This window comes from Homo sapiens, chromosome 13 (assembly GCF_000001405.40).
Source record: "Homo sapiens chromosome 13, GRCh38.p14 Primary Assembly".
In the NCBI taxonomy this organism is placed as follows: Eukaryota; Metazoa; Chordata; class Mammalia; order Primates; family Hominidae; genus Homo; species Homo sapiens.
The window spans coordinates 34270331-34847046 of NC_000013.11; the positions used below are offsets into that span (position 1 = coordinate 34270331).

General features: G+C 39.2%; 5 long non-coding RNA genes and 1 pseudogene across 5 annotated transcripts, besides 2 other annotated features; 3 read left to right on the top strand and 3 right to left on the bottom strand.

Annotated features, from left to right (window-relative positions):
* Positions 1 to 39311: 39311 nt before the first annotated feature.
* On the top strand, positions 39312 to 51513 carry LOC124903154 (uncharacterized). The gene is made up of 2 exons (XR_007063755.1): positions 39312 to 39405; positions 50249 to 51513. It is a non-coding gene; the product is annotated as an uncharacterized LOC124903154 (long non-coding RNA).
* A 26199-nt stretch (positions 51514 to 77712) lies between these two features.
* Positions 77713 to 345962, top strand: LINC02343 (long intergenic non-protein coding RNA 2343). Its single transcript, NR_146542.1, has 4 exons — positions 77713 to 77794; positions 159137 to 159224; positions 338146 to 338289; positions 343582 to 345962. It is a non-coding gene; the product is annotated as a long intergenic non-protein coding RNA 2343 (long non-coding RNA).
* Positions 165120 to 370355, bottom strand: LINC00457 (long intergenic non-protein coding RNA 457). Its single transcript, NR_047036.1, has 3 exons — positions 370275 to 370355; positions 263958 to 264075; positions 165120 to 165314 (listed from the first exon to the last, which is right to left on the bottom strand). It is a non-coding gene; the product is annotated as a long intergenic non-protein coding RNA 457 (long non-coding RNA).
* GAMTP2 (guanidinoacetate N-methyltransferase pseudogene 2) lies at positions 303872 to 304419 on the bottom strand (annotated as a pseudogene).
* Positions 351809 to 353008: an enhancer, noted in NCBI's record as "CDK7 strongly-dependent group 2 enhancer chr13:35196276-35197475 (GRCh37/hg19 assembly coordinates)". NCBI's record gives its function as "activates an origin of replication core promoter dependent on BRD2, BRD4, P300/CBP, MED14 and CDK7 cofactors, with strong dependence on CDK7, by STARR-seq in HCT116 cells {active_cell/tissue: HCT116}" and the evidence as "EXISTENCE:reporter gene assay evidence [ECO:0000049][PMID:35650434]".
* Positions 370356 to 400096: 29741 nt separating the features above from the next.
* Positions 400097 to 419101, bottom strand: LOC105370159 (uncharacterized). Its single transcript, XR_941849.2, has 3 exons — positions 418992 to 419101; positions 412157 to 412419; positions 400097 to 400832 (listed from the first exon to the last, which is right to left on the bottom strand). It is a non-coding gene; the product is annotated as an uncharacterized LOC105370159 (long non-coding RNA).
* Positions 419102 to 426376: 7275 nt separating this feature from the next.
* Positions 426377 to 428737, top strand: LOC107987189 (uncharacterized). The gene is made up of 2 exons (XR_001749965.1): positions 426377 to 426722; positions 428587 to 428737. It is a non-coding gene; the product is annotated as an uncharacterized LOC107987189 (long non-coding RNA).
* Positions 545684 to 546185: an enhancer, noted in NCBI's record as "NANOG hESC enhancer chr13:35390151-35390652 (GRCh37/hg19 assembly coordinates)". NCBI's record gives its function as "activates a minimal SCP1, AML or CMV promoter by ChIP-STARR-seq in naive H9 embryonic stem cells {active_cell/tissue: H9 hESC(naive)}" and the evidence as "EXISTENCE:reporter gene assay evidence [ECO:0000049][PMID:30033119]".

Sequence of the window (576716 nt, forward strand, 5' to 3'; positions counted from 1 at the left end):
ATGTAGTTTCCATATCTTGTTCATCAAATAGAGGCCTTTGTGTGACTTTTGATTTGATCCCTGCACAAATTTACCTTTCTCACTACAAAGCTTGGGAAGTTGAACCATGTGTGAAATTTATCCGCCAGTGTCTTTATGTTACAGATCTCAAGTAATTCTTCCATTGAGTTCTTCAGTGCAGCAAATGCACCATTCTACTCTAACAATGAGCCTCTGGAAATGATTTTTTTTTTTTCTAAATTTTAGTCCAAAGTAGTGACATTAGCAATGTCAGTGAAGGATTAAAAGGAAAATATATTTTATCAATAATAAATTGCTCTCTTTTTCTTTTATAGATATTAATTAAATACTTATTGCTTATAGCTACTAAAATTTAATTTTAGTGAAACACAACTCACAGAAAGACATGGAGTTATTATAAACTGGGGAAGATGGAGTTTGGTTTCAGTTTGATCTTTCTAATTTCCTGCGCTAACCACTGATTGATTTCTCTTGGCACAGAACTAGACATGCAAGATACTTCCACTTGGGTGTTAATTAGAATCTTTACCTTAGGTGTGCTTCTAACAGTGTTTGCATATAACCCTTTCCTAATAGAAAATGTCTGCAATTTTAAAGCATTCTTACTTATTATAGATGAAGAGAGAAAGGGGAAGGGGAAGAGAGGACCTGCAGATGCGCAAGCGCGGGCAAAGGTAATTAGGATGATTAGGAGGAAGGTGTCTTTGGACAGAGCTAAATCGGTAGTTAGGGAATAAAAGAAAGGTAATTTCTGGTCCAGGATGGAAATCAGAACATATGATTTAATTACTCTGCTCTTACAAATGCCAATTGAAGTGACCCAAATAATAGGGTAGGGGAGAAGTGCAAATGAACCCTGGCAACAATGGAAGAGAGTCACTTACCCTCAGAGACATTGAGGAAATCACAAAAGATGTGGTGCGAGAAAGACAAAGGGGAGAGGAGAACCAGTAAACTGGAGACTCCATGCTTTCAGGGAAATGACTGTTTGTGTGTAGTGAGCGGACTCTTGTCTTGGCAAGACCATCCTAACAAATTTTGGAAAAAATGTACTGCTTAAAAGAATGAATAAGAGAATAAGATAAGATGGCACTTTTAGAATCATTTTTATTTTTAGTTCTGGGGTACATGTGCAGGATGCACAGGTTTGTTACATAGGTAAACGTGTGCCATGGTGGTTTGCTGCACCTATCAACCCATCACCTAGGTATTAAGCCCAGCATGCATTAGCTATTTTTCCTGATGCTCTCTCTCTCCCAACCCTAGCCCTTGACAGGCCCCAGTGTGTGTTGTTCCTCTCCCTGTGTCCATGTGTTCTCATTTTTCAGCTCCCACTTCTAAGTGAGGACATGCAGTGTTTTGTTTTGTGTTCCTGCATTGGTTTGCTGAGGATAGTGGCTTCCAGCTTCATTCATGTCCCTGCAAAGGACATGATCTCATTTCTTTTTATGGCTGCATAGTATTCCATGGCATATATGTCCCACATTTTCTTTATTCAGTCTATCATTGCTGGGCATTTGGGTTGATTCCATGTCTTTGCTATTGTGAGTACTGCTGCAGTGAATGCACTAGGTACTGAATTCCAGAAAACATTTGATAATTAAATGTGCATGTATCTTTGTAATAGAATGATTTATATTCCTTTGGGTATATACCCAGTAATGGGATCACTGGGTCAAATGATATTTCTGGTTCTAGATCTTTAAGGAATCACCACACCATCTTCCACAGTGGTTGAACTAATTTACATTCCACCAACAGTGTAAAAGCATTCCTATTTCTCCACAGCCTCGCCAGCATCTGTTGTTTCTTGGGACTTTTTAATAAAGGCCGTTCTGACTGGCATGAGATGGTATCTCATTGTGGTTTTGATTTGCATTTCTCCAATGATCAGTAATGTTGAGTTTTTTTTCATATGTTTGTTGGCTGCATTAATATCTTCTTTTGAGAAGTGTCTGTTTATGTCCTTTGCCCACTTATTAATGGGGTTGTTTGTTGGTTTGTTTTTCTAAATTTGATCCTACAGAAAAAGAAGGCTGAGAAATGTGCTGGATGCAGAAGCTCAGTGGGATACTATGTAATAGTAACAGTAACAACATCTAACACTGATACAGTGTTCAGTATATGCTGGGCACAGATTAAGTGTTGTATAGATGTTAACTCAATCATTGCAACAAACCTGTAGGTGAGTACTGAGATTATCCGTCTGTAAGGATTAGGAGAAACCAAGTCTTAGAGAGGTTAAGTGATCATGATAGGCTATAAGGAAAATATATGACTGTCTCTCTGGACAAATAGATTCAACCCCAAATAATTAGAACTTAAAAGAGCTCTGAATTATATGTCAGTTATTTAATAGATATCCTGTAATAAGCAACCAGTTAGAAAATACTATGGAGAAAAGAACCCCTTAACAATAACAACATAAAATGGTAAGAATAAATTTAATAAGAATATGCAGGGTGTATAATGAAATTATGCAATTTTACTGAAGGACATAAATAAACCCATAAATAAAAAGAGGGGGATAACAAGTCCTGTATGGGAAGACTTAATGTTATAACAATATTTCTTCTCCATTTCTAGTTAGTCCATAAATTAAATGTACTATTAATCAATATCTGATTATAATTTTGAGGAGAGGACAGACTTTAATAAAAGTATCTCTTTTGTTTTTAATTACAGAAATAACACACAAATGCATAATCTAATAATTTAAAAACCCTGTATTATGGAATTTGACCTTACTCTTGCTCATCAGTCACCTTTCCCATGAAAGTGCAGAACATATGTGCATTATCTGTGTAGGTATTGAAATCATGAAGAACATTGGGAAGTAGAGTGGTGGCAAGAAAGACAATATTCCAGGCACTAAATTCCAGACAATATTTGATAATCATATCAAGGAGGTAGAACAAGGAGGTTACAGAATCTGAACATATGATAACAGTCTTTGAAACAACTGAGTATTTTTTAGGCAAGAGAGATGAAAAATGACATAAAAATTGCTAAAGAAATTGAAGGTATTTATCTCTAGCTGGAAAGGAGGCTAGGACATAATTCATAGTTTATGCCTCTTAGTGCTATTTTATTTTATAATTATATATTCCCATTACTTTGATGAAAACAAAAATTAATTAAAATATCACTGGTGAAAAGATGGATGCATTTGTCAATAGAATGCTATCATAATAATGTTAGATGATAAAATGTGGATGGATTGCTCAACAAATAGTGCTAAAATAAATCGCTAACCACTGAGGGAAACACAGTTAGATATTTACTTCAAATCAAATCCCAAAGATCATTGCATATTAACCAAAAGTTTAAACATTAAAATAATGAAATGAGTAGGAGCAAATATAGCTAAATATTTTCATGATCTTGGAATGAGAAAGGCTTTCATCCGCTTATCACCATAGAGAGCAACCCAAAAGAAATAAAATCAAAAATTAAAAAACAAAGAATAAATGAAGAAAATATGTTTGCAATGTAAGACAGATAAATGCTATTTAGAGATTAAGAATTGTTTTAAATCAACAAGAAAAACATGGACACCTCAATTAAAAATCAATAAAGAACATAAACAGGCAATTCATAAAGAAATGGGAACAGCCAATAAGCGTTATTTCTGAAAGTTCAGCATTGCTAGAACTAAAGGATATATACACTAAAACCATTATATGCTATAATTTGCATCTGAAAAAAATTTTAAATGTTTTCAAATAATATTTTCTAGTGCTGGTAAGTGCAGGAAAATGGACATTCTTGTACATTTCTGGTTGTAGTTATGGACACAAGAAGAAAAGGGCAATTGTCTTCCCCTAATATTTCACATGAGCTTTAAATATTTGCTAAATCAATGAATTCATTAATAAAAGTATTTTTAAAGAATGAGGATATAAAAACTAATTTGAGCTTCATAAAAATTAACTTATAACAGACCCATTGTGTGAAACAGTACATAAGATTCTTGATATATCTTGTGTAATCTTTGCAATGAGGAGGGGACGATTTTTCTTTTTTTTTTTCTGGAGGCAGGGTCTTGCTCTGTTGCCCAGGCTGGAGTGCGGTGGTGCAATCTCAGTTCATGGCAACCTCTGCCTCCTAGGCTCAGGTGATCCACCTCAGCCTCTCAAGTAGCTAGAATTACAGGCGTGTACCACCATAGCCAGGTAATTTTTGTATTTTTTTTTTTTTGTACAGACTGGGTTTCAGCATGTTGCCCAGGCTGGTCTCAAACTCCTGGGCTCAAGCGATCCACCCAGCTTGGGCTCCCAAAGTGCTGGGATTACAGGCGTGAGAGACCATGTCCATCCAAGGAGATGATTTTTCACCCACTGGAATTCCTCTCACGGAAAGCACAGCTCATTTGTGTATTTGCTTCTTTCTTAACTGCTTTTACATTAAATACTCACATAACTGGTCACAAAATATAATCATTAAACTCATCTGATGAGGCATTTTCTCGTTTTTAACCTTGAAGTGAACAGCAGGCATATAGAAAGTGAGATAGAAATAAAGAGCAGTCGCAACAGTGATCAGAGACTGACAGGGCTCTTATTAATATCAACCAATCTCACACAATGATGAACCTGAGATTTTTTTTTTTTTCTTAACCAGTGAAAGAGGCCGGCGCAGTGGCTCACGCCTGAAATCCTAGCACTTTGGGAGGCTGAAGAGGGCAGATCACTTGCAAAAGTAAGGAGTTTAAAAGCAGTTTAGCCAACATGGTGAAACCCTGTCTCTACTAAAAATACAAAAAAATTAGGGCTGGGCTTAGTGGTTCACACCTGTAATCCCAGCACTTTGGGAGGCCGAGGTGGGCAGATCAGCTGAAGTCAGGAGACCAGCCTGGCCAACATGGCGAAACCCAGTCTCCATTAAAAATAGAAAAATTAGCCAGATGTGGTGGCATGCACCTGTAATCCCAGTTACTCTGGAGGCTGGGGCAGGATAATCGCTTGGATCCGGGAGGCAGAGGTTGCAGTGAGCCAAGATTGTGCCACTGCACTTCAGCCTGGGCGACAGAGCAAAACTTGGTCAAAAAAAAAAAAAACAAAAAAAAACAGAAAAAAATTAGCCAGGTGTGGCAGCAGGTGCCTGTGATCCCAGGTACTCAGGAGGCTGAGGCAGGATAATCGTTTGAATGGTGGAGGCAGAGATTGCAGTGAGCCGAGATCTTGCCACTGCACTCCAGCCTGGGTGACAAAATGAGAAAATGAAAGAAAGAAAAGAAAAAAGAAAGAAAGAGAAGGAAAGAAAGAAAGAAAGAAAGAAAGAAAGAAAGAAAGAAAGAAAGAAAGAAAGAAAGAAAAGAAAGGAAGAAAGAAAGAGAAAGAAAGAAAACAGTGAAAGAACTGAGCTTCCCATGAGACAACGTAAGAGCACAGTATGAGAGTGTGGAGTCTGAGGCGGAAAGACTGTGAGGACATGACCTGGGAATTCTCAGAAATCGTGGGAAGGAGTTTGGGATTTTAACAGCCCTGGATAATTATCCAGATCCTCAATGCCACAATAACAAAGACTGCATTTTGTAATCTTAACATTTTTATTATTCTTGTTTTTCATTTGGTGTGCACTTTTTTTTTTTTGCATCTAAATAATATTCTTTACCTTGAAAAGTACAAACTGGCAAGGGCAAACATTTACGCAGGAAATATTTCCTGCAGAGCATTTTATGATCCACTTACATTACTAGATGCATTTTCCATTTTTCTATATAAAGATTTCATTTAGCACCCTAAGCCTACTTCCATTTCTTAATACTCCCCCGTGTTTAATGCTTGGCCTCCTTAGCTCATTGGTTGGCTGTGGTTTGTTTTGTTTTGTTTTAACAAATTGGAACCCAAGTCCTAGATCCTAGTGCTTGCAGTTTGATGCCATAGTGGCCTCATACTGTGGGGTGGAGTGAATGCTTATTGGCTTTCCATCAAGCTACAGTTAGCCACCAACCCCCATACACACCCCAACTGATTACCTAGGAGGGTGTAAACTCTGAGGTTAATTAGACACCATTCACCTGGGAATAATTACCAAGTCAGGTGACCTTATAAACAATTCACAACCTTCATTCATTGGTGGGACTCAAAATGCACTATTTGGTTTCTCATAGGTTAATTCAGTCCCTTGATTCTTAAAATCCTTCATGGTTAGTTTGTAAATTAATCAAACTTCAAGGTCACTTTCCATTTATCTTTGTTGATTTCATAGAATATTTGATTACCTGAAGTTGTTCAAAGACCTAAAAAGACTTATGAATACTAGGTGTTTTGAATAAGATAATAATGGCAAAGAAAGGTGCAATTTCTGTAGGGAAAAAAGCCATAGTCATACATTTTTTAATAAAAAAAAATTTGTTTTTTAATTGAAGAAAAAGAGTGACTATCCCAGAATTAAAAAGGCCTTGAAAGAGCCTAGCCAAACCTGAACTGTCAGAATAGTTCTCAAGCAGACTTTGTTTAATTTATAAGTTTGTAAATTATATCGCTGCCCCTGCCTTTTCTTTCAAGGCCACAGTCAATGCCTATAAGATAAGAATCATAAGTTCCCACAGAGAATCACAAGCAACCAGAGACCTTTGGGGATCTCTTTCCTTTCTGAGGCCAGAGTCTCTGTGTGCTTAAGGGAGGGGACAGGACGGGTTTGTGGAGCCGCCAGAGGTAGCCTCTTGCTTGCTATATTTCACCTGACATGTTGTAGATGTAAAACCATAACTGTTCCTCCTCCAGTAAGACAGTCCATTTGCTCAGTTTCTAACAAATATATTTTCCCACTTTGTAGCATTTATCATCCTTATTCCACAATGTTTTATAATAATTGTACCCCAGGCTGTATAGATAACCTGAATAAAATATGTTAGTTTGACAATCTTTAAAATTATGACTTTCAGATGACACATGTGTGTGCACATATCCTAGCATCTTACAGAAATAGGCCTCGATGCAGAGAAGCAAAGTGTCTGAATGGGACAAAAAGGAACTTTTGACTTTAATTTCTTTATACACTGGTTCTTGCTCAGAGTGCTACATGTGTACACATAGGCCACTGGGCAGTACAGAATTCTCTTTTCTGGTCCTCCAGACATAATGAGGCTTGCCTGAGTTCTAGAATGAAGACAGTTATGACCACATTTACCCATTCATTTAGTTTTCATTCAGTTCTTCATGGCATATTTATTGAGCACTTACTTTGTGTCAGGCAGGATGGAAAGTACAGGGGACATAGAAAAGATCATGGAGGATGAGAAGGATAAGGCATCTTCCGTAGCAGAGTTTACATGTCTATATAGGAGTCAGACAATTCAAAAGTGTGGAAATAAATAGCCAAGAATAATTAAGCTTATAGTAAGGAGTAAGAAAGAGAGTTCTAAGGCAAAGGGTATCTTGGATGGGTGGAGGGTCAGAAAAAGCCTTTCCAAAGAAATGGTATTAAAGCTGAGACCTGAAGAATTAAAGAAATAAAGGAGCCAGTCACACAATTCTAACATATATTAGTAGCAGAACTCTTTTTAAAAATGAAATCATTAGTAGAATACCACTCAAAAGCAAGTAAAATAGACTTGCTCTGATGGAAGCTATTTAGGGCTTCTGCTCTGCTCACTCAGCCTCTCTTAACCAAACCCAAGGAGGCCCTGGATATTCTTGGAGACCTTTTTCTAGTATCAGGATGAGCTGTCTCAATAAATAATCCTCAAAAAATAATCCAGGGCTTCGTGGAACGTGGTTTGAAAACCACTGGCCTGGGTGAAGCCAGTAGGAAATTGCTTTATGCTGTCCTGCCCTGATAATCAGATACAAAGATAAGTACCTTTCACTCAGCAGTTGAGCCTGCGTTCAGCACCGACACAGATTTTAATCTTTCCCTTTTATGTCCTGAAAGTTTAGATACACAAAGCACCATTGCTATGTTCTTTGTCTAAAGCTTCAGTGATCAGTAACCTAGCTAAAATGCTTTGGATACTTTAATTAACATGAGATCATTAATGATAATAATAAATGCCTCTTAATTGTATCTAAATATAGTAAGCCTTAGTTAAATACTGAGAGGATAAGCACTTCCCTTGGACATCTCCTTTTGGACATAGTGGAAGAGGGCTTCACTTCCATACCCTCTGCCGTTTGTTTAATCATTCCCATTTTGCACTGCATAAGGCAAACATAAGCAATTTGTACTTTTGAGTAGTCAACATGTTTTCTTTTCTTATTTTAATTTCATTAACATACGCCAAAGAACGAAATACTTCAAAAATATAGTACTTAATTTAGGCTGGTTGTTGTTTTTGTTAATTTGTTATGGCAGGAGTATCCAAGCATAAAGAAAGGATAATTTAATCAATTCACTCACACAAGGTTTAAGAAGCAGTATTTGTCTTTGTGAACTATCTAGCCAATTACCTTACACTGCCATTTAAATAGTGATTCACAAACAAACATCTAGATTTTTCTTATGGAATCCAGCCAAACTACATTTCCTTTGCACTGAAAAATTTTTAAAGTCATGAATGATTAAAGTCCATCAACTACGTGATAACTAAGGATGCACAATTTTTCTTCAGGATCACTGGAATTTAAATAAGACAGACTGCTTTAGTAAACCGATTATAAAAAGATCATAAAAAGCATCTCCTTTCAAATGTCATAAAGAGCTAATGTTCCCCTGGTGAAATCCAAATAAATGTAAGCTATTTTCAGCTTTGATCTCTGGTTTTATTTTACTAGAACTCTATTTTAGAAGTTTGTGCCTAGCATTTTTAGCACCAAGTTGCCAGTCACTATATCATATCTGCAACATAGAAGAGAATGCAGTGAATTGAATCACTATCCCACTTGATAAATACTCAAGGTCAAAGAGACTTAGGAAGGGAAAATAGTGTGTAGTGGGTTGTTAGAAAGAAATGGAAGAATAAAACAGACTTTTAATAAGCAGGAGATGCAGGAATGTATTAATAGATATATTCCAGTTCATCTCTTGATTTATACCTCTATCATTCTGGTCAATGAAATTCAATGATTAGAGGAGGTCAAAGTGCCTGACTGAGTTTATATTTGGACTTCACCATTTAAAAGTTCTATGACCTTGGAAAAATTCCCTTAATTTCTTTAAGCTTCTTTTTTATCATCTATAAAATGGTCATTAGACAGTCTACATCACAACACTTTTGTGAGAATTAAGTCACATAATTCTACTTAGAGTACTGTATCAGTTCATTCTCACACTGTTACAAAGACACACCTGAGACTAGGTAATTTATAAAGAAAACAGGTTTAATTGGCTTATAGTTCTACAGGTTGTTCAGGCTTCTGCTTCTGGGGAGGCCTCAAAAAACTTACAATCATGGTGGAAGGCAAGGGGGAAGCAGTCACATCTTCACATGGCTGGCGGGAGAGAAAGAGTGAATGGGGAAGTGCTCACACTTTCAAACAACCAGATCTTGTGAGAACTCTATCATAAGACAGCACTATGGGGATGGTGCTAAACCATTAGAAACCACCCCCATGATTCAATCATCTCCCACCAGGCCCCTCCTCCAACACTGGGGATTACAATTGGACATGAGATTTGGGTGGGGACACAGAGCCAAACCATATCAAGTACTTAGCACCACATAATAATCTGTCTTAATGTATGCTTACTGTTATTATAAAACAATCATGAAGGTTTATTATATGACAGCTACTGGCATAAGACAGGTTCTGGGGATACAGAAATGAGTAAAAAAGTCTATGTTTTCAAAGGATTGCCAATTTCAAAGCATCTGGAGCACTACATAGGATGGGATAACAGGTATCCCCAGCCATGCCAAAATCCTATTTGGAGATTCACACCCTCTCCACCATCCCTGTGGTGTTTTCAGGGGACACAGAAATGACCTGGAAGCTGAACATCAGCTGGACTGGTAACATTTATTTTCTTGTCATGTAAGCTGCTGCATCTTTCATCTGAAGTTTACTCTTCTAATTTAGAAGTTTTATTTGGGGTGGAACCTCACAGGGAAGTAAATTAAGCATTTTTGTTGTTGTTGTTTTGCTATGTTGGATTGACAAACTGACAAACTGACACAGGGGGTGTAATAGCACCTTTCCTATTCTCCTTCTTATTTATTCTCTCCCATTTCCTTCTAAGAAGGACATTTTATTGATCCTTTCCCTGAAAATCTTGGACACTGTGATGGTTGTTACAGGATGGTTTTAGGCAGCTGGGGTCCCAGAGGTTGAGTCATGCTTTGCAGTGTAGAGTTTAAGACTGACCCTCCTTTAGGTCTTTCTTCAAGTTTCTGACAAAAACGTCCACCTGATAGTTCTTCCTGCCTTGGTTACATTTTCAAAGATATTGATTTGTCTCAATAAACAATCCACCAAAATTAATAGATTTGATCAGGCAAATGGGAAGTGACTGATAGTCAAAATCCATCTTTTCCCTGTTATCATGAGGTTGCCCTATAAAGACCCAGAGTTAAGTGAATTCCTCTCTCGAGGGCTTCCATTCTTCTGGTCATTTCTGGCTGTGGCCTGCTGCTCCTGCAGGGTCCTGGAACTTGCTCATGCCTCACTTCTTGGAGCTTTGCCTATTCTCTTCCTTATGGCAATGTAGATATGGAAATCAGTCTTTTCCTCATTTCCCTCAAAAATTACTCATCCAAGATATTTTGTGTATTGCCAATTTTACTAAAGATTTAGGATACAAACTTGAATTGAGCTACAGAAATGCAAAAAAAAAAATCAGTGTTAGTCTTCCCTTTAAAAAAGATTTCCTGATTGTTTACACTAAATGGGTTGTAGGATGTGGCCATATTAGTTGGCTTGCTCTCTCCTTTCTGTTTTGTAAACCTGCAAAAATATACACTCATGTCATTTATTATTCAGGCAATGCAACTTTCTTAAATCCTACCAGCAAAGTAGTATTTTGCCCTTAAGTCTCAGCGTTGTGCTCTGCTAAACAATAGATCATCTATACTCGGTGGGGAAAAGAACAATATAAAGATTTATTTGTCATTTGATAAGAATTATGTCACCCTCTTCTTTGAAAGTAGAAGCAGCTCTAGTCAGTTTGGATTTTTAATATTGTCCCCCTTTTTAACACTTAGTGTTCAGCGGCTATTATTTTGAACTAATTTTGAGCCTCAAGAAAATGTTAACTCATTTATGGATTTTACAATTGATTGTCCACAGTATTGGGTAGTTGAAAAAAAACTACGTTTATTCCTAAATAAATAAATATAATCTCAGTTCAATGCTTTGTTTCTGTTTTTGTTTTTAGTAGACTTGCTGGAGTCCAATTCTAGATCCTCTGCACATTAGATGTCCAATCTGGGATAAGATATTTATCCTCTGAGAGATTCAGTTTCCATATCATTGATGAGGATATTAGTAACACCTGGGTTTGTCATGACGATTAAATGAAGTAACATACCTGGGTGGCGTAGATGTTCAACACACTAAGAGATGAATAACACACAAGACTTTAGAGTTGTGATCTGCATTGTGCCAGTGAGGTAGCCTGTGTTAGCTCTTGGTGTTTCTCCACCTCCAAAGCACTGACAGCTACACCAACAATCTACATGTAAGCAGAAGAGCCTTAGGAATCTTCTGGAAAATGGCTCCTTTCCACTAAAATGAGATGCAATTAAGTGGAAAGTTCAGTTCACCTAGGAGTTCACTCACAGAGATTTCCTTCTCACAGAGATTTTCACCATCCTCACAATTCAGAATATTTCTTATAACCATACTGCCTGAGAACCCTTCACGTGGACTCACTTGCTCAGATACAAATGAACAAAAACCAGAAACTTTTCCCAACTCTCCTACTGCACTCACTTTGCAGCAGGCAATGGTGACACATTCAGTCCCTATCCCCAATTTGACCATTGTTCCCTAATTTTCATTTTCCCAATGAGAGCCCATCACCCTTCTCATCAACTCCTGTTTCAAACTTAAGTGGCATGTTATTCTAAGAAACTCCAAAAGGAACTTTTGAGACTTCAGTGCCCAGGTCAGGACAGATGTCCTATTAAGTTAAAACTTACAATTCCTGGTCTACCTCAATAGAATTACATAATCTTTCATTAATTCACCAGGAAAATGCATCAGCAGAGCTCATTAATTTCTAAAGTTAAATTCACAGGGGGAAAAATTTAAGGTACAGTTTGCTCATGAATTTCTAATGACCTCTATTATTTATGTAAGAAGAGAAATAGGATCAGGTGGCAAGTAAGCATTTTTGTAGAAACGATAGGATTGGGATATAATTCCCTATGAAATCCAACTAAAAATTCCAAAGATAGAAAACTCCTAGAGTTAAGAATTATTGTTTTGAGGGTTCCTTTGGAGTTAATTTCCAATTTTATTCCACTGTTGTCTGAGAGAGTACTTGATATAATTTCAGTTTTCTTAAATTTATTGAGACTTGTTTTGTGACCTATCATATGGTCTATCTTGGTGAAAGTTCCATGTGCTGATGAAAAAAATGTATATTTTTCAGCTGTTGGGTAGAATGTCCTGTAAATATCTGTTATATCCATTTGTTCCTGGGTATAGTTCAAGACCATTGTTTCTTTTTTGAATTTCTGTCTTGATGATCTGTCTAGTGCTGTCAGTGGAGTATTGAAGTCCCCCACTATTATTGTGTTGCCAGCTCTCTCATTTCTTAGGTCTAGTAATAATTGATTTATAAATTTATATATATATATATATATATATATATATATATATATATATATTTATTTAGGATTGTGATATTTTCCTTTTAGATTGTTCCTTTTATCATTACATAATGTCCCTCTTTGTATTTTTAAAATTATTGTTGCCTTAAAGTCTGTTTTGTCTGATACAAGAACAGCTATTCCTAATCACTTTTGGTTTTCATTTGCATAGAATATCATTTTCTACTTCTTTACCTTAAGTTTATGTGAGTCCTTATGCATTAGGTGAGTCTCTTAAAGACAGCAGATACTTGGTTGGTGGATTTTTATCCATTCTGCCATTCTGTAACTTTTAAGTGGAGCATTTAGGCCATTTACATTCAACATTAGTATTGAGATGTGAGGTACTGTTTTATTCATCATGCTAGTTGTTGCCTGAATACCTTGGTTTTTTAAATTTTGTGTTACCATTTTATAGGCTTTGTGAGATTTATGTTTTAGGGTGGCCCTATTTTGGTGTATGCTGAGGTTTTGTTTCAAGATTTAGAGCTCCTTTTAGCATTTCTTGTAGTGCTGGCTTCGTAGTGGCAAATTCTCTCAGCATTTATTTGTCTGAAAGACTTTGTATCTTCTTGATTTATGAAGCTTAGTTTTGCTGGATATAAAATTTTGAGCTGGCAATTATTTTGTTTGAGGAGACTAAAGACAGAGCCCCAATCCCTTCTAGCTTGTAGGGTTTCTGCTGAGAAATCTGCTGTTAATCTAAGAGGTTTTCTTTTATAGGTTACCTGATGGTTTTACCTCACAGCTCTTAAGATTATTTTCTTCCTCTTGACTTTAGATAACCTGATGACTATGTGCCTGGGTGATGATCTTTTTTGTGTTGGATTGCTCAAGCGGTCTTTGAGCTTCTTGTATTTGGATGTCTAGCTCTCCAGCAAGGCCAGGGAAGTTTTCCTTGATTATTCCCTCAAACATGTTTTCCAAATTTTTAGATTTATCTTCTTCCTTAGGAATACCAATTAGTCTTAAGTATGGCTGTCTAACATGATCCCAAATTTATTGGAGGCTTCATTCATTATTTGATTCTTTTTTCTTTGTCTTTGTCAGATTGGGTTAATTCGAATGCCTTGTCTTTGAGCTCTGAAGTTCTTTCTTCTACTTGTTTCATTCTATTGCTGAAACTTTCAGTGCATCTTGTATTTCTCTAAGTGTGTTGTTAATTTCCAAAAATTGTGATTGTTTTATTTTTATGATATTTATTTCTCTGGAGCATTTTTCAGCTATATTCACCAAAGCAAGACTAAGCAAAAAGAACAAATCTGGAGGCATCACATTACCTGACTTCAAACTATACTACAAGGCTATAGTTACCAAAACAGCATGATACTGGTATAAAACTAAGCAAATAAACCAATGGAACAGAATAGAAACCCAAAAATATAGCCAAATACTTACAGCCAACTGATCTTCAACAAAGCAAACAAAAACATGAGGTGGAGAAAGAATATCCTATTTAACAAATGGTGCTGGGATAATTGGCAAGCCACATGTAGAAGAATGTAGCTGGATCCCCATCTCTCACCTTATACAAAAATCAACTCAAGATATCAAAGACTTAAATCTAAGACGTGAAACCATAAAATTTCTAGAGGATAACTTTGGAAAAACTCTTCTAGACATTGGCTTAGGTAAAGAGTTCATGACTAAGAACCCAAAAGCAAATGCAATGAAAACAAAGACAAATAGATTGGACCTGATTAAACTAAAAAGTTTCTGCACAGCAAAAGAAATACTAAGCAGAGTAAACAGACAACCCACAGAGTGGGAGAAAATCTTCACAAACTATGCCTCTAACAAAGGACTAATATCCAGAATCTACAAGGAACTTAAACAAATCATGAAAAAAACAATCCTATCAAACAAGAAAAAAAAATCCTATAAAAAAATGGGCTAAGAACATGAATAGACAATTCTCAAAAGAAGATATACAAATGGCCAACAAACATATGAAAAAATGTGCAACATCACTAATTATCAGAGAAATGCAAATCAAAACCACAATGAGATATCACCTTACTCCCGCAAGAATGACCATAATTTTAAAATAAAAATAAAAAAAAACCAGATGTTGCTGTGGATGCAGTGAAAAGGGGACACTTTTACACTGCTGCTGGGAATGTAAACTAGTACAACCACTATGGAAAACAGTATGGAGATTCCTTAAAGAAGTAAATATAACTGCCATTTTACCCAGCAATCCCACTACTGGGTATCTACTCAAAGGAAAAGAAGTTATAATAAGAAAAAGACACTCGCACGCACAAGTTAATAGCAGCACAATTCATAATTGCAAAAATATGGAACCAACCTACATGCCCATCAACCAATGATTGGATAAAAATGTGATATATATATATATATATATATATATATATATATATATATAAAATATATATATATTTACATACACACACACATATATACATATATATGCACACACATATATACAGTGATATATACAGTAGTATTCATATATATACATATATATATATATATAATGGAATACTACTCGGCCATAAAAAGGAACAACATATTGTCATTTGCAGCAACCTGGAGGGAGTTGGAGACCATTATTCTAAGTGAAGTAACTTAGGAATGGAAAAGCAAATACATGTTCTCACTTATAAGTAGGGGCTAAGCTATGAGGATGCAAAGGCATAAGAATAGTATAATGGACTTTGGGGACTTGGGGAGTAGGAGAAAAGTTAGGAGGGGGTGAAGGATAAAAGACTACACATTGGGTACAGTTTACACTGCCTGGGTGATGGGTACACCAAAATCTCTGAATTCACCACTAAAGAACTTTTCCATGCAACCAAAACCACTTGTTCCCCTAAAACTAGTAAAGTTTTTCAAGAAGAATTATCACCCTCTACTCTTCTAGGTAGGAGTGTGACAAACACTTGACATAAAACCTGCATACATGACTTCTCTTTTTCATTTAAATGGTTCAGAGTTTTAAAGAATGTTTGAAAATATGTATCATGCAGGATATAAGGGATTCAAACATCTGACTTATGTGTGTCTTTTTCTTCATTCAAAATGTGAAGGACTTGAATTTGAAAATGAAAGGTGAAGTCAAATTTTTCAACCATACACAGGTGAATAGTCAATGTGTTAAAGTGATTTCATTTCCACTAATTATGATAGAAAAATATGCTTGTATTACATTTGAGAAATTAGGTTAAGCAAGGTAAATATTTGGGGCTGTGAAGGTTGAAATGGAAGTCAATCTGTGAGTCTGAAGAATACCAACACTTGAATATCTTTTAATAAAAGTTATTATGTATTGGGCATTTACTATGTGGTAGGTTTATTAAGATAACTACCTTTAATCCTCTCAAATAGCCTTGAACAAGGTAAATATGACATTTGAGCTACCAGTACTCTACCAGAGTTACAAAGTCAAATTTTGGAACCCACAGCTCTCTGTCCAGAATCCAAAATGCCTTTAAGTGGAGCAGTTGCATTCTTTAAACATATTTACCATATGACCTATCACATATTTATAGTTGAGGTCTCTGACTTCAGTTTTCATTTTGAATAATGTTGAAGATCACCATAAGTCAAGTCTTTTTTGATTCTGCTCTATTTAGTGAAATTGCTATTTTTAAATTAAAATTTCAAATTACTTAAATGAAAGCAAGAAAGTCATATATGTAGATCTTATGTCAAGTGTTTGTCACACCTGATCATGAAGATCTAAGCAGACTTTTCTAGACAAATTTTACTTTAAACAATGTCCTACCCTGTTGTTATCCCTACATGTAAACAGAAACCACATACACATTGCTAGGCTCTCTTTATCCTCTTACCCCCTAAACCAGTTCCCCTGCTTCCCAGGTACTAGGCTGGCTCTCCTATGAATCCTGGCATCTTTGAACAGACGGGCTCAAGGAACATCTCTACAAGTAACTTCTTTCTGTGCTTCATCCCCAAGGGACACAACAGTGCAAAGAATGAGGCTGAGTGTGGTGTGGATCTCTGCTGCTGAGAGAGAGAATTGAAGGCTCTTGCTTGATTATAGCACTTGAGTTCTGAAGAAATTAGGTGCGAGTGTAACTATGGTAGCTAACTCAACTCAGGATTCTTGACCTCTTCCCAGAGAAATGAAAGCCGAGTCCAAGACCCACCTGTCTCCTTGGACGATATTTAAGGACACAGACTTCATCTGCTTTACTCGTTTGTTCTCTATGCCTAACACAGTGCCTGGGCCTTGTTAGATGCCAAATAAATGATTATGTGAAAGATTTTAAAAATGGAATTTTCTCATGTTTGAGCCTCCAGGCCTAAACTGTGACATGTTTGGTCCATTTCACTAAACTAAGCAACCTATAAATAATTGTGGGAAAATGTTTGCTTCAAGCAGTGTAAACACAGGCCAAAATTATAGCCCAAATGGGAACTTTATAATATCCTTTATATGTACCCTTTCTCTCTCTCTTTGTGTGTGTGTGTGTTATATGTTCCTTAAAAAGTTTATTGTACATTGAATTATTTTAAAGAAGCTAATAAACTATAATGTTTCATGAAGTTTTCAATAAAACTTATTTGATGTGAAAATTTACCCTCAATTTAGCTTCATTGTGTTATATTATAGAATAGAAGAAAATTACCTATCACAATACTCAGTATAGTGTAGGCATTCAACAAATATTTGAATTTTAACAAGTACAAATGAAATTATTTGTAACCTAAAATATACCTAAAACTTGAATATCCTTTAAGATAAGGAACATCAAATGTCTGGAAAACAAAGACAAGATACTTCTTCCATGATGTCTATGAATTACTTGTGCTTTATAGTTTATGCCACAAGCATGTTAAAGACCTGATTTTTGTTGTTGTTGTTGTTCAGAGGTGGCTTGTTCAAGGGCGTGAATTTAAAGAACAGTAAATGCTTTACTTAGTTTACTTTGGCTTATCATTTGATGCTGAGACTCAAAAAAGGAGGAAGGCCTCATGAATCATAAGAATTTTATTCTACCAAAAGGTGTCAAATTTGGATTGGAAAATTGCATGTCATTTGTATGTTATGGAGTTTCTACAGTTTATTTTAGTGCTTTCCTGATTTCCCATGTATGACTATAACCCCCTTTTCAGTATTTGTGTGAAATCTATCTATTGAATTTCTCAATGGGTTTAAGAAGGTTATCAGTGAAGTGATGGATAACCAATAGCTACTGGATTGTAGAATAAGAGTTCAGATATAGCGGGGGGGCGGGGAATTCTTTGCTATGAAGGCTAATGTTGCAAGTATTGGAGGGTGGATATGTGTCATGACGGGTCATGACAGAGGAAAGCTGTGATGCCATTTCACACACGAACAAAATTATCGATGCTGTTGTCACAGGTAGAATTGTTTAAAGTCTATCTCTTGCATATCAGATACATTTGAGATACATATCAGATACTCAATTTCTGCTGCTTCCTAACATGTGACCTTAGGCAAATTATTTAATCTTACGCAGCTTCATTTTCCTAATCTGTGAAATAGGAATAATTATTATATCTAGTTTCTAGGGGTTTTTTTGTGAAAATAAAATGAAATTGCTCAAGGATTCCCTTGTGGAAATGCATCTTAGTTCTTTTGGGCTGCTATAACAAAATGCCATAAACTGGGTGGCTTATAAACAACAGAAATGTATTTCTCACACTTCTGAAAGCTGATAAGTCTAAGATCAAGGCAGATTCTAAGCCTCTCTTCCCGGTACATAGAAAGATGGCACCTTCTCGCTGTGTCCCTAAATGACAGGAGGAGCAAGGCAGCTCTCTGGAGTCTCTTTTATGAGGACACAAATCCCATTCATGAGGCCTCCACCCTGATGACCTAATCACTTCCTAAAGACCCACCTCCAAATACCATCACTTTGGGGATAGGATTGCAACACATAAATTTTGGGAGGAGACAAATTATTTATACCATAGGAGAATGGCTTTGTTAGAAAGACATACAGGTGTGTCCCTGGGCTTTGGTATTGGGTTCAAGAATAGATTTTCTGTGCAATAATGAGGGAGGCAGAGAAAGGAGTGTGCTAAGTACTCAGTGGGGAAGTAGCAGGAGAGAAGACAGAGCAGGCAGGCAGAGAACCAGGAAGAGACGTGACTACTGAACGCTCTTTCTCTCAATCCCCAAAGAAATTTATTCAGTAGCTCCTGCTGGATCTTGCTCTGAAGTATATTTCAAATATGATCTTTTCCCCATTTCCACTTATCCTACCAAAATCAATAGCAACTTAAGCAGTAGAAACTAAGAATAAGAGTAGCCTTGTTCTTACATGAACCTAGAGTAAAAGCAACAAATGCTCCCTTCTGAGGGAACAAGCACTAGAATTGCATTGGGGCCACCATAATGACCATTTTACTTGTTGAGTTACAGTTATATCTTGAATGTTGATAAGCAATGCTCTAATTCTCTGGGCTGCCTGGAAGGTAGCTTCTCAAAGTGCATCCTTTCTCCTTAATTCATGATATTTCCATAGAATGTATCTCTATCTATTGAGAGGTAGCCTAGTGTGCCTGACTATGCCCTGTAACATGAAAGCATATGGGTACTGTGCTGGTCTTCCAGGATCTCGTTGCAATATAAGTTGTATTCAACTCTTATAGGAAATTGACAAAATATGAGCATGAAGCAGGGAATCCTATAGTTATATCCACAATGCCTGGAAGGACATGCAGATACGTCCTTTACTGAAAAGAGATCCCCAAGTACACAAACAAAGTACAGAGAGAAGGGTAAAATTGTTTTGCAGGTGGTTACTATGTTTTGTTGTTTTATTTTTGCATGAAGTCACCTATCGGTTCATACAGAATCAACCTCACATGGGCCTGTGAGTATCTTTTCACTTTGATTGTCCTATCTCTTCTCCCTTGGCATTGTTCTTGGTCTTTTAAGCCTCTTGCCTCCTTTCAGGGCTCTAAATATCTGCTAGGGCATTCTTTGGAGATTCCTAAAGGCACCTAAGGGGCTCTGTGGGACTCCTTGTATCCCAAGAGTTAGTTGCTTGGGGCAGTCTTTAAGTCCTTCAAGTTCTTCCCAAGGAAATATACCAAAGAGGACTTTTTTTTCCTACTGGCACTGACCACTTCCTGTGAGTTATTATGCTTCCATCCTGTTTTACCAGTGATAGAGAGAGGAAGAATTAACAAAGAAGGAGGCAGGGAAGAAATCCCATCTTGTCATCTATGTATGAAAAGGCACTGCCATGGTTACACTGTTTTAGGTTGCAGTTAATAAACACTGACAAATTGCCTATGAGCATTTTATTCCTGTTATGCTAATATGTAAATATTAGATTTTAGTTTCTCTGTTTCTAATGTATGGGGGAGCCTGGATTCATCATAGGAGGGATAGAAGATGGAGACTGTGGTTTGGAGGCACAGTTCCTGTAACAGCTTACTCTGTTGATTTAATAATGTATTTTCCCCAAGCAGTATTTGCCTTCTGCACCTATGCCAGATACCACAGTGTGACTGTTTAATTTGCAAAATCTATAATGAAGGTGAATGGCAACTAGCAGCATGCAAGATAGTCTAGATTACAGAATCACAATTAAGGTAAAAAGGCCTCATCAATATTGGTCATCACACATTGAGCCATCACTTTTGAGAAAGAACATAATATTCAACCCATTGTCATAATCACCAGCTGTAATTAACATTCCACAAGCCTGTTTCTTCCCATGCCTAAACTCTCCCAGTTCACAAAAAAACTCTACTTCCTCTCCTCTCAAAAACCTGCATTCCTTTTCAGGCCAGAGAATACAATTTGTACCTTTGTGCAGTGCCCTACAAAATCAAGGATCAGTGACCAACAGCCCCTGGGCTGGAACTGGAGCTCTTGAAACTGCACATAATAAGTTGTAGTGATTAAGAAGGTAAGGAGAAATAGGACTGAACTTTAACTGTGATTCTCCTGGTGAGTATTTGCAAAAGCTCTCAGGGCCATCACTTGAGGGTTTCTTTTTTAGCAGCTGGAATTCACTGACATAGAAAGGAAAATCTTCAGAGCCTTTTATATTGTCCTGATAAAGCCACACAAGGTTCAAACTGGTTATACCAACCCTTTCTGAGAAGTTCAGAGCATCTCAATGAAGGACCCTTATCCATGAGTTACAGCCTCCTTCTCATAAACATCCTTATAGGTCGTCATGCTTGATGGTGTGTGACTCTGCCAAAGAGAAGAATTGAATTAGGTTGAGTCCTTGACCACAGAACAAAATGTGTATGCTGGTGAGTGGCCTGAAGGATGGAACATGATAAACATATGTACCCAACTAGAATCTTCCTTGCTGGATGATGGCTGTCTAATCCAATTGTATCTCCTGTCTCTTAAGGAGTCTGAATGCAAAACTGTAAATAACTCAACACAGAGAGCAGAGTATTGTATAAATCAGTACACACAGCTATAAGAAACAAACAAAAAACAACTAGGTTGTATAGGCTAAAAGAATTTATTAGAAGAATGTTGGAGTGCCCAAGATTGATTTGAGACTAGAGGACTAGGCTGGGGAAATAGGCAGGACCCATGGATCTGTGGAAGACTGGATGGCAGGAGACACAGAAGGAGCCATGCAGCAGGATCACAGTGCACCTGAGGCATTGTGCTGTAGCGATTGTGAAATGACCTCCAGACATCTCTTATAACATTGATTGGTTTTCTCTGAGATTCAAGGACCCCAAACTCTACATCAAATATCCATTCCTTAGTTATCCAGGTAGAGAATGGGACAGGCTGGCTCCAGCAGTCTTTGCAGCAGGAGCTGGGTACTAGCCCCTTTAATGATCATACACAACGAAAGATTATTCTGAGAGATCAAAGTGCCATTTGGAAGAGGGGCTTGGAATATTTGTCACCTACAAATTCTGTATGTGAAATGCCAACTGTCTTCACTCCTTTTTGCTGCTTAACATACACACTTACACCCTTCTTCCCAAATCTACATGAAAATTAGAAAACAAAACAAAACAAAAAACTCCATGGCCTATACAATGCCACTGTGCTTCACATTTCAGTAAACTGCTCACCTCTGCTTTGTAAGAATTCTACTCAAATTCATATAAATTACTTGCTTCAGCTCTGAGTTGAGGATTTCTGGCCATTCACTGACTTTCTAGAATTATCAAACCAACTTCATCATAATATTCACCTACATTTCTTGTGTCTAATAGAAGGAATGACAAGGAAAGACAAGGGAAATTGGTTAAAATATATAAATATAATCATTAACTATTAAGGAAGGGAATAGGGTGGCAGATACAGTTTTTGTTTCTGAAATTATTATGAGCTGAATTTATGACTCCCATCCTGCCTTACCATATTCCCCCTGCATTTGGCAAGAACATTAGATGGACAGTGTTCTTTGAGTATTAAAATATCAATTTAATTTCTGATGGATCATGGCCACAAATGGCCAAGAAGTATTATCAACTTCCTAATTCAATAGTATCATGGCTATGTTTCCTGTTAAAAGCAGTCTTTGCTTAGGGACTAAAACATCGAAACCAATGGAGTCCAGATTTGCATGCTGACTAAAACTCACCATGAGTTAGGAACTGTTTCTTGAGAGAATATTACATACTTGCAAAAGGCCATAGCTTTGTTCTAAAAATATGAATCTTCTGTGATTTCCCTGTACAGGCTTGCCACAGCTATACACAGCATCACAATCTGGCACAAACGCTTCAAACAACACTGAACCTACAGGGTCATAAAAGTTGAATACCATAGTCTAGACCTGTTGAGAATTTTCTCTTGCTCTAGACTCTTAAAACAGAAGAAAGTTTTGTTTCCCAGAAAATGCCTTGAACATCAAATACAAATATAGTTCATATTGCTTTCAAAATCCAAGTAAGGCCACCTAGCTTCTTGATATAGAGCACGGTTGATTTTTTTCATTTTGGAGGAGATATTCCAAAATGTCCCTGGCTACTGGAATGCCACAAATTCCGCTGAGAAATTATTTCTTACCTTACTGCCAAGGCATCTAGTGTACTAAAAACACTTGCTTTCCAAGACCTATTGGCATGATGTCATCAAAATGCTAGACTGAGAAAGCCAAGGTTCATATGGATTTAACTGAAGTCCAAAACTAGTAGGTTGACATGTCCCTGAGTTAAACATTTGTCAAATGAAAGCAAATTTCTGTTGTTCCCTGCTTATTGGAACAAAGTAAAAAGAATAGACAAAATCAAAGGTTGGATATCAGGTGTTCAACAATTATGACCATATCTGTAATGTCCAATCCAATTGGAGGTGCACTCGTCTAAGTGGTCCACTGTTATACTACTAGATTCACCTATTTTGTATTATTCATACCAGATAATTAAATGGAAATACAGTAAGATTCTATACCTCTGCATGTTTGCAGTATTTGATGATGGTCCTAATCTCTATGATTTCCTCAGGGATATTGAAATGTTTTTTTATTTACTATGTGAATAATGAAGAATAGCTCCAATAGAATTCCAATGGCCTTTCTGACAATCCTTAGTTATGGATCAAAGAGCCAATGGGCTCACATATTAATAATAAAAAGAAAATAACCAAATTAAAAGAGATCTGTGTAGATATTTCTCCAAAGAAAACATACAAAGCCTAACAAGCACATGAAAAGATTCTAAACATCATTAGTCAAGGGAAATGCAAGTAAAAACCACAATTAGATACCATTTCTCACCCACTAGGACAGCTATCATAACATAGAGATAATGAGAAGTGTTGGTGAGGATGTGGAGAAGTCAGAACCCTAATACACTGCTGGAGGGAATGTAAAATGGTGCAGCCACTTTGAAAAACAGTCTGGCAGTATCTTAAAAAGTTAAACATACCATTTAACCCAACAATTCCACTCCTAGGAATATATCCAAAAGTAATGAAAACATACATCCACCCAAAACGTGTACATAAATGGTCATAGCTACATTATCCATAATAACCAAAAGGTAGAAACAAACCATATATCCCTCAACTGATAATAGATACACCAATGTGGTATATACATACAATGGAATAATACTTGGCTATGAAAGGGAATGAAGTATACATGATACTATATGGGTGAACCTTAAGAACATTATGCTGGCTGGGCATAGTGGCTCACGTCTGTAATTCCAGCACTTTGGGAGGCTGAGGTGCGTTGATCACTTCAGGTCAGGAATTCGAGACCAGCCTGGCCAACATGGTGAAACCCCGTCTCCACTAAAAATACAAAAATTAGCCAGGCATGGTGGCCCGTGCCTGTAGTCCCAGCTACTCAGGAGGCAGAGGTGAGAGAATCCCTTAAACCAGGAGACGGAAGTTGCAGTGAGCTGAGATCGCACGGTTGCACTCTAGCCTGGGTGACAAAGTGAGACTCCATCTCAAAAAAAAAAAAAAAAAAAGAACATTATGCCAAGTGAGAGAGAAGCCAGACATAAAAGACCACACATTATGAATAATCTTCACTTTTATACTAGAACATATTAAGTTACTTTGAAATCATTTGATCCCTTTGGGTCTAACTTGTAATATTTACAGGCATTACAGGCATTGGTGAGCCTAGATATAATTATTCTCCAATACTAAAGCAAAACTCTTTTGTGCACTCTACCAACACCGTATGAATCATGAAGTTTTTCCAACTGGCTGGAGGGAATAGGCACTACTCCCAGTCCTGTAAGAGCATTGAGTACTGTTGTCTCTAGTTCTTTCACACGTTTCTTTCACCAACCTTGAATAATTTACTCACACAAATGGACTAATCAGTAATCAACTGAATATGCCAGGGAAATCCACTACAGTTTTCTTAAATCTCCCCCTGTGTAGCTCTCTTCTTCCTGAAACATTGTCCAGTGAACGCTAGCAGCTTCTGTCTCTGCAAACACTGGCTCTTCGGCTGGGAGCAGCTGTTGGGCTCTGCTTAGAGTTCCCCTGCCGACTTGCTCCCTGCACACCCTCTCAGTGCAGTAGCTTGGGGGAAATGGAGGATTGACTTTGTTTCCCATCTTTCAGGAATTACTGTTTTGCATTGCATTATGTTCAGGATCTATAAAAACTATTGATTCCTCTGTGTTAGGATTGTTTCAGGGAGGAAGATACATATAGTTTCTTTACACCATCTTATCTTAAAGCCAAAGTCTTGTTCCATGGTTCTATACATCTAACTTTATGATAATCTCACTCTCTTGACTATTGTAATTTTATAGTAAGTCTTAAAAGCAGGTAGTGTATGCTCTCTAAGTATGTTCTTCCTTTTAAAGATACGTTCTTCCTTTTAAAATATATTTTCACTATTCTATGTCGTTTAGTTTCAGATATAAAGTTTAGAATCAGCTTGTCAATTTCTGCGAAGTAGCCCTGTGGGATTTTGAATAAAATTGTATTGATTTTAAGAAAATATTGAAGAAAATGGTGTTTTGATAATATTTGAGCCTGCCAATCAATGGACATAGTATATAGTTCCACTTATATAGGAATTTATTAGTTTCTCTTAACAACGTTTACAGTTTTGTTTATAAATATTGCACTTAGTTAAATTTTTTCTAAGTATTCCATGTTTTGAAAATATAAATTGTATTTTGATTTCAATTTTTAATTTTTTATTTCAAATATATGGATATTTAATTGAGTTTTAAATATTTATTTTATATTCTATCACCTTACTAAGCTCACTTATTCGTTGAGTAGCTTTTTAAAAAATTCCGTAAGATTTTCAATCTAGGTAATCAAATTACCTGCAAATATAGTTTTACTTTTTCTTATTCAATCTTCATATTTTTATTTCTTTTTAATTTCTTATTGTATTAGCTAGGACTTGCTATATAATGTTGAATAAAAGTGGATTAGAATGGACATATTTGCTTTGCTTCCAATTGTAGGTAGAAACCATTTGATACTCCACTATTAAGTATGCTGTTTTCTTTGGGTTTTTCACAGATGCCTTTTATCAGGTTGAGAAAGCTCCATTCTGTTTCTAGATTGCTCAGGGTTTTCTTCATAAGTGTGTGTTGACTTTTTTCAAATACTTTCTGCATCTATTAGGATGACAATATAATTTTTAGTTTTTATTCTGTTAACATGCATATATATTTTCTTTCCTTTTCTTTTGTTTTATTGTTTGTTTGTTTTGTTTTTGAGATGGAGTTTCACTCTTGTCACCCAGGCTGGAGTGCAATGGTGCAATCTCAGCTCACTGCAACCTCTGCCTCCCGGGTTCAAGCGATTCTCCTGCCTCAGCCTCCCGGGTAGCTAGGATTACAGGAATCCGCCACCACGCCCAGCTAATTTTTGTATTTTTAGTAGAGACGGGGTTTTGCCATGTTAGCTAGGCTGGTCTTGAACTCCTGACCTCAGGTGATCTGCCCTCCTTGGCCTCCCAAAGAGCTGGGATTATAGGCGTGAGCCACTGCACCCAGCTAACATGCATATATATTTTCTATTATAATCTGTTAATCAAGTGAGTTACATTTACTGATTTTGCAATGTTAAGCAAACTACCTTTTTGGTATATTTTTTCTGCCATATTTTTATGGTGTACTACACCTTTTATATATTGCTAGATTTGATTTGCTAATATTTTGTAAATAAATATCTGAGTCCATATTGATGAGGGATATTGATCTGTAGTTTTATTTTTTCTTACAATGTCTTTTCTGATTTTGGTGTTAGAATAATTGTGGACTCATAAAATGGGTTGGAAATTGTTTCTATCCATATATATAAAGAAATAATTTGTACATAATTGGTCCTATTTATTTCTTAAATGTTTATGGAATTCACCAGTGAAGACATCTGACCTATTGTTTTCTTTATGGAAATATTTTAAACTATGAATTCAATATATTTAATAGATACATGGCAATTGAAGTTATCTATTTCCTCTTGAGTGAGCTCTGATAGTTTGCATCTTTCAAGGAGTTGGTTCATTTAATCTAAGTTGTAGATTTGGTGACACATTATTTAGAATATTCCTCTTTCTGTTATTAATTTTTAGTTTAGTTCTTTTGTGGTCATAGAAATACATAGGAAGACTTGAATTCTTTTAAATCTATTGAAACTTGTTTTATGAGCCAGAATATGGTCTATCTTAGTGGTTATCCCATATGTACTTGAAAAGAATGTGTATTTTTCTGTTGTTGGATGAAGTCCATTGTGAATGAGTTAAACTTCATAACAATGTTGCTTAAGTCTTCTATTTCTTTAGTGATATTTTGCTCCCTCTTCCCCAAATTACTGAGTAATGACTGTTGAAATATCTAAATAAAATTGAATTTTTAATTTCTCTTCTACTTTCAATTAGCTTTTGTTTTATCTATTTTGAAGTTCTGTATTTAGGTGCTTATGCAGTATTGTTAGGTCTTCTTGTTGGATCAACTCCTTTAAGTATCCTTCTTTATTCCTTCATTATTCACCTTTGATCTGAATTCCTTTTGGTCTGACATTACTTTTGAAACTTTAGCATTTATTTAATTAGTGTGTGAACGGTCTATCTTTTTGCATTTTCTAACTTATTGGTGACTACATATTTAAAATGGGTTTCTTGTAAATGGTAGACTTCTTGTAAACAATATTTAGCTGAGTTTTTTCTCTTAATGCAATCTAATCAATTGATATTTTTAATTGTTGTTGTAACCCATGTACATTTAATGTAATTATCAATATATTGGATTTAAAGCTACCATTTTGCTATTTTCCTTATATTTTTTCCATCTGTCTTTGGTTTTCTTTTTCATCATTTGGTGCCTTTTATGGAAGAGAACTAAAAAATTATCTTATACTTTTAAAAGCCATACCATTGTACCTCTACTACTGACTTTTAATTTATATTTTTTGTTTCATTATTTTGTGGTTTCTGTGAGATTTATAATATAAATTTTTAAGTTGTTATAGTCTATCTTCAAGCACTATTATACTGAATAATGTATAATTCAGGAACTTTTCAACAGTATACTTTTATTCCACTCTTCTACTTTTTGTTATGTTTTGTCTTGATTCTGTTATTGTTCTTATGAATTTTACTTGTGCATATGCTGTAAACCCCAAATATATTGTTATTAGTTTTGAATTGTGATTCATCTTTTAAAAATACTAAAAATGGAAAAAAACATATTTACATATTTGACTTTTCTGATGCTCTTCATTTCACCATATAGATTCAAGTTTTCACTTGATAACTTTTAATTTCATCCTAAATCATTTTCTTTAACATTTGTTTTGTTTTTGTTTTTGTTTTTGTTTTGAGATGGAGTCTTGCTCTGTCACCCAGGCTGGAGTGCAATGGCATGATCTCGGCTCATTGCAATCTCTGCTTCCTGGGGTTCAAGAGATTATTCCACCCCAGCCTCCCAAGTAGCTGAGATTACAGGCACTTCCCATCATGCCCGGCTAATAGTATTTTTGTAGAGATGGGGTTTCACCATGTTGGCCAGGCTGATCTTGAACTCCTGACCTCAGGTGTTCCATCCACCTTGGCCTCCCAATTCTTTAATATTTCTTGTAATGCAAGACTGCTGGCAATAAATTCTCTAAGCTTTTGCCTGTCTGGAAGAAACTTGATTTAACATTTATTTTTCAAAGCCACCTCTATTGCATATAGAATTGCAGGTTGATAATGTCTTTCAATACTAAAAAGGTGTTACTTCATTGTCTTTTTGGATAACATGTTTTCAGATGAGATATCTACTATAAATTGTTCTTTTTCTGGATATAATGTATTATGTCTTTCTGGTTGCTTTAAATATTTTAATTACTCATTTTCAATAATGTCATAATAATGTGTCTTGGTGTAGGTTTATTAATGTTTATTTTATTTGTGGCTTATAGAGCTTCTTTGATCATGGATTTACAGTTTTCATCAAATTTTACATGTTTTGACTTGTTATTTCTTCAAGTGTTTTTTGGTCTCAACTTCTCTCTTTCTCTGTCTTTCTATCTCTATCTCTCACTCCCTTAATTGAATTGCACATTTATTAGAGTGACCAATGGTGTCTCACAGGTCCTGAAGTTTGTTCTTTTTAAGTGTCTTTAAAAAATTGTGCTACTTCATTTTGGTTAGTTTCTATTGTATTCAAGTTTACTGATCTTTTCTTTGTGTGTCTAATCTGCTGTTAATCGCTTCTAATGTATTTTTTATTTTATCACGTTGTGCTTTCAATCCCTAGAAGTTTAACTTGGATCTTTTAAAAATTTTTAATCTTTCTTATCATTTATGCTTACCTTTAAATACTTAAGCATATTTATAATAGGTATTTTAAGGTCCCTGTCTACTAATTCAACTATGTTCTTTGTTTCTTTCTATTGATTTTCTTGATTAAAGGTCATATTTTCCTGCTTTCTTTTATGCCTAACAATTTTTTTGTGCCAGACACTGAAATTTATCATTTTTTACATTGAATTTTTCTGATCCCATTAAAGAGTTGAATTTCTGGCATATGGTTAAGTTACTTGCAAGTCTATTTAATCCTTTCAAGGCTTGTGTTTAAGTTTTGTCAGGATTAGTTCTGAGCAACCTTTATTCTAGGTATAACTTAGCCTAACTATGAAAAGAGAGCTTTCTAAAGATACTATCCAATACCCTATGTAGTACAAGGTCTCTTCAGTCTGAGTGATGGGGGAAAATATGTGTGAGCCTGGGGAATTTTTCAACCTACTTCTTTTCTAGCTCCTTTCTCCAGCCTTGTAGAGTTTCATTCCAGGCATGCACTGAAAAGGTTTGCTCAAAGATTCAAGAACATTTCTTGCAGGTCTGTGTAGCCTTTGCTCTACGTAGCTTCCTCCTCTCCAATACTGTACCCCACAAATTTTAATAATCTTGGTTTTCTTAAGTTTCAATCTTAGTCTCAACTCAGCCAAGTCTTTGGGTGTGGTGATCTAAACTGCATCTGCATTAGGGAGCACTTCAAGCAGAAGCAACCTACTTGGCTCTGCTTGAGTTCTTCTTCTTGCATTGCAGCATGGAAACTTGATAGTTAGCAACAGAAATTGACATTTCATTTTTTAATTTAGTCATTTAATAAACATTTATTGAGCACCTACTCTGTACTAGGCATTGCTTGAAGTACTAAATACTCACAGTGAATAAAGTAGAAAAATTTCCCAGCCTCATGAACTTGACATTGTAATGTTTTACAAAAAAAAGGGGGGAGAGGAACTTATGGGACCAATATCTCTAAGAGGCACAGAGGAAATATAGATATATAGGAAATGCAGAGAGTCTGGAAGATAAACAGGAGTCAAGGAACAAGAGCAATATATACTGCACATGTGACTGCTGTTGAGATGAATAGCCTTCTAACCATCTACGAATTCTTGTATCATTTGCTCAAGATTTGAAGTCTTAGAAAAAAGAGCCATATTAACAAAATCTAAGTCAGTGCTCACCTCCTGAGTCCTCAAAGGCAGAAAGAGAAAGGAACCAGGACCTAACTTCTGCAGTGGAAATGAGGCATTATTTCTCCCACGGTGACACAGAATCAAGAAGTGTTTATAAGGGGGATTAGGAAGGAGAGTTGTGAAGAGATAATGCACTGTCAGAAAAATGACAAAATTCACTACAATTGCATAGGAGAGTTGAGACTCACAGAGATGACAGAAAGGAAGAAACAAAAAGAAAGTAGAAGCTGCATTCAAGAGCCAGAGAAAAAAGAGTAGTAGTCAGTTACTCATTAGCCGAAACAAAATAAACAAAAAGGAGAGGAGAACTGAGTTCTGAGCAACTGGAGTGGTTGTTATGTCATTTGCAGTGTTGCAGGCTAACTAGAGCTACTGCTGTGTTCTGGATAGCAATGACTGATGTTCCCACTGCTTAGGAGGACTGGATTTATGACAGATATGACATATTTCTCTCCCTTTCTATTCCCATATGTATTTGTGAACCTGTCCTTGAAAAAAGAAACTGGAGTATATCTTCTCCTTGATATCTGAAAAAGCTGAACAAACCCTGCTTTTCCAAATAATGAGGAAGTTATGTAAGGACCAAGAAATGTTGGAAGCTCTCCAACAGGGTGGATGTTTTTGGTCTCGGTAACTGAGGGATCCCACTCTTAATCTCATGGGGAACCTCCACATCTTTCCACCTACAATGGGATTGCTATTCTAGGACTTTCATTTTAAAGGATATAGCAAAAGATATCAATGTTGTACTATTGTTTCACTGTTGACTTCCCAGAAAACATAATTTACTCAAAATAAGTCACTGGGCATGGAAATTTTCAAGAAATTAAGTGTACTACTTTGATTTTAGGCTTTTCTTTTTTTGCCATATCAGAGGGTTAGACACAGTGGAAGTCCTCTCCAAAGAATCCACTCTTCCCTTAAGCATAATTGGCTGGAAGTTGGGAGTTTGAAAAGTGGAGAGGACAATTAAAATCAATGACAAAATTTAGATTCCTGCCAAGACTAGCTCGCCCAGTTAACAAACGGCACTAAGATGCCTGTGGTGCACCGAGAACACCCTGGGCTAGCTGGCTGCTCAGCTGGCGATGCACTAATTGCTTTTATTAATGAGGTGAACTCCCCTTCCTCCACTGATGTTTCTTGAACTTCCATCTCATGCTCAGTTGGTGAAGCATAACCACTACAAGCCAAACCAAAATTATAGTATTTTTCTCCTCATCAAAATCAGTGAGCATGTTTTGAATGAAGAAATGGGAAAAAAGGTAAATTTGAGTTTCTCATTATTATTTTAAATCGTGATCATTTTAGAGTCAAAGATCGAGGTATTATCAAATGAATTTAAAATGACTAAGACATGGAGGGCTCAGAGGCAGAGCAAGATGGCAGAATAGAATGCTCCACCAATCATCCCCGCTTCAAGGACACCAATTTAACAACTATCTACATTTTAGAAAAGCACCTTCATAGGGACCAAAAATCAGGTGAGCATTCACAGTACCTGGTTTTAACAGTACCTGGTTTAAACTTTAATAGTGCTGAAAGAGGCACTGAAGAGATAGGCAAAGCAGTCTTGAGTTGCTAATGCCATTCCTCTTCCATTTCCTGGCAGCAGCTGCTTGTCACAGAGAAAGAATCTATGTGCTTATGAGAGGAAGAGTGCAGCAATTGTGAGACATTGCACTGGACTCAGTGCTGCTCTATTATAGCAGTAAGTAAAACCGGACCAAAGTCACCAGATGCCCACCCACAGAAGGAGTATCTAAACCAGCCCTATCCAGAAGAGAATTGCTTATCCCAGTGGTCAGAACTCCAGTTTCTATAACCCTGGCCACCTCAGACTGGAGTGATCTGGGGCCGTAAGTAAGTTTGAAAGGAAATCTGGATCTTAAGGACTGTAACTCCTGGGTGAGTCCTAGTGCTGAACTGGTCTCAGAGCCAGTGCACTAGAGGGGCATGCAACCTCTTTTGGAGCTTGTGACTCCAAAAGAGACATTTTCCTTCTACTTGAGGAGAGGAGAGGAAAGAGTGGGGAGGACATTGTCTTACATCTTGGATACCAGCTCAGTCACAGCAGGATAAGGCACTGGTCAGCATTGTGAGGCCCCTTTCCAGTCTCTATCTCCTGGAGGACATTTCTAGATGTACCCTGGGCCAGAAGGGAACCCACTGCCTTGAAGAGAAGAACTCAGTCCTGGCAGGATTCATCACTGGCACTGAAGAGGCTTTGGTCCCTGAATAAGCAGCAGTAATACACAGGTAGCACATTATGAGACTTGGGTGAGTCTAATACACAGGCAGTATGTCATGGGCCTTGAGGGAGACTTTCTGGCTTCAGGTGAGAATCAGCACATTCACAGCTATGTTGAGTACAGGGAAAGATTCCTTTTGCTTGAGAAAACCAGAGGGAAAATTAAAGGGCCTTTGTCTTGCACCTTAGGAACCAGCTCTACCACAGGGAGGTACAGTACAAAGCAGGCCCTTGGGGTCCCTGATTCCAGGCCTTGGTTCTTGGATAACATTTCTGGACATGTCCTGGACCAAAGGGGAGCCCATTGCCTTGAAAGGTTTGTCCCAGACCGGGAAGCTTTCATCCCAACCTGACTTAAGAGCCCTTGAGTCTTAAGGAAACAGTGGAGGTGGCTTGGCAGTACTCCCTATGTGCCTGTGGTGGGCTGTAGCCATGGGGTGAGGCTCCTCTAGCTTTGGAAAGGGGATGAAAGAGTGAGAAGGACCACATCTTGGGGTTTGTGTGCCAGCTCAGCTACAGTACAATAGAACACCAGGTAAATTTCTAAGGTTTTTTAATGTAGTCCCTGGCTCCTGGATGGCATCTCAGGACATGCCCAGAGCCTGGGGTAACTTGCCACCTGAAAAGAAGGACACAAGCTTGTCAGGCTTCACTATCTGCTGGTTGTGGAACCCCAGAGCCTTGAGCAAACACAGGTGATAGCCAGGGAGTGGTTACAGCAGGCCTTGGGTGAGATCCAGTGTTGTGCTAACTTCAGGTCTGACTCAGTGCAGTCATAGTGGTTGTACCCACAGGGGTGCTTATATTTCTTAACCCAAAGCTCCAGGTGTGGGATAAAGTAAGGGAAGAGAACATGAGGCTCTGCATAATAATCTAAAGAATTCTCCCAGATTATGTCAAGACCATAAGGCAATACCTCTACAAGTCTGCAAGAACCACAGTGTTACTGGGCTTGAGGTGCCCCCTAATGCAGATGCAGCTTAGATCACCACACCCAAGTCTTTTCAAATACCTGGAAAGTCTTCCTAAGAAAGGCAGGTACAAACAAGCCTAAACTGTGAAGGCTATGATAAATACCTAAGTCTTCAATGCCTAGACACAAAAGAACATGCACAAGTATCAAGGACATTCAGGAAAACATGACCTCACAAAATGAACAAAATACGTCACCAGGGACCAATCCTGAAGAAATCGAGGTATATGAACTTTCAAACAGGGAATTCAAAATAGCTGTTTTGAGGAAACTCAAAGAAATTCAAGATAACAGAGAGAAAAAGTTCATAATTCTATGAGATAAATGTAACAAAGGCATGGAAATAATTAAACAGAATCAAGCAAAAATTCTGGAGCTGAAAAATGCAGCTGACATATTGAAGAATGCATCAGAGTCTTTCAATAACAGAATTGATCAAACAGAAGAATTAGTGTGAAGATAGGCTATTTTGAAATACATAGTCAGGAAACCAGAGAAAAAAAGAATAAAAAACAATGACGCACACCTATAGGATCAAGAAAATAGCCTCAAAGGGAAAATCTAAGAGTTATCGCCCTGAAAGAGGAGGTAGAGAAAGAGATAGGGGTAGAAAGTTTATTCAAAGGAATAATAACAGAGAACTTCTTAAACCTAAAGAACAATATGAGGATCCAAGAACAAGAAGGTTATAGAACATCAAGCAAATTTAACCCAAATAAGAGTATCTCAAGGCATTTAATCATCAAACTCCCAAACAACCTAATGATGCATCTTAAAGCGCTGGAAAAGCAAGAGCAAACCAAACTCAACATTAGTGGAATAAAATAAGTAATAAAGATCAGAGAAGAAATAAATGAAATAGAAACGAAGAGAACAATTTAAAAAGTTGTGTTTTTTTTGAAAAACTAAATAAAATTGACAAACCTTTAGCCAGACTAACTCAGAAAAAGAGAAAGAAGATTCAAATAAATAAAATCCCAGGTAAAAAATGGGACATTACAGCATATACCGCAGAAATTCACAGGATCATTAGGGGCTACTATGGCTACTATCTGCCAATAATTTGAAGATCTAGAAGAAATGAACAAATTCCTAGACACATACCAAGATTGAACCAGGAAGAAATTCGAAACATGAACAGACCAATAACAAGTAACAAGAGCTAAGTTGTAATCAAAAGGCTTCCAGTAATTTAAAAAAAAAAAAAGCCTATGAGCTGACTTTAAATGACCAAACCTTTAAAAAAGAACAAATACCAATTCTATTGAAACTATTTCTAAAAGTGGTGGAAAAGGGAATACTTCCAAACTTATTCTACGAGGCCTCTATTACCCTGATATGAAAACCAGACAAACACACATGAATAAATAGGAACTACAGGCCAATATCACAGATGAATATTAATGCAAAAATTCTCTACAGAATACTAGCAGACTGAATTCAACAACACATTAAAAAGACCACTCATCAGAACCAAGTGGGATTTATCCCAGGGATGCAAGAATGGTTCAGCATATGCAAATCAATCAATATGATACATCATATTAACAGAATAAAAGACAAAAACCATATGACCATTTCAATTAATGCTGAAAAAGCATTTGATAAAATTCAACATCCCTTCATGATAAAAACCCTGAAAAAAACTGGTATTGAGGGAACATACCTAAACATAATAAAAGTCCTATACAACTTTTGTGTGTCCTATGATACACAGCTAGCATCATACTGAATGGGGGACAAATGAAAGCCTTTTCTCTAAGATCTGGAACACAACAAAGATGTCGTCTGTCACCATAATTATTCCATATGGTACTGGAAACCCCAGCTAGAGCAATTAGACAAGAGAAAAAATAAAGGGCATCCAAACTGGAAAGGTGGAACTCAAATTATCCTTGTTTGCAGATGATATGATCTTATATATGGAAAAACTTAAAGACTCCACCAAAAAACCCCAAAACTATTAGAACTGACAAACAATTTGTAAAGTTCCAGGATACAAAATCAACATACAAAAGTTAGTAGCATTTTTACATGCTAACAATGGGCAATCTGAAAAAGAAATTAAGACAATAACTTCATTTATCATAGCTACAAATAAAATAAAATGCCTAGAAATTAGCTTAACCAAAGAAATGAAATATCTGTACAATGTAAACCACATAACACTGATGCAATAAATCAAAGACGAAACACAAAAATGGCAAAACATTCCATGTTCATGGATTGGAAGAATCAATATTGTTAAAATGTCCATACTACCCAAAGCAATCTATAGGTTTAATACAATTCCTATCAAAATGTCAATGACATTCTTCACAAAAAAAAAATCCTAAAGTTTATATGGAACTACAAAAGACTCAGAATAGCCAAAGCTATCCTAAGCAGGAAGAACAAAACTGGAGGAATCACATTACCTGACTTGAAATTATACTACAGAGCTATATTAACAATAATAACATGGTGCTGGCATAAAAACAGACACATAGACCAGTAGAACAGAATAAAGAGCCCATAAATATACTCGTAAACTCACACATCTACAGTGAACTTATTTTTGACAAAGATTCTAAGAACATACATTGGGGAAAGGACAGTCTCTACAATAAATGGTGCTGGGAAAACGGGGTATTCATACGCAGAAGAATGAAACTAGACACCTCTCACCTTACACAAAAATCAAATAAAAATGGATTAAATACTTAAATCTAAGACATCAAACTATGAAACTACTACAAGAAAACATTGTGGAAACTCTCCAGGACATTGGAATGGGCAAAGACTTCTTGAGCAATACCGACAGGAACAGACAAAACAACAACAACTACAACAAAAAACAAACCAGAAATGGACAAATAGGATCACATCAAGTTCAAAAGCTTCTGTACAGCAAAAGAAACAATCAACAAAATGAAGAAACAACCCCCAGAGTGGGAAAAATATTTGCAACTACCTATAAGACAAGGGATTAATAACCAGAATATATAAGGAGCTCAAACATCTCTATAGGAAAAAATCTAATAATCTGATTAAAAAATGGGCAAATACCTGAATAGACATTGCTCAAAGGAGCCATACAAACAGCAACAGGTATATGAGAAGATGCTCAACATCATTGATCATCACAGAATTGCAATCAAAACTACAATGAGATATCGCCTCACCCCAGTTAAAATGGCATTTATCCAAAAGACAGACAATAACCAATGCTGGCAAGGATGTGGAGAAAGGGGAGCCCTCGGATACTGTTGGTGGAAATGTAAATTATTACAGTCACTTTGAAGAACAGTTTAGAGGGTCCTCAAAAAGCTAAAAATAGAGGTACCATATGATCCAACAATCCCTCTGCTAGGTATAAACCTAAAAGAAAGGAAATCAGTATATCAAAGACTATTCACAATAGCCAAGATTTGTAAGCATCCTAAGTGTTCATCAACAGATGAATGGATAAAGAAAATGTGGTACATATATAAAATGGAGTGCTATTCAGCCATAAAAAGAATGGGAGGCTGTCGTTTGCAACAACATAGTTGGAAATGGAGGTCATTATGTTAAGTGAAATAAGGCACAGAAGGACAGACATTGCATGTTCTCACTTATCTGTGGGAGCTAAAAATTAAAACAATTGAATTTACAGAGATAGTAGGAGGATAACTACCAGAGGCTGGGAAGGGTGAGTGGGCTGTGAGGAAAGGGAAGGTGGTTAAAGGGTACAAAAAATAGAATAAATGGGATCTAGTGTTTGCTGGCATAACAGGGTGACTACAGTAAAAAATAATTTAATTGCGCATTTTAAAATAGCAAGAGGAGTGTAATTGGATAGTTTTAAACACAAAGGATAAATGGATGAGGTGATGAATACCCTATTTACCCTGATGTGATTGATGCAGGAATTAAAAAGAAGTTACTTAGGCAGATAGTAAGAGTATGGAAGTCCTCAGTAAGGTTTTCCTTTTAATGAAAAGCAGCTCCAAAATTATTTTCTTTTCTAACAAAGAACATCCTGTAAAATCGAGCTTCAGACATAAACAAGCAAGCTGGAAGCTTGCATGGGTTAATGCCAGCAGTTGTGCCCATAGGAATATACTGCCTGGGACTAGGCAAGTTCAAAATGGCAGCTTTATCTTCTCTTTTGCTAGCCACGTGTACAGTAAGGAGCAGACAAGTGGAAAGCCCATTTGCATAATAAGATCAGGGTAGGGCGAACAGCCTTCCCTGGGCACTATGTAAACATCATGCCTGGTCAAACCAATCTGTGAGCCCTACATAAATCAGACATCACGTCCTCAAGCCTGCCTATAAAATAGGTTGCAGTCTGCCACTTTTCCCTTTTTCAGACTCCTATCTCTCACGAGAGAGAGAGCTGCTCTCTTCTCTCCTTTCTTCTGCCTATTAAACTTTCCATTATTTAACCCACCCACGTGTCCATGTCTTTAATCCTCTTGGCATGAGATGACAAAGCCTGGGTATTTACCCCAGTGATGCCGCTTCATGATTATTACACATTGCATGCCTATATCAAAATATCTCATGTAATTCTTAAATATATATACCAATGTAACCAACATTAAAAAAAATTTTTTTTAATGACTACAACATATCTCCCTCAAGTTCTAAACATTAGAACTGATTGGGGAGGGCCAGGCATGGTGGCTCACGCCTGTAATCCCAGCACTTTGGGAGGCCGAGGTGGGCGGATCATGAGGTCAGGAGATCGAGTCCATCCTGGCTAACAAGGTGAAACCCTGTCTCTACTAAAAAGACAAAAAATTAGCTGGGCATGGCGGCAGGCGCCTGTAGTCCCAGCTACTCGGGAGGCTGAGGCATGAGAATGGCGTGAACCCGGGAGGCAGAGCTTGCAGTGAGCCACTGCACTCCAGCCTGGGCGACTGAGCAAGACTCCATCTCAAAAAAAAAAAAACAAAAGAAAAAAGAAAAAAAGAACTGATGGTTAGATGTTAGGTTTAAACAGCAATGGATTTCAGTCCAAGGACCAGGACCCTTGTGCCAGTTGCTCAGAGACAGCTATAATATCACTTTATGTTGTTGGATCTCAGCCTTTTTCTCTGTGAAAAGTGGAAATTCCAGACCTAGACTGTCTCACAGTCTTGCAATTGGGATCAAGTAAGAAACTACATATGAATAAGGTATTAGGTAATTGACTACAATCTGAAATAGTGGGTGTTTACATACTCTTACTATGTTTCTCTTACCAGAGGAGTTCACTTACCAGTCAGTGAGTAAGTTTTGATTTCTACCACATGCCCAAAATTCCACTGGTCAAAAGTAGTTAGTTCATGTCTGCTCTTGCCTTAGCCAACTGTTCATTATACGGAAAGACCAGCAGTTTTGTTAATAGAGCCATGGAAAGCTCAAAAGGAAAATATGCACTTGCTCCTTCTTCTAAGAACTAGCATTCTCCAGAATGGTAGATATTATTTTGATGGAGATTATTGTCCTCCTGGTAATATTTTCTCTTCAAAAGAAAATTACCTCTCCCATCATTTGGATAATAATTTTAAAGAATTGTGTCTGCAATAATACCACCGATACAGGATACAGTGGACAAGAAGGAAATGGAACAATAGAATGAAGGGAAGAAACTGTTAAAAACTGAAAAAAGCAGGGAGAATTGTGGAAGGATTGAGAATGAAAAACTAGTAACAAAGACATTCTGAAAGAGAGATGCTAATTTAGCAGGAAAGATAGTACAATTTTCAGATCAACTTAGAAAACCACATTACATAACTCATCTTGAGTATCTTGACTACGTCGCACAAACAGACAAAAAAAAAAACACACACTTCAAAGTGATAATTTTAGAAGAAAAGCCAACCAGTACATGGATCTGTGTTGACTCCTACGTGTGGAAAGCGGGATGGTCTAGTTGAAATGCCTATTTATATAGCTTACTATGTAGACATAGTGATTTAATAACTCTGCAGTTATGTATATAATTGACAGTCTTATCTTTTATTCATTTTTCCAGGGTTGTGTTTACTACAGACTGTCTCATCTTGGAGTTGTTTATGTCCCTGTCTGTCTTCTTTACCAGGGGGTGGATTCCTACAGGTCCAAGCCAGGTATAATTCAATTCTGTATCACTGACAGCCCCTAGCACAATGTCTATCACACACTAAAGCTTTAACAAACTCTTAAAAGTGAATTGAATTATTTCAGACTTTATTATCTTCTCTTTCTGTGTGCATCCGTGTGTGTGTTTGGTGGGGGTGGGGGGGCGGTCTGTGTGTTAAGCTTTTCTGGAGAATTGCATTTTGGTTTTAACTTCTGAAGTTAGAAATCTGTCAATAGTCACTAAAATACCAGGGGGCCAATTCTGATAACCTGTTTACTAAACAATGCCTAGGGAGTAATTATCAATCTGTTCTTGATGGAGTCTGTCTGCACTCAGACTTAGGGTAAAGAGAAGTCTGGGTTACAGAAAGCAGACGGGGCAATTATTCGCGACAGTGGGAAGAACAGGTAGAAGGGAGTAGTGGTGTGTATACAAATGAAATATAATACAAGCCATAATCCTTACCCTTAACAAAATTTAAAATCTGTTTAGAGGAGAAGAAAAAGGCAACGGAACAACTAAGCAATTATCTGATAGAAGCAAATCACATATTTCTTTACATAATGGGAATATTTTGACAATGAGTGATAGAAGATATTACAATTGTTCCCCGCAACAAAACTGATTCAGCCTCATTATCCTCTATTTTTGTTTAGCTATCCCAGGGGAAGATGTCTAGTTCAAACCTTCCTGATTAGTTACTCCCACTCTGTTAGTTTGAAAACAGTCCTCTAGCACTGGAACCGAGGGACATGGCTCAGGTTGGCAAGATCATTATCCTCATCAGTGAACTTGATCTCCTGAGAGTCCTTTCAGATATATTGGAGAAGTGGCATTTGAAAGTAATTCCTGGTGTCTCTTAATTGAGAATAATATACACCTTCCTGATACAAGTGATACAGCTGCTTTTCTTCGCTTTACCCATATGTGGCAATTTTTCACTCAGACTGAGAATGTGTGTAAAGACCAGTGAGTGACTGTGACAACTGTGATTTTAGACAGATAGGCTGAACATAGAAAAGCCAAACCCGTCTGATGTCCTTGGCATTCTGAGTCTTGCTGTCTCTGCTTACACCAGCTCTCAGGCTAAAGGATGCTGCCATCGCCTAGTTGTTAGTTTCAAGTCCCATTGTCCTTATGGTGATTTTGGGGTTTTAGATCTAAAAATATCATAATATTATTTTTTACTGGGGGATAAAGGTAAAAATGAAAAAATATTCCTTTATTATATGAAGAGGGAATGCTGTTTACAGGAGACATTGAAAACTCAGAGGCTTTTAATGTTTCCTTCACTTTTCTGAATCCAAATGAGGATAGTAAAAGACCTAAAGATGAAAGGACAGAGTGTCATACTTAAACAAAGAATTATCTATTTCATGATTACTTAAGTCAATTGGTTGTGTTCACATCTGAAGTTGCTAATGGATTGTGCTTATGATACTAGGCAAAATGGCTATGATAATAGAGTTTAATACTGAAAACTTGTAAAGCATATTTAAATAGTGTGAACACAGCAAAGAAGAAAAGGAGGGAGAGAGGGAGGGAGGGTGAAAGGGGGAAAAGTAACTGGTTTTGAATCAAAGAAGAACTTTGGAATTCACATGCTTATTTTTCCAACATATTTTAACATGAGAATATAAATTCTATAAAAAACAACTAAATTCACATTGCCAACTGCTTATATACAGGAGAAGCCTTTGACAACTCTTTCTGTGTTTCTCTCTCCCAAATCTTGCCAACATAACAGCAAACATGAGACATGAGAGACTATATATACAGAAGTTAAGAACATAGGCTTTGGAACCAGCTTAATGAGTTGAAAGTATAATCAACCTCTTACCTACTGGGTGTCTTGGAAAACATTATCTACTCTGTCTGTGCCTGTTACCACATTACTCTATGCCTCAGTTTCCTTATCTGCAGATCTGGGATGTAATAACAGCACTTATCTCACAGAATTTTTGCAAAGGTTAAGTTGACTAGTACATCTAAAGCACTTAAAACAGAAACTGGCACATTGTAGGTGCTCAGCAAATTAGATACCCAGTCTCACAGTTCATTGACCATCCCATATAATTCTCCTTTCTATCTCAGCAGTTTACTTCCCAAGTCTTGGTCTTCTACTGTACACAGAATGACCCACTTTCAAACATTTAAATTTTGATATTCCTGGATCCTACTATACCTGCTATGCTTTTATCTTTCTTCCTCCCTAACCTTGGTCTCCAACAACTTTGGAATTTTCTGTTCACATAAACAAAGTTAAAAGAGAAAAAACAGATTGAGGGAAGATACTTGTAATCTATATTGACAAAGGAATAGCGTACAGAAATAAAAAGGTTTCCTACAAATCGCTAAGAAAAAAAGACTACTAGATGGAAAAGTGGCTGGCCAAATGGAATGAAAAGAAAATTCATGGAAAAAAAGGGAACATCCAAAACCATGAAAAGTAATCAGGAAAAGTAAAGCAAAAATGAAACATTTCATACTTTATAAAACTGGCAATAATGTGATACCTAAATTTACCAAATGTTGGTGAGGATGTTTGATAGGAACTCTCAGATATTAGGAGTGGGAGTTTAAATTGGTATCCATACTTTGAAGTACAATTTGGCAACGCCTAGTAAAGCTAGGACGTTTGAGCATTGGATACCGTTGGATGCCTACTAGTATCTTTTCTCAATCCCGTACCTTTTTTATAGAAAGCTGATTTTGTTTGCCTAGCCATTCCTTCCCCAGTACAGTTATGTGTTTCAATGGAAGAAGATATAACCCCCAGTTCTAGGAATGGGGTTGATTTTTTTTTCTAAAATGATTATATTGCCACTGGCAGTGACACAATTGCAGCTAATAAATTATAAGGGGAGGTCTTCTGGGAGTATTCTGCAGAAAGATTATAATTCCTAAATGATTGTCCTAGGAAAAACAGCCTTCCCTCTTCTTGTGGGCACTTTTATTTGGATGTCACATTTGCAAATGTTTTAATCATTCCACTACTAGCCTGAAAAGAAGCCACACCCAGGATGACTGGGTGGAAGATGGAAGGGAATGGTTCCTTGACAACCTTATTGAGTCTTGAATAAACCAACTCTATAATGCCAACTCCACCCTAAAATCTCCTTTTAAGTAAAATAAAAATGCTTTCATTTAAGCTAGGTTGCACTGAAAGTTTTCATTCTTATTGGCAATATCAGACTATTTCTAGGTATGTATACCTCAGAACTCCCACTCAAATATAAACGGATGTATGTAGAAAGATGCATTTTGAAGCAATCTTTGTAAAATCCTCAAACTGCAAACAATTATCTATCTTCAATTGAATAGTTAAATATGCTTTAGTATAATTAAGTAATGGAAGACTATAAAGCAATTAAGAATGTATTAAAATGAACACATTTGATCTGTTTTTATGGACACAGATATATATCAAAATAATAATATACAGTGTAAAAAGAACAAGTTCCTGAACAATATGTACAGCATACCATTTGTGTAAACTATGTAACCACACAAAACAATACTATTTGGGGCCAATTGGAATGTACACATAGAATAATCACATCACAAATGATCAGTAAGGCTGGGCTCGGTGGGTCACGCCTGTAATCCCAGCACTTTGGGAGGCTGAGGCGGGTGGATCAGGAGGTCAGGAGATCAAGACCATCCTGGCTAACATGGTGAAACCCTGTCTCTACTAAAAATACAAAAAATTAGCCAGGTGTGGTGGCGGGTGCCTGTCATCCCAGCTACTCGGGAGGCTGAGGCAGGAGAATCACTTGGACCCGGGAGGCTTGGACCCGGGAGGCGGAGGTTGCAGCGAGCCAGATCATGCCACTGCACTCCAGCCTGGGCAACAGAGTGAGACTCCATCTCAAAAAAAAAAAAAAAAAAAAAGAAAAGATCAGTAAAAACATACATACAATCATAATAGAGGGAGTGGATGAAACATGCTAGAGTTATAAACACAACTCTAAGTGTATCCATAATATTTTATTTCTGATCAAAATGTAAAACCATATATGAAGAAATGTTATCATTCGTTAATGCAGCTTAATGACAATATGGGTTTTTCTTATATTACTCTAATTTTCTGAATGCTTAAAATAATTCATAAATATTTTCAAAAATAAAATAAATTTTAAAATAAAGCCAATTAAAAGAAAGAAAAGAGATAAAGGAAGTGGAACTGGGGATGGGATTGTCTTTCACTATTAAATTAAAAGAGTTCTTTGTTGTTTGACTACTATAACTCGCATGAATTTCATTATAATTTCTTCAAAGCAGAGGGTTTTGAAGAGAAATTCAGTCTCTTTCAGACCACCAATTCCCTCTTTGTTGCAACTTCTTCCCTAGTTTGACTGGACAATATGGTGGTTTGCTGTATCCCCCTCTTCATAGGAACTTGTAGTTTTCTATGTGTCTTTGAGAAGTTCACAACATGTTGAAAATAAACATCAATGTATGAAACCGCTGGAGAATACTACACTCTTGGCATTCCTTCAAATCCTCCTTGATTTTCTCCCTAGCTCAAACCAATAGTCAAATTTTTCTTTTCCTAAGCCCAGCTATTGAGAAAATAATCACTGCAGTGATTATTATGCGCTAATTTATTATGCGCCTTAATCCATCTTTAACCATCTCTGTGTGCTTTGGGTGACATCTTTCACTCCTGAAATTTTCATTACCACCATACACTTTGCCTCTCAAATGTGTAACTCCAGTCTAATCTCTACACTCAGCCTCAGGCTAGGCTTCAGCTTCGCTATTAGACTTCTCTATCCAGTTACATGAAGCAGAACACATTGTTTTACCCAACATAAGAATGGGCATGGTTAGGGTCAGTACTAGTAATCTATAAATGGAAGCTAGGCAAGATGCAGAATCGTGGACTGATCAATGCAGTTCATTTAAAGATGGCGTTAACTTCCTGACACTCTTTTCATTGGCTCTGAAATTTTTGACCCTCTTCTCATTGAGAGGTAGGGCCCATGACTCTTCTTCTTGCATATGTGTGGATTTTATGACTGTTTTGATGAATAAAACATGGCAAATGTTAACACTGTGCCAAATTCTGAGCCTAAACCTTAAGTCACTAGTGGCTTCCATTTCCTCGCTCTCACCTCCTGACTGTGAGTTCTGCCACCGCATCAGGAGTCCAGCTACCTCATGACCACCATGCTGGAGAGGCCATGTAGAGCTTCCCCGGCTGCCAGTCTCTGCTTAACCCAGTGTTCCAACCACGCCCCTAAAGTGACAGATCTGTGAATAAACCATCTCAAGCCTTCCAGACAAACCCACTTACCAGCTGAAGACCACTGGGAGACCCTGCAGAGCCATGTGGAGCAGAAGAATCACGCACTGAGCCCTGCTCACATCTCTGACCCAGAAATCATGAAATACAACAAAAGATTTTAAGATACTAAGTTTTTGAATTTGTTATCGAACGATAGACAACCATATAACTCCCTCCTCTCCAGGGCTATTTAGTGGGCCTCCTAGAGCTCTACATATTTCTCACCCCTGAAACATTTTCCAATTGCTGTGGGACATTAACAAATATTTACATACTCTGTCAACGCGAAAAAAAAAATTATATAAAGTAAAATTTTAAGATTCTCTTTTATTCCCTATTTTCATCCCTTTCTCCATCTCAAAGTTAATCACTGCTCCTATTAATGAATATTTAGATTATTTCTAGTTTTTTATTAAATAAAACAGTGCTGCAGTTAACAGCCTTGCACATATTCTCTGTAAATTTCAGATTCATAGAAGTCAAATTACTGAGGCATAAGTTATTAAAATTATAATACATGACACCAAATTGCTCTCCCTCAAAACTAAAATCTTTGCTTATTTATATTGTCACCAATATTTCACAATAGTGTTCATTTATCCAAATACTGGCCACCAATGGATGTTGTCATTTAGATTTTGCCACTATGAGTAAAAAAAGTGGTAGCTTATTGTTTTAATTGACATTTCTCTGATTATTTGTGAAGTTTGTAGCATATTTTCATGTGTTTATTACTACTTGGGTTTCTTCTTCAGTGAATTCACTATTGATAATCCTTTTTAGAAAAAATTTTATTAGATTGTCTCTTTGTGTTTATTGTTTTGTGGCAGCTCTTTGCATTCTGAATATTAATTTGTTGCCTGTTCTATATGCCACAAATACTTTTTTTCTAGTCTGTGGTTTGTCCTTTATTCATTAATTAATTTATTTAAAAGGTATTTATTGGAAACTTTGTGCCAGGCATTGTTACTAAATACCGGGAATACAGATGTGAGTAAGACAGAGTCCCACTCTCTTGGACTTAGTTTATTGTGGAAGATATACAGTAAACAATGAAAGACAGATGTAATGTTTTATAAGTGTTACAAAGAGTAATAGAGTTGGGTAAGTGACATACAATGATGAAGTGTGCTATTTAGATAGGCCAGTTAGGGAGGCCATTTGAGTGCCAAAATGAGCTGACATCTGGAGGCAAAACATTTCACTCTGAGGATGTAGTGTATGCAAAGGCCCTGAGATGAAGGAATAACTGTTGTGTTCCAGAAACTTGCAAGGAGGCTGGTTTGGCTAGAGGACCACAGTCCTGTAAATTGTGGACTGTAGATTTACTTCACTGGAGGATGAAAGCTATTCAGCATTTTGAATAGGGAAGTAATGCAATCCGATTTCCATCTGAGAAGGACCAGGCTGGCCACTGGGCAAGATAGGCTGGGTGTGTGCACGTGTGGCAAGGGGTGTCGGGAAGAATGGGAGCTGAAAGATCACAGGGAAAGTCATCGCCTTACACAGGAGGTTATTTCAGTAGTACAGGCAAGAGATGACTAGACTGGAGTTTTGGCAATAAAGGTGGTAAAAAGTCACCAGATTACAAATATATTGTGAGTGTAAAGCTGACAAGTACAGTTGATGCACTATGAGGAGAAAGAGAGAAAAGATCATTCTAAGATGTTTGGCCTGAACACTAGGTGAGTGGTGGTGACTTTTGCTGAGATGATGACTTGAAGCAAAAGCAAGGAAGAGCCTCACACATGTTGAGCTTGAGAAGCCTATTTGCTCTCTCACTGTCTTCTAGGCAGAAATGCGAAGAAGTCTGGAGTTCAAGGGGGAGGCGGTGGAGGAGGTGGCAGGAACCTGTGGGTCACCAGTGCATAGACAATATTTAAAGCCATGGAACTCTAGAAATCAGTGTAGGCCTGGAGGTGAAGCTGTACCACAGCACTTCAATGTCCATGAGGGAAGAATAGGAGGAGACCCATCATGGAGGCCTTAGAAGAAATGAGCAGTGAGATGGGAGAAAACACAGGAAAGTGTGGGGTCCCAAAAGCCAAGGAAAGCATTTAGAACAGGGCCCGGTACACAGTAAATTAAAGTTAATTATGTAGCTATTAGTATTTATCCTTTTGAAGCCCTATGGTCCCCAAGTAGTCCTTTCTTCTCTGACTTCAACTAGGACTGAGATCTGTGATAGCTTTGACCAGTGGAATATGGCAGGAGATATTGTTTATACCGGATTCCAAGCTCAAATATTAAGTGACCAAGAAATAGATTTAAATTGAGGATTTAGAAGAGACTATTCTATTTGGAAATGCGAAGGTCATTGGTTACTCTGAGAAAAAAGATTTTAGTGGAGGGAGACACAAAATTCTTTTTTTTTTTTTTTTGAGATGGAGTCTCACTCCGTAACCCAGGCTGGAGTGCAATGGCGCGATCTCGGCTCACTGCAACCTCTGCCTCCCGGGTACAACAATTCTGAAGGCAGACAAAATTCTAAGTGAATTGGTCTCTAGAGAGAATGGCAGAGGAGATGGGCACACCAAGTCCATTTCAGAGAAATTTTGCCTTAGAGAACAGCCAAACTCTTCGGGGCAATTTAATTGTTCTAAAGCAATAAGAAGGTTTACTTTATTTTTGTAATATGGGAGATGTTCTTCTAAGATGTTTGTATAGTAATAACAATGAGCCAATAGATTAACGGTGTCAAAGAGAGAGCAGACAATTGCAGAAACAAGTTCTCGAGCAGATTGGAAGCTATGTGAGTCAGTGCACAAGCAAAGACTCTGAGTTTAGCTAAGAGCACAGATTTTTTATCCATTTATAAGAAGAAGCAACAAGTAAAATATCCAATGCACAGCAGGTGGACTGGTCGATGTGTTGGTCAGAGAACAAGGAATTGTTCTAATTTATTAATTCTATTTTCTCAGTGAAATAAGAAGATCATCAGCTGAGAATGAGAAGGAAGGAGTGGGTGTTAGAGGTTTGTAAAGAAACGGGAATGAATGGGCTGTTTGACTTGGGCAATGTAACTTCAGTACAAAACTTTTCAAAGCACCCTGAGCGGCAGCTAGAGATGGGTGATCACATTAAAGTTGGTCTGGTGTGTTCTTATTCAGCCATTTTTTTAGTCTCCAGCTGCATGGTTTATGTTAATTATGGCATCTTTAATCACATGTAAGTTTTTTTTTCTCTTCGTGCCGTTAACTCAGATTGGCTAATTTTTCCTGTATGGATTCTTGAATTTGTACATTCTTAAGAAGGCTCCACTTCTACCTTGAAATTACAAAACAAAATGAACAGAAAACTTCACTATTTTCTTATAATCTTGTCATAATAAATACTAACATTTTATTCCACGTGGCCTTTTCTGTATTCATAAGTGTGTGACTTATTTTTCTCAAAATGGATAATATGATGTTTCAACATTATTTTTCAAAAATCCACCTTTTCTTCTCTGAAATGTTATATTGGTCATGTGTATGGGCTTATTTTTGGACTTCTGCAGTTGTTTCATTCGTCCTTCCTGCATTCTTACCCCTTTGGTTTAATTACTGTGGTATTTTTTCAGTATTTCTAGTAAAAGTCACCATCCAAATCTCTTTTTCAAAAGTTTTATGGCAATCCTTGAGAATTTTATCTTTCAGATGAAATTTATCTTCCAGATGAGTCCAATTCAATATAATAATCTCTTTGTAAAGCATCATTTAAAATTCAGAAAAGATTTTGATTGGGATTTAATTGAATGTATAGATTAGTTTGGGGAATATTAACATTTACAACCTGATATTTTTCCATAGAGAAGCCTGTTATTCTCAATATTTATTTGGGTCTTCATTTATGCACTTCAAAACAGTTTTATAGGTTTCTTCAATGCAGAAACTTCATGGCATCTTAAAGGCATTTCTTGATTCTGACACCATAAAACAAAACCATCTGTTGTCTTCTACATGGCACCTTAAGTACATTAACATCTTTGTGCCATAGTTTCCTAGTCTGTTGAAGAAGACTTGTGAAGAATAAATGAACTAATAAATGTGAAATTCTTAAAACAGTGCCTGGTGCTGCTGTTATGATTTCTCCTTTTGAAGCCCCAAGTCAGTCCTTTGTGTTCTAACTGCATCAAACCACTGCAATTACACAAAGAACATGCACCTGAGCCTTTGCACACAGTATTCCAAAGCCATCTGAAAAATGGAGTCTGCAGACTTTCAGCTTCCATAATACAAAAGAGAGCTTAGGAGGGCAGAATGTCACTGAAAATTTCAGAGAAATGAGAAAGATTTCATATATAATTATAAAAATATGTAAAACATTATTTTAGAACTGTTCTATAGTTGGCTATTTATATTTGATGTGTCAGTTTTTTTCTTTGAGATGTTTTACATAATCTAAAAACCAGTTAAGTTAAAATAAAATTTAGTCACTAAATATTATTAAGAGGGAGGCACTTTGCAATAGATAAGTTCTGTAAATATCAATATATTTCTATATAAAATGAAAAGTACACCATTTGAAGCAGCCATACAAACACCTGACATATTTAGTGACTGAATTTCATACCTTATTATAATTTTTTCCAGGTGCATTCAATATCACTCCTTTACAAAAATAACAGAGGTATCAGTTAATCACCAAGAGGAGGAGCCCATGACAAAGCTCCTCTAGATTACTTTTTTTATCTGATGACCTGATTACCAGAAGCAAAAGACCTATTAAACCCTTTATCTCTTAAAATATATTTTTCTAGAAAATATTAAATGTTCTTAGTATCAGAAACACCCCACAGAGCACTTTGTTAGACAGAATGCATATATACTACATGAAAAGTCTTCCTATATATTCTCCATCCCCTCTCCCTTTTAAAGGAAGTGATTTAAACAAAAATTCCAGAAACTTCTAGGCTAGGCTTAGAATTTCCACAGTGGCCATTGATTGGGGAGAGAACAAAATAATGGTAAAAAGAAAAGTATCTGTCTTTATCTCCCTTTTTCTCTTATTCTCTCCCATTCTCTCTCTCTCTCTCTCTCTCTCTCTCCCTCTCCCCCCTCCACTCCCCAAATATATGCTAAAATTAGAATATATAATTAGTTTTAGAACATACTAGTTTCTCCTTTATTATTTATCAATATAGGCATAACAGCTTAAGGGAGGCATTATCACAGTGTTTTAAATCACTGAATCTGACAGCCCTGGGATCATTTTTGTAAGGCATGTTCTAACTTCCAAGAGTTCAACACAAGCTACATAGCTAACTGAGTTAAGCACTGAAAAAAGACAGCCTCAGTCTCTGGAGAATGTCTTCAGAAGAACAAGGTAACTGGGGTACTAGGTCACTGCAAATCTACTTCCGAAAATCAGTAAAACAGACAGAGGAGAAAATAGTCCATGCAATATTAATGTATATTGCATTCAAAAAAGAAATATGCTCTGACTGCCCTGCCTCTGTAACCTGGTGCCCTAATTTTACACATTCTAAGACTTATGCACTCCTAAACCGTCTGCCTGATACCTGTCCCTCCCTGAAATGTTTATGTCTCAAAATTCTTCATTTCTTCTTTTTTAGAGAGTAGAATCATCAAGATGCAAGTATGTTTGAGTGAAAAACATAACAATGTTGAATCAGAAGGAGAGAAACTACTGCAGTGGCCCAGAGGACTGCAAGTGCCTGAAAGCTCACTGGGGATGGAAAATATGACTTCCCTCTAGTTTCTTCATTCTGGGTTTGTCAAGGATACACACCCTACAGAGAGACCCCTCACCTTTCCCCACAAACGGTACCTCCTTTTCCTTCCCCTACTCAGTAGGAATGTGCTCTTTAAGGATTCTGCAAGAGCAGAACTGGTGAGAAAGGTGCTTTTAAAAACAGTGCTGTGGACTTCCATCCTAACCCAGTGCAGAGCACTGGCACAGTATGTAAATGCTTAGTATATTTCTTTTCATGTTTGTTATGATCAAAAAGTCATTACTGACTTCACCATTGTAAACAATGAAACACCAAGCTATGAGTGATGATTTAAAGTGAAAATACAGCACAGGAGCCCCCAAAACACCTTATACTACATCATGCAATAATGTAATAATCCCCAAAAGCCCAAGCCAGCAAATATGCTGCACAGAAAACTGGTAAGACACTGAAAAGCAAACTTCGCCAAGAAAAAAAGTTCCACTGAAATTTTTATTCAGCTTATGATAGTGTATACCATTTTCTTTTGGCCTTTGTAATTTCTCTGTCATTTAGTTTCTAAGAGAACATTGGTCAGCAGGCTTTATAACTGTTTTCTTCAGATGGAGAAGAATCATGATAAAGGTCACATTTCCACTGCTAAGTGCTCTTGGATATGGTGATCCTGAAGAAACTGCTGCCTGTGGAGACTGCACTGATGGAACAGGGGAGCCACAGTCTGTTAGGCATAGAAAGCATGTCCTAAGACACAGTTCATTCTTATGGAAATTTACATGATTTAGGGTTTATGTTTCCATGTAAACCCATAAAACATAATCCACACAATTTTAGAACAACGTTACACTCTATTTTATAAGGAACAGAAAAATCAGCTATATAATTTGCCATCTCCCTTGCCCAAATGTGTCAATACTTAATTGATCCTTGCTTTTCCTTTTTGGTTGAGCTAATCAAGATAAATGTAAAAGCAACGGTGCCTAAAAGAACAGGCACTCAGCATATAGTTGATTGAAAGAAATAAGAGGGAGACCCATAGAGAAACTATGAACATGATAAAAAATGTTGATTAAAACAATATAGTCATCTGGCTGTCTTTCGTTTACTTACATGAATGAGCCAATAAAATCAACGTTTACTTCACTGTATGGAAAATGTGAGTAAATATAATTCAGTTGAAAATCAAGATCTATACAATTTCAGATAGAGCAACAATTAGAGAGTCATTGAAAAGTTAGTAAGGGAAGTGGAAAAAGATAAAGAGAAGTGGGCAATGTATAACCTAGGAAGAGGTGCCACTGAGTAGTAGAGAGGTATGATGGTGAAGACAGTCAGTGCGAGGGCTGGTCAGACAGTAGTTTTCCAGTTCATCACTGGCTTCCTTGAAAGGTACCATTTTCATTCTGTAAAGGTTTCTTGGATGAGACGAGTTTTTACATGAAGGATTTGGAGGAAGTGGTGCAGCTGGCTGTCAGAGCGGAATATCATTTGTGAGCAGCAGGGAAGAATGCCTGCATGCTAGAAAGAAATGAAGGATGACGAAATGAGCCCAGTGCATTAGGCTGGAAGGAAAGCCACAGAGGGGCTGCAAAAGGATGCGCCATGGCAGTTAATACACAGCCACCTCGGGGGACAGCAGGCCTAACAATAACCATGTCAAAACTCAATTCCATATCAATGAGAAAGATGTTGTGAGGAATTCAAATCAAATAAAAATAAAGGCCATCAAAGCATACAGAGAATAGGATAGTACAAAAAGAATGGTGCCCCATCTCTGCCTCGTGAACTACATCATCCTTAAACTTCCCTGCTCTAGATTCTAAAGTCATTGTGACCAGGGGACCAAGCAGCAACCTTCGTGTTTCCAGAAATAGCAGATGATGCAAGGTTTTCCATTCAGAACTGGCAATTTTTAGCCTTCTTTCATCATTAAGCAAATAATAAAAATAATCATAGCTTGTTTTATCAAGTGCTTCTGACTTGGCAGGCACTGCTCTGTGCACTGCATGAGTGAACTCATACCATCCTCGCAAAAACTCTATGCTATTATGATCCCCATTTCTCAGTTGAGGAAAACAGGTACAGGAATGTTAAGTAACTCTCCCAGAGTCGCAGAGCTAGTAAACAAGGAGGCGTGGGTTCCTCCTGAGCCCATGTTCATGACCAATACACATTGGCTGTCTCCTGAGACACTGGCACCAGCACTGAATATGACCTTGGAAAATCTTGCACTGCCTTCCAAGGCCCTCATTTTCATAGGCAGACAGGACCTATAGGTGAACACTGAGTTATTCCGTCTCTATCAGATGCATGCCCATGGAGAGGGTTCATGGGCTAATGCCTAGGACCCAGGGAGAGTTTGACACATTTATCCTTCACATTTGGTTCATTCCTGAAAGCATCAATCCAGCTTCTAGGTCTTAGAAAAATCATTTTCACCTGATGTCTCTTCCTAACGTTGAGCATACCATAGGTTGAGCTTTAGGAAAAAAATCCGAATTTGCTTTCTGATTTAATTTTTAAAGCGATAAGGCCATCTCTTACAGCTGTCTTATCACTTTAAAGATTAGCTGTCAGCTAATCAAGTACCCAGTGTTTGCATAATATTGCCTGTATAGGTTAGATCTTAAGCTTATCTGGATTTGCTAATTACCACTATTTATTTTCCTATAGCATGATATTGGGTTTGTGGATTTTCAAATCTGTAGAAGGTGTTCCTTCATGTTTGTCCTTGTGTGAGTGGTGTGATTCATTGCTGATTTACAAGAGCAAGTTCTTTCACATTAATGGCAGTAGAATGGAAGAGGGTTAAGAAGATGGAAAAGAGGGCGAAGAATAGGATTCGTGCTAAATGAATATGTGTATACACACGTATAATATCTGAGTAGAAAAATATTATCTGAGCAAATCAGTTATAAAAAGACACTAATCTTTCATGAGAGAGAAAAATGTTGATAGGAATGCATTTTTTTTTAATAATCTGATAGAGGTCGTCTCGTTGAAGGCAATATTCACTGCTAAACAGCTTTTGCTGTTCTCCAACCCTCCATCCATCCTTGTCTTGGCAATTTTGGAACATGTGGCATCTTCTTTCTTGGCTCCAATAAATTGCAGTGTTTGCTGCTCATCTTCTTTAACAGGAGTTCGTACCCTATTATGAAAATGGACATCTGAATATAATAGGCAGTCTAAGCCCCTGAAGATATCTTGGTTTGAAGACAGAAAGAAACTTACAAATGAGGCAATAAAAAATAAATTGCACAACGTTGCATTTACTAACTAAGCAAGATAATAGAGTGTGAAAACCGAAGGGGCTGAGCAAGCAAGCTTCTGCCCCCTTCACAGCTGAGCTTTAATGTGACCCGCATGCTAATCCTGTCATGTGTAAGATGCATTATTGAGATGACATTCATTATTGGCATTAGGTATTCAGTTTGTTTGAAATTTTTCATTACTAACCTTCGCTTTTCCAAAGCCGATAACTCAGTGGCAAAAATTTATACCTTCTGTTATTCTTAAAGGGCCAAATTTGGCATAAAATTCTAGTGCTTAAAATGCAATTTTATTTCAGGGGAAAATTGGGCTTCATTGGAGTGAGACTCTATTAAATATTACAGAGGGTTACTAGCTAGCCTAACTGTTAAATCTGAGGATAAGAAGAGCAGTGGATACCACAGGGAATAATATTTTTATTTCTGTGTATATTCTGTAGATAGACTTGCAATTATATTAAAATCCTGGTCTAGCAAGTTTGGAGGCCCTGGAAGAGAGAATTACTCTTGGGTGGCCAATGAAGGTATTTCTGGGAATGGGGGTCTGGAATAAAGCTTTACAGTACAGTCTTCCTGTTTCGAGGAAAGCCAGGAGACTTGTACATGTAAGGAGCCCAAGTGACAACAGAGATGAGATAAAGACTTACGGCCGGGTGCAGGAATGCTCATGTGCTTCCGGTGAAGGCAAACTTGTGAGTGGTGTGGCCTCTCCCCAGTGAGCTGGGGTTGGTGATGCTATCACTGTACATCAGGCCATGGGCTCAAGACAGCATTTTTCAACACTTTAATACCCATGCTCCCTTTAATACACTTGGTAATCTCGTCATTCCCACATGATTATAGTTTTCCCCAGAGTGCTCAATGTTAAGTCATATTAAAATGGAAATGTAATAGTTTCTCCAACACGTGACTCTTCCTCATTTCTTTACCTCTTACAGTAAACAGACTTGATGTGTTCTCCTCTAAAAGCAGGGCTTTAACTGGAGGGAAAGGAGTGAGAGGGAAAGTGCGTTTCACAGTGCATGGTACATAGCAGGCTCTCAAAAAGGTTAGTCCTCTAGCTGGGCTGCTGGTGGAAAAAGGTGGAAAAAGGAAAACTAATGTTTTCAGCCCTATTAGATTTTGTACTTACCAGATAATTTTTATTCAAGCCAGGCCTGATTGTGGGTCTCTAACCCTGATGGGGAAAATCCCACTGGGCTGATTATCCATAGGAAACTAAAGTTGTTACCAGCAAAGAGAAGAAATATGATAAGAGACAGGGAGTTAGTAGGATTTTTGGCCCTAATATTTTGATTAAGATTTTTTTAAAGGTGCTATTATCCTGAATCTTTGTATATTTTATTTATTTTGCATGCCTGTTTCTCCATGGTGTATTCACATGCAAGCTTTTTGAGGACAGAATTGGGTGTTCTACTTGAAAGCATCAATGACAGCCTTGAGCTCCAAGCCCCTATACGTGTCCATCAGACTTGTCCATCAGACTGAAGGCCAGTCTTGGCTCCATACTGCAGCCCCACCCGTCTCCCCTCCCTGCAGTTTCAAGAAATGCCATGTACAAAATTACTGTTCTTAGGTTGTTTTATCATAGTTTGAGTATACAATAGATTGGTTCAAATTACACTTCATGTTGGATGGAAAAGAAATATATATCCCTCTGGTCCATTTGCCCAGCAATGCATACTTTTTGGATAAAGTGAGTAACTAATAATACAAATCCTAAATAGAGTACAAAATGCTCTGTTTAAAGCAGTACATGTTGATCACATCATGAATAAGCTTTGCATCTTTTAAATCTATTAAGAACTGGAGCTATGGGAAATCAATTGCCTATGAATTTTAAAATAACGTTTGCATTGCTAGATATTGTTAATTTTTGTAAAAAAAGTGCGGCAAACTTGAAGAAACTCTACTAGAATGTATATAGTGCCTTTTAGTCATTTTCTTCATTTCTGCTGGGGTCTTACTTTAGACCCCAGCCACTTAAGTGCAAATCTATTAATGAACATGTGCATTCTTAAGAGTTTACAACACCTAAAAGCTTGAGACTATCTGTCTACTTTCTACAACACAGCTCCTAGATGTGCTAAATTTATAATTCATTTCTAGCTACTTTAAAACTACAAAATCCTATCCAACAATTTCTTTCAGAATTTAGAGTGAAAGAAAACATTGGTTTGATCTAAATTACAATCACTACATATATTCAGATTGACTGCATACTCTCAGGTTTGCACTCCACAGGATTCTGGGCTTCTATCAGTCCCCAGCCACCCAGCAAGGCTCTGCTTGATATACAGAGAATCACATTGGAAAGGCTAACCAGTCTTAGACTCAGAAAGACAAAGCTTTGATACACTGTCATGCTCTAAGTCTCCCTGAAGGCCTTCGGAGATGACACCAAGTGATATGGTTTGGTTCGGAGTCCCCACTCAAATCTGATCTTGTAGCTCCCCTAGTTCCCACGTGTTGTGGGAGGGACCCAGTGGGAGATAACTGAATCATGGGGGCAGGTCTTTCTCAGGCTGTTCTCATGATAGTGAATAAGATCTGATAGTTTTAAAACAGGGAGTTTCCTTGCACAAGCTCTCTTCTCTTGTCTGCCGCCAGGTGAGATGTGCTTTTCACCTTCTACCATGATTGTGAGGCTTCCCCAGCCATGTGAAAGGTAAGTCCATTAAACCTTTTTCTTTGGTAAATTGCCCAATCTAAGTATGTCTTTATCAGCAGTGTGAAAATGGACTAATACACCATTTGTCTAGCCTTCCATGCACTGTCACATTGGACCTATGGCCAAAGCCCCATCAATCTTCATCAAGATTAACCAGGAGGCAGCAGTGACATAAAACAAGATGAGGTCACTGAGTGCTCTGGTATATCAATGCTCTACCCACTAGAGCAGTGTTGAAAACACTGACATGAGCTGCCAAGCATTAACCAGTATTCAATTGTGGAAGGTACCAAGTATTGAGTATGATGAGACCCATGTGAGTCTTCTTCTCATCCTTCTTTCTCCCTCTCTCTCCCACTTTTCATGTTCTCATGCCTCAGCATGCCTTCTCATCACCAAGTAAGGTAAGCTCACTTATTTGTTTATTCAACAAACATTTATTGAGCACCTAATGTGTGCCAGGCTCAAAATTAGCTCCTTATTGCAAGGACCTCTTTATTTAGCAAAGTAAAGTGACATGGAAACCGCTGATAAAACATTGACTTCAGTACTAAATTAGAGGTTTATTAAAAGCATTGATAATACATAGAAAGGAGTAAACAATTGTGCCCGCTGGAGGGGGGAGATGGCGGACCAGAGGAGAGTAAGAAAGAAGAAGTATTAGAGCAGGTTTGAGAGGGAAGCACGTTTTTGCTAGGCTTGCGAGGAATCACAGGAGTTTGCTAATAAATTAATGTATACTCTAAGTGACATAATGGTTTTTCTGCATGTCTCATACAAGTTTGAAACTGAGCTAACTAGCCTGAACCACACACTGACCCATGCCCAACCTACTCTCCTTCTTGATTTCTCTGTGTTGATTTTTGGTATCATTAACCAATCATATCTAGTCTTGGAAACTGAGAGTTAGCTTTGAATCTTGTTTTTCCTTTACACCCCACATCACATGATCACCAGACCAAATCCATTTTACTCAAGAAATGTCCATTTGATCCATCTCATCTTCTCCATGCCAAGTCCTTGTCAACTTTCTCCTGAACTAAATTCAGTACACTCTTTACTGCCAATCACTCCTTAGAAAGGAACGTATTCTTTGCTCTCCTGCTATGATGAATGCTGCCCCTTCACTGCAGTGCTCCAGGACCCTATATTGACCATGCTTCTGTGCTTCTGCTATAGTGTGTGTGTGTGTGTGTGTGTGTGTGTGTGTGTGTGTGTGTGTGTCTGTGAGAAAGAGTCCATGTGTGTGCGTGCACATATGTGCATTCATACACCCACACGGCCAGGAATTTTTTCTCTTTTCCTTTATTTCAGCTGTATTCATGGCCTTTTCTTGTGGAAACCTATTCATAACTCTAAACCAGCTTAAATGTCTCTATAATTTTTCTTACTTCTCTTACCCATATATTCTGTAGAACACAGCACTGTAAATTATAATAAGTTATCTGAACGACCTGGACACAGCAGGATACAAGCAGAAAGTAACTTGATTTTTTGTTTACAACTGCGTGTTAAACTTGTCCATTTGTATAGTTTTCTCCTCTATTCCACTGGGTAATCTTGAGGCGATCTTATAGCTTTTCTAGTCTTTCTCAGATATTATCAAATTGTCTCTCCTTCCATAAATGAAAAGTCTAGACAAATCTAATGTCAACAATTAATTCTGTGATTCAACCTAATGCTTATGCCTTCTCCACACAGCTCAGGCAACATGGGGTCTTAGAATTCTGCAGCAGGAACAAGGTCGCTCAGTTTCTCTCTTCCTCACTCCTCCTTCTCCTTTACTTGCTAACTGCTATATTGGACCCTCCATATTTGGGCTGGGGGGCACAGGGTATGAAGGTGATGGCAGTGAATTAGGAGAAAGGTCATAGTCTTAACGTGGCCAATGTGGTGTCTCCTGTGGCCAAGGTCAACTGTGCTTGTTAGATGACCAAATGTTGGCCGTTTCTCTTGCAGGGATTTGGTGGGGTCTTCAGAGAGCCACCCTGCCCCTCCTCTGCCACCCAGGACAATTTACTGAAATTCCCTGAACAAGCTCATCTTCTTCCAGCTGGCCATGAGTGACTACCCTCCACCCCCATCTTCTGGCCATCTACCTCATAGAATCTCCCTCTGGTGATGGTCACTTTCTCCAACTGGACATGATCACCTTCCCCAACTGGATGATCAACTGGACAGAATCATTTATACAATAAATTTTTAAGTTTAGAATACTTTTACATTTACAGGGAGCCTGCAGAGTTCCCATGTACCCCATGCCTAGTTGCCTCTACATTCATCCTCTTACTTTAGTCATGTACCTGTGAACAACTAGTTAACCAATGTTGATACTTTATTATCAGCTAAAGTCCATACTTTATTCAGATTTCTTTAGTTTTTACCAAATGTCCTTTTTCTGTGTCAGTATCTCATGCAGGATACCACATCATCTTTAGGTGTTACGTCTCCTCAGCCTCCTCTTGGCTGTGAAAGTTTCTCAGGCTTTCCTTGCTTTTCTTTTTTTATTTTCTATTATTTTTATTTTTATTTTTATTTTTATTTTGAGATGGAGTTTCACTCTGTCACCTAGGCTGGAGTGCAGTGTTGCAATCTTGGCTTACCACAACCTCTGCCTCTGAGTTCAAGCGATTCTCCTGTCTCAGCCCTCTGAGTAGCTGGGATTACAGGTGCAGGCCACCATGCCCAGCTAATTTTATATATTTTTTTTTATTAGATAAAATAATTAAATTTTATTAGATAAAATAAATAAATACATAAATAAATAAATATTTATTTATTTCACCATGTTGGCCAGGCTGGTCTCGAACTCCTGACCTCATGTGATCTGCCTGCCTCGGCCTCCCAAAGTCCTGTGATTACAGGTGTGAGCCACCGCACCTGGCTGCTTTCCTTGTTTGGAATGACCTTGACAGTTTTGAGGAGTAGTGATCAGGTAGAATATTCCTCAACTGGGATTTTTCTGATGACCTTTCCTGATTGCTGTGGGATTATGGGTTTTGGGAGGGAAGACCACAGCGGTGAGGTGCCATTCCCATACTATCACACCAAGAGTGCACACCATTAACAAGACTCAACACTCGGGTGTGAACTTTGACCACTTGGCAGAGGTTGTATTTGTCAGATTTCTCCACTGGAAAAGTTACTCTTTATGTTCCTCCTTTCCAGACTGTACTCTTTGGAAGGAAGTTACTGTGCGCAACCCAGATGAAGGAAGAGAAGGAGGTATGCTCTACCTCAGGCAGATCTATGGAAATTATTTGGGATCTTTGGCATGGGACATTAGTCTATTCCCAGCCATGTATTTATGTATGCATTTATTGATTTATTCAGTTATTTATTTATATCACCGTATATTCATGGATAACCATATTATATCTTGGGTTGCAATCCGACAGAATCTTTTTTGAAGACTACTTCAGGCTAGCGGCCTTCTGCAGGTCCATTTGACCCAGGGGAAATCTCACCCATCTTTGCCTCAGCAAGCTCTGGAAATCTAGGCTGTTCTCAACACAGCCTGTGCCTTTGCTTAGAACTCTCTAGAGAGCCTAATACATTTAGATTTTCCAGACCTGAGTCAGAGCATCAGGTCTTACCTCCTCCAAACTCCAGGACACAGCTGTCAGGTGGGTTTTTTGAAAATTGGCTAATTTTTTTTCTCTTGGCCAAGGTACTCTGCTGATTCTGTTTAAAGCAGTCCTTACTGTGGGCCTCTCTGATCCATTCCCTAACCTAACTAAAACAACCCTGAAGGGGATAGTGAGCTAAGTTACAAAGCCAGCTTTACATGCTCTTAGCCTCTTCTGCATAAGTTGTCTGCCACCTATTTCTCTCCAAATTTGTGGCTTCTTCCCTGGAAACTATAGGGACAGTCATATTTAGTATCTTGTTATACTGTCATAATTTAGTGGTTCCCCAAATTGTGTTCCTGATCCAGCAGCATCAGAATCAGCCAGCAATATGGAGATGCAAACACTCAGGTCATACCCCAGACCCACTGAATCAGAACCCCAGGGGCTGGGGCCCAGCAATCTGCCTTTTAACAAGTCCTGCACCTGATTCTGCTGCAAGCTGAAGTTTAAGGGCTACTGCTTGTGTGTTCTCTCCCCACAGCTTAACTACAAGCTGTTTTAGAACCATCAAATAGCCTAGTGCCTGACTTGGCACAGGTTAGGGGCTCAAACAATGAACTGAAGTTGCATCCTCTATTATTCACTGCTATTGAAATTGAAAGGGAAGTGTGAGTTCTTGCTGTCAGGTGCCCTGGGTGCCTCCCCATTCCTGATGAGCTCCTTCAATACTGTTAGCATATTTTATTAAAACCTTTCTAGTGAAAATGTTTGGAGCATGCCATCTGTTTCCTGTCAGAACCTTGATGAATACAATGTCCCAATAGTATATTTATTTCCATGAAGGACCACAAAAAGGAATGCTATTCCAAAGGAGAAAATTGCTAATGGTGTATATTTAGGCTTTGGTTAATTGAGGATGAATAACTTCCCTACACTCCTCTAAAGATATAGATGTGTTTGTTTTCTACATTGCATATGCCAAAACTATGCTAATAGTTTATTATAAATAGTTTATGTATAAATGTTTATTATACATTATCCTTTTAATTCTCACAATAAGAACCATGAGGTTTTAATTATTTCCATCTTACTGGAAATCAAAACTCAGAACATTTATGACCTGCATCAGCTTACAAAGCCAGAAGGTGGGAGAACCAGGACTACAGCATCTACCTGATGACAAAAATGGCATCCTTAGCCCCTCTATAGGTCTCCGGCATTGTCCCTTTGTTCAGGTGACACTACAAATAGATACACGGTAATGGGGTTTCTGTTCAGGCCAGTGGGGAAGCAGAGGAAGGGACACTAAAGATACCTAGAAGGTGACTTCCTTGTCTGTGGATAAGGGCAAAGAACTTCAATGGTGGCCTGACTATCTGCTACTGTAAAGAATAGAACAAGGAAAGAGAGATAAGGAGAAGTAAACATTACCGGTGTGAGTGTCGCAAAAAGCATGCATTGTTTCAAGAGTTGGGCTGGAAAGACAGAAGAAAACTGTACAAGTATTGATAGGTGAAGAAAAAGGACAAAAACTGGTCATACTGCAACTAAATTTTAACAAAAGAGACAATTACGAGAAACAAATTTAGGGATAGCACAGGTTGTCATGTGAGTGAGTGTGATGAACCTAACTTGTCAACTCCACTTGCCAGTAGCTTTCCTGGTCTCATTGTCCCAAGGCAGAGGGTGGTACTCACCAGAATACAGCATGACAGTTTGTCCAGGAAAGTGGTGACAGAGCGCTTTAACTATTATCACACTAACTAACCACACTTCTCTTCTTTTTAAGAACAAATGCTAACCCCTGATATGAGCATAGCAGATCTCAAATCCAAGTCCCCACAGAGCAAACCAAAATGCCCTTGCCCTCCATAAGAACTATCAATCAGAATCTGTTTTGAAAAGTGCCTTTTAGTGAATGGTTCCTATAGTAGTAAATAAATAAATGCCGTTGAATGAGTAGGAATGGGAATTATAACAAGATTGAAACATAGGGGACCACTTTCCTGAACATAGGGAACAAAAATGGTAACACCGTCATCCCAGCTCTGTGCTCAATGCTGGACACATTATGGCAAATGAGCCTTCCTGAAAAATTCCTCCACACTGTAGCAGGAGGGTCAGATAGCACAGAGGTAAACTTGCAAAACAAGGTATGTAGCGTCAAGGAAATAAACAATAGAGAATAGTATGGTGGTCAAAGGCATCTAAGGAAGAAACATTTGAGCACAAATCTTGTATTAGTCCATTTTCACACTGCTATGAAGACATTCCCAAGACTGAGTAATTTATAAAGAAAAGAGGTTTAATTGACTCACAGTTCCACATGGATGAGAGCCTTCAGGAAACTTACAATCATGGTGAAAAGGGAAGTAGGCACATCTTACATGGTGGCAAGCAAGAGAGAGCCAGCAAGAGCAGAGAAAACTGCTTTATAAAACCATCAGATCTCATGAAAACTTACTCACCATCACAAGAACAGTATGGAGAGAAACCACCCCCATGAGCCAATCACTTCCCATCTGGTCCCTCCCTTGACATGTGAGGATTATGGGGATTACAATTTGAGATGAGATTTGGGTGGGGACATAGAGCCAAACCATATCATTTTGCCCCTGGCCCCTCCCAAATCTCATGTCCTCACATTTCAAAACACACTCATGCCTTCTCAACAGTCCCCCAAAGTCTTAATTCATTCCAGCATTAACTCAAAACTCCAAGTCCAAAGTCTTATCTGGGACAAGTCAAGTCCCTTCCACCTATGACCCTGTAAAATAAAAAATAAGTTAGTTACTTCCAATATACAATGAAAATACAGGCATTGGATAAATATTCACATTCCAAATGGGAGAAATTGGCCAAACAAAGGTGCTACAGGCCCTAGGCCAGGCCAAAATCAAGCGGGGCAGTCATTAAATCTTAAAGCTCCAAAATGATCTCCTTTGACTCTATATCTCACATCCAGGGAACACTGACACAAAGAGTTGGCTCCCACAGCCTTGGGCATCTCTGCCCCTGTAGTTTTGCAGGGTACAGCCTCCTGCCCAGGCTGCTTTCATGGCTGGTGTTGAGTGTCTGCAGCTTTTACAGGTGCACCGTGAAAAATGTTGGTGGATCTATCATTCTGGGGTCTGAGGACAGTGACCCTCTTCTCACAGATCCACTAGGCCGTGCCACAATGGGGACTCTGTGTGGGAGCTCCAACCCCACATTTTCCTTCCACATTGTCCTAGCAGAGATTCTCCATGAGTGCTCCACCCCTGAAGCAAACTTCTGCCTAGACATACAGGCATTTCTATATATCCCCTGAAATGTAGGCAGAAGTTCCCAAACCTCAATTCTTGACATCTGAGCACCCACAGGCTCAACACCACCTGGAAGCTGCCAAGGCTTGGAGCTTGCACCCTCTGAAGTAACAGCCTGAACTGCACCTTGGCCCCTTTTAGCCACGGGATGCAAGACACCATGTCCCGAGGCTCTACAGAGCAGTGGTCCCTGGGCCTTGCCCACAAAACCATTTGTTCTGTCCTTCCTAGGCATCTAGGCCTGTGACAGGAGGGGCTGCCATGAGGACCTCTGACATGCCCAGGAGACATTTTCCCCATCACCTTGGCTCTTAACATTTGGCTCCTCATTACTGATGCAAATTTCTGCAGCTGGCTTGAATTCCTCCCCAGAAAATGGGATTTGCTTTTCTATTATATAGTCAGACTGCAAATTTCCCAAACCTTTACAGTCTGCCTCCCTTTTAAACATGAGTTTCAATTTCAAACCATCTCTTTGTGAATGCATAAGACTGAACACTTTCAAAATCAACCAGATAAACTCTTGAATGCTTTAGTGCTTAGAAATTTATTCTGCCAGATACCCTAAGCCATCTGTCTCAAGTTCAAAGTTCCACAGATCTCTAGTGCAGGGGCAAAATGCCACCAGTCTCTTTTCTAAAGTGTAGCAAGAGTGACCTTTGCTCCACTTCCCAAGAAGTTTCTCATCTCCACCTGAGACCACCTCAGCTTGGATTTCGTTGTACACATCATTATCAGCATTTTGGTCAAAATCATTCAACAAGTCTCTAGGAAGTTCCAAACTCTCCCACATCTCCCGTCTTCTTCTGAGCCCTCTAAACTGTTCCAGCCTCTGCCTGTTACCGAGTTCCAAAGTCGTTTCCACATTTTCAAGTATCTTTATACACCAATTAGCTGCATTAGTCCATTCTTACACTGTTATAAACAACTGCCCCAAACTAGGTAGTTTATAAAGAAAAGAGGTTTAATTGACTCAAAGTTCTGCATGTCTGAGGAGGCCTCAGGAAACTTACAAGCATGGTGGAAGGGGAAGTAGGCACAGCTTACATGGCAGCAGGTGAGAGGAGGCAAGCAAGAGCAGGGAAAACTGCTTTCTAAAACCATCAGATCTCAAGAACTCACTCACTGTCACAACAACAGCATTGTGAAAACTGCCCCCTTGATGCAATCACCTCCCATCTTGTCCCTCTCTCAACATGTGGAGACTATGGGGATTCAATTTGAGATGAGATTTGGGTGGGGACACACAATCAAATGACATCAGACCTAAAGGATTACAACAAACAAACAAACCTGACTGTTCAGCATATAGGAGCAAAGCTTTTCACATGGAGAGAGTAGCCAGGGCAAAGGCCATGTGGTAGGAAGGCTCTTGATACCTTCAAGTATGTTTGCTCAGTGTAGACTGAGGAAGAGGAGAGTGCAGGGGATGAATTTGGAAAGAAGAGTCCACTGCAGACCATGCGTGAGTCCTGGGGAGCCCTCAGTCTCCCAGCTCCAGGATTCTACGATTCCGTCCCAGCCTTTTTTTCTCCATGTAAAAAAGAGGACAGCACATGCATTTTCCCATCTTTGCTGGGAATCAGGTTCTGATCTTGGCAAGCTGTCCAGAGAGCTCTCACTTGGCAGGTGGAGGCTCCTCAGACTTTGTAAATGGGAAGCTTGTAGTCAAGAATTTCCAAATGTGATTAAAACGGAACTGCCATTGAAATCAGGTTTGCTGCCTGTCTCTCTGGTACTCAGAAAGAAGAACCCCTCCTGGACCTGGCAGGCAAGCTCAGCGACACTGTTGGACTAGATTTAGGAAGGGCTGCCAGGTAGAAAGGAGATTTCAATAACTGTGCAGCCAAATTAGTAATTAGAACCACTGGGTACTGGGGACGCGCCATGAAAAACCCTATGACCTCTCGATAGTTGAAGTCATTGAGATAAATGGGCTTCAAGGCCAGGGCTTCATTTTAGAGAACGCGCATACTTTATGATTAACTCCAGATGACCACAGTGCCCGGAGACTGACCAAATGCCGTTCATTTAAATCAGAAAATGCTAACTCGCTCAATAGTTTCTTTTGGCCAGTTCAGCCCTCGAACAGTTCAGAAAAGGGAAGGGTTGGCCCCAAATATCCTATATCAGCAGAGAAGTACAGATGAAATACATTTCCCTGGATGGTTTCAGTTTGAATCCAAGTCCAGCAGACTAAATCTCTACAATTTCCTCTGTCAGTGGTGAGTTATGCCATGGAACAGACAGTTCCAGAACGGTAAACAAAGGTAATGCTTTAAGTAAACGGACTGTACCTGCCTGTGAGAGCAATGGTGATCACAGGCACCGGGCCGCAGCACACCTCCTCTGCGGCTTGTTTTAATTGAAACTGATGGAGCTGTGGAGCTGACCGGGTTTTGCATAAATCATCATCGGTAATACTCTTTCAAGGGTAATCACAACATTAATATACCAAGCAGGAAGTGAAATAATTAAAATTTAGCACATTGCAGTATTGAAGTTTCTAAAATTAATCTAAAGCACCTTTTCTCAGTACAAATGAGCAATCGCTTCAATCCACAGAAACAGACATTTGTGCTACAATACCCAGACCATCAGCAACAAACAAGTTCCACTTTTCTTTCTACACTACAAATCACCTGCTTATATTTAAATCCTGTTCTTCTCTAGTGGTGCTAGAGTTTTTTTTCTTTTTTCATTTTACCTGCCTCTAGCTAAATATGTGCCACAAGGCCACGTAAAATAGAAACCCTATAAATCTGGGGATATTGGAAAGAAAATCCTTCTCATATTACCCTTAGGAAGACAAGTCCAGCTCAGAGAATGAATACAGATACGTAGATTGGCAAGAAACCTGTGGTGATAAGCATCTCATTTCAATATATCTGTATAGAAAGCAATAAAATATCCAGGCTGGGTTTCTACGGTGAGCCACAGGGGTAAGATATTCAGTGGCACTAAATGGCTCACTCACCCTGATGAAGCAAGTATCTTTCATGCTTGGTGTCTTACAAAAGATAATAAGCAAAAGAGGCTCCCTGTTGTAATACATAATCTCACACGCAGACAGCTTAAAACAGCAATATTTTGCAGAGAACTGCACCTTAATGTCTTAAGGATAGAAATATCTTGACCTGGAAGCACTAACATAGTGATTGCGGTGCTTCCTCTTACCAAGTAATTAAACAGGAGCTCCTTGCAATGGGCAGGGTCCTCAATACCCAGATGGCATTCCAACTAACAGCCAATCTGCCCCAAACTGTAAAGTTGGCAAAGCCTGCCTTTAGTGGTGCCTAATGCCACTTGGCATTGTTTCTTTTTCCCTCAATTTCATGTCTTCTGTAGGAAGGTAGGAATTTCCCAGTGTCTGGAGAGAAAAGAAGGTAATGAGCCCCTGTTGCCCTTGTAAGAGTTACTTGATCAGGCAATTTCACCTAGACTTAATTGGAGAGAGGGACCCCAAAGTCGCATTTTTCGTAGTGGTATTTCAGACATTTTGGAAGGGGAATTAGCAGTGAGAGACCGAATAGGGCCCCAATGTCTCTTATATCACGTTATTCAAATCGTACTTCTATGCTGCCTATATGTAAAGCCAGTTCTGATAATTCATCATTTGAAGCAGACATTGCCATTTCCTATGCTGAGAAACTTTCTAGCAGGTTTGGTCACTTTCCAATGATGGGATATGTAAGAATAAATTAGAGTAGAGAGAACTGAAAATTAGAGTCAGGTTTCTGAGGATTGCCTGGCCAATAAGAACTCCCAGCAAATCATGAGTAGAAACACTGCTTCACTTGGAAAATAGTAAGGACTCTCACCATATTATATTGTGCCTTTTTGAATGAAAATTTACTCATATGTTTGAAATGAAACTCTTCATGTTAATACCAGATAGTCCAGATGTGAGCAAGTCCCATTGAAACTCCGTAGACACAATCAAAGCAAAAGTGGAGGGCAGCATCTTTGATCAAAACATCAGTGTCTTTAAATGTGTCTCTAAACCTTACCTGGTACATATATCAAAGCTTTCATGCCCATCGAGTCAAGAAATGTTGATTGAGTGCATACTAAGATGGAAAAATAGAAAGTGGGAAGCAGAAAAGAAAGAGGAAAAGCACAAGCAAAAGAAAGAGCAGGAGAAAGAGGAGGGCAAAGAAGGAAATGAAAGAGAAGCAAAGGAAGAAGGAAGAGGAGAACAGAAGAAGAAGAAGAAGAGAAAGAGGAAGAGAAAGGGAAGGGAGATGAGGAAGAGGAAGATGTGGAGAAGAAAGGTAAGAAGAAGGAAAAATTTTTAAAAAGTGGAAATTTCCTTCAGCTTCATTAAGCACCATTATTGTGAACGTTTTCTCCATCACTTGACGCTTGCCTGTCACCCTGCCTTCATGTGGTGTTATTCCCTGGTCACACTCACTAATACATAAGAGAATCTATAGTATTTCTAAAACTTTCCCCATTTAGTTCCAAATGCAGCCAACTCTTAGAGTGGTTTTAACCAAGGGTCTAGTTACTTCCCCTCCTTACTGTGATAATACAGCAAAAGACATTTTGCTCCTGGATTTTATTTTGGTTTTGAGTGTGCTGAATTTTGATAACTTTGTCATTAAGCACAATTAAGAAAATAATGTAATTAAGGAGTACATAGCACAGGTGAAGCATAATTATTTGGACTCCCAGAAAATCAGCTCTCAGAAGCAAAGCTGCAACTTGAGGGAGGATCAGTAAACCATGTGTCATCCGCCTCTGAGGTAGAGATGCTGCCATCTGCACTGGGTGGAATCCAAGCAAACAACCAGCCAGCCAGGAAGCTAAATGCAGGAACAATGGGGATGGAACCCCAGGAACACATCTGATCCCTTGAGTAGCCAAGTTAATTCTATAAATGGTTAGAGTTGATAGGCATTCAGAGAAATATAAAAAATGAAAAGTTCAACCTTGATGGAATTGGAGACTATTATTTGAAGTGAAGTAACTCAGGAATGGAAAAACCAAACATCATATGTTCTTACTCATAATTGGGAGCTGAGCTATGAGGATGCAGAGGCATAAGAATGATACAATGGATTTTGGGGACTCAGGGAGAAGGGTGAGATAAAAGGCTACACATTGGGTAGAGTGTACACTGCTTGGGTGATGGGTACACCAAAATCTCAGAAACCACCACTAAAGAACTTACTCATGTGACCAAACACCACCTGTTTCCCAAAACCCTATTAAAATAGAAAAATAAATGTTAAAAAAAAGAGAGAAAAAAATGAAAAGTTCTATATTTTCTCCTGCCAGCTGGTATCCTACTTTGACCCTCTCTCACAAGAAAATATAAAGCGTGGCCTACAATAAAATAGTAGTTAGGGAAGTAAAGTTGTCTGGTCAACAATGTATATAGCTTGAGAGCAGGAGCTTTCACAATGCATGGCATAGAATAAGTGTTCAATTAAATAAATGTTGAGCTGTTAAGTCTAGACCTGGAACTGCAACGGAAATTGACTCCGAAGTAGACCTGACCCAGAGGTTACAAATGGTTCTGAGATTTTTCTCCACTAAAACCAGGGAATTTTAGAAGCTGGTTCAGAACCCCAGTTCACAGGGAATAACCCCACAGAAGGTGAGTAGACAGAGTTGAAACAGGTAAGATCCCAGTGTGTGTTTGCCAGCAGACAGGAGTAACATTTGTGTCAAAGTGTAAATAGAAACTTGCTTCAGTTTATGCAAATCACAGACATACAAGAAATACGGAAAAAGAACAGAGTGCCGGGTATCTTTGGGGTATATATTGAAGTCTCCTCGTGTATGATATAAATGAGTTTTCCTTTGTGTTTTGATCTTTATTCACATAGAAACAAAAATGGCTTTTTATTTGGCTTGTTTACAATTTTTAAACTTATTTTGTAAATATTTTATAATATTTAAAACAGTATATAATATAATGAGGACTCTATGCCTCTTGCTGCAAAAATAATTAATAATACTTGGCAGTTAATGACACTTTTCATCATTAAATCTCTTTGTAGACATTAATTAAGGGAAAGATACTTCATCTTTTTAAATTTGCTGTTATCCTGCTATCACCGCATTTCATGAATATCAGTTGCAATGGGAAGTAAAATATGTAGAATTGAAAGCACAAATCTACCAAAGCTTTGCTGGATAGGTAAAAATAAGCCTTTGTGTGCTTTTTGTTGTCCTTTGTCCCTTCAATTACATTCGTAAATAATTTTTACTCATGTCTGTACCTTAAAGTCTATTTTTTTATTGTTGACTACAACTCCTGTGATACTGTATTTAAAAAACCAAATATTTTATAATGTATTTTGAATTATTCAAATGTAAAACTTCGTGCATAAAGACACCAAAGGTACTCAGGTTTGTCAGAAAATAGTCCAACTGGCAAAGTCAGTCCAGACCCTGCTTTTCTTCCCTGTAAAGTAGAGGTTCATTTGCCAGGAGAGGGGATCCTTTCAGTCTTCCTTCTTCCTCACTTGAAAGGTACAAAATCTTGTTCATCTCCAGGGCCAGACTTAGCCTTATTTCAATGCGCTTCTTCCTTCAGAAGTCTCTCCCCATTTGTTTCTAATGTCTGAAAATCTTAAGATAATCCTTATTCTACCTCCTCCTTGTCATATAAAATAGCTGCCATCAGGCCAGGACCCTTAGCATCTTCCATCATTTTCACCTTCACCTGTGTTTACCTCCTTCAATTCTGTCTTGGAGCCTCACTCCCCTCCCCTCCAGCTCAGTCCTCCACCAAAAGTTGGTGCTGCCCTGGTGTTCCCCCAGTAATCAACTTCTTTTTTACATTTATCTTTAATTTTGCCCTCCTTTCTGACTTCTTCCTCACAGGAATTCTTTAAATGTAAAAGACATGTGTTGTATGCATCCTTTCCAGGTATCGTCCCATCCTTCTCTTTTTGGGGGGCTTCTTCTGCAAAAGTAGCGTTCTACAAGAATAATACCTTAGTCCATTTACATTGCTCTGAAGGAATACCTGAGCCTGGGTAATTGATAAAGAAAACAGGTTTATTTGGCTCACAGTTCTGTTCTGCAGGTTGTACAAGAAAAATGGCACCAGCATCTGCTTCTAATGAGGAGCTCAGGCTGCCCACACTCATGGTGGAAGGTGAAGCAAAGCCAGCATGTACTGAGATCACATGGTGAGAAAGGAAGCAAGGGGCTGGGGAGGTGCCAGGCTCTTTTTCACAACAGGCACTGGCAGGAACAAATAGAGCAAGAACTGACTCATTACCATGAGGATGACACCACACAATTCATAAGGCTTCTACTCCCATGACCCAAACACCTCCCATTAAGCCCCACCTCCAGCACTGGGGATCTAATGTCAACATGAGGTTAGGAGAGTCAAATATACAACCTATAGCAAGTAGCCTACATTGTTGTCTGCATTTTCTCTTCTCCCAGCCCTCACAACTTTGTGAATTATGACCTTGCCATTCTGCCAAGGAAACTAGTGATCATCTCAGTGTCAACTCAATGGGTACCTTCCACTTAGCATCTCCTTCCTGGACTTCTTCAATATTGCCCTTTACTGGTCCTCCCCATTCCTGTGGAATGCTCCTTTTCAGTGTGTATCAGGGTTCTCATCTCCTGAATGTTATTGTTTCCAATAATTCTTCTTTGTGAGTTCTAACTGCCTTCTATCTTCCTGGGGGACTTCATTTATCCCAGGTATCAACTAACATCTTAACAACCACAGGCTGAACATGTTATACCCTATGAGGCTCTGTCTTTCACACCCTGTTTCCTCTGCCTGAGGTGTCATTCATTCCTAGACATTCTGAAGACTTTCTTATCAATCTTTAAGACCCAGATCAAGGAGAATTCTCAAATGTCCTTTCTTCTTTTCTATTCTTCCCCCCACCCACCCCTAAGAGAATGAGTTACTCTCTCCTTAGCACTCTCATGACATGTTACACGTATTTTGATGTATGTGTGGATGAGTGTGTGTGTGTGTGTGTATGTATGTATGTGTGTGTGTGTGCTCCATTTATTGATATCTCAAGATTTCTTAGGGGAAGGGACTCCAGCTAGGTGATCTTTGCATTCCCAGCACATAGAAGAGTCGAACCAAGAGGACTGTTTCAGATAGAGAATGGGAGAGAATAGCAATGTGGATTCAGTTCAAGGTTACTTTTTCTTTGTTTTACTCCCAAAGCAGCTAATGAGCATTGCATAAGATATAAATCAGGCAAGGGTGCTGGGAACAAATGCAGCTCCCACTGATTCTCTTTGAAGCTTACAATAGTATGCCCAAAGTTGCTGGTATTGACAAGCAACCAAAGTGAGACATATACCATATCAGAAAACCTGAGAACTGTAGCTTTGCTGCCTTTTATAGCCACAGCCACGTCAGCATCCAGAAAAATCATATACACTATATAAGAAATCAATTTTGCAACTCAAATGGGTGAGCCCCATCCAGCTTAAGGACCAAGTTCCCTAACCTCAAATGACTTACCACATCAGCCCTGGGTCAAACTTCCCTTATTTATACTTATGCTTTAGGGCCTAGGAATTTTCTAGTATGTCTACTTCAAATTTTCTCATGGCCAAAACAGGCCTATATGAATTTCATAAATATTTAATGAATATATTGGTAAATGAGTAAATGACCACTTGGTTAAAATAAAGCATTGACTGTGTAATTCATCACCGAGTCACCCATTGACAGTGGGTGCAAGACAGCTTCACTGAGTACAACTAGCAAAATTTCTCATCACAGATTATTTGAGACGAGCAGTTATCTGAGACAACCCAGGAAGATGAGTCTAGAAAGACTTGTTGAGTTTGGATAATGGAGTCCAATTGATCTATTTCCTACTGTAATTCTGATATTATAGTGTGTTTTAAACTGCTTCCCATCTAGTTGAAAAAGGTAATAACATGAATGATGATTTATTCTGATTCCATTAAGAAACCCCCTTATGAAGGATCTGAGGGTAGAGTGGATGAATGTATGTGTGTATGTATGTGTATTATTCAGGGTTCTCTAGAGGGACAGAACTAACAGGATATATGTATATACAAAAGGGAATTTATTCAGGAGAAGTCACTCACACGATCACAAGGTAAAGTCCCACAGTAGGCTGTCTGCAAGTTGAGGAGCAAGGAAGCCAAAGGTGAATCAGTCTGAGTCCCAAAACCTCAAAAGTAGGGAAGCCAACAGTGCAGCCTTCAGTCTGTGGCCAAAGACCTGAAAGCCCCTGGCAAACCACTGGTGTAAGTCCAAGAGTACAAAAGATGAAGAACATGGAGTCTGATGTTCGAGGGCAGGAACCATCTAGCGTGGGAGAAAGGTGAAGCCTGGAAGACTCAGCAAGTCTGCTCTTCCATCTTCCCCTGCTTGCTTTATCCTAGCCACACTGGCAGCTGATTAGATGGTGCCCACCCAGATTGAGGATGAGTCTGCCTCTCCCAGTCCACTGACTCAAGTGTTAATCTCCTTTGGCAACACCCTCACAGACATACCTAGGAACAACACCTTGCATCCTTCAATCCAATCAAGTTGACACTCAATATTAACCATCACGGTATGCAAATTCATTCAGAGAAACTCAATATTCATTCTGTTTCGATTGCACTTTGTATCCTAAGAACTCTATTTTCAATAGTATCACTTTGCATATGAAATAGCAGTATATCTACAGTGAGGATTTAATAACAACTTGGCTGATTGTCTAAAGATACAACAGAAATATAATTCCCTAAGCAGCAAAGGTTTGTAGAGGGCTTTCTGTGTGCCAAAAACTATGAAAGACTGTTCTTTGGACTCAGGAGCTTATAAAGGTGTAGATGAGACAAAGTATTATGACAACATATATGAAATATCATAAAGCATACATGAAACATTAGGAAAGAGTATATTGAATCATGTGCTCAATTATGTGATTCAAATCAAATGCTATAGAATAGAGATAGTGTGAGAATGACATGGCCAGCACATAATTAGAGGAGCAGCAGGTCCTTTGAAATCAGTTCTAGGTTTAAGTTCTGCCTCTGCACATTAACTTTCACTGTAAGCAAGCTTTAAAAGACCTCTCTATGCCTCAGCTTCCTTATCAGTAGAGATGATTCATCTATTCTATTGACTTGCCAATTCTGCGCCCTCCAAAGTTTTCTTCCATGCAATGTTGGCATCAGACAGAGTAGGTGAGGCAATATGAATACATACATACTTAATTTGTTTATAATGCTTATGGTAAAATCAGAGGAAGATGCACATTCTGTCTCCCAAAGAGGTTGGGCTCAGCCCAACTCCAATATACAAAATCTATAGTCACTCCCTTCAAAATCTGCTATTTTGTCTGTCATTCAAACTCCTCCCACACCCAAGTCTCAGTCTTCCCCAGTGGTGGAATGAATGTGATAGCATGTTATTCCTTGTTGATTACTATTTATTTTTCACTTTAAAGTGTAAAATTATGACCACGATACATAACCAATCAAGTGAACACTGGTGAAGATTTTTCCAGGATAAGAAGCAATAAGTACAAAGCTCTGAGGCAGAAAAAACAGGGATATGTTCAAGATAGAGAGAAAAGGGGTTGGTAAAGCTGGGACATAGTGAGTGAGGGGGACAGTGATGGGGGCAGATCTGATGGGCAGGCAGCCATCAGATCACAAAGGCTAAGTTAGGAGGTATGTGTTTCTTCCAAGAGCAAAGCAAAGCCATTGTAGGCTTAAGGTAGTGAGGTGATGTGATTAGATTCATGATTCAAGGCACATTCTTATGCTGGATCTTTATAAAGGAACCAGAAAAAAAGCATGAGACAAATCAGGAGATTATTTCCATATTCCAAGCTGGAGATGATGGTGCTTAAGCTAAAGTTATTTGAACAAAAAGGAAGAACTTGAGATATATTAAATATGGATTTCTAACAAGCATGACAGATTTAAGGAACAGAATAGCCAGTGTAGCTGGGGAAGTGAAAAGAGTGATGGGAAGGTGAGGTCTGAGAGGTAAGCAAGAATCACATCAAAGAAGCCAACTTAAGGAACTTGCTGCCAATAATTTGGGATAATTTGTTGTCAAATTGAGGGAGGGGCAGGCAGGCAACGGGAAAGAGATAAACTAAAGATGACTCATTTCTAAGTTTGAGGTCAGAGCAAATTAGTAACTGGTTTTACCGTTTACTGAGATGGGCAACTCCTAGGGAAGAATCATTGTTGAAAGTTGAAATTTGGAGTTTTGTGGTAGGCATGAGATAATAATAGTAGCTACTTTGTGTGATTGTTGGGCCAACTAAATGAGCAAATGCAAATAAAGAGCTTCCCCCAACAACTTTGTGCATAATAAGAACTCAAAAATATTGATTGTTACTTTCCTTATCAACATTATTATTCACAAAACTATCTTTGTCAACAGAAAAGTTCCCGAAAGGGGCAGCCTCATTTTTTCCATGAGCTCCCTATCCCGTCACTTGTGGACACCAACAGTGTATGATGCATTCGGTGAAAAAACAAACAAAAAAAGTGTCTGGTTGGCTTCTCTCTCATGCACATGCAATCAACTACTTTTTGAATGGAAAGGAAGTGAAGCAGAAGTAAATGAAATTTACAAAGCCCCTATGCATCTGATTTTATTTTCCATGAAGATTAAGTTTTTCCCAGACGGATTACATTCCTTCCATCATTAGTTAAGCCCATCTTAGTAAAAATTCTATTCAGGAAAATATCTGAGAAAAGCAGTCAATTTGGTTATGCAAAGAGCTTTGCTTTATATAAAATCAGAGTATCTGTTTAAAAGAAATTACAGATGGAAGTGGAGAGTTAGAAATTTCCCACCTCCCTCCACATCTGCCCTCATATCTGCCCCCACCACTACCTCTAGATAATAAACAGTCACCCTCTCGACACATTCATATGCTGAAAAAGGAGCATCGACATAGAAAATAATTGCCAAGCAGAACACAGAGCTTTCGTTTGCCCTCAGGATATAAAATGCACCAGGACACCTTCTGTGAGATGGCTGAGGGGAAGTAATTATTTAGATCCACACTCTTTATCAACATCCCTGAAGCAGAAAGCAAAATGAATAACCAGTAAATAGATGTCACTCCCAGACAATGAGCCTCTAAAAATAAAAGCTAAAAGGGCAAACATCTGTCTTGAAGTTGGTCTTGGATTTTCCTGGCAGAGGGTAGGCAGAGGTGAATGTCGTTGGCCATTCTCATGAAGATCCAGGAAGAAAGGAAAAACTAGAGAAACGCTGCTGCAACATTCTAAAAGCTAATGGCTCTTCAGAATACCTGCATACTGCATGAGACCTCCCAGACTTTCCCTGGATGACGGTCATTTGGTCATCCATCTGGGTGTGTCAGATGAATTTTTCAGGATGATTCTAGTGCATCTGAAATCGTAGGTCTTCATATGCTTGACACAGGCTGATCATTTGTCTTCCTGCAAGAAGTTAAATTTATCATTTTTAATTGACAAGAAAACTCTGAATTCAGTCAAAGCCAAATGTGAGAAGGACTGAGAGTCATTGAAAATGCTACTAGGAAAGGTCTGTTTCCCAAAAGGGCATTTTGCCCTTAAGGAAGCACAAATGAGGTAGGCGTATTTGGGAATGTTTGTTTCTTTACACAAATGCACATTTTTTCTCATATCACCTGTGCATCATGTGAAGTGACATTTCCTCTGGTAATTACGCATTTTCTTTCAGCAGCAGAGGAAATTTTCATGTGAAAGGCACATAACTGTCAACCCATGAAGTAGTGCTTTTTAGGAAACTTAATCCCGGATGCCCAGAGCCTGAATTTTGTTCCTGAGGGTCATATGAAGGTCAACAAGAACATATCTTTTTCTTTAGATAAGAATGCATATCTCAAGCATAGGAGTCCATAAAAAACTAACATGAAATCTTAAAAGTTCCAAACCACAAATATCCCAACACTTAAACCTAGGGCATCAAACTAACCAGTAGCAAAAGGAAATAAGGTTGAAAACAGCCCCAGGAGGCCATTCATCCACAGCTGCACGATGATGCTCTGCAAGTCATGGCAACAACAGGGCAAGAAGGGATGGAGATAATTTTCATATTTGAGATATAGGATTGAATATACACATGTGAATAAAGACAAAGATGTAGGATTGGATACAGTAAGATGCAGTGGAGTTTAAGCAAAGAAAATGCATTCAGAAACCTTTTTTTTTAACTAGAGAAAAAATTATTCGTATTAAAGTGTTAACCTGGGTTAAGTCTTTTTCCAGAGAGCTAACTATGCCAATCTTCTTACTTATAATCACACCAATCTGCTGCAATAAAATCTCCAGAATGCCTGCTTGTGTATTGTTCAGTTGAGAGGAATGTGTTATGCACGCTTTAGTACTGAAGCTGTTTAAAGCTGTAAATAGTTTTATGCTCATATTATCACTTTTAAGAAGAAGAAGAAAAAGATCAAGTAGGCTCTTATCACCTCTCTGTGGTGATCCTCTCCCAAAGTTTTGTACACGCAACTCTTCTCTGAAGTCACAGAACTTGATCCCACGTTCCTCCTTTTCAGCAAAATGACCTGTGACCATAAATGATATCAGGAATCTAACAAAAGAGATACAAAAATGACAGCCATGACATGTCCTCTAGACTCTCCCTGGCCAGTGATGGTCACTGTCTAGGCTCTGATTCAGAGCCTGGGTGCATGGAAGGAAATCACACAATTCCAGGATCTCACAATTTTCTCAAAGACTTTCCAGTCCACAGGGCCAGTGTCAGGGTAGACAGAGGCAAAGATATGCATCCTCCATGAGCATGTATACCCTCTCATTGTAAATTATGGCCAAGTGAGAGTCATTCAGGGAGACACAGGGGAAAGGGACTCTACATCCTTGCTCCTGTAGACCAACATGAGCTCTCTGAGGAGCAGGGGATGGGAGCTGCTGTGTTATTTTACAGGTTAAGTCACATGTCACGTGTCCTTGCTCTGTCCCCTGTTAACAGCAAAGATCCTGTCAAATGCATTCAGTAAGGGATTAGTAAACTAGAGCTGACACACATAGTTCTGGACCCAGAGGGTCTTTGATAGAACCCTGTAGTTCATTCATCTACCTTTAGGAAGAGCTGTGGGGATATGACCTGCGTTGTTTTCTTAAAATAAGGAAATAGGGACATGTGGGAGGAGGGAGAGGAGCAGAAAAGATAACGATTGGGTACTGGGCTTAATACCCAGGTGATGAAATAATCCGTATGACAAACCCCCATGATGTGTTTATCTATGTAATAAATTTTCACGTGTACCCCCAAACCTAAAATAAAAGTTAAAAAGTATACAAATAAGGGAAGTATCTTCAGGATGTGTCTGTGGCTTTTAATCCATGTGCTTTCTGTTTTGTAAGAACTAATTGTGCTGAAGTCCAGCTCTGTGACACTGAAGGTCACCAGTTCCCTTGCTGGCTTCGACTGAATGATTCCCCTGTGAAGTCCCTTGTTTACTGTATTTGTAATTAGCCACCAAGAACTTGAGTAACCGGTTTCCGAGGAGAACATATATCCTGAATCAGTTCCTGGACATTTGTTTGAGGTCTTGTAAGGGAAACTGAAGGGAATTGTGTATTGAACAGGATGGCTTAGACCTGCTCAACTTCTGAGAATTGAGGTAAGTGCCTGACGTCAGCATGATTTCTGTTTAGCAGAAGTGGGAGTTTTAATGAAACCGATCTTTGAGCTAACGAATTTAAATGACTGAACTAAGGTGTCACTTTCAAAAGTATATATTTGAATCCATATGTTTTTTGTGGCTGTGCACATCACTGCTAGAAATTTGCGTTTAACTCGGGTAATATTTGCAGACTGACAGGGGGCAGATGGGAGCCAGCTGCTAAGTGAGAGAATCCACCTGCTTGCCAGTTGGAGTGTGATAGGAAGCAAACGGCCCTGATAGAGACTCTATTTCTAGGCACACTGACAGAGCATTCAGCGAAGTGTCACCACACTTTGCTTCATCTAGATCATCAGGGCAAACCTGAAACTCTATCAGGAGAGGGACCAGACTCTTCCAAGAAGATGGAGGGAACCAGGGACACAGAGCATCCTCCCTACTCAGGTCCCTATTGCTATGGTAAAGGAGGAGAAGAAAGACAGATGAGGTGAGGAGGCTATTCCAGAAACTGCGTGTGAAATGGGTGGTAAGACATTGCCTTGAGGCATTGCTGAAACAATCAGACTTTCGAGTCTAGTCTGAAGGACATAAGACCAGGGAGACCTTGATATGCAGAGATGCTACCCAAGCTTGGAACCCTTCCAGAGAGAGCCCCCCAAACTTTGTAGAATGTACCTAGCAAGTCAAAGCCTCCTTTGTGCCAAATATCTGTGTTCCTGCTCTCTACTTCTCTACTTTCTACTCCACAGCAAAATGTCCAAGAAAATTCGATCTTCCTCTTTGCTCTCCAACCCTATTCCTAGCCTTCAGTTTTGTTTTGTTTTTTTTTGTTTGTTTGTTTGTTTCTGTTTATCAAAGGAGTGGAATGCATCAGGCAAGAAAGTACCTACCTGCTACACCTTATACATTTTCTTCCTGCTTAGCTCAAACCTGTGAGTGCTGTAGCCAGTGAGGTACATTTCATTAAATGGATGAACCTAGACTTGGGGTATGTGGCAATCAACACACAATACTGAAAAATCTGAGTATGGAACAATCACCTGAGAAAACAGGGTAGGACGGCTTAACCCTTGTGTTCATGCTTGCTCACCCAGGACTTCAAACATCCCTGTGCCTCACTGGGCAAGCCCATGGCCAGGGCAAAGGATATGGAGAGGTGCCCCAATGGGAATGTATACCCTAGAGTGTTGTGAATGCTGGGTGCTGAGGCACCTCAAGGACTGTTTTATCCTAAGCCAGAAGAGGCTCTTTCCTGGAATGCCCAGTAAAGTTCTTCCTTGAGTTTGGTCAAAAACCATGCATTCCAAGCAAGCTGCACTCTGAAAGTCAAGTGTGGTTTTATTGCACTTACTGATTTCCAGTGTGACTCATTTGTCTCAGCAACTGGACATCTGTGTCCACAAAATGGAGGGCACCCAGCCAAGTGTGGGGATGTTCTGATGAAGTTTGGAATTTGTGCAACACATTTTTCATGCTCAGCTGAATTATTGGTAGAAAGCAAGATGCTGCCTAATGAACATCCCAGAAAGCACAGGATCCACTTTCCTGGGATAGTAAGTGACTAAGCATTTTACTCTTGCCTGTTATTATAGCTGAAAAGATACAGAGATGATATTGTATAAGGTGCATTAGCATCTTACCGTTGAATTGCCTTTTTATTTTAACGCTTCCAGAGCCTCTTCGTCTACTTTCTCATTGTGCCTTGACAACTTTCTTGTGAGCAAGGAAGTCTGGTATTACATAACTTTCAATGGAGAAAAATCACATACAAATGGGTTTAGACTTGCTTTAGGGTCCCATTACTTCAGTTGGTCTGTGTATCAGAGACATCTTGGCAGAAAATTGGGACAAGTTAAGGCTAATAAATGGAATTATTACAAAGTCATGAGCAAGGGGTAGGAAAATCACAGGAGATAGTGCAAGAGACCAGAGCTGGTAAAGGCAGTTCCTGTTTCCATCCTAGGCCTTGCGGGGGAAAGAAGAGGTAGCAGATACCCAAGGGGCTGTCATAGAAGTGTGTATTTCAGTTAAGGGGTGCAACCAGCCTAAAGTAACCCTTGTAAAGAACCCAGGGGAATAAATACCCAACCTAACTTTCCTTCATACCCCTTCTAGCCTGCTGCTTGTGTTCCCCTCCCCTGACGGCTATTCCTATCACCACCACCACTGACCAAACGCAAATGAAAGCCAGAAGGCAAGAAAGCCTATTAATGGAGTTCAAAGAATGGAGCCACTGGGGAGCATTTCTAGCTGTAGAGTCAGCCTCAGAAATAGTCAGACCTTCTGGTTGCCATTTCATCTGTCATTCATTGTTATCACCTGGATAACTAAAGATAGGCACATTATAAAGAATCCACTCCACGTTTGCTGGTGACTAAATTCCCTGGAGTAATCCTGGCAAAGGTGTGTTTCTGCCTTCAATTCAATGCAGTTCAGAAAGCATGTTTGAGTTCTGTAAAGTGAGCTACATGGTGTTTAAATTCTTATGAAAGATGTGCCAATTAATGCGATGCTGCATTTTCTTACTATTCCCCAAAATATTTACTATGCCCGATCGCATCCCCAACACACAGACACATGCACGCATACACATACACATGCATATGCATACAAATATACACACACAAACATGTAGGCACACAGAAGCATGTGCACATGGGCACAGGCACACAGAGGCACTCACACACATGCACACATGCACATGCATGAAGGCTTGGAATGAAGCACAGCTTGTGTTTCTGCCTCAGATGCCACAAAATTAATTTTAGTTGGAAAACTCCTTGACAGACTTCCAGGAAAATACCACTCAGAACAGCAGAGCTCCTGTTAACATCTGTCTGCTGTTTTCTCAGAGACATCCAATGCCAATCTTTAAGTTTCTGATTCTCAAAGCTTCCTCTGAAATTAGTCACCTTGATGAAGCTCATGATGATATAGAAGCAGCTATTACTAAAAGGAATTGCTACATTTTTGGTGGTGGTGGTGGTGGTGAAGAAGTAAATAAGTACATGGAAGAATAGATAGATGAGTAGATGGATGGTTGGATGGATGGATGGATGGATGGATGGATGCAGGGATAATGGATTGAGGAATGAGTAGAGGGATGATGGATAAATGGATGAGTGGAGGGATGATGAACTGATGGATGAGTAGAGGGATGATGGATGAATGGATGGGTGGATGGATGGATATGTGGATAGACGGATGGGTAGATAAAAGGATGTATGGATGAGTGGAGTGATCGATGGAGGGATGGATTAATGGGTGAATGGATTAGCGGAGGGATGATGGATTGATGAATGAGTAGAGGGATGATGGATGGATGGATGGTTGGATGAATGGAGGGATGGATGGATGGATAAGTGGAAAGTATGTATGGATGAGTGAGTGTGGATGGATGGATGAATGGGTGGATAGATGGAGAATTTTAGAAAGAAGTCGATATTTTTTTTCTTGAGACAGAGTCTTGCTTTGTTGCCTAGGCTGGAGTGCAGTGGCACGATCTCGGCTCACTGCAACCTCCCCCTCCCGGATTCCTCCTTCCTCAGCCTCCTGAGTAGCTGGGATTACAGGCAGGTGCAACCACGCCCAGCTAATTTTTTTATTTTTAATAGAGACCCGGTTTCACCATGTTTGTCAGGCTGGTCTCGAACTCCTGACCTCCTGATACACCCTCCTCGGCCTCTCAAAGTGCTGGGATTACAAGTGTGAGCCATCATACCCAGCCAAAGGAAGACAATTCTATAACAATTAATAAGGGGGAAGAATCTACCTAACACTCACCTCATTATTCTTGGTGAAAAGAAGCCTGAAGCAAAGGCATCTCTGTCTATCACCATTGCATTCAGAGAGGGTATATATCACAGGAGTTCAGAACACAGGCTCTAGATTCAGAGTCTTGGATTTGAATCCTGGACTTAACAACACTTACTAGCTGTGGGACCTAATCTGTGCCTCTGTAATGCTGTCTCTCTGCAAGGAATTGCTTATCCCACTGCATAGCTGGCTTGATCTGCTAGTGATAACAGGAATGCAATGGAAAGGACAATTACCTTAGACCCTGCAGGGATGTCCAAGGGAGAGAATACAGTCATTTGTTTTTAGTTTCTGTTTCTGGTTGGGCCAGTAAAGCCCCTTCCTCATCCCTCTTTTTCACTTATTACTAGCGACAGAAACTAAAAATCATGGCTTCAGACTCTAAAAGCCTAAACAAAACAAAACAGAACAACAACAACAACAAAATAAGGCAGGTTGGACAAGCTTGCTGGTATTACAGGGATGAAGGTTACCCCATAACACCCAAGACATAGTTCTCTGAGAAAATTTTAAAAATGAAATCATGCCCAGACACAAATTTCTCAGAAAAAAAATTGATATAGGAATTACAGCCAAATATCCATGACTGGTTTGGTTAGAGAATAAAATAATCTTTAAAATAATTTTATCACTTATGAATTATATTCATATATTTTATATATATATATATATGAGGAAGCAAATTGTATTTAGAACTTAGAAGTTAGAAACCCAGCTCAGGCATTGCCTGACCTTGAGCAATTTCCTTAACTTCTCTAAGCCTAATTGCAGGTGGTACAAACTGGTTTTGCTGTGGCCAAAACTGTCCAGCAGATTTGATTCCTTTGGGCCACAAATTCTTTTAAGCACATGTGAACTATGATTTTAAAGTTGGGAAATTCCACCAAAGCATCTCAATTTCTAAGTTTTTGGAAAATTTAAAAAGTCCAGCAACAGTGGACCCATATTCCCACACAGCACCCGTTGGGTGAAGCTGAGTCAGGGCTGCCCCCTTTAGACTGGGCCACGTCTCCATAACCCCTTCCACTTTCTACTGGTTACTGCCTACTTTCTCTTCAGTGTTACCTGCTGGCTCTCAAAGCCCTTGGAGTTGTAATCGCTGCTCTCATATGTAAAAAGAAAAATAATGTCTGAGCTGGGGTTGTTGTGAAAAATAAATAAAATCAAGTAAGTGAAGGGCCCAACACATGTATGACACACCATAGCAATGGAATACGAGTCATCTCCTTTCTCTCCCCTGGTCATGTATTCATTCAGCAAATGCTAAGTGTTCACTATATGCCAGATAATGTGCTAAGTGCTAGAAATGAAAACATACATATGACACGGAGCCTGCCCGTGCAAAAGGTTGCATTCCTGTGAAGGGAGACAGACTTATAAACAAAGTATAAGACCCATCTGAGCAGGCTACTCCATCTTTCCAACCTGTGATGCTTCCTGGAGGGCATCTAAAAGAGTAAAGAGAATTTGGAGGAGTATGTAAATGATTCCTTTAAAAATACTGCTCAAGGTAATGAGGCATGCTCTAACCTGGGATAAGGGAGTCTCCTTAGCGGGTTTTCCAAATCTATTCATTTTACCAAATTAGACACGTTCTTGTAAATTTCATTTACATTTGATACTAGAATGGGCAATTATAGGTCTTACATGGCAAGATCAGGGCACCTTGAAGGAACACCTGGATCCTACTTCACTGACTGCAAAGAGATTAAAATAAAACCTTGTCACCCTAGTCAGATGGAGGCAATGAAGAGAAAATGGAATCATAAAAGCCCAGAATATTAATTCCACCTCAGTCTTCCTTTTAATATCAAGCATCCCTGGATTTGGGTTTGCAGAAATTCACATTGCTGTGTCACATAAGCTAGAATCTCCCAGAGGGGCACAGAGCGCTTTGGGGCGCATTCATTATACATCAGCATTACACAATGCATTGTACAGCGTCAGTGCCAAAGTCATAATATGCCCTGTGCTCCACTCCCTCCCCTATTTCTCTATCCTAAGGCTGACTTTAGCCTACTCATCACCATGGCTATTATTCTTCTTTATTCTTCTCAAAATCTGCGATTTCATCATTTTACCCTTTTCTACAGGCTTCTGAGATCAGTTTGTTCATTCGTATAGTTGGCCCCAGTAACAAAGCTAAAACTTCTATATTCACCGGATTTCCAGAATGTGAATGTTGGGTCTTAAACCTTATGGTCAAATAATATATTTTTTTATTTTAAAAAATCATTGCAGTATAGAAGAAAAAATACATGGCTTTGAGGCCAAAGAGATCCAAGTCCAAATCCTTGCTTTCCCAGTTATTAGCTCAGTGACAAAGGACCCAGCCTCTCTGAGCAGTTTTCCCAATTGTTATACAATTTATGGTAAAAATCATGAGTAAATTGCATGAGATCACCAGAAGTCATAACACATAGCAGGCACTCATCAGGATACTTGTCCATCATCACAAAATAAGGTGTGATTATTGGTTTTACATATAGTAGCTTACCCTCATATGCTGCCTAATGTAAAGGCACTTGGAGAGGCGATTTCACATGTACCCCGATCTTTACAAGAAACTATTTACTATTTGAGAAACCTTTGCTCAGGGAGATTAAGTAAGTGCTTTGTGTGAATTAACCTATTTGATTCTCATGACAGCTTATTATTATCTTTATTTGATAAATGAGAAAACTAAAGCATAAAGAGTTCAGGCAACTGGCCCCAGGTCATAGTGAGTAAGTGGTGGAAATGACATTCAGTCCCCGTCTGGTTCCAAAAACATGCTCTTAATGAGAAGGTCATTAAGAGCATAAGGTCATTCAATAGCAAATTTTGAGAAGAATGAAAACATAACCATGGTGATAAGTAGGCAGAAGTTAGCAAGGGAGAAGATAACCAAGCCAGGACTACCTCATCCCTAATACACTCACACACATCCCCCCCTCACACACACACACACACACATACACTCAGAATACACACATACACACACTGATACACAGAGTTTCCCCAGTGCTTTAGAATGGGTCTGGTTATGGCTCGACCCAGGAACTGTGAGTCCCGGACCAGGTGAGTCTGGGGACATTATTGTCTAGGACCCTGTAGAGCACCCCACCGTGACTACCACATTAAACCTCTCTAAGACTTCTGCATAACTGACCCAAATCCTGAAATACGTCTAGAACTGAGCAGACCTCATAGATCCCAACCCCTGAAATGGAAGAGCTATGTGCGTATATATATATTTTTATCTCCCTTCTCCCAATATGCTTTATATTCATTCACAGGCATCTTAGGGAAGCAAATGTTGAAATGGGAAACCCAACCTCATAAATTGTGCTGCAGTTCCACCAAACGGCCGGTCACTCAACACACGTTGATAAGAAAGTCCCATGATGGCACTGAATGTGCTAGAGTCCCCCTGGAATTTCAGGTGGTGCAGAGCTTGGGGTGGTGCTCCGCCACGGGGGAGAGAAGGGACCCTGTGTGCCACAGAATTCTGAGGAGCCAGGACATATGGTAGAGGAGAGAGACGCAGCAGGGAAAGAGGACAGAAGTTGAAAACATCTCTCCTCATTGGTAATCACTCATTTCAGCAGCATTTTAACCCAAGAACGTGATCTCCTGATATAAACAGGGCAGAGCCATCTTTGTCAGGTGATTTGAGGAATAGTGAGAATGTGCACCTGGCCTGTTCCAATAGCCCATTCTCACTGGTGTTCAAATGTCACAGCTAGATCATCTTGTTAGGCCCCCTTCTTTTTCTATGTTTTTGAGAGGGAGTCTTGCTCTGTCGCCCAGGCTGGAGTGCAGTGGTGCGATCTCGGCTCACTGCAAGCTCCGCCTCCCAGGTTCATGCCATTCTCCTGCGTCAGCTTCCCGAGTAGCTGGGACTACAGGTGCCCGCCACCATGCCCAGCTAATTTTTTTTTTTTTGTATTTTTAGTAGAGACGGGGTTTCACCATGTTAGACAGGATGGTCTCGATCTCCCGACATCATGATCCACCCGCCTCGGCCTCCCAAAGTGCTGGGATTACAGGCGTGAGCCACCGCGCCCAGGCTTTTTTTTTTTTTTGAGACGCAGTCTCTCTCTGTCTCCCAGGCTTGAGTGCAGTGACAGGATCTCGGCTCACTGCAACCTCCACCTCCCAGATTCACGTGATTCTCCCGCCTCAGCCTCCCGAGTAGCTGGGACTACAGGTGCCCGCCACTACACTCGGCTAATTTTTGTAATTTTAGTAGAGACAGGGTTTCACCATATTGGTCAGGCTGGTCTCAAACTCCTGACCTCAGGTGATCCACCCGCCTCAGCCTCCCAAAGAGCTGGGATTACAGGCGTGAGCCACCGTGCCAGGCCTTAAGCCTCCTTCTTTTGCAAAAGCACTGCCTTCTTCATTGAGAGGATGGTAGTTGGAGGGATTATCATCTACGTCTAATTAAAAGGCAAAACAAGAGTCACAGAAGACATACAGCAATAGAAGACCATGCTTCTGAAAATGTCAACAAAAATTCAAAGCTGCAGCCTCAACAAATCCCTCTCCCATCCTCACCATGTCCGGCAGCCTCTTCCCAACTCACTAGTATTGGCCCCTCCAGGCACCCTTATTTCACATGGTTGAGATCTCTTTTCCAAAGAAAAGCTTCTCACGGGAGAATTCTGCACTCATCCACCCTTGGATAGACATGTCTATACAACATAGCATTTTCGTTATCTGGGAACCCTTTGTCCTCTCTAAGAGGGGACAAAGCCTTGTGATAAGAAAATCAGGGAGACAGGGTGGATATTTTTTTGAGGTCACATTGTTGCAGCCACAGTTTCCTTAGCCACTACTCTCCCTGTCTGTAGGCTGGTCTTACATGCCTGATGGCTCTAGCATGTTTCTTTGCCATTTGTTTGGGTGATTACATCAAGCAGGCAGCACTTCTGCAGCTTGGGTGGAAGCGGAGAGGAAGCTGACCCTCCTGGTCCATTCTTCCCCTAGCTCTCATTCTTCCCCTAGCTCTCATTCTTCCGTGGGAACCAGCAATGCAGAATGATTTGTATAGGGCATATCTGAGGATGTCTTGAGCTACTGTTTTCACTAAAACATTACTGCAAATTCACTTGCCTGCTTAGCTTCAAGAGTTGAACTGGGATGGTAGGGTAAGTGAGAAGCGGGAGAAGCAAGCTCACTCACACAGGCCTGGCTTGGGAGAGGTGCCCAGGCATGGAGGGGAGCTGAGCACAGTGGTTTACATGAGAAGCACAGTAAGAAAGGGGTGCGAGGAGGTAGTAAACTGGCCAGGGCCCTGGGGACACCTCTGCCCTAGAATCTAAAGAAAAAATGGTTTAATCCACCTTGGGCAGATTGTGGTTAGTAACCTGAAACCCCTCAACCAATATGTGCCTGCTGAAATTCACTGGAGTTTTGATCTGCAGCAACATTCTAAAAATTACTTTAGTTTGTTCATTTTTTATTGTTTTAGGAAATAAGCTATCAAGGCATTCCTTCTTGCTCTGTAAGCCCAGCGATGTCACCGAGAACAGGAAGTGACACATCATAGTGCCTCCTAACTCACGCTGGAGCAGCTTTCTCTAAAGCCGGCTGTCTTCTGCCAGCTCGGTGTCTGGGCATGGACACAAGGTCTTGGGGATATGATTAATGATCAGCAGACAATCTGCTCTTCAGGTGACTCTCTGTTCAGCCTGGGAAGGAGCTGAGGAGAGAGGTGTGAGAGTTGTCCAGGGTGGGGGTTATGAAAGAGGCCAAGGTCCTCCATGGGATTCTGCCCACCTGCCATCTGCTCTCAGAGCCTAGAGCCCACAGCTGCACCAGTTGCAGTGAGCTGGGTGCTGTTTGAGTTCAGGGATGCGCTGTCTAGGGAGATTTTCATCTGCCCTCCCCACCTTCACTACTTACCCTGACTTGCTTTTGTGGACTGGGTAGGGAGGGCGTGCAGAGGCATGGGAGTAAGCAGTGGGGTTAAGCCCTCTCAAGGGAGACTCCTGAGTTCAGGGAAGCCTGCAGAGGGCTCTGTCTGGAAGCCCAAGCAGCCATAGGAATCTGCCATCCCCTCCTCCACCTCGAGCCTTCTTTAGCAAAGTTCTCCCCATCCCTGATGCTCAAACTCTGGTCGGTGGACCACCAGCCTTGAGACCATGAGAGCTTGATGGAAACACAAAAATGCAGGCCCCACCCAGACCTGCTGAATCAGAATGTGCATCTTGTAAGATCCCCAAGTGATTCATATGCACTTTGCACACTTTGCATTTGAGAAGCAGCTGCTCTAAATGATCTTCTGATATAAACGGGGCAGTCATTATTGCCTCAGGAATTGAAGCAGAAATACAAACCCACCCCCACCCTGCCCCAAATTACCTTTCTCACTAGTATCAGAACATCAGTTAGAGATTCACGCTTTTAGATCATCGATCCTCTTCTTTTGTCTAAACAGGTCTATTTTTTATTAAAATTCAAATATTCCCAGCCAGGCGCAGTGGTTCACGCCTGTAATCCTAGCACTTTGGGAAGCCAAGGCAGGCGGATCACCTGAGATGAGGAGTTCGAGACCAGCCTGGCCAACACGGAGAAACTCTGTCTCTACTAAAAATACAAAAATTAGCTGGTTGTGGTGGTGCACACCTGTACTCCCAGCTACTCAGGAGGCTGAGGCAGGAGAATCACTTGAACCTGGGAGGCAGAGGTTGCAGTGAGCCGAGATAGTGCCACTGCACTCCAGCCTGGGTGACAGAGCAGGACTCCATCTCAAAAAATAATAATAATAAAAAAATTCGTATGTTCCTTGTGAGGGAGAACATATGGGATCCCTCAGTAACAAGGTTAAAAAATTTTTTTATTGAGCTCATATTAGTTGCCACATATCCGAGATACTTGGGGTAAATGTATTTGGTGTAAACGAATTACTTTTCCCTGGAGACAAGAAAGCCAAGTGTTAAGAGAACAGCAGCCTTCTTTTTGGGGGAAAGGATTATTCAAGGGACAGAAGAGAGGGAACATCCAAGACAAACAAGTATGACCTTCCACTCCATCCTGAAGAAACTTGTCTCTCAGAGCTTTCCAAGTTGTGGAGATGATGATTCCATTTCCATTCAAAATCATCCTCTGTCATTTCAACTTAACGGGAAAAACCAATGGCATTTTGAAGACAAGATGTCTGGGTGCATGTTTATTTTTAGAAGGAGACAGACCACAGCACATTCATTCTGCAAGAAAGAAGCAAGTCCTGGCTCTGCATACTGAATCAGTGAGCAATACCTCAAAAGTGGAAAGATTAAACTCTCCAAAGAATGGGGGCAGTGGCCTCAGCTTATTTATTTTCTCCCAGGAAACAGCACAGCACTGGGTATGCCAGAACTGCAGAAGCAGCACCATAATAAACAAACTGTCTTCTCAAGCCTTCTGACTCTGTTTGGGTACCCATGAATGAATAGTATCTATTTCAATTCCTAAAATGTATGATTCATGATGACTTGTTTGTATTTGCCTTTCATTTTCACTGTAACTGAATGAGACCATCCTTCAGGTACTAAGGTAGAATCATCTTTGTGACTTAATAATGGTAATAATCACAGAGACCAAGTCATTACTCTCTGCCAGGTATTGTGACACATGCTTTTGAAGTTGGGAGACAATGCTCCATGGGTCACTCACATTGTTGCAAGTGATTCCAGCAGAGGCATTGACTGTCTTTATTCTGGATTATTTTTTTCAAAATGTTTGTACACCAAACAGCTTTGTGAGATTGATACAGTGTCTCCCTCCAGAGCTAGGAGTGTATATGCTTACTGTCCAGTACAATAAACATAATATCTCACTCTGGAGGAATGGACAGTATGGTTACCACCTGTTACAAAATATTCAGTTTTCCTAAGTTCAGCATTCTTCTGTAACAGAGCCCATCATGTGGACAGGTATTTCTTGGCCTTTTTGTGTTGCCCTGCGGGAACTGGGACTTGGGGACTAGTACAAGAGAATGCTCATACTCTGGCTTCTGCTTTTGCTGTGAATAACAAAGTCCTTTGTCTCTGATCCAAGAGTCTCATGCCTTCTGCCAGTGTCCTGTAACTGTGGCAGGCTAACTTATGAGGTTGCAAGTGGGATTAAAATCTCAGATCCTTCCTACTTCTTGATAAAAGCAATAACTCATTTTATCCTCTGAAAAACCTTAGGAAAGTACTATCATTTTCACAACGTGGATTCACAGATGTTATCACTAAACTATATTGACGTGTCCACAGGGGGTCATAGGACTGAAATTCCATCCAGAGGGAGACCTTAGTTTCTATGAAGTATTGTCCTTTTATACATTTTATACACTTTTTAAAATTGAAAATACTTCTGGGATGGGGATTCTTTTTTTTTTTTTTTTTTTGAGACGGAGTCTTGCCTTGTCGCCCAGGCTGGAGTGCAGTGGCACGATCTTGGCTCACTGCAAGCTCCACCTCCCAGGTTCACACCTTTCTCCTGCCTCAGCCTCCCCAGTAGCTGGGACTACAGGCACCCGCCACCACACCTGGCTAATTTTTTGTATTTTTATAGAGATGGGGTTTCACCCTGTTAGCCAGGATGGTCTCTATCTCCTGACCTTGCGATCTGCCTGCCTCAGCCTCCCAAAGTGCTGAGATTACAGGTGTGAGCCACCACACCAGGCCCTGAGGGGGGGTTCTAAGTTAGTGTACTAAATTAGCATCCCTAATCCCTTAGTATGACTTAAACATAAAAGGTGGGCTTAAAAAGTAGGATGCTGGAAGGGAACAGAGGGTTACAGAAAGGAGGGATGAAAGAAATACTTTTACTTTCTTATTTTTGACTATGGCTGGCCCAGGCAATACCCAATTCTCTTTATCAAGGTGAGCAGAAAGGGTTTCATTAGTCCATAGACAGGGTTCCTTTGTAGTGTGAACTGAGAAGGGAATTCATCTACCTCTTCCCAGAGGCAGCTCTGTTCTTGGCCATTCCACTGGCATGATGCATGTCATGATGTGTCACTTCATCTGCAATACCTGGAAGCCACAATTCTCTGAGGTGCTGGCATAAATGGGATCTGCCAGAAGACCTTGACCACTAGGATTTATTATTTGAAATAGGCTAATTGGTCTAATGCTTTCCTAAAATTCAGTACAGGAACACTTCTGCACAGATGCAGGGAGGCAAGGTAGTAAGGAGCTTAAACATTGATTATATCTCTCACGTCCAGGCCATAAACACAGTGCCCAAGGTGAATGGGGAGTCAAGCCTACATTTATTTATTCATTCAAAGAACATTTAACTTCTAGAAGTGCTTTGGTATAGAGTTCAACATGGGATCCAGAGATGACTGAGATTCAGACATTTACCCCACCTAAAACTTTACAATTTAAAAGCAAAAATAAAACAAGTACTCCAATAATAAAATATACCCAACTAGGGAACATATAGTATAAAATTAGATAAACCGTGATCTGTCAGAACTCAGAGCAGGAAGTAATCACATCAGGCTGGGGGCTCAGGACCCGGTCTTTTTCAGAGAGTGGATAGGGTTTTCAAGGGTAAGGCTGAGGAGGTGAGCCATTTTGTGTTGAGGAGACAATGTCAGCAAGCGATGGGACCTGTTTGTGGGGAAAGTAAGTAGCCAGAATTGGCCAGAGCATAAAGTACAGGAAGTTTCTTAGTGAGAAACGAGGCTGGAAAGCAGGCTGGGATCAGATGGAGGAAAACCATGAATGCCAGATGAAAGATTCATGGCTTTATTCCAGAGGGACCCAAGAATCATTAAAAGTATGTTGCCCGGGGCAGGGAACATCAGCAGATGTTACAGAAACTGAAGGCATCTGAGAAGCCAACATTCTCATCTATAAAATCAAACCTTGGAAAGAGGCCTCAGGCCAGACATCAACAAAACACAGACTTATTATTTGCTTAACAGAAAGAGAGGAGTTGTTCTTTTGAGTTGTTGAAGGGTGGTGATCAGCTTTTGTACACGGTTCACTTGGAGATTACTTAGTATCTTAGTATCCAGCTTCACATGACGTTAACCAAGCATCTGTTATAGTCTTACGTGGGTTTTTTGGCCCCTTCACAGAAGAATTAACAACATTTCAATTATCCACTATGTAACATAAAGTCAGGCACCAAGTAGATGCTCAATAAATATTTGTTTAATAAATTACACTTAATAAAGCATAAAAATAAATGGGTATCTCCAATAAGTCAAGACCAGATGCTATCTAATGTCTGCAACAGTTATAAAAAGTTAGCAAAACTATTCACTCTGTTTTTTTGGTTTAATGTCTTTGTTGAGGGCTAATTTTTTTTTAACAGTATGGCTATAAACGCAATTTTTTTCAGCAAATTTTTAACTACAGCATTTAATATCAGAAAGCCAAGCTCAGCTAACACTTCCATGTGCCTGAGACATCAATGCCAGACATATTGGCCTCATTTAAACAAACAATAATTAACCTAGTCACACAAATTTTAGTAAATAGAGCTAAATTTAAGCAATCTGACAGTTTTCCCTTTCTGCTGTTATGCATTTTAGTTTGTATTTTTTATTTATCTAGAGCAGACCATTTATACAGACTTCCAGAACTCGATATGCAATAGGATTGTAAAGAAATATTTATACGGACCTCCAGAAATAGATATGCAATAAGATTATAAAGAAACATTTACACAGACCTCCAGAAATAGATATGCAGTAAGATTTCATATCTGGGCCGGGAGCGGTGGCTCACGCCTGTAATCCCAGCACTTTGGGAGGCCGAGGCGGGCGGATCACGAGGTCAGGAGATCGAGACCATCCTGGCTAACACGGTGAAACCCCGTCTCTACTAAAAATACAAAAAATTAGCCGGGCGTGGTGGCGGGCGCCTGTAGTCCCAGCTACTCGGGAGGCTGAGGCAGGAGAATGGCGTGAACCCGGGAGGCGGAGCTTGCAGTGAGCCGAGATCGCGCCACTGCACTCCAGCCTGGGTGACAGAGCGAGACTCTGTCTCAAAAAAAAAAAAAAAAAAAAAAAAAAAAAGATTTCATATCTGGAAATCATGGAGTCACAAAGATAACTGTGAATCTGTAGAGTTCATCACATGATTAATACAGAAACGTCGAGAATCGCATCCCTTTGAATGCTGAAACCTTCATTAACAGTAAAACTGTTAAATCTTGCAGACAGGTAGAAAATGTGGTTCCTCACATCCAGTCTGTTGAAATTTCAGAAAGTTTAATGAACTTAAAGGAGAGCAAAGAGTCACCCTACCCTCGACAGCACTGAAGTTATTTCATCTGCTATAGAGATTTAATTAATGACTTGTTTGATTTCCCCAAACTTCAAAAATTGATATTTTCACGATCGGTTCTAGCTGACCTTGCTGCCTGCTGCAGCAGCCTCCCCAGGGCGTGCCACACAAAACGCCAGGCTCCTGCTTGAGGGCTCACAGCCAGACCAGCAAACACTGAGGGAAAAAACCAGCATCTCCTGATGTGTTGTGATGTAGTTTGGAGGGTGGGGAAATCCCTGGGTAGGCTCTGCTTTCATTTGCGGATGAATATTCCCTATGGAAGTAGAGAGGAAGGAAAAGGGTAGAGCCCCTAAATAATAACTAGCAAGAATCTTCCTTGCACCAGGAGAGTATGAGTCAGGGTAGTCAGGAGACAGGGCTTTTGAGCCAGAAAAATCTGGGATCAAATCTTGCTTATTGGCCAGACACAGTGGCTCATGCCTGTAATCCCAATACTTAGGGAGACCAAGGTGGGCAGCTCACTTGAGGTTAGGAGTTCGATACCAGTCTGGCCAACATGGAGAAACCCCATATCTATTAAAAATATATAAAAAATTAGCTGAGCATGGTGGTGCATGCCTATAGTCCCAGCTACTTGGGAGGCTGAGGTAGGAGGATCACTTAAGCCTGGGAAGTTGAAGCTGCAGTGAGCAGAGATTGGACCACTATACTCCAGCCTGGGCAACAGAGCAAGACTCCATCTAAAAAAAAAAAAAATCTGGCTTATTAGTGGTGTGTCTGAATAAGTAACCTCACTTCCCTGAACCTCAGTTTCTTCATCTGTGAAATGGAGAGAATGTAAGGGTATGTGTGGAGGATCTTGTTCTAGGACAAACACCCCTAGTCTCAGTGTTAACGTACTGCCAAGAAACCTGAATCCAGATGTTCATTACAGGAAATGGCAGCAAGTTCTAGCAAGGGGGCCAGTCATTGTCATAACCTAAATTATGATGGGAGAATTTAATCTTGCTAATACTGAGAACCTGGAACTTTGTTTTCACCATCAACTCTTTCTATACCTCTATTTGATGCCTTTGGAAACATTTGATAATGGGAGACAAAAGGAAGACAGGGAAAGGAGAAAAGAAAAGCTGTAGGAAGGAAAAGTGTAAACTGTAAATACCTACTTGTCTTTCTTCATGAGCTTCATTTTCTCTTCTTTTAAAAGATGTTTATTTCAGGTACATGAGTTATGTAGGTTGAAAATGTCATAAACAAGAATGTACTGCTGATTCAAATGTTTTATATTCACACATCCATGCAACTATATACAGATGAATTGACAGCTCGTTTAAAATCCAGATGAGAGAAGCTTAATGCATTTTGTTGAAGCAGGTACCATTTGGATTTATTTATGTTTAAGTGAAAAGACAGTTTATTAAAAATGTTAATTTGATAATCTTAATATTTTAGTTACATATAATGCATTTCTTTAATATTTTCTGGAAAAATGAATTCATTGACAAAATTTATTAGATAAAAGGGAATGCTTCACCTGAGCAAAATGTAGTGAGAATTCTGATAAACTATCATATATTTGGGGTGTTTTAAAGGAAGGGGTGCCCAGGAGAACTTTTATGATTCTGCTGACATGCAGCAAACAGTCACTCCCTGCTGGTGCTCTGTGGCTTCATACAAACATAGCATGTGTGTGTGTGATTGCGTGGGTGTTGGAGAGAGAGGAGTTCCCCAGAGCAAGGAATGAAAAAGATACTGCTGTACCAGGCAGCAAAACAACAAACACCTACCTCACCATTCAGTGACCCCTGGGCAGTCAGACTCTGGGCAAAGACCAACTTTAAAGGTTTCTGAAAAGGAATAGCTGAAGGATACTTGACTCAGGTAATTCTTAATTCAGGTGAGGAATTTCCCCAGAGGTCACTAATTTGTCTTCTGCCCAGAAAAGAAAGGAATGAGAATTGCTTTCATTGAGGAAAAGAATCTTCAGAGGATGCACAGCTCTTTGGTACAGTTGTCTGCATCTCAAGAAATACATAAGCAAGTCACCTTCCACGGAAGAGTGAGGGGTAGTAATAAGAACACTAAAAGAAAGATGTTAACTTCAAAGTACTCTGCAGATGTTAACTCATTTTGCATGGCTACTTTCTGGAAATATAGAAAAACAACCAGAATTTTACTTATGAAAAAAGTTCATCAAAGCAATAGAAAACCCTGCCAACCTATACCATATATATATACACACACACACACTTATATGTGACGACATATATACAGACATATATTTATTAAAATCTATACTTTCATACTTATATATGAGTATATATGTATACATATGTATGTGTGTATAGCTAGAAATATAGTCAGAGCCTCAAGGAAGCTGAGAAGTTCCTCATTCTGGTTTCTTGTTTGTGAAATCTATTTATGTATGATTTTGCTAATGATTTGGCAATTACTAGGTAAATTTGACCAATATGAATGGCCAACCTAATAATTTATGTCACAAAAAACATTCTAAAGTTTGAATGATCTGTATTTCTGCCCACATTTATTTTTGAATATTGAGTTTTCTAGACATTTATTCACTTATTACAGTGTAGACAGAAATCTATGTGCATATTTATAAGCTGTTTTCATCAAAGCTACTGCTGCCACCTAAGCCACATGCAGCCAACAACAAATGGTCAGATTACTCTCATGGAAATCATACATTAAATGCATAGAAAATCTGCAAACCTTATCTCAGACAGTGGTTTTAGTTTCTCCCCTCAGCGGATCTCTTATGAAAGCTGTTAACAGGTTGATTGGAATTTTCTATCCTCTCCACCCTCTGGTGGAAACACTAATAAGCAATGAAATGGCTAAAGCACAGTGCAGAGAGGATAAGCAAAGGCCCTGAAGACCCTCCAGCTTCATAATCACATCCTGAATAATCAGCAATTGACAGAAGGTCCACAAACAAAGTGCTTTCTCCATACTCTGCAGCAAACTGAGCAAAGACGGTGAAACCTCAATGTTACGCATACACTTGTTCTGAAGTTACTCGACAGGCTGCCTAAGGAGGTGAAATCAAAATCTGATTTGCTATTACTGCCAGTCAGATTTCTCTGGTAGTATTAGCTATCTTTAAGACACATTTCCATGGCAACTAGTTTAAAAACATATTTACCTATAGAGCCTTTTGTGTTATGAAAGCCAGAATAACCTAAGTGGACTTTCTTGTGATAGCTCTTTGCCAACAGGACAGCGACTCTGAAGCATGGGGCTGAGTAGGACAGCCCCTCATGTACAGGCAGTGTGGTATCTGGTGTCCTGGGCCAGACCGGCCTTCAGGGTACTGGGGAAGCCAGCTTGTTAGATTTTCTTGAGTCACCATTTCTCTCCTTGGGGCCAGCCTCGTCTGCCTCCTTCCTAGGCTTTCTCAAACCCCATTCTGCTGCTGGAGCCCTACCACCTGTTCCAGGCTAATTTGTCCAGCCCTGCCCCAGATGCTGAGGCCAATCAGAATGTGATTGTGTCATGCACATGTATGTTTATTGCAGCACTATTTACAATAGCAAAGACTTGGAACCAACTCAAATGTCCATCAATGACAGACTGGATAAACAAAATGTGGCACAAATACACCATGGAATACTATGCAGCCATAAAAAAGAATGAGTTCATGTCCTTTGCAGGGACATGGATGAAGTGGGAAGTCATCATTCTCAACAAATTAACACAGGAACAGAAAACCAAACACCTGACTTCAAACTATACTACAAGGCTACGGTAACCAAAACAGCATGGTACTGGTACCAAAGCAGTGATACAGACCAATGGAACAGAACAGAGCCCTCAGAAATAATACCACACGTCTACAACTATCTGATCTTTGACAAATCTGACAAAAACAAGAAATGGGGAAAGGATTCCCTATTTAACAAATGGTGCTGGGAAAACTGGCTAGCCATATGTAGAAAGCTGAAACTGGATTCCTTCCTTACACCTTATAAAAAAATTAATTCAAGATGAATTAAAGACTTAAATGTTAGACCTAAAACCATAAAAACCCTAGAAGAAAACCAAGGCAATACCATTCAGGACATAGGTATGAGCAAGGACTTCATGTCTAAAACACCAAAAGCAATGGCAACAAAAGCCAAAATTGACAAATGGGATCTAATTAAACTAAAGAGCTTCTGCACAGCAAAAGAAACTACCACCAGAGTGAACAGGCAACCTACAGAATGGGAGAAAATTTTTGTAATCTACTCATCTGACAAAGGGCTAATATCCAGAATCTACAAAGAACTTAAACAAATTTACAAGAAAAAAAAAACAACCTCATCAAAAATTGGGCGAAGGATATGAACAGACACTTCTCAAAAGAAGACATTTATGCAGCCAAAAGACATCTGAAAAAATACTCATCATCACTGGCCATCAGAGAAATGCAAATCAAAACCACAATGAGATACCATCTCACACCAGTTAGAATGGCAATCATTAAAAATTCAGGAAACAACAGGTGCTGGAGAGGATGTGGAGAAATAGGAACACTTTTACACTGTTAGTAGGACTGTAAACTAGTTCAACCATTGTGGAAGACAGTGTGGCGATTCCTCAGGGATCTAGAAAGAAATACCATTTGACCCAGCCATCCCATTACTGGGTATATACCCAAAGGATTATAAATCTTGCTGCTATAAAGACACATGCACACGTATGTTTATTGCGGCACTATTCACAATAGCAAAGACTTGGAACCAACCCAAATGTCCATCAATGATAGACTGGATTAAGAAAATGTGGCACATACACCGTGGAATACTATGCAGCCATAAAAAATGATGAGTTCATGTCTTTTGTAGGGGCATGGATGAAGCTGGAAACCATCATTCTCAGCAAACTATCACAAGGACAAAAAACCAAACACCACATGTTCTCACTCATAGGTGGGAACTGAACAATGAGAACACTTGGACACAGGAAGGGGAACATCACACACCGGGGCCTGTTGTGGGATCGCGGGAGGGGGGAGGGATGGCATTAGGAGATATACCTAATGTAAATGACGACTTAATGGGTGCAGCACACCGACATGGCACGTGTATACATATGTAACAAACCTGCATGTTGTGCACATGTACCCTAGAACTTAAAGTATAATAAAAAAATTAAAATAATAATAATAAAAAAAGAAAACCAAACACCGCATGTTCTCACTCATAAGTGGGAGTTGAACAATGAGAACACATGGACACAGGGAAGGGAACATCACATACCAGGGCCTGTTGGGGGTTGGTGGACAAGAGGAGGGAGAGCATTAGGAAAAATACCTAATGCATGCAAGGCTTAAAACCTGGATGATGGGTTGATGGGTGCAGCGAGCCACCATGGCACATGTATACCTATGTGACAAGCCTGAGCATTCTGCATATCTTTATATATAGAGTGTGATTGTGTTATAGGCAAAGGACAAAACCCTCTTTGCTCCATTAAACAAAATAAGGAGGAAGAAATGCTCAGGTACCTTATATTTCATAACTTGCCTCTTTGTGATTGCCATTTCAGCTTTGGGCTGAGACTTAATCCAGGGACACTGGCACTTCTGTATTGTTATCCTTTTATAAGAGAAATCATGAATTTTCTGTAGAGGTGACTGTTGGGGCAAGACCAGCAATGGCCCACTCTTAAGGCCAAAGTAGGACATTAACCCAGCTTTTGACCAGAGCTGGGTCCATATGTAGAATACTTTGACAGGGGGCCTACGATGTGATGATTTGGCTGCAGCAATAGGGACCCCCAACCAAAGTGTATCATCTCCCCTGCCACTGAGAGGCTGCAGATTCCTACTCCTTCAGTTTTATTTCATTTCTTATTTTGTTCAGTTTCATTATCTTCTAAATAAGATGTATATCTGCAAGCATCAAATCCTTTTGGAATTAAGGGAAGAAAACTTCAAGATTCCAATTTCAAATGATGGATACACCAATTACAAGCAATTTTTTTTCTCTTTAAACAAGCTATTCCTATTAGTTTATCAAAAGAAGTTTCCTACAAACGTTTAGTGAACACAGTTGATTATCTGGTTTCTAGTAATATGGTTCTAGTACTATGTGCCCTTGAATAGAGGCAAACCACGCTTAAGGCTAGACTATGTCCACTATCTCAATTGGGAACTATCTGGCTATGCAAGCTAGGCTGTTGCAGAGAGCCCACAAGCAGTTCGTTTACATGAATTGACTCTCTGGGGCTCTTAGTTGAAAGGCATGTACACTTGCATAGTAAGTGATGGGGAGAGGGGAGGCATGAGTCTTAGAATCTGCTTCCTTGGCAGCCTCATAGAGGTTATTTGAAGACAGAACCTGAAGGAGCTGTTTTCAGCAGTGATTCTCTGAGACTGTGAGCTCTTGTCTCATTAGATGACTCATTAGGTGACAGTATGTAGGGAAGGGTAAGGAAAAAGTCTTCCTTCTTCATGAAGCATCTCGTGACTTTACGTCTTCGAGGAAGGAAGAACATGGAAGGTGGTTGCCACTGAGTGGTAGTTGGGATGCATGCATGAGCACGTGCGTGCATGGGACTTACAGATTTGGGAATCCCAGAGAAAATCATGGAGAAGGGACAATGTGGGGACCAGACAGGGTGCCTGGCAATACAGAAGAGTGAGGCTTAAAGATTCAGCCAAATAGGGTTTATTGCAATGAAAGTGGCAGCATTTGTATTCATAAGCTGATACTGCCATGAAACATTTCAGCTATCTTTAAAAATAGTAAAACTAATTTTTAAAATATTTGAAAGGGGATAATATGGTAGAAAGAACATAGGCTTTCAATCAGCACTGAATTCAAACTCTGTCTCTGCCAATTATTACCTGTATGACTTTGGACACGTTATGTAATGTGACAGATGCCACACAATTACCAAAACCCATTTCATCTCCCTACTGAAAACCCAACTCTGTGATGTCTTCCAGCCTCTCTGGCAGCCTAAAGTGTCTGTGTGACTAAGCTCTGGCAAATGCACTGTGGACAGAAGTGATATATGTCACTTCCAGGTCTAGGCCATTAAAACTTCTTGTGCCCTGGAAGCTTGCCTTAATTTGAACATCAATCTGAAATGTATATAACTCAGAAAAGTCAAGCTGAAATCTAATTTTGTCTCACCTATAAAGCCTTTATTGATTGTATAAACAGTATTTCTAAAAGGAACATTCAGAGGATTCAGTTGAAGACTTTACGTCCTTAAAGGGTGGCAGAGCCCAGAGCCCTTACTGGTCAACAGAGGGCCACTTGCCAGCCAGAGACATTTGCATTAGACTCTATAGGAGCAAGAAATTGACTTTTATTCTCTTAAACCACTAAGATTGGGACTAATGTGATACAGCAATTAGTATCATTTACATTAGCTAATCTACCTGAATTTCCATTTCTTCTCATTCAAAAAGAAAGAATATGATTTAACTTACAGGGTAATTTAAGAATCAATGATAGAATCTGGCTCACAGTAATTGCTAAATAAATAGTAGATATTATTATATAATATTTTATTTAGGTTGTCCCTTTAGATCTCTCTCTCTCTCTGTCTCTCTCCCTCATGGTTGGTGAGTTAATAAGTGTTTTTACCCCATGTGGAGGAAAATAAATCATATTTATGAAAGCAAAAACAGAGCATCAGTCTTTAATGGGGAAACAGCAATTTGATGAACTACTACAGGCATCATTTGCAAGATATGTGATTATGGATACCAATCTTAAGTTTTCTGAGCCTCAGTTTCCTCACTTATAAAGCAGGTATAAGAACCTATACCCCACAGAGGATAAGAAAGGATAAAATGAGGAAGCCAAATGTAAAAGCATCTCATAGACTTTGGAATTTAATGAAAACATATAATACTATTATTATAGATTATCATTTTAAGTCCACAAAACCAAATAGGATTAATACAAACATTATTATCTAACATGGCATTTAATTTCCCACTGGACCACCAATGCTGGTGCATTTTATTGTGATGTCTTTAATGTGGGTGGATGTGTTACTAACATTACCTTTCTGTTTCCTCATGTGTTTAAGTTGATGAACCAACTACGTTCATGTATTTGCAATTTTCTAGTTTCTGTTTTAAATGAGGAAGAAAAGACATTGCTAGCAATAAATCATGTATGGCCAAGCTGGATCTGACAGGTCAGGAAAACATAAGATTTTTGCTTTATTTCTGTCATTGAAATACCCTTTGGAGAGAGATGCCTTGGGAGCTGGTACTTTATTACGATCAAACCAAATCCTAGCAGATGTCAGTTTAACCAGGCTTGCAGGGAATCTATGATCCACTTTAAACTTTTCAATATATTCTCTTAATTTCACAATTTATAACCTCTGAATACTCCTCAGGTGAACTTTATGATTGTGAATTTAAGGTTATCAAGAAGTCAAGCTATTCCTGGAATAGTGTTTGGTATGTTCCTCAGCCACACCATGTCACACACAGAGGGGCCTGTTCTTCTCCAGATGGAGGGTCAAAACTCAGAGTATTTCAAATAGTATGCCTGGGACTGAAGGAAGAAAGCTGCAGTCCCTAAGGGACCTCCTAGTGTCTTAAAGGGGATTGAGGAAACTATTCAGTGGGTGGTATTTGGAGCTGTGTGAAGGAGAGTGAAAGGTAAACACTTTCAGTTAATAATTCAACAAAAATATATGGAATCTTAACCAAGTGACCAAGGTTGACATCACAATTGATGTCATGTGAATCTCATGACCCCTGTGCTTGATGTGATGAGAACGGCACTGCACCACTGTGGTATTTTTCAAAACTCAACCCCCTCATATAATAATGTGTCAGGAATGAGACAAACTCGAAGTGAGGAGCATTCTGCAAAATGCGTGGCCCAGTACCTTTCAAAACTGTTATTGACCATGAAAGACATGGAAATATGGAGAAACTGTCACAGGCCAGAAGAGACTGAGAAAATGTGACAACAAATGCAATGTGGTATCCTAGATTGGATCTGGAAATAGAACAATGTCATTAGTGGAAAAACTGGTGAAATGCAAATATAGTCTGGAGTTTGGCCAAGAGGAATGTAAGATGATGGCTTCTTCATTTTGACAAATGTGCCATGGCAGAGTAAGATGATAACATTTGGGGACACTAAAGCTGAGTGAGAGGCATGTGGAAGCTCTTTGTACCATCTTTGTAATTTCTCAGTAAATCTAAAGTATTCAAAATTGTATTTATAAAAAAAGCATATACAATCTTAATACATACATAGAATAAAAACAATATTTCAATAAATTTTAAAATAATTTTTATAAATAAAACTTTTAGTAATACATTAAAATAAATTTAAATAAATATATATTTTCAATAAATACATTTTTCTTTATATATGTAGAAGAATCTAACATTCTGGAAAGATAGTGGTGACAAAGCAACTCAGTAGTAAAACCAAAAACCAATGGAAAAAAATTATAATAAATCTAGGTGACACATTATCTCTATCAACCCCAAAATGCCAGAGGTGGAGATGAATCACCAACAGCCAGCCGATCTGCAGGCTACCAGAATCTGTGCAAGAGGAAGCAGAGGCAAGCAACTGATGGATCTGTGGATAGGAAAACCCCGAAAGGGCCAACAGGTGTTTACTGCAAAGCATGACCAACTAATATGAAAGCAGCTGAAACTGACAGAGGTTTTCCTAATGTAATAGTGGGTGCGTTTGTGCCAGGAGCCCTCAGTAGGGTGTGAAGGGTCGGGAAGAGTCAGACATATGAACTCCCCAGGCTGACACACCTACCAGGGCTCCCCTCCATAACAAAGCCATCTGCTGGGGAAAAACTGCTAGGAGTGAAATTAAAATTGACCAAGGCAAAGACAATTAAGATGAAAGAAAGAGAAGATCCAAATAAAAGTAGGACAAAAGAATAGAGTCAGAAAATCTCAGTAAGCTGCCCTATTTGCTAATACTATTCCAAAAAAAAAAAAAAATCAACAGAAGAGGATGTTCTATGGAATTTTAAAAAAAAAACTAGCCTGTTCCACAAATTTTTCTGTAATTTCAAAAGAAAATAAGTTATCAAAACTATCACAGACACATCCCGAGCAAAGCTATTATGAGATAAATAAGAATAAGGAGTAGAATAACATCCATACAGACAGTAAAATGATGCCAGAAAGTCAGGCTGACCAAGCAGATCAAATTTTATCTATTTCAAAATGAGTTAAAAGACTTTGATTAAATGACATAAGATAGGAAAGAACAACAAAACTCAAACTTATAAAAATTCAGAAATGAAGTGACAGAACTCAGTAAAGAATTAGAAATAAAAGAAAAAAAATTAATAAAGACTATTAGAAGACATATAAGAAAAATTAAGCACAATAGATAATGCAGTAAGAGAAATAGAAGGGGAAAAGAAGAAAAATATTTTAAAACCAAAAAAGAAGTGTAAAAAGAGATAAGAAGATTTAAATAGAAAGTGACAAATATTGAAGATAAGCAAGGAAAATCCAAAATACAGGTAATAGAAATCCCTGAAGAAGAAAACCAAAGCAAAGACATATAACAAATACTAAAACTGCAATTCAAGAAAACTAAAATTAAAATATAAGAAGATGGGAGGCCAAAGTGGGTGGATCTCCTGAGGCCAGGAGTTCGAGACCAGCCTGACCAACATGGCAAAACCCTGTCTCTACTAAAAAACACAAAAATTAGCTGGGCATGGTGGCGCCCACCTGTAGTCCCAGCTACTCGGGAGGCTGAGACAGGAGAATCGCTTGAACCTGGGAGGCAGAGGTTGCAGTGAGCCAAGATCACACCACTGCATTCCAGCCTGGGCAACACAGTGAGACTCTGTCTCCAAAAAATGAAAATAAGAATTAAAAAATATATGAAAGACACACTGGAAGAGCGTACCATGTAATGGATAATATCAACCCAGAATGACCAACAACAAGGCACATTCTAGTAAAATTACCAAACTTTAGTGATAAATAAAAAAGGTCGTTTGACTATCTAGTCAGACAGAGAAAGTGACTTACAAAGGAAATATGATTATCATCAGGCTTTTAACACTGCTGGTTTTACCAGAAGATAGAATGACATATTTACACTCAAAGAAAGAAAATATGAACAAATGTTTTCCATACAGCTGAACTGACTTTCTGGTATAAATTGTTTACAATGTATTATAAACATGCATAATATTGCTTCCATGAGATCTTCCTGAAGAAACTTTAGAAAGCAAGTTTAAGGTAATAAAAATGACTGGAGACATTGACATAAGGACTGGGGATGCAATAAATATATAGTTACCTGAAAAATTAAGATTAAATGAGGCTGGGTGCAGTGGCTCACACCTGTAATCCCAGTATTTTGGGAGGCTGAAGCAAGTGGATCACTTGAGGTCAGGAGTTCAAGGCCAGCCTGGGCAACATGGCGAAACCCCGTCTCTACTAAAAACACAAAAATTAGCTGGGTGTGGTGGTGTGCACCTGTAATTTTGGGTGGCTGAGGCATGAGAATCTCTTGAACCTGGGAGGCAGAGGTGGCGGCGAGCCAAGATTGCACCACTGCACTACAGCCTGGGTGACAGAGCAACACTAGGTCTCAAAAAAAAAAAAAAAAAAAGATTAAATGAGAGCTGAGAAGTAAAATAATTATGAAAAAGAAGAGTGTCTAATGTCTATATGCTTTGACAACTACTACTATAAAAATATGAGAGGAGGGGAATTGGGAGAACAAAGGCAAAATGTTTAAGTGTTTTCAGTAATTGCATTGATAGTGATGGTATTTGTGTGGATATTCTGGATTGTAAGCGGGGAGCGTGAGGTAGAGCAAATGACTATTTACAGGATATTTCAGTTCTATTATTCTCTCATCCTTGGGAAACAGAATTTTCTGTATTGAAGAGTAGAACCCCCATAGTCTTAAATTTTAATTGGAAATGTCAGAATGTGAAGCATTTTGTCTTTTCAAAAGTTTCTATTTTTTAGCTCTGTCCACTAAAAAAACCTTAAGAAATGACAAACCCAGAAGCAATAAACATCTCTTAGTGCACAGATTGTGATCCTGTGATTCTCATTAAAAGAAACCAATACTTTTTGGAGAATAACTGATTTGGAGAATGGTCCTAAAACACCTTTTCATAGAAGATAGCAAGAAAGCAAACAAAAACTGCTACGATGCAGGGGCTAACTTGAAGAGGCTTACATGGGACAAATAAGAAACAATCTGTGCTCCAAAAAGGCCAATAGTAGGTATTGATTAAACCTGCCAAATATATTTATAGTCATGAGTCCGTTATCGTATAAAAAATTGTTACCTTTGGAGAATGTTAGCTACTAAGTTCATTTATTTCCTGGTAAATAAATGGATAGTATCCATCATATACTCCCTTTTGTAGAAAAACTTTAATGATTAACCAAATAGTAGATGAAGAACAGTGTCTCTTTATAGAATTATTCCAACTAATTAAATAAAATAAAAGAATTTGAAAATCACGATTTTGCAACCTTCAATGAATTAATGTGTCTAGGCATTGAACATCATCAAAAGAGAGACAAATAGACATTTTTTGCCTCAGGATGAAAGCAGATAACATCATCTATCATCCTGACAATGATTGTTGACACTGGGCTGTGTTGTAGACAAAATTAAGGTCTGTAAAAATGTTTATGTCCTAACTCCCAGAATCTGTGGATGTGTTACCTTTATGTGACAATAGACACTTTGCAGATGTGATTAAGGGTCTTAAGATAGGAAGGCTACTAGTGAAAATGTGCTGGAAAGATAGAATGTCATCAGAGATGAGATGCATGGAATAGAATTATGGGGAACTGCAATCATTGGTGTAGACTCTCTCAATCAGGGATCCCTGAGAGAAGTCAGCCCTAGTGCCTTAGGGCATCTAAAATATGTAATGAATAAAACTCACTCCTAAGGAGAGAATATCTTCTGAAGTCTCAGGCCTGGGTGATATAAGTCCCAGGGAGGAGGACCTCATTTCTCATCTCCTCTCCATAGTTGAATGTGCCTGGGGCACCAGTGATTTTCCAGGCCTTTATTTTTATCAGAGGCCTTTCTTTACCTCTCCCTGCTCCCGGGCTCTGCCAAAGACTTTGGGAAAGAAAGGATGACTTGCATGGCCCACCCTGAGTGGAATTAATATCAATATCTCCAAGATTACCATTTTTCCTGAATTCCCTATAGGCAAATATGATTCCATTGTACAGGTCCTAAAACCAGAGTACAGAGAGCTAAAACAATGGAGCAAAGATCATAATGGAGAAGTAGAGACAGAGGCAAGCCTAGAAAGTACATATTCAGGCTGATAGCAGGAATTTGAGTTTTCCATTACTCAAGGACAGTAGCTGTGTTTGTTTGTGCTGCCTTGTGCAGTTCCTATAAAGTACCCCCTGCACTAGGTCTTTCTTGAATGTGTAGGTAATGTTGAGAGCTGGATCTGAAAGGACCCTCCCCATCTGTCAGCCTAGCTCTCTTCCAGTCCCCACACAGTGCCTTTGCATTAAGTTTTATCTTCAGTATGTCTGTATTCAAATGCAAATAGGAAGTATTTAGTGGGCAACTATCTGCAAGGCTCAATTTACAGGAACTAGAGGGACACAATGCTGAGAAAATAAAAAGCAGAATCTGTGCTCCAAGGACACAGTCTGGTGAAGAGTATAAGCATGTATACAAATACTTTGAATTTCAACAGAGACTCTGGTGAGTGCTAAAATAAAAACTATTGCAAAGTGCAATGAAAACAACGGGAGTAATAAGAGTCTCATTTCAGGACATGAGGAAGAGATGTGAAAGAGAGGTGAGTGTTTCAGGAAGAGGGAAGAATGTATCCTTCCCCCTGGAAGGATGGCAAATTATTCCCTTTTAAATTTAGCATATTTCATTTAATCATACCGTCAGAGAAACAAGAAGGGTTCAAATCATATCTGCTTAACTTGAATCCATAGATTCAAAATTGTAATGTCTACATACACTAACTTTCCTCTTTTAATGTTAAACTGAGTCATATTTTAATCTTTTGAATTCCAAACCACTACAGAATTCAAGCTACATCGAGTATCTAACCTCATTTTTAAATGACATGATTGATGGCTGTTTTCTAATTTGGAAAAATGCAACTTGCTCTTCCTCTTAGGTGTCAAGGTTGAAGGGACCTTTTATTTGTCAGGATGATAAACTTTGTATGCAAAAGGTTACAAAGGAAGAAGCAGATTGGTGGTTTCACATTTAATCTAATTTAACACAAACATAATTACATGTACAAAAGTCTGAAATGGAAATATATTATAATTATGGTCCTGTTGTTTTGGATTGTGTTTCCAAGGGCTAAGAAAAAAAAAAAAAACAAACAGAAGAATCCATTGACTTTAGGGAAGGGATATAATTGGGCATGGAGGTCAATAAAGGAGCAAAACTTTGAGACTTATTTACATGTGTGTCTTTTTACTATCCTATCTAGACCTAGAGTTTCTGATTCTTGCATTACAATTGGGTTAACACAGTAAACACGAAGAATCAAAACCCCTTGTTTTCCTCCTTCTGGGTTTGTTTCTTGTTTTTTTCTTTAATTGGATTCACTTGTTTTTCAAAAGGACCATACTTCACATAGATGGAGTTTGCTAGCCTTTGGCACCAACAATCTGTCACGTAGATTCCAGATCAACTATAGGAAATTTGTCATAGAAGTCATGGGAGAATTGCTGGTGAATGGTTGCCGCTTCTGTTGACATCTGTGCCTTTCCCTAGTAAGGCTTTTGATTTCAAGATGAGAGATACTGGATTTCCTTAAATCAAATTTTCTTAGAGCCAGGAAACTCAGGAAAAAATAAAATTCTAAATTATAGATGCAATAATCTTATGACATAGGTGCATTAACTTCATTTTAGATTTAAAGAATTTCAAGTGCTTTAAATAGTTAATAGCTAGTAAATGGCAGAGCTGAGATTCTAGCTGTGGTGTATTGGATGTGAATAATCAGGTAAGGCAATTTGTTTATCTGATATCTATCATTCAGCCTTTATATCAATCATGTATAAATACACTATTATAACAAGTCAGCTGTATTATACATACACCATATAGTTTTTCATATTATATATATATTTATATTATATAGCATTATATGTAATAAAATCATATGGAAAACCAAGATCAACCTTAAAAATTGAGAACAACAAAAACGACATGAGCTGCGATTATTCAACATTAGCTGACTAGATTTGAAATGGAAGCAGTATAATTTCACCTTAAGGCTGTATGTTCCTGGACACTATTTTGACTGTAGCCAGCACGTGGTTTGGGGCTAAATAGAGCAGAAAGTGTTATAGACTAGGGACAAATGCAAGGAATCAGTGAGAAGAGGGAGTGCTCTGAAAACCCAGCAGAGCAGCCCTCAGGAGCAGGAGCACACCTCCCCGGGCCTTCAGGTCCCAGCTTCCCAAGAAGTGTCAGTCATGGCTGGAGGGACAAAGTGTGATTAATATCCTGGTTGACACCTTGACACCTTGTTAAGCTGAATCAACTTTAGTCAACTCAGGACTTCATTTGAAGATTGAATCACTTTCCTACTAAATTCATGTGTTCTCTAGGAACTGCTTGGCTTCCCAGCAATGATTCCACAGAACGTGTAGAAGTAGGAGCAAGTTCCACGAGGTGTACTTCATGGCCTCCTTGCTGCCTGGCACCACCCCAAAGTTGCTGATATGGGACAGAAATGACCTCTATGGAAGGTTGGCCTTGCCTACACACACATCTTCCCTCCCATAATATCAACTAGTGAACCAGTGTGCAGCACCAGGAGTCAGCCTGGCTGGACTGAAAGCCCACCTCTGCCATTTAGAGGCTGTGTGACTTCGAGCAAGTTACATAAACACTGTCTTAGTTTCCTCATCTGTAAAATCATGGGGAAGGTAATAATAAATGTAAAAGTTGTCACATAATTAAGTAACACGTGGTAAGCTTTAGAAGACTGTGACTAATGCATAAGCCCTCAAAATATGTCTGTGATTAATATGTGCAGGCTTTACAGAATATTCCCTCTAAAAGTTGCAATATCCTACACATTGGTAGCATGAAGAAGCTTATATTCTCTTAGTAAATTCCAGATGCCGTTTTCCAAAATATACAAGAATCTTGGTAAAATCCGAATGTCATTTTCAAGTAAAATATTTGTTACTCTCTTCTTAAAACATTTATTATCTTTTGGAATTTGATAATGAAGATAAGTAAAATAAATTGTTCTCTGTATTACCTAACCCAGTAGTAGTAGAAACAACTTAATAATTGTCATTATATAAGTTACATATACAAAGTTTTGGTGCAAAACTTTAAAAAAGCCATCCTTTATATATATTACTTCTCATCATATCACCCAAAATTTCAATCATAATACTTTCAAGTATTTTCCTACAATGTAGAAGAATAGTATTCAAAGAGTTTGTAATTTAATTGCATGGAAAAGGTATGTATGACTGAAAGTTAACTATTAATACTGACAACGGTTCAACAGATGTTAGATTTCAAGAGATATTTAGTGAGCATCTATCTGCAAGGCACAATTTATAGTAACTATGGAGACACAAAGCTGAGAAAATAAACAAGAGAATCTGTGCTCCAAGGACTCACAGTCTGGTGAAGTATACAGGCATGTAAACAAATACTTCTAATTTCAAGAGAGACCCTGGCCAATGCTAAAACAAAAGCTATTGCAAAGTGCAATAGAAGCAATAGGAATAGTAAGAGTCTTGCTTCAGGATATGAGGAAGAGACGTGAAAGAGAGAGGAGTGTTTCAGAAAGAGGGAAGAATGTATACAAGAGCGCAGGAACAGAGATGTCCAGGGTAGGCGTGGCTTCTCCAATGGGAAGCGCATAAGGGAAAATGATGGCAAAGACACAGCCATGGCATGGTGGCTCACGCCTGTAATCCCAGCACTTTGAGAGATTGAGGTGGCTGGATTATTTGAGGTCAGGAGTTCGAGATCAGCCTGGCCAACATGGTGAGACCCTGTCTGTCCTAAAAATACAAAAATTAGCCGGGCGGGGTGGCATATGACTGTAATCCCAGCTACTTGCGAGGCCAAGGTGGGAGAACTGCTTGAACCTGGGAGGTGGAATTGTAGTGAGCAGAGGTCATGCCACGGCACTCCAGCCTGGGCAGCACAGTGAGACTCCCAAGACAGAGCCACTGTGCAGACGGCTTTTATGTAACAAACTCAGGAGGGCTGATGTGATGCAAAATGAAGGAGGGAATCGTTGAAGGTGTTTAATCAGAACAGCGGCATAATCAGTTATGTTTGGGGGTGTATAACTCAAGCACAGCAGGCAGCAAAGAGGACAGAAAAAATATATGAGTCAGAAAATCTGAGTTCTGGCCTTAGTTCTTGCATTCTTTGTGACCCTGGCTTGAATCTCTCTAGGGCTCCAAATGGGATAATCATCCCTTCCCTACCTTCCTCCAAGGGCTCTGGTGAGAATGAATTAGTGATAAAGTCAGGTATGATGATTAGGGTCACCATGTGGTAGGTGAAGACAGCAGGCCGAGGAGCTTTTAGGACCATATTTACAAAGTAAATATGAGCAATGAGGACCCAAGCTGGGAAAAGCAAAAGAACAGGTTGTCAAAGGATTATGCTACTTTTGTTTCCCCTATTCTCAGATAATGTATTCATTCATTATGTTTTTTTAAATTTACCCAATAGTAGAGTTTTGTGGTGGAAGCTGTTAACCCCACCTAAAAAGTAACACTTTTGTAGAAATTTCCACCGCTTCCTGATATCTGACTAACAGTGACATGACAGCAGACACCACTTAAGTAGTTTTATGCTTAAATCTTTCCCCTGCAATTCCATTAGAAAGTTATTTTTACCCTATTAAAAATGAGAATGCATATGAATAAATCATATCATATAGCACAATACTGTGTTATCTGAATTTCTATCTTGAATCTATGAAACATATATAGTCTTTAATGTATTCTATTTCTTATAGCACTTAAACTTTGGCCCCAATTTCTTTGGACTTCTTTTCTAACAATTGGTAATTGTCATCTTACTATTAGAATGCACAAAAGTCTTCCAGCACCTGTATTCTTTTCTCTCCCCCTTTACAACTTCTAAACCTTGCCATAGGCCTTTATTAATGGTTCTTCAGAGGGGAATCTGTCTCCAATGTCAAGCTCTGAGTCTCACATACAATGCCGGTCTGTGCTTCTTGAACACGCTAACAGGCAGACCCTTTCTTCCCAATGGAATCTGTCAAAGAGACATACGTCTCTTAAGCATCATTAGGGAGCTATCTCTACCAGCTGAAGCTGCAGTTGTCTAGGTTTCTGTTTCTTTTATAGTGATCCTATTCTTATCCCAAGAGGCTAGATCTTTTCCTGTATCACTTGACTAATTGTACAACAATTCTACCAGCTCCGAGGTTACGCTGTCCATCTCAGGGCTTCTAGGATTCCCGTAAAGAACAACTGAGGACTTCTTCCTTTACATCTTGGGGTAAAATAAATACTCAGGACTTATTTCATCTAGAAAATATGCAAAAATAAAAGATTTTTCAGCCTTCTGACAATCTAAATTCAAGAAAGGTATTATAGCTTTTGAAATGTACAATTTCACAACATTGATAAATGTCCTCGGTGGAGACCTATCGCTCATTTTCCATTCCCTGCACATTTCATTATTACAACGTAAATTGGCAGTTGATTATTACTACTTTATTACCCTGTATGATTTCCTGAAGTGCAGGAGACAGAAAGTCCACTATAAAAATACCCATGAAATTTGTATCCCACCCCTTGATGCCACTCATTGATTTGTCTTTCTTTTATCCAGCCCCATTTGGTTTCACCTTTCTGCACAGCAAACTCAATCACACATAAGGGTACAGGCCTGTGCACACACAGAGGCAAGTTCAAACTCTGGAATAGTACCCTTCCAGAGATTAAGAAAAATACTGTGAAGTCCCCCGTCTTCAGTCCCTTCTCTCTTCAAGTAAAAAAAAAAAAAAAAAAAGAAAGAAAGAGAGAAATTAAACCAGGAGAGGTGGAGAGATTTTCTAAATTTTAGTCCTACAGCTTATATTATCTGTCTCTTTTTACTACACCATCCCTCAATTCTTAGATAAACGGAGGAAGAAGTATCTATGTACTTTGAATGCATTCTGAAGACACAAACTCCTGATCTAAGTAGACAGAGACTAGCCTGATTATTTGATATACATGTATCTGGCCAATATACTATCTGTCAAAGCCTAATATAAATGCTATCTTATTCCACAAACATTTACTATGGACATTTATTATACTGCAGGAATTTTGTTGGTTGTTGGGGATACAATGATAAATAGGTCAAGATCTTTTCCTTATTAGAGGTCTCATTGTAGGGGGAGGAGATCCACACATTAAAATGATAACTCTATCATCCATCATGCAAAGTGAATCATCATGAAATATAAGTGCTTTAACAGTTATTGATGAGGTGTCCTGGGAATCCATAGGTCAGAATGATTAAGGGAGGTGTTAGTGAAACCATCACAGGGGAGGCAACAAAATAATTGGCCTTTAAAGAATGGATAGCCTTTACCAGGTGGATAAGGGCATTTCGGGGAAGGGAAGCAGAATGAGCAAGAACTCAGAGACACAAAAGTATATGGTTATTTGGGAATAGATATTAGAGGAATACCTAAACACCAGTACACAGGGAAATAGGCAAACGAGTGATGAAGACTGCAATGTAGTTTAGATTCTAATGAACCTAGATTTCGTCTTGTAGCTGCAATCTTTCCCACTAGAAATGACCTTTTCTTTCTCTAATTTCCCTTCGCAGATTATACGTTATTTGCTATACTGCTGGTGTAAAATCATTTGTTTGTCTTATCTATTCTAAAGAATATAAACACATAAAGAGAGAATCTACTGATTATTTTCTGTGTCATCATTATATTTAAACCAGGGCTATAAATATATAGACAGTAAAAAATTATGTATGTCAAATAAACGGTGTTTCTTGCTTCTGCATTATAGAGATAATGCTCTTGATAACTTCATTAAAATGCATGTGACTTTAAGTGTTTCTTCTAATGAAAATAAGAAAGTTTCATCTAATTGCTTCAAGATGATGCTACCGTCGAAGACCTAAGAAAAATGGGAGCTATGTTTCAAAATGCGAACCTGGGGTTAGTGTTACCAAGCACACTGTCTTCCTACTGAAGCTTCAAACAAACCTGAAGCATCCAGCAGTCATAAAAATTCATCTCACTGGCCAGGCACGGTGGCTCACACCTGTAATCCCAGCACTTTGGGAGGCTGAGGGGGTGGATCATTTGAGGTCAGGAGTTCAAGACCAGCCTGGCCAATGTGGTGAAATCCCATCTCTACTAGAAATACAAAAATTAGCCAGGCGGTAGTGGCATGCGCCTGTAATCCCAGCTACTCGGGAGGCTGAGGTAGGAGAACCGCTTGAGCCTGGGAAGCAGAGGTTGAAGTGAGCTGAGATCGCGCCACTGCACTCCAGCCTGGGTGTCAGAATGAGACACTGTCTCAAAATAAATAAATAAATAAATAAATAAATAAAATAAATTCATCTGACTGAGCAAAAGGATTCTTTCTTGTTATACTTTAAAAGGTTTACTTAGAATAAGGTTAAATATAACCATAACTAAACCTAAGTGTGGCTTGAAATAGCACTAAATAAACAACAGAATAATATCACTTCTGACTTTTATGTCGTGCTGACAAAAGCAGCAGCTGACAATGAATGTTAGAACTGATGTGTCAGCAGAAGATGCTGAACGCACTAAATCCTAACGCATCACAGGTTAAGATGGCTTTATGCCAGAAGTATATTCTTCCCTTATAGGATTTTTTTTTTATATTTCCAAATTTTATTTCACACAGGCCATCCCAGGAAATCAAGATCTTACTTGCCATGAAAGTGATGTGAAACACAGCCAAATTCAAAACAATGAGGGTCTCATCCTGAGGAATATCTGAACACCAGTAGACTGGGAAATCAAGGGGTAAAGAATGATGAAGTGACAGAAGACCCCGTACTGAAGGCCCTAGACTCGAGGAGGGAAGTTTGGGGAGAGTCTTGGGAATGAGTTCAAGGCCCTCAGTTTGCAGTTTATTTTCACAAGTCATCTTCAAGGCAGTCATTCTTGTCCCCATCTTACAAATGAGCCTTCAAGGCTCAGAAGAATTAAGTAACTTGCCTAAAATTACTCTTTAATAAGTGGCAGGCAGATGTACCTTCAACTCTTTGTCTATGAGCTTCAATCATCTTAATGATCATCTGTCAGAGCCTTCATTCCTCACCCACTTTCACCATGTTTTCTAGTTCTTGGTCAGTCCTTCTAATGGCAAAGAATAGAGAAAGCATTTGAGTTTCAATTAAAAGTTGTAATTTCTATCTCAACGTTTAAAGCCATGCTTTTAACTCAGTCATAACATTCTGGTAATAAGAAATCGACATTGATTTCCTCATTTCTTTTTCTTTTCCTTACACGTTTTCTCTTTCTTTCTTTTTCATAACTTCTTCATGACCAGATGTCCCAGAAGACTGTAAAAACAAGAATAATAAGAAGAACATTGGCAGATGGAACAAGGAGCAAAAAAAATTCCTTATCTTTATTCTTCATTAATATCCTTGTCTTTATTCTTAGTTAATATCTAAATTGTGCCAGTAACAAATAATGTTGGGGCACATTTCCCACAGAGAAGAGCTATGCTGGGTATGGTATTTTCTCTATAATAGACACTCTTCCTGGAACTGTCAGGTCAGCCACCATCAACTAGTTTTTTCATCTAAAGATCAGTGAACATCAATGTCTTACTTTACAGCTCCATAACCTGTTGCCCATCAAAACCTGTTGCCCATTCCTTTCTCAAAATGTTTCCTCTCTTGGCCTCCACCTATTTTTTGTTGGTTTGTTTGTTGGTTTGTTTTGCCACCTCTACCTTTGGGGGCTTGTCTTCTGTGAAATCTCTAAATGTTGGAGTTGACATAACTGGGTCATTGACACTCCGTAAAATAGAAGATCTCACCTGACTCTTAGGGCTTGAATTATCATCATATAACACATTTCTAAATTTGTATTCCTAATTTGTATTAGACACAAAAATGCGACTTACCATTCTGTATTTCCTCATAGATGACACACAAATGCACTAGTTTTACCTAATGAATCTTAATGTTGGACTTTCGTCCCTAAATCTGCTTCATCTTCCTTGTTTCTTCAAGGAACAAGGAACAACTTCCTTGTTACATCAGTAAATGGCATCTTTCACCCCACTGCTCCTGACAGCAGTGTAAGAATCACACAAACTTCACTCTAGTCCACGTCTGATCAAGCACCAAGTCCCCAATTTACCAAGACTTAGAAGCCAATCAGAGTTAGGGTTTTTTTTTCTCCACGTTTAAAATATCTGGATGTAGACAAGGTTGGCATCAGATCAATGGCTTGACAATATCAGGACCAGCATCCCTCATTCTTGTTACCTTTTTTGCAAGCTGGTTTCCCTACTGTTGACATCATATACCTGTGATAAGCAAGAATAAGTGGAAAGACATCACTAACTTCTCTGTAGGTTTGATCAGGAAAACAAAATTTTTTCAGAATTTCCACAGTAGATTTCTGCCTATGTTCCCTGAGCTGGAACTTATTGCTCTCTCCTTCTTTCACAGCTGCAAGGGAGCCATGAATAGGCAGTGAAGAAGAATGCACAGTCAGCCAATCTAGAGCACAGGTGGATAAGCATCAGGGAGATGCCAGGTCTATACCAGATCTCTACAAGGAAAAAGCTTCATCTTCTTTTCCTTTTGGAAGGTCAGGTTTTATATACTGTCCAGCCATGCAGGGTGTCCTCCTTTTATTTGCCTTCCAGACCTACTCTCTGCCCTTCTCACCCTGTTCTGTACCTTTGGAGTCTGACTACTGGGATTCATGGAGGGTGCAGTAGGAAGCAGAGAGGAGCCTGCAGGATTCCTGACAGCAGTGAGCAGGAGAGATCTGGGTATTTACTTCCAGCTCCCTCCACAGTGGGCCTGAGCTAACAACCATTGCTTTTCTCTGCTGTTTCTGCCAGGCAGCCCTCTCCTACAGTTAAGCTTTCTTCAGGTGTTGGTAGCTGTTCTGTCTCCTTGCCCCTCAGGCCAAGAGGTGGTGATGACACACCCTGCCCTGTTTTTGGCTGATGGTGCAGTTTGGCACCCCATATGCCTTTCCCTTAACAGTACCTATGTCTTTTATTTATTTATTTATTTTTATTATTTATTTATTTATTTATTTATTTATTTTTATTGTACTTTAAGTTTTAGGGTACATGTGCACAACATGCAGGTTTGTTACATATGTATACATGTACCATGTTGGTGTGCTGCACCCATTAACTCTTCATTTAACATTAGGTATATCTCCTAATGCTATCCCTCCTCCCTCCCCCAACCCCACAAGAGGCCCCAGTGTGTGATGTTCCCTTTCCTGTGTCCATGTGTTCTCATTCTTCAGTTCCCACCTATGAGTGAGAACATGCGGTGTTTGGTTTTTTGTCCTTGCCATAGTTTGCTGAGAATGATGGTTTCCAGCTTCATCCATGTCCCTACAAAGGACATGAACTCATCCTTTCTTATGGCTGTATAGTATTCCATGGTGTATATGTGCCACATTTTCTTAATCCAGTCTATCATTGTTGGACATTTGGGTTGGTTCCAAGTCTTTGCTATTGTGAATAGTGCCACAATAAACATACATGTACATGTATCTTTATAGCAGCATGTTTTATAATCTTTTGGGTATATACCCAGTAATGGGATGGCTGGGTCAAATGGTATTTCTAGTTCTAGATCCCTGAGGAATCGCCACACTGACTTCCACAATGGTTGAACTAGTTTACAGTCCCACCAACAGTGTAAAAGTGTTCCTGTTTCTCCACATCCTCTCCAGCACCTGTTGTTTCCTGACTATCTAATGTTTGCCATTCTAACTGGTGTGAGATGGTATCTCATTGTGGTTTTGATTTGCATTGCTCTGATGGCCAGTGATGATGAGCATTTTTTCATGTGTCTTTTGGCTGCATAAATGTCTTCTTTTGAGAAGTGTCTGTTCATATCCTTCGCCCACTTTTCGATGGGGTTGTTTGTTTCTTTCTTGTAAATTTGTTTGAGTTTATTGTAGATTCTGGATATTAGCCCTTTGTCAGATGAGTAGATTGCAAAAATTTTCTCCCATTCTCTCAGACCACAATCAAACTAGAACTCAGGATTAAGAAACTCACTCAAAACCGCTCAACTACATGGAAACTGAACAACCCGCTCCTGAATGACTACTGGGTACATAACGAAATGAAGGCAGAAATAAAGATGTTCTTTGAAACCAACAAGAACAAAGACACAACATACCAGAATCTCTGGGACACATTCAAAGCAGTGTGTAGAGGGAAATTTATAGCACTAAATGCCCACAAGAGAAAGCAGGAAAGATCTAAAATTGACACCCTAACATCACAATTAAAAGAACTAGAGAAGCAAGAGCAAACACATTCAAAAGCTAGCAGAAGGCAAGAAATAACTAAGATCAGAGCAGAACTGAAGGAAATGGAGACACAAAAAACCCTTCAAAAAATTAATGAATCCAGGAGCTGGTTTTTTGAAAAGATCAACACAATTGATAGACTGCTAGCAAGACTAATAAAGAAGAAAAGAGGGAAGAATCAAATAGATGCAATAAAAAATGATAAAGGGGTTATCACCACCGATCCCACAGAAATACAAACTACCATCAGAGAATACTATAATCACCTCTATGCAAATCAACTAGAAAATCTAGAAGAAATGGATAAATTCCTCGACACATACAACCTCCCAAGACTAAACGAGGAAGAAGTTGAATCTCTGAATAGACCAATAACGGGCTCTGAAATTGAGGCAATAATTAATAGCTTACTAACCAAAAAAAGTCCAGGACCAGATGGATTCACAGCCAAATTCTACCAGAGGTACAAGGAGGGGCTGGTACCATTCTTTCTGAAACTATTTCAATCAATAGAAAAAGAGGGAATCCTCCCCAACTCATTTTATGAGGCCAGCATTATACTGATACCAAAACCTGGCAGAGACACAACAAAAAAACACTGCCCATGTCTTTATAAACAGCCCCTTCTTTAAATCTCCTGCCATAATCCCTTTTGAGTGTGCCATCTTCTTCCTGCCAAGGTAATCAATACTATAGCATCTTATTATTCATATTATTAAGGATAACTCCACATCCCATATAGAATGGCATAAGAAATCTTGGTATATGCAAGTGTGGGAAAGGGAATCTAGGAAAGGAAGTCATCCCTGCTGTAATGAGGTGGGTGCAGCGAGGGTATGAACCCAACGAAATGCCTTTGAAGTGCCCCTTCCTCCTGTGAAACTCTTCAATCACTGAATTGGCAGACAACACTTCCTAATAGTAATTGTTCTTTAATTTAAAAACTGCAACTATCAGTTTTTCTGACTCATCAACCCAGGACCAGAGATAAATTTGGCTAATAACAGATAAAATAGGTGTACACTTTCTACACTAAACAGGCATGGCCACTCTGTTGACCTGGCATTTCTTTGCAGCAGGCACATTTTCTTAAAATATCAGGTCAGCCACCACGAGCTTGTTTTTCCTTCTAAAGGTCAGTGACCAACAATTTACTTTACATCTTCATGGCACAAAAACTTGTCTCCCATTCCTTTCTCAAAATGTTTCCTCTCCTGGTCTTCATCTGGCTCTTTCCTATTTCTGAATTTGAGGGCTTCTTTTCTTCTGTGAAATCTCTAGATGTTGGAGTTATCATTACTTAGTCATTGACACTTTTCTTTAAATAAAAGGGAGGATGTCATCTTACTCCCTCAATCCTTTGTGGATGGCAGTGGAAGGAAGGCAAGAAATTTAAGATGGTGAGTGTCACCGCAAGATGCAGGCAGGGACTGGCAGAAGCTCATCACTCCTGCAGCCTGCTATTTCTTTCTGAGGACCAAGTGGACTCCTTGAATGTGTGTGCACAGAGGGAAGAACTCTCCTTCCTGCTCCTCTGGAGTGATACGGTGTTCCTTGAAGCATAGGCTTTTCAAAATTTCCTGGTCATTATGACATCTATTTCTACTCCTCTCTACCCTGCTTCTCCCAGTAGGTTTGTCTCCAACGTGGTTTCTTTCTTCTTCATATCTCTTAGAAGTCTTGTTGGGGCAAAAGAAGTGAGGGATGATTCAGCTCCAGATCTGAATGTGCTGGAAACATGGGAGATTAGGGATATTGATCCATTTGCACAGCACTGATTTTTGTCTTCACAGACTACTACTGCTAGATATTAATTGCATCTAGATTTTCTCTTTTCTTTTTTTTTCCTACACTTTGTATACTATTATTAACAACTGCATTTAATAGTAAAAAATAACAAGTAAATTTTGGAATTTGAATGCCTCATCCTGTGGCTGCTATGCCACCAGCTCCCATCTGTTCCTCATATGCTCCCCTTGCTCTGGCCAAAGTTTTAGATTTTAATGCAAAAATATCTGTGTCTTTGTGATTATCCTAGGTGTAATGGTATATAGGTTTGTTTGTTGGGGAGAAGAATAAAACAACTCCTTGAAAATAATATAAATGCTGTAATGAGAATTTTTAAAATGTAATTAGTATAAAACATTTTCATAGGTTTCTCAGCTAACGAATAAATAAATTATATTTCCTTAAGGCATTTCTTGGTATGCTGATGAAAATTTCAGGGTACAGCCTTGATAGTCACAATAATGAAATACATGAGACCAATTATCCTGCTACACTCTTGCAGTATCTTAGATTTAGTTTAAATGACTCATAGCCAGAAAAGTAGAAAATTCAATGCATTGATATGAACAAGTACAGTTTTTAAAAAGGAAAAGGATTTTATTAAGAAGGTTTGAGTATTATTTATGAATAAAGCAGGGTTATCTTTCCTTGATTGAGTCCCATGATCAGAGAACAGAGGATGTGACTTTTTATTTTCTATTTCTTGTGATTTATTTGCCATCAGATATGGCAGATCAAGGAATATTACAACTTTTAGGGGCTGGAAGAAATGAACAAGTATACTTAACCAACTCTCTCACTGTACAATAAGGAAAGGGAGGAACAGGGAGGTCAATTGCTTGACTTGGGTCATGCACTTTTGAACACTGACACCAAAAGCTAGGACAGCTTTGCTCAAAGTCCAGTCCACAGTTTATTTATATCAGACATGCTTTGAGAACTTAATAAAATACAAATACAAATTCCCGGGGTCCACTATCACTATAAAATGCAGAAACGTTTATAAGAATTTTGAGGATAGCATCCAGAAATGTGCATTTTTTTTTTTTTTGAGATGGAGTCTCGCTCTGTTGCCCAGGCTGGAGTGCAGTGGTGCTATCTCAGCTCACTGCAACCTCCACCTCCCAGGTTCAGGTGATTCTCCTACCTCAGCCTCCTGAGTAGCTGGGATTACAGGTGCCCACCACCATGCCCAGCTAATTTCTGTATTTTTAGCAGAGATGGGGTTTCACGGTGTTGGCCAGGCTGGTCTCAAACTCCTGACCTTGTGGTCCACTCGCCTGGGCCTCCCAAAGTGCTGGGATTACAAGCTTGAGCCACCGCACCCGGCCCAGAAATTTGCATTTTTAAAAAGTGTTGCTTAGGGTAAGTCTTGCCCACATTGAAATTTCAGAACCACTTTCTGTAGCCTGGTGTTCCCCCCTCCATCTATGCTTCCCATGAGCCTAGGGACTGGGTTGGGGTGCAAAGAAGACAATCATGGAGTTAGATGGTAAAAAGCGACAAGGGGTAACAAAAGCCATGGAATAAACAAGGAACATCAACCTCCAGGGTCCATATTACTTGAACATTTGGGAGAAATTTTATTTTATATTAAAGCACACATTGCACATAAAGAGTTGGTAAAAGAAATATCTGCATAAACTTTTAAAATTAAACCAAGACTTTCAAGAAATTTGGAGTTGAATTGTAAAATGTCAGCTTCCAGCCAGAGCATAGTGCTCCGCTGCCTCTGCCTTACGGGTGTTTTGGTGTCATATCTACCTCAACTTTCTCAATTAGAAATTCCTCATTGAGTCACTGTCATAACACCCATGACCTCTGCTGAGTTCTTCTTGCATTGTAATGGACTTAATGTTTTTTCTTTAAAGTAATATAAATAGCTTACTCTTTTTACATAAGCTGACCTTCAATATGGTTTTATTTTTATTTTTTGAGATAGAATCTCACTCTCTCCCCCAGGCTGTAGGGCAATGGTATGATCATAGCTCACTGTAGCCTTGAACTCCTGGGCTCAAGTGATTCTCCCATCTTAGTCTCCCATGTAGCAGGTACTAAAGACACAAGCAACCATGTCTGGCTAATTTTTAAATTTCTTTTTATAGAGACAGGGTCTCACTAGGTTGTTAAATCTGGTCTCAAACTCCTGGGCTCAAGGGATCCTCCCACCTTGGCCTCCCAATGTGCTAGCATTGCAGGCATGAGCCACCATAATTGGCCCCCTAAATAATTTTTTTAATGTGTATACTCCAACATCAATTAATTTACACCAATCTTCTGGGTGTCATATGATTCAATTTAATTCTGACACTATGCAAATTTAGCACAGACCATGCAGGTGAAGGGGCTCTGTCTCACAAAATCACCCCCATTTCAGACGCCAGCCACAAGTCCTGGGTGACCCCAAGCCACTTGCACTTCCTACCCAGCTGACTACAATTTGGGGGCTTCCCACAACCCCCACCCTCTCCGCCAGATTTGATAATTTGCTGGGATGATTCACAGAACTCAAGAAACTGATACACTTACAATTGTAGTTTTATTATAAAGGATACAATATAGGAAGGAGACATATAGGGCAAGATTTTGAGAGGAATGCAAGAGCTTCTGTCCCAGTAGAGCCAGCATATGGTACATCAAAATGTGCACCAATCAGAAAGCCCCCAAGCCTCACTGAGATTTTAATCAAGATTTCATGACTTAGGCATGATTGATAAATCACTGACCATGTGATTGAACTCAATCTCTAGCTCCTCTCCCTTCCGCAGGTAGAGTGGGGTAGGGTCTGAAAATTCCAACCTTGTAATCATATGATTGGTTTCTCTGGCAACCAGTCCCCATTTTCAAGCTATCTAGGACCCTCCGATCAGCATAAACTCAGGTATGGTTGAGAGGAGTTTGTTATGAATAATGAAAGATGTTTCTGTTACTCAGGAAATTCCAAGAGATTCTAAGCTTTGTACCAGGAACCAAAGACAAAGATAGATTGATAGATGATAGATAGATGATAGATAGATAGATAGATAGATAATAGAGATATATAAAATTATACCATAATGTGATAATTATAAGGTTTTGCAAAAGTGCTGTTAAGTATGAAAATGTTAACAATGTCAATGTGCCTCTGTCTGTGTTCTTTTGGCTCCAATAATGGTAGATATATCCATCTCACATGGACATATCCTGCTTTGTTTCACTGCCACTATAAGGTTCCTAAATACCTAAAAGGGAAATTTGTAGTTTGATGCATTTGTTTTGGCTTTAAGGTATTACTACCTAAACTTCTATGCCTAAGTAGTAGTATCAGGCCCATCCTCAATTTGAATTTTGATTATTACATCTTTAGCTAAATAACCCGCTGTTATTTTTATACATTAAGATATGAATACTTTTTGAAGGAGGATTGTAAATAATCACTAAAATTTACACTTACATGTCTAAAATGAAATGTCCAGCACAACTGCTAGACTGTGAGATATTTGAGAACAAGAGCCATATCTTATCCTTATACCTCCAAGGAATTAATGGAGTGCCTGGCACATATTGGATGCATAATTACTATTTTTCTTTTTCTTTTTTTTTTTGAGATGGAGTCTTGCTCTGTCGCCCAGGCTGGAGTGCAGTGGCGCTATCTCAGCTCACTGCAAGCTCTGCCTCCCGGGTTCACGCCATTCTCCTGCCTCAGCCTCCTGAGTAGCTGGGACTACAAGCAGCCCCCACCATGCCTGGCTAATTTTTTGTATTTTTTAGTAGAGACGGGGTTTCACCATGTTAGCCAGGATGGTCTCGATCTCCTGACCTCGTGATTCGCCTGCCTCGGCTTCCCAAAGTGCTGTGATTACAGGCGTAAGCCACTGCACCCAGCCCATAATTACTATTTTTCTAAAAATATGTATCAGTCTATTAAATTGGAAACCTAATATAAACAATTATTTAGCCTTGGTACCCAAATATGTAGCCAAATTCAAGCTGTCAAAACAAAACAATAATTGGTCCTCACACCTATAACATTTAGCTCTTTAAAGGTTAATTGAAGTAAACTGAAGTAACTAAGTGTTTCACTTTAGATTGTAAATAATAATAATTAATATTTTACACCCACATTTGACATCAAATTAACAGTTGTTTTGACATTCTAAATGATAATCACATTTTCCAATCAACCATGCAGTAACCTAAACTGCTAATAGTGACCTGAAATATCAAATAATTTTTCTCTACCCTAGATGTATTTGTTATATGGTATTATCTTGTTTTGAGTACATAAACCTATGGACCACAGAGTGAAATATTTTCCAACAAATTTGCAACCACCTTGTTGATTATGCAAAGAATGCCCATGTTTCAACTTAACCTTTTGATTTTTCTGTTTGATTTTTCTCTTCCATAATTATTTGGAAAGAGAAATGTAACATAAGCTAATGTGTTTTCTTATTAAATAGTCTCAAAATATAACTTAAATTGATTTAGTGTTTGGGATAAAAATGTGAATGAAATTAGCGAGCAGTACAATGTTAAATGGGCATATTATCTAGGTTTTTTTTTAGCTTGAATAGAAGGTAATACACAAGCAAAAGCATATAATTAACCTAAAATAATAAAAACAGTAAAAATGACATTGATTATACTTTTAGTTACCATTTATTGAATGGTTACTATGTGTCTGGTAATTGCCTAAGTACTATATGTGCATTATCTCATTCAGACCACCAAAATTCATAAATTAGGTACTAGTTGACCCCTATTTTGTAGTCTTAAAGAACCTAAATAGCAGATCCAAATTTACTCAGTATCTAAACAGTACTATTGGAAATATTAAATGGAATTTACTATTTAGGTTATTTAGGTCAAATGACCTCACACAGAAGAACAGGCCTGCAGGACAGAATGAAGAGTATTTAAAATGGTAATTATGTAGATAAACCTAAATGAACATTGATAATATAACATAATAGGATATCATAAGCTTTAATATACAAAGAATTAAAATGCACAGCAATAATTCTAAATATGGAACTGAGATAAATGGAGTTAAAATGTTTTAAGAGCCTTGCATTGTCCAAGAAAATGAACAAGTATAAATTTAAACAAAGCTTTAAAAATTAAGCACAAATGTTATAGTATTAAATAATAAAAAATAATAAAAATAAATCATATGACTGAAAAAGTAATTGAATGGTAAGACTGAAAAATAAAAATTGCCCTATTAAAGAAAAGCATATGCAACAAAAATAAAATGAATAGTGAGAGTTAAATTTAAAGACATGTATATTAGTAATTATATTAAATCTAAACTATTTTCTCTAATTAGAAAAAGCTTGTTAAAGTAAATTTTTTTAAAAAACTATATGTTGTTTACAAGAAACACACCTTAAATATAAGGACACATAAAGAATAAAATTGAAAAAATGGAGAAGGATACATTATGCAATACTAATCAGTCAGAAAAATGGCAGAGTAAGAGCTATCTGGCTTCACTCACCCCCACATAAAACCAATTAACAACCATCCAGTGGGAGATTATTATTCAGAATATACCAGAATGCAAAACTGAGGTTGTGACAATTCCTTAGGCTGCAGACCAGAGGAAAGACAGCAAGCAGACAGTAAGGTAAATTGTTCTTCTTAACCAAGATACCCCTCCTCCAAGCTTGCAAGCCACCACATGTAGAAAATTCCCTTGGATTCCATTTTTACGCTGAAAAAATTGAGTTGGAGATGGACCTCCAGCTTCTCTATCCTCCTGGAAGACTTGTTTCTGGCTCAGCACACAGGCAGAAGCGTTACAAACGCCTGCAAAGCTAGAACACTTGAGGTCAGCTAGAGGCAAAGAGCAGAGATGGGAGTAGAAGTGGGCACCCCTTGGATCTCAAAGCCTGCTCTTCATGACAGCTAGAGGAGACATCAACTCAGAGAGGCTGTTCAGCAGCACCACTCTACAGGAAGTATAGCCCACAAGTCCTTTGAACATAAATCCCTTGTTGGCTTTCCCACAAAGTCCGGGTACCCCTTTAGTTTTCTGCAGGCCCATCTGAGTTGGGTGCCACATCAACCTTGAATCCCTCACAAGATTAGCAGTGAACCTGAGCTTAAGGCATCATCTAGCACTGAAAAGGAGAGAGTGATCTCAGACTAAGGCAACACAATAGTCAATCTGATCTCAGACTAAGGTGACACAATAGTCAATCTACACAAGATTTCTAGACAGAGACACTAGAAAAAGATCTACATAAACAAATACAGACAGTAAATACTGAAATAAATACTCCTTTCTTCAATGTGTAGACATCAACATATGTTGATAAGAATGAAGAGCAATCAGGGAACTATGACCTCACAAAATAGATGAAATAAATTGCCAGTGATTGACCCTGAAGAGATGGAGATGCGTGAGGTCTTAGACCAAGAATTCAAAATGTCTTTTTTAAGGAAACTCAGCAAATACCAATAGAACATAGAAAAACAATCTAGAAATTCATCAGAGAAATTTAACAGAGATTAAAATAATTATTAAAATAAAACAGAAATCCTGAAGCTAAAAAATACAAGGAAGGAAGTGAAAACTGCAATAGAGAAACTTAACAGTAGAATTGATCAAGGAGAAGTAAGAATTAGTAAGCTTAGAGAGAAAATATTTGAAAACACACAGTCAGAAGAGGAAAAAATAATGAAAAGGAATGACAAAAATTATATGGGATCTATGCAGTGGCATCAAAAGAGCAAATGTATGCCATTAACATTTCAGAGGGAGTAAGGAATGATAAAAGGGTAGAAAGCTTATTCAAGGAAATAATAGCGTAAAACTTTCCAAACTTGGAGAAAGTTATAAATATCCAGCTACAGAAAGATTGAAGACCACCAATTGGGCTTAAATAAGACTTTTCCAAATACATTATAATCAAATCCTCAAAGATCAAAGACAAAGAGATTATCCTGAAAGCAGCAAGGGGGAAAAAAGCAAATGACATATAAGGGAGTTCCAATACACTTGGCAGCAGACTTTGCAGCAGAGAAGGACTTCACAGTCCTGGAGAGAAAGGGATTATATTTTTCAATGTGTTCAAGGAAGAAAAACAAATAAACAAACAAAAAACAGCCAACAAGAATATTATAACCAGCACAATCATCCTCAGACATGAAGGAAAAATAAAAACTCCCAGACACAAAGTTGAGAGAATTCATCACCAACAGAGTCGTATTACAACAAATGATAAAGGATGTTCTTCAAACTAAAAGAAAAGAATGCTAATATGTAACACAAAAACAGCTGAAGGTATAAAACTCACTGGTGAAAATAAGAATATAGATGAATTCAGAATACTGTAGTACAGGAATAGCACATAAACTATTTTTATATATACTATGAAGTATGAAGATTAAAAGATAAACTTATTAAAAATAATAACAATAATAAATTTAAAAACTATAACATGCATAAACTAAAAGTGAAGAGATGGAAAAAATATTCCATGCAAATGGAAGCCAGAAATAAGCAGGAGTACCTATACTTGTATCAGATAAAATAGTCTTCTAGTCAAACACTGTAAAACGACAAAGGGAAGGCCATTATATAATGATAATAGAGGAAGAGTGTATAACAAATATAAATACACATGAACCCAATAATGAAAAACCTGAAGATATAAAGTAAGTATTAATAGACTCTAAATGGCACAACACACTACAATACAATAATAGTAGGGGACTTCAGCAAATCATCTCAGTAATGGACAAATCAGACAGAAAATCAACAAAGAAGCAGCAGTTAAAATTGCACTCAAGACAAAATGAACCTAACAGAAATTTATAGAACGTTTCTCCTAACAGCTGCAGAACACTCATTTTTCTCAACACCACATGGAATATTCTCCAGGATAAATCATATGTTAGGCCAAAAAAAAATTCTTAAAAATTTTTAAAAATTGAAATTATTTGTTTTCAGACCATAATGAATATCAATAACAGGAAGCACTTTGGAAATTGTACAAATAAATTAAAATTAAACCACATGCTCCTGAACAACTAAGTTAATGAAAAAATCAAAAAGAAAATTTAAAAACTTTCTGAAGACATATGAAAATGGGAACATAACGTAAGAAAACCTATGGTATATAGCAAAAAGAGTCCTAACAGAGACCTCTGTATCTATAAACACTGTCAAAAAAAGGTAGAAAGATCTCAAATAAGCAACTTTACACAACAAACACAAAACAAGAACAAACTAAACCCCAAATTATTTGAAAAGGTAATAAAATCAGAGCAGAAATAAAGAGAGATAAAAATACAAGAGATCAATGAAATAAAGAGTTGTTTTTTTTAAAAAAACCCACAAGCCTTTAGCTAGACTAGCTAGAGAGAGAAAGAGAACTCAAACAAAACCAGAAATGAAAAAGAAATGTTACAATTCATACCATAGAAATATAAAAGATTATAAAAGACTATTACAAACAACTATATGCTAATAATTTAGAAAACCTAGAAGATACAGATAAATTTCTGGACACATACAACCTACCACAATTGAATCATGAAGAAATAGAAAACTTGAACAGGCCAATAATTTTTAATGAGAAGGTCTCTTTACGAAAGAAAAGCCCAGAACCTGATGGCTTCACTCCTGAATCCTGTCAAACTTTTTTTTGTTTTTTTTTTTTTGTTGTTGTTGTTTTTTTAGGTGGAAGTATCACTTGAGCCTGGGAGGCAGAGGTTGCAGTAAGCCAAGACTGAGCCACTGCGCTCCAGCCTGGGCAACGGAGCCAGACCCTGTCTTAAAAAAAAAAAAGAAAAGAAATGTAAAGTTTTCTGTAGTTACCCTGCATTAATGTCATACAGAAAAACAAAACTTTATTATTTAATTTATTGATGTTTTGTTCATCAATAAATTTATGCAACAGATATTTATGCAAATCATCTTTAAAATATTAACACAATTATGCAAATCATCTTAAAAATAAAATAATGTTTCTTTTTTTAATTTTATTATTATTATACTTTAAGTTTTAGGGTACATGTGCACAACATGCAGGTTTGTTACATATGTATACATGTGCCATGTTGGTGTGCTGCACCCATTAACTAGTCATTTAGCATTAGGTATATCTCCTAATGCTATCCCTCCCCCTCCCCCCATCCCACAACAGTACCCAGTGTGTGATGTTCCCCTTCCTGTATCCATGTGTTCTCATTGTTCAATTCCCACCTATGAGTGAGAACATGTGGTGTTTGGTTTTTTGTTCTTGTGATAGTTTGCTGAGAATGATGGTTTCCAGCTTCATCCATGTCCCTACAAAGGACATGAACTCATCATTTTTTATGGCTGCATAGTATTCCATGGTGTATATGTGACACATTTTCTTAATCCAGTCTATCATTGTTGGACATTTGGGTTGGTTCCAAGTCTTTGCTATTGTGAATAGTGCCGCAATAAACATACGTGTGCATGTGTCTTTATAGCAGCATGATTTATAATCCTTTGGGTATATACCCAGTAATGGGATGGCTGGGTCAAATAGTATTTCTAGTTCTAGATCCCTGAGGAATCTCCGTCAGACTTTTAAAGAACTAACATCAATTCTCCTCAAATCATTCTACAAAATTGAAAGGGAAGGAATTTCTACCGAATTCATTCTTTGAGGTCAGCATTACTCTGATACCCAAACTAAACAAGGACACACAAAAAAGAAAACCACAGGCCAATATCTCTGATAAACATAGATGTAAAAATCTTCAACAAAATAATAGCAAATCAAATTCAACAGTACATTAAAAAAATCATTTACCATGATCAAGTGAGTTTTGTCCCAAGGATGCAAGGATGGTTCAGCATAGGCAAATCAATAAACGTTAACACATCACATTAACAGAACCAAGAACAAAAACCACATGACTATTTCAATATATGCAGAAAAAGCTTTTGATATAATGTAACATCACTTCTTGATAAAAACTCTCAACAAATTAGTCATAGAAAGAGCATAACTTAACATAATAAAGACCATCGATGATAAACCCACAGCTAACATGGGGAAAAGTTGAAAGCTTTTCCTCTAAAATCTGCAACAAGGCAAGGATGCCCAGTTCTACCACTTTTTACCGCTTCTATTCAAAATATTACTAGAAGTCCTAGCCAGAACAATTAGGAAAAAAAAAAAAAACAGAACTAAAGGGCATCCAGATTAGGAGGAAGTTGAACTGTCCCTGTTTCTTTGTTGTTTTCTATATATAAGATCATGATAAGATAGCATGATCTTGTATACGGAAAACCCTAAAGACTTCAAACACATGAAAAGAATTAGAACAAATTCAGTAAAGCCACAGGATAGAAAATCAACATACAAAAATTAGCGGAACTTCTATACACTAATGGCAAGCTATTGGAAAAAGAAATTTAAAAAAATCAATTTACCATAGCTACAAAACCAAAATATCTAGAAATATATTTAATTAAGAAAGTGAAATATCTCTGCAATGAAAATTATAAAATATTGATGGAAGAAATTGAAGAGGACACAAATAAATTGCAAGATATCCCATGTTCATTGATTGGAAGAATTAATGTTGTTAAAATGCCCATACTCCCAAAGCTATCTACAGATGCAATGCAATCTCCTTCAAAATACCAATGATATTCTTCATAGAAGTGGAAAAAAATTCTGAAATTGATATGAAATTAGAAAAACTGGAATAGCCAAAGCAATCTTTAGCAAAAAGTACAAATCTGGAGGCATCACACTAAGCTGAAAATATACTATGAAGCTATAATAATTAAATAGCATGCTACTGGCCAAAAAACAGACACACTGACCAATGTAATAGAATAGAGAATTCAAAAATAAATCTATACATGTACGGCCAACAGATTTTCCATAGAGGCACCAGAAATACACAATGGGGAAAGGACAGTATCTTCAATAAATAGAGCTGAGTAAAACTGATACAGAAGTATGAAACTGGACCTTTGTCTCTCACCACTTAAAAAAAACTCAAAATAAGCTAAAGATTTAAATGTGAGACCCAAAACTATGAAACTATAAAAGAACTCAAACAAGTCAATAACAACAACAACAAAATCAAACAAACAACATGATTTAGAAATGAGTGAAAGATCTGAGTTGCCATTTCTCAAAATGAAGTATGCAAATGGGCAACTGGTATATGAAAAACTGTTCAACATTGCTAATCATCAGGAAATGAAAATAAAAACCACAATGTATACACAGCACCTCACCCCAGCTAGAATGGCAATTATCAGAAACAAAAAAATAACAAATAATGGCAAGGAGGTTGAGAAAAGAGAATTTTTACAGACTGTTGGTTGGAATGTAAATTAGCACAACCCCTATGGTAAACGCAATCCCCCTACTGGGCATGTATCCAAAGGAAATGAAATTAGTATGTTGAAGAGATATCTGCACTCCTATCTTCATTGCAGCATTATTCACAATAGCCAAGATTTGGAATCATCTTAAGTGTCCATCAACAGATGAATGGATTAAAAAGTGCAGCATCTATGCACAACGAAATACTATTCAGCCATAAAAAGAACAAAATGCTGTTATTTTTTATATATAGAAGAATCCAGAGGAAATTAAGTGAAATAGGCTAGACACAGAAGGCTAAATACCTGATTTCACTTATATGAGGGAGCTACAAAACTTGATCTCATAGACCTAGAGTTTAGAACAGTGGCTACTAGAGGCTGAGGAAGGCAGCGGGGAAGGGAAGAAGGGAGAGAGTAGTCAAAGAATACTGTGTTACAGACAGATGGAATAAGTTCCAGTGGCTGTTGCACAGTAGAGTGAAACGGTTAATATATTGCACAATTCAAAATAGCTGGAACTGATTTGGAATGGCCTCACACAAAGAAATAATAAATGTTTGAGATAATGCATATACTATACCTTGACTTGATTATTACATAATTTATACATATATCAAAACATCACACTAAACCCCATAAATATGTACAATTATTTGTCAATTAAAAATAAAATAGTTAATAATTAGCTAAAAGAATCCTATTAACTGATACTTTACCTTTCAGTTAATAAGCTGTACCTGAAATAAAGCCAAATTTGATACTAATAACAGAGAAAATTACAATAATTTGAAATGTATATGCCATTAATAACATAATACAAAAAATTAAATAAATATTGGCAGTATCTGGAGGGAAAAGTACATACTCAAAATTATAGTGGACAGTCTTAACATTCCCCACAGCAACTTAAAGAACAAAAAAAATTCCTAAGGATAGAGAAGATTTGAACACATTTATCAAATCTAATCTCAATAATTCATTTTGCAATCATTACCTGTAGAATGTATACTATTTTTAAAGTGTACATAGAATATTTACCAAAATAAACCCTTAGCTAGGCCATAAGGCAAGTTTCAATAAATTCTATAAATTACAATTATACCAAGAATGCTGTCTAAACCCACTGGAATTAAGCTGAGAATGCTCTCTAAACCCACAGGAATTAAGCCAATTTTAAAAGCGAAAAATGAAAAACTAGCAAATTTTAAAAAAATAAACAATTCACTTCTGAATGACCCATTCAGATCCAAAGACAAAATCATAAAGGAGATTAAAAATATTTAATCTAAATAATACTAAAAACATCACAGATCAAAATTTGTGTGATGCATCTGAAGTTGTATATCTTTAAATATATCTAGGAGAAAATAAGACAAGATGAAAATTAATGATCTAAGTATCTACCACAAAAAATTGAGAAAAAAATGGCAAAATAAATTTTAAAATAAAGTTGAAGAATCAAAATAAGGATAAATGAATAAGGATAAGCATTAACAAAATAGTGACAAAATACAATAGAAAAAATAAATACAATCAAAAGCAAATTCTTTGATAAAACTAATCAAACAGGTAAACCTCTAGCAAGACTGATTAGGAAAAGAAGGCATAATTTATCAGTAATATGAGTGAAAAAGAGGGTATCATTAAAGATACTACATTCATCGAAAAAACAATAAAAGTATGCTATACATAATTTTACATCAGTAAATCTGAAATTTTAGATGAAGTGAGCAAATTAATTAAAAATACAATTAAAAACTGAACCAACAAAACGAGAGAAAATTTGAACGGTCCCATACTTGTCAAATAAATTGGACATTTAATTTAAAACCCTCACCTCTCTCCGCCCAGAAAAAAAAAAAATTTCAACTCTAGGCTTATGTAGCTTCACTGATGATTTTTTCCAAATAGCTAAAGAAGAAATGATACCAATATAACACAAATTCTTCCAAATAATAGAAAAAAAGAAAATATTTTTCAACCTAGTTTGTACGGCAGCATAACCTCAATACCAAATCTGACAAAAGAAAGAAAACGTTGACAATTATTATACAAAAACACTGAATGAACTAATAACCAAATTCAATGACATACCAAAGACAATAAATCATGATCAAGTAAGGTTTATTCCAGGAATATGCAGTTGGTTTAACATTAAAAAAATCAATCAATATAATTTATCACATTATTAGACTAAAGGAGAAAACATGATCGTCTTAACAAATGGAGATAAAGCATTAGTTAAAATTCAGTCCCTTCTTTTTTTTTTTTTTTTTTTTTTTTTTTTTTTTTTTTTTTTTTAATTTCAGACAGAGTTTTGCTCTTGTTGCCCAGGCTGGAGTGCAGTGGCGCCATCTCGGCTCACCGCAACCTCCACCTCCCAGGTTCAAGTGATTCTCCTGCCTCGGCCTCCCAAGTGGCTGGGATTACAGGCATGTGAAACCCCACCCGGCTAATTTTGTAGTTTTAGTAGAGACGGGGTTTCTCAATGTTGGTCAGGCTGCTCTCAAACTCCCGATTTCAGGTGGTCCGACCGCCTCGGCCTCCCAAAGTGCTGGGAATACAGGCATGAGCCACCGCGCCCGGCCAAAATTAAGTCCCTTCTTTAATATAAGATCTCTGGCTTCTGTGATGTCTGTTTCAGTAAAATAATAATAATAATAATATTTCTCACCAAAGTGGAAACAGTGGGAAGTTTCCTAATCTGATCAATGATATCTTTAAAACCCCCTACATGTAACTGGAATTTAAGGATCACATATTTACTGGTCCCTCCGTGAAGTTTGCAACAAAATAAACATATCAATATTTTACTTGAGTGCTTAGGCAGTCTAATAAGGTAAGGAAAAGAAATCAACATTGTAGATATTTGAAAGGAGAACAAAAAAAAGATCAGTATTTTTTGATAACATAATTCTGTAGGTAAAAATATCTAAAAGGCTCAACAAATAAATTACTATATTGATGCAAAAGTAATTGCAGTTTTGCAATTAAAAGCAATTTTTTGCACCAATATAAATATAGGAAATAATAAGCAAATTAATAAAGCATCAGAATACAACATCAATTATGAAATCAACTATATTTATATGAAAGTCATTGTGCATTGGGGACAATGACCAACAAACAGAAGAATGGAATGGAGAAAGATCCATATATATAGTCCTCTAATACATAACAAAGGTGCCACTGCAATTCAGTGAAGGAAGGTTGACCTTTTCAATAAATGGTGCTGGGTTGACTGGATATACATATGAATCATAACCTCTGCCTCACACTATAAGCAAAAATTAATTTGAGATGAATCGCAGACCTAAATATATGAAGTAAAATAGGAAAACTTACAGAAGGAAATGAGAGAACATATTCAAGAGTTTGGGGTAGGCATAAATTTTTGAAACAGAAAGCATAAAGCACTAACAATAAAGAGAAGACTTATAGGGTAGACTTCATTAAAATTAAGAACTTTGCTTCATCAAGAGAAAACATTAAAATAGTAGAAAGGCAAGTCGCAGAATGTGATAAATTATTTACATTACATATATGTAACAAATGACTCACCTCCAGAATATATAAAGATCTCCAAAAAAAGAATAAACCAAACTTTTGAAATGAGCAAGAGAATTGATCAGATGCATGAAAAATATGTCCAAATTATATATACGTGTGTGTGTGTATATATATATATATATATATACATATATATATATATATATATATACACACATGCATATGTTATACATTTATATTTGGACATCTTATTTTTCTGGAGAGAGAGAGAGATAGATAGATAGTTAAATAGATACGGTATCATTCAACCTCAGTAGCCATCAGGGAAATGCAGTTAAAATCACAATGAAATACCAACATACATCACCAGAAAGACTAAAATCGAAAAGATTTATAATACCATACTTTGAGAAGAATGTAGAGCAACAGGCACTTTCATACATTGCTTTTGGGAGTGTGTATAGATAGACACTTTGGGAACATTTTGGCAATATCTACTGACACAGCACGTTAATATTCCCCATGATCTAGCAATTCCACTCCACAATATTTGCCTGAAGAATGAGATCTTATGGCCACAGAAGACATGACAGATATAATAACGCTTATAACTTCAGGCCACTTCCTTCATACAGTTTATGACCAAATGCACTGCTCACTGTTCTTCCCATTTGGAAGAGAAAACTCCCCTTCCTTGTCTTTAAGAACCATTACAGAGAGTGGCTGTAATGCAACCACCATCTATTTCTGGCTTTCATCCATCCATAAGCCAAACTTTGTGGGTTTTCTCCTCTACTGTTAATTGTAAAGAACTCCTTATTCTGCCATTGGAACAAGCCAAAGAAGATACATTTACCGCAATCATAGTTAGTGACATGGGAATATTTGGGTTACCAGCTCATGAAGCTTACTCACACCTCCCGGTCCTTCTCAGGCTCACCCATAAACACCTTTTCAATCTTATAATGGAATGCTGCTCAGCACACCCAACTTTATAACTTGGTAGATCTTTATGTTTTGGTAAATCATAACCCAGCTCAAAGATGGGTATTTCTAGGTGCATTGTGACTCAGCGTGCTATGTTCAAGCATAACATCATCACCACAGCCCAGTAACACACCAGGAGCTATTTCTAGAAAAGTGTATGATGCCTGCAGTAGACTTCAGATGGCATAGCATTGCTTTAGAACCCCAGGGGCCTACACTGTGATGTTCCTACTGAAATTTTCCATAAACTCTATAATTTATCTTCTACTGCTGACACCTCCTAGTGTCTGTTGGATCACGTGGCACAATTGGCAGCACAATCTGCAAAGTCTGGATCTGCTATATAGTCTTTTCCTGCTCTGAGCCCCAGTCAAAGCTGACAGCCTAAGTTGTCACCTGGTATCTGGGCCTGAGCAATATTTCTTGGTTTGAAATGTGTTGCCTCAAAAACCTAAGCAGTCCTTTCAGATGTCCTTTATGGTAGGAGAAAGAAGATGTAGCAATTTGACTTTTACTTTGGAACCGTACAAACTTTGCTAAAACAGTATGTTCATGAATCTCCTTAGAATTATTTTCCACCCTCTGGAGTTCATATGTCTTTCCATGGTTTCAAGTCATCTCTTGCTTGTTCTGCCTAATCAGCATGATGTCATAAGTCTGATGGATCAATGTGAGTAAGCACTGTTTCTGAAGGCGAAGGCATTTTAGCCTATGTACATTCACTAATGAACACATTAGCTGAAGAATATATTCACTAAATCAATGGCACCTTACCACGTTCCATTATTGTTATTCTACTCTAGCAATGATATCATCTAGCATGGCAGCTTCAATCAGGACTGCTAGCTGGCTGAGCTTGCAATTCTCTGAGATCCATGTAATTTCTTCAGGAGGGTAGACAAGGTGAGTTAAATGGAGATATGGTAGGGACCACCACCCTTGCATCCCTTAGATTTTAATGGAAATACTAATCTCTACCATTCACCCTCGGATGCAATCGTGATTTTTATTTGCTGTTTTGACTAGGGCAAGGAGCAGTTTCAGCGGCTTCCATTTTACTTTCACCAGTATGATAGATCCTACCCCACAGGACAAAGAGTCACCCAATATCAGCATCATTCTCTGCCAAGTATATCAATCCCAACTGTATATTTGGGGATTGGGGAAATTGCTGTCAGTGGGTTTATGGACCTCATAGTCCCATTGCAAGTGAGACTTTAGCTAGGGTTTCTCTTTTTACCCTGCCAGCATATGCCTTCTTTCTAACAAGGAGCCATAATGACACTTTACATCACTAGGTTAACAATGTCAATTTTTACTGTTTGTTCGGTAATCCTTGAAATATCTGGGTATTCCCACATATACAATTTCCATGTATACAATCCTCCAAAAAAAATGCTCATATGTGCCTGTGATGATTAATATTGAGTGCCAACTTGATCGGATTGTAGGTGGCAAAGTATTGTTCCTGGGTGTGTCTGTGAGGGTGTTGCCAAAGGAGATTAACATTTGAGTCAGTAGACTGGGAAAGGCAGACTCATCTTCAATCTGGGTGGGCACCATCTAATCAGCTGCCAGTGTGGCCAGAATATAAGCAGGCAGAAGAACGTGGAAGGACTAGACTGGCATAGTCTCCCAGCCTATATCTTTCTCTAGTGCTGGATGCTTCCTGCCCCTGGACATGGAACTCCAAGTTCTACTCTTGGACCTTCAATCACAGACTGAAGGCTGCACTGTCGGCTTCCCGGCTTTTGGGGTTTGGGGACTCAGATTGGCTTCCTTGCTCCTTGGCTTGCAGAGAGCCTGTTGTGGGACCCCGCCTCATGATCATGTGAGTCAATACTCCTTAATGAATTATCCTTTATATAAACATCTATCCTATTAGCTCTGTCCCTCTAGAGAACCCTGACTAATACAGTGCCTTTAGGAAAGAACTGCAGAAAGTATTGAGGTATATCCTCACTGCAGTATTGCAGTGTCCTTCTCCCTGGGGACCTGACCCTCTCCTAAATCAGTGGGTTCCAGAACTAGAAATTAGTTTGGGTTCAAAAACCTAGGGAAATGACCTTGATTTTTTATTAGGATGACAATCCTCAGCCTTCCACCTCTTCATTATTTCTTCTTCTGATTGCCGATGTAAAGCAAACGTCTTAATGGCTGACTATCTCTTTTGCCTCTAGGGATACCATGTTCTTTCAACCATCTTCACACCTTCCTACAATTAGTGCTCCCTAGGCAGACCCTCTGATCTTGCTAGTTATTATGGTCATTGTGGCTCTCTGGCCTTTGGTAGTTTCTATTGCTTCATGGTCTGATCATCCCATGGATGGTAACAAGTCTGACTCTGTGGTCACCTCTCCTACTTGCCTGCAGAGGAGAGCCTCCACTGCGCTTTAATGATGCTGGTGTTCCTTTCATTCCTGCACTGCTGACGGCCTCTGGGTCTTTTCATGCAAGTAATCCTGGGGTGAGTCTTTCTGCCTCACACATATCCTGAATGTATATTCAAGCACACTGAAACCCCTGGGCTTTTTTATTCCTTTCTCTGTCATCTGCCACGGCACTCAGGCATTTCATCTTCATTAGCAAAGGCCACCATTCACTTCAACCCTCTTGGACTCACCCTAGCATTGAGTCCCATCTCTGGGGTCCTTGCCAGAATGTTAAATTCTCTGTTTCAAAACAATGCCCCCAAGTCTCTGAATTCTTGCTTATGGAATCTTTTTCTAACTGCCTTGATCGAGTACCCTCAAAATCCAGTTCCAAGGGTACTTTCTTAGCTACTGTTAGTATATGCAAGCTAATTCTTGCAAGTTTCTTTGGAATGTAGTATCCTCTTTCCTTATCATATTCAACACATCCCCAGCAGATTATACTGGGACTTAACCCTACTGGTTGGTTTGGCATCCAGGAAAAGTGGTGGGACAATTCCTGAAAAGGGCATTTGCTGCCTAGCAAGGGAGAGGCCTCTGCAGTCTTTCCATAGTGGGAAAGTGTTAACTCTTATTAGGAATAGGGGCCATCTCTGTAATCACATTGGCTGCAGGAAAGTCTGCAAAGGCACAGTCTTCAGGGACCTAACCCATATTTCAGGGTCTCAAGTGGTTTGTTTGTTTTTTAAATTCAGGGCCCTGACCTTTGTATAACGACCTTCTTGGGCTCAGCATTTAAATGTCTGGAGCTCTACAACTCTAACTTAGTCTTATGCTTGCTGCTCAGCTGTGTCTACTGCAGGACAAGCTTTGGTAGCTTATAAAAAGGACCTCAGGTCCTCACACATCCTTTAACTCTTCATAAACAACCTCTGATTCCCCATTATCCCTCTGCAGGGGATCAATACAATTTTGGGATAAGTAGCCAACTCCACTCTCCTTTAGCACTGTTCTCTCAATGCCTTTTCAATGCTAGAATCATTGCAGCAGTAAGAGAGTTCCCTCCCACCAGGATGTTTTCCCAGGTTACCATCAGTGAAAGTTTTAGCAGTTGGGCCACTGCTGTGTGCCAGGAACCATCTGTGCCCCACATACCACTCAGGGCCTTTCGTGCCAGCCAGTTGGCAAGCAAAACCTGGTCCCCCAACTCCATCTTACCAACTGCTTTTCTGGCACCAACTGTTACTTAGGTCCTCCGAGAAGCAGACACCACAACAGAATTAGAAATACAAGAGATTTATCAGGGAAAATGCCTGTGAAGGCTAAAGGGGAGAGAGAACAGATAGGACAGCCTCAAACCACAATGCAGGTTTGACACCATGAGGAGAAAGAGGCACAGAATGAGAATTTGGTCAGAAGCCCCCCCCCGCCCAGTCTGCATTGCACCTCTGAAAAGATCTTGGCCAGACCTGTAGAGGACCCAGAGCACAGACTGTTCTTTACAAGAACTCTGCAATGAGCATAAATGGGATGCTCTAGGGTCTAGGCCATGTGAGGTCATTGGCTGGGGGCAGCTCAGGGAGAGAGTTGTGTTGGTGTGAATGCTCTGGAGGGTCCTGAAAGTAGAGCACCTGGAAGGTGTCTCATAACAACAGGCATTCTTAAAGGGATGTGAGTAAATAGGACATTCAAGTGCTTGAGGTATTCTACGCACTGGCCTAGGAAATGGTCACATAGGTATGTGCCCTTTGAAAGAATTAACTTAGTCATAAATATAAGACAAGTATTTTTGTATATGTATTTTATGTACAAATATATGTGTTACGTAAATTTACTTCAAAGATGCCATGTAAAGAATGGAAGCCACCATTCTGAATAATTCTACCTAAATATCCTAGGAACGACCCCACCCTTAGAAGAAACCACGTAGTGAATATAAGTAGTTTGGTTTTTATTTGTGTCATTCAGAAAATTGACTCATTTCTCCCACCACACTCTGTATAATCTCAAAATAATGAGTTATTTCTGCATGCTATATAGTAACCAAAGACAAGGACTCCTTTTTGAATCACAACATTCTTAGAACCGCTAAGCCTCTTAAATGTCTATTTATTTTTGTGTGTGTGCGTGATTTTAGGCTGTACTGAAACCCCATGTTTAATGCATTCTTTTGGGGCTCCCGCTTAGGCCTGAGTCTGATTGCTTCTGGGATGGAAAGAGAATAGCTGAGATTTCAAGTCCTGTTGTGCAAAATCTGTAGCTGTTCAAGCGCCTTAGATAGAATTTGGATGAGTAGCCTGGAGTACTGGCCAAGATATGTTCCCAGTCCTGTTCGTATAGTCCCATTATCTGTCTGCTCTGACAGCCACAACTCAGAGCTTTTATCTCAAAAAGAAAAATCATAATAATAAATGGAAACATAAATAGCATAGTGTGAAATTCAGTACCAGCTAGGAAGCATTCCCATATTTAGGTACAGGCTCCTTTAGTTTTGCAAATTTGAGCTTAGAATCTTTGCTTTAGGTCTCAAAGCAGCTATCTTGTTCTGGTCATGGCCTTTCTCTAGAAAACCAGGATAAAGTCACATTCGCAATAGTGACAAAATCTTCCCTCTTCAAAAAAAAGAACAAGTATAAAGTGCATTTGGAATTTTCCAACTGTGAGCTCTCTGTGAAGGGATGATTTCAAAAAGTAAAGTATAGAAAACCTCGTAGAACTGGAAGGACAATTGTCTTTTTTATTACTATTGGACATTGTATCATTTTCTTTTTCAAATTTCACAAATGCCTCTTAATTAATAAGTATGTCATCAATAAAATGTCAGAAGTGAAAAAGAATTGACTCTGTTCTGTCTTGAAAAATGACTTCCAGATTCCATAAAATGAAATTATAAGTAAAAACTAATCCTTCTAAAGTGTGTTTTGATGGGACTGTTTTTCAAAATGTGATTAGAAAGTAACAGCTAAGTTAAAATTTTGACATAAATTCAACAAACGGTTTTTAGAATGCTATTTTTTTATTGCTAACAAAGCCAAGTTACTCAAGATTAATGTGACAAAAAAATATGCTCTATCTCTCTCCTGCCTTCTTCAGAGAGAAGCTTTAAAGCTGGCTGCTGCAGGTTTTAAAAACAGATGTCAGACACATGTTTTTAGGCATTTGTTCAATGAAGCTGCACGTCATGATCTGGCCCCGGTAGCAAGAGTGATGTAAAGAAGTGTCCTTAGGTTGACAAGGGAAGAAAAATTTGGAAAAATCTTGTAATATCCTGAAATAAATTTCATACATCACTGAAAACAAAGGAATGTAAAGCTGAATAGATTGGAGTTGGAGCCCTTTTTTTAATCATGTCGGCCAAAAACGTTCCAGTCAATAGTCCTAACACACCACAGATGAGGACAGATTTACCACTTGACTTCACTGAATAACAATCTCAAAGCTTAAAGGAATCTGTGTAAAAGAGACATAGTGAAGCTTAATGCATTCTGATTATTTTCTAGAGGCAGAATGTTGCTTAAACATGAAGTCTCAGAATATAAAATGTAAAGATAGAGAAGGCTATCTTGAATATACAATGACTTTGGATACAGGGGGAAAAAAACTGAAATAGTGCCTGGAAAAGCCAAGGAGTCTTTCTAGAACAAGAATGTAGAATGAAGGAAATGCCTGGGGCTTTGGCCTGGAGCTATGTCTATATAACAAGACTGATTCAATTATTCTGTAGCTGTTTCCTTTTTTGTTTAAAATAATCCAATAGCTGCAAAATCAATCTGAGACCTTCATGGTTTGTGTGATCCAATTTTCAAGACAGAAACAAAGCTGATAACCAAACTGCATTTGCCGATAAGCCATTTCTATAATCAAAATTTCTATGATTAAGATAAGTGGAAAATATTTGTTGTTACCCTTGTTTAATGTAAACCCTTTTCCTATCAAGTTTATCTAGAGTACACACAAATCAAATTAATAAACAAATAATGCCAACTCCTGTTTTAAAGTGCTATTGTGAAGAAGCTGTTACCTCAGATGACAGTTGTAAAGCTGACTACTACCTGGAATTGGTACTTTATTTTCCATGAACAGTTGTAGCATAATCCATATAAAAGTGTGATGAAATAATCAAGTTGTACCACCTCGTTTTAATGGAGCATACACATTTCATACAACCTGGGAGTGTGGAGGAGGAGAGAGTATTTATGGGATATGGAATCAACTACAAATGAATGGGCTTCTGAAAAAGAGTAGATATTTCCAGCTAATTCGTAACCTGGCTGTTTATCTTTCCCCCATAAAAAGCAGAGACGTCTAGGAGAATCTTTCCCAGCATCCATGAAAAATATTTACAGATACAGTCATTCATCACTTAACAACAGAGATACATTCTGAGAAATGCACTGTTAGTCGATTCTGTCATTGTGCAAACATCATAGAATGTACTCACACGAATCCAGATTGGATAGCCTGCTACACACCTAGGCTATATGGAACAGCCTATTGCTCCAAGGCTACAAACCTGTACAGCATGTACAGAATATTGAAGGCAATTGTAACACAATGGTAAGCATTTGTGTATCTAAATCCATCTAAATGTAGAAAAGGTATAGTAAAAATATGGTATTATAATCTTATGGGACCCCTTTGGATATGCAGTGCATGACTATATTTTAGCTGAAAGCACCAGCCCACTTCTTTTAGAGAGGAGCAGAGCCACACCCCCTGTCTTTCCACCATGTATTTAGATCTTGGAGATTAGGAATTAAAAACATGAGCAATGCAAGCAAAAATGCAGATGATAAGATTTGTGTGATACATTGCAAGCTGGAAAGTTCCTTTATGGAGGAATTCAGTTTAAACAACAACAGAAAGAGACATGAGAATCCTCTAGTGTATGAGCTCCAAGCCTTGAAGTTGGTCAACACAGTGTGTGGATTAGCAGAAAAAGCTGAAACAGAACATGGGGCTACCAAGGAACAGAGGGATCTGGGGAGAGATGCTAATCAATCCATTAGGAATGCAGGATTTATCAATACCCAATTGAGAAAAGGCTACTAACATTGCAGTTTTGTCTGCGTGATACTTATAATTGCATGCCACTCCAGTTTGCTGGCAAAATTAGTCCCAGCAAAAATTTTACTAAACTTTAGCCAGCTGAAAGTCCTCACCAGCATAATTACTATGTCAACCTCTGTCCCTTATCATGTCCTCAACTGCTTTTAGGAATTCCAAAGCACATTAATGTTCTTACTTTCTGGACTCATCATTTAAGTTTCTGCCCACAGGTTTTGTGAGGTAGTCACCTCGCCTCTGCCACTGCTGCTATTCTATAAAAATGAAATCTGCTTCCCCATCACTCCAGCAGGCACAGCCAGCACCTCCACCTCTGAAATTTTCCAGGGCCCTGTGGTTGCAATCACTGCATTGCATTCTGCACAGAAACAGAAAGAATGCCCTTCTCCCAAACTCTGTGCAATGTTGTCACCTGGGTCTTAATGCAGTATTGTGGGCGCCATGAGTCACCAAGATCTCTTGTCAAACAGTTCCTGTTTCTCAGGAGTCAAACAGAAATGGCCCTGCCCTCATATCCTCAGTCATCAGCTCTTTCTGCTCAACACTCAGAACTACTTCAGCCCTCCCCCTTCTCCCCAAAATACCTCCTTTAGCTGAAGTAAATCAAGCCAGAAAAAGCTGTCAAGCACAGCAATGAAAATCCATGATGAGGAATGATGGGCCCTGGCCTGGCGTATCCACTGGCTTACTCTGTTGTTGTTATGCTGTAGAAACTATAAAGAAATGGCTCTCAAAAAGATGACTCCTATTGAGTATCAGTCCTAGGAAGTCAAAGTCCTCATCTATAACAAAGCATAAGGCAATAATTTGCTTCTAGAAGTTCTCTGGGCTCTTGCCCCAGGATAAAAGCTTTCAGAGGGGAATAGGAGGCATTGCCTGCTGCTCACTGCCAAGGTGGAGGGTGGGCTAAGGATGGACAGTGGTGGGTTCACCTTCAGTTGCTGATTCAGAAATGCCTGGAAAGCATCCAATGGGAGGGCTCCAGGAAGCTGACTCCTTTCTTTTGCCCGAATCTGATAAAATCTTAGGTTTCCCATGTGAACTAAGCAGACCAGGAAAGAGCAGGAGTTCTGGAGACCAAGAGTCCTGGAGGCTAATGTTGGCCTGCCATTCCATAACTGGGTAATATTGGCTAATTTGCTTAACAAGTCTATTCAAGCCTTGGTTTTGTCATCTACATAATGGAGAGAAAATAATAACTACAGTTGTCATTGAAGACTCAATGAAATAATGCTGATCAAGGGTTTGCCTCAGACACAGGAAGTGGTCAGTAACTGTTGGCTACCACTACCAATGTAGTAGACTTAAACACAGGCAAGCCTGCAAATGCCTAACATGCATATTAAGTCTTCTTTAGAAAATCCATTCCCTAAAAGTTGCCTTTAAATGAAAGTTAGATCAGACTGTAAATAATGTCACCTACAAAGAGGGAAAGATAGATGCTGCAGTCATGGCAGCAAGTTGCCAGAGGGCTAGGGGTTCTGATAGAAAAAGCCTTTAGGAGCTTGACCTGGACTGCAGCTGGGGCAGCTGATAGGGAAGAAATTAAAGAGGGGCACAATGAGAAATGCACTGTGGCTTTCTTCCAAATGGTGTTTTATAAAGTTTGACTTCACGTGAAAGCAAGAGGAAGAAATCTGGTTCTCTTTGAAAGGCAGATCTGACTTTAAGTCAAGAAATGTAATAGAATCACGTTCTCGCAGGGGAAACTGTTGAGCATGGCGCTCACCATGGAGCATGCAGTGGCAGGTGGTTCTGTGGGAGTGTGACTGGAGGGGAAAAACCAATCCACTGACACTACAGGAACTCTCTGAGATACAACTTATTGACTTGACGGGGCCCACTTTATCCCCCGAAGATGATTACGGAGACATAAGCAGGGACGTTGAATAAACACAGACACAGACTCCACAGTCTCATTGAGTGTCCCGAAGGAGCACCCCTATGAAATACATCTTGTACTTCTAAAGGCACTGCATGCATTATGCAGGTGCTCCCAGCTGCCCAGGAACACCAAAGTCAGCTTGGTTACTCATCAGCTCAACTGAACTTTACGCACTGACACACTAGCACCTGCAGAAAACTGGATTCCTCGTGTGGGTGAAAAGTGGGTCACAGAGAGAAGCTGCACAAAGCCTTTTCTGAGAGTTACAAGGCAAACTGAATAGACCTGAATTTAAATCATGTGTGACTGTCTCCATTCTGCAGATTATCATCCACACCTATGACCAGAAATCCAATTATGAAAAATAATAATAGAGACAGATAAAATTATGGGGAATATTTTGAAAATCATGAATGTGAATTTTTCTTTTAACTGTCTAAGTTCATGATCTCTACCCAACATGACCCAAGGCAACCATCTGCATGGAAAATGGGGATTTGTTCCATAAAGAATAAACCAGCAAAGATTGAGATTATACTTAGCTTCTGACACTGAAAATAGGAAATTTTAGCAACATGGCTTATTACTAATACTCTAAATTTCTTTGTTGTCTCTGCTGAAGGATTCTACTCATTTTCTTCCTCCATTGTGAGTGTGTGTGTGTGTGTGTGTGTGTGTGTATGTATGTGTGCCTTTCTAGATAAGTTCTGGCTAGAGGAGCAAGTCAATAGGACCTGCAGTTCTGGGTCAACTAAAGACATTATATAGCAGAAAGGGATGGGAATCCAGGAGATAGAAGAAACCAGAGAAAAGAAAGGTTGGAGGGAAGGCCATGACATGTGTGATCTGATTTGTTACTCTCTAAGCTTTAGTGCATATTAAATAATTGACATTCAGGGATTGAGGGCAGTTGGGGACTTCTGGAACTACAGAAGAATACTGAGTTACAGTTGTTCTGTACCCATCCTATTCACAACCTTATCCAAATCAACCTGGTTGTTTGGCGAAGTCAGGCCTGTTTTTTAGCTTCACTGGGTCATCTATGCTTCCAAGTAACATAGACAGAACCCAAGGACACCTGAGAATCTGGCTGGGGCCATGGCTGACAGCCATATCCTCACTGGAATGAGGCAGGTCGGCATCCAGGACATGATCAGTTGGGCAGCAACTGGGGGTTGCCCTCAGGACTCAGAGGGCTTCATCCCATCTGTGGGAGAAGAGTTACAGACAAAGTAACCTGCAGAGCATCACAGGCACTTACCAAAGCAAGGGAGGAGACACAGCAGCTGGAAGGCAGCTATGGAACCACACAGGTCAAGGGACATCACTCCAGAAGCCAAGGAACCCAAGGACACCAAGTGCAAGGACCCTGAATTTGGCTTTCGTTGTGAGATCTTGTAAGTCTTACCATTCCTGCCACATACCCAGATGACTTCTTGAAAGGGTTCTAGGGGCTAGCCAGAAGACTGACAAATAAACAATCAAATAAACAATGTCTGGTTTTTCCCTAAAGGACTGAGGTGAACATCTTTTTAAATTGCAAATCATGTTGCATTTTAACTCAAGTATGAATGTCAGTTGTGTATTGTTTCAGTTTGTTTGTTTGCTCCCAGGTAACCAGAAGCAGGAAAGCCAGATTCATTATAGCAAACATGGCAGGGCTATATATACTCTGGTCATTTCAGCCACAGTGAGAGTGGAATTTGCCGGTCTTCTTTGCAATTACATCATATGAGAGCTAGGAAAGGATAGATGGACAAATAGAAGGGCTGGGCATTTGGGCCTCACCAAGATGAACCCCCAAATGAAGGGATTTATTACAATAATAAGAAAAGACAGCCAGGAGCAGTGGCTCACACCTTTAATCCCAGCACTTTGGGAAGGTGAGGCGGGTGGATCAGTTGAGCTCAGGAGTTCGATACCAGCCTGGGCAAAATGGTGAAACCCAGTCTCTAGTAAAAATACAAAACTTAGCTGCGCGTGGTGGTGTGCATCTGTAATCCCAGCTACTTGGGAAGCTGAGGCAGGAGAACTACTTGAACCTGGGAGGCGAAGGCTGCAGTGAGCCAAGATCGTGCCACTGCACTCCAGCCCAGGCAACAGAGCAAGACTCTGTCTGAAAAAAAAAAAAAAGAAAAATGAAAAAAATGGCAAGGTTAGATGCTGAATCTGCTCCTATATATATCTAGAATCTGCTTCTATATATATATCTATGTAGATATATAGATATATTTTAAACAATACATCAAAATGGAATGAATGTCACTAATTAACTCATGCTAAGAGGCAAGACCAATAAACAGCATTTTTTTTTAAAGCACACATTGAAATCCAAATCAGTGACTAAGTAATGAATATGTTTACTACTCGACTCATGGGCTCCATTCAGGAAGTGACATTTGATAGCGTTTCTCAGTCATTGGTTGTGTATAGGCTCCTGCATCAGATACCTATTGCTGCACAATTACTCCAAAACTGGATGCTTAAAAAAGCAAATATTAATCTCACAGTCTCTGAGGGTCAGGAATCCAAGAGTGGCTTAACTGGGAGGTTCTGGCTCAGAGCCTCTCATGACGTTGCAGTGAAGCTGCAGGCCAGCGGGCTGCAGTCATCAGAAGGCTGGGGCTGGCAGATCAGCTTCCAAGATGGCTCACTCACATAGCCATTGGCAGGAGGCCTCAGCTCCTCATCACGTGAGCTTCTTCACAGAACACCAGAGGGTTTTCATGACATGGCAGCTGGCTTTTCCAGACTGAGCAATTGGAGAGAAGGAGAAAGACAGCCACACTGTATTTTATGACTTTATTTCAAATGACCACTTCTGCAGTATTCCGTTGGCCACACAGCCCAACATTTATACCATGTGGGAACAAAACAATCAGGGCATGAATACCAGAAGGAAGAAATTATTGGGAGGCATCTTAGCAGCTGTCTCCCACAACTTCTTTTGAAGAAAAAATAAAGTCAACAAATCTTCAGTGTTGGTATAAATTATTTGTACTATTTGCATTTGCAAAAAAAAAAAAAACAAAAAACAAACAAACAAAAAACCATGAAACTAAATACAAACTTTTTTGGCATATATAAATTGCACAAAAAGTATGCTATAGCTTTTTAAAGCTTTATTTGCTAGTTCAGAAGCATCAGGCCTTGTAAAATCCAAAACTTTGTCAATTCTTAGATCCCAATTTTAATAAGATTTCCCTTGATAACTCTGCAACTGTCTTGTTTGTTCACATGAAGATAAGTCTCACGTTGCAGGGTTATTGAAACCTGAATTACATAGATATCTAATGCACTTACTGCTAGAATCAACAGAAAATTCTGCACTGCTTTTTTACTGCTGCACTTTTTGCTGATGGATGGTTGCAAGTTTGTGCAAAAAATGGAATCTGCATAATACATCTGTTCCCAGCAAAAATATGGTACTGGCTGCCACAGCACAAATTCTTTGGATTTCAGCATGCCTATATTCTGTAGGCCCCAAAATGATTCATTTCTCCTACCCCCTTTCCAATTTGAACCTCTGTGTAATTTTCCTTTTCGAATGCTATGATATCATTTGCCTTTACTTGGCACAAGCGATCATAAAAGAAAATGCAAAGCAGTTGCTTAAATCGTGCAACAACGTTCAATTTTAAGGCAAATCTCTAAGTGACATACAACATGCTTATATTAATTATTGTCACAGAAATTGAAAAGTGGTCACAACTTCTGATGTACTGAGATGAATGTTATTCCAACATGTAACTGGGTCCTGAGGCCACAGTTTAAGCTGACACCCTCAATCAGATGAAAAAGGGTCTGTCTTCATCTATAGGCATATCAGCAAGTTACCCAAAGAGAGAAGGGGGTAAAGGGATCACTGGAGAGCACAAGTATTGCCTACACTGCTAACACCTGTCTCCATTTGTGCTGCAAGTGTGGGGATCATGCCTAGATCTTAGGCTTCCCCTTCTGATTCTCTCTCGTATTTTTCTTGTCTTCCAGATTGTGAGACTCCCAGTTCTAGCCAGATATCACCACTTCAAAGACATAACAAAAAGGTCAGAACTGCAGTGGGCATTAGGAAGCAGTTGCTGCCATGGAGTTGGCATGGGTATTAGCAAATAGCATCCGCATGTTGGAGGAGATTTTTGGACTCCTTCGCTCTTCACTTCCTTCTACCCACTGCGCACCCCCCCCCCCACCCCCCAGAAAATACCCTCTGGGTCTGAGGGCTTCTTAACAAAAAATTCTCTGGCTTTGACACGAAGCATGGCTTTCAAAGATGATGGGGAGCCCCTGACCCCATAAATCTAGACTGTCAGCCAATGGCTGTTATGTTTCTAAGGGTACATCAAAAGTTTTTGCCCATCTGATCAGATAAAAGAATCCTCATGAAGTGGCTTATTCCCCTGCAGTGCAGAAGGCCCCTTGGTACCAGCTCACAGAAATCCTGCAGGAGGCTGTAGCTTCAGCTTCTCTAGCTCTGTCTGTTGGGCTTACTGCAGCTGGCTCCAATGCCAGTACTGGAGAGACACCACGTGTGGAGTCTTCCTGCTCAACCCCCCTCTTGCCTGCCATTAGGAGATGAGAGTCCACATCCTCATTGAAAGAGACAGGCAAGTCAAATCTCTCACACACAGTCGAGCGTGCACCCACTTTAGGCCTCTGTCAAAGAGTAAACGCAGCTGTCTTTTCTCCATGGAGAAAGCAGCCTGCCTGCTCTGCTCTCTTACTAATCAGGATGTTGCCTGAGGATGCTTTTCACCAGGACTGGAGAGAAAGCACTGAGAAGCTGGGAAGCGAGGTGTGCATGTGTGCATGTGCTGATGCTGACTACACTCCAGCGCCTTTGCTTTTTACAAACATACTTTCAAAACTCTAAAGATGAAAATCTAAAAGGCGGGAGAATGATCGATGACAGAGAAACTGCTTTGTTAAGAAACCCCTTGGGATAAGATTTTCTGATATATTCAGGGTCCAGCTCATGGTGGGGAAGTTCTCAGGAATCCATTTGACTGAGGGTCATGTTCATTCTTTGTTGCTGAACTGCTGCAGGTAATCCTAACTACAGCATAACAAGGAGGATGAGGAAAGCCTCCCAGGGGCTGAGCCAGATATGCCAGCAGTAGGCTTGGGTCCCCTGGACAAAAGTTCCATGCAGCTTAGTAGCAGTCAGACTCACCTTCCATTGCTAATGCAAATGAATCCTAAAGATGTCACTAAGGGGATCATTAAAAGTGAGCTGTAAGCTCTTGCTTTAGCTGCTGTCACCCAGGCTGGTAGGAGCGGACAATATCGAGAATTGCATTAGATCTGTAGCCAGGAAGTAGTTTAAAGCATGACATCATGAGGTTGTCAAAGTAACTGGCCAGGCTACCTCTCTGGACTCCCGTGGTCCATAATGACAGGACTTCTTAATGAACACTGAGCCACAGGAAAGGACATGCAGAGGAGTAGCCTGCAGCCTGAGGTGTGACTGCTGGCAGCCTCTACGCTCAGGCAAGTGCCGCCCACCCTGGGATTGTGTTGCGTGGCTGGATCACAAGGTGAGGCCCAGCAGTCCAACAACCCTCACTGACCACTGAGAGAGGGGAACAACTCTCTCTGGTATTATCAACTGCCAGCTCTCTCTGATATTATCTGCTGGTATTATCAACTAACTATCCAGAAGAATGCTGCCTTCCCTGTCCTCACCCTGACATCTGAAAGAGGCTGCGAAACTCAGAAAGAGTATCTTTTACTCTGAGAGCACCAGGCTGCAGCATCCCTGTCCATCCTACAATGGAACTCTATTAATTCCCTAGGCCTATGTCACAAAGCACCACAAACTGGGCCGGGTGTGGTGGCTCATGTCTGTAATCCCAGCACTTTCGAAGGCCAATGCGGGTGATCTCTTGAGGTCAGGAGTTTGAGACCTGTCTGGCCAACATGGAGAAACCCATCTCTATTAAAAATACAAAAAATTAGCCGGGCATGGTGATGCCCACCTGTAGTCCCAGCTACTTGAGAGGTTGAGGCAGGAGAATTGCTTGAAGCTCTGAGGCAGAGGTTGCAAGACTCCATCTCAAAACAAAACAAAACAAAAAACACCGAAGCACCACAAACTGAGTGGCTTTAAACAACAGAAATTTAGTCTTTCACTGTTCTGGAGGCTAAAAGTCCAAGATTAAGGTATAGGCTGGGCCATGCTGCCTCCAAAGCCTCTAGGGGAGGATTCTCCTAGCACCAAGGTTGCTTGGTGTGCAGCAGCCTCCACCTTCATGTGTCTGTGGCTTCACATGGCATTCTCCTCTGGGTGTGTCCCTGTGCAAATTTCCCTCTTCTTATAAGAACATCACTCATATTAGATTTGGGCCCACCCAATGACTTCATCTTTCCAAAGATTTGACTTCATTGCAAACACCCTTTTTCCAAATTAGGTCCCATTTACCGTTTCTGGGGCTTAGGACTTGAAGACATCTCTTTGGGAGGACAAAATTCAACCCACAATAGGCCTAGTCTTCATTCTGCACAACGATCAGTACACACAGGACTTGTCCAGGCCTGCAGCAGGACAGGCCCTGAGTTAGCTGAAGGCAAGAAGAAAAGCAACCAAAGCCAAACTGTGGGCGTAGAAACAATGGCAAAATGCAGAGCAACCCATGGCCTTGGAAATCAAGTCTACTTGGTGACTCCCAGCCTGCCAACAGCTTCCATCACTGCTCCTGTCTCCTTTTCTCTGACTAAAAGAAAGTCTTTGGGACAAGGAACTCATCAATAAAGCCAACTGGGCAGGGATGCACTTTCTGTCAAAGGGAGCAGAATGTGCCACCCCAACCAGTGCCATAAGAATTATTTTGAACTGAAAGCAATTGAAAAGAAACAGACAAAAGAAACACTCTCTGCCCTCCCTTTTTCTACCAGAAGGGGCAGGATGATTCTTAATCACCAGAGAGAATTCTGAATCCTTATCCAGACTGTGCAGAGGAATCCACATAACAAACCTTACATAATCAACCCTTGTCTACCAATAGTTTCTCCTATATACTTACATTCCCATAATTTGCAGCCCCTGGAAGCCCAAAGTCCTTTTCCTTAGTGTTGCTGCTTCTCTAAAAAAACTTAGTGTCCTTTTGCAAAGGTGCTATATAAGCTCAAATTCAAACCACCCTTTGAGTTGCTCATCTCCATGTTCTAATGTGAATGCACGATGCACATGCTCATAAACTTATGTTTGCTTTTCTCTTGTTAAGCTGTCTTTTGCCAGAGTCTTATTGACAGGGCCCTCATTTGGAGAACCCAAAATGGGTAGAGGGAGAAGATTTTTCCTCCTCAACACCGCAGTCACCAGGAAAACATATAGAATGATATCCTGGTTTTCTGTTCAGTATTACTCTCCAAGACCTCTAGGCTTGGCAAAGATTTCTGAGTTCTGTGAATCCTTCAGCCTGAGCAGCCCAGGAGGAAATACTCCTGTGAGATGTGCCTGCCTTGGCTGTCTTTGAATGGATGCTGTTCCTGTGGGGTTAGCACAGAACTTTTTGCATCATGTTAATATCAGGAGCCTGCCAGAACTCTTTGGAAAAGTATTCTTCTTGTGAATCAGAGTTACAAGGTGGAGAATTCCACTCTCAGAAACATAAAAGACCTGAAGGCTGTGCCACTCCTCTCGTGCCCTTTCTCTCAGGAGTACAGACAGGAAGTTCCAAAGATTTCTGCCTGAAGCTAATACTGTGCTGTTTGAAACATCACCCTTAACAATGGGATGAAAACCACTGACTCTGAAATAGCAATTTTCTCTCCGGAAATAAGGATATGCTTAATTTCAGGTGAGAAGACAATAATGGACGATGAAATAGGAGAATGTGATTCCTACAGCCAAAGGAGGAAGTAGATAAAAGGAGAGACTTGATCCATCCCAAAGTTTTTTTCCATGTTTAGGGATTATTTTTTCCACATCCTGAACCCAACTTGGTCTTAGGAAAATTGTGACTTTCATTTAGTCACTTGCTGGATGCTTTACATCTCACTTAATCTTCACAGACCCCTAAGAAGGTAATGCAGCATAGCAGCAGATAGCCAAGGCTCCAGAGTCTGATGGTTCCACTCGAGGCTGTATTCCCACATTATACCTCCCTATGTGACTCTAGGCAAGTTCTTTGTGCTGTAAAATGGGAGACCCAAATTCCAATTTCATAGCATGGATGTGAAGATTAAAAGAGATAACCTGATGAAGTGCTCAATAAACAATGGCTCCTATTATTAGATACTGCGAGTATAGTATTCTCATTTTCTACAAAGGTTTCTTTCAGAAAGGCTAACTAACATGCTCTGGTCAGACAATGAAATGTGCGGGACAGGATTCAACCTGTGATTGTCCGACTGCAAGCTCTGTCCCCCTCAGCGTTGACTATTATGCATGACTGCCTCCTTGACAATCTAGGCCAATGCTGCCTCTGGGGCTTCCTGACCTCCATTTCAGTTCAGGCTCCTGCCTTTCGGTTTCATCCTGGGAGTCCAGTATCCTCACGGCCTCTCCTCAGCCCAGAGCTGAGGTCTCCCCTTTGGAACTCATCCTCCCTAGAAAGCAACTCCAGCCAAACATCTTTTCCTTGAGATCCCTTCTGTCAGCATTGCCGTTGGCTTTCTGAAGTGACAGTGGTCACATAGGTCTGCTAAAATATCAGCAGCTGATGGTGGTTTAATTCCTTGCCCTTCAATAATTCAACAATAACACCAAGGAGAGCATTACAAGCCACTACGGTCAGGCAGTGAGTGGCACTGCTGATGCAGCCCAAGCTTATAAAACATAGCCCTGGTTCTCAGAGAATTCACAGTCTAGAAAGGAAGGAAGACATGAAAATAATGAACTCTCATGCTCTAAGGAAAGTGGTTTTGAACTGGGCTGATGTCTATGAATGACGAGCTGTGGGAGCACCAAGGTGGAGACATGTTGGCTGGGTCTGGACGATTGGGTCACATCGAACCAACGGACATATGGCAAAGCGTTCTGGATAAGAGCAAAAGATGATAGAATAAGTGTGAACCTGAGTGACCTAGGGGTATGGGCTGCCAGAGGGATAATGATAGGGCATGGCTTTAGACCCACAAAGAGGCCCGATGGGCAGGTCCTTGAATGCCTGCTGTGTAAGCCCTTTGCTTTTTCTCCTCTAGGCCAATGTTCTCAAACTTTAGCCTACCTCAGAATCAACTGCCAGCTTGATAAAGCACAGCTTTCTGGGCCTCACCCCCAGAGTTTTTGCTTCAGTAATCTGGGGTGGGAACTGATCATTTACATTTCTAACATTCCCAGGTGACCCTAAGGCCACTCCTTCTAGGACTACTGTATGAGTCCATTCTCACGCTGCTATGAAGAAATACCCGAGACTGGGTACTTTATAAAGAAAATAGGTTTAACTGACTCTCAGTTCCTCATGGCTGGGGAGGCCTCAGGAAACTTACAATCATGGCGGAAGGCACTTCTTCACAGGGCAGCCGGAGAGAGAATGAGTGTCGTGTAATGGGAGAAACTCCTTACAAAACTGTCAGATCTCATGAGAACTCACTCATTATCACAAGAACAATATGGGGGAAACTGCCCCCATGATACAGTTATCTCCACCTGGTCCCCCCCTAAACACGTGGGGATTATTACAATTCAAGAGTAAGATCTGTCTCACGCAGATGTTAAAGTTTGGGGAGGATAAATTGAGATTCACATTATGAAAGGGCTGTGAAACAATAACTGTAATACAAATGCAAGTCATTATTTTTAAAGATTTTCCAATTCCCCCAAAATAATATAACATATATATTCAAAGAAATTGTTAATAGGACCAGTAATTTTTTTTCAGGAATACTCTAATAGGCAGTTTTCTTTGTTTCACTGTGAGTTCATAAATAACTCTTTATATGTGTTAGAGGAACAGAAAAAAATGTGAAAGCTGTTAACAGTAAGGAAAATAAATTGAAATAAGTCGAGTGTAAGATTATTCAATCAAGTGTGTTCAGTTAATGTATAAACGATGATGAGTGACATTAAGTTACAAGGCAATTCAGGGAATGTTCACTCAATATCATCTGTGTAAAGTAATGGGAAAAAGCAAATATTCATCTGTTTTATTAATATATGTAATTTAAAAGTCTCCAGGCCTCCTCAAACTATGGCTTCCACTGATATCACACTGACATGCATTTAAAGATTGGGCTGGCAGACATGATAACAGGCCCTCTGTATAACTACAGGCAATCTGCACAGACTTCACCAATTAGTCTAAGAATCCCTGGGGTATTTCACATCCGTTCATGATTATTTCAGGTTTTTGTTGATGTCCACCACCCACAAGCCTCAGAAAAATGTGCCTTTTTGGAGTACGTGTCTTTAGCATCTAGAAAACCATTTCTTGCAGGGTTGCAAATTACATAACCTCTGAAGAGCCTGTAGGTCCTACCTAAATGGAAATCCTGTGGTGTCAGATTCCAGAATGGGGAGGCTGGCTTCTTTCCTTGGTTCTTGCAGCTGGATCCTGGGGATGGGCTGGGGAATGACCAACGAAAAGCCAACAGCCTTTTCCCTTGCTTCATGTCATTTAGATTAAGGCAACTCTTAAAAACGGCCATTATCAGAAAACATACCTTCATGCCACCATAGAACAATACTTACTGTTTTACAAACAATAAATAGACTTGATCTCTTGATCTCAGATATCTTGAAAGCTTTATTGGATTTCTAGTGGTGACTCTGGTGAATGAACTTTTCTAAGAAAACAGACAGGGTGTTGAAAAACAGAAAAGAGGTAAGATATATTCTCCAGCTCCAATGAGACCAGCCACAGCTACACTTGGCTTGGGATCAGTTATCTGCACACCCAGCCATTTTCCAGAGCAGTCCTGGCCTCACCGTAGCCCGCTTTGTGCTCACAGCAAGTTCAGCCCTGCTGTGCTAATTTCCTGGTTGCTTTTCTCTGGCAAGGGGACGTTTGTGAAATTCTCCATTCAAGCTGTAAAGAATGACTTTCAATCTTTTTGCTTTTGATGAGAAATAACAGATCAGGTCACCCTTCCTTCCAGAGCAGCGCAATGGAGGAACATCACAGGTAACAGCCTTTGTGGCTGTGCTCCCAAGAGGAGCTGCTGCCCCCACCCCACTGCCCTGCTGCACAGGTTGTAATGACCTCACTGCATGCTCAAGCACAGGGAGTCGGGGGTGGGGGGTTGTGTATGCATGGCTGTGGGGCGGTTCAAATTCTAATAAATGGATAGTCTCCTCTCAATTAACTCATTGCAGGGAGCCACAAATTCAAATGCTGTAGAACCTCTCCCTTGAACAAGTAACAAGCCTTTCCTCTTTTTGTTGGTTTTCACACACACACAAATGATAAATTTACCTGTAAGTTATGATCTGTGCAATGCTCAAACACTGACCATGTGTTACCAACCCTGCCTGGAAGAGAATATGAAATCCAGCCACATGCTGCAGAGCCATGTGAGTTGATAGAGTTAGAACAGTTGCTTTGAGCTAATGGGAGGTTTTTCCTTCTACCATACTACTAAGGAGACACAATGCCACTGGTGTTAACGCCAGACCTAAATTCAAAATCTCGATGTTGTTGCTTATAAACAATTTTACAATCTTGCATCTTGTAACTAATTTTTTTAATGGTAAACATGCAAAAGAATGACGGAACATTAAATCATTGTCATTATCTTTGATTTCTGTTTCATCTGGTAGTTAGAAGCAAACTGACTGGGATTATGGGCGATATTTGATTTGGGATTAAAACTAACCACAAACAAAACAGGTTTGTGGATAATTTGGAACGTTTTGTTAAAATGTGAGGTTGGCATGTTTCCTTCTAATTCTTTAAAATCCACGAAAAGAAGGGTTTAATTCATTAATTTCTTTTACATCTTGAACATTTCCTTTTAATATAAAATTAAATGCAAAGTAATAAATAAGTACTATGTTCTCTAAATCCTTCCATTTGTTTTAAAAAGCAAAAAAAAGGGTGTCAATAAAAGTTAATTTTTTAATGTAATTTCTTTGCTTATGGTTATACAAATGTTCACTAAAAGTAATCACAAAGTCAATGGAAAAGTTGGGAGGGCATTTATGGAATAATGATGAAGCAGTTTAAAAATGTCAGAAATAAACATCAGTCTCTCAATTTCTGAAAAATATGAGTTGCTAAGGATTCTCCTTGTATTAGTCAAAGTCGTCCAGAGAAATAGAACTGATATGACATACACATAGATAGAGAGAGATGTCAATCGTAGGAACTGTGTAAAGCCTGTCTGGCAGGCCCTTAGGCTGGAACTTAGGCAGAGGCAGTCTAGAGAAAAAATTCCTTCTTCTTTCTGAAATCTCAGTCTGCTCTTAAGGCCTTCAGTTGACTGGATGAAGTCTGCTCACATTGTGAAGGTCAATCTATTTAAAGACTGTAAATGTTAATCACATCTGTAGAATATCTTCACAGCAATATCTAGAATGGTGTTTCACCAAACAACCGGACAGCATAGCATAGCCAAATTGACACATAAAATTAACCATCATGCTACTAAAAGTAGAATTACAGCCATGGTGGCTCACACCTGTAATCCCGGAACTTTGGGAGGCTATGGTGGGTGGATCACCTGAGGTCAGGAGTTCAAGACCAGCCTGGCCAATGTGGTGAAACCCTGTCTCCACTAAAAAAAAAAAAAAAATAGCCAGGCATGGTGGTGGGCGCCGGTAATCCCAGCTACTTGGGAGGCTGAGGCCTGAGGCAGGAGAATCACTTGAACCCGGGAGGTGGAGGCTGCAGTGGGCCAAGATCACCATTGCACTCCAGCCTGAGTGAAAAGAGTAAAACTCTGTCTCAAAAAAAAAAAAAAAAAAAAAAAAAAAAAAGAAGGTGTGCTAAGAGCAAAGTTGAGAATTGTGAGAATTGTGTAATTCCCTCAACTATTATTTTCCCACAAGAAACGCTACTTATTATTTAGTCCTCAAAGAAATGGATTTCTGTCTTCAAGAATGTGTGTGTGTATTTGTAAGTGAGTTAACAAAATAAAGCTACGACTAATAATGACGTTAACTTATAATCTTGATTGGATTATAAAATTTGATTATAAATTTTAAAGGAAATATCTTATTCACATGTACTTTTTAGCCCAAGGACTTGACATATAAATAAAATAAATTATTTTTTACAAATCAAATGGTAGTCTGATATTGGTGGATTATCTTGTACTGAATTAACCTCTGCACAGGTGATTACTATAAATTCTGTTCAAAACATAAATCTATTTCAAGGCACCAAGAGCACCTAAAAGCAGACAAGCACTGGGGCTGGGGAGGAGGTGGCACATGAAGGAAGGAACTGTAGTGGCTAAGATCCACATTTATGCGACTTTTCTCTTAGGACTTTGCCTTGTCTGTAGAACAGGATGGTTAGAACTCACAGAAGGCAACATTCTTATGGCTTACAGTGTTAGAGAAGGTTGTTTGAGGCTATCAGAGAACCTGGAAATTAAGGGGGAAAATCCTAGGAAGGAGGTCACTACAGGCATATAGTGGGGGGAGCTTCCAAAATTACAAATAAATGACCATTAAATCCTTGGCTGAACACTGAACTGTGTATGCCCAAAGAAAACGACAGAGTCCAGCAGAAGGCAACAGCTGGAAGGCTAAAAAAAAAATCTGAGCACAGGTTCCAGTTGCTGCCTGGAACAGAAGAAAGAATTTGGAGTTTGAGTCCTGTCAATAACCTTGTTTAATAGAAAGAGAAACCTGAGATATTTAAAGTTTACCATATGGTATAGCCAATATGACTTTGTTGTGGCTTTTGTTCTTGTCCCAAGAAAACTGATGAGAAATAATGTTGGCAAATGTGGCCTACATATAAGCCTATACACTGATGCATCACAATTTGGTGAACGATGATCAAGAATAATTACCAGTGGATTCTCAGCCATGATCCGTCTGTGCCAGGTGATAAAGCATTTTCATCAAAATGCTCTCTGGTGAATAGCTCTTTTAACTTGTAGAATCATCATGAAGAGCAGCTCTTTTAACTTGTAGAATCATCAAAATGGGGGAAAAGAGAATGAGTGGAACACTAATCATCAAGATCTAGATTCAAATGGCCCTGATAAGTTGAAGAAGAAGTTGAAATTTAATAGAATGCAATTGAATGGACAAACTCTTAGGAAAGAGGACCAGAAAGCATAAAGAAATACAACAAAGCCAGTGATAGACTAGTTGAGTGGTTCTTGAACTTTTGGTATCAGGACCCCTTCACTCTCTTAAAAAATATTTTGGCTGTACAAAACTATAATTTATATGAATTTTATCTGTTGGTACTTAACAGATTATAAACTAAAATTGAGAAATTTTGAAATGTATTTTTAATTTATTTAAATATAGCAAAAAAATTCCATTTTATACTAACTTAAGTAACATATTTTTATGAAAAATAAAATAGCAGCTGACAAGCCTGGCATTATTTTACTTTTTGCAAATCTCCTTAATGTCTGGCTCACTAGAAGACAGCTGGAGTCTCATATCTGATTCTACGTTCAGTATGTTAAAATATCACGTATCACGTGCCCTCTGGCAAACTCTACACTTGTGAAAGCATATGAGTGAAAACTACAAATAACATCCTGATATTATTACAAAAATAGTTTTTACCTTGTGGACCATCTGAAATGGTCTTAAGAACCCCCAAGAATTCCCCCAGAGAAAATTTACATGGAATATAAATATTCTTATGCTCTGGGTCACTTTTTAGACTTTCATTAACATATTTCTTTTCTGCTTCTTTTCCACTGACACTAGTCCTTCAGTCTTCTTCTTTATAGCTCTCAGACCACACATGTGTTTGTCTCTCCTTCTAGGCAAAGTGGGCAATCCAGATGTATCACTTGACTTTCTGACTACTGGAAGAATTTCCCTTCATTATTGCACACCAGGGGTATCCCACAGGTAAGGTAAAAACTTGCAACTTCCCACTTCAGACTGGTTCCAGATCATTGTACAGAAATGTCTTTAAGTCAGGCTTGACTATTTTTCTCAGTCCCCATGAGTACATAGTTGTAGGGTGAGGGAGTTGTACACAATGCAGCAAAACTAGCTGCACTAAGATTATGTGCCAAATGATCATGCAACATACTGGTGCTTTCAGTATCTGCTGAAATCTAATTTTATAATTAATGATGATTAGCTTCTCAAATTTATGGCTCAGTGGGCCATAGGATACCCTGTTTATGATGAAAGCTCAATTTGCATGGTCACTTGATATCTCTAGAACTTAATAGCAAGCCAAGGGCTATTTCTAAAGAAAAGAATAAATATTTTTGGAAGAAGGTACCACTCTGCTTCAAAACCCAAAAGGCCTGCACCATGATTATCTTGATGGGACTTCCCACAATATCCCTAGAGTATCCCCATCTACCATAGAGAATTTGAAAACCTAGGGTCTGCTGTGACATAAAGTCCAAGAAGTAAATAGAAGTGCTTAAAATGCAGACTGGTTTAGCGGCTCCCAAATGTGATACATTGTTTCCTTCAAAAACCCCAGGGTTCCTTTCTTATGTGGTAAGAGTTGTGCAAAATCTAGAAACTTGTCTTTCTTTAGATGTAATATTCTGACATGCCCTGAACTATACGAGTGCCAGAAATTTCTCAGAGCTAACAGGCACATAAATTTTCATTGTGTTTGTATTTCACCTTTGACAGGCATGTATCTCACCAGGTGTTTGGGTTGTCTATTGTTCTACAACAAATCACTAAATTGTGGTGGCTTAAGAGAACAACAATCATTGTATTACCTCTCATGTTTTCTGCACATCAAGTGGGAATGTCTTGACTAGACACTTCTGACTCAGGGCCTCTGCTGTAGCTGTGGTCAGATTGCATCTGGTGTGGGAAAGATGAGGAGCTGAGGCATCTGGAGGAAGGCCGGGAATTTCTCCCTTCATAGAATCTCAGGACTCTTTGTATGATCCTTCCACTTCCCTCCAGCAGGACAATTTTTCTGTTTATACGACAGGTGGAGGCATCAAGCACAAAGATTCTACTGAATAAAATGAAAGCCATTTCCTCTTGCCTAACTGATATGGTTTGGCTGTGTCCCCACCCAAATCTCATCTTGAATTGTAGCTCCCATAATTCTCACGTGTCATAGGAGGGACCCAGTGGGAGGTAATTGAATCATGGAGATGGGTCTTTCTCGTGCTCTTATTGTGATAGTGAATAAGTCTCAGGAGATCTGATGGTTTGGTAAAGGGGAGTTCCCCTACACAAGCTCTCTCTTGCCTACTGCCATGTAAGACGTGACTTTGTTCCTCCTTTGCCTTCTACCGTGATTGTGAGGCCTCCCCAGCCATGTGGAACTGTGAGTCAATTAAACCTTTTTCCTTTATAAATTACCCAGTCTTGGATATGTCTTTATTAGCAGAGTAAGAACAGACTAATACAATAACCTAGCCTTGTGGGATGCAAAACCACTTCTAATGTGCTCTTCTGGTTGAAGCAGTTAGAAAAGCCCACCCAATACCTGAGCCATTTGAGGAAAATATAATCTGACAAACCAGGTATCAAGGGTATCTACTAATTTCTGCTGAACAGGTGCTGTAGCATGAAATTAATATAGAGGTCCAGAGTGATTAGAATGATGAGACAATCATGGTTTAGTTTATGATAGTGTGTAGAAGGGTTGGCCTTGCCCTGAGCTAATATGGCAAAAGTATACTGCTATGCCTTTCAGGTGAAAGTAGATTGTTTCTAGTACCCTATTTATTAGCATAATTGTATATTTTTTTCCAGAAATATAACTGGTGCATAGCCAGGACAGAGCAGATGTTTTTTGCTTTAGAAAAGAGATTGCACCTGGAACAAGAGACGTAATTTAAATCACCACCTGATTGGTTTACAATAGTTTCCTATTATTCTCCTAGACCCCTTCATCTCCTGAGTGAAGGAATAAATGTCTTATTTGGGAAGAAAATAGATATTCCTGAAGCATTTATGTTTTTGGATGTTGGCTACAATTTACCTTGGGGTTCAGTATTGCTTAAATTTAACTTTCTAGTTACAAGTGCAATTCCAAACTCTTATGTTTGGCTCTTCCTACCATAATAGTCTTCACTCCTTTAGTCAGAAGAGTTATTGTAGGAAATCTGCCAGCAGCCAAGTTTGTCTGTTATAGCCAGGCTTTCAGAAACCAAAGACATAATCGTTTTCTTTGTGTTTGTATTCCACCTTTGACAGGCATGTATCTCACCAGGTGTTTGGATTGTCTGTTGTTGTGTAACAAATCACTCTAAATTGTAGTGGCTTAAAAGAACAATAATCATTTTATTAGCTCTCATAGTTTCCGCAAGTCAAGTGGAAAGGGCTTGGCTGGACATTTCTGGGTAGGCTTGCAGACAATGGGACCCACTGTCAGACAGACTTGGGCCCCAACTCCACTTAACCCTTGATCTCTAAATGCCCCCACAGTCATGTTTTATGTCCTCAGAGATTTACATGTTTCAATGCCAGTGGTCAATAATCCCTACAATTACTTGGCATTTTCCTTTCCCAGTTGTTCTAATCAATGGCTGCAGATGTCTTTAAGAAAGCAAAGAAGGAATCTTGTACAATGTATATGTACTTGTTTCAATGACTTACTGTTGTTCTGCAAGGATTTATGAACTGGTTCATGTCACGGAATTGAAACAGTGACAATGACTCTCAATCAAGTGACTCAACTCATAGCTTCATTTCTAGATCTAGATGTGCTTGTTTGTTTGGGGTTGTATAGATTAAGCAAGACTTTAAAGCCTATCCATTTACTAGAGTCCTAGGGAAGCTCATGCTCAATTAAGCACCAACAAAGATTTCTATGGGTCAGACTTGTGATTATACTCTAGCCTACTAATTATTTCAGCAACAGATCACTTTTTTCTGGTGATTAATTACTGACACTGGAGATTTCATCAAATCCTAAATTGGGGAGCTTCTTTCAAAGCCATAATTTTTCAAAGCCTTCATCATAGGCTTACCAAAGATAACAGCATTTGCTCCCAAGCACTTTACAAAAATATGCGTACTTTCATAGCGAATATATTTTCCAGTCTTTAGTTAAGGGAGTATCCTTGAGCCCTATTCTGATTACTTGGTAAAGGTGAAGATAAATGAGTCACACAGCAGAAAATCAATTAAAAAGTCTTATATCCTTATGTCTTTGGATTCCCCCTCTACATATATATGAACATATATTTGAGTATCAAGGAGCTATACTAGGAGAAAAGTACCTAGGTAGTACCTTAATAATCTAAGAAATGTTTAATATTTTAACACCATTTAGTGTAGACATCATTGAAACAAGCAGAAAACGTAAAAAGGTGGAGTTTTGGCCCATGTCTGTCCCACAGTGGGCTCAGTGTCAACAAACCTATTTCATCATTATAGTTTCTTATCAAGTGTATTTTATTGTACTGCAAAACGAATTGTATTTCCCAAATTTCCTTGAGGCTAAGGTTTCGTACGTTAATTAAATAAATTTGTGCTCACTCGAAGTACCTACGTAAGATTTGAAGGAAAGGAGAATAAATGCCAACCATCAGCTACAACCATTGTAGTAACCATTAAAACCAAGCAACAAAATAAAATAAGCTGAGGCAAGAGCTTTGAAATAATTTATTATGAAGTATAAAACTAAAATTTCCAAAATTTTTAAGTCACACAGACAAAAAGTATGAGCTTTTCTGCAGTGTTAATAGGAAAAGTGAAATATCCTTTGTAAGTTATCTTCCTCTATGTTTTATAACATACATCTTAGTGTTTTACAAATAATTTGTAAAATAAATGTGAAGAGAAAGGATATTTGTTTTAAAAAATTTATTGATGAAATATTTAATCAAAATCAAATGTGAAGACTACTGATCTAGGAGACAAAGAAATAGGCCAACAATAATTATGTGGGGGGCATTATAGTTTAAAAAGCAATAGAAATTTAGATATATATGTCTATATATATGTTAAGTAGAAAACACAGAGGTACACACACATATGTATATACATACACATACATATTTCTGTGAGCACTGTCATTATCAGACTATTCAATGCCAGTGGCCCAACATTGAAGCCTTTATCAGATATGAACATATTTCTAAAGTCATTTATTTCTATTCATCAGGTCAATGATTTTTGGCTGCCACTACTATGACAAGGATATTAAGTTATGAAAACGTTTATCAATGTTCTCCTTCAAAAGAAATTTGAATGATGCAGGTAATAGACATGATGAATTGTCGGCCAAAAGGGCCAGGTGAAGCTCATCAGAAACAGTTGAAATTCTGCATGAAATTTTCAGCCAGATTTCCAAATATGTAAGACCTTCTCATTGACCAAGCAGCTTAATCTCAAAGGCTAATGCTTCTTATTCTCAACTACATCATATGATCTTGTGATAGATATAACAACAGCAGTCCTGAAGATGATTTCTGTAAAAATAATTCTGGAAAGGACTTTAAAATTCAGAACTTTTATATTAAATTAATTTCATCAATGAATATTAGACAAGGCCAGATAGCTTTTCTAAGAAATATAAATTGCCTAATAGTAATGCATTGAGATAGTGCATATTATACAAAAATGTAATACCATGTATGGTACTTTCCAATAGCCTTCTTATTTTCATGAAAATGAGATCTAAATTGCTGAACAGAAAGAACAGATCAATTTTTGCCTGAGCTATATTTTTAAGAGTCAAAATTTAATGGAGATACTTTACCCTAAATCCTCTATTACTAAAAAAAATTTTACATTCTTTTCTAGGCATTTTCATCACACTCTGACAGCAGAGATGATGAATCTTAGAACATAAAATCATTAGCCAAAATGACCTCCCGTAGAGATGCTCAAATAATAATAGAAAAGGGATATTGAGTGATTAGAAATTATCTAAAAGATTTTCACAGATGACTCTCTATTTTCTTCAGCATTCTTTAAAATGCAATAAAAAACAGAAATAAAGGGAAGAGCTGCCTCTGTTATCTAAACTATGTCATATACAGTAGAAATTTAGACCAGTGAAAGCCTACATACGTGGTAAAGGTGTCTCCTTAGAGATACTTCACCATATGGAAACCTCAGGAAACAAGATGCTCAAGACATTCACTGTTCAGAAGCCAATAACCACTTCCATGCATCTGAACATCGCTTACTCTGAGATATACTACTTTGAGCTGATGTGAAAATTTGCAAACCGTATATTTCAGTGAAGTCTGCCAGCCTCTAGCATAGTGGTATTTTTATTACTCCAATAAACATTGTTGCTTTTACTCTACAATATGAATTATATAAGTAGCATATATATGAGTATCAAGGAGCTATACTAGGAGAAAAGTACCGAGATAGTACCTTAATTTTAGTACTATAATTCATAATAAATATTGAATTGCGCTTCTTGTCAGTGATAATATGTTTCTAATCATAGAAGGTGAGGGATTCTATTTCTCCTGTATTTTCCATGAATGATAATGATATCAGAGCAATAATAACCCTACACTCTTTATTCAGTTTTTACTATATGGTACCAGATTTTTAAAGTTGTTTTGTGCATTATCTCATTAATTTTCAGAACAACCCTAGGAGGTTGGTATTATTTCAGAGCTCTATTACAGATAAGGAAATGAAGGCTAAAGAAAGGTTAAGCAAATTGCTCAAAGTTAAATGGCTGTGTCCGATCTGCACTTCGAGCTACGTGATCCCAAAGCCCATGCTCTTAACCACTAGGTTATTATATTGCTCTTCCTTGAAGTAAAATGTTATGTCTGATACCAAGGCAAGAAAAGCTTTTTATAGAGCCTGTTTTTCACCTATGACTCATTTTTTCTGCCATACAATTTTAATAAGGACATGAAGGGTCCTGGGGTGAGCACTTTCCAGACCTCTCAGGCTGTTCTTGATGGGCGCTTGCAGAGATCATGACTCATTCTTCCACTGTCATCCTGCAAGTGGGCTGTGTGTGACACAGCAACCCAGAATCCAGACTCTTTCTCCACAGCTCATGCCAATCTGCGACTGAAGAAATTCGGGGATGGTTTGGACAGTGGGATTGAGGAAAATAAATAAAATCTATAGAGCACTTTTTCTGTTAGGTAAAAGTAGACAGAATCATGGCATATAATAAATTATTTATAAATTTACATAATAAAATATTTATTATGCAAATCCAATCATAAAATTCTGCATCATCAAAAATAAGGTGATATTTACAAAGAAATTCTTCTTAAAATACACTTGGAACATCTACCTATAAATATTATGTATTAAACAAATATTTCTAGTATTTTTTAAGAGACGACATATTATTTGTTTACCAATTTCAGAAAGACATTATTTAATGAATAAGAATCCTCTACATTTACTAAATCAAACCCAAAATGATTTTTATTACCAGTTTACAATGTTTATATATTTAACCATGAAGAGGTTATGACAGAGAATGGTTTAAGTTGCATTTTCCTCAGTGATTTAGAAGGAATTCAGGTAGCAGTGCCTATAAAAAGTATGGGTTCATTTTCTTAGTTTTCAGTATAATATATGCAAATAAAATAAAAGCAATCAGTACACTAAAATTGCCGCTAAATAGAAGTAGTTAAGTTGAAAAGAAATTTAATTTTTTAAATCAGATAATGCCATTTCTCTGGCAAATTATACTGATTAAAGATAAACACTTTGTTTATAGCTTTGTTGAATTTATCAATGACGTGTGCAATAATTTTTCACAAAAAATTTTTATTGCATTTTTCTCTTTTTAAAACTTCTTGTAAGTAGCAAATTAGTATGTTTGATGTTATTATATAATAGTAACACTGTTATGTTTGATGTTGTAATAGTAACACTGATCTTTTCAGAATTCTGAATAAGATGAGTTTGGACTTTTCCTTTAAGGAAGTCATCAGTGTAATATAGAAAAATCTCATACATGTGAGTTTATTCTTCCTTTTCACTATAGCATAATCCTGGAAAATACTTCAAGATGGCAATTCTGGCTAACATCTCAGCACTATACAGGTATATGACTGGCTATATGCCATAAAAGGAAAGGTTCAATTAAACTTTCACAGCTCCAAATATATATGTCTTCAGGAAAAGTCACAGTAGGCCTTACCAAATTCAGTGTCATTTAAAGTTATTCGATAAAGAATATGGTAAAAATTTAGATATATGAAAAATTATACATAACGGGCAAAAATACAAGTAGTCCAATGGGCAAATTCTTGGCTACTGGAATGCAAGGTAGGTTGTAGCCACAAAAAATAAGCTATTGTTTGATACTCCTCTCACTCAGTTCATCTTATCATGTGCATTTTCACTGTATCAGTTCATATTGTATTGATACCATTTTTATTATTTTATCTCTTTACTGGTCTAGTTGTCACTAAAAAAGAAAGCAATTGATAGCAAGGATGTAGGTGCTGTTTTTAGCATAAGAAAATTATTTGGAACAGAAAATTTTAAAAATTAGAAGCATGAAAGTACTTTTAATCTATACAAAATTCAAATGGAAAACCAATTTATTGATTTTCCATTATTTCCAGGTGTAATAATAATTTCTAGGGTGTAATAAAGTATTTCAAATTCTAGGGTGTAATGATAATAATTTCTAGGGTGTAATAAAGTATTTCAAATTCATGTCATAAGCTAATGTAGTACAAGCAGTTGATGTCCAACAAATGATGATTGTCAATGGATGAATGATATGAGCATATTTCTGGGAAGCATTTTTCAAAATAAGGACTGACCCAACATTTCTTCCCACTATAGTTTTCTCTCTCTTCAATTTCTTTAAACTTACAAATGCAGCTTATCTACATTATCAATAATGTCACTACAAATAAGACCTCTTTTAAGTCTCTTTTAAGTTTCTTTTTTTTTTTTGTCCATCACTGCCAAAATGATTATTTCATTTTAGCTACCCTGCCAGAGAAATTTGAGCAGATTATTTATTTTCTGCAAAAAGTGCTCCACCTCATCATCCAATTTGAGTTCTCCCAGTTAGTCCACTGGCAGTAGTACACTTTTTTCTATAATGCAAAACAAAGAGGACAGATTTTTTGACCGCGAAAAATAAAATCTATTCTACATTAACAATAGCATATGATATATGCCAGAAATATGGCAAAAAGACACCCATGACTCTCTTGGTATCCCTCACAGTTCTTAACATTTTGTTGAAGTACTGTGTTGTAAAGGTCCTTGAATGTGGACTCTGTGAATTAGGTTAAGTTTCTAAATATTTTTGAGTCTTGGTTTCCACACCAGATGAGAGGTATATTAAATCAAATATGATAAATAATCCACAGGGTTAATAATATATGTGTAAAAACATTAACAAATTATAAAATTATTAAAGTGATGGTGAAAGTACTATTATTAATGATGATGATTGTGTGACTAACTACTGCAGCAAAAACAAACTTGTATCTAATCCTATCTGTGGACTGCTAAGGGGCCATGTGGTACATGTTTTGAAGAACACAAAGTTCTATTACAGACTTAAGTTGGAACAAAGAAAATCACCCCCTGATAATTACAAAAAGACAATATCATGTAGTTTTAATATAGTTTTATACTCTTGTGAGTATACAGACACCCTACTAGCTTGAAATTCAATTCAATGACTATTTTTGTTTGTTTGTTTTTCCCTTTTTTACCACCCTATCTGTGACGGGCACTGTGCACATAAGTCAGACACTCAGAGGCCAGTTTTTCCCACTGTCCATATTCTGACCCAAAGTGCTCACAATTTTCTACTTTGTCCTTTGGATGAAGTGCCAGAAAAATGATGAAAGACAAGAGAACACTAAAAACAAAACAAAACAAAACAAAAAATTAACATGGAAAAAATTGGAGGTATGAAAGGCAGTTTAATAAAAAACCAAAGCCTGTATTTTGATAAGATTTAAGTAAGTAATGAAGTTTCTCTCCACAGAGAAATAAAAAACTGAACAAAACCTGAGGGAGTTCTGTTATATGCAAACTTGCTGAAACTCACAATCTGTATATTGCTTGGAATGGTTTTTGACTATTAAAAACTCCTTCCACAGTGTGTGTTTCCTAAGGCTGCCATAACAAATCAAATTGAGTTGCTTAAAACAACAAAATTGTATTATTTCTGGGTTCTGGAAGCTCAAAGTCATAATCAAGGTATTGTCAAGCCATGCTCCCACTGAGGGCTCTATGGAAGAATGCTTCCTTGCCTCTTTTGGGTAGCTCCTGGAAACTGCTGACATTGCTTGGCATATAAATGCATCACTCCAATCTCTGACTTAGTCTTCCCATGGCCTTCTTTCTTTATGTCTCCCCTGTGTCTCTGTATCCAAATAGCCCTCTTCTTTCTCTTATAGAAACACCAGCTATTAAACTTAGGGGCCACACTAATCCAGTATGACCCTAACTTGATTATACCTGCAAAGACGCTATTTCCACATCAGGTCACATTCACTGGTGCCAGGCACTAGGACTTGAAGATATCTTTTGGGGCAGATAACTTAACCCACTATCCAAGTAAAAGAAGGATTCTACTCAAGCCTAAATTACATAACAGGGGACAAAGATCAATAGCACAATATGGATTTAAAAGGAGTGATTAAAGAATTAAATTAGATCTATATGTGTTACCTGAAAACTGCCTACATAATACAATCTGTAAAATAGGAGGGGGAAAAACTGTTTTCATATACTATTCTCTCAACACAGAACACTTCTTTTTTTATTTCAATTTGTTTGGGGTACAAGTGGTTTTGGTTACATGGATAAGTTCTTTACTGGTGATTTCTGAGATTTTAGTCAACCCATCAGCCAAGCAGCATACACTGCACCCAATATGCAGTCTTTTATCCCTCACTCCCTCCTAACCATCCACCCCACCCCGAGTTCCCAGAGTACATTAGATCATTCTTACGCCTTTGCATCCTCATAGCTTAGCCCCCAACCCACACTTATAAGTGAGAACATATGCTATTTGATATTTGGTTTTCCATTACTGAGTTACTTCACTTAGAATAATGGCCTCCAGCTCCATTCAAGTTGCTGCAAAAGACATTATTATTTCGTGCCTTTTTGTGGCTGAGTAGTATTCCATAAAAAACACAGAGCACTGCTGTGACCACATGTGTGGGTTTTTTTCTCCTCTCACACCAACCAATTCTCCAACACCAGCAGAGCATCCTAAATCCCGACACTAACTAGAATTAGTGCAGGCCCCACCAGGTTAAGGGCTCAGTCCCACAAGACTGCCCCCTACTTCAGATGTCAATTGCAAATCCCAGATTGTTCTACCTATGCTTCCAACCCACCAGCTATAAACCAGAGGTTCCCACAACACTCGTCTTGGGTTCAATTATTTGCTAAAATGTCTCAGGACTCAGGAAAACACTTTACTTATATTTACTTGTTTATTATAAAAGGACACAAATGAACAGCCAGATAGAAGAGATGCATAGGGCCAGGGATGTGGCAAGTTCCACAGCTTTCATGCCCTCTTAGGGTGCACCGCCTCCCCATATCCTCCACTTGTTCACCAACCTGAAAGCTATCTGAACCCTGTAGTTCAGGGATCTTTATGAAGGCTTCATCATATAGGCCTGAGCAATTATTAACTAAATTGTCAGTCCCTCTTCCCTTCCTGGAGGACCAGGGAAGGGGGCTGAAGGTTCAAAGCTTCTCATCATGGTGTGTTCTTTCTAGTGATCAGTCCCCATCCAGGAGCCCACCAAGAATTGCCACATTCATAAAAAGACATTTCTATCACCCAGGAAATTCCAAGGGATTAGGATCTGTATCAGGAACCATGGTCAAAGATCAAATATAAGGGAGAAAAAAGTGCTTAGCATCCTTATAGCTCAGAAAATTACAAAGGTTTTAGAAGCTCTGTGCCAGAAACCAGGGGCAGAGACCAAATATACATTTCTTTTTATATCACAATATCTCACAGTCTTTTAGAAAAATACTACATATTGGTCATCTTTATAGCCACATAAAATAAAGGTTAAGAGAAAACATTAAATGTGAACCAAATAATAGTTGAAATAAAGAATACAATAGATGGGTTAAGTAGTCATATAAATCCTGTGAAAATAAGAATATATTATTCAGAAAGACAATACTATCTCAGAAATCACGAGAAAAGACTAAGCTGATGTAAAATATTAAAAAAAGCTAAAATATATGGAAGATTGAAACAGAAGGCCAACATCCAAAAGATAGAAGGCTTTAAAGGATGGGGAAATGAAAACAAAGAGGAGGAAATATTTGAAGAAACAATGAAAATAAATTTCTAGAATTAAAAGAAGATAAAAAACCTCAGGCTGAAAGGGTTTATATAGTTCCAGTATGAAAAAACAGCACACAAACAGATTATGGTGAAGTTTAAGAATATCGAAGACAGGCCCTGGCCTGTTGTGGGGTTGGGGGAGGGGGGAGTGATAGCATTAGGAGATATACACCAACATGGCATATGTATACATATGTAACAAACCTGCACGTTGTGCACATGTACCCTAGAACTTAAGTATAATAAAAATATGTTTTAAAAAAAAGAATATCAAAGACAAAGAGAAAATTAAAAAACCTTCCAGAGAGAAAGAAAGGATTGATAAGGATGATGGACATAAAACCTCCATTTCTGAATTAGATTTTCTCTGTTTTAGCTACTAGGAATTTAACCAAAAAAATAAAAGATCCATAAATGCTGAAGCATCTGGTAAGCTTACAGCAGAGTCTACTGATGGAACATAATTTCAATTCTTTTTTGTAAACCTCGAAATGTGTAATTATTTAGTGCAAGTATTTTTACACATTCATTTTTCTCCATTCAAAGAACCTTTCTTTGGCAAATATTTTATAAGACAAAACTTGATTCTTTTGAATGTTTCATCAGACAGAAATGCTGAAAATTATAATCATTCTTAATTTAATTCCATTGTGGTCAATAATAGAAATTCATTCCATTAAAAGTAGTGATACTGACAAAAATTCTTCCCAGAAGTCAATAAACTCAAATAGCCATTGTTGGTTTTGCAAATTAAAACTTTAACCTTTCAATCTCTCAGTTTTTAATTTGTGCAGCTCTTCCTCTGCTCCTATAGTAATAAATTTTAGTGTCCTCTCATTCGTGATATATTTTTAACAATTGCAATTGACTTTGAAAGACAAAGTTTTGTAGTAGTTGATACATTGAATAATTTGATGAAAGATTTCCAAGTAATTTTAAACGATAGACAACCAAAATTTACTGAACTTGTTTACCAAAAAAAAGTTCACTTTTTTTGTGGGACACTAAGATTGTAAGAATTTTACAAAGTAGCTCTTCAAATCCAGCGTTTCTAAAATCAAACTAGTGTTGGGCCATAAAAAAAAAAAAACATGTACTGTCACGATGAAGTATTTCTCTTTCAAAATTCAACATTAGCTTCTTCACAAATATGAGGTAATTCATTTACTCAACCCATAAATATAAGACATATTTGTAAACCTCAACAACTCTTGATTTCTACTTCAATCACTAGAGAATCAAAGATGTTCAGATTGATATCTGTGAGTTGCAGGTATCAGTGTACTGTGTGCATTACAGCCAGTTCCAAATATGATTCAGCTTGATAGAACTAGGCAGAACTTTTTTACCATGATACTATACTCCACTAAAATTTATATTAGAATAATTTTATCTTAAATATTGGATTTTCAAAGTAAGTTTAAAAATAAAAATAAAAATAAAACAGGAGTGGTGGCCTCACTCCTATGATCCCAACACTTTGGGAGGCCAAGGCAGGGGGATCACTTGAGCCCAGGAGTTTGAGACCAGCCTGAGCCACATTGCAAGACCTTGTCTCTACAAAAAAAAAGTTTAAGAAGTAGCTGAGTGTGTCGGCATGCACCTGTAGTCCCAGCTGCTTGGAAAGCTAAGGCAGGAGGATCACTTTGGCCCAAGAATTCTAGGCTGCAGTGAGTTATAATTATACCACTGTACTCCAGCTGGGGTGAGAGAGTGAGGCCCTGTTTCAAAGTAAATAAAAAATAAACAAAATTAAAGTAAGTTTACAATAAAATTTGCAGTAATGGCAGGCGTATTGTCTCTGAATGAGCACTCAAAGCTGTATTTGGATTTCATAAATTGGTTGAAAATATTAAGCTATTATTAGAAGTAATTTGACTGATTTTCTGTTAGAATCACCCTGAAAACACTAATAAAAAACTGGCATTCTTCAATTGTTTGCCAAGTTGTTCTTTCAATGATAGGGCCAACTTACTAACAGCTGTCTTTCACTTTTCATACATTTGCAGGAAACCACAGAATCTAAAATGTGTAGAATAAATTTATAGGAACAATCGTTTGATCTAAATGAAAGTTATGTAATGAAAATTTAACACACTTCCTGCTACTGCTCCTGTTAAATTGCATCCATGGGCATTTTTTAATAGTTAGCAATTTTTGAAGTATATGTTCTTGCTTCTTTAGCAACTTCGTATCTTCTGTTTTTCATGTGATTAGTGATAACATGTTGGCACCGACAATGGATGGTAAAGATTTCATAACGAATCTGTGCAAGTTGCACATTTATTATCAACTTTCTTGGGAAATAGAAAATCAGTCCTTAATTTTAACTAAATGTGTACTTTCAATATTTTTAGCTCTTTGTTGTCAAAAGGGCTTTAGTGAAAAATCATTACCAAATAATAAGAAGCAATAATAGGATTACACCTTAAAATTATTGACAAAACCACTAAGCAAGTGTTTTCAGATGGCTGATGATACACTTGACTGCAGAACTTCTCAACCTCTATTTCCCAGACATATTTTATGGACATCTAAATTATAATTTTCCTTGTTTCCAGTTGATTTCCACTGACTCTACCAACTCATAGTCTGCTGGCTTCCGTGCTTTTCACAGGGCATTGCACAGGCCACAACACAACTTGCTTCTCCTACCACTATCCAAGCAATTACCAATGACCAAGTACCCTTCATTTTATTGATAAGTGCCCTGCTGGCTGACTATAAAGTGGAGAAGCTAGCTGAGTGCATCTAGCAAGGGTGGAAAACAACAGGGTATCATGGATCCTGTTTCCCATTTGGCCACAGGTTAAAGTGAGAACTGTGTTTACTGCACATACAGCTTACACACCAAAAGATGAGACTAGCTGGAAAAACAAAGTGAGGGTCTATCTATCCCATCCAGTTTTATTTTAATGTAACTATAAATTATAATAGTCTATTTAAAAATAGTAAATTCATAATGAGTACTAAACAGGATGCCAGGGCAATAGTTTAAAGCTGTGATCATAGGACATCTGTTAACTCTATATTTAAGGTTTATTATAATAAACACAATAATAAAGATACCAAAGAGGCTTAAAGTTTCAATGTGTTATTAAACAAGGAAGATATTAATATGGTCAGCCCTTCCTGTTGCGGTTAGAAGGTGAGATTATGACCAGGTCCCAGCTGTCCCCTAGTTACATCTTATTTCAGGAAAAGTATCTAAAAAAAACCCATAATCAGTCACTTAGAAACTACAAACTCAAAAACTGCAATTCTCACAGTTCCAAAGACTAATTTAAAAATAACCTTTCGAAATAAAAGAATCCCTGTTTTAGGATAGTAGGTTGAGCACGGAAGTATTAACCATCTAGCAGTTTTAGGTCATCCAAAATTAGACATGTCCCACATTGGCTACACGATTTGTTACAAATGGGACTGGAAATTTTTGGTGTAACTTGGAGTTCATACTGGGAAATCTGCAGTGCAAAGGTCCCTTCTGCCAATTCTTCTCAAAGAAGTTAGAATTGTGGTTACCTGGCTGCTTCTGTGATCTAAAACATCATAATCTTACACTTCAAATTTCTAATTCAACAGAGTAGATAGGCGTGCAGTATAGAGCTATGCCATTATGACAGCTATAAATCTGTTTTTTAACTAATGGTAAAAGAGAACAAAGGTAAGCTTACTGACATAAGCAGTTAATCAATTTTGAACCCAGACCATTCTGAGGTCATCAAATTTGTTCCCGTGTGGCTTTTTTTTCCCATGGACTTCAGAAAATGATACATATCCATAACTTCCTGAAGTGCTTTGAAATAAAAGGTGGCCTTTTTTGGGAAAAGTCTAGAGAGAAGACAATCATGCCACATAAAGCGGAGACCATAATAGTTATTTTCCAGATCCATAAAAATTCTATTTCTTTCTAGGCCATCCTCGATAATGGCTTGGTTTCATCATTAAAATTGTTCTCTTTGAGTCAAGATAATATAGTTCCCAAGAGCTATGTCATACCATCAGAAAAAAGATAAACTTGGGCCAAACATGATGAGTTTCTCCTCATGAAGGTAAGGATTACTCAGAAGATTCTGTTTTCTTACTCAGAAGCCATGCTCTTTAAACTATCAGGTGTTTTGTTTCTATGTTTTAAATAGAGATTGTATGTGGTGGTGTGTGTTACTCCAAGAGTTTCATCCTGTGACTAGTAGCTTCATTCTGTGAGCTTACAGTCAGATCTATGGAAAGAATGGGGGATTCAATGTGTGGCCTCAGCCTCCCGGGTTCCATAGTTTGATCCCAGCCAAATGCATGCAAATGATGTCAGAAATGAAGTTTGCATTTGGGGCCTGGATGGCCTATTTCCTCTTCTTCCCTTACCCCTCTCAGACACGTTATTGCTTTTTCCATAAAAATCTCTGAAGTCTCCTGCATTGAGGGCTTGTTTAATCCCCGAGTGGAGACATACCACATTCTTCTGCTCACAAACATGCAGGCCACACATTTGTGAGAAACTCCTCTATTCTTTATTCATGTTCGAGCACATCCCAAGAGACTCTAGATGGAAGAGGTTATCTCTCACTCCAGAAGAGATGGTGGCCACCTCTGAGCTTGTTTCCAGCTCCTGTTGACAGCATAGAAGAGGAAGAACAGGCATGGGTGGCTCCTTTGCTATGTGTAATGATTCTCTCTATGGCTTTGGTAGGCAATTGGAAAGGCCTTACACAGGGTATTAGGCCCTTTGTGGCATAGCCAGACCTCTTGCACAAAGAACCAGAGAAACAGAAGTCCTCAAATATATAACCAGAAAGGTATGGTGACAAAATAAGAAGGGGGAAAAAAAAACAGACACTGAAAAAAGTAAGTTTTCTGGCCTAATAACACCAAGGTCTCCAATACAATTCAGTTGATTGGTGGAACATAACTACCCTTTCTCTAAACACCTAGATGTGTGGTGGGCAATTGCATGGGGCTCTCAATATTTCTTCCCTCTGTTCAGACATAAATGTATCAGAGAGGAGGTTCCCTAGAAGAATACAAGGTAGCATTCAGGATTGTGTGCAGTTCATATTCTGCTGAGCCAGGAAAAAAAATTAGACTCATTAGAAAAGGGAATACACTTGCCTACCTCACAGTTTTGTCTTTTGTTGTACCAGTATGAAAGTGATTTTTAAATCAAAGTAAATTACAAATGAAGAGAATGACTTCTCCCCAATGTTATCTTTGCACACTCAACACATGGTTGGACATTTCATCCTATTTGACATTTTGAAAATTCTGTACAATATAATAGAACATCAAGATCAGCTATAAATATCTCCATAGTCCTGGAATAAAATCATCCAGAGCTCCAAATGCCATTGGCTTCGAAAGAGCAAACTACCCAGCAATTTTATCTGGAAGCCTGATGTTAGTGCTCCCCCAGTTTATCTTGCACAGAAAGCTGTGCATTGCCAAAGTCATGGGTGTCAAGCTTGAACAAGATGGTCCTGGGCATGGGAGGAAAAGACTGACTGTCCAGACCTGTGAGGGAAATTGACTTGGGAAAGGTCAGCCTTAAAGCAATAAGGTAGGATCCACAAAGGAACTGAACATTTAAATCACAGCCTTGAGTATTATCAAGATGACATCCTTAGACAGGGGTCATCATTCTGCAAGGCACCGTGCTAGCCTGGGAGGCTTCTGAAGGCAAAGAAAGAAATTAACTTCTGGCTGGGTGCAGTGGCTCACACCTGTAATCTCAGCATTTTGGGAGACTGGGGCAAATCACTTGAGGTCAGGAGTTCAAAACCAGCCTGGCCAACATGGTGAAACCCCGTTTCTACAAAAATTAACTGGGCACGGTGGCGCATGCCTAGAGTCCCAGCTACCTGGGAGGCTGATGTGGGAAAATCGCTTGAATCTGGGAGGCAGAGGTTGTAGTGAGCTGAGATCACACCACTGCACTCCAGCCTGGGTGACAGAGCCAGATCTGGTCTTTCTAAAAAACAACAACAACAACAAAAAGCAAAACAAAAAAAACAAAAAAAAAAAGAAGAAGAAGAAGAAGAAAGGAAAAAAAAAAAAAAAAAGAAAGCAACCTCTACGAAGTTTGAGCCATTTGACAAACCTTCAACTTTTCCTTTTCCTTCAATTCTCATGACAATTTTATGAGGTTCCTTGGGAGGATTCTTAACATATCTTCACATGAATAGACTTACTGAAATGACTGATATTCTCCATTCTCTTTGTATGTGTTTGGATGTTCATAGCCAGCAGGGAGGCTGTTTTCTTGAATGTTCACCAGTTTTTGCTCTCTCCATTTGAGGTCTTTGCTTACCAAACACCAGTTGCATTTCCTCACAAACCAGTTGCAATTATAATTAGATAATTTAATAGAGTAGTAATGAATGTGTCAATGAAATAGAGTGAAAAATAAAGAAAGCTGTCATTTCTATGAAAACTAAATTGAATAATCTGGAAGGACTCATTTTAAAGGCGAGTCACTAAAATTAAAAAAAAAAACTGTAATCAAATTAGCCATGATCTAGACAACTATAAAAGAACAGGTATGAGGATAATGGAAGTGGGAATAAAGGTCTAGGAGGATTCTGTACTTAAACTTATTTCAGTCCATTTAAAAACAAGAAGAAAAATAAGAAAACTTTGGCAATTCATCAAGGATATTGGTTTTGAAAACATAGAAAAGGAAGGACTCTAAGGAGTGGGCCACATTTCAAGAAAAGTCCTTAATCTTGCATGAAAATATTGGATAATAAACACATTTTATGTGCTTAAGAAAGGATTTCGAGTATAATACATACTATTGCTTGTTCCCACTTGAACTGGTTTTCTGATTGACTAACCAACTAGTGGCCCTGCTTGTGTCAGACATGAGGGATTCCACTGAACTCTAAGCTCCATTTTACACATGAGGAAACTGAGAATCAGAAAGTGTATGTGATTTCTCCAAAGGGTATAGCTGTGTAATGGCAGAGCTCAGAATTGACTTTTAGCTGTATCTAAAATGGATTTGGTTATAATTCTATGTTTACACTTCTTAAGCTCCTTATATTCTTTACTTTTGATCTCACTCTGCACTTCAGTCCTCCTCTGAATCAGCTCAGAACCTCACAGGCTTCTTAGACTGTGGGTGAGTTCAGATGGGCTTCAATTGAGTGCCTTGGGAAACATCAGCATCCAGCGCCTCAGTTGATGCTCTCCCCTGTGTTCTGTCCAAGCTCTTGGTCCTAGAGTCTACCATTTTGCCCAGCCTATCCAGGCTGACTTCTTTGGACAGGTTTACTTAGCCCTTATTGGACCTCCATCAACTCCTGCTCTGTGGCTGAAATACTAATTATGCCTCCCCGTCAAATCTGGCCTGGCAGTCAGGAACCTCTTCCTGAATCTGGTGTACCTGTCATTTCATCTCATCTAGATGGTTTCTTGTAAACATGAGCTCTGGTTTCATAAGGGTCATGTTTTCCTGTGGCTTGGTGAGAAACCAGAGTAGACATTTTCTCATTTTCTTTTAATTTTAACATTATGCTTTTAATGTGAGTTTTCAAGATAATATTTCCATCTCAAATATTCTAGTAGCCTCCATATTAATTTTGTATGTTACTAGACCCTTGGCAGAGCTTTCCAAAGCCATGTATAGACAAGGTGATCAGCTGCTTCTAAATCCATTTCTTTACTCCCTTCTTGACCTCTTTGGCCTTTTTCACTTTCCATTTGGGTTCAGGCAAAAATCTTCCTTTGAGACCCCCAAATCATAGGCCAGTGATCACAATACTGAACCAATTCTTCCTCCTTGCTGTAGCTCACATAGATTAAATAGATCTTCATCTATTTCCATGCCAAGTTTCCTAGCTATGGAAAAGGAAAACTTATGTTCCCAGGAATATTTCCTTACATTCATTGATTGTATGCTAACATTTATTAAACCTATACCATGCCTAGTCCTCTACAAAATCCTTTACATGTATTATCTTATTTATTCTTAAATTAGCCTTAAAAATGTACTGCCATTATTCCAATTTTAAAGATAATAAAGCAGAGAGGTTACATGATCTGTCCTAGCTTATGCAGTTAGGAAGTGGTGGCATCAGAATTTATAGGAAGTTTTTCTAATCATAGATGTCTGGGCATAACAACTTCTACTTCTCACCTGATGCTGTCTGTAATTGTTTCATGATTAAATCCATAGAAGACCATGGGACATTTCATATAAAGGGACATAATGCACTCACTTTCAGGTCCCTCAGCCAAAATGGGTACTAATGAATAAAGACAGAGGAAACTAGGTGGAAAAGGGTGATAGAGCCTCTGGTCCAGTGTTGCGGGGAGCTGATACAGGGACTCAGGTTGCTTGATTAAGGCAGTAGCCCTTTAGCATAAGGGTGACTGCTTGGTTTTGCTTCTTGCTGCAGAGATATCCTGTGTCCCTGCACTTATGGGAGGGGAGACGGGAAGAAGCAACTTGCAGTTTTTTTTATCAGACAGTGATGTGTGAATAGACCATTAGTTGTAATTTGCAATCCAACTTCATCAATACTATAGGTCATGGAAACTCTAAGAACTTTGCGAGTGGTTGGCTGCTTTTGTTAATTTCCAGCGCTATTATGAGCTTTTTGTCTTTTCCTTTGTTTTATAAAACATTTTCATAAGATGCTGAGAAAGATGATGTTGGGAATGCTGGACTATGATGCTCTTTTTAGCAGAAAGACTACTACGCTCCTCTGCTCTGTTATGATGGTTATTCTCAATAAACCTGTTATCAGCTTCCAACTCTCAACTCCATTTGTTTCAATAACATTGAATGACTGTCTCAGAAATCCTAATCTTACTTTCTTATTTGTACCACTATCTAAACCACAACTACCCAGGATGCCCTCAACTATCAAACTCCCCCAAATCCCCTCTCATAGATTATTGACCATCTAACCATCCCTCTTTGAAAGCACCTTGGAAAACATAGAGCACAACACGATATTATTTGGTTTAGTTATGGTTATACTTATGAGCCTTTCCCACCTTTCTCACAACTCACTCAGCAAATCCCTAGCTGGATGTATTCATTCATTTAACAAATACTCACTGAACACCATTATGAAGTATTGTTAACAAGATAGAACATTAAAAACAGCCATGTCCCAGCTTTCACGGAGAGTGACATCCCATGAGATGGAGACAAATGTTTACAAAGTAAATCAATAAATGTATGATAGATGGTGATAAACAATTTGGGGAAAAATAAGACCTCATAAGAGGAATGTGGTTTTTAGGTAGGGTGGCTAGAGAAATCCTCTGAGAGGAAGTGACATTTGAGTTAAATGAGGCCAAGCCATGATGCTATCTGGGAAGGAAAAGACACAGACAGAGAATGTTAAAGAAACAACATGTGCAGACCCCTGGGGCAGGAGGGTCCTTGTTGTGTTTTAGGGCTAACAAGGGCACAACTGGAGTAGAAAAGACAAGACCAATCACTTTATGACCATCTCTTTGTATTGTTCCTGGGTCTGTGATGATCTGCATTTGGGAGAAGGTATACAACACAGCAGACTTCACTCTTGAGATGTTGGTCCTTTTCAGTCATTCTTTGATGCTAACCTATGCTGGACAATCCTACTGTATCATCTCCACCAGCTCCCAATCTCACTCCTCTTGACAGCACTTCTGAAATTTCCCACCCTTCCACCACCCGCCTGTTTACTCTCCTGTCTCTTGCTGACTTCATCACTGTGGTCCATTTTCCAAAGAGACATAATCAAATACTCTCAAAATAACTAACAATTCTTTAAATATCACCACTTAATCCAACTCATATTTAAATTCTGACCTTCTGCTTACCACCTGACTCTGAACTCACAGCTTAAACTTGCTGCTTACATTTCCTGACTACTAATTCCTTGTGACCCGATTTCTGCTTCTACTACTAAATTTCCAACACTCATGCTTCCCCTACTTTGTCCCCAATATAACTCATAACCTTTTCTGACCAGATTTAATAATCTCTTCCAGCTGCTCATTCTCCTGACACTACCTGCTGATTTTGACAGTATTGGCCACCCCAATCCTGGGAGGTTGAACAATGAACTTTGTAAATGAACTGATCATGTAAAATCCAAAATTTACTCCCAGAGCCACTGTGAGGACTGTGGCAATTTCCTTGAACTGCCCATGCCTCAGTTTCCTCATTTATAAATAGGAGTAAAAATATTATCTGTTTCCTATGATTGTTATGAGTATTAAATAATCCTTAAGAAGAGGTTAGTAAAGCACAAGGCCATGCACACATTCAATAAAATGTTAGTTCTTATTATTTTAAGAGTATGGAGACCCTTCTCATGTCTTGACTTCTGACATAATGCATTCCCTTTGTTCTTTTCAAATTTTCATCTCATTCTTTGTTTATGTTCATTCAAACTGAAAAGTTACTGTGTGTTAATACAAGGTGGAGGAATTGGAGATACAAAACTGAGTAAGAGATGAACCTTTTCCTCAAGGAACCCACAGCCTAAGGGCCTTTTAATCACCCTTTCATTCTTTATCCAAGGATTTCATAGTCGCTCCATAAACCTTGAGCTCTTTGATCTTTCTTTCATGGTTTTGGCTCATCAGAAAACCTTCCACTCACAAAGGTAAACTGTTTTACTTTGTTCTAGTCACCCCTAAATTCATACCTTCAGGCTTAACCTGTGCCCTGTAAAGTCCAGCCTCCCATTGGACAATTCTGCTGTGAGTACCACTATCTTTGTCTGCAGTTGCCTAAGTCCTAGCCCATGTACTCTTTGAGGAACAGGAGAGTTCTCTCTCAACCTTCATTCTATTGATGGAGACTCAGAGACCTCTCCTGAATGCAGCTGTTCAGCACATAGGTCCCAGCTCTGGCTCCAGCTTTGGGGTCTACGATAAACAATCTTCAAGGAGTTCACTTCAATCATTCAGGAGTTCACTTCAATCATGAACACAGGTTACCTCTGGCTCTTAGGAGTTAGCATATCATCATAGTTGTGGCTTCTGGAGCATTACATCCCAGCTCAGATAAAGCTAGTGTATAATTCTGCAACAGTAGTAAAGAGAAATTGGATTCTATATTGGTTACCTTCTACTGTGTAACAAACCACCACAAAATGTAGTAGCTTAAATCCACAATTATTTGTGATTCCTCATTAATCTATAGATTGACTGGGCTTTTCTAATTTGTAGTAGCTTGACTTGGGCTGGATGGTCTAGGATGGTCTCACTCATTGATGGCTCAATATCATTTGGACCCCAAAGATGACAAAGTTCTCCACTGACAGATATTGACCAATATGGCAGGCAGGCTTAGAGTATCATGAGGCAGGCAGGTTCAGGGAAGGCACTACATGGCTGCTACAGGTTGTACATCTTCCCCCAGAGAAGGTGAAACTTTTAATGGCAGGAGTTATGTGGCCCTATTTAAGGGAAAGAAAACATCAAGACCCTTCAGCAACAAACTCCACTCTCTATTCAACATCACCCTCAAGATTTCCCTTCAAAGGCACTCAGAACCTTCATGGTCCAGATGCTCCCTGGATTTTTCAGTAGGTCAGGACAATATTCTTTCTTCCCTCATGCTTCCTAAAATGGGCCTTTTGGTTTCAAGCAATACTTCCCACCTACAGCCTACTAATGGCTACAGTGGTGACATTTTCAGGCTCCATGTCAAGACCATGTGAGTGATCCAGGCAGATCTTCTTGTCTGCCAGTCACCTATTTTGTGAAGGCATAATTCCATCTCTTCTGAAAATGCTATTTAATGATAATATTAGTATTTCTGTTTTTAATTTTTCCCTTTAAATTCATTTGATTTTCACATCTTAATATCTGTTTTCCCAGCTACTCCAATTTACCCAAGTTTCAAACAATGATAATAATTAACCAGTAAACTTTTATTGAGTGCTTGGTATCTTCTGGGCATAATGTGAAGGCTTGTAGAGGACTATTTTAATTAATCCTCAAAATAATTCTGAGATAGACAGGATTAGCTCATTTACCTGGGAGGAAACTGAGTTTCAGAGATTTGCTCAAGATCATGCAGGCCAGTCAGTCCTGGGACATGAGAGAAGATGGAAGGGATAGTTGCTCAGCAGCCAAAAACAAACAAACAAACAACACTTCTAATTCCCATGCCCCATGTTATAAGCAGCATAACTTCCCCATTCTGCCTCTGGAACTAGGAAGATCTCAGTCAAAACCTAAATGTAGGCCACAGAAAGGCTACTCAGTGACCTGTATTTCAGGCTCTTTATTAATCCAAACTCACAGCTGACTGTCCCCTGGGACTCCAGGTGTATCACAGTTGCACTCAGTTCAACCAACTCACCACTCTTAGGGGGAAAAATCATAATGGAGCAGCATTTTCAGTTTCTCTAAAGAATAATTTTGAGTATGTTCTCAAACAATGGAATGTCAGGGGGTTATTCGTTCATTTTGGAGAGAGCATTAATAAGCAGCTAAAGCAGGAATTTATAATGGATGGCACAGCTGAACCCTAATATTTCACTACCCCCACATCGTCGTGACACAGCTGTACAGAACAGTGTGAAATCATGAGAAATGATGAGTTGTCTGTGAAAATGTTGTAGGCTGAAATCCTAATGAGCTCTTTAGGCTGAAAAGCTGAAGTATTTCTATTTCTATAGTGGGAGCTTATACAAATAAACTTACGTATGTAAGTGTAATATAAAATCAGAAAATGGTAACAGGAATATTAGGTGAAACTTTCTCTTCCATGCATAGTCCTGAGTTTTATTCCCACATCCAAACCCTCGTCCCATATCCCAGAATGAAGAAATAACTTTGGCCCATTTCTAAGAGTATTTGCTTCTATTGATTCCATTTCAAGTGACCCCTAGATTTTCATTAAAATATTCTGGAACACAGGAGACATTTTCACTGGGCATATATCTGAGTTTGTAAGAAAAATACGGCTGGATGAGGTGGCTCACACCTGTAATCCCAGCACTTTGGGGGGCCAAGGGAGGCGGATCTTGATGTCAGGAGTTCAAGTCTAGCCTGGCCAACATGGTGAAACCCTATCTCTACTAAAAATACACACACAAAAAATTAGCCAGCGTGGTGGTGTGCACCTGTAATTCCAGCTACTCGGGAGGCTGAGGCAGGAGAATTGCTTGAACCTGGGAGGCAGAGGTTGCAGTGAGCCGGGATTGTGCCACAGCACTCCAGCCTGGGTGACAGAGTGAGACTGTGTCTCAAAAAAATAAAAATAAAAATAAAGCTTCTCTTCTGTTAAGCTGTTATATTTTGTGCCTGTTTGTCATGGCAGTTTAGCCTACCCTATCTAACACATAGGGGAATAACATGGTTTGGTAGGATGGTGCACTGGATCAGTCACAGTAGCCCAGGAAGTCCTTCCACCATTGGATCCTGCCACATACCATGTCCCCACTCCTACAGGTACCTTCATACCTTGCCCCTTCCCAGGCCCAGCAGCACTTGGAAAATGGACCCAAGGAACCATATGTTACTCCAGCCCTGGCAGAACTGCTAGAGGGTACGAACCCTAAAGCCATTCTGGTGACCTTCCCAAATATCTGAAGACAAATAACCTGAATTGGTTTGGACTTGCCTGAGATTTTCCAATGCCTCAATTGTATCATAAAGGCCAGCAATTTCATAACTCATCTACTCACTCACTCACCCATGGGGTTTCTAGCGATTCCTTCTAGTGACAGAGCCACCAGGTCCTTAGAGTGGGGATGTTTCAATATAAAGGTTTCATCAGGAGCTTCCCTGATTGTGCAGCAAGCACTTTGTTTTATGAGAAAATGTTTGACTCTTCTTACTGGTGGATATACAGAGGGGGACAGAGGAATTCCTATGTGATGTTTAGGTGTGTGACAAACACCTACAGTGAAGATGAGAATATCTCCATCCTGAAAACAAACCTAGAGCTAGCAAAGGGAAGGCAAAAGATATGGACAAGGGTCCAAAGATTTCACATACACACTGTGTGTCAGATAGAATACTAAAACTATCATGGTAAATCAAATCCGTTAAACACACTTAAAATACCACAAACATTAGCGGAATCCTATCTTATAAACAATACTTATTTTAATCAGCCTTTCCAAAAACTTTTTTTTTTGAGACGGAGTCTTGCTCTATCACCCAGGCTGGAGAGTACAGTGGTGCGATCTCGGCTCACTGCAAGCGCCACCTCCCACGTTCATGCCATTCTCCTGCCTCAGCCTCCCGAGTAGCTGGGATTACAGGCGCCTGCCAACCACGCACGGCTAATTTTTTGTATTTTTAGCAGAGACGGGGTTTCACCGTGTTAGCCGGGATGGTCTCAATCTGACCTCGTGATCCACCCACCTAGGCCTCCCAAAGTCCTGGGATTACAGGCATGAGCCACCGCGCCCAGCCCTCCAAAAACTTTTAAAGTATCAGCTAGATCACATCAAAGTTCAAACTTTCTGAAATAAGCTAACAGCCCCCTAAAAACCGTCTGGGATGCCTTGGGAGATAATTGGAGAATTGAAAGACATTTGTTAAGTTTTTGCAAACCTTTGGAATTCTCAAATATCTTAGTGATCATAGGAGTGTGGACAATGCTTTCTCTCTTTTATGCCTTTGAATACAAATGACGAATGTGGTCATAATGACAAAAGGGAAATGCCAATGATCTAGGGTCCTCTGATTATGTCTACAAGGGAAAATGGCTCAAAGACCTAAATGTTCAAGCAAAAACTATAAAACTGTTAGAAGAAAAATAGGGGAAAACCTTCACAACATTAGCTTTGGCAATGATTTCTTGGATGTCACACCACAAGTACAGGCAACTAATAGTTTCTCTATTTACAATTATAGAGACAAAGTAGATTGATGGCTGCCAGGGCTGAAGGACGGGAAAGTGGGGAGTTAATGTTTAATGGATACTGAGTTTCAATTCTGGAAGATGAAAAAGTCCTGGGATGAATAGCGCTGACAGTGGCACAGCAATGTGAATGTACTTAATGCGACTGAACTGTATGCTTAAAAATGGTTAAAATGGTAAAAATTTTTGTTTATCTTAAATAGATAAATTATTACGGTGAGCATTTGTTCACCGTATCAAAAGACACTGTCAACAGACCAAAAAGGTGATCCACAGGATAGAAGAAAATATTTGCAAGCAATATATCTGACAAAGGGTTAATATCCAAAATATGAAAAGGACTCCTAAAACTCAACAACAAAAAATAAGCAACCAAGTTAAAAACATGGACAAAGGACTTGAATGGAAATTTCTCTATAGAAGACATACAAATGTCCAATAAGCACATGAAAAAATGTTCAACATCACTAATAATTAGTGATATGGTTTGGTCCTGTGTCCCTACCCAAATCTCATCTCAAATTGTAATCCCCATGTGTCAAGGGAGGAACCTGGTGGGAGGTGATTGCATGATGGGAGAGGTTTTCCCCATGCCGTTCTCATGATAGTGAGTGAGTTATCACGAGACCTGATGGTTTAAAAGTGTGTAGCACTTCCCCCTTCTCTCCTGCCACTATGTAAGACATGCCTTGCTTCCTCTTTGCCTTCTGCCATGATTGTAAGTTTCCTGAGGCCTCCCCAGCCATGCAGAACTGTGAGTTAATTAAACCTCTTTTCTTTATAAATTATTCAGTCTTTATAGCAGTGTGAAAATGAACTAATACAATTAGGGAAATGCCTATCACCACAATGAGATGCCACTTTATACCTGATTGGATGGTTACTATCACATGCACACACAGAGAAAATAAACATTGGCAAGGATGTAAAGATATCAGAATCCTTGTGCATGGCTAGTGGGAATGTAAAATGGTGCAGCCACTTCAGAAGACATTATGGCAGTTCCTCAAAAACTTCAACAGTGAATTACCATAGGATCCAGCAATTCTGCTTCTGAGTATATAACCAAAAGAATTAAAAGCAGGAACTCAAACAGGTATTTTTACACAAATGTTCACAGCAACATTATTCACAATAGTCAAAAGATGAAAGTAACCCATGTGCATACACAGAAGGATGTATAAACAAAATGTGGCATATACAAACCAACAGAATATTATTCAGCCTTAGAAACAAAGTACATTCTGATACACACTACAGTTGGAATGAACCCGAGGACATGGTGTTAACTGAAATAAATTAGTCAGGAAAGGGCAAATATTGTGTCTCCTCCACTAATGTGAGGTACCTGGAGTAGTCAAATTTATAGGGACAATGTAGAATGGTGGCTTCCAGGGCTGGAGGATAGGAAAATGAGGAGTTAGAGTTGGATGGATACAGAGTTTCAATTCTGGAAGATGAAAAGTCCCGGGGATGAATCGTGGTGACGGTGGCACAACAATGTGAATGTACTTAATGCCACAAAACTGCAACTTTAAAATGGTTAAAATGGTAAATTTTACATTATGCATATTTTACTACAATTTTAAAAATAATAAACACTTTTCTTAAGAAAAAGAGTAATGGTACATATAATGAATTCTTAAAAACCCACTTTGGCTGGGTGCGGTGGCTCACACCTGTAATCCTAGCACTTTGGGAAGCTGAGGCAGGCAAATCACTTGAGGTCAGGAGTTCAAGACCTGCCTGGCCAACGTGGCGAAATCCCATGTCTATTAAAATTACAAAAATTAGCTGGATATGGTGGCACGCACGTGTAATTCCAGCTACTCAGGAGGCTGAGGAAGGAGAATCGTTTGAACCCAGGAGACAGAGGTTGCAGTGAACCGAGATTGCACCACTGCACTCCTGCCTGGGCAATGGTGCAAGACTTTGCCTCAAAAAAGAAAAAAAAAAAAAATGCTTTAATCTTCATTACATATGTATATCAGAATTAAGGACTTTAATTACACAGAAAATTTACGTGCATTGAACCAGTCTTTTGTGGAGGTGAATAATCTGCTCGGAAATTTTATTTCCATTAAGTAAAAGAGCTTGAACGAGCTTGTTGTGGTCACGCATTGGAGTGTTTTACTCTGATCCATGCTCTGTGACTGTCTTCTTCATCCGTGATGGTCCTCTTTGTCTTGCCCTAGTACAAACACCACAGAACCATGGATACTGTGATTCTGGGTTTCCCTACAGCTGATTGGAACAACGATAAGCACCTGACTGAAGATGGGTCAGTAAGTCAGAGACCTTTGCCAATAAATTTGGAATTGGGAAGAAAACAAAATGATGACAGGAAAGAACAAAGACAGAGAAGTTGTGATAGGCAGCCTCTGAAAGGGCTCCCAGTGATCTCTATCCACTGGAGTGGATGTCTCTCCCATCAGTTCAGTGTGGGCTGAAACTAGTGTCTCATTTCTAACAAATAGAAGACCTAAAACTGAGAGAATGTCATTTCCATGATTAGGTTTCAAGAAGACAGAGACTTCCATCTTGCGTTTCATCTCTGATCTCTTTCACTTGCTCAACCTGATGGGAACCAGCAGTCATGTTGTGAACTGCCCTAGAGAGGGGCCCATGTTGCAAGGAATTAAGAGGGCTTAATAACCTTCAAGGAACTGAATCCCGCCAACAGCCAAGTGAGGGAGTTTGGCAACTTCATTAGTGAAGCCTTCAGATGAGACTGCAGCCCTGGTCAACACCTTAATTGCAGCCTCGAACGAGACCTTAAGAAAGAGGACCAGCTAAGACAAACCTAGATTCTTGCTTCCACAGAAACTGAGATAATACATGTTTGTTGCTTTAAGCCATCAAGTTTTGGTGTCATTTGTTACACAGCAATAGGCAACTAATACAGAGAAACAGAGGCAGTGACCCTTTTGGAAGCAACGTTTAAAAGATATGAACACAGCAGTTGAGGACGACCACACTATGCCATGTAGAGGAGGGTGAAAAGAACTGAGTCTTAAAAGAAAAAAAGCCTTTAGGAATAGGCACGTGAGAAGCAGATGCAGAGTGTGAGTGAGAACACAGAGTGGGTTCCCAGTGGCTTGCCAGTTCTCCATTCCAGTCCTTCCCAAGGCCTGGCTGCACTCCTGTCTTTGTGTTCTGTGAAATCTCTGGTACTTCATAATAAATTGTCTTTATTTTCTTTATTTATCTCAGTTGGTTTCTATAACTTGCAATCAGAATCCTAAAAGCCTAGGATGTATCAAGTTGCACAGCTGTGATTTTTGAAGGCAGCCAGACACTTGACAATGAGTTTGGCAGTTTAAAGAGGCTCTTGGCTTCAGAAGCACCCAGATGTTCTGAGCCACCTGACTTTGGGTCATAAGAAAGCGAGCCAACTTCAAGAGTATCTAGTTCTCAACCTACTGCTCTAATCAATGATCAACCATGGCAAAATCTATTCCGTGTTAGGTGGTTTGAATAATATTTGTTCAGAGCTTAGAGATCCCAGCTGAAAGCTGTTTGAAATACACAATATTGCTGTTGACACAGAACAAACTGTTATCCTTTCTTCTAAAGAACACAGTGATATTTTTGGAAAGCCCTTATTATATTACATGATGGAAATACATATCCAGATGAGGCATATTTTAATTCTTAGAAACAGCCTAACTACATAAAATGTACTATTCTCTCTTAATCCAGTTAAATCTCTTTGGTGTTTTCTGTTTTAAAGTCGTGTCACTGCCTAATCACTCACCATCTTAACAAAATTCAAAGCAGTTTACATCTTACAGGCTTGGTAATAAAACAGAGACTTAAAAGCAATAAACATCTTTGAAACAATTCATCCAGCCCTAAAATGGTGCCAGAATGAGTTTTGGAATGATAAGTTTGAATTTAAAAATCAAAATTTGCTCTCAGGCTGGGACTTAAAATGTCACAAATACATTTTCATAGCTAAGTTATAAACCTTGAAAAATGGCCTAGATGTCCAAGCAAATACAGATGCACTGCAATGCTTCTTCAATGCTGTCAGGACACCCACTTGGGGTCTCTTCATGCATATATCCACATGCATGTGTGTTATCTGGATTTTTGCCTTATTTCCATGTGTTTAACATTCATTCTTATGTTGAAAGAACATGTTTGGCATGAGCACCGTTTATCACTGGTGCTCCCCTACTTCCCCTTGTCTCCAGGCTCCTTGACCGTGGTGAACACCCCATTTCCCCTTCCTGAGGGCCATATCACACAAACCTCGAGGTCCCAGGCAACAGGAAATGAGCAAAGTGTCATGCATTAGAGCAAGAGAGTATGTTAAGAGAGGTTGAGTAAGCTTGTTGTGGTCACGTTTTGGAGTGTTTTACTCAGGTGCACGTGACACCAACAGCCTTCTTCATCCACGAGGGTACCCTCCTCTTGCGTATGCTGACTCTACCATGCTGGTACGCCATGAGTCTGCAGCTCCACTGCAGCTGACTGCAACAACATTAAACATCTGACATAGAAGGCATTCCAACTCATTTTCTTTATTTTGCAATTGTTTCTAAGTTGTTATTATTCAATTCATCCTCAAAACAAGTTCTCAGGGGTAGAGTTATCAATCTCTGGTTAGACTTTTCTTCCATCCCAATCCAGCCTTAAACTATAATTGCTTGGTGTCCTGTCCTTCCAGTCCCCATCTGCCCTCTATGCTTAGTTGATTGTCATACCCATCCATGGGCAGGCAGGTTTTTTCTACCTGCTCAGATGATCAAATTTGCATAGTCACGATTAGCAGGCCATGGGAGCTGGGATCTTGGCTGCAATTGTCAATTGTTCTACCATTGACAATTGAATAATAGCATAAAGAGTTATCTCTTGAATAATAGCATGAAGAGTTGTTGTCAGTTCTGACATTTATGATGACAATAAAATAAAGAATATCTGGATAAGAATATTAAATGAACTATATGGAGTTTGCTAATTTTTTTACTTTGGAGAATATGTGCCTGTGCATAGCCTCAGCTCATGAATGTGTATCTCCCCTACAATACCAAATAGCCATTTTCTAGTCCATCAGCTTGGAGGCCTCTTCCTCCCCAGATGCTCAACTCACTCCTTCCCCTTCTTCAGGTCTTTCTGCTCAGGCGTTGCCTCGTTGTAGAGGTTTTCCATCACTGTCCTCTATCAAATAGCAATCCCTGCCCCTCTGCCACATACCCTGTCTTCCTTATCCCTCTTTATTTTTCTCTATGCTTCTATAACATATTATTATTCATCTTCCTTCACTAGAACCTAAGAACCATGAGGGCACAAACTACTGTGTGGCCACAGCCTGGAACACAACCTGGCATTCAGGAGGCTCTCAATAAACCTCTATGGTAGGAATGCATACAATCAGTATATATTCAAATACAAAAAAATCAAAATTTCAGTAAATCATGGTTCTAATTCTTGATGAAGCTTAGTTGGCACAAGAACTGTCTTACTTGGCTATTTGGGATATCTCTCTACAACTGATGTTGCTCATCTTTTTGCTGTATTCTTGCTCCTGTCACACTGATCTATATCAGGTTGCTGCCTTGTATTATATCTGATTCACAGAAAAGTCTCGCTCTCTCTATCTGCAACTACTCAAAGTGTTCATTATAAGTCAAGTTTTGATCAACTCTATACCTCTAATTATCTCCATTACTGATAGCTTCTGTGCAGCTCTCTGCAGTGTTAGAATTAAAAATGTCCTCCTTTCTCAAGTGTACTCTGCACAAGTGGTGGATGAAAAGTCTAAAGCAGCTTCCTTCCAGGTTCTGCTTTGCAGAGCATGGGTTTATGCATCACCCAGACCCATGTACTTGCCTTGGTGTTGCTTAAAGCCATGGAGCTTGGTTGCTGCTACTACTTCTGCTACAAATGCAGGGCTCTGATCTGTTTCCCTTTGTTGCTTGGGTGCCTCCTCTTCCACACAGGCCGTGCAAATACCCTAGTGCTTCCCTGTCTTTGCTCAGCGCATACATGAGAAGTGTGTAACTGTGAAGTGGAGGGTACTAATATACCACACAGGCAAATTTTAATCAATAGGAGACAGAAGCCGGTAAAATAATAGTTCTTCTTTTTTCCCTCTGGAGTGATGATTGAAAGACACAGTAGCATCAAGCATCCTCTCCAAAGCTTCCCAGGACACTAGGCAGTCCTTTCTTCATGAAGTGCTGCCACCTTGGAGACCCTTCTATTTGCTCACCCTCCTTCCCTGCCTCACTCCAACTCTTTCTCACTCCTCCTTCCTGGGATTCACTCTTCAATAACATGTTGGCACAAAAGCCTTATTTCAGGCTCTGTTTCTAGGGAATTCAGGCTAAGGTTATATATATAGAGAGAGAGAGCTTTTAGAGGAAATAAAATAACTTTCAGGGAAAAAAACACAAAAATGTAAAATAAAATAAAAGCAAAGACAAAATAATAAAACAAAACAGTAACTAAAATTGTTTCATTGCCTAAAAGTTATTATTGCTTTTATTTCCTATGTCATACCAGAAGAAAATTTTTCTAAGTAGAGTGGCTTGATTTTGCTGGATAATTATTTGGATCCCACTAATATGTATGCTTTAAATGTACTTCAGAATACACAATGTCTATTCATATACTTCGTTTCATCTCATCAATAATTAGGAGGACAGTCACTGTTGGACGTATTAAAGAGTGAGCTCAGTTCTTACTCCCATACCACCTAAGAATCCTTTGAAGATAAAGCACTCCTGACCTAAGAATGAAATAATAATGATAGTAATTTCAGTCTGCGTGATTAGAGAAGGTAGAGATCTGTGGTCCAGCAAGGTACTGTAGGCTCCTTAAACAGATCACATTTTGTCTTACGTGTATTTCTAGCTCTAATAAAGTTAATTCACATTGCTTGTGGGTTCTCTATAATTATATTATTCAGATTTGTTTTTTGAAATATAAATTTTCCATGATGTTAGTAAAATAAAGAGTTTTTCTTAAAAGCCAACTTAGGAGTTTGAAACAGCATATTCAGAGCTTAGTGCCACAAAATCAAAAGAGGGAAAAAAAATTGCCTAATGAAGTAAAGAGTCTAGGTATGATCTCAGTCATACCTGGGCTCTGTACCTGGCAGGGCATAAACCTTCAAAATTTGAATGCTGAACAGCTAGTTGTGAGTTCCTTTAAAAGTCAGTACAGGGGCAGGCGACCTTTGGGGAGTGGCGTCTGTGAGTCAGTCATTTGGAAGTTGGAACATATTCCCCATGGAAACAATATCCCACATAGTGACTAAGTCCCCATGCCAATTCCTCAATGCTTATTTAACCCAAAATGCACTTGAATCTTATCTCTGGAGGTTATTTGGGTGAAAGGAAGACAAGGGAACAGAGAAAATGGACTTCCTCTGGTTTTCCTGGCTCAGAGCTCTCTTACAACTTTTGAAAAAGGACAAAATTGGCCAGGCACGGTGGCTCATGACTGCAATCCCAGTATTTCAGGAGGCAGAGGTGGGCGGATAGCTTTAGTTCAGGAGTTGGAGACCAGCCTGAGCAAAGTAGTGAAACCATGTATTTACCAAAAATACAAAAACTTAGCTGGGTGTAATGGCGCACATCTATGATTCCAGCTACTTGGGAAGCTGAGGTGGGAAGATTGCTTAAGCCTGGGAGGCAGAGGTTGCAGTGAGCTGAGATTGTACCACTGCACTCCAGCCTGGGTGACAGAGTGAGATACTGTCAAAAAAAAAAAAAAAAGAAAAAGAGAGAGAGAAAGAAAGACAGAAGAAAGAAAGAAAGGGAGAGAGAAAGAGAAAGAAAAGAGAGAAAGAAAAAGGAAGAAAGAAAGAAAGAAAAAGAAAGAAAGAAAGAAAGAAGAAAGAAAGAGAGAAAGAAAGGACAAATTTGGCTTCAGCCTCATCTCACCTTCCTCCCTTCAGCTGTTTCCTACCTTTCAGATTTCCTCCCAAAGACCTACCTCTCAAAGCAGGGCACCCACAGTCACTCCACACCCACCACCTACTGCTCCATCAGAGCCTGCACCCCGAGGTCTCTCTGTGATCATAGGACCTGCCCCTGCTCAGAGCTGCCCCTCACAGATGCTCAGGATGGGCACAATTTGCCCAACTACTTCACATGACTATGGGACTAGCCCATCACATACCATCACCCTGCCAGGAGCTTAGACCGTCGAAACAGGTTGGTTTTACACAAAGAGGTGTTAACATAAGAGTATTTGTTAACGTATTACATAAGCTGAGGAAGTATCCCAGGGCCTGACACACTTGAGGTGACCACCCCTATAGAGTAGACCATATTGTGGATATATTGCACTGCAGTGATGCACAGATTTCCAAACACCAAGAGAGAGAGATCAATTAGAGTCGTTTTTTCAGCTCCTAATTCCCTATCAAATGGCAGGTCGTTTAGGGCAGATTGGTTTTCCAGAACTCTGTCCTCTGTATCAGCTCCCCTGAGATGACTCAACTCTCCATGGTTTCTTTACTTATGAAATTACACACGTCTTTTTTAAAAGAAACAAAGGTTGGATGTGTTTTCCCTGCCTCCTATGGTTGTGCCAAGGGCCTCTGCTAGAAGGAAGAAAAGACAGACAGAGCAGGCCTGGACAGCAGTTGTCACCTGGACACATGGATGATTGGTCATTGGGGACTGATTATTGAATATATAAAATAAAAATCTGGCTGAGTATAACTTTTGTTTTAGGCAAAAATATGAACTTCTTTATTTACCAAAATATTTAAGTCATAAAAAAACCAGACTTTTTGCATTAAATGCAGTGATTAATGTTCTGTCCTCCTCTAAGTCAGCACAATGAATGACTACATTTGCTTCTTGAATGTAGGAGCCCCCCAGTCCTGTTGACTCCCATCTCTTTCTTCCCCACCTCTAGGACCTAGAGCAGGACTTTGAGGACAAAAGGTGTTCAATAAGTGGTCTTATTAAAAGTCAGTTTACCAAAACTCCTACTTTCTTCTCTAAAAGCCACTAAATATATCCAAGGGTGGAAAGAAACTGCAGATAACCAACGACAAGGCCTTTTTTTCCCTCTTAAGTGTGGTCTTTGGACCAAAACCAATTGTGAATCAAAACCAAGCACATTTCTGACTCCCACTACAGATGAGGTAGATAATGTCAGCTGGGAGCAGGTGGGAAGGGTCGCAGCCCAGCACTGTCATCTGAGCCCGTTACTCCAATGAGCCTGTTAGAATGCTACAATCCAGCATCTTAGAAGGCTGCATATCCTTGCAGATAGGGGAGGAACAAAAAAGAATAAAAGGGGCCATATGGAGCCAGGAGCTTGCCCCCTGGATCAGCAGTTCAGGATGGGCATGAGAGCACTCTGGGTGCCTGGAAAATAGGCTGTGCCTGGCAGTCAGGGAGCACCCTAAAGGAGGACTGAACTGCTGAAGCACAAGACAGACGCAGGAGGCAGCAGGCAAGGCCCTGGAGAGGAAGCCACTAAGTCACCAGGAACCCTCAGTGTTGAATCAGCAACTGCAGTTCCTTAGAACATTCCAGAAGTGTCCTTCTCTCTCTAAGACGAAAGATACCTCCCACCCACCTCCACACTCTCCCTAAGTTTCAAGGCTCTCTCTGTTATTGTGTGGATGATAAATTTGGCATTAAATGAAAGTACTGTTATTAGATGTGTATTGAGCACTCATGTTCCTGCCTTATCCTTCTTTCATTATTTATGAAAGATGAGGAAAGCTCCAACCTGTCTCTCTGAGATAAGAAGGGTGAGATAAGAGGTGGGAGATCTCAAACAAGAGCCTGGTCAGCCACAGCCACGGCAGTGACAAGATGCTCCAGAGGAAAGTGGAACCCAGGGCTCTGGACTACATCAGCATCACTGCCCACCTGAGGCTCTCCTATCAGCCCTGTGATGGTTAATACTGTCAACTTGGTTGGATCAAAAGATGCAAAGTATTGTTCCTGGGTGTGTCTGTGAGGGTGTTGCCAAAGGAGATTAACATTTGAATTAGTGGATTGGGAGAGGCAGACCCATGTTTAATCTGGTTGGGCACTATCTAATCAGCTGCCAGCATGGCCAGAATAAAGCAGGCAGGAGAAGATGGAAGAGCAGACCCACTGAGTCTTCTGGCTTTCACCTTTCTTTCCATGCTGGATGCTTCCTGCCTTCAAACATCAGACTCCAAGGTCTTGAGCTTTTGGACTTACACCAGTGGTTTGCCAGGGGCTCTTGGGCATTCAGCCACAGACTAAAAGGCTGACCTGTTGGTTTCCCTACTTTTGAGGTTCTGGGATTTGGACTGGCTTCCTTGCTTCTCAGCTTGCAGACAGCCTATTGTGGGACCTCACCTTGTGAATGTGTGAGTCAATACTCCTTAATAAACTCCCCTTCATATATACATCTATCCTATTAGTTCTGTCCTTCAACAAAACCCTAATACAAGCCCCACCCTGGAATTTGTTTTACAAAGGAGATATCTTTCCTTACAGTCTTCTCCTGCTTGGTTATTGGTCTAGTGTGGATATTTGCCTTCTTGTGTTTTTGAGACATGATCAAATGACTGGATGGATAATGTGTGTGTATTTTTATTGATGAGGAACCTCACACATAAGAAAAGAAACCTGATAAAGTCAAGCCAGGAAAAGCGCAGAACATGGCATTTGCTCCTAAAGAAGGCCCTCATGAAGTAGCTTTAAACAAACTTTGCTTCCTTCAAGAAACCACCTTCTCTAGAGAATACCTGTTGGAGAGATTAAGTATCACTTGCCCCATGAATTTCAGCGTGATTCATTCGGCAAGCATTACTGAGTGCCTGTTATGTGCAGGGCTCTCTACTAGGCATGGGTAGACAGTGAGTGAAACTAGACACAGTCTTTGCCTCCCAATTTTAAGAAAATGCCTCCTGATTGGTAAAAATCTGGAGACCTCTCCTCCTTTGGCCCCTGGAAGGGAATATGATATTCCTAATAAAGACATTGTCTTTCCTATGAGACACTTCATAATTTGCTCAGGAGGGGAGCTCAGATTTACACTAGAAGAGAAACTGTGAGGTCTCCAGTGAGTTTGGGGTAACTGTGAAATGAATCATTGCCAGTTGGTCTGTGGGAAGATCAATTCCCATACAAAGCACCAAACAGAAATTCTGGAGCCAACTGACATCTGCACTTTATTCCTCCTCTCAGTAGCATCACCATTCAAGTGGCTGTTACACTTTTTATTCTCCACCTGCTTTTGGTGATTTTACTGAAGGTGAACAAGCTTGAGGAACCACCTGAAGAAAGAAGGAAACCTGCCCTTCTGAGCTAGTCTTTTAGATAGCAGCACTGAGCAGCGCAGATTGACGGGATCAAAGCTGTTGGGGTCAACTGCAACTACTGGTTCTGCTGTTGTCTGGTCTATTCACTCACCCCTTCTAGACTAATTTCTGGAGACTTTAGCAACTCGTTTTTCAACAAAATGCAGATGACTTCATTTTACTTTGCCTTAAGCTTTATATAACCTAATACTTAATATGCGCTGAGTAATTCTACTGTACCCCATCAAAAAGCAGTCTGCAAACATCCCAGAATATCACGTCACTTTGACTTGGATCATAATAACCTATTAACCCTCTTACTGAAATCTCAGTTTTGTGAAAACTTGTATTCTAGAACCCTGTTGAAAGCTACAGAGTTGACCCAAATACCCTCAGCAAGGCTTTTTATATTTTATATTTGGCTTTCAATAGCTGGAAATGCCACAGCTTCACTTCAGGTTGGTTTTAGGGTTGTTTAGCTGCTGTCCTTTCCTCTAACACCTAACTCATTATCTTAAAAGCCTAGAAGAGTTAAATCATAAAGTCTGATTGTTCAGGGCACCTTAAATGGTCAGAGTACGGAGCTTTCAGCAAAACCTTGGGGATTTTTCCAATAGCAGCCAACCATAGCTGTACAAACACATTGTAATGAAACTTGACTGTGTCTTGCTGTCAAACAAGTATATGTAGGTATAGCACTGAAAAACTTGTTTGAAAGTCTATGTCCCTGGGGCTCTTGGAGGAAGGCTGTCTTCTTTTGCTGCCTATACTTCGGGGAACTGAAGTCAAAAGCACAAAACAACATAGTCAGTTTGTCTCTGGGAATGCCTAGCCCAGTGCAGTGTTGCCTTGTTACAAGTTCCTATGACATTTACCATTCCCTCGTGACAAGGGGCCCTCACCTTCATTGTAGGACATCCCTCTACTGACTCATAAGGTATAATATTAGAAACCTTTTCTGCTGGGTTTCTCATGCCTATAATTCCAGCACTTTCAGAGGCCAAGGCAGGAGTATCTCTTGAGCCCAAGAGTTAGACACTAGCCTGGGCAACATGTGAGACCCCATCTTTACTAAAGAAATAAAGAAATAAAAATTAGCCAGGTGGGGCAGCACATGCCTGTGGTCCCAGCTTCTCAGGAGGCAGAGGTGGGAGGATTGTTTGAGCCTGGGCTGTCAAGGCTGCCATGAGCTGTGATCATGCCACTGCACCCCAGCCTGGGTGACAAAGCAAGACTCTGTCAAAAAAAAAAAAAAAAAAGGTCAAAAGAAACCACTTTCTGATATAATACAGACATTTTATTTTCCTGTGAGACCCTTATTTCTGCTGATTCTATAAGATCATTTGAAACAGGTTTGCCCCACTCTGGAGTTTACTTCTTCATATCCATGTTTCCTTTACAGAACCAGAATTATCTTTCTTTTCTTTCAGGAACAAGTTTCTTTGACACACTGTTTTATTTCAAGCTTCTCATTTTTATTCAGTTACTACTTTCATTTGTTTATTCATTCTTTCAGTAAGTGTTTGTTGAAGGTCTGCTAGAAGCCAAAAATCATTCTCGGGCCAAAGATATGGTAGTGAAAAAGACAGACAAGATCCCTGTTCTCATACAGTTTATAGCTTAGGGGATAATAATAGCTAGAATCATTGAGTGCTAAAGACTTTACACTCATTACCTCCTTTAATTCACACACAGTCATATGAGGGAAGCATTAATATCCTTATTTTACAGGTGAGAAAAGTGAAATTCTAAATAGCATGCCCAAGGGACCCCAGCAATCAGGAAGGAATCCGCAACTGAATTTGGATCCACTCACCTCTGCTAGTTATCAAGATCCAAGCAGGGGACCCGGCGTTGCCTGTACCCCACCATCCAAAACTCCTGCTCACACATGTGCCTTTCCCCTTTCCTTTGGCATTACTATCACACATCTCAATTGCCTTTCTTGATTGTCTCAGAGTCTCCCCAGTAATTCCCACTTATACAGAGCAACGGCTATATCTATATTCATGGTTACTTTCAACACATGATTACCAAATGGGAAAACATCTGTAACATAACAGGTTTCCTTTCTGTCTTAATTATGGGCCTAGCAATCAGAGGAACTTTAATATTTAATATCTAAGCAAAATACTTAATGATTACAAAGTGATGTTCCACTTTTGATGTAAAATCAGAGCTGAAGTGAACTCTAAGAAAATCAACTCTATTTGCCTGACACAGAGGCAGGCCAGAGGCTGGAAGAAAGAAGGCATTTAAACTCATTAGAGCTGACCTATATAACCAACTTGGGTCTCAGCTCTGGTTTTTGCTTTGCTTTTGGTTCATGAATTATACAGGCAATTTAACTCATGAAGATAAATGAGGCTTTTCATTGTCAATACCCCTCCACACCCCATGACGCAGATAAGCTGATAAACAGGCTGCTAATTTTATTAACATTTTGCAATGTATGATTCAGTGTTGTTCACTGTAAAAACCAAGCTTCCTTACTTTAAATATTTACCTTCTTGCCCCATTGTGCTTTGCCTCCAGTAAGAGTTGGAGTACTGCCAATATTGTTCTCCCTGTGATAGGTGACAGATTTCAATAATTATCAGAGTATATCACTAAGAGATCTTTTTTTACATTAAAATGAAATACCAGGACTGCCTAACAGATGACAGTTTGAAACTAAGGGGGAACAATTTCTATTTGTAATAAATTATCTTAAAGATCCCTGCCTATGAGTATTTATAGAGGGTCACTAAGAGTAGCTTGACTTTGCCAAACCTGTTTTAAAAGGAGCCACCCCCAAAATTTAATAGCATTTGTGTTTTGCTGGTGTCATCACCGTGTATGGGAGGAAGATTTTGAGATGTCTGGTTAGGCCCTGGAGGATTTGCTCTGCACAGCAGAAAACAATGGAGCCAAAAAAGCGAGCTCTCCCCCCAAAACAATGTCAAATAAATGATGATGACCCCCAGGTTTCCTGGGTGAGAGAAGCTAGAAGGTCAGGGACTGACAAGGCAGCTTCAGATAAAGAGTTGGAACAAAAAGTATGAATAACGTCGGGCTTTAAGAACACATTTTCACATGCCGCTGGCATGCTTTATGTGTTTGTGCACAGCCCTGATGGCTTTACTACTAGGAAACTTATTTACATTTTACCGGGTATCAGGAGACCTGGTTCAGAATATTAGTTTTTTTACCTAACTAGCTAGGTGACCTTCGGCTAAGAAATTAACTTGAGTATGTTTCCTACCATTTCCCAGAGAGAGCTGTTTTAAGGATAAGGTACAATGTGACATAGTGTTTGGCCCACGGAAGTGCCAGTTTGTAGCTTTTTTCTTTACTTACAATTTATTATTGTTGTTCTTATTGCCACTGTCACTTATTTTGGGAGTTAAAGTCATTTATATTATTTTTTTCCAAATAAGGACTATATTCCCCTGGCCCATCTGGCATTAGGCTTGGCCATGTGATTTCTTTGAGCCAATGAAATGTAACTGAAAGTGATGCATGTCGCTTTAGAGTAGAAGTTCTGAGGTCATGCTGCAGTGCTGCCGTTACTCTTTTTCTGCTGCCACAAAGACAGCACATCCCAGATAGGAGGTTCTTTCCATCAGAATACCAGAATGAAGAGTACATACAGAAAAGAGCCATGGTTGACCTGCACCTGACATGTAAAACAACTTAGAACAAAAACCTGTATTGTAAGTCACTAAGAGTTGTTTGTAACTGCAGCAGAACCAAGAATAACTTGGCTCTGATACACCTAATACATACCCTTGATTTACAGGGTTGGGGTAATTTGGAAAGGCAAAGATTTCAGCTATGATCCCACCTGCCTTTAGAGGTTCTACTCCAAGCCTCCCATAGTATTAATATTCGGCGGTTCAGAATCTTGAGGAGGCCATTGTGGCAAAACAATGGAATACCTTCACAAGTTATTTTTATTTCTCAATCACTTCTAATCATCTCCAGCTCACCCCACACTAAAACCCTCATCTATGTTTGCATAGAGCATCTAACTAGAACATCTTCAAGTGCAAAGAGGAATGGATACTAAAAATCCTTAAGACATACTGTTGGGGAAACAATGCCTACGATATAGAAAGAATCTTAAGAAACATGTCTGGCAAATATATAGGAGCAGAAAAAAAAGGGCATTTTCCTCCAGTGAGAAATCTGTGAGGCTTTGTTGAGCCGCCACTGTTCTAAGAGTTGTAGAGAATACAAATGTGATTAAGGTACATGCCCTGTCCTCCACGAGGTTATGGGTGAAGGAAAATAAGATAGTGCACAAATAACCAAAATTCCAAGTGACCGTGATAAGTCCTATAGAAAGATACAAACTGCTATGTGATCACAGAGGAGCAAGGGAGGACCTCCGGCTGAGGTTGGAGAAGGCTCCTAGAAGCAGCTGATCATCGTCCTGTACTTCTGCAGGCTAGATAGCACTTCCGTTATCAGGTATTGGGGTGGAGGAGAATTCCAGGGGAAGAGAACGGCAGAATAAAAGTATAAACAGAAAAAATAAAGTTATTTTCAGGAAATGGTGATCAATTGTTTGATTAGGCAGAGGGTTCATGAGGAAGTAGTGGGAAGCAAGGTTATGACTTGGCTGTGTTAATGCTAAGGTGGGGAAGGCACTGAAAAAACTAAGAAGGGGCAAAGACTTTCTGGGAAGCAATTCTGTGTCCTTGAACAGGGAATGACTCACCTGAACTGCATTCATTCCAAGTTTTACTTAAACAAGAGAATCAAATGCCTTGGCTAAATAGCAAGAATTAGAAGATCTAGTCAAGATGATGGCCCAAGCCCATGTGTTTTACTCCCTCTCTTCCCCAAAATTCCACTAAAATGTCAGTAGTAAAGAAGTACAAGAGGCTGGGCACGGTGGATCACACCTGTAATGCAGCACTTTGGGAGACCCAGGTGGGTGGATTGCTTGAGACCAGTCTGCACAAGATGGTGAAACCCCATCTTTACCAAGAATACAAAAGATTAGCCGAGCATGGTGGCATGCACCTGTGGTCCCAGCTACTCCCAGATACTTGGGAGGCTGACGTGGGAGAATCACTTTAACCTAGAAGGCAGAGGTTGCAGTGAGCTGAGATCGAGCCACTGCACTCCATCCTGGGTGACAGGGTGACTCCATCTCAAAAAAAAAAAAAAAAAAGAAAGAAAGAAAGAAAAGAAAAATGACAAAAGGACAAGAGTAGTACAGGGAATCTATCAACCAGACAGAGATTTTGATAAATTTCTGGAAGATGGCCAGTTGGTAAGATTACATTTATCGATAAGAAAGCATGCAGAAAGTCTCCACTCAGCATCAGAGGTAGTAGCCACTCTTCCCAGTCAGCTCAGCATATTTTTGAAGCTACAAACTGGTAAGTGAAGATGGCAGTGGGCAGCCAGGCAGGGGTCTAGGGGTAACTGAAGGTCTGTCTGTGAAGCAATATCCCACCCCCACCTCTGTTTTCTCAAGCCCCTAACAGCGGTGGAATTTATCACCAGGATAAGACTGGGAACTGATCTATAAAAAGGTTGTTATCTATCAAGGAAGGGCTAGGGGTACTAGCCTGTGGGTTGCTAAGACCCTCTTCATTTCAGAGGAGTAGAATGTAAATACAATTGTTGCTCTGTATCCCAAGCTTGCACAGCTGTGGATTCAACCAACCCTGAATGGAAAATATTTGAAGAAAAAAAAATGGATGGTTGCATCTTTACTGAACATTTAAAAAAATTCCTTTTTCTTGCCATTATCCCCTAAACAATACAGTATAACAACTATTTACAAATGATTTACATTGTATTATAATAATTTAGTGATGATTTAGAGTATACAGAGGATTTACGTAGGTTATAAGCAAACACTATGCTATATTTTATCAGGGACTTGAGTATCCATGGATTTTGGGATCCCAAGGAGGTCCTGGAACTTCCAGGGATATCAAGGGATAACTACACTGGAAACTTTAACAGTGTGAAAGTAATGGAACTGCTATCAGAAGGAATGAATGGAACCATAATTTCCTCTCCTAAGTCGTATCTGCACATACTGTCTAAAGTTGACAGAATAAGACAGGTTGGAGTATGTTTTTTAGACGTATACAGGTAACCAAAATAAGATCCAAACTTTTTTTTTTTTTGAGACAGAGTCTCTCTCTGTCACCCAGGCAGGAGTGCGGTGGTGTGATCTCGGCTCATTGCAAACTCCACCTCCCGAGTTCACACCATTCCCAGGTTCACACAATTCTCCTGCCTCAGCCTCCTGAGTAGCTGGGACTACAGGTGCCCGCCACCGCACCCGGCTAATTTTTTGTATTTTGTTTTAGTAGAGATGGGGTTTCACCATGTTAACCAGGATGGTCTCAATCTCCTGACCTTGTGATCCGCCTGCCTCAGCCTCCCAAAGTGCTGGGATTACAGGTGTGAGCCACTGGGCCCAGCCAGTAAGATCCAAACTTTATAGCACAACTAAGAAAAAGTGAGAAGTGGAAAATGAAATGAAGAGAAGATTAAGTATGCCGAATTCCTCATCTTTCATAATGAGAATTTACTGAATATATTTACATTTTTTAAAGTACAAGAAGTGTTGCTGTAATCATGTAATTTATATATATGGAGGTAGCCACTAGAAGAATAAAACCAGATAAGATTAAATACTGTGGCTTCTGGAGAATAAAGCTTGAGTGGAGTAGGGGACTGTAGAGGTTGAGAGAAAATATTTTTATTTTATTGTATCCTAATCCGTTTGAATTCTTTTTAATGGTTAAATATTTACTATTGAAATTTAGAAGTAGGAAGAAAGAGCATTTGAATTTCACTTCAATGCTCAATTGACAGCATTACTAATGAGTTCTTTGTTGACCCCAAGACTTCTTAAGAAAACTACAAGTATCATGGGTCTACTATGGATTTTTCTTCCTTCTCATGTTTATGGCTCAGCCCCAACAGATATTTCTGATTCCCTTGCCTGACAGAATTTTCTTCCCTTAGAAACAAAAGTGTTTTTTTTTTCTTTTCTACTGTGTGAGCCCTATACTTGGGCATACACATGTCAATTTAATTAGCAGTGTCTAGTTTTACAGTTCCCAGGAGCAACTGGGCCCAACATTATCACATGAGCTCTAGGTATTTTGGACCAGTTCAAAAGAGTCTAAAGAAAATGGCAGCTATTCGGTGTTAAACATGTAGCTGCATATAAAAATTACTATAGATTTTTAAAAAATGTTATCAGGTTAATTTAAACATACCTAATTGCTTTAATTTTTCTTAGCCTGTTTTACTGTATACTGAAATTTGCATGAGAGGGCTATGAGGAAAGATTTAAATGAAGTTATTTTTCTAGTAAGATTTCAAGCAGGCAGATGTTTTCCCCAAGGAGCTGTTCAAACAGAACATGCAGAAGAGCATCCCGAGAGCCAGAAAGAGAGTACATCTTCAGCTATCAAATTTTTGCATCATTTTTAAGCTGCATCATTGTCTGTTTGAATTTCCAATGTATCATTTTTGAACCAGTGAAATTAACCTTTGTCCAGTGATATGATAAGTTTTCCACTGAAGAGATCCGGAACACTCTAAATGTTTACTCTGAAAATTCTCCTGAGAATATCATAGTTTTAAAAGAGGTTAATTTATGCAGATAGGAGCTACTCAATTAGGCTCATGCTCAGAACAGTCTTCACTGACAAGAGCCGCCTACCATCTGTGAAGTCAACTATTTCCATTTCCAGTGATCCCAAGTTCATCCTTGTAGCTGCTGAGATTGAAATTCTCAGTCAATCATAAATATCATCTGTTCTGTTCCCCCTGTCCTACTCTGGCGTTCACTTAGGTCATGAATTTTTTTTTCTTTTCTAATCAACAGATTTCAAAGAAACACCACCAAAAAGGATGTGTAAATAATTTTATTTTCATGGCTGGTGGCTTTGCAACAACCACTAGCTCATTCTGGGGGTCCAGAAGGCTGCTCATTTTTTATTCTCTAGAAAGAACCCGGTGGCAGTTGGAATAGAATATTAACAGTTCAGGGAGGACTGTGGGAGGATCTCATTTTCCTTACCCTTCTCTGAATCAGGAGTCACTTAAGCAGACCTGCAGAGAATCACCACCTCAATTCTAGAATATCTGACCTTATCAGGGGTCAGAGATCCCATAGCCACTCGCAGTTAATTGCCGCTGCAGTTAACAATTCCATCAGAACCGCCTAATCTAGGGTGTTTTTTTTTTTAATTATACTTTAAGTTCTAGGATACATGTGCAGAACGTGCAGGTTTGTTACGTAATTATACACGTGCCAAGGTGGTTTGCTGCACCCATCAACCCATCATCTACATTAGGCATTTCTTCTAATGCTATCCCTCCCTATCCCCCAACCCCCGAAAGGCCCTGGTGTGTGATGTTCCCCTCCCTGTGTCCATGTGTTCTCACTGTTCAGTTCCCACTTGTGAGTGAGAACATGCGGTGTCTGGTTTTCTGTTCTTGTGTTAGTTTGCTGAAAATGATGGTTTCCAGCTTCATCCATGTCCCTGCAAAGGACATGAACTCATCCTTTTTATGGATGCATAGTATTCCATGGTGTATATATGCCACATTTTCTTTATCCAGTCTATCAATAATGGACATTTGGGTTGGTTCCAGGTCTTTGCTATTGTGAACAGTGCTGCAATATTAGAGATCCATAATCTAGCATTTTTAGACCCAGATTGTCCCTGAACAAAGCCCAAAGACTTCATCACCCTAGCTAAATCTCTCTATTGGCTCTTATTTTTGGCAGGTAAACCTAGCAGCTGAGTTGAAGTCTTCCTTTTTGCGAGATTCATTCACCATGCTCAGTGGCACAGAACTTTGTGGAAGGACTAAAGACGTCATTTGGTTCAGTCTCCTGACTTTAAATAGATCAGGTCAAGATTTGCTTCAAAAAAAATCTCTTTTAGGAAGCCTCCCCAGAACTACACAAAACTAGATTGATGCCTTTCTTTTGCATCTGAAGTCCAATGCCTTCCTTTTTCCTGGTATTTACATCCCAGATATAACATCTACTTCCTTGTCTGACTCTTCATCAAGCAGCCTTTAAGTTCTTCGAAGTCAGAAGTTCCTCTGTCTTCTTTGTACCCATGTTGTGTGCCCGGCACATTGCAACTGTCAGTAAATATGTGGTAAATGGCTTTTACAGGTGAGACACCTCAGCCCCAGATGATTTAGATGATTTCTAAGTCCTAGAACAAATGTAGTGTCATGAGCAGGAATTGCCTGAAAGGGGCCCTGGATTTTTGGGACAAGAAAGCTACCAGGGAAAGGAACTATAGCTGATTCAGCTTCCTGTAGAATCTGTGGCTTCCTCATCAGGCCTTCAGTAGCTAGGATTTCCAGATAACTCCTATACATAAACAGTTTCTATCCCCCAATCCGGATAACCTGGTACCAAGCTGCCTGTGAATCTCCCCACGAGGGCTCGTGTTTAAGAGATAAAATAAAATAAATGAAAATAAAACAGGGCTCTCTGTTAAAATTTAATTTCAGAAAAACAGCCAATAATTATTTATTCATTACACTGTTTGGGACACACATACTAAAAATGTATTCCTCATATATCTGAAGTTCAAATTTAACTGAGGATCCTGTGTTTTATGTGGTAACCCAACCTACACCCTCCCACACACACAGCACACACATATACACACATGAATGGAAACAGCTGCCTTCCTACCTTATCCTATAACAATGGAGAGAACACAGGGTTCCATCTCTTCAGTCACTTGTAGACCACACTGCAGGCCCAGAGCATGTAGACCCTGATGCGCCTCTCAGGAAACAAGATGATCCTTCCCTTCTTTTGCTGGTCTTTGGCTTGTGTAAGTTTCCCCTTCTCCAATAAAACCTATTACTTAATCTGTATTCTGTGATGTAGTGGAATTATCAGACCCCTGGCACAGGACAAATGATGAACCAGATGGAACCCACCTTCTACAACAGAACTACACATGTGATATTTCTAACACTGCAAGTTCTTACTGACAAAATGTTTTCCTACATAGCTTAGCGTCTCATTAACTCTGTGTAATTTCTCCTACCTGAGAGAGGCCCTGAAGTGTATAAGCTAAAATGCCTATGCTAATTAGCACCACACACTTTAGAGGCTGGGTATCATAGTAATGGAGCATGAGGGCTTAGGATCAGAGAGGTCTAGGCTCCAGTCTTTGCTCCACCAATTTCTAGTAACATGAACCTCTGAACTAACTGCCTCCACTGTAGAATGGGCATCCTAAAAGCTCCCGCTTCATAGGACATGAGAAAATGGGATGAGCTAGGTCACAGTAATCAACACACTGCCAGGCGTATGGTGCACCCTTATTGATATTGGTATTGATCATCATCAGATCTGGCCAGCCTCTGTCTTGACCCTACACTTTTTGGGTATTTGTCCCTTTTGAGGACACTGCCCCTGGACCCAGGTTGTTTCTCAAACTTCAGCTTGTTTGCTTTTGATAATGATGCCTATTCTCTGCTGGAATGTTACATAACTTGACTCTGTCATCTCTTCTTTTTAAGCATAGCGTGCATTGTTTCTTTGATACACTAAACATTTCCTTTCTTATCACATCTCTTGTATCAGTTTGCTCCCTGCCTAGCTCCATGCCAATGAGCAGCAAATCAAAAATGTTTGATTAGTATCATCATCTTCACCATAAAATCATCAATGCATTTCATGAGAGGATGACCTTTTCTTTTTACTTTTAACATTTTTACTTCTTTTATAATTATGAAAGCATTAATGTATTCGTTGCAACTAGTCAAATAATTCAAGGATGTATAAAGAAAAATTTTCTCTTCACTCCCCCCATTCATTTCCATCCTACCCTCAACCTGAGGTTGATGCATATCTTTCCCTATCTTTCTATGGCTCATAGAAACATGCGCGTGCACACACACACACACACACACACACACACACATCTGTAAATATATACTCAGACATGGCATTACTCTTTTACTCTTGCTTTTATCAAAATGTATTACACTAGTTATATTATTGTATCACTTTATTTTCTTATATAATGTCGCATAGATATTATTTTAATAGTGGAATAATAATCACTGAATGGATGTACTATATATATTCACCCTCTCATTATTGACAGTCATTAAGATTGTAACCAATTGCTATTCCAGTATTCACAATGCTGCAGTAGAAAGCCTTGCACATACATCTTTTATGCCCTGGGACTCTGTTGTGTATAGTGTGCATTCCCAGAAGTGAGGTTGCAGGTGAAAGGGTGTGTGTAATAGGGCAGGATTTGCCAGGAAGGTAACGAAGCCCTGGTTACACAAGCCCTTTAAAGGGTCCTAGACTTCATTTTGTATTTGTGATTTGCATTAATTTTCTTAAAGAAGCATGAATGAAATGCTAAAATGAATGAAGCTAATAAAATTTAAGCTTTGAGCCCCTGTGAAACCTAGACTCTCCCTGAGTATATGTGTATTTAGTTTTAAAATATACTAACAAATTGTTGTCCTAAAATGTGGTGGAAATTCATGCCTTTACCAGCAAGACAGGGAACAGCCCAGGGGCCCCCGTCCTTCACAGCACTGGCTGTCACTGCATTTCCACCTGCCTGCCAATTTGATGGGTAAACATATGGTGTCTTATTCATCTATGTATATTTTATTTATTTCTGCAAGTTTAATCATTTGCCATATGTTTTTTGACCATTTAGAATTCTTCCATGAATTGCATCACCATTGGATTTTAACCTTTTTCTCTTCGGTTTATAGAATCTTTTTATGTCTTGGTTCATCCTTTCAACAAATATTGAGCATCTACTATATTCAGGGCACTTCTACGAGCTGGGGATAGAGCAGTGAACAAAATCTCTGACTACATGCAGTTTCCTTCCTAGCTGAGGGAGACACTCTAAAATCAAATAAACAAGAATGTGAGGAATATGTCAAAGTGCTATAGAGAAAACAAAGCAGGGAAAAGGGAGAACCCAGGTGGGAAGGAGCTGCTCTTCTATGTAGGTTGATCAGAGCAGGCCTCACTGATAAGATGTTCAGGTCGAGCCAAGTATCTGTGGGGAGACCATTCCAGGAGGAGAGTCAGCGAGGGCAGGGAGGCCTGAGGTGGCAGCAGGCTTGGCCAGGAGGCCAGTGTGTCTGGAGCCACGTAGACCCAGGCAGGTGTGGGGGGAGGGAGGTGAAGTCAGGTAGTAGTTGCCCCCTCCCAGGTTATGCTGGGCTGTGTCACAGGGACGATGCAGCTGTTACTCTGAGCGAAATTATGAGCAGGTGAAGTTTCCATCCAAAGAGTGACATGATTTCATTTATAAAGATCTCTCTGCTGCTGAGTAGGAAATAGATTGGATATTATTTTATCTGCCATATCTATATCTGTTTCAAATGCATTCCCCAGTCTATTGTGTCTTTTGAATTTATGGTGGTTTCTATCGAGTATTAAAAACTAAAGATATTATGTTGTTAAATGTCTTTTGAATTCTCCCTCATCTTGCTTCTAAAGCCAAAGTGGTAGAAAAATCTGCATATTCTTTAATACTTTTGAATATCTTTTCCATCATTTCAGTTACAGATACAAGTGTTAGAAATCTAGAATCTAATCTGACATCACAAAATATGATCCCTTTTCTCTATCTCAGATGGTCTAGAGTCACATTTAAGTACACATTTAATTCTTTCTATTTGTCTGGTTAATTGTTTGGATGTTCTGAGATGCAAAACTATTTTATTTGTCAGAAAAGGAAAATAAACAGCAAGAAATCCTTGGCCTAGCCTCTTCATTCTGCTTCTATACACATTGAACGACTGGGATTAATCACAATGAAACCTTGCATATAAGAATAAGAATGTCTTCCATTTCAAGACTGTGCACAAATATATAATGATAAATATATTGAAACTCATGCTTTTTAAGGGTTAAATTGTCTATTTGTACTATTATAAGTAGGTTAAAATAACATTAATATCTGGAGGAATAGGAAGGAGAAGTTTTTTAATCACATGAATAACGACAGTAAAAATTCCTCAGCTTTGGATCCTGTAGTTACTACTCTCTCAATGATGTATATAAGGTTGACTGTATTGGCAGTATTAAAATGAATACTTCGATATGAACCTGAAATTTTCCTATATATATATTGAATATACGGAAGTATAATCATAAAAATACAGTTATAACATTTATTATTGTGATTTACTTACTCAAATAATGTATGAATACCAGAAATTAGGCAATTCCTATTGTTTTAATTTTCTTTTTTTTTTTTTTTTTTTATTATACTCTAAGTTTTAGGGTACATGTGCACATTGTGCAGGTTAGTTACATATGTATACATGTGCCATGCTGGTGCGCTGCACCCACTAATGTGTCATCTAGCATTAGGTATATCTCCCAATGCTATCCCTCCCCCCTCCCCCGACCCCACCACAGTCCCCAGAGTGTGATATTCCCCTTCCTGTGTCCATGTGATCTCATTGTTCAATTCCCACCTATGAGTGAGAATATGCGGTGTTTGGTTTTTTCTTCTTGTGATAGTTTACTGAGAATGATGGTTTCCAATTTCATCCATGTCCCTACAAAGGATATGAACTCATCATTTTTTATGGCTGCATAGTATTCCATGGTGTATATGTGCCACATTTTCTTAATCCAGTCTATCATTGTTGGACATTTGGGTTGGTTCCAAGTCTTTGCTATTGTGAATAGTGCCGCAATAAACATACGTGTGCATGTGGCTTTATAGCAGCATGATTTATACTCATTTGGGTATATACCCAGTAATGGGATGGCTGGGTCAAATGGTATTTCTAGTTCTAGATCCCTGAGGAATCGCCATACTGACTTCCACAATGGTTGAACTAGTTTACAGTCCCACCAACAGTGTAAAAGTGTTCCTATTTCTCCACATCCTCTCCAGCACCTGTTGTTTCCTGACTTTTTAATGATTGCCATTCTAACTGGTGTGAGATGATATCTCATAGTGGTTTTGATTTGCATTTCTCTGATGGCCAGTGATGATGAGCATTTCTTCATGTGTTTTTTGGCTGCATAAATGTCTTCTTTTGAGAAGTGTCTGTTCATGTCCTTTGCCCACTTTTTGATGGGGTTGTTTGTTTTTTTCTTGTAAATTTGTTTGAGTTCATTGTAGATTCTGGATATTAGCCCTTTGTCAGATGAGTAGGTTGCGAAAATTTTCTCCCGTTTTGTAGGTTGCCTGTTCACTCTGATGGTAGTTTCTTTTGCTGTGCAGAAGCTCTTTAGTTTAATTAGATCCCATTTGTCAATTTTGTCTTTTGTTGTCATTGCTTTTGGTGTTTTGGACATGAAGTCCTTGCCCACGCCTATGTCCTGAATGGTAATGCCTAGGTTTTCTTCTAGGGTTTTTATGGTTTTAGGTTTAACGTTTAAATCTTTAATCCATCTTGAATTGATTTTTGTATAAGGTGTAAGGAAGGGATCCAGTTTCAGCTTTCTACATATGGCTAGCCAGTTTTCCCAGCACCATTTATTAAATAGGGAATCCTTTCCCCATTGCTTGTTTTTCTCAGGTTTGTCAAAGATCAGATAGTTGTAGATAGGCGGCATTATTTCTGAGGGCTCTGTTCTGTTCCATTGATCTATATCTCTGTTTTGGTACCAGTACCATGCTGTTTTGGTTACTGTAGCCTTGTAGTATAGTTTGAAGTCAGGTAGTGTGATGCCTCCAGCTTTGTTCTTTTGGCTTAGGATTGACTTGGCAATGTGGGCTCTTTTTTGGTTCCATATGAACTTTAAAGTAATTTTTTCCAATTCTGTGAAGAAAGTCATTGGTAGCTTGATGGGGATGGCATTGAATCTGTAAATTACCTTGGGCAGTATGGCCATTTTCACGATATTGATTCTTCCTACCCATGAGCATGGAATGTTCTTCCATTTGTTTGTGTCCTCTTTTATTTCCTTGAGCAGTGGTTTGTAGTTCTCCTTGAAGAGGTCCTTCACATCCCTTGTAAGTTGGATTCCTAGGTATTTTATTCCCTTTGAAGCAATTGTGAATGGGAGTTTACTCATGATTTGGCTCTCTGTTTGTCTGTTGTTGGTGTATAAGAATGCTTGTGATTTTTGTACATTGATTTTGTATCCTGAGACTTTGCTGAAGTTGCTTATCAGCTTAAGGAGATTTTGGGCTGAGACGATGGGGTTTTCTAGATAAACAATCATGTCGTCTGCAAACAGGGACAATTTGGCTTCCTCTTTTCCTAATTGAATACCCTTTATTTCCTTCTCCTGCCTGATTGCCCTGGCCAGAACTTCCAACACTATGTTGAATAGGAGCGGTGAGAGAGGGCATCCCTGTCTTGTGCCAGTTTTCAAAGGGAATGCTTCCAGTTTTTGCCCATTCAGTATGATATTGGCTGTGGGTTTGTCATAGATAGCTCTTATTATTTTGAAATACGTCCCATCAATACCTAATTTATTGAGAGTTTTTAGCATGAAGGGTTGTTGAATTTTGTCAAAGGCTTTTTCTGCATCTATTGAGATAATCATGTGGTTTTTGTCTTTGGCTCTGTTTATATGCTGGATTACATTTATTGATTTGCGTATATTGAACCAGCCTTGCATCCCAGGGATGAAGCCCACTTGATAATGATGGATAAGCTTTTTGATGTGCTGCTGGATTCGGTTTGCCAGTATTTTATTGAGGATTTTTGCATCAATGTTCATCAAGGATATTGGTCTAAAATTCTCTTTTTTGGTTGTGTCTCTGCCTGGCTTTGGTATCAGAATGATGCTGGCCTCATAAAATGAGTTAGGGAGGATTCCCTCTTTTTCTATTGATTGGAATAGTTTCAGAAGGAATGGTACCAGTTCCTCCTTGTACCTCTGGTAGAATTCGGCTGTGAATCCATCTGGTCCTGGACTCTTTTTGGTTGGTAAACTATTGATTATTGCCACAATTTCAGAGCCTGTTATTGGTCTATTCAGAGATTCAACTTCTTCCTGGTTTAGTCTTGGGAGAGTGTATGTGTCGAGGAATGTATCCATTTCTTCTAGATTTTCTAGTTTATTTGCGTAGAGGTGTTTGTAGTATTCTCTGATGGTAGTTTGTATTTCTGTGGGATCGGTGGTGATATCCCCTTTATCATTTTTTATTGCGTCTATTTGATTCTTCTCTCTTTTTTTCTTTAATAGTCTTGCTAGCGGTCTATCAATTTTGTTGATCCTTTCAAAAAACCAGCTCCTGGATTCATTGATTTTTTGAAGGGTTTTTTGTGTCTCTATTTCCTTCAGTTCTGCTCTGATTTTAGTTATTTCTTGCCTTCTGCTAGCTTTTGAATGTGTTTGCTCTTGCTTTTCTAGTTCTTTTAATTGTGATGTTAGGGTGTCAATTTTGGATCTTTCCTGCTTTCTCTTGTAGGCATTTAGTGCAATAAATTTCCCTCTACACACTGCTTTGAATGCGTCCCAGAGATTCTGGTATGTGGTGTCTTTGTTCTCGTTGGTTTCAAAGAACATCTTTATTTCTGCCTTCATTTCGTTATGTACCCAGTAGTCATTCAGGAGCAGGTTGTTCAGTTTTCATGTAGTTGAGCGGCTTTGAGTGAGATTCTTAATCCTGAGTTCTAGTTTGATTGCACTGTGGTCTGAGAGATAGTTTGTTATAATTTCTGTTCTTTTACATTTGCTGAGGAGAGCTTTACTTCCAACTATGTGGTCAATTTTGGAATAGGTGTGGTGTGGTGCTGAAAAAAATGTATATTCTGTTGATTTGGGGTGGAGAGTTCTGTAGATGTCTATTAGGTCTGCTTGGTGCAGAGCTGAGTTCAATTCCTGGGTATCCTTGTTGACTTTCTGTCTCGTTGATCTGTCTAATGTTGACAGTGGGGTGTTAAAGTCTCCCATTATTAATGTGTGGGAGTCTAAGTCTCTTTGTAGGTCACTGAGGACTTGCTTTATGAATCTGGGTGCTCCTGTATTGGGTGCATAAATATTTAGGATAGTTAGCTCCTCTTGTTGAATTGATCCCTTTACCATTATGTAATGGCCTTCTTTGTCTCTTTTGATCTTTGTTGGTTTAAAGTCTGTTTTATCAGAGACTAGGATTGCAACCCCTGCCTTTTTTTGTTTTCCATTGGCTTGGTAGATCTTCCTCCATCCTTTTATTTTGAGCCTATGTGTGTCTCTGCACGTGAGATGCGTTTCCTGAATACAGCACACTGATGGGTCTTGACTCTTTATCCAACTTGCCAGTCTGTGTCTTTTAATTGCAGAATTTAGTCCATTTATATTTAAAGTTAATATTGTTATGTGTGAATTTGATCCTGTCATTATGATGTTAGCTGGTGATTTTGCTCATTAGTTGATGCAGTTTCTTCCTAGTCTCGATGGTCTTTACATTTTGGCATGATTTTGCAGCGGCTGGTACCGGTTGTTCCTTTCCATGTTTAGCGCTTCCTTCAGGAGCTCTTTTAGGGCAGGCCTGGTGGTGACAAAATCTCTCAGCATTTGCTTGTCTATAAAGTATTTTATTTCTCCTTCACTTATGAAGCTTAGTTTGGCTGGATATGAAATTCTGGGTTGAAAATTCTTTTCTTTAAGAATGTTGAATATTGGCCCCCACTCTCTTCTGGCTTGTAGGGTTTCTGCCGAGAGATCTGCTGTTAGTCTGATGGGCTTTCCTTTGAGGGTAACCCGACCTTTCTCTCTGGCTGCCCTTAACATTTTTTCCTTCATTTCAACTTTGGTGAATCTGACAATTATGTGTCTTGGAGTTGCTCTTCTCGAGGAGTATCTTTGTGGTGTTCTCTGTATTTCCTGAATCTGAACGTTGGCCTGCCTTGCTAGATTGGGGAAGTTCTCCTGGATAATATCCTGCAGAGTGTTTTCCAACTTGGTTCCATTCTCCACATCACTTTCAGGTACACCAATCAGACGTAGATTTGGTCTTTTCACATAGTCCCATATTTCTTGGAGGCTTTGCTCATTTCTTTTTATTCTTTTTTCTCTAAACTTCCCTTCTCGCTTCATTTCATTCATTTCATCTTCCATTGCTGATACCCTTTCTTCCAGTTGATCGCATCGGCTCCTGAGGCTTCTGCATTCTTCACGTAGTTCTCGAGCCTTGGTTTTCAGCTCCATCAGCTCCTTTAAGCACTTCTCTGTATTGGTTATTCTAGTTATACATTCTTCTAAATTTTTTTCAAAGTTTTCAACTTCTTTGCCTTTGGTTTGAATGTCCTCCCGTAGCTCAGAGTAATTTGATCATCTGAAGCCTTCTTCTCTCAGCTCGTCAAAATCATTCTCCATCCAGCTTTGTTCTGTTGCTGGTGAGGAACTGCGTTCCTTTGGAGGAGGAGAGGCGCTCTGCGTTTTAGAGTTTCCAGTTTTTCTGTTCTGTTTTTTCCCCATCTTTGTGGTTTTATCTACTTTTGGTCTTTGATGATGGTGATGTACAGATGGGTTTTCGGTGTAGATGTCCTTTCTGGTTGTTAGTTTTCCTTCTAACAGACAGGACCCTCAGCTGCAGGTCTGTTGGAATACCCTGCCGTGTGAGGTGTCAGTGTGCCCCTGCTGGGGGGTGCCTCCCAGTTAGGCTGCTCGGGGGTCAGGGGTCAGGGACCCACTTGAGGAGGCAGTCTGCCCGTTCTCAGATCTCCAGCTGCGTGCTGGGAGAACCACTGCTCTCTTCAAAGCTGTCAGACAGGGACACTTAAGTCTGCAGAGGTTACTGCTGTCTTTTTGTTTGTCTGTGCCCTGCCCCCAGAGGTGGAGCCTACAGAGGCAGGCAGGCCTCCTTGAGCTGTGGTGGGCTCCACCCAGTTCGAGCTTCCCGGCTGCTTTGTTTACCTAAGCAAGCCTGGGCAATGGCGGGCGCCCCTCCCCCAGCCTCGTTGCCGCCTTGCAGTTTGATCTCAGACTGCTGTGCTAGCAATCAGCGAGACTCCGTGGGCGTAGGACCCTCTGAGCCAGGTGTGGGATATAGTCTCGTGGTGCGCCGTTTCTTAAGCCGGTCTGAAAAGCGCAATATTCGGGTGGGAGTGACCCGATTTTCCAGGTGCGTCCATCACCCCTTTCTTTGACTCAGAAAGGGAACTCCCTGACCCCTTGCGCTTCCCAGGTGAGGCAATGCCTCGCCCTGCTTTGGCTCGCGCACGGTGCGCACACACACTGGCCTGCGCCCACTGTCTGGCACTCCCTAGTGAGATGAACCCGGTACCTCAGATGGAAATGCAGTAATCACCCGTCTTCTGCGTCGCTCACGCTGGGAGCTGTAGACCGGAGCTGTTCCTATTCGGCCATCTTGGCTCCTCCTCCTGTTTTAATTTTCAATGACCTACATTTTTACCTTTTATACACATACACATACATACGATTGTACTACAATTTTGGTTGTAGGACTTATACAATTTCAACAGGACCCAATTCTTCTATTCATGAAGGCAGAGTCTAAATCAGAATAGATAGAGCACCAGATGTAACTATGGTCAATGTCCTTAGGAAGAGAAGGGAACAATGGCCTGGTTAATAAAATAAAGCATGTAATGCCCTCGATCGTGTCAGGCTGAATACAGATGACAGCTGTCAGAATGAAATAGGTGAGTGGGCAGGACATGTGCCAGCCCTGTGGTCCCTGCTCTGGGCCGAATATCCTCCTCTTAAATGGCTTTTGCACACATCCAAGTTTAAATTTCTAGACTGTTGTTCCTTCTTTCTGTTTCATTTTCTTTTCAACTCCATCTTCCACATATCCTGCACACACACAGAGAGAGAGTTGCCCCCTGCTGCTCCCAACAATTTTTGATTGCCTGCTCAAGGGACATCAGAACCTCACACCACCCAAGGGTGTCCTAATAGGGGAAAGGCAGAGTGAACCATGGCTTTTGCTCTCATAAAAAGCATGCATGGAAAATTATAGGGAAAAGGTGATTACATTTCCTACTAGTCACAGCTTATAAGGCAAACTATGAAAAATGGTTAGGGCCACAGGTTTTCTAAAGGCACACAGACATATTCTTGCCTTCTGGGACTGTGGTCTGCATTTGAGCCAGCTGTCTATTAGTGCCCAGCCTGGAACCCCTCATGTCTTTCTGGAGTTAAGCCCTGAGGCTACTTAGATTCACTTTTTTTCCCCTCCTCATGACTGCAAAACTCAGTCTGCTTTCTTTTCACTTTTTAACTGACACTGGGCACCGCTAAACACACACACACACACACACGCACACACATACACACCCCAGAGAAGTTATGTGAAGGGCTAAAGTCTACAGCTTCCTCTCTCTTTGCAGTGTCAAAGATGAGCACAGGAACCCTTTCTGTTTTCAAACTTTTACTCTGATCACTTTGGAAAAACGATCATTGAGAAATCAATAATGCCACAGACTCATACAAAATGTTTATCTTCTCAGTCCCCAGGCTGTCGATCCTACCTCTGTTTCATGGCAAGACCTGGAAGGCCAGGTCAATTCCATCTAAATAGTTATCTCTTTCCAATGTATCCTTCTTTTATCTAAAGGTATCCCTGCTTCCAAGATTTTCTTCTAAGAGCTTCCGTTATTTTTTTTAGGCAAAATAACACCCATGCAGGAAACAAACTTTTGGATGTCTTATACTTTCCTTGCTCTAACTTGGCAAGGAGAAAGGGCCACCAGATTAAATAACAGTGTAATTTAAAAAAATATTCTTTGGTATATATTCCTTTGAGATGTATCTTAGATAGCTGCATATTGTGGAGAAAAGAGAAAAATCACCTTGGCAAATTCAGGAATGTCCTGAGAGAAGGCACAATCCTAAGCGTGTTCTTTGTTCATAATCGGACCCAAGAAACTACCTCAAGGGGGTAAAGGAGACACTCACAGTTTCTGACGTGGTCAGGCCATGGGAGTGGAGTTGGGCAGGGGGCTTCGGCTCCTTGGCACTGTTGCAAGCAGACGAGGAGGGCGATTTGCCTCCAAGATCAACCTCCTAAGGAAGGTCCCCCCTACCCAAGGGAGGAGCCATCTCTGGGGGAGGTTGGGAGTCATCAAGGCTGATGTGCTGGGGGGTGGTTTGATCAACAGTCTCATCGTGATAAGCTGGTTTAGAATATAAACCCGCCTTCCCATTCCACCACCCATCTATTTACATCAAGGAGGCATGTCTGTCACCAACTTGGAGGACAGACTGCAGGGCATCCCGGGAATCCAGAAGGATTGATGTCTGTCTTTGCCATTTCCTTCCCATTTTCTCCCCCATCTTCCCCTTATTCAATCCTTATTATGAAGGACATATAAAAACTTTATTTTAAAAGGTTCATGGGTCATTTAATAATAAAAGTGAATAACATCTGGCCGGGCACAGTGGCTCACACCTGTAATCCCAGCACTTTGGGAGGCCGAGGCGGGTGGAACACCTGAGGCCAGGAGTTCAAGACCAGCCTGGCCAACATAGGGAAACCCCATCCCTACAAAAATACAAAAATTAGCTGGTCATGATGACATGTGCCTGTAATCCCAGCTACTCAGGAGGCTGAGGTGGGAGAATTGCTTGAACCTGGGAGGCAGAGGTTGCAGTGAGCCAAGATCGTGCCATTGTACCCCAGCCTGGGTGACAGAGTGAGACTCTGTCTCAAAAAAAAAAAAGTGCATAATATCTAACATTTATTGGACAACTACTATATGTCAGGTGTTATCTGTTTTACAAATATTATTATGTCACATCATTCTCAAAAAGCCCTAAGAAATAGTTGCCATTATTCCAGTTTATAGATGAGATGAGCTGAGAATTTATAGATGAGATGAGCTTGGAATTTATAGATGAGATGAGCTTGGAATTTATAGATGAGATGAGGAATGTTCCTTCCCTGCTCAATTACTTCATTCCTTCATTCACATATCAAACATAGATTAAGTATCTACAATGTATAAGGCCATGTCCTGAAGAGTAGAGCAACAGAGATAAAAGACACAGTCTCTACCCGGAGGTAGCTTGCAGTCTAATGGGAGTTCACTAAAAAATAAATTTTACAGTGTTGAATTCAGTGAGATAGATGAAAGTGTACATAAGGTGCTATGATAAGAAGGAGGAGGCACACCCACCCAAGAGGAGCGTAGGACCTAGCATCGGGGGTGGGAAGGGAGGTGGTGGGGAGTCAAGGATGGTTTCTCAGGGAAGGTGATGAAGGCTGAGCGGAGTCTTAACAAAACAAAGAAGTGCCAGGCATTGGGAATCTGGGCCAAGGGATAAATGACAAGCTGAAGAGATGAGCTGGGAACCACATCATGAGAGACAGGTGTTATCACGCTGAGAAACTGCGGTTTTATACTAAAATTAATGGGAAGATGCAAAGTGATTTTTTATTGTAAAAGATACATAACATAAATTGTACCATTTTAACCACTTTTAAACTTACAGTTCAGTGGGATTAAGTACATTCACATTGTTGTGCAACCGACATCACTACCCATCTCCAGAACTTTTCCACCTTCCCCAGTGAAATTCTGTGCCCATTAAAAAATAACTCCCCATTCTCGTGCTTCTCAGCTCCTGGCAAACAACATTCTACTCTCTGTCTTTATAAATTTGACCACTCTAGTTACCTCACATAACTGAAATTATAAAGTATGTGTCCTTTTGTGACTGGCTTATTTCGCTTAGCATAATGTCCTTAAGCTTCATCCCTATTGCAACATGTGTCTGGATTTTCTTCCCTTTTAAGGCTGAATAACATTCCTTTTTTTTTGGAGGTGGAGGCGGGATGGAGTCTCGCTCTGTCACCCAGGCTGGAGTGCAGTGGTGTGATTTTGGCTCACTGCAACCTCCGCCTCCTGAGTTCAAACAATTCTTCCTGCCTCAGCCTCCGGAGTAGCTGGGATTACAAGCATGCACCACCATGCCCAGCTACTTTTTTTGTATTTCTGGTAGAAACAGGGTTTCACCATGTTGGCCAGGCTGGTCTCAAACTCCTGACTTCAAGTGATCAACCTGCCTCAGCCTCCCAAAGTGCTGGGATTACAGGCATGAAGGCTGAATAATATTCTATTGCAAGTATACACTACAATTTGTTCATCCATTCATTTGACAATGGATGCTTGGGTTGCTTCCACCTGTTAACCAGTGTGAGTAATGCCTCTATGAACATGGCTGTACAAATACCAATTTGAGTCCCTACTTTCAATTCTTTTGGATGTGTACCCAGAAGTAAAATTGCTGAATTACATGGTAATTCTGTGAAGTTTTTTGAGGAACCACCATACTGTTTTCCACAGCTGCTGCATCATTTCACATTCCCAACACCAATGCACAAAGGTTCCAATTTCTCCATATCCTTGCCAATACTTGTTATCTTGTTTTTTTTTTAATAGTAGCCATCCTAATGGGGATAAGGTGATAGCTCATTGTAGTTTTAATTTACATTTCCCTAATGGTAAGTGATGATGAGCGTCTTTTCATGTGCTAATTTGCCATTTGTGCATCTTCTTTGGAGAAATATCTATTCAAGTCTTTTGCCCATCCAAAGTGATTTTAAATAAGGGGTGATATAATCCGATTTGTGTTTCAGAAAGAGAAGTGCAGAAAGGACTGTGGTTCAGAGGTTGCCCAGGATGGACATGGGGAAACTGGAGTCTCACTGGTGATCAGGATGGTGAGGAGAGGGTGCAGCTAGGATGTGTGGAGGGGCAGGATTCCCAAGCTTGGCAATGTGGGAAGTGGAGCAGGGGAAAGTTTCAGGCTCTGTCCTGACAGTGCTGGTCTCCAGGCAGCAGGCAGGGGTGCTGTCTCTGCACAAACTTTGTCCCCTTCTGTGTGGCACCGAGTCAGAGCCTCTCCAGTCTTCGCCTACTTCTACCCCTGGATATTCTAAGGTTTTCCTCCCTTTCATTCCTAGCGGATATCCCATCTGTTTCCCCTTCCTCTTTCTCTTTACCTGGCCATGAATTCATGTCCTTACCTGGCCACAGATCTGCTGTTTCTGGATACCCCTGTCTGTATCACCATCCTATAGCTCTCCCAACCTATTATTACCTCTTTCTGATTGTTCAAGGAAAATCAGGCCCTAATGTGGTTCTAGACAAAGAAGCGGAGAAAGCAGAAAACCCACAGGCCTGAGGCCACAATTAGGAGAAGATGAGAAAACGGGTATTTCGGTGTCTTTCCTTTGACTTCATGTAGCTCAATGCCCTCTCCTTCAATGAATTGATAAACATTTCTCACACGTTATTGTAACTGTTGGCTTATTTATCCATTTCTCAAAAAGTTTTAAATGGCACATATATATTTTCATGTATAATGTATATATTACATGTTTGTTATATATGTGTGTGTTTGTGTGTGTGTGTGTGTGTGTGTATATATATATATATATATATATATATATATATATATATATATATATGCCAAAGAATGATCAAACGCAAACTAACCCAGTCAGGGCCAAAATATATACTTAAACTGTGAGGCAGAAAAGATTTTGTACTTCTTCATAACAAGTGCCTTTTAATTTTCCAAAAGGCAACTTTTAGCAAATATTGTACTAAATACAACCAAGAAATCAAAGACATTAAATAAATAGTGAGAAAAATGTAATGAGGATGGCTCAGGTTTTGTGGTATTTAACACTAAGAAACCGTGTTACAACCCCATTAATGTATCTAGATATAGGGGAACAGTACTAAATATATACTAAAATGACTCTATGTCACTTTTTAAACCCTTTTGATTATTAATTATTAGGTGGGGTCAAGAAAATCATAAAGGAGAAATATTAGGAAACGATCCATTCCATATGACGTGTGTTATCATCATGAAATCAGCAAGTCTTTGTTGGCAATTAAAATTTCATTATCGGAAGAAAAGTAGAACTAATAATTTTGTTTTTTCATAAAGATTTTAGCTGAGCAAGTTTTCTACTTCTTCTTTTTTTAGGTTGATATAGCTTTACTACAGAGCAGTAAAATATACTGCCAAGTTTACTTACTCATCAATAAAAAGCAAGTTTTGAAAGTACAGCTTTTGTAGACTTGAACTTAAAAGTTGCTTCCCTAACTCTTATCCCTGGGAAATGATCTAGCATCCAAGTATGAGGAAACAACCTTTTGAGTAAGAATTGACAAGGTGTTATGCTATGATTCTGGAAAAAATAAACACTGCTCTCAGAAAACAGAAAGTGTTCTTTCCAGCAAATAAAGTTGCAGGCTGGTAGATGACACTTTATGGGAAGAAAGAGTTGTTTCAAACCCTCCAGCAGGATTTTACATTGAATAAGTGCCTTAAATAAAAATCACATCTGTGAGATACAATGTCACATAATGAACAATAGACAAGTCTTTTTCGTGTGCAGTTAAATCAATAATAATAGGCAATGCTAAAGTTGTATGTTTTAGCCTTTGGTGACAAACTTATCTCTGCCTTATCCTCAGTTTTACCAAAAGTTGATTTTGGTTTTTTGTTTTCAGAAGCCAATTTTGCTGCTAGTTTTAAGAAAGAAAAATATATTACATGGTTAGTTTGGAATGAAGACAGGTGACAGTCCCAAGTCCCTGTTTGTGATGTACCAGTGAGTGCTAAAATCACCATCAGTGCAACACTACTTACTACAATCACTGATTTTGAAAAAGAAAAGCCTAAAATCAATATTTTTTTAAAAAAGCAGTAAAAAGACAATAGGAAATGGAAAAGTGATGTGAATAATGATTCACAGGAGAAATAGAAATGATCAATAAGCATATGAAGAAAACATTCAGCCTCTCAGTAGTAAAATAAATATATTCTAATATAATAATATGACAACATGTTTTGCATTTTTGCCTCTTAGATTAGTAGATATGGCAAGAAATGATAATGTCTGGGTTTGGCAAGGTTGTTGGGAAAGTACAATTATTAAAAACTTTTTGGAAAGAAATTTGATATGTATAGCAAGAGTCTATTTGTAATCCAAAATGTATCCACTTTAGTCTCACAAAGCCTTTGCTAGGAAGCCAATCTAAAGAAATAGAAAAATCGGCTGGGTGTAGTGAATCACACCTGTAATCCCAGCACTTTGGGAGGCTGAGGGGGATCGATCACTTGAGGTCAGGAGTTCGAGACCAGCATGACCAACATGGTGAAACCCCGTCTCCACTAAAAATACAAACATTAGCTAGGAGTGATGGTGCATACCTATAATCCCAGCTACTCAGGAGACTGAGGCAGGAGAATTGTTTGAACCCGGGAGGCAGAGGTTGCAGTGAGCTGAGATTGCACCACTGCATGCCAGCCTGGGAAACAAAGTGAGACTCAGTCTCAAAAATAAAACAAAGAGAGAAACAGAAAATTAGACAAAAATTATGTACTAATAACATAAACAATCAGACTATAAAAAATGGAAATAGTCAAAATGTTCAACAATAATGGAAAAGTAAACTATGGTTATGCATACTATGGAATATCATTTCACTATTAAAAATGTGTGTTAATAAAATAGGGAAATCCCCATGCCACAATGTTAGATGAAACAAAAAAGATATAAAATTAACATAATCTGATCCTTATTTCGTAAAAAGAAAAGCATACTCCTATATAGGTAAAAACAATCCTAAGTTAATACAAATTAAAATTATTATATATTTGCAGAGAGAAGAAAAATAATGGAAAAATACATTAGAATTGTAATCATTGTTACCTCTTTCTATAGAGATAAACAAAAAAGAATCCGAAATAAATACATCAAAATTAAATCAAAAGTGATTGTAACTTATTTTTGCACCTTTCTCTGTTTTTCAATTTTGCCGTAGTGAGCAACGTATCTTCAATATTTATTTGGCTGCTGCTCAACTCAACTAACTTAAAAACAAAGGATATATATTGGGTTTTAGATCCCAATTTCTGGGATACGCATTGCCTCAAGAGTGGCTAAAAACAGAGGCTCAGTAGAGTTGATCAGAATTCTGTTTCTCTTCTCCTAAGTTGCACTTCCTGTGTTGACTCCTCACAAAGGCTCTCCATTGGGAGTTGCAATTCTAGGGGCTATATATTTCCAGAATCCAGGCCACATGCACAGCAAAATTCCTAAGATACCTTCTGAGGGGTCTGCCTTGAGTCGTGGGCTCAAAATGAACCAAGTGCATGGCAGGGGAATGCTAAGCATTAATTCACTTTCATCAAGCATTCTGTTCTCCCCTGTGGACCTCCACCCAGGCCAAGTTAAATAAACATTAGGGAGAGACAGATTTCCAAATAAAAATCCAAGCTATTTTCAAGGAGAGCTGTAAACACACATGCTCCGTACAAATGCACACTATTTCTTTAACTAAGAAATAGATTTAGGCTGGGCATGGTGGCTCACACCTGTATCCCCTGCACTTTGTAAGGCAGGTAGATGGATGGCTTGAGGCCAGGAGTTCCAGACCAGCCGGGGCAACATAGAAAGATGGACTGAATGAAATGAAGCGAGAAGAGAAGTTTAGAGAAAAAAGTGTAAAAAGAAATGAACAAAGCCTCCAAGAAATATGGGACTATGTGAAAAGACCAAATCTACGTCTGATTGGTGTACCTGAAAGTGACAGGGAGAATGGAAACAAGTTGGAAAACACTCTTCAGGATGTTATCCAGGAGAACTTCCCCAACCTAGCAAGGCAGGCCAACATTCAAATTCAGGAAATACAGAGAATGCAACAAAGATACTCCTCAAGAAGATAAACTCCAAGACACATAGTTGTCAGATTCACCAAAGTTGAAATGAAAGAAAAAATGTTAAGGGCAGTCAGACAGAAAGGTCGGGTTACCCACAAAGGGAAGCCCATCAGACTAACAGCAGATCTCTTGGCAGAAACTCTACAAGCCAGAAGAGAGTGGGGGCCAATATTCAACATTCTTAAAGAAAAGAATTTTCAACCCAGAATGTCATATCCAGCCAAACTAAGATTCATAAGTGAAGGAGAAATAAAATATTTTACAGACAAGTGAATGCTGAGAGATTTTGTCACCACCAGGCCTGCCTTACAAGAGCTCCTGAAGGAAACACTAAACCTGGAAAGGAACAACTGGTACCAGCCACTGCAAAAACATGCCAAAATGTAAAGACCGTCAAGGCTAGGAACAAACTGCATCAACTAACGAGCAAAATAAGCAACTAACATCACAACGACAGGATCAAATTCACACATAACAATATTAACCTTAAATGTAATGGGCTAAATGCTCCAATTAAAAGACACAGACTGGCAAATTGGATAAAGTGTCAAGACCCATCAGTGTGCTGTATTCAGGAGACCCACCTCACGTGCAGAGACAAAGAGAGGCTCAAAATAAAGGGACGGAGGAAGATCTACCAAGCAAATGGAAAACAAAATAAAAGCAGAGGTTGCAATCCTAGTCTCTGATAAAACAGACTTTAAACCAGCAAAGATCAGAAGAAACAAAGAAGGCCACTACATAATGGTAAAGGGATCAATTCAACAAGAAGAGCTAACTATCCTAAATATATATGCACCCAATACAGGAGCACCCAGATTCATAAAGTGAGTCCTTAAAGACCTACAAAGAGACTTAGACTCCCGCAATAATAATGGGAACTTTAACACCCCCCTGTCAACATTAGACAGATCAACGAGACAGAAAGTTAAAAAGGATATCCAGGAATTGAACTCAGCTCTGCACCAAGACCACCTAATGGACATCTACAGAACTCTCCACCCCAAATCAACAGAATGTACATTCTTCTCAGCATCACATCACACTTATTCCAAAATTGGCCACATAGTTGGAAGTAAAGCAATCCTCGGCAAATGTAAAATAACAGAAATTATAACAAACTGTCCCTCAGACCATGGTGCAATCAAACTAGAACTCAAGATTAAGAAACTCACTCAAAACCGCTCAACTACATGGAAACTGAATGACCTGCTCCTGAATGACTGCTGGGTACATAATGAAATGAAGGCAGAAATAAAGATGTTCTTTGAAACCAATAAGAACAAAGACACAATATACCAGAACATGGGACACATTTAAAGCAGTGTGTGGAGGAAAATTTATAGCACTAAATGCCCCCAAGAAAAAGCAGGAAAGATCTAAAATTGACAACCTAACATCACAATTAAAAGAACTAGAGAACCAAGAGCAAACACATTCAAAAGCTAGCAGAAGGCAAGAAATAACCAAGATCAGAGCAGAACTGAAGGAGATAGAGACACAAAAAACCCTTCAAAAAATCAATGAATCCAGGAGCTGGTTTTTGGAAAAGATCAACAAAATTGATAGACTGCTAGCAAGACTCATAAAGAAGAAAAGAGAGAAGAATCAAATAGACGCAATAAAAAATGATAAAGGGGATATCACCACTGGTCCCACAGAGATACAAACTACCATCAGAGAATACTATAAACACCTCTACACAAATAAACTAGAAAATCTAGAAGAAATGGATAAATTCCCTGGACACATACACCCTCCCAAGACTTAACCAAGAAGAAGTTGAATCCCTGAATAGACCAATAACAGGCTCTGAAATTGAAGCAATAATTAATAGCCTATCAACCAAAAAAAGTCCAGGACCAGACAGATTCACAACCAAATTCTACCAGAGGTACAAAAAGGAGGTGGTACCATTCCTTCTGAAATTATTCCAATCAACAGAAAAAGAGGGAATCTCTAACTCATTTTATGAGGTCAACATCATCCTGATACCAAAGCCTGGCAGAGACACAACAAAAAAAAGAGAATTTTAGACCAATATCCCGGATGAACATCGATGCAAAAATCCTCAATAAAATACTGGCAAACCGAATCCAGCAGCACATCAAAAAGCTTATCCACAATGATCAACTTGGCTTCATCCCTGGGATGCAAGGCTGGTTCAACATACACAAATCAATAAACATAATCCATCGTATAAACAGAACCCACAACAAAAACCACATGATTATCTCAATAGATGCAGAAAAGGCCTTTGACAAAATTCAACAACACTTCATGCTAAAAGCTCTCAATCAACTGGTATTGATGGGATGTATCTCAAAATAATAAGAGCTATTTATGACAAACACACAGCCAATGTCATACTGAATAGGCAAAAACTGGAAGCATTCCCTTTGAAAACTGGCACAAGACAGGGATGCCCTCTCTCACCACTCCTATTCAACATAGTGTTGGAAGTTCTGGCCAGGGCAATCAGGCAAGAGAAAGAAATAAAGAGTATTCAACTAGGAAAAGAGGAAGTCAAATTGTCCCTGTTTGCAGATGACATGATTGTATATTTCGAAAACCCCATCGTCTCAGCCCAAAATCTCCTTAAGCTGATAAGCAACTTCAGCAAAGTCTCAGGATACAAAATCAATGTGCAAAAATCACAAGCATTCCTATACACCAATAACAGACAAACAGAGAGCAAAATCATGAATGAACTCCCATTCACAATTGCTTCACAGAGAATAAAATACCTAGGAATCCAACTTACAAGGGACATGAAGGACCTCTTCAAGGAGAACTACAAACCACTGCTCAATGAAATAAAAGAGGATACAAACAAATGGAAGAACATTCCATGCTCATGGATAGGAAGAATGAATATCGTGAAAATGGCCATACTGCCCAAGGTAATTTAGATTCAATGCCATCCCCATCAAGCTACCAATGACTTCCTTCACAGAATTGGAAAAAACTACTTTAAAGTTCATATGGAAACCAAAAAGAGCCCACATTGCCAAGACAATCCTAAGCCAAAAGAACAAAGCTGGAGGCATCACGCTACCTGACTTCAAATTATACTACAAGGCTAGAGTAACCAAAACAGCATGGTACTGGTACCAAAACAGAGATATAGACCAATGGAACAGAACAGAGCCCTCAGAAATAATACCACACATCTACAACCATCTGATCTTTGACAAACCTGACAAAAACAAGAAATGGGCAAAGGATTCCCTATTTAATAAATGGTGCTGGGAAAACTGGCCAGCCATACACAGAAAGCTGAAACTGGATCCCTTCCTCACACATTATACAGAATTTAATTCAAGATGGATTAAAGACTTAAATGTTAGACCTAAAACCATAAAAACCCTAGAAGAAAACCTAGGCAATACCATTCAGGACATAGGCATGGGCAAGGACTTCATGCCTAAAACACCAAAAGCAATGGCAACAAAAGCCAAAATTGACAAATAGGATCTAATTAAACTGAAGAGCTTCTGCACAGCAAAAGAAACTACCATCAGAGTGAACAGGCAACCTACAGAATGGGAGAAAATTTTTGCAATCTACTCATTGGACAAAGGGCTTATATCCAGAATCTACAAAGAACTCAAACAAACTTACAAGAAAAAAACAACCCCATCAAAAAGTGGGCAAAAGATATGAACAGACACTTCTCAAAAGAAGACATTTATGCAGCCAAAAGACACCCGAAAAAATGCTCATCATCACTGGCCATCAGAGAAATGCAAATCAAAAACACAATGAGATACCATCTCACACCAGTTAGAATGGTGATCATTAAAAATTCAGGAAACAACAGGTGCTGGAGAGCATGTGGAGAAATAGGGACAGTTTTACACCTTTCATGGGACTGTTAACTAGTTCAACCATTGTGGAAGACAGTGTGGCGATTCCTCAAGGATCTAGAACTAGAAATACCATTTGACCCAGCCATCCCATTACTGGGTATATACCCAAAGGATTATAATTCATGCTTCTATAAAGACACATGCACACATATGTTTATTGTGGCACTATTCACAAGAGCAAAGACTTGGAACCAACCCAAGTGTCCATCAATGATAGACTGGATTAAGAAAATGTGGCACATATACACCATTGAATACTATGCAGCCATAAAAAAGGATGAGTTCATGTCCTTTGCAGGGACATGGATGAAGCTGGAAACCATCATTCTGAGCAAACTATCGCGAGGACAGAAAAGCAAACACTGCATGTTCTCACACATAGGTGGGAATTGAACAATGAGAACACTTGGACACAGGATGGGGAACATCACACAATGGGGCCTGTCGTGGGATGGGGGGAGGGGGGAGGGATAACATTAGGATATATACCTAATGTAAATGACGAGTTAATGCGTGCAGCACACCAACATGGCACATGTATACATATGTAACAAACCTGCACAGTGTGCACATGTACCCTAGAACTTAAAGTATGATTAAAAAAAAAAAGTACTATATACCAGCCAGGCGTGGTGGCTCATGCCTGTAATCCCAGCACTTTGGGAAGCTAAGGCAGGCAGATCACTTGAGGTCAGGAGTTCAAGACCAGCCTGGCCAACATGGTGAAATCCTGTCTCCACTAAATATACAAAAATTAGCTGGGCATGGTAGTGGGGGCCTGTAATCCCAGCTGCTCAGGAGGCTGAGGAAGGAGAATCACTTGAACCCGTGAGGTAGAAGTTGCAGTGAGTCAAGATTGTATCACCTGCACTCCATCCTGGGCGAGAGTAAAACTACATCTCAAAAAAATAATTAAAAAAAAAGTGCTATATACCATCTAATCCAGCAGATTAATTAACATGACTCCAGGCTTTGATAACATTGAAATCTGCCAAAAATAAAATGCTTAATCCTAGGAAACAAATATTCTAGCTTTTGTAACTTCCAAAAGGAAATCCTGGCCCATTCTTAGCAGGATATTGAATTGTTTCCAATAGTAACAAAAATATTATACACGGCATCTGTCTACAGAGTAGCTTCTATGTGCTTTACACTGCGCTAGGCATTTTACATGTGTTCCTATTTCCCATCACAGCAAACCTGCACAGTAGGAATTAGCCCCGTTTTCTAGACAGTCTCTAGGCAGAGAGTAAATGGCTTGCCCACAGTGTCTGTGGCAGAGTAGGACTCAAACTCCTCACCGTCTTGTTCCAGAGCTTGTAGGCTTTTCTCTACCCTCAGTGATTCTCAAATGTTTTTAATCTTTCAAACTGGCACCTCATTTTATTAAGGTAACAACCTCCCATAAAATTCCATGCCAGCTCTTACATAGGAAAGAGCTAAGAGTAAAGCTGTCCTGGCTTAATTGAGGGTGGAGTCCAGCCGACTGTCCACTCTGCTACTCCCACTACCAACAGAGGCTGAGACCTTCAGAGGAATCTGGGCCTGCAGAATGTTTGGAAAGCACTGCTTTGTGCCATGCTATTCCAGCCGGGTGGATTCCTCAGCTGGTCGTATGGAGCCAGTGACAAAACTGCCCAGCTCTGGTCACTCCTGCTGTACAAGAATATCAGAATTGCAGGACACATCTAGAGGACATAGGATTTTGCAAAAAAAAACAAAAGAAAGAAAGAAAGAAAAGAAAGAAAGAAAGAAGAAAGAAGGAAGGAAGGAAGGAAGGAAAGAAAGAAAGAAAGAAAGAAGAAAGAAGGAAGGAAGGAAAGAAATAAAAAGAAAGAAGAAAGAAGGAAGGAAGGGAAGAAACAAAGAAAGAAAGAAAAAGAAAGAAAGAAAGAAAGAAAGAGAAAGAAAGAAAAGAAAGAAAGAGAAAGAAAGAAAGAAAAGAAAAGAAAGAAAGAAAGAAAAAGAAAGAAAGAAAAGAAAGAAAGAGAAAGAAAGAAAGAAAGAAAAGAAAAGAAAGAAAGAGAGAGAAAGATGGACTTCACCTCTACAAAAAAAAAAAATTAAAAACAATCAGCCAGGCATGGAGGTGCACCGGTAGTCCCAGCTACCCAGAGACTGAGGCTCAGAGGCTGAGGTGGAGGGATCCCTTGAACCCAGGAGTTTGAGGCTGCAGTGAGTTAGTGTCGCACCCCTGCACTCCAAAAGATAAAATGAAAGAAATAGATTTAAATTAATTCTTTTCAAAACCAGTGCTCCTACTCTTCCCCATTAACCCCTAACCCATTCTTCTTTCTCACCAGTGACATTTATTCATCTGTCAACATCCTCACATGGATAGAACTGCTCAGTTTTCCAGTGGCAAATGGAAATGGCTCATACACTTTAGGACTGCAAGTGATACTTCTCATAAATATTTAGAAAGACAGACAAGGTAAAAATAATGTTTCCTCTTAGAATTCAAAGTAAAACTTTGACTGACTGAATTAAAAACTGCTTTTATCAATGCCTCGCTCTATTTTTTTTCTTCAGCTGATAGGTCAGGTCACTTATACAAAATGATTCTATTATATCAAATTATTGTTTTGATGTGTCATTAGAGAGACAGAGAGAGAGACAAAGAGAGGGAGAATGACTCCAGGCTATTAGTTTTATCTTGCCTAATACTACTCAGCTCTGTGATAATTTCGTATTGTAACTTTTACTGGGTTGAATTTTGGAAATTATTTCAAATATATTCTCCTAACTTATTCAATATCTGTACATTTTTCAGTAGTAAGAACTTTTAAAATGGAATGTGGATGTTGAAGCCTTCCTTCACTTATCTAGGTGAGTGATTTTGATGAGTATAAGCTTACTCTGCCCCATGCAGGTAATTTATTCTTGAAAAACCACTTGTTAAGTGAATTTTCATAAGTAAAAAAAATCATTACCATTAACTTTTAGGAGCATGGATTTATGCTAAGACAACACCAAAGCCCATTAAAGTTGGCTCAGTTACTTCAACAGACACATTAGTTAAACAACCTAACAAAGCCTTTTCTCTTTATTAATTATGCCATAATATGGCTATTCACTTACTCTCATTAAGTTCTTGTGGCACTATTATGCAATATATACTTAAGATTATTCTTACAAATAAAACATGTTGAATACTCAATGTTTATATAGTTCAATCTTTATTGCAAAACATCCATGACAGAAAGACCAGAAATCTCACCGAAAACAAGAACAAATTATTTCACACTCACCAAATAACTTGACATCCTCAGCGCATCAGATTATCACTGCTGTAAACTACAAAACACTAGGCCACTGAGACAATGTAACGCATAGCAGTCCATCAACAACTGTGAGCATGGCTGCACGGTGCTTCTGGTCTGTCTAGGTTCAGCTGCCTGTGTGAAATCCAAAATCCAAATCTGTCCTCAGATATGCTAAGAAATGTCTCGCAAGCCCAAGTTGGGGTATAGAACAAAACTTGGAAAAAAATCAAATTCATGTCATTCTACCTGATGTCACATACCCAATTCCTCAATTTGAGTTTTAGATTGTTTATATGATAATCACACTAAGCGATTAATATCCTGAGTGCCTTTGGAAACAGTATCTTTTAAAGGTTTCATTTGCCTGAACTGGTTGAAGATATTTGTTTTCAATGACTCAGCAGAGAATCTCAGTTTCCCACCCTATCCTCAGAACCATTACCCTATCTGAGGAATTTGCCAAACTTGAATGGCTATGTGGGTGACTGCGTAGCAGCTGCCAAAAGTATTGTCACCCCAGGCACCTACCTTCATTACAACCATGACAGAAAACAACCATGTTCTGGGAATCTTTTATGTCATCTGTATCTTCCAGTTTTTTTCTTCATAACTACAAGTTAGTTGTCAATTCTTTGTCTGGATTTATTTCTAAAAATAGTATCCTGAGAAAACACAGCCCAAGGACAAAGAACAACTCTAAAATTACAGTATGACCAACAACACTTGAATCTTTTTTCGCTTTTAAAAGAATCATGAACACAGGAAATGAGCTTTAGCCTTTATTTTTGCTGTGTCTTGAGAGACATTCAATAAGGAGCTGAAAATGAAGTATGCTTCAAACTTTAAAGGCAATGACGAAATGGAAAGAAGAGTGTCCTTCAAAACTATAGAAGCAACTTCAACCAGACTAATCCTATTTCAAAGAAATGGGCCATAACAGCATAGACTGCTCCACGTTTTGTTCATTCCATCTACAGTACATCAACAGGCTTTTTCCAAAAGTGTATGGACAAAATACTTGAGTTGAGATCTGTAGCCTTAGCCTTCTAAAGATGATATCTATAGGTTGTCATGGTAACTCACAGGGCGCCATCTTTAAAAGCACTGAACTCAGGAAAAATACGCACAGAGAAATTTCAGCCCTAAAAGCTATTTCCCAAAATTGTCCATTATCTTACATATCTTTGTCTGCTTAGAGCCTTGCTGTAATTTTTATTTTCATTCCAATGCTCAAGAAACACTGAAACAAGTGAAAAAATTGCTTGAAGTCCTTTATTATAGAATTTCCATGATAAGTTTTATACTAGCTTTTAAACTGATGAACATTGCTCCCCTACCCCACAAATATTTTTTCCTTTATACTGACTTTTTTAATGTAAACATTACCCTTTTATCCATGGACACAATTTTTGTTCGTATCCTCTTTATATTGGTCTATAGCCAATGTTAAGGTGAAGGGCTTCTCCCTTACTTTGAAACTCCAAGATCCAGCTGTCAATCCATGTGGCAATAGTTTGGAGAAATAATGACCTTCCCTCCTCCCTTGTAGCACTTATTTTTGCATGTCAGTCATGTAGGACTTAGAAAATTAAACCCTGGATCTTCATTTGTCTTCTCATTAGCATCTGCTACCCTCCAGCTGTATCATAAACTGTTAGAAGGCAGTGAGGGTGCCTTATGACTCTTCATAGCTCTAGAATTAGCAGTACTCCACACAGGGGCACGATAAATATTTTATGACATAGAATCCAAATTTAAAGATAAATGGACTTTGGAGATGATCAAATCTACCCCATTTTTGTAAATGAAGAAACAGAAACAAGGAGAGATAAAGTAACCAGCCCAGTGCTATGTCCAGTTAAAAACATTATTTTGAGGTCAGCAAAGATGTCAAATCACTTTTCTGCTAGTAGTACCTGGCAAAGAAGTCAATCCCTTTTCTGCTAGTAATACCTGGTAAAGAAGTAAAACAGAGATTCTGCATTCACTAAACAAAGTAGCAAATAGCCATTCCTGGTTTATATATCACATTAGGTAGGTTGTTGTTTTGAGGTTCAAATTAACCAATATGCTGTGCCTGAGAGAGTGTGTTAAGTATCATCCAAACATAAAGCATTATTAACAGGAAGGATTTTTTTAAGCCCATGGGAAAAGATGAATGGAAAAAATAAAAGAAATAAAAAATGTATCGGTAATAGTGAACATTATCTTGTTTTGACTCACAGGCAATATCATACCAGAAAAATGGCTGCATTTGGAAAATGAATAGCTAGAGAAAACTCTAATGAATAAGCCCAAGGCCTCCAGAAATAAGGAGGAAAATAACCAGCATAAGGCAATGGCTAATCAGAAATCTAGCCTAGACACAGGGTATTACAGTTCAGATTCTCTTCCTTCTCTGAATTTCTTCGTAGTTAAGCTTTCATGGGAAACTCTGGCTGAGGAGAGTCCATGTGTGTATGTGCCAGGAAGATCCTTGTGTTTTTTCAGTTCATTTGTGTCTGCAGCAGAGGCAATGGAAGGAAATGACCAAAGGGAGAGCAATACAGGCAATTAGGGATGAACCTAATACAATATGCGTGGTGACTACATTGATTTGTGTGTATGTGTGTGTGTGATTTAAATTCCTGATATATTTATTAAAAAGGAAATTGACTAATAACAGCTTACAGGTATTCAACACCCTCACAAATTACAAAGCTTACATTTTCCCAGTGAATACTCTCTACACAGCTCAGAGGTTAGAACAGGTGTTCTCATTCCTATTTATTGATGAGCCTTGGACTAGTCGGGTGATTTGTGCAAAGTTAAATGCCAGGGAGCTCTGATTCCAAATTCAGGGCCTAGAGATTTTAGAGGGAGGCTATGATTTGCTTCACTTTTATGGGCTGCCTTTAAGACTATGTCACTTACCTGAAGGCTGTTTCGTGAATAATAGGCAGATGTAAGAAAGGAAATAAAATAGCTATTTTATAACCAGGCAATAGGAGTGGTTGAATGGCTTTTTGGCTTGAAATGATAATTGGATCAAAGGAACAATACAACATGTGTCTTCTACTACCTTAAAATATCATACCTAATTGGTGAGAGTTTCTGCAAAGGAGACTAGATTAAAGAAGAAATAACTGTGTGCCATGGTGAATGCTGTCTACTCTAAATTGTTAATTGTTTTAATAAAATTAAAATTTTATTTTAATTTTACATGAGCAATGATTGCAGTGATCACTGGTGATCAATCATCAGAATAAAGTTAAGAATAACAATTACCCTTACAAAGCATGTTACCAAATATAAGAATGATTAGGGAATAATGATTCAACAGTTGTAGCAATATTAATAATCAATCATGAAGGACTGGAAAAAGAATTGATGAATTCTTTTTCTAAAACTGACTAAAAACATATGGCTTAGCATATGAATTTTTGAAATTGAAACCTAAGTAGGAAAGAATGGATGACAAACACTGGGACCATCTTGCACCAGGCTCAGGAGATTCCCAAAGATCAATCATATCCCAGCTCTGGCTAAGCATTGGTTAATAGAGTCAACCAAGATTGAACAGATTCTAACATTGCTGAAGGTCAGTTAGTAAAATTATCATCTATAAAATGAAAATTATCATCTATAAAATGAAAAAAAAAGTTAAATGGGAAGATTTGCGTAAGCTTCTTAGATCTCGTAAAAGAGACATCAAGAGCATTTAGGGCTTGGAGGTCCTGCTATCAAATTCCTACTGAAGGTTCAACCCAAAGACCTGTGTCAGAGCTGGCGTCTTCAGGTGGATCCTGTAACCATGAACTGCCTGTGCAGGAGGACATATACATGTGCACCTGTAGGTTTGTATGCATGTAAGCCTATAGATGAAATCTGAAATGAATAAATTTTCCACAAATATTTAGTCTTTTAAATATGCTTTCTCCTCCTTTTTCATAAAAATGTACAGTTAGAGACAATATTGACTTTTTGTTTTATATCATCTCCTCAATTCTAATAATGGCAATTTTCAGATCGAGTCACCATGACACGAAATCAGAATGCATGGTTAAGAATAAATAAAGCCATGATTTTCATTCATTGAAAACACTTCATGTTTTAGGTCAGGCATGGTGGCTCATGCCTGAAATCGTAGCACTTTGGGAGGCTGCAGCAGGTGGATCACTTGAGGTCAGGAGTTGAGACCTGCCTGGCCAACATGGTGAAACCCTATCTCTACTAAAAATACCAAAATTAGCTGTACAAGGTGGTGCATGCTTGTAATCCCAGCTACTTGGGAGGCTGAGATGGGAGAACCCCCTGAATCCAGGAGGCAGAGGTTGCAGTGAGTCAAGATCGTGCCACTGTACTTTAGCCTGAGCAACAGAGTAAGACTCTGTTTCAAAAAAAAAAGAAAGAAAGAAAGAGAGAGAGAGAAAGGAAGGAAGGAAGGAAGGAAGGAAGGAAGGAAGGAAGGAGGGAGGGAGGGAGGGAGGGAGAGAGGGAGGGAGAGAGAGAGAGAAAGAGAGAAAGAAAGAAAGGAAAGAAAGAAAGGGAAAGAGAGAGAAAGAAAAAAGAAAGAAAGAAAGAAAAAAGAAAGAAAGAAGGAAAGAAAAGAAAGAAAGAAAGAAAACCTATGTTTCGGCACTGTAACACTGTACTAAAGCATTATCTTCTTTAATTTTCAAAACAAAGCTATTAGGCAAATATGATAACTTCCATCTTATTAACGAAGAAATTGAAGCTTCAAGTAGTGAAATTCATCGCAGATTGAGACTTCAACTATATATTGTCTGTCTACAAAGGCTATCTTTCAGTTGTTTTAATGTGCAACATATATTGTCCCCTGGTAGGAAGCAGAGAGACAAACAATGAACATCTTAACAGGTCAAGAAGCTGAGAATGTTCAAGAGGCACATTACTACTTCATAGTGGGGAAGAATAAATAGTCCTCATTCCAGAATGGCCTTCAGATAAGAGAAATGAAGTTTCATTCTAAGGCCCCCAGCCTTTGTCCCCTGCCTGCATTGATAGAGAGGGGTCTTTTCAATGGCCAACTTACAAACAATGGGATCTTTCAGGTAGTAGACAAAAAGCCTGGGATTCAGTGGGGTTTCCTGTGTTGGCATGGCTGGCTCAGAGTCTGGATCTGGAAAAGGAGATTTAATCCGTTTCTACAGGGGACAGATACTCTTGGTGTATCCATGCTTCTTGAGGCTACATCTCTCCTCAGAAGATCTGACTCATACAACTAACTGCCTCCCTGAACTCTTCACACACACGTATCAAAGGAATTTCAACAATGTTATACCCAAAATCAATTCCATGACCTTCTCCAAAGACCTGATCCTCTTCCAGTGTTCCCCTTCTCGATGAATGGAAGCACATCATCCCACACTCACAAGCCAGAGACCCAGAATTCATAACTGGTAACTCATTTTTCCTCACTCATGTCAAATGCATCATCGAGGCCATTTTTCTTCTTCTTTCTCTGCGCCAAAACCTTCTTGATCCAAGCAATCTCCACCTCCCACCTAGACTCTGGCCTTCTCAATGTTCTACCTACACCCATTCTCAAAGCCAAGGAAGGTCAAGTGATACCTCAGCTTAAAGTTCTTCCTTCACTGTCCATTGCTCTCTGTAAAATGCATAACTGCTTCATGAGGTGTAAAAGGCCCTACTTGGTCACTACCTCCCCCCAACACACACCTCCAGCCTCATCTGTCCCATGCCACGTGGGTCTCTCCATTTGCCTCCTACCCCTTAAACTTCTATCTCATGGATTTTCCACAAGCTATTTCTTCTACAAAGATAATCGTCTCTCCCTCCTTTGACTTGTCAACACCTAGTTATTCTTCAGATCTCAATGGCCCCTTCGCTGACTTCCTTAGCTAAATCCAATACCCTTATTACAGGCTTTCTTAACACTGTGTAGCCATTTTTCAGTCCCAATTAAATACAGGAATACCTCTGAGATATTGCAGTTCAGTTCCAGATAACTGAAATAAAGCAAGTATTATAATAAAGTGAGTCACACACATTTTTTGGTTTTCTAGTGCATGTAAGAGTTGTTTACACTATTCTGTAGTCTACAAAGTGTGCAATAGGGTTATGACTGACAAAAAACAATATACATAAAATTTTAAAAGACTTCATTGCTTAAAAATGCTAACAATGGTCTAAGCCTTTAGTGAGGGTTTTGTTTTGTTTTGTTTTTTGCTTGTAGAGCGTCTTGCCTCAATTTTGATGGCTACTGATGGATCGAGGCGGTGGGTCCCGAAGGCTGAGGCTATTTCTTTTCTTTTCTTTTTCTTTTTTTTGTGACGGAGTCTTGCTCAGTTGCCCAGGCTGGAGTGCAGTGGTGTGATCTCGGCTCACTGCAAGCTCCGCCTCCAGGGTTCACGCCATTCTCCTGCCTCAGCCTCCCAAGTAGCTGGGACTACAGGCACCTGCCACCATGCCCGGCTAATTTTTTTTTTGTATTTTTAGTAGAGACAGGGTTTCACCATGTTAGCCAGGATGGTCTCGATCTCCTGACCTTGTGATCTGCCCGCCTCAGCCCCCCAAAGTGCTGGGATTACAGGCATGAGCCACTGCGCCTGGCCGGCTATTTCTTAAAATAAGGCAACAATGAAGGTTGCTATATCAATTGGCTCTTCCTTTCGTTAAAAATTTCTCTGTAGTATGTGATGCTGTTTGATAGCATTTTACCCACAGTAGAACTTCTTTCAAGGTTAGAGTCAGTCTTTTCCAGCCCTGCTGATGCTTTATCAATTAAATTTATAGTCATATTCAAAATCCTTTATTGTCATTTCAACAATGTTCATGGCATCATCACCCGGAGTATATTTCATTTTAAGAAACCACTTTCTTTGCTCTTCCATAGAGGCAATTCTTCATCCATTAAAGTTTTATTGTGAGATTGCAGCAATTCAGTCACATCTTCAAGCTCCACTTCTAATTCTATTTCTCTTACAATTTCCACCATATCTGTAGTTACTTACTCCATAATTCTTCCAGTAGAAGGCTGTTTCATCCACATTGAAAATCTGTTGTACAGTGTCGCCATCATCATCAACTATCTTAGCTAAATGCTCTGGATAATGTGCTGCAGCTTCTCCATCAGCACTTGCTGCTTCACCTTGCACTTTTTTGGTTTGGAGACGGCTTCTTTCCTTAAACCTCATGAGGCAACCTCTGCCGGTTTCAGACTTTTCTTTTGTAGCCTCCTCACCTTTATCAGCCTTCAAAGAATGGAAGAGAGTCAAACCCTTGCTCTAGATTAGGCTTTGGCTTAAATGAATGTTGTGGCTGGTTTGATCGTCTGTCTATACCACTAAAACTTTCTTCACATCAGCAATAAAGCTGCTTCACTTTTTTTATAATCCATATTTCATGGGAGTAGCACTTTTAATTTCCTTTGCATTCACAACTTGGCTGTTTGGTGCAAGTGTCCTAGCTTTTTGCCAATCTTGGGTTCAGCACGCCTTTCTCACTAAGTTTAATAAGTTTTCACTTTTGATTTAAGGTGAGATATTTGAAACTCTTTCTTTCACTGGAAGACCTAGAGATCATTTTAATGTTATTAATTGACCTAATTTTAATATGATTGTGTCTCAAGGAATAGGAAGGTCTGAGGTGAGAAAGAGAGATGAGGGAATGACTGGTCAGCGGACTAGCCTGAACATACACATTTATTAATTTCACTATCTTATATGAGTTCAGTTTCTGGCACCCCAAAACAATTACAGTAATAACATCAAAGAGCACTACACACAGATCACCATAACAAATATAATAATAATGAAAAAGTTTGAAATATCATGAGAATTACCAAAATGTGACACAGAGATATGAAGTGAGTACATGCTGTGGAAAAATGACACCAATCAACTTGCTCAATACACAACTGCCACAAACCTTCAATTTGTAAAATATTTCATATCTGCAAAGTGCAACAAAAATGAAGCACAACAAAACAAGGTGTGATTGTATTTATTTGTGTGTCCATTAGGTCAATATCTGTCTCCCCAACTAACTGATAAGCTACGTGATGGTAGAGTCTGTGTCTGCAATGTTCACCATTATAACCCAAACATCTATCTGGTCCCTGGCCTAACGGGTGCTTGATAAATATTTCTTTAATATCTAACTGACTGATCAACCAACCAACTGAATGAGTGAGTGAATGAATGAATGAAAGAAAGCATCCTGTTCATTGATGTGTTAATTTTCTGTGTCTTGATAGAATTCTAAAATATTAGAATCTTTATGTGGAGGCCAGTCTTGGCTCAAGTCTTTCCTTAACACTCTTCTTCTCACTGAGACCTACCGCTAACCATACTATTTAATGCTGCAGTCTCTTCATACCCCACCCACCAGCACTCCCTAAGAACCATGTCTAACTCTATTTTTTTCATTTACCCCACCTCATAACACACTAGAGAATTGCTTATTTATCATCGTTCTAACTATGCTTTCTTAGTTTCCATATTTGTCTATTTGGCTTCCATTATTCACAGAACCAATTGTATTAACCATATTTTCTTATTTTCCATATTCTTGATGCTGTGGCATTTGCAGCCTCGCTAACTGGGGAAAGACTGTGCCTATCAGGGCTAATTGATTTTTAGAAATAGCAAAGCGGTCTCCAGAGCCTGCCTTCAGATGTAAACCAGCCATTCCAAATTCCTCACAATCTCCTTCATCAAACTCACACATCAATCCAAAATTCTCCTTGCTCTAAATCAACCTGTAGCCAGGTACCAGACAATAAGGAAAAGACCCTTTGCCCCAAAACCCAACAGAATTCTTCGAACTAACCAATCCTAAAGCAATACTACATTCCAGAATATTTTGCCTTTCTCACAAAAAAACACAATAAAAACAGTAACTTTGCCACTCCTTTCTGCCTCCTGCTCAACACTAGTGCATCCCAATGTGGCCCTTCATGGTGTGACATACACCCTCCTCTTGGAAAACTTAAGTAATTTTTTTTTAATTTTTGGAGACAGAGTCACACTCTGTCAGCCAGGCTAGAGTGGAGTGGTGTGATCACGGCTCACTGTAACCTCGACCTCTTGGGCTCAAGCGATTGTCCTGCCTCAGCCTCCTATATGGCTGGAGCTATAGGCATCCATCATCTGGCCGAACTAATTTTTGTTTTGTTTTTAAATTTTTTTTGTAAAGATGGGGATCTTGTCCAGGCTGTTCTCAAACTCCTGGTCTCAAGCCATCCTCCCTTCTTGGCGTCCAAAAGTGCTGAGATTATAGGTGTCAGCCACCATACTGAGCCATAAATTCTTATTTCAATGGCTTTAGCCTCTCCACATCATCACTCAGTCACCTCTATATGTTAAAATACCATAAAATCCTACTGGTACAATTGAGGTAATCACATTATTGTTTATCCCCTGATGTCTTCCCACCCATCCACTATCAATGGAAAGCAAACTTCATAAGGGCAGGGACCCATATTTTGTTTTATTCTGCTTCTGGTTGCCTAGAGCAGTGCCTGGTACATAGAACTTTAATAAATACATATTGAGTGAATGAATAAGTGCTCCTGGTCTCAATTCTGGCACACTATCATTTCAGAACTTGAGATTCCCCTGGGACAGAAACTTTCTTACTCCCCACCATATCTCCAGGCCCTCTCTCACTATCTGGCATTTGGCTAAAAGCTCAGTAATTGTTTGATCTGATTTTGTTAGTCTACTGCATTTTGTCTAAGTTTCGCTGGTCCCTAGAGCTCACAGGCTAGCCCCTTGAGTTCTTGGGCTACCAAAGGCTTCTGTTCTCAGTGGCAAGGACTCCTATTTTTTGCATCTCTTAAGGGATTCCCCAACCACAGAGTATATAAGGCATGACCAATGGAGAGCTGGGGACCTGGGTCCAGTGCCTCCCCTCCATCCCTAACTACGAGTGCCCTTGAGCAAGTAAATTGATCACTGTGGAAGTACTATCTTCATGAGTGTGGAGTGTGGGGAAGACAGACACACAGCCTTTAATGTCTTCAATATGGATTACATTAAGACTCAACTAGACGGCTTCTCAAGATCTCTGTGAAGTTTATGAGTTCACAGTCCATCTTATAGTCACTAAACATGATTTCAACTTTTCAGTCTCATTACTCTTCCCAGTTATCCTTCTGAATGATAAGGCAGAGTTCAGTACTTAATCTTTACCTTTGAGGGCTGTAGACATATGGCAGGCTGTGCAACACTCATTATTTAGATGACATTGATTCTACTTCCACTTACAGTTACTATATTCTTAAAATATGTTTTACAGCCCAACTTTTGTAAGCTCACTTTCTTCTCACATGCGCAAAAGTAGTCTTAGGATTTCTCATTTTCTTTTTGAGTCTAAGAAGATTTTTCTCTCATAATTGTAACTGGCATTATGGAGCACTACTTGTCTTGTCTTATGTATCCCTTAAAATAGATAAGTCTAATTTTATGAATGAAGAATCAGAGCAGTTATGTCATTTGCCCTGGGTAATACAGCTAGAAAACAATAAGATGGGTTCAAATCGAGGTAGTTTGTCTACATAGACTGCACCTAGTTACTCATCTACATTGCCTTTGTGGGTTGATCGAACCCAATAACTTAATTCTTACTGACTTGACCCCATTCTCTTCCTAATTGTATATTTCACAAACACTTTATGTTTATGACACATGCTAAACTCTCTTGAGCCACATATTGTTGCTAGGAGAGTGTAATCATCATGCATTAGAAATAAAAGTGTGCAAAGGCTAAGGTGACATGAGGAAGCCAATGGCAAGAATAAGGTTAAAACTCACAGCCTTGGTTGTCCAGTTTTCTTATCAGTCCTTTGAGACTTCACACATTCTACCTGATTTTTCAATTTCATGGGAGTCGTTGGGAGCTGAAGGCAATGAAGGCAAAATCAGGCTTCACTCCTGGGTAAAGGTAATAGCTTAGATGGCAGATTACTTTATAGACATTTTAGTACAGGTAGCAGCAGGCATGTTTGAAAATTCTAAGTACGCCCATTAGTATGCAGAAACACCATCAGCTGCCAAAATCATTTTCTAAAAAACCAAGTCTTCATTAGGTCCCAATTGCCCAAAGTATGTTTGCCTTGTCAGACACAGATTTTTAAAAGCAGTTCAGTCTTGAGCCACTTTCGGTAACATGGATTTCTCCCTCGCTATTTATTTTCAGTCCTACTTTCTGGTGTAACTCTTTTTTCAATATATATGAAAAAGCTTTTTTTTGCCTTAATCCCCTTGGCTCTTTTTAGCACAGTCAGCAGTTTTGCAACCTTCTTTCTTTCCTCTGGGCTCCAACATTCTGTTGTTTGCACTTCCACAGCTTATTGGCAGCGTGTTTTTTTTTGACAATCTTGAAATCTAATTGAATGTTTCTTGTTTTAAAATTTACTTCTCAGAGGAACACTAGATAGCTGGATCTCTACAATTGCCCTTTTTATTAATCTTCTACCTGCATCTATACCGTAATATAGTTAAATATTCAAATATGCCAACCAAAATTTGTGGAACTAAATTAATTGAAAGAAAATATTTTCAGAAAATAGGAACATGCGGAAGAAAATTTTCTGCCACTAAAAGATAATACCCTTCAACTTCAGGTCAATGAAAGCATCATCATAATCTTACTAACAAATTTTTGGGGGCACACATATTTCACTTTTCATTCCAATAAACTTCCTAAGTGTACAGAAATAAAAAATTATCAAAAAGTAAAAAAAAAAAGGACAGGAAATGTTTTGGTATTCTGATATTTCATCCTGATACAAGCAAATAGGAAAAGAAATCATTTTCCATTTAGATTTCAAATTGGATATGACTATGAACAATCACTATTTCTAAAACTGATGGTCACTGATAGCTAAGATTTTATTTGTTTTCAGGTATATGTTGAAGTTTCATCTTTCAGTCTTTAATTCAATTATGATTCACCCCAGATTTCAACAGTCTCTTCTTCTAAAAATAACTGAGCATAAACCCTCATAATTTGATACCATGCATTTTATTCAGCTGAAACACATAGTACCCTCTTCCAGGACAGTTTGCGTTATAAATAAGAAATGAAGGCCTAAAAATTGAAAGGATCAGACTGCATTATTTTGGTTTAGGTATTTACTACTTGTTTTATGTCAATAGTAAGTATTTGGAGGCATTTTAAATAACAGTGCACATGTTGCTGCTAAATCCAGAATAAGGGTGCATAGAAATGATCCTAGAAAATTAGTCTTCCCATTTATTTAATGTGTTTATTTAATCAACCTCCTCTATGAAAAACAGTCTGTTCTATCCAGTGGTGGATAGAAACATTGCTGAACTATTGCCAGAGGAATCTTCTAGAACGAAGTCAGGTCTTGTTACTTCACTTCTCAAATACGCCGGTGGCTTTGAATTTCATTAAAGAATGAAAATCAAAGATGAAGAAACTAAGGTTTATAGAAATTGACCTTGAAAACAAGGTCAAAGTTGGAAACCAACATGCTGAAATGGCTCTGTTACACCAGGTCTCCTCATGGTCTTACAGGACTTGCATATCTTGACTCCCTCTTAAACCTCAGTCTCTACTATTCCAGCCTTCACCTTTCAGCCACGCCAGCCTTCCTGTCTTTCCTCGGAAATGTCAGGCAGGCTCCTGTATTAGCACCTTGGTATTTCTTTTGTCTCTGCTTGAAATGCTATTTCCCCAGATTCCACATGGCTTGATCTCCTACATCTATCCCTCTCCGCGAAATGCCAGGAAAAGCATCCCTGAATGCCCAGTATGAAATAGCATCCCTCATCCCAGCAGCTCCCTGTCTGCTTTACTCTACTTTTTTTCCCACATAGTATTTATCACCAGCTCATACAGCACGTATTTGCTTTCTGTAGCTATCCACTGGAAAGTAAGCTCAGTGAGAACTTGACTGCTGGACTTGCCATTGTATCCCCAGGACCCTGAGGAGTGCCAGGCATAAAAAAAGTGCCCAGTAAATATTTGCTAAATTCATAAATGCAGTTATCCTCCCTGCCCCAACTGTATTAGTCTGTTTTCACGCTACTGATAATGACATACTGGGCAATTTACAAAAGAAAGGTTTAATGGACTCACAGTACCATGTGGCTGGGGAGGCCTCACAGTCATGGCGGAAGGCTGAAGGCACATCTCACATGGTGGCAGACAAGGGAAGAGAATGAGAGCCAAGTGAAAGGGGTTTCCCCTTATAGAAACATCAGCTCCTGTGAGACATATTCACTACGATGAGAACAGGATAAGGGAAACCACCCCCATGATTCAATTATCTCCCACTAGGTCCCTCCCACAACACATGGGAATTATAGGAGCTACCATTCAAGATGAGATTTGGGTGGGGACACAGCTAAACCATATCACCCACCAAGTCAAATAAATTATGAAGCCAACTACTTTTAAGTAAAACAAGCATTATACCAAATGAAGTGGAATGACAGAGAGGTGTTGGGTGTGGGCTCAGTGCGAAACTAGGCAAGTTCAATGTTAGAAATTGAAATGCCGAAAGACCTCCCATGTGTTAGTGGTGTGGTTCCTATTAGATTCATGCCTGAAAAATGGGGTCAGGAGAGGAGGCCAGATGTACAAGACCTTTAAAACTCCCTCCCCCGTCCAGTGACTGATGGTCAACATGCCTGCAGCAGCACTCACTGCTGTCTGAGGCAGCCATAATTTCAAGCATGTTAGACATTTGCAGTGGAAATTCCAGAAGGGCCTGAATGAATTTATGCCAATCAGGAGACATCCATTTTTAAGATATTGCAACCAAAGGAGACTTCTCTAGGCATCCTGCTGAGAAAAAAATCTTCCAAAAGGCCTTTATAGAACCCTAAAAAGTCAACGTGTGGAAGGACTAGGATTCAGGTTGCTCTCTAGAGCTTGGGCTCTAGGGAAAAAGGAACAGCCAGAAATGCCACTAGCCCATTCAGCCTCTGTGGGAAATCAGAAAAATGCATCTATTCCTCCTGGGAACATAGAGTACTATGTCCAGGTACTCACTTGGTCCCTTGTCCACTCACCCTTACACAGAGGGCAATTATGGGTGTGGCCCTAAGAATAGCAGGGATGTTTCAGAACAAATCGAAATTACTGCCGGCACTGGCTATTTCCATAACTAAGAACTCTAAGACGGACAGGTCCTTCTTCCCCAGGTCCTTCCACACCGCTTGGATGGCTTGTCGGTGGACACTTAGCCAAATTGCGTGGAACTTGAGATTTTCACTTCCACTGTGAGTTGCTCTCACCTGTCCCCAAAGTTCTTTTCACATCTATCAAGAAATTTCTATACAAACCAAGGCCACAGGAGCATCACGATTAAAAGCCCTACTGGGAAGTCAGACAGGCGTAAATCTGAGTCCCACGTTAGCTCATGTCATTGAGCAAATCTCTTAATTTCCATCAGCTTCAATTTCTTCATTTTTCAAATAGGAGTAGTAAGAGTGACTCAGAAGATGAAGTTTAAATTATAAAATGTACTTATAGAGTTGCTGGAAGATGATATAAATTATTATTATTGTCTGTTTACTATTGTTGTAAGTATTAGTATAATCGACTAAAATTCGTACTCGGACTCTAAATCCAATAAAGTTCATGATATTTGCTCTGAAAAATGGTAATTCCTCTATAGTGAATATTTATTTATATTCCAGGTGTAACTTGCATAGGCTTGCAATAAAATTTACCTTATAACGTTTTATATGTGTTTATTATATAACTATATTAGGTTAGTGCAAAAGTCATTGCTGTTTTTGCCACTGAAGGTAATGACATAAATCACAATTACTTTTGCACCAATCTAATTATATAAATGTTGTCAATACATAGAATTTTCTGATATTAATATAGATTTATCAACTTCCTTTTAATTTAATAATCTTTTCCCACTTGTTTTCAACTTCTCTGAGCTGTTTTTTTATAAGTGTGTGTCTTTAAATAAAGCTACCCTAGATTTTTGAAATGCAATCTGAAAATCTCTACTTTTAATTGCAAATGTAAGCCATCTGTACTCATTTTATTTAAGAATTGTGATTGAGATTTATTTCTATCATCTTATTTAGTGTTTGCAATTTACCATATATTTTTTCTTTTTTCTTTTTTTTCTGCCTTCTATTAATTATTGGGTTTTCCTTAATCATTTTTGTTTTGCCCTTTACTGGCTTGGAAATCATATAATCTATCTGTTAAAGGTTACCTTTAAACTTTTACTTTGCATACTTGACCTAACAAAGTCTTAATTTGATGATTATCTCCCTCTCTCTCCAGAACACACTTTTTCCTACCATCTTACACATTATTTGTGTCCATATTTTAATTCACTTCACTTTCTTGTACCATAGTCAATGCTTATTTATGTTTACCTAACTTTGCCAATTTCTTGGCTCACAATTGTTTCTTGTCCAGGAATCATTTCCTTGGATTCAGTTTTCTTTTTTACGAAGTTCATCCTTTAGTAGTTCACTCCTGGGTCTCATGGCATTAAAGCTCAAGTCCTTTGTTGTTGGGACCAGAACCATCAGCCGGAGTAGCTGCAGCAACACCTCATGAGTTCACAGCTATGATTTTCAGTCCATCTTTGATCTTGGCAACTAGAGCATTTCTTTCTCTCTTGCAAGCTCAGCTATACATTAAAAAAACAAGTTTGCTGTGTCACATTTTGCATTTCAAGGAGTCCATTTTGAGGGGATCAAATGTCAGCATTCATATATGGAACATATATTAGGAAACACACTGTGTTCTAGGTATTACAGATGTAAAAATGGAAATGAAGCAGTTTGTCCCTCAAGAAACTTATGATCTAACAGAGATAGTTATGAATCAGACATATGTAATACATTTTAAGGTGTTATAGATGCTATAATTATCAGATCCTACCCTAGATTAAGCTCTTTAAGAATAAAGAGCTCTTAAAGAATACAGTGACATAATTATCTTTCCATCTCTAGCATCTAGGGTAGTGCTAGCAGATAGAAAGTATTCACTAAATGTTTGTTGCCTGAATGTATGAATGAATTATAGAAATCAACAAATATTTGCACTGTTGCTCATTCTCACTTTTTAATTCATAAAATGCAAGATGATTGTTGTTTTCTAATTACAACTGAATGTTTATATTTTACTTGAAGATGTTTAATTTTATCATACTAATAATAGAAAATATTAAACCTCTACTTTGTATCAGATATTGCTCTCAGAGCTTTCCAAGCATTAACTAGTGTGAAATTCACAGTAACTCTCTACAATGGAGAGTTTTGTGGCCTGGGTTACATATTAGAAGCTATATTAGGAACTCATTTAAATTGATCTGACTAGAGCTTCTGTTACTTGCTACTATGTATATATCCATCTGCCAGTCTACGATTCCAAGGTAACTTTCAACTACACATTATCCTTTATTTTTATAGTCATCATCTATGCTTGCAGAACTTAGCTCATTTACAACCTGACCACTGTCTTAGTGATTGATCTATTACTATTGGTCAGGAAGGCTCACCTCATTCCAATGACTACACACCGTGCTGATTTTACTGCTGCTATGCTGTTCTTAAAATGCATAGCTGGAACACACTTACATCTATGACCCATCTCTTATCCATGGCGACTTTCCCCAGCCACCTTCCAGCTAGGAGTGGTACAACCTAACTAAAACTAACACCCCCCAACAAATGCTTATAAATAATCCAATTACTAACAATCTAGAATTATAGAGGATCTAGCCAGCAACCAACATCTAGTATATTGCTTGGTAGAATTTGCTTTTCAAGAATTGGACCAATGTTATCCAATACATTTTCCTGTCACCTTTGCTATTTCCCATGAGTTCTCAAAAAAATATTCATAGTAGCTATAAAATTATATCTGAAATTATTTCAGTATCCAAATATATTATATCTCAGTAGCCCAAAATATTGAAATTATTCCAAGAATATAGATGTTATTTTACTGCCTTAGCCTTAAATATCCTTTATTTCTTTATTTACTTATTTTTAAGATGGGGTCTCACTCTATCTCTCAGGCTGGAGGGCAGTGACGCAATCACAGCTCAGCCTTCAGAGTAGTTGGGACTCCAGGTGTACACCACCATGCTTGGCTAAATTTTGTATTTTTTGTAGAGAAGGGGTCTTGCCATGTTGCACAGGCTGGCCTTGGCCTCCCAAAGTGTTAGGATTACAGGCATGAGCCACTGCACCCAGCCAAATACCCTTTATTGATAACAGTTCAATTTTTTTCTAGTTTGAATGTGGATTCTTTGGCAGGGAAAATATAAACAAAATAGGAGTTGAACAGTTTCACAAGGCATGACCTGTGTTTGCCATCCTCAGAGTACTAGTATTTCATATTCACTCAAATATTTATCCAGTATGAACTATGTTTCAGGCATCGTTCCAGCCACAGATATAATTGTAAACAAAATAGAGAAAATATCTAGACTTAATGGTACCTGCAATATGGTATTGCATGACATGAATAAATTTTTCCTTACTCTGAACTCACTAGTGGCTGTCTTTAGAGGACCCGGCAAACTTTTCCTGCTTTTTCCCACTTGCTCCATCACATACATCACATCACCAACACCATCACATACATACACAGTCATGAACGGCCATCAGGCCACACCAGATTACATCGCTGTGGATCCAACCCTGCATTTTCCTGCCCCTCCTTTACTGCGAGTGTCACCTCTACCCGGAAAGGTCTTCAACCTCCAAGTTCCACAGTAATTTAAAACCTGTCATCATCTTATTTCTATGCCATCTTTATTCATCCTAACACAAATACATGTATTCATTTCACACTCTCTCATTATAATTTAGATTATACCTTTTATAATCTACTTTGGATTGTGGTTACTTGTGTATAGATTGTGAGAAACAATCAAAATCCAGGGCTAACAAACTCTTCCCTTTTACATCTGCGAATTCCATACAGTACTGAAACAGCAGTACGCGTCGAATGATTCTCAATAATGCTTGGTAACTTGAATGATTATGCCACCTTCTCTGTTGTATAACTTAATTTCTATTTATTCATTCAGTTATTTATTCATTCATTCAAAAAGGCACTTAGTGCCCACTAGATGCCAATCATTCTCTCAAGGAATTGAGGATACATGAGTAAATAAAACAGACAATCACAATTTTTCAGAGTTTTGGAATTATTTAAGTTAGAGTTTATGAATAATCACTTGTCTGCAAGAATTGATAAGACACTGAGGCACATTACTAAAGAAAGTGACAGAGTTTCTTATAGTGGCTGTTAAGTGCAGTTGACTTTCTGTCTTGAGGTATCCAAATAAATTCTTCCCTGGAGACAGAGGGATGAAGGGTTTTAGCTCACAATGTTCCCTTGAGGTCTTTAGTTTTATGAATCAATATGCATGAGGACAAATAACCAAGTGAGTCTATTCTTCTCCCCCTTCGTTATTCATTCCAACAATGAAGCCAGAGAGAGGCATCTATAAAAATCATTAGCAGTGGGAATTGTAGTAGGTGTAAGACTTCCATCAGCCCTTTAGCCCTCCTCTAAAGTAATCTATTTTTTCCAGGAGCTGAAAGAGTTTAACAATCTAGAAAGGTCAATTCTCTAAAATATTCTCAACAATATCTGGATTGCTAGCATTTTGTGAGAACAGGAGACACAAGGTAATTTTGTGAGAGGAAAAAAATGCCTTGAATAGCAGAAAACTCAAATTAGCTTTTTATCCCCTCCAGAATAGTAGTTTGAGAATGTCAGAAAGCTTGACCAAAATGTAAATGTATGAAACAGAACATAAAGAAATCTGAAATCATAAAATGACCACTCCTAAAAAGAAAAAACAAAAAAACAGGTTGAGAAAGAGTGGTTGGTTTTGTTTCTACAAAATAGAACCTTTAATGCTGGTAGCATATTGCTTTTCAAATATTTGGTTCTAAAATATCATAAAGATGAAAAGAGGCTGAATTATCAAATTAAAGAACACAACATTGAAGATACTCTTCAGGCAACAGAAACCACATCCGTATGCCCCATATGGTCCTCTCCTCTCCTCCTCTTCCCCATGCTACCTCCACTCTCTGGCCTCCTCTAGCCCCCATGCCGGGGTGCCTGGAAGATGGGCCCCAGAGAGAACCTACCTTAAATTGACTTGGCCACCGGCAAAACTCCCAGTCAGAGGGTTGCACTATTCATAATTCTCATGTACTCTCCCTAGAGCCCTAATGTTATTTTCCAACAGAGTGACTTCAAATACCCTTTATTTCAGCTTTGCTGAAGTCAGGAATTAGTTGCCCCTGACCATTGCTTTACTGAGATGCCTAAGTGAAAGGTGGAAGAAAATTCCCTATTATTATTTCTCAGAGAGTCCTGGAAGTCACTTCCCGGCCAGGAAAAAAAATTCAAGCACGAGTAAGATAACTTTGCCACTGAGTAGCTAAAGGATGAATGGCACGGTCTGGGAAACTTTAAAGTATCCAGGATTCCAGGAAGACCTGTTCCTTCCCAAGATGCTTAAGGATCTGTTCCCTGCTCCATTGGAGACATGCTGTTGGAATGTGGAAAAGCCTCTCCACTTCCAAGATAGGAACAGACTGTCATTCTCCCAGAAGGTAACACAACCGTGAGCAGCTGGAAGGTAATAGCTACTCCAGAACAGAATATTCCACTCAAGTTTCTGCTTTATCTGGGCCCTTGGCAGTCAGCCCAAACATGAAAGAAATGTCACTGTACTGGACCGAAGCAAGGACCTCCGTCAAAAAGGATTACGGAAAAAAATGAGCTATGGGGGAGAGATTGTGTACAGGACTTTTGGCTGAATGAGAAACTAGGCCCATTCTGAAATGAGAGCAGCTGCCATTCCACGGAAGCCCTCAGGCCTTCATTTATTTTAATAGGATTTTAGTGGAGGCTTGCCTTAGTCTTGGGTTGGTTTATCATTTATGATAACCCATCCTGCGCCATAAACTCAAACACATCCCTTCAGATTCATTGACATTTGAGGAGCGTGATTTTATCCTCCCTTCACTTAACATACACTTTTTGATGGCTTACAATGTGACAGGCACTATTCCAGATTCTGAGCTTCAGCTTTGAAACCAGAAAGACAAGGACCTGTCTCCCACGGAGCTTCACATGCTAGCATGTGGGCTTGTTGGGGACGGGTGGTAGAGGAGTGGGAAACGGATGTAGAAAATGAACAAAGAAAAAAGATATTAATGAGGTAATTTTTTAAGAGCTCAGATTATTCTTTTATTTTTATTTATTTTTATTTTCATTTCAGATTCAGAGGATACATGTGCAGGTTTATTACATGGATATACTGTGTTAATAGTGAGTTTGGGTTAGTGTTACAAGGTAATTCCTTATTTTTTTCTTCAACAAAGAAAATACACAATTATGCCACAGATTGACTGGAATATGGATGAGGTTTTTTAAAATTATTATTATTTTTATTTTTTTAGAACTGGTGTTGCTGAGGAGATGATCACTGAACTTGGATGTCAATGATCAAAGTCAACAGATACGGGGGGCAGGGGTTATGATGGAGGCTACACAAAGTAGAATATCTAAAATGGAACTAAAACTTGGAATTAAAATATGAACAAAATACAGACTTATGAAAATAACATATATGTATATCAGAGGAAGATACATTTTACCAAAATATCATATGTGTACATTTTTCAGATAAAATAAATATTGCTCCATAGTTCACTTTCCTTAGCCTTTTTAGCTTAAAGATGTCATAAAGAGAGACTAGTCAATAAATTGGAAGCCCTAATATCTGAGGTGACCTTGCTCATGCCACAATATGGCCTATAAGACTAAATTCCCAGGGACTAGGGGAGATATTGGTCAAAGGATTCAAAATTTCCATTAGGCAGGAAGAATAAGTTCAAGAGATCAATCAGGCATCCTGGTGGCTATTGTTAACAACAATATATTGCATACTTAAAAATTGCTATGAGGGTATATTTTAAGTGTTCTTACCAAAAAATAATAAGTATGTGAGGTGAAGATAAGTTAATTAGCTTGATTAAGCCATTCTACAACGTATATATAAATCAAAACATCAAGTTATGTACCATAAATATACACAACTTTCATCAATTTAAAAAATTAATTACTATTTTAAAAGCCTAGAGAATTCCCAGAAGTCAACAGATATTTTATGAAGGCACAAGAGCAACCTTTATCCTTAAGGAGTTCACATTTTTGTTCACTGTATCACAAAACTAACACTATTGAAGGCAAGACTTAACAGCCACAGCAGTGTATAAACAAAGTTTCCTGAAAGCGTCAGAATACAGTGATTTATTGCAGAAGAATAGACTAAGTCATTAAGAAAAGATATTTACTGCGGTAATATTTAAAGCTCTTGGTAAACGATCTCTTTGAGAATTGCACATCTGTCGTTCTGGCAAAAAAATAGGAGACCTGAAAAAAATATCTCTAAATTGTTTATTTTTTAGCTTAATTAACCAATTGGCTTAAAAGTCCAATTCAATCCATAATGGAGGGACTGAATTGGATAACATCTGAAGTCCCTTTTGATGCTTTAATTCAAAAAGTATTTCTATTTTTCAAAGTTCTATTTTGACATTTAAAGATGGGTTTAAAAATCTCATGTATGAAAGAAACAAAGTGCAAATGATAAAGTTAATTTTTGTTATGGATACTATTTTATTTATTGGATATATGTATAGAAGAAAATTATTAAAATATACCTTTAGTTTGTTTCTGGTGTATCTGAGAAGACAAAATAAACAGTACACATGCAAAAGTGTATAAGACAACACCGGAGTGAGACACGTTAATGTTCACTGGAATTTTTAAAATTTTGAACCATGAGTCACTAGCTGTGAAGTTTAATCAACAGCAGTTTACACAGTTAATTCGACACCAATTTAAAATACTGCATGGTATTCATTTTTCTGCACAGCAAAAGCCATAAATAACCACATAAGTGACTGTTAAGTAACCACATAAATGACTGTTCTCAGTATTATTTTTATATAACCAAATAAAACTTTTATCAATTTTCTCCTCTAAATATTGAGTTTTTCAACATCTATAATCGGTGGCAACAATTCCCCTGATAAAGTGTAAGCTCAATCATGCAGGCACCCCAGAAACTCATGTGCTTTATAACAAGGTTTGGATGGTATTCTCCAGCATTAAGGAACTCTCTTCTTCTGGCTTCTTCTTTCTTCACCACAACCTTAAAATGCAGCTTGCTTGTGAATTCCCTCCAGCTGTAGCTCCAGCCCCAGCCCCAGATCCTCTCTGCCTCTTTTCCCTGCTGTCAAAGTGGTAGGAACAGTGGCCACCTCACTGTGTTGAGGAAGCAGAAGCAGAATGGACTTGAGCTTGGGTGATGTCAGCTCCATCCTGCAGCTGAACTTCAAGGCCAGGGTCACTGGATCCCAAATAATTTAGTCTTCAGCAGCTGAAGCACGTCACCTCCAACAATACCACAGAACCAAATTCCCTGATTTTGGAGAGGGGAGAACAGGTTTTTACCTCTGCATTAGTCTGCTCAGGCTACTATAACCAAATTGCACAGACTGGGTGGCTTAAACAACAGAAATTTCTTTCTCACAGTTCTGGAGGTTGGAAAGTTCAAGATCAAGGTCCTGCAGGGTTTAAGTTCCAATGAGGGGTCTCTCCCTGGCTTGCCGAGAGCCACCTTCTTGCTGCAGTTCACATATAGCTCTCCTCTGAGGACATGCAAAAAGAGAGAAAGAGAGCAACTTCTGTCTCTCTTCCTCTTCCTATAAAGCCTCTATTATTTAACTTTCATTACCCCCTAATGGCCCTATCTCCAAATACAGTTACTTCGAGGGCTAGGGCTTCAATGTCTGAAGTTTGAAAGACATGCTTCAGTCATAGCAACCTCCAAGGCAGGCCTTTGGGTGGCTTACATTTCAAGGAAAATATATGGTCCTTTTCCTTTTCTGCCATCACTTCTCTGCACACCCCTCCTCACCCAACTCCTACAAACTCTTCTGTGTACCTGAAACTCCTTGTTTGGAAGCTGCACGTGGTCAAAATAACAAAGCGATGGGAATGAATTGAAGTCCAATTATTGCAGGCTTTGCTAGAGAAGGAAAGAATAAAGCACAGCTTGGGACAGCTGAACTGAAAGAGATACCATGAGGTCACGAAGGGTACAAAAAGGATAGGCTAGGGGTTTTTAAGACAATTTTCTTGTACTTTATTTTGAAGTGCAGAACTCATCTGTTTTCTGTCCAGCTGTGCATAAGCAGTACCCTGGTTTTGGGCATTATGCAGAACTTATTTAACCTAAGGTGCACTCAGACAGAAACCTCTTTAGAAAGAAATTCCTATTTGTTTTGCCCACACTAAGGTACCCAAATCCTTGATACTAGGCAGGGAGCATCTGGTCCTCATAGAGAGAGAGAAGAGCATCTCCCAAGTGTGCTCTGCAAAGTTGTAATTCCTGTGTGAGAAAGATTTATACAGTACAGGAAAGACAGATGGCCTATAGTATCTGTATTTTGGTCATTCATAACAATGTGAGCACAGCAAAGCCACTGAGAATTTATAACATGAGGAGACTTGTAGAACTTTGGTCAACCCAGTGTTTTTCAAACTTATTTGACCACATTCCTCCTTTTGTTATCATTGTGATAAACGTTATTCGTGATCACCAATCTCCAGTTCTCTTCCTAGGCTCACAGGAAGAGCACAGTTTCCATGCATCTTGCAGCAGGCAGGGCCCCATGACTGGTTCTGCCCAATGCAGCTGTGAGCAGAAGTGACATGAGAGCAGGTGTGAGTTGTCTATGGGCCATACCTCCCCTTCCTCAGAGACAGTGGAAGCTGTGAGGGTAGAACATTGACACATTCCAGCCACAGGAACAAAGCAGCCTGGATCACTGAGTCACCCCATAGAGGACAAGCAACTTGGAGACTGCAGCAAACTTTGCATGAGTGAAAAGTAAGCTCTGTGTGTTAAGCCCCTGAAATTCTGAGGTTGTTTGTTACTGCAGCATAAGCCTAGACTATTCTCACCGAGTAACACCTTGTAACATCATTACATGGAACCCACTTTGATAATTGCTAATGAAAACCAATGACAGGAGGGGTTCTTTAGGTCAAACAGCCATCTGCCCACTTTTTCTATAAAGGTCCAGATAGTGAATACTTTTTAGGTCTTATGAGCCATACGGTTTCTGTTGCAACTAATACATTTGTGGTTGTAATGTGAAAGGCACCATGCAAATAAATGGATGTGACTGAGTCCCAATAAAACTTTAATTACAAAGGCAGAAGTTAGGGCTGTGGGCAAACAGGCTATAGTTTGCTGACCCTTAATATCAAAGATAGGAGATTGAACACACATTTACTAGAATTAGGTACAACTTTCCCTCTATTTAAATAGCAAAAAAACTAAAATGATTTACCAGAGATTCTGATACCAATTTCCAGTTTCTTCTTAGTCAGGAATTTTCCTTGGATAATCTTGTTTCGGTGCAGCCATAGGAAAATGTCAGGGCCCCCATCTGGATCTTTTATTCTATGTTCTGTCCTGTTCATCTTCTGTAAGTTCTACCTTGGTTTGTCTATTTCTCCATTTAGGATTCTTAGTAATCAAAGGTGCTTTTTTGCCTTTGACTTGGCAAAATATAGGATTATTAAAATATACGTACACATATCTGTATAAGATTTTAGCCCTCTTGAGTGTGTTTCAGAAACGTCGACTGCCTGATTTCTTGTTCATGAAAATATTTAACACCATAGCTCCTTTCTTTGTAACCTGAGTGCTCCAGCCTGCATTTCGTGCTTTTGGCATCTAACTGAATCCATGCTTTCCTCCCAGACTCCTGAGGGAGGGGAGTGCATTTTATACTCACTGACAGTGGAAGACTCCCTTTCTGTTTGAATTTGCAATAAAATCAGCTTCTTCCTTTGCACAAAACATGGTCATCTAGACACTTCCTGGGAAAGATACCTTTCAGCTGGCAGAAGCTGCGGACCATTTTTGTTCAATTGCTTTATGACTTGTATCTTGTGACCCGCACTTGCATACAGCTTGGGGAAGACATGGCTATCCATGTGAGCTGCTGTTCGTGGGCTGCAGTGGACAGAGATTTCATGGGATGGAGATGCATTTGTGGAGATGCAACAGATAGGAATGGAGACAGGTGGTGAAGAATAAAGACAGAAGCCAAGAGTCCTGTGGGAAGGAGTAGTGAGGGAAGGAAAACAGGTCACTAGAAAGGTCGGCTTGATGGGGAAATATCAAGGCTGATGGTTAAAAAGGTTCAGTTATGAAAGGTTATTTGTTATCAGACTGAAATGTTTGGAATTCTTCTAGTCTAGGCAAAGGGAAGAAATGGAATACTGAGCAAGAGAGTGAAGGCATAAACATGAAATTTTAGAAAGTTTAATATGGGAGTGGTGTACAGGCTGGATGGGAAGAGAGAGACCAGATGCAAAGAGATCAACTAGCAAGATGTTTGGACTTCTAACGAAAAGAGAATAACTTTCATATGTATTTGTAGGAAATGTACCACTACATATTTGTATACAAACCTGGGAGTAATTCTTGAGTTCATCATGGAAAACAATTACATATATATGGTTATGGACCTTTTTCAGCATTCTCAACTTAGGCTCTTATTTATTTCACTTTATTTCCTTTCACTCACAGACAATTCATTTGCTTTTTCTCAGTTCCACAGCTCCTCCAAAAGCTTCTGGAAGATTTGCATTATCAATAGTTTCATCGTAAGAATTATAAGAAATATAGACACTTTACCAAGTAGAGACCAAAAAGGATGAAGTCAGAGAGGTGGAACTTGTCTTTACCCACCAGGACCAGGGCTGGCTGGCACATTCACAAGGTTGAGGAATATACTCCTCTAACATGCTGAGGGATAAAAGCACCCTTTCAACACACTTGCCCTTTACCCCTCCCTGCTCTGGTTTTCTGCATATACCCTTTTTCCACTTGTGCAGAACAGGCTCCTGTTTTCCGGAGCTTGCCCTTCCTTTAATTCAACACAAATGGGCTATATTTTCCTTGGAAGTCAACCCCAATATTTACTTGGGGCTAGGAAAGAGTCATCCTTTAATGACTCCCTCTTAGTAACTAACTTTTAGGCTAAAACACATGCACAAATATGAAACCTAATTTTTGAGGCTTCTAGAAAGATATGGATAATGAAAAATTATATCAACACTGTCCAGTGGAAATACAATGCAAGCTGCACACATAATTTAAAATGTTCTAGTAACCACATTTTTACAAGTAAAAAGAATCAGGTAAAATTCATTTTAATAACATATTTCATGTAATGCAAAGTATCAAAAATGTCATTTTTTTGATTATGGAAATATTTTACAATTTTCTTTTCATAGGAAGTCTTCAGAATCCAATGTGTGTTTCATACCTACTGCACAATTCAATCTGGATCAGTTATATTTCAAGTGCTCAACAGCTATCATATTGGCAGAGCAGCTCCAAATAGTTCATCAGTGAAATGGATATAATAGTATAGAATACCACATAAGATAGATCTCATTGCCCCTATATTACAGATAAGAAAACTGAGGTTCTAAGAGGTTAAATAACTTTTCCAAGATCACACACTGCTGGGCAATTGCTCACTTGAATTTGTAGCCACTATTTATTTATTTTTAACTTTTATTTTAAGTTCAGGGGTACATGTTCAAGATACGCAGGTTTGATACATAGGTAAATGTCTGCCATGTTGGTTTGTTGTATAGATTATTTCATTACCCAGGTATTATGCCTAGTATCCATTAGTTATTTGGTATGGTTGACTGCATCCCCAACAAATCTCAACTTGAATTGTATCTCCCACAATTCCGACATGTTGTGGGAAGGACCCGGGGGAGGTAATTGAATCATGGGGGCTGGTCTTTCCCCTGCTATTCTCGTGATAGTGTATAAGTCTCACGAGATGTGATGGGTTTATCAATGGTTTCCACTTTTGCTTCTTCCTCATTTCTTCTTGCTGCCACCATGTAAGAAGTACTTTTCACCTCCTGCCATGATTCTAAGGCCTCCCCAGCCATGTGGAACTGTAAGTCTAATTAAACCTCTTTTACTTCCCAGTCTCAAGTATATCTTTATCAGCAGCGTAAAAACAAACTAATACAGTAAACGGGTACCAGTAGAGTGGGGTGTTGCTGAAAAGATATCTGAAAATGTGGAAGTGACTTTGGAACTGGGTAACAGGCACAGGCTGGAATGGTGTGGAGGGCTCAGAAGAAGACAGGAAAATGTGGGAAAGTTTGGAACTTCCTAGAGACTTGTTGAATGGCTTTGCCCAAAATGCTGAGAGTGATATGGACAATAATGTCTAGGCTGAGGTGGTCTCAGATGGAGATGACGAACTTGTTGGGAACTGGAGTAAATGTGATTCCTTGTTATGTTTTAGCAAAGAGACTGGCAGCATTTTGCCCCTGCCCCGGGGATTTGTGGAATTTTGAACTTGAGAAAAATGATTTAGGGTATCTGGTGGAAGAAGTTTCTAAGCAGCAAAGCATTCAAGAGGTGACTTGGGTTCTGTTAAAGGCATTCAGTTTCATAAGGGAAGCAGAGCATAAAAGTTTGGAAAATTTGCAGCCTGACTATGCGACAGAAAAGAAAAACCCATTTTTCTGGGGAGAAATTCAAGCCAGCTGCAGAAATTTGCATAAGTAGCAAGGAGCCTAATGTGAATCCCCAAGACCTTGGGGAAAATGTCTCCAGGCCATGTCAGAGACCTTCACAGCAGTCCCTCCTATCACAAGCCTGGAGGCCCAGGAGGAAAAAGTGGTTTCGTGGCCCAGGCCCAGGGTCCCTCTGCTGTGTGCAGCCTAAGGACTTGATGCCCTGTGTCCCAACCACTTCAGCCATGGCTGAAAGGGGCCAACATACAGCTCGGGCTGTGGCTTCAGAGGGTAGAAGCCCCAAGCTTTGGCAGCTTCCACGTGTTGTTGAGCCTATGGGTGCACAGAAGTCAAGAATTGAGGTTTGGGAACTTCCACCTAAATGCAGAAGATGTATGGAAATGCCTGGATGCCCAGGCAAAAGTTTGCTGTAGGTGCAGGGCCCTCACGGAGAATCTCCGCTAGGGCAGTGCGGAAGGGAAATGTGGGGTCGGAGATCCCACACAAAGTCCCTACTGGGGCACTGCTTAGTGGAGCTGTGAGAAGAGGGCCACTGTTCTCCAGACCCCAGAATGGTAGATCCTCTGACAGCTTGCACTGTGTGCCTGAAAAAGCCACAGACACTCAACAGCAGCCTGTAAAAGCAGCCAGGAGGGAGGCTGTACTCTGCAAAGCCACAGGGGCAGAACAGCCCAAGACCATGGGAACCCACGTCTTGTATTAATGTGACATGGAGTCAAAGAAGATAGTTTTGGGAGCTTTAAAATTTGACTGCCCCACTGGATTTTGGACTTGCTTGGGCCCTATAACCCATTTGTTTTGGCCAATTTCTCCCATTTGGAATGGCTGTATTTACCCAGTACCTGTACCCCCATTATATCTAGGAAGTAAGTAGCTTGCTTTTGATTTTACAGGCTCATAAGTGAAAAGGACTTGCCTTGTCTCAGACGAGACTTTGGACTGTGAACTTTTGGGTTAATGCTGAAATGAGGTAAGACTTTGGGGGACTGTTAGGAAGGTTTTGAAATGTGAGGACATGAGATTCGGAGGGGCTAGGGGTGGAAGCATATAGTTTGGCTGTGTCCCCACCCAAATCTCAACTTGAACTTTATCTCCCAGAATTCCCATGTGTTGTGGGAGGGACCCAGGGGGAGGTAACTGAATCACGGGAGCTGGTCTTTCCTGTGCTATTCTCAAGATAGTGAATAAGTCTCATGAGATCTGATGGGTTTATCAGGGATTTCCACTTTTGCTTCTTCCTCATTTTCTCTTGCCACCACCATGTAAGAAGTGCCTTTCACCTCCCACCATAATTCTGAGGCCTCCCCAGCCATGTGGAACTGTAAGTCCAATGAAACCTCTTTTTCTTCCCAGTCTTGGGTATGTCTTTATCAGCAGCATGAAAATGAACTAATACATAATTCTCTCCCTCCTCCCACCCTCCACTTTCAATAGGACCCAGTGTATGTTGTTACCCTCTATGTGTTCATGTATTCTCATCATTTAGCTCCCACGTGTAAGTGAGAACATGTGGTATTTGGTTTTCTGTTCCTGTGTTAGTTTGCTAAGGATAACAGCCTCCAGCTCCATCCATGTCCCTGCAAAGGAAATGATGATCTTGTTCTTTTTAATGGCAGTATAATATTCCATGGTTTATATGTATGACATTTTCTTTATCCACTCTATCACTGATGGACATTTGGATTGATTCCATGTCTTTGCTATTGTGAATAGTGCTGCAATGAACATATGTATGCATGTGTCTTTATAATAGAAAAATTTAAATTCCTTTGGGTATATACCCAGTAATGGGATTGCTGGGTCGAATTTATTTTGATCACGAAACTTTTGCTTTTTCCACCAGAGTGGAAATGTATCTTCCTGGAAACTTCATTCATTGGAGTTGCTTCTGTTCTCAAGAGTAGCACTACATGCATTTTGTGCCTCAACTATCAGGCTGAGCATCTCCCATCTTCACAAGACTTCCCCCACCATATGGTTTATGGTCCCACTATCATCCCCTTGTGTTCCACTGGATATTCTATCCCCGTATGGATTTTGATATCCTATAAAAATCCATGATATTCCAGAAGTGGTCAGATCTCTGGGCTCTGCAGTAGTGCCACTATACACTTGACCTGGACAATGCTGCTCTTAATACAACCTGACATTGTATTTGCTTTTTTTTTTCTTTAGCAGCTCTGATACTTTATTAGCTCCCAATGAGCTCATCATCAAAACAACCATAAAACTATAACCCCTTCTATATTTGTACAATGTATGCAGTGTTTTACATTTATCCTTGCTAAACTCATTTTAATGCTTTTTTTTCAGTGCCTAGAATCAGTGCTTAATAACATTTTTGTGATATGGATCAATAGTGTTATAAGAGAATATAATAGGATAACTTGACATTGTTAGCACTTAGGCCTGGTTGGAGCCTTTCTACATTTAGGGGAGAAAAAAATTGTTTTTGAAAAAATGACATAGAGGCTGGGCACAGTGGCTCACACTTGTAATCCCAGCACCCAGCACTTTGGGAGGCCGAGGCAGGTGGATCACTCGAGGCCAGGAGTTCAAGACTAGCCTGGCCAACATGGTGAAACACTGTCTCTACTAAAAGTATGAAAAATTAGCCAGGCATGGTGTGTGAGCCTGTAATCCGAGCTACTCGGGAGTCTGAGGCAGGAGAATCAGTTGAACCCAGGAGGCAGAGGTTGCAGTGAGCCGAGATCGTATTACTGCACTTCAGCCTGGGCAACAGAGTGAGACTCTATCTCAAAACAAAAAATGTCATAGAAAGCCTGAAAAATATTTTGAAGAACAAGAAACAACACACAATGGTGGTCATTTGCTTCGTTCACTGATATTTCTGTTTCTGCCCCCTTCAGACACCTTAATAGGATCACACAACACTGCTCCCTTGAAATTAGCTTTGGGCATTTGACACACTTAGAACAATGAAATGGGATGAGTGGGACAGGTCACTTTTAAGTGAAGGCTCTAAAAAGTAGTGTATGGTTTGCCAGGGCCTCTCTTTGCCTCTGCCACTGGTACAGGGATGGGAATTGCTCTTCCTACATAAGTTACAGGGGAGGAGAAAAGATGCAGGGATCCTATTTGGCTGTGATAGGCAGAAGAAGCAAACCTTGTTTGTTATAAGCCACTAAGATTGGGGAGTTGTTACTGCAGTAACAATAATTATAATGTGTTACAATTGTCTAGTCTGATTAATATAGCAATAAGAAGATTCAGTGAAATTATACATTTCTGGGAATAATTTATTAAGAAAAGAAAATCCAATTTTGGAGACTGTTATATGTCCTCAGTGCAAAAATATCAGATTCCATTAAAAAAAAAAAAGAAAAGAAAAAGAACGACTTCCAGCCCAAATCTCTTATCTCTAAATAGATCTGGGAGATACAATGTCAAGGTAGAGAATCTGGCTAATGTGACTAAAGAAATACACTTCCTCCTTCCTCCTACCCCCTTTCCACCTTAAACTGTATTCCTAGCACTACCACTTTATACTAAAATGCCCATATCATCTTGTTACAGGATGTCTGACCTCTGTTTTATAATTACTTTATGGTGCATCATTATTTTTCACTGTGTATCATTATCTTCTCACTATAATCAACAGAATCATCCAGCAGATTTATCTATCAGGAAACAGGGGGGCTAACCTGGGCTGGGTGCTCAGCTTTCTTTTTGGGTTACTTGGTGAGTCCATCATTGTGTAACTTAATGCTAGACTTCCTTCTATCTGATTGTGTGTGTGACCATCCGTCTTCATCATCCTTCCTTTTCATGATGGAGTTTGTATGCTTTTCTGGGACTTTTTGGTACCCAATGTTCGTCGCTTATACTATAAGAGAAGAATATCTGTACTCTATAGGAAAGTTTTGCTTCAGAGATAAAAACAGAACCCAATATGCAAACAGGAAAAAGTTAGGTTGATCTGAGGGTACTCATCTGCCATATGTAATGTCAGATAACAGACAACGCGTATGAAACCGCCAAGAGGAAAATGCCATGAACCAATTTGCTCTGCCAAATTGTTGTTCATGCACAAAAGTAAATAAAGACAGTCTCTGTCACGTAACTTCATAAGAAAAACTTAACATAATTCATTTGACCTAAAAGTGAACAAAGTTTAGAACCTCCAAGTGGGAAATAGCAGGTAAACAGTGAATGAGTTAAACCGTGTTAATCTCAATAGTTTTTATAAAAATGGTTACAGGTTATAAAAATGTAAACATGAAAAATTCTTCTTGAATATGATACATGGTACAAAATGTATTCTTTGCTTCCACACCCCAGATTACGTTAGCTAAGATTTGGGAGTTGCTGGAGTGCAGACAGAATGACAAACTATAAATTCCTCCTTGTACACATGGGGAACCCAAAATATGCTATTTCATTCTTAAGTTTTCATAATCAGAAAAGCATAATGAATAAATCGGTGAATTTCATTTTATTTTTTGTTTATCAATCGTAAGGTTTGAAACACTGAATTGCTGCTTAACTTGAAACTTAGAAAGTATGTAAAGGAATTCTGATTCAAACCCAAATTCTTCTGACGTCTGAGTATTTCCCAATCTTATTGATGTCTCCATCTTTGTCTTAGAACTAATTTTCCCTCCTGAATCTTCTAGCTCAAATACATCCCCACAGAATCAGCCTCACCATGTGCTTTTTTCTTCATTCACTTGAGAAAATTAAGTCTCTGCCTACACGGCCCCACCTCTTCCTTGATTTTCCAGGTGCCAATCTTCTTCATATCATTTGCATGAACATGTTGTCTACCAATCCTCCAAGAATAAAAGGCACACAGCACCCTGAAAAATTGCCCACTCCTCCCAGGCACTTAATCCAGAGGCATAATAAGCAACATTCTACTCACCTGTTTCTACACCTGTTTCTTATTTCTCCCAAGTGGCTCTGATATCTAGCTCTTGATATAATGCATCCTTAAAAGGAATCCTTCCAACAGTTAATGGTCCCCACCACATCTCCTCACACTATTAAAAGAAAAAAAACAGAATAATATTAACAGTGAACAGCAGCAGTCAAAAGAAACCCAGAGCAACACACTGGCAGAATTTTCTACTTGTATTATAGTGTCTATTTGCCTAGACCATTATTTCTCTCAGGCCTAGTGCCTAGAGGTATGTGCTAATTTGCCAGGCTGCTTTAATATTTAGTGAGGAGCCACAGCCAACCAATAATTTTTAATAGCTTGTCCTCTATTGATTTCAGCCCACACATTAAAGCGCCTAATAAAAATTATAGAAAGGTAGGTGACGGGACATAAGGACAAGAGAAAGTTAATAGTTTTGTCCACCTCCATTTGAAGGGAACAAGAGAACTATTTCAACTCATATACAGAGTTTGTATAGTTAGACAATTGCTGACCTCACCATCTTTCAGAAATTTTTTTCTTAACAGACAAAGTCTCACTCTATCACCCAGGCTAGAGTGCAGTGGTGCAATCACAGATCACCGCAACCTCAAGTTATCCTCCTGCCTCAGCCTGCTAAGAAGGTGGGACTACAGGTGTGTGCAGCACCACGCCCAGCTAACTTTAAGATTTTTTGTAGAGATGGGGTCTTGCCATGTTGCCTAGGCTGGTTTCAAACTCCTAAGCTCAAGTGATCCTCCCACCTCAGCCTCTCACACTGGGATTACAGGCATGATTCACCACACCCTGTCTTTTGGCAATATTTTAAAGATTAGCTTACAAAATACACATTCTTTTATTGATATGGCTGTGTTCTTCAGCAATCTCTGAAATCAGTAATTTCTGATGAGGTGTAGGTGGGTTTCTTTTATAAATTCAAAACCCTTGGGGAGTCAGCAATAAAATGTTAAAAGAAAAATAAAGTTCCCAACAGGCAAATAACCCTTGAGATGTTGACCCACGCCACCCCTTGACCTCCTGCCCTGGAATAACTGATGTAATAGGGGACTGCAACAGATAGAGTAAAAAATGAGGCATCTATTGTAATTCCAGAACCGTATATTAGAAGATCCCTGGCACCTAGGCCTGAGACTTTACAAAAGACGAGGATCGTCCTTATCCCTGGATGTGACTTGGGGAGAAAGGAAAAAACTGTGTCAGCTAGAATATATCATTTTAGAAGAAAAGCATTTGTTCTAAAGCAGACTTTAGTCTTAGCATAGAAAACAAGTACCATCCAAAGAAGTCTTTGGGATTATGGATGTGGCAGCTTGCAAAAAAATAAAAAACATGAACGTTAATTAAGTATCTCTTTAAGCCTCAAACTCTTCATGAATTCTGAAATTTATCTTCTAAAGTAATTCAGTCTCTCTTTTCATTCTCACATCTATTTACGTTAGAATGAAACCTAAAGGGTGATTTCTCTTGGGTGAAATACCAGGAGGCTGAGGGAAACAGAATGATTATGGGCATTTAAACCAGAAGTGTATCAGAAAGGGGCACTACTCAAAGACAGATATGTGTCCTCGGTGGTATGGTACCCCATTTGTGCTGAAAGATGTTTTTGAAGAGATCAGGAGTGGTGCAGTGAAAGGATTTTTTACAACACTGAAGCAGGCTTTAACAGGCTACCATTAAAACCCATATGTTCAGAAAAACATGCGACTCAAGCTTGCTTACTCAGCAACTACACATTGGTTGAGTCCCTGCAGGTCAAACACAGGGCTGGGCAGCATGAGAGACAAAGGAAAAAAACATAATTTACTTGCCAAATAGGATTACCAGTTAACCATAAAAGCAAAACACACTCATGAAATAATGTGAGGGAGAAAACAAAGTGACATTTTAGTAGGTCACTGTGCTAGACTCTGAGGATTAAATGGAGGAATGGTCTAGACCCCTCTAGCTAAGAGCTTATTTATGACACAACTAGGGTCCAATATAGGAATATCTATTTTGTGTTCAAGTCAGCTGAGGCCTCGACGATGTCACGGTAGGGTGAACGACCCTTCCTCCCCATTTGCAGGGGAACAGGGAGGTTCCTGGGATGAGAGATTTTCAGTGTTAGAACTGGGACAGTCCCAGGAAAACTGAGATAAGTTTGTCACTCAACGTGGTGAAACAAGCGTAGTTTTGGAGACAGATGGCTCTATGTTTAAATCAAAGTCCTGCTGCCACTGCCTCTGAGACAATGAACAAGAAATGATTTTAAATTGCTGTTTGTGTCTTTTATTGCTTATCTGAAAAAATAGGTTTCATAGATTATATAGATAGTGTATTCAGGTACCTGGCACATGGTGGGCACATCGTAATTATAGCATGTGCTACACGCTAAAGCAGTGCTTTAGACAGACATCTCTAAGGATTTCAGAAGAAGGAAATAGCCATTGCAGTTTGGGATGGACAGGAAAGATTCATAAGTAGGATGACATATCATTTATCTTCTAAGCCTGGATACTTTTGAATGAGAAACAGGATACTGTTAATAAGTATGCTGAGACAACAGGTATAAAAAGTGCCTGCTCTAGGCCAATCAGAGAGTATGGTCAGCAAACCTTGACTTCAGCATTGAAGACAGACTGGAACTTAGATTGCAGGAAAATTATGAGATGCAAAGGCCAGGTTCCACTAGGCATTTTTATAAACTGGTTAGAGAAGCCTGATCAGTCCTTGTTAAAGGATTCTTAAATGCCAATTAGCAAGTTGGTTTTGTCTCTTAGACCAAGAGGAACCACTAATAGTGTTTGAGTCAAATGGCAAAATGCAGAAATGTCATGACAGCTGAAGAGTCTAAAGAACTCATCTTCTGGCTGGATGCGGTGGCTCACGCCTGTAATCTCAGCACTTTGGGAGGCCGAGGGGGGCGGATCACGAGATCAGTAGATTGAGACCATCCTGGCTAACATGGTGAAACTTTGTCTCTACCAAAAATACAAACAAAAAAAAAATAGCTGGGTGTGGTGGCGGGCGCCTGTAGTCCCAGCTACTCAGGAGGCTGAGGCAGGAGAATAGTGTGAACCCAGGAGGCGGAGCTTGCAGTGAGCCGAGATCACGCCACTGCACTCCAGGCTCAAAGACAGAATGAGACTCTGCCTCAAAAAAAAAAAAAACTTATCTTCTACAATAGTCTTTATTTTCCATTAGATCCCCTACATATTTCCCAGTCACTTCCCCTATAATTTATGATCCTTTGAAGCCCAAGCACTGTTTCCTAAATCTAATCATTTCTTTGTTTCACTTCTTAGCTTGGTGCAAAAGTAATTGCAATTTTTTGCCATTGAAAGTAATGGCAAAAACCAACTGGGCACAATGGCTCCTGCCTGTAATCCCAGCACTTTGGGAGGCCAAGGTGGGCCAATTACCTGAGGTCAGGAGTTCAAGACTAGCTTGGCCAACATGGTGAAACCCCAACTCCACTAAAAATTCAAAAATTAGCCAGATGTGTTGGCACACACCTGTAATCCCAGCTACTTGGGAGACTGAGGCAGGAGAATCACTTGAACCCAGGAGGCAGAGGTTGCGGTGAGCCAAGATTGCACCATTGCACTCCAGCCTGGGGAACAGAGTGAGACTGCCTCTCAAAAAAAAAAAAGAAAAGAAAAAGAAAAAAAAAAAAGGCAAAACCGCAATTATTTTTGCACCAACCTAATATTTTCTGTGATCTCTGTGCCAATAAATATTAACAAAACCTGCGTGTCTTTTCTTCTGTAGTTTAATTTGCAGGCCCCCAAGCACTTAGCATAAGCAAGTAGACAAAAATTTTTTCCTCCCCAACACCCAACATTCTTTTTTTTTTTTTTTTTGAGATTGAGTCTCACTCTGTCACCCAGACTGGAGTGCAGTGGAGCAATTTTGGCTCACTGGAACCTCCACCTCCTGGGTTCAGGCGATTCTCCTGCCTCAGCCTCCCAAGTAGCTGGGACTACAGGCGAATACCACCACGCCCAGCTCATTTTTGTATTTTTAGTACAGACAGGGTTTCACCATGTTGGTCAGGGTGGTCTTGAACTCCTGACCTCGTGATCCACCCGCCAGGGCTTCCCAAAGTGCTGGGATTACAGGTGTGAGCCACCGCGCCCAGCTTCAACATGCATTTTAACCATGAGAAAATCAAGGAAAACCCAATTTATCTGACTTCAAATTTCTTGCCCTTTCAATGAAGCTCCCTCTAGATTACACTTTTTTGCAGAGGTAAGAAATGGTTTCAGAGAATGGATTCCCCTGAAGTCACAGGAGACAAAGTTTTACCAGGCTGGGTAGGAGGGAAGGGGGTGGAAAACCAGGAAGTCTCTGACTCTGGCAGGATTATTCTAAAGCAATTTGCCACATTGCTTTACAGTAATTTCTCCACAGATAAAATCCCTAAGGGTCAAAAAAATTGGCTGACAGGGAGATGAATGGATCTTCTCATTAACAACAACAACAAAAAAATTCTCTTAATTGTGCCCTATCCCTGAGCTTTTTCATACACACCCAACTGGAAATATCATGTGTTCGACTCTTGATCAGCTTGATATAAAGTAATATTAAAGCAGGGACTCATAATGAAACATGTTAAATTGCTACCCTGTCCTTCTATCTCCCCCTTGCCAAAAAAAAAAGAAAAACTTAAATTAAACTATGAAGGAATTGATGACTAGTGATAGTCTCTACAGAACAGTATGGGAATCAATTAAAACAGAAGCTAAAACATGCCTCAGGATGTAATTGATAACATGATGAGACAGAGAAAAAAACTGTTAAGTGTGAAGTTAAATTCAAAACATCTTACTTAGAGAAAATGCAAAGGCTTCTTTTATCCCACAGGACCAATCTCAAGAACTATTAGTTTCTCAGGAAGCAAGAATCAGAGAATAATTGTTGCTGTTTGTTTATTCTTGACAGTTTCAAAGGACAATCTCTCTTGGGGGAAAATTTCTGTTTTCAACTTAAAAGTTCATTCTAAACCCAAGACCATTCCAGGAAAGCTTTTTGGCTCTTTCTTGAACTTTGGAAATAAATTTTGCACAATTTTTCGTAATCCATTTATTTAGTTGCTTCAATTATCCCTTCTCAAATTCAGAGGTTTAGAAACATCACTGGATAGGGAACATATTCAGAAAAAAAAAAATCAGTATTACAAAGACTAGACGCCAGTCCAGTGAGAAAAAGAAAAAAAGGCCAGGATTATGTCCATGGTGGTCTCCGAATTGCATAATTGCCATTTTCAGTGTTGAGGCCTACTGATTGTGGATGTGATGTTTCAATATTTCATAAAATGTTAAAATGCTTTTACTTGAGTTATAGCTCAGTCATTTTGGCACTTAGGTCTGGTTAAGCGCTGGTTGCCAGATTTTCTTAGTGCGTTATCCACTAAGCCACAACCACTGCTAAGAAAACCTTAATTCCTATTAAAATGTTAAAACTTGGTAAGAAAGATTTGGTTTGAGTTTGGACAGATAGAAGATGTGAGCGTTCTCGCTCTCCCTCTCCCTCTCCCTCTCCCTCTCCCTCTCCCTCTCCCTCTCCGTCTCCCTCTCCCTCTCCCCACAGTCTCCCTCTCATGTGGAGCCGAAGCTGGACTGTACTGCTGCCATCTCGGCTCACTGCAACCTCCCTGCCTGATTCTCCTGCCTCAGCCTGCCGAGTGCCTGCGATTGCAGGCACGCGCCGCCACGCCTGACTGGTTTTGGTGGAGACGGGGTTTCACTGTGTTGGCCGGGCCGGTCTCCAGCCCCTAACCGCGAGTGATCCGCCAGCCTCGGCCTCCCGAGGTGCCGGGATTGCAGACGGAGTCTCGTTCACTCAGTGCTCAATGGTGCCCAGGCTGGAGTGCAGTGGCGTGATCTCGGCTCACTACAACCTACACCTCCCAGCCGCCTGCCTTGGCCTCCCAAAGTGCCGAGATTGCAGCCTCTGCCCGGCCGCCACCCCGTCTGGGAAGTGAGGAGTGTCTCTGCCTGGCCGCCCATGTCTGGGATGTGAGGAGCCCCTCTGCCTGGCTGCCCAGTCTGGAAAGTGAGGAGCGTCTCCGCCCGGCCGCCATCCCATCTAGGAAGTGAGGAGCGCCTCTTCCCAGCCGCCATCACATCTAGGAAGTGAGGAGCGTCTCTGCCCGGCCGCCCATCGTCTGAGATGTGGGGAGCGCCTCTGCCCCGCCGCCCCATCTGGGATGTGAGGAGCGCCTCTGCCCGGCCGAGACCCCGTCTGGGAGGTGAGGAGCGTCTCTGCCCGGCCGCCCCGTCTGAGAAGTGAGGAGACCCTCTGCCTGGCAACCACCCCGTCTGAGAAGTGAGGAGCCCCTCCGCCCGGCAGCCGCCCCGTCTGAGAAGTGTGGAGCCTCTCCGCCCGGCAGCCACCCCATCTGGGAAGTGAGGAGCGTCTCCGCCCGGCAGCCACCCCGTCCGGGAGGGAGGTGGGGGGGGTCAGCCCCCCGCCCGGCCAGCCGCCCCATCCGGGAGGGAGGTGGGGAGTCAGCCCCCCCGCCCGGCCAGCCGTGCCATCCGGGAGGGAGGTGGGGGGGTCAGCCCCCCGCCCAGCCAGCCGCCCTGTCCGGGAGGGAGGTGGGGGGGGTCAGCCCTCCGCCCGGCCAGCCGCCCCGTCTGGGAGGTGAGGGGCGCCTCTGCCCGGCCGCCCCTACTGGGAAGTGAGGAGCCCCTCTGCCCGGCCAGCCACCCGGTCCGGGAGGGAGGTGGGGGGGTCAGCCCCCCCACCCGGCCAGCCGCCCCGTCCGGGAGGGAGGTGGGGGGGTCAGCCCCCCGCCTGGCCAGCCGCCCCATCCGGGAGGGAGGTGGGGGGGTCAGCCCCCCGCCTGGCCAGCCGCCCTGTCCGGGAGGGAGGTGGGGGGGTCAGCCCTCCGCCCGGCCAGCCGCCCCGTCTGGGACGTGAGGGGCGCCTCTGCCCGGCCGCCCCTACTGGGAAGTGAGGAGCCCCTCTGCCCGGCCAGCCGCCCGGTCCGGGAGGGAGGTGGGGGGGGTCAGCCCCCCGCCCGGCCAGCCGCCCCGTCCGGGAGGGAGGTGGGGGGGGTCAGCCCCCCCTGCCCGGCCAGCCGCCCCGTCCGGGAGGTGAGGGGCGCCTCTGCCCGGCCGCCCCTACTGGGAAGTGAGGAGCCCCTCTGCCCGGCCACCACCCCGTCTGGGAGGTGTGCCCAACAGCTCATTGAGAACGGGCCAGGATGACAATGGCGGCTTTGTGGAATGGAAAGGTGGGGAAAAGATTGAGAAATCGGATGGTTGCCGTGTCTGTGTAGAAAGAAGTAGACATGGGAGACTTTTCATTTTGTTCTGCACTAAGAAAAATTCTTCTGCCTTGGGATCCTGTTGATCTGTGACCTTACCCCCAACCCTGTGCTCTCTGAAACATGTGCTGTGTCCACTCATGGTTAAATGGAAAAAAAAAAAAAAAAAGAAAGATTTGGTTTCTGCACAAGAGCACAATCAGCTGTTGTTTCACTTGCAATACTAAAGGCTTAATAATATCTAACATTCAATATTAAAATATAAAATGTATTTGGTACCAACACTATATATCATTTCAATCCTTAAAGAACTTTTCTGAATCATTGGGAATATTTCAGGGAAAATTACTTAGAAAGAACAGATACCTGCATTACATTGCTCTGAAATTAAGGTAGAATTATTGTACCCCATTAAAATTTGTAATCTCTTGTTAATGAAGTTTAAAAAGACAGCACATTTATTGCAAGGGAGCTGAGAGAAAGGAAGTAGTAATTATCAGAATATATGCACCAAATCATTATTCCACCTCATTCCTTATGCATTTAAACTGTCTCTCTCTACCACGAGTCTTTTTAAATAAAAACTGAAGATTTTGATTGCCTACTTAATGAAAACTTAGATGCAGTCCAGTCAGCTAGTTTTAAGAGAAGAAAAATCTTAAATTTTTTTACCATAGCTCCCAGATTAATTAATGACAGAAGGGTTAAAATTTCAAATACACATTTGTCTTGTTAACACATAATTGATCCTAACTCCTCAAAGACAGTTCCTCCTTTTTAATGGCAGGCATCTAGTTTGTAAAACAAGGTAACGTTAGTGAGAAATACAGCATAGAAAGAAGGGTCTATATAGGCTTCAGGGACTTGTCTCTTTCTAAAATTTCTTTTTCGTCATAATCAAACAAGCATTCCAGTGTACACTGTCTACCATGCACTTTACAAGCACTATCTTGTTTAAACCTGACAACAATCCTCTGTGGTATGAATTAATATTTTCCTTATTACACGAATGAAAATTTCATGACCCAAAGAAGTTAACTAACTTGTTCGAGGTAATTCTACTGGTAATGGCATACCTTGAATTTGAATCCAAATTCAGTTGACACTTAAGTCTGTGCTTTATCACTGAGCAAACCTGCAGTCATCAAAACATCTGATAAATTATTTCTACAAAGTCAGAAAACTCCACATCAGACAGCCTATTTCACTAACATTTTTTCTTTCACTACTGCTTATAAATGAACCTGCCAGCAAGACCAGGCGAAAGCTTATCGGTTGCTCCGCTTTCAGCAGCATGAGACTCCCGAAACATGTCTATATATTTGAAGTCCTCTATCGGTTCTTTATCACGCCTGTTGCAATTTTATGATTTATGTGAGCAAAAAAGCCCCATATTTCCCTCTGGTTGGCCAGTCAATCCACAGCACCCTCCCCTAAGTCACATCCCTCTCTGAAAAACCACAAACACCTGAAGATATTTTTTTTAGTTGTTTATTTTTCCTTTTAGTTGACACATACTAATAGTGCATATTTATGGGGTAGAGTGTGATGTTTTGATACATGTGTACTTTATGTAATGATCAAATCAGGGTAATTAGCCTATCTATCACCTCAAACACTTGTCATTTCTTTGTCGTGGGGACATCTAAAATCCTTTCCTCTAGCTATAGTCAAGAGCCACATAATAATGACATTTAGTCAAGGATGGACCACATATGACAGTCATCCTATAATATTATAATGGAGCTGAAAAAAATTCCTGTCACCTGGTGAGGTCTTAAAGATCCTGACCCTGTGTAGGCCTAAGCTAATGTATGTGTTTGTGTTTTAGTTATTAAAAGAAAAAAAAAATGTTTAGGCCGTGTGCTGTGGCTCATGCCTGTAATCCTAGCACTTTGGGAGGTCAAGGCAGGTGGATCACTTGAGGTCAGGAGTTCAAGACCAGCCTGGCCAACATGGTGAAACTCCATTTCTACTAAAAATACAAAAATTAGCCGGGGGTGGGGGCGCATGCCTATAATCCCAGCTACCTCAGAGGCTGAGGCAGGAGAATCGCTAGAACCAGGGAGGCAGAGGCTGCAGTGAGGCGAGATCATGCCACTGCACTCCAGCCTGGGCAACAGAGTGAGACTCAGTCTCAAAAAAAAAAAAAAAAAGGTTAAAAAGTAAAATAAAAATTAAAAGTTTTTAAAACAGGAAAAAGCTTATAGAATAACGATATAAAGAAAAAATAGTATTGTAAAACTATTCCATGTCTTTGCATTTTAAGCTGTTATTACAAAAGAGTTAAAAGGTTTTTTTAATGTTTAAAGTTTAAAAAGTTAAAAAGTTACAGTTAGCTAAGGTTAATTTATTATGGAAGAAAGACAAATGTTGTATAAGTTTAGTGCAGTGTTAAGCGAACAGTGTTTATGAAGCCTGCAGTAGTGTAATGACTTAGGCCTTCACGTTCACTCAGCAGTCACTCACTGACTCACCCAGAGCAACTTCTCTCGTCCTGCAAGTGCCATTCGTGGTAACTGCCCTATACAGGTGTACCATTTTAATCTTTTACAACATATTTTTACTGTAACTTTTCTAAGTTTAGCCATGTTTAGGCACATAAATACTTACCATTGTGTTACAATTGCCTACAATATTCAGTATAGTAACATGCTGTACAGGTTTATTGCCTAGGAGCAATAGGTTATACCACCTAGACTTGCATGAGTATACTGTATGAAGTTCACACAATGACAAAATAGCCTAAGAACACATTTCACCGAAGGTATCCTCATCATTATGCAATGCATAATTGTATTTTGAAATATCTTGTACATTATTAATAACTACAGTCACCTAACTGTGCAATAGAACATCAGGACTTATTCCTCCCATCTAACTTTAACTCTGTAGCCACTGACCCATCTCTCACAATATCCCCTCCCCGTGACGCTACCCGGACTCCGGTAACCAGCATTCCACTCCATACTTCAATGAGATCAACTTTTTTAGATTTCATACAAAAGTGAGATAATACAGAAAACAGTATTTTTCCTTCTGTCCTTGGCTTATTTTACTTAACATAATGCCCTCTAGGTTCATTCATGTTGTTGCAAATGATGGGATTCAATTCTTTCTTATGGCTGAGTAGTATTCCATTGTGTATATATGCCACAAGTTTTTAACCATCCATTTGTTGATGGACACTTAGATTGATTCCATATCTTGGCAATTGCAAAGAGTGTTACAATAAACATACGTGTGCAGATATGTGTCTGACACACTGATTTCTTTTTCTCTGGATATGTGGTCAGTAGTAGTATTGCTGGATCAAATGGTAGCTCTATTTTTAATTATTTGAGAAACTTTTGTTGTTGTCCACAATGGCTATCTAACTTGCATTCTCATCAACAGTGTATAAGTTCCTCTTTCACCATATCCTCACCAGCATTTGTCATTTTTTTCTTTTTGACTATATCCATTCTAACTGGAGTGAGATGATATCTCATTGTAGATTTGATTTGTTTGCATTTCCCTGATGATTAACGATGTTGAACATTTTTTCATATAACTGTTGGCCATTTGTATGTCATCTTCTGAAAAATATCAATTCAGATCTTTTGTCTTATTTTTAATCAGATAACTTGGGGGGTTTCTGCTACTGAGTTGTTTGAGTTCCCTATTTATTCTTGATATTAACCCCTTGTCAGTGGTATAGTTTGCAAATATTTTCTCTCATTCTGTGGGTTTTCGCTTCACTCTGCTGTTTGTATCCTTTGCTGTGCAGAAGATTTTTCGTTTGATGTAATCCCATTTGTCTATTTTTGCTTTTGTTGCCTGTGCTTTTAAGGTCTTACACAAAAACACTCTTTGCCCAGACCAATATCCTGGAGCATTTCCCCAATGTTTTCTTCTAGTAGTTTCATAGTTTCACATCCTACATTTACATCTTTAATGCATTTTGAGTTGATTTTAATAAATGGTGAGAGACAGGAGTTTAGTTTCACTCTTCTGCGTGTAGACATCCAGTTTTCCCAGCACCATTTATTGAAGAGACTGCCCTTTCCCTACTCTCTCAGACAAGATAAGGCATTGTCACCTCAATGCTAACTTAGCACTTAGCCCTTACCTTCATCAGAACACAGATCACATTGCGGATGAATCATCTTCATATACCAAGCCTGCCTCTTCATTTTCAATCAATCTGTTGGTGCACACAGGAAATCTATATCTCAGTCTTCTATTTTTCTAAGACTTGTTGAAACAGCTGATTATTATTATTGTAATTTTCTCCTCATGAATCTGTCCAAATTATTTAAAAAAAAACACAGTATCTTTAACTTTGTAAGTGGTAAAAGCAAAAAACTGTAAAAAACACAGTACCTTTAACTTTGTAAGTGGTAAAAGCAAAAAATAGCCACAAGCAATTTATCTCAAAGTCATGAAGAATGTGAAGCCTCTACTTGAGAAAAGGCCCTTGAAAACAAAGAATGCATATTATTGCACAGGGTTGTATTTCAGGCTCCTCTATACCACAAACATTTCAGAAAACTCTAATCATTGAGAAAATGCCAAATTAATATTTAGTCTTTGGAAACTAATTTCGTGAATAATTTCATTATAATAGCCTACAACTATGGTTTTGAATGAGAAACCACTTTGGAAATTAATAGTTTGGTTGCTGAAACAAAAAATTATTAACTCTCCATCATCAATTAAAATAATATATGGTACTATGAAGCACTTCCATACGGAATAAATAATGAATATCTGGAAAACTGTAAATTATATAAATCCTAAAAACCTAAAATAAAAAGGAAATTAAAGACTATTTAGCAAAAGCAAATTTGTTGTTCTCCCTGAAGGGAAAACATAAAGGTCTTTTAGAAGATTAAAGATTCATGTCTGTGCTGCTTTCTGAAAATTCCTATGAATCATTCAGTCTTATTGAAATGCACAATTACTACTTACATAAATAGAACATTCTCATATATATGTATATGTGTGTGATGATTTGTGCATTTTTGTGGCATCAATGTAACTAGAGCTTTAAACTTTGTTATATTAAAAAATAAATCATTTGAGGTCTTTGCCAGCTTCTATTCTGCCTAGAGCTGTGAAAGGAAGGGGTGGAGGAGGACAAAATTAGATATCCCAGGAATAGAAGGCTCATTGGAGTACAATATAATCTGAAAATCCAAGAAACTTGAATCTTATCTGACAATGTTCTCAGGAGATACTCAGGATGGAAAGTAGCTATTTTGTGTCTAAACAATTTCCAAGACTAGAGAAATTGCAAGCTCTCCACAGATGCTACCAGTAAAATGCTTCAGAAGAGAGTTCATTTTTGCCTCAGTAATAATGCCTTAGCACAGTAGGGTTTGTGTATTCATGAGTGGGCGTGGGCATAGTACCCGGGAAAGTGCTTAATTAGTGTCCGTAGCTAAGGAAAGAGAGAAGAAGCCAGCAAGTGCATGCAGGGAATGCCAATCTATGGTCCGTAGCTGAAGCAGCTGGACAACAGGTGACAAGAAATAGTGAGGGAAGCCAGATGAAGTGACTGAGTTGTTTACTAATGATCTCCATTTGTCTTTTGGGAAGATACAGGGTCATATTTCTTATCTACTCAAATAAAATGTTATTTAACACCAGAAGCAATAGTATCTGTGGTGGGCAGAACAATACCCCACTAAAGATGTCTACGTCCTGGGCCAGGTGCAGTGGCTCACGCCTGTAATCCCAGCACTTTGGGAGGCCAAGGTGGGCAGATCACGAGGTCAGGAGTTCGAGACCAGCCTGATCAACATGGTGAAACCCCGTCTCTACTAAAAATACAAAAATTAGCTAGGCATGGTGGCGTGCGTCTATAATCCCAGCTACTCAGGAGGCTGAGGCAGGAGAATCACTTGAACCCGGGAGGCAGACGTTGCAGTGAGCCGAGATTGTGCCACTGCACTCCAGCCTGGGCAAAGGAAAAAAAAAGAAAAAAGCTAGAGGGGTAAGATTCTCCCCATGAGCTTCCAGAAGGAACACCAGCTCTGTTGATTTCACTTTGATTTTAGTCCCAAAAGACCCATTTCAGAATTCTGACTTCCATAACTTTAAGATGATAAATTCCTGTTGTTTTAAGCCACTACGTTTATGGTAATTTGTCAGAGCAATCATAGGAAACTAATACAATGTCTTTCTTTGTTGGTCTTTGTTTCCATTGCTCTATTCAACCTAAATGCACATGTTCTTTCTACATGGAGTGATCTTAGCTAATGCTCTATTTTGTACCGTAAAGGTACAAAACATTTATAAGCAAGTGTCAGAATATGCCCTTATACATCAGGAAATTTCCTTCAACTTCAAAGGCTAGAAATATTTTAAAGTTCTAGATATGGTCATTCAGGAAGTACTGAATGATAATCCCTATGTTGTTGCAATACGTCTTTTATCCCACCTCAACCCTCATCCTCCTAAACATACCTAAGCTAGGAAAAGAACTCAGGCATTGTAACAAATGTAATGTGAGGCCATGGTGATGGGGTGGTATAATAACTCTGGAGAGGACTGGGGTTGTACAAGGTTATATGGAGCCCGTGCCAGAGAACCCAACAGATAGCCAAAGATTTCCATGAGCCTTATGAAGCCAACCAGGAAGCTGTCACAAAGTTCTGCTGCCTAAGCAGCATGAAACACAATGATAACAAAATAGAAGTTCAGCATGTCTTAGGCGACTGACAGAAAAACCAGTGTATCAGTGTGATCTGCAGTCCAGTGAGCCTTGTTCCAATGAGAATTCAAATTGGCTGCTATCTCTTTATCTTGAAACAAGACCACAACTTGGTAGATGAGTTGACTGCTCTATGTAGGTGGGCCCACCCAAACCTTGAAGGATTCTATCCAAATGTCTTCAGTAAACCTAACAGAGGTGGGTGGATTGGGGAGCCTTGAGGGTACTCATAGTTTGGATAACAACTTGCTCCTTAAGATATTTGTCCTTCTCTTCATCTTGGACCCAGCCCATGTCAGCCTATGCACTCATTAGCAGATCAGGAGCCGTGACAGCAAAGTCTATGCCAGAGAACTAACGTTAACATTCCTTAACCATGTGTTCTCCCAAGGAAGGGTCAGGAATTATTCTTACCATGGTGGTCACTGGTCCCCATGGGGAAAGGGGTCAAAGGAAAGGCAAATTGGAAGGCCAAGTAGAATTTGGGTCCCAGATGAATTGATAGATTTTTTTCTTTGCTCTCTTCTCCCAAAGGAGGTCTCTCCACTGGGATTTCTAACTCTAGGAGAAGAGACTGTTACGGGTCAAAGGGGAGCTTCCAAATAGTCAATAATAGGACCTATCTCTCAGGAGTTAGGACAAGGCGTCGACAGAAAATATTGTTGGCTTGACTGTGTGGGATACAGCTTCAGTCGGACAGAAATCTTGTGTTCCTCAAGGTAGCTGAGTCTATCACAGGGGCCTCTCAGTTATGTGGAGAGTTAAAAACTATCTGCTATAGATCCATTATGTGCCCGGGGCTCTGCTCATCACTGGAGAAACAGGCATGATTAGAAGATGGCCCTTCACACACAGGAATCAGTAGAGTTATATTGTTCTGAGTTAAACTCCTGGCCGCATCTCCGAGCAGCTGTGTGACTTTGATCAATTTCTACTGTCTCCATTTCATCTATAAAATCAGGATAATCCCAGTCTTCTAATTTGGGTTGGTGGATGTTTTTTCCATTTCATAACTTAGAATCAAGTGGGGAGAGAAACAGGGACATAGATGCCTAAATGCTGTGAAAGAGACACAGGCAGATGTGTAGAGGCACAGGAGACTTAGCTGGAAAAGATAAATAGTAAATAATTTATAGGAGATAGTATAAAAGCCTACAATCCAGATGGGATCCTAATTTACCAGATTTAGGGGTCAGGGCTTTAGCCATATAGGCCCTATCAGAACACCCCATCCATTCAGCCTAAAGGCACAAGTTGACTTTCCATGGTGCTGTTTCTTGTTGAAGGGTGAATTGGAACTAGTAAAATAGCATACACTCACCTGCATATGCATTTGTTCATTCAGCTACTATTTGGACAGGGTAAGTTACAAGCCTCGGTCAAGGCTGAGGACTTTGCTGAAATGCTCATTCTGAAGCAGCGTTCAGCTGCCCTTTGATCCTCAAGCACTGATGGAGTTCAATTCCATTGATTAGCATGGATTCCTTTCTGATTCCTCTACTTAAACCTGCCAGTGTAGATTCAATGTCAATCAAAGTATACTTTAAACAATGAAATTTGATCAACTTAAATTAAGGAGAGAAATTAAGAAATAATTCCTGTAATTAGAGTAAAATTAATATCTATTTAAGAAAGTTAAATCACACTGGGATTCCCTAACTGGATGCCTTTTGTTGGCCATTTTATTAGATGGCATAATTCAGTCTCAAGAAGTAGGCCCGCCTATATCAAATGAGAAGCCTACTGGCAGAGTATCAGTTTATATTGCATACATGGAGCAGCATTGCTCACCAAATTGTCTGTCTGGATCTTGTGTGCAATTTGGGTGATATTTAAGGCATATGACTTATTGAGATAAAGAAAATTTTTATAGTTTTTTGAATCCTAAGTCCTTATCTCCATGTAGCAATTGCATTTAGGGTCAGATTCTCCCCTCTGCCCAATTCTGCTTTTCTCAATTCCTTACAGTGCTTCTCCCGAGAGCACTCCCCAGTAAACATTCTGCAAACAACTTTACATCTCAGAGTCTGGGAACCCAATCTAACATGGGATTGTCAATCAAAGTGGTCCCCTCAAGAAGCTTTACCCAAATTTTAATCACTCTGCTTGTGCTCAGAACCCAGTAAAAATTCCTTCTGAATCTTTTTAAAGCAGAAGCACATTTTAGGGGACGTCTACCCCAAAGTACCAAATATTTACCATCTGGGGTTATGTATGTATATTTTCAGAAAAGAGACAAAAGTTACTCTAAACTGAGTCTGAGGAATAAATTCTGTGATTAAGCTAGGGTCCACTACTTAGGTGCAGCTAAAATATTTTGATAATGATTTTCTTAGATGGTGGTCACAATAGTTTGAAAGCAGAACTCAAAAAGAAGTTTTACAATGTTTTGAGCAAAAGTGGCATCAGTGAAATAAGTGTGTAGCCTCCCAAGAGAATTACCTAGAACGATAAATCTCTTTCCTGTATAACTCCCACCATTCTTGTTAAAATACCAGTCTCATGATTTTATAGTTATGCTGAAGTTGCAACTATGAGACTCTAGTTAGAGCCTATTATTCCCCCTTGTAATTATATTTTCAGGCATAAAGATCTCCATGGAAAATAGGACTTTAGGACCTAGGTTGGAGGATCTGAAGAAATGAGAAGCTTTAAGTAGCATGTGGTATTTTTTCCAGTACAAGGACTTGAGCATATTTATAGACTAATGGCAGGAATTGTGTCATATTCATCTGTCCATTCCTAGCTCCAACCCCAGTGTCTGATATCTAATAAGCCATTGTAGAGGTTGTTAAATTATTTAATATAAGAGAAATGCTAGAGACAAGCAGGATTTCTGAGCCCTTGCCAGCAAAAAAAAAACAATAAAATAAAATAAAATAAATCAGAAATTATGAATAAGTATAATAATTATATTATTCTTTATATGCATGTAGCTTATTTCATATATCTATGTGACTTCCCTTTGTATTTTTCCTCAATTTCATACTTCCCCTTAATGATTAGCCGGACCCTAAAAATCAAAGTGGCCTATATGCTTGTTTGCAGTGATAGCAGAGGTGACTCCTCAGCAGGCCTTAGCAGTAGAAGAACCCAATAAATAAAATGAATAGAGGCTGTCATAAAGGGGAGGGAAAGCCTGAGGAATCCCTAGGGCCTGGAAGTTCAAGAAGTGGGAGACTAAAGAGCCACCCCAGCCTGTATACAGGCCTCAGGGTTCTGAAAGCAACTCTGCAGAGCAAGAGATTGTCAAGGCTCACCAAACAGGAAGCCCCGAGGCAGTAATAACCAGTGGCATATAGTTAAGTATTAAAAGGGTAAAGTTGACAATTTGTGCCATGTGAAGTAGGAAGGGCAGAGATCAATATACACTGGGGAAAATCTTCATGAGAGGTATATTAATCTGTTTTGCATTGCTGTAAAAGAATACCTGAGACTGGGTAATTTAGAAAGAAAAGAGATCTGTTTGGCTCACAGCTCTGTAGGCTATACAAGAAGCATAGTGCCAGCACCTGCTTCTGGTGAGGCCCTCAGGAAGCTTCCAATCATGGTAGAAGGCGAATGGGGAGCCTGCATATCATATCACAAGGGAGGGAATAAGAGGGAGAGAATGAGGTGCCGGACTCTTTTAAACAACCAGCTCTCACATGAATTAATAGAATGAGAACTCACTCATCACCAAGGGGATGGTGCCAAGCCACTCATGAGGGATCTGCCTCCATGAGCCAATACCTCCCACTGGGCACCACCTCCAACCTCGGGGACCACATTTCAACATGAGCTTTGGAAGGGACACACATACAAAGCATATCAAGAATGGTGGGGTGGGGGGCTGGGGAAGAGCTGTGGTTTGAAAGAAAGATCATTAAGAATTGTATAGTAAGTGCTGGAGGTGGAAAGCATTTTCAGCAGCCATCACATAAGCAAAGGCTCTGAGACAAGGAGAGCACTGATTTCAGTGGCAGCCCTGCTGCAGGCGTGTACTGTAAACAAGTGATTAATGGAAGGCATGGTGGGCCTTGCTAGATCAGATCCATGCCAGGCACTGCAAAGGCTAGACATTGTGCATGGATAGCATTTCCATGAGTTTTCACAGTGGGCCTGCAAAAAAGGAAACCAACACACATGAAGTCATAAACCCTAAACATTGTACCAATTAATCTGAAAACAAAAATTCAGGAAGTGAGAGATGAACATGAATCTGAGAAAAACTCATGGAGGAAAGACCTCAGGCTAAGCCTTTAAGGGTGGCTAAGATTACTGGGTATATACCCAAAGGATTATAAATCATGCTGCTATAAAGACACATGCACACATATGTTTATAGCGGCACTATTCACAATACCAAAGACTTGGAACCAACCTAAATGTCCAACAACGATAGACTGGATTAAGAAAATGTGGCACATATCCACCACGGAATACTATGCAGCCATAAAAAACGATGAGTTCATGTCCTTTGTAGGGACATGGATGAAACTGGAAACCATCATTCTCAGCAAACTATCGCAAGGACAAAAAACCAAACACCACATGTTCTCACTCATAGGTGGGAATTGAACAACGAGAACACATGGACACAGGAAGGGGAACATCACACACCGGGGACTGTTGTGGGTTGGGGTAGGGGAGGGATAGCATTAGGAGATATACCTAATGCTGAATGACGAGCTAATGGGTGCAGCACACCAACATGGCACATGTATACATATGTAACAAACCTGCACGTTTTGCACATGTACCCTAAAACTTAAAGTATAATAATAAAAAAAAAAAAGGGTGGCTAAGATTTTGATAGCTGGCTGGGAGCAAAAGGAAGAACACCAGAAGCATAAAAAATCAGCATTATTTATATTCTGCAGGACAGAAAAGATGTGTTGAGGAGTACAATAAATTATGATTGAACGCCTCTGAGCACTGGGCCCAAATTACACAGGGCTTTAAAAGCACAAGAGGACTCTGTGAAGTGTAGATGATGGGGAATCACTTCATGGATGGGCTGGAATTGGGAGAAACTGAGGATAAAGCCACCCACTGCCAAGCAGCTATGTTAATCCAACCCAAAACTGAGGAGTACCAACCAAGACTAGGGCATGGAAGTGAGAAGAGAAAATGGGAGAGTCCCAGGAGAGGACTACCAGGACTCTGAAATTGTCTGGAATAAGAAGAGATTTCTTGCCCACATCATGCTGGGAAATACTGCGTAGAGCATACGCATCTCTTGTGGAGTGATAGTGCACACTAGCATATGGAAGGCCTGCAGGAGGAAAACAGCCACTCTCTCCCTTTCCCCTACTATTCTTAGAAACACACATTGAAAACCGACATTTCAAAAGCCCAACAAGATATGTTATCTAAAAGGATTACATAGAGATGAATTCAGTGATGCCACTCAGAGACACTGGATGACTAGGAAGGAAATGCAGTCTGGAAAATATAGAATAAGTTTGGTTTAAAATAGATTGAGCCTGGCCAGGGCACAGGCTCTGGAGTGGGAAGACCCTGCATGCTTGCTTCAATCCAAGAGGCTCTACTGCCTCCCAGCCTTCAGGGGAGTGAAGTCTTTCTCACCTTTGTTGCTGTAACTAATGGATCCCTTCCTCCATTCAACTCCTTCTCCATTGATCCCCCCAGGTTTGTATGCAGAGCCAGAAACAACTTGGTAAGACAGACTTTCCCACAGTGTGGAGGAGGCAAGATTTTGCCAAAGCGTATACATTATTTTTTTGCCCAATCATGTATAGTAGGCAATCCAGGAAACACTATAAATTGCTATGTTCATTACAGCACATCCACTATGTCCTTGGTCTTCACCTAGACCCTTTTTCTACCTTATCTCACTAAATTTAAACACTAACCCAAGCCCATAGATATTAACCCAATTGTACAGGAAAGAAAGCAAAACTGGGGCCTAAAAAGATTAAATTCGAAATTCACACAACTAGAAAAGTAGAATTGGAATTCTAACCCATCCCTTTTTAAATCCGAAGCCTATGTTTTTTTCACTAAAATGTACAGAGATTACTAGTCAAAACACAATAGGAATAAGTACATACAAAGTTACTTAAAATGTACTCTGACAACACAGATGAGGGGGCGGCAATTAATTGGTCGAAAGTTCCACCACTTCATCCCTGAGCCTTCAAGACTCTCACATGGCTGCCATTGAGTATTAGGGATATGTTCACACCTAACTTTTTAGATTAGAACATCTGTAACATTTATTGTTAACTATTTTAAAAGCACTAACATCTGTGTTTCAAAAGATAATTTAGGAGTTAAACCTTATCACCTCTTCATCCATAAATCAGAATATATATCCCATTATGAAACGGCAAGAGCACTTTATAAAGGAATAAATACAAACGGCCAAAACCTAAATGAGAAATTTTCCAACATCACTAATAACAACAAAAAAATGGAAATTAAAATAGATGCCATTTTTCCTCTATCAAAATAGCTCAGAAATTTTTTTTAATCTAAGTGATGAGAGTCAGTGAAAATGATTGCTCACATATCCTGTTGATTAAAATATAAATTGATATAATCTTTCTAGGGGACGAATTGGTATTGTAAATCAAAATCATCAGAATATACTAACTCTTTGACCCCGAAATTTTTTATACACAAGGATATCCATCACAATGTGATTTAAGTAGTAAAAATTTTAAACCGCCCAATGTCCAACATAAATAATAATCAAACAAAATTGGAGGTAGGATACAATCAAATGCACTGCAGTTATTTTTTAAAATCACATTACGTAAGAACATAAAATGACTTGGAGAAATGATTATAGCACATCATTAAATAAAGAAAAGCATGTCTCAAAATAGCATTGCACCATAATTCAATTTTGTGGAATCTAAGCTGAAGGCCCACCTCAAATCTTAACAAAGATTCTTTTTAGATAATGAGATTATATGTCTTCTTTGTGTTTTTATGTGATTTCCAAATTTTCCATATTGAACATATAAGCTTTTTAACATCTGGAACAAGTCATATTAAAAATCTGATTCTATTCTATTATCTATTCTACATTTTCAGGGAAGCCCTGTACCAGTTCAGCTCTTTGAATAGGAATTTTCTCCCTCTCTCCTTTCTCCAGAGAGGACCTCTAGGCCTCTCTACCCTCTCCCCTGAAATCCCAGCCTTCACCATCCAAGGAGTGCCCAGCTAGTTCCAGCCATTGTCCTGATCACAAACATTTCGGTAAGAATGCCATGCTTGTCCCTTGAGTCAGACTTTCATCCTCTTCAATCCAACCCGTTCATTCACTTGTGAGTTCAGCAGTCACTGAACATCTACTCTGTGCTAGGCAATATGCTAGATGCCAGTGACACAAAGCCAATAGGACAATATTCTGACTACGACAAAGTCAGACTTGAGTAGATAGCATGTGCTGTAACCAAGCTTAACGGGCACACAGGGGAGAGCATTCAAAAGCAGACCCAGGAAGGCAGGGAAAGCAAGGAAGAATGCTCAGAGGCTGTGATACTCGCCCTAAAACAATGGGAGCAATTTAGATCATAAACTCATGGAAAGATACTCTAGGCAGAAGAAAGGCCAGTGCAATGCACATAGGTGAGGAAAAGCATCATATATTCTGGCAGCCTCAAGGATCTCCACTTGACTGGAGTACAGTGTGCAAGGGTGAGTGTCAGGAGATAATATTGCAAGAGTATGTCCCAAATTATGTTACATGGACTACCAGGACTCTGAAATTATCCCTGGATTAAGAAGAGATTTCTTGCCCACATCACTCTGGGAAATGCCGTGTAGAGCATACGCATCTCTTGTGGAGTGATAGTGCACACTAGCATATTGAAGGCCTGCAGGAGGAAAACAGCCACTCTCTCCCTTTCCCCGGCTATTCTTAGAAACACACATTGAAAAAAATACTGAACCAGAGAAGTGGGGAGGATCCAGAGGATAAAGGCCTGTGTATTAAGCTAAGGAATTTTCTCTTTGCCCTGAAAGCTCTTTGGAACCTTGATAGCTTTCAAACAAAGAAGCCTCATGATAAGGGCTGTGGTTTAGAAAAAACCACTCTGGCACCGCTAAAGAGCCTGGAGGAAAAAGAGTAGAAGAGGAAACAGAAAATAGTACTCAGGAGGCTGTGACAGGAATAGAGAGTCGCAGAAATGTGGCCCTAAAACAAAAACTAAGGAAGCAGAAGTGGGATTAAGATGGTGGACTAGAGAATTTGACCCAAAGCAGACTTGGTGGCTTAGTCTACGTAATAGTGATGGATACAAATGTGGTGGAAATCAGGACTAAGTGTGTGAGAGAGAACTCTCTAACATGTGTCTCAGTTTCTCCCTAGGGTCATGGGACAGGAGAAAGCATGCTTTGAACAAAATGTAATAAATGGAGTTGCGGACATATCTCACACGTGATAGGAAAAATGAGTCTGAAGCTCAGCAGAGAGATATAAATGGACAATACAGACCAGGAAGGCATTAGAATACAGTCACATATGAAACCATGGCCTTAGATGGGAAATACATCACAATGAGAATAGAGGTTCAGGGCATAACCCTGGGTAATACCGAAGTTTGGCCAACAATAGTAAATCTACAAAAGTGGTAAGACGTGGCCACAGAGAACATTTGAAAACCCCAAAAGAGAAATGTCAAGGAAGCTAAAAGAGAAGCACGTGAAGATACCAGGTGCAGCCACTGGGATTAAATACCAAAGAGATCCAATGAGTGTGAACAGGAATATATCTATTGGCTTTGGCAAAATGTCACTAATCAGAGGGAAGCTGTCCTTCCAAGAGCTGACAGAGAGAGGGTGATTAGGACTGAATAAAATTTTGGTATTTGGGCTTTGACTGTTTTGGCTTTCGCCTGGGAAATAACTGAGTCTGTTTATTCTATGTTGAGAGTCAAAGGGAGGTACTGAGGGGGATGTCAGTGAGAAGGGAGGTTAAAGAAAATAGAGAGGGGTGGCTAACAGAGGGGTCTGGGGAAGCAGAAGGGATAGAATGCACAGTACAGAGCTGGAAAGGAGGAGAGCCCCTTAATCCTCTTACATTTTGGTGTAGGAGGCAGAGGAGCTTGAAGGCAGCAAGGGAGGAATCTGAGAATACACTCACCCAATGGCTTTAACCTAACCAACGTCAGGTTTTGAAAGGAGTGAAGGGATCTGAGACAGAAGATTGGGTTTCAGAGGAGAATTAGTTCATCACCTGAATCACAAGAAAAGGAAGATTCTGGCAATGTCAAATCTGCATTTAAAGCTTCTGAAATTAAAATCAACTCAATATAGAAAAATGTCAATATTAGTGTTAAAATAGATGAGCACAATTATCAAGGTAAAGTTCATCAGATTTAAATATGTGCCTATTTATGTCATGCATATGCATTTTCTATGCACCTTTTTAAAATAGGAACTTTTCCTTTGGTGTGTAGATTTGGGGAAATGTAAACATCAAAGCTCGAACTTTCCTTTTATCTTTTCCCCCTCGAATCTGGGATCTTTTAAAGGTTTAAGAAAACCACAAATAATATAGAGACAATATTTTTATTTACTATTCTTATTAATACTACTTTCAAATTTCTATGTAATGAAGTGTTATCAATTATTAGACTAATAATGTTTCTTCATTTTCACCATTGATTTCTTTTAAAGTCTCTGAGATAATTTAAAAAATTAAGATATTGACTAAATGGGTTCAGTGATGGGATGCATAAGACCATCTAACACTGCAGCAGAAACCTAATCAACCAAGTGGATTCTTACACCATGGCCTGAAGACAAAAAAAAAAATCCACACCTGGAGTAAAAATGCTAAGCCCATTGAGATGCTATTTTTGGTTCCTTGATTACGGTAAAATATCATCAGTGCATGTTTTTCAAAGAAAAATGAAATGCACACAGTATGAAGGCAAATCAAGAAAGCTGGAGCTTCTAAAATTGACTATAGACTCCACTACCACCACAGCTTCTCCTCTGTCCTTAGAAGATGCAATGCTTCATTCCAAGGCAGAATGACGTTGGAAACTGAATCAGAGAGCTTCACACCCTGGGAACCCAAGCATACAAGGGAAGTCTAAAGAGCCATTGGTCTGGTCTTAGAAAGACCAAGGGCTTAAGAAAATCTTCAAGGCTCCCCAATGCAGGTCAGTTCATCTTTCCTACAAATCCAGATTCTGACACAACCAAAAACAATCATTACAACCCTACTTCTTTGTTTAACTGAATGTGTCCTCTTGACTATTTTGATTTAATTTATTGTCTATCCCATACTTCATTCACAATTCATAAGGGAGTTAACTATTTATAGAAAAACCTTTAGAATAAAAGAAATACTCATTATTTAATTCATCAGGCCTGTAAATCCACATTTCTTGTACTCTGTTAGGGTTGTAGAAAGATAGGCTTGCTTGTAATTATAGTTCCTAGGAGCCAGGCATCATGCTTTTTTGTTTAATTTTTATTAACGTCATTTAACTTGCACTAAAGTTTTTTCAAGACTATCCACTTCCAGTAACAATAAAAAGGCTGGAGAACTGGTTTGAAAATGTTGGGAATCATGAAATTCCAGGCAGCCAGAAGTGGAGCCCAAATCATGCCTTACATAAGGTCTGGATAAGCTTATAAAAGCCAGGATGTTGTGGCTGTCATTGCTGTTGTTCATTGCACATTATCCTTGGTAGAACTGACACCATGGCCAATACTGAATAAGGGATGCTGCTACTATGACACCCTGGAACTTAACCCAGGGTACCACTGCCACCACCACATAAATACTTCCCAGCCATTCTCTTCTAGCAACATCACAGGCTGCAGACTCAGTACTCAGTAAGGACATCTGATTGGCTGGGCAAGTTCACTTGCACACCCTCCAGCAGCTGAGGAGATGGGAAATGAAATATATGCCTCCCTTCAGCTTTCCTGAGATTTTTCCCCAAAGCAGGAAAGATAGGTGGATGCTGGGCAGCTAATCCCAACAAATATCCACAACAGGGTAGCAATCTGCACCCAATAAGTATTTAAAAACTGTTCTTGGGAATGATATAGAAATATCTTTTTGCATTTAAAAAAGTGGATAGGAATTTTGTTGCAGAAAACTGTGTGAGAAACCATGCTAGTTCTCTTTGTTTTTTAATGCCTCAAAGGTATTTCTAAATAATGTTGCATAGAGATGTTGATTGTATGGACACTTTTTGGAAGAGAAATAAAGGCCAATTTTCACCTCCTGAGCCATCTTCATAATTTTCACATTAGGGAGAAAATAAAAACACAGTAACTGTATTGGAACACAGGCTTTAATGAGCTAATGTATAATAAATTGGCCTCCGTGGAGCCTGAATAGAAAGAACATGGTGTGACTATGGCACTGTCTGTTCTATCTCTACTCTTTGAGGCTTTGAGACCTAAGGAAGGCTTCTGCAGAGAGGACACTCAGGAGCCGCGTTTCCCCCAGCCAGCCTCAGCACAGATTAAGGAAGGAGGAACTATGTTCATTCAAAGAAAGAGAAGTCACAGCTCTTTGAATGTCCCTGCATGCTTGAGTTCATTCGTTCGTTCATTCATTATTTACTTATTTATGAATTAAATGTATTCTACATGTTGTGCATAATGTCATAGGCTGGTGAGCAAGATGGACAGGGTCCTTCTTTTCCCTCTGATGTTTTTCTTTTTGGAAATATCTGGCCCCTTCCTACAGACACTGATATGAGTTTCTTTGGAAGAGCACACAATGCTCCCTAATGCAGTGAGGACAGATGAGGCAAATGTCTGTCCATCGGTAGAGTTAGAGTCAGGAGAATGCTAGATTCAACCCTGAGGTGCTCTTGCCCATGACTTAGCCTACCAAAGGTCTCCTTTTTCTTTTCTCTGGTCAGGTGATAAATTCATACATCAGGTCAGAAAGACAGAAACAACTTTTAAAATTCAAGTTGCTTATATGAACAATCCATTCACCTCTGAGAGTTTGTGTAGGTTAAGAAGATATGCAGTCCAATCAATTCAGAACACTTTTGGTCCCATCTGCCAGTTCGCACCCTCCTCATAAACTGTCCTTGCACACTCTTTGTATGCTGATGACTTTAAAATGACTCTTACAGGATGAGAGAAAGGTGTTGTGAGGCATCCATAGTTTCTTCTTTAGAATCTTTTTTATTAGATAATTATCATCTTTGAATGACATTTTTTAAATGTCTTTAAGGACTTTGTGCTGTACCACACACTAATCAAAACACATTAGTCACTGAAAGCAGAACTCATATTCAAAAGTAGTCTACACTTACATGGATTTGCTACAGGAAAGGGCAATGAAGCAAAGTACAAAAAAAAAAGCAAGAAAACTGACCTACAGTATAACACAAAAAACTAAGCTAAGCTAAACTAAAGTAATAATAATGATGATATTGACTGCTAACATTTATTGAGGACTTCCTACATTCCAACATTATCCTAAATTCTTGGTTTTATTACTTTATCTTCCTACAAACCTATCAGGAATACAGTGAAGGTAAGCTGTGCATTGTATTCCATCTGCTGGGGTTGGAAGGTTGGGACCTTCTGTTTAACCACAGGTTTGGTGGAGGCAGTGGTATTTTAACCAATATGGGCTTAGAGGATGGTGCTGTGCCAGGCACAGGGATATGGAAAGCAGAAGAGACAGAAATGGTGAGCATGAACTGTCTTTGACTGAAAAGAAAAAGAAGGTAAAACTAGGCAGTACAGGGAGCCCAACTATGCTTTGAGACAAAGGGAAGAAAAAAATTTCTATGCAGAAAGTGATGAGGATTCACTGGACTCAACCAGAAGAGAGACCTGCGAGGCATCAAATGAAGAGAGAAATGCAGCCAGTGTACTTGCTGGGGAGGCGAGAATGCTGTAGTGAGGGGCTAAGGTTTCCAGGGCCCAGGTGGGGGAAATCAGAACATAGGCATAGATGTGGCTCTGTGATCCAATGGAAAAAGAATAGAAACTGGGATGTTAGAACCAGCAGGCTAACATGACAGATTGGACGTGGGTGGAGAAAAAATAAAAAAATAAAGACGGCACCAAGGCAGAATAGGAAAGAGGGACTTTGGTGTCTGCAGCAATGTGTGTATAGAGCTGTCTTTTCTCCATTCGCTACTCTTCTTAATCTGATCCTGTACCGATAGCAACCACTCGAATTTTCAAAACATCCTAGCACTTTCCTCTATATATGCTGCCCTTGTCATTGCTAGCATTTCTCAGATGTCATGTTGCATTGGCAACTGCCATTCCCTGCTCCTTGTTATTTCCTTCAAATCCTAAAACCCAAAGTTCATTCGGCCAGATTCTCCCCTCCTAAGAAGGATGCAGACCTTAAGGCTCAGAATGGTTCAGGTGGCTGCAGAGTTCACTGTTAGAGCAACTCGCAGCCCAAGCAGCCAAGCATGTCTCAGCAGTGCCTACACATTCAAACAGCCCAGCTGAGAAGGAACGAGAAGCAGGAGGCCAAGAGGTTTGGAGTAGACTGAATAACAGTCCCTAAAGGTATCCATGCTCCAATCCCTGGGATCTGTGGACATTACCCTATTTGGCAAAAAGACTTTGGAAATGTGCTTAAGGTAAGGATGGAGATTATCCCCGATGATCCCTATGGATCCTAATTGCCACCACAGTGTCTTTATAAGAGAGAAGGAGAGGAAGTTTGAGTACAAAGGAGGAGAAGACAGGCGATGACAGAAGCAGAAACTGGAGTGATGATGCTGCAAACTAAGAAATGCTGCAGCCATCAGAAGCTGGAAATGACAAGGCATCAGAAGCTTGGAAATGACAAGCCATCAGAAGCTGGAAATGACTCTTCCCTGGAGCCCCAGAAGGAACCACCCCTCCCGACATTTGGCCTGTAACTCCCTAAGACTCATTTAGGACTTGTGGCCTCCAGAGCTTTAAGACAATCAATTTCTGTTGTTTTCATCAGCAACAGGAATTGTATGTTCTTCCCTCAACTGGCCTGGACAGAGAAGCCCAATCATTAAAGAAAAGACCCCTCTCGCCATGTCAATATTGATCCAAAGGGGCACCATCTTTCACATTTTCCTCAAGAACCCAAAGTAATGCATATATTTACCTATTTTGAACAGGGCCCTGAATAATCTTAATCTTACAAGCTTTCTTTCATCCCTCCTATTCCCCAACCCCAAGTACTCAACTGTCTAGAATCCCCACCCCCCACATCTGTTCTGCTCTTCCCCAGTACCCTGCCCTTGCTCATGCAGGAACTCCAGCAAGAACTGTCCTATCCCTTGTTTTTCATTCTTAAAATGCCAATCAACCCTCAGAGACAGCAGAAAACTGACTTCTTCTCCAATCCTTCCTTCCATCTACAAAATGCGTTGCTCTCTCCTTTGCATCCCCATGACTTGAGAACATTGAGCACGAATCACATCTAATTCATTATTTATGTACCAGATGGTGAGCTCCTCATGTCCTCCTTCTCAGCAAAATGCCTGCTATGTTTGGGCATTAAATGGACAGTTGTACTTGATGTGTGAGTGAAAGAAGCCATGAGACTGTCTTCTCTCCCTTTTTTTTTTTGTCCCCCATGCCCACATTCCAAGCTCTGCATTTAATTCTTAACTTCCCCATTTTAAAAATGAGTTCATATGCCCTAGGGGTATCTTTAAGTTAAATGAAAAATGATTTTCTTAAATGTAGTTTAACAATTCCCACTACATTAAAAAATAAATAATCATCATTCTAACTATTAATAGCTTATTTGCATCCCACTATAATTGATTCAAAAGCGACTACTATTTTAGACTTTACCCTCTAAGAATTTACATTTGGAAAGGGCACAGTGATGGGACAGACTATTTACTGGGGTCAGAGCAGAAGGGTTCATCAAAAACTACAGGATCAATATGGGTGAACTTTAAAAACCAAACCCTGAGACAGAGCCAAGACTTACAAATGAGCCACTATCTGCTATCTTCTTCCCCAACTCCCTGCCAGCTAACAAGATGGTGCTGGTCCAGAGCCTAGGTCTTTCTGTTGTAGAATCTGAAGAATAGTTGGAGAGGTATAGAAGAGGAGATTAAGAAGAAACCTGCAAGTGTAATCAGAGATTTCACAACATGTATAATAAAGGGCTCAGGCAGGGTGGGGGCAGAGGGAAGAAAACCCTGTGAGGCTGAGCTGTGAGGGAAGGTTTGGAGTTTGCTATGGGAAAGGCTGCAGGGTCTAGAAGAATTGAAAAGGGGAGGCCAAGGTGGCTTCAGATCCCCTTGACAGTATTTTTAAAAGATGCAGGTTAAAAAATTGATTTTCTTGTTATTTATATTTTGATACCTAATTGAACTTCTCCAACTTGACCTCTTTTAAAAACAACAACAAGAAAAAAAAAAAAAAAAAACACCAGCATCACCCTAATACCTAAACCAGGAAAGGACATAACCAAAAAAGAAAACTACAGACCGATATCCTTGATGAACATAGATGCTAAAATCCTTAACAAAATACCTTCTAATTGAATCAAACAGCACATCAAAAAGATAATCCACCATGATTAAGTGGGTTTTATACCAGGGATGCAGGGATGGTTTAATATATGCAAATCAATAGATGTGATACACCACATAAACAGAATTAAAAACAAAAATCACATGATCATTTCAATACATGCAGAAAAAGCGTTTGACAAAATCCAACATCCCTTTATGATTGAAACTCTCAGCAAAATTGGCATATAAGGGACATGCATTAATGTAATGAAAGCCATCTATGACAAACCCACAGCCAACATAATACTGAATGGGGAAAAGTTGAAAGCATTCCCTCTGACAACTGGAACAAGATAAGGATGCCCACTCTCACCACTCCTCTTCAACATAGCACTGGAAGTCCTAGCCAGAGCAATCAGACAAGAAAGAAATAAACGGCATCCAAATCAGTAAAGAGGAAGTCAAACTGTCACTGTTTGCTGACAATATGATTGTTTACCTTGAAAACCCTTTCTGGACTCTTCCAGAAAGCTCCTAGAACTGATAAAATAATTCAGCAAAGTTTACAAGATTAATATACACAAATCAGTAGCTCTTTTATACACCAACAGCAACCAAGAGAAGAATCACATCAAGAACTCAACCCTATTTACAATAGCTGCAAAAAAATAAAATAAAATACTTAGGAATATACCTAACCAAGGAGTTGAAATACCTCTACAAGGAAAACTACGAAACACTGCTGAAAGAAATCATAGACAACAAAACAAATGCAAAAACATTCCATGCTCATGGATGGGTAGAATCAATATTATGAAAATGACCATACTGCTGAAAGCAATCTACTAATTCAATGCAATCCCCATCAAAATACCATCCATCATTCTTCACAGAATTAGAAAAAACAATTCTAAAATTCACATGGAACCAAAAAAGAGCCCACATAGCCAAAGCAAGACTAAGCAAAAAGTACAAATCTGGAGGCATCACACTACCTGATTTCAAACTATACTATAAGGCCATAGTCACCAAAACAGCATGGAAGTGGTATAAAAATAAACACATAGACCAATGGAACAGAATAGAGAACCCAGAAATAAACTCAAATACTTACAGCCAATTGATCTTCGACAAAGCAAATAAAAACATAAAGTGGGGAAAGGTGCCCTTTTCAACAAATGGTGCTGGGATAATTGGCTAGCCACATGTAGGAGAATGAAACTGAATCCTCGTCTCTCACCTTATATACAAAAATCAGCTCAAGATGGATTAAGGACTTAAACCTAAGACCTGAAACTATAAAAATTCTAGAACATAACACTAGAAAAACCCTTCTAGACATTGGCTTAGGCAAGGATTTCATGACCAAGAACCCAAAAGCAAATGCAATTAAAAAAAAAGGTAAATAGCTGGGACCTAATTAAACTAAAGAGCTTTTGGACGGCAAAAGGAACAGTCAGCAGAGTAAACAGACAACCCACAGAGTGGGAGAAAATCTTCACAATCTATACATCTGACAAAGGACTAATATCCAGAATCTACAATGAACTCAAACAAATTAGTATGAAAAAAAAAACAATTCCATCAAAAAGTGGGCTAAGGACATGAATAGACAATTCTCAAAAGAAGATATACAAATGGCCAACAACATAAGAAAAAATGATCAACATCACTAATGATCATGGAAATGCAAATCAAAACCACAATGCCATACCACCTCACTCCTGCAAGAATGGCCGTAATCAAAAAACAGTAGATTTGGATGCAGTGAACAGGGAACACTTCTACACTGCTGGTGGGAATGTAAACTAGTACAGCCACTATGGAAAACAGTGTGGAGATTATTTAAAGAACTAAAAGTAGAACTACCATTTGATCCGGCAATCCCACTACAGGTTATCTACCCAGAGGAAAAAAAGTCATTATACGAAAAAGATACTTGCACATGCATGTTTATAGCAGCACAATTCGCAATTACAATATAGTGGATCAACCCAAATGCCCATCAATCAATGAGTGGATAAAGAAACAGTGATATACATATATATATAGATAGATAGATGATGAAATACTATGCAGTCATAAAAAGGAATGAATTAACAGCATTTGCAGTGACCTGGATGAGATTGGAGACTATTATTCTAAGTTAAGTAACTCAAGAATGGAAAACCAAAGGTTGCATATTCTCACTGATATGTTGGAGCTAAGCTGTGAGGACGCAAAAGCATAAGAAAGATGCAATGGACTTTGGGGACTTGAGAAGAGTGGGAGGTGGGCAAGGGATAGAAGACTTCAAATACAGTGCAGTGTCTTCTGATCAGGTGACAGGTGCACCAAAATCTCACAAATCACCAATAAAGAACTTACTCATGTAACCAAATACCACCTGTATCCCAGTATCTTATGGGAAAAAAAAGTGGATATAATCAGTGAAAACTAAAAAAAAATTTAAAAACCAGAAGCCCTTGAGTTATATAAGAAAACAGAAAATTTGTTATTACTAACTTTGTGTAAGCAGAGCAGTTCAAGAACTTTCTTGGGCTCCAAAAATCTCACTCCACAACATGATGCCAGCAACCATCACATGTGTAGTACATCTCTTTCAAGGTCAATATCTTAATTTTCTCCTCTTTAAACAGAATTATCCCAGTTTCCTGATTTGATAGTGCAGTTCCAGGTTCTTGATCCCAGCCTTATATTCTAACTACTGCCTTTAAAAATAGACATGTGGATCAATAAAGCAGAATACAGAATGCAGAAATAAAGCCTCATACCTACTGCCAACTAATCTTCAAGAAAGTCAGTACAACAAGAACATTCACTGGGGAAAGGACACCCTAACGGTGTGGGTAAAATTGGATTGCCATATGCAGAAAGTGCAACTGGACCCCATCTCTCACCATACACAAAAATTAATTCAAGATAAATTAAAGCTTAAATGTCAGACCTGAAACTATAAAAATACTAGAAGACAGTTCAAGGAAAACTCTTTTGGACATTGGTTTTGTCAAAGAATTCATGACAAGGCCTCAAAAGCAAATGCGCTGAAAACAAAAATAGACAAATGGGACTTAATTGAACTAAAAATCTCCAGAGCAAAAGAAATCATCAACAGAGTGAACAGATCACCTGCAGAATGGGAGAAAATACTTGCAAACTATGCATCCAAGAAAAGACTAATATCCAGAACCTACAAGGAACTCAAACATTTCAACAACAACGACAAAAAATAACACCATTTAAAAGTGGGCAAAGGACATGAGCAGGTATTTTTCAAAAGCAGACATACAAGTGGCCAGCAAATAGATGGAAAAATGTGCAATATCACTAATCATCAGAAAAATACAAATCAAAACCGCAATGAGATGCCATCTTACATCAGTCAGAATGGCTACTACTAAAAATTCAAAAAAAGAATAGATGTTGCCAAGGATGCAGAGAAAAGGGAACACATACACTGTTGATGGGAATGTAAATTAGTACAACCTCTATGGAAAACAGTATGGAGATTTCTCAAAGTACTAAAAATGAAACTACCATTCGATCTAGCAATCTCACTACTGGATATATACTTAAACAAAAAGAAATCAATACACCAAAAAGATATCTGCACTCAAATGTTCATTACAGCACTATTCACAAAAAAAAAGATATAAAATCAACCTAAGTGTCCATCAAAAGATGGTTGGATAAAGAAAATGTGATTATATATATATATATATATCTCCATGGAATATATACATATATATATCTCCATGGAATATATACATACACATACACACACACACACACACACACACACACACATAGGAGATTGGTCAGGGTGGAGGGAAAAGTTATAAGCAAAGACACAAACCTTCTAGGAAGGCTGGGAGGTTTTGCAAAGCTTCAGGAGAGAATAAAAGCTGAAGGCACTTAATTATCTCACCCTGAAGCAGAGGGCGAGAAGTAGGTGCAAGGGAATGTAAGGCACTTTATCTAGATAAGTTTATTTACTTATGTTGTCCGGACACCAACCTTTGATCATCCGCACTCAACACTGCTCCCTGCAGGGGGGGACAACAATATTAATAATCCACAGGTTGTGCTGGCTCCAGGCACTTGACATTAAATCCATACTGAATAAATACAAGCAGGTCCAGCTTATTGAGGCTGCACTCTCGTCAGCGGCATTGAACCGTGCAGTCCCCTAGCCATGCTCTCAGGCAAGATACTTGTGTCTGCGTACTTCTTTCATCCATTGCTCAGCCAGAGTCTGTGGGACAGACTCAGCACACACACACCATGGAATATTATTCAGCTATAAAAATGAATGAAATCATATAGTTTGCAGCAACATGGATGGAACTAGATTCCATTATCTTAAGTGAAATAATGCAGAAACAGAAAGTCAAATACCACATGTTCTCACTTATAAGTGGGAACTAAATAATGTGTACACATCGAAATAGAGAGTGGAGTAATAGACATTGGAGACAAGGAAGTGTGGGAAGGGGTGAGAGATGAAAAATTACTGCATGGGTATAATGTACACTATGTGGGTGGTGGCTATGCTAAAAACCCAGACTTCACTACTACACAATATATCCATGTAATAAAACTGTACTTATACCCTCTGAATCTATAATTTGTGAAAACTGCATTCAAATTTAACTTTTTGCTGCTTTTCAGAACTGCTCTCTGGCTTCCTTACCTCTCTGACCGGCTGTCACCCTCATGCATTCAGCTGCCTAAGATTGACCTGGATTCTTCCTCAATCAGGGCTAACCTTGGCCCAGAGACTCAATATCAAGAAATAGTTCAAGTCAAAGTTATCCTCAGTAAGAAGAATAAAATTGGAGGAATTACAATACCTAACTTTAAGTTATACTACAGTGCCATAGTAATCAAATGACATGGTACTGGCATAAAAGCTGACATATAGATCAGTGGAACAGAATAGAGAACCCAGAGATAAACCTATACATCTACCATGAACTCATTTTTGATAAATGTCCCAAGAATATACATTAGAGAAAGGAGAGTCTCTTCAATAAATGGTGCTGGGAAAACTGGATATTCATATGCAAAAGAAAAAAACTAGACCCCTATCTCTTGCCATATACACAAATCCAATCAAAATGGATTAAAGACTTAACTCTAAGACCTCAAACTATGCAACTACTATAAAAAGAAATCGGGGAAACTCTCCGAGACTTTGGACTGCGCAAAGATGTATTTAGTAATATCCCACAGGTACAGGCAACCAAAGCAAACATGGACAAATGGGATCATATCAAGTTAAAAAGCTTCTGCACAGCAAAGGAAACAACCAACAAAGTGAAGAGAAAACCCACAGAATGGGAGAAAATATTTGCAAACTGCTCATCTGACAAGGGATTAATAACCAGACTATATAAGGAGCTCAAACAACTCTATCAATCAGAAAAAAAAATAATAATCCAATTTAAAAATCGGCAAAAGATTTGGATAGACATTTCTCAAAAGAAGACATACAAATGGCAAGCAGGTATATGGAAAGGTGTTCAACATCGTTAATCAATCATCAGAGAAATGCAAGTCAAATATACAATGAGATATCATCTCATCTCAGTTAAAATGGCTATTATTGAAAAGTCAGGCAATAACAAAGGCTGGCAAGGATGTGGAGAAAAGGGAACCCTCCTCCTACACTGTTGGTGGGAATGTAAACTAGTATGACCACTATAGAGAACAGTTTGGAGGCTCCTCACAAAAAACAAAACTAGAGCTATCCAGCAAACTCGCGTGGATCTATACACCCAAAATAAAGGAAATTAGTATATTGAAGGGATAGCTACACTCCCATGTTTATTGCAGCACTATTCACAATAGCCAAGATTTGGAAGCAATCTAAGTTTCCATCAACAGACAAACGGATAAAGAAAATGTGGTACATATACACAATGGAGTACTTCAGCCATAAAAAAAGGATGAGATCCTGTCATTTGCAACAACATGGATGGAACTGGAGGTCATTACGTTAAGTGAAATAAGCCAGACACAGAAAGACAAACATCACATGTTCTCACTTATTTGTGGGAGCTAAAAATTAAAATAATTGAACTGATAAAGAAAGGGAGTAGAAGGATGGTTACTAGAGGCTGGGAAGGGTAGTGAGGGGGTGGGATGGTGGGGATCAATGGGTACAAAAAAGAAGTTAAAAGAATGAATAAGGCCTAACATTTGCTATCGCAATAGAGTGACTATAGTCAAAAATAATTTAAGTGTACATTGTAGCTAAAAGAGTATAACTGGATTGTTTGTAATACAAAGGAAAATGCCTGAGATGATGGATACCCAATTTTACATGATGTGATTATCACACATTGTATGCCTATATCCAAATATCTCATGTAATCCATAAATATATACACCTACTTTGTGCCCACAAAATTTTTTCTTTTTTTTTTTGAGACGGATTCTCACTCTGTCACCCAGGCTGGAGTGCAGTGGTGCGATCTCGGCTCACTGCAAGCCCCACTCCCGGGTTCACGCCATTCTCCTGCCTCAGCCTCCTGAGTAGCTGGGAGTACAGGTACCCGCCACCATGCCCGGCTAATTTTTTGTATTTGTAGTAGATATGGGGTTTCACCGTGTTAGCCAGGATGGTCTCGATCTCCTGACCTCGTGATCTGCCCACCTTGGCCTCCCAAAGTGCTGGGATTACAGGCTTGAGCCACTGCGCCCAGCCAAATTTTTTTAATTAAAGTTAAAATTTAAAAAAGAAGTGATTTTGATAATGTGGATATTTTAATTAATAATCAAGGACAGCCTCATGAAGGGGAGAGAATCACAACAACTATTTGAATGAAAGCATGGAAATCTTAAAGAGAGATTACAACACAACTTGAGGGTAATTTTTAAAATCTGGGCTTGCATTTGCGTGGGTGCTTAGAAGTAGGAATGGATTGAGAAGGGGGCTCTGTGCAAGCTTGCTTTATAATGACTGCAAAAGCCAGTGGGGTGGAAATGCTCAGAAAGAATTCACACTCTGGTCTCTTTGGAAGTGGGACTTTTCCTTGATTGACTTGCATTCCAGTCCTCTTTGGGATCTTTGCTCCTTAGCTAAGAGAGCAGTAGGTGAGCCCCATTTTTCTTCACTCTCAAAAACGGCAAGGGATTAATTAAGCCAAGAGCTGGATTGTCTTTGGGTCTGGTTGAAAGAGACAGCAGGCTGGAGAAAGTGCAGCAGCTGTCTCCATTTTTCTACAGAACTTTTGCTGGAACAATTTTTTCCCTTTCTTTTTATTTAAAATTTTTGCCAAAACACTGCTGCTCTGCCTGCCCATCCTTTAGCCAGGCGTTTTGTATGAGAGTGATTGAAGTGGGCAATTATATTCTCCTCTTAGCTCCTCTTCATTTTCCTTTGGTAGACATTTATTTCTTCGTGGTGCAGCAAAATGCATTTTTCAACAGAGGGTGACTCATTTTTTTTCCTATTTGGATTCCAGATAGATTATGGAGAGAGATATGTGTGTTTTCCTGATACACTGATTATTTTTGAGAGGAAAAAAGAAGCATTTTGATTAGCTGGCATGACACAGAAAAACATGAATATTCCCTTCTTCATGCCCTCTTAAAGGGCTCCTGCCCCCGGTACTTCACAAGTAACATAGAAAAATGTTCAAAACCACGTTTCCAAATATCCTAATTATTTGCCATCTACACTGAACTTTCAGCTGAATGTAAATACCTCATCAAAGTATTCACTCATCTTTAATTTTGTCAATAATTTTGCCAAAATGTAAATTCTCTACCCAATCCACAGGTGCAGAGGTGCTAAGTCAGTGTTCTCCCTCTAACTCCACATTTTCTTGTTCCTTTTCTTCTCGCATCCACCAATACTTGCTCCCCTTAACTGCCAGAACATTCAGTGCAAATGGTATGTTGTTGTGTGGATACATTCAAAGGCTGCTCGGGAAAACTAAGGAGATAACTAGAACTTGCCCACCCCAACCCCCAAGGCACTCTGACATCTGAAATCACCCTGAGAGATTTCAGAAACTTTCCTGCTGAGACCAGAGCATATGTCATGAATTTGCTCTGGCTTTAGTATCCTTCATTTCCTAATCTCCTTGGAGCACCAGCAAATGAGACTTAAATTTAAATCTAATAAGCTAAACAGGTATTTCCATCTTAAATTCCTAGGGCCAGCTTCACGAAATTGTAGAGGAGAGGTTCCTTGCATATCATTTGATCTTCTCTCAGCAGAGTTGGCCGGTCATGCCATCCTGAGTTTCAGGAAAGAACCACGTGAAGAAGAAGGTGATTTGGCTAAGTCTTTGCATCCTCATTTCGGCACCAGATGCTGCTTGTATGTTCACACTGTGTAAATGTCTGTACCCCTGTCTTCAGTACTCTCTCGTGGTCTGTTGGAGGCACCTGTTCGAAGGTCATTACTGAAGCCTGTATAGAGAGGGCAGTGCTCCGTCACATGGAAATGTCCTTCAGGTTCTCTGAGGCTGGCAGAAAGCTCATGGAATGCTAAAAATATATATTAATAAAGAACTTTCCTTCCTTCCTGGGAAGATATCATTTTGCAAATGAAATTACACAAAGACTACTGATGGAGTGAATTTCTAATATCAGCCTGACTCCGTCTTGTAACCACCCTACCCAGGGCTGCCCCATCTTCTAAAATCAGTCATTCTGTTGTTCAGGAAATGTAAACCAATTTAAATTAGGCACAAACTAAACAATTGCTAAGGTACATCTGCTGTCAAAATTATTCTGAAGGTAAATAGTGCCCAACACAATGCTTTGCCTGGAAGACTTTTGATAAACATGATTGAATCAGCAAATATTTTTAAATAAATGAATATGAATGGTTTTTGCACCCATCCATGGTTTGGGTTATCTGTCACATTTGATTATTCTCACCATTTCTCCCTTCCATTTGTTAGGTCATTGGAAAGGTAGAGTAATCTGAATTTCCCTAAGAGCACGCAAAACGAGAATGAGAATGTCAGAAAGGAAAATGCATTCTCCACTTCACAAAATCTGTGCATCTTGTAGGGGCTTGTTCACATGCAAGGATAGATAACCCTGCAGGACAATCAACCTTAATATTCAGGAGGATCCGTACTTCTTAGTGGAAAGGGTGGAAAGGAATAACTTTTATTAAATGCCTCTAATGTGTCTTTGCTTTCACATACATGATCTTACTTGTATGCAATCCAATCTTGGGAAGCATATAATATTTCCATTTTAAACATTAAAAAAGAACAACCTGAGACTCAGAAAAGTTAAGTAAGTGGAGGAACCATTCTATAAATAGCCCAGGAAAGAGCAAAGCTGGCAATATTCAGTGTTTGTGAAAAATGTTTGCAAACGGGCCACAGGTGCTTGCCTGAGTTCCTCATAATATTGCTTTATTGAGAGTTTCATAAATCTGGGCACTGTTCTCAGTGCTTTACCTGAATTTGTTAATGGGGTATGTACTATATTGTTCCCATTTTATATGGGAGGAAATAGAGGGACAGAGAGATTCAGAAACTTGTCCCCAATCACATAAGCTTGGCCCCAGTGCACCAATCAATATTTAGGGGATCTGTGTCCTTTTCATCTCTCTCTCTCTCTCTGTCTCTCTCTTTCAAGGTCTCTAGGGACAAGTGCTATTCCACAAAACTTTCTGCAAAGATAGATATGTTCTGTATCTGCTGCACTGCTCAATATGGTGACCCCAGCCACGTGTGCCTATTGAGCACTTGAAATATGGTTTGTGCAACTGAGTAGCTGAATTTTTAACTTCACTTAATTTAAATTAATTTAAATTTAAATAGTCACATGTGGCTAGCAGCCATATTGATCAAAGATAGCAGCTGCAGAGACGCTGAAATAATAATCGCTAATATAAGAGCTAACATTTGTGGAGTTCATTCAAACTTCAGAACAACTCCATGTAGTAAGTACTATAATTATCCTTATGTTACAAATTCAGAAAATTTATTTTACAGAGTGCTATACTTTGGATATTTAACCCCTTCAAATCTCATGTTAAAATTTGATCTCCGATGTTGGAGGTGAGGCCTTATGGGAGATGTTCAGGTCATGGGGGTGGATCTTTCATGAATAGATTAATGCCCTTCCAAGCCCAGGAGGGAGGGAAGGAGGGAGTTCTTGCTCTCTTAGTTCCCAAGAGAGCATCTGGTTGTTAAGAAAAAGCCTGGTATCTCCCCCGATCCTTGCTTGCTCTGCATGCACCATGCATTTGTTGTTGCTGTCATTGTTGAGGAGGCATATGGCCCAGTGTTAGCATTTATTTCACCCTCATGAACCTGGGAGGGAGGTAGCAGTGTTCCCCTTACAGAGAGGGTTAAGAAAGCTGCCTGATGGTATGAAGCCAGGATCAACCCAGGGCGGTGACAGGCCAGAGCCTGGGCTCCCAGTCATGAAGACCTTGAGTAAGGGGTGTATGGGGCTTGTCCAGAAGCCCAGAGACCCTAGAGTAGGCAGACACCTGGAGCACCAGGTCCAGGCTGGCTCAGTGCTTGATGACCAGGGGCTTGATCATCCATGGGAAGACCAGTAGCTGCAGTCAGCTGGTGGGACCAGCATCATCGCCTCCCTGCCAATGTTCTCCTTCCACCAGCATAGGAATCTGTGTCTCTCAAACACGGTGGTGATGTCCAAGATGCTTGGACTTCATCAGTTCCCCCAGGAAGTGAGATTGCAGTAGGTGAAGAGACATCACCCAGCTTCAGCAGGTGAAAGGTGTGGTTCTTAGTGAAGTTGAACGGGCGTATGTGCCAGGTCTCTTCCAAAAGTGGGCATGTGTACTACGGGATCCCATCAAAGTGAACATCCAGCAAGGGGGCACCACTCTCTCCCACAGGCCTTTCAAGGGGACAACCTTGCATGGCTGCTGCTTGGCTGAGCCCTGGAGTTGCTGGAAGTCACCATCACTACACTTGATGATCCAGTGTTCATTGATGGAGGCCTCCCACACCATAAGGCTGCAATGGCCACACTCAAGCCCACCTCCAGGACCCAGCCCCCTTTAAAGGTGGTGGCAGCCACCAGCGTATGCATGTAATGGGCCCCCCAGGCTCCATCAGCAGCTCCCCTTCACTTTCTCCCAGGAGTGGAAGAAGCCAGAGCCCATACCAGAAGCAGATACTGGTGCCATGTTTCTTATACAGCCTACAGACTCATGAGCCAAATACACCTCTTTTCTTTATATATTACCCAGCCTCAGATATCCCTTGGTAGCAATGCAATGGACTAAGAGACGAAATATGATTGAACTGCCTAATACCACACAGTAAAGGAAGTGGAATGCATAGACATAGAAATTAAGGTCTGGAAATTTTGATCTAAGGGGAAAAAAAAGACACAGCAAAGATTCTTTGGCTGTGAAAGTAATTTTAAAGTGCTGGGACTTTGTCTGGTTTTGCCCACTATTTTATCCTCAGGGCTTGGCTCTTAGTAGTAGATGCTCAATAAAACCTTTTTAAATAAAAGAGTGAATAAATGCATAGTTACAGTCTTGTTCTATTATACAGAGAACTGTAGCCAATTGTCCTTCATCTTTGCTAAGAACAGCCTGGAAGATTTAGATTAGATGAAAAAACTTCCTGACACTGAAATGTGTTTCTGGAGGATATTAAAATCTATATTCTCAAAGTATGTAAAATAAGATTCCTCCTGATCAAAATGCAATGCATTTGATATGCTCCCACCTACAGATTAAGGGATTGATTAAGTTCATCCTTCATCCCTTTGAGATAATCATTCACTTTTAAATGTAAAAGACCCTCTCCTAGCGCATAAAGAAATCGCAAGCATTTCCTGAACAAAAGCAATTTCTAAAAAGAAATTTTGCCAAACATGTTTCAATCAGAGAGTGAGTCACAAAGAGGGCACATTTGTTCCCTAATTCGAGGTCTGTTGGTTATGAAGGTTGTAGCACATCAGTTTGGGGTTATTCAAAACTGTAAATTTTACAATTCTTTTCATTTATAAAGCTGTTTAAAAACATCAGTGGTTTCCATCTAGTTTTAATGACAGCTTTCCACATCCTTTGTGATCCTCAAAAACAATTACATGGTAATTTACTAATACTGACCTACAAAATTTAATAGACATTTTTAAGGAAATGGGGGCACTGCTATCAAAGCTGGCATCTCCTTAGTGAATGTGTTGCTGGCATCTTTCATCTCCCTGGTCTATGTTGTTTTTGGAACAAGGAGCACATCTGACCTGATCATGGTTATGCCCTCAGAGCTGGCATGTCATCTCCAGGGAACAGGGCTTCGATAAAACTTGTTGGATGAATCAATGAATGAATTATAAGGTGGCCAAATACATTACATTTTTCTCATTATTTTAAGGTAAAAAATCTGAGTTCAGGGAAAATTAAAATTTTGTCCACAGCCCCCAAATAAGACAAAAACAGAAGACTATATATAAAAAAGGATGAAATCTTCAGAAACAGCCTTATTACAATAGCTTTTCAATGTGACCCTCTTTGGGAAGCTTCTGAATCAGACAATGTCTGTCAGGAAACAAAGCACTTTCGGTGTTTCCGTGAATTTACCATTGGGTATTGATATCATAGATGATGAAGAGCCAAGGAGCCTATCAGGAAGGCAATGAAGAGACTGGCAAAGGCAAGAAGGTACTATCACTGCTAGAGAGATCCAGGGGGAAGGCTGTGTGACCAGAGTCAAGGAACAGGAACATCTGGAGAAAGCCTGCCCAAACAAGAGCTGAAGCCGTGTGGAGGAGACGCAGCAGCTACCACTGCAAATGCTACTCGAGGCAGAGAGACGGAGGAGGTGGAATGTGGCCTGTTTCCTCCTTGGGCCCTTCGGTTTTCCACAGTGTCTTTCACTGGCCTTCTTGAAATCCAGGAAACAAGAGAGCTGGAAAATATTGGTCTCTGAGTTATAGCACAGGGCAGAGAAGGGCAGAAAATGCACCTGAAAGAAAACAGGCAAGTGACCTATATACCTTCTTTTAGGCCTTCTCCCTCTTGTGTACCGCATAGCATATTAAGTGGAAAATTATTATAACACTCATTGTATCACGTGGCTGTGTTTTGCTTACATATCCATCTCAACTTTTATCTCTTGCTTTCCCCAGCACCAGCACTGGCACATTGCAATTTTTGAACAAAAGATTTTTGAACTAATGAATAAATAGGTGATTAGATTTAATTCAATTTCAATGAATGTTTATTAGGTCATTATTAGGATATTGGGTCAGAATGTTCTAGTTGATTCTACATACATCACCTCCTTCATAGAGTATCCTGAAAGGCCCACAATTCACTCGCACATTCTTTCTCCTAACTGTCAAATTTTACCAATTAAAAAGTATTATCAGGCTGGATATGGTGGCTCATGCCTGTAATCACAGCACTTTGAGAGGTTGAGGCAAGAGGATCGCTTGAGCCCAGGAGTTCAAGACCAGCCTGGGCAACATAGAGAGATGGCAATCTCTACAAAAACTAAAAAAAAAAAAAAAAAAAAAAAGCAGGATGTGGTAGTGCATGCCTGTGGTTCCCAGCTACTAGGCAGGCTGAGGTGGGAGGATCTCTTGAGCCTGTGAGGTTTAGGCTGTAGTGAGCCAAGATTGTGCCACTGCACTCCAGCCTGGGCAAAAAAGTGAGACACTGTCTCCAAAAAAAAGAAAAAGAAAAAAAAAATCACTATTTAGTGATGTGTGTGATGGCTCCCTTGACACAGATAGTTCATTTCCCATAGTGATAAATATTAAAATCCAGCATATATTAAACCTGCCATGTTACAGGTCAGGTTCTGCCCTCCATGCTGTGTGGTCACCTGGGTGAAAACCATGTACCTGTCCTCAGGAGCTTATACTCTGCTGGGAGTGAGCAGCTAGGGATCGTTTTGATGTCTCTGCTGATTTAGGGGTACGCACAGGATGCTGTGGAGTCAAACTAGGGCACTTCACATAGGCTGGGAATTCAGGAAGCTTTCTGGAATTCCAGAAAAAAAGACTGAGTCAGGTAAAGAAAGATGGGGCCTGGCAGGGTGGCTCACGCCTATAATCCCAACACTTTGGGAGGCTGAGGCGGGCAGATCACCTGAGGTCAGGAGTTCAAGATCAGCCTGGCCAACATAGTGTGAAACCCCGTCTCTACTAAAAATACAAAAAAAATTAGCCGGGTATGGTGGCGCGTGCCTGTAATCCCAGCTACTTTGGAGGCTGAGGCAGGAGAATCGCTTGAACCCAGGGGATGGAGGTTGCAGTGAGCCAAGATCATGCCACTTCACTCTAGCCTGGGCAAAAGAGCAAAACTCCATCAAAAAAAGAAAGAAAGAAAGAGAGAGAGAAAAAAAAAGAAAAGGGAAGAACATGCACACAGACAGAGTTGCGATAGAAGTTTCTGTCCATTATTGAGTTTGACCAGAGATGAAATGTAGACCCTGAGGCTGAGCCTTATCACAAAAAGTCATGAAAAGTCAACCTTTACTCTGAAGGCAATGGTGAGGCACTGATGAGCAGTAAGGAGAGACTCATAGATGAGATGTGCATGGCAGGTGGCTCACTCAGTCTGCAGCATGGAAGAGAGAGATTTAAAGTAAAACTGAGATAGTCAAAGGTTATTGCAGATCTTACAGAAATGGGCAGACCAATACCCAAAACCCATGTCTACAAACATGTTCACTTCAGCATTGTTTCCAATAACACAAACCAGAAAACTAACTAAATGTTCATCTTTTAACATTTTTATTTTCTTTTCTCTATTTTTACAAGCCCACAAGTAACATCATGTATGTTTCTAAAATTTTTATGTCAAAAACTCACACTTTCAAATTCTTATGACAAAATGTGATTTTATATTCTCAATATCTGATTTAAACAGAGAGCTCTATGTGCAACCACTTTTTTTTTTTTTTTGCATTTCCTACTCTTCTTTTGTAACAGATGATTCACAATTATAATTGCTCAACAAGGATTCAAGTTCTACAATGCCCTAAATGCTGGATATGAAAGGCAATATCCAAGGGTTGTGAAAGAGACAGGTAATCTGGCAGGCATCTCACCAGGCCCGGGGCTGCTTGTGGGATGAGGTTTTGGTGCAGAGACCCCAGCATCCTATGGTGCTCCTTGATCATAGAACTATAACTATTATTTCCCTGAGCTCTAAAAGAATCTGTTTTCTCAAAGTCTGGGGATATGGCTGATTAGACCTCACATTCCTTCCCTTGCAGTAATGATCTCTCAATGATGTGGCCACTTTCTCCTAAATTTTCATTAATTTCCTATATGATCAGAAGTAAGTTCTGTCTAGGTGACTGGAATTCATTCCCAACTCAAAACTGAACTTGCTCTACATACTGAGAGAAATTTGTCAGCCAAAAAGTTAAACATTTATTAGGCATTCTGAAGATTGTGACTGTCTTATCAATTTTGCATCTCTGGCATCTTACATGGCATTTGGCCCACAGTAGATGGTCAGTGAGTGGTTAGTGAATTCAATAAATCAAGTGATATTTTCAAAAACACAATTTCTTCCCTGAATAGACAGACCTCCTTCCCCAAGCATTTTATTCCTCACCTTGAATCAATTTTGCATTTAAAAGCAATTTTCAAAATCTCTTGTTGCTGTCATCTGACAGGCAGGCTGGACATGTTGTGCTATATGCCACAATGATTCCAATGTTCTTAAGCCTGATATGGGTGGGACTGTGACCCAAAACATGCTCAAGTCATAATCCCCAGTACCTGTGAATTTGACCTTATTTGAAACTAGGTCTTTGCAGATGATCAATTTAAGATGAGGTAATTGATCTTAGAGAGTGGGCCCTAATCTAGTACAACTGTGCTCTTATTAAGAGGGGAAATTTGGACACAAACATGCACAGCCAGGAGAACAGTGTGTTAAGATGAAGGCAGAGATTAGCATGATCCATCCACAAGCCAAGGAATGCCAAAGATTGCCAGCAAACCACCAGAAGCTAAAAGCTGGGAAAAGAGGCATGGGTCAAACTCTCCCTCACAGTCTCAGAAGTAACCAACCTACCAATGTCTTGTTTTCGGATTTCCAGCCTCCAGAGTGGTGAGACAAGAAACTTCTATTGTTTAAGCCACTTGGTCCATAATACTTAGTTACAGCAGCCCAGGAAACTAATGTGTGGTACTTCAGACATACTGGTTATAGTTTGTGTCACTTTTTACTTTAGTTAAATGTTTATGTATCCATCTCCACTTGTGATTGTGAGGCCTTTGAAATCATATATGATGTCTTAGTCATCTTCATATCCCCCTGCACAAGCACACTATTGATTTGAATTAATTACATCCTCGATACCCCTTGCTATCCCGCAAGCCCACATCAAGTCTATTTCCCTGGAACAGGGTGTATGTACTCCTCTATTATTTTGGTTCACTGAAACTTAGTGATAGTTGTATCGTTTCTGCTTCCTTGTATTAACATTTCAAGCACCTTTTGCTTTTTCTCTCTTTTGCACTTAAATGTTTACAAGTTCAGCCATAAGTTACTGTTTTTGACCAGTGTTCCTGTTGTTTTCTTATGAGAATGATTAAGCTCTTTTTGTACTTCTGCTTGCAATTGTTGATGTTTGGTGGCGGGGGCGGGGGGGCTTGGTCATATATATAATTCCTTATATAATTGTGATTTACGGCTTATTTTGCTTAATATTTTCTTCTCCCTCTTCTTAAAGTCTTGGAATTTTAAACTCCTGCTACACGTAAATCACTGTACTAGAAGCTGAAGATGCATATTATGAATAACATATGGTCCTTGTTCTCAAGAGATCAAGTCAGCTACTTTCCTGAACTTTTTCTTCCTAATCTTCATAGGATACTATCTGCCTCTTATCATTTTGTTACCATAAACCACATGCCCAAGGACCAAATTCTTTTATTTTCCCACATACTTCCTGTTACTTCCCATATCCTTCCACCTACCTTTCAAAGTCATGAGTTCAGAAGAAGATATTGCATATCCTAGCCTCTAAGTCCATCTGTTTCCCACTCAGATCTTCCAGATCACTAGACATATGTACCAAGTTCCCTTTTCCAGCAACATGTATCCCCAAGTGGGTACGCAGGAAACAAATACACTGGGTGGTTAAAAATGGAAGGGACATTGGATTTTGTCAGGCTTCCTTCCATTTTCATATTATAATCCACACAGGTTCTTGGTGTGCAGTCATCCACCACCATCCATCACTGTGTAGAATGGTAGGGATCAGAGGGAGTCACTTCTCCTGGGGTTATAACAGGATTCTGCTTACTCATGAATGCTTGGAAATGATTCTTCCTTCATGTTTCTAGAAAAATAGCACACTGTTTTCTCTTCAAGCAAAGTTTTATGTTGTGCCACACTAGTGATAATCTTTTTCCTCATCTCTTTTCTCAATGTCACATTCATTCACTCCTATACTTCTTAACACTGGTATTGATTTTCCCAGTAAGTAGTTCCTCTTGCTTTTTCAGAGTGTATTTTTATTTTTAGCATGCTCCTTGAATTATTTTCTTTACTCATCTTCTCCAGGGATTTTTCATTCTCCTTAGCAAGCTGGAGTGCAGAGGTACATTCTTGACATCCTTTAACCTTCTTCTAAAGGAAAGATTAGTATGCATTTAGAGCACATATAATTGATGACTATCGCAGCAGAGAAGACAACTGTAGCCCATACTCTACAAGTCATTGCAACAGGACTCTTAGTTCTTATACTTCCTGGATCTACTGGTGAAAGTATAATCAGAAGAGGCTGACTTTTGAGGCTTGCACATAACAGATCTCAGAATTCCCATGTCAAGACATGAATTTATCTTGTCAGCACAATATGCACGAAGGGGAATTTTCAAGTAGACAATGTCATGCTCGATCATACAGAATGACTCTATTTTAGAAACATATTTTAAAATAACGCAGGACTCGATTCAATAGATGAATTTTTAACCCCAAAAGTTGATCGTATAATATGACACTTTTATCATTACATCCTTTTCTTAGCAAAAAGGAATATTTATTCAATATTTATAGTTCCCTTTGCACTAAAGATAACATCCAGATTCTTTTCCTTGTGCTTTAAAAACTCCTCCTTCAGGGTCCTAGATTACTTAACTTCTTTTGGCCACAAGTACATCATCACCCTCCTTCAACACTAAGCTAGCCCCTCGGTTCTCAGCTCCTCAGTTTTCCAAACTCAGCTATTGCACCCAAACCACCTTCCTGGCAAACAGGCTGCTGAGGCTTTGCGAGTCCATGCTGCTTTTGTGCACTGGGCAGCACATACAGAGCAACTGTACATGTGGTCAACAGTCAGGGCTGGACTCAAAGTATCTGAGCTTCCTCCACTCTTCACTCTTGGTCGTCCTTCGCATCGTGAAGCTCACTAGGTGAACCTTCTTCCAATGCTTTTTTTTGCTTATCTTGTCTTCTTTTATGTTGAATATTGGAAAGGTACACATTATATTGCAAGTTCTTAGACAAGAGGAATACTAACACCCCCAAATCCTCTCCACTAATATCTGACATGACAGAATAAACTGTTGGCAGTAATGGCACCTCCTGTGTGTAAAAGGAGTTAGATGACTGATGCATGACCACAGGACTACAGCCCTTTCTAAATGGGCAGCTATCTTTTGGGTTGAGATTGTAACCACTATTTGAAAACTGCATTTTTACAAATTGCATTGCACTCTCTTAACAGTACAGTTTTAAGTCATTCTACACAATTGCACATAGATATTCTTAAACTAAATCTAATCAGCCTACAAATTGTCTATTATTTACTATTCACAGTGTCCCCACCACTATATTAGGATAATTATTATATACATATATAATATTTTCATATTACAGTTTTAATATTTTCATATATAATAATCACATACATTTGATTAAGTAAGGAGCTTACATTAGAAGACTTTATCTTGAGCTCCAAACCCACTGGGAATCTCTTTCTCATGTCTTATGAATGCCTCAAATTGAGCAGGCCATGAAGTGTGTGATTTCCTTTGGGCATATATTTCCCTCTCCCTTTCTCCCAGGCCTTCTAGGGAGCTCTTACTTCTTCCTCAAAGTACTGTTCAGGCATGCATTTTTCTGTTAGTTCTTAGATCAATGGATTATAACTTTACATACAGCAGTGTTGTTTAGAATGCAGAAACTATTCTTATTCAGCTCATTCATTCATTCATTCATTCAGATAGCATTTATTTAGTGCTCAACCATGAATCAGACACCAGGCCCTACTGGAGTGACTCAACAGGGAGCAAGAAAGTCATAGGCCCTCTATAAAGGAGGTTACAGTGTCCTGGGGAGAACAAATCATAAACAAAAAAAAATAGATCAAAGTGCATTATAGCCTCAAAACCTGGCAAATATAGGCTCTTTACAAATGTTGATAAAATAAGTTATTTTTTTCTAAACTCAATGAGCCCTCATAAACATAGGGCAGAAAATACTACATATAGTCAATGGTCACATAAAGAAATATTTTATCACAGAGCCTGATTCATATAAAGTTGTGAGAAAGTGATGACGGATTCTTGGCCCATATCCCCCCATTGGTATCAGGCAGAGCAAGGGAGATCATCAATGGTCAAATGCTTCATTCATTTTTTTTCTTGCCCAAACCAATGATATTTTCCACACCAAAATTTAGAAACAGGGATATGCTGAAGTAGCTTTAACTAAAGAAGACAGAACTCCAGCCAGAGAAAAAGAAAGACTTCCAGCCAAAAACAAAAACACTTTAATTAGTTGTTTCATTTAAAGATGTTGAAACAGCTCCAACCCAAGGAAACCAAGCCCTTCAGAGTCAGAACAGCTTAAAGTAGAGAAAAAAAAGATGTTTCATTTATTTAGGAGTTTGATCTCAATCCAATTTGGAAAAGAAAGCCTAAAACCTTTTAGGCTAATAAATCTAGTGATAATAGAATGTTGTTTTCAGTCATATGAGAAGACCTATGCTCTGCATGAGATCTATTTTAAAATCTTTAAAATTTTATAATCAGGGCAGGCATGTAAATGGTTATTTAATATGGTTTAGTTAATACTTAACATTGCTTTCTATGAAATATTCTGTTTAAAGTAACCTATTTGCAAGCTTATTATTGAAGGCTTGATTTCAGAAAATATATGAGAAAATTTGGGATCAGTTATCGTATTTTTAAAATAGCAAAAAAATTATTTATAGGGAAACTTAATTCTTAGATTATAAGAATACATTGACATTAATCTGAATAGGAATTTAGAAGGAAAGTGTCTAAGCATGGCTTCCTCCCACCTGTCAAACCCAACAGAATCTTACTTTTACAGCTAAAAGAGGAAGGTAAAATATTGATCTTTTATGTTTGAACTTGGAGAAGAAAATAAAGCAAAGAGAAAGAAAATAAGCCTATTTACAGAAGATGTTTCAGGTTACTCAAAACTCTGAAAGCACTCTATCAAGAAACTCAGATCCTTATATTTCATCTACATCCCAGCAAGTATCAGATTTTAATCCAAATACATTATTCTACTGTTGACACAATTCACTATCTGATTAATTTATATCAAAGAGAATGATATCAAATACTTAATTCCTATGGTCTCTCCTTGCATAGCCAACAAGGTTTTGTATGCCAAAATGTGGACTCTGGAAAATGAATGAGCCTTTTGATATGAGATTTTCATTTCCTCCACACACTCCTGAGCATCCTTCAAATTCTTGCAGTTCTACAAACAAAATTCGTGTTTTGATACCTGTCTACTCTGGCACATTTGGTCCCATCTGTCCGGCCAATCCTGACTCTTCCTTCCAACCTTTAGTGGCCCTTCCTCTGGAAAATTTTTCTAATATTCTTTTCTTTCTCTGTGTTCTTACAGAAGTTCATGGAAAGTTTCATAACTTACTACAATTAATTATTTAGTTAGTTTACATGTCTATCTCCTCCAGTAGAGTAAAAAGGGCAAAGACTATGTTCCATTTGTCTTTGCATTTCCAGAACCTTACCTGGTTTTATAACTAAATAAATGTTTAATAAATTGACAAGAGAAATAAAGGTGGAAATGGAAACCTCTGATCTCGAGTAATGTTTTCATTTTGTAAATTCATCCGCCTTACTCAATTCCAGACCATTTCTATATTGAAGCTCCTGCTTTAGAGGTTTTACAATACAAAAGGAAAAGGTATATTTGAGCAGCATCAAATTCATTTCTCACACATCCATTTAGCATAAATAACATGATAAAACAAATAGTCAAGAAATTCCAAGTTAGACTTTTTTAAGGTAAAAATTACCTCAAGCAGGTATAGATCCATTAATCTTCAGATTTTAAAGAACGAATTATTGTCAACCTTTCACCAAACAATTAGGAAAGTAGTTTCAGAACATTAAATGCCTTTAAAAATTTTTATCAACATGAAGAAAAATCTCCAAAAAAGGAACAATATAATTTATATCCTATAAACACATCAGAGAGTAATAGAAAATGGTGCTGTGACATGAAGATATGAATATACATAGTATCATTTTCTATCACATAAAAATTCATAATAGCCACTAACATTTTCTAAACCTGCATTTTATATCTGCATATGTATGGTTTTGTAAAATGTGAAAAAATAAATCAGTATTAGCACAGCCCTATGTGTTTTTTCAAAGCACATTCTCAAAAACAGAAAAACCACTTTACTCAAAGAAGGCAGTTCTAAAGGAGAATTACATGAAAATGTGGAAACCGAGCTTGGAATCCCTGTATCTCATTCTTCATCTGAGTCTCACAAGCATCTTCACTATAGGAGCCGGGAAGCAGCACATCCTGTCACCCTGTCCTATGTCAGCACTCCCAAAGCTAAGCATCCAACACGTCATGGTATCTGTTCTCTCCTCGGCAGCAAGAGAGGTATTTAAAAACACAGATATGCTGGGCGCGGTGGCTCATGCCTATAATCCCAGCACTTTGGGAGGCTGAGGCTGGTGAATCACCAGGTCAGGAGTTCGAGACCAGCCTGACCAACATGGTGGAACCCTGTCTCTACTAAAAATACAAAAAATTAACTGGGTGTGGTGACGGGTGCCTGTAATCCCAGCTACTTGGGAGGCTGAGGCAGGAGAATCGCTTGAACCCAGGAGGCGGAAGTTGCAGTGAGCCAAGATCACACCACTGCACTCCAGCCTCGGCGACAGTGTGAGACTCTGTCTCAAAAAAACAAACAAAAAAAAACACAGATATAACCAAGTCCTGGCTTTAGTAATGACATACCCAGGCCCCTTAAATAGAAAGAAAAAGAAAGAAAGAAAGAAAGAAAGAAAGAAAGAAAGAAAGAAAGAAAGAAAGAAAGAAAGAGGAGAAAGAAAAGAAAGAAAGAAAGAAAGAAAGAAAGAAAGAAAAAAGAAAGAGAAAGAGAAAGAGAAAGAAAGAAAGAAAGAAAGAAAGAAAGAAAGAAAGAAAGAAAGAAAGAAAGAAAGAAAGAAAGAAAGAAAGGAAGGAAGAAAAAGAAGGAAAGAAAGAAGAGAAGAAAAGAAAAATGAGTCTTCAATGATCTTTGGAGAGGGCTCAGAGAATGGGCAGAGCCTTGAACGGGGTGTGACTCTGGACTCTTGCTGCCAAGGAGAGAATAGATTGGGGAGATGAGAAGCCGAGGGAGTAGGCTCTCCTGGAGTCCATGCATGACATGCTGGTGGCATGTGGTGGCCTGGTGGTGGGTGGATGAGGAGCAGATATGTTGTGAACTGTGGAGAAGGCCATGTTGCTGCTAGTTAAAGCAGCTGGATACTGAATGGCCTCAGAAGCAGGAGACTAACCATGATGTATCTGACGCTTAGCTGTGGGAGTCCTGGCATAGGACAGAGTGACAAGAGATGGCGCTTCTAAGGAAACATATCAATCAAGATCAGATACAGTAGCTTCTTGTTATTCACAGGAGTCATGTTCTAGAAAGTCACCAAGAACTCTGAATTAGTGAATACTGAACCTTTGCTCCTAAAGGAAATACATGATGATGTTCCCACAAGCCCCTAGTCACACATTTTCATCAACCAATCAATACATACCATTGATTTATGTGCATTTAAGACACCCTATTTAACCTGTGTTGCTGATTCATTAATATTGAGCTCACAGCCTACAGCACCATAACCGCACCTAAAGGAAGCTCCTCTAACACTCTTATTTTCTCCATGAAGCACATCACAGCTTTCTTGTTTCTCGGAACATCAGACAGCTCTTCAGTGCTACATTTGGGAGCCATTTTGTATAGCAAAGTTACCAACAAAGATCCCATAAGTGCGAAAAACACAGTACTAACTGGACTGCGAAGAAGACGCTTGTCTACAGTATGAGAACGGAAACAAAATGGCTGTGCGGCCATCTTTGACCCAGCTGGAAATGTGCTCCTCCAGTGATTTGAAGTTTTATTGCCACTCTGTACATGTCCGCAAATGACGAAGTGCTGGGAATATTGATTTGGGGGTAACAAATGAATTTTAGTGAGTAGGCAAATTCTCAGATAGGGAATCCACAAATAATGAGGGCGGACTCCATTTGTTAAGACATTGTTGTGTACTTGGAGCATGTATGTATGGGTTGCATGTGTACATACCGGAAGACGAAGAACACGCAACAATGTCCGGGTTTATCCTATGCACTTCTCAACAATGTATAGAAGCGTCACAAACTCTAAATACTACTATAGCCAATAGGAGAGGATTAAGCCTTCTAAGACTATTTTATTCAACTGAGTTAGCCACTTAAGATTCCAGTACATCCAGTTAGAAGAAAACATTATAATATTGTGTTTGCATGAAGAATCCATAAGATATAAAAGTGTACCAACAGATCATTAATTGTATACAATTTATTTGTAAGAAGGTCAATGCTTTCTGATCACAGGACGTATTAGAAATACATAAATGTGAGATTCCTGGACAGTTTCAAAATAACAAAACCAACTCTCAATTTATTTGGTAAATAAATAATCATGCCAATGGATCACAGGCAAATAAATCTTAAGCTCAAAAGACATTTTAATACTCTGGTTACTCTTTAAGTAAATCCATGTGAGAATTTTAGTACCTAAAGTGAAAATGGCGAGTTCTGGGCTTCCTGCCAATTTCATTTGGGGTGTGAAATTTCTGACTTACAAGCTGAAATTCTTGGAACCTTAGAAGAAATTTTTTTTTTTTTTTTATAATTGAGAATGGTTCTCCCACCCACAAAACGACCTACTTCCTTTTACCTAGCAGCTTTGGAGGAGCAAGTGTGAGCGGTGTGAGAAGGACCTTCTGGGAGGCAGGACCTCAGTCCACCTGCAGCCCCACAGCCTCTCCTCACTACTGGCTGCCCCTTGGTGCACGAGCATTCCACAGCCTGGGGAATGTCATGGCACCAGTAAGGCATTGTGCCACCACATCCCCAGCCCAGGTTATTTGAGGTAAAGGGAGAAATGACAAAGGAAGTGCCAGCACCTGCTTCCGCACTCCCCTTCCCAGCTTCTCTGGAGGCTCCTTCCTTCAGGGATGTCACATTGTTCCTTCCTCCCTTCACGACCTCCCTCAAGCTTGCTGCCTAAGCAGCCTCCTAATGTCACTTCTGTGATTTCTCACTTCGGGGTATTTTTACCCATGGGTGTGAGGAACAAGGAAGCAACATGTCGTGGAAGGAGGGTAATTGCCCATGGCTCCTCTATCAAATGAGAGCACAGGAGGAGCAGAAGAGACTTCTCCAGGGGCACGCAGCTTCTCCCTCTCCTTGGAGAGCTTGCCCTGCATCCCCTGAAATTTTGAAGTGCAGGAACTTGCAGCCCGTTCTTATCTGAGGAAGCTGAAGAGACTGTGGATGAGCCTGACTCCTGCACAGGATATCTCGCAGACATGGGAAGGGCTGACACACTGCTGGGGCGTAGGCCACACTGCTGTGCCCCGCCAGGCGTGGGCAGGGCAGGGTAGAGGGACAGTCTGCGTGAGTACTTGGACCCTGTTTTAGCCAGGAGAGCTGCCTGGAGGGACAAGGAGATGTCTGTAGAAAGAGGCTGGTTGGGGATAGAGGGTGAGGGTCTTACCAATGCCCCTGGGCTAAGGAAGGAGCCACAAGGCTACCCAGAATACAGGCTTATCCTTTCTTAAGGTAAAACCAGGTGAGAGAGTCCAACCTATAACCTACCAGGAGCTCAAATATACTCCATGGAAAGAACCAGACATCTGCCAGGCCCAGGGTATGAACCACCCAGCAATGTAAGAATTACCCCATCCTTTTAGCCTCCCTTCTCCTCCTCCTCCCAAGGCAGGAAGCAGAAGCTTGTGAGATAAGGCATTCTAACCCCCTCGTCTCCAAACTGACCCAGGCTGGTGCCAGGAGGTTGATGCTTTAACATGAAGCCAAGTCAGACATCTTGAATAATAGCTTGGACTGGACATTAAATGTTTGAAATTGAGTCTATGCCTTATGTCACCATAGGGATGCACATTTTCTAAGAATAAAAAGAAAAGCTCTGGGATATGCCAGAATCTGCATCCAGGATTGAAGGGAAAAAAGCTCCACTACATCAAGTTTAATGGGGTAATGAGAGGCAAAATAAAGTTATGCTTGTTTTAGACCTGATTCTCGTTTGTTCAACTTACCTGATAGATTCACGCACACTTAGAAACAACAGGAACAATAAGGTAAAATAGGAAACTGATGCACTGATTATCAGTCAGAGGTTCAGGAAACAAATTTTTAGAGTAGAATGTTCAGAAACACCCAATGTAGTCTCCACATAGGTCTCTCTGAGCTGGAGCCTTGTATCTTTCAACTTAAATGTCCCACAGGCATCTCAGAAGAAGCATGTTCAAATGTCTGCCACCTCAAAACTCTCTTCCTCCAAGGCTCCAGAGTCAGGTCCTTGCACTAGCTTTTTTATTCATACTTTTCAAAAATAAATAAATATGAAACTGCATAAAGAGCATGTAGTACTTTAATGGGCAAAAAATGTACTACTATTACACAGAATCTATTATTACAAGCTGGTCAAGGAAGGGAGGGAGGGAGAGAGGGAGGGTGGGAAGCAGAAGGGAGGGAGGCAAGGAGGAAAGAAGAGGCCGGGTGCACAGCCCATCACAAATTCGGGTGTGTGCCAGCCCATATCCGTGTTTGTGGACAAAGATCTACAGGTTGGTCACACATGAGGGCATGGAGTTTATTCACAGCCACCCACTGTAAAGGCCAGCACTTCAACACTGCAGGTGACATCTGGTCTTCACTTAGGAATGCAGGCACCTGTGGCTAGCAGGTAGTAGGGGTTTAGGTGATTGAGAAAAGAATGTTGTCAGGACATGTCATCAGAAGACCTGTTTGCAGCTTAGAGGGATCACTTAAAACCTTAGGAGTTTGAGTGGTGAATTCTCTTTAAACTTCATTTTTCTTATCTGTAAAGTGAGAATAAGAATCTTAACTCTGTTTATCTCCTAGAAGGTGTGGGAATCAACGTGGTGGATACTGTGTCCCGATCCCCCTTGAGGACCAAGGCACTCGTTTGCATGGCACTAGGGGTTTTGACTGCTGATGGTCCTCTGCTGAGTCCCCCTCTAGGAATTATCCTCAGCCTTTCCCAAGGTCTGCATCTCCAGACCATACCTACCCCAATGATTCATTAACACAGGTTGAAATCATTTCCAAAGGACAACTCCATCTCCCCACCTTCATGTTCCACCATAGGCCAGGCCTCCATCACCTCTCACCTAGTAGATTCTTGCAATTCATCTCTCTCGTTTTGCCCTTGACACACTGCAGCCTGAATGATCCTTGTAAAAGGAAATTATACCATGTTCTCCATGGCTACCCATCCTTTTAGCATGAAAGCCAAAATCCTTATGAATGCCTACAGAGCCCACACAGCATTCCACTGCTGGCTCACCCTGCCGGGAACCTTGTGATCTCCTCTCCAGATCCAATACGCTCTCCTTGTTCATGTTGCTCCAGCCACACTGGACTCCCCGCCCTAACTCAAACCCGCCAGGCACTCTCCAGACTCCAGGCCTTTGCATTGGTCACTCCCTCTCCCTACAAGGCTCTCCCTGACATGAACTGTTTCCTCGCTTCCCTCAAGTCTGTGTAAATGGCTCCTGATCACTGAGGTTTTCCTCCCCACTGTACTTAAAATTGCAACACCCTATCCCTTTTTCCTGCTTCATTTTCCTCCTTAACATGCATCACCATTATCACACATATAAGTCCATATTTTACTTATATACTTGTTGATTGTCTCCTCCCACTAGAATATAAGCTCTGTGATGGTAGGAATTTTTGCTTTGTTTTCTTCACTGCCATAACCCCAGCACTGTGTCCAGTGATGGACACAGAACCAGTCTTCATTAAATATTGACTGATGGAATGAATAAATTAATAACAGGTGAAGAGTTTCCCTGACAAACAGAAACTAACTTTTTTTTTCCCTGTGAGTAAATAAATGTTCAACAGAATTCAGATATTCCTGATCTGCATATAGGCAAGTACATATATACAAATGTAAGAATATAGTACTTGAACATAACACAGTGTTATTCAACACCTAAAGACACATAGAAAAATTTGCCAGAGTCGGTTAGTCAATGACAGCAATGCATTCTGAGAACTGACATTATCAGCATCTAAATCCTACTTCTTCTCTTTTCTGCAAGAAAGAGCCAAAGAATGACACATTTGAATTATTGTGACATCTTTTCTTCTTTGCCAAAGAAACTGACGAGAAAGGTCTGTGAAATTATAAGGGCAGATGTTACCATACAGTCTGTAATTTTTTCTTCTTTACCATTTCTCAAAGCACTAGGGCTTCTGAAGTTTCAATCGTTTTTTCTTTCTTTCTTTTTTGGAGACAGGGTCTCACTTTGTCACCCAGACCAGAGTGCAGTGGCATGATCATAGCTCTCTGTAACTGATTGACGCCCCTGGGCTCAAGGGATCCTCTCGCCCTAACCTCCTGAGTTGCTGGGACTACACATATGTACCACCACACACAGCTAATTTTTTGTTTTTTTCATAGAGACGGAGTCTATGTTGCCCAGGCTGGTCTCAAACTCCTGGGCTCAAGCAGTCCTGCCTCAGCCTCCCAAAGAGCTCAGATTACAGGCATGAGCCACCATGCCCAGCCTGAATGTCCAATCATATCATTTTGTTTTCCATAAAAGACACTGGGCCTAGGTTTTGGTTTTTTGTTTGTTTTTTTTTTATTTTTGGAAAAAAAAAAAAAAAAAACAATTCTCAGGGTGGAAACAAAATCTTCATCTTCTGCAATTTCCCTGGACTTTCTGGCCCTGCCCCAAGTGCAACTTCTCAGGATTCAGATGTGACTCCTCCCTCAGTTGACAAAAGGCTGTGCAAGAGCCATTAACAGAGTCATCTCGGGCTTTTGCTATTAGCCCACAATTTGCTGTGCTGGATTTGCCAGTAATTTATTTGCCCTACCAAATTACTAGAGTTCACATAGTTGGCAGTAGTTTGGAGGGAACGGATCTCCCAGCAACACCTGACAGGAAAACAAATAGGAACCAGAAACCCTTTGGTCCCAGTGGTGCTCCATGTCCCCTGCTTTGCCAAATCTCTCTGCAAGCCAGTCATTCTTTGAAAAGGGAGAGAGTGGATGAAGCCCAGAAAGAGTCACACTCACATCATCCCAGGCATTCTAAGAAATGTGACTGGACCAGTATAAGCCCTACTGAAGCTTTTGCATAAGCTCCCAGGATCAATCTCCCCCTTGGCATACAAAACAGCTCTGATTCCAACACTGTGAATAGAAGCCACCCACTGACTGTCCTCAGAGATCATCTCTCACACCCCAAGAAACTCTATTGTTGAATCAAAAACTCATTTGAATAATGAGTAACTTCAGGCCTGGCCATTTGTAGAGGGAGAGGCCAAAAAAAAAAAATTCCAATGCTAATATAGAAGAATGCTAGGCAATGGGAAAAAATCACAGTCAGTTGCCTCCACAAAGCAGGTAAAAAACTGTGGTGTAATTTTGTAGTCTTTGGAAGCCCTTCAGAGTTTTCTTATTAAAAATAGTAAAAGATGGGTATAAAAGACGGAGGGCAGAAGCAGAGGTGTTCATGCTGGGGTCCCTGTATGCGATTTCAGAGGGATCACAAAAAGCCCAATCATTCCACACTTGGCAGGTCCTCAGTGAGAAAGTAGCCCTGTCTCTCCTCCAACCTCTGGACATGCAGGTTGCTTGCGTGCTATTTATGTTTTGATTGACAAGTGTATGCTCTGTCTAGGTAAGTAGAGAAGCACCTCTTGCAAAGATGCTTCAAAAGAGCAGCTGTCTGGAAAGATGAAGCAATGCCAGGGTGGTTCAAGAGCCAATCCAAATACCAGTCACGGAGGTAAACATGAACAGATGAGGCCAACACTGCAATAAGGAGACTTACTCTAGGATCCCACGGTGTACTGGAGACAGACAATGTGATACGTTATTTCTTTTTCTTTATTTTTCATTAGGAGATTATCCAACCAAGAATTATTGTCTTTTAAGGAATGATCTTGGTTTATAGCATTTGTGCCTGTCATATTGTTTTCAAACTTAAGAGAAAAAAATATCACTTTACTTTTCATTCTCTCAAACACTTTAGCATGGTGTTCAGTGTCCTTAATGACCTTGTGCCACATGCTCTCATCTTCCACCCACTGAAAGTCTCTGTCGCCCATACAGTCTGTATAGCAAAATCCGTGTCCACAATTCCTTAAACATGCATAAACCTTCACTTATTCCTTCTTTTTTTTTTTTTTTGCTTTCTTGCAACCCCACTGGATCAAATTATACTCATTGTTTCATTGTTCAAGGGCTATCCAAATTAATCTCTTCTTTGGGGAGACCCAAATGCCTTCCTAAGCAGAATGTATTCCTGAAAGTGTGATCTTTGGCAGACTGTAATAGTCCCACTACAGATTTGCCCGATATGTAAAAGTCCATTGTTTATGAGCCTCTCTTACTCTACTATGAAGTTTTGGTGGACTGATCTGTATCTTATTCACATACTCCCTACCCACTCTTTAAATGTTTGATGAATGAATGTGTGAACAAAAGAGAGACAGAATCTATCTCTTTGTTCCCTCATGCTTTCACTGTCTTTTGTTTTAAAGAAAAGAAAAATCTACAGCCCAGAGAAATTCAGTCTTTCCCTGCATAACCTTGTCAAAGCTGCAAACACAGAATTAACTGAACAGCCTCACCGGCTGCATGGACATATGTAGTGTTAGGACAGCCATTGTGTGCTTCCACCACTGACAAGAATCAAGTATGTGGTAGAGAAATACCACCAGTGGTATATAAAAAAAGGAATATTGTTTATTAAAATTCTGAAACTCTAGGCAAAGACTCCAGTGAACTCTCCTACATGCTTTCCAAAATATATCAGTCTCTAGCAAAAAGGATTATTCCTTTGGGATTTGACCTCTTATTTCTTTAAATTCCCAAGACATACTCTAGCCCACAGACGCTACCAAACTGAAGTGTTGACAGTGCTTGAGTGATACTGATGTCATCAGAGAGAGGACAAGTAGTCAATTTGCAGGGAGCTGGGACCATCATATCAATGGGGAGTGAAAGGTGGAGATGGGGATTTTCGACTCTTCTTTATTTCTGCACTGTAACCCTTTAAGTACATGTGAGTGGTCACCCTGCAATTGCAGCAAGTGAAAGCCTTTATCCTAGAAGCCTTTATACTAAAGGAATCTGCTGACATAAATAGTGTCAATTCAACGGGTAGAAGGGTCTTGGAGGATTCTAATAATATTGTGCTAATGTCTCTCACAGAATTAGCAAAATCTAAGACCAAGGCAAGGATATCATTCCTCTGGGCTCCAATCTGTCTAGCTCCCAGGGCCCCAGACATTGCAGGGACTGGTGATTGAGGAGTTTCACCTTAGACCAGGAAGCATCCCTTTGTAAGTGACTTTCTGGAAGCTACTGAAAGCGAGAAAGTGTAATTTTAGCATTATCACATCAGCATGCGCATTGACGTGTTTATAATATACAGGACCATTCCTAAGGCATTTGGCCATAATTGCTGGGTCAATTCACAGGGCAGTCAAGATGCTCCAAGAGTGCTATGGAACAGGATGCTAATGGCATGTAGCCGTGATAGAATGCCGAAGTGATGATAGTTTAAGATACATGAGACATCAGCAAGGGTGACAGGCAAAAGAAGATGCAGAACTTTGCCTCTGCAGGAAGAAAAAAGGGCTTAGTTTAGCTAAAATGTCTTTTATGTTCCACAATCATCATCATTGTTCTATCACTATGTCATTATTATCAGGAGCCACAGGGTCAGGACACTGCCACTTCACACACACATGCATGTATACACACATGCACACACACATACATGGATGCATGCACACACAGGCACACACACACACACACGCACATACAAATGGGTTTAAACTAACTCAAACTCTGCTCTTCTTTGGTTTTAAGTGTTTGTGTGTGTGTGTGTGTGTGTGTGTGTGTGTGTGTGTATTCGTCCGTTCTCACATTGCTACAAAGAACTATCTGAGATTGGATAATTTATGAAGAAAATAGGTTTTTAATTGACTCACATTTCCACAGGCTATACAGGAAGCCTGGCTAGGAGGCCTCAGGAAACTTACAATCATGGCAGAAGGCAAAGGGGTAGCAAGCACGTCTTACGATGGCAGAGCAACAGAGAGAGAGAGAGTGCGTGTACAAAGGGGGAAGTGCCACACACTTTTAAATCACCGGATCTCGTGAGAACTCACTAGCTATCACAAGAACAGCAAGGGGGAAATCCAATCACCTCCCACCAGGTCGCCACCCAACATCGGGAACTGCAATTCGAAATGAGATTTGGGTGGAGCCACAGAGCCAAACTATACACACACACACACACACACACACACATATGTATATGTATACACACACACGTGCGCGCACACACACACACACACACACACGCAGAGGGGAGGGGGAGGTCTAGAAAGTCTTGGACATGGACTTAAAGAATGCAACCAGAATGATAAGGGTACACAAACATAAAGTTATTTGTATACATCAGGATGAAGGAACCCCTGGAGGAGTAAGTCTTCTTCATCATAACTGAAGTCCTAAGGCCATCAGCTTACTTTCACCTGAGTCTTACATATTCTGGCTTCCACTTTGTTTTCATTCGCCATCCTTTACCTAAGCATCTCAGTCATCGCTATAGTTTCTTCTGTATATTCATAATATTCTAATCTCTGAGGTCTAGACCCATAATTCTAACTGCCTATTACTATTAGATATTGACGTCATCTGGATATCATAAATTCAATACATCCAAAAGCAGATGACCACAATGGGTCAAAAATTAAGTAGTTTTGATTCTTAGCAGGTAAATTGTGTGATTATGTCCAATGACAAAAAATTTAGAGCAGTATTTTTCAAACTTTCAGTAAGCTGTGGACTACCTGCTTCATGGGTAAACATGGACCAACAATTTTTCTAATTTTTATGGATTGATTGCAATTTTAAACAATTAAAAAATCAAGCATTTTTAATTAATATTCATGTTTTTATATCAAGAAAAATGATGATATTATTACAAATTATAACCAGTTACCAAAAGGAAACTTTTGTCTGTTTCAACTGAGGCCCCAAGACAATAAGTGCCATTACACTTTCATTCCAAACTGAGGTGATATACTATTTATAAAGGTGTTTATTAAGGCCAAGAAGGGAGTTTGAGCTTGAAAAGAGAATTTCATTGGAAAATGCTGTTCAAGTGTTGTGACATTTTCCTTCTCCACCCCCAGGGAGAAATAGGAGGTAGTTCAGCTACCTCATCTCAAAGCTAAAGAGAAATGTTCAAATTCATAGAGTTTGAGGTGTAACCTTAGAGTTTGTGGGACAAAGTAAACTTGTGTTTGACTAATAGCAAAGAGATACAAAGGGAGAAAGGCTGAGTGAAGCAGAGTGGAGATTGTAATTACATACTTACATTTCCACTGATGAGGAAACAAATATGTTTCTAGTAGACAAAAGACTTATTTTTAAAAACCCTAAGTATGCAAGAAAATAAAATAACCAAAAACTAAGGGGAAGAGGAACCCACAGAAAAATGTCCAGATATGCAAAAAGATTAAATGACCAAAACCCAACAGAGGTTGAAAACAATAACAACACTTTTAGGTGCCCAGAAATTTGAGTTATCAAACATGGATTTTAGAATACCTGTGATTATTATTCAAGTAAGTAGATGGTGAGATGGTGAACTTCACCAGACAGCTATAATGCATAAAAAGAATCAAATGGGAATTATGGAAATCAAAAATAAAATAACCTAAATTAAAAAAATTGACGGATGTGTTAAACAACAGGTTAAACATGGTACAAGAAAGAATTAGTGAACTGGAAATGGACCAATAGAAAATATCCAGCTGAAATCACAGAGAGAAATAAGCAATTGCAAGTAGAAAAAGGCCATAATTGAAAAGACTACAAGAGATATACCAGACACCATTTAAAAAAATCTGACAAGTGTTAGTCTCCAAAGAGAAGAAAGAAATAATGTGTCAGAAGCAGTATGTGAAGACAGACTATGAATTTTGCAAAACTGACAAAAGACATAAAACCACAGACACATAAAGATTCTAGAGGCTCTACCAATGTCAAGCAATATAAATACAAAGAAAACCACACCTAGGCACATCAGAGTAAAACTGCTGAAAACTGAAGTCAGTGAGAAACGGTTCATTCAAGGAGCAATAATAAGACCAATGGCTGACTTTTCAACTGAAACTATGTTCAAGAGACGATGAAATGACATTTTTAAAGTGTTGAAAGGGGGCAGGGTGGGGGGAACTGCCAATCTGCAATGCTATAACTAGAGAAAATAAGCTTCAAAACTGAAAGTGAAAAAAAGAATGTTATTCTTATCTCATGACATATATAACATTTTATTCTAAGTAGATTGCAAACAAAAAAACAATAAATTCCATTTCATAAAATTGGGAACTTCTGTTAATCAAAAAACGTTACTAAGAAAGTAAAAAGACAAGCCCTACCCAGGGCAAAGTTATTTTTAATCCATATGGCTGGCAAAGGATTCATATCTACAAACTATAAACAGCTTCTAAGAAACAGTGAGAAAAAGACCAAGAGCCCAATTTGTAAATAATCGTCAGAAGATGTATTCAAACATTTTATAAAATATGACATCCAAGTGGTCAGTAAGCATTTGAAAAGGTGAGCAACCTCACTAGTTATCGATGAAATAGCAATTAAAACAATAAGATAACAGCACTGGCAAAATTAATGGCAAATGGCAAAAGTGAAAAAGAAAATACCAAGTGTTGCAAGGATGAGAAACAACTGGAATCATCATTGGTGCATTTAAATGGATACAAGGAATTTAGAAAACTGTTTGGCAGTATCTTCTAAAGCTCAACATATACCTGTTCTGTGACCTAGTAATTCTACTTGTAGATATAAACCCAACAAAAATATCTACCAAAAGAAATGTAAGGAATGTATAAAGCAGCATTATTTGCAAGAACCAAAAAATAGAAAAGTCCAAATGCCCAGCATCTCATTCACACTTTCCAAACAGAATTAACTCCTTCTGCTACAGCAGACAGTTGTTTATGCACCTGTTCTCAATGCCTGCACCTCACTCCATCTCCACTCTCATTAAACACTGGTCTTCAGTTACTCAGGGACTCTAGTGAATAAAAAGATCTTGGATGGATTCAGCAAAAGAGACCTAAATTATCTAAATGAAATGACATTATTATTTTGACTTAAAGGTCAAAATTAAAAGCTTCTTTTAAGCACACATATCCTCACTGACCAGCTGTGGGGTTCCGTGCTAATCCAACTGTGGGAACACTATTTGGGTGAGATTTGAAGAGAGATGAGATTCCACAATTCTGAAGAACTGGTATGTGTCCATGGACAGTTTATCTGGGAAACTTGACTTTCCAATGATAGACAGTAGAGAGCAGATATATTTCCCAAGCATGTCTGTAATAGGCATACAAATTGTAGAAGCTGCATTATCAATTACTCAGTTCATTAATAATATAAAAAGTTAATGAGTATAGAAAAGAGTGAAAACTTACATTGTAATATGTAAGGTTTTTTTTCCTTTTTACTGTTTCCACTATAGCACACTTTATAGTCTTTTGGAAATAGACTATAAAGTCTTAATAATATATTAACATGTAGATATATTATTAAGCATCAACATGGCGTTCCCAATATCCTGGGTCTTTTTAATGCTACTGAATAACACCTCTAAAATATAAGCTTCACTCCCCATTTTTCCTTTACTCAGCACCTACTGAATGCAAAGCCTGCAAAGAGGACACTTCCACATCTTCCCCCTCTACCTACACAAGTCCACTCCAAAGCAAATACAGGGCCCCAAATCACAAAGGAATTTTAAAGCCCATAGGTAGCTGATCTTTGAATTCTGGCAAGTTCTCTATTTGTCGCTATCATATTCTAAAGCATTTTTCAATTTGCACATGGATGATAATGCAGGAGACGATTTCTGATTCTCGTCAACTAGGAGATGTGAGTTGAGGGTGTCTTTTGTCAGCCTTCAAAGGGGAGGATCTTTTCACATGCAAACTGTGGATAAAGTTCCAACAGAGGGTTAAATCCAAGGTCAAGCACAGGTGTGTCCAGGTCTTAGTGAAATCACAATGAATTACACCTTGTTCAAACCCTGGTCCCACAATTTTCCAACTGTAGAAGCTTGGGCAAGGAAATTGACTTTCCTCTGTTTCAAAGGTTTTCATCTGTCAAAAGGAGATAAAAATGCTTGCCCTGAGAGGTTTTTGTGGAAATTAAATGAAATAATTCATACGAAGTACTTAGTCTGATAAAGCCTTGTACAAAGGAAGCACTGAATAACTATCAGGCTTATTATTATTATTATTACTATCATCATCATCACAATAAAGATAATTATTATTATTCTATCATCTCAGACACCTAAATATCATTTCTATATTAAGGCACAGCAGCACCATTTGATATCCTTTGGGAAAGAAACAGCCCTCCTTTTATTCTACATCTTTTTGTTACTCACTCATTAGCTCACTATAAATTTGTGCTTTTCTCTTATTACAATATCCATTGGACCAGAAATGCTTTTTGAATGGATAATAACAATGACAACCACAATAATTAGCACAAACGGAGTGCTTATGTTGAGCCAGGCATGGATCTAAGGGCTTTACATGCATTCTGTCACAACCACCTCATACTGCAGGTACTTTTGTTACCCCCACCTGATACATTTACTAAGAGAATGCCAATGTATTTCTTCTGCACACCACCCAGACTCAGGTTTGCCATTTGGCCTCCAGGAAAGAAAATTTCTCTCATGTTTCTCTGATGGTGCTGTGCACGAGGCACGAAGGGGGTGAGATGGCTTGGATCTGTGTCCCCACCCAAATCCCATGTCAAATTATAATCCCCAGTGTGGGAGGTGGGGCGTGGCCGGAGGTGACTGGATCAGGGGGCCAGTTTCTCATGGTTTAGCACCATCCCCACTTGGTGCTGTAGTTGCAATAGTGAGTTCTTGTGAGATTCGGTTGTTTCCAAATGTGTGGTACCTCCCACCTTGCTCTCTCTTGGTCCTGCTCCTGCCATGCAAGATGCCTGCTCCTGCTTTGCCTTCCTCCATGAGACCTCCCAGAAGCAGATGCTACCATGCTTCCTGTACAGCCTGCAGAACTGTGAGCCAATTAAACCCCTTTTCTTTATAAATTGCCCAGTCTCAGGTATTATTTTATAGCAATGCAAGAACTGACTAATACAGGGCAAGTTGCCAGGCAATGACCCTGGAGGCTAGTGAAGACATCACACAGGAGAAAATAAGACACATCTTAAAGAAGGAAAGACGCACCAGGCAGAGCAAAATCAGAAAACAAGCACAGCCTAGACCCCCTGGGGACTGGCAGCACTGCAGTGGTTGTCATGGAAGGAGTGAGACAGGGAGGTTGAAGGCAGATGGGCCAGATTGTGGGGGACCCGCAATCCACGTGACGGCCTCGTCCTCTTAATAGTGTATAGATTGTGGTAGCAAGGAGCATGCCAAGAGTTTAACCTGGGGTTTCACATGATCTTTTCCACATATTTCCTCTTACAAAGATCCCTCAGAGCCACTGTGAAGGTTGGCAATACTAGACTCCAAGAAACATTGAAGGTAAAATATATGAAAGACGAAAGGACCAGCAGGGAGTCAGTGGTGGTGCAGCTGGAGGGGAGGGTCAGATCCCAGAAAGATGAGGTAGAGTGGAAAAGGTGTGATGGCTGATGGGATGTGGTTGGTGAAAAGGAGGGGACAGGCCAGGTGCAGTAGCTCACGTGTATAATCCCAGCACTTTGGGAGGCCAAGGCAGGAGGGTCACCTCAGGTCAGGAGTTCGAGACCAGCCTGATCAACATGGTGAAACCACATCTCTATTAAAAATACAAAAAATTAGCTGGGTGTGGTGGTGTGTGCCTGTAATGGCAGCTACTTGGGAGGCTGAGTCAGGAGAATTGCTTGAACCTAGGAGGCAGAGGTTGCAATGAGCCAAGATTGTGACACTGCACACCAGCCTGGGTGACAGAGCAAGACTCTGTCTCAAAAAAAAAAAAAAAAAGAAAGAAAGAGAGAGAGAAAGAAGGAAAGAAAGAAAGAAAGAAAGAAAGAAAGAAAGAAAGAAAGAAAGAAAGAAAGAAAGAAAAGAAAACCGAAAAAGGGGGACAATCCAGTAAGATCCCCAGTCTCAGTGACCAGGAGGATGGTGATAACAATGAAATAAACAAGAATACAAAACAGGAGGTAGGATTTTTTTTTTTTTTATTTTGGGCTGTTGAAGAAGATAATAACTTCAGTATTGAACATGTGGAAAGAGAACTGATAAGAACTTGTGAAATTCCTAAATTTCTAGGTTGGCAAATATTTAAAGGTAAAGAGAAGGGGCTTCTCTTTAAAGGTAAAGTGGAGGGGCTCCCGATGGGATTACAGGAGCCTTCTAGTGGTCGGAACCTTGGCTTGTGTCAAACAGCCTTGGGTTTCAGTCCTGCCACTGCCATGGCAAGTCACATAGGGCTGTAGAGAATTGTGGGGTAAAATGGTAAAGGCCTGTGCACTTTGACTCCAAAATCTTACTTCTGGGGATTTATCTAAGGGAAATAATCCGGAGGGCTCAGGATGTGTGAACATGGCAGTTCCCTATAGCACTATTTATAGCAGCAAAACATGGAATTAAGTGCTCAAAAACAAGAGATAAGAAGTCATGTCACAACTATTAAGTAGAACATTATGCAGCCAGTAAAATGCATAGCCCTGCTTTTAGAGATGGAAAGATGTTCACCATCTGAGGAAGAGGCAGCTACTTATTCAATGTCCAGCCCAATCCCATTTCATGCCATTCTCTCCCCAGTCATTCTCTCCAAATGTCACCTCCTAAAAGAAGCCTCCTCTGACCCTGCAGTCCCCTCTATCTCCCAAGTCACTATGATTTCACCCAGTTCATTTTATCATTATTCATCAAGCATCTTAATCATGAGTGTCTGTTTCTCTGTCTATCCAGTTGGAACCCTGTGAAAATAGTAGTGACATTGAAATAAGACCATTTGTATTAAATGAGATGACACATAAATACATAAATGTGCCCGGCACAAAAGAAGTGCTAAATAACTGCCAGCCTTAGCCATTATTATTTTTCTTCCTTACATCTCTCTACTACATATTTATTTTCCTCTTCCTATCATCACTTTGAGATCTTTCAAAAGTCTTTTGTAATTAATAGGTAAATATTTTTGGTCGAAGGTAAATATACACCAATATTCAAGGGAAATATACACCAATTTTCAAGGGAAACCAGATTCTTTCTTAATGTAATTAAGAAACAGGCGCTTCAATTTCTTTCTGTAATGAAGACATTATTTATCATAATACATAAACATATATATACATATATATAAAGAACATATTTAGTGGTTTATTAAAAATAAGATGGGCTGGGCGTGGTGGCTCATGCCTGTAATCCCAGCACTTTGAGAGGCCGAGGTGGGTGGATACTTAAGGTCAGGAGTTTGAGACCAGCCTGGCCAACATGCTGAAACTCCATCTGTACTAAAAATACAAAAATACAAAATAGCCAGGTGTGGTGGCGGGCTGTAATCCCAGCAGCTCAAGAGGCTGAGGCAGGAGAATCACTTGAACATGGGAGCTGGAGGATGCAATGAGCCAAGATTGTGCCACGGCACTCCAGCCTGGGTGACAGTGAGACACTCTGTCTCAGAAGAAAACATAAAAAATAAAAAATAAAAATGAGTAATTAAGTTTTTGCCTATTTAAATATTTATGTTTGCCAATCCTTAAAAGAGGATCTGCTCTATGATAGATATCACTCCTTCACAAATTTCTTTTAGAAATTCATTTTGCATTGCCTTCTCCTTTTTTTTCCTCCAAGGCCTTATATAAAGACTAGTATTATTTGAATGTCATGATTTTGAATAACACAGACACATTCTTTTTCTTGTATTTTTACTCTCTCATCTCCTTTGTGACACTCATGTTTTTATGTTTCTCTTCTGTTTTAACGAGATGAACGCCTAATTGTTCTTCCATAAGAGAAGTGACACATTAATGGGAGCATGCTAAATATAAGAGCATACATGGGGACATGTTCTTTATATGGGATTTGGAAAGTCAGAGAGGGCAGTCTCTATCAGGTACAGGCAGGAACTTTTGGTTCTGGTTTTAGAAGAGAGAAGCTTCTATTTTCAATGCCTTAAAATCTGTAAGAAGCCATTTTGCATGGCCATAGGAAGGTCACCTGATAAGGGTGCAATTGAAAATGCACTCCTTGGGCAGAAAATTTCTAATGCTCTACAACAATGGAGCAGTCTGCACATTTAGTAGCATGAAATTTGGGGAAGAATCGACAGACAACTGCATATCTAAAAAAGCTCATCCTAATTTGAGGGCAGGTTTTGTTAATAAAACGGGACATAAAGGTTTATATTCCCCTTCCAAAATAAAAAATAACTGCAATGGTAATAAAATGCCTTTGGTTAAGCTCTGCTTGCATTAAACTATCGCCCACAGCACCACGTCTTTTATGCTGGTGGATAGCTATGCTTCCACTCCTCAAGATCTTAAGCAACATACATTTAACAGCATGACACGATAAAGGGAAAGCAAATTTCTTTTCTTCACACCAGATGGGAATAAGAAACGTGAGTGTTGTACACAATGAAACAATATCTATAAATCTAGCATTGTATCATCCCATTTCAGACTATAAAATTAGAAGATTCATCAGTTACACCTTCACTCATGAATTATACCTGCTGAGGTATGGGGTCTCTATGGGAAGACTGATACAGATAACACCTTCCAGCAGGTTATATATCAGTGGGTGGCACAGCCCTGGCGGGAGCTGCAACTCTCAGATCCCCCTGCAATCGCACAGCTACGGGATGTCAGGAGAATGCCTGGAGACAGAATTATTAGGAATCTGCTTATTAGCAACTCTGTAATTCATGGGCCAAATGGAGATCTTATTTCAAGGTTTCCTACACACAGAAATGTTCCCAAACAATATTAAGTTAATAGTCAACATTGACTAAAAGTATTTTTCTATTATCAGGAAATTTATTTTTTTTATTAGAGAAGGAAATGAACAGGTTTTCTCTTATTTCTTCCTCCCAGTTTCCAATTCTAACCCACATTCACACCCTTTGTCCTCATGATTCCAACAATGACGATGTGATATTTGCAAGGTGGTAAAAAGTTTTAGAGAGCTTCCGTGTTCATTATCTCATGTGATCCTTTAGCAACCCAGGAAGGTTGGAGCAGAAAAAGCTTAATGACTTGGCCGAGAGTTGGGATGAAAATTCAGATATTCTGAATACTTTTTTAGTGTCTTTTTTTTTCTTCAATGTGCTATGCTATGACATTTCCTTTCTTAGCGTTCCAGTGATATTAGCAAACTAGGTAAAATACACATCAGATGTTCTTTGTTTCCTGTATTCTTTCTCCTTTGTCTTTTTTAAAAGAATACCTATGGGATCCAAAGAAAAGAATGTGGAAGTTTCTGCCCATTTCCTCTCTATTTGAGTCACATTAGATGGGCACTATGCATGGCTACTGAAGGATGAGAAAGTTTACCCTGACTTGCCTGATTTGGGAATGTACAAAAATTAATTTAACCATGCATAATAAATTACCCAAAACTTAGAAGCTTAAAACAACAGTAAATATTTCTTATCTTTGACAACTTGTTTCTCTGGGTCAGGAATTTGGAAGCTACTTGGCTGGGTAGTTTGGCTTGAAAAAGCTGTTCATGAAATTACAGTCAGGTGTTAGCCAAAGCTGGAATTAACTGAAGCCTTAATCAGAGGGTCTGCTCCAAGGTGGCCCACTCGCATGACTGGCAAGGGGCTGCTGGCTGTCAGTAGAAGGCCACGGTTCCTCTCCACATGAGCCCTTCACAGGGCTGCTTGACTGTGCTCACAGCAAGAGTAAGGGACCTGTAAAAGCAAATGGAAACCACAAAGCCCCGTAAGACCTGCCCTGGAAGCCACATGCCACCGGCTCAGCTGTGCTCAATTTCGATTAATCACACACGCCAGCTTGGATTCAGCCTGGGATAAAACTACATGTGTGAAGGACCATTGGGGCCATCTTGGAGACTGGTAGGATTACTGTGGACTTCTCTGAGTAAGCCACTCACCATTCCATCCCTCCTGATAGGATTTAAAACATGTTACCCAAAAAGATGGCGCATCAGCACTTGAGAAAACAGAAGCAGGAAGGCCCTTCCTACCATCCCTTCATCCTTCTTCCCTAAGGAAGGTCATAAGACTCTCATTCAAGAGAAGCCCTCCCTATACCCAAGGGAAAGGAGCCAAAGACACAGAGACACCAGGAAGAATCAGAAAAAACAGAGCTTGCTAAGATTCCCCTGGTTTTTACTATTAGATCATATTCTTTTCTCCTCCAATCATACTTCTCCATGACTGACCACTCTTCAGCAAGCCTATGCATGAAAATACACAAGTTGACCTGTTTCTTTGGGTCTTCATTTCTTTATGAAGGCTCCCACGTCACATAAAATCATAAAAAATAAACTTGCAGCCGGACACAGCGGCTCACGCCTGTAATCCCAGCACTTTGGGAGGCTGAGGCAGGTGGATCACCTGAGGTCGGGAGTTAAAGACCAGCCTGACCAACATGGAGAAACCTCATCTCTACTAAAAATACAAAATTAGCCGGATGTCGTGGCACATGCCTGTAGCTACTCAGAAAGCTGAGGCAGGAGAATCGCTTGAACATGGGAGACAGAGGTTGCAGTGAGCCAAGATCGTGCCATTGCACTCCAGCCTGGACAACAAGAACGAATCTCCATCTCAAAATAAAAATACAATAGTAAAATAAATTTGTATGGTTTCATTTTGTTAATCTGCCTTTTGTTATAGTGACCTCAGCCATGAACCTTTTCCTCCCCTACAATCCTAAGAAACCCGAATGTCCTGGGGCGTCCTGAATGTCTTGGCAGAGGATTGATGTCATGTTGTATATTACTGGGACTTGCTTTTAACATCACCAAATGCTATTAACTGAATGTTTGTGTCCCCCTAAAATTCATATGTTGAATCCCTAATCCCTATAATATGGTACTTGGAGGTGGGCCTTTTGGAGGTCATTAGGTCACAGGGATGGAGCCCTGATTATGGGATTAGTACACTTAGAAGAGTTCTCTCTCTCTCTCTCTCTCTCTCTCTCGCCCCTTCACACATGAGGATATAGCAAGAAGATGGCTATCTGCAAACCAGGAAGAAGGCCCTCACCAGAACCTACCAGCACCCTTATCTACGACTTCCTATCCTTTAGAACTGTGAGAAATAAATGTTTGTTGTTTAAGCTGCCCAATGTATGTTAGTCTGTTATGGCAGTCCAGACAGACTGAGATACCCTCACTCAACCTTTCTCTTGGGAACTCTCCCTCAGTCACATGGACACCATGAACCACCATGTATCCCTAAACCCCTGACCACACTGACCATAGTTTGTTGGTCCAGGAGTAGGCAATTGACCCAAGAGGGAAGGAGGTGTGGAAGATTCCATCCCCAGGCTACAACTGATTGTTCTGAACATTTACTGAACCAAGGAACTAAAGTATGGGTCACCCCTCATCAAGTTGCTCCTGATACAGGAAAAGAAAGAGATATATTGAGGATGAGGGTCGGGGAGGGGGAGAAGGAGAGGAAGGAGAAGGAGAAAAAAGGAAACACAATGAATTCATTATGTTCCCAGAGAGAATGATCAAAACACGGAAGATCTTCTCACAGATGTGCAAGAGTAAGACACCCGACTGCAACACAGCCAATATAATCATTCCCTGAGAGTTTGAACTTGAGGCCAAAACAGACAAATAAACTTGAGGGAAGTCTCTCTTCCTCTAATGGTTGAAATATAGAGTATAAAACTTCCCCACATGAAGGAACTGGTCAGTAGTGAGAAAGAAAGAAGCTGAGATGCAGCACAAAGCAGAGGTTAGTGAAGACAGAAAGCAGAGCCCCTGCCTCCAGGTGAGCCTGCACCTTCTCATAACTTACAACCGCTACATCCTCTACAACCTATTGGATTCTGTGAATCAGTAAATTCCCCTTTATGTATAAACTAGCCTAACAGAGTTGCAATATTGCTCATGCTACAACTCAAATACAAAGAAAATGTAAATTTTATATGGTTTTAGTGGGGAGAATATGTACTTGGTTTTCTCTAATCTGGGATAATTGCTCAATCTCTCCTATATTGGGTTGAACAGTGGAGAGAACTCTCATGGCCTTGTGGCTCTGGAGTACAACGGTTCCTGGAGTTCCAGAGCTCCTCTGGCTTCTGGCAGGGTGTCCTTGGTCTGCCTGATCACTGCTTATTCTGACAAAAGTCACAGCTGCAGGCCCTGCAGCTCCATGCAGCAGTGTGTAACCCATGCACAAGCCTCTCTCTGCCTGCACCCCGGTGACCCCCGCCTTGCACTGCCAAGGCCTCCCCAAGCTCTTGCTGAACACTGAGCCTTTGCTACATTCTCCCTGAGACCTTCTGAACCAGGGGGGTCTCCCTGCAACCCCTGCAGCCTCCTGTGGTATCAGACAGAAAATCATCATCCTCAGCACTTTCCTCAACCTGCCTAACACACCCACCCCTCTCAGGCCTATGCAAGGGAGTTTCCTTCTCCCCACTCAGTCCCTTCTCTCCTTCCCACCATCAGCCTGCAGCAGGAATGAGTGGTTTCTCCACCTCTCTACCACTTGGGGCTTTCCTTACATAAAACCCTAAGCCCTCATCCCTAACCTGACATTCAAGTCTGTTATACTGCTAATGCAGTGACTGTCTTTCCCTTACATCAAAGGTGACAATAAAGTAAGAGTTTAATGGCAATAAGGACTTAAGAAAATTTAAATAGATCGGCTTATTATTTATATGACCAAAAATAGCCCCTTTAAGCAAGTTTGCATTCTATAATGTAAACCCAGAGTCCTAACTAATGCCACTAATGATTCCAGGTAGCAGTAAAAGAGTCGGGTGACATCATTCAGGCACTCGGTAAATTAGTCAACAATCTATTGAGCATTTACTGAACCCAGAAACTCGAGTATGGGTTACCCCCCATCAAGTTGTTCATGATGTAGAAAAAGAAAGAGATAACTTGAGGAGCAGGGGAGGGGAGAAGAGGTGAGGGGAAGGGGAGACGGGAAAAGTGGGAGATCGGGGGGAGGAGGAAGAGAAAGAGAAAAAATAAAATACAATGAATTCATTATGCTCCCAGAGAGAAGAGATCAAAAGAAGGATGATCCCCACACAGATGTGCAAGTGACTAATTCAGTCCAGAAGGAAACCAGGCCCCCCTCACAGTGTTGAGAGAAGACAGCACCAGCCAGCCTTGTAGCCTGAGAAGCTGTCTCCTCACCAGGTTTGAGTCCATTGATTAAATTAAAATCTCTGAACGAGATCTCTTAAGCCTGAATCCAAAGTAGGACAGAGATCATAAAAGGGTATATTGTGCCTTATGCTTGGGCTGTTTGTGTGTATAAATGTGCAGTCCAGGATCTCATTTTTATTTACTTCGATATAAAATGCAGCAAAACAATAGTGGAAGGCACCGGCAAGGACCCAGGGACACAGGCCCGTCCACATGCTGCTGGGGGACTCTGAAGTGGTTCTTCCCCCAGGATCTCCAGTGGCTCCTGGTCTTCCCCTTATGTGACATTCAAACCTGCTGTGTTTACATATTTAATGGCTATCTCTATGAGGACATTGTGTTTTCTTCTTCACAGCTGGATGTCCCCATTTAAGAGCCAACCCTGGACATAAACTGACTGCTCAGCTAGTAAACATGTTTTGAATTCATAAACTCTTCAGGGTGGCAATTTGGCAATATGTATCAGAAGTTCTCAATTTTCCTTAGGAATTTATGCTAAGAAGATGGTCAGGGATGGATACGCATAATTATTTACAAAAGTGTTCAGGACAATGTGGTTTACACTAGGAGAAATCCAGAAACAATGGAGATGTCCAGCAATAAAATCTTGCTTAAAAAACATTGGTACCATCTTTAAAAGAACTACTATGCAATCATTAAAAATGACAATAGTTATAATAAAACTATCACATTTGGTAAATCTGTGTTTTCTGTGTGTGTAGATGTATAAGCAAAGAAAAGAGCTCAGTAGGATGATCCTGACATATTAACAGTAGTCATCTTCAGGTGAAAAGTGTTCAGTTCACTCTTACTTGCTCAGTTTTGTTTATCTTCATTTCTTCAATATTATAAAATAGACATATATTTATTTCATTGTAAGAGTTTAAAAAAAGAAAAATAAGTAAATAGCCCCTCAGCATGTTGTACAGAAAGCTGGTTATTAAATCTCCAACTCATTAATTTGTCCCCACTTTCTGCACAGGCCTCCTAGTCTTCTGTGGATAAGTTATACCCCAGTGCTTAAAGGAGGTGCTTATAACAGGATTTACACATCTGTTTCCTTCCTTCCTGCTCACTAGAAGATGTGTTAGGAGGCTGTATGCTAGGGAAGATACAAGCAAGTCTTTGATAAAGCATCCACTTCTACACTGCTGGTGGTAATGCAAACTAGTACAACCATTATGGAAAACAGTGTGGAGATTCCTTAAAGAACTAAAAGTAGAACTACCATTTGATCCAGCAATGCCACTACTCGGTACCTACCCAGAGGAAAAGAAGTCGTTATACAAAAAAGATACTTGCATGTTCATGTTTATAGCAGCACAATTCACAATTGCAAAAATATGGAACCAGCCCAAATGCCCATCAATCAATGAGTGGATAAAGACACTATGGTATATAGTATGGTATATAATATGGTATATAGTATGATAGAATACTACTCAGCCATAAAAAGAACAAATTAAAGGCATTCGCAGCAACCTGGTTGGAATTGGAAACTATGATTCTAAGTGAAGTAACTCAGGAATGGAAAATCAAACATTATATGTTCTCACTCATAAGTGGGAGCTAAGCTATGAGGATGCAAAGGCCTATGAATGATACAATGTACTTTGGAGACTAGAGGGAAAGGATGGAAGTGGGGTGAGGGATAAAAGACTACAAACTGAGTTCAGTGCATACTGGTCGTGTGATGGGTGCACCAAAATCCCACAAATCACCACTAAAGAACTTACTCATGTAACCAAATACCACCTGTTCCCCCAAAACCTATGGAAATATATGATTTTTTTAAAAAAAATAATAAAGCATCCCTTTATCCATGCAAAAACTTATCTGGGTTAACCCAATCCTAATATTCCTTCTGCACACAACTACCAAAGCTCGAATAGACTTCCCTCCTAACAGGAATCCAAAAGAAAAACACCAGCACTGACCTACACCTAGCAGCTACACCTGCTGCAGTGCCACTGTTTGGCAGGCCTAAAGCTGCAGCCTGCTCTTCCAAAGTCATTTAAAGGGGGGTCAGCAACCCTTGGAGCTCCCAGAAGATCTCTAATGGGTCCAGGCATTCAGTGCATGGACTGCAGAATACAGCGTGTCTTCCAAAGCCACAAATGTCAATTACCGGACTGTTCTTCCACCTTGTGGGAAGAGAAACAGGAGGAAAGAGAAGGGCGAAATGATGGCCATAGTTCCTGAGCAGGAGTAGTATTTGCCTCAGGCACTGTCAAGTACAATAGAGAAGTGGCGTCCAGCCTTTTGAAGGTCTGGCTTAAATCTCTTCGAGGCCTGGACCACTGCTACTCTCTCGTCAGCCAAATTTATTTACATATTTCACCTTGCCTTCGCCTCAGTGAGTTACAACTTAGGAACTCATTTTTTTAAAGCCATTTGAGTCCACGCCTTCTTCTATGAAAGCACTTTTAATTCATCTTTTTCTAAAGGATTCATTTTTAAAAAATCAGATTAGTGATAAAAATTCCTAATGAAATGATTGCTTCTGTAAAGTGATAGAAATGAAATGCCCTGACGAATCCTCCAGGATAATTGTTTCTTCAGTAATGTTTACCATCATTACCTATCCTGAATTTCAGATGCTGCAGCTTCCACCCCCAAAATAGCCACACAATTAATCTCATTAAAAGGAACCATTTATAGTTACGAATTACCTTCATCTTAGGTTGATCAAGGCACTCTACTGATGATAAAATACTCTGATTCACTATAATTTTTGCATGGCTCATTTCTACCAAACAAAGTGCTTCAATCCTTCTAGGTTTATTTATTTATTTTTAAAAAAACTGAATTACAAATTGAGATGTCAAGCAAAAGTTACTTAAAAATGTATTCTTTTCATACTCAGCCTCCAAGTTGATAATCCTTTTTTTGAGGGTTCTCATTACAGTTCCCTTGATGAAGGCAGAGCTCATGAAAATTTGTGCAAAGAAAATATAACATGGCTTAGGAAGAGGGGAAGGAGAGAAGGAAGAGGAGGTTACTAAATTAAAAACTGCTGTGAAACCTTAGATAATGGATTCTGTGTCTTTTGAATAGAAAATTACTGACTCCTCTACACAGATGCTAAGAAGATGCCTTCTCAGACCAAAAGACAAAAGTGCAGAACTCTCTTTCCCTGCTTAACCTTACATGCTTTTCTTTTACTTTCCAAACTCCCTTGATGCATGACTGCCTGGCTGCTGTCAGCCTGTCTAACACCAATTATGTTGTACCAGCTGCAAAGCAAGGGCTCATGGCTTTCTGTGCATTCCATACACACTATAATGTTCCGCCAGGGCAGTGCTCAGTTCTCCAAGAGGTTGACTAAATAAACATTGAGTTGAAAAGTATAGGCTAGAAAGATTACTCCTATCCAACACAAATAAAAATGAGCATCTAGAATTCAGTGCAGTTATTCTGCTCCTTACAAAACCCAAGGTAATTTCTTTTTCCTAAAGAATAACACTTTCATTTCACGGCTAAAACGTTTTCTTAGAAATTTGCCACCAACTGGGCTATATTTGGGAATTCTGAGTGACAAGGAAGGGACAAGATTCCCCTTCTGGGCCCAACAACAATCATTAATATAAACATGAAGTACAAAGAGTTCCCTTGTTTTCTTCTGCCTGGGTTTCTTGACACAGACTGGCCAGACATAGCAAGTCAGTTTCCATCGCATCTTGCTATTAGATGAGCCCAAGTCAAGAAACACCCTCTCAACACATTGCTTCCTGGAGGCCTAGAGAAATTTCCTTAGCTGTGTACTTTTTAGCTCTGCCCAATTCCCCAAGTCTCCAACTCCTTCAATCTCTTAAAGTTTAGGGATAGTAACTACCATTAGTGTTTTACTGACAGTTTTATATTCAGGTAGTGATTTAAGTTTTTTTTTTTTAATCTTTCGATTGTTAGGGCAGTTAGGGCCGTAACAAAGTGCCATAATAAAGTACCACAGGCTGGGGGGCTTAAACAACAGAAATTTATTTTCTCATAACTCTGAAGGTCAGAAGTCCAAAATCAAGATGGCGGCACAGTGGTTTCTTCTACGACCTCTCTCCTTGGCTTAAAGATGGCTATTTTTTGCCAGTATCTTCTCACGGTGCTTATCAGTGTCCTAATCTGTTTTTCTTGTAAGGCCACCAGTCATGTTGGATTAGAGCCCACTCTATGACCTCATTTTACCTCAACTATCTCTTTAAGAGCCGTGTTTCTAAATATAGTCACATTCTGAGGTACTGGGGGTTAGGACTTCAGCATGTCAATGTGGGGAGCACACAATTCAGCCCAGGTATGGTCTCATTTTATAGACCAGGAACCTAAAATTCAATAAAGAAAACTGAATTGCCAAGCTCACTCAGCCATTAGGTGATGTCGCTAAGATTGGACTTAGCTCTGAATTCAAATGGCATGCCATTACAGCCTGCAGCCACTCCAATAACTAACTCGTGTTTAACTTCTCAACGTTTACATGTGACACATCATCTCATTGAATCTCCTGAGAAAAGCAAATCAGATTTACCTTGGACTCATTTGGCCATCTCTACTCTTATATATCTCTGCTTTGAAAGCCTGGGGGCAGGAGAGGAAGTTCTAGAATCCTCTCGCAGCCTACTCTTTACCCACAACCTTTCCCCACTAGCTGAACTTCGTGATTTTGGGGATGCTAGAGGACAATCTGACCAAAACTTGACTCTCAAAGGGGTCCCAAATGTTGGCTGCAGCTAAGAAGCAAATTTGCCCAAGATAGTGGCAGGGTGAGGATTCATCACCAATGTTGATCCCAACTGATCTCTGTCAAACCTCAGGTGCTAACCAAATCTGAGAGTAGACAGATGGACCCAAGGATGAGGGGTTGAAAGACGAACATGTGTTCCTGAATCCCTGGTAGAGTTGGCCCAAGAGGAAACATACTATTCCCATCATTTCAAAGTACCTAAATGGGCCTTGTATTTTAAATACCAAGAGTACTATTTTCTTAGAAGATTAAAAAGAAATGTTAACAAAAGTATTTGAATGCTCACTGACAGTTTCTTCTAAGGAAGAATAAAGCAAAAGTGTATTGCTAGTGACTATGTGTTTGGTGCTTGCAGAACTTTTTCTATGTGTGCCTACACAGAAACAAGGAGACCTTAATTCAAGTGCCTGGTACTAATGTTAGTGAAGAAATCAGTACATCTCTCTGAGCCTCAATTCTCTTACCTACGGGCTGGATGAGATGATCTTTAATGTTCTTATAGGTCTAAGCTTTTATGCACAAACCCAACTTTTGTCTTTTTTTCTTTTCAGCTTTCTCCTCACCAACTCTTCAAAGATCCAGTTGATACAAAATGCACATGCTAAAATATGATTCCCCAGTCCTGTCCAAGCTGATGTGGTCTTCTCCAAGCCCCCAGTCCTGACCAAGCTGAATCTCCTTTGTCACTCATGGGGCAACAGGGACTTACCTGCCAGTGCAGGAGAAAGGAGAGATCCTTTAGAACAGGAGCTAAGATGCCAGGAGCTCACGCAAAATGCTTGAAGAAAGGGGCTTAGCCAGAAACCGAACTGGGAGTTGATGCCCAGTTTAGGAAGAGTTCAAATCGAGGAGTCAGAAGCAGCAAATTCTACATCAGATCCACAAATTCTTAACTAGAAGAATAAAAACAAGTCAAATCAAGTTGGGCTCAAAAGGAATATAGGGGCAGAAGAGGTGATGTGCAGATGGGTGTGCCTGGCCAAATGGTGGGGGTAGGCACAGGCAGCACACACCATTGATTTCTTTGCTTCCTTTTTTAAAGATTTTATTTTTAAGAGCAGTTTCAGGTTCAAAGCAAAGTTAGAAGTACCAAGATTTTTTCCATATACCCCTGTCCCTACATATGCATAGCCCCCTCATTATCAAAATCCCCTATCAGAGTGTAATAAATGACAATGAACCTACGTTGGACGCATCATAATCACGTAAAGTCCTGGTGTACATTAGCTTTCACTCTTGGTGTTGTACATTCTATGAATTCGGACAAATGTGTAATGGCATGTGTCCACTGTTATGGTATCATACAGAGCACTTTCACTGCCACAAAAATTTTCTGCTCTCTGCCTATAGTTGGGGATCAGAAACCAATACCCCAAAATATGGCATTTTGACATGCTGAACTGAAGAAGCTTTAATGTCTCTCTGACCTTCCTTCTTCTGCCCCACCTTCTTTCCCAAAACCTAGGATTATCTTGTTCCCTTATCTGCTTAAAGTCCGAACCTGCCAAAGAAGAAAACAATGACCTCTGCACCCTTCCCTGAGTTTCCATTAACTGAACCTAGATTCCAGGAAGAAAGATTGAAGTCTGTCAACACACCTGGACAGACTTTTATCACAAACCATTGTCCACTCTGCTAACCCAACAGATTTTGTCCCAGACAACTGTATTCTCTTCAAGCCCATTGAATTCTCCCTAGGAATCATGCATTGCCCCTCAACAGAATTCCTCTTGTCCCTACTCACATAGTTTGCTTTGCCGGGATCCTAAGATTTCTTGGAAAACCTTAGGACCAGGAGGTATTCTTGTGGACTCATTCTGTTTTTCTGTAACCTCAAGATGGTGTATAAGCTTCTGCCCCCTAATCGGGGGTTGGAGTAATCACTGTGTCTCCTGTGTGAAAGTAAACACATTTGTATGCCCTTTTCCCAATTAATCTACCTTCTGTGAGTTGATTTTTTAGCGAAACTTCAGAGGGCTCTTTGACTCCTACACTATTTATCCCTCCCCCTCCCTTCAGCCCCTAACAACCACTGATCTTCTTACTGCCTCCACAGTTTTACCTTTTCCAGAAGGTCATATAGTTGAAATATTACAGTCCGTTACCTTTTCAGATTAGCTTCTGTCACTTAGTAATATATATTTAAGATTCCTCCATGTCTTTTCATGGCTTGATAGTTCATTTCTTTTCAGTATTAAATGATATTCCATTGTTTGATGTACCACAATTTATCCCTTACCTACTGAAGGAATACCTGGTTGTTTCCAAGATTTACCTGGCCACCTATGGAATACTGTAGTTTCCAAAACTGGCCATAAGATATTTCCTACTATTCTTGCATATTGCAGTTGCATAAGAATTGCGTCCTAAGATTTTCCAGAAATTTGGCACTTCTCCATCAAGACATGGATTCTACTTCCTCTTCCCTTAAGTCTAGGCAGATTTGTGACTGGTAACCACAGAGCATGGTAGAAATTACACGGAGTGATTTCTGAGGTTATAAATGATGAAGCTCATCTACCTCACAGGAACATAGGCATTGAGTCCTGAGCCACCAAGCAAGTGTCCAACTACTCTGAAACTGCCATGTGGTGAGGAAGCCCAAACTTGATGTGATTTCACCTCTTCTGCCCCTATTCCTTTTGTGCCCAACTTGATTTGACTTGCTTTTATTTTTCTAGTTAAGTGAAAAGATAGCAAGGGGAAGCACTGAAGCTGCATCGTGAGCGAGAGATGCCCAGCCACCAGGCAGCTGCTCCACCCACCTCACCCTCAGCCTACTTTCCTCCACCCTCAACCTTGTACTTTTGTTGCTCCAACCACTGTCTGGTTACAATCAGAGGAGAGATTCCAAGACAGTAGCACCCAGCTAAACCCTTCCTGAATTCGCAACTCACAAAAGTTATAAAAGACAATAAAATGACTGTTCTTTAAGTTATATGTTTTGAAGTGAATTATTATTCAGCAACAAATAACCCATAACATCATCCTTTTTTCCTCACCTCCACTTCCCAGTTTTGCCTCCAGTCTGAGTACTTAAAGTTAGGCCTACAAATCCAGTCCTTTCCCTTCAAAGGAAACTTATTATAAACTGAGGCATCCAGAAAAAGGCTGTCATGAGGTTTTAATGTCATTCTCTGCTCTCTTCATTAAGATATAAATAACCCTGGTATAATTTTTTCCTCTTGTTTAGATGCAAATATACTTAAGAACTGAACTCTCCCAGTTGTTTATAATTGCATCCATACCATAATCCCAAAACAATTTTAAAAAGAGAATAAAATTAATTATTTATTGGTTTTATATTTTTCTCCTGCTGGAATCCATTAAACCAACCATTTTTTATTGAGTTTCTCATTTGGAGAAGGAGATGATTTGTCTTGTTTTTACATTTTCCTTTGTTCTTATCTTGGCAATTAACTATTGGATGATTTGTTAATTAGATAACTGACATCCAAAGGCACTTCATTCATTAAAAAAGTAAAATAATAACAGCTCATCATCTAGGGAAAGATGCAGAGGAAAAATGATCAATTTTTAACATCGTGGTCGATGTAGGTAGTTGAACTTGAATATGTTTACCAAACAACTAAATGCAGACCAATGCTTTTGGAAGCTAACTTTAACATGAATAAACTTGGTTATCCTAATTGCCCTTAGGAAATGACAGCACATGTTTAATAAGAAGGAAAAAAGTAGAGTGGCTTTTCAGTGTGACTCTTTCCTATGACATTTCTTACCCCACTTTTAGCGGAATCAACTAAAATCATACGAAAAGAAATCATGCCTTTTAAACTTGTCTAGTTAGTTCTTTATAACTCAGAGAAGCACCACTATTCAAAGTATTTTCAGCTTCAAAAAAAAAATCCCCACCCTCAAAAAATATTTGTTTACCCTTGAAATTGTTTTTGCTATCACCACATGAATTCTGAAGAAAGGTTTGATTATATTGTTAAATCAGTGTTGATTTAAACATGGATCGACCTCCCACATAGCCACCATATCTGAGTTGTTGCTAGAACTGAAAGAAACTGGAAGGAAATGATCAAAATTTCCCTAAAAGCACTAACCATCCCTTTGCACAAATTGCCCTGGTAGGAAAAATCTCAGTCCCGCCTACCCTAATGTGAACTAATTTGGTCTACAGTGACACAGAGAAGGCACACATAAGGAGACATTTTCCAATGTTTAGAATTCTTTTCACTGCTATAGAAAGCATCTTGCTATAGTAAGAAAAAGGCCAAAGATCTGCCTTACACAGCTCGGGATCTTTCTCCTTTGGCCTTAGCATTTGGGGCTGGAGATACTATTTGTGGAATGAGGCTGAGGAAATGAGCCAAAATGAATTTCAGGCTTGCCAGAGCTTACAATCTTAATGTAAATTCAACAATTAGCAATGCCTCAGCTGTGAAAGCTGGAAAAAATTCCACACATCAGATGGTGAGAGAGGCTCCTTGGAAAAATCATTTCCATTTTACTGTTGTTATGCGGTCATGTCCTCGCTCAACTAACCTTGAAAGCAGACCTGAACCCTATGAGTCATCGACTCACAAAGATGCCCCCAGAAAGGTAACGTCCTTATTCGGGCAAAGTAGAACTATGAAACTGTACAAAGTTATGCAGGGAAAGAGATTTAAAATATGATATGATATGAGGTACAGGATGTATCATCAGCTTCAAAAACTGCTGAGGTTAATGGACATTGTTGGATGCCAAGAGGATCCAATTAAATTAAGATACTTCTTATAAGAATCAACAGCTCTAACATGTCCTTGTCAGCCTAAAGCTTATAGCAGGTGTGATCCTGTAATATGACTCTTTTTGGTTTGTTTCCTGAAGTTTTTCAAGAAGGCAGAAAACACACATTACACACCATGGAGTCAATAGCTGCCTGCCCCCAGCAAAACGTGGGTCTCCTTCCCTCATTTCCCCACCTTGGTGTTTTTCTAAAGAGGAAGAAAAATGTAAATGTGCATGTGCATATTTCATCATCCAATTGGAAAGAATATAATGATATGGGAACTTGAGGGAAAGACCTGAAATTCTAAGGACTTCACATGCTAAACACAATTACTTACTCTCTGGGGGGTTTTCCCCAAAAATCATTCACCCTTATTTTCATTGTTGGTCATTATAGATGATGCAAACTTTGTGACCATCCTCAAAACCAAGGACCGTGTTCTGTTTCAACCTCTTAATCAATTATACATCACACCCAGTCTGAGAGTAAATCTTGCTAGTTCCCTCAAACTTTCTTCTTCATGACTTTTCCTCATTCCTTCATATCATAAAATACCCCCATTTTCTATATTAAACTCTGTTCTGAGTGCGGATCAAACACGATCAATATTTTAATACAAATGTCCCCCAATTTTTCTCCATCAAACATCCATTCAGCTTATATCTTAGTTTGGATTTCCCCCCAAGCAGAGCCTGAGAAAGAATTCAGGTGCAAGTAGTTTATTTGGGAAGTGATCCCAGGAAGCACCTGGGCACTCTGGGGAAGCCAGACAAGGAAGGGAGGAAAGCAAGTGAAATTCCTACTGTGGGCAACCGTGCTGAGATCCAACTGGGGACCTTCTAAAATACCACACTTCACATCCCAGATTGTCCCACCAAGGCACATTCATCTACCAACTCGTGTTCCACGTTGTTGGGGGATTACTTGCAAGACTTCTTGATTCTGCAGAGCTTCCAGCCTGCACGGTGCACAGGCAAGGGTGCACTCCTGTGGCCAGAGAACGTCCTCTGGCAAAATGGTTAGGGAGTACCCACTAAAGCTGCAAGTGATCTTCAGAGAGGACTGAGTGGACACAGGCAAGGCTCCCCCAATGATGCCTGCTACCTACTGCCTGTGCCTGAACCAGGCAAATGCTGGGCTATACACACAATGGGTAGTTTTGTTTGTTGAATGAATATTCAGATATATATTCTCTCCCCTTTGATTCTCTAACTGAATTATGATTCCTATTTGTATCTTCCCTCAGATAGAACCTTTAACCCAATCATTCATTTACCCATCTTTTAATCTGTACAGAAAGCTTCCTGTCTCCATTCTGCAAATACTTGTTTTGAACCCAATTATCTCAGAGCTCTTCTCTCTCTTATGCACTGTCAAGACGATTTACTTCAAATGAGCAAAGAGCTCCAGCTCATGGCCCCTGCTTTTGAATCTCAGAAAAAGAAACGGATATCTTTCTCAACCACAGGGCTGTATCGTCAGTCTTTTTCGGAAGTTTGAAAAATGTTTAATTATTTCAGATTCGCATTATGTTCACATCTATTTACATAAGTAAAAAGGAAATGTGTTCTTTTATATTAGCCTCTTATTCAATCAGCAAATAAGGGCAAAAAATTTCACCACAGCAAATTCTGTTGATTTTATATTTAAATCACAATTGTTTCTTTGTAAAAGAGCTTGTAGTAAAGTCCATACAGAACTAGAAAGAATCATGTGCCAAAAAATGCGAGCTGCCATCCAGAAACTCATTTTGTTTTCCATATGAGATATTAACTATTGATTTCTCTTTTTCCTATCACAACATCCTGTTCTTACAACCTGGGGTGCCCCTTAATCCTTATTTGTGGAGACTGTAACACTTTATCAACCCTCAAAAGATTTTTCTATCTGAGAGTGATTTTTTTAGTGTCACTAGTATATCTAAGTATTTTGGTGCTGTAAACGTGTGTGTTGGGGATTCAGGGATGTCATTTCTCACCCTCTGACACGGCCTAAGTACTACATTTTCTTACAGGTTGGAGAAATAGCCTTAAGGCTATTGATGGGAGTGTCCTGTAGGGTCTCTTGTCTGGCTCATATTTGCAATGAACCTGCCTTTAGACTGCAGCGATAAAAAGGACATAATCCTTAAGTGATTCATAATCCTTAAGAGAAGCTCCACCAATTTATGTGGCAGGCCTCAATCTCATGTGAAGATTTAATGAGAACCACATGCAGTCAAAAGTATACCCTGCATCTGTTACAGCAGACAGCTCTGCAAAAGCAGAGCAATACCTCGTGTGAAGACGATCTAGTCAGACATTTTAACTGACAGCAATGACCCTAACAGAGAACCTGGGGGAAAGAGAAACAAAAAAATAAAAAAGATAACCAGTGCAGCAAATATTGATCCATTATATGCTTTCTGGTAATTTCTGAATATTCCCCAAAAGAAAAGCAAGACATGGATAATTTATGTGCCTATTGAAAGTAATTTTCCAAGCATGAATGGCTGAAGGATTGTAATTTCTTTCCCCCCAGTCATTATAGGTCTCCCTGAGGTCATACAAATAACCAGCATCCTTTCATCCTAAACACCGCTAAGCCCAGGTTGAGATATGAGCCTATTAAAATTCGGTTTGAAGAAGAATTTTATTTTGCCGATGATCTCATTTATTAATTGCTGACTGCCTCTTAAAACCTTCAGTGGAAGACAAAGAGACCTTCAAATCCTTTCTCTGAGAATTAAAGCTTTCATTTAAGGATTCCAGATGGGTTGTATTTAGGTATTAAAGTTCAAGTACTTTAACCACCAAAAGATAAAAAGAATTTTACCCAGTTTTGTTCCACAATTGCCACCCAGTATTTCTTCAGTCCTGGCCAAACTGAGCATCAATTTAAATTAGATTTACTCACGGGACCCTCTGTAATCACAATCAACACAAGATATTAGGGAGTTTAGGGAAGGGGCCTATTAAATGACAATTAAAGCTGTCAGTCTTCCAGAGCTTATTTTCAGTTAATTTGATCCTAGTAGACAGTCATATTGGACTGCTGTAAACAAAGAGGCTTGCTTTACAATACAAGCTGAGATCCAGAGCTGGCTGCCTGAAACCTGGTGAAGGTGCAGGCTTCACTTTGGCCTTAAGATGGCTTCATCTGTTCCTCTGAATAAATGACTTCAAAATCACTTCAACTGTTTAAATGCTCCTGAAAGTCCTAACGCTCACCAAAGAAGAGTTTAACTGGCACATTTCAGAGAAAGGAGTCAGCAATGAGGTTCTGGGTACTGATTGGCATTTCCTTTTGATGTGAAGTCTCATGGAAATTATTTAGGACTAGGTGTTCTCCATCCTGCATATAGGCAATAGTAAAGAGAGCGCTTTGCACCTAGAATGTGCCTGAAATCGCCTATCAAAAGTCTTAGGTTATCCACACCCTTTAATGCAGTGCTTTCATCTTCAGGGGTTTATCCTGAAGAAACAATCAGATAATTATGCAGATGCATGAACAAATATGTTTGCTGCAGTATTACATGTAGACAAGATGTAAAGCAGGCTTGCTTTTGTGACTCCTCCTGCCTCATTCTCCTTAAGCCACCCCAAACCCCGTATCATTTTTCTCCACCATAAAAACCTCTTCAGTGTCACTGTCCTCTTAGGCATTTACCTGGAGAGTGGTGTCCTACACAGGTTAAAAATTCCAGGACCTGGGCATTTCTCCATTCCACCCTCGGGTTCATACTCTCTACAGTCCTCAAGGCTAGAAAAACAGAAACTTTTTTTATATATTTTTATACTAAGGTGTTCATGGATTAACATTGCTTCTACTAGGTAGTGTTTTATGTTGTAAAATGAGATCTTCCTAAAGACAAGACTTTAAACCAAAAATGGGAATTTCAGGCTCCACATAAGCCCAGCAATAAGGATGTTTGTAGTTTAAAATTCTTTTTAAAAATATCTTTTCAGTGTGTGGGTGTGTGTCTTAGTTTATTTGTTATGTTTCATTATGAAAAGATATTCATGCTTATTATAGAAAATGTGGGAAATGAAAGGAGAAAGGAAGACAAAATTCATCCATATTCCCACCATGCAGAAATAGCATTTTGAACATTCTATTGTGTTTCCTTTCAGTCTTGGTAATATGCATAAATGTTTGTTTTTTCTGTGGAGTCATAATTATAGTATATGTACCATTCTGAATTTTTTATTTTGCACAGTTATGGAAAAATATCAGAATAGTTCTACCCTAGTAAGGCTTTCCATGGGGCCACACTTTACAGTAGTTCACTATTTCACTCTTTCTTCACGCATCAATTTACTTGCCAAGGATACTTTAAAAGCATTTGCCTCCTCTTTATGGACATCCCATTCACTCCCATCTCTATATTACATTGGAAATCTTCACCGTACCTAGCTGGTAAGTAAATTTCTCCAAATGAACATTTCAGAGGCATTTAAACCAGAGCAACTCCACCTTGAATAGGAGCTGGGTAAAATGAGGCTGAGACCTACAGGGTTGCATTCCCAAGAGGTTAAGGCATTCTTAGTCACAGGATGAGATAGGAGGTCAGCAGGAGATACAGATCATGAAGACCTTGCTGATAAAACAGGTTGTAATAAAGAAGCCAGATAAACTCCACCCAAACCAAGTGGCGATGAGCGTGACCTCTGGTTGTCCTCAATGCTACACTCCCACCAGAGCCATGCCTGTTTACAAATGCTATGGGAATGTCAGGATTTTACCCTATATGGTCTAAAAAGAAAAGGCGTGAGTAATCCAACCATTGCTTAGCATATAATCAAGAAATAACCATAAAAATGGGCAACCAGCACCTTATGCTGCTGCTCTGCCTATGGAGTAGCCATTCTTTATTCCTTTGCTTTCTTAATAAACTTGCTTTCACTGTACTCTATGGACTCGCACCAAATTCTTTTTTTTTTTTTTTTTTTAGACTGCGTTTAGCTCTTGTCACCCAGGCTGGAGTGCAAAGGTGCGATCTCAGCTCACCGCAACCTCCGCCTCCTGGATTCAAGCAATTCTCCTGCCTCTGTCTCCCAAGTAGCTGGGATTACAGCCGCCCACCACCACTCCCGGCTAATTTTTTGTATTTTTAGTAGAGACAGGGTTTCGCCATGTTGGGCAGGCTGGTCTCAAACTCCTGACCTCAGGTGATCCACCTGCCTTGGCTTCCCAAAGTGCTGGGATTACAGGCATGAGCCACCGCCCCCGGCCCCCAAATTCTTTCTTGTGCAAGATCCAAGAACCCTCTCCAGGGGTCTGGATGGAGACCCCTTTCCGGTAACAAAATCACTCAAATTCAGTTCTGGAACAGGGAAAGAACTGGAGTGTGTTTAAACAATGTAGATGCAGCTGATGCCTAGCAGGAGGACACAGGCTACAAAAGGCCACCCCAGCAGGAGGGCCGGGTCACAGCAATCCTGGTGAGAGCCTCCACTGCCGCAGCTCTCCTCTGGGGCTGTTTAGGACAGCACCCTGCTGCCCACCTGAGACTCAGCCTCTGCTTCCCAGTCACTTTGGGCACCACAGGAAGCCCCTGTGATAACACCCACAGGCTCTAAAAACTGTGTTCTCGGTATCCCTGAGGACAGCTCATTTCTGCCACCAAAAATATACTGTCCCCCTGCTCCCTCACCCCTCTTCACTCAAGAACATGGACTGAAGGTGTAAGGCGGGCGTAGGAGCCCTACAGTTGTTTATGATTTGGTGAGCACATTCCCATTTCTATCTGGGCTATTTTTTTCCTAGTTTTTTTTTTTCCTTTTTTTTTTTTTTTTTTTTTTGAGATGGAGTCTCGCTCTGTTACCAAGGCTGGAGTGCGGTGGTGCTATCTCAGCTCACTGCAACCTCCACCTCCTGGATTCAAGTGATTCTCTTGCCTCAGCCTCCTGAGTAGCTGGGATTACTGGCATGCACCACCAGGCCCAGCCTTTTTTTTTTTTTTTTTTTTTTTGTATTTTTAGTAGAGATAGGGTTTCACCATGTTGATCAGGCTTGTCTCGAACTCCTGACCTCATGATCCACCCACCTCAGCCTGCCAAAGTGCTGGAATTATAGGCGTAAGCCACTGCACCCAGCCTTTTTTCCTAATTTTGCTACTGACCTTGTATAATCCCACTTGGTAACTGATAAATTATTTTGGTAATAGGCTCAGATTAAACGGATAAGGTGCAGCCAAATGTTTCTGAAGGAAACAAGGTGGGGAGATGCAACATTTTTAGTCAACCCAATAAGTCATACTTTTTGAATAATATTTAAAGAGGACACTAAAAGGAGAAGAAGACGGGAAGAGGTATGATGAGAATGAGGTAGACTTCAGCTGATATGAGTATCTTATTTGTAAATGGCATGTCATTGTATTAATGGATTTGAATTACATCAAACATTTCTATAAAGATTGGTTTGAATTAAATTTAAACATGTTATAAAGAGCCTTTTACTCATTGAGGGAAGCCTTAATAACGTTTACAAATAATTAATAAACACTTAGGAGGGCTATCAGATTTCTAGTAACTAACAATATGCTGATCTACCCAGAGACTTGGAAAGAGCTAGATTCACAATGTATGATGACCGACCACCATGTTTGCTGCCCTTCACATGAGAGACTATGTACACAGCATAGTGAGAACACTGGGAAAAATGGCTCCTTCTCCTCACCTAGCAACTGTTAACCCCCTTGGCAGCAAGTGGGGTGCTCAGAAATGGCTTACGAAGCAAAAACTGCTTCTCAAAGGAGATTCAGGGGACTGGGGGAAATGGGATTCCCAAGAAGTCAGAGCTTTCTTCTGAAGTCTTGGCCATGAAGTCATTCAACTGGCTGTCATGACTCTTTTCATTCTCCAATCCAGGTGTATTTAGTCTTCTAATAAAAACAGAGGAAAGAGGTACCCAAATTAGAATAAAAGGGCAGAGGAAGCTGAAATGGTCAACAATATGCATTGTCACCCTGCTAAATGACTTGTCAGGTACATAGCTCAGTAGAGTGAAAAGAATGGTGTGTTTATTTTTCCATGTTCTTATGTAGTCAGAAGAAATTCAGGAAATGAAATAGAATCTCCGTTTTTAAAACAACTAATTACCATCTTATTTAATTTTTTACAGATATACTGAATAAGGTTTTCCTGCCTCTACAGGTTTTTCTTCATGAAGAGTTCGCTGTTAGAGACGTTGCTGCACATCTACCTGGTGAAGGCATAATTTTATCACTCTTATAATTAATTGCTTTATAGGATGAATTGACCTCTTCAGTTTTTGTAAAAATGATGCATTTATATGTTTTATCACAGTAAAAAAAAAATCAAAATAACATGATGTACTGAAAAAGCATGAAGAGATGCCTCAAATCTATTTTTAAAATTCTGGGAAACCAGATATTTGGAGAAATTATTTGAATCACAGTGAAAAGACACATCATTTACTGGTTAAAAGTTGGCATGCTTTAATAACGCAACAGGGTTTATAGGTCGTGAGACCCTTCCACTAACCTTTCTAATGGCATAAAGTGTGTTCAGGGCTGCCATTTCCCAAAGGACTGAGGACTAAGCAGAGAAGAGCCAGTCTCTAATCATGGTCTAAAGACTTCAAAGAGGGTCATCTTCTGGCTTCTTTCTCTCTGCTCTGGTTCCCAGCAACCAGCCTTGCTGTAGATTTTCAGTATCTCTGAGGGAAGGACACCCACTCGATCACATTCATGTTCAGTTAATTTACTTTCTTTTTTTTTTCCTTTCTTTCTTTTTTTTAGAATCCAATGGCTATTAGCCCTTAGTGGAAACCATACAGCAGCAAAAGCCACAAAGGCAAGATAGATGGCTTTGCTATGTATCCTATAGATAGCATTACTTTTCTCAGATTCCAAACCTTATCCTGATTTCACCTTGATCCTTTGTAAAACTGTGCCTTGATTTTCACTTTGTGCTTTCAGGATAAAAGGATCTTAGGCCAAACCCAGCTTACCAATACTCCAGCACCCATTCTAAGTATGTGCTATCCTGGTACCTCTAGCATGGCACTCCTGGAGGTCAGACTATGTTTTCTCACCTTTTTACACCTGGGACTGGCATACTAGGCCTCAGTGAGTTTATAAAAGAAGGGAGAAGGGAAAGGAGGGAGGGAGAGGACTGGATCTAGACATATAGAATAAAATTTATTCAGTAAATTTTTGAAACAATATCTTTGTTCATGTATTATATATTTAATTTTTTCACCCAAGAAAAGAACATAAGAAAGTGCCAAAGATCACAAACTACAGTATTGATACCAGTAAAATAAAGACCAATCATAACAATAACAAAGTGGGATTTATACCTTAAAACTCTTTATTCTCACCCTGACATCCTAATTTTTTGTGGCATGTCTTTAAAATAATAGGCAGTGATCCCATTAATATTTTTCAACTGCAAAAGTCCAAAGATTTGAGTATGATAATGAGCATGATAAGAAACAGTATGTTTATTCAGTCTTGAAGGATCTCTCCACAACTTACTTATTTACAGCAAAGGGGAAAATAGTACCTTCACAGTGGCAGACACCACCTTAGCAAAGTGAGCAAAGCTAACATCACTAGCAGGTACATGTATCAACACCACATACTCCCTGATAAGACACACCAAGTCGGGAAGCTTGAGGTCAGGAGTTCAAAACCAGCCTGGCCAACAGAGTGAAACCCTGTCTCTAGTAAAAATACAAAAATTAACCGGGCGTGGTGGCACGTGCCTGTAGTCCCAGCTACTCGGGAGGCTGAGGCAGAAGAATCACTTGAATCTGGGAGGTTGAGGTTACAGTGAGCCGAGATCGCGCCACTGCACTCGAGTCTGGGCAACAAAGTGAGACTCCGTCTCAAAAAACAAAACAAAACAAAACAAAACAAAGATGCACCGAGTAGAGCACAGGATCACTATTGTCATATTCTTGCTGAAAACGCATAATCTGAATTTGATCATGAGGAAAACGCAGACAAATCCAAACAGAGGGAAAATTTACAAAACAACTAACTCTTATTTTTCACAAGTGTCATAAAAGTTCAAGAAAGACTGAGAAATTGTCCCAGAATGGAAGAGACTAAGAGGTTGGGGCAACTAAATGTGTGATCCTTCAGAAATTTTTGAATAAGGTCTATAGATTAGTTAATAGTAACATATCATGTTAATTTCCTGGTTTTGATCATTATATAAATATTATGTGTCATGCTAACATTTGGGAGGCTGGGTGAAAGGTATATTGGAATTCTTTGTACTATTCTACTACTTTGTTGTATGTCTGAAATTATTTTAAATAAATAGTTAAATTTTTTAAATTAAACAATTCTAAACATCTGGATATTAGATTTCAGTGCATATCTGTGAGCACTGAATCTGTGAGCATATTCTTGAGAAAAAGCAAATAAAGATTGTAAAGTTGCTGGTATTTACTTTACGTCAGTGGATAACAAACATTTTGTCATTTTAATTACAGACAGAAAGAGCTACAGAGAGTCAGAAAGACAACCTAAATTGGTATGTCTGCATTGACAAAGCAGATCAAAGGGAACCAGGGATGCATCTTAGAGCCACACCAAGGAGGCTGTCTCTGTCGCTGTCACAGCCTGTGCTACCAGAATCAAAGGCAGGCTTTTCTCTGATTGGTTAGGTCAGGCTGCTAATGAGGCAAAGGTCATGGATTAGATTCATTCTCAGGGCCGGTGAATGTCACTTTCTCCCTTGGCATTTTGCTGATCACAAGAGACCGAGGTGTAAAAGTTTGACTGCAACAGCAAGAGACCAGCCCTACTGTGGGAAAGAACTAAAACACCATCCCTAAGGTCACGTTTAAACATGATGGACACACTTGAATATAATCACTGTCACCTAAATGTGATTCTAAAAATAACTGCCCAGGAAAGGAATCCCTTATTAGATTCGCTTTCCTCTCTTCGACCTGTAATTAGGAGACCTGGAAGGGTGAGGCTGATTGGCCTCTGTGCAAGCCCAGACATTCTAGTGAGCCCCATTGCCTCTGTAGCAGAAGGGTGTGATGGCTTTGAAGGCTGTGCTCTCTGATTTAACAGCACTTACGCAGACACCAAAGTACACAAAGCATGAGGCTCCTCGCCTTCTCCTGACAGTTAGACATCTTTCAGCTTTCATATTCCAAAAATTTATTGAGAGGGGGCTCCATTCATAAAAATTATGTTCCTGAGTCTCATGTGTTTACTCGGAGAGCCTCCCTGACGTACTTAGGATTCCAAAGTGGGAGGTAAATATGTGCTGGAAAATTATCTATTCCAAATATCAGCGTGTTTTACAGCCAAAAGCAGCTAAGGAATCAGAAGAGGTTTCAACATATGATTAATTTTAGAATGGTAAACACACAGTGATTTGAAAGTAAATTTACTTACAGGGTGAAATACAAAACAAAGTTAGCAGGCTTCACTCGCTTCCACCTGCAGTTAGAACAATTAGATACACACTACACGAAAAGTTGTCTCTTGAGATTCTTTAAACACAAGGATTTGTAAATATAAGAAGTCAGGAAACAGGGAGGTGTCTCTGCAAAGCAATGCTGCCCACCTCTCCACTTTCTCCAATGAGCTGTGGATTTCCAGGTCTTCCCCAGCACTTTCAATCCAGGTAAGGATTGGAAATGTAAGACAAACCAAAAAGACTTTTTTTTTTTAAATCCCTCTTGCTCCTCCTGATATCAATGTACTCAATAGATCGCAGGGAAATTAGCTGTTTCACTGGGTTGAGACTTGTCAGAAGCTCCTCATAATAACAGAAACAAAATAAAATCTAGAAATGCATCTTCCAACTAAAATTTGTGAAACTGTGTTCCATCTCTGCTGGATAAAGCTGAGTGCAGCTACAGAAATCAATGTCAGAAAAACCAACAACTGTGGAGTAGAAAGAAAGTAAAATCCCTCAAGACTCTAGAGCCACTGGGTTGTAAATATTCTTAAACCCAGGCTTATAAGACACAGCTGCCAGCCCATATTATACTAAAATGGTTGTGTCATTTTCAGACGAAGCAATTCACATTTGACCACTGCATCTTAATCTATGATTCCCCAAAGGTGGACTTGAATAGACTGCTCTGTGTTTCTTCTTATAGATTTCTACCACCCAAAGAACAGACTAATTTTACATTTCTATCACTCAGTTCCTTTATAAGCTATACCAAACATAAGGAGTATATAGTCTAAATTATTTCCCTCCCTGGAAATATTTATAAAAGTTTATCTCACTTCACACACACATTTTGCAAGGAAAGGTTACCTATAACAGATTGGTGCATGAAATAATATACAACAATGTCCTGGCTCCAAGCAAAGCATGGAATATAATGAGAACTTACCTCCTAGTGAGGGCCCAGTCTCCCTGCACTGTAGGCTGAGCCCATGAGGGCATGTGTAGAATCACGTCTATTGTTGGAAAGACAGACAGAAAAGCAGTCCCCCATTCAGAGGCTGAACCCCTCCAACTGATTCACTTGACCCCCTTTTTGTTCATCCTTGTATTTGGGAATCACAAAGAATTTCTTTTCACAGTTTATTCGGCATATTTGCACCCAAAATCTCATGGAAAGTAAAGAGTGTGATGATCATTTTGTAGATGAGAAAACTGAGACTCAGGCAGAGGCGATCATGGTGACATAGCTAGTGCCTGCAGAACTGTGCAGCTACTCCTTGGTCCTAGAATCAAATTCTCTCTCTCAGGCCAGAGTTGCTCCACATCAGCATCACATTGTCTGTCCAATATCCTCAGTGTCTGTGTGTGCTGGCACCTTCCATCACCTCTCTTTTCCCTCAAAATCCACAACATGCACATTTGCCCAAAGAGCCCCTATTAATCATACTAAAATGTTACCTGAAACTGAATACTAAGATGTTACAGGAAAGGGGTCTGGATCCAGATGCCAAGAGAGGGTTCCTGGATCTCATGCAAGAAAGAATTCAGGGTGAGTCCCCAGTGCAAAGTGAACGGAAGTTTATTAAGAAAGTAAAGGAATAAAAGAATGGCTACTCCATAGACAGAGCAGCCCGAGGACTGCTGGTTGCCCATTTTTATGTTTATTTCTTGATGATATGCTAAACAAGGGGTGGATTATTCATGCCTCCCCTTTTTAGACCATATAGGGTAACTTCCTGACATTGCCATGGCATTTGTAAACTGTCATGGCTCTGGTGGGAGTGTAGCAGTGAAGATTACCAGAGGTCACTCTTGTCACCATTTTGATTTTGTTAGGTTTTGGCCAGCTCCTTTACTGCACCCTGTTTTATCAGCAAGGTCTTTATGACATGTATTTTGTGATGACCTCCTATTTCATCCTGTGACTTAGAATGCCTTAACCATCTGGGAATGCAGCCCAGTAGGTTTCAGCCTCATTTTACCCAGCTTATCTTTAACATGGAGTTGCTCTGGTTCACACACCTCTGACAAAGTGTCCTTTGCTTCTGAAATTATCATCTTACTGATGTAATGGCCCTGTTTATGATAGAATGATTTTAAAACCTTATTTTTAACTATGAGGACCAACAAGCTAAATAAAAGCTCACTTACATCCAGACACAAGTACACACAAGCAGGTACCCATAAACTTTGGTAAAACTGGCTAAGCGCTGGAACTACAGAATGAATTTGTAATCTGAGTAAACAAACTCCATAATGTTTAAATACTCTGAAAGCTGCCACCATGCAAATGATACCCAGGAGCTGTGTGCAAAGATTGCTCAAAGACACGGTGCTTGCCTCCTCCCTCCTGGAGCATATCCCAGACCTAACTGATGCTCTTATAATTGAGATCCCAGACCCCTCCCCACATGTTTCCCAACACAGTGATATCCCAGACCCACTCTGATCTCCAGAACAAGTCCCTGAGACTCTACGACATTATAAAGCTCTCCAGGTGGTTCTGATGACTGCCTTCAGGGGGGATTTCCCCCACCAAAAGAGAGCCACAAGGAAAAGGAAACCACCTGAATTAGTTCTTTTTCATGCTGCCATGAAGAAGTACCTAAGGCTGGGTAATTTATAAAGGAAAGAAGTTTAATTGACTCACAATTCCACATGGCTGGGGAGGCCTCAGGAAACTTAACAATCATGGTGGAAGCCAAAATAGAAGCAGGCACCTTCTCCACAGAGCAGCAGGATGGAGTGAGTGCAAGCAGGGGAGATGCCGGAAACTTATAAAACTGTCAGATCTCATGATAACTCACTCATTATCACGAGAATAGCATGGAGGAAACCACCCCCATGATTCAATTACCTCTACTTAGTCCCACCCTTGACATGTGGGGATTATAGGGATTACAATTCAAGGTGAGAGTTAGGTGGGGACACAAAGCCAAACCCTATCACCCCCCTACTACCTGCTCTGAATGCTCAGCAGCCCCCAACACCTTCCTCTAACCATGACATGAGATGCTAAAGGGACCAACGACCAGAATGGCGTAAAGATTACTTTAAACTAAAAACATCTAAACACACAGCAGCTGAGGGAGAAAAGGGCCTCTCTAAACTTCCCTTGTTTTAGCAGAGCTTTCTGAGAATTCAGCCACCAATTAGAAGAAAGAAGGCTAACCCTCAGCACCTAGATGTGAGCATTGAGCCACAATAATTCGCCTTCCAGGGAGCTTCCAAAGAGAAAGGAGAATGACTGTTAGTACCAGGGTGAGAAATCATGTAAAGCCTTATCAGAGCCTCCCATACATCCCCACTAAAGCCCTAACAACTCCTTATTATGCTGATCTATAAATATAAACCCTTCCTGGCTGTTTGGAGAGGACTCAGGGAGAGCTTCTGCTTGCTTGTCTGAGGGAGGGAAATATGTCTTCCCTCACTCGCCTTAGGTTCTCCACCTGGGGCCCTGTAAATTAGACTGCCCAAAGACAGATTAACAGGAGAAAAGCAAACAGAAGTTTATTAATGTGTGCATGGTGCATGTAACACATTGGAGTACTCAGGGATCAGTAACTCAAGGGGCATTCAGAACCTTGGCTTTCTTAACCCTCTTGCTAAAGGAAAAGGGGTTTGGGGCTTCTGTCTGCAGGGATCAATCAAATGAAGGGGTAAAAGTTTGTATTTTCCTTTCCAAACTTATAGTAACAGGAGAAAAACACATAAGAATTCCTTCTTTGGATTGTGACTGTCATGAATTTGGTTCTGAGTATTCATTGGTTATTGATCCTTTCCCTCCAAATGTAAACCAAAAATAAAATTCTAAGCCCCCCAGCCAACTGAATGGACTCCTTCTCTTGGCCAAGGGCATTCTAAAGTAAACCTGAAACACTAGCTGAGGCCGTGTTGGGAATGGGTGGTCAGACATGCCTCATTATACCCTCCCCCCTTTGGAATTCAGGCACAGCTGACCAGCATTAACATTAAAGCAGAGACATTAAGACTGACAGAACAGACTCTTTAATCTGATAAGAAAAATATTCACAATCTACTCTCTCTGAAGCCTACTACCTGGAAACTTAATCTACATAGTAAGAACTTTGGCCTTCACAATCCCTTTTCTTAACCTAGACACTCCCTCTATTGATTCCAGGTCTTTAAACTCTTTCAACCAATCGCCAATTAGAAAATCTTTGAATCCACCTATGACCTGGAAGTCCTCCCCTGCCCTTCCAGTAGGTCCACCTTCCCAGACCAAGCCAAGGAATATCTTACATGTATTGTTAATAGGATTGATGTCTTATGTCTCTCTAAAAGGTATAAAACCAAGCTGTAGCTTGACCACCTTGGGCACATGTTCTCAGGATCCCCTGGGGCTGTGCCACAGGCCATGGTCACTCAACATTAGCTCAAAATAAATATCTTCAATTATTTTATAGTGTTTGACTCTTTTGGTTGACACCAGGTAGAGTATTGCTTTCCTGTTTTCCTCATTTTGTGTCCTGAAAGTTTGGCTTGGCTTTCTGCCTAGTAGGATACAGATGCCATGGAGTCTATGTCTGCTGGTTCTCAGTGGCCTTTAGCTCAAAATAATTCATGTGCCAAAGAGGTATATTTTGGGGTGGTGTATTTTAGTACTCCTCAATGTGTGATCAACTTTTCTTCTGTTAATCTACTTATTAATTCTCAGGGCCTGACTGCTCAGAACTAAGTTAGTAAAGGAAAAGTTTTCTTCCAATATCACCAAGCCATTGAATGAACCCTGCTACCACTCACTTCCAGGATTCTTGTTATAAGGAAAAAAAAAAAACCCTAATTTGTTAAACACATTATTAGTTGGCTCTGAAACCACCATTGCAAAAATTATAACAGTGAGAAAATTATGACAGTGAAAGAAATCTGATCTAACCAACCTGCATGTTGACTTTAACCTCCAAACTGCCCTTGGTCATTCCTCGGCTTGGGCCACATTAACTTTAGGAGAAAATAAGTTTATTGTTTAAACAAGAATGGGCCTTCCACGAAGCAAACTGCCTTTGTAAAATGAATAAAAGACCACTAGGATACAAGGATGAAAGGAGCCTGGATTCTGCTAAAATGTAGGTGTAAATGATTACCAGCCGTTATTCCGAAGGACACAAGATTTGCAACTTCTCCAATTACTCCTGCAGATAATATCACTATTGTAGAACCCAAGATTAACCTTTTGAGATGTCTTTTCAGGTTTTTGCATTTCTGCCAAACAGATGGCCCCACGTAAACCCATGACTCTTGACTCAACTGGTCCTGTGGCCCCCACCCAGAAGTGGACTCAGCGCATGAGGAGCATATTCCACCTCCCTATAATGGCATCCCCAACAAATCAGCAGCACCCATTCCCCTGCCTATGAAACTATCCTGGAAAAACCCTAGCTCTCCAAATTTTTGGAGAGACTAATTTAAGTAATAAAACTAATCTTCCATTTGCTGGTTCTGCATGAATTAAACTCTTTCTCCTATCTTGATAAGTTGGCACTATCTGGGAAGAGGGCAAGGAGAACCTTGGCAGTTACAGGTCTTCCACAGCTTAAACAAGAAATTAGAACTCAGTCTTTTGAGCCAGGACACAAGATAACTGGGGGCCAGGATCTAGGGTCTGTCTTTTCCCCTGGAGCTCTGGCTGGGATGGCTTCCTGAGAAGGAATGCCAAGCATGACCTGGCTGGTCAGAGCAACCACAAGACCCCAAATGTAACAGGAAGAGTCATAGTGCTGACACTTAGACCCCAGAAGAACCACAGGAGAAACTGTAGCAACATCTGAGCACCTCAAGGTGTGATCAACTCCTACATATCCTACTCCAAAAACTAATACAAATCAGCTTCTCATACTTGTTCCTTGAATAACCCATGGCAATTCTAGATTAGTCTGGTAAAATGCAAAAGAAATTTTTTTTAAATGCAGTTATGGTTTTCAAAAACTTGTCTAATTAATCCTATTATTATAAAATGTTCAGATATGCAAAAAGAAAAGCCTACATGTTTTCATAATTAAATGACAGTCTCTTCTTCAAAGTCCTCTATATGTCAGGGGAAGCTTGGAGCCAGGTGCCGGGATGATGGTAAAGGTGAATGGAGAAATTAGAGGGAGTGCTCGAGCTGAATGTATGTTTCTTTCAGTGTCAGCAGAAGAGGAGGAGGCAGAGGGTGGGAGTGAGCTGAGTTCCTGGTAAGTAGGCTGAAAGAGCAGGATAAAAGGAGGGAAAACAATGAGCACCACACCCAGACCTATATCTGAGTGGAAAGGGTTCATGAACTCTAAGATGAAATGGGAACATGAACTAGGAAGCCTAAACCTTTAAATTAACCTAGCAGTTGGCAAGACTCTAAAAGAATATTTTCGCGTTTTAAAAGCCATGTGGAAACTATTTGAATCTTGATATCTTCATCCACAAAATAAAAGAAAGGGAATAAGTGGGCTCTGAGGTTCTCTCAGCACTGAGATGCTATAATTCTATCATTTGTCTTCTCAAGAGGATTCTGGCCATAGCTTTTCAAGTTACATCTGTATCTCTTCCTCCAGCCTTCCTCTAATCTGAAAAAGAAGGCATATGAGTTGGAAAATAAATTCTCATATTATCTTTCAACAGAATGGCTAGTGCATTTACTTCTAGCCCAACTATTGAGCCTCAGAAATCAACAAGCCGAATAATTCATTCTGTAATTTTTTTAAAAACACCCATCATGAATCAGGCACTGTGGTTGCTTTCGGGATACAGAGAAAGAGACAGGATGCAGTGTCAGCCTTCAAGTCACGCACCACTTAGGCCAAGCCAACCATTTTTCCAAAGTCTATTCTAAGTGTTGTTGAATAAATGAATGAATTATTATTGTAACTCTATGATAATTTGTGTAAAGGGCAGCTCTTCCCGTCTTGCCCACATTCTCTGAGGAAACAACATAAAAGAGCATATTCGTACTATTTCTCCAGCTGGGTGTCTCTATCCTGGCCCAAGGTGAGAATGTAGGCCAACGTTTTATGAGTATCCAAGCAGGGCACACCTACCCCACTGCAAATGCTTTCTTGCTTAAATATCGCTGAACAATAATAAAGATTTAGGTAGTTCTTTGTTGAAGGGTTCAAGAAATTTCTCCAAAACCTGGCAGAATATGAAGCTGACAGTGATAGATGGAATAAATTACTGTTCCACAAGGCATCTCACTCTCTTGAATTCTCAAAAGAAGGAAGCCCTCTGTCTAGTCCTTCCGTAAGTGTCCCATATGGATGGTTTATTTTCTTCTCTGGCTCCATTTCTTCCTACTTTTCCCTTCCTCTATGCCTCATCCCAACTAGTGACCTAGATCACAGTCTTACCCCCATTCCAGGATACCCCATGCCCTCTGCCAAATAATTAAGTTCCAATACTCAGGTCAATTTCTGTTCTTGCAAATATCCCAATCTCAGGAACTCACTGAATAGCAATTCCTTTCCCTCAGACAAATATCTGCTGGTGTGCAGTGAGGAAAGGGTTTGCTACCTCCACTTGAGGGAACTCAGAGTTCACTCTCTGAGCTTTAGTGCCTTTTATTCTAAAGTATCTAAAAATAATAGCAGCAACAACCATTGAAAAGGAAGTATAAGCAGGCAAATTTCCTTCTGCTGGCAGCATGTATTCTTCCAAGTAGCATTACTTTGAAAACTAGTGTTTAAGTTTACCCACCATAATGTGAGAATAAAGAGATGTGCAAGCAGATATTGATAAACAGCCAAATGGAGTGACTCCACTTGGTGAGACAGGGGAAGGCTTCACAGACAATGTGATATTTGACCTGATTTTTGCAGAAAGTTTACCAGGCACAGAGGTGATGTAAGGGTGGAGAAGCTCTAGGTCATATTCTAGGCAAGGGGACAACATGAAGAAGTCACCGAGTTCCGGCTCTGTCTGGTATTTGCAGACATTTTAAAAATCCATCCACCTCCAAAGTATCTTGAGAATCCTAGACCTGTAGCCTCCTTCCCAGCGGCCACCCTATGGAAAGGCTTCAAAGGCATACACAACTTTTAAGAAACGGCAAAGGAGACTCCAGACTACTCCTCAGCTAACTTTATAAACATACTCCTAGTGGCAAACGAGGTGGTCTAGAGGATAACAGATGCAGAAACAGGGAGAAAAGAACAAAGCCATGTGCAACGCTATTTGTATATTCTATGTCCCAAATGGAAAGCATAAGATGCAATTCCTTCTGTTATTCCATGACAACTTAAAGTAAGTCAATATGACCCTTATTTTCCCACAAACCACATGTAAATTAAAAAAAAAAAAGCTATTAAGGGCCCACTGTATACTAAGCACAAGATTCTGTGGGGCAAAATGTAACTAAGTCCTGTTGTGGAGACAGGAGTCTACAATACAGCAAGATGGAAGAGATCATGGAACTAGAAGAAAAGAGTAATGTTAGTAATTAGAAATGGCATCTAAATAGAGGAGTCAGTGAAGGCTTCTTGAAGGACATGTTAATCTAGGCCATGAAGGCTGAGTAAAAATTTGACAGGTGAAAATGTGAGAGGAAGGCAATTTAAGTAGGAGAAGTAACATACAGTGGGGAAACCCTAGACATGTGTGGAGTTGCCCAGTGAAATGTTCTGGGATAATAGAAATGTTTCACATCTATGCTGTCTGATATGATGGTAGCCACTAGCTACCTGAGGCTATTGAGCTCTTGAAATTTGCTGGTGTAACTAAAGACCTTAACTTTCAGTTTTATGTAATTTTAATAAAATATGGAAATAGTTGAAGACCAGCTGAATGAAAACAGACAACAGGCTAAGCCTATTTACTTAGAGCTTGCTGCAGCAGGGAGTCAGGCAGAATCATCTGTGTTTTGGCAGAGACTCAAATGCAGGCAGAGGAGTGGGAGAGCTTTAGAGTAGAAAAAAGGGAAGGCTTTAGGTGTGCCCTATGCAGAGGCTGTTGGCGTGTGGAAGCTGTAGGCAGGCTAACTAGAACACAGCATCCTATGTTATTGGTTAGGGGTACATTTTTGGCTTTTTCTGGTTGGTCTTAAGTTGGAACTGGAAACAAAAGTTACAGAAGCTATCAGTTATGAATCAAGTCCTGGCTGTTTGGGGCTGATTGTTACAGAGGTTATTGTTTGGCTTTCTGGATTGTTGCTAGAGATATCAGTCTGACTTCCTACAAATCTGACTTATAGGCAGTAGGCTGGCCTCCTGGGCTGGTTACTATAGATGATTAGTTGGTTTCCTGGGCTAGTTGCTGCATATTATGGGGCAAAACTCTATTTTTATTTTAGTCTAGCCGTTGCACATTTATATATTCCCTCTTACATTACAGCTGGCTAGTGGCCACAGCAATGGACTGTGCAGTTCTACAGTAGCATGAAACCCAGCTGGTGGAGCATAGGGTATGTTTCAGGAAACTAGAAAAAAAAAAAAAAAGAAGCCAAGAATAGAGATAAGACCAGAGTGTGGAAATCTGGGTGCCAATCTATGGAATTTGTATTCGTATTGATATAAATTAAATATCATGGAAAATTTAAGGACAGGAAGCTACATGATCACATTTTTGTTTTCTAATGATTAATTTGGTTTTAATCTGCAAAATGGACCTAAGAAAGAAACTACTGGTTAGCATATTGTAATAGATCAGCTTAGCATAGTGGAATAGCACAGGCAAGAGGAAATGAATGCTGTAGGATAACGGGAATGTAGATGCAAATAAGTGAGCAAGAGCAAAAATAATTTGGATGTACAATATGGAGCTCTTTAAATCTGATTGGATTTAATGAATTTACCATAAGAAAAAGAAAAAACAAAGGCCACCAAATCATTGTTAAGCCCAGACAAGATGGAAGGTTATAGATATTTTAAGAACTAGAGAAGTAAGAAAATAGCGTGGTTGGAGGATAGGGCAAAGGGTTTGGAGAGTGGGGGCGATGATCAGTTTGAGATTCAAACTAGTAAACCTCAACAGATTGAAGACAGATCGAAAATGAGAAAACAAATCAGAAAAAAAAACAAAAGAAAATATACTTTCAATGAGAGAAAGACCTCAAAAAAATTAATAAAAGGGTATGCCAATAATAATTACATAATTTTATTTGGTAAACAGTTATGTATTCTGCTTTAAATCAACAGGTTATGCGTGATAGACAGTATTCAGAGAGTCACAGTTAAAGTAGAACAGTTCTGTTTAACATTAGCAGTAATGCCAGCTGTCTGGTTGCTTTTGTTGTTGGATAAGACCTGATTTTGCTCTCTGTTCTGCTTGGGTTGTATTAGTGTATTAAAATAAATAAATCTAAACAAGGATTCTTAGTAATATGCCTCATGATTAATTAGAAAAATCCTCATGAGGAGAGGTTGCCCATTCTATTCAAGAGGTTGTAATCTCCTCCGGCTTCACGGGGCAGACACTGAGTGCGCATCTAGGATTTAGGGTTAACCAGCATCTCATCTTTCTGGTTAGTCTAATTTGGTTCACTGCAACTTTCTTCTTTTCTCAGTTAATTGTATTCCTTTTTTCTTAGTACCTTTGTTTCAAAAGGTATTCAAATTCAAAGGCCTCCCTGATGAGCTGGTATCCATGCAACTAGGGCCCAGTCCCCCAAAGACAGTACCATCGTTCCAACATGTCAGGTGGAAACTGATCAGTGGGGCACCAGATTACTAGAAAACAGAAAAGTTCTCAGTCTCCACTGTCTTGTGAGGCCCCAGAAGGCAGGAACTCTTGTTTGATTCAATGCCACCTCTGAGGTCCCTGAAACAGAGTAGTTCCTCAAATCACTTTTGCGGAATTAATCACTTTATTTAAAAAAAAAAAAAAAAGGCTTCAAAACCAGGTGAAAAGCTGACCTATGTCACAAATCCTCCAAGATCATTATATCATTTATTTATTTACTAAAATATTTGCCGAGTGCCAACTACAAGTCAGATAGTATGCTAGCGGAATGTCTGAAATAAAGAGATTAATGCAACTATTTAGTCTTTGTCCTCCAAATTACTTTAAGATCTTTGCTATTTATGGTTTCGTGTGACATCAACAACAAATCATGCTTAATTCTCCATGCTGCTCAATCATAATGTTGCACTTATAAAGCAACTAAAAAATCTTTATGGGAATAAACCAGTGATGAAGAATATTACTATCTTAGCCAGGCTTGGTGGCAGGCTCCTGTAATCCCAGCTACTTGGGAAGCTGAGGCCACAGAATTGCTTGAACTGGGGAGGTAGAGGCTGCAGTGACACAGGACCATGCCACTGTACTCTAGCTTGGGCAACAGAGCGAGACTCCGTCTCAAAAAAAAAAAAAAAAAAAAGAGTGTCACTGTCATTTTCCCAAGAATGCCCGGCTTTTCCCGTTTTCCCCCTCTCTCCCTTCAGTGTTTTTAACCTTAAGGTTTCATTGAAAAAATAACAACACAATTCAGCTATTTTATATCCAGAAATTAAAGGCACTCGTTTAGAGAATATACATACATATATGCATGAGACAACGTAATTTCACTGACACTAAACTTTCTAGCATGATTTCCTTCAGCTTCATCTTACCTAAAATCAAGATTCTCTCTAAAAGCAAGCCCCAAAAAAGTATACTTCACAGATTGATATCAAAAACACATACTTTAAGAAAAGTAATTAAGATATACTGATAACAAATGCAGAATAATAAAATAGGGTCATTTATCTTTGGCCGCCTTTTCCTTCTGCTTTTGGAATGTATTTCACAGAAAACAAAGAAGTCGTAAACTGGATTTGGTTTGAAATTGTCCCTGCACATCTTTAGAGCATGTTCAGTGATCACTGGGTGTAATATATGCTAATCTGAAGTTGAATGCAGCCTCAGGTGTTGTAACATTCTTGCTCTCAGCCTGAAGGAAAGGCATTAATTAACTGCAGTTCTGACTCGCAAAGCCAAAGTAGAATATCTCACTGCTGTAGTGATCCAGAAACCACTCATTCTATGTAAGCATTTTCAAAACTCCAAAGGATCCTCTAAAAGTGGATATCATTATGAAGGCTTTGACCCAGAGCCATCCTCAGTGGTAAATCCTCTCCCTGGGATTTTTGCCAGCCTGGCAAGGAGATCAATACAACATTCAGATAGATTTATTTCCAATAGACAAATAACTCACGTATGGGAAAGTCGCTTAATGCAATCCTGAGCTTCCAGACTCCTCTGCGTCATTCTGCTCCCCCTGATTGCATTTCTTGTAAGCAGGACAGGCCTTAAGGGAAGTCTTTGAAGCCCTTGGACACCTCTTCTGCGCCCTGCAATCACCTTCGAGGGCTCTGCTCTCACCCTCTTGAAATCCCATCATATGAATAAATGCTTATCTATCCCCTTAAGAAATGAGGTCAGCACTTTCAGGAAGCAGCTTGCCCAGTGAGGCCAAGAGAACCAGACATTGAGCTCCTTTTCCTTTCAAAGAGACTGTCTCTATCAGGAGATTTTTGGCAAGTGAAACAACCCCACTCAAACTAATGTAGGCAGAAAAGATTTAATCAAACCCGCCGCATAACCCACAGGATCAGGAAGATCAGAAAACCAGGCCTGGAGGATACACAGTTGGAAAAGATGCCCCTTTCTTGCACAGGACAGAACAGTCACGAAAACAGCAACAAAGGACCTGGTGAAACTGACCACTGCACCATCCCCCTTAGACTGAGTCTGGCCCTGACTCATGGTGGCTGCATTCACTGTTGTGTCCCAAGCCTGATATCCAAAAGCCAGTCCCTAAAAGAGAGTATGGCAACAGAACGTATGCCTGGGGTCAGGCACAGGAGGGCCGTTCCATGGGGGAGTCTGTAGACAAAGCTAAAGTGAAAACAGACGTTAATGACAGGAGCAGCATCAAAGTTGTCAAAGGCAAAACAAGTCCAAGCCAACAGGAACACAGACTGCTTATTTACAGACCTGCAACAAGGAAACCCATCTGCCTTGTCATCGTTTCAGCAGGGGTTCAAGGGTGTTAGAAAGGAAAGGAAGCTTTATCAAGTAAAAGAGAGCTTCCTGTGAGGCCATGTCTGATTGGCAAGCATGCTATTAAGGTGAAATTTTTGGAAGTGGGCAGACTTTCTAATTGGTTTTCAGATACATATGATAGCCCATGGTTGGCTGCAAGCAGGGTAAGTGAGCCATTTGGGGATGTTTCCAAGGAGAATGGATTTGTTCATTTCTATGCTGATCATTTTGTGGAGCAAGAGGGGGTCCCGCAGGTGTATTACAGCGATGCAATGGTTCTCAGGACAAGTTGACTGCCAGGGCTTTAGACTGTCCTTGAGAACAAAGTCTAAGGGAGAAACTGGGTCAGGAACCAAGGGAGTCCGCCTGTGGCACAGATACACAAAGAGAAAGCAGGCGCAGGGTGGCACTGACTGCCATCTCTGCTGGGTTTTCCTACTCCAGTCACAGATCCTCAGGGGAGCATCTGAATCCTTCATGTCTTGCCTGGCTTTTTGGTATGGAAATGCAATCTTCTCATTTGGCATGATGAATTGTTGGAACAGCCAATTGCCTTTACATTGTGGTTCTTCTCTACACAATCAAATGATACAACTTTTGGACATGAAAGTAAGGATGCTATACAAAATGTGTTTGGATGAATGCATCAGTGAGGCTGCCCTTATAAGGGTTAAAACATTGGGCAGCAACTGACAACTCATCCAATAATACAAAATTATATGATTGTTTTCCAAACTGGCCCAGGGACACTAAAAAAGACTTTCAGGTTAATAATAGCTTAGCCTCTGTCACCTCCTCCTATATTACTCTCTCTCTCTCTCTCTCTCTCTCTCTCTCTGTGTGTGTGTGTGTGTGTGTGTGTGTGTGTGTGTGTGTGTGTGTGTTTGTTGGAGCTGAGGATTGAGGTTGGATGGATAGAAAGAAAAGAATAACAAAATCTAAGAACTTTAGAAAATAGCTTGAAAAAAGGTATGTGTTTCTACACAGCCTGATGTAAACTTTACATAAGTATACAAGCTTAGCTCCTATTTAGCTTTGAGTAAAAATCAGATGATGACCATTACTTCTTAATATCCAGGTAGCTGTTTACCATATTCCTTCTGAAATTAACCCATGCAATATTTATCTTGAATGCTTAGTACCTATTCCTTTGATAAACTGCCTCTTACAAATAATAAAAAAAGAAATAAGAGTTGTTCAATCTATCCACTTGTTTTAATTAAAAGTAAAATTTCTGGAGGAAAGAAGTGTCTTAATAAAATGCTGATCACACAGACTTTTAAATAAATATTAAATAGTAATGTGTATGAAACACCCACATCTTTGAGAGAATGGACCAAAAAAATCCCATATGAATTCAGCAGGATCTAATACATAGTTTGAATAGCATGTTATATTTTCTCTGATATTTTTCCAAAAATGTAAAAGAGAATATTAATTTTCCAAAAACATTTTCTTTTGCTTACAAGTAAAAGTTAGTTTGAATAAAGCAGCTTTTCATATTCTTATTTATTAAATTCCCATCTCTACACAAATTGTCCTCCTTTAGAGTTTTGTTGTTCCAATTATTTTTGCTTTTTCTTTGTTGTTTTGCAATTCCATAATGTGATGGTTGCCTTGGCAATAGAAACGAGGGTTCAAACCTTTTAAAATGATAACCATCTCCATTCCACATTATTTATTGGATTTCATTCAGGTATATTCTCCTTTCTTTTTTTATCTTTATGAATTTAAAGTTACTTCTTCCTTTGTCGTCCTGATTTTCATTTTCTAAATACTTTTCAAACTGCCAGTATTTCTTACCTATTCTATTGAAATGGAAAATCAAGTCCATGATTTCATATGCAATTAAAAAACTGACATTTGCATTCGAAATTCCCAGTGTTGTGGACACTGAAATTTGAATATGACTGAGTGCCCTATTCCCCTGCACAGGAAACCATTCATAGTTACTGTGTCTGTCAGCACCACTGGTCTGGGGATGCCAGGAGAGGGGAAATTAGGAGCAGCAGAGTTGGAAAGCACATGATGAGGGGTTTCCATGCAGCCCCTATCCAGCTCCATTCCTTAGGTAGCAAAGAGTTCTTGGTAGCAGCTTACCTTGGCATTTAGCTGCTGTGTGACTGAAGTAATTTTACTGTGGTGGTTGGTCTAATCTCTTCCCTTTTCATGTGTGGCCATGGAGAGACGCTACACCTTAAGACCTTAAAGTATAGCGCTCATGTAGTGCAAAGGCATGCCCGCTGCTGATCTGCAGCCCAGGGTTGAGCAGTTAGAGTGAGAATTTGCCAGAATTCGCTGTGCCAATAACTCGCGGAATCTCCTGATCACCATACTAAGCTGATGGAATTACAGGACTTTCATGAAGATGGAAGTTGGGGTTATTCGGCCCATGAGTTCTTAGTCTAGGAAAGTAGATTCCTTCAAATCCCATAGATAGACTGACATGGGTCATGGACTCTTCAAATTGAATGTGAAATTTAGGGCAAATGCATTTTCTGAAGAAAGAGCCTAGGACTTTATTCATTTCTCAAAGAGGTCTATGACAAGCAGAGCTCATGTCACAGTTTGCTGAGGACAGTCATCTTTATGCCCATTGTCCCGGCTTGATTATTAATAATGCCCCATTTCACTCTCAAAAGTATCCTAGTTCCATTGACAAGTTATATGGTCTTCCTACCTGACTCACAGAAGAATAAGAACCACTGATTTGGTCCAACCCTCCACTTTCACACAAGAACTATTGTAGAATGATTTTATAGAAGAAGCTGTCGAGGCACAGAAATTCATAGGAGGCATTTATTTGGATAAGTAAGGTGTAGTTATATCACACGGAGATTTGAAAACTAAGCAAAATCCTTCAGACTTCACTAAGATAAATATTTTAATCACCAACATATCAGCATTGCTGTTGTGGCAGTATTATGGGTTCAATTCAAGATGAAGGGAATCCACTTATTTGTTGCAGTTTAGGAATTATACTATTTCACATTGTTTTTTTTCCCCCTGTTCATATGGTGTGAAGAGGTAGCAAATCCTATGATCAGCAATAAACAGGTTTAATTCAAGTTAACAAATACTGATTGAGCTTTGACCAGGTTCCAGATACTCTGCTAGGTATTTGTGGGATTTAGATGATAGATAAAGACAAAAAAAGACAAAGATGAATAAGACCAAAGGTAACCCTTCAAAGACTTTAGGGACTAGGAGAGAAAAAAAAATATGGAATAACTAGCAAAGTCTTTAAGATGTGATCATTTATCAAAGATTAGGTTCAACTGCAACAGGAATAATAGTGGCTTAAACAAGATGAAAGCTTATCTTTTATCTATGTAAAAATAAACAGCCCTGTGTGGTGGAGTATGCCTATAGTCCCAGCTACTCGAGAGGCTGAGACAGAAGAATTGCTTGAGCACAGGAGTTCACAGCTGCAGGGAGCTATGATCACACCTGTGAATAGTCACTGCACTCCAGCCTGGACAACATAGCAAGACCCCCATCTCTAAAAAAAATAAAAACTAAAAACTACAAGAAAAATGGGGACTTATAAGTCCTGTGTTATAATACATAAAAATTTATTTTTAAAAATATGGAATTAGGCAGTCCAAGGCTGAAGTGGTGTTCTAGAGAGCCAAGGGTCCAGGCCTTTTTTTTGTTATTATTCATTGTTCCCCTATCATATATGGCCTCTTTTTCCAAAATTATCATAAACCTGAATGGCTGCGCCAGCTTCAGGCATCACGTCTATATTCATGCCAGCACAAAGGAAGAAAGAGAAGAAGAAAAATATGCCCTTCCCTTTAAGGACTTCCCAAAGGTTACACGAACTACCTTTCCTTACGATTAGACTTTTCCTTAATCCTATTGACTATGACTAAACCTTTTCTTAATTCTATTGGCTGTAACTGGGTAATATGGCCATGCCTGAATACAAGGAAACTGAAAAGTAGCCTTCATTCCTGACATTCATGTGCCCAGCTAAGACTCGGATTCTATTACTGTAGCCAAAAAATAAGATGATTGGAGGACAATCAGTAGTGTCTGTGACATCTACAACGGAGCAGTTGGAGAGGAGTAGGCAAATCCCTATCTACTGGCAAGAAAGATGTCCAAGAACATTTCCAAGTGAGGACGCAGGTTGTGAGGTCATATGTCCATTATCACCCATCTAAGGTTCTGAAAACAGACATTTATCAAGGCATGGAGAAAGTTCTGGAAGTTACACTCTTTTTCTCTCAGAGAAAGCTGGAATTGGGGTTTGGAAAGAAGAGGAAATATGTCTATTTACTCAACATACTTCTGAATTCTTTAATTGTTGAAATCCTCTAAGAACTTGTATTCTGCGGTCATTTTTAAATACAAGGGAAAAACAAACAAACAACCCAGGCTGTAAGGAAGAAAGTGATAAGAGCATTAGCAGTAAAGTAACAAAGAACAGATGAAAGTCAACTAGAATGGCTTTAGGGGAAGATGGTATTCGAGTGGACCTTCTTAAATAGTAAGGTTTTAGCCGGTACAAATTTCAGAAGACGGTAACTCTGTCATAAAGTGTGCATTAATTCAAATAGTAAGGAATCTTAAGGTGTATCCCGTGTGACTGAGTGCAGGCTGCAATGGGTTATCATGGACAAGAACACTAGAGATGAATGGAGGCCAGATTATGGAGAACCTTGACGGCCTTGCTCAGAAGTTCGATTTATAATCTGAAGCTAAGGGAGAGCTTCAAATGTCTCCAAGCAGGGGAGTGTTAAGATCTATATTTAAGACAGATGCGGTGGCTCACGCCTGTAATCCCCACATTTTGGGAGGCCGAGGTGGGCAGATCACCTGAGGTCAGGAGTTTGAGACCAGCCTGACCAACATGGTGAAACTCCGTCTCTACTAAAAACACAAAAATTAGCTGGGTGCAGTGGCACATGCCTATAATCCGAGCTGCATGGGAGGCTGAGGTACAAAAATCACTTGAATGTGGAAGCAAAGGTTGCAGTGAGCGAAGATCGTGCCACACTCCAGCCTGGTTGACAGAGTGAGCATCAGTCTCAAAAAAAAAAAAAAGAAAGAAAGAAAGAAAAAAAAGATGTATATTTAAAGAGATAACCCAGATAGTAATTGAAAGAACACTGTGATCAGAAGAAATACTGTTAGAAGGCCATGAGGCTTAAGGTCCTGAATAGTGAAGTTCTGAATATGAGCAGAAGCCCAGGGAATGGAAAGGACTGGACAAACCCAAAGCACATTTGTAAGGCAGACTTGTTAACTACTTTGTTTCGGAAGGTGAAAACAGAGAATGACACTCCAAGTGTCTGGGAGAAATGTCAATGTTATTAATACAAAGAAAGTAACAGCTTTATCTGAAGGAAAGCTTTCATTCCATTTTGCTTTGTTGGAAACTCAGGTCTAGTGCTCAGGGTGAAAGGTAGGACTAGAGGTGTAGATTGTAGAGTCATGATAATAGGTGTCGTCACAGGAGTGAATAGTGGGAGGGAGGGAGGGAGAACAGAAAGAAAAGGAGAGGGAGGAAAGGGGAAAGAAGAGGAGAAATTTACAGAACAGCACTTTTCTTTTTTTTCTTTTTTTTTTTTGAGAGTCTTGCTCTGTCATGCAGGCTGCAGTACAGTGGCACAATCATGGCTCACTGCAACCTCCACCCTCCTGGGTTCAAGCGATCCTCCCGCCTCAGCCTTCCAAGAATCTAGGATTACAGGCATGCACCACCACATCCAGTTAATTTTTGTATTTTTAATGGAGACAAGGTTTCACCATGTTGGCCAGGCTGGTCTCAAACTACTGACCTCAAGTGATCTGCCTTCCTCAGCCTCCCAAAGTGCTGGGATTACAGTCATGAGCCACTGCGCCTGGCCAGAAGAGCACAGCTTTAGTCAGAAAAAAAAAAAAAAAAAATATATATATATAATAATTTTAATTAAAATATTGATTTCACTAATTCTTACCTTTTTTATGATTTGGTAAGAGTTATGCTACTCATTTTACAGGGAAGAAAAATAAGGGCCAAATATTCATTCATTTAACAAAAAAAGTATTTATTTAGCACCTGCTAGGTATGAGCACCAAACTAGTCCATGAGGATTTGCTGGTGAGTAATGTTGTCCAAGACTCTCCTCTCATGGGACTTACATTCTTGTGGGGTAAACAGTCAACAAATAAGCAATGAATAATGACATAATCACAACTTGAGTGCTATGCAGGAAACAGGAAGGGTGATGAAACAGAGTACCTGGGGAAAGACACTTTAGATATTGGACCAAGGGAAGGCCTCCCTGTAGAGTGAGCTTTGCCTTGAGGCTTAGAAAATAAGATGAAGAGAAGTGGCAAAAATCATTATAGCCCAAAGTCGAACACAAGATCCTGAGGCAGGAAAGGACCTGGTGTGTTTAAGGAACATGAAAACCCCAATATGCCATTGCTTCATGAACAAATTGGAGAGTGGAATGAGATAAGGTTAGATGAGGAGGATCTGGTAAGCCACAGTGAATCATTAAAGCTTTCTTATCTGCAGGAAGGAGAAGCCAAGTGAAGGGTCTTAAGCAAAGAAGAGACAGAATCCAAGTAATATCTACTGTGTAAACAAAAGATCAGAGAATATCATGAGTGGAAAACCAAGAAGTAAGATATGATAGCAGCCTGGCTTAAGGTAGCAGGCTGGAGTTGGTGGCATCAACTTGCTGCTGTTGATGTCATCTTCAGTAACAGAAAGGAGTCATATTCAGAAAGGGAAGGAGGGAAGAGAAGGAAGCAAGGAAAATCTCTACATTGGAGACTTTTTTGTCAGTTAAGTGGATGGCAGTTCTATATACTGAGAAGAAGAAGATGGGGGAGGGAGCCACTTTGGGCATAATAGTGGGGGTGAAGAGATGGGTTGGGGAGATGGCTATCAAAGACTTCCTTTTGAAAATACTAAGTTTGAGAGGAATATTAGACACCCAAGTAAAATTCTCAAGTTGGTAACTATGTCTACAGCTAAAAGTTTGAAATTTGTTGGAATATAGAAGGGGTTTGAAATTGGGGGACTGTTTAAGTTTATAAGGGAAGAAGAGAGAATGGGTAGAGAAGAAAAATCTCACTAGGAACTGAGTCTCAAGGCCAGAGGATTCACTTGCAATGGGTCCTTCCACAAACCAGGGTCAGATCTAGCAATTTATTTTTACATCATCAGTTAGTATTGGAGTGGCGGCCGAGGCCAGAACTCAACTAAGTGGAGGTAGAGTTATGAATATATGTAATGGATACAGTAAGCCATGTTTCTGTGGTTCAGTCTCTTCCTTGGATACTTAAATAAGTTACTGCTAAGCTGCTTCCGCCTAGGAGTGGCTTTCAGGATCCCTCTGATTGCCATCTTACTTCTAGATTCTACATTAGATGTGACAGGCACAGGCCAGTTGGCAATTATTGTGTCTTACTTTTATAAGGAAAAACTCTATGGCAATTTTTAACTTTTTCACCATCTGAAGGCATTGGACATGTAAAATGCTTCTATAGTCAACCAAGTGAAACCAGTTTTGAGCAATTGTTACTGCCACTGAGCTACAGTTCACAGATAGTCCAGTCGCATGACAATATAACTGAAAAGTGAGGACAAAGGGCTGGAAGCTCTGTTTAAAAACTTTAATAGCTATTCAGAATATGTGCATTGCACAGTTTATTTCTTTAATCACACTGGAGAAAAAGCTGCCACCACAACACTAAAACTGTTGACCACTTCAATAGGTTGCAACAGTTATAAGCATGCCACCTTGATTGTTTTTTTAAGAATCTAAGTATAACAAGATGATGTCCCCTTTATAAAGTTGTTCTCAAGCCTTATAACAGGAGTAAATTACGTTTTGAGGACTCTAAAATTTATTTCTGAGGAACTGAAAGAGAAACTTGAACATAAATAAAAAGCAAAAAAGCGTTATTTGAAATGTTAATAAAGTTCCAATGTACCATTTTGACTGCAGTTTTGAGACATTTGTAACTGTAACATGTCAGTAAAATAAGTGAAAAAAAAACCAGAATTAATTGGACTGATATAAAGAATTTCTTTTTTGTAATTTTGAAGTGTATTTATAAAATGATATAAGGGGAAATTCTGGTAAAAATAATAGTGGACTATGAAATAAAAATAATAAAGATAGGAAATCAATAAAAATTATTCTAACATGAAAAATAAAATGTTAACAAAAATAATATTAGAACCTACCAAAGCAGGTCTTCATTAATAGAAAAAGATAAATTCAGAATAGGAGTAAAGATTGCTTCTTCATCCCATTAATGACCAGGAGTGAATCTTATCAGCACATTAGAAAGATACTAAGTCTCTTGCTGATTTAGTGCAAAATACTGAGGATGACCAAGATAACATAAATCTCATGCTACCCCACTACAATAAGCAGTAACTTACTTAACTATCCAAGGACTTTTGCTATTAACCATTTGATAACAAACAGTTAATGAGCATTGCTTTCATTTCAGAGTAACTGTGACTAATTACTGTACAAGAAAACTTGAAATGCCCTAAATTCTTACAGCTTAATTACAAAAGAAACTTGATAGAGATTGCACAAGTTGACCATCCCAAAATGTTACGTGGCATTAACAATATTAAATTAGAAAGCTGAAAGGAAAGTCAATAAAGTAAACATAATATTCAACAAATTCTGTTCCACTAGAAGAAATACTGAATTATTTTTCTGTTCTGTCTATAGAAAATATTCCAAAATTATCATCATATAGAGTTGACCAAAAACTAGGCAGCCAAAACTGTAAAAGGGAAAAGTTAAAGAGCCATGTCAGACAGTTAGCTAATAAATAATATTTTTTTTCTTCTTTGAGACAGTCTCACTCTGTTGCCCAAGCTGGAATGCAGTGGCACAATGTTGGCTCACTGCAAGCTCCGCCTCCCAGGTTCAGGCCATTCTCTCTCCTCAGCCTCCTGAGTAGCTGGGACTACAGGTGTCCGCCACCATGCCCAGCTAATTTTGTTTTTGTAGTTTTAGCAGAGGCGGGGTTTCGCCACATTAGCCAGGATGGTCTCGATCTCCTGACCTTGTGATCCACCCACCTTGGCCTCCCAAAGTGCTGGGATTACAGGCATGAGCCACCACCCCTGGCCTACTGTATGTTATTTTTTAAATTTCATGATGTCCTATGTATTAAACTTTTGTCCTATGTATAATGTTTTAAAAATTGTCCTATGTATAAACTTTTCAAAATCTGTTATGATTTTTTTCTCTGAATATTTACTTTCATACTTAATTTCGCATTTATAATTTTGGATTGTTTTACTTAAAGAATGTACCTACAGTGTATAAGCTTCAGGCCCCCCAAATCCTAGATGTACCTCTGTCTGAGGCCTGTGAGCATTCAGCTCTTGAACAGAAAAAGAGGAATGCTATGAAAAAGTGCTGTCACAAAAGCCAAGAGATGAGACTGTTTCAAGAAGGATAGCAGCAAATGCTTCTGAGAGTTCAAGATAAAGGTTGAGATGATGTATTCTTTGGGTTCAGCAGCTTGAATGTTGATATGGTTTGGCTGTGTCCCCACCCAATCACCTTGAACCGTAATAACCCCACGTGTCAAGGACAGGGCCAGGTGGAGATAATTGAATCATGAGGGCAGTTTCTCCCATACTCTGCTCATGGTAATGAATAAGTCTCAGGAGATCTGATGGTTTTATAAATGGGAGTTTCCCTGCACAAGCTCTCTTGAATGCCACCAGGTAAGACGTAACTTTGCTCCTCATTCATCTTCTGCTATAATTGTGAGGCCTCCATAGCCATGTGGAACTGTGAGTCAAACCTCTTTCCTTTACAAAGTACCCAGCCTCAGGTATGCCTTTATTAGCAGCATGAGAAGAGACTAATAGAATAAATTGGTACTGGTAGAGTGGGGTGCTGCTGGAAAGATGCTTAAAAATGTGGAAGCGATTTTGGAACTGGGTAACAGGTAGAAGGTGGAACAGTTTGGAGGGCTCAGAAGAAGGCAGAAAGATGCAGGGAAGTTTGGAACTTCCTAGAGACTTGTTGAATGGCTTTGACCAAAGTGTGGAAAGTGATATGGACAATCAAGTCCAGGTTGAGGTGGTCTCAGATGGAGATGAGGAACTTGTTGGGAACTGGAGCAAAGGTGACTTTTGCTATGTTTTAGCATTTTGCACCTGCCCTAGAGATTTGTGGAACATTGAACTTGAGAGAAATGATTTAGGGCAACTGGTGGAAGAAATTTCCAAGCAGCAAAGCACTCAAGAGGTGACTTGGGTGCTGTTAAAAGCATTCGGTTTTTTGTATTCACTAAGATACGGTTTGGAATTGGAACTTACATTTAAAAGGGAAACAGAGCACAAAAGTTTGGAAAATTTGCAGCCTGATGATGTGATAGAAAAGAAAAACCCATTTTCTCAGGTGAAATTCAAGCCAGCTGCAAGAATTTGCATAAGTAACAAGGAGCCAAATGTTAATCACCAAGACAATGGGCAAAATGTCTCCAGTGCATGTCAGAGGTAATCTCAGCAGCCCCTGTAGCAAACTTTTGCCTGGACATCCAGGCACTGTTGGGATGGCAGCAGCCCCTGCCATCACAGACCCAGAGGCCTAGGAAGAAAAAATGGTTTTGCGGGCCAGAACCAGGGCCTTACTGCTTAGTGCAGTCTCAAGACTTGGTGCCCTGCATTCCAGCCATGGCTAAAAGGGGCCAACATAGAGCTCAGGCCACTGTTTCAAGGAGTACAAGCCCCAAGACTTGGTGGCTTCCACATGCAGTTGAGCCTGCAAGTGCACAGAGGTCAAGAATTGAGGTTTGGAGACTTCTGCCTAGATTTCAGTGGATGTATGGAAATGCCTCGATGTCCAGGCAAGTTTGCTACAGGGGCAGAGCCCTCATGGAGAACCTCTGCTACGGCAGTGTGGAAGGGAAATGTAGGGTCAGAGCCCCCACCCAGAGTCCCCATTGGTGCACTGCCTAGTGGAGCTCTGAGAAGAGGGCCACAGTCCTCCAGACCCCGAAATGGTAGATCCTCTGACAGCTTGCATCATGCACCTGGAAAAGGTGCAGACACTCAATGCCAGCCCGTGAAAGCAGCCAGAAAAAGGGCTGTACCCTGCAAAGCCACAAGAGTGGAGCTGCCCAACACCATGAGAACCCACCTCTTTCATCAGCATGACCTGGATGTGAGACATGGAGTCAAAGGAGCTCATTTCGGAGCTTTAAGATTTGATTGCCCTGCTGGATTTTGGATTTGCATGGGGCCTGTAGCCCCTTCCTTTTGGCCAATTTCTCCCATTTGGAAAAGGTGTATTCACCCAATGCCTGTACCTCCATTGTATCTATGAAGTAACTAACTTGCTTTTGATCTTACAGGCTCATAGGCAGAAGAGACTTGCCTTGTCTCAGATGAGACTTTGGACTGTGGACTTTTGAGTTAATACTGAAATGAGTTAAGACTTTGGGGCACTGTTGGGAAGGCATGATTGATTTTGAAATGTGAGGACATGAGACTTGGGAGGGGCCGGGAGTGGAATGATATGGTTTGGCTGTGTCCCCTTCCAAATCCCACCTTGAATTGTAATAATCCCCATGTGTCAAGGGCAGGGCCAGGTGGAGATAATTGAATCATAGCGGTGGTTTCCCCCATACTGCTCTCCTGGTAGTGAATAAATCTTATGAGATCTGATTGTTTTATAAATGGGAGTCCCATTGCACATGCTCTTTTGTCTCCTGCCATGTAAGATGTGACTTTGCTCCTCATTTGCCTTCCACCACAATTGTGAGGCCTCCCCAGTCACGTGGAACTGTGAGTCAATTAAGCTTCTTTCCTTTAGAAATTACCCAGTCTTTGATATGTCTTTATTAGCAGCATGAGAACAGACTAATACAAATGTGTTGTTAACTTTGACAAGAGTGGGGTCACTGGAGTGGGAAGACGAAGCCTTATTGGAGCAGGTTGAAGAGCAAATTGGCCATGTGTGATATTCAGTTGTATTATGTGCTGGGTATTCTCTGATGTCCTCCTCTCCTGTCCTACTGGGCTTTGGGAGGCTGACTTCTATCAACCACTTCACCAGCCTTGCCAACTGGCTTGGGTTGGCTAATTGAAGGCACTGATAGAAGACTGAGCCATGGTTTGGGGCTGGACTCCTCTGCCTGGGATCACACAGCCTGTGGGTGAGCACTCTCCTTTGGCTACAGCTCTCATAAGGTCCAACAGCAGTGGTCCCCTTTGCCCTTCAGGTCTAGGGGAAGGAATAGATTTCTGCTCCTGCTAGCACCTGAGCACTTCAGCATTTCATACTGGTTCCCTTAACCTTATCTCTGAAAATAATCCTTCTTAAATGGTCTCCAGTTAAATCAGGGTTTGAATCAGGGTTAATTGGGTTAATTCACCCTGCCAGGACCTGACTGATACATACTGACTTTTCTACGAATAAATCCACCCTGTGTAGCCCTAATTGGCTGCAGGCATTGAAGACCTTTACAAGCTCAGCTCCTGAGACAAGTATAATCAGGTGTGACAGAATAAGAGCTCCATTAGGGACAAGGGTTGGGACTTAGTTCCGCAAGTCTAAGGCAGTATTTGATATTTCTAGGTCCTGACATGATTCCTGAGATTTTCCTCTCACCTTTAACCCAAATGTTAGTTAGACCTCACAGCCAGGGCCTGTGTTGGTTTTGTGAGTAGAGTCGAGCGCCCACTCTTTTGGTGGTTCCCTCCTCAAGCCAGGCCCCTATGCTCAGGCCCTTTTTATCTGCCTAGCTCTTAGGAAGCTGCATCCTGCTCTGCAAAGCCCCAGTCAATGGCAGGGGTCCTAGGACTCTGCAGCCACTCCCACAGCTGGAATCACAAGATTGCTACCAATGCAGCTGTAGGTGTAACTGATCAGCTCTCCACACAGAGGTTGTATTCCCTTGGAGACTGAACTAAACTGAATCATCTCAAGTTTGTTACAATAAAATTGTGGTTTCAGTTCCTATGAACAGCCTGTCCCACAGTCAAGTTACTCCCCTAGCTCTGCCTGTTCACATTGCCACGTGACTGCCTTTCCCCATCAGCCCTATCTCCTCATCAGACCTGGTGGTCCTGATTAAAAAAAAAAGATCTGTTCTGAGAAATAGTGATTTCTGCTTAAAGAGCATGCTCTGAATGAAATTTCCCTGCTGATGTCAGGAATTGGCATTGGTACAGTCATTCCTAAAAAAAAAAAAAAAAAAAGGAAAATCTCATCTCTGCACCATCTTTGATATATCCTGGCACTTTCTCTCTCAGGAAGATGATTGGAAAATGGCACTCAGATCCTGTCGCTGCCCTGCATTTAATCATTCACTTGCTCTCCAAAATGTTTGGAGCCACGTTTAAATTTCTTTGTTCAACACACAGGCCTTTCATCACTGGAACTCCATCCTCCTCTCTAGCTTCATTTCTTGCATTCCTGACCTGAGCTCTTTGAACGATTTCCAATGACCTATTTCCCAGCCACATTGTGCTCTCTCATGCCTCTTTGGCTTGCACATAATGTCCAATCTATTCCGAATTCCCTTCCTCCGCTTCTCCCTGCAAAATCTACTCGCCCTTCAAGACTCACCTCAAGCATCCCCTCCTCCAGGGAACTTTCCCTTAACTTCCCAGTGAAGGAAGGACTTCATTTTGCTATTTGAATAGCACACAGGATCATACACTTATATATTATATATTGATTGTTATTATGTTAACAATCAGTTACTTATCTAATCTTAGTCATTAGCCTATACATTTCTGGGAGAATTGTTCATGCTGATGTTGTCAGCATCTAAGACAAGGCCTGACAGCAGCACTTCCATGTGTGTTGAATAAATGAATGTATACATTTTGACAGGACAGATCAAGAGGAATAAGGGTATATTGTAGAGGGGGGAGGGGAAGCAACAAAACTATGAGCAAAAACATGGATTAGTGAGAACATGGGAGGAAAATGTTGAGAATATTTATCCTAAGAAAGAAAGGAGATAAGATGGCTTATTTTCACATATGTGACACATTATGATAAATAGGCACACTTAAAGAGATGTGCTGGAATTGTATCCAAAGAGTATACTTAAAAAACACAAAGAAATATCTTTTATAATTGTGAGTATACAAGACTTTCTTAATACATTTTTTACATGTTATCCCTAGAAATATTAAAAAATAAAATGAAAATCCATTTTGCTTAATAGTTTGAGTAGACATTTGCCTGAAGGAAAATAGAAATGGAGTCATCATTTTAGAGTTGCAAATATCAGCCAGTCCACTTAGCTGTGTCAGAAGAGTGCAGTAGTAAAGACCACAGGCTTGGAGTCTAGGAGAGCCATTCTCATCCTAGTTTCACTTCTCACTGGTTACTTCTTACTACTTTACCACTTGGTAGCTTCATGGTCTGGGTCAAGCTACTTAACTTCAGTGTGCTTTGGTTTTATCATCTGCACAAAAGGGATAATAGTTGAAGCTACTTTATAGTGTGGTTATGAGGAGTAAATGAGATAACACACAAAGATGTAACAAGTCAGATTTCAATAATGTGAACTTTAATTATCATCAACGTTATTGTTTTACATAGAAGGAAGCTATGGTCAGGACGACATACACAGGGACATACAACCAGTTACTGGTCGAGTTAGGACTGGAATCGGGTATTCAGATGTGAATTTCACTACTCTTTCCGTGACAGAAGGGGCTAGGAACTGAATAAACATAATGTCATTAGCTCTTACAGAGAACAGTACAGAGTGAAAAACTGCATTAGGAATTCAAAATTGGAATCATCTAACCTGGAACCTTTATTAACAAAAGGATTAACATTTGATTTTTGTAGCCTTAACTTTTCAGTTACAAAAAGCAAAATACTTTTCTTGTGGCAGTCTATTTGAAACCCTCTTTTCAATGACGAAATCTTTAACATTGCTCCTATTTAAAGCTGGAATTTGTTAAGACTTCAAGAAAGAAAGTTAAATTGGTATTATGACCTCCAAAAAAGAACTGAAAAATGTTTGGTCTTCCGGTTCATTACCTCCAAGAAGCTTCATATCTATTTTTTAGAAAAAGCTGAGTGATGGAGTGTTTCTGCTTCCAACCAGATGTTTGATGTCAAATAGATCGAAGGAAAGCCACGTGACTACAATTCTTATACTCTGCTTAGGAGATGTGTGTGATTTGTCAGACAGCTGGAAGCCCAGAGGTGGAGGTTTGATGTTTAATATTTTTCTTTTGCTGAATACATTTAGAAATTGGTCCTTAGCCATCTTTCTAAAAATCATTTTTGCTTGAAATGTTTTTCTTCAAGAAATAAAATGTAGGTAGAATTTAGCTACAAGATGAAAGCTCAAAAGATTATAAATAAGAATCATGAAGATTCATGAAATCATCGACCCATTCATATTTATAGAGTATGTGTGCCTCTACTATTTCTAAAATGATTATTTCTCAGCATGGGTTGAGGTTTTCTTTTAGTAATCTCTGCCCTCTAAAATTCAATTCACAGTAATCTTTTTCTTCCTACATTGCATGGATTAAGTCTTCTCCAGTGTGACGGATTTTTTAAAAAACCTAATGACTAGGTGATTGCAAATCTTTTTTCCAGTATTATAAATAACAATGCCTCATTTCTGGCTAAATATTAAGAATTTGAACTGTGCTTGCTGTTTAAAATATCTTTTAAATGTCCACAATTGAATTAAAGTCTTATGTTCAATCACAAACCATGAAATTAGTTGGTATTACCAATGTTCTGCAATTCAGGCCGTGAAAAAAAAATCAAAAGATCGCAATGCAAAATTGCCGAAAAAAAGTCTCAACTAAAATCAGGTCTTTGTATTTTCTAAAGGCCTTGACTGCATCTGTCAAAGGGTAAAAACAAAAACCATGCAAAAGAACTCCATCCACATACATGATTCTTTATTTTACAGAAACAAGAACTTCACCCATATACATGATTCTTTTTTTTTTTTTTTTTTGAAATGGAGTATTGCTCTGTTGCCCAGGCTGGAGTGCAGTGACACGATCAGCTCACTGAAAGCTCCACCTCCCGGGTTCATGCCATTCTCCTGCCTCAGCCTCCTGAGTAGCTGGGACTACAGGCGCCTGCCACCACGCCCGGCTAATTTTTTTTTTTTTTTTTTTTTTGTATTTTTTAGTAGAGACGGGGTTTCACCATATTAGCCAGGATGGTCTCGATCTCCTGACCTTGTGATCCGCCTGCCTCAGCCTCCCAAAGTGCTGGGATTACAGGCGTGAGCCACCGCGCCCAGCCCATATACATGATTCTTTATTTTATAAAAACAAACAAAAATCTCCCATTTCAAATAGGTAAAATAGATTTTAAGTGACAAAGTATGTCACAGATTTAAGTCTCTTTATGTCAGTTTTTAAAAATAAGAGTTAAGATTGTGTTTACACATAAAAGCCTCTGTATATTTTGAGTGAATTTCTGGTATAGTCAACATACTCATCATTTCATCCAAACCACAGGCTATTAAACAATGATTAAGCAGACTACTCATCCCAAGATCTGAGCTGACCTGAAAGCCTTCCCATTCTGAATCATTAACCAATAGCACCCCTTCTGTGTGGGGAAAAAAAAAAACAAGTTACCATGATTTAGCTCTTGCTACTCAAGAGAGGTCTGCAGAACGCAGTGTTAATGTCACAAGAGAGTGTGTTAGAAATGCAAAATTTCAGGCACTACCCCAAATCTCCTGAAGTACAATCTACATTTTAACAAGATCCCAAGTAAATCAAATGCATATTAAGTTTTGAGAAGCACTGATGTAGTTAATTGCCGTAAAAATGTACATTTCTTTCCTAATTGCCTAAAATAATATCTAGAAGAAAAGTGAGCAATAGTTTTGGGAGAGAAAAGTTTATGGCACCTACTATGTATACTTTTAGAATTTACCTCATTTAATCTTCATTTTAAAAATCACTGCCAGGTGAATTTATTCTCATTTTTATAGTGGGGGAACTAAGTGCCTTGTCAAAGATTACACAGCTAATAAATGTTGGAGCCAAGATCCAGAAGAAGGCCAATGTCTGGCTCCAATGTTTCCCATCTCTTTTCCATTATAGCACACTATCCCTTATCTTGCCCATTTTATAATGCCACTTAGAACCACTAAATGTCTTCAGTATGGGCCTTAGATTGAAGTTCACATCAAAGTCCATTTATTAAAATCACTTGGTTGGTAACTTATGTTTTTGAGTTTTGTGTCCAAGGCTGCCCTGTGTTGGTCATATACCCTGGTTTAGCAAGCTGAGCTGTTGTCATGCTGTGTAAGGTCCACTGATGGTATATCCTTTCCTCTTGACTTCAGAATGTATTATTTCAGTAATTTACAGATGCAAATATTTTCCATGGTTGTTGCAGATAAAATGGTCTCAAAATCTTGTCAAATATCCCAGTTAAAAATTACACAGGAATCCTGAAAATAGTCTCTTACCAACTACATCAGTAAGAAGTATCATTTTGTTCTTTGGAGGGAGGGGACTTGTATGCCGTATAAAAAGGTCCACCCTAGTCCCCAATCATGCCATTGCCCTTCTACACATACAGATAAATGGTAATTCAGTCATTCACCAGATTAGATTCTGGATCTGCTTTTTAGAAATCTGTGGCTACATAAAACTAGAATTTCATTTAGGGAAATCATAGAAGACTTCTTGTGACAGTCTACATCTTGAATTAGAAATTTACATCTTTGAATCCATCATTTTCTTTTTCAAAAAGTGTCCAGTTCACTAGTGAATGGCCATAGAAGTAACCAGTCAAACCTATTATACTCTTTATTCACAACAAAATATTCTATAGTAGCAAATACATGGTCACCCTAAGATTTACCTTCTTTCTATAAACACTTGATTACAAGACAGAGCAGGTGATAATTTAAGTGATGGTTTTGCCCTCTGTGCCATGAACTGCCAGTGAACCCCTTACCAATGTAAACAAGGTCATTATTGCCTTTAGATTTCATCAGATCAGGAACTCAATTTAGATAACCCAGAGGCCTCTCTTTCAAAGTTCTGTTCCTCTGAAACCATTTCTAGTACTAATTACTGAATCAGTTCAGCTTTGACCACAGACACAGAACCACTCTGGACTATACAAACTAAGAAAGTGATTATAGGGTTAGACCTCACTCAGTTGTGGGACTTGATGGAGCAGTCTATGAAGGCTGATGCCTCTGCATCTAGTGTTGAGCCTAAAGCCATGCTAGGAGAGCCAGTCTACCAGTCAGGAAAGAAAGCTGGATATGGATGAACACACTGCAACCTACAGGAATGTACTGAAATTCACAGGAAAACTAGAACTTGTCTCTAACCAACTCCAACCTTGATGCTGTAAGTGACCTGAGGGGAAGTTGGCACCTTTTCCCGTGGAATTGCACATGCACTTGGCCCGGAACTCTGAGATGCTGAAGGAGTGTCTCCAGATATGAAAGAACCACAGATCCAGATGCTTCCCCATTCCCACAAGGCGAGCAGGTGGATGACCATGAACCGCCACAGTGCTTGGCCCCTAAACTGATCTTCAGAGTGTTAAAAATATAGCTTATCTTTACTTCTGCCCTCCAAATCGTGTGCTAAATGATTCTGTGGCCGTTGTTAAACCAGGACCACATAGGAAGGGAGATTTCTGGGAAATGTAGCTCTGTCTTAAATAAATTGAAACAGTACAAAGCTGCCACAAAAAGCCATTAACACTTTTTGTAAATACCAAGGATAAGTCACATATAGTAATACAGAAACACTATAAACAAATTTTCCCACTATGTATGTTTTTGAAACCCTACATCTGTAGGATTCTTTATGGAGAAAAAAGTACAATGTCTAGGATTCATTGGTCAAATCCCATGACCCTGTCATGTAGTGTTACAACACACATTAACTTAGAAATGTTGAGAGAAGTCCTGAGCCCTGCTTACCTTAGTTTAACCCAGTGTCACTCAAATTAATTTGTCCACCAAACTTGTTTTCCCCCTCATAATAACAACATCCTTTAAGACTACACTGCACAAAATAAACATTGTTTTCACACTGCCTTAGAGAACTAATGAAAACAAGGATGGTAAAAAGCGTCTACCTCACATGCTTCAATTGTGTCTTAGTCGGTTTGGGCTACTATAACAAAATATCATTAACTAGGTGGCTTCTGAACAACACAAATGTATTTCTCACAATTCTGGAGGTTGGGAAGTCCAAAGTATGGCTCTGGCAAATCTAGCATCTGATGAGGGCCTGTTTCACAGTTAGGCTTTCTTGCTATGTCTTCACATGATGGAAGAGACAAATGAGTTAAGAGCACTGATATCATTTGTGAGGGCTCCACGCCCATGACCGAATCACCTCCCAAAAGGTCCCACCTCCTAACACCATCACGTTAAAGATTAGGATTTCAATATATGATTTTTTTAGGGAAATAAACATTCAGCCCATAACAAAGTGGGCTTAAAGCAGGGTGTTTAAAATATTTGGTAGTCTGAATGGAAAATCAGTGGGGAAAACCATGATCATTGGTAATGTCTGCTCTAGTCACAGAATGGAGAAAAAGATGGCAAAGGTATATTTGCTAACACTGACCTCTGTAGCAATAACCTTAACTGGCAATGGGACAAGATTATCAGGTCTATAGCAAAGGGGAAATACTGAACCCCATGAAACCTGCTAAAAAATGGACATTATTCTTCTAAACTGATTTCCTATACCATTTCATTTCTTTGCTCAGTTAGCTAATTCATATGACTAGATGGATTTTATTCCTAGGCAACCTTTCATACCTTCTCTAGTGAGACCAAATATTGGCTAAACCTATTTAAGAGTTCCTCTATTTAGTTATATTCATTAATATAATAAATATATGTATCTCAAGTATCTATTTTGCCGTGATTTATCCTGAGTTATACTTTGACAAACTATTCCCTTCCTAAAATATTAAAGTCAAATTGTTTCATTTACGAGATGAAACAGATGTGGTTTGTCTTCAAGTGTCATCAGTGTCTATAGATCAGTTTTAGGTAATAATATTAACAGCAATTAATATTTGCATGGGACATTGTTATTTACAAAGCAATTTCGCATGCTTTGTCATATTAACAGGTTTAGATATAATTTCATATGTTCAAAAAAATTAAAAATGTAAATATGCCTATGAGGATATATTTTTCACTACAGTTCTCCACATTTTAGAACTCTGGATGAGGCTGAAAGGTAAAAATATAGAGCCACTCTAGCTGAATGCTCACTTGCCTACATGACAGTCTCCTTAATAAGCAGATATTGCTGCAGAACAGTGAAATGTTACAGTTGCCTTGTTTATTCAAAGCAACACAGAATTCTATTTTTGGTCTCATTCAAAGTGAACTCAGAAATTCAAATAGAAATTTGAGCAAGCAGAAGTATTTCCTGGTGTCCACTAGAAAAGTTGAGTTCATGATGAAAGCTGCTAGGTCAAGTTTCACACCAAGTAGAAAGCTACTGATTCCACAAATATAAGCTTTAAGTACAACAGATCTCTGTAAATTTTAAAGTTCCACATTTAAGTTTTGATTTCTAAAAGCCATGAAAAGCATCATGGTTTTAGAATCACTTCTCAATTCATGGGCAAGAATACATCTTAAATATACACATTCATGATGACAGAGAAGGCCGTTTATTTGCCTACATGCCATATTAAAAAAGTAAATATTAACCTACTAAATGCTGAACAATTTCAACTCTACCCATAATCATAAAAAAGGCTTACCTTAAGATAGTACAAGTGCTGACCTAAAGAAATAAATGGGTAAAATGGCAACCTGCACTCTCCAAGGTCACAAATGGCGCTCTGACAGAAGCATGATAAAAATTTTGTGGAAAGCCTGGATACTATTCTTGCTGATGATGTCCTCAAAAACGCTCCTGTCACAGATGCTGCTGCTGCCCCCAGATGTGCTTCTCTGTGGCGATCTACCCATGCCCCTGTTGTATGAGTGTTGGCTGCTAAAGGCTCATCCCTCATCCTGTTCCAGAGACTACCCTTGACTGGTTGGAGCTAACTCACCTTGGGACTCCTGGGAGGTAGCATCTTCCCCGCAAAGATGGCCAATGGCAAATACCAACTGACTTGAGGTACAACAGCTCAGCCCCCTTACCTCTGGGCAAAAGACCCTGGGGTGCAACTCATGCTGCAGAGCTTGCTATGGAATTACGCTGAGGCTAGATTCCTCCTGAAACTATATTTTTGCTTAGCTTACTCTTCGGCCCTATCCTGTTTCCCTCAGTTTCTTACAGGTTGCTCCTGAGAGCACACCCTCAATAAATCAATTACATTAGTATCTCCAATTCAAACTTATCTTCTAAGGAAATCTAACAAGAAACTACCTCAGACATTTCAATATTCATTGCTGATGATAATACAGTTTCCAAAACTGGCACTAAAATGTAACATGGCACTAATAGATAATTGAAAAAAAAAAGAAGAGCCAGAAATAGACCCACAGTCTTATGACCAGTTGAATTTCAACAGCAGTATCAAAGCAACTCAATAGGGGAAGGAAAATGGTTTCCAAAAATGTGCTGGAAGAGTTGAATAGCCACATGGGAAAAAAATTAACCTTGACCCCTATCTCACATCATATGCAAAAAATTAATTTGAGATGCATAATGGATCTAAATATGAGTTAAAACTATAAAACACTTAGAATAAATGTACGGACATGTTATCTCCATACATTTGATATTTGATTTTTTTAACCACCCCCCCCGCCCCCCGACATTTAAAAGAATAGTCAGTGGTAGGAAAGGAAGGAAGCATAGATGAAAGAAGAATGGCAGAATACTGATCATTGATGAGCTAGGTAATGGGGGAAGGGTTCATATGCTACTTTGTTTATACATGTACATGTATAATCCCATATATGGTGAATTGATTTTCAACAAAGGTGCAAGGGGAATAAATGATCTTTTTAACAAATAGTAATGGAACAACTGGATATCCATATAAAAAAATGAATTTAGGATATTTTCAACATATGATGGGTTTTGCCAAGCATAAGTCCATCATAGGTCAAGGAACATCTATATTCTGTTTATTTTCTATAATTGAAAAGTATTTTTTAAGTAACATAGCAATCCTACTGACATCACACAAAAATTCATTCTAAATGGTTCATAGACCTAAACATAAATCCTAAAACTAAAAAACTTCTTGTAGAAAATATAAGATAAAATTTATACAACTTTAAAGAAGACCAAGGCTTCTTAGGACACCAAAACGTGAACCATAAAAAATGTAATAGATTGGTTTTCATCAAAATTAAAAACCTCTGCTCTTCAAAAAACACTGTTAAGAAAATGTAAAGGAGACCAACAACCAGAAGAAAATGGTCTCAGTGCATATTTCCGACAAATAACATGCATCCAGAACATATGAGAAACTTCATGATAGGAAGGCCAAAAACCCAGTAACATCATAGGGAGATTTGAACATTTACTTCACACAAGAAGATGTAGGAATGGCCAGTAAGAGCACGAAGAGATATTCAACCTCACTGTTATCAGGGAAATTCACGTTAAACCCCAAGATAGCAATATAGCCACTATTATGGCTAATAGTGAAAATGTCTAACCACTCCAAGTATTGCTGGGTATAGAGCAACCAGCACTCTCATACACTGCTGGTGAGAATATAAAATCAAACAACTGTTTTGGAAGAAGATTTTGTAGATTCTTATAAACGTAACTGTACAAAAACTCAAAAGTTTACACACAGGAATTTACCCCAGAAAAAAAGTAGAAAATATTTAAAAAAATTTTTTACATGAATGAATATGGCAGTTTTGCTCATAACAGCCAAAACTAGAAGTAGTTCAACTGTCTATGACTAAGTGAGCAGCTGAACAAATTGCGAGTATACCCATACAATAAGAGAATAGGGTGAGGCATAGATGAAACATGAAAGGCAGAATGTTGATAGCTGTAGAATCTGATTAATAGATTTGTGGGGTTTCATTATGCTACAGATGATCCCCAATTTATGATGGTTCAACTTATGACTTTTCAACTTTACCATGGTGTGAAAGTATACTCATTCAGTAGAAACTGCACTTCAGATTTTGAATTTTCTTGGACTAATGATGTGTGATATGATACACTCTTTTTATCCTGGGCAGCAGTAGCTGCCATTAAGTCATGTGATCATGAGGATAAACAACCTATACTTTACAGTATCCTGTGTTGCCAGATAACGTTGCCAGCTGCAGGCTACTGAAAGTGTCTTGAGCACATTTAAGGTCAGCTAGGTTAAACTATGATGTTTGGTGTATTTTTGACTTAGGATATTTTCAACATAAGATGGATTTTGCCTGTTGTAACCCCATCATAGATCAAAGAGCATCTATGTTGTTTACTTTCTACACATTTGAGATTTTTCCATATTAGTAAGCATTTTTAAAGTAAAATGCCAATAATTTTCAAAATTATTAAAACGATCTGTTCATTGATCTTATAATTCCCCTTCTGAAAAACTTATAGAAAATAATCAAAAAGCAGATATATGCATCAAAACACTCATTTAATCAGACTTACAATGTTGGAAAAATGGGAAAGAGCCCAAATGTGGAAAAACAAATTAATGTTCAAGAAATCATATGTACTCTATAAAATACGATTTAGCCATTAACATTCATTAAAACAAACAATAGCTAACATTTATTGTGAATTGTCAATGTCCTAGGCCCTATTGTAAGCACTTTAGTTGGCCTACCTAATTTAATATGAATCATAGGTAAGAACGTTAGTTCATGTAACAAATATTATCTACCACACACACCAGGACTATGCTAGAAGCTGGAAATACAAGAATAAGCAAGAAAATGTTATCCTTAGTCTCAAAGAGCTTTGGAAAGTCTATTGGAAGATGTGGATAAATACAGAAGCAATTACAATGCCACATAATAAACGCACTGATGTAGGAAAATGCTTATGTTTTTATTTAAGCAGCAAAGTGAAGGTTTAAGTATGGTTCCTATGTGATGACAGATATGTAAGGGAACCAGGATTAAAAGAAAAAAGTTTGATTTCTCTAGGTGATATAATTACAGAATAACTATTTAATTTTTATTTTGAATTCCATTAGTTTTGCAACAATATTTTAGTGTCATAAAATGAAATCACCTATATATAACTGGATCAACTTCTTAAGCAGATTTTGTTATATAGTATTTTTATTTTTTAATCAAATTAGTTTGGAAAATTTTTCTTGGGTTTCTCTTACTAATCACTGTAATAGAAAATGTATGTCTTGGTCCTGACTCTCTGTATACTGAAAGTCTGGCTGCACATGAGAATCAGCAGGGGAGTTTAAAAAATCTAATGATGACTGCGTCCCACCCTCAACCAGTTAAATTCAAATCTTTAAGGAAAAGACCCACTGATCCACTGGCAGAGCAATGGGTCACTTTTTCAATTTTTTCTTAGATCTCCGTTGAGCTCTTTCCACTCGCAAAGTTTTATCACCATAATTTTTTTTGACTGGGACGATAATTAAATTTACTGATGTAGATACTTCAAAAAGTGATTTTACACAAAAATATAGACCTTTTATTCATTCTTGCATATTCTAAATGTGTGTGCTCCAGAGAGTGTGCCTTTTAGATTATTTACCACATGCAAAATGACAACAGGTTGCCAAGCACAACTAAGAACAAAAGGTAGGTATTCTCTCCAACCAGTATTTTCATCATTCCTCAATTCACAGAAAAGACCCTATATACCAAAGAGAATGGAGAATGCACACAAACTAAAATAAACATCAGAGCTCAGGGAGGAACCAGGAAACGGCAGGCTCAAGGTATGGCTGGTCTTGTTACAAGTGAAATGACAGTTCTCTCGGCCCACCTCTCCCTTACATCCTTCCAATAATCCAGTGTACCAATTCATACTTCCACATAAAGAAATGAGATTACTCAACAGGTGAATGATGTCAATATCACCTTCTTCCTTTTGAGCTACGATTTTTCCTCCACGGAGAACACAGCTGCTCACCCTCGCCTGTGATTTTGTGGGCTGTTGTGGTGAATATTCGGGACTGATGGTGTGGAAGGCAGGGATCATAACTATTTAACTTGCTTGATACAGTACTTAGCACAGTGACACTTGCCTGTGGATGCCTAATAAGCCACGGAGTAAAATTAGCCTAATCCTGCTCAGATTCTTTGTTTCATCAGCCTTTGGGGAGACAATGATAATTAGTTGAAATAGCTGGAGAATAACACTTAATCATGGAAAACCAATGCAGAAAGATTATCACAAACAAATTGTCTTTGCCTAAAGTACATTTCCATCTGAGAAAAAGAGCAAAATTAAGCAACTGCAAAGTCCTCCAAGCTTTATGTGCCAAAATACAGAGATTTTTTTATCCTTCTTTTTAATATAATCGCTCTGGGCAGACCTTTGACTCAAATTCTCAGATGGGTCAAGCTTTCCTCTGACTTTAGCAAATAATTAATGTGAGATTTTTTTTCTAGAAACTGTCACAGTTTATTTTAATCATTAACATAAAATGTAATTAAATGCACAGCAACGACTCTCAATTAATTGCTCGATTCTTTCAGGTTAAAGATAAGCACATTTTCTTATATAAAGACAGACCAATATTTTGCTTTTGATACACTGACTTGCCTGATGCTCAACACAGTAACTAAAAACAAAAAGAAACAAAACAAGCTTTATCTAAAACAAGGAAACTGGTGCAGTTGCTTGGGTTCAAATTAAGCACCTTTCTGAAAATTAAAAGTATGATTACATAAGAGTATGGTTATAAAGCGTGGGTGGTTAGATAATCAGAATTGCAGAGTAGTTCCAAGTTCTCCTTTTCTCATCCTAGACAGCCCTTCAAGGGTTGCCGAAGACGATTAAGGTGTCACTTAATGGAAAAATTCGTTTCATCCCAAAACTTAGACTCAAAGTAGGGAACCTTTTCCATATACTTCAACCAGCACAGCAATACTGAAACACAAACCCAAAGAAATATTAGCTGGAACACATTTTGAATAGTTTCTTTTTATTTCCATGCAGTCATTTTGTCACGATGATAAGTTCCAAGGGCTGCAGCTCCCCATCCCACACAAGGCACAGCGTAGGCGTGAGGTGTGAGGGCTGCTCCTGTCTGCAAACTTCATCACCAGGGTTGCAACGAGGCCTGGATGGCTTGAATTGTTCTCTTATTTCCTTTTACTTTGGAAAGTATTTAACAGGATTAATGACTGCTTTAGTCTAATGGCTATGGAAAACGATGACTATCGCCTTTCTATATATGATCTTTAATAATATTGCAAAGACCAAGCTGTGGAAGAGAAACAGACTGCACTTGTAGAGCACCTATTACTGCACACCTCCAGGGTGAAAAAAGCAGGAGTGGGAGGCCCACCTACAGAACTGGAATGCTGGGAAGCCAGAGATGGAGACAATAAAATAGATTCCATGGAGCCATCTGCTTTTGACAGAGCTTGCAACCGTGTCAGCCGAGAAAATTATTTCAGAGGCACAGGCTGAAAATCAGCTCTGACCTCTCAAGAGAAAAGATCAGTATCACTTCTCCTGCTACAGCTGGTTTCACATAACCCCCCCAGGTAATGTTCTCAGAGTTCTATCCTTTTTTTATTTGGCTGCACACATCCTTTTGCCTTTGAGGTATGAAATACACAGGACTACCTGAAGCCTGGCTTTGAAAGGAGTGGATCAGAAGCTCTCTTTCTACTGTGGTTTGTGGTTTAAAAGCATACACACTTGGTTGTTTGGGGATTGCTACAGGGTGTTGTATTTAGTATTTAAGGTATTGATTACGTGAATGGACAATGCCTTGAACTAGACTTCATGGATGTTAGACAGAGTGGAGCTGAAACCTAAGGCCTAAAATAGTGTGATTTGTTCTGCAGAGCTTGCATAGTCTCTGACACAGAGTAGCTGTCCAGAAAAGGTGGTGAGAATGAATAAATGAACAGAGGAAGAAATGAATCCAGTTGGGCCCACAAAATAGTAAATGAGGGGCAAACACCCAGCACTTACTATTCTACGTGCCTGGGGCTCAGCTTCTATTCACCTGTTTCTGCTCAGCTTTCCTTTCCCTCCCTTTATAGCTTCACTGCAGGTCCCAGGCTCTCTTCTTCACCAGGCCTGTGGTTCCTTCGTAACTTCCTGAAATTCCCTCACACCCCACCCCTCCTCCTGACCCCCACCCCCGTCGGTCTCATGTGATGCCTCCAAAGAGACATATGAAGAGTTGGTCAACTCTGAGCATATCTGCTTCAAAGACAACCTAAAATAATGGGGCCAAATCATAAATCACAGTCCCTGTCAGTGTCAGTTTTTTATTCCTAACAATCAATTTTCTCTCATATTATGGCATTTTAAACTATTCTAGGCTGCTTCTATGAAATAATTTATTAATTATTTGAGTATTTCAAAAACAATGGTAGGATTTGTGTTCATAACCTACAGTCTATGTGGTCACTATCACTATTTTTAAAATGCTGTTGTCAGCCAAACACGGTGGCTTATGCCTATAATCCCAACAGTTTGAAAGGCTGAGGAGTGAGAATCCCTGAGCCTAGGAGTTTGAGACCAGCCTAGGACCCTGTTTCTACAAAAAAAAATAAAAATTAGCCAGGTGTGGTGGCATACACCTGTAGTCCCAGCTACTTGAGAGGCTAAGGCAGGAGGATCGCTTGAGCCCAGGAAGTTGAGGCTACAATGAGCTATGACCATGCCACTGTACTCCAGTCTAGGTGACAGAATAAGACCCTGTCTCAAAAAATAAAAAATAAATAAAAATAAAATGTTGTTGTCCATCTATTTTCTGTGGAGTGATCCCAGTTCAGGGAATCCAGTTGTGCCTGAGTGTGGGTCTCTGCATGGATTCAGAAACCAGAATCACAGGAGTATTCTAGTGGTGGAGTCAGATATATGACAAGACAGCTCCAAAAGGATGCACCTGAACTGTCTGTAAGTAATGCATTGAGCAGCATTCTTCATCTTGAGCAAATGGGCTTTGAGAATTGTTTTAATGTCATGCATCAAACTCTTCAAACAATTCCACATTTCTCTGATTCTCATTCTAATTTTCATCCAGAAATCAAACAGAAGAGTCTATTATATCAGATTTAACTTTTATAAGGTGGGAAAGAAAGCAAGATAAATTGAATGTAGACACTTTCAAGGCAATCTTTTGCCTCAAATGAATTTAATTTTTAAAATAATATCCAACAATGGTAACATTTGTGTTTTGAGATTGATTATGGTTCCTCAAAAGTGAGCTATAGATGAGAAAAGATGGAACCAGCCTGTGACGGTTAATACTGAGTATCAACTTGATTGGATTGAAGGATGCAAAGTATTGATCCTGGGTGTGTCTGTGAGGGTGTTGCCAAAGGAGATTAACATTTGAGTCAGTGGACCGGGAAAGGCAGACTCACCCTTAATCTGGGTGGGTCTAATCATCTAATCAGCTACCAGAGTGGCTAGAATATAAAGCAGGCAGAAAAACATGAAAAGACTCATCTGGCCTAGCCTCGCAGCCTACATCTTTCTCCCATGCTGGATGCTTCCTGCCCTCGAACATCAGACTCCAAGTTCTTTAGTTTTGGGACGCGGACTGGCTCTCCTTTCTCCTCAGCTTGCAGATGGCCTATTGTGGCACCCTGTGATAGTGTGAGTTAATACTTAATAAACTAAATTAATATATATAGTATTATTAATAATACTTAATAATACTATACATATATAATGGGGAGTTTATTAAGTATTAACATATATATACTATAACATATCCTATTATATATATAAGTTAATCCTATATTAACATATTTATATATATATATACCTTATTAGTTCTGTCCCTCTAGCGAACCCTGACTAACACACAGCCCTCGAGGTTGACAACATGCATTGCTTGTCTGGTCACCTAAGAGTTTTGTATTCCAAACTTAATTTTCACCTTGTCCCCCAGGGTTTTAGTTGCTTCTAGTGTTTTTAGCAGGTAGTGTCTCAGCTTAAGCACAGTATGATTCAGGCATGTGCCAGAAAGCCAGGAGTTAAAGCAGAGGCTGCAGGCATTACTTGAATGAAGGTTTAAAGGGACTCTAGCTGGAGATGAGAGGTGACACGATTAAAAAGGAGAAAAAAGAGGAGATGGGAGGGGCAGAAATATGGTTCAAGGATAAGAGGCCAGTCGCTGGATGGTAAGGAAGCAGCATTCATTTTTCTGATAGCTCACAGGCTCAGCTCCCCCAGGGACTCAACCAAAGGGGACCAGTGAAACCCAAGGGTCTAGATTTTTTTAACTATAATTTTAATGGGCATGGTGACGGCAAGATTATCCCCTATATTTGTGCCAGAGACTGCTACTTCTTCTGTGCTGGAAAATGATGCGTGTTCTATAAAACAAGAATAGCAAGAAAAAATATTTTTGCCATGCTTATTTGGCCCCAGGTAGTGTGCTAAGTGCCTTATGTATACTGTGGATATATGAGACATCAGCAGTCTCAACCTCAGGAATTCTCAGCCTCAGCCCAGGCATGGAGGGCAGCACTTACAGCTCTGGTATATTCAGGAATCCCCAGGAGCAAGACATCTTCAGGGAACATCTGTGCCATAGATGCTGATTTTGACATCAACAGTAGCCAGCCTCTAAGATAGCAGTGATCACCTCCTGGTTTTCGTTCCATAATGCAATCCCCTTCCATAAGTAAGGTTGACCTATGAAACCAGCAGAATATTGTGGAAATGTTAGTGTATGACTTCTCAGGCTAGGTCATAAAAGACATTGCAGAGATAATTTTTTTTCCTTCTCTCTCTTGGATCACTTGCTCTGTGACAAGTCAGCTGCCATGAACACTCAAACAGTCCTATGATAGGACATGTGGTAAGGAGCTGAGAGCTCCTGCCAAAAAGCCAGTGACAAATTGAGGTTTTCTGCCAACAACCTTGAAAGTGAGCCATCTTGGAAGCAGAGTTTCTAGCCCTAGTCAAGCCTTCATCCCAAGCCAAAAATTTAACATCAACCTCATGAGTGATTTTAAGTCAGAACCATTCAGTCTAGCTTTCTGAATTTCTTACCAAAAAAAAGTGAAATGATCAGTGTTTATTAATTTAAGTTTATAAGTTTTGGAGTACATTGTTATATAGCAATAGATAACTAATACAGACTTGGGTACTTTAGTACTTGGAATTGAGGTACTGGAAAAATAAATAACTCAAAATATGAATGTGGCTTTGGAAAAGGCAGTAAGCAGAAGATGGAAAGCCTTTAGGAAAAGTATTATGAAACACCAAACACATGTAAAAACACTGTTATTAGAAGCCATTTGTATTTGAGAAAGGTATGAATAGAGGCTTAAAGGAGATATAGGAAAAAGTTAGTGAAAAGCGGGGGAAAGGGGATGCTTGTTATCTAGCATCAGAAAGTTTAACAACACTATTTCCTGCAGTTATGCGAAAAGTAGAAAATGTACCACATGAGTGGCATGACCTAGCAAAGGAGATTCCAAGACGGAGTGTAGAAGGTGCTACTTGTGTGCTTCTTGCTGCATATTGCAAAATATAGACAAAGAGAAGCTAAAGGAAAGACTCGTCCTCTTCCCCTACCCCCAGCTTTTTAAGGTATAATTAACAAATAAAAATGGTGTACAATGTAATGTTTTGATATATGTATACAATGATTTAATCAAGCTAATTAATATATTCATCACCTCACATACTTATCATAGTTTCGTGGTGATAACATTTAAGGTCTACTCTCTTAGCAATTTTCAACTGTACAGTGCATTATTAACTAGAGTCACCACACTGTACAGTAGATATCCAGAACTTATTCATCCTGTCTAACTGAAACTTTGTTCTTAATGAAAGACTTTTAGACAAAAACGAAACAGGAATTTCTGATTCTGAAAATCCCCAACATCTCCAGATGACTAACAATTATAAAATTATGAAATTGCTTCCAGGCAAAGATACAATCCAAGGTACTCCCCAGAAAACATAGTCTTGTAATAAAGTTGAAGGTGTGGCTATAAATCCTTAAGACCTTTTCTAAATCTAACATGGTGCCACAGAAAACTGCTCAGTCAAACCATGAAGTTTCTCAGAAGCTCAAGGGTAAATTCCTTTAACAATCTCAGCAGAAACTCAAGTTAAAGAAGGACTTGTCTCAGAAAGATTTTCAGACAGGGCTTTTGTCTAATAAGGTGCCCACAAATATTTAAGACAATTATAGTGGCACAGACACCACTACTTTGAACAGAAAGGGAAAGAAACATTACAAAAGGAACCAAAAATAAGGACTTTGGATCCCCAAAATTCTACTGGTAGGAAGTAGGCTGTGAAAACGACACAGCTGCAAAAACAGCTGATAGTCCTTTCATGCAAATGCACGAATGACTCAGAGACAAGTACCAAGAGCCCAGTGGGCAGATCCAAGAACAGTGGGGAAGAAATAGGACTGCATCCCAATCAAGCAATATCCAAAACATGCCCATTTCGACTTCAGACCATTGACTCTCATATGCCTGCTGCTTTCTACATTTTTGAACAGGAGTGTCTTTTGTAGTTATCTTATGCCCATCCCACCACTGTCTGTTGCATTTTAGAGGAAGATAGCTTGTCTCTATTTCCCAGGGGTGTTCAGATCAAGATCAGCTGTACTCACAGAGCTCTATTTGAAAAACTATACCTAAGGACCCATGTCTATATCTGTGCCTGATTTATATGATGAAATCTGGACTTTGAGCTGAGGCTATAATAGGATGAGACTTTTGGGAGACTTGGGAGGAGTGCAAGTATATTTTGCACGTGGGATAGGTATGAATCACTGGAATCCAGGAGGTAGACTATAGTAGTCAGCTTCCAAAATGTTCCCCAATGTTTCCCAACTTAGAATTTCCATCCTTGTGTAGTCTTCTCCAGCATCCAACAGAGCTCACTTATGTAATCACTAAGATACTGCAGAAATGACAGTAGGACTTCCAAGCTAGGTCACAAAGACATTGCAGCTTCTAACTTTACACTGTCTCTTGGATCACTGTTCTAGAGAAAGCAGATTCTATATTGTAAGGATACTCAAGTAGCCCTATGGAGAGGATATGTGGAGAGGAATTGAATTAGTAGTGTGCTGATAAACATTTAACATTTGCCTCTTCTTTAAAAAAGTGTGTACACACACACACACTCATATGTGTGTCTGTGTGTGTTTACTGGTAATGTTACCATTATAAAAGATGTATGGGAAACAATTTTTTAAAATAATGAAATAAATTATAGTCTTTATTTTAAATAACCTATGGCTAATTGATTCTCACAGAATATTTTCATTGATTATGTTTGCTGAATTTCTGACATAAACGTTGGTTAATATTTTCAGTTACACAAATAAAAAGTGAAGTAACAAAGATGTATGTTGTAGCTTCATTCGTCAGTAGCATGAAAGATTTCTTTGCTGAACTGGATAGTAGCTACAAATACAGGAAGAATATTTCTTCAAGTTTTTGTGTCATTCACAAAGTAAGAGCTACTGATGTGACCTATTTTTAGTTTAATCTGCATTATTAATATTTCTCCATCACTTTCTAAAGTCTAAAAATCAATAAAAGAATAGATCAAGTTCTGATTTGTTGTATTTGCTGATATCCACAGTGTAAATACTCCCACTGTGGCTGATTTCAAGGCAGTGGTTTAAGGTCACTGAATGCAGAAATGGAATGAGATGTGCAATAGAACACAACTATGTAAAATCTCCCTCATGTGGATACAATGAAACTGCCTTCGCAAAAAGTATAACTGAGGAAATTATGACAGTGAAAGAGATCAGATCTAACTGACTCCATCTTGCTTCTAACCTTTACGCTGTACACATACATTCCCGGGCATAGGCTGAACTAACCTTGGGAAGGAATTTAGCTTATAGTTTGACTCTGAAACAAAATTGATAATAGTCTTTACCCAAAAAGACCCTTTTCTGACCTGGGGACCAGTCTGCCTTTGTAGGTCTAACAAATTAGCTCTACAAGATTAGAAATTAGGATTTAGGGGTCATGCAGCCTCTGGCTGCAAGTGTCTGAATGTCCCCAAATTGATCCTGGAGATAACATCTCTATTGTAAAACCTAAGATCAATGCTTGAGATATTTTGCAGACCCTGCACTGGATGAATCAGCTTTCACCACCCAGACTGGTAATCTGGATCAAGCAGTTCTGTGATCCCACCCAGGAACAGAGGACAGCAAGAAAACCTCACATCCACCCACTATGATTCCATCTCCAACCTGACCAATCAGCACTCCCCACTTCCCGAGCCCCTACTTGCCAAATTATCTTTAAAAACTCTGATCCCCTAATGCTCAGGGAGACTGATTTGAGTAATAATAAAACTCCAATCTCCCTCACAGCTGTCCTCTGCATTAATTATTCTTTATCCATTACAATTCCCCTGTCTTGGTAATCGGCTCTGTCTAGGCAGCAGGCAAGGTGAGCCCATTGGGCAGTTACAATACACATAAATAACCACAGAAGCACAAATAAAGGAAAAACACGTAAATTTATTAGGAAGTGATGAGTTTTGAGTACGTTAAAGTAAACTAAATATGGCCTGAGAAGGACTCTGTACTTCTATATTTGAGTCCTTGTAGACAAACTGCAACCTAACTTAATAGTTAGACAAGATTGAACACCTAACTTAGGAGTATGTGCCTGAAACAATAGCTGAGTCTTGGCCAATCCCAGCAGCAGTACTTCAATGGCTCTTACACCGCTGGCTGTTCAAACTCTGTTCAAACAAGGCAAACACTGAGCTGAAACCAATCCAGCTGTTTCTGTATATCACTTCCCATTTCTGTACCTCACTTTACTTTTTGGGTCTATAAATTTGTTCTGACCATGAGGCACCCCTGGAGTCTCTCTGAATCTGCTGTGATTCTGGGGACTGCCTGATTTGTGAATCATTTCATTGCTCAATTAAACTTCTTTAAATTTAATTCTGCTGAAGGTTTTAACAAGTATTTACTAGTTTTGCTTTTAATATAATTTACTTAAATTAACTTTTTGATAATGGATTTAATGATTTAATTTTTAATGGATAATGATTTAATTTTTGATAATGGATGTGTTTAACAATTGGCTTACAAAATTCCTGAAATTTAACACCCGGCTCTCAGAAGCAGGCATCAGCCAGCTCCAACACACTGTTGAACTGAAGCCTTCTGCCAACAGCCATGTGAGTGAACCATCTTGGAAGCAGACCCTCCAGCCCAGTCGAACCTCCAGATGACTGCATCCCCAGTCAACATACTAACTGCAACCTCATGAAAGGCTCTGAGCCAGAACTTCCCAGCTACACTGCCACCTCTGAATCCCTGACCCACAGGCTCCGTGAGATGGTTTATTGTTTAAACCACAAAATGTTCAGGCAATTTGCAACTCAACAAGAGATAATGTATCAGCAGCTGCTGGAGTCATGGGAGACATCACCACATGGAGGTAGAGAGGTACAGGAGGGAAATGAGAGGAGCCCTGGATAAGCAACAGCAAATTTCATGGGGTTCCCTTGACACCTCTGTAAGCACCCCTAGAAGTAGTTGGGAGAAATTCAAGAGAGAACTGGGTTCTTTTTTTGAGGGTTATTTTTAAACCAATGAAGTAACTGAGGCTCAGAGAGGCTAAATGACTTATCTAAAATACATAGCCGATAAACTAGTAATTAGTAAAATCTGGATTTAAACCCAATTCCAAGAAAGTGCTCTCCCAAGAAGTCTTTAACAAGATTTTTAACTTTAGAACACTTTATTGTTTATGAATAATTTGATGTTCACAATGATCTGATAAGTGAAAGGATTATTTCCACTTTACATTGTTAAAAATTGAGATTTGTACAACTAGTAACCAGAGCTGAAACTAGAAAACCTTTGAACTTGTAGTCTAATATTTAAAAAAAGACTGAAAGTATAAGTTAATTTGAGTATAAAATATGGTTGTATATAATTAAGTGTTAAACTTTGTAGTGTAGAATACAAAGCCTATAAAAATTCAGAACTTAACAGGCTTCTTATGTTTTTCATAGACTTTTTAAAATTTTTTTTATTATACTTTAAGTTCTAGGGTACACGTGCACAACGTGCACGTTTGTTACATATGTATACATGTGCCATGTTGGTATGCTGCACCCATTAACTCGTCATTTACATTAGGTATATCACCTAATGCTATCCATCCCCCCTCCCCCTACCCCATGACAGGCCCTGGTGTGTGATGTTCCCCACCCTGTGTCCAAGTGTTCTCATTGTTCCACCTATGAGTGAGAACATGCAGTGTTTGGTTTTCTGTCCTTGCGATAGTTTGCTCAGAACGATGGTTTAGAGTAGTTTTAGGTTCATGGCAAAATTGAGTGGTAGGTACAGAGACTTCCCATATATCCCCTGCCTGACACATGCATAATCCCTCCACTCCACCACCAACCACAGCCTCCCCCACCAGAACCTACATTAACACATCATTATCACCCAAATCAGCATTAAGTTTCATTCTTGGTGTTGTTCATTCTGTATATTTGGAAAAATGTATAATGTCATGTGTTTACCATTAGAGTATCATACAGAGTAGATTCACAGCACTAAAAATCCTCTGTGCTCTGCCTATTTATCCCTCCCTCCTCCTTATTAATTACTAGTCTTTCTAATTTGTAGGTAAGGGCAAAGAAGCATCTAAAAATACAAAGCACCTGCTGTCGGTAAATGTAGATAGTTTTTAAAGATTTATTAACATTCTTACTTGTTCAAAATCAGACTTCTTTTGGGCCTTACCCAATTTGACCCAGGACCTTGGGCCCATATTAATTTGCATGAATGCCTCATACAATATTGGTATATTTCCAAGCTCTTCAAATTAATTCATTTTAATAGCTTTTCATAAGCACTTCAAATGAAGAGTCACACGGCTTTGTTTTCCAGATGTCCTTTCATGTATCTGAATAAGCCTATCAGACTTTTATGATTATAACAATTCAGGATAGGAAAGACCAGCCACCAAATTTAACTTGGCCACTCTTAACAAATTCCATATTGCTTTTTAAGCTTTTATTATTTATATATTTGGCACAATAAGTGCAGCAGTAGGAACGCTTTTAAAATGACCTAAAATTTGAAAGACTGAATTAAAAAAAGAATGCACTCTGGCACTAACCATGAGAAACCTAAACCAAATGATCCACCCTGAGAGGTACATTGTAAACGTAATGATTAGAGAAACAGGATGTGTCCAGAATCCAGTCAGGAATAACAGAATGTCGCTGAAATCCAATCAAACACACTAGAGACTCAGGAAAGCCTAAAAATGATGGCAGTCAAAGAAAACTACAAAGTGATCAACTGTATTACCATTTGTAGGAGGAAAATGTGTCAACAGACCTAGGGTGGGCTGCAGAAGAGTTTGGAAAAGGGAAGGCAAAGATGCAGGGAAACAGATGAGTATTCTAGGCAGTTTCTAACATCAAATACCTAAAGACAGAATCCGGTTAATTCTCAGATAGGATGGTCCCCTTTGCCCAGGTTAGTGAACCTCAAACGTTTTGGTCTCATGACCTGTTTACATCTTTAAAAATTATTATTATTATTTTTTTAAGAGCTCGGCTTTTTTTTTAAGAGCTGGGATTTTTTTTATGTGAGTTATATAAAACTCGGTGTTGTTTTATCTATTGATACAGCAGATCCCCCTTACCCAGTTTCACTTTCCACCGTTTCATTTACCCAAGGTCAACCATGATCCCAAAATACTGAATGGAAAATTCCATAAATAAACAATTCAAATGTTTGACATTGTCCACTACTCTGAGTAGCATGATGAAATATCGCACTGTCTCATTCCATCCTGCCTGGGATATGAATCATTCCTTTGTCCAGCATATCCACATCATCTATGCTACCCACCCTTGCAGCACTCAGTAGCTGCCTGGGTTATCAGATCTACTGTCATGATATTGCAAAACTCATGTTTGTCACCTTTATTGTACTTAATAATGGCTTCAACATGCAAGAGTAGTGATGCTGGCATATTGTTATAATTGTTCTATTTTATTATTAGTTATTATTGTTAATCTCTTATTGTGTCTGATTTATAAATTAAACTGTATTAAAGCAAATAACCTCTTAATATTATCATAAAAGTACTTTGGAGTTCACAGAACCCCAAAAGGTTCTTAAGGACTCCCAGTAGTCCTTAGAGTACATCTTCAGGACCACTTTTCTGGAAAATCACCAGTTCAACAACTCTTAAAAAACTTCCAACGGGAGATGAGAAATTTACCTCTCCCAATAGTCTAGCCACCCGCCATCTTTGGGACTAGCATTCTGACTTATACCAGGCTGGAAGAAGTTAGGTGGGGGAAGGGGTTTCCCTCTGAGTTTCCTCAGCTCTAGTAAAACTTTGCCTAGGATTCTCAAAGCTGATGCACCTCCCCGCTATAAAGCTCAAGTTCAATCTCACTCTCAAGCGTCACTGATCAGGACTCTGAGAAATAAACCACTGAACATGTTAGAATAATGGAGTGTATACACTAACTAAGCACCTACATACTTCAAGTTCTAAGTTCTGTTAGGCACTTTTTAATGATATGCCATTAATTCCCATTACAACCCTGTGAGATAGATTTTATAATCCTTCTTTGAGAGATGGACAAACTGAAAGGTTAAGGCATTACACAAAATCGTACTGGTATGTGGTAAAGCTGGAATTTGAACCTTTTCATGGTAATAGTTACTATAATAACAAATAGTGACTGACTGCAAGTATGCCAAGATATTGCTCTAAATTTTACGTATGTCATCTCACAACAATTCTATAAGGTAGATACTATTATTAATTTCCCATATATATTTGAGAACTGTGACACAAATAGTTTAAGTAACATACACAAGATCATCCAACACATAATTGGTGGAGCTTGACTTACATTGAACCCAGACAGTCTGATTCCAGAATCCATGCTCTTAACCCCTAACTTCCACCCTTCTCCCAGGCATGGTCATTCTCAAGCCTATACCCTTACCCTCTTATGGACTGCCTCTTTGGAAGTCCTCAAAAAGGGACCTCACAGAGATGCACCATCTCCTGGCTACCAGGTATGTACTGAGGCCAATCAGATACAGTAAGATCATCTTCATAACACAAATATGTATTAATATTGTAGCAGCAAATATTTAAGAATAAATGCACTAAATATCTACATGTTTTGAGGAACAAACAATAGAAAAACTAATTAATTTTACAAAAGAACATTTAAAACATAGATAATTAAAGGACGAGGGAATCTCAGAATCATAGAATTATAAAGGATCCTAGCTAAGAAATCACTAAGTAGAAAAGGCATGTAGACATGAACAGAGAGAGTATTTGAACCTATGTAGAGCCTCAGTCTATCTCCACATCACTCAACATCAATAATTCAAGGACTCTGGCCTGCTAGGAATAATTCAAAGATACTCTTATACTACAAGTGCCAGAAATAGAGTTGAGGCCATTGGCCAATTTTTAAATATCCATTTGTTTCCTTGTGTAGCCTAACTCTGACCATCTATAATGCTGCTTAACTTCTTATTTTTTTAAAAAAAGCACATCAGTGTTAAGACCATATTAAGAATTGCTTTTCCGGCAGGGCACGGTGGCTCCTGCCTCTAATCCCAGCACTTTGGGAGGCCAAGGTGGGCAGATCACGAGATCAGGAGATCGAGACCACGGTGAAACCCCGTCTCTATTAAAAATACAAAAAATTAGCTGGGCACGGTGGTGGGCACCTGTAGTCCCAGCTACTCGGGAGGCTGAGGCAGGAGAATGGGGTGAACCTGGGAGGCAGAGCTTGCAGTGAGCAGAGATCGCGCCACTGCACTCCAGCCTGGGCAACAGAGCGAGACTCCGTCTCAAAAAAAAAAAAAAAAAAAAAAAAGAATTGCTTTTCCAGCAATGAATTTTATGGATGCAGAATTTTTTTGGAGTATGACTAAAATTATTATTTTTTTGTTTAGTCATCACCTTGCCTTCAGAGACTAAAATTATTTTTAACAAATACGTTTAATACATTACACTTTGTTTTTATCTATATGTTTTTTTTATTTATCCCACTGCCAATTTTAATGATTATTTAGAGCTTTGAACTCTTGCTGAATAGAAAACTCCATTTCCATTGATAATGGCTCCACTTAGGTTCTTTCACAGCCATTTGGATATAAAGATGAATGTAAAAACAATTCCTTTGACATTCTTTGATAATTTCAAAAAGGGCAGAAATTTAGAATCTGAGAGCTTTTCAGCTGGAAAAAAGAAGTACGAGTTAGAACTGGGTAAACCCTTCCTGGCTTTCTATGACTTTCATTTAAATACTCCTCTTCCAACCAAACTCACTCTATCCTAACCAGATAGACTTGAATTCAGAGTTGGTAAGGGGAATTTAAGCTCAACTGTACTGATTGTAGCAATATTCACATGTAATCATACAAACAAAACCCTTTCTCCCCTTCTCCCTCTCCTTCCCTCCCTCCAACCCACCTCCCTTCCTTGATCTTCAGGATAGTACAGGTCTGCTGTTTTAATAGTCCCTTTGCTTATTGGTTACAAAAATGTTCTATTCCTCTATAGAGAGAGAAGCTAGGAGTGGAATGCTGTCTTGGGTCCAATTAAGCTTAACTGATTCAACAGTTTTCTTTTCTGAACCATATTATGAATAATCATTCAAAAATGATTCTGAGCAACTTATAAATTTAAAAGCTGTGCATGATAATCCAGGCCACATTCTTTGATTGGTTCTGTTGTTGCTGAAACAGATATGGTCATATTAGGAGTGGGGAATATTTTTTAAGGATTTTAACTAAAGAAAAACTTAAATGAAGTTTAAAAAACTGATCCAATCAACATACTGTGTGTGTGTGTCTGTGTGTGTGTGTGTGCGTGTGTGTGTGTGTGCTCACAAGAGCCTTGGGCTGTATGCAGCATATAAAATATTTAACAGCACGAACAATAAAATTTAATACACAGACCCTATAGGAAATGTATATTTCAAAATTTTAAATCGAGTTTGGTTGTGTAATTAATTATCCAAACAGCAACAGCTGATAGACCCAGAATAGAAACAGGTTCAAAAGAACTAGGATAAATATGTAAGAGTTTATAAATAACATCCATCTGTTATTAGTTATATCTCATAGATGCAGCAAATCAACACGTGTTCCTCATATTGGTTACTGTTTGTCCCAAAATATCTCTCTTGCCAAAGCACCTTGGAGCAAAGTGATTGATGATAAAGAGGCAGAGAGAGTACTCTTCAATTTTTAGTTTGTAACATTTCTATATGATGGTATATTCCCCTTCTCCTTTTGTAACAGCCTTGTTATGTTATCTTTATCTGACACCATAGTGCCTGTGACAAATAAACAAGAAGTGATGGATAAAATGGGTCACGCTCAGGCATTTTTTAATGTGTGGTGTGGTGCTGCTGAGGATAGCTGGGTGTTGGAACCTGGAGCAGTAGAACTCCACAGAGCAGGTGCACGGCAGGTGCACGAGGGCGGTGCCTGCAAAGAACTAGAGGGCACCACAGCTGAAGAGGCCACCAGAGGACTTCCAGAAAGTGTGTGGAATAAAAAGATTTGAAAAAAATTACATTAGTGGATTATATTGTAAATTCAGGGCCTTGCCATCAGCCCCTGCCAAGTTTTAGCTCCATGTTAAAAGTATTTTCTTCAACTGATTCCACTCATATTGAAACAGGATTAGTATTATCAATTTTCTTTTACCCACCTCACAGAACATTGTTCAGAATGGTTAGTATCGGTGAAAAAGTTCAAGGAGGTAGATAAAAATAGCTATCCATCTGTCTACCTTTCTCTTCAATCCAATGGATATGTACAGACATCCTGAAGAATCAACTGGAAGCTAGACATCCTTCTTCAAGGATTGTAGTCTAGCTGGAGAGATAAGGTACTGTATTCAATATCTAATGCTACCTAAAAAATTATTCAAATTTAGAGGCTTAAAATAACCAACTTTCATTACCTTATGGTTCCTATAGGCCAGGAATTGAGGAGCAGCTTAACTGGGTTAATCTGGCTCAAGATGTCTGAGAAGGCTGCAGTGCGGCTATTGGCTGGAGCGGCAGTCTCATTCAAAGGCTCCACCTGCTTCCAATCTCAGTCACAAAGTTGTTGTCAGGCTTCAGTTCCTCCCTGGCTGACTGGGAGACCTCAGCTCCTTACCTATCAATAGTTTGTCTAAGTGGTCTCCTGACATGGCAGTTGACTTTCCTCTGGGAGAGTGATCTAAGAGAAAGTGAGTGGGGGAGGGAGAAAGAGAGAGAGAGTGAGCCAGCACACCCAAGATAGAAGCTACAGGTTTTTTTTTTTTTTTTTTTTTTTTTTTTTTGAGACAAAGTCTCACTCAAGCCACAGTCTTTTTGTAACCTAATATCAGAAGGGACATACCATTACTTCTGCCACATACTGTTGGCCACACAGACCAACCCTGATAAAATATGGAAGGGACTACAAAGTGTGTGAAAATCAGGAGGTGGAGATTATTGGGGGTCACCTTGGAAAGTGGCTACCACACCTATTTCTGAAAAAAAAATGAAAAAAAATCAAATGTGCAAGTTCAATGAATGCTAAATCTAAATTAGTATTCAGAAAATACAAGAACATCCCAGGGGGGCTGGGCTACTGAGGAAAGGGGATGTGGCTGACAGGGTTTCCAACAGGTCTTGAGGGACGGTTAGAATTTAAACAGGCAGGTAGACACTGGGAAAACATTCCAGCTGAGGAAAGTAGCAGGACGGGCTGAGGGGTAGACAATTGTCCACAAGACATACTGGAGAAGCTAGAAAAGCCAGCTAAGTTTTATTCTGACAGGCTTCCACTTTTGGGGCCCAGCAAATTTTTCAAGAAAAGATAATACTGAGTTTTCCTGCCTAGACTTCAGAATTGTAACTCTTTGATACTAGAATCTATGATTCACTGAACCTCATGAAAAATCCCATTACAGACAGAAGTGCAGAAGGCACCCCAAGATAATGAGAATCAACCCCTAGAACACCTGTAAACCTAAACTGGAAACACTATACTATTTAAAGCATTAAATCTCCCAGTGTTTTTTATGCAGTGCAGCAGTATGCTACCAGATACTGAAACAGGCCATTATTTTTGAAATCAAAAGAATCTTACCCCAAACTGGGATTAATCAAACATTAATGAATTTCGATGAGCTGTTTTCATGGTCTCTATTATCTAATGATTAATATCCTATCAATGAAATATTTCTCATCTCATTTAGCCTCCTAATTTATTTAGATAGGAAATAAACAAAGGAAAATGATATATCTGTGTTGGAACTTTTTCTTCTTCGAGATCAGTGTTTAATAGTGAGAAGAGCACTCCGTCTTTCCATTGATCCCTGTCTAATAGCATATGTGGGTCACCTCTGTAATTGGCACCTAGATGCAACAGAGGAAATGAAGCAACCCCCTCTGCAATCCCATAGCATGGACTTTGGTGACTGAGGGGAAGTAATTTGTTCCAACTCCAGAGTTTTCATCATATTTTAAACAGGTTAGTTCTGTCCTTTGTTGTATTTTTTTGTGGAGGGTAAAACATACATAATACAAAATTTGCCATTTAAACCATTTTTCATACACTTGAGTGGCATTAAATACTTTCACATTATTGTGCAACCATCACCATCATCTAACATCAGAACTTATCTTTCCACACTGAAACTGCAACTATTAAACAATAACTCCCGTTCCTCCTTCCCCCAAGCCACTGGTCTACTTTCTGTCCCCATGAATTTGATTTTCTACTTTCTGTCCCCATGAATTTGACTTTCTACTTTCTGTCCCCATGAATTTGACTTTCTACTTTCTGTCCCCATGAATTTGACTATTCCAGGCACTTCACAGAAGAGGAATCATACAATATTTGTCCTTTTGTATCTGGCTTATTCACATAGCATAATTTCTTTTAGGTTCATCCATTGCCCCTCACTGTCTTAAATATATTTTGTCCATGAAGAAAGTCATGTTCCTTCTTAAGCATGTGGAATTTGTTTCTATCTTTATGTGAGGTTATATGTGATTTTACCTCCCTTCAATGCTTAACAAGCAAGGATGTCACAGGAGGGATAACGCTATACACTCTTACCCCGGAAATAGGAACAGAGAAAGAGAGCTGGTGAGTTGGCACTGTCTCTGAGGATGTGAGCAGGAACTTACTAATGGGATCCAGAAGCAGTTATCAGGAGCTCAAGGTGAGAGGGCACATGGTTGGGTCTCCTGACCCCTCTGGCTTACACTCTCTTTATATGCTCCTGAATGGCAAAGGAAGTCTAGATCCATTTTCTCCTGGTTTTAATAATAGCCTTGGCCGGGTATAGTGGCTCTTGCCTGTAATCCCAGCACTTTGGGAGGCCGAGGTGGGCAGACTGCTTGAGCTTAGGAGTTCGAGACTAGCCTGGGCAACACAGCAAAACCCTATCTTTACAAAAAATACAAAAATTAGCTGGCCATGGTAGGGCATGCCTACTCACCTACAGCACCCAGCTACTTGGGAAGCTGAGGTGGGAGGATTGCTTGAGCCTGGGAGGTGGAGGTTGCAGTGAGCCAAGATCATGCCACTGCACTCCAGCCTGTGTGACAGAGCCAGGCTGTGTCTCAAAGTGTATAAGGCTCATATATATAGCCTTATGCATTTTTTCTCATTGATTACAATGGAATGAAGGATTTTAAGTGTTTAACCTACACTATGCTTCACTGCTTGTGAAGAGATATGGGTATTCTTGGCATTAATTGGGACCAGAAGTTGTTTTAAATGTAAATGTGTCCTAGGTAGCAGTTTTATTGAATCACTGCATGATCTCAGTGTGATATATATCACATCAGATGATAGATAGATAGATAGGCAAGCACATACATTACACCACTGAGGTCATGAAATAATTCATAGCTAGATCTGCATGTATAAGTGTGTGCACACATGTGTATAGTGACATAAGCAAAGATAATATGGCTTCCAGGTGACTATGAAGGACAGTGAGGAGAGTAAATGTCTAGGTAAATATTTGGTGAGCTATGCTGGGAAAACTAATACGGTACTGTCCCCTCACTTTGACACCAAAAAAGCCACCAGAGGGGTATGATCTTCATGACAGATGTCACCTCACAGTCCACTGCTATAAGGCATATCAGAATTTAGAAGGAAAGAAAAGGAGCTTTTAAGAACTCTTTGAGGAGATAAACAGGATTTCATTTAATGCTCTTCAAAAGATCCAAGAAAAAGATGAAAACTTCTTTTAAAATTATTTTGGTTATTGGACTATAGTTTACATGCAATTCCATGCAGAAATAAAAGCACATCCAACCCTGTCTTTAATTAGGGTTACAAGTTTCACTCACTGTTTTCCTTCTCCATCGTCATTAGAAGGATCACTATTTGGCTTTAACTGAGCTCATTCTCAGCTGACCATTGTTTTGTTATTCTCAGTAACTGATGCGGCTGCTACAACAGACAAACTCAAAATCTTAGTGACAACATAAATAGTTCTCACATAAGTCAAGTCTTATGCAGATTTCCAGGCTCTACATTTAGTCAGTTAGATATCTCTAGGTTCCCTTCATCTTCTGGCACTTCCATCTCAAGTCATGTCTTCCAAAGTTGCCACAACAGGGGAAGAGAGAAATGGAGGAGGCACACACCTCTTAACTGCCTCGGCCAGGAAGTGATTCACATCTCTTCTGCTCACAGTTGATTGCCCCAAACCAAGGGCAAAGGAGGCCGGGAAGTGCAGGGAAGTACATGGAAATTCAGTGAGCACCAAGTGTCTCTACCATAACCATGATATTGTTCTCGGGATGATAAAAAATGAAGACAGAATGTACTTTCCATTTGGTACTATGTTCCATACAAATAATGCCCATGTGTTGGAATTCACTGAAGATAATAGCAAACCAATGGAAATCACAAAATACTCTACAGATCTCCAGTGCTTATATGCAATTCCAAATTTCAAAATGCTCTGGAAAACAAAAGTTTCCAGCTTTTCCAATAACTAGTTCAATGGAAACAACATGGCCTGAATTGAAGTAGGCTATTTACCAGCATACCTGGACCTCAGGTTTTCATTTAAGAGGGAGTGAATCTGAATAAAATAGACATAAATTAGGAGTAAGCATAGAAACTAAACTGGAACAACATTTTGGATATATTCGATTTGTCTCTAAGCTTTTAGTCATTTGTCCTGCAAATGCATTAGTCGACATTTACTATTTCCTATGTGACAGGCACTGTTTTAAGTACTTTGCATTAATTAGCTCATTTAATGTTCTCAACAACGCTTTGGTGTAGGTGATATTATTATCTCTACTTAGCAGACATGGAAATAAAGTCCCGATAAGTCTAAAAATGGTCACCCAGTTAAAAACAGGAGAAGTTAGGGATAAAATCCAGGCAAATTTACTCCAGAAGCCCTTTTTTTAAACTACTATGCTATTCTGTTCCCACATCGAATTTAAAATCACATTAAGAAACTCTCTTACCTTTCATGTGTCCATCAACATTTGATGAGCTAAACCTGAGTTGAGCTATGTTAAGCTTTGAATCGTGTGTGCATATATGTTTATTTGTGAGAATTTGCAGTAGACTTTCAATGAATAGCTGGCTTTATCTTAAGTCTATGAACAAAAAATTTTGGTTGGCATCACTGTCATGGTTCTTCCATTTCATAAAACTTTCTGAGCAAGAATTCAACTGAGCTAGAGGCTAGTCCATGATGCAAAGGAAATTCTCATCAGTAGTTGAAAAAGATAGGCTTTGGCTTGTTTTAGGAAACTACATGGAAAAGTTCTGTCAACAAGACATTTTTATGTAGTAAATGAATTAACTGCATTAAATCAAGGTTTAAACATGATACAGTCCTCCCCCACTTTCAGCTTTTTTTTTTAATTTATTTATTTTGAGACAGAGTCTCTCTCTGTCACTCAGGCTGGAGTGCAGTGGTGAGATCTCGGCTCACTGCAACCTCTGCCTCCGGGTTCAAGCTATTCTCCCGCCACATCCTCCAGAGTAGCAGGGATTACAGGCATGTGCCACCACGCCCAGATAATTTTGGTATTTTTAGTAGAGACGGGGTTTTGCCATCTTAGCCAGGCTTGTCTTGAATTACTGACCTCTGGTGATCCACCCTCCTCGGCCTCCCAAAGTGCTGGGATTATAGGTATGAGCCACCACACCCGGCCCACTTTCAGCTTTATTAAAGTAAACTTCTTAGACAAAAATTATATATAGTTAGGGTGTAAAATATGATGTTTTGATATATGTATACATTGTGAATGATCAAATTAAGCTAATTAATATATCTAGCACCTCACATACTTAACATTTTTAAAGATTAATTAAACATACTATAAACTACTACTTTCTGACATCTTTAATGTCTCTTTTGTTGTAGGATGTTGACAGTAGAAAGAATGTTACTACTTCCTGTTTCCTGGGAATAGTCAATACTGACTTAAAAATGTGTGACTATACTAGAATAATTATACTAAATATACTTCTGAAAAGTTGTTTTTCTTAAAGTTTGCTATTTTGAACTAAAAAATAACTATTTCATAGAAATATTTTCTCTAAAATAGGAACACTTTTACACTGTTGGTGGGACTGTAAACTAGTTCAACCATTGTGGAAGTCAGTGTGGCGATTCCTCAGGGATCTAGAACTAGAAATACCATTTGACCCAGCCATCCCATTACTGGGTATATACCCAAAGGACTATAAATCATGCTGCTATAAAGACACATGCACATGTATGTTTACTGCGGCACTATTCACAATAGCAAAGACTTGGAACCAACCCAAATGTCCAACAACGATAGACTGGATTAAGAAAATGTGGCACATATACACCATGGAATACTATGCAGCCATAAAAAATGATGAGTTCATGTCCTTTGTAGGGACATGGATGAAATTGGAAATCATCATTCTCGGTAAACTATCGCAAGGACAAAAAACCAAACACCGCATGTTCTCACTCATAGATGGGAATTGAACAATGAGAACACATGGACACAGGAAGGGAAACATCACACACTGGGTACTGTTGTGGGGTTGGGGGAGGGGGCAGGGATAGCATTAGGAGATATACCTAATGCTAAATGACAAGTTAGTGGGTGCAGCACACCAGCATGGCACATGTATACATATGTAACTAACCTGCACATTGTGCACATGTACCCTAAAACTTAAAGTATAATAATAATAATAATAATAATAATAAAAAGGAAGTAGGAAAAAAAAAGAAATATTTTCTCTATAATCTTAAAAAATCTTCTCCCAAATGTAGTAGTATAGTCTTTTTGAAACTCTAAATTATATTACACATTTTTCTAAATTATGATTTTGTACTTATCAATGTTTTGCAAGAATATGAGTATTTAATAAAAATTGTTGCTAAGTTATCTAATTAAAATTAATAAAATAAAGAGACTCTGCCTAACCTCTTAGTCATTCCCATTCCCTCACCTGAACAATCTTGAAAGAGTAGGGGAGTGGTTGGTTGGTTGACTGTTAGTTCTCTCTCACTCTACCAGCCCTACTAGCCTGAGTTAATTTCCTGCACTGTCAGGAGCACCTTGATGCTAAGAAGTAGATTGCCTGAAGATAGTCACATTCAATTCTCAATAACAGTGAAATAAGTATTTATCTTATTTAAAAACAAAGGCTAATTTGAATAGAAGTCAAGTATGACCTTCCAGATTATATAAGCTATAGCATTCAGTTTTTGCTTTGTAACAAATGAATTGAAAGTCTCTGTGCTTATAATAACTAACAATTAATTTCATGCTCACGTGTGTAGGTTGACTGGGCTTCTGCTGATCTAGGCTAGGCATAGCCGAGAAAAGCTGGACTCCAAGTTTCTAGTCAGCTGTAGGCTGCTCTTTTTTGGGGTCCAGGTTGAAAAGTGTAGCCACACCTGGGGTATTCTTCTCTCATGAGGAATCAAAAAAGCCCAAGAAGAAAAGCTAAAACATGGAAATAAATTTAAAGCCTCTGCTCATGTTACGTCCCCTAGCATGCTATCAGGCCAGGCAAATTATATGGCCACGTCCAATTTTCGTGGGGATAAGAAATATGTCCTGCCCACTCTGGAAGAGGAACTAGATCACAAGGTAAAAAAGCATGGATGTACAATCCCATAAGGGAAAGGAGGTGAAGAATTAGGAACAATAATTTACCACGTCTACTGATTCAAAATTTAATGTTTTTCTTTCTTCTTTCTTTCTTTTTTTTCTTTTTTTTTAGACAGAGTCTCGCTCTGCCGCCCAGGCTGAAGTGCAGTGGCACGATCTCGGCTCACGGCTCACTGCAAGCTCCGCCTCCCAGGTTCACGCCATTCTCCTGCCCCAGCCTCCCAAGTAGCTGGGACTACAGGCGCCCGCCACCACGCCCAGCTAATTTTTTTGTATTTTTAGTAGAGACGGGGTTTCACCGTGTTAGCCTGGAAGGTCTCGGTCTCCTGACCTCGTGATCCGTCCGCCTCGGCCTCCCAAAGTGTTGGGATTACAGCGCCTGGCCAATGTTTTTCTTTAAAGAGGAAGATTCCTGTCAGAAATGAAGCCTTCATATTTAAGAGCCTTCATTTTTCTCATTCAGTTACTCTGTGCTGCTACTGTGCCAATATGGGCACGAGGTGCATACCAGATGCATCAACCTCCTCCTCAGCTCTCTTCTCTCTGCTAGACAGTGTCCTTTGGGTGAACGGTTCCACTTTTGTGACTTTGACCATCTGAAAGACTGATGGAGCCTCCATCTCTGTATCCCCTTCTCCTCCTGCTGCCCCTCCCCTGGCTTTCCCTCATGCTCTAGAAACACCAACAGTCTTCCTCATGGCTTTATACCACAGCATCTTGTTTCTCAGCCTCTCCCTTCCATGGACTGTGAGCAGAGACAGTGTGTTTATTCATCTGTTTCTCCAACACCCACCACATGCATTGTCAGACTTTCACTAAAAGCATAAATAGGAAGAGCATGATGATAAATTAGTTAATGCATATAATGTACATTATTTTCAGGTGCTGGATGCCCTAAAAGCCCTGACTTGACCACTACACAACCTATGCATACAACAAAATTGCACATGTGCCCCATAAATTTATATAAATAAATAACTTTTTAAAGACATAAATAATGAAGGAATATTGAGACTTCTTATTGGTCCAGAGGAAGTGTTTTCTTTTAAAGCACATCTATTTTAAAAAAATATTTTTAAAGATAGCGTCTTGCTCTATTGCCCAGGCTGGAGTGCAGTGGCATGATCTCCTGGGCTAAAATGATCCTCCTGCATCAGCCTCTCAAGTAGCTGGGACTACAGACACATGCCACCAGTTCCAGCTAATTTTTTTTTTTTCTAAATTTTTAGTAGAGATGGGATCTCCCTACATTACCCAGGGTAGTCTTAAACTCCTGGCCTCAAGTGATCCTCCCACCTCAGCCTCCCAAAGTGCTGGAATTACAGGCATGAGCCACCACACCCGACCCCCATATCGATATTTTAATAATGCTGAGAATATATTGTAATTTAGGTTGCCATTGATGCTCACTATTGTTTTACTGTATAAATTCTTTACTTTCTACATTACTATTAACCCACACAGATCTTTCCCCTTACCTCAACTTCAATTGCCCTTAAAATTTATATCACAGCATTTAACACTTATGGTTGTTTAGTTATTTCATGTATTTTAGTTTTTTTCTCCTCAACTAGATTATGATCTTCAAGACAAAGTTGTACATGCTGGAATGTACATCTTACATATGGCACATAATCGTGCATACAAAATATAGGAAAAAATGATAATGATTAATACATAGTTCTTACAATGTTCCAGGCACTATTCTAAGGCAATCCACCTGTTGATTCATTTAATCCTCAAAACAAGTACAATTGTTGTCATTCTTCTAAGGAAGAAATGGAAGGCACAGCTGAGGAATCCACTTACTACATGGAGAGACTGAAATTCAACCCAGGCAGCTTGGCCCCAGAATCTGGGCTTCTAATCACTCTCCACACTAGAAACTCAATAAACATGGCTAATTGGTTGAAACTTACCCTTAGGACAGTTTTCTACTGACATTTACCCTCACATAATTTTTAATCCTTTTTACCATTTACCTAAAACTCTCAAAAAGATGTGAAAGTTTGCTGATGATATCCAGCAAAAATATCCAATTATTTCTTATATTGGTTTCAGCCCTGTGCTTGGAGTAAACTGAAACAAAGTTTATCACAATAAGTGTGGGAGAAAGAGAAGAACATGGCAAATAAAACTGTATCATTCATTTTACAAATTTACTAAACTGCATGTCAGAATCTTTTTAAATCAATCTGTTAGCTCTAATGATATGCTGTTTGGTTGATATCTTCTTGTATAAATTTATTTATGGCTGGAAATTTAGATTCTGCTTGTTGATCCTACAAAAAAACTATGACATAACTAAGTAATTTTGAAAATTCCATGTAAGCACAGAAAAAGTGTTGATATTATATAAAAAGTGTTTTTGTTTTTGCTGTTTTAGGTCATTTGGCTGCTCTAACTTAACATTCAGGGCAGACTGGAGATAAGGCTTCCTTCAAGAAAACATCCCTGACTCCCTATGGCACCCTTGCATTTCCACCATCATAACACTGGCCTCATAATATTCGCTTAATGAACACCTCCTGAGCACCAGTTATACATCCATCACTACTGAAAGTGTGAGGATAGAGCAGTGAACAAAATGGACAATATTATTAGGATTGTTAAATGTTCATTTGTGATTTCCATAATACTTCAATTCCAGGACAGCAGAAACATAATCTTTCCTATTGGCATCTGTCTTTGTGTGGCTGTAACAAAATACCTAAGACTGGGTAATTTATAAAGAATGGAAAATTATTTCTCACAGTTCTAGGAGGCCGGGAAGTTCACAGTCCAATAACTGGCTGATGTGGTGTCTGATGAGGGCCCTTTCTTTGCTTCCAACACGGCGCCTGTTGCTGCATCCTCCAGAGGAGACAAATGCTGTGTCCTCACAAGGAGGCAGGGCAGAAGCTAAAAGGGGCCTAGCTAATTCCCTTCAGCCCTTTTAAAGGGTCATTAATCCCATTCATGAGGGCTCTGCCTTCATGATTTAATCACCTCTTAAACGCCTCACCTTTTAATAATATCACTTTGGGTCTTAGGTTCCAACATATGAATTTGGAGGGGTGGGGGTCACGAACATTCAAATCATAGCATCATCTCAATCTCCAATGCCCAGGATTGGGTGTGACACATAATAGACTCTTAATAAGTATATTTTCAATGAATGTTGTTGAATTATAAAAGCATATTACTTTAGTATATAACAGCATATAACAAAAAACTTCTATCTGCAAGAAAATAATTTTCTTTAGAATTTACTTAAATTTAAATTCTTATATTGTCATAAATAAACCAGTGACCACTGAAAACACCTAAGTAATCTCTTATAAGAAAAATTCAAATACTTTTTGGTGTCATGTGAATTTGAATACTGCATCAAAGCGAATATTTATCTATCATTATAATATTTAGAGAAAATGTACTTTATAGCTTTCATTTTTTCCCTTTCTGAGAAATAAACCTTGCAGCAGCCAGCATACAGTTACAAAAGGATACCAAAAAATAAAAAAATCCAACCTTCCTTTGCATTCAAATTGCATGCAATTGCATGAAAATACTTTTCTGCACCCAAGTCCACATGACACCAAAAGCAGATATCAACATGGCTAATATGTAAATATGTTTGGGGAGATGGGCAGCTCATTCATCAGGTAAATTTTAGGTTGTTCCTCCCAGGGATGAAGATGAAGGCTCCCAAGAAGTCACTCAACCAGAGCCCTGTCAATGGTAACAGCCAAACAGCACCCCTTTCTGGTAACCAGCATTCTACTTAATGCTCACCAGTTAAGATCTTTCCTCTGGGAGTCTATTTCCAAAGGCCCCATGTGACAAAGATGGCCCAGAAACCATGTTGCATGCATGTCAGCCGAGCACACACAAAATCTTGCCAACGTTTTTCTCAGTTTTCACTTTAGCTCTCACTTTCTATTTTTCCCTATTTCTCTCCTACTATCTTGGTTTGATGGGCTCCATGTGAGCTACTCATGGAAATTCTTGAAACTAGAAAGAAAACTGATTACTAAGATTTATAAGGTTGAAATGATTTATTCATCCCTGAAGGAAAGAGACAATTCATCACATTTCAAAAGACTGGACAATCAAGCTCTGACTATATTTATATGACATCATAAAGCTGTTTTCTTGAAGAATGACTAAGCCGCCTGCTTAAAAATGAGACGACTTATTCTGGGCAGACATTTTGAACACGAGTATTTTAGAAGCCAGTGTATTTTTTTGGCCACTGAAGACCTTTTCAGTGGAAAAGAAAACTCAAGAGTGTAATAATTTTGACTGAATGTTGCATATCTTTTAATAAATTTATGTGGAAAAATGTTTATTAAACATCTAGTATAGGTTAAGTGTTGAGCTAGATGCATCATGTTCCCTGCCAACTAGGGGCTCACAGAGGTTCACAGTTGGGTAGGGAAAGAAATAAGTAAATAAATAATTATAACAAAGTGTTAATTGCTCAAAATAAAGTCAACCCCTACCTAAAACAAGAAGTTCAAAAATCTTTCTACATGAGACCAAAATCATGTAAGTCATGTCCATTTCTGATTGTTAGCACTAAAGGATTTTCGATATTTTATGGAAGAAGGGGGATATTGCAGGAAACCCCAATATGAACAAAATACCTGTTTTCAGCATATAGAATAATGCAAGAGGGTAAGGACATGCATACAACATGAGACTTCTGGTTGACCTTCTCTCTTAGGCTCTTTTCAAAATTCACCAGTTATGTATACTATTCCATCTCAGCCAACTCTAATGTTGGAAAATAATCTGATAAGTGAATCCCCCCTAAGATATTAATGGTTTGTTGTATAATGCATCATTTTACTGAGGGATTTGTGCACTAATAGGCCACTCTTAAAAATGAAAGCCTTAATTCGCTATTACGAATCACTGGTTTTAGAGTACTAAGCATTATGTGACGTTTATCTCTAACTCTGAATGTTCTACCCTGGTTTGTTCACGTTAAAATATGAAAGCCTTCATCAACTCCATTCATCTTGGACAAGATGAAACCCTGGCCCAAGCCACATGCATTTAGAAACAATTCACATAGTAGATTTTAATTTTTAATCTAATTTTTTGTGATACAGAATTCATAGTAACAAAAACAAAATAATCACTTTATGTGAAACTAATAACATTAGAAATTGTGGTGATCATGGGGAAATAACTGTAGTTTTTTTTTAATGCCCTGGACCCTAATTATGTTTTCTGGTTTTCCTTTTCATAAGAAAACTCCAGATCACGATAAGACAAATTTAAAAAAAAACTTTAATATATTCACACACCTTAACTAAGTGTAACCCTTGCAGGTAGTGATGTTCCAAACTTTCACAGCAAAATCCCAGTCTAACAGCAAGCAGATTGTCTGTAATTCATACAACTCCTGCTAAGAAAAAAATTAATAAATCCAAGAAGAAATTAATGGGGCAAAAACCATCTTTTGATTTATAGAACAGAATTTTTCACATAACCCTGAAACTAGAAAGTGTACCAGCAGGGGTTTTGCAGATCACCCAAGACCAGGGATTACCTGGAAACCCTCGCCTAGTAACAAGCAGAGAGAAACTTTGCACTTGCCAAAGCCTGGCCAGCTAGGATTCTGGGACCTGAGCCCAAGGGTGAGTTAGGTAGGTGAGAGTTCTTAAAACAGGAATGGGAAGAAACCAAAGACAACTTCCTAGCAAAATCAGCATTGAAAAATTGTCTCCACCAAGCATCAGACCAAGGCTTGGACAGAGAGGTGAAAAGCATACCTAAGATGTTGCGGTGGCCCCCAGAATATAAAGACCAGAGCAGGGAAGGTGTGTTGGAGAAAAAAACGGAAACTCCCTGACTTGCCTCTTAAAAGTGCACTCATAGCCTCATTGGGTGGGGCAGAGAAAGCAAAGACAGACCAGATTTAAACAGAGGAAATCGGCCAGGCGTGGTGGCTCATGCCTGTAATCCCAGCACTTTGGGAGGCCGAGGCGGGCAGATCATTTGAGGTCAGGAATTCAAGAGCAGCCTGGCCAACATGGTGAAACCCCATCTCTCCCAATAATACAAAACTTAGCTGAGTGTGGTGGCACGTGCCTGTAATCCCAGCTGCCAGGGAGACTGAGGCATGAGAATGCCTCATTCTCACAGGAGGCGGAGGTTGCAGTGAGCCAAGATCATGCCACTGCACTCCAGCCTGGGCAACAGGGTGAAACTGTGTTTCAAAATAAAATAAAATAAAATAGATAAACAGGGAAACCGTTCTTACAGCATACACTTTAAGAAAAAAAAATGTTATCAAATTAAGCTAAGGGTTCACACTAGTGAGTGAAGGATAGGAAGCCAAAAGAGAGAGTGAATCGTAAATTTCTCTCAATTCTGTTCACAGATTTCATTTCCCAAAGTGCCAAATTATTTTGGTTTCACTAGACTTAATCCCAAACTCAAAACTTCACTTCATTAAAATAGCAATACCTGACATTCTCTGAGGCTATTTCAGACCGTTTTAAACCTTCAGCAAAGCCCTTTTAATAGTTTCAAACAAGTTACACATCAAAAGAGCTATCGAGGCTGCCTGACAACAAAACTCATTACATGACATAAATGTACCGCAAAACCTTAGCAAATCAGATGTTTATTCAAATATAAAAGTTTTTCCCCACTAAAATACTTAAAAGAACGTATGATGTGGAAATATCATATAAAATGCCCTTTTAGACTATCTTGCCTTGTTTAACATACTCATATTTGTGAAAAAAACCAATTTACCTCTGCAAATTGTGTAATCATCAAAATGAATGCTTTAGCAAATCTCTTTGTTTCCTTTTCTACCACCCCATGCATGTTGTAACATGATTTCTGATTTTGTGACCTGGAGCTGATTTTTTTTTTTTTTGAAACCACGAAGATCTGTTTGGCATTATCCACGTGAGTATCCGCCCTGCTGAAGAGCCCTCCACTCTATTCCCAGCACTCCAGTTTGATGGAAGAGCCTTTCAACCTTCCCACGTCAGAATGCATTCTGATGTCAGACTTGTTCTTATCATGATGAAGACCATAGTCTTACTTATTCTAGAAAAGTATTTGGTTACATGCTAACAAACCTACAATAAAAATCAGGAAGAATACTTATAGCCTATGTTACTGGACTATTTTCTACGTAAGAATTAGATAAACTCTAAAATCTCACTAAGTTCACTATCACTAACACTGATGCAGGATTTTTCTTCTTGGTCATTTTGCAAGCCGGGGACCCCCGGCCAGTGACACTCCACCCGGGCCTCGCTCGGCCACGCTGGCATGCCCCAGCTCACCTATGTTATAGCTTGTACCTGCATTCGGTGGTTCCCGAGCTCTGGTACTGCACCCAAGAAGAATAAGGATACGCTGGGCATTGAAGTGGTAAGGAGGGCGAAGAAGAGTTTTATTGAGCAATGAAAACGGCTTTCAGCGGAGAAGGGATGCATGGTTGGTCCCCCTACGCAAAGGCAGGAAAGTTCCCCCAAGTGGTTGGGTCTGGGGCCTGTTATGGACTCAGAATGGGGAGTGCATGCTGATTGGTTTGTGAGCATGTAAAAAAGGTTAAAGCAAAGACACCACTCAAAGGTGGGCACGACAGTGTAGAAAACCAATTAAGAAAGGGTAGGTATATGTAAAATAGGTGAAGGGTAGGGCCCAATCAGAGGAAAGCTTGCCAAACAGGAAGACAAGTTCTCAATCCGGTGGGAGGGTTTAACTTGCAGCTTGGCTTTCAGGCTTTAAACTGTCTTTGGCTTGGAGGTGGGGTTTCACCAGGGACCCACCCCTATATGCCGAGGCATTTTCCTGCCTCCTGTTGCTATCAACACTAATAGATCATCCTACAGTAGTGATTGTACCATCATAAATATCAAATACGTTTTAAAGGCATGTTTTCCACTATGAAAGTAACACTAAAGAAGAAAACAAAATTTTATCATGGTTTTATACAGTGACTCTTTCAACAGTGACTAATTCTTATATGGAAATTTCAGGGCTTAGGCACTTTCCCTCCAATCTACAAGTTTTTCCTCAATGTAACTTGCCTTGAGATGTGATGATAAATGATTGATACCCTATTTAGTTACCGGGCTCAGTATTTACTGATATTCAATACATACTAATTGATAATGGGTTTTTTCTCTTCAGTATGTACTAGTGTCTAATATTTTTATTCATGCTTTATCATTCACTTGAAAATAATGATTACAAATAAGTTATATATCCTTCACAGCTTCAAACTCATAAAAAAACAATTTTAGTGGAAAACCTGCTGGTTTCTAAAAACAAATAGTAAAGGAAGCTTTAGAATTTAATGTATTTGTGTGTGTGTGTGTGTGTGTGTGTGTGTGTGTGTGTGTGTGTGTGTTTCAGCCTGCATGTTGACTTGTGGAGTTGTTTACTCTGAAGCCTACAATCATTTAATTATTTGTTTAAACCAGTATGGAAGCTTCTCACTATGGTGTTTTAATTTATGGCCTCAATCTGTACTAAAGATTTGTTAGATAACCTCACCCCTCCTATTCGGTCATGACTGATAAAAGTGTCAAATAATCTCATAGGGAAAGGCAACACTATCCATGTAACACTTCACATTTTACAGCCAGCTTTCATATCGCAGAAATCATAAAACAAAGATGTTGATTAGCTCTAAACATCTCAGAAATCCCCCAAAATTTGCAACCTTTTCTACTCGGCAAACAGCCAGGCATTTATAGGACAATCTTCAAAAAATCAATTGGACTGTGAAGGGTTAATCTGACCAAGAATAAACAGACCACTTCTGGTGAAACTGTAGGGAACTATTTTCAACTATAACAGAAGGAAAATAACTGAGTTTCATGAGCATATTGGAACTGGCACGAGATTTCAAAGCCATCCCATTTAGTAGTGCTTATACCAATACAGCACAGCATTACAATGCTTTAAATCGAACATCGAAATGCCAGTATAATAATTATCTCTACCATTCTCTAAGGTAGTGACTAAATAAAGTCAAAAACATTCTTAAAGCCAAAATAAATATAAGCCTGTTTCCACTTTCAAAATAGCTGTACCTTTGGTTGGAAATCATCCCAACCCGGCTCTATCTGACCCATACTAAGACTGGACCACCTCGGGGCTTCCTGTAGGCTACTATTGTCCTGTCTTATTAACTTTAAGATCAGCTATGAATTCCAAAACGTTTATGTCTCTTCTATACAGTGCAAGTCCTTTATGAAAAATCCCCTTTTTCAATCCATTGCAGGAACCAAGGGCGGGTAATATCAGAAGAAAATCGTGCGATGAAAATGAAGATCAGAAGCGCATACTGAACAAGCAACTGACTTTGTTAATCTCTTGAAAAATAGCATCAAGGGGGATGTTTTTAAATTAAAGAAGAATGATTTTGCTTTTCATTCATTGTTGTTTTTCTTCCTGCAATATCTCTGGAGGCATGTGATTTAAGGATTGTGAAATCAGTGGGCATAGAGTAATGTGATATTTAACACAGACAGCTCTGGAGTAAGACAGTCTAGGTTTAAATCCTGGCTATGAGAATGGAGAGAGGGCACATAAAGTTCTTTGCATCATGGCTGGCACACAGTCTGTGCTTAAAAAAATGATATTATTATTATTACAAATAGTGTTTCACACAGATGTTGATTGGATAGACAGATGCTTGTTTCAAATAAAAGAAAACAGTTCCTGCAGGCAAACAGCTCAATTGGTATAGACATAAGTCTCTTGTTCCACCTGTTTGCCATTATTTATCTGCCTGAGAAGACTATGAAATGTTGAACCAGAAAATACCCAGAAAAACAACAGCCCAGAAGATCAGTGCAAAAGAACTGGGATAATTAGAAAAGCTGGCTATTCTAGTTCTGGCTTTAATGTGCTCAAATTTCAAACCACGCAGTGTTTTAAAAGTCAACCCATAAAAATCCTTCAATCCTAGGAGTTTCCCTCCTAGCCTCTGAAGGCATTCAGAACCTGTCACCCCAAAATGTGGCATATTGATTATTTTGAGCTAAAAGAAATGAAGAACAAGCCACCACAAGAAAAGTTATTTACCTCCCCATCAACTGCCTAAAATAAGATATAAATTTCCCCTTTCATATAGGAAATTTACATTTATAAGGAAAACTTACATTAGTAACTAGTTATCTGTACCAGGAAGAGAGCTACTCTGAGAAAATTTGCCACCTGAGAGACTTAACTACATAACAAGACAAGCTTCCTTCACTATGCATTTCCCCTACCCCTTACTTTCCCATAATTTACCTCCACCACCACACAGAAACACCCCACCCTTACTCCACTTCTTACCTCCACCACCACACAGAAACACCAAACCCTCACTCCACTTCTTTGAGTCTCATATTTTTGTGGGACTCCCATGTGTATGTATATAATTAAAATGGTTTTTCTCCTGTTAATCTGTCTTATGTCAATTTAATTCATAGACCAGTCAAAGAACCTAGAAGGATAGAATGAACAATTTTTCCTCTCCTATATCTCTTAGTGTTGGAGATTTAAAGATCTCTATCTTAAAATCTATTGGGCTGTTAAATAAAATTTATAGGAGTCCACTGATGCGGGCGGAGCTCCTGCACCAGGCCCAAGAGACTAAATCAAAATGGAGTGATTCATGCTGAAGTTCCACACCAACAAGCTGAAACTAAGTTGTATTCCTTCTGAGAAATCAGGAGAGAGAGAGATAATAGCCAAATCTCCAAACAGGCCAGGTTAGCTTGAACATGATAAGAAAGTCTCCTCCGCTTTAACCTTTACAAGGAAAGTAACTTTGAAATGACTAATACGCTTTTTCTCTGTTGCTGCTTTCCTCGGCCTCTCTCTGTCTAAAACCCAACCTCCTCTGCTCAGTTTATCAGACCATTTATTCTATTTTATATGCTGAGGTGTTGCCCAATTCTAGAATCACAACTAAAAGCTAATTAAGATCTTTAAACTAAATTTGTTGTGATTTTGGCTTTTGACAGGGCTAATAATAATGATACATGTCTCATTTTCATTTCAAAGCACTTGCAAGTAGGAATTATTCTACTTCATTGATTAAGAGATTGAGAGTCAGAAAGTTTTGATAATTTATCCAAAGTACACACCTACCAAGTGGTAAAGCCGGGACTCAATTCCAGGTCTTAGATTGTGCTTTCAGAGTAACTTGACCATTACTTCAACAACAACAAAAGTTGTATAGAATAGCTACTATATTGTCAGGCCCTGTTTGTTTCTAGAAATACAACTGTCAATACTGCCCTCAAACTGTTGTTGATCATCTAATACAAAAGACAGACAAACACACACACACTGTGAAAACTGTGGATTCCTGGGACCCATCCCAGATTCAATAGATCTTGGTTAGGTGCCAGCAATCTGCACTTTTAGCAAGTCTTCCCAGGGTAATTCTCTGAGACAACACCTGGAGAAGGATTATAATGGAGTCAGGTTTAGAAACAGAAAGGAAGTTTTCCTAGGAAGATGATTCCTAAGTTGAGTTTTGAAGAATCAGTGGGAGTTGGCTAAGCAGAGTGGCAATGAAGAGAGAACAGTTTAGATATAAAAACAGAATCAATCAAACTTTTGAGAGATGGAAATCACTTGGAAAAATAGCAGTTTGGTGTAACTAAACTAAAAGGAGGTAGAGGGGAAAAGACTTAGAGGAAATAACTATAGAGGTAGATAAGGCCTAGATTCCTAGAAGCAAACAGAAAACCAGGGCAGCTGGAGGTGGGCTATGAGCACAGGAACAAAGGGGCCCGACCATGGGTCGCTGCCTCCCATTCTCCTTGGAATCTCAGGTTGTGCTATACAGAGACTTGTGTAAGTTTATTCCTGAATAATTAGATTTCCCTTGAAATGGCCTGATTCCATTAAAATGTGTCTCTAAGGAGCATTTGAACCAAGCCAGTAGCAGGCTTCAACATACAAAACACATATTTTACTATGAAATGGTGAATCTTCAAATTAAGTAAGTCAATAGAAGTTACAAAGCTAATGAAAGTGCAGCAAAGCTGAACCCCAATTAGTAGCCCTTAATCTTCTGCTCTTTGCCTTTCCCAATCTGAAGTTCTTTCCCCTCAGGTAAACTGAGCAAATGTAAAATCATTATGCCAATGACCTTGTCCTGCTTAGAGGCTTCCTGAATCTAAACCGTTGTCAATATTCCCTGGGCTCCAGGTATTAAGAGCACACCTCTTTAACATGCACCCTCTCCACTTCACTCACAGGGAATGACGTCTGTTCTCCAGAGTCTTTTTGAAGAAAGTGCTAGAACAGAATGAATGTATCCAATGACACAGAAACATGCAAACTTGTTTAGTGGCATGGTTATTGATTGTTAGGGAAAGAAAAGAAGGCTGACTTTGCGACTCAGGAAGATGGAGAGGCTCAATTTTAGCTGTCTGAGGCAAAGAAGCAGTGGAGTTTATCTGCAGCCAAATTTAGACCTCTCTGTCAGCCAGCTGGGGGTATTCCCACATGAAGGGCTAATACAAGAGATTCCATTAAGCAGAAGAAATTACCTGGTGGCCGGCTGCTTCTGCGTCTTGCATTATTTTCATGTGAACAGTTATTTTTTTTCTTGCGAAACTTTCCCATTTACTGCAAGATGTTTGTCATTCCTACACTAATGCCAGAAGTGGCCACCGGTCATTATGACAATCCAAAATAACTCCCACATTTCCAAACTGTCCCTAATGGAGATGCTAGTACCCCAACCCCACCTTGAGGACCACTGAATAGAATCTTAAATCCCTGGCAGGGACCAACAAGCTCATCAAGTTCCACATCTCCATTTTGTAGTAAAGTGAAATCCATTCTAAACTTTATTAAGTAGGGACAGGCCTAGAACACAGTTTTCACGACTCTCATGCAAACACTTATTCTCTAAATCTTGAGGGTGCCAAACTCTAAAAAACTTCGCTGCTTTCCTACTGAAATCTCTCATTTACATCATCTAAAAACTCTCTGTTGAACAAGTAAATGCAAATTTCTGGCAACTTCTCCCTTTGGCAATGTATGCTGTAATACCTTTTTCTCAAACTTAAAGTACTGGCTAGTACTGAGGCCAACAGGGAAAAACTAGGTTTACAGCTGGCAACAAACCCAGGCATCTTCAGACGGACTGTGTGGGCAAGACTAATGAAAAAAGAAAATAAATATCTAGACTTACCCTCATGAAACTTCAGAATAACAAGCATAAAACAAGAACTTAAAAACTTCCACAGAGATGAAAAAACAAATTTCTTCAAAGGAATAATAAGCAAATTGGCATCATACTTCTCATCAAAAACACTGGATTATAGTACCAGCGGTGCCAGTAAACCTTATTACTCAAAAGGTAAAGAAACAATATCTTCCACATTTTGATTAAAAAACATAAAACTAGAATTCTTTTTCACTCAAAGGAGAAGATAAAATAATTTGTTTTTTTTTTTTTGAGATGGAGTCTCACTGTTGCCCAGTCTGGAGTGCAGTGGCGAGATCTCAGTTCACTGCAACCTCTGCCTCCCAGGTTCAAGCAATTCTCGTCACTCAGCCTCTCAAGTAGCTGGGATTACAGGCATGCGCCACCATGCCAGGGTAATTTTTTTGTATTTTTAGTAGACATAGGGTTTCACCATATTGGCCAGGCTGGTCTCGAACTCCTGACCTTGTGATCCACCCGTCTCAGCCTCCCAAAGTGCTGGGATTACAGGCGTGAGCCACTGCACCCGGCCTAAATAAAAATTTTTTATACATGCAATAAAAAAGTTTACCTAATATATGACCCCCCAAAAATTGATGTGTTCCATCAAAAAAAATAAAAGCTCAAGAAAGATATTAGTTTCATAATGTAATGCAACTAACCAAAGAGTCCAACAAAGAGCATTCTAAATCTTGGGATGCCAGCCATGCAACACATCTAGGAATCCACTGTCATAGTGCATCATGCATGTTGGAAGGCTCAGTGAGGGGAGGCCACTTATGGAATGGGGCGGGGGAAAGGGCAGCTTTGGGATCTCTTTCACAAAGGACTTCACATTTAACTTCAAAGCAGGTTATGCCCACGGTCACAGAGATCCACCCAAGTGGTTGAACTCGAGATTTTTAATCATTTGAGCTTCCTTCATAGAAACCCCAAGTAACAGTGGTGGCTTAAATAACATAAGGGTTTCTCTTTTTTTTTAATAAAATAAAACAATCCTAAGGTTGGTCATTCTTAAGTTTGGCCAGCATAACAGCACAAGGAAATCTCAGCTGAAAACTCTTGGGAATATCTGGCCCTCCCTCATGGTCATGCTGTAGCGTCTTTGCAACATTACAGGCAAGAAGGGAGAAGAGAGAAGGGCCAAAGGACAAATGCTGGTTGGGTTTGACCTCCCATTAAAGAGCTCTCCCTCAGTTACCTCCAGATGACATTCACTTAAGTCTCACCGAGCAGGTCTTTACCTCAAGTCAATCCCTTTTGCAATGGGAGCTAGGAAATGTAGTTTTTTAACTGGGTATAGTGCCATTCCAATAAAATTGTAATGCTAGTAGGGAAAATATTATGTAAGTAACCCAGTTCTGGTATTTCTTCCTTTTTTATAATAGACTTTAATGGTTAGGGCAATTTTAGGTTAACAGAAAAATTGAGCAGAAAGCACAGAGTTCCAATATACCCCTTCCCACACTCACACTTACCCAGTTTCCCCTATTATTCACACCTTGCTTATTGTGGTACGCTTGCTATAATTGGTGAAGCAATATTTATACACTATTGTTACTAAAGTCTATAGTCTACATTAGGGTTCACTGTTTGTGTCATACAGTTCTATGGGTTTTGACAGATACATAATGTCATGTTTCTGCCACATTTTTAAAAAAATATCAGGGCCTTCAAAAAAAAATGGAGGTGGCCCAGGATTTTCTTGCCCTCAATTGGATGCTGCTAAGAAAATCATCTTCAAAGCAAAGTATTTTTATTTCAACAAACAATGCGGTAAGTTGGACCACCTTTGTGTCATGAAGAAAGAAGAATGACAAATACAATTTCCAGGAAAAAAATATGTCTCCAAGGCCTTGCAGACACCTTGTCCCCTGGGATGGGGCAGGTCAGAACACTGGCCAGGAGTGCAAGGTCAAGGCTGGGGCCTCCTGCTTAGGTCTATGGGCGGCGGAGGGGGGCAAAACTGCAAAACTGGTCTAGCATCTCTCTTTAGAATGTGGGGCTACTCACCACCAAAAATTCTCAGCATTGGGTGCTCACCCCACGTGAAACGACATGCAGGATTCAGGGATGTTGTAGCAAGATCATCCTGGTTGCTGTGTGCAGAATGGAGAGGAAGAAAGCAAGATTGGAAGCACGGAGACCAGTGAGGAGGCTACCTGAGTAGTGTGGATGAGAGATGCTAATATTGTGAATGGTGTTTATTGGTTTTGGGTGCTTGGAACAGGGGTTGGCAAATGTGTTCTGTAAAGGGCCAGAGAGCAAATATCATAGGTCTAGGAGGCCATACCTCTCTGCTGCAATTACTCAGTTCTGCCATTGCAGCACCAAAGCAGCCATAGACATTACATAAATGAATGAATGGCTGTGTTTCAATAAAACTTTATTTACAGACACTGAAATTGGATTTTCATATACTTTTCACGTGTGAAATAGTCATCTTATTTTTACTTTTTATATTATCTAAAAATGTAAAAACCACTCATAGCTCACAGGCTGTACAAGAACAGGCAGGAGGCCAGTTTTATCCTATGGGCTATAATTTGCTGACCCCTGATTTATTTTATTTTATTTTATTTTTTATTTTATTTTATTTATTTATTTATGGAGATGGAGTCTCACTCTGTCACCCAGGGCTGGAGTGCAGTGGCGTGATCTCGGCTCACTGCAACCTCCACCTCCCAGGTTCAAGCAATTCTCCTGCTCTCCTGCCTCCACCTCCCAGGTTCAAGCAATTCTCCTGCTCTCCTGCCTCCACCTCCCGAGTAACTGGGATTACAGGCACCCGCCACCACGCCCAGCTAATTTTTGTAGAGACAGGGTTTCACCACGTTGGCCGGGTTGCTCTTGAACTCCTGACCTCAAGTGATCCGCCCACCTAGGCCCCCTAAAGTGCTGGGATTACAAGCGTGAGCCACCGCATCCGGCCTGACCGCTGATTTAGAAGCAAATTAAAGACAAAGCATGAAGGACTTAATTATAATTACAAAACCGAAAGTAAGCTTTATAAACCTTTACATAACACTAACCTAATCATAATACTGATAGAAATCAAGAAGTTAAGAAGAGGTGATCCTGACGGTGGACAAGAAACTTTTACCTGTCGTTTCAAATTATACGACATTTTAATTTTTTAAATCTAAGAATAATTGTAGCTACTACTTGTTGAGTTCTTGTAATCTACAAGATATGGGGCCATAAAATCATTCAGGAGCTAATGACATAAGCGTGATATGATTTGCTGACTGTGATCACGTGGCCATCCTTGTTAGGAACTGGGGAGATCTTTGTTAACAAAAATGACCAGGGAAGAGCTCCAGGAGGAGTCGGCATGGGTGGGAAAGGATCCTAGGACATGGAAAAGCAGATGACAGTAAGAAGAGCATCCCAAGCAGAAAGAATGACCCATTATGCATCAAGGGCAGGTAACCAGCCTCAGTAGAGGACTGGAAGTCAGAACGGCAGTTCTCAGCCTGTGGGCCTAGGACTCCGGCTAAATAACAATTGTTAAGAGGTCTAATACTGGGAACTCCATTCTCTGACCACAGAGCTTTGAACAAAAGGATGAGGGAGACAGGGTTTATGGAGAGGTGGAGCATCCCAGCCGCACTACAGAAAGTTAAAAATGCCCTGCTAAGTAATACTTGGGTTAAAGAGACAAGGAAATACATTTCATATGTTTTAGAAATGAACAAGAAAGTTACACATTAAAACTTCTAGGTCAAGGTGGTACTTACGGTACAATTTACAGCCTCTTCCAGGAAATACAAATTATCAAAATTAGTTTTAAAAGAAATAGAAATACTGAATAACCCTTAAACGTAGACAACATAGACAATACTGAAAATTTTAAGTAGCTACGTTACAAAGGGGCTCTCCTTCCAAGAAATACATAATTCCTGTCATATTTAAGCTGTTTCAGAGAATAGAAAAATACAGTTTTCCAAATAATTTTGCAAGACTAGCATGACCTAGATATCCAAATTGGACAGAAACAGAAAAAAGAATCATAGACAAATATGACTTATGAAGCTAGTGCAAATATATGGGACTTTATGCATTAATAAATTAACTCTAGCCTTCTGTTAAATAATAACACATCATGACTAAGTAGGGCCGATTCCAGGATGTTTTAATATTAGGGAAATCTAGAGGAACAGATTAAAAGAGAAAAACCCATACATCATCTTGATAGATGGCAAAAAACATTTAGTAAATTTCACTTCACTTTCATGATGCAGGAATGATATCTTAATACTAATTCATTGAGAAAAATACAAGATGAAACACTATAAATCCGTTCAATAACACTTTTAAATGGATTTGACTTTTCTTAACCACAACAGCTAATTTTATAAAAGGTGACAAGCAGGAGGCTTCAGCAAACTACCTAGTGAAACATTAGAGGGGTCGCTATTGATTCCTAGAGAAATATAAAAAGGTCGTTGTGGCCGGGCACGGTGGCTTACGCCTGTAATCCCAGCAGTTTGGGAGGCCGAGGCGGGCGGATCACGAGGTCAGGAGATGGAGACCATCCTGGCTAACACGGTGAAACCCGTCTCTACTAAAAATACAAAAAAAAAAAAAATTAGCCGGGCGTGGTGGCAGGCGCCTGTAGTCCCAGCTACTCAGAGGCTGAGGCAGGGGAATGGCGTGAACCCGGGAGGCGGAGCTTGCAGTGAGCCGAGATCGCGCCACTGCACTACAGCCTGGGCGACAGAGTGAGACTCCATCTCAACAACAACAACAGAAAAGGTCATTGTACCTCAATGACCTGTTGTGCTAGGGTAAAAATAACACCCAAAATCTCAGAGCCTTACAACATAGGTTTATTGCTCACAATTCATGGCAACAACTTATCAAGTTTGATTTTGTCCCATGTCACATTATTGACCCAAAAATTCCACTTCTTTTTGTCTTTATCATACAAACATCCCACATATGTACAAATACATTTGTATAAAGATGTTCATTGAAGAATTGTTTACAATAAACTTTTGGAAGCATCTTAAAATCTATCAGTAGGAAAATAGCTAAACAAATTACAGTAAGTCCCTACCATGGACCAAGGAAATTTATTTTTATAAATTAACAAGATCTATGACTGCAGTAAGGAAAGACCTGGAAGGATACATAGAAATATAAGTCATCCCTGGGCAGGGTGTAGAATTGGGAAGTGTAATGGAGATGTTCTCTTTTCTAACTTTATACTTCCATGTTGTTTGAAGTTATTGTACAATAAGCATACATTACATTTTTATTTGAAATTAAAAATGAAAATTTATAATAATCTATATCCTTATATATTTTGTCTTCTAACTTTGAAATATATTTTTATATACTCTGATTATTTTATCAAGTTCTTGTGCTTCTAGGAGATTTTATGTTTTTCCATTATATTGTTACATAAAAGTTTAAAATGATGATAATTTCTTCTTTGCAGATTGTACCTTTAATCATATTATAATCCTCTATGTCCCATTTAATTTTCTGAGATTTGAACTCTACTTTTTACACATTTGTATTGTCATTCTGGCTTTTATTTTGTTTGCATTTGCTGAGAGTGCTTTGCCTCCTATTTCGTTCGTGCCCTTTGCTAGTTATTTTTGTGTGTTACATCACCCCGATCTAAAAAGCATAAGTGAAGGTAGAAAAGTTACAGATTTAGTGAACCGTTGAAGCAATGGAATATGGTTCAAATAAGTTCTCTGAGAAGGTGGATGGTCATTCAGCTAGCTATTACATCTTACTAGGCAGATAAGGAAAAGTGTAGTGAAATGTTACATACTTGTTACCCTAGAATTTAAAACATGTTTATACTTATCCTTTAACTTGTTATCATAAAGTTGACCATATAAGCCTGCTTGCTGACAAGGGGAAAATGTTTTCCTATAATAGAGAAGGGTTTATTTTAATAGCTCCAAGAACTAGTGATTTGTAACTTTGACACTAAGAATGTTTTACATAGGAAACTACTTTAAATTGTTTATGGTAGAAAACTGTGTGTGTTCTTTCATGTGATAAGCCACATTTGTCCTAGGAAGTTAATTTTGTCAACCAATCTATATCTCACTACAGTCCTGGCAAACTAGTACTAATTAACTCTACTTCTTTAAGAGATTGTGTAGGTTTTCTGAAAATAAAAACACAGCTTAAAATATTTCCTTCTATTTATGAATTATTGTAGAACAAAACACAAGTGACTCCAACAGATTAAAACACAAGGCACTTCCTCTATTTGCCATGGCATTAAGAATGGTATGAGGAAAGTAATATTTTATTAGGTTTACTTTAGGGATTATTTTTATAGAGTCTGCAAAGGACAAAGAATGGAAATCAGAAGAAAAAAATCGTAGATATAGCTATCCCTCTTTTACACTGGACTCAGCTGCTGGAAGTGAAAGTTCTATCTAGTCCATTCTACTAAAATTTTTGCCCCTCACCAAATCCAAGGCCTTGTTACCACATCTAAGTGCATCTGTAACAACAAGATGAAATGGTAAACTGATTCTCTTTCAGGGTCCAGGCTCCATGAGACACGCTGGGAATGCAATGGACACATGTGCAAATTCCACTCTTCTGAGCTTTTAGGTTAACATGGATGAACCTAGAGGACATCATGTTAAGTGAAAGAAGCCAAGCACAGAAGGACAAATGCTGTATTCTCTCCCTCATGTGTGTAATCTAAAAAGTTATTCTAATAGCAGTATAGAGTACAATGGTGATTACCAGAGGCTGGGTAGAGTAGTGGGGAGGGGAGAGAGGGAGCGGCTGGTCATCAGGTACAAAGTTAAAGTTAGATAGAAGGAATAAGTTCTGGCGTTCTATTGCACAGTAGCGTGACTATAGTTAACAAGAATGTATTGGATATTTCAAAATATGGTAAGGCATCACTTAACAATGAGGATATGTTTTTAGAAAAGCATAATTAGGCAATTTTGTCATTGTGGAAACATCAGAGAGTGTACTCAAACAAACCTTGTGGTATAGCCTACTAAGCAGCTAGACTCTATGGTATAGGCTATTGCTCCTAGGCTACAAACCTGTACAGCATGTGTACTGAATACTGTAGCCAGTTGTTACACAATGGTAACTATTTGTGTGTCTGAACATAGAAAAAGTAAAGTAGAAATATGGTACCATAATCTTCTGGGATCACTCTCATAGGTATGGTCCATCATTGACTGAGAGCTTGTTATGTGGCACATGACTGTACTTGCCTACTGTCAAGATCTGTGCTATCCTATAGGGTACCATTTGCCTCATGTAATTATTTAAGTTTGAGTTAAACAAAATTTGAAAGTCAGTGTATCGGTTACAATAGCCATATTTCGAGTGCTACATGTGGTTAATGGCTACCTTATTGGATAGGACAGATGCAGAACATTTCTCTCATTGCAGAAGGTTCTATTGGACAGCACTGCTTTAGGTGTCTGGTACTTATGACTTGGACTGGGTTTTTACAAAGAACACGTCATTAGATATGGTGATGAAAGCAATTACATGATGAAAGGAACCCGTTTCTGAGTGATAAGTCTTCTTATGACCAAACATCTGTAAACACGGACATTCACTGTGGACTCTTATGTGGAGGAAAAAAACAAAACAAAAAACCCTTTCTAATCCTTGAGCCACTGCCTTTTGGGGTCTCTTTATTATAGAAAATTTCAAACTAAGTTTTATCTCAGTTCTCATTAGCCCTGTCATTCAAGTGTCCTTTCACTCCTGTGCCTTAAGCAATTCTATGCATTCATATCTGTCCATTTCTCCATCCTAGAAGGAACTCATCTGTGAAAGTAATTCTCACTGTGGTGTTAACGACCAAATTCCAGTGGCTAACATATGTTGTGTTAACCCCTCTCAGGATCATTTGATTACAAAATAGATCTCAGAAAGTAAAGTAAGAAGGACTCTGTAATGGCAAAATTGCAAGTATCAGCAACAACACATCCATGGGAGAGATATGTTGGGTCTGAAACTTTATTGTCATTTCTGGATACACTCATAGACAACACCTCTACTTATAGGGGCAGCATCCACATTCAGGATCCAATTGCAAAATCTATTGAGGAGGAGAAAAGAAATTTAAAAAGAAATGCATTTCTATGCTTTCCCTTTGCAAATGCCCAGAGATTGAATACTGAGTCAAGATGTTCTCACTAACTACCCCTTTCTTTGCAGGCATCTACCCACAGTGAGCATAACTTTCACCATCTTCATTACCACACCAGCTCAGGCAAAGTGAGGAGAACCCTTCTCTCCTCAATGTGAGGCCTAGGCAAGGTGGAGGGGCCCACACAGCAGGGTTGCTGGGTCCTCTGCACTGACCCACATGCCTCATTGCTAAGTCTGAGTCTGGTGATACCTGCCAGACCTTATGGAGGAGCTCTTGTACAGGGATGTTACCATCTCTTCCTGCAACCTGACTTCTACTGCCCATCTTTCATTCTCATTCCCCAGTCCTGATCCTCAGACCCACTCAAACTGGTTATTGTGAATACAGGTCAAGTTTTATTTTTCCCCACGAGATTGCTCATTCCAATGCAAGTCTTACATGGCTTATGTCATAATAGCTGACGGCCAGCCACGGTATAGCTGTGCCTATATACATTTGGTTAGGGCTGTTCATGTTGTCATCATTTCAAGTAAGTGATGTGCATTGATACATAGGCATCTATTTGAATTACCATTTAAAATGTCTTCAGGAAGTTTACACACTATGATTCAGCATTTATATGAAAAGCTGCTGTGTACAAAGGAATGAAAATGGCAGTGGGATATAAATTTTATCTAAGTAAATCAAAAACTTATTATTGGAAGAATGACTATAATTCTATATTTTCTTGCAAAAACAACCACCATGTACTTTGTAGGAATTAAGGAAAGAAGTTACTCACAAATAGGTGAATCTATGTTACATTTTGCTACTGAGATACATAGAAAAGAATTGGCAATCACACCTAAGCAATACATATGAAAGCAGAAGAAATTGCAACATCCTTTGGAATGGATAAGGAATTTTCAAAGCAATGAGAGACTGATGTGACAGACTGGTGCATCAAGCAAGACTATCATTAAGGCATTGAACAGCATTTTGTCAAAAAAACTCCTATCTGACTTGGAACAGGAGCTACTTAACTTCCAACGCAGGTGATTTGAGAAAAAAATGAAATTGAATTTAGTCAAATATAAAACTCTAATGAATCCCTAGCATGCTTTGATATGCCCTGAAATTAAACTATCAATGTTATAAAATCCAGGAATCAAAGTCATGCATTTGGGCTACAAAAAGTAGCTTATCTGTGATACTAGATACTGTAAAAAATTGCCAATGGCCAGAGGTTGGCTTCATGTTTAATTTTAAACCACAAAAATCTATGAATAAAGTATTTCTCAAAAAGTATTACTGTGTATTCCCCCTTCCCATTAAAAAAGGTGCAAAACAGCAGAGCAGGTGGTGGGCTGAGTAAATTCCCCAAGAGAGGTGCAGAAGCACTAAGTTACCCATCAATTCTGCTAGTTCTTGGCACTTCAATGTGTGTCTAAACAGTCCAAGAATGAGCTCCCTGATAATTATTATCCCTCATGGCCTTATTGGACAACTGCAACTTGGCAACATTTTCATTTAAAATCATTTAATGTCAATTTGAAGAAAAAGCATGAGTCCTGCCTATTGCCTGTTTAACAAAATGATAAAGTGTCAATATCAAACTTGGTGGATTGGAAGAAAATCCTAGAGAATACAGTGGAGCTTTCCTTAAAGAAATGCTGCATCAACAAGGCTCTTGATGGCATAGAGAATAATAATGCAAAGAAAAATGCAGGTATTGATGCATCTGAGTCAAATGTGATTTACAGGACTGGGCGCGGTGGCTCACGCCTGTAATCCCAGCACTTTGGGAGGCCGAGCTGGGCAGATCACGAGACCAGGAGATCGAGAGCATCCTGACTAACATGGTGAAACCTCGTCTCTACTAAAAATACAAAAAATTAGCCAGGCGTGGTGGCGGGTGCCTGTAGTCCCAGCTACTCAGGAGGCTGAGGCAGGAGAATGGTGTGAACCCGGGAGGCGGAGCTTGCAGTGAGCCGAGATCGCGCCACTGCACTCCAGCCTGGGAGACAGAGCGAGACTCCGTCTCAAAAACAAACAAACAAACAAACAAAAAAGTGATTTAGAAGAGTCAGACCATAAATGGGAAGAGTTTTAGGAATGCTTTAACCCATCTATTTCATTATATTTTCCTTTTTAAAGGAAATGGTGACATGTGATATTTTAAACTATGTTAAATAACTCTAAAAGAACCCTTCAGTATAAAATAATTTTTAAAATTTTAAGTTAGATGGAAGCACTGTGCCACGGTATAACTTGCAGTGTTTTATCTTTCTGAGTAGTATATAAAATAATGATGCATCTTACAATCAATGACACCTTCAATTTGATGAAATTCAGCGCAGTTTTTGGCTCATTGCTTTCTTAGTTAGCTGTAACCGTTTGGACAACCGTAGGTATGTATAATAAGGACGGTCATTTTCAATGGTTAGAATTAAACTCCTAATTTTTCTGAGACCACTCAGCTTCTCTTGGAATGGTGAAAGCACACTGGGCAGGACCTCTTAATGGGGCTCTCCTTAAGGAATCAAGAAGGAGGGCAATATTTGGTGATAAAATAATTATATGTCCTTTAACATTCACCAGAAAAACATCCAAATAATTGACATTTTCCTGTATTCAACAAGGATTTTGGATGTTTCCTAATGTTGTAGATACTACACTAGCCAGAACTCATTTTAAGAAAACTTACTTTTAGTATGCTCTTGCTTTTTTTTTTTTTTTGACCCTAACTGATTATAAGTTAAAATATTAACCATCAAGGTGTTTAATTAGAGGCATGTTTTCCTAGTCTTATAGTCTCTGTAAGAAATATAATTACATAAAGACATAGCAAAATGTAGCCGTTCGTACATCAAATGTCATGGTACTCACAGAAGCAGCCTGCTGACAAGCATGATAAGCTATTTTTAGTACATCACCTTTTTAGAACATTTGTGGTTGTTAATTATGACCATTTGGGGCTCACAGATGGTATATGAAATTGTAGTGTTCTGTTTTAGATAATGAGGGTGATGGTATAATAAATAAATCATTGTGAAATCAAAGGACATAGTCGGTGCATAGCATGGTGTATTGGTTATTTATGACACACAGTACCTTGGTTACTAATAATGCTTCATACTTGGTTTCTAGCCACTGTTCCATCTGCCACTCTGGTCTCCATTTTATATGCCTTCCATTATGTTGCCTCTTTACTTAGTCATTGGTGTCTCCTTTTTAGCCTGCCCCATCAAGCCTGAGTTCCTCCGCCTGGATCCCAAGGCTCCATAATGGCACACAACTGGCCAGTTGAAATTATTTCCCACAGCTCGCAACAGACAATCTCTCCTCCAGTTAGTGCGTTCTTCACCCTGGCTCCCCATGCCCTCTGCTCATTGCCAGTCAGGCTTTTGCTGCTGATCTCACCACATACAATGCCAATCCTCCTCTCTTCTGACTGCTAAAATCTACCGGTCCTTCAAAATACAGTTTAGATGCCAGGATTGTCACAAAGCCTGTGCTAACATCACCAATTGTTATCATTTTCCTCCTGAATGCCAAGTGTATACACAATAAATGCCACATCGTTTTACATTAATTGTTCCCTGATTGCGTGCCCATTTAGGTCTTAGCTAAGATGGCAAGGTTGCAAGCAACAGAAAGGCTGACATGCTTTTCTGTGGCTTTCCACAGCATACACATAGAGATGCAGGTAAGAGGAGGAAGAGTGGGTAGTGAGTGTCTGATTAACACAGAGATAATTTTCAGAAAAATATTCAGAAGATAAAACTTGCTGGTTCATTTTCTTTAAAAAAAAAAGGAAGCTGAATCTAGCAGCTGTTATAGAATGTTGACTCTGATCATGTGACAATCTCTCAAAAATTGCCATTCTGTAAGCTGTCAAGGACTCTTCAAGCTGCATGTCACAGGAACCTGAAGTTTTAGGGCTCAAACCATCAATTTTATAGTTGGAGCTTTGCTGTATGAGCAAGACTATGCAACCAAAGGAGGGGGTCTATTTTTTATGAACCATTAGCCATTTGTTGAAATATTCAGTGGCCCATTGATGTCAATTCAAATGTTTTTGGCATAGTGTTTCAGTTGTTATTCATTTAACGTTTAGTATTCCTACTACTGAGATGAATAAAAACCTCACGAAAATGATACGTACATGCATATTGTGAAATATAAAAGTTACTTGAAAGCAAATTATTAGATGATTTGATCAGTGATAAAATGATCTACATTTGGAACAACTAAATTTAGAAAGCAAAAGTTTGCCATGAATTAATATAAACAAAAAGACAGAAAGAAAGAAAAGATAGATAAAGAATCCAAGCTGAAGGGGATTCAGGAAATTCCATCAGTAAGATGAGAAGTAACTTACAAATTAAATAAAGCATCCACTTCTCACACTGCATCTTGAGAGGTTATCTATCTCAAAGGCCCTAATTGTATCGGTGTAAAAAAGACATGGAGCCCCAAGTCTTTCCTTGCATGTGTGTATATTCTTAATGTAATAAATTCAATTATTACTTTTGTGACAGCCTCTTAGTTTGAACCTGTAATAAAAATCTATACAAAATACTATAATGGGCCAGTTGTGGTAGGTCATGCCTGTAATCTCAGCATTTTGGAAGGCTGACGTGGGCAGATTGCTTGAGCCCAGGAGTTCGAGACCAGGCTGGGCAACATGGCAAAAACCTGTCTATACAAAAAATGCAAAAAATTCACCAGGCATGGTGGCATGCACCTGTAGTCCCAGCTACCGAGGAGGCTGAGGTAAGAGGATCACCTAAGCCTGGGAGGTTAAGGCTGCAGTGAGCTGTGATTGTTTCACTGCTCTCCAGCCTAAGCAACAGAGTCAGACCCTGTCTCAAAAAAACAATAAATAAATACGGCTGGGTGTGGTGGCTCACACCTGTAATCCCAGCACTTTGGGAGGCCAAGGCGGGTGGATCACAAGGTCAGGAGTTTGAGACCAGCCTGGCCAAGATGGTGAAGCCCTGTCTCTACTAAAAACACAAAAATTAGCTGGGCACAGTGGCAGGCACCTGTAACCTCAGCTACTCAGGAGGCTGAGGCAGGAGAGTCACTTGAACCCGGGAGGTGGAGGTTGCAGTGAGCCAAGATCGCACCATTGCACTATAGCCTGGGTGACAGAGCAAGACTCCATCTAAAAAAAAAAAAAAAAAAAAAAAAGTGATGAAGAAAATGAGGCCTAACTGGACAGTTTAAATTTGATAGCTGGGTGGCAAGGAAAATCAACATAATTTCCAGTCTCATGATCCTATTGCCCTTATGATTTGTACAACTAAAGTAAGACCAGTGCTACTAGAGACCTGACTTTCCAGAAAAGCTGTTGATAAGAGAAGGTTAGACAGCTAAAGGCACATCCTTCTCCGTTATGTACTCTTTCCCTTCTCTGGTTTTCTACTTTAACATGTGTTGCTTCTGCTTTTCCAAATAGCGTAGGCATCTCAGAATAGAAACTATTTTATATTTCTACTTATGTGTTCTACAACATCAGTACAGTGCTGAGAAAACTGGAAGTATAAAATGCATACTTGGTTGATTGTTTTCTTGAGAGAAATTAATAAATTGTGTCTATAAGAAAATGCAAAGTTTTTTGTGGCTATTGTCAATGGGATTACATTCTTGATTTAGTTCTCAGCTTGAACGTTTTTGGTGTACAGATATGCTACTGATTTTTGCACATTGACTTTTGTATCCTGAAACTTTACTGAAGTTATCAATTCAAGGAGACTTTTTTTGCAGTCTTTAGGGTTTACTAGGTATAGAATAGTATCATCCTCAAAGAAACATAATTTAACTTATTTTCTTATTTGGGTGCCTTTTATTTCTTTCCCTTGTCCAGTTGCTCTGCCTAGAACTTCCAGTACCTATGTGGAATAGGAGTGGTGAGAGTGGCCATCCTTGCTGTGTTCCCATTTTTCAGAGGAATGTTTCTAGCATTTGCTAATTCAGTATGATGTTAGCTGTAGGTTTGTCATAGATGGCTCTTATTATTTTGAGGTATTTTCCTTTGATGCCTAGTTTGTTAGATTTTATTGAAAGCTTTTTCTGCATCTATTGAAATGATCATGTGCTTTTTGCATTATACATCTAACCCAGGAGGTGAAAGATCTCTATAAGGAGAATTACAAAATATTGCTGAAAGAAATCATAGATGACAACAAAATGGAAAAATATTTTATGCTTATGAATTGGAAGAATCAATATCATTAAAATGGTTATACTGCCAAAATCAATTTACAAATTCAATGCTATTCCTATCAAACTACCAATGTCATTTTTCACAGAATTAGAAAAAAAACTAATCTAAAATTTATACAAAGCCAAAAAAGAACCTGAATAACAAAAGTAATCCTAAGCAAAAAGAACAAAGCTGGGGGCATCACATAACCCAACTCCAAACTATACTATAAGGCTACTATAACAAAAAAAACGCATAGTACTGTGTACATAAGAAAAGACACATAGACCAATGCAACAGAATAGAGAGCCCAGAAATAAAGCCACATGCCTAAAGCCATCTGACCTTTGACAAAGTTAACAAAAATAAGCAATGTGGACAGGACTTCCTATTCAATAAATGGTGATGTGATAGCTAGCTAGCCATATGCAGAAGAAATAAACTGGATCCCTACCTTTCACCAATTCACAAATTGACTCCAAATGGATTAAGCGTGTACATATAAGACCTCAAACTATAAGAACTCTAGAAGAAAACCTAGTAAACACCATTCTGGACATGAGCCTTGGGAAAGAATTTATGGCCAAGTCCTCAAAAGCAACTGCAACAAAAACAAAACTTGACAAGTGGGACCTAAGTAAACTAAAGAGCTTCTGCACCATAAAAGAAACTATCAACAGAATAAACAGGCAACCTACAGAATGGGAGAAAATATTTGTAAACTATGCATTTGTCAAAGGTCTAATATCCAGAATCTATAAGGAACTTAAGCAAATCAATAAGCAAAAAACAAACAACTCTATTCAAAAACGGGCAAAGGACATGAGCAGATATTTCTCAAAAAAAGACATACACACAGCCAACAAACAAATGAAAAGATGCTAAACATCACCAATCATCAGAGAAATACAAATTAAAACCACAATGAAATACCATCTCACGTCAGTCAGAATGACCATTATTATTATTATTAAAAAGTAAAAAAAAAACAGATGCTGGCAAAGCTGCAGAGAAAAGAGAATGCTTATACATTGTTGGTGAGAATGTAAATTAGTTCAGCCACTATGGAAGGCAGTTTGGAGATTTCTCAAAGAGCTTAAAACAAAACTACCATTCAACCCATCAGTTCCATTAATGGGTATATATATCTGAAGGAAAATAAATCATTCTACCAAAAAGACACATGCACTTGTATGTTCATTGCAGTACTATTCACACTAGCAAAGACATAGAATCAACCTTTGTGTGTCTATTCACTCTGGATTAGTTTTTAAACATGTGGTACATGTACACCATGAAATAATAAGACAGTCATTTGAAATGAAATTATGTCCTTTGCAGCAACTGGAGGCCATTATCCTAAGTGAATTAACACAGGAGCAGGAAACCAAATACCATGTATTCTCACTTATAAATGAGAGCTAAACACTGGGTAAACATGGACATAAACTTGGGAACAACAGACACCGGGGACTACCAGAGGTAGGAGGAAGGGAGGGCAGCAGGGGTAGAAAAACTGTCTATTAGATACTGTGCTCACTATCTGGGCGATGGGATAATTTGTCCCCCAAACCTCAGCATCACCAACATACCCATGTAACAAACCTGAATGTATATCTCTGAATCTAAAACAAAAGCTAAAATTATGTATTTTAAAAAAGATGATGAAGAGAGAATAATATACTATTGAAAATCTAATTACTAATTGCATTTTCCATTTAGAATTCACCAGAAAAAAACAATTTATTTGAGAACTTTGGAGATTCTCCAACTTCAGATAATGATAGATATACATGAGATTCTAATGTAGGTAGGATTTATTTTATTTTTTTAATCTCCTGCTCCTTCTTTTTTGTCGTGTTAATTCTCTCATTAACTATTCATACACATTTTGGTTGACTCTTTTCAACATTTATACATTTATTCAGCCTTCAAGGGACATTTGGTAAGCACCTTAGTCCTAGGAGTCTAAGTATGGCACTGAAGATACAAACCAATAAGGCGCAGGGTTTGTAAGCATATGAAATAGCACATGAGAGAGTTTTCACGCAGTTGAATGAAGACAGAACTGCTGTAACAGGAGACTGATGACGTATTTAATGAGAAGTCAGACCATTTCCCATTGTTTCTTGTTTGAACATTGTATTCTTCTTCTGTATCACTCCAGTCATTCTTCAGAAGACAAAGGATTCTATAAATGGAATAACAGGTGTGTGAGTGCTATGTATAATTATGTCCTAATAGAGGTTTCCTTTTCTATAAGATTTGTGATGATTGAGTGCTTGGTATGTGGTTTGTTTTCTAATTACAATCAATCATTTCCTCCTTGAAGTCATTCTGGTAACACATCACTGCCACTATTTTTAGATCTATGACAAATCATATATTCTGTACTAATTCAGAAATGTGATTCATTGAATAGCTCTCATCAAATACTGCTTTAAAGAAGACACAAATAGTCATGTGAACCCAAGGGTTGGCTCCTCTTCAAGCAGAAAGGAAATTAAGCCCATTATACCAGTTAATCCATCAAGGAATGCTATGGGAAAGGCTAATCTTACGCCTCTGTAAATAAGTCATTTGCTGTTGTTGAGAAGGGACCCATATCCCCAAAATGTCTCCAAACACAGTCATTTAACTAAAATTTCTTTTAACAAAGGATGGCCTTATTTCTTATCCTTGATAAAATACCAACAGCTCTGGGAAAGGTAATACACAGATCTAAATTCACACTAAAATAAAAGTAACTACATAGACTGCTAAGAAATGTTTTTCTTTCATATAAGAGGACTTCAAAAAGTTTATGGAAAAAGAGAATTAAAAGATAAAAATAAACAATATAAACTTTATTTCTCAACATAAGTGCCATCAAGGTCGAGACACTTTGTAAATGATGATACCAGCCTTTTGTCCATCACTAAAGAACTGAAGGTCCTGGGAATTTAACCATATAAATGCATTCTTTTTTTACATTATTAACTGGGGGAAAAGTTGATGCCCTTTAAGGTTTTTTTAAGATTACAAAACCAAAAGAAGTCAGAAGGACCAAGTAAGGACTATAAGGTGGAGGAACAATACTTTCCCATTGAAATTCTCACCAAATTGTCCTTATTTTATGAGAGACATGAGCAGGAACATTGCCATGGAGGAAAAGGACTCTATGGTAAAGCTTTTCTAGGCATTTTGTTTGTTTGTTTGTTTGTTTTCTAAAGCTTTGGCTAACTTTCTCAAAACATTCTCATAATAAGCAGATGCTATTATTCTTTGGTCATCTAGGAGGTCAACACACAAAATGCCTTGAGCATCCCAAAGCACTGTTGCCATGACCTTTGCCTTCAGTGTCCACTTGTGATTTGACTGGACCACATTCACCTCTTAGTAGCCATTGCTCTGATTGTGCTTTGTCTTCAGGATAGTACTGGTAAAGCCATGTTCCATCTCCTGTTACATTTCATCAAAGAAATGCTTCAGGATCTTGATACCACTTGTTTAAAATTTCCACTAAAAGCTCTGCTGTTGTCTGCAGCTGATCTGAGCACAACAGTTTTGGTACCCATCAAGTGGAAAATTTGCTTCATTTTAATTTTTAAGTCAGAACTGTGTAAGCTGAACCAACTGAGATATCTATGGTGTAGGCTAATGTTTCTGTTATTAATCATCAGTCCTCTTAAATTAGAGCACGAACAAGATGAATCATTTTCTCAAAAATTGATGTGGAGGAAACAATCAGGTCTGCCACTATGGGCTTTATCTTCAACATCATCTCATCCCTCCTTAAAATGAGTTACCCGTTTGTAAAGTGATTATTCTTTGGGGCACTGGCTCTGTAAACTTTTCATGAAGTATTTATGATTTCACCATTCTTCCACCCAAGCTTCACCATACATTTGATCTTTGTCTTTGCTTCAATATTAGCAGAACTCATTTTGTTCTAATTGGGGCTCTTTTCAAGTTGAAGTTTTATCCTTCTCAGTGGCTCCAAGTATATCCTGTTACAACAAGTTAGTATAAACTTATTTTGGTGCAAAAAAAATTTGAAATTCATGCACAGTTTTTTCATAATATTCATTTTCCATGAACTTTTTAAAGAGCACCTCATACAGCTGACTGTAACCTGCAAGAATTAATTATGAAAGAAGGGAAGGGGAATTTGCACTTGGGAGGTACTAAGGACAAAATTCTTATTTGCAATTTTGGCAAGGATTGATGCTGACTTGGGGGTTGATCGAATTTTTGCCCAAAGTTTGAGATCTTAAACCCCATCCTTCTACTGTCAATTACTTGAGTTTCAGTGAGAAAGGATTGCAATTTACAAACTAAGCATATTATCAAATCTTTATAGACACTGTAGTTTGATATATGTATATTTAAACTAAATGTTCAGTAAAGTTTCCAAAGTTATATCCATGATGCAAACTCAATTGTTCCCAACTCAATTATCCTTTTGATAAGCTCAGAAAGAAGAAATCAAGCCTCCTCCAATGGTCTTGGTTACCACTAACACAAACCAAACCCTCCAAGCTGTGGAGGCACTAAAATATTTATTGAATGAATGAGTAAGTGAAAGAACAAAGAAATAAAAGAATATACAGAGTGGAAGCAACTTGGTAAGCAAACAATCTGATGATAGTAAAATTATTCTCCATGGGTGACTGGTTCCACAGCTGCAGGCTTTACCCAGAGACAAAGGTTCTTCCAGAGCCCTTCACATTATAAGACATACTGTGACATCAGGCACAGGAGAGGGGATGACAATTGCATTACAAAATGCCACTTCCCAGTCTACTTCCACTAATGGCATGAGTGCACCCATAGCATGGCTGTCCTGCTGTTTCTCAGCCTTCATGTTCATCATATTTAGAAGATCTGAGACTGAAGAAGAATGATTATGTGATGATGTAAGACATTATCTGAAAAGCACTTGTGTTTTACTGTGCTCGCTTTTACTGGCTTGTGGAAAGTGATGGGACTGTGTTATGTGGTACTCGATGGTAAAACCTCTCATTTCCCAAAATATACATGTGTGAATTTCAATCAGAGAAGTTCCAGCTGCAAGAGTGGAAACCACTCCATATGATTTACTCTTGGATTTATCATGCAAAGAATCAGAGGTTACACTCTATATAATACAAAGCAGTTTTGTCAGCTAAAGTTTGTTCTACACAGGCAGAGTGAAGAGGAAATTTGATAGAATCATGGCCAGAATATTCAAGCAAAACAATTACTCTTGTCTGACTTATTGAGGATAAGGGATTTCTCTGCTTAAATAATGTTTTTATAAGAGCTATTTAAATAGCCCTGTCAGTATATCCAAGTAAGACTTTATTTTAAAATAGAGATCACAGGTTTAAGGGAAGGTTAATTTTGAAATTACTAAGAAAATACATAGTTAATTTAAAACAACGAAATAAAATGTTGAAATGTGCTTATAAGGCATAAAAAAACACTAACTGAAGATACAGAGTTTTGGTGCCAAGCAACATAGAATTCTTTTTGGTTCTAATTTACCTGAAATATCTTCTTGCTATCACTTAAAAGATTTTTGTATAGTCAAAATCAATCTCTCACACTCCCTTGGAACATTTTGTTGATTTTTGACATCCCACATATGCAAAATCATTTACTCAAAGTGACTAGAGAAGTGGAAAAATTAGAGTTTCATGGTTTACGAATTGGAATTTATACAGATTTTACAGCTTTGCTTTTAAAGAAAGGAAAATGTTTTCTGCAGTTAAGAAATCACTCCAACAGATGGGTCTATCTCCTCTATTTTTATTTCTAGTTGGCTTATGGGTGAATTACCCTGGCCATAGTTATAAATTTGAAATTATAGGAACTGCTGAGGGGTGATTTTTTTTTTCTGGCTGTAAAATACAATAAGGACACAGCTGCAGCATCTAGAAAGTAAGGGAAGCTAAAACCATAAAAATAATACTGTTTCCTCATCCTTGTTTTGGATACAAGCTCTAAAACAAGAGTCAGTTTATCTGGTTTCCTATGATTTATAATGATTAATCTAAGGCCACATTCCCAGGAGAGTAATTAGCCAGTCAGTTACTTAGTGTGAATCCAGCATTGCTGATTAAGTATAAGTTTACAATTAGAAGTGGCCAAACATTCAATAAAACATAGTACAGGGTATCTTTTTTTTATTGGTTGGGGGGAGTGGAAGAAGCCAGAAATATGAGAAATAACCAGTCTAACTCCACTGAAAAAAGATCTTGCTTGGGACAATCGTGAATCACATATTGACTATAAGTCAGCAGTGAAATTCTATCTGCTTCTCTTTCTGTATATGTGTTTGTTAGGTTACCTTTTTGCATGTGTTCTGCCTGCTACATGCTCCACCTGTAACTACGTACTTTGTATATTATCTTTAGCAAGTTTTTAGTTGTGAGCTGACTACTCTCTGAAGTGCAATTGCCTCCAATATATTGGTGTCAGGAACAGGGCTCTCACCAGCCAGTTTCAAAAAATATTAATCCCATGCTAAAATCTTTTAAAAACTAACTCCCCAGAAGCCACAGGGTCAAACTGGAGTTTTTTGGCATTATATTCAAGGCTCTTTTTCTTGGCCTAAATTTTTCTTGCCCTTCCATGTTGATCTTTGTCCCCTTTTTATGCTTTATGTTTCAGAAATACTGAGAGACATGGTAATAGTAGAAATAGTTGTAGTGACCATTTATTGAGCATCAATTACATGAGGAGATAAAATACTAAATATTTTATCTCATTTAAATGTGTCATAAATATTCTCATAAAAATACCAGAAGACAGATATTATTATTCCCATTTTACAGCTAGAGAAAGTAAGGCTCCCAAACAGCAGGTAACTTGCTCAAGAATACATAGTTAATAAGTAGCAGAGGTAAGATTCTTCTCTTACCTCTTTGTTATACATGAAATATGCCACACTATTCCATTGCTCTAGGCCTTGTCACATTTTCTTGCATCTTAACTATAACACCTTTTACTACCTTGTTCACTTTGTTCACTTTAGAAACTCTACTGATTTTTTAGGACTTTCTCTATGTCTTCTCTGACCTGCCTCCCTGGGAAAGGTGATCAGACTTCTTCCAGTCTTCTGTGGCTCTATCCCGGATTACACACACACACACACACACACACACACACACACACACACAGACACACACACACCCATAATTCTACTCATCATAGTGCCTTATAATAGTATTTATAAATGTAAATAGATCTCCTTACTAAGTTGTGATAACTCTACACTAATCTTGCAACAACAAAAAGCACTCAAAAAATGTTCACCTAATGAACTGATAAATTAACTTATTTAAGAGCAGTAGAGGCATAGCCTTGATAATGAGTCATAGGCCATCAAAAGAGAGTTTCCTCAACACATATGAGTATTAAAGCAGACTTGGAGACACACTCATGTGTGATTTCTCTTATCTCCTGTCTTCTTTCTTAGCCAGTTCCTATCAAATTGAATCACAATTTTTTTATCAGCCCTTACTCCTTACTGTGATCTTATTCTTTTATTTAAAATTCCTTTCTGACATTAGATACCTGAAAAAGATTCAACTGTTAGCTCTGCCCTCATTTTCCCAGTACGAGACTCAGGTGATCTCTCTGCTTTTATTCCAAGAATCTAACTTTAGTTTCTATCAGTGAACAAATGTTGGTTGTTTACCTAATATGTGCTAGAGATTGCTCCGATTTAAAAAAAAAAAAAAAGAAGGATAAGGTATTTGGGTTTTATGTAGCATACATTACAGTAGTATAAGCAGGAAAACATGTAAACAAACAAAAAAAGATAATTTTAGGTACAATTTCCTATTCCTATGCAATAGCATATACCCTTCTCCAGCATGAGCTATGGCTGTGCTTAGGAAATACAAAGCAATTTAAATGTTAGCTTAATCTACACAGCGATATCTACACTGATGTTTAATTTTACACCATTATTGGTTTTCTATGGGAAAAAAAGACAAGGAACCAACAAATGGGGCAAATAGAAAACAAATAGTAAGATGACTCTAAAACAAATAGTAAGATTTAAACCTAACCATATCAATAATCATATTACATGTAAGAAGTATAAGCTCCCCCAAGTAAAAGGCAGAGATTATCAGATTGGATAAAAAGCAAGAACCAGCTCTATGCTGCCTACCAGAAATGTACTTTAAATATTAAGAAACAAATAGGTTTACAGTAAAATAGTAAAAAATAAAAATCATGCTAATTATAATCAAAAGAAAGGTGGAGTTACTATATTAAGATTAGTCAAAGTATATTTCAGAGAAAAGAGTTTTAGCAGAGATAAAGAAGGTCATTTTATAACAATAAAGCAGTCATTGCAATCAGAGGATACAATAATCCTAAACATTTATGTATCTAATAACAGAAATTCAAAATATATGTAGAAAAACTTATAGAAGTACAAGGAGAAATAGACATATTCATAAGTATAGTCAGAGATTTCAATAACCCTCCATCAATAATTGATTAAACAAGGAAACAGACAATTATATTATCAACCTACTGACCTAATTGACATATTTAGAATACACCATCCAAAAGCAATAAAATACATATCCTTTTCAGGTACACATGAAAATGTTACCAAGATAGATCATATGCAGGGCATTAAAATAAGTGGTAAATTCAAAAGAAACTAAGCCATGCAAAATAGTAACATGCTCCCTGGCTAAAATGAGATAAAATTAATGATCAATAACATAAATATCTCCAGAGTATTTCAATTGTTTGGAAACCAAATAACATACTTATAAATAACCAATCAGTCAAAGGGGATTTGAAAGGGAAAATTGAAAGTATTCTTTAGGCTGGGTGTGGTGGCTCATGCCTGGAATCCTAGCACTTTGGGATGCCAAGGCAGGAGGATCACCTGAGGCCAGAAGCTTGAGATTAGCCTGGACAACATAGTGAAACTCCTTCTCCACAAATTATTTTTAATATTAGCCTGGCATGGTGGCATGTGCCTGTAGTTCCAGCTTTTTGGGAGGCTGAGGCTGGAAGACTGCTTGAGCCCAGGAGGTTGAGGCTGCCATGAGCTATGATCATGACATTGCACTCCAGTCTGAGCAACAGAGTGAGACCCTGTCTAAAAAACTTTATTTTTAAAACAGTAGATAAGAAAACACATATCATCATATCAAAATGTGTAAGTTGCAACTAAAATAAATACACTTAGCACTAAAAATATATATTATAAATGTAGAAATATCTCAAATCAATGACTTCAACTTCCACCTTCAGAAAGTGGGGAAATAAATTAAAAATGAAGCCCAAAGTAGAAGAAGAATGGAAGTAATAAAAATCAGAGTGGAAGTCAACGAATTAGAGAACGGGAAATAAAAACAGAATCTGGTTTTTTGAGATATTAATAAAATGACTAAATCTCTAGCCAAATTGATTGGGAGAAAAAGTAAGGAGACTTAAATTGCCATTGTTGAGAATAAGAGACATGAATGATTCCACAAATGTTGAAAGGAAAATAAGGAAATATTATAAACTCACAACTTAGATGAAATGGACAAACTATTTGAAAGACACTGGATGCCAAAGCTTAGGGACAAATAGATCATTTACATATCTCTATGCCTTTTAAATGAATTAAATTTGTAGATAAAAACTTTCCACAAAGAAAATTCCAAGCCCAGTGGTTTCACCAGTGAATTCTACCATTCATTTACATAAGAAATAGTATCAAATGTACACCATCCCTTCCAGAAAATTAGGAAGGAGGAAATAATTTCCAACTCTTTCTATGAGGCTAGCATTACTCTGATACCAAAGCCTGACTAAGATGTATTTAAAAAAGTAAACTACAGACGAAAATCCCTCATAAACATACATGCAAAAAAGTAAAAAAAAAAAAAAAAACTTAGCAAAAAGAATCCGATCATCCAATAATAACACAACCACATAACCATATAATTAACTTCTAAAAATCAATGCACTGCATCATATTAACAAAATACAGTCAAGCCATATAATTAATATAATTATATAATTAATATAAATAATTATCTCAATAGACTCAGAAAAAGCATTTACCTAATCCAATATTTATTCCTGATTAAAAAAAATTCTCCCCAAGCTAGAAATATAAGAGAATTTCTTCAACCTCATAAAAGCTGTCTAGGGAAACTCTACTCTTGACATCATACTTGATTATAAAAAACTGAATGCATCCCCCACTAACATCAGGAGTAAGATGAGGACATCCACTGTCACTACTTCTACTCAATAACGTACTGCAAGTTCAAACAAGTGCAACAAGACAAAATAAATAAATATGTTACCCAGATTGAACAGGTGGAAGTAAAAATGTCTTATGTGCAGATATCATGATTATCTATGGAGAAAATAAAATGAATCTCTAAAAATCCTACTAGAACTAGTGAGTTTAGCAACATTTCAGGATGCAAGATCAATCATTCTACAGAAATCAATTTATATTCTATATTCTAACAATAGACATTCAGAAATTGAAATGTAAACAAAATGTAATTTATAATACCATAAAAATATGATATACTTTGGGATAAATCTGATGAAATATGTATAATACTTATACACTGAAAACTATGAAACTTTGCTGAGAGAACTTAAGACATGGATAAATGAAGAGATATCCCTCAGGTATAAGTCAGAAATCCCAATACTGTTAACAAGTCAGTTCTCCCCAAGAAAGATCTGTAGATTTAATACAATTCTAATCAAAGTCTAAGTGGGATTTTTGGTGTTGAAATTGATAAGATCATTCTAAATTTTATATGAAAATGAACAGGACCTACAGTAGCCAAAACAACTTGGAAAAAGAACCACATTGGAAGACTAACATAATCTGATTTTAAGATTTATTGCAAACCTCAGTTAATAAGACAGTGTGGTATTGGCAAATAGATACACAATAAATCAATGAACAGAATACAGAGTGCACAAATAGACCAAAATCTAGAAGTGGAAAACTGATTTTTGACAGATGTATTAATCAGTTTTCATAATGCTGTAAAGAACTGCCTGAGACTGGGTAATTTAGAAAGGAAAGAGATTTAATTGACTCACAGTTCAGCATGGCTTTAGAGGCCTCAGGAAACTTGCAATCATGGCAGAAGGTGAAGGGAAAGCAAGGCACCTTCTTCACAAGGTGGCAGGAAGGAAAAGTGTCCAGCAAAGGGAAAAGAGTCTCTTATAAAATCATCAGATCTCATGAGAACTCATTCACTATCAGGAGAATGGCATGGGGGAAATCACACCCATGATTCAGTTACCTCCACCTGGTCTCTCTCTTGACATATGGGGATTATGGGGATTACAATTCAAGATGAGATTTAGTTGGAGACACAAAACCTAAACATATCATCACAGAGGAGCAAAGGCAATTCAGCGGGAAGAGAACAGTCTGCAAGAAATGGTGCTGAAACAATTGCAGATCCATATGCACAAATGTAAACTTCGATCCACACTTCATGCCATATAAAAACTGACCCCAAAATGGGCCAGGCATGGTGGCTCATGCCTGTAATCCCAGCACTTTGGGAAGCTAAGACAGGCAGATCACTTGAGGTCAGCAGTTTGAAACCAGCCTGGTCAATATGCCAATACCCCATCTCTACTAAAAATACAAAAATTAGCTGGGTGCAGTGGCGGGCACCATATATATATGATTTCACATAGATATATGTGTGTGTGTGCATCAGAACTTATCAAATTGTACAAGTTAAATAGGTACATTGTCAATATTATTGTCAATTACACTTCAACAATGCTGTAAAAAAATTAAAGAAATAATTTCAAGATATCAGCATATTATTGAGGAGAGTATTATAACAGTTACTTTAAAACCTTTGCTATTTGTAACATACATAAAAGCAACTGTCTATTTCACCTTTTAAACAGATGATGCACATTGTTTATTTACTTTGAATTTACTCCAAGAGATAAATATGATGTTTTAACAAACTTAAAATAATCTATTATGTTTACTTTGGGAGACAAATACATTTTTAATTGTAGATTTAATTATTCTTAGTTACAGTATAAAAAATAGAGAAAAAATATCTTCAGGACCTTTTATTGGGGATCTTTCTACTTGGAAAAGAAAGCAATCAGCTGGCCTATATTTATGCGTATTATATTCTATTCCTAAACATAATACAAAGGTGACTGAGTGGCTGACTCATGAGCTCTGCCATCAGAAAAGATCCAGAATGTAACTGCTTCTCCCCACCTCCATGGACTCAACCCTAGTTAAGCCATCATCATCTGTCTCCTGGATTATTACAATAGCGTTCCACCTGTTCTCCCTCCTTCTGCCCCTGCCTCACCTATAGCCTATCTTAACACAGACCCCCAGAGCATTCCTTTGCTCAAGACTTGGAAGTGACTTCTTTATGAAGCCAAAGTTCTTACAGTGGCATTCGAGGCTTTCCCAAAGTACTGCTCCTCTCCTTGTTCCATCTACTCCCATCACACTGGTCTTACTCAAATATGTCTGCCACACTTCCATCTCCAGTCCTTTCACTTGCTCTGCCTGTAACATTTATGCCCCAGACACTTCTCAGCTTGGATTTACCCAAATGTCACCCATCTCCACTCCCTACCCCATCTTCTGTCTTGTTGTCCTACCTAACATGCAACATTATCTGGCATACCATGTATTTTACTTATTTGTGTAATGTATTGCCCTTCGTGTATCTACACCTTTTGCAAAATGATTTGTAGCTCCTTCCATCAAGAGAGGGAGTCTTTCTTACCACTCCTTGAACATGGGCTGGCCAATGACTTGCTTTGGCCAAGAGAATGCAGAGGAAGTGACAGTGATTCAGTGTCAAGGCTGAGGTCAAGAGGCATCATGCACCTCTGCTCTCTCTTTTGCTTCTCTTCTCTACCTTTGTTATAAGCTAAGTCCAGATCAGACCCAAACACGTAAGCATGTCCCGAAGAGATAAGCCAAGCCCCGCCTGCCAACCGTTAGACAAATGAGTGGTTGTACTGGGCATGGTGGCTCACATCTATAATCCCAGCACTTTGGGAAGCTGAGGCAGGAGGATCACTTGAGGCCAGAAGTTTAAGACCAGCCTGGGCAACATAATGGGATTCCATCTCTACCAATAATAATAATAATAATAATAATAATTAGCTGGGTGTTGTGGTGCACATGTAGTCCCCACTGTTTAGGAGGCTGAGGTGGGAGGATCACTTGAGGCTAGAAGTTCAAGGCTGCAGTAAGCCATGATTGTGCCACTAAACCCCAGCCTGGGTGACAGGGTGAGACCCTAACCCTATTAAAAAATAATAATAGTAGTAGTTGTTTTAAGCTCTTAGGCTTTGGTGTGATTTGTCTTGCAGCATTACTGTGGCAACAGACAGATCTATTTTCTTTCTCCACCAGCTAGAATATAAACTCCTCGGTGGCAGGAGTTTATCTGTTTTGTTCCCTGCTGTATCCTCAGGGCCTAGAATGCTGCTTAATAAATCTTACTAAATTAATCAATGAATTTGAATCAGACGACTCTAATTTACAAATCAGTTGGTCATTTTGAGGTATATATATATATATATATATAACATTTTTAAATCATCAGAAATTTGAGAATTTAAGCATTAATATATTATAATTCCTATAATTGATAAATAGTTCATTAAGGATATAAAATATGCAGTACATGAAGAAAATATTTTTAATTTACAATGTAATAGTCGATGCTATGACTGATGCTCAGATGAGGATAAACCAACTGAAAGATAGATGAATGAGCTTTGATTATCTGTTCTCTCCGAACTGCTAGGCCTGATATGTACTGTATTAATTATTTATTGCTGTGCAATGAGTTACTCCAAAACTTAGCAGCTGAAAGCAGTAACATTCATTATGTCATGCTTTCTGTAGGTCAGGAATCCAGGAATGTTAAGTAGGTGCTTCTGACTCAGGTTCTCTCATGAGGTTGCAATTAAGGTGTTGATCAAAGCCAGTGTCACTTCAACACTCAACAGGGGAGAACCCACTTCCAAGATCACTCACGTAGTTGTTCTCAGGCCTAAAAAAATCCGCTTCCAAACTCAGTCACATGGGCCTTATGACATGGTAGCCAGCTGGCCTCCTTCACAAGAAAGAACTGGAGAGAGCACCCAAGACATAAGCTACAGTCTTTCTCTCTCTCTCTCTCTTTCTTTTTTTTTTTTTTTTTTTTTGAGACAGAGTCTCACTCTGTCACCCAGGCTGGAGTGCAGTGATGTGATCTCGGCTCACTGCAACCCCCACTTCCCGCGTTCAAGGGATTCTCCTGCCTCCTCCCAAGTAGCTGGGATTACAGGCGTATGCCACCATGCCCAGCTAATTTTTGTGGAAAAAAAAAAATATATATATATATATATTTTAGTAGAGACAGGGTTTCACCATGTTGGCCAGGCTGATCTTGAACTGCTGACCTCAGATGATCCACCCTCCTCGGCCTCCCAAAGTGCTGGGATTAAAGGCATGAGTCACCGCCCCTGCCACCACAGTCTTTTTATAAACTAATCTCACAAGCAAAATCCCATCACGCTGTATCCTTTTCATTATGAGGGAATCAACAAGTCTAGACCACATTCAGGAGGAAATGATTACCCAAGAGCATAAATTAGTATTAGAAGGTAGGGATCATGAAGCTTTTAAAGGCTGCCTACATATGCACATAGAGCCCCTCAAATTCCATTTTTAGAAGGCAAGATTTAAATAATAATTTCCATGCTTAATTGTTTTTAATTAAAACTGCATCAGATGCCATTATTGCATTTAATAATATAAATCCCCAAAACAATTTTCAAACTTCTGTAGGTTGGAAAAATCTGGACACTAGGTTTACATGCACACCCAAAATTCTAGAGCAAGTATTTAATCCAGGGATGATTGAAGCAGGCAATGTGATTTAAAGCTACCAAGTAAAAACTCTTGCCAAAAAATTTTATCTCTGATAATAACTAAACTTTCTTACATATTCATTTTATTTAGTATGAAAGATCCATTTTCAAGAGTCATTTATTTCATCAATTAATTACCCTTAAGTATCTAGCAGTAGCCAAGTTTAAAGATACTAAAACCATCATCCCTGCCCTCAAGAGCTAAAATTTAGTTGAAATTAATACAAGTAATCCCAAGAGTGAGAGGGTCCCCCAAATGATTTTGGTGAAGCAGTTCTTTCTGCTTAAGAAAATCAGTGGCTAGAACATTTACTAAATATATATCTTAAATAATTGAAAAATAACTCCTCTACATCTCCATTCTTCCTGGAATGACACTGAATTGGATTATGAAAAGAGAAAAGAATTCCTCTAAAATAACATTTCTATTTCCATTGACTTTTCAGCAGGAGCAGCAGGCTGCCCTCACCACCTGGCTCACGAACAAACATGAGCTAACTCACGACTGTTCTACCATCACAATCTTCAGTTACACAGAATGCCAAAAAAGCCAGCAACATCACTTTGTTGCCTTTCTTTCTTCCTTCCTTCTTTCCTTTATTTCTAAGCAAGCAGAAAAAGAAAATGTCTTTATCAAGGCTGGTCAGTAAAAAAACCAGAAGGTACACATTGCATTTCTTATTGTGTACATGTGAGTCTACTCACACATTGGCATATGAATTTATTGTTCTGATCAAATAAGCTAATTACGATGGAAACATCATGCGGGTATATGCCAATGACCTCTAAAACATACAGCCAGTTTAGAGTGCTGTGAAAAAAAGATCCTGAAGCAACTGAGATTTCTGATCCCTAACTGCAAGTTCTGCATCAAAGGGACATCGAATCTGGGGCTGAAAGGCCAGGTGTGCGAGCAGATGGAAAGGGGATGAGGCAAGAGAGATGGAAGTTAACATCTGTAAAAGTGATTTATTCACACGCACACATGCATATGCACACACACACAAACGCACATACACAAAATGTCTTCTTGAAAATCAGAATAAGGAGAGAAGAACAATCATGTATATCTTTGGACATGAATGTCTCCAACAGGGATCCAGTGATTCTCTTTAAAGAACTACTCCACCTGTTTGCTTTGTGTAGAATCATTAAAATACTGACTGATACAGAAGACACTGAAAATTAGACTTGTTTTCATAAAACTTTCCAATATAAGATTTACATAAGCCCAACTAAGTACTTATTCCATGATATAATAACACAAGTACATCCTCTTTCATTGACTCCTACATTACATAGACTCACTAGTATTTGCATTTTAATTAGAATAGTATCTGTAAAATTTTCTCCTTACCATTTTAAAGAGTTTATCTAACATTTCCAGACAAAAAATGAATCCACTTTTTGAGAGAAAGTAAAATAAAAAAATAAACTCATTATTTGTGGAATTGAAGCAGAATTAAAACAACGTTACATCAATTATCTGACCAGGATACTAACTTTCATTTGCTACTTCGCACATGTAGTGTGTCTGTTTTCTAAAATGTCAAATAAAAAAATAATCAAGTACTGAAAGAGCCTATCTCATTGGAGTTTGTGAAAAATCATGGAATTTAAGTTCGAAGGAATGTAATTAGCTTGCTTGGAATTTGGCTAGTTCAGCTGAGTTAACACCATCGTTCTTTCAAAAATGTGCCACGAGACCCATAAGCTTAGGGAATACAATAGCTACTCATGACCTCAAGGACAAATTGCTTCAAGAAAGGGTCTCTTCAAGTCAGATGCAATCCCTTGTCTAATGCACATTACCAGTCATCAGTTATAGGCCAGTGGAAAGAATAGTTTTCATCTCATTTGCCAAAAACTCCTGCTGCAATAAATCAGCAAAAATGTACTGAGTGCATTGTGTGAAGAAAGCCTAATCTATTGTGCAATGGGGTTTGCTCATATGGGGTTGCTGAAGTAAACTCAGCATTACTGCAAATCCTGCTTAAAATCCCTTACTCTAAGCTACACGTGCAGAAACTCTGTAACCCTTAATATTTCACCCAATCAGAATTTCTAAACTGTTCCTTTCTTTCCAATCATTTTGTCCTACAAATTAATGCTTTTTGTTAACCTATATATTACAGCATTTAAAAACTATTAAATTTTCTGTAGTTAACCTTGGCTGGATTATTAAAAGCATTCCTGTGACTCTGAATGCTGTCTTTGGGCCTCAAGCTTGGATCTTTTTATGCACTTGTAAGTTTAAGGCTGAAGTGAGTACAGGGCTCAACTCTGCATTTGAAAAGCCTGTCTATGACTCTATAACCAGGAGTTTTTAATCTGCGGTTTTCCAGGTATCCATTAACCCTTGACATTTTAAGCAAAACTTGACTGGGCTCGTGTACATTTTCTACAAAAAGAGCTATCATGTAATCAAAAACTTGTCTGATCTTTATCCTAGGTTACTGGCATGGAGCTTCTATCCCTGGAATTTCCCAAGTGATAGTAGTATATTTGTTATTTGTGAGTCCCTTGGATCACATCTCAGTTTATAATAATGAGAGGACTCAGGATGAGGGCTGGCCACCAGAGAGACAAAGCACATGACTGCAGGGTTGAGGCTTGGGCCAGCCTAACCTCTGTGGAGGAACAGAGGGATAGAGATGAGTTCAAACACATGACCAATGAGTCAATCAATCATGCTTATGTAATGAAACCCCCCAAATAATACAGGACACCAAGATGTAGGCGAGTTTCCTGGTTGGTAAACACACTGATACATCGATTGGTGGGGAGAGGGAGCAAGGGGGTGACATTCCCTGACTCCATGAGGAAAGGACAATGTAAACTCTGTGAAACTCTCCCAGATCCCGTGGTAAATGTCTCTTCTTTTGACTGGCTCTCAACTGTAAATTTTATAATAAAACTGTAATTGTTAGTGCTTTCCTGAATTCTATGAGTTATCCTAGTGAATGATCAAACCTGACTGGGTTGTGGGAATCTCCAAATTTTTAAACAGTTGGTCAGAAGTGCAGGTAGCCTGGGGACGTGCAGCCTGCAACTGGCATCTAAAGTGAGGACACTCCTGTGTGGGTGGGGCTCTTACCTGTGGAGTTGGATGCCAAGCCTAGGTAGTTAGCATCAGAATTGCACTGTAGCACACTCAAGGTCCATACCTGTTGTCAGATCTTCAAAGAACTTTTTGACCCAAATACTTACAGCAACTGTTCTATAGAGTCCTAAGCAAAGAATTTTTCAAATGAAACAAAAGTTCTTAAAAAGAGAACCAAGAAAGCCACATTAGCAATAAAGAACAGTCAGGTGGCTTCTGTTAACTTGAAAAAAAAAAAAAGATGGCTGTGTAAATTATCAGACACTTTAGATGCTTAAAAGGCAGAACAAGTCTTAAATCCTCTCATACTCTAAACTTAATACAACCACAAACAAGGAGGTACAGAGACAGAAAAAAACCTCAGTACCTAACTCCTGATCTTCTCTACCCAACACATTCTTCCCACCCCTGTTCTCTCCACCCTACTCTATCGCTTGCTCTTTCACAGTCTTCCCCATGAAATGGTAACACCATTCTCCAGTTGTTCAGGCCATCAACCTTGGAGTTCTCTTAGATTCCTCTACAATTCCTCTATTTTTCTCATACTCCCTAAAATATCAACAAATCCTTCAAAATGTGTTCCAAAAAAAGGTGACGTTACTTTTGATGGCAGTGGTTCTAAAATTGTGGTCCATGAACCCCTGGGAGTCTCCAAGATCTTTTCATGGGGTCCACAAAGTGTTCATTAAAGAGAGTCCAGCAAAGCGAAGCTGTGACTTCAAGAAAAAAAAAAAAACTTCATAATACTGAAATATTAATTGACTTTTTCACCACGTTGACATTTGCAGTAATGGCAAAAAGACAATGATAGATGAAGCTGTTGGGGTTTTAGCATATATCAAGGTAATGAATGGCACCTTGTTGCAATGGAACTGTCTTAGTCCATTTTGTGCTGCTGTAACAAAATACCTGAGACTGGGTAATTTATAAAGGACAGAAATTTATTTTCTTACAACTCTGGAGACTGGGAAGTTTAAAATCAAGGTACTGATCGGTTTGCTTGTCTGGCGAGGGCTACTTTCTGCTTCTAAGATGGTACCTTATTGCTGCATCATCAGGCGGCGGGTGATGTGGTGTCCTCACATGGGAGAAAGCAGAAGGGCAAGCCAGCCAAATGCTATATGCAGCCTCTTTTATAAAAGTCTTAATCCCATTCACAAGGGAGGTGATTTTATGACCTAATCACCTCTTACAGGACATACCTCTTAATACTATCACATTAGCAGCATCTGAATTTTGGAGAGTACACATTCAAACATAGCATGCACCAAATTGTACTTGTGATCTTGTAATCCTCAGTGCCACACACTGAGGGATGGAGACAGGAGAAGAAAAAGATGCCAGTTTCACTTAAGAATGTCCCTAATAAAACAGTACTGATTTTTTACTTTATTAAATATCAACCTTTTGGAGAGACCCTTGATTCACACTAACCTATGCTCTGTGACTCCTTAGGACAATCCCTAGAGCAGTGCTGTTCAAGCTTTCTGCAAAGAGAAATGATCCATCTCTGTACTGTCCAATATGACAACTACTAGCCAAGTGTGTCTATTTAGCTCTTGAAATTCACTAGCTACCACAACTGAATTTATTTTATTTCATCTTAAATTATTAAATTTGTTTATTTTGTTTAAATAATTCAAATAGCCACATTTGTCTAGTGGCTACCCTGTCAGGCAATGTAACCTTAGAATTCTAGATCAGCCCCACTCTTCAGATCCTTGAGAATGTCTAGTCCAGGACCACTGAGGTCTTTCTCCACCTCCCTCAACTCACCTCAGACATTAACTCAAAACGTTTTACAATGCAAAGGCCATCTGCCTTTTAACAGTGGACTTCGAAGCACCATTACTGATTCAAGGACAAGGGGAACAAGGAGCCCCCTACACAAAAAACAAAAAAAAAGTCCTCTATTTCCAAACACTTGTAAAGCCAGAGTTGTAATTAGGAATAAAAACTTTTAACTTCCTCCATGTCCATGACTTTATTTTTCTTTCAATTTATATTTGCATGAACTGATTGACCATTATCTACACCAGGAAAGGCATCTGGTTTATTACCTCTAAATCACTCTGCCTTTTGTTAAAGCAACTGACCCTTTCTCTCTAATATTGATGTTTTGATGGATAAATTATTACCACTTTTCCAAAGTTAAAGAGAATTGATCCAAACATTTTAAATGTAAAACTCCATATGTATGGCCATTGGACTGGAGAGATGAAGTGTCTATACAATTAAAAATGAATTTACCAGAGGTCATCTAAAGTTGCATTCAGATATTCAGACTAAATTCAGGGACATATCTTTGCAAGTAATTTAAACCATACCATAAAGTTGTAGCTTATAGTTATAGATGTACATATACATCCATATAAGTAGAGGAAACTAAACAAAGAATCCTAAAAATTTTGTATAATAAATGATACAAATATAAAGAAAAATCATGAGATGAGGAGGCCTGCATGTCTTTAAAAAAGAAAAACAATCCCCACAAACATACAGAAGCTGGGTATGCTAATGAAATAGAGATGATGTAGTAAAATAGCATATTATCTTCACCCACTGATTACTGAATTAACCAATATTTAAGATAATCCAAAATAGTGGGGGATCGGTTATCTAGTCAGCACTGTATCCCACTACTTCCCTGGAGGTTCACTGCTACTCTAGCTACCACCACTGCCATACCCACTGGGAGCTCTCTTCTGACCCCAAAGGCCTGTTACTTGTCTTCCCTGAAACTACAACTTCTGAGTCAATTTACTAATCTGCATGTTCTCTGGAAGCAAAAGTCACAAACAAGGGAGCATATTAGGAAGGAATATAAGGGCAGGAAACATTGTTAGTTGGGCTGAGGCCCTCTAGGGTCTTACAAGCTAGCAGGAGACTCTCCTTAAAGGAATGTCTTTGAAATGTCTTTGCAGCAAAAAAGTCCTTGTGCATAGCAACCAGATGTGTGCTTCTATTTCTCTATCACCGATCCACTGGCTTCATGAGCTTTTACTGAGCTCTTTTATGAAAAAGCAGCTTCACCTGCACCAATGTCTTTTGCGTCTCACAATAACCCCAGGTGGTAGTAATGCTACTCCCATTTTACAGAAGCATATGGAGTCTAAGAAACACGCCTGAAGCCCCCAAGCTGGTAAATGGTGGAGTCGGTTCACAGAGCAACTGACTCCAAGGTGACCTGGAAACTTCTATCCTCCTCCATGCGGATGATCTCACCACACAGAGAGTACACATGAAGGTCATTAGGAGTTACCTAAATATCGTGCCTCATTGCCTCCTACCTCACAGTCTCCCTGAGTGCAGAGAAGAACAGCTGGGTTAATTCCTAGGCAGCAACACCCAGGAGAGCTTTCAACATAAGTCTAATTTCATGTGAAAATGCTACAAGATCACTTACAATGGAGACATCCCCCAAAGGAATCCATCTTAAAGGGAACACACCAGCAAATTATATTCATACTTAAGGAAAGAGGCCTTGAACAGACACACCCTAAAATATGCCATTGCATTTCTTTGGAATATGTTCAGGAGGTGAAAATAACCGAAGAAATTGGCCAGCTTTCCTTATCACACAATATTCCTAACCATCTGCTGCATGCGTTTATGAAGACAGGGCTCGGTGCTTAAAATTCTCATCAAAGAAAATGTGAATAACCAGTTTACAACCTGTGAGAAAAAGGGAAAGGATGCCTCCTTCCCATTGCCACAAGTTCAGAATCACAGCTAACATGTGTAGTTGTGGGTGGCTGTGCTTGTTTCTTAAAAGAAGATAATTGCACACACCACCAAATAACAAAACAAAAGGGGAAAATGTGTGTGGGAGGTGGGAGTGAGATGTTAGAATAATTTAATTACTGTCAGGTGGTTTTCAAGCTGTACTGGGGAAAAAAAGCTTTGAACATGATCTATTACACAGAAAACAAATTGAGCTTCTATTTCAGCTCATTTTTATCAAATGATCTTAAAAGTTTTAAGAATTGGACAAACTTTAGGTTGACACAGAAATCAGTTCCTATTTGCTCCAAACACAAAGCTCATGACTTCAAAGTCTCAAGTTCAATTCAGGCTTTCAAGGGCAATAACTTTCACTCAGTTCCATGACTCCTAGCTGCATATTACACACTGGATCACTAGCTATTCTCTAGGCTATCACAACCACCACACTATCATAACTCACTAATAACATGTGGCCCAGAGTTGCAGTAGAGACTCTGAAAATTCGTTATGTATTTGTGTGAGGCGACAAGCTTTTGGAAGGAGGGAAGCCCATCTTACAGGGGTAATAAGGAAAGTCTAAGTGGTCACTACAACAGGAAAGAGAGGCTTTTTAAAAAGGGGGAGATGGGGAAAATGATGTGTCTCCTTACAGCATAACTAGGACCTGTAGGCTGTGCCCCACTTTAGTGGCTTTGGGCTTGGAGGATGGTGCTGAAATATACCACAGGTAAAGCAAGCGGCAGGCTTAGTCTGAGCCCTGCGCTGAAGAGAGGCAACAGATAACGTGGTACCCAAGGTACCTCATGAGGTCCCCCAGCTATGAGAGTGCAGAGGCCAGAACACTGGGAGGAGAGATCCTGTGTGCTGGAGAAACACATAGCTATGAGCCTCTGCAATGAGAGTAGTCCATGCTCTGGTGGTAGCTGGGCCAATATCAGTTTTACCTGACAGTTCCATGCCAATGATGTAAGTTGCAACGACAACAATGCAGTGGAGAACTCAGGAATTTATACCCTAGAATAACAAGGACCTGCTCTAGAAAGCAGTGATGTGTATTGGTAACTTGGGCCGTTCAGGACAGGCTTCAGCCAAAGAAACATAGTAGGTCGGTTCAAATCATCTTTGGAATGACTGCCACACAGGCTAGCTGAAAGAGTCCTCAATCTGGGAATAATGGCTTGATGGACCACCCAATTCTCCCCATGGCCTCTGTATTAGTCTGTTTTCATGCTGTTGATAAAGACATACCCAAGATTAGATAATTTATAAAGAAAAAGAGGTTTAATGGACTCACAGTTTCAGGTGGCTGGGGAGGCCTCACAATCACGATAGAAGACGAAAGTCACGTTGTACATGATGGCAGGCAAAGAGAGAGTGAGAACCAAGAAAAAGGAGTTTCCCCTTATGAAACCATCAGATCTCATGAGACTTACTCTTTACCACTAGAACAGTATAGGGGAAAACACCCCCATGATGAAATTATCTCCCACTGGGTCCCTCCCACAACACATGGGAATTATGGGAGCTACAATTTAAGATGAGATTTGGGTGCGGACACAGCCAAACCATATCAGCCTCTCCACCACCCTCTCCACAATCTCACTCCCCAGCTTTGCCTCTGAACTTGGAACCATTTGAAGATTAAATATGTAAGTACTATGTGAAATGTAATAAATACACTACCATTGTTAGCTATCAACATGGTCACAAATATTGATGTTAACTATGAAAGTGTTGAAGTGATATCACATAACCAGTTAGAATACTAAGGTCTGTGAGCATCTCAAAATGAATAGAAGATTACAACTGTCATCTTCACACAGTACAGAGATAATTATAGGTTAATAAAAGACAATAACTATTATACCATTACACTTACTAAAAGCCAAATGGCACTGTTTGTGAAGCATTGGATTAAAGCTATTAGATCATTGGCTTCATCTTTGCTTTTTATTTTTTTCTTTTTGTTTTTGTTTTTAATTTTTATTTTTTTAATTTTATTTTTCCATAAGTTATTGAGGTATAGGTGGTATTTGGTTACGTGAGTAAGTTCTTCAGAGGTGATCTGTGAGCTTTTAGTGCACCCATCACCCAAGCAGTATACACTACACCATATTTGTAGTCTTTTATCCCTCGCCCCCGCTCCTACTCTTCCCCTCAAGTCCTCAAAGTCCATTGTATAATTCTTATGCCTCTGCATCCTCATAGCTCAGCTCCCACATATTAGTGAGAACATAAAATGTTTGGTTTTCCATTTTTGAGTTACTTCACTTAGAATAATAGTCTCCAATCTCATCCAGGTAAATGCAAATGCTGTTAATTCATTTCTTTTTATGACTGAGTAGAATTCCATAATATATATGTGTGTATATATATAATATATATGTGTATATATAATATAGATATTAATTATATATGTGTATATATATTATATATGTTATATATGTGTATATGTATTATATATAATATAATACATATACATATAATATAATATATAATACATATTATAATATATAATACATATACTATATAATATTATATGTGTATATATTATATAATATATATACACATATATATTATATATTATATATACACATATGTAATATATATATTATATATAATATATACGTATATAATGTATAATATATTATATATTATATATTATATATAATATACGTATATATTATATATAATATATAATATATACATATATATTATATATAATATATAATATATACATATATAATATATAATATATAATATATACATATATAATATATAATATATACATATATATTATATATAATATATACGTATATATTATATATAATATATATGTATATATTATATATAACATATGTATATATATTATATATACATATATTATATATACATATATTATATATAATATATACATATATAATATATAATATATGCACATATAATATGTATATTATATATTCATATATAATATATATATTATATATTATATATATAATATATATATTATATTATATATACATATATTATATAATATATGTACATATAATATAATATATTATATATTATATATATACATATAATATTATTATATATTATATACATACATATATATAATATATATACATATATATTATATATATACACATACCACAGTTTCTTTATCCACTGGTTGATTGTGGACATTTGGGTTGGTTCCATGATTTTGCAATTGTGAATTGTGCTGCTATAAACATATGTGTGCAAGTATCTTTTCCGAATAATGACTTCTTTTCCTCTGGGTAGATAGTAGTGGGCTTGCTGCATCAAATGGTAGTTCTACTCTGAGTTCTTTAAGGGATCTCCACACTGTTTTCCATAGCAGCTGTACTAGTTTACATTCTCACCAGCATTGTAGAAGTGTTCCCTCATCACTGCATCCATGCCAATATCTACTGTTTTTGATGTTTTGATTATGGCCATTCCTGCAGGAGTGAGGTGATATCACACTGTGGTTTTGATTTGCATTTCCCTGATCATTAGTGATGTTGAGCATTTTTTCATTTGTTTGTTGGCCACTTGTATATCTTCTTTTGAGAATTGTCTATTCATGTCCTTAGCCCACTTTTTGATGGGATTGTTTGTTTTTTTCTTACTGATTTGTTTGAGTTTGTTGTAGATTCTGGAAATTAGTCCTTTGTCAGATGTATAGATTGTGAAGATTTTCTCCCACTCTGTGTCTGTCTACTCTGCTGACTGTTCCTTTTGCCATGCAAAAGATCTTCAGTTTAATTAGGTCCCAACTATTTATTTTTGTTTTTATTGCATTTGCGTTTGGGTTCTTGGTCATGAAATCCTTGCCTAAGCCAATGTCTAGAAAGGTTTTTCCAGTGTTATCTTCTAGAATTTTTATAGTTTCAGGTCTTAGGTTTAATTCCTTAATCCATCTTGAGTTGATTTTTGTGTAAGGTGAGAGATGAGTATCCAGTTTCATTCTCCTACATGTGGCTAGCCAATTCTCTTGTCCTTTTGCCCCTTTATGTTTTTGCTTGCTTTGTTGAAGGTCAGTTGGCTGTAAGGATTTGGGTTTATTTCTGGGTTCTTTATTCTGTTCCATTGGTCTACGTGCCTATTTTTACACCAGTATCATGCTGTTTTGGTGACTATGGCCTTACAGTATAGTTTGAAATCAGGTGGTGTGATGCCTCCAGATATGTTCTTTTTGCTTAGTCTTACTTTTGCTATGCAGCCTCTTTTTTGGTTCCATATGAATTTTAGAATTGCTTTTTCTAACTCTGTGAAGAATGATGGTGTTATTTTGATGGAGATTGTATTGAATTTGTAGATTGCTTTTGGCAGTATGGTCATTTTCACAATATTGATTCTACCCATCCATGAGCATGGGATGTGTTTCCATTTGTTTGTGTTTATTATTTCTTTCAGCAGTGTTTTGTAGTTTTCCTTGTAGAAGTCTTTTGACTCCTTTGTTAGGTATATTCCTAAGCATTTTTTTTTTGCAGCTATTGTAAAAGGTGTTGAATTTTTTATTTGATTCCCCACTTGGTCGCTGTTGGTGTATAGAAGAGCTGCTAATTTGTGTACATTAATCTTGTATATGGAAACTTATTCTTTTGTCAGTTCTAGGAGCTTTCTGGAGGAGTCCTTAAGGTTTTGGCTTCCTCTTTACAGATTTGGAAGCCCTTTATTTATTTCTCTTGTCTGATTGCTCTGGCTAGGACTTCCAGTATTATGTTGAAGAGGAGTAGTGAGAGTGGGTATCCTAGTCTTGTTCTCATTCTCAAATGGAATTCTTTCAACTCTTCCCCATTCAGTATTATGTTGGCTGTGGGTTTGTCATAGATGGCTTTTATTACATTAAGGTATGTCCTTTGTATGCCAATTCTGCTGAGGGTTTTAATCATAAAGAGATGCTGGATTTTGTCAAATGCTTTTTCTGCATCTATTGAGATGATCATATGATTTTTGTTTTTAATTCTGTTCATGTGGTGTTTCACATCTATTGACTTGCATATGTTAAACCATTCCTGCATCCCTGGTATGAAACCCACTTGATCATGGTGGATTATCTTTTTGATATGTTGTTGGATTTGGTTAGCTAGTATTTTGTTAAGGATTTTAGCATCTATATTCATCATGATATCGGTCTGTAGTTTTCTTTTTTGGTAGTGTGCTTTCCTGGTTTTGGTATTAGGGTGATGCTGGCTTTATAGAATGAGTTATGGAGGTTTCTTCTTTCTCTATCTTGTGGAATAGTGTCAAAAGGATTGGCATCAATTCTTTGAATGTCTGGTAGAATTCTGCTGTGAATCCATCTGGTCCTAGACTTTGTTTTGCTGGTAATTTTTTAATCTTGCTGCTTGTTATTGGTCTGTTCAGGGTCTCTGATTCTTCCTGATTTAAGCTAGGAGGGTCGTATTTTTCCAGGAATTTATCCATAACTTCTAGTTTTTCTAGTTTATGTGTGTAAAGGTGTTCATAGTAGCCTTGAATGATCTTTATGTCTCCTTTTTGAGGTTTTATCTCCTTTGAGGTTATTTGTATTTCCTCTCTTCTTTTCATGGTTAATCTTGCTAATGGTCTATCAATTTTGTTTATGTTTTCAAAGAAAGAGCTTTTTCTTTCATTTATCTTTTGTAGTGTTTTTTGTTTCAATTTCATTTAGTTCTGATCTGATCTTGGTTATTTCCTTTCTTCTGCTGGGTTCGGTTTGTTCTTGTTTCTCTAGTTCCTTGAGGTATGATCTTAGATTGTGTGTTTGTGCTCTTTCAGACTCTTTGATGCAGGCGTTCAGGGCTATGAACTTTCCTCATAGCATCACCTTAGCTGTATCCCAGAGGTTTTGATAGGTTGTGTCATTATCATCATTCAGTTGGAATAATTTTTAATTTCCATCTTGATTTCGTTTTTGACCCAATGCTCATTCGGGGCATTGTCTGATATTATTTAATTTCCATGTATTTGCATGGTTTTGAAGATTCCTTTGGTAGTTTATTTCCAGTTTTATTCCATTGTGGTCTGAGAGAGTGCTTGATATAATTTCAATTTTCTTAAATTTATTGAGGCTTGTTTTATGGCCTATCATAAGGTCTATCTTGGAGAAAGTTCCATTACTGTTGAATAGAATGTTTATTCTGTGGTTGTTGGATGAAATGTTCTGTATATATCTGTTACGTCCATTTGTTCCAAGGCATAGTTTAAATCCATTGTTTCTTTGTTGACTTTCTCTCTTGATGACCTGTCCAGTGCTGTCAGTGGAGTATTGAAGTCCCCCACTATTATTGTGTTGCTGTCTATCTCATTTCTTAAGTCTATTAGTAATCATTTCATAAATTTGGGACCTCCAATGTTAGGTACACATATGTTTAGGATTGTAATATTTTCTTGTTGGACAAGGCCTTTTACCTTTATATAATGTTCCTCTTTGTCTCTTTTAACTGCTGTTGCTTTAAGGTTTGTTTTGTCTGATATAAGAATAGCTACCCCTGCTTGTTTTTGGTGTCCATTTGCATGAAATGCCTTTTTCCACCTGTTTACTTTAAGTTTATGTGAGTCCTTATGTGTTAGGTGAGTCTCCTGAAGGCAGCAGACAGTTGATTGGTGAGTTCTTACCCATTCTGCGGTTCTGTACCTTTTCAGTGGAGCATTTAGGCCATTTACATTCAATGTTAGTATTGAAATGTTAGGTACCATTGCATTCATTATGCTCTTTGTTGCCTGTGTATTCTTTTTTGTTGTTGTTTTTGCTTTTTAACTTGTATTTTTGTTTTATAGGTCCTGTGTGGTTTATGCTTTAAAGAGATTCTGTTTTGATGTGTTTCCAGGATTTGTTTCAAGATTTAGAGCTCCTTTTAGCAGTTCTTGTAGTGGTGGCTTGGTAATGGCGAATTCTCTCAGCATTTGCTTGTCTGAAACTGATTGTAGCTTTTCTTTGCATATGATGATGCTTAGTTTCACTGCATACAAAATTCCTGGCTGATAATTGTTTTGTTTGAGAAGGCTGAAGATAGGGCCCCAATCCCTTCTAGCTTGTAGGGTTTCTGCTGAGAAATCTGCTGTTAATCTGATACATTTTCCTTTATAGATTACCTGGCACTTCTGTCTCACAGCTCTTAAGATACTTTCCTTCATCTTAACTTTGGATAATGTGCCTAGGCAAAGATCTTTTTGCAATAAATTTCCCAGGTGTTCTTTGTGCTTCTTGTATTTGGATGTGTAGGTCTCTAGCAAGGTCAGGGAAGTTTTCCTCGATTATTCCCCCAAATATGTTTTCCAAGCTTTTAGAATTGTCTACTTTCTCAGGAACACTGATTATTCTTAGGTTTGGTTGTTTAACATAATCCCAGACTTCTTGGAGGCTTTGTTCATATTTTCTTATTCTTTTTTCTTTATCTTTGTTGGATTGGTTAATTCGAAGAACTTGTCTTTGAGGTCTGTTTTTCTTTCTTCTACTTGTTCAATTCTATTGCTGAGACTTTCCAGAGCATTTTGCATTTCTAAAAGTGTGTTGAAAATTTCCTGATTTTTTAATTGTTTTATCTTTAAGCTATCTATTTCCTTGACTATTTCTTCCTTCACTTCCTGTATTTTTTTTTTATTATTATTGAATTGGGCTTTGCCCTTCGCTGGTCCCTCCCTGATTAGCTTAATAACTAACTTCCTGAATTCTTTTTTGGGTAAATCAGAGATTTCTTCTAGGTTTGGATCCATTGCTAGTAAACTGGTGTGATTTGGGGGGGGGGGGTGTTGATGAGTCTTGTTTTGTTGGTTTTCTGGTTCCTTCTCATTTGGGTAGGCTCTGTCAGAGTGAAAGTCTAGGGCTGAAGGCTGTTACTCAGATTTTTTTGTCCCACAGAGTGTTCCCTTGATGTAGTACTCTCCCTCTTTTCCTGTGGATGTGGCTTCCTGTGATCCGAACTGCAGTAATTGTTGTCTCTCTTCTGGGTCTAGCTACTCAGTGAGTCTACCCAGCTCTAGACTGGTGCTGGAGGTTGTCTGCACAGAGTCCTATGATATGAACCATCTATGGGTCTCTTAGCTTTGAATACCAGCACCCGTTCCGGTGGAGGTGGCAGGGTGTGCAGTGGACTCCATGAGGGTCCTTAGCTTTGGTGGTTTAATGCTCTATTTTTGTGCTGGTTGGCCTCCTGCCAGGAGGTGGTGCTTTCCATAAAGCATCAACTATAGTAATGTGGAGTGGGACCTGCGGTGGGCAGGGCCCTAGAACTCCCAAGATTATACGCCCTTTGTCTTCCACTACCAGGGTGGGTAGGGAAGGACCATCACGTGGGGGAGGCGTTAGGCATGTCTGAGCTCACTCTCCTTGGATGAGACTTGCTGCAGCCGCTGTGGGGGATGAAGGAGAGATTCCCAGGTCACTAGAGTTGTGTACTTCAGAGGATTATGGCTGCCTCTGCTGAGTCATGCAGGTTGTCAGGGAAGTGGGGGAAAGCCAGCAGTCACAGGCCTCACCCAGCTCCCATGCAAGCTAAAGGTCTGGTCTCACTCCCACTGTGCCCCCTCAACACCCCTAGTCTGTTTCCAGACAGAGGTCAAGAGGGTCTTGAAAACTTGCCTGAGGCTGTCTGGACCCCAGCTGTGAAAGAAAAGGGCTTTGGTTTATCCCCCCGCCTGTGAAGTCTGCAAGCAGGATTCATGCCCTCCCCTGAGTTCTGGCCAGGAAGATTCTTGCCCTGTTCAAATTGTTACAAATTCAGCTACAGAATTCCTTATCCCTTTGGAGTTTTGCCCCAAGCTCCTCTGGCCACCATCCTGATAGATCCCTGTGGTGCCGGGCAGGAATGGGCTGCCTGGGGACCCAGTGAGCTCCCAGGGCCTTTCTGCTGCTTCCTCTACTGCTGTATTTCATTTGGCTTGGCTCGCTACCTTGACTGAGCTCAAGGTAAAGTCAGAAACCTCTCCCACAAACAGATCTTCATCTTCTCCAGTGGGGGTGTGTGTCCAGGAGAAGCGGGTCTCCCTTTCCCACTTCCACAGTTGGGGCACTCACAGTATTTGGGGTGTCTCCCAGGCCCTACAGGAGCAGTCTGCTTCCTTCAGAGGTTCTGTGGGTCCTCTCAGGATTCCTGGTTTGTTCTTGCAGTTGATCTGGAGCTAAAATTCACAATGCAAGCCTTCGCATGCTGCTCTATCCAGAGCTGCAATCTAGTCCTGCCTCCCATCCTCCATGATCCCCTAATCTTTGCATCGTCTTTTTTTTTTTTAGACATAGCACAGAAAAATGCTTGTTTACTTGGCAGGCACCCTGGTAGCCAGATAGAAGTGCTTGGGCTGAGCCAAGTGCCTTGGTTACAAGTACGTCATCAGCCACAATTAAACCAGGAAATACAGGGCTCTCAGGAAGTACACTCGATAACGAAGCCTCAGTGAGCCAAAATTAGCCAATAATCAGCGCTACTCTTCATCCTGAAATGATGCAACCATATTTTACAAGGCAGTCCAGTAGTGGAAGACAGGCCTGAGGGACACACTAGACCCCTTGTCTAGCTTTGTCACCAGCTCACATGATTTTAGACAACCAGGGTTAAATGCCTTCCCAGTGTTTCAGCTTCTCTTTTGCAAAGTCTCAAATCTAGCCATCAGTGGCAGGATTTATAAGTTCATATGAGTGGCAAATTTATTGGACAATGACCTCTTTAATGCCAGGAACATTGTTTTCTTCTTTACATACACTGAGCACAATGCTTGGTGCAGTAGCCATTGAACTATTATTTGCTAAAAATTAACAGTCAGAAAACTAAATGATTAATGAGACCTATTAGTCATTAGCTGTTTGGACAAGCTTTCTGGTTGTCCATTGATACTATTAAGCACTGGGCTAGGAATGACTAGCCTAAGATCACTTATAGAGTCACATGGAAAAGTCTGGGGTGGCATTCTAGCCACAGAGCTATGCAGCCTGCCCAAACAGGGCTGTCTCCGTAACACATGCTCTCCTCCTACCAAACCAAAAAGAAAAGCAGCTTGGTTAGAGTCTTAAGATTCCAAGGCCCACTTATTTCTGGTTACTTGCTTTTGGCAGGCACTGCATAGATATCAAAGAAGCAGTGCTGAAATTGAAGAGATTTATCATTTTCATTCCTAGAAAGTTCATAGGAATCATCATGTCTTGTGGTACATGAGTACAGCTGGAATTCTTTGTATCCTAAAGAGGAGAAACACACAGGTGACCAAGGTACTGAGGCACCATTCCGAGAGAACTATAGAATCTTGTTTCTGTCCTCTAGTGATTTGCAATCTAATGTCTTCATGACTCTTTAAGGAAAGAACACCTACGGTTAGCATTAAGATACTGTTAACGAGCATGTAGGGAAGCATAGGTTCTGAAGTGAAAAGAACTGGTCTTACTAGTTTTGTGACCTCGGGCATATAACTTCGTCTCTATGGGCCGCAATTATCATAGCAGTTCCCATCTCTCAGCTTTCCTGTAAGACGCAGATGAAATCACGTATGTTCAGAGAGGCACTGCAAACTATAACACACATTATACTTGCTAGTCATTATTGTTTTATAGATACTTCTTTCTGCATATCCAAAAGGTAGAGATGTGAACTTCAAAAAAATGCTCAATTTAAAAGCAGTAATTCAGAGAACCATGACCGCAAATTGGGAGTGAATTCCAGCAAGACAGTGACCAAAAACTGAATGCTGGATTTAGCTAGGTGCCCGGAGATATCAGCGCACACCAAGGAGCTAATAATGTCTTTCCACAGAACTCTGTTTAGAACACTAAGGAATTTGGCCCTCAATTCTGGTGTCTCCAAACCAGAGTGATTTTTGATACCCAGGAATTATAAGAATTGGCATTTGCTCAACGTCTATCACATTCACTTATTTTTTTCACTAAACATTAAAACTTCTATCACATAGGCAAGATGAGGTTTTTATTCAGCTCTAAAAATCAAATGATAAAAGTTTCCAATCATGCCTGTGTGAAAATATTACCATTGGTAGAAACAAATTAAAATGCTAGAATGTCCACAGTGTGAGTACAACAGGCTCTCAATGAATTTATGTTTTCCTATAAACCTGTAAGCTTTCTCTGTAAAATAAGCAATTTTTTGGACAGTTTTTTTTTAATGGCCCAGTTTCTCTAGTCATTAGCAGACAAAATTTTTATGGATTTTAATACTTTTCTATTCAAAATAATTGTGTAATTTATGGTGGAATATGTGCCCAGTTACCATATATTTCTCGAGGTTTCTAGTTAACAACCTTTCCCATGCACAGTTTGACTGCTGATGTGAGTTGGTAAGAGGGATGCTTAATTTTCTTATCCTTCTGTTCTGTCCCTGCCTCCGCTTCCCCCTGGGGTCCTTCTGGCAATTGTCTGAGCGCTCCTGACACCGAAGCAAAGGAAACACATAGCGTCCCATCGTTCCTCTCAGGGTTTTATCCAACTGCGTCTGCAGGACCACAGGGAGGGAGGAATTTAGGTCCCAAACACATTTTTGTTCCTCTGTAGATGAGGTAACTCCTCCTCCTTTCTGTACTGTGATCAAAAACAGGCTGCACCCACCCACGAAAGGTCCGGGGAGGCTCCTGGCTAGAAACTGTGCAGGGCCCCTCCCTTGGAGCAGTCTGTCTCCATGGAGACCGACGCGACGGAGAAAACTCACACCGGGCCAGGTGGAGACCACAGCAGCGGGGGAGATACCGAGAGTCAACAGATGGGGAAAAACAAGAAACACTAAATGGGAGACTGAAGTGTTCGGGTGGGAGAATTTACTCCTTTGTAGCTGTTTTTTAAATTATTTCCTCATCTCAAAGACAGAGAGAGAAAGGGGTGGAAGAGGGAGGGAGGGAAGGAGGGACGCAGAGAGGGAGAGAAGACTGTCCTTGGATAAGTAAAACGAAAGCGTTAGCTTTTCATTTAATTACATATAATTTCCTCCAGGTCAGAATGTTCTGTAATCCGTTCAATGTTTATAATTGTGGATCTGCTCCATTTTCATCATGCAGCAGTAGTGAGAAAGCAGTTGATCATGGAAACCATTGCCTACACTTAGCAAATAATCAGTCCCCATTTAAACCCCTCATCAAGTTGTATACATGATATGATCTCTTAAGCGCTTGGCTTTTTCTAGAATCTCATTAATTTCAGAGGGTGATTTCTAATGATCACATTTCAGAAATTGTCAGAAACGTTTTTTTTTTTTCCTTTTGTTGCTTGTTGCCAAGTGAGAACAATCTTGTAATGACACCCCACTTTTTAACATGCTTTTTCATAATGAGTCTTCAGGGGGAAATTCAACTTATGAGAACTAAGAAAAGAGTCTGCTACTTCGCATATCATCAAAACCATAGGAACATGGTTTTGCATGCATAATATGACATGGTTACAATGCCTGCACTGGGCCAGCTATACCCTACATAGATTATGAGCCATTGCTGCTGATCAATACAAGTGTAGTATTACTTGCACTTGCCAGTACACACTTTAACATAATCGATAACATATAATTTGTTAGCATTTCTAAGAACTAGGGAATAGAAGGGAAGTGTAAAAGATCAAAACACAAAGTCTCAGATTTGCCTCTGAACAATTCTATTATGTGCCGCAAGTCAGGAAAAGCTAATGTGCTCAATAGCACAACTTTTAAAAAGCACGATTATGTTTTGTTACTTTCTACCACCACTCAGGATTTACCTTAGTCATTAGTATTGTTTTCAGACTAAACAGAGAATAACAGTGAAGAGAGAAGAAGCTCATAAATAAGATGCATTTATCTAAAACCCCCTGTCCTTAGAGACCAAGAATGACTTTCCTCTTGGGACTTGAGGAGCGGAGGTGACAGTCTTTGTCACAGGAGCTGAAAGTGAAATGAAGTGATGGTCTCAACCACACTCCCAAGGGAATGATTTTTAAAGAAATGCCTTTGACTTTATTCAGTGACACAACACCTTTTTCATGATACCGCAATGTTGTTCTGTTACATTGTCAGGAATCCTTGGATACAGCACAAATCTGTGCTATTTCAAAGCTATTTCAAAAGGCCTAATAATTCCTTATATTTATCAAGTACTCTAACAGCCAAGACATGAAAATATTCTAATTTTCTTTGCTCAGTGTTAGAGTTTAGTTTAATTCATGATGCTCAAAGTCAGTCCTTCTGCAGAATTTGAGTCAACTGAAAAGATCTGCATGCCCAAAATATACCTCTTTTGTCCACCTGAAGCCCTATTATTGGAGTCCACATAGATTCGCACAATATTTCCCGAGGAACTAAAATTTTAAATTCTATTATCAATAGTTAACTAATACTAGTGAAAACTGCTTAGCTAAATGAAGATACTTGAGGAAATATGACCAGAGCAGGTAAAATAGGCAAGAGATATTCAGAGATAGAGATTAAGGGAGAGAGAAAGAGAGTTTATTTCGGCATTTATTGAAAACATACTCTGCACATGAAACTGGGCATTCTCTGTGCAGTATATTTTTTAATCTTCACAATAAATTATTACTGTTCCCATACCACACAATAGGTCGCACAGCCTGAATCTAGCTATGCTGATGAGAGAACAGGAGTGATGCGTGGGTGTGGAAAGTCTAGAGAAGGCTCACTGCCTGAGAGGATCTGGTGACAGCCAGGACATAGGATGCTAGACGTCAAAGGAAAAAGCTCCAAAGACAAATTCCACCAAAGGGGTGACCCAAAGTGACACAACAGAACCCTAAAATTGCCTCTATTTCATGATCATTTTTAAAACACTTGAAAAACAGGGAGGACAATGATTCATCGAGAGGAAACTACAAGCCCTCTTCAATTCTGAGATACTTCAAAAACAGCAGTAAAGTGTTAAGAGTTTATTGCCGCCGAGAGCTGTGGCTCACACCTCTAATCTCAGCACTTTGGGAGGCCGAGACAGGCGGATTACTTGAGGCCAGGAGATAAGAGACCAGCCTTGCCAACATAGTGAAACCCCATCTCTACTAAAAATATAAAAAATAGCCAAGCTTGGCGGCATGCACCTGGAAGCCCAGCTACTCTGGAGGCTGAGGCAGGAGAATTGCTTGAACGCAGGAGGTGGAGGTTGCAGTAAGCCGAGATCACGCTAGTGCCTCCAGCCTGGGCGACAGAGTGAGACTCCATCTCAATAAATAAATAAATAAATAAATAAATAAATAAACGTTTATTGCAAGAAGTAAGTGCGATAAGCTTGTGAATGTGGTGGGTGGGTGTGCATAGCGTGATGTGTGTGTGAACACACGAGAGTGCAGTACACATGTGAATGATGTGTATGTGTAGATATGTGTGTATATGGGGGAAGGTGATGAAGCACATTTAACACATTATTGCTTTGTGATCCTCTAAATAAATTTTCACACACCTGGGAAAATAAGCAACACTGAGAGGTGAAGCCAACTGGGCTTCTGGGTCCAGTGGGAATTGGAGAACTTTTCTGTCTAGCTAAAGGATTGTAAACACACCAATCAGTGCTCTGTAAAAATGCACCAATCAGCACTCTGTAAAAATGGACCAATTGGCACTCTGTAAAATGGACCAATCAGCGCTCTGTAAAATGGACCAATCAGCAGGAGGTGCACAGGGCCAAATAAGGGAATAAAAGCTGGCCACCCCAGCCAGCAGCAGCAACCCGCTCAGGGGCAGTTCCACGTTGTGGAAGCTTTGTTCTTTGGCTCTTCACAATAAATGTTGCTGCTGCTCAGTCTTAGGATCCGCTGTATCTTTATGACTGTAACACTCACTGGGAAGGTCTGCGGCTTCACTCTGGAAGTCACCGAGACCACGAACCCACCAGAAGGAAGAAGCCACTCCGGACGCGCCACCTTTAAGAGCTGTTAACACTCACTGCGAAGGTCTGCGGTTTCCCTGCTGAAGTCAGGTAAGACCACGAACCCACCGGAAGGAAGAAACTCCGGACACATCCGAACATCTGAAGGAACAAACTCTGGACACACCATCTTTAAGAACTGTAACACTCACCGCAGGGGTCCGCGGTTTCATTATTGAAGTCAGCCAGACCAAAAACCCATAGGAAGGAACCAATTCCGGACACAACACCACGTGAACTATCCCCCTATCTGACAAAATGCCCTGGAGAAAATAATTGTAGCTGTTATAACTGTACTCTTTAAATGCAAAACGGTACCAAAAAATTCCTCATAAATCTAAATACTCCCTAGAAGAAAATTTCTCCCACTCTTCAAGAGGTCCATTTAGCACCTTTTCATCTGTTTTCTGATCCCCAATATTCCTTGTAACCCACCTGTTATAGTAACTGTTAACTGATGACATTACCTCATACTTCACTGAAAAGCTAGACACAATCATATAGGAATTCCCGTATCTTTCTAGCATCATCTCCACCTGTGTTAGAAAACATATGCTCTGCTTTTCTTCAGGTTTCAATGGAAGAAATGTTTGTCTTCTCAGCATAGGCTACCATAGTGTGCTCTGGATCGGATCCTCTCTATGCTTCTCAAGGTTATTTCTGACTCTCTTTGGAATTATTAGTGTCTTTCTCTCTCGTTGCCATGAGCATACAAATTTGCTGTAGGATCTCCCTTTTTTAACGAGTGTTTCCATGATCCTGCAATCCTCCACAAAGGCTGCTCCGAATCCTCTGCTCCCTATCATAGCAAAACTGATTAAAATAGCTCTCTAATATTCACTTCCCCTATGGCTTCGCTTCCTGACATCTCTTTGATCCCCTTCAGTAGGGTTTCTCTCTCTCACTCCAACCCAACGGAACTGCCCATAACCAAGCACCAGTGACTGCCTTACTACCAAAGACAATCTTTAATTCGCCGACCTTATTGCGTGCTCTCAACAACAGTTTAAAGAGTGAACAGTCTCTCCTTATTGAAATGTTTTTATTTCTTGGTTCCCATGAAACCCACCTTTTAGCTTTCCTACTACTTCCCTGTCCATTCTTCCTCAGTTCCTTTACTGGCCACTCCTCTTCTGCAAGACTCCCATCTGAGGTCTCAGGAGTCAGTCTTTATCATTTTTCTATCTTTGATCTATGCTTTCCCTCTTGGTGATCTCCCATAGCTATAGATGACACCTAATTGCATCCAATTTTTTACATTTGGGCCCAACCTCCTTGATGAGATTCATACTCTAATTAATCTAACGGACTACTTAAAATCTATACTTAGATGTAAACTTAACATTTACACCTCCAACTTAACATATTCAAAACAGAATGTGTGTGCTTTGCCTTTTTGTTATTGGTGGGGTGTGTGTCTGCGTGTGTGTGTGTGTTGGCCTCCAAAACCTGTTTTTTCCTCCCAGTGGTCTTCTATATGTTAGTAAATAGTGCCATAATCCAATAAACTTACGACCCAATTTAGAGTACAAACCTAGGAATCATATCTACCTTCAAAATATACCCTGATTCCACCCATTTCTCAGTTTCTATTGCAAATACCTGGTGTCAGCCACTGTGTGATCTCCTGTCTGAACTATCTCTTGCTTGCAGACCTGCTCCATCTCCATCCTGATATCTAGTCTTCACACCGAATCCAAAATAATGTGTTTAAAACATTCATCACATCAATTGTCTAGTTAAAAAACCCCCAATGACTTCTGAGTGCATGTAGAATAACATCCAGATTCCTTATTGTGTCCCTTAAGGTGTGGGATTTCTCTTAATATCTTTGTCTATTCTCTGACTTCCTCTCCCAACTCTCCTCTTTTGCTCACTGTGCTCCAACCACAATGGCCTTTGTTATACTCTCTAAATAAGACAGCCCTATTCTGGTCTCCGGAGTTTGCACTTGCAGTGGCAAGTCACTCTACCTGGGTCACTCTCCCCTCTGCTCCTCATCTAACTGATCCTAATCACTAGGTCTCCTCTCAGATGCCAACTCTGCAGAGATACTTCTGCAGACCAACACATTTAAAATTGATCCATATCCCCCACTTCATTCACTATCACACCATCATGTTTTATTTTCTTCATATAACCTGTAATAAAGAAAAATTCTTATTTGTGTGTTTAATCTTCACCCTAGAATATAAGTTCCATGACAACATGTATGTCTTGTTCATTTACTGTATTCCAGGCGCTTAAATCAGGGTCAAGAAGTAGTTGGTGTTCAGTAAATATTTGTTGAATATAGAGATTGATTAATTATAGTATGTTGTGAATCCTCAATCAGGTAGAAGTGTCATAAGCTAACGATCTGAGCTGATGCACGAATATAGTCTTTTCTTGATAGTTTTAGTCTTGTGCTAAATCACAATAAATACCCTCTAGGCTTAATAGGAGAATGTCACCCAAACACTTCAGGCATGTGGAGAATGTTTTAATGACAGTAAGAACACGCGAGGGGAATTGTTCAAGCTCTATGCTTCATTTCTTTCTTCAACATGGCAGCATAATTTAATTATACGGTGCCATAAACACCCTTATGCATCCAAAGTCAACAATATGTTTACCATAGCCAAGTTGTACAGTTATGAAAAGTTAATTTTTAATCATTTGGTGAACTAATCTTTACTATATCTTACTAGATACAATTACATTGAGATTTGCTGTGTGTTGAAAGGAGATAGATGTCAACTGTCAAATTGCCAGAGTGGCTGTAGTAATATCATACCAAGTAGATGTAAAACAAAAAAAATGTTTCTAGAGTTAAAACGGGACATTTCAAAATGGCAAGAGGGTCAATTCATCAGGAAGATAACAAAACATGTATACACCTAATAAATACACAAAGCAAAAATGGACAGAATTAAAGAAGTATGAAATTCAACGATAATAGTTGGAGTCTTCAATCCCCTCACTTTAATAATGAATAGAACAAGGGAGAAGATCAACAAGGAAATAGAGGACTTCAACAACACCATAAACCAACTAGGCCCAACAGACATCTATAAAACAATCCACCCAGCAACAACAGATTACACATTCTTCACAAGTACACATGAAACATTCTCCAAGACTGATTATACACGAGGCATTGAACATATCTCAGTAAATTCACAAGGATTAGAGTTATGCCAAATATGCTCTCTGACCACAATGAAATTAAATTATCAATTAATATCAGGCATTTGAGGCATTTATAAATATGTGGAAATTCACAACAAAATTCTAAATAACCCATGGTAGGAGAAGAAATCACAAAGAAAATTCAAACAATACTTTGATATAAATAAAAACAAAAACACAGTATAACAAAAGTTATGGGATGCTGAGAAAGCAGTGGTCAGAGGAAAATTTATAGCTGTAAACACTTTTTTCTTAAAAAAAAAACAAAAAAAGAAGATGATCTCAAATCTAATTTTCCACGTTAACAAAGAAAAAGAAGAGGAAACTATACCCAAAACATGTAATATACTTTCTGTCTGTATAGATTTGCCTAGTCTATAGATATAATATAAATGGAACCATAATAAACATGGTCTTTTGTGACCAGCTCCCTTCATGGAGTAGACTGTTGTCAAGATTTATCTATGCTGTAGCATGTATTGATATTTCATTCCAATTGAGAAATAATATTCCTCTGTAAGAATGTACCTCATATTATTTAGCCATTTATCAGTTGACAGACATTTGGGTTGTTTCCCCTCTTTTGACTATTATGATTAACCCTGCTTCGAACATTCACATGCAAGTTTTTGTGTGAACAAGTCCTTTCTCCTGGATACATATTAATATCTAGGAGTACAATGCAGCATCATATAGCAATACTGTGGTTAACAATTTGAGAAACTGCCAACTGTATTCCCAAGAGACTGCACTGTTTTACATTTCTATCAACAAAGAATAATTCAGTTTCACCACATCTTCACTAACACTTGCTATTGTATTTTTTTAATGAAGCAGTATCTCATTGTGGCTTTGATTTGCGTTTATCTAATGACTAATGAACTTAAATATCTCTTTTATATGCTTATTGGCCATTTGTATGTTGTCTTTGGAGAAATGTATTCAAACTTTTTCCCAGCTGGGCATGGTGGCTCATACCTGTAATCCCAGCCCTTTGGGAGGCCGAGGCAGGCAGATCACTTGAGGTCAGGAGTTTGAGACCAGCCTGGCCAACATGGTGAAACACTGTTTCTACTAAAAATACACAAATTAGCTGGACATGGTGGCATGCGCCTATAGTCCCAACTATACAAGAGGCTGAGGCAGGAGAATTGCTTGAGCCTGGGAGGCGGATGTTGCAGTGAGCTGAGATCGCACCACTGTACTTTAGCCTGGGTGACAGAGCAAGACTTTGTCTCAAAAAAAAGAAAAAATCCTTTTCCCATTTTTGTTATCTTTTTGTTGTCAAGTTGCAAGAGTGCTTTGTATATTCTGGATATAAGTACCTTACCAAATATATTATTTACAAATATGTTTCCCGGTCTTTAGGGTGTATTTTTACTTGCTTTATTATTTTACATGTGGCGCAAATGCTTTCACTTAATGTTGTTCAGTTTATCTATATTTTTGTTCTGTCACTTATATCTAAGAACCCACTGTCTAATCCAAGGAAATTGAAACTTTACCCCTATGTTTTCCTCTTACATTAACCCATTTTGAGTTAATTTGTGTATGGGGTGAGGTAGGGGTCTAAATTCCTTGTTCTCTATGTAGCTATCCATTCATCCTAACACCATTGAAAGAGTATCCCTTCCTCTTTGAATTGTCTTAGTAGCCTTGTTGAAAGTCAGTTTATCACAAATATATGAGTTTATTTCTGTACTTCTTTATAGCTGTGACTCCTTTCTTATACAATTTGTAGATAGAATAAAAATGAACTCACGCTCGTTTTCATTGAAAAATTAAACTCAATACTTTGATATAAATAAAAACAAAAACACAATATAACAAAAGTTACAGGATGGTGAGAAAGTAGTGCTCAGAGGAAAATTTATAGCTGTAAACACACCTTTCTCAAACACACCTTTCTCCTAGACAGCACTCAAACACACCATTCTCCTAGAGCTATGCATTTTATCTTCAAGACACATGAAGAAATATCACAATACAATTATTATAATGGTCTGAGGGCAGGTCTGGTTGAGAACAAGATCTACCTAGCATTCCTTGAAACAGAGCTTCCAACTTCCTGCTAACATATCTATGAAGATACAGTACTTCAGGCAAAATATTGATTTTAAAGTAAGATTTTCTAATTCATAGGGAATTCTGTTTGTTTTATTTTTCTCAAATGGACTTTCTTTTTTAGGACAATTTTGTATGCATAGCAAAATTGAGAGGAAGGTACAGAGATTTTCCCTTTACCTGCTGCCCCGACACACATATAGCCCCTCCCACTATTAACATCCAGCACCAGAGTGGGACATTTGTTATAGTCAGTGAACCTACATTGATACATCATTGTTGCCCAAAGCCTGTAGTTTACATTAGGATTCACTCCTAGTGTTGTGCATTCTCTGAGTTTGGACAAATGTGTAATGACATGTACCCGGCATTATAGTATCATACAGAGTAGTTTCACTGTCCTCTGTGCCTCATTTATTCATCCCTCCCTCCCCTCTAACCCCTGGCAACCACTGATTCTTTTACTGCCTACATAGTTCTGCCTTTTCCAGAATCTCATATAGTTGGAATTATATAGTATGTAGCCTTGTCGAATTGGCTTCATTCACTTAGTAATATGCATTTAAGATTCCTCCATATCTTTTCATGGCTTTTTAACTCATTTCTTTTTAGCACTGAATAATATTCCATTGTCTGGTTGTACCACAGTTTATCCACTCACCTACTCAAAGACATCTTGATTTCTTCCACATATTGGTAATTACGAATAAAGCTGCTATAAACATTCATGCGCAGGTTTTCATGTGGACATGTTTTCAACTCATTTGGGTAAATATCAAGGAGCACAATTGCCGGATCATATGGCAAGAGTATGTTTTGTTTTGTAAGAAACTGCCAAAATTGTTTTAATGTAAAAAAACTGTATGATTCAGATGGAAAAATAAAGCTGCCTAAAAGGAAAACATTAGAAAGACCTAATATATAAATTTTAAATTACATTACCAAAAGACAAGGACTGAAATTCTAGAGAGTTTAAGCTCCACTTCATGTGGAGCTGTAATTAAGACTTTTCTATATGAGTATTGTCATTCATTTATGAAAGCAGAAGACAAATATTCTCAAAGATACAAGGGCTCAGACAATCTGTTACCCAGGTAACTTTTCAAAAATTACTTGAAATGAACTCTAAGCGTCCAAAGGATAAAGCAAATTAAGAATTCAAGCATGGAGAATTATTGTGTAAGAGGACCGGTGGTAAATACAATTTTCTCTGACCTCACTAATTAGAACAAATCCCACATTATAGGTTCTTTAGGACTTGGTACTTCTGACTGACACTTGTCACAGTTGCTGGTGTATACATGTTGCTAAAATTGCTTGATCAAGATCTGCGGCTGAGATTATACTATGTGGTCCCTCTGAGAAGGCAATGAGAGCTGTTGCTCACTTTTGTAGGTACTTCTGCCACCAGCATGATGCCTGGCATCAGGGCCGGCACTGCCTTTTTTGTAAATGAATGAGCATGAACAAATGAACCTGATGCTTTCTCTATTCTTGTACTTACCCACCCTCACCTGATTATAATATATGTCCGACACATGTCTCCTTTGTGAATTACTCAAGGACAAAGACGTTGCCACATTCGTCTCTGCATCCTAAGAGTGTCAGAACACTGCTCAAGCTAAACAGTCACTTAATATTTCCTGAATTATTGAACTGAATTCTCTGCCACATCTTCCCCTTCACTATACACCCCCACCACACAAAACAACCAAAATGGCATATGCTCTCTCACACCTCCATGCCTTTGTGTGTATTGTGTTTTATCCTGTGATATTTTTCTCCCACTTTCCCCACTTCATGTGAGTAGTTGCTTATCTATTCAGAGGGGTTTTGAATAGCTAAATAAATTGTTGGCCAACTTGGAAGTAGCGATATTAAATTGGGTACCATGCATCCCGGGAGAGTCTGTAAATGACAGCCAGGCATTTCTGAATTTACTTGAGTTTGGTTTTAGTATAGAGGAGAGCATTGTCTCAGAGGATACAACGTTTTCAAGGTTTGGTAAAAGAAGCTGGGCCCAAGGTTTAGCTACATTGTACTCAAATTATTTTTCAGTCTTTTGGTTATACTCATGAAGTTAACTGCTTTTAAGTTCTTTCCTTAAATTGGAAGATGAAAGGAGGGAAATTCCTCAGTGTCTTTTAAACTTTTAATCTAATTAATTGTTAAATCAAGAAATGTTCTTTATCAAAATTTCCTTTGGTTTACTGTACTAGACTCATTTTTTTCTATCATGTGAAAGTGCCAGAATTTTTGATACTTAGAGGATTCAATTAAAGTTTTAATGGGAAGATTTAGTCAATCTTTTAAAATCTGTTTTTTTAAAAAAGATTATACTTTCTTAGATGTCCACACTATAGTTAGATTTGCTTGTCTATAAATAGTCTCTTTTTTTGTACTTATTTTTGCTGAGATTTTTTTTTCTGCTCTTGAAAGTCTGAGAAAAATCTAACCCTACTTGGCTACTGATGAGAGCTTTCATGTACAGTAGTTATAAGTAGCACACCTGCTGAGAAACTGTTTGCACATAAGGAGAACTGAAGTGCACAGCTTTGCCTGAGAGAGTACCAGCAATTTGGGGTGAGCAAGGAATTCCAAGTAAAATGCGAATCAACATAAACTGATAGACCCATGGGTCAAAATAGACTAAAAACAATTCAAAATTGCTATGATAAATTAATGTGGAAAATATTACATGAAAGTCATTGCTGTGGATATCACATAAAGACATCTTACTGAGACAGAAAATGCCAAGGTATTACAAGAACAGCTGCACCATTCTTTATACCCTAAGCAAAATGAGGATGTCCTAGAAAGCAGCCCTCAAATTCTATTTTTGACAATGTCAAATCCATTTTATAAAATCTGAAAAGTTCTAGAAGCAGTCAAACATGGGAAGCAAATATTGCTCAGGATACCATTTCTTTGATATAAGAAAAAGTGAAATGTGTTGGTTCCTGCCTACAAATGCAAGAGATAGAAACCTGAAAAATTAAAGTTCTGTTATTAATCTACTTCACCCAATTGTCATCGCAATGGTTACTGATTATCAATTACTCTTGTCACTTATTGATTTGGCCTTGAAAAAGTATGAGTTCTAGGATAGGAGTCGGGGTTTCAGGAGACTGGTTTCAAACCTGCCATTTTCTAGCTGTGTGCCCATGAGTTAGTCCTTTCCTCTTTTGGAGTTTCAGTTTCTCTATTTGTAAAATTAGGAGGTTGAATAAAATGATTGCACTTTTGGTTTTGTGACTAAAGTTGGTTATATAAAAATGAGATATAGTTCATGATCTGGAAATGAGAACAAGATAAAAATCTGACAAAAGTTAAGAAAGGAGAGTTGACTTACATAAAAGGCAAAAAACAGCATTCCATTCATATATTGGCATATCAACATCTACAGATAAGTTTGATGTTAAAGATACAAAAAAGAATGGTAAAACTTTAAGCCAAGAAGTCCAAATAAATAGGTGACTGCATCCCAACTCTCCATGAATGTTAGAGGTTGTCTGGAGCAGGATATAAAAGATTCTAAGGCTCAGTCTGGCCTCAGTGGAAAAGAATGCTGTGATTTATTAACAATGTCTGCTTAGGCTCAGAAAGGGAAAGTGGCAGTGTTGCAAGATGCTTGCCACATAAGTTCTAAAACAGTATTCTAGCCATATATAGAAGATAGCTGTTACTAGTTTCTGAAGATACGTCTAAAACTTTAGGGCAGCCTCTATTCCCAAATATCACAACGTATAATCTGGCACATAAAACACAATAAAATATAACATTAAAATGTAAGTAAATCCTTTCAGGCCCGTACTGTTCTACAAATACAAATACTGTTCTAAAACAGTAAACAGTGGAAATACTGTTCTACAATTCAGATTAAAACAGAAAAGTTAGTTGCAACAAAGACTGCCACCCACCATCCAGTTGTCATTGATCTTTTCTCTGGCAATAGAAGCCCTGGTTTTATGTGGGCCCATGGCTGCCCAGAATATGTACACATTTCTTAGCCTGTCTTGCATATCGATGAGGCTATGTGACTAAGTGCTAGCCAATGAGACATGAACAGAAATGATGTGAGCAACTTCAGTGTTATACTTTTGTTGGGGCTCAGAAACCTGTACCCCAAATACGGCACTTTGACATGTTGGACTAAAGAAGCAACCTTGACTGGCTGCTGTGGCTCACGCCTGTAATCCCAGCACTTTTGGAGGCTGAGGCAGGCAGATTGCATGAGGCCAAGAGTTTGAGACCAGCCTATACAACATAGTGAAACCCCATCTCTACTAAAAATACAAAAATTAGCCAGGCGTGGTGGCACACACCTGTAATCCTAGCTATTTGGGAGGCTGAGGCATGAGAATTACTTGAACCCAGGTGGCGGAGGCTGTGGTGAGCCGAGATCTCTCGCCACTGCACTCCAACCTGGGCAACTGTGGAGACTCTGTCTCAAAAAAAAAAAAAAAATATATATATATATATATATATATATATATGCAGCAGCCTCAAGGTGTCTCTGACCTTCCCCCTCATATACACACCTGTCTCTCAATCCTGTCTGTCCCAAATCACAGGATGAAGCTGTCTGTCCTCTGAAGTCTGGATCCTCCTTATCTGCCAAAAGTATGGAACCACCAAAGAAGAAAACAGTTATCTCTGGTTCCTTCCAGGAGTGGCCATTAACTGAACTCAGGTCACAGGAAGAAAGACTGAAGTCTGTAAACACACCTGGACAGATTTTTGTCACCAACCATTGTCTTTCAGTCCAATTTAGTTTTTCAGAGAGAATCATTTACCAGCTGTTTTCTACTCTGCAGGCCCAAAAGACTTTGTCCCGGGCCACTGTATGTTCTCCAAGTCCATTTATTTCCCCAAAACATCCCTTACTATCCCTCAAATTGCCACATTTGCCCCAGCTCCTCTTTCCCTATGAAGAAGGGTATACCTCGTTTATATGTCTGCACCTCACTGGATTACTGGGTAATCAATCTCATGTGATTCTCCTGCACCTTTGAACATTAAAATAAATTTTGTAGGCCTTCTCCTACTAATGTGCCTTTTGTCAGTTGATTTCTCAGTGAACCTTCAGAGGGCAAAGGGGACTTTTCCTTTTGGCTGCTACACTCCTAAAGAGAAGGGATACGCCTACCCCTTTCCCTTTTCCTCTTCCTTCTAGCCACAATGCAGACTGGGTGGCGTGAGCCATGATGGGATGAAGAAGAGGTAACACCCGGGAGTTACCCATCAGCCTTAGCCTGCTTACACACGGGAGTTACATGCAACAGAAACTATTTTCTCTCTTGCTTAAGGCACTATTTTTCCAGCTTCTGTTAAACAACCAAATACATACCTTACCTAATAAAATAGCTACCCTGGGGTATGGGAATATGCATAAGAAATTCATGCTTCCTTGTGGGAAATGTGACATGATTCAGGAGAAAGTTATTCCCATGGTGCAGGTATTTCCAAATAACAGGAGGTGAAAGTTGTGATGTAGCTACTAAACAGATCTTTTGTTGAGGCTTATCTCTTCTATCAAAGTTGGCAACCTATGATCCATGGGCTGGATCCAACCAACAGTCTGTGCTTGTAAATAGTTTTAGAACACAGCCATGCGTATTCATTTACATATTTTCTGTGGCTGCTTTTCAAGTTACAATGGCAGAGCTGAGTAGTCGTGACAAAGACTACATGGCCTACAAAGCCAAAATAGTTACTACCTGGCCCTTTCCAGAAAGTTTGCTGGCTCCTGTCTTCAAAGATGGCAGCCTTTACACCCACGGGAACTCTAGCTAACTGATTTCAGATACCACTTTTTCTTTTTTCCATCTGGTAGTTTGCTCACATCTAAGTATTAATATACTCAATACTCTTCTTTCAGTTTATTCAAACATGCTATTTTCTGCTAAAGAACTATTTGAGAATTTTTAATTTCCTACTTCTTTCCTTGTAGTTACACTTGAGTGTCACTTAACTATAGAGACATTTTGCGCACAAAAAAGGTTATCTCTGCAATAGAATTAGTACATTACAAAGGTGAGTGGGGAAAACAAGTGGGGAGGGGCGCAGCGTTCTGGCTGTTGATTCTCCTGTCTCACATTCTGGCCTCAAAGCCAGTGAAATCCAAGTTCACACCCTGACCTCCAATGTCTCTGAGAACAGTGACTTTCTGTCACTGTTAAAGAAAATATATCTAAAATACTTAGAGCAAGACTGTGTTAAATCCAAAAATGTTATGGGTCTATTTTAGCAGAAGTTTTAAGATACGAGCCAATCTGAGTCTCGAAAGGTGAACTTGACTTGAAAAGACTCAAGCCATTAAGAAGTGATAAAGACTATGGAAAGCTATTGATCAAAATTAAGACAAGACAGAGAAACTCAATTGATACATGTGGATAAATCTACACATGGAAGGAAGTTGTGCCTTTCTTTTCAAAAATAATTCCTAAATTAGATTCGTTTTAAATATCCACCAACTATAACATGCCTGTCTTAATACCCGTGAGATTCCACAACCTAATAAAAAAAAATTTATGTTCAGAAAAATCTAACATTGCTGGGAGTATGTTTTTAAACTATATATAGTTGTGTATATATTTAGAAAATGTACTAATTTTATTATACTTATATTCTAGAGCTGTGCTCTCTAGTATGGTAACCACTAATCACATGTGGTTTCAAGGGCTATTGAGTCCTTGAAATTTGGCCAGTCAAAACTGAGATCATATAAAATACTCTCAAGATCCTAAAGACTTAGTGTGATACAAAAGAATGTCAAATATTTCAATTCTTTACATTTTGATTACATATTGTGATGATAATACTTTAGATACACTGGATTAAATCAAATATACTATTAAAATCAACATATCCTTTTTTAGCTTTTTAAACATAATGACTAGAAGATCTTAAATTATAAATGAGGTCCATATTATATTTCTATTGAACAGTACTGGCCTAGAGCACTGGTCCCCAAGCCCTGGGCCATGGATGAGTGCTGGTCTGCGGCCTATTAGGAACGGGGCTGCACAGCAGGAGGTGAGCGGTGAGCAAGCGAGCAAAGCTTCATCTGTATTTACAGCTGCTCCCCATCACTCACATCACCTGAGCTCCGCCTCCTCTCAGATCAGTGGCAGCATTAAATTCTCATAGGAGCATGAACCCTATTGTGAACTGCTCATTTGAGGGATCTAGGTTGCATGATCCTTATGAGAATCTAATGCCTGATGATCTGTCACTGTCTCCCATCACCCTCAGATGGAACCATCTAGTTGCAGGAAAACAAGCTCAGGGGCTTTCACTGATTCTACGTTATGGTGATTTACATAATTATTTCATTGTATATTACAATGTAATAATAGAAATAAAGTGCACAATAAATGTAATGCATTTGAATCATCCCCAAACCAAACCCCAACTCTGGTCCATGGAAAAATTGTCTTTCACAAAACCGGTCCCTGATGCCAAAAATTTTGGGGACTGCTGGTTTAGAGTATCTAAGAGTACTTTCTTCCTCAGAGGCAATTGTCAGCTTTGGACTTCTGAGAAACCTACCACCATGATACTGGTAACCAATAAATGTAAATTTTGTATTGGATATTTCAATGAAACGAAAAAAGCATTTTGTCTAATCCCAAAACATGGATTGTAGTTTTAAGACTCTATTTAGAAATAATAAAATAAAGTGTCTAACTTACATTTTTCTCCTTACTTTTCTCATTTTAATGTTACTGATTTCAAAGAGAAGATTTTGTTTGGATGGAAAGCAAGATGTGGTCTCAGTTATAAGTAGGAGGAGGGAAAAAGACCAAAAATAGAACTGACAAGAGAATGTTGCCAGATAAGAAACAATAACTAGACTTGCAATAAAGTTCGACCAAAAATAACCTCTGTGAAGAACAAAAAATGGAACACCTGAAATTATTTCTTTAGATGAAAACTTCTTCAGTGCTGCACCTTTACAATCAGCCTAGGGTACTAACATGGTATAGGATTAGACGAGGGAACAGCTTCTATAGAAAAAACACTTATTACTTCCTAAGATTCTTCATTGATATGCTCTCTACAGATAAGACAATCTTACTTAGCCAATGAATTTTTTAATTGGCACATCATAATTGTACATATTTATGGGGTACAAGTGAATGTTTTGATACATGTGTAGGTTGTATAATAATCAAATAAGGGTAGTTAGCATACCCATCGCCCCATAGATTTGTATTTTATTGTAGTGAGTTAGTCTGTGAACTCCAAAACATCATATTACAAAGTGCTTTTCTTCCTGAAACAGTTCTAAAATCCTAACTTAATTTTCTGGCCATTTAAATTTACTTTAATGAACTATTCTATTCAACCAATCACCATTCTTGTAAGTTCTTCCACAGAACAGAAGAGCATGTGCTGACTGACAGTACTCACCTGCCTCCCGGCCTATTGTTTTGAATGATTTACTCACAAAAGAAATATTTCACCCAGCAGAAAGGTGGAATATCTGAATGCACCTTTCAATCCTCCTAAGACCCACTTGAAAGTTATCTCCCACTGCTCTTTCAACATCACCTGTCAAGAATAAAAGTGTTGTGTCACTCAATCCAGTGGTTTGGACCTTGAAACCAGTGAAAAATGCTTGCTTTAACAGGCTGGCATGGTGGCTCACACCTGTAATCCCAGCACATTGGGAGGCCAAGGTAGGAGGATTGCTTGAACCTGGAGGTTGAGACATGCCTGGGCAACACAGTGAGACTCCATCTATACAAAAAGTCTAAAAATTAGCCAGACATCATGGCACACACCTGTAGTCCCAGCTACACAAGAGGCTGAGGCAGGAGGATCACTTGGGCCCAGGAGGTCGATGCTGCAGTGAGCTATGATGGTGCCACTGCACTCCAGCCTGGGCAACAGAGTGAGATCTTGTCTCTTAAAAATATAAATAAATCTTGTTTTCACTTTCAAGATGTCAGGAAAAGAAAATTAACCTCAGTGCCCAGTTATAGAAATGCCTGTGTGATCATTTCTGAAGACCAGTTGCTACTGAGGTCAACAGGAAGACATAAAGTCTGATTCTTCTGTTTCTAATTTACAGGTGAAAGAGTACTTCACTTGCCCCTGCACCTCAAAAACAAACAAACCCAAACAAAGAAAACCCCCAAAATGCTTTCCTTTTTCTTTTTAAATTACTGAAAGACCAAAGGCAAAAAGAAGATGTATGAAATGTTCAGAACACGGTATTTTTCTTTAATAGGGCTTGTGATCCTAGGAATAACAACCCTACCTCCAACTTAATGAACCTGCAGCAAGATCTTGCAGCTATGCCTCACCTAGAGTTGCAGAAGGCATATTCACAGGAACATTTAGTATTTGGACTGATGGAAGTAAGTAGAGTCTGTGCAGAGGGAAAAGAAACTTGAAAAAGACTAGAGAGAGAGAGAAAGAGAGAAAGGACAGGGTGGCACCTATTCTCAATCAGCCTCTGGGACTAGGTCTAATCTTCCCCAGAAAGGAATGAGATAGGCCATTTTGGTAAGAAAACTTACGAGACTGTACTCAAGCTTGAGAGTCTAATGGACAGGATGTGACTCCAGAGTCCAGAGGTATGGCCAGGTGTTGATGTGGTGAAGCAAGCCAAGGCAGGCTGGCATGGCACTGGTCGTGGGCCCCTCACCAGGGGTAGCTGAGGAAGTGAGTGTCCATATGAAAGACATTGAGTTCACCTATGTCCTTGATGGTATCATGCTCTTGCTTTCATCATCTTCCTCACTGCTGCCATCACAGTCTTCACAACCTCACTGTCAATGTGTTGCCTTTAAAAAAAAAAAACTGCTAATAGAAACAATTTTGGAGGATATGGCCAGTGGAATCATTGCTTCTGTCACAACGTCTGTGCAGCAATGGTGAGCTGTGGGCCAAGGTTGGACACCAGCAAGGAAGCACTATGGCCACTCTCCCAATGCAGCAAAGTTCTCACAATGGGTGCCACTGCAGCCACTGTGGCCAGCTGCCTGCTTCCTGTGGATGGACAGCTGAGGTGGACAGATAGGAAAAGATCAGAGAACTTGATCAAGGGCACACGTGAGACAGAGCTTTAGGAGGGACTGAGGTCTGGCCAATGTGTTCATGTGGCCTCCTAGTTAAACTCAGAGCCTGCAGGGGCTTCTGTGCTTTCAGATCACATGCAACCTTTCTACCAGAGAAGGAAGCATAAGTCAAGTCAGAATCCCCAATCCCAGGAGTGATATTATTACTATATATTTGGAACAATAAGCACAGAGAATACAACTTTTCATATTTCAGATTGGAATTTTCCATTTGAATAGGTGTTTCAATATTTATCTCACACTACTCGATAGGCAGACTCATGAACATGATAGTAAATATTTTTTGAAAATTGAATTATGTTTTACATTTCTCTAAGCAAGATCACGTGAAGGCCACAACTCCATCTTAGATGTTAATTCACCACGTTAATTTCTGGTTACTCCCCATTCCAGGAAACTCTCTAAGATTTCTACTTTATGTACTGTTACTGTAAATCTTGCCCTTAGGAAATACCCATAGCATTCTTGCCTTTCCCTACAATTGTCCTACACATTCCTTCCCTATGGTATATGAGTCCTGGGTCTGGGGGTAATAGTGCAGAGATCCACCATCTTTCCTGGCAGCTACCCAAGACTAGAGCTTCTGTTGGTAAGACCCTATTTTAATATTTATGTTTCTTTTTGATAAACTGGATTTGTCAGCCTCTTTCTTCTGCCTCTCAGCTTCCTCGGCTTTTAAGGGTAGGTTTGCATAGACGTGCTCACCACAGAACAGATGATATAGAAAGGAATCCATAATAACAGCCCTGGTTAAAACATCAACCACTAAATGCGTTTGTTTTCTACAACTGGATTTTTACATCCTATTTTCTAGAAATGGGATATAATTTAAATTGAATTCTACTTTTTTTCTTTCTTTCTTTCTTTTTGAGACTTTGTCTCACCCTGTCGCCCAGGTCAGAGTGCAGTGGTGTGATCTCGGCTCACTGCAACCTCCACCTCCTGGGTTCAAGCAATTCTCCAGCCTCAGCCTTCTGAGTAGCTGGGACTACAGGCACCCACATGCCTGGCTAATTTTTGTATTTTTAGTAGAGACGGGGTTTCACCATATTGGCCAGGCTGGTCTTGAACTCCTGACCTTATGATCCACCCACCTTGGCCTCCCAAGGTGCTGGGATTACAGGCATGACCCACAGCAACTGGCCAAATTCAACATATTTTTATTGAGCACTTAACATGTGCTATGCTTTGAGTTAGTTGCTAGAGACTCAAAGATGAATAAAACATAGTTCTTGTCCTTATAGTGGCAAAGGATTGTCAGAGAAGATAGATATAAGGTCATGAGGGAAATATCAGCATCAAGAAGGAAGTGATTAATTCAAGACTGATGGGGAGAAGTCAAGATAACATTATGGCATTGGAGCTGGAGCTTAAAAAATATTTGAGATTATACCAAGGTGCAGTGCCACATGCCTGTGGTCCCAGCTACGTGGAAGTCTGAGGAAGGAGAATCTTTTGAGACCAGGAGTTAGGGTCTGCAGTGAGCTATGATCACACCTATGAATAGCCAGCACTTCAGCCTAGTCAACATAGTTAGACCCCATCACCAAAAAATATATACACCAGGTAGTTAAGCAAGGGAGGGGTGTTCCAAACATAAAAAAATATGTACCTGGGGGAAGCTAGATGAAGAGTACACTAGGATCTCTCTATATCATTTGTGCATTTTCCTGTGAACCTGTAATATTACAAAAGTAATTTTTTTAAAATAAAAAAGGACACATGCTAGTGTTCATATATATGAACATGCATGATTTTTAGGAGAAATAACAATCCTGGATGAAGGATTGGGATAGGAGGTGTATTAGTCTATTCTCACACTGCTATAAAGAACTGCCCTAAACTGGGTAATTTATAAACAAAATATGTTTAATTGACTCACAGTTCCACATGGCTTGGGAGGCCTCAGGAAACTTACAATCATAGCAGAAGGGGAAGCAGGCCTCTTCTTTACAAGGTGGCAGGAGAGAGAGAGAGAGCATGTGGAGGAGGAACTTTCAAACACCTAGAAAACCATCAGATCTCATGAGAACTCACTCACTATCATGAGAAGAGTATGGGGAAACTGCCCCCGTGATCCAGTCACCTCTCACCAGCTATCTCCCTCAACACATGGGGATTATGAGGGTTACAATTCAAAATGAGATTTGGGTGGGGACACAAAGCCTAACCATATTGAGAGGATACTGGACAGGGAATCAGGAATCAGATTGTATTGGAGAAAAATAGCTGGCAGCAAGTGGAAGAGTCTTTGAACAGATAAACTAATTAATATATTATTTTAATAGCTCCAAAGAGAAATTATGAAAACCTGGGACTAAATCTGTGGCAGTGGGAAAGGAGAGAAGAGAAAAGACTGAAGAAAAGAGCAACAGGTGTTAGTGATTCTGATAAAGAGGAAACAAGCAAAGATAACTTTATGATTGGGGGAAAATTCATACTATTCATCATTGTAGAGAACAACCAAAAAGGCTTTTAGAGTGAAAGACAGTAAATTCAGTTTGGAACTATTGAAATTAAGGCCAACACCATGTGGAACATGGATTGGAATTCAAGAATAAGGTCTTACAAATGTGCATTTTCTGTACTGCTTAAGAGTATTCAATTCTGCTATAGAAGACAAGAAAAGAAACCGGATGGACTGAATTCATAAGAATTATTAGGCATATTTAGAAAAAGTTATAAAAATATGTGAAACTCAGACAATGCGTTAAGTATAGATAATGGGTAAGCAAGTAACTTGTGAGACATTGGTAAAATTAATGTGGCATGTTATATATAGACAGAGTAACGTGTAAGGCCTGCCAATCATTGATCAATAGAATAAACTGAAAATACAATGGTGCACAAAGGAGTTTTGTTTAAGATCAGATAGAAATAGATGGAAAAATCAAATCATAGTACCTCTAGGATGACAGCTATGTCACCCTCAAATTCAGCCACCTATTGACGATACCCACTCTGGTCTTATTCTGGCCTATGTGCACTTGTGTAGAACAAGCATGTATCATTGGCTCAGGACTCCTTTTGTCTGTGAACCTGTAGCTTAAACCTCACCTCTGGTTCTCAAAATCACATTATTGGCAAGGAAGGCTGACATCACTCATTTTTTATCCATTTTCTCAGCATTGGCAAGTAAGAGAAAGAGAGAAGATATATGAACATTATGATATCTAGGACTCAGGTACTGTGTTCCTTTCGTCCACTTGGACTTAATCTAAGAATGTTAACTTACCCTATCTCCTTACCCTTGCCTCTCATTGTGTTTTTCAAATTGATTCAGTAAACTATGATACAAGTATCTTAATTGGTCCCTAAACCTTTCTGCTCTTTGATCTCTGAGATAACATGCTTCATAGTGCCCTTAGAAGCTACCATTGCCTCAAGGTAATTCCCTGCATGATTGGTCTGGTCTGGAGGACTATAATCATTTAGGTGTTTGAAGATCAGATAACCTAACTAGACCCCAATTACTTTTAACATAGTAAATTTAACGTATGTAAGTTTTCAACAAATGTAAAACCCCATAAGACAACACCAAGCCTCTACCTTCAAAATACTAGAAGTTACCTCTTTTTATATGCTTCTGAAATTTTATGATATAAATTTTGCCTTTGAGGGCAAAAACCATACCCTATTTATCTTTGTATCTCCATACCTAGCTGAACACCTGTAATAGTGCACTCAATGTATTTTTGTTGAATTAAAGAATAAGTTTCAGTGCATTTTCATAATGCAGATATTTACATAATAATATTTATATGCTGACTCTGACAAAGCTCATTATTAGATTTAATAAACAGATTTATTTAAAATTGTATAGATTAAACCATTCATCCAGACAGAGATTGTTGTGGAAAAAAACTGAATTCCTCCTGGACAGGACTGACAGAATGAAAATTACTTAAATGACGTGTTGGTTCAAGACCCCAGGATCACCAAACCTCAATTTGGTTTTCAGCAGATTATGACAAAGATCCCAAATTCTCTACTCATTGTCAAAGCAAGTTAGCAAGCAGATGTGATACTGTGCAAATATGGAAAAGCAAATCCATGTCATACATGCTGTGTTTGTTCAGGAATAGTGGAGCAGAGAAGTGACGTGAGTGTCTAGGTAAAGTCAAACCCTAGCACATGAAAAAAACAGAGAAAACAAAATGAGAGTCTTTTTGTTTCTTCATCGGGAAAGATGTTTAAGTCTAAGACAAGCTAGATATATTATGATTTGTTCAGACAATAAAATATTTTCAGTTGTCGAAAAGATGAAAAACAACTTATGAACTGATTTGGAACAATCTATCAGATATATTGCCAAGCAGAAAAAAAATAAGGTGAGAAGCAGTTTGTATGTCCTGCTAATATTTTCTGCATAAAGTTTTGTGGAAGAATACACAGTATATTGATTACACTCGTTACAGTGGTTGACTTCAGGAAGGAAAACTGGGTAGGATAAGATATAGTAGAAAGCAAACTAGTTTTTTGATTTTGCATATTTTTAAAATTTTTTATAATTTTTCATGCATTATGGTTTCAAAAAGGCAAAATGGAGTAAAATAAGTAAAAGAATTTTTAAAATTTAAAGTCAGTTTTTTTGTAAAATACTCTTTCATCAGGGTATGTAAAACTCAGTGCAGTAAACAAATGTATTTCCACTCCTGTTTATGTCTATAGTACATTGTGCATTGGAGGATTTTTCATTTACTATCTGTTGAGCCTCCAAAAACAGGATAAGAGATTACCATTTCTAATTATGTTGTGCATAAAGTTATATATTTAGAGTGCTTTTCTTTTGATTTAATAAATATATCACATAGTCCATTAACTCACTAAGCCCTATTCAACTCCAAAGGTTCCAATATACATGATTTCACAAATGAAAAAATTAAAAAAAATAAAAGCTTTGACTCACATAAACAATATAGAGAAGAAAACGAAATACATGTACCTTGGTTTTCTCATCTATAAAATGGGAATGATGAAGGTATTTAGCCTGCCAATAATGTACATGTAAAACTCATAATAAATGGTAGTTGTAACTAATGTAACTTAAATGTCAAACGAACAGATGCTTGTTCTGTATAAGTATTTATGTCCAGAAAACATAAGCTTATTGTCTTATTTAAATAAAACTGTAAATGCCTAATGATGCTTGGTGATGGCTATTATCTTCCTATCACAGCTTGGCAAGGATCTCTCCCAAATATCTATGATTACCCATTTGAATTGGAAATGGCCCATCTCCCAGCATATTCACAATTAGCTGCTTCAATGGCATTGGTAAACAAAATAACCAAATTTTTGTTCAAATTTCTTACACATTGTAAAGTTCATCTAAAATGGTTTTTTAAATGTAGATTTCTTATTTAAAAAAAAGAAAAAGAAGCATACCATATATTGACCTCTGAGTGATGAAGAACTTGAATTAAGATCATGAAGATACTAAGAATCCACATTTGGAAAAGAGAGAATTAAATTTATCTTCCTAAAGACAAATTTAAAGACAAGTTTAAAAACAATTCATTCCGATTTGTTAAATTGACCAGGTAACCACCCTGTAGTCTATTTTTATTGCCTTTGTAAACACAGGTGGGGCATCATTTATCTGGAGCTTTAGTGAAGAATCATGTTGGTGTCTTAAACCTTCTAAAGAGGTTTATATTTAAAGGACTAGTCCTTGGGAATAAAGATAAACCAGGCTAAATCACTTTTGGGTATACATGCTGTCCACCAGAAATTACCTGATTGATTTTTTAGTTATGCCTGCAACACAAACTCCTTCCTCTTCCAGTCCCTCAGTGATGTCTGTCCTCAACTGGTTAAATATCTCACCACCACCATGAAGGGAGGGGTGCATCAAGAGCCACTCAATACCTGTCAGTGACCACTCAGAAGTTTGGGGCAACAGGGAGAGAAAGAGAAACAAAGGCAGAATACCTGTACATGCCTCTGTGAGTCTGTGTACACAAAAGGAGAACTGAATGGGGAAAGAGAGAGAGTAAGGATCAGAGAAACCTTGAGGAGCCTGGGAGAAGGACCATTTTTGGAGGAGACCTGTGTTCTATGACTCAGACAGGGGAGGAATCAGGATGATTTTTCAAAGGTATGATTTCTGAGACTTAACTTATGTTCAGTCTACTGAATTCCATGGCTGGAGCAAACAAACAATGAAATCTGCTCAGGAAAACAATGAAATGGTATCACAAACGCATGTTTTTTTAAAAAAAGAAAGAAAGAAAGAAAGAAAACCCATCAATCTCATCAAGGCGCCTGGATCCTGAAAAGGAAGAGGAGAACATACATGTTTGAAACGAGGAAAACTATGCATAACCATTCCCAGGACACCATTCACTAAATGTCAGGAACTAGAAGGGTTCCTGAGCTCCTAATATTGAGCAGGTACAATCTCATGACACGAGGATGGAGAAGCGACTCTGATTTCCAGTGCATGATGGGGTGTCAGGAGTCCTTAGAAAGCAGATTCGTGCTTCTAAAAAAAACCGAATTTTGGTTTATATCTACTGAGAACTTACCTAGCTCCTAACCACTGAAATGAAAAGGTGTATTTTTGAAGTTATTTCTGAGAGTGGAAAAAGAAATGCTCCACTTTTGAGCCTTAATAAAGTCATGTTAGGGCAGTAAAGGCCATCTACTTTAACAAAAGCAACCGTGTCCAACTATATCATTTATATCGAGTGGTGAAAACCATTGCAGGATCCACTATAGCATATCAGAATTACAAAGAGTAAAAAAAAAAAACAAAATGTTTGATCTCTTTACTTCAACTCAGAAATTGCTGAAATTCATAACCGTATTAGGAGAAAATCAACAGAATGGGCAAACTTTTCTCACAGGCAGAAGAGCCTTAAATTTACTCTGATTTTTAATTTCATTTAACATGTATTGCTATACTAAGGAAGGCCTTCTGTATAAATAATAATCAGAAAAAGAGAAGGTCTTTGAAATGGGAGAGGACAGTTTAATGTTTTCACCGGTATATGCAACCACGAGTCCAGTTGTAAATCTTTTCAGTGCTGTCTAGCCTGGAAAGGGGAGAATTATGTACTGGAATATGCAAGAGAAGGCTGGAAGTCCTTATGCAGATGTAAGTTGATTAAAATTAGCACTTCATGAAATTGCTTTTTTTTTTTTAGATGAAAAGTGATTCTAAGTGGGACACAGCTATAAAAGTAAAAAGTCCTCGTTTTTCAATCTGTGCTAAAGGTTCTTTCCATGAGCGACCTTATTTGGTGCTTTAACATAAGATTATAATATGCAACAACTTTTAAAATAGTTTTTCCTTTTTCTTGTTTCAGTTGTTATGAAAAACCGCCATGATTATCTGGAGTCAGAGTAAGTAGCGTGGTAGAAAGAGGATTCAAACCTCAAGCTTAGGACTAATAAATGCCACATAACTTTGGACAAACTACTTAACTTTGTAGCTATGGATTCACCTTTAAGTTTCCCTCATAAAGTGGCTGAGAGGAGTAAGTAAGAGCACTCCTACTGAGCACCTTTTCAGTGTCTGGCACCATCCACATGGCTGTCAGTAGCTGTTACTATCATTATCAGTGTCCGTAAGTGGTGTTAGATTTAGTGCCAATGCTGTTACTGTTGGGGAGGAAAAGAAATTCTTCTACATTCTACTCATCATAGGTTCTCCAACTGGGACCTGGCAAATTAGATTGACAATGAAATAGCAAGAGAAAAACAAACAGAAGTTTAACATGAGCATCTTGCATATACATGGGAATACTCAGTGATGAGTAATTCAATAAAGGTGGTTAAGACTTGGGTATATATAGTATCACAACAAAAGAACAATAAATTTTAGAGAGACAAAGGAAAAAGACTGAATTTCTAGTGCAGGCTGGGCCTGATGGCTCATGCCTGTATCCTAGCACTTTGGGAGACTGAGGCTGGAGAATCACTAGAGCCCAGGAGTTCAAGATCAGCCTAGGCAACATAGGGAGACTCCATCTCTATCAAAAAAAAAAAAAAAAAAAAAAAATCTAGGGCAACAAACAAATATATGAGGGAAACTGATGGAAGATAAGAGCTAGTTAGTAAGGTTTGTTATGTAGATTCCCTGTGCAGTCAAACATCTGAAAGCTGACAAGCATCTAGAGTTGTCTCTGGTGATTAACTTCCTCTTTGGTAGAGAGGAGAAAGGAGACACCTGTACAAATTTATGTCTTGCTTTTAGAAAAACTGGGGGAAGGCAGGGCGCTTTTCTTGTATCTGTTTTTTCTCAATTGCTTTCAGCTCAAAATAATACTATGCCAAAGTGGCATATTTGGGGGTGGCACATTCCTCCACCCTTTGTTATTCAATTCTGCAAACTTTGGTTGCATACCTGTGATATGCTAAGTACTACACAGGTGCCTATGAGAAGTTTATAATCTTTTAAGTACACAAATAACTGAGTCCGTTTGATTTGAAAAAAAAAAAAAAAAAGAGGGAGGAGAAAAGAGGTTAATGTCAAGCAGGAATTTTAACTGAAATTGAAAATCCCCTTGGATTGCTGACTCAGATCCACTACTACCATGACACTGCAGAGGCTGCAACCTGATGCTTCTGAAAAATTATACTCAAAGATGCAAAGGGCCTGTTTGTTGTTGTTGTTGTTGATTCAGAGTCTTGCTCTGTTGCCCAGGCTGCAGTGCAGTGGTGCCATCTCGGCTCACTGCAACCTCTGCCTCCCACGTTCAAGTAACTCTCTTGCCTCAGACTCCCTAGTAGCCGAGACTACAGGCATGCACCACCACACCCAACTAATTTTTGTATTTTAGTAGATACGGGGTTTTACCATGTTGGCCAGGCTGGTCTTGAACTCCCAACCTCAGGCGATCCGCCCACCTTGGCCTCCCAAAGTGCTGGGAGTACAGGCGTGAGACACCGCACCCAGCTATTTTAAGACTACTTTGTTTCATTAGTATTTTTAAGATAATATGCTCTTCTGAGAGATCTTCCTCATGTTATCAAACTAATTGGTTCACTACACTACCAACATTGCCAATTACACCCAAGTATCTCCCATCATGTACTTGGGTTGCTTCTATTCAAGCCCTCTGTACTGCTGACTCACCAGCATCAAAAGAAGTGCATGCTGCCTATCACTGACATTTCTTGCCGGCATAAAAATTGGACCGAAGCACTGGCAATTAATATTTCCACTCTTGTCTGCCTGACATACATATCATTAGCGGTACTTCACCTGTAGAAATGAAATTAAATTATGGAAAAAATAGGGATTTTTAAGACCCAAATCAATGACAGGTGCACTTTACTTCCAGAAATGAGGGAAGACTAAGGCATGGTGTAGTTTTGAGTACATACTTTTAATTACTATTTTTGTTTTGTTTTGTTTTGTTTTTCTGAAACAGGTTGAGGCAGGAATGACATAGCATTCATGTCATTGCATCACTTTAAGGTCCATAAAAGAATCTGATTTATATGTGGAATCTAAAAAAGTAGAACTCAAAAAAGTAGAGGATAGAACGGTGGTTACTAGAGGCTGGTTGGGGCACAGGGAAGAAGAGGAAAAGGAGAGACCTTTGGGATCATTCCACAATGTATTGATATGTTGAAACACTACATCATAACCCACAAATATAGACCCCATAAATTATCTTTTATCAATTAAAAATACAAGTGTCAAAAAATTTTTAAACTCCACTAAAAAAATTAAACTCCTAAGAGAATCTGATTATTATTTTGTCATTTAAGTATTTTTGGCACTCAAAACTAATATAATCTATAAGTAAAAAATCACAAGTAATTAGTGTGAGCCCCAAGTCTCCTACAAGCTACAACCAAACCCAAACCTTACCAAATTTTTTAGAACCATAGACGATGACGGTGACAAGACCAAAGCTCTGCCTCAAGTGGCATCCAGGCCCACCCCTGGCTGTGAGGGGTTTCTCTCTCCTAAGTTTCCAAAACTCAGGAGAAATCTGGAGGATAGCATCGACTCCTTCTTCCTGTGTGACACTTTGGCACTCTCCTGTTACTCACAAAGCCAGTCCCCCAACAGATGAGATCTTTCCCCATTTGGTGTCACAAAGCCAATACATAAAACTGAAAGTGAGTGTTAAGCAGTGCAGGCTTTATTTGCTGGCCATGGAATTCAGAAGCAGGAGAAAGGCTCACAAGTCAACTTGACTAAGGAGTGGGTTAAAATATAGGGTTTCTCTAACGAAGGGGTTGGACCTTAAAAGTGAAGGGAAGCATATTCATATCTTTCCAGAAATGGGAGGTGAACTTTCCGGAACCAGAGCGCCACCTTCCTGTCTGTCCTTTCATGGCTTCTTCCGGTTGTTGTCATGCCAATTATCAACAGTCATGGTGCTGATAGGAGTTTCATCTAGCATGGCAATGAGATTATAATGAAGCCTGAGGTCTTGCTGAAGTTTTTGGGTCAGTTATCTTGGTTCTAACCAGTCTCAACCGGCCTGGTTACAAAGGGAAATTTTTATCACCGGTGTCCTGTTTCTTAAGCAGGGTTAGGGCCAGATAGAAATTCATCAATGTCTCATCTCCTTCAGATCTTTACTCAAATGTCACTTCCATGAGTGCTTTCTGGGTCACCATTCCTAAAAGGGCACATATGCCACAGCCCTTATCTCCCGCTGATACAGAATACATCTGGCTTATCACCCACCTCCCCCTACTAGAATATTAGGGCCATCAGAGACTTTTGTATGTTTTGCTCATGGCTATACATCCAGGGCCATACTAGTACAGTGCCTGGTACGTAATAAATGTCAAATATTTGTGTTGAATGCAGGAAAGACACCTTTCCCTCCTGAATGTGGAAATCTACAAGTCCATGCAAGTTCCCTGGAGCCTACTGTAACAGCAACTTATATTAAGAAAATTAACAAAAACTTGAAAATAAGGTACAATAGTCCCCACTTACCTAAGTTTCACTTTCTACAGTTTCAATTATCTGGGATCAACCACAGTCTGAAAATATTAAATGGAAGATTTCATAAATAAACAATGCATATGTTTTAAATTGCATGCCATCCTAAGAAGTATGATTAAGTCTTGCACTGTCCTACTGCATCACACCCAGGATGGGAATTGTCCCTTTGTCCAGCAGTTACACACTATGTTCCCCACCCATTAGTCACTTTGTCACTTTGTGATCAGATCATGTCATTGTACTGCAGTGTTTGTGGTCAAGTAACACTTACTTTACTTCATAATGGCCCCAAAGCACAAGTGTAGTGATGCCGGCACATAATAATTATTCGATTTTATTATTAGTTATTGTTGTTAATCTCCTACCTCCTATGCCTAATTCATAGATTAAGCTTTATCATAGGTATGTAGCATAGGAAAAATAAATAGCCTATGTAAGGTTTAGTACTATCTACAGTTTCAGACATCGACTGGGGGCCTTGGAACATATTCCGCTGTGGATAAGAAGAATTACTATAAAAGGATGGCTGCTCGTCTTAATTCAATGGCATATTGAATCATTGGCATGATATGCCCATGTAGGGATTATTTAGTTCTTCAGGAGAGTGAATCCTTGAATCTTTTTCTGTCATACTATGTACTACTGATTAGGGTCTAGACTCGGTGCAGTTACATGGTAACTTGGAGATTTTTATCTGATAGTGATGAAATGAATTATGTGCAGAATTTTAAAAAAAAACCCAAAGGTTATGTTTTTATTGTGCTATCAGACATAAATCAGTTTCTATCTAACCTAGTAATCTTATTCCAACATTCTGTCTTCACTGCCTTTAAATACTCAATACCTCAAAAGCATTTTGAGCTGGCTTTATCACCCTGCTGGTTCCTTCACCAATGACTTAAATAAATCTTTAATGTGTGCTCATTTTATATTTGTATGACAATCACGTGTTAATATTTTGAAGATGATTTTGACAGTTTAGAGTGGTTCCCCACCAATGTGCCCAAATGGATGATACAGATTGGGTCAGAAGTAGATCTGGTTTGTTAAACTTTTGTTTATTGTCAGACTATTGGTTAGCTCAAATCAATGTTAAGATGTTCCCGCTGGAAAGGGGAACCACTCTTTGAGATCTGAGACTGTCAGTTGTGATTCTGGGTTTACCTTTAACCTCTGGCTGATGTTGTAGAACTGAAGCAGTGACCTCTTAGTCCAGATAATTTGTAACCCTTTTTCTCTTGTTATGTGAGCTTGAAATATTGAACTACACTTGGAATGTATTAATAAAATAGACTATAAAGCCTCACAAAAGCTCTGTTCTGGTTGTTTTACAGAGAATAATAAATCTTTACATAAATCTAATATTCCCAGAATGCCTAGAAAAAAACTAAAGTTCTAATACTTTAAATATGCTTTGTCCTGCATCCCCAACAAACGAACAAATGAAAATCAGAAACTGCTGTTTCAGAAACATTATTATATGAGAATCCAGGTTTATGTAATCAAAATGACTCTTTAGACATATTAAACTTGTTTAATCACTTTAGTTTAAAAACAGCTATTTGTCTTCTGTCTGACTTTATCTATGTAGAATATAATATAATAAAACTTATCACAATAAATCTCTGTTTTCTCTTGAATACACTATTTAATCTGAATTCCTGAAAACTCTTATGCTATTTTACTAATCAGACAAACCAACATACTTTCACATAAAGTTTTGAATTATGAAAAATACAAAATTATGTATTCAATTAAGCATGGTTATATTCTGATGTTTTTTACATCAACAGTGATTATGGTCTATAGTGCATCAGTTTTCACATAATTTTCAAGATCCTTAGTTAACATGAGGAACATAGACTATTAACTTGAGTTAATGAATAATCTTTGGATATCTGGATAATTTCTACTAGGAGAATACTAAAACATTGGTCAGCAAGCATAGTTTTTCACATATCTATGAATATGCATGTCTATATGTATGTGTATATGTATATACACATACATATATGTATTCTGACTGTTTCAACAATTGATCTTTCTGTCATATCTCTCTCTCTGTCTCTCTCTCTCTCTCTCTCTCCCACCTCTCCCTGGGCCTCCCTATTCCCTGAGACACAACAATATTGAAATTGGGCTAATTAAGAGCCCTACAATGGCCTGTAAGTATTCAAGTTAAAGGAAGAGTTGCATGTCTCTCACTTTAAGTCAAATGCTAGAAACGATTAAGCTTGGTAACAAAGACATGTCAAAAGCTGAGACAGGCTAAAATCTAGGCTTCTTACACCAATTAGCCAAGTTGTGAAGACATAGAAAAAGTTCTTGAAGGAAATTAAAAGTGCTACTCCAGCAAACAAGCAAATGATGAAAAAGCAAAACAGCCATATTGCTGATAGGGAGAAAAGTTTGAGGAGTCTGGATAGATCAAACCAGCCACAACATTCCCTTAAGCCAAAGCCCATTCCAGAGCAAGGTCCTAACTCTCTGCAATTTTGTGAAGGCTGAGAGGGGTGAGGAAGCTGCAGAAGAAGGTTGGAAGCTAGCAGAGATAGGCTCATAAGTTTAAGGAAAGAAGACGTCTTTGTAGCAAAAAGATACAAGGTGAAGCACAAGTGCTAATGGAGAAGCTGCAGCTAGTTATGAGATGATATAGCTAAAATAATTGATGAAGGTGGCTGTGCTAAGTAACAGGTTTTTTTATTTTATTGTATTCTTTGAGACAAAGTCTTACTCTGCCACCCAGGCTGGAGTGCAATGGTGCAATCTCGGCTCACTGCAACCTCCGCCTCTCAGGTGCAAGCAATTCTCCAGCCTCACCACCCCCCAACCCAAGTCGCTGGGATTACAGGTGCCCACCACCATGCCTGGCTAATTTTTGTGCTTTTAGTGGAGACAGGGTTTCACCATGTTGGCCAGGCTGGTCTCGAACTCCTGGCATCAAGTAATCTGCCCACCTTGGCCTCCTAAAGTGTTGGGATTACAGGTGTGAGCCACCGCATCCAGCCTAAATGACAGATTTTAAATGTAGATGAAACATCCTTCTATTGGAAGACGATGCCGTCTAGGACTTTCATAGAGAGGAGAAGTCAATGTTTGGCTTCAGAGCTTCAAAGGATAGGCTGACTCTCTTGTTAGGGATGGATGCAACTGGTGACCTTAAGTTGAAGCCAATGCTCACTTGCCATTCTGAAAATCCTAGGAGTTATGCTATATCTACTCTTCCTGTGCTCTAAAAATGAAACAACAATCCCTGATAAGAGCATATCTATTTATAAAATGGTTTATTGAATATTTTAAGCCCACTGTTGAGACCTACTTCTCAGAAAAAGAGGTCCCTTTCAAAATATTACTGCTCATTGACAATGCAACTGGTCATTTAAGAGTTTGATGGATGTGTACAAGGAGAGTAACGTTGTTTTCACATCTGCTAACACAGCATCCATTCTGTGGCCCATGGATCAACAATTCATTTCAGCCTTCAAGTCTTATTATTAAAGAAATATATTTCATAAGGTTTTAGCTGCCATAGATAGTGATTCTTATGGAACTGGGCAAAGTAAATTGAAAACCTTCTGGAAAGGAGTCACCATTTTAGATGCCATTATGAACATTTGTGATTCATAGGAGGAGGTCAAAATGACAACAATAACAGGAGTTTGAAAGAAGTTGATTCCAACCCCCTGGGTGACTTCAAGAGGTTTCAAGACTTCAATGGAGGAAATCACTACAGATGCAGTGGAAACAGCAAGAGAACTAAAGTAGATGTACAGCCTGAAGATGTGACGGAATTACTGCAATCTCATGGTAAAACAGATGAGGAGTTGCTTCCTATGGATAAGCAAGAAAGTAGTTTCTTGAGATGAAGCCTACTCCTGGTGAAGATGCTGTGAATATTGTTGAAATGACAACAAAAAATGTAGAATAGTTCGTAAACTTAGTTGATTAAGCAACAGCAGGGTTTGAGAGGACTGACTTCAATTTTGTGTGAATAGAATGCTATCAAATGGCATCTCATGCTACAGAGAAATCTTTCGCAAAAGGAAGAGTCAATCAGTGGAGGAAACTTCATTGCTGTCTTACTTTCAGACAGCAACAGCCACCCCACCCTGATCAGTCAGCAACCATCAGCATCAAGGCAAGACCCTCCACCCTCAAAAAGATTAAGACTTGCTGAAGGCTCAGATGATCATTAGCAAGTTTTAACAATAAAGTATTTTTAAGTTAAGATATGTACATTGTTTTTATAAATAATTCTATTGTACACTTCATAAACTACAATCTTGTGTAGGCATAACTTTTATATGCACTGAGAAACCAAAAAACTCATGTGACTCTCCTTACTGCTATAGTCATTTTATTGTGGTGGTCTGAAACCAAACCCATAATATCTCCAAGACATGTCTGTATTCCCTGAAGTCAAAATTGAAAACTCTGTGTTAAAGAAGGCATCATTTTTGCCATTTTAAGAATGTGATAAAATGATACATATGATTATAGAAAATCATATTGAGTGTCTTCCACTGACTTTCTAAAATTTGAGCATTTTAGAAAGTGAACAGAACACTTATTTAGTTAAAAGTTAACTAAAGTAAGTAACTTGCTGAGCTTTCAGCAAGTACTAATCTTGCAGATGGAGGATCTTGCCTTGACGCTGATGGCTGCTAACTGATTGGAGTGGTGGTGGCTGAAGGTTGAGGTGGCTGTGGCTGTCTGAAAGTAAGACAGCAATGAAGTTTGCTTACTTTACTTACTTGAGTTAAAAGTTAAAGTTAATGGCCAGGCACAGTGGCTCACACCTGTAATCCCAGCCCTTTGGGAGGCCAAGGCTGGCAGATCACCTGAGGTCAGAAGTTCAAGACCAGCCTGACCAACATGGAGAAACCCCATTTCTACTAAAAATACAAAATTAGCCGGGCATGGTGGTGCATGCCTATAATCCTAGCAACTCAGGAGGATGAGGTAGGAGAATCGCTTGAACCCGGGAGGCAGAGGTTGTGGTGAGCCAATATCACACCATTGCACTCCAGCCTGGGCAACAAGAGTGAGATTCCATTTCAAAAAAAAAAAAAAAAAAGTTAAAATTAATATGTGTGACTAAGACTGCTAGAAAAAGAGAGGCAGAGAAATATAACTTTGGATAAAAGGTAATGGAGTGTTTACAACGAAAAAAAAGAAAGAATTTTGTCCTAAAATTAAGTATCTTGCTCCAGAACATGAACAAAGATTGGGAAGATTAAAACTTGAATAGATATGTACAATTATAGAAGAATGTGAAAAATGATTTTGTGGCCTTGCTTTATAATAAATACTAATAATTAATGAAAAAATAAGCATGACACATGTTAAAAATTTGGCAAAGTTGGCTTAGTTTTGATTAAAGAATTCCTAAATTTTAAAAAAACAGAAAGAATTCTGTGAATCCTTTACAGCCAAATATAATCTTAATATAAAATCAGAATTTGGTCTTCTTTCCATTAAAATTGATCGTGAAGTATTTTGTCTGCTCTTATCAAGGGGTAAGAAGGGTTATTCTGTAATCTTCTCAGGTAGCAGAGATTCCATGTGTCACTAGAATCATTTTCTTTCCCTTGGCTGAATTAGTAATGTCCTCGATTTAAAAAAAAAAAACTCACTGACAGAATTAATATCATGATAACTTCTGCATTTACTTTAATATATTTCATTGTCACTTTGATTAATACATAGCCCAGCTAAAACTATTCATGTACTGCAGCATCTATGATTTTATTTTAGTAAATTTCCTCTGATAGCTCTTTTGATTTTTGTCTCTTCAAGATCAGATTCTAAAATTGAGGGGAAAAAAATTTCAAGATGTCTTTTATACCTAAACTACCTTTGGGATTTTTCCTGAGGGGTCCTGAGAAATCACAAATATTTGTGGTTTTTATAAATTTATGCATTAGTTTCCTATTGCTGCTTTTGCACATTACCACAAAGTTAGTGGCTTAAAACAACACAAATTTTATTCTCTTCCAGTCCTGGAAGTCAGAAGTCAGAAATGTTTCAATATGCTAAAATCAAGGTGTTGGTGAGGCTGGGTCCTTCTGCAGGATCCGAGGGGATAATTCATATTCTTGCCTTTACCAGCTTCTAGTGGCTGTCTGTATTCCTTGGATTGTGAACACTTCCTCCATCTCCAAAGTAAATCACTCCAATCTCTGCTTCTATTATCCCACCACATTCTCCTCTCTTACATTTTATATAACCCTTATATAAAGAGGTTTTATACTGGCCCACCTCAATAATCCAGGATAATTTCCATCTCAAGATTCTAAGCTTAATCATACACCTGCAATATCCCTTTGGCCATGTAAACTAACACATCCATACATTCTGGGGATTAGGACATGAAGATCTTTGGTGGACCCATTATTTCGCCTACCACATCTTATCAAAAGAGAAGTGCCAGAAATAATGAGGAATTCTAGTAAACTCCATATTTCTTAAGTAGCTCCATATCATGGCAAAAGCTGTTAAATAAAAGAGAGTTGTTTGAGAAAAGTTGTTAAATAAAGGAGAAACTCAGCCTTCCTTAGGTTAATGTTGTATAGATAAAACATTATTAATATAAATATATTTTATAGATTGTACACTTTTGCAAAGCAGATTGAAAGACTCTGAAGATTTGTCAGTGCCTTTGCTATTCACAGTATGTTCTTATGCCCAGAGAAAACATTGGTCAAACACTTAAGAAAGAATGATGGGCTGGGCGTGGTGGCTCACGCCTGCAATCCCAGCACTTTGGGATTTGCCGAGGCGGGTGGGTCACTGAGGTCAGGAGTTCTAGACCAGCCTGGCCAACATGGCAAAACTCCATCTCTACTAAAAATACAAAAATTAGTGGCCAGGCAAGGTGGCTCGCGCCTGTAATCTCAGCATTTTTGGAGGCCGAGGACGGTGGATCACGAGGTCAAGAGATCGAGACCAACCTGGCCAACATGGTGAAACCCCATCTCTACTAAAAATATAAAAATTAGCTGGGTGTGGTGGCACACACCTATAGTTCCAGCTACTCAGGAGGCTGAGGCAGGAGAATCACTTGAACCTGGGGGGTGGAGGTTGCAGTGAGCCAAGATTGTGCCACTGCACTCCATCCTGGCAACAGAGCAAGACTCCATCTAAAAAATAATAATAATAAAAATAAATTAGTGGGGCATGGTGGTGGATGCCTCTAGTCCTAACTACTCAGGAGGCTGAGGCAGGAGGATCACTTGAACTTGGGAGGCAGAGGTGGCAGTGAGCTGAGATCACTTGGCTGTCATTTAGTCTTATCATCAAGAGATGATTTCTGCTTTTCCCACTTACTCACCTGAAAGCTTATGAGCCTCAAGATAGAAAACAAGTCTTTGGGCCGGACACGATGGCTCAAGCCTGTAATCCCAACACTTTGGATGCCAAGGTGGGTTGATTACCTAAGGTCAGAAGTTCAAGACCAGCCTGACCAAACATGGTGAATCCCTGTCTCTACTAAAAAATTAGCTGGGCATGGTGGCACACACCTGTGATCCCAGCTACCTGGGAAGCTGACACAGGAGAATCCCTTGAACCCAGGAGACGGAGATTGCAGTGAGTGGAGATCTTGCCATTGCACTCCAGCCTGGGTAACTAGAGTGAAACTCCATCTCAAAAAAAAAAAAAGAAAAAGAAAAAAGAAATAAAATAGATCTTCGACAAAAACAGTCTTAGAGCCTGATGGAATGAACTAAACCAGGTACCCATAACTATTGATATTTTAAGAAATCAACTCATGAGTACAGGCTTTGGAGCCCAACTCAACATTACTTAGGCAATCATGAAGCTGTACTAGAGAACTCAGTCAGGATATCAAGGGTCTTTGTTAGTTCAGAAGCAGAGTACTTTCAGGAAAACCCGCAAGGCAGCAGAACAAGACATAAGTGAGAGCAGGATGTGCTGAACTGATGAGGGAAATTTCACAAATTTCATTTCTTTGGAAATTCTTAGAATTATTCTTGATTCTCTACTGGTGCTTTAGGCTCCAAGGGTGGTGACAAGTCCACCATTAAAGAATAAGGATTGTTGGTCTGGCACAGTGGCTCATGCCTGCAATACCAGAACTTTGGGAAGCCGACGTGGGAGGATCACTTGAGCCCAGGAAATCAAGACCAGCTCAAGCAATATAGCCAGATCTCATCTCTACCAAAGCTTAAAATAAAAATAATAAGGATTGTACTTCATATGTGGAAGCAATGCCCACACATTTTTCCTAGGAAATGGGCTGCTACCTGATCTGTGGCTATCTAGTTCCTAGACTTAAGGGAAGTAGAGTTAGGAAGCTTAGCCCAGATTGCTGGGATGTGGAGGAGGAAAGAAGCCAACCTAGTTATAGGCACTGCAGGGGACAGCTGTGAGGAAAATCTCTTTGGGTTGGTTTTCTAGTGTCAGAATATAAGAACTAATAAGGCTGTTTTGTTTAATCTTTAGAATAACAGAGGCTATTGAAAATGTCACCTGAGATTCTTTATGAAACTTCTAGACAGAAATTAATTCTCTGGTCTTATAATTGTTCAGCACCATGTAAGTCTAGATTGGTTAACCACACTCAGAGAGGCTCATATGTTTAATTAAGACATCTTACTCAGCCTATGTAAATTAATCAAGCCAAATCAAAAAGTAGCCAGCCTCTCTTTTTTGTGATCCAAAACAATCCTTAGGAACAATTTATGATCACCCTTTAAAACTCCCCTGCCCTGTGTTAAAAGACAGTGTGTTGTTGCTTAAGGTAAAATCATAATTCATACCAATATAAAATGAACACATATTAAAGATTTTATTTAAAGCCTGGTGTGGTGGCTCATATCTATAATCCCAACATTTGGGGAGGCTGAGGCTGGTGGATCTCTTGAGGCCAGGAGTTTGAGACCAGCTTGGGCAACACGGCAAAACCCCATCTCTACTAAAAATACAAAAATTAGCTAGGCATGGTGGTGGGCAACTGTAATCCCAGCTACTCAGGAGGCTGAGACAGAAGAATCACTAGGACTTAGGAGGCAGAGGTTGTAGTGAGCCAAGATTGAGCCACTGCACTCAGCCTGGGTGACAAGAGCGAGGCTCTGTCTCAAAAAAAAAAATTATTTAATATATTAATTAGAGAACCAGCAACATATGCCAATAGTGTCAAAAGAAAATTCAAAGAATTCCATATATGTAGGCAAAAAGAATGCTGAGACTAAATTACAAATAGATGCAAATTGGCTTCTTGGGGGTGGGGAATGAACAGAAAATCAATTATCTCTCTACTAGACACAACTCATTTGCATGTTTATGAATCAGAGTCATTTGAATTGCTAGTTATCAACAACTAACAGAGTTAAAAATAGTTCAAAGCCAACAATAGGTGGAGAGATACCCCAGAAAGGTGCACTAGATAGAATACTTGATCATTTATTTATTTAGCCCAATTCCAAGTCTTCCACAATCTTTTCCAACATCTATGATCCACGATTTCCCTCTTCTCAACTCTTTCTGGAGAGGGCTTCAAAGCACATCTTATGAAGTTTGGATTTCTCCTCCCTTTCCTCTAAACAGACTACTTAAGCCACATTAGTGCTAAGACATTGTGATAGGCGTACAACTTTCCCAATAGTTTCTTCACAGGTGAGTGTGGTTTCCCCAGGACTGCTTCTGAGGCCTCATTTACTCTTCCCATGGGGCTCCAGTTTACCAGCTCCCAGAAGACCCTGAATCTCAAAAAGAAAATATGGTATTGACATGAAATTGTTACGGACCACCAGTTCTTGGGCCGTCAATACAATAGAAATTGAAATTAGGCCAAAAGAGTTTTCCCAGACAAGGCTTCATTGGAACTTACGCCTGGGAATAAGAGAGGCAGCACAATAGAGAGAGAGAATTCCCTGATTTGACTCTCCAAAAAGAGCCAGTTGGGATTTTTTATTAGGCAAAGTGCGGGAATTGACATCGGGGTAGGGTATACTGGCTGGGCTGGGCAAAGCACAGGACAGGTAGGAGATGCAGGTCAGCAGATCTGGTTGCCATGGTTATCTTGAGTAACGGGCTACCTGGTGGTCTGGCTGGAGGCAACAAGGCTATAAATTAATTGTTGAAACCCTGTCTCTACTAAAAATACAAAAATTAGCTGGGTGTGGTGGCACATGCCTGTTCTCTCATCTACTCCAGTGGCTGAGGCATGAGAATCACTTGAACCCAGGAGGCAAAGGTTGCAGTGAGCCAAGAGCATGCCACTGCATTCCAGCTTGGGCAACTGAGCAAGACTCTGCCTCAAAATAATAATAATTGTTGAGCATTCCTTCTCAAGGTAGGACATTCCACAACCTTGGTTCAAAATTTTGGATCTTGGCTGGGCACGGTGGCTCACACCTGCAATCCCAGCACTTTGGGAGGCCAAAGTGGGTGGATTACTTGAGATCAGGAGTTCAAGACAAGCCTGGCCAACATGGTGAAACTCCGTCTCTACAAAATACAAAATAATTAGCTGTGCTTGATGGTAAGTGCCCTTAATCCCAGCTGCTTGGGAGGCTGAGGCAGGAGAATCACTTGAACCCAGGAGACGGAGGATGCAGTTAGCCGAGATTGCACCACTGCACTCCAGCCTGGGCAAAAGAGCAAGACTCTGCCTCAAAAAGAAAGAAATTGGATCTCCTAAGGCCCGTTCCTGGAATTTTTTTAAGTAAAAGGTATGGTTAAACATTACGAGAGCAAAGAAGAACAATGTAGAATGGTTATTTTCTTTGTATGACTAAAGCCTCAGGATTAACAGGTATGGTGTCAGCAAGGTAGTGGTGTGGGTTTTGTGATGAATGGGAATGCTTGAAAGAATTCTCTAGTGGAGGTGAGCTGAAGCAACGTCCTGTTTCTATTCTGTCTCAGAATAACAAGTCCCTTAATCAGGTCTGAAAGGCAGCTCCTGTCTTCCATTGTGGAAAAGAATAAAACTTAGTGTTACTGTTAATAATTTAGCCCCATCCGACCAGCTACCCAATTAGACAGGCATCCTTGGGGTTGGGCCACTCAAAGGTACCTGGTTTGCAAACTCTGGATGGACAAAGTCCCTCCTATTCAGGAAACTGGCCTTTTCTCCAGGATCTCCCCAGAAAGAGAATCTTTAGCTCTGTGCCACATCTCTGTCCTAAGGTACTTCCTTTTGTTCTCTATGAGCTATTTGAAAAGCTACCTTCTATTTCAATGATGTTAGGCTCTGAAGGCAAGGTTTGTTATCAGCCGAAGTCATCTTCAATCCCTTAAAGGCTTCACTGAGACATATGCAAATGTATGCAAATGAGGTACTCCACGGATTAATTAAAATAAAATCTAATAGCCTTAAATAGACACCAAATAATGGTCCTAGGAGAGGCAATTAATTCTATTGTTTACAACCACTCCCTGTTAGCTGTTTTTTCCCCCAAATGTAGAGGGAAATCATTTCCTTAGCTTCTCTACCAGAAAGACAAAAATCATGGCATTTATTATCTGCCTCAATGTTGTCTGTAACATAGCCAAACAACTGATATTAACAAGAGGAAAAATAGTTCAGAAATGGGTCCACAACTTATGAGGCTTCTCAGAGTCTGGCCACTGCCCACCTCATGAGTCTCATTTCATATCCTAAGCCCTTCCCACAACTCTGAGCAACTTCTGCACCAAATTTCCTTCAGTTTCACAAGCCTACCAAGGCTGGGTCCTCTTTCAGGAGTGATATGCTGTTCCCTCTGCCAGACAGAAGGCAATGGTGTCACCCTCAGGAGCACACAACCCCAGTAGGGAAAGAGACAAGCAAGCAGATGACTATACAATCCCAGGCCATGAGCGCAGGGATAAAAATGTGGGTAGAACACTTTAGGCAGGTTAGAAGCACCTGTGGCCCAAGGCAGAGGGGTCAAGGAAGAGCATGAAAGAAGTTACACTTGAGCTGAGGACTGAGAGACTAGAAGGCTAGTCCTGGTGATATGGACAGGAGGCAGGGAAATACTAGGTCGAAAAGGGTGTGGTCCCTGGCAAGGGCTCCGCCCTCAAGCCTGAACCCATGGCCCTAAGTAAGAACATTCATTCCTGTTTTCCCACCCAAATGGTGCCTGGCCTGCTGTGCCCCCCATCTTGTACCCATAAAACCCCCAGTTTCCACTGGCAGAAGGGCAGCAGAGCAGCAGAGCAACAGAGCAGCACAGTGGTGTAGCAGAGCAGTAGAAAAGAAAAGAAGCATCTAAAGGTCAGGAGAAGCAGCAGCTGGACATCAGACACTACTGTTGGAGAGAGGTTCAGCTGCGGACGATCAGAAAGGGGTTCCCCAGAGAGGAGAAGACCACCTTCCCACTCCATCCCCTTTCCAGCTCCTCATCCTGCTGAGAGCCACTTCCACCCTCAGTAAAATCCTCTGAATTCACCACCCTCAAATTTGTTCATGTGACCTCATTCCTCCTGGACATTGGACAAAGACCTGGGTGCAGGTGCGAAGGGCTGTCACACTGACCCTCCACTGAGCTATTTAACACTTAAGCCATCCACGGATGACAAAGCTAAAGGAGCACACTGTAACATACATCTTCTGGGGCTCCAGGGGTCACAGGCAACCCCTAGACGCTGCCATGGGGCCACACAGAGTTCCACTCCTGCCAGCACCCAGTAGCATTCATCCCAGCCTCTGTACCTGCTCACCTGCATGCTTCCCCTCCCGCAAAGGGTTTGAAAGCTGTGGGCTGATTAAGCAAGCCACCGCTTCACAAGTCCTACAAGGGGGTCAAGGGAACTATCCCATCTTACTGGCAGAGACCTAAAATATATAATTTTATGGGTTGTATTTGAAGGAACTACTAGGAGTGATGTCACTGGTAAACTGAGTTCTTTCCCTACTTTGTGTGGGCTGCAAATAAAGAACACCCAATTGGAACAAAAGGCAAGCATGTTTTATTTCTGTCCAGAAATGGAGAAGTAGTGAACTTTCACTCTAAAGACCCCTACTCTCCAAACAACAGAAGGCATGGAATTTTTTATGACTTGGTACAGGGAGAGCAGAGGAGTGTTAGCATGTTCAGGGCAGGGTGCCAGGCACACAAGCTCAATTCATAAACATATATCTTTATGCAACCCATGTATATAAAATTGTGGAGATTTTCATTTTGGAGAGGGAATTTCAGCACTATAATGATATGGTAATGATCCAAAGACAACTAGAAGTCATCTATTCCAGTTTGGGTTGGTTTGGGGGTCTTATCTCCCCCTGGTATCCAGTCAGGGGTCATGAAGCCCTGGCACCATGCCAGGTCATCTGGTTTCTTTAAGCAGCTGTGCCTATAAATAAGGGACTAAAGGAAAACAGGAAGAAAAAGAACCAGGGAAGCCCTGGTGAAACAAAGTATAAGGCCAGAAGAGACAAGAAATGAGCCTCAAGAGGTGGAGAGGCAGGCCCTGGAGGACTGAGTTTGTCATGGTAAGGAGCTTGCATTTGGTCCATTTTGAGAAAAGAAGCCTTTAGTGGATGAGTAATGAAATAAGCTTTTCATCTGGCATCACGATCTCCCATCTGCATTTCCACAAAAGGGGAAAAGAGGGCAAAGACTAAAGGGAGTGGCTCCTGGAATGGAGGCTGTTAACAGCAATAACTGAGACTGACTGTGGTGGCTTTGACTGAAGTAACGGCAGGATCAAGAGAGGGGATGGGGGACACATTTTAGAGACATTAAGGATGGAGAGAATCAACTGGACTTGGTTAATTTGAATGGAGAAGGTTCTGGAATGAGAAAGAAGTAAGGGTCCAAGTCAACTCCCAGTTTTTGTTGGGCAACTCTGCACATATTGGCATTCTGCACTGAGCTAGTAGCACACAGACAGGATTTGGGGAGGAAATATTGAGTACAATATTGTATCTATTGGGAAATAAGTGCCTGATGTTAAGCAGGCCTGGTGCTTGGATGGTTATGTGGAGTATGAGTTTAAGGGGACATAGTAGCAGGGAAAAGGAGACCCCTTAAGAAGGGAGCTGCTAGTGCAGGAAAAAGATGATGGCTGAAATGGGGCAGTGACAGCAGGGACTAAGTGACAGATTCAAGGAGCATTTAGGAGGTAAAATGTTTCGTTCCCCTTCATTCTCTACTATTCAAAATTATACACAAGCCCAAAACTATGTTAATTGCTTTTATGGAATGAGTTATCACAAACTAGAAAATTGTGCATGGTGAAGACTTTGGCTTATGTTTTTAATTTCCTTTTTCCCTTCTGATATCTAGAGTCTTCTCAACGTTAATACAAGAAATGAATCAAAGAAATGTTCCAGCCCTCTCATTTTGTGGGAGTAATGGGGTGATTTACTGACAAAGATTCTTTGCTTGACCAAACTTTAGCCACATTCTTGAACCTTCTACTAGGCCCATTTGTGTACTTTGTTGTAAAGCCCAGTTTTAGCAGGAACTGTTTAAGTCAGCTTAGCATGAACCTCCATACTCCACATATGATCACCTCCTACATCCTCACCCTGCACCATCCCCCAGTGATGTCTAATCAGCCTCGCCTGCCTTCAGCAAGAATCCAGTCCAGTCAACTTAGCAAGAATTTCCCTTCCCCCCTGAAATTTCCTCTTAGTAGTTGTCCATCCACTGACCCCTCATCCTGCTTCTTGGCTATAAATTCCACATTCCCCTGCTGTATTTGGAATTAAGCCCAGTTCTATACTGAGGTCTCTTGTTCCCTACCACTATGGCCCTGAATAAAATCTGTTTTCTACTACTTTAAGAATTATCAAGCTCTATTTTTCCTTTGACATAACCCAAGTCCCACAGTTAGTCAGTGGCTGATATGGTTTGGCTGTGTCCCCACCAAAATCTCACCTTGGATTGTAATAATCCCCACATGTCAGGGGCAGGCTAGGTGGAGATAATTGAATCATGGGGGCAGTTTCCCCCATACTGTTCTCTCATTAATGAATACATCTCATGAGATCTCATGGTTTTATAAATGGGAGTTCCCCTGTACAAGCTCTCTTGCCTGCTGCCATGTAAGATGTGACTTTTCACCTTATTCACCTTTTGCCATGATTGTAAGGCCTCCCCAGCCAATTGGAACTGTAAGTCCATTATATCTCTTTCCTTTATAAATTACCCAGTCTCGGATGTCTTTATTAGCAGCATGAGAACAGACCAATACTGTAAATTGGTACTAGGTAGTGGGGCTCTGCCATAAATATACCCAAAAATGTGGAATCAACTTTGGAACTGGGTAACAGTCAGTTACCCAGTACCTCCAACAGGTAAGTATGTTGGAGGGCTCAGAAGAAGACAGAAAAATTTGGCAAAGTTTGGAACTTCCTAGAGACTTTGGAAGGCTCAAAACACAGGAAGATGTGGGAAAGTTTGGAACTCTCTAGAGATTTGTTGAATGGCTTTAACCAAAATGCTCATAGTGACATAAACAATAAAGTCCAGGTTGAGGTGGTCTCAGACGGAGATGGGGAACGTGTTGGGACCTGGAGTAAAGGTCTCTTGCTATGCAAAGAGACTGGCAGCTTTTTGCTCCTGCCCCAGACATATGTAGAACTTTGAACTTGAGAGAGATGATTTAGGGTATCTGGAGGAAGAAATTTCTAAGCAGCAAAGGGTTCAAGAGGAAGCACAGCATAAAAGTTTGGAAAATTTACAGCTTGACTATGTGATAGAAAAGAAAAACCCATTTTCAGGGAAGAAATTCAAGCTGGCTGCAGAAATTTGCATAAGTAATGAGTAACTGAATGTTAATGACCAAGACAATGGGAAAAATGTCTCCAGGGCATGTCAGATACCTTCACAGCAACCCCTCCCATCATAGGCCCAGAGGCCTAGGAGGGAAAATTGGTTTCATGGACTGGGCCCAGGGCCCCGCTGCTGTGTGTAGCCTCAGGCCTTGATACCCTGTGTCCCAGCTGCTCCAGCTGGGGCTAAAAGGAGCCAACATTAGAACTCAGGCCATTGCTTCAGAGGGTGCAAGCCCCAAGACTTGGCAGCTTCCATGTGGTGCTGGGCTTTCAGGTATGCAGAAAACAAGAATTGAGGTTTGGGAACCTCCACCTAGATTTCAGAGGATGTTTGGAAATGTCTGGATGTCCAGGCAAAAGTCTACCTGGAGGAGTAGAGTCTCCCTGGAGGAGTAAAGCCCTCATGGAGAGCTCTGCTAGGGAAATGCAGAAAAGAAATGTGTGGTTGGAGCCCCCACACAGAGTCCCCACTAGGGCACTCCCTAGTGGAGCTGTGAGAAGAGGACCACTGTTCTCCAGATCCCAGAATGGTACATCCAGTGATAGCTTGCACCATGCACCTGGAAAAGCTGCAGACATTCAACACCAGCCCATGAAAGCAGCTAGCAGGGGGATTGTACCCTGCAAAGCCACCACGGCAGACCTACCCAAGGCCATGGGAGCCCACCTCTTGCATCGGCGTGACCTAGATGTGAGATATGGAGTCAAAGGAGATCATTTCAAAGCTTTAAGATTTGATCGCCTCACCGGATTTCAGACTTGCATGAGACCTGTAGCCCTTTCGTTTTGGCCAATTTCCTCCATTTGGGATCAGTGTATTTACCCAATGCCAGTACCCCCATTGTATCTAGGAAGTACTTGCTTTTGATTTTACAGGCTTATAGGTAGAAGGGCCATGCCTTGTCCTAGATAAGACTTTGGACTGTGGACATTTGGGTTAATGCTGAAATGAGTTAAGACTTTGGGGGACTGTTGGGAAGGCAGGGAGGGTCAGGGATGGAATGATGTGGTTTGGCTATGTCCCCACCCAAATCTCACCTTGAATTGTAATAATCTCCACATGTCAAGGATGGGCAAGGTGGAGGTAACTGAATCATGGGGGCAGTTTCCCCTATACCGTTCTCCTAGTAGTAAATAAGTTCTGTGATATCTGATGGTTTTATAAATGGGAGTTCCCCTGCACAAGCTCTCTTGCCTGTTGCCATGTAAGATGTCACTTCGCTTCTCATTCCCCTCCACCATGATTGTGAGGCTTCCCCAGCCATGTGGAACTATAAGTTAATTAAACCTCTTTCTTTTATAAATGACCCAGTCTTGGGTATGCTTTTATTAGCAGCATGAGAAGACTAATACAGTGGCAAAGCTGGAGCTGGAATACCTTCTGGCTTCTGCTGCTGTACTCTTTCCACCACACTGCACCTCTGCTGGTCTCTCAGCTTTGCATTTGCTTGTAAATATTTAAACAGCCCTGGAAAGATCTACAGAACATCAGAGAAACCACACTTTAAACAATCCATTCTTATCCCCAAAGGTACATTAGAGCTAAAATCATAAAATTAATAGATACTTCCTTACCCAGGATCAATATATTTCCTAGCTGAGATGAGTGATTGTTTTTGGACAGAACATAAGGGGCTCCAGAGGAGTGAGTGCAGCTAGAAAAGGTGTTGATGATAGAAAAGCAAAATTAGGGGAGGTTAGAGAGCCTTCAATGCAACATGAGGGGCAGAGGCCAGCTTTAGCCAAGCTAATCCTTAAAACATGTGTGATGGCATGCCCCAGAAAGGGGTGGAAATGGGAAATTACTATTGAGACTAAGAACTCTGAGTCTGAAAACTTTCAGGAAACCCAGTTCCCTACTCCAGCACTTCTAGCTGTGCTCTGACATGGGATCAACAGCTTTATCAGATAATGTTTAGTTGATTAACCTTATGTGATTGTCCGCAGACCAAAATAGGAATCCACAAGGACCTGACATTCTAAAGAAAAACTTGGAATCAAAAGAGAAAAGGGGATGCCCAAGTAATTTGGCCTTAGTTTAGGAGTAAAACCACATAATGTATATAGGCTATACAGATCCCTAAAACAAGTCAGTTTTATTCAAATTATTTTATCATGAAATGAGAAAATCTTAAATTGCCATACTAATTAATACAATGAATCTAAGCTAAAATGTCATATTCTCTACGAGTGACTTGCATCTTCAAACTATGTCAAGAACAAGTGTTCACTAAATGCATTTTTAGAAGCTTTTTTTATGTGGAAGTGAAATACCATATACAGTATTTCCATGGTAACTATTTTCTTACTGAATGGAAATAGCATAATCAACATTTAAGAACTTCTATTTCCTGAAATGTTCATCTTATATGAATGTCAGTTGCATTCATAAGTTACATGTAGTCTCCTTTTAATTAAAATTATTTTTTTAATTTAGTATCTATGTAATGAAAAAAATGATGGGGTATTTTTGTTGCTCTGTTGTTTATAAAATATATTCCTGGACTACTTGAATATTTTGATATAACAACTAAGCATACCTCTTTTCCTCACATTGTTGAGAATTTGGAGCTTTCAAATAGATAACTCAGTCACTATATCTCTTAGATATATTTGGTAAACACTACAAATAAATACTTTCTCTGTATTAAAAGATAATTTTCAGAAAAAGATAAAATCACATCTTTCATACATATACAAAAATGAGTACGTGTTAAGCATTTTTATTTTTTTCTGCCTGGGTGTGGTGGCTTACATCTGTAATCGCAACACTTTGGGAGGTTGAGGCAGGTGGATTGTTTGAGCCTAGGAGTTCCAGACCAAGCCTGGGCAACATGGTGAAACCTTGCCTCTACAAAAAAATACAAAAATTAGCCAGGTATGGTTGTGCAAGCCTATAGTCTGAGGAACTGGGGAGGCTGAGGCAGGAGAATTGCTTGAGCCTGGGAAGCGGAGGTTGCGGTCAACTGAGACTGCACCACTGCACTCCAACCTGGGCGACAGAGCAAGACCCTGTCTCAAAAAAATTTTTTTTCTTCATTATTAGAGAACCAGATGTCAAAATCTTGCTCCTTGACCAAACCTTAGTCAGGCTTCTCTAAGCCTCTTTTCCACTAGGTCTCAACTTTGATTCCCCATCCTTGCCAGACCTTTATAACCCAATTTTAGTGAAATTAGAATTCTTCTAAGTCAGTTTCGAGAGAATCCCAAAATATACTGGATAATCCTCGATCTCTGATCACCCTGGCCTGCCTTTAGTAACATTCCTGTCAAGTTGGTTTTGCAAAAATCCCCCCGACCCTTGATGTCTCCTCTTAGTACATTTTCCATCCCATTGGCCCCTCACTCTGCTCATTGACTATAAATCCCTGGCTGTCTTTATTGTATTCAGAGTTGAGCCCAATCCCTCTCCCCTATTGAGATAGTCTCCACATCTTTTGAAATAGTCCTGAATGAAGTCTTCTTACTGTTTAACAAGTCTCAGAATAATGTTTTCTTTAGCACAGGCAGATGTTATAAACAGTTCAAATGAAAAGTTGAGGCTGACTCTCTTCGGACTCAGCCCGCCTGCACCCAGGTGAAATAAACAGCCATGTTGCTCACACAAAGCCTGTTTGGTGGTCTCTTCACACGGACGCGTATGAAATTTGGTGCCGTGACTCGGATCGGGGGACCTCCCTTGGGAGATCTATCCCCCGTCCTCCTGCTCTTTGCTCCATGAGAAAGATCCACCTACGACCTCAGGTCCTCAGACCAACCAGCCCAGGAAACATCTCACCAATTTCAAATCCGGTAAGCGGCCTCTTTTTACTCTCTTCTCCAACCTCCCTCACTATCCCTCAACCCCTTCTCCTTCACCCTCAGCGGCAAGTCCCGCTTTCCTGGGACAGGGGCAAGTACCCCTCAACCCCTTCTCCTTCACCCTCAGCGGCAAGTCCTGCTTTCCTGGGGCAGGGGCAAGTACCCCTCAACCCCTTCTCCTTCACCCTCAGCAGCAAGTCCCGCTTTCCTAGGGGGCAAGAACCCCCCAATCACTTATTTCTGCACCCCAACCTCTTATCTCTGCGCCCCAATCCCTTATTTCCGCACCCTGACCTCTTATTTCCGTGCCCCAACCCCTTCTCTGCTTTTCTGGAGGGCAAGAACCCCCCACCCCTTCTCCGTGTCTCTACTCTTTTCTCTGGGCTTGCCTCCTTCACTATGGGTAAGCTTCCACCTTCCATTCCTCCCTCTTCTCCCTTAGCCTGTGTTCTCAAAAACCTAAAACCTCTTCAACTAACACCTGACCTAAAACCTAAATGCCTTATTTTCTTCTACAATGCTGCTTGACCCCAATACAAATTCGACAGTAGTTCCAAATAGCCGGAAAACGGCACTTTCAATTTTTCCATCCTACAAGATCTAAATAATTATTGTCGTAAAATGGGCAAATGGTCTGAGGTGCCTGACGTCCAGGCATTCTTTTACACATCAGTCCCTTCCTAGTCTCTGTGCCCAGTGCAACTCGTCCCAAATCTTCCTTCTTTCCCTCCCGCCTGTCCCCTCAGTCCCAACCCCAAGCGTCGCTGAGTCTTTCTAATCTTCCTTTTCTACAGACCCATCTGACCTCTCCCCTCCTCACCAGCCCAAGCTAGGTCCCAATTCTTCCTCAGCCTCCACTCCTCCACCCTATAATCCTTCTATCACCTCCCCTCCTCACACCTGGTCTGGCTTACAGTTTCGTTCTGTGACTAGCCCTCCCCCACCTGCCCAGCAATTTATTCTTAAAAAGGTGGCTGGAGCTAAAGGCATAGTCAAGGTTAATGCTCCTTTTTCTTTATCCCAAATCAGACAGCGTTTAGGCTTTTTCATCAAATATAAAAACCCAGCCCAGTTCATGGCTCGTTCAGCAGCAACCCTGAGACGCTTTACAGCCCTAGACCCTAAAAGGTCAAAAGGCCATCTTATTCTCAATATACATTTTATTACCCAATCTGCTCCCGACATTAAATAAAACTCCAAAAATTAAATTCCAGCCCTCAAACCCCACAACAGGATTTAATTAACCTCGCCTTCAAGGTGTACAATAATAGAAAAAAGTTGCAATTCCTTGCCTCCACTGTGAGACAAACCCCAGCCACATCTCCAGCACACAAGAACTTCCAAACGCCTGAACCGCAGTGGCCAGGCGTTCCTCCAGAACCTCCTCCCACAGAAGCTTGCTACAAGTGCCAGAAATCTGACCACCAGGCCAAGGAATGCCTGCAGCCCAGGATTCCTCCTAAGCCGTGTCCCATCTGTGCGGGACCCCACTGGAAATTGGACTGTTCAACTCACCTGGCAGCCACTCCCAGAGCCCCTGGAACTCTGGCCCAAGGCTCTCTGACTGACTCCTTCTCGGCTTAGCAGCTGAAGACTGATGCTCCCCGATTGCCTCGGAAGCCCTGTAGACCATCATGGACGCCAAGCTTTGGGTAACTCTCACAGTGGAAGGTAAGTCCGTCCCCTTCTTAATCAATACGGAGGCTACCCACTCCACATTACCTTCTTTTCAAGGGCCTGTTTCCCTTGCCTCCATAACTGTTGTGGGTATTGACAGCCAGGCTTCTAAACCTCTTAAAACTCCCCAACTCTGGTGCCAACTTAGACAATACTCTTTTAAGCACTCCTTTTTAGTTATCCCCACCTGCCCAGTTCCCTTATTAGGCTGAGACACTTTAACTAAATTATCTGCTTCCCTGACTATTCCTGGACTACAGCTGTATCTCATTGCCGCCCTTCTTCCCAATCCAAAGCCTCCTTTGCATCCTCCTCTTATATCCCCCCACCCTAACCCACAAGTATAAGATACCTCTACTCCCTCCTTGGCGACCGATCATGCACCCCTTACCATCTCATTAAAACCTAATCACCCTTACCCCACTCAACGCCAATATCCCATCCCGCAGCATGCTTTCAAAGGATTAAAGCCTGTTATCACGCGCCTGCTACAGCATGGCCTTTTAAAGCCTATAAACTCTCCTTACCATTCCCCCATTTTACCTGTCCTAAAACCAGACAAGGCTTACAGGTTAGTTCAGGATCTGCGCCTTATCAACCAAATTGTTTTGCCTTTCCACCCTGTGGTGCCAAACCCATATGCTCTCCTATCCTCAATACCTCCCTCTACTACCCATTATTCTGTTCTAGATCTCAAACATGCTTTCTTTACTATTCCTTTGCACCCCTCGTCCCAGCCTCTCTTTGCTTTCACTTAGACTGACCCTGACATCCATTAGGCTCAGCAAATTACCAAGGCTGTACTGCCGCAAAGCTTCACAGACAGCCCCCATTACTTCAATCAAGCCCAAATTTCTTCCTCATCTGTTACCTATCTCGGCATAATTCTCATAAAAACACACGTGCTCTCCCTGCCAATAGTGTCCGACTGATCTCTCAAACCCCAGCACCTTCTACAAAACAACAACTCCTCTCCTTCTTAGGCATGGTTAGCGTGGTCGGAATTCTTACACAAGAGCCAGGACCACATCCTGTAGCCTTTCTGTCCAAACAACTTGACCTTACTGTTTTAGCCTAGCCCTCATGTCTGCGTGCAGCGGCTACTGCTGCTTTAATACTTTTAGAGGCCCTCAAAATCACAAACTTTATCAGTCCTCCAGGCCCAAGTTGACTCTTTAGCTGCAGTTGTCCTCCAAAACCGCCGAGGCCTTGACTTACTGCTGAAAAAGGAGGACTCTGCATATTCTTAAATGAGGAGTGTTGTTTTTACCTAAATCAGTCTGGCCTGGTGTATGACAACATAAAAAAACTCAAGGATAGAGCCCAAAAACTTGCCAACCAAGAAAGTAATTACGCTGAACCCCCTTGGGCACTCTCTAACTGGATGTCCTGGGCCCTCCCAATTCTTAGTCCTTTAATACCCATTTTTCTCCTCCTTTTATTCGGACCTTGTATCTTCCGTTTAGCTTCTCAATTCATCCAAAACCGTATCCAGGTCATCACCAATCATTTTATACGACAAATGTTTCTTCTAACATCCCCACAATATCACCCCTTACCACAAGACCTCCCTTCAGCTTAATCTCTCCCACTCTAGGTTCCCACGCCGCCCCTAATCCCACTTGAAGCAGCTCTGAGAAACATCGCCCATTCTCTCTCCATACCACCCCCCAAAAATTTTCGCCACTCCAACACTTCAACACTATTTTGTTTTGTCTTATTAATATAAGAAGGCAGGAATGTCAGGCCTCTGAGCCCAGGCAAGGCCATCGCATCCCCTGTGACTTGCACGTATACATCCAGATAGCCTGAAGTAACTGAAGATCCACAAAAGAAGTAAAAACAGCCTTAACTGATGACATTCCACCATTGTGATTTGTTCCTTCCCCACCCTAACTGATCAATGTACTTTGTAATCTCCCCCACCCTTAAGAAGGTACTTTGTAGTCTCCCCCACCCTTAAGAAGGTTCTTTGTAATTCTCCCCACCCTTGAGAATGTACTTTGTGAGATCCACCCCTGCCCCTTTGACTGTAACTTTCCATTACCTTCCCAAATCCTATAAAACGGCCCCACCCCTATCTCCCTTCGCTGACTCTCTTTTCGGACTCAGCCCACCTGCACCCAGGTGAAATAAACAGCTTTATTGCTCACAAAAAAAAAAAAAGAAAAATTGAAAAAAAAACATAAATAAAAAGGAATCGAATTTTAATGGGAACGAAACTTTTTCTTTTTTTTTTACAAGGAGCAGGGAAGTGTGCTGGAAACGATGGAACCTACATGTCTATCAGTTATCTACAGTTTATAAACCCATGCCAAATAGCTCAAAGACAACAAACTGTTGTAGGAAAATACAAGTTCTTGTCACACAACTGGGATAATTTAGGCACGTAGATACATTATAGGGTGAGTAGAGTGGGGTTTATTGGGTGAAAAGGAAGAAAAGGGAAACAGGGACTCTCAGCAAAGTGACAGTCCTGCTAACAGATTTCCCTCCCCACAGATTGAATCCCGGTTACCACCAGAAACAGGCGAGGCCAGGCTCCTTCCCCCTGCAAAGGGCATAAACTTCTCAAGGCTCTACCCCATCCTCCCAGTGCATAGACCAGTTGAAGATTCTCCAGGGACCTTTCCCCTTATCTGCCTCCTGCATCCATCAAAACTAGAGTTGGCTGTAGCACAACCTGGAAGGGTGTGCTATGGATAATACGTTGCTTTCCACTGAAGTATAATTTTTGTTTTCGAGTAGAGCATGGTAACCATATATAGCATGAGTCACACTATAAATTCCTTTAAACGTCAGCTTTGCAACCACACTATCCCAGAACCCAAAGCACGACTTCTCATAATTTGGATTTAGAAATAATTAATCATGACAAACTAGGAAAAAAGTTGATATTTAACTCTCACAGGTCCTCAATGCAGTGTAATCTACACACCTTTGAGAAGAAATGTCTAGTCATGGACTGTCCTTGCTTGCAAGATTGATTTAGCGAAGGCTGTAAAATTTCTCCCAATAAGGCCAATAAAGATATAAAATATATTATAATTTTTATTTTCAAAGAAAATGCATTTTTTTCAGTTTTAAGAAAAATATATTGGAAACAAAATTGGAATCTAGTTAAATAAAGTGCTAGGGAGATTAAGGAGTTCTTAATGTTACTTCATTTAAATTCTTATATAACTTTCATTGCATTTATTTCACAGTCTTTTATACACTTTTTTGCACATATTTTTATCCTATTCAATTCAAGACATAGTCCCTCTATAGAACCTAGTACTTTTCCTATAATATATGTAGGCCAAATGATAGAAGATTGAATGAAATTCAATGAAGGGTTCTACTATGGTTTGAATGTTTGTCCTCTTCCAAACTCATGCTTAAATTTAATTGCCACTGTAACAGTATTAAGAGTTGGGACCTTTGAGAAGTGATTAGCCCATGTAGGTTTAGCTCTTGCAGGTGGGATTAATGCAGGTATAAAAGGGTGAGTTCAGCTCTGTCTCTTCCTCTGTCTCTGTCTCTCTTTCTCTTTTTACCCTTCTGCCATGTGATGTCTTCAACCATGTTAGATGCAAAATGAAAGCCCTTGCCAGGTACCAGCATCTTGATATTGTGCTTCCCAGTCTTCAGAACTGTGAGCCAATAGATTTCTGTTCATTATAAATGACTCTGTCTCAGGTGTTCTGTTATAGCAGCACAATACAGACTGAGGCAGCTTTTCTATGGTATAAGTGAATTACCGTTTCCCAGATATGCTGCTTTTTATTGCCCTAATTTAATTTAAAAAGTCATTTTAGATGGCATTACTATCACTTATTGAACACTGATTATGTGCCAGGCCTCGTTCCAAGTGTTTAACGTTCATTATCTCATTTAATCTCTGTAACAGCTGTATGGGCTTATTACTCTTATTTTATCAAGATGTGACAGGAGTAAGTTTCACCATTGTGAAACTTACCAAAATATACACATGCATTTTGTCTTCTGTACCATCGTCATCTTTCTGGGATTAAAGCCTATCCCCACCATCCCCACCTGTTCCTAACCCATACATCTTGGGCCATTACAAAGAAGGGTATCCACACGGGGCAGTTTGAATGGAGCTCCACAAAGTGTCGGGATGTACCTTCTGCTGGATGATCCCAGGTAATTTCAGGCAGCTGTGGAAGGAGAGCCTCACTCCTAAAAAGGAAAAGGACACCTGACTCCTCAGTTCAAATATCATACGGTGGCCATTCCAATTGCATGTGGCTGCTAGGCACTGGCTTGTCTTCATGGGGCTGGCAGGGGATGGTCAACAAGATTCTTCTCCTTTTGGCCCACTGACCTCCTCCAAAGACAGATCACCCATCCCATTCTAGCACAACCAACATTCTTCTCATTTCCCTGGGGCAGGGCATAATGAGTCACCATCTCTTGTTTTTCTAATAAATTATTATGGTACAAACTTCTTTCTTGATTCTTAAGAGATTTTTTTTTTTAACTAAGCTCTTGTAAATGAAACATCTTAATTTCTGGAACTAGTGGTCTTCAAGGTCTGTTTAGGATTCAAAAACTATACACCCTTTCTAGTTTGTGCATTTGTAAGAAATGAATTCAAATTCTCCTGAGAACATCTAGAGGTCTTTGAGTTGCAGGGTGGCAATCATTTTCTATAAAGGGCCAGGTAGTAATATGTTGGGATTTGTAGGCCATACACAGCCTTTGTCACATAGTTGTGTTTTTTGCTTTTAAACAACTCATGTTAGAGGGAGAAACGAGTTCAAGGCATTTCTTTGTTTGTCTATTTTGAGTCCAAATCAATTAAGAATTTTATACCTACTGAGAAGTGGGCATCTGGACTGGTAAGTTTTCTATTTCTTAATTTATGTTTGATCCATGGCTGAAATCATAGTATTTAAGCTATAATAAGCTCTTTCTCAACCACAAAAATATTTAGACCTATAATTCAAAAAAGCCTTTAAATATCATTGTGTGAGTGTATATTTTCGTACCTCTAAGTGATATTAAATTAGATTATAAAATATCTTAAAGGAGCTCTATTCTGATTGACTTACAGAGATAAGTGCTTATGTAATTGAATATTCCTAAAATTCCCAGCAATGTTGGAAATTAAAGTTCCAATAATTTCCATGTGCCACAAAGGGGGCATTCTTAATGAAACTAACACAAGTGTTTTAGGAATTCAAGTTCACATAATTTGGATAAATATTTTGCAAATGAGACTAATTTAATGTTGTTGGTTTAATAAAAATAGTTATGTCTTCTCTGAGTTAAATGACCTATTTATTCTACTTGGGTATGTTCTTCCTAAACTTATACAGGTGTAATGATTAAATAAACTAACATTACTTCTACTAAATGTTTAAGGCTATGAAAGATGCCAATCTGTGTTTAAACAAATTAAATCTTTATTCTAACAAACTTTATTTCAACAGTAGTTATATTTTGTAGTATGTCAGCTTGAAGATAGTTTCCAAGATCTTTGGGTAACTTAAAATTTTGGACTGATACAAAATGAGTACATTAATGGATATTCATTAGATACTTAGGTCATCTCTAAGTAAGATGAAAAACTGAAACATTAATTATCAAGTGTAATTTTAAGTTTATACACTTTTTGTTATTTATGTTTATAGAGTATAGAGAATCTCTATATTTGGAGTTTGTTAATGAATATGTTCATTTTTGCCACTTTGAAAACCTGTATTATAAAAGACGTGTATAGATATAGGATGATACAGAGAGCTCAAGAAAAGGGAATTTTATTTGTCCTGATCAGTGCTACCTATGGTTTGGTGAGTTATTTCTAAGATTTTCAAAAAAAGGTTTAGTATCAAATATTATACTGATGCAAAACTGGAATTCAGTTTCTCTCTTTTAAAAGAATGAGATTATCTCGGATTATTGGTCAAGTCTCAATTATAAAAGTTTATTTTTTACCTTCTGTGCAATCTGCCTAGATGACAAGGATTTTATGTCCTACAGAATAACTTCCATGGTTTATGTTTACTTTATTTCATTGACTATTTATGAAAACAAAGACTTCTCACATAGACAAAATCTCAGATTCTTTCCAATAATGTTACCTCCTGTATTAGCGACGGATCTTCAGATAAACAGAATCAATAGAATATATAGAGATATATAGAAAGAGATTTATTATAGGGACTGACTCACATAATTATGGAGGCTGAGAAGTTCCACAATATGCTGTCTGCACACTGGAGGCCCAGGAAAGCCCAATTACCACTTAACAGTTCCAGCCTTAGCTCCAAGACTTGAGAACCAGGGAAGCCAATGGTGTAAGTCCCAGTCCCAGTTTGAGTCCAAAGGCCACAGAACCGGAAGCTCCAGTCTCCTAGAGCAGGAGAAGATGAATGTTCCAGCCCAAGCAGACAGAAGATTTATCCTTCTTCTACCTTTTCATTCTGTTCAAACCCTCAACAAATTGTATGATTCCCATCTACATTGGTGTGAGTGATCTTTGCTTCATCTACGAATTCAAAGGCTGATCTCTCCCAGAAATACCCTTACAAACACACCTAGACAGAATGTTTTCCCAGCTGTCTATGAATCTCTCAGCTAGTCCAGCTGACACATACAATTAACCATTAGAGTTCCTATGTTTACTTTTATAATTTTTATTGTCACTTTGGTTTAATAGGTAGGTATCCCATGATTGTAGATAGCTAACTATCCTGTGATCTCATCTTAATCAAGTATTCAAATTTTCTGATAATTTTTTATATTTTGCCTTTCCAAAATCACAACCTAAATCATATCTCTTGCATCTTAAAACTATCTTTGAGATTCCCCAGATAAATCACAAAGGATTTGTTTGCTCATCATGTGAAAAGAGAGGTACTAGAAATAATTAGGTTTATTTGAATATTACTATTAATGAGTTGCATGGGAAGAGATGTTAAATGTGAAGAGATGCTCAGCCTTCCCTAGGTTAAATTTGTATGACTAAATGTTTATGAATATAAGGATTTCAGTAATTATGTGCTGTTTGGGAAGTTCTTAAAGAATTGCCAGTGCCCTCACCATTGATGATATGTTTCTGTTTATTTGAATCTTGGCACTGCTTTGCCTGTTATTAAACAATGACAGTCTAGTGTTATCAATCATAATTTCAGTTATTTTTTAACATGTGACTTGTCACAACTTTACTTCTTTAATTTGAATCTAGCATCTTCAAAGCCCGTGGTTTTCAAATAGAGATTTTTATATTACTTACCTGTAGTGTTTTACTAACATACACAGATATTTAAGACCTACTCAGACTTACTGAGTCTCTTTACTTGATATATATTATTGATGTATTCTTACTATATTCTTTGCATATTCATGGTCTATTATGTCAGGATTATTATATATCTCAATATTTTTTTCTCTAAGATGATTATGTTCATCTGTTTTCATTAATTAGGTGTACTATTCATGAAAATAGGTCTAATTATTATGTTTATGAATATTTTATCTAAATCATTTTAAATTGAAATTATTCTCTTATTTTGCATGCCACAGAAACAATCAAAAATATTTGTACACTTGCATTATTCTTGTAATGAACTCTTATCAGGTCTTTCACTTTTGGAACTTACCAGTGTGAAGGTAACCACAGCAGTTTTAAGTCTCTTGTCACCTACAGGTAGTTTTCTGTTTCACTCTGATGTTTCCTTGAAAGTGCAACAAGCTAGAGGCCAGAAAGAGACTTATTTGTCCTGGTCCAAGTCAGCTATGGTTTGATAATGTTGCTTCATCTTCAACAAAGAAGGATCATCTCAGAGCCTGTGAAAAGGACTATACCAGGTACTTCAAAGTACAGGCTTCTGGCATCACTTACACAACTTTGAGACCATATCCATGGAATGAATGAGGATTTCCAGAACATAGTTCAGAAATAGATGGGCTCATGAGACTGCTAACCCAAGATCAAGTGAAACAAGAATTAATTACATAGGACTGATGACCTGATCAGAGATAGCTGTGGGGGTTTTTCTGGAATATTATTGCTATTTTAATGTTCTATTTTCTGGATATATAAAGAAGTTCCTTTGCTTTCCTCATAAGCTACCTCGAACTCATAACAATCAAGTAGACTCAGCTTTTATAAACCAAAATGAAACATTTGTAGATGATAATATATGTTATTCCATATGACTAACCCCTCCAGAATTTGGAATCTCTTATTTAATATTCTTGTTCAATATAGTTATTTCCACAGATTAATTAAGAATCTGTCCTACTTGTTATCAGGACAAAATGAGAAACATTGATTGTGCAACCAAGGCTTTGTCTGGAATGTCATGTTGGAAAATGATGTTCATTTAATCAAATATGACCAAACACTTTTAAGAAACTAAGGTTGATTTTATGGAGGTAATGCTTTGCAAAGCCCTTTTGGGACTGGCCTGGTATCTGGTTTATAAGTTCTCAGCCTTACAGGTAGGTAATAATGAAGGTCACTTCTTGGCAGACCCAGGAACTATAGTTTATTTTGTGGACCTCCAGAAGGGAGGATTTATAAGAACTACAGGTAAGATATAAGAGCAAATTCTTGGCTTGGCTTCCTATCCTCAAGAGGCTTTTCAAAGACTAATCTGAAATTCCTTCTGAAAACATTAATCAAAGAAACTTAAGAAGGCCTACATGGTAAATTACTATTCTTGCTACGCAATGTAAATAATCAGGCCAAATCTAAGGAGACTAGCCTTATTTTATTATCAAAAATAATCTTTCTTTGAGATTATTATAAACTGAAAATTTTAAGCCACCCATCTACCAAATGGACTCTCTGTTGGCCAAGAAGACCTGAAAGAAACCTGAAAAACTGAGTTCCTGCCATAATGGGAAGGGAGGTTGGGCACACCTCAATATACCCCCACCTTTTGGCCTTTAGGCACAACAACTGATGAGCACTAATGTTTAAATAGAGATTATAAGACAGACAAAACAGACTCTTAGATGCAATAAAGTACCAAATTATAAACTAGACCTAAGGCCATGCCAGACAGGAGTTAATTCACATCTGTAGCCATCAGTCTTGCTAAGCAGGTCATATTGTGGCTGATTCTGACATAGCATTTTTATTTTAACTTGAACATTTCATTCTGCTAACTTCAGGATTTTAGACAACATTTCATTTCTTTAACCAATTGCAGATTAAAGAATCTCTGAATCCACCTATGACTCGTATGCCCCCGCTTCAAGATATGCTACCTCTTCAGGCCAAACCAATGTATACCCTCCATGTGTTGCTTTACAGCTTTGCCTGCAATTCTTGCCTTCCTGAAATGTATAAAATCAAATTGTAATCTGACCACCTCAGGTACCCATTCTCAGGAATCTTGAGACTGTATTTCCCTGGACTATAGTTGTTCATATAGGTCCAGGATAAATCTCTTTAAACTGTTTGTTTTTTCCATTAACATTATCTTTGATGGTATGACTTCAGAGAGATGAGAGAAATTTTGTGTTTTGGAAAACTGTGCATAGTCTATAGCATACCATTCTAGGTTATCAGATTCTTGCCTGGTTCACTGTCTTTGAAGCATGTTGCACATATTTGCACAATTTGTATATTGTAGGTAACTGATGGATATGCAAACTGGCTTGTCTAATGGCTACTTAATTGACTTCTCCCCACTCTGGAAAAATCAGTTTTGTTATCTATCTGCAAATTATACTGGAACCTGTTACTTGCTCAAAATGTCAACACACACCAGCTTTTTAATTCTTTTAGTTTCCTTCACTATCTGGCTATAACCCTCTCCACTATCTTTTTCAATTTTTTTCTCTCCTGCCTGACTCAGCACCACTAATAACTAAAACTCAACTGCCCAGATGATTATCACGGCTCTGGTTTGCCTTGCAATTGGCCATTCCTCCACTCTCCACCCCCCTGCTTCCCACTTTCCACCCCCTGTCTGAAGAAGATGGCTCGGTATTAACCTTGATGGACTCACCATCACAGCAGATCATGCAAGGGCCAGATTTCTCTTTAGATAAGCCTCTATCTGGGCCACTAGGGAATTCCTTTGACAGGCTTGAGTCATGCACGTCCTTAAATGAGAGGAAACCAAGACTGTAGATAACTTCACCAACAGCAATGATATTCAAGATATTCAGCAGGCAGTGCCACATAACCAGAAGACTTTCCTCTACCACATTGGAAATCCACTTGGAATCCAGTGGATTGGTTACCCTCCCATTTACCTTTCACAATATATTTTAATTCTTGGCATGTCTCCTTTAAAGGGCCTGATCTCCAGGAACCTAAAACAACTGACCTTTGCCACCACCTTTCGACAGATGGTTCAACTAATTTTACAGAACCAATGCCAATGAGAATCTTGGGGAGACAAGTTCTTAGACACCACTTTGCCCCATATAGGAAGTTTATGATCATTTATGAGTTCTTTGTTGACAAATGATATTTATCCTTTTGAAAAAGAGGGAAGACTGACAATGTTGAAATTTTTCTGAGCAGTGTGTTCCATAAAGCAGAGAAGATTGGGAAAATTGAGAAATCTCCCCTATCCCTTTGTATATTGAGAAACCACCAACCAGCAAAGGATCCTTTTGCTGTCCTGCATTCTGAGGTAAGTTCTGCCTCCACCTTTCCTCGGTGACTTAGCCGAGACCCATTTCCATTCTTCCTCCTGATTCTGATAAGACTTGCTGATGACTCTTTTTTCTGCCTCTATAAAGCTCAAGGCTCCCCTTCCTTTTCTTCAACAAGTTCCTCATTGAGGAAGTTCTCCCTGTTGCAATAGCCTGAATAAAATCATCACCTAATTGTCATGTGCATTTTATCTTTCACATTGAATACAGAAGGACCATTTCAAACCAAATAAGAGTATCATGATAGAGAACAACAGCACTGCTCATGTGTGAGTCAGAAAGCATCCTATGCTTATATATCCTTTCCTAAATATGAACTTTTGTTTTCCATTGAGTTAATTTTTATTTATTTCTGTACTTGGCTTTCTTTAAATCTCTGGCTTGATCTGACCACATTCTCCAACTCTGTAAAAGGCTTTTCTGTACAGTTTCCCTTTTATTCTTTTCTTGGAAACTTCTCCCCTAAGGTTCTTCATCCTCCAGTTCCAGTCTATACTGGTTGCCCTTTTTGTCTACTATAAAGTGCTAATTATAGGAATTTCCTCTTTTCTAAATTGGGATCTCATTTTACTTTTTCTTCTGTGACTCACTGATTTTCATGGAGCATATCCTACAGAATCTCCCTGAGAAAAGACATGTAGAAGACTCATTTTTTTAGACCATCTGGTAAGCTCTGTATTCTACTCTCATACTTGATTGACAGTTTGACTGGGTATAAAAGTCTAGGTTCATGATCATTTTATTTCACAATTTAGAAGGTATTGCTTCATTTTTGTCTAGTCCCAAGTGTTACTATTGAAAAATCTCCTTTTGATTCCTGTTCCTTTGTATGTGAATATTATTATTGCTGTTATTATCATCATCATCATCTGTGGAAGCTTTCAGAATCTTCTCTTTATCCTAATTGTATTGATATTTTATGTAAATGTGCCTTGGTATGGCTTTTATTAGTAGTAGTATTGCTTTTGTGGGTAGTTGGAAATTTTGTTGAGTGGTTATAGTCAGTATCTTTCAGTTTGGAAAAGTTTTTCTTGCATTATTTCTTCTATTTTCTCTGAACTCCTCATCTGAAATTTCTGTTATACAGATGTTAGAACCTCAGAATAATCATATTTTCTTATACTTGTTCCTATTGTCTAATTCTTTATCTTTTTGTTCTATTTATCTCAATTTAACAAGAGCTACAAATAGCTCTTGTTAAAGAGGTATGTGACCTCAACTGTATCCTCTAATCTTTCCATTATATTTATTTCTGCCATATTTCTGATATCCAAGGGCTGTTTATTGTTCTTTATATGTCCCCTCTTTATACAGCTGGATTGTATTTTTTTACTACTGGAATAAAAATATTTTCTTATCTCTCCGAAGATACTAATGATAGTTTTGTTTTAAGCTTTTCTCTGCTTTCTGCATCACCTCCTCTGTCATCTGTTGGTTCATTTAATGAGAGATTTTTCTCAAATACCAGTGATTCTTGGTAATTGATCCAAATTTAAAAGTGTGACAGCAAACCTAGGACTAGTAAGCCTATTGTCCGGGAAGAGCTTATTGACCGTAAGATCCCACTCTGAAGTTTTTGAGAAGGCCTGGTTATTTTGTAGGGAACCCCACAGGAGTAAACCTGGTTGTCATCCTTCTGAGATGCAAGCAGAAAAAAAAGGCAAGAGAAATTTCACACTTCTATGTGTTAAGTTCCACTTATTGTTTTCTTACCCCATGGCCTATTGCCCCTTCCGTCAGGTTTCCCTGATGTTACTAGGGCTGGTTCTTCCATGTTTCAATGTCTTCAAAAAGTAAAACTTGAATATTTTACTAGACCGAGGGAGGGGAGTCTCATTACTGTATGATATGGGGAAGTAGGTCTGAGGGTCTCAAGCTTATCCTTTTAAAGACATTTAACCAAACTGGTTTTCCACTTAGGTTCACACTTCTACCTTCAGAAGTACTTGGTGATTCCAGTTCCTGGCCTTTCTAGTATTCAGTTAAGCCAATTGTTACTTCTTATTTTATTTGTCTCTTACAGTTAGGTGTCAGCTTTCTCTGCTCTGTGACATCAATTCCCACGTGTTCATCTGCTTTTTGACTCCTAAAATTTGATTAATATCTCTAGTTATTAGTTGTCTTCTTTCTCGTCCTTTTGTCCTTGTAGGTTCTTTTTTAAAATATTCCTTTATTGTTACTCAGTGGGGCTTTAAAAATAAACAAAGACAAGCATCTGTATTAAATTTACCAGGTTTAATTAGTTTCTTGCTGATTGTTCGGTACTCTTTATATTTTCAAAGCTGTAATCTTTTTCCTGCCACATATTTTACAATTTTACCCTCAATGTGATATTTATCTTCTAATATTGAGTATAGTGTTTTTTGAAGTATAGAATTTTTTTTAATGTAGTGAGTCCTACCTATATTCTTCATGTTAAAATTTAAAAAGCTTTCTCCACATTGAAGTCAGATAAACATTTACCTACAGTGATTTCTAGTTCACTTATAAGTTGGTTATTTGGTCTGTAGCTTAACTAGTGCTATATTTTGAGTGAGGTATTTCAGAATAATTGCTTTTCAAACTTGGAATGTACTGCAACTTTAAATTGCCAGGTGCCATATTTTTATATTGAAAACCCACGTTCAATTTCAATAACATTACCCTTCAAATATGGAACCCTTGCTAGGACCTGTTGACTGAAGAAATGATGATGCGCTCATCTCCACTCGACCCCTGCATCCATATTCCAAAGAAAAGGCCAAACTATTTCTAAATATAAAAAGTTACAATAAAGTTCTAGTTTTTCTTGTGCTAAATACTTTAATCTTTTTAACACCCAAAGTTGCCAACTAAAGGTTTCTTATGGCCTCAAAGGTCATTTTCAATTCAATGAGAGAAGAACTCAGTCCACCAGGTCTATAATGTATAAGCCATTACCCATGGAGTGGGCATTTCACAGTTGCCAGAAACAAGATTTTTCTCCTAATTTTTTTTTAAAAAGGCACGTCAAAAGAATATATAAAATGTATGATTAAATCTTTATTGGATTATATCCTCCTGAGATCTAATAGACTCTGAAACAAACAGTTAAAATAATTGCAAAAGGAACAATGAAAATATATGCCTCAGACCACTTCAAATAAGGACCTGTCGACTGAAGACATTGTGATGCCCACATCTCCACTCTACCCCTGCATCCATATTCCAAAGAAAATGCCAAACTATTTCCAAATAGAAAAAGGACATATAAAAATAGGTCCAAATAAGGACAGTGGAGATGCTTAATTACTCACAGGTGAGTGAAACAAGCCCTTCAAATCTTTTCTAGGTGAAGAATAGTATAAATAACTAGTAAATAAAACTAATAAACCTAAGATCAGGAGCCATCTTCAATTAGTACCTCCTTTTTTTTTTTTTTTTTTTTTTTTTTTTTGAGACATCTTGCCCAGGCTGGCCTTGAACTCTTGGGCTCAAGCAATCCTCCCACCTCAGCCTCCTGAGTAGCTGGGAGTACAGGCACATACCACTGTACCTGGCAGTCCCTCACTTTTAATGATCTCACTTGAGACAATTCAATCATTGGAGATGTGACAAGAAGCATGTTTCACATCTATTTGAAGTACCGCAAAGCGGGGCATGCACTCTGAAAATCTGATAAATAGTAAAGTAAGAAAAAGGAAACCATAGAACAGTTTCCCAGGGGAACTTGTTGGGGCTCAGAAGCCAATAACCCCAAAATGTGGGGCTTTCACCTGCTGAACTGCAGAAGCCTCAAGATCTCTCCAACCATTCCTGCTGCCTGTTCTCAATCCTTCCTTTTCCAAAGCACAGGAGGAAGTCATTCTCTGAACTTCCCTTATCTGCCTCAAGTCCAGACTTGCCAAAAAGAAAAAAATGACCTCTGGTCCCTTACTGAATTTTGATTAACTCATCGCAGGAAGAAAGATCAAAGTCTGTCTACATATCTGGACAGATTTGTCACAAACCACTGTCTGCTCTGCAAGCCCAACAGACTTTGTCCAGGCCTTTGTACATTCTTCAAGACCGTTGAATTCCCCTAAAAATCATTTATTACCTCCCTAAAATAATCCACATTTCCCCATCTTCCTTTTCCCTAAGAAGGGTATGTCAGCATCTCTATCCCAATTCGTGGTGGGATAATCACTCTGTGATTCTCCCCTGTGCATGTTAATAAATTTGTGTGCCTTTTCTCCCGCTAATCTGCCTTTTGTCAGTTGATTTTCAGCAAACATTTAGAGGGTGAAGGCAAAGTTTTCTATTGGTCCCTAGAAACGGAAAGGCTTTGGTGCTTATCAGAAGTGCATGTACAGTAGAGTAAAAAGGTAATGAGAGAGGTTACCAAAAGTAAGGAGGAGACACCAAGTCTATGCTTCTGCTCTCTAAAGTCAGGAATTTACTTCTGGAACTAAAATTTAGCTATCAAGTGATGTAACTTTGAGTAGGAAGACCACAGGGATTGACATGCAAATAGGCACTCCAGGCAACCCACACTGCTTGAATTCTGCCCCTGGGAGGAATATTTGGGGTACTCATTTGCATTGCATGTTGGTTACCAAAAAGCACATTCAGTTCACAGCCATTTTAAAGCACTCCTTGTCAGATCCTGGGAACAAACTGAAGTGTCTAAACAAAGGTGACTGAGGCAGTGAGTTCTCTTCTGTAACTCATAGGAAGACAATATGCCTTCTATTGGGAACATAAATATTCTTTTTAGATGTGTATCACGCAAACGGAGCCAACCAACTCATGTGAATACCTATTATTAGAGAAAGAATCTCTGACCATATTGGCCCCTTTTCTGCCTTAATCTCTGGATTCCAATGTCTTGGAGCTTCCAACTGAGCTCCTCTTCTCAGAAAGAGTAGTATCTCACTCTTCTGTTTCTGCATCTGCTTTCTATTTATAAAGAGTGCACTTTGGGAAAAGAAATGTTTCTTTCTTCAATCCACAGCAATATTTATTGCTGCAGGGGAATTCCAGTCTTGTTCTTTGGCAGCCTCACAGCTCTCAAGTCAAATAGGCAAAACAAATGCATTTTCTCTCCTTCCTTGAAAAAGATTGTGGCTAACAGGATGCTGTCTCTCACAAGTACAGCCATTTCAATTATTTTAAAACAAACAAACAAATAAAAAATAAACCAACCAAAGAAAAGATCCTTTTAAAGTCAGGACATTTTACTCTAGAAATTTCTTTCCTGTGGCATCTTTGTTAATCAGCACATTCAGTTCTCTTCAGCATTCTTCTTTATAGTGCCTACAATGCCTGGGCCGTGCAGTTGTGTTTCAGAGTGCCCACCTCTGGCCTCTTTCCACTTACCAGAAAAAAAAAAAATAAACGCAAGGTCACTCCATAGAATAACATATACTCAGCACTTCTAAGTCTCATAGAAGGATTAGTATTCTCCTAAGGACTGAATATCAACAGGACTGTAGGTTGCGTGATGGTGAATGCAGATGCAATGGAATGGATGATGTACTTTTAAATAGAATGGAACAGGAATCACGATAACATCTCTTTCCTTTGGACTGAGGGAGTGCTTTATTATGATGGTCAGATTTTGACAGTGAATATAAATGAACTGGGAGAACCCCCAACTGTTTCTGTCTCTTTGGTATGTACAAGACCAGTTCTTCAGGAATGTATTCTTAACAGTGGGATAATTATTTTAGACACGCTGGTGTAATGGACTTCGTCAGTCTCATTCACAAAGCTCATTTTAATGTGGATCAATTATCAACTACACTCAGAGAATCCCCTGGAGTTAAATTCCAGCCATTTTTACTAGTGACACTCAACAGGCAAAAATGGCCTTTCTCAACCTCACAATCAAGGACTATGCAAAGAAAATGCATAAAAGTAGCTCAATAGATCACATAATAATTGTTTATGCACAATAAGCTGCAAATAACTATCTCCTTAAGGAATACCTTGCTGTGTACCTATTGCTTTTAATCTCACCTAATTCCTTTCAGTATATTAGTTTTGCTCCACATAGGTACAATACAGACATTTTTCATAACATGCAAACAACGGTAAATCACATCTTACCCTATGTTTACAACCCAATGCAAATATTTAACATGTATCTCATTTCTTTATTTTCAAAGCACCTTCTATCATGTGAAAGAAATAGTTTAGTTTCAATCACTGTACCAAAGAATAGAGATATAAAGAAAAAAATAACTTTGACTACACACAGTCTATGACACAGCTGAAACTGAATTCGGAAGTTCTAAGGTGCATTATTCTCATCAATGTAGGTATAATGCGTAGAACTCTTGGCCACAGAAGCCATAGAATGAGGGCTGCTTATGTAGTGGAAAGTGTGTACCCTGTAGATGTCTTACTTCCCAATTTTTTTTCTTATTTTTTAGTACATATATATATATATATATATATATATATTTTTTTTTTTTTTTTTTTTTTTTTTTTTTTTGAGACAGGGCCATGCTCTGTTGCTGGAGTGCAGTGGTGTGATCCTAGCTCACTGTAGACTGGAACTTCTGGGTTTAACTGATCCTCCTGCCTCAACCTCCTCAGTAGCTGGGACCACATGCATGCACCACCACAGCCAGCTAATTTTTTTAACCTTTTGTTGAGACGGGAACTTGCCATGTTTCCCAGGCTGGTCCTGAATGCCTGGCCTCCAGCGATCTTCCCACCTCAGCCTCCCAAAGTTCTGAGACTACTGGTGTGGGCCACTGCACCCAGCCAATGTGTTTTTCTATAAATCATTTGTTCTTATATTCTTCACCAATGGCCTGAATAAAATAATTAATGGCATAATTACTTAAGATCTTTGAAATTGTTAAAAAAGAATCTGATAAATGGATTTAAAATTGTCTTTTCTACGAGTATCATTACTGTAATTTGGTTATATGTAGGGTTTTTATTGAGCACTTGTTTTAGTCTATCTATTTGTGCTGCTATTAACAGAATACCTGAGACCGCATAATTTACAATGAACAGAAATGTATTCCTCACAGTTATGGAGGCTAGGAAGTCCAAGATCAAGGCTCCAGCATCTAGCAAGGGCCTTCTTGCTGTGTCATCCCATGGCAGGAGGCAAAAAGGCAAGAGAGGGCAAGAGAGGGCAAGAGGGGGCCAGACTCACCATTTTATTAGGAGCCCATTCCTGAGATAGCAAATGCACTCCCAAAACAATAGCATTCATCAATTCATGAGGAGGGTTCCCCCATGACCCCAACACATCCCATTAGGTCCTACCTCTCAACATCTAATATTGGAGATCAAGTTTCTAACACGTGAACTTTGGGAGACACATTCAAACCATAACACACAATTATCATTCTTAAATGCTAAGACAGAAGATTTAGGCTTTTTCTTTAAGCTATCACTTAATGTTCCTAGGCCACAAAAACCTCTATAATCCTTAAATTTTTTAATATTGATAATAATTAAAATAAGTGTATATTTGATCAACAGAATAAAAATTTTCATAAAGGTAATATTCATAATAACATTAGTAACTATCAGCATACTGAGTTATTTGAAATCATATTTCTTGGAGACTAGTTGTTTACCAAGGAGAAAATCCTATGTTAAGTACTGACCCTTTAATTCTGGTATGAAATTAACTCCTTTTTTAAGGCAAAGTCCTGTTCAAAGCAACTGTGATTTCAGACTCTAAAGAAAGATCAGTTCTAATCGAAAGTTGCATTGCTCTACACAATCTTATTTTGTAGGAATTACATCTTCAACTTTATATGTTGACCAAAAATTTTTTAAAAAGATGTGTTCACAAAAGAACTGGGATAGTTTCTAGAAGTAAAAAGAGACACAGAGATGAGTTTTACTACCATATGTTGAATAAGTGGTGAGTCCTGACTCTTTTTTTTATTTCTTAATTCAAAAATGTGAACACATTTCCGTTCAACTTTGCCTAAATAACATGATCATTCTTCTTTGTCTTTATTTTGGTTTTCTACCATTGCCAATATTTTTCAGTTTGATGAGAAACAAGACTTTCAGGATGAATTACAGGGAGAGAGAAGAAATAAGATGGTTGCAAATCCCAGAGAAATAGATCAAGATTAAATAAGATGAATAAATTGAGTTGGGGGAGGAAAAAAGTGAATGAGACAAAGGGAAATATCTTAATTGGGGCACATTTAAGAAATTCACAGTTTACAGAAACAAAACCACTTCAGGTAGCTTAAGTGTATTAGTCTCTTCTCACGCAGCTAAGAAAGACATATCCGAGACTGGGGAATTTATAAAGGAAAGAGATTTAATGGACTCACAGTTCCACATAGCTGTGAGGCCATGGGAGGCCTCACAATCACGGTGGAAGGCAAATGAGGAGCAAAGGTGCATCTTACCTGGCGGCAGGCAAGAGAGCATGTGCAGGGGAACTCCCCTTGATAAAACCATCAAATCTCGTGAGAGTTATCTGCTATCACGAGAAAAACACGGGAGAGATCCGCCCCCACGATTCAATTACCTCCTACAGAGTCCCTCCCACAACACCTGGGAAATATGAGAGCCACAATTCAAGACGAGATTTGGGTGCTGACATAGCCAAACCACATCATTAAGTAAAAGTGGGATCTCAGAGCCTCCAGAGATGAAAGTAAAGCAGAGACAAATTCACACAAGACCAGGAGCTGGAAGAGAATGTTTCTTCTATTAGTCAGGATTCTCTAGAGGGACAGGACTAATAGGATAGGTGTATATATGAAAGGAAGTTTATTAAAGAGTATTGACTCACACAATCATAAGGTGAAGCCCCACAATAGGCCGTCTGCAAGCTGAGGAGAAAGGAAGCCAGTCCGAGTCCCAAAACCTCAAAAGTAGGGAAGCTGACAGTGCAATCTTCAGTCTATGGCCAAAGGCCCGAGAGCCCCTGGCAAACCACTAGTGTAGGTCCAAGAGTCCAAAAGCTGAAGAACCTGGAGTCCAATGTTCAAAGTTAGGAAGCATCCAGCACGAAAGAAAGATGAAGGCCAGAAGACTTAGTCTAGTCTATGTTCTTCTGCCTGCTTTTATTCTGGCAGCACTGGCTGCTGATTAGATGGTGCCCACCCAGATTGAGAGTGGCTCTGCCTTTCTTAGTCCACTGACTCAAATGTTAATCTCCTTTGGAAATACCCTCACAGACAGACCAAAGAACAATACTTTGTATCCTTCAATCCAGTCAAGTTGATGCTCAATATTAACCATTACATTGCCCTCCACCTCTCAAAGCCACGTGGCTTCCCTCAATTCTGCCTCTCTGCTCTGGCCTCTAGCTTTCTAACTTTCTCTTCAAAACTGTTGTTTCTTCTTCCCCTAATCCCTGATAGGTAGACAGCTCTGGTTTGCCATAGCACTTACTGACACCCACTCCAGCTTGACAAGACCAAGTTATCTTAATGCCAACAATGCCTCCACTCTGATTGACCCAGCTTTGGTCAAGCACCAACCCATCTCCAATCAGCTCTGTTCAGGGGGAGGAATCAGATAGCAATAAGGTTGCCCCTTCCAGACTAGGAGTGAGGCAAGATTTCTAAAATGGGGTTGTAGGAAGGCATTAAATGACCAGCATCTGTATACTATTAAGTAGAATCAACCCTGAGGATTTATATAGAAACAGCCACTTGTTTTTCAGGCCTAGTCATGGTACTAGAAGGCTGTGTTTGAGACTGGGCAGAGAAGAGTGAAAATGATGAGACTGATGTTAAAAAGCAATGAATTAAAATTTCCATAAGAAGTCAAAAGCAGGAGTCTCTGAAGAATGGTCATGATGATACAGATAGGCACATTGATGTGTTTTATTTGTTTAGAACAAAATGTTACCCATAGCTTTGCCTTTTCATATGGTAGAAATAGAAAAGAATGCCAGTCAATAGTTGTGACTGAAAACTATAATTTCAATTGGCTATGTTAAAAATATCTATCTATAAAGCACAATAAATCAAATAAATAACAGTATTTCTATTCGTAAACAATTAAATATGGGGCAGAGAAAAAGGCATTCATAATGTACCATCATAGAATACAAACCAATCTGTTGTCAGGTATAAAGACAGAACTCAAAAGCCTGAATCACTAATCTCCTCTGGGTTACCATATTTAGTGTATTTACAAAAATAAAAACCCCTCTCTTATATTTGATACAGAATTCCTTAATGTAAAAAGAAATAGAACTCTTCAAAAATAAGAAAATTAGTAAGACTTAAGGGTTTTAAATACCTTTATTTAGTATATCAAATATATATTTACCTAATCAAGAGAAAGTTTACTTTCTTGTTTTACCCAGCATTCATTTACAGCTTAAATTCATTACATAATTTTCCACTGAAGCAGTTTCAGTAGTTCCCAATATGCTTTAAGGAATAACAAAAAATTAATTTGTGATTGGTATATTAATGGCAGATCTGACTGAAAGGAGCTTTTTCTAGAACTCTTTTCCCGGGTCTGTAGGTTTAAAACATCGGTGACATTTTACATATTAACCAAGTATATGCCTAAATAAATAAGTCTGTATGTGTGAAAACACATAATACATACACATATGTGCATTACATGTATGTGTGCATAATATGTATTACATACATATGCATATTACATATATGTGTATATGTACATATAAAAAACAAACTTTTGCAAAACACTAGTTATTTTTTATGTGTGCAGTATTCTCTGATATGTTGCCCTCTTCCTATCCTATTTTCTCTTTTAAAAAATGCTCATCACAACCCACTAAATTGATTTCACAAATCACTAATGAGTTGCAATCTGCAGCTTGAAAAACACTGCTGTAGACCAATTAAATATTGTACTTTATTTCAGGTTTCTTTAATTAGTTTGATATACCTGGAGACGTGTCATTTGGAAATGATAGCCAAGACCAGTGTAGGACTTAGACTGGTATACAGACACATAAACATTCCTCCTAGTAACCCCTGTAGCCTTTCTCTATAAATTAGTATGGCTGGCATCACTGTAAATCTTGTAGGCATTTCCTTTATCTGTAGAAAGTATCTATTTTCAAATGGAGAAAAGAATCCCCACTGAAAAACAAACTAAACCACATAGTAAATCTAACAAAGTGATTAATGGGATTGGTTGTCAGCAAAGTTCAGCTTCCTTCCCTCAAGAAGTGTGAATAGCACCTCAAATTCATCTTCCTTAATATGTTACCACTTAGTGTGGTGTTCTAGAGATACATTTGCTAGTTAATAATTAATCAGAAGGATCTCTACTAAAAGCAGCAGAAGGGAGGATGAATGGATAGGTTTTGCCCTGCATAGAGGAAAGTTTACAACAATGACACCCTAGCATAATGTCTGCAAGACATAAGTACACTGGCCTTGATGAAACCTGGATAGTGTGTTAGATTTTTTTTAACGCAATGCTCTTCAGAAATAAACAAGTTTTATTCCCCCTACTCCAATAATGCTCACTATTCCACACCACCTCTCTTCTTGGCCCACATGCCCCCTAAACCTTTCCTATCCTAAAATATCCTGGGCTTGTTCATCAGAGTGCTCATCCTGACTGTATTAATTATTCTGTAACTGTTTGTCTTATGTCTGCTATCCTGCTTAGACTGCAAGTTGCCTACTTCACCGTGGAGTCCACAGTGCCTATCCCAGTGCTTGCAACATCAATGATACTCAATAAATACTTGTTGAATGAATGGGTGAGTGGATGGATGAAAGTGAAGGAATATATCAGAATATAGATTATCATGTGTTTTCTGCTCCTAAATAGAGGTAGAGACTAAACACACCGGTGACAAACTCTCTGCATTCACTGAAAAGCATGCTCACTTCCTTCCTGTTCACCCAAACCAAGAATGCTTAATTATGTTCAATTCTCTCCTCCCCACATTGTGTCCCATTCAACTAAGGTTAATTGGGTTCCTGTCACAAGTGAGCAACCACAATCTCTCTAATCCATCTGCTTCTCTCCATAGCTTGTACCTCAGCTCACCATTTCTCCCTTAGGTTGTTGCAGTAGTCTCTTAAATCTTCCCTGCATCCTGCCTCCAATAGTGTTCCTGCCCCAGCCTATTCTGCAAATAGCTTCCCAAGGAATCTTCCTGAAATACATATCATTCCTCTGCTCAAAGCCCTCAAAGCCAAACCTCTAAGTCTCACAGAAAAAAGGCCCCACCTTTTTTCCTGCATTTACCTTCCTGACATCAATTTCATATCCTACTTATGTAGCAAAACTCACAATTTGCTGAACGTACTATACCGTTGCATCACTCCATAACTTGAACATTCTGTTCTTTCTTCTTGATTATCCTTCCCACTTTCTTCACCTAAGATACTTCATTCATTCCTAAAGATTTAATGCAAATAATACATTTTTTGTGAACCCTTCCCTAGTCTATTACCTTCCTACACCATTCCTTAGAACTATATATATATTGAGCACCTACTGAATTCCAGGTCCTGTGTCAGGTGCTACGGTTGCCAGTCTAGTGGTGGAGATGCTGTGGTGGCCTCAGAGCAGAATGAATATCCTGACTGGAAAATATAGGGTGGAACAGAGGCACTAGGCTAGAAGCAGCTCTTAGCCCAGACTTTTGGAGATAGCGAGAGTAACATCCAAACAAATGTTTCTTAACCAGTGGCAATTTTGCTGGCCCTACCCCATCCCTAGGGCATTTCCCAATATCTGGAGACAAGTTTGATTACCACAACTGGGCGAGCACTTGCTACTGGGCTCTGGTGAGAAGACAGAGATGCTACTAAACCCCTTTCCAAGTCTCACCACAGGATAGCCCCCAACAACTAAGAATTACACAGTCCAAAATGTCAAAAGTGCTACCGATGAGAAACCTTGATCTAAGCTAAAAGCTGCTACATGAATAGGAGTTGGCCAGGTGGAAGAATGAGGGGACAGTATGGTGGAGGTGGAGCAATGACAAAGAATGGTGTTCCAGGAAGTGACAACTGCTTAGGTGAAGGACCTCCACATTGATTCATTTGCCAATACCTTAGTGTGATAAAATAGACGTAACACAAAATGCACCATTTTAATCCCTTTTAAGTGTACAGTTCTGTGGCATTAAGTACATTCGCATTGTTGTGCAACCATCTCCACCATCCATCTCCAGAACTTTTTTCTCTTCCCAAACTGGAACTCTGTACATTAAACAACAACTCCCCATTCCCCTCTCCCCCAGCCCCTGGAAACCACCATTCTCCTTTCTACTCTCTGTCTGAATACTCTACTATCTACTCATAAGTGGGAATCATACAATATTTGTCCACTTGTGTCCGGCTTATTTCGCTTCATAATGTTTTCAAGGTTCATTCATGTTGTACCTTGTGTCATATTTTCCTTCCTTTTAAGGTTAAATAATATTCCATTGTATGTATATATCGCATTTTTTATGTATCAGTGGAAACTTGGGTTGCTTCCACCTTTTGGCTACTATAAATAATGCTGCTATGAACATGTGTGTATAGATATCTGTTCTAGTCTTTGTTTTCAATTATTTTGAGTATATACCCAGAAGTCATCCACCAGTTATTTTTATATACCAGTTAATTTCCTGGCATTGATCTAGTGTTTGGTATACGGTAAGAATAAGACCCAAGATCCCTCTGTCATGGAACCTATATTCTGGTGAAGGCAAGCAAAATAAATAAACCAACAAACAAAAGAGATTATTGCAGAAAGCATGATTAAGAAAATAAGCAGAGGTAATATGGAATGAATATGAGTGAATCTTAAAGTGCTAGGGAGGGAGTGGAAAGCAGGAAAGATAGCAGAAGCCTTCTCCTGCAGGACAGCCAGCTCAGGACTCTATATTTCATTTTATGGGCAATCAAAAGTTCAAAGAAGTTGAGAAGTTAAATAAATTGCCCAAAGTCCTACAGCTAATAAATTCTACAGGCCAGGCTAGAATCCCATATCATTGTCTGTCATTACTATATAGATTTTCTTTTCAACTGAAACATTGGAATAAGGTACATGTTTATTTTTATTTTATTTTATTTTTTTTTTTTTGAGACAGAGTTTTGCTCTTGTTACACAGGCTGGAGTGCAATGGCGCAATCTCAGCTCACTGCAATCTCTGAGACTACCTCAGCCTCCCGAGTAGCTGGGATTACAGGCATGCGCCACCACACCCGGCTAATTGTGTATTTTTAGTAGAGACAGGGTTTCTCCATGATGGTCAGGCTGATCTTGAACTCCCGACCTCAGGTGATCTGCCTGCCTCAGCCTCCCAAAGTGCTGGGATTACAGGCGTGAGCCACTCCGCCCAGCCGGTGCATGTTTATTAAACACGACCATTAGAACACTGATCTTCTCCATTTGCTGCCATAACGCTCCCCAGAATCAACTCTGTGAGTGGCTAGAGGACATCTTACTCTTCTACTTACCCACACTCATTCTATCCTCAGCTCTGCCACTGGTGTTCCTCTTTGTTGAAAGAGATTTTCTACAAGTAAAGAATAAAATAGTATTGACTCTAAAAAGAAATGTTATACTTCCTTGTAGCCTAGCTTTAAAATAAACAACTTCTATTCCATACAACATAAAAAAAATACAAACTGAGTAAGTAATAACAGACAAAAATACAGAAGAGTTCTGTCAAACAATAGGGATGCTGTTTTTTCTGACCTTTGCTTTCCACTGAGGTCATGTGCAGCTTACATAAATATTACGTGAAACTTGTTTTGCAAAGAATCACTGTCTATGATGATTTATAAAGACAGAAGTCTGCTGGCAAATCTACCTTTTAACATATTACAAGCTTTTCTAGCAAGAGGAAGAAAGTGACCCTTTCTTGCTAAGCAAATGGGCATATCCTTTCATGTAGGATTAAGACCTTAACGCAGCTAATGTGTGCAGTTCAGATTTATCAAAGCTTCTTTATGAAAGAATGTGTCAGGTGACAACATGTGTTGCAATCCAGTTGAAAATCCAAGCTTTATTGGTTAAATGAGCAAGAATAGGTTATGACACAAAGTTTATATCAGGAAAAAAAAGTTCTTTCCCTTTAAAACATTCTCATTTAATCTTTTGCAATAAAGAGCTGTTGTATAATTAAATAGTAAATAGACATTCTTAGCCTTTAAAATGTTTTATGAAAAGTGGCCAATTTTGCTTAATATATTTGCTCCATCAACAAATAGTTGCTGAACAACTATTATGTGCAAAGCCCTTTAATAGGTGCTATTAAAATTGTAATGTGTCATTGTGAAGTTGAACATTTTCTTACAGATTGGTCTGGTATAATAAAAAACACCCTATGTGAAAATATTTCACGGGCTTTAGGAAAGTTTTAACTTATTAAGAGTCCCATAATTACTGCCAGGGGGCCTCTTATGGTTGTCACTTAGAATTGACCTCAGATAATAACACTTCATAAATACACTACTTAATGTAAGACAGCGGGAAGTAAAAAGAACTTTTCATGGATTTGCTTTGCGCAGGATCATCTTCCATCTCTCTTATATCTCCTCCGCTTCCTTTTTAGTTATTCCATAGTCAACACATTTTTGTTATGTGTCAGGCACTGTGCTTGATGTTGAAAATACAAAGGCGAACAAGAAAGACAAGATTGCTGCTGTGTGAAGTTTACAATCTGGTTGGGGAGATAAACAAATGATGCAGTAACATGAAGTTCACAAGCATTGTGACAGGGAACACAAAGATCACCATTAGGGCACAGAGCAGAGGCATCAAAACCCAGTCTCCAGCATAGCACTGGGAGACGGAAAAGGGGAAATGCAGGAAAAACATCCCAGAGGAAGAAATATTTATCTCACCCCTCAAAAATTCCCCAAATTCTCATCATCACTAGGGGAAGAGCCCAGATTTTGAGCACAGGTTTTGAAGCCAGTTCCATCTGACTCCTCTATATCATACTGCTGGGCACTCCGTTGCCCCTGGATGGGTCATTCTTGAATTGGTCTTACTTCCTTAAATCCATGACTTTATGAGCCTGAGGGAGCCCCAAGGAAGGTGCTACCCCAAGCTGTAATGTTATCGCCACCACTCCATTTGGTTGCTTTGGTTTTAGGAGTGAATCTCAATTTCTATTGAGACTGGAGTACTCTCCTAACCCCAAGTAGTTTTTCCAGGATCCCAATTCATTGGCCTAGCTCTTACAAATTCTCCCACTCCCATCCTCACTCTTCCCAGGGATCAAAGGGCTCAGCCCTCAGAACTTCCACTGCAAGATGGAGTCCTATTCTATCATAAGATTTGCCTCTCATTTCACCTCACCCTCAAATTGAACCCCCAGAAAACATCATTTCCTGGGGAAGGTACCCACATCTCAACTACTGCTGGCTAACTGCCAGTTGTCTTCTCACTTAGGGTGGGAGTGTGTGTCCATTAAGATTCTTTGGTTGCTTACAACAAAAATCATTTTGAGCTTCTTTAGTGGAAGAAAAATTAAGCACACTGGGAAAAAAGTTGAGTAGTTCACAGAGCTAAAAGAAAATCTAACGTTTCAAAAATCAGAAGGCCAAAAACCAGAGCTGTCCTGGGCATTGAGGTAGCAGAAATGAAGGGGAAAGCTCTCGAGGAGGCCACTACTGAGGTGACTCTACTTTGAATGCATTCCCCAAGACTTCAATTCCAGGGAGAAGACATCAAATTGGACAAGCTTAGGTCATGTGCTCACCCACTGGCCAGAGGAAGACAAGCACCACTATTGACTATATCCAATGGAAGAGGAGTGATTGTCCACAGCACAGCTGGAATGCTGTTACAACAAGAAGGGAGAGTAGACACAGTATTGCAAAAATTAAAGCATCCACTCTAGTGGTCAGTCTTGCTCCTGGGTGATTTTTCAGAGTCCCAGTCCTGAGAATTCCCAGCCTATACCTTTCTCTGTACTTGAATATAGTTTCAGCATGCCTTCTAGCCAGTCCACAAGGATTCCAAACTCGCAACATAGGAGCACCAGAAGTCTTTGAATATCTGACCCTCAAATCAAAGTAACTGTTATACTTAATTTTAAACTGTATTACTTCAGAATGGTAAATTTTTAGGACTAGCCATGTAAATAACAATGAGAACCCACAAATAAATCCCCTTGTTGTATTTTTTTAAATTCTGTATGTTCTTACAATTTAGAGCAACTCCTTGAAGAGAAAAGGCATGTCCTGTGCTATCCTCACACTCAAAAAATTTTTCTTCCTCTTGAGCTAAGATTTTTTTTTTAGCTATTTTTCCACTTGCAGTTTTAGGATTTCTCCAAATAAATTGTCATGGAAGGCAACACTTAAAATTATATCTTCTCTGTTTGGCTCTCCCCATTAACCACCATGCAAGCACGAGTACCTTATGGTGTGGCTCATTCTCTCTTCATATTTATTTCCTGAAAAAAATTTTACATAAAGGCAGAACATACTAAGAGTCTGCTTTCCATTCTTGTGATCTTTGTATAATTAACTGTTGGTCCTGGTGACAATCTTTGGAGTAAACTTTTTCAGCACTTGAATAGGAAAGGTCTGATGCTTCTTACTATGACAAAGCTCAGTAAAGAGATCCTGAAGAAGATGATAATGATAATGATGGTAATAACAACACCAATAGCCAACATGCAGTAAGCCTTCACTGTCCACGGGCTCTCCCCTAAGCATTCTGTGTGCATTATGTTTTCATACTGATGATACTCACAGGAGAGAAAAACAGAAAAAAAAGAAGAGATCATTCCTGGAGCCAAATGCCCAAGTAAATGGAAACTATGAGAGGATGGAATCCAGAGCTCAAGTGGAGAAGTTGGCCTTAAAAAGCAGTGGAGGAGTCTGTCCATTGTAACATTGCTAAGAGACTGGAAGACTTGGTTTTGGAAACATGAAGGAATTCTCTTATGAAGGTTTCTAGTTTCTCAGCAAAATAAGAAGAAAAGGGTGGAAGAGAACAGGGTGGGTAGTTTTTGGAGGTATCAGCAAAATGGCAGGTGACAAGGCAGCAGAGTTGCTGCTATTAACTTAAGCAGAAATAAAAGACCTTGTCACTGTATTGTGGAGAAGAAGGGGAAAACTGTAAATTCCATGTGGAACAGATGCAAGATATCCCCAGGGTTATGCAGAACTCTTAGGGGATGGCTGTAAGTTCTCATAAAGCTGGCTTGGGCAGGACAAAGAGCAACAATCTTTTGTGAATATCGTGGCCCTACTTCTAAATCTCACCTCAGTAGATAGACTTTAAGAGAAAGGGGTTTCATAATATTTTTTCTTCATTCCTGCCTGAGGAAGCAACACTACACACTTCTTTTTTTTTTTTTTTTTTTTTTTGAGACGGAGTCTCGCTCTGTCCCCCAGGCTGGAGTACAGTGGCATGATCTCGGCTCACTGCAAGCTCTGCCTCCTGGGTTCATGCCATTCTCCTGCCTCAGCCTCCTGAGTAGCTGGGACTACAGGTGCCTGCCACCACGCCCAGATAATTTTTTGTATTTTTTAGTAGAGACAGGGTTTCACCGTGTTAGCCAGTATGGTCTTGGTCTCCTGACCTCGTGATCTGCCCGCCTGGGTCTCCCAAAGTGCTGGAATTACAGGCGTGAGCCACCGCGCCTGGCCACTGCACACTTCTTAAGATAGGGTTTGCTGCTATGCCTTCAATGGTAGACATAATGCCTGGTATGTAGGAGATACTTGATAAATATTTTATGAATGAATCAATGAATAGACGGATGAATGAGTAAGGAATTTATAAAATTTTATATAGTCCTCATTCTTAGTTTTTCTTCATAAAATTCTTTGTTGTCCATGTTGTATGATAATGTCATACTTGGCTTTTGACCTAAGACCCCACTCAGAAACCTAAGGAAATCTCAGAAGAATTATTTTACTAGGACTAAAAATGAAATAAATATTATATATTATCTAGAGATAGTTATAGCCACCTAATATTCCCAAAAGTTCCATAATAACTGTCCTTCCTTATCACTTACTGGCTTAGTATGAGAAATATTTTAATACTAAGTTCTTCCATGAGACAAGGGTCTGCTGGGATGGTCACTGCAGAACATGTTCTACTCACTTTTCTCCAAGAAGTTCCGCAGTGAAGTGTAAGTTTAGGTCACATGACCACTCATGCTATCCTCTGATTACCTGGTTCAATATCTTCAACTAAGAGGTGTTTTCTTTTAGACCAGGCGGGTTCCTACTGAACCAAGATTTTCTTTCTAATTTATCAAAAATCCTCTCTATACAACCTCTCTGTAGCCACCATACAATGTTGTTACTATAAGATTTCCAATCAGTGATGTCCTCTTTTAGCCTTCCCTAATCTACCCGTTTACAGATAAATCTTTGCACACACAGAGATTCATCCTCAAAGGAAGAATTTGTGTCTTATTAGATATTCTCAATAGTTAGTATGATGTTTGCTGAAGGAATAAACAAATGATTGACTATTAAATAAATATTGAATTATTCTAACAAAGTGACACACAGAAACTCAATTTCTGTTCCATGCTGTAGGAGAGGCAGCAACACTGAATCTTCCTTTTTTTTTTTTTTTTTTTTTGGTGGAGTCTCACTCTGTTGCCAGGCTGCAGTGCAGTAGTGCCATCTCAGCTCACTGCAACCTCCGCCTCCTGGGTTCAAGCGATTCTCCTACCTCAGTCTCCCGAGTAGCTGGGACTACCAGCACGCGCCACCACGCCCAGCTAATTTTTGTATTTTTAGTAGAGACGGGGTTTCACCATATTGGCCAGGATGGTCTCTATTTCTTGACCTCGTGATCCTCCTGCCTCGGCTGCTGGGATTACAGTAGTGAGCCACCACGCCCAGCCCACTGATTCAGTGGCCTGCTTTCAAATGTAGAGTTAAGCATTCTTAACTCTAAGTCTTCCCTCCAAGATTTAGCAAAGCACCACAATTGTCCTCCGAGCCCAATTTACTCCCACTGAATAGAAAAAAATTCACTTAAGGAATCTCAGTGTCTAACATTGACGGATTGTTCCCAACTAAGAGATGGCAAAATGCCTTCACTGCTTCTCCAATCTCTGGAAACCTACTTCCAGACTCTACAATCTCTGGAAACCTACTTCCAGACTCTAGAATCTCTGGAAGGCTACTTTCAATTCTTCCAGAACTACTCTTTACTAATAGCTTCATGCCATCTCCTGTACATGATTCTTCTTTCCATCATTTTCTTCTGTAGAGCCTTTGTTAAGTCTGAAATGCTTTTAACAAAGTGCCTGGGGAAGCAGGTTGGTGCAAGCCCTGGAAATTGTGTCTAACACTACTTCCATCTGATAGTTCAGATTTTCTTCTCTTCCGTTAAATATCAAAATCAAAATAAGCATTGCCCAGCCCTAAAATTTGAAATAATAAAAATAATTAACTTTTCTATTTAATTTAAGCATGGATCAAATTCAGTATTCTTCCTAGAGATACAGACTATAAGAGGTCAGATTAGGCCGGGCACGGTGGCTCACACCTGTAATCCCAGCAACTTGGGAGGCCAAGGCGGGCGGATCACGAGGTCAGGAGATTGAGACCATCCTGGCTAACACAGTGAAACCCCGTCTCTACTAAAAATATAAAAAATTAGCCGGGAATGGTGGCAGGCACCTGTAGACCCAGCTACTCGGGAGGCTAAGGCAGGAGAATGGTGTGAACCCGGGAGGCGGAGCTTGCAGTGAGCCGAGAGCATGCCACTGCATTCCAGCCTGGGCGACAGAGCAAGACTCCGTCCCAAAAAAAAAAAAAAAAAAAAGAGGGTCAATTTGCATGGGTCTTTGGAGAAAACACATAACTTCCCTCTGCTTTCTCCATAGATTAAGTGAAAATCAGGCATTTTCTTCCTGAGACAGAATTGTGGTGATTGGCAAGATGATAGTCATGAAGCACTTGCAGATTTTAATAACACTGAGTATCCATTTACTTAACTAGTAACACTTTTTGGCATCTCCTGTACATGATTCCTCTTCCAAACATTTTCTTCTACAGAGCCTACATTAAGGATGAAAGCTTTTAACTAAGTGCACAGAGAAGAGAGGCAGTCTTTTTAAATCATTTATAGAAAGGAATTAATAACAAACATTTTAAAAACATCCATAATTAAAACAACTCATGCTCTAGCAGGGAAAAAAATCCATTCCTCTCCTAGGGTGCAAAAGAGGCAACAAGCCGCTACTGAGCCAAGTTCTCTGAGCCAGGCCTTCTTCTAGGCTCTGTCCATTGCACTTTTCCATGAATTCTCAGAATAGCCCTTTGATGACTGTTTATAGAAAGCCTAAATCTCGGAGATACCCAGCACAGCATTTTAATAAATTACAATTAAAAGGTTTTAATACTATCATTTGCAAATGTAAAATGAGTAAGATTTTGAAACTTATATAATCAGTAATGTGGCTTCCCTTTTTGAATTGGATCTAAATTATGACACAAAGGAAGGGAACAAAATAGTTCCATCTCAAGGGAGGAGTGGCTATGATACAGGAAGGCCACTGCCAGCAAGGAAGAAGAGACAGGCCCATGTGGAAAGGGGCAGGAAGAGATGAGAAGGAGGGGCACAGTCATCTATGTGTCTGGGTTTCCCCCTCAATTTTCAGCATGGGTGTCCCCACGCCCCAGCCTGACAACATCCCAGTGAGGTCATCATGTACTGAACAGGTCGAAAAGCTATTATTGGTTAAGTAAACTGATACTCAGTGTTGTTAAGATCTACAAGTGCTTCATGGCCATAATCTCACCAATCATAATTCTTTCTCAGTTAGGGAGAAAAGGCCTGATTTTCACTTAATCTATGGAGAAAACAGAGAGAAGTCATGTGTTTTTCCCAAAGATTCAGGCAAATTGACTCTTCGAACAGAATCTATCTTCACTGATTTATAGCCTGTTCCTCTGTAGTTTTCTCATTGTTTTCCCCCTGATGCCTTTGTAGCTGTAGAAAGGAGACTGCATCCCTAGCTGTCCCTCTCCCCGACCTGCTGGGGGCAGCCTCACAGGATTGCTATGGTCGGTAGGCTGTGCAGCATAGTTCAGCTAAAAGGAAGTCTGAGTCAATGCCCCTGAGTCGTGCCTGCCTTCCATGTCGTGTGAAACCCTGCATAGCTCTTGGTTGTTGAATAAAATATTTAAGACTCTGACCAGGAATCTTCCTAGAGGGAACTGCTACACAAAGGGCAAAGTCACATTATCACTAGACAGAGCAGTGAGTGTGTGAAACTCAGATGAGGCCATCAACAGGGAGGAGCCTCTGAGCCCAGAGAAGAGACCAGGAGCTCACCAGCAGCAGATGCCCCAGGTGCCAGCAGTCACCAGGGAAACAAGCAACATCATCATGGCACAGGTGAGCAGGGACCTAGAGGGTAAACCAAAGCCCAACATGCAGAGCCATCATAAAGATCTTCACCCAGAGGGAAAGACTCTGAAATCTGAACATTTATCTATAAGCAACCGCCTTTTCAGTCCTTTAAAGAAAGGAATTAATAACAAATGTTTTCAAGACATCCACAATTAAAACCACTCATGCACCACACACACAGCAACCACCCTGCACACACTGTCTCATTAAACCCAGACACTGAGAAATCACTCAAGGCCTTCTCTGCAGTTCAGTAAGGCTCATGATGATGATGAGATCTGTTTTAGAAAGTAAACTCTTCAGGAGCCAAACTATATTTTCTTTGCACACTTCAGTTGTGTGAGTAAATGTGCAGCCCAACTACAGTATGATTACAAAGACAACCAATGAAACACAAAGTCTGTAAAGCGAAGAGACCACCTGGAGATTTTCTTTCAATCAGCAGAGATTATTAGCCTACATTCTTAGAAATGTGACTTTACCATAGACAATATTTTCTCCAAGATGACATTCTAGACAGCCAATGCTTCCAATGTGTGCCACCAAATTTTGACCACTGTGTAAACTTTTTTTTCTAATCAAGTTTGCTTTATATAAAATAAAACGTTGAGTTAAATGTATAGTGATACACTAGAGTGGACTTCAAAAACGCTTGCTGTGAATAAAGAGATAAAAGTAATCATCCAATCACAACTGAAGGAAGATTGTATCTTTACAAGAAAAGGTAAGAATTTTACTGTGTGTGCATGTGTACATATATATATTTCCTGTATAAATAAGACAGCAAATTGTTCTATTCAAATTGTGAGAGCCAAAAGGCAATTGGGTTCAAAAAAGAAAACTCTAGATACAGACACAACCTGTTTTATTGCACTTCTTTATTGTGCTTGACAAAACTTGCTTTTGACAGATTACTTGACAGATACTGTGTTTTTTATATATTGCAGGTTTGTGACAACCCTGTCTTTAGCAAGTCTATCACCACCATTTTTCAACAGCATGTGCTCACTTCATGTCTCTGTGTTACATTTTGGTAATTCATGCAATATTTCAAACTTTCTTATTCTTGTTATATTTTGTGAAAATCTGTGATAGGTGACCTTTGATGTTACTATTGTAAATGTTTCGGGGCACCATGAACCATGCCCATATAAGATGGTAAACTTAATGGAAAAATGTTGTGCGTGCTCTGACTGCTCCACTGACCAACTGTGCCCCAACACCTTTCCCCATCCTCAGGCCCCCCTCTTCCCTGAGATACAATAATATTGAATTTAGGCCAATTAATAACCTGACAATGACCTCTGAGTGTTCAAGTAAACGAAAAAGCCATACTTCTCTCACTTTAAATCAAAAGCTAGAAATGATTAAGCTTAGTGGCAGAGACAATGTCAAAAATTGAGATAGGCCAAAAGCTAGGTCTTTTGCACCAAACGATTAGCCAAGTTGTGAAAGCATAGGAAAATTTCTTGAAGGAAATTAAAAGTGCTACTCCAGTAAGTACATAAATGATAAGAAAGCAAAGCAGCCTTATTGCTGTTATGGAGAAAGTGTGAGTGGTCTGGATAGAAGATCAAACCAGCCACAACATTTCCTTAAGCAAAAGCCTAATCCAGAGCAAGGCCCTAAATCTACTCAATGCTATGAAGGCTAAGAGAGGTAAGGAAACTGCAAAAGAAAAGTTGGAAGCTAGCAGAGGTTGATTCATGAAGTTTAAGGAAATAAGCCGTTTCCACAACATAAAATTCAAGGTGAAGCAGCAAGTGCTGATGGAGAAGCTGCAGCAAGTTACCCAGAAGACCTAGCTAACATAATTGACAAAGGTAGCTGCACTAAACAACAGATTTTCAATGTAGATGAAACAGCCTTCTATTGGAAGAAGATGCCATCTAGGACTTTCACAGAGAGGAGAAGTCAACATTTGGCTTCATAGCTTCAAAGGACAGCCTCATTCTCTTGTTAACGACGAATGCAGCTGGTAACATTAAGTTGAAGCCAATGCTCACTTGTCATTCTGAAAATCCTAGGGCCCCTGAGAATTATACTAAATCTACTCTGCCTGTGCTCTAGAAATGAAACGAAAAAGCCTGATGACAACACATCTGTTTATATGGTTTACTGAATATTTTAAGCCACTGTTGAGACCTACTGCTCAGAGAAAAAAAAAAATTCTTTTCAAAATATTGCTGCTCATTGTCACCCAAGAGCCCAGATAGAGATATACAAGGACATTCATGTTGTTTTCATGCCTGCTAACACAACATCCATTCTCTACTATATGGATCACAAAGTCATTTTGATTGTCAAGTCTTATTAATAAAGAAATACATTTCATAAGTCTGCAGCTACCATAGATAGTGACTCTTCTGATGGACCTGGCAAAAGTAAATTGATAACTTTTTGGAAAGGATTCACTATTCTGGATGTCATTAAGAACATTCGTGATTCATAAGAGGAGGTCAAATGTCAACATTAACAGGAGGTAGAAGTTGATTCCAATCCTTATGGATGACTTTAAGGGGTTCAAGACTTTATTACAGGAAGTCACTGCAGATGTGGTAGAAATAGAAAGTAAACTAGAATTAGAAGTGTAGACTGAAGATGTGGCTGAATTTCTACAATCTCATGATAAAACTTGAACAAATAAAGAGTTGTTTCTTATGGATGAGCACAGAAACTACTTTCTTGAGATGAAAACTACTCCTGGTGAAGACACTATGAACATTGTTGAAATGACAACAAAAGATTAAGAATAGTCCATAAACTTAGTTGATAAAGTAGCAGGGTTTGGGAAGATTGACTTCAATTTTGAAAGAAGTTCTACTGTGGGTAAAATGCTATCGAACAGTATCGCATGCTACAGAGAAATCTTTCAGGAAAGGAAGAGTCAATCAATGTGTAAACCTTCAAATGTTGTCTTATTTTCAGAAATTGTCACACCAACTCCAGCTGTCAGCAACTACTACCCTGATCCATCAGCAGCCATCAACATCATGACAAGATCCTCCACTAGCAGAAAATATAAATCCCTGAAAGCTCAGATGATCCTTAGTGTGTTTTAGCGATAAAGTATTTTTAATTAAATTATATACATTTTGTAGACATAATTGCACAGGCTATGGTACAGTGTAAACATAACTTTTATATGCACTGGGGGAAAATTCATATGACTTATTTTTGTTTGTTTGTTTGTTTGTTTGTTTGTTTTTGGAGACAAGATCTCCCTCTGTCGTCCAGGCTAGAGTGTAGTGGTGCTATCTTAGCTCAGTGCAACCTCCGCCTCCCAGATTCAAGCGATTCTCCTGCCTTAGCCTCCTGAGTAGCTGGGATTACAGGCACGTGCCACTACGCCCGGCTAATTTTCATATTTTTGGTAGAGACGGGGTTTCGCCATGTTGGCCAAGCTGGTCTCAAACTCCTGACCTCAAGTGATCCACCCGCCCCGACCTCCCAAAGTGCTGGGATTACAGGCAATGAGCCACTGTGTCTGGCCTTACATGACTGGCTTTATTGCAATATTTGCTTTACTGCAGTGGTCGGACACTGAACCTGCAATATCTCTGAGGTATGCTTGCATTTTTTTAAGTCCTAGGAGACATTACTCATTTACTCATTCAAGAAACATTTATTGACCCCCTATCATGCTCCAGACACTTCCCTAGGCACTGGCAATGCAGCAGTATAGATACAGAAAGCACCTGCCCTCAAGGAATTTATGTTCTCACTGAAGAGACAAACAATAAGTAACGATACAAAATATACGTCAAAGGATAAGTACTATAAAGAAAAAATTAAAATAGAGCAGGGTAAGAGAAGAATAGGGAGGGGGCAGGAATTTTGTAGTGAAAATTCCTCTCTGAAAAGTTAATAATTGAGGAGGGACCTAAATTAGGGGACATTTATGATAAGAACAAGAGGAAAAAGAATATTCCATGCAGAGGAAATAGTAAGTACAAGGGTCATGAGGTAGATGTGACTTTGTTAAGTTTGAAGAACTAGACCAATTTGAATTGAATAGAGTAAGTGAAGGGGTTGTAGAAGGTAAAGTCAAAAAGTTACGCAGGCTGCACTAAAATCTCAGAAGTCACCACTAAAGAATGTATCCGTGTAACCAAAAACCACCTGTACCCCAAAAACTATTGAAATAAAAATAAATAAATAAAAATAAATTCTAAAAATGTCACCAAGGGTTCATTCATATCAGACCTTGTAGGCCAATGTACCACATTGAATTATATTCTAAGTGTGACAGGTAATCATTGGAAAGTTTTGAGACAGAAAAAAATAGAATCTATCTCCATTTTTTGTAATCACTCTGACTGCTGTAAGAAAAATAGATCATAACCGGGCAAGATGAATACAGGGAGAAGAGCTAGGTGATTGTTGCAGAATAACCAGTTCCAGAATAAAGTGATAGTCACTCAGATCAAAGCAGTGGCAAAGAAAGTGATGAGAAGTGCTCCAATCTGTGATATATTTTTAAAATTGAGCCAACATAACTTGCAAATAAATTGAATGTTGGATATGGGAGAAAAAGAAATCCAGATTGACTCCTAGGATTTAGCCTGAGCAAGAGATAAATGGTGGTGCTATTTACGACAATGGAGAAAACTCGGGAAGGGTCTGATTGTGAAGATACAGAAAGTACATGTTTTACATTTGTTTATTTTGAGATATCCATTAGACTTCCAAGTAAGGAGGCTGAGTTGTTTATTGGATAAAAGAGTGTGGAGTTCAAGAGAGACTGGTACCAGAGATACAAATTTGAGTTATCAGCCTATGGGGCTTAATGAAATCATTTGGAGAATGAGTACAAATAGAAAAGAGAGAAATTTGAAAGGCTGAGTCCTGGGCCGTCCAAACTGACAGATTAGGAAATGAGAAGAAACCAGACTGAGAATAAGGTAGCCAAGGATGTAAGAGGAAACTAGGACTAGATGCTGTCCCAGAGGCAAAGTGAAGAAACTTTCAAAAAGGAAGGCATATTCTTTGTTACCTAATGCTGCTGAGAGGTTAAGTAAGTCAAGAACTGAGATGTAACTGTGCATTTAGCAACAGGAAGGCTATTCATGACGTTGGTAAAAACAGTTTCAGTGCAGTGGTTAGAACCAAACCCTGATTCAATGGGTTAATTTGAGATTGATATTGGAGTGTTAGTTTGAGCACAAGGAGAAGAAATAGAAATAAAACTGCTTTATTAATGGATGATATAATTGTCACATAGAAAAGCCAAGAATATACAATCAAAGCATTATAATCAAAGAGATCAGCAATAATTCTGGATATAGAATCAACATTAAGAATAAATAGGGTTGCTATACACAAAAACAAACAGAAAGTAATTTTTTTCAAAAAGGCCATTTTCAACGGCAACAAAAAAAGGCATTTAAGAATAAATTTGTAAAACTTCATGGAAAGACAATAAAAGCCTGAATAAATCAAGAGATAAGCTACAATCATGCATAGAATGTGTCAGTTTTGCAAAGATGTCCACATCTCCCAATTTAATTGGATACTTAAATGCAATTCCAATCAAATTCTCAATGGGGTTTCTCATCAAATGTGGTAAGCTAATAGTAGATTTACATGGCTATGCAAAGGATCAAGAAGAGCCATAATGATTTTGAAGAAGAAAAACAGATGGCAAGACTATCAAATTGTAATAATTTTTAAAAGATAAGACAGTGGTGCAAGAATGGACACATAGATCAATGAAATAGGATAAAGAGCTCATAAACAGACCCAAATACCTATGGAGACTTGATATATGACATCTGACATATGACATGATTACTGATCAGCAAGGAAAGAATAAGCTAATATAAAATGCTGAGTTAGTTACTCAAATTGAAAAAAGAAGTCAACTGGATTGTTACCTAACTATATGCAAAAATCAGTTCCAGACACAATGAAACCCTAAATGTGAGAGACAAATTTTAATTCTTCTAGAATAAATTATGGGAGTATATTTAATATATGAATGATCTCAAGATAGATTCGGATTTCTGAGGCAAGACACAAAAGAGGGGGGGTGGGAAGGAAAAACGGAAGGAAAGAAGGAAGGAAGGAAGGAAGAAGAAGAGAAGGGAAGGGACAGGGAGGGAGGCAGGGAGGAAATAGAGAAAGGCAGAAGGAAGAAAAGAAAGAAGAGGAAGGGAGGAGAGGAGAAGGAAGGGAAAGGACGAGAGAAAGAAGGGAGGGAGGCCGGGAGGAAACAGAGAAAGGCAGAAGGAAGAAAAGAAAGAAGAGGAAGGGAGGAGAGGAGAAGGAAGGGAAAGGACGAAAGAAAGAAGGGAGGGAGGGAAGGAAAGAGAGAAGGAGGAAGAGAAGGATAAAGGAAAATATTAACATATTCGACTACATTAAAATTCTAAACCTCTGTGAGTCAAAAGATGCCATAAACAAAGTCAAAAGACACGTCACAGCCTGGAATAATACATTTGCAATGAATGTAACTGACAAAACATTAGTATCCATAATATGTAAAGCATTTCAATAAGTCAATAAGAAAAATAACCTAATAGAAAAATGGCAAAAGCTTTAAAGAGATACTTCAAAGAAGAGGGCCTTCAAAGGGCCAATAAACAGATAGTAAGATTTTCTATCTCATTAATAATCAGAATGCACATTAAAACCATACTACAATGTTTCTCACCTACGATATTAGCAAAAATAAAAAAGTCTAATGCTACCAAGAGATGAACAGAATGTAGAGAAGAACATCTCATTCAACTGCTAATAAGAATGAAAATGGACACAATTCAATTTCGACAGCAATTTGGGTCAATCTTGAGTCAAAAGTACACCTATCCTATGACTCAGTATTTAACTCCTAGTTATATATCCCTGAGAAACTCTTACAGCAGTGCACAATGGAGACAGGTAAAAGAGTGTTCATTGCAGCATTATAATAGTAAAAAGTTGGTACAACATAAATGTGGCATTAACAGGAGAATGAATTAATAAATTATGGTATTTTATATAATGTATTAATACAGCAGTCAAAATGAATTACGAGCTACATATTTCAACACAGGTAAATCTTAAATATCATTGTACAAAGAAGAGTAAGTTGCAGAAGGCTGTATACAAAGTTTAATAACATAAAACAATAACATATTCATATATAAAAGACAGACAGACATGAAGATAATAAACACCCAAATCACGATAGTGCCTGTGTTCATTTGGTTCTCCAAGAAGCAGATGCCAAGATGGATTAGGTGTGCAAGAAACTTATGAGGGAAAATGGCTGTGAAATATAAAGAGAAGAAGCAGAAGGAGACCAAAAGAAGCTTCACACCACAGTGTGGGTCTGATCCCTGTGAGGGGAAAAGGAAAGGTAGAAGGATTGGGAGAGAAAAATCTTAGACTACAGCAGGGGTCTTAGAAAGTTGTAGCCAGACCAATGAGGAGTCCTTGAGCCAAAGTCACCTACTAGAGAAGTCCTGCATCAAACAGATACTGACCTGAACTTGTATCCCTATCCTGCTTAGTCCTTACCTGCCTGAGGAAGGCAGGTTAACAGCAGTAAATCCAGAAGGGAGTCAGCTGGAACCATCATCAACTTTGCTCCCTGCAGCAGAAGATCTGAGCAGCTTATTTTCATTGTGTCACATTAGTGCTCTCTGGGATAGGGACTAACAGGGAGATGGGATCCAGGAGAGAGATAAAAGATCTCTAAATGTGTTTCTAAGCTCTGGATTCTACCATTTTATAGTGGAGACAAAGATATTCATTATATTATGCTCTTTATTTTAGGGAGTGAGAAGCAAAGAATGGAAGTTAAGAAGTTGAAGCAAGGCTTTCATGGAATTTTGCTGTAATGTGGAAACCTACAATAGGATTGAGGAATAAGAGCTGCTGTCGCCTTCTTGATGCTAATCCAGTTTATGGGGGAAATTTGACACATGATGATATAGTTTGGATATCTGTCCCCTCTAAATCTCATGTTGACCTGTAATTCCCAATGTTGGAGGTGGGGCCTCATGAGAGCTAACTGGATCATGGGGGCCGATTTTTCATGAATAGTTTAGCAACATCCCCTTGGTGCTGTCCTTGTGGCAGGGAGTGCTCACCAAGATCTGGCTGCTTAAACGTGCGTGGCATCTTCCCCTCTTCTCTCTTGCTTCTGTTTTCACCATGTGACATGTCTGCTCCTGCTTTGCCTTCTGCCATAAGTAAAAGCTCCCTGGCCCTAAGCAAATGCTAGCACCACCCTTCCTGTACAGCCCACAGAACGGGCTAATATACAGGAGAAAGAAGAAAGTTGCAGGACCGAAGCCCTTAAATGCTGAGATCGGATGAGTTCCAGTACACAAAAGGAAAGAATTGGCCCAAATAGGAGAAGGAAAAGGTTATCCACTCTTGAAAAAGACAGGCTAAATTGATGAGTAAAGGTGAAAGCATAAGAATGGATTTTGCAGTGGGAAGATGAGGAAGTTCTCTAATGACTCTTATTTTCTCAGTAAAATAGGAAGCGAACTGACACGCTGAGAATGAGAAAGAAGAAAGTGGTTTCGGAGGTTTGAGGAGAGTGGAATTACCAGGGAGTCTCAAGGGCTCACTTGAGGTTTGTGGTCCAAGATTTAAGATGACACCAGTCAGCATGGCTGTGTGTTCTCCACTAGCCACACACAGCTGCTCAGAGGCAGGTGTGCAATTGGCCCAGAGGTTGGAGCCTTAGGTTTAATTAAAGTGGGATTTTGTGAGGCAAGTACAACAAAGGGAGATGAAGAGGAGGGATTTGAGGGTACAGGGAAAGGCAGTATCATAGTATTGAGCTATGGGAAGTGTGGTTGCTATTGTAAAATTGGAGGACAGTAAGCAAAACAATTGAGAAGGTAATGGATGGGAGGTCCCTAGCACAGAGTCAAAGAATTGTTGGAATGAGGACACCAGAAAGATAAGAAATGGTAGTTAGTGGATAGGATGTTCAAAATTGTGATTCTGGGAGTAGTAGAATTCAAGGTTTAGGATGTGACAATGGGAATAGGGGTTTGAGGTGGGCTGGAGGAAAGGAATATCATAGTTGAAGAAATGAAGGAACCCAGAGGCCAGAGTATTGGGTGGTTGTCTGAAGTCACTTCACCTAATGCCAATGGTAGTGGTGGGGAAAATAGTGAATTAGGTGCTAAAATATTCATTGAATGAGTGAATGTGACTAAAAGAACTATAGATACTTCAACAAAAAAGGGGTGAGTGGGCAGAATTAATTGGACAATATAAAATGTTTTTCTAAGAGAGCAATTTTTTGCATTTATTACTGTCTTATTTGGAGATATTTGAGAATTACTGCTTGTTTTACATTTTATTATGAGAAATTTCAAACATAGAGAACAATAGAGAGACTAGTATAATGAACACCCAAATACGAATTTCTTAGATTGAAAACTTGCTAAATATTAGCATATATGTTGTTTTAATTTTTTCTCTTTTAATTTTTAATTTATTTACTGAGATATTTTAAGTAAATTTCAGACGCCAAGGACTTTGCCCTTAAATGTATCCATATGCCTCTAAAAATAAGAACATTTTCCCATATAAACACAGCATCATCACGCCTAAAAAATTTAACAATTATTCCTTAATATCATCTAATGCCAATCCCATATTTAATTTTCTGCAATTATTCCAAAAATATCTTGTAGAGCTTGTTTGCTGAAAGCAGGATGCAATCAAGAACCACCCATTGCTTTCGATTGCCATGTCTCTTTGATCTCTTTGTAAAGAACGGTAATCCTCCTCCCAAAACACACACACACACACACACACACACACACACACACACACACACATTTATTTTTTCTCATGACATTGATTTGTTAAATACAAATCCAGGCCAGATCTCCCATACAATGTCCTACCTTCTGGATTTATCTGATTGTTTTCTCATGATATCACTTAACTCTTTTCCTGTCCCCTATATTTTCTGTAAGCTGGAAGTCAGATCTAAAAGCTTTAGTAGTTTTAGTTAAGCATTTCTGGCAAAAATAATTTGTAGGCCATGCTGTGAATTTCATATTGCATCATATCAGGAGCCACATAATATCTAGTTGTCTCACTATTTTTGATGCTAACATTAATTTTCATGAAAACAATAACCAGAATATACCTTGCAAATGTGCTATTTTGAAAATGTAAACCTCTTAGTTTTGTCCCCCTAAAAAGTTCAGTAACCAAAAACATGAGGCAAACACAAAATTCTGAAACACAGACCCGCTGTTTCAGAATTTACAGAAGTTTTTAACACTGAAGGACTCACAAGACAGAAGGAGATTGATAGTCATTGTTATTAGAAGTGCAGGAGCTCCAAGGGGGGAACTGTGGAGAATAGAAGGATGTGCATTATTATACCCTTCCATTTTTATTCTAAGCCTGAAATTAAATGATAACTAGAATATAGATCCTTCCACTCAAAATTAAAATCCATAGATAAGGCCAAGCGTAATTTTGTAATATGACTGTATGCTGGCAAAACAACTAGATCTTGGGTTGCTTCTTAAAATAGAATAGCATTGAGTGTTTGTAGAGGATTTTGCTGCTTTTTGTAAGAAGCCTGGAAGGGCAAAGGCCAAGGAAAGAAACATAATTAAAACACATTTTATGTAGTATGTCAAGGAGCTATTGGAAAGTAGCAATGGTTCCTAAAATACAGAGAATTATTTCAGCATTCGCTTGGCTAACATAGACAGCAAAATTAACTTGTAACACACATTTTCTGTCCCTAGATTTTTTGCCATTGGGAAAGCAAATATGAATTCGATCAACATTGTATATAGAGGCTTTCTACCTGCTAACAGTAATTACAGGCTTTACTTTGACTACTTGTTTTAGGAAGCAGAAGGGGACTTTCTAACCTTAGAGGCTGCCAACATTAGTACAACTGTCAACTGCCAGGCCAGAGAGACACTCAGAAGCTCTTGCCAGGCCAATGTATGGGAGATATCCACTGTGTATTCCTCCACCAAAGAGCATATTTAGAGATAGTCAAGATCCTTAGATGGTTCAGGCTGGTGCTGGTTCTGTTCCATATTTCCTCTATCACATAATACTTACACAAGCTGTATCTGGGCCAAGACTCAATTGCATTTCTGAATTGCTAGAGAGCCTATGAAAATTACAAATTCCCAGGCTTCATCTGAATCTGATTGTATTGACAAATCTACGAAGATAGAACCCAGGGTAAAGTCTTCTCTATTAGTGAAATCCACTAATAGAGCAGATCCCCACAAAAAATAGGACGCTTTAACTCTCCTTTGTTTTCTCAACTCTAAGAACTCTGGCTAAATATCAGTTCAGTTCTTGTCCCCCTCCAATCAGACTAAGTGTTAGAAATTCCCAAGGAAGACTCTATACTTAGTACCCCTTCTCTCCAAATGGAAGTTCTTGCTGGTGTATCTTGAACTGCACACGGGAATTCTGTTACACACAAATGGGCAGTCTACCGTGCACTATCAGGAAAAGAAATACACCATCTTTTAAAAACTTAGACTTATAATTGACCTTCTTTTGTCAGTTTGATTCAGTGGGTCCTTTAAAAGCAACATGTTGTTGCATTTACTGTTTTATCCCAATTTATTGATCTCCTCCTTTTAGTGGGTAAATTAAGTTTGCTCACAATTGTTTTGAAAACTAATATAAAATTGTTCCTCGGTATATACAGGGGATTGGTTCCAGGACCCCCATATATTGAAATCCACGCACTCTCAAGTCCTGCAGTCGGCCCTGTAGAGCCCGCATAGACGAAAAGTCAGCCCTCCATATATAGGTGTTTTGCATCCCACAAATAACTCTATTTTCAATCCTTGTGTGGTTAAAAAAAAAATCCACATGTAAGTAGTCTTGCACCATTCACACTCGTGTTGTCCAAGAGTCAACTGTAGTTCTTTTTTTTTTTTTTGAGATGGAGTCTTGCTGTTGTCGCCCGGGCTGGAGTGCAATGGCGCCATCTCAGCTCACTGCAACTTCCACCTCCAGGGTTCCAGCAATTCTCCTGCCTCAGCCTCCAGAGTAGCTAAGATTACAGGTGCCCACCACCATGCCCCGTAAAGTTCATTTTACTTTCAATCTTATTTATATTTATTATTTATAACTTTTGTTGCTTCCTTTTATCCACTTTGTTACTTCTGTTGTCTAGGTCAATTTGTTTTTATTCTGTCTCCTCTCCCTGCCAACATTAATTTGAAAGTTCTCCTGTGCTTTTCAAATTGTCATATACATTTGCAATGAACATATAAAATTTAACAACTATTATTCCCATTGATATATTTTTATTGCAGACATTCCCCATACTCTAGAAATGAAACTCCAGTGTGCTTTGTTCCCAACTCTAGCCCCCTTTCCTTACTTCTGCCCTCAACTTCTTCCTGGGTTTTGCCAAGACAGTTTAGAATTTCAGCATTGGCTGTCACTTAGCTTTTCCTTAAGTTTCTTCTGGTTTAAGGTTAAGTTAGCATTTGAATTATCATTTTCCATTAATATTACAATTATCCGTTGAGAAAGATTGATATATATAATCAATTGACCTTTCTCCTTTTTGAGAAGAGAAATATTTACCTTCTTCACGTGTCACTAATATTTTCTAGTTACCCATTCTATTTTCATGTCTGGTTGTTTTTTTCAAAAATTTTCTTCAGGCCAGGCGCAGTGGCTCATGCCTGTAATCCCAGCACTTTGGGAGGCTGAGGCGGGCGAATCACCTGAGGTCAGGAGTTCAAGACCAGCCTGGCCAACATGGTGAAACCCCGTCTCTACTAAAGATAAAAAAATTAGCCAGGCACCTGTAATCCCAGCTGGGTAGGCCTCAGGAGGCTGGGGCAGGAGAATCACTTGAACTGGGAGGGGAAGGTTGTGCTGAGCAGAGATGGCACCACTGCACTCCAGCCTGGACAACAGAATACTCTGCATTTACCCTGATGGACAATATCTTATCCATATACATAAACCTTAGATCACACTCTATTTC